Genomic DNA, 536,083 nt, shown 5'->3' with positions numbered 1-536,083 from the left:
CTGCACAAGCCCCTAGCACAGCCCGGCAGGACTCAGCCACGCAAAGCCCTGTCTCCAGACCTCTCAATCCTGCCCGTCGAGGTCACCCAGCTTTCCAGAAACAGCTCAGCCATTTCCTCTCCGTGTCTCCATCTCAGAGGCCCGGAGTGCTATGGACGATACTGGAACAAAGCGTCCCCTAAAACCCCGTCTGGGGGAGGAGCTGCAGGTGACCAGCGTGACCCAGAACTCCGTGGGCCTCTCCTGGACAGTCCCTGAGGGCCAGTTTGACTCCTTTGTGGTCCAGTACAAGGACAGGGACGGGCAGCCCCAGGTGGTGCCCGTGGAGGGCAGCCTCAGGGAGGTCAGCGTGCCGGGCCTGGACCCCGCCCACAGGTACAAGCTGCTGCTCTACGGGCTGCACGGCAGCAAGCGTGTGGGCCCCATCTCGGCCGTCGCCGTAACTGGTGAGTGTGCGGCAGCTGGAACACCTGTGCCTCCTTCCCGCCTGGCTCTCCTGGTCTGACTGAGCCATAGGATCTCTGAGCTTCCCATTTTATATCATTTCCATTGATCCAGAAAGTTTCCTTGTGCCCCTTTAGAGTCAGTTGCCCCAGCCCCAGCCTCCAGCAACCACTGTCTGCTTTCGATCATCCTGGAGACAGCATTTTGACTTTCCATGTAATGGAATCACAATACGCAGTCTCTTGTGTTTCATTTCTTCACTTAGCACAATGCTTTTGAAATTCACCCATGTGCAGCAAAAGCTGCTCTTTCGATTGCTGACTGCTTGCCCTCACTCCCTCTCCTCCCTCACTCCTCCTGAGAGTCTGGGTGCAGCGACACACCAGCCATCTGTCTCTACCTGTCTCTGTGAACCAGCCGGCAGGGAAGAAATGGAAACTGAGACCACGGCCCCGACCTCTCCAGCGCCTGAGCCCCACCTTGGGGAGTTGACAGTGGAGGAGGCCACGCCACATACCCTGCATCTCTCCTGGATGGTGACTGAGGGAGAATTTGACTCCTTCGAAATCCAGTACACAGATAGAGACGGGCAACTCCAAATGGTCCGTACAGGAGGCGACCGGAATGACATCACCCTCTCTGGCCTGGAATCCGACCACAGATACCTGGTGACACTGTATGGTTTCCGTGATGGGAAGCATGTGGGTCCTGTCCGTGTCGAGGCCCTGACAGGTGAGAACTCTGCCCACTGTGCCTCCTTTCAGATGGCTGGGAGAGTCCAGAAGACAGCAGAGTCCCATGGATACCCTGCCCACCTCAGTCCTCTCTTTCCATGTCTCTGTCCAGTCCCGGAGGAGGAGGAGCCTTCAGAACCTCCCACCGCAACCACCGAGCCCCCCATCAAACCTCACCTGGGGGAGCTGACCGTGACAGATGCCACCCCTGACTCCCTCAGCCTGTCCTGGACGGTTCCCGAGGGCCAGTTTGGCCACTTCCTGGTCCAGTACAGGAATGGGGACGGGCAGCCCAAGGCGGTGCGGGTGCCAGGGCACGAGGATGGGGTCACCGTCTCCGGCCTGGAGCCAGACCACAAGTACAAGATGAACCTGTACGGCTTCCACGGTGGCCAGCGCGTGGGTCCCGTGTCTGTCATCGGGGTGACGGGTGAGTGGATGGGAGCCCCAGGGTGGGAGCCATGGGAGGGTCACCCTCTTGCTCTTTGGTGATGACTGGTGGGGAATGGGACAGGGGTCTGGTCAGCACCACAGACCTGCTTGTGGCTGGGGCTGGGGCTCCTCTTGGGCCTTCCTGTGAGGTTGACCCCTGGCTCCTCCTGAGCAGAGAGGGGCCGTCAGAAATTTTGCTGTGCTGGTGGCTGTGCCAGGTCCCCCACAGCTGACCCTGGAACTTGTCATGTGTGTTAGCTGTCAGCTGAGCAGGACCACCCAGCCCCAAGAATGGGCCTCTCTGAACTGACCTCGGGTCCCCCAGTCATAGCCTTGGCTTCTCCCTCCTTTTCCCCAGGACCCAAGGACATCCCCCTCACTTTCTCTCCCTCCTTTTCAGCTGCAGAGGAAGAGACCCCCAGCCCCACAGAACCCAGCATGGAGGCCCCAGAGCCCCCTGAGGAGCCGCTCCTGGGGGAGCTGACAGTGACAGGATCCTCCCCTGACTCGCTGAGCCTCTCCTGGACCATCCCCCAGGGCCGCTTCGACTCCTTCACCGTGCAGTACAAGGACAGGGACGGGCGGCCCCAGGTGGTGCGTGTCAGGGGCGAGGAGAGCGAGGTCACTGTGGGGGGCCTGGAGCCCGGGCGCAAATACAAGATGCACCTGTACGGCCTCCACGAGGGGCAGCGCATGGGCCCAGTGTCTGCTGTGGGCGTCACGGGTGAGTGTGCACTGCAGAGCCCTCTGGGTTGGGTCTTAGGAAAGTGCAGCCTCCAGCATCTCCTCCACTAGGGACCCAGGACCCCAAGACCTCAAATCTATAATACACCCTATTCACTAAAGCCTCAGCACAGGTGTGATCTGGGGACAGAGAGAGCAAATCCAGGAGAAGTGTTGGAGCCATATGGGAAAGGCCCCCAGGGACTGAGGCCTCTTGGGAGATGATTCACTGGCTGGTTTGTGGCTCTCCGCTTTTTCTTGGAACTCTATAGATAACTCTTTTTGTGAGATTGGAACATATTTTTGAAATACTAATTAATTAAATTAATAAGTATTTGTTAAATAAAATTTCAAATGTATAAACAGAAAGAATAGTACAAAGACCCTGCCACCCTCCTTCAATCAGATATCAACTTCTGGCCAGTCTGGCTCATCTCTGCCCCACCCACTTCCTCCACTAGAATCACTAGAATGTTTTCTTTCTTTCTTTCTTTCTTTCTTTCTTTTATTTTTTTATTTTTTAGACAAAGTCTCACTCTGTTGCCCGGGCTGGAGTGTACTGGCACAGTCACAATTCACTGCACTGCAGCCTCAACCTCCTGGGCTTAAGGGATCCCCCCACTTCAGCCTCCCGAATAGTTGGGACTACAAGCGCGCTCCACCATGCCCGGCTAATTTTTTGTATTTTTTGTAAAGACAGGGTTTTAGCCATGTTGCCCAGGCCAGTCTCGAACTCCTGGGCTCAAGTGATCCTCCCACCTCAGCCAAAGTGATGGGATTCCAGGTATGAGCCACCACACTTGGCCTGAATGTTTTCTTTTTAACACCTTTATGGAGATATAATTCATGTGGCATAAAATACATTTGTTTTTAGTGTACAGCTTACTGATTTTAGTATCTTTACCTGCTTGTGCAGCCATCACCACAATCTAATTTTAGAACTTTTCCATCACCCCCAAAAGAAATCTTGGGTCCAGACCCATTCCTACCTCAGCCCTAGTTTATAACTAATCTACTTTTTTCTGTGTAGATTGCTTTTTCAGGACATTTTGTATAAATGGAATCAAACAATATGTATTCTTTTGTGTCTGACTTCTTTCACTGAGCCTAATGTTTTTGAGGTTCATCGATGTAGCATGTACTACATTTACTACATTGCTATTGATTGATTGATTGATTGATTTTTTTTTTGAGACAAATTCTCACTCTATTGCCCAGGCTACAGTGCAGTGGCATGATCGTAGCTCACTGCAGCCCCAAACTCCTGGGCTCAAGCCATCCTCCTATCTCAGCCCGCCAAGTAGCTGAGGCCACAGGTGCTCGCCACCACACTCAGCTAATTTTTAAAATTTTTTTGTAAAGATGGGGTCTCACAGTGTTACCCAGGCTGATATCAAACTCCTGGCTTCAAGGAATTCTCCTGCCTGGGCCTTACAAAGTGCTGGGATAGCAGGCATGAGCCACCTGCTCTCAGCCACTACATTGCTTTTTATTGCCAAATAGTATTGCATTGTGTGGTTATACTACTGCAATATTTTAAAACGAACCACAGACATCCTATCCTTTCATCACTAAATATTTAAAGGTATATCTCTTTTTTAAAAAATTATCTTTAAAAAATCCACAATATGGCCAGGTGAAGTGGTTCACGCTTGTAATCCCAGCACTTTGGGAGGCCAAGGCGGGTGGATCATTTGAGGTAAAGAGTTCGAGACCAGGCTGACCAACATGGTGAAACCCCATCTCTACTAAAAAAAATAATAATAATAATAAAAAATTTTGAAAAGTACAAAAAAGTGGAGCGTGGTGGCATGTGCCTGTAGTCCCAGCTACTTGGGTGGTGGGGGTGAGGCACAAGAAATTGCTTAAACCCAGGAGGTGGAGGTTGCAGTGAGCCAAGATCACACCACTGCACTCCAGCCTGGGTGACGCAGCGAGACTGTGTCAAAAGAAATAAATAAACAAATAAATAATAAAATTCCACAATACAATTAGCATACCTTGATAAGTGAACAATCATGCCTTGATATCAAGTATCCAGGTAGTGCTACAGTCTCCCGAGTGTCTCATAATCGTTGTTTTCCAATTTGTTGCTGAAATCAGGTCTATATAAGGAGGATACATTGCAATTGAGAAAACTGAAATTTTAAACAGAGTAATCAGGGAAGGCCCACAGAAGAAGGTGGCTTTTGAACAGAGACTTAAAGGAAGTGTGGGGATGAGCCATGATGATATCTGGGGAAAGAACATTTAGGTAGAGGGAACAGTCATTGCAAAAGTACTGAGGTAGGAGGCTGCCTGGCATGGTTGAGGGACCATAAGGGAGCCACAAAAGACTTTAATGATTATAATCAGAAATCAATCTTAAGTTAGGGCCAGACTGGGCCCACCTTCTGACCTGAATTCAAGACAGCTGGGGCCTCAACAGCTCCTTGCAGCAAGAGAAAAGATTGTTTCTATCTCTTCCCAGCCCCTGAAGAGGAGTCCCCTGATGCTGCCCTTGTGAAGCCGCGCCTAGGGGAGATGACAGTGACAGATGTCACCTCCGACTCCCTCAGCCTCTCCTGGACAGTCCCCGAGGGCCAATTTGACCATTTCTTGGTCCAGTACAAGAATGTGGATGGGCAGCCCAAGGCGGTGCGAGTGCCGGGATATGAGGACGGGGTCTCCATCTCGGGCCTGGAGCCAGACCACAAGTACAAGATGAACCTGTACGGCTTCCACGGTGGCCAGCGTGTGGGCCCCGTGTCTGCTGTTGGTTTAACTGGTGAGTGTGCATTAGGGCACTGGGCCCTGCCCTGAACTAGACTCAGTTTCCCCTTTATTGTCAGTATCTGGTGGCTTTATTTTACTTTCCCTGAAACCAAGCCTCCCAAGGTCCTGGGAATGGTGCTGCTGGTGCCTTCACTCCGAGCCTTTGGTGTTGCCCCAGGTTTTCTATCCTTTACACATGGGCTTTTTGGGTTCCCAAAGAGGTGGGGGACCAGGAAAATAACACAGACTGAGGCACACCTGGGGTTGACCATAGCCTCAGCCCATTTGAGCTGTGTGACCTCAAGAGAATCACACAACCTGTCTGGGCACGGTGGCTCACGCCTGTAATCCCAGCACTTTGGGAGGCCGAAGGGGGCAGATCACCTGAGGTCAGGAGTTCGAGACCAGCCTGGCCAACATGGTGAAACCCCCATCTCTACTAAAAATACAAAAATTAGCTGGGTGTGGTGGCACATGCCTGTAGTGCCAGCTACTCAGGAGGCTAAGGCAGGAGAATCGCTTGAACCCAGGAGGCAGAGGTTTCAGTGAGCCGAGATTGAGCCACTGCACTCCAGCCTGTGTGACAGAGTGAGACTCTGTCTCAAACAAACAAACAAACAAACAAAAAACAGACACACAACCTCTCTGTACCTCCTTTTCCTCTTCTGTAAAGAAGGAATAACCATACCTGTCGTGAAGGATGGGTGGGAGTGTGGCTTGGCTCTTGCACACAGTGAGAGATAACTGCAGTCTTTCCCTTCTGAGGAAAGTAGGTAGTTCCTGAAAATCCCTTAGGGCAAATTCTCATAATTATTACTGATTTCAGTGGGAAAAATTGTATGTGTTCTCTAAGCCCCCAAATTAATACCCATTTATTTTTAAAACAACACTGAATCCTTTTAACATGGATATTATTACTTTAATTGTAAATATTGGCCATGTGCACAACTTAATAAGCCATTTTCCCTTCATTACCCTGTAACTCGGCTCTTTGATGCTTCTGTAAGCTCTTTATAGCTGTTACCCGCTAGATGCTTAAGACTCAGTTCTCAAAAAGAACAGACAAATGAAATGTGATGAATTTGTAATACCACTATCAAGGCAGAATAAAACCCTATGAAGAGCAGAAAAGATTAAAGAAATCAGTGAAAACAAAGCAATTGATTTCACACGGGCCAAAAGAACTGGCATCACTGGAGGTGCTCTCTTTGCCGTAAGTTAGCAGAGCTACTGCAAGGTCCAGAGATAACTCAGCTGCAAAGATACCCTCATGTGGTCTCATCTCTCTACCCTCAGCTATAAAATCTAAGTTGGTTTCTAAAAATGCTCAGGATTAGGTGGAATTTCTAAGCCCAAGTGGATGAACCTCCTGATACAACTTGCCTGTTGTGTTTGGTTGGTGTTCTTTGTTTTCTTTTTTTTTTCTTCTTCTTCTTTATTTTGAGATGGAGTCTCACTCTGTCACCCAGGCTCTCAGGCTGGAGTGCCATGGTGCGATCTCAGCTCATTGCAACCTCTGCCTCCCAGGTCCAAGCAATTCTCCTGCCTCAGCCTTCCGAGTAGCTGGGATTACAGGCATGCACCAGCACATCTGGCTAATTTTTGTATTTTTAGTGGAGACAGGATTTCGCCATATTGGCTGGGCTGGTCTCAAGCTCCTGACCTCAGGTGATCTGCCCGCCTCAGCCTCCCAAAGTGCTGGGATTACAGGCCTGAGCCACCGCGCCCGGCCCTGGTTGCTGTTTTTTGTTTGTTTGTTTGTTTTTGTTTGTTTTTTTTCTTGAGAAGGAGTCTCGCTGTCTCCCAGGCTGGAGTGCAGTGGCGTGATCTCGGCTCACCGCAAGCTCCGCCTCCTAGGTTCATGCCATTCTCCTGCCTCAGCCTCTGAGTAGCTGGAACTACAGGCGCCCGCCACCACGCCCGGCTAATTTTTTGTATTTTTAGTAAAGACGGGGTTTCACAGTGTTAGCCAGGATGGTCTCGATCTCCTGACCTCATGATCTGCCCGCCTCGGCCTCCCAAAGTGCTGGGATTACAGGCCTGAGCCTGTAAGCGGCCCTGGTTGGTGTTCTTATAAAGCATCAATTCTGTCCTGCAAAAAAAATTTGCTTGGCACACTGAGCATCACGGGGATGCCACCTGAGCATCCGGGGATGCCACACTGAGCATCACGGGGATGCCGCCTGAGCATCATGACTTCACCACAGGTGTGGTGTTAACTGAGCATTCAAAGCAGAAAAATGATATCCTAAGCTTGGGGCACCAGCATCCAGACTGTGGGCCCTTGGTGTGTCTAAGAGAATCCCAAAGTCCCTTGGCTAAAAGGAGGCCCACCAGGCACGCCCACCCATTCTCTCTATTTTCCGATGCAGCCCCAGGAAAGGATGAAGAAATGGCCCCAGACTCGACAGAACCTCCCACCCCTGAACCCCCCATCAAGCCTCGCCTGGAGGAGCTGACCGTGACAGATGTGACCCCTGACTCCCTCAGCCTGTCCTGGAAGGTTCCCGAGGGCCAGTTTGACCACTTCCTGGTCCAGTACAAGAATGGTGATGGGCAGCCCAAGGCAACACGGGTGCCAGGACATGAGGACAGGGTCACCATCTCCGGCCTGGAGCCAGACCACAAGTACAAGATGAACCTGTATGGCTTCCACGGTGGCCAGCGCGTGGGTCCCGTGTCTGTCATCGGGGTGACGGGTGAGTGGATGATGGGAGCCCCAGGGTGGGAGCCGTGGGAGGGTCACCCTCTTGCTCTTTGGTGATGACTGGTGGGGAATGGGACAGGGGTCTGGTCAGCACCACAGACCTGCTTGTGGCTGGGGCTGAGGCTCCCGTTGTACCTTTTTGTGTGGTTGACCCCTGGCTCTTCCTGAGCAGAGAGGGGCCATCGGGAGTTTTGCTGTGCTGGTGGCTGTGCCAGGTCCCCCACAGCTGACCCTGGAACTTGTCATGTGTGTTAGCTGTCAGCTGAGCAGGACCACCCAGCCCCAAGAATGGGCCTCTCTGAACTGACCTCGGGTCCCCCAGTCATAGCCTTGGCTTCTCCCTCCTTTTCCCCACGACGTGAGCACATCCCCCAGGGACCCTGCCATCCTCTCTGTGTCCCTTTTTCTCAGCTGCAGAGGAAGAGACCCCCAGGCCCACAGAACCCAGCACTGAGGCCCCGGAGCCCCCTGAGGAGCCGCTCCTGGGGGAGCTGACAGTGACAGAATCCTCCCCTGACTCGCTGAGCCTCTCCTGGACCGTCCCCCAGGGCCACTTTGACTCCTTCACCGTGCAGTACAAGGACAGGAATGGGCAGCCCCAGGTGGTGCGTGTTGGGGGCGAGGAGAGCGAGGTCACCGTGGGGGGCCTGGAGCCTGGGCGCAAATACAAGATGCACCTGTACGGCCTCCACGAGGGGCAGCGCGTGGGCCCAGTGTCCACCGTGGGCCTGACTGGTGAGTAGTGCTTGGGGTCTCAGGGGATAACCACTTTTCCCTCATGGGTACCTGGTTTACTGCTGTGCCCTTTCACCAAGCCCTGTGGGTCCAGACTTGTCTCCTGTGTCCTGCCCTCCCTCTGTGCCCTGTGGCTGTGGCCTGTGCTAGCGGTTTGCTTGTTCACTTTGGCACGGCCTCCCTCTAATGGTCAACCACTGATAACCTCCAAGAGTGAAATATGTCAGGCGCACACCAAGCCTGACTTACGAGAATTTTCCTTCTTTCCATCTTAATCACAGCATTCTTTGTTATAACCACATACACAAATGCACACAAGAGAAACATCCAACGTCAAACCACGTTGGGATGACTAAATAATTTAGGCAGCATCTATAAAAAGAGCTATTATGCCAACACTGAAATGTTTTAACATAAGACCCTTACTTTATAATGTTACATTGAAAAAAGAGAGCCTAGGCTGGGCATAGTGGCTCACGCCTGTAATCCCAGCACTTTGGGAGGCCGAGGCAGGCTGATCACCTGAGGTCAGGAGTTCCAGACCAGCCTAGCCAACATGGTGAAACCCCATCTCTACTAAAACTACAAAAATTAGCCAAGCATGGTGGCACATGCCTGTAATCCCAGTTACTTGGGAGGTGGAGGCATGAGAATTGCTTGAACCCGAGAGGCAGAGGTTGCAGTGAGCCGAGATCATCACTGCACTCCAGCCTAGTGGATAGAGCCAAACTCAGTCTCAAAAAAGAAGAAAAAGGAGCCCAGATTTTTGTAAGGATGCTAATCACAACCATTTTAAAGTAACAGGCATGGCAAGAACACTGGAAAGAAACACATCCCACGGGTTGCATTATTTGTTAGATAGAATAGAATGTTCCAGCACATTTTATGTGGTGGGGATCATGAGGGTGGGGATCATGAGGTGAATTGAATTCCAAATGTTCAGTCAGGCTGCCTTTTCTAAGTCATCCTCAGCCAGATTGTTATGCCTGGTTTAGAGTATTTTTTGAGAATTCCTACTGATGGGGAACAATCAGCCCTGCTGAGAGGCGGTCTCTTGCAGGGCAGGTCGCCACCTCTGTGACACCAAGTGAGGTGCGAGCTCATCTCCCAAAGGCCATCCAGACAGAGGAAGCACTCTCACTTGGCATCCCCGATTCCTGGGGGAGAGCCCTCATTTCCATATGCGTGTTCAGAGGACCATCTGAGTTTTGGGAAACAGGGAGAATAGGGAAATTATTGGAAAATGAACATTAGAAAAATTCACACTCTGGGGGTAAGCTGTTCTGGTCCACGTTCAGTTTTGTGTTCCTATCACCACTGTGGGGAACCACAGAACTGACAGAGGACAGGCTGAGGGACCCACCTCTGCCCCTCCTGTTCCATCTGTATTGCTACCCCACCCCCACCCCACACTCGATTATTAATTGTTGTAGCCCAGAATTTCTTTCTTTTTTTTTTTTTTTTTTTTGAGACCAAGTCTCACTCTGTTGCCCAGGCTGGAGTGCAGTGGTGTGATCTCAGCTCACTGCAACCTCTGCCTCCCAGGTTCAAGTGATTGTCCTGCTTCAGCCTCCTGAGTAGCTGGGATTACAGGTGCATGCCACCATGCCTGGCTAATTTTTGTATTTTCAGTAGAGACCGGGTTTCACGATATTGGCCAAGCTAGGCTCGAATTCCCAACCTCAGGTGATCCACCCGCCTCGGCCTCCCAAAATGCTAGGATTACAGGCGTGAACCACTGCTCCCGGCCCAGAATTTCTTTTTTAGCCCACATTTTTCTAGTGAAAATAATATAGCAACATTATGTGGAAAGCTTGAAAAACAGAAAAAAAGAATCTCATAGTCCTACTTTCTCCCCCAGCTGCCGGCATTAATAACAATGTGTGTAGTGCACATTCCCTTCCTGTATTTTGCATGCAGAGCGTGTTTTAAAGTTGCAATCAGTGTTCATAAAATTCTTGGCTCTTCCTTTTTTGTACACAAGTACATTGTAATCATTCACCTTGCGGCTACACAACCAGCATTCATCATCGTTTCAATGGTTATTTGATGTGTTGCGGTGAAAGCACTATAACAAAATTAATCATCTTCTACGGGTCATTTGTGTTCCTGACACATTTGCTGTCATGAATAATCCCATCGTGAATTCTTCCATGCTATAACTTTTTCCTGCTTTAATAATTTTCTTAGGATAGATGCCCAGAACTGGGATTATTGGGTCAAAGGAAATGAGAATTACTTTGGCTCCTGACACCATGTCTCAGTTGCCTTCTGGAGGTTTCTAACAGTGCAGCTCTGCCAGCAGTACAGGCCGGGGGCTCAGGGATACCTCACCAGCTCTTATTCCAAGAGTCACTGAATGGCGAACACAAAGCTGCCCCAACCCTCAGCCTGCCCTGGAGGGGCGCATTGATGTATGGCCTCTGTTGACAGCACCAGCAAAGCAAGTCGCCCTTAAACCCTGTATCCCCCTATATTACCTTTCAGCCCCACGAGAGGATGTGGACAAGACCCCCAGCCCTACAGAACCAGGCACAGAGGCCCCAGAGCCCCCCGCGGAGCCACTCCTGGGGGAGCTGACAGTGACAGGATCCTCCCCTGACTCGCTGAGCCTCTCCTGGACCATCCCCCAGGGCCGCTTCGACTCCTTCACTGTGCAGTACAAGGACAGGGACGGGCGGCCCCAGGCGGTGCGTGTTGGGGGCCAGGAAAGCGAGGTCACCGTGGGGGGCCTGGAGCCTGGGCGCAAGTACAAGATGCACCTGTACGGCCTCCACGAGGGGCAGCGCCTGGGCCCGGTGTCTGCCGTGGGCATCACAGGTGAGTGAGTGTGGGTGGGGCAGGGTTGGAAGACAGCCCTAGAAAATGTGCCCTTCTCTACCATTTTCCTATACATATTTCTGTCTTGATGGGGCTCACAGTGAAAGGAATATAGCAACATTATGGAAAGACATGTCATGGAGAGACAGGCTGCAATCCAGCAAATGAAGCAAAGGCGGGTGAGCATGTGATAGGGAGGCCCAGGGCTCAGGTCAGGACCAGACAGGGACGCCTAAGTCACCCTGACCATGGGTACCCAGGGGACAGCCATGACCTGAGGCCAGGCAGGCCTTAGCTTGGTGACAGCTTTAGAGAGAAGGTGAAGCGTGTCAGATCATCACAGCTGGTGCAAAGGCCAGGAGGCTAGAAAGAGCATGGCACGTGAGAGGCACTCAGGATTGAGTGGGGTGTCCTTTGCAGTGAGTAGCTCATCCTGAAGTGTGGGAGCAGAGGAGGGGACCGCTCAACAGGCCTGGGGTCTCCCAGGGATGAGGATGTGGTTGCCCAGGTCTGTGCTGAGATGGCCCCAACAGCTGTGCCTGTGTGAAGCTCATCCATGGGGGCTAAAGATGGGGATGGGGTGGCAGGGAGCCTGGAGGCAGGGAGGCCAGTAGGCAGTTGGTGTTCCTGGTGAGAGGTGACAGTGGCTCAAACTAGGATCGGGGACTGGAGGTGGGGGAGGAACGTATCCAGGGGAACTCGGGGGAGAGGTACTCTGAGGCTGCGGGCAGCTGGTGAGGGGCCGGGTCCAGGAACACGCCCCAGGCTCTGGCCTCAGGAGGGGTGTGCTGAGCTTGTTGGGGAGCAAAGACAGAAGCCCAGTGAACAAAAGATGGCGAGGAGACCCCAGTGCAGGGAGGCTGAGGGTGCAGAGGCCGAGTGGGGCTGTGCTCAAAAGAGAGGCGGTGCTGGAGGGACAGGGAGAGGTGGCCTGGGTGTTGGGAGGTGGGGATGAGGTGGGGGCCGAGGGCAGGGAGCTCAGGGTGAGGGATAGGAAAGGCCGCAGGAGAGGAGAGGAAGAAGAGCTGTGCTGGAGGTGCTGTGGGCAGCATCGTCTTGCTCTTGGGCACTTTGAGTTTTGTGACACATCCTTTCTATGCTGAACTGAGAACCCAGGGGCCTCACTGTCCCCATACGTGTCTGTCCAGCTCCAGAGGATGAAGCTGAGACCACCCAAGCAGTGCCCACCACGACCCCTGAGTCCCCCATCAAGCCTCGCCTGGGGGAGCTGACCGTGACAGATGCCACCCCTGACTCCCTCAGCCTGTCCTGGACAGTTCCCGAGGGCCAGTTTGACCACTTCCTGGTCCAGTACAGGAATGGGGACGGGCAGCCCAAGGCGGTGCGGGTGCCAGGGCACGAGGATGGGATCACCGTCTCCGGCCTGGAGCCAGACCACAAGTACAAGATGAACCTGTATGGCTTCCATGGTGGCCAGCGCGTGGGCCCTGTGTCTGTCATTGGGGTGACGGGTGAGTGAACGATGGGAGCCCCAGAGTGGGTGCTGTGGGAGGGCCACCCTCTTGCTCTTTGGTGATGACTGGTGGGGAATGGGACAGGGGTCTGTCTGGTCAGCACCACAGACCTGCTTGTGGCTGGGGCTCCCCTTGGGCCTTCCTCTGAGGCTGACCCCTGGCTCCTCCTGAGCAGGGAGGGGCCATCGGGAGTTTTGCTGTGCTGGTGACTGTCCCAGGTCCCCCACAGCTGACCCTGGAACTTGTCATGTGTGTTAGCTGTCAGCTGAGCAGGACCACCCAGCCCCAAGAATGAGCTTTTCTGAAATGACCTCACATACCCAGTAGTGGCTGTGGTTTCTCCCTCCTTCCCTTGAAGACCTGAGCACATCCCCCAGGGACCTGGCATCCTCTCTATATCTCCTTTTCTCAGCTGCAGAGGAAGAGACCCCCAGCCCCACAGAACCCAGCACTGAGGCCCCAGAGCCCCCTGAGGAGCCGCTCCTGGGGGAGCTGACAGTGACAGGATCCTCCCCTGACTCGCTGAGCCTCTCCTGGACCATCCCCCAGGGCCGCTTCGACTCCTTCACCGTGCAGTACAAGGACAGGGACGGGCGGCCCCAGGTGGTGCGTGTCAGGGGCGAGGAGAGCGAGGTCACTGTGGGGGGCCTGGAGCCCAGGCGCAAATACAAGATGCACCTGTACGGCCTCCACGAGGGGCGGCGTGTGGGCCCGGTGTCCACCGTGGGTGTGACAGGTGAGTGTTTGTGAGTGAGGCAGGGTGGGGAAGATGGCCCTTGAAGATGTTGCTTTCTCTGCAACTTCATGAAAACAAAAATATTCTCACCAGCCGGGCTTCTTTTGCACGTTTCCATGCTTGGGGATCTTGCTAAGAGGCAGATTGGGATTCAACAGGTTTGGGCTAGGGCCAGAGATTCTGCATTTCCAACAAGAAATGATGCGGATGCTGCTGGCCCATGATCACGCCCCTTGAGTAGCAAAGTTCCTCATGACAAAGGAATTGGACGCTCTTTTGAAATCTGTTGAAGAGAATGTTTCTGCATCCCTGATTCCTGGTGGTGGTGTGCTTTCTCTGTGAAGTTGACTGGGGGCCATGAAGGAAGGCAGAAGGCAGTGAGGGGCAGCACGTCGACTGCATACTCTGGAAGCCCACTATTGGAATAGGAATAGGAACAGACCTTTCCCTCCAATGAGCCAATTTATTCATTCAGCAAGGAATTCCATGCCCTGATCCGGGCACTGTAATTGTACGGTATCCATGTCCTCTGGCCAACGACCTCCAGAAACTCACCTAAAATTGAATGGATGGAATTATGCTCCATGCAGTGCAGGAGGACTGTGGGGTGACTTAGGAAGAGGCTTTAGAAAGAGATTGTTAAGGAACTGGGCTTGTGTTTGGTGTTTTGGGAAAGCGTTTAAGGAAGCAAGGTTTTGCTCTGTATTAGACGCTGTCAGGAAGAAGGGATAACGCTATTACTGGGCGTCTCACTAAGTCGTATCTCTGGGGAGGTCAACTAGAGCAAGGCCAAAGCTGCCATTGGTAAAGAAGCAGCTATCACTCAGATTATCTGGATGGGTGATGTTTGGTTATTTTTGTGCTTTGGAAAATGTTAGAGTTCATCCTTACTGAGACATGATCACAGACTGGCCTTGTTCTTGTCTTGATCCATCCTACTGACAAATGGCCTAGTCTGATGTTGATGTTCCATGAAATTGTCTGTGTTCAACTGGACCACGCCAAGACCAGACTGTGCTAGGCCAGCCCCAAGCAACCGTGGCCTGGCAGAGGGAAAGGGCAGCTCATGGGTGTCAGGGCTGCTTTTTTCTTTCACAGGCGGAAGCTGGAAAGTGACACACACAAGTTCATGTTTTCATGGGGCTCACAGTTGTGGGCACAAGCAGAAAACTAGAAAGTAAGCAAAGAAGGATGAGCGTGTGGAGCCCAGGGGCCAAGCCAGGATTGGGAAGGGACAATGAAGTCACCCTGCCCACAAGTACCCAGGGGACAGCCAGGACCTGAGGCCAGGCAGGCCTTAGCTTGATGACAGCTTTAGAGAGGAAGTGAAGCATGTCAAATCATCACAGCTGGTGCAAAGGCCAGGAGGCTAGAAAGAGCATGGTGTGTGAGAGACACTGAAGATTGAGTGGGGTGTCCTTTGCAGTGAGTGGATCATCCTGAAGTGTGGGAGCAGAGGAGGGGACCGCTCAACAGGCCTGGGGTCTCCCAGGGATGAGGATGTGGTTGCCCAGGTCTGCGCTGAGATGGCCCCAGCAGCTGTGCCTGTGTGAAGCTCATCCGTGGGGGCTAAAGATGGGGACGGGGTGGCAGGGAGCCTGGAGGCAGGGAGGCCAGTAGGCAGTTGGTGTTCCTGGTGAGAGGTGACAGTGGCTCAAACTAGGATCGGGGACTGGAGGTGGGGGAGGAACGTATCCAGGGGAACTCGGGGGAGAGGTACTCTGAGGCTGCTGGCAGCTGGTGAGGGGCCGGGTCCAGGAACACGCCCCAAGCTCTGGCCTCGGGAGTAGTGTGCTGAGCTTGTTGGGGAGCAAAGACAGAAGCCCAGTGAACAAAAGATGGCGAGGAGACCCCAGTGCAGGGAGGCTGAGGGTGCAGAGGCCGAGTGGGGCTGTGCTCAAAAGAGAGGCGGTGCTGGAGGGACAGGGAGAGGTGGCCTGGGTGTTGGGAGGTGGGGATGAGGTGGGGGCCGAGGGCAGGGGGGTCAGGGTGAGGGATAGGAAAGGCTGCAGGAGAGGAGAGGAAGAAGAGTTGTGCTGGAGGCGCTGTGGGCAGCATCGTCCTGCTCTTGGGCACTTTGTGTTTTGTGACACATCCTTTCTATGCTGAACTGAGAACCCAGGGACCTCACTGTCCCCACACATGTCTGTCCAGCTTCAGATGATGAAGCCGAGACCACCCAAGCAGTGCCCACCACGACCCCTGAGCCCCCCATCAAGCCTCGCCTGGGAGAGCTGACCGTGACAGATGCCACCCCTGACTCCCTCAGCCTGACCTGGATGGTTCCCGAGGGCCAGTTTGACCACTTCCTAGTCCAGTACAGGAATGGGGACGGGCAGCCCAAGGCGGTGCGGGTGCCAGGGCACGAGGATGGGATCACCATCTCAGGCCTGGAGCCAGACCAAAAGTACAAGATGAACCTGTACGGCTTCCATGGTGGCCAGCGCATGGGCCCTGTGTCTGTCATCGGGGTGACGGGTGAGTTAATGATGGGAGCCCCAGAGTGGGGCCTGTGGGAGGGTCTCCCTTTCTCTGGTGATGGGTGAACTGGCCCAGGAAGCCCCTCTGCTCTTGGCTGAGCCATGGTACCTTTTTGCCTTTCCCCACTTCCCTGAGGACTGACAGGTCTTCCTGGGTGGAGAAGGGCCCTGTGAGCTCTGTTGGTGGCTGTCCCAAGTTCCTCAGCCTGACCTCAGAGCTTGTCATGTGTGTTGACTGTAAGCTGAGCAAGACCACCAAAGACCCAGCTCCAAAGATGGGCCTCTCTGAGCTGACCTCAGGACCCCCACTCATGGCCACAGCTTCGCTCTCCTTCCTCACAAGACCCAAGGACATCCCCCAGGGAAGCTGCCTCACCTTCTCTGTCCCCTCTTCTCAGCTGCAGAGGAAGAAACTCCCGCCCCCACAGAACCCAGCACGGAGGCCCCGGAGCCCCCTGAGGAGCCGCTCCTGGGGGAGCTGACAGTGACAGGATCCTCCCCTGACTCGCTGAGCCTCTCCTGGACCGTCCCCCAGGGCCGCTTTGACTCCTTCACCGTGCAGTACAAGGACAGGGACGGGCGGCCCCAGGTGGTGCGTGTCGGGGGCGAGGAGAGCGAGGTCACCGTGGGGGGCCTGGAGCAGGGGCGCAAATACAAGATGCACCTGTACGGCCTCCACGAGGGGCAGCGCGTGGGCCCGGTGTCCGCTGTGGGTGTGACAGGTGAGTGAGTGTGAGTGAGGCGAGGTGGGGAAGATGGCCCTGGAAGACACTGCTGTCTCTCCAGTCTTTGTGAAAACATACTCTCAAGAGTACTCCTTCCTTTGTGTATCCAAATACCTGGAGATTTTTGTTAAAAAGCAGATTTGGATTCAGCAGGTTTGGCCTAGGGCAAGAGACCATGCATTTCTTTCTTTTTCTTTCTTTCTTTCTTTTTTTTTTTTTTTTTGAGATAGAGTCTCGCTTTGTCACCCAGGCTGGAGTACAGTGGCTCAGTCTCGGCTCACTGCAACCTCCACCTCCTGGGTTCAAGTGATTCTCCTACCTCAGCCTCCTGAGTAGCTGGGACTACAGGCGTGCGCCACCACGCCCAGCTAATTTTTTTGTACTTTTAGTAGAGATGGGTTTCACCATGTTAGCCAGGATGGTCTCAATCTCCTGACCTCGTGATCTGCCCGCCTCGGCCTCCCAAAGTGCTGGGATCATAGGCGTGAGCCATGGCGCTCAGCTGACCATCCATTTCTAACAAGATTCTTATCTATCTTGATGCCACTGGTCCAAGGAACACACTTTTTTTGTTGTTTTTTATTGTAGTAAAGTACACATGATGTAATCCGCCATTCTAATCGCTTTCCAGTATGCAGTCCAGCATGAAGCCCACTCACATTGCTGTGGACTGTCACCCTCCACTTCCAGAACTCCTCTTCCCACACTGAAACTTCCTACCCACTAGACACGAGCTCCCATCCTCCCCTTGCCCCAGCCCCTGGCAACACCATTCTACTCTCTGTCTCTATGAATTTGACTCCAGGTACCTCATATAAGTGCAATCATACAATATTTGTCTTTTTTGAATGGTTCATTTCATTAAATACAGTGTCTTTAAGGTTAATCTATGTCGTAGCATCAGTCAGAATTTCCTTTTTATTTTATTTTCATTTTTATTTTTTGTGGCAATGGGGTCTCGGTATGTTGCCCAGGCTGGTCTCAAACTCCTGGCCTCAAGCGATTCTCCTACCTCGACCTCCCAAAGTGCTGGGATTATAGGCAAGAGCCACTGCACCTGGCCAGAACTTCCTTCCTTTTCAGGCTGAATAATGTTTCATTTTATACATGCAGACCACACTTTGCTCATCCTTTCATCCATTGATGGACACCTGGGTTGCTTCCATCTCTTAGCTATCATGAATAATGCTGCTATGAATATTTATATGCAAATCACAGAACACCTTTGTAGTAAAGCTCCTCCCAATAACAGATTTGGAAACTCTCTTAGAATTTGTTGAAGTGAATTTTTCTTGCATTCATGAATTCTCACAGAGGTTAGGCTCAGAGTTAGGGTTCCTATCCTAATGGGAAAAGTTCCTGTCCTAATGGGGCTAATGTCATGGGGGACAGGCTGTGGACCAGTAAGAAAGCAAAGGCGGGTGAGCATGTGACAAGAAGCCCAGAGCCAGGCAGGAATACCTAAACCACCCTACCTGTGGATACTCAGGGGACAGTCAGGATCTGAGGCCAGGCAGGCCTTAGCTTGATGACAGCTTTAGAGAGAAGGTGAAGTGTGTCAGATCATCACAGCTGGTGCAAAGGCCAGGAGGCTAGAAAGAGCATGGCGTGTGAGAAGTACTGAGGATTGAGTGGGGTGTCCTTTGCAGTGAATAAATAGTCCTGAAGTGTGGGAGCAGAGGAGACCTGGGGTCTCCCAGGGATGAGAAGGTGGTTGCCCAGGTCTGTGCTGGGATGGGCCCAGCAGCTGTGCCGGTGTGAAGCTCATCCCTGGGGCCTGAAGATGGGGATGGGGTGGCAGGGAGCCTGGAGGCAGGGAGGCCAGTAGGCAGTTGGTGGCCCTGGTGAGAGGTGACAGTGGCTTAAACTAGGATCGGGGACTGGAGGTGGAGGAAGGTATCCAGGGGAACTCGGGGGAGAGGTACTCTGAGGCTGCTGGCAGCTGGTGAGGGGCCGGGTCCAGGAACACACCCCAGGCTCTGGCCTCGGGAGGAGTGTGCTGAGCTTGTTGGGAGCAAAGACAGAAGCCCAGTGAACAAAAGATGGCGAGGAGACCCCAGTGCAGGGAGGCTAAGGGTGCAGAGGCCAAGTGGGGCTGTGCTCAAAAGAGAGGCGGTGCTGGAGGGACAGGGAGAGGTGGCCTGGGTGTTGGGAGGTGGGGATGAGGTCGGGGCCGAGGGCAGGGGGGTCAGGGTGAGGGATAGGAAAGGCTGCAGGAGAGGAGAGGAAGAAGAGCTGTGCTGGAGGCGCTGTGGGCAGCATCGTCCTCCTCTTGGGCACTTTGGGTTTTGTGACACATCCTTTCTATGCTGAACTGAGAACCCAGGGACCTCACTGTCCCCACACATGTCTGTCCAGCTCCAGAGGATGAAGCGGAGACCACCCAAGCAGTGCCTACCACGACCCCTGAGCCCCCCATCAAGCCTCACCTGGGGGAGCTGACCGTGACAGACGCCACCCCTGACTCCCTCAGCCTGTCCTGGACAGTTCCCGAGGGCCAGTTTGACCACTTCCTGGTCCAGTACAGGAATGGGGACGGGCAGCCCAAGGCGGTGCGGGTGCCAGGGCATGAGGATGGGGTCACCGTCTCCGGCCTGGAGCCAGACCACAAGTACAAGATGAACCTGTACGGCTTCCACGGTGGCCAGCGCGTGGGCCCTGTGTCTGTAATCGGGGTGACAGGTGAGTGGATGATGGGAGCCCCAGGGTGGGAGCTATGGGAGGGTCACCCTCTTGCTCTTTGGTGATGACTGGTGGGGAATGGGACAGGGGTCTGGTCAGCACCACAGAACTGCTTGTGGCTGGGGCTGGGACTCCCCTTGGGCCTTCCTATGTGGTTGACCCCTGGCTCTTCCTGAGCAGGGAGGGGCCATCGGGAGTTTTGCTGTGCTGGTGGCTGTGCCAGGTCCCCCACAGCTGACCCTGGAACTTGTCATGTGTGTTAGCTGTCAGCTGAGCAGGACCACCCAGCCCCAAGAATGGGCTTCTCTGAAATGACCTCGGGTCCCCCAGTCATAGCCTTGGCTTCTCCCTCCTTTTCCCCAGGACCCAAGGACATCCCCCTCACTTTCTCTCCCTCCTTCTCAGCTGCAGAGGAAGAGAACCCCAGCCCCACGGAACCCAGCACTGAGGCCCCGGAGCCCCCTGAGGAGCCGCTCCTGGGGGAGCTGACAGTGACAGGATCCTCCCCTGACTCGCTGAGCCTCTCCTGGACCGTCCCCCAGGGTCGCTTCGACTTCTTCACCGTGCAGTACAAGGACAGGAATGGGCAGCCCCAGGCGGTGCGTGTTGGGGGCGAGGAGAGCGAGGTCACCGTGAGGGGCCTGGAGCCGGGGCGCAAATACAAGATGCATCTGTACGGCCTCCACGAGGGGCAGCGCATGGGCCCAGTGTCCACCGTTGGCGTCACGGGTGAGTGAGGGGACAGGCCCTCATCTCCAGGTTTACCTCTGCAGCCCCCTTTTGTTTCTCCTTTGGATCTTGGCACCTCTTATGACTGGGCCTCTAGGTTTCTGTCTTTTCTCCCATGTTGCTAATGATCCTGCCTCATCCTTGGATTCATGGAGACTGTGTGGAGTCAGATGGGCAGGTAGTCCATGCCCTGTTTGTTGTAGCTTCCTTCCTCCCATCGTGATCTGGAAACTCCAGGTTGCTCGTGTGCTCATTTGTTAGTCTTCAGGCTCCCTTAAGGAGTATTTTAGTGGATCAGAAAGTGCTTCAGATCCAGCTGCCCAGATCTGCATGTGCCTTCGAATGTCGTGATTGTGCGACTTTGCAGGCGTTTCCTAACCTTGTGCTTTAGATCCCTGCAAAGTTGGGGTGATGATAATAATGGCACCTACTTCATATGTTGTGCGAGGGTTAAGTGCACCACTGTTTGTGAGCTGCTTACAGCAATGCAGGGCACAGATTCTAAAGCAAGCGTTTTAGAGGAGGCCGCTAAGAAATGCTCACTCCAGTCCTAGGAGAGCACTGCCTCCCTTGGGCAGGGTCCTGCCTCCTGACCCATGGGCCTGCTCTGCTCTTTTCAGCGCCCCTGCCCACACCACCGCCGGTGGAGCCCCGCCTGGGGGAGCTGGCCGTGGCAGCCGTGACCTCGGACTCAGTGGGCCTTTCATGGACGGTGGCCCAGGGCCCCTTTGACTCCTTCCTGGTGCAGTATAGGGACGCTCAGGGGCAGCCCCAGGCAGTGCCTGTGAGCGGAGACCTCCGAGCAGTCACCGTCTCGGGGCTGGACCCGGCCCGCAAGTACAAGTTCCTGCTCTTTGGACTCCAGAATGGGAAACGCCACGGCCCAGTCCCTGTGGAGGCCAGGACCGGTGAGTGAGGGCTGGAGGCCCCCCGCGGCCAGAGCCTTCGCCCCCTTGTGGCACCAGTTGGAATTTCGTTTCTGAGCCCCACACTCCAGTCCTCAGCACTCACTGATTTATTGGGTCCAGGAAAACCCAGGCTCTGAGCTCTCCTCTCCCACTCCCACTCATCCTTCTCCCTACTTTTCCTGCGCCCCAGGGGACACTTGCTTTCTTGTCTGGCTCCTCTTTTATCCCTACTCGTGGCCCAGTCACCCTCCCATTCCTGGGACCGGCTCACGGAGCCATAGCAGGCCAGGAAGCTCCGTGGCCCCTTTGCCTCCATCCCACTCTCCATGCACCTCACTGTCTTTTCCAGCCCCAGACACGAAACCGTCTCCCCACCTGGGGGAGCTGACTGTGACAGATGCGACCCCTGACTCCGTGGGCCTCTCGTGGACGGTCCCTGAGGGCGAATTCGACTCCTTCGTGCTCCAGTACAAGGATAAGGATGGTCAGCTCCAGGTGGTGCCAGTGGCAGCCAACCAGCGGGAGGTCACAGTCCAGGGCCTGGAGCCCAGTAGGAAATACAGGTTCCTGCTCTACGGTCTGTCAGGCAGGAAGCGACTGGGCCCCATCTCTGCTGAGAGCACCACAGGTGAGTCCCAGTCCAGCCTCCACCTTTTCCAGAGCTGCCTCTCATCCGAGCCCTCAGAGCTGGCCCTGCGGCCTTCCCGTGAGATTCCCTCTATCAGCCCTGACACAACCATCTTAACTCCGAAAGTGAGTCCCTCTGTGTGTCAGGCACAGTTCTGAAGAATATGCATTACTTCCTTCATTCGCTGACTGCCGAGGAAATAAAAGGGACACAGGTTTTGGGGCCAGCAGATCTGTGTTCCAGTTCCAGTCCCAGCCTTTGCCAGGGTGACCATGGACAAGCCGCTTCATCCCCGGAACCTCGGTGTCCTCACCTGCATAATGCTGGGAATGGCGCAGGACTCAGTAGTGGTTCCCATCCTCCTCCCTCCTCCCTCACTCGGAGGCGAGGGGTGGAAAAAAAGGGAGGGCTTGGCTACGGAAAGACGATGGAAAAACCTGGTGTCACTGTGCCTGTGACTCAGCTCCCTGAGGAAGGGGTGTGGTGGGTCACCGACCCTCACCCCACTCCCAGGACCATGAGTCACTATGCCCAGAGGAGGACAGAGCAGCCGGCCAGTCTGGGCCTGGGTCCCTGGGACTCCATAATTCTCTTCCCAAACCGTCACTGTGGGGACGGGGTACAGACCCCCACCCATCGGCCCCAGCCCCACCCGGGCAAGCCTCTGCTCTGCCCTCTGTTCTCCCAGCTCATCCCCTGTCTTCTCCCTGCCCCACCCTGGCTGTCCCGGCCCAGTGGGGTCAGTGTGGGGCTGGGGAAGCAGGAGGCACGGACGTTCAGGCTGATGGCCACAAGGGGACAAGGGGGAGGTCTCAGCCTGACAGTGATGGGAGCCGTGCATTGGCTGGCTGCCCAGACCAGCTCTCGATGTTTGGGGTGTCTCTGTGACAACCCAGAGACCTCCGGGGAGTCTCTCTCAGCTCTGGCCTCATTCCTGCTCAGGGGCTGGGGGTCAGGGTAAACAAAGGCCCTTCCTGCACCCCCAGCCACCCCTCCCTCGGGAGATGATCTTTAATGAATTTAGCGCACCCTCGATCACAGCAGGGAAGGGGCGGGGCAGGAAGCAGTTTGGGCAGCAGCCTCCAGAGGAGGAGGGGGCTGTTCTCTCTCATTCCTGTGGGGCATGGCCGGAGCAGGCCTGTGTGTCTCTTCAAGGAGCTGTCCCTGGGGCTACACTGGAGGGACCTTTTCCCAGAACCTCACACCTCCGGGAGGCTGCCAGGGCTTAGGCAAAGGCAGCATGTGACTAAGAGCTTTCCCTCCTCCCTCTGCACAGCGCCGCTGGAGAAGGAGCCACCTCCCCGCCTGGGGGAACTGACCGTGGCTGAGGAGACCTCCAGCTCTCTGCGCCTGTCCTGGACGGTGGCCCAGGGCCCCTTTGACTCCTTCGTGGTCCAGTACAGGGACACGGACGGGCAGCCCAGGGCAGTGCCTGTGGCCGCAGACCAGCGCACAGTCACCATAGAGGACCTGGAGCCTGGCAAGAAATACAAGTTTCTGCTCTACGGGCTCCTCGGGGGGAAGCGCCTGGGTCCGGTCTCCGCCCTGGGAATGACAGGTGAGGCTGCTGTGCTTGGCTATAGCAAGCCAGCTTGTGTGGGTTTCCTTGTGCATTTGGGCTGAAGGCAAAGATGACTGCAGGAGTGGGCAGGCCGGAGTGGGGCGCCCTGGCCTGTCCCCAGGAAGGAAGAGGAGTCTGCAGCCCTGTGGGCTTCAACATCCATCAAGGAGTCCAGAGCAGGAGCCAGGCCAGGCGGTAGGCAAAGGCCCTGGCAGGGGCTCCCTAATCTCCCAGCCCCGACTCTGCCCCATCACTGCCGCTGCTCCTCATTACTCGCTGGGGCAGCTGTCGCCTCCCCGAAGGGTGACCTTGTCCAGATAGCGGCAAACCTCCCTGCCATGGATGAGTCAGGAGCATTTTCTTAAGAGGAAAATCACTGGAAAACAAAATGAGTGGGACACAGAAACCAACAGAAGTGGCTGCATTTGTGGTACAGGCTCCTCTTCCAGAGCTCGCTGATGCCCACCTCAGACAGGCCTGACCACGGCACGGCTGGTGGGATTTGCCAGTCACCTTCACCAGCCAGTTCCACCCTCAGCTTCTCTCAGAAGGGAGCACCACACTCCTCAACCTCAGTGAATGTGTCCTGGCATGGGTGGGGCCACAGCCTGTGATATCTCGAGGTGGGCTCGGAGGACACTGGGGTGTGGAAGGGGGAAGCGAGCACCTGACTCAGACAGCGCGGGAGCTCGCAGGAGTCACGAGGCCACAGCGACTTCATTGTCTGACTGGGCCTGGACCCGTAAACTTCCCACCTCAGCCTTGGGTCAAGCCTGGAAGATAAAAATGGAGCGCCCCATGGCACCCCTCACTCAGATTCTCCCCTGGGCTTCTCCCACGCAGCCCCAGAAGAGGACACGCCAGCTCCAGAGTTAGCCCCAGAGGCCCCTGAGCCTCCTGAAGAGCCCCGCCTAGGAGTGCTGACCGTGACCGACACAACCCCAGACTCCCTGCGCCTCTCGTGGAGTGTGGCCCAGGGCCCCTTTGATTCCTTCGTGGTCCAGTATGAGGACACCAACGGGCAGCCCCAGGCCTTGCTCGTGGACGGCGACCAGAGCAAGATCCTCATCTCAGGCCTGGAGCCCAGCACCCCCTACAGGTTCCTCCTGTATGGCCTCCATGAAGGGAAGCGCCTGGGGCCCCTCTCAGCTGAGGGCACCACAGGTACCACCAGGTGTCTCCGGCCTCTAGTCTGGGACTCAGAAGAGGGAAACGGGGGCTCAGAAGTGGTGGTCACAGGGAAAGAGCGTGAGGCGGGTAGCAGGGAGAGAGGATGGATGGGCTGGATGCGAGTGGCCTTTAGCTCTGCCCCGCAGGACCCCCCTGTGGCTGCAAGTCCCTGGTTACAGACAGAGAAACAGGGGCAGGGAGGCGGGTGGAAGGGACGTGCTCTGGGTCACCAAGCTGGTGTGCTTCTGTCTCCAATCCCTTCCCTCTCACCCACTCCGTGCAGGGCCGGACCCTGCTGGTCAGACCTCAGCGGAGTCAAGGCCCCGCCTGTCCCAGCTGTCTGTGACTGATGTGACCACCAGTTCACTGAGGCTCAACTGGGAGGCCCCACCTGGGGCCTTCGACTCCTTCCTGCTCCGCTTTGGGGTTCCATCACCAAGCACCCTGGAGCCGCATCCGCGTCCATTGCTGCAGCGCGAGCTGATGGTGCCCGGCACGCGGCACTCGGCCGTGCTCCGGGACCTGCGTCCGGGGACTCTGTACAGCCTGACACTGTATGGGCTGCGAGGACCCCACAAGGCCGACAGCATCCAGGGCACCGCCCGCACCCTCAGCCCAGGTAAGGACCCACACACACTCTGCCCCAAAGTGGGGGTCTTTGTACTTCACAGGGGGGACCTAGTGCCTCAGCCAGCGGTGGGGGTGGGCGAGTTGATGGTGGGCCTGGAGGAATCTGCAGAGCGACTTCCATTCCTGGGGACTAGAGGAAAAGGGGTGGTGAGGCTGTGCTGGAGCAGAGGCGAGGGATGGGACTCGTAGGGAGGAGCCTCCCTGCCCCTGCCCGCATCATTGTTCTTTGCCTCCTCTGCAGTTCTGGAGAGCCCCCGTGACCTCCAATTCAGTGAAATCAGGGAGGCCTCAGCCAAGGTCAACTGGATGCCCCCACCGTCCCGGGCAGACAGCTTCAAAGTCTCCTACCAGCTGGCGGACGGAGGTGATGCCTTTGCCATGTGCTCATTGCCTCACATTTCCTCTCCCCCCTGCACTCTGCCCACCCTCCAGCTGCCCTGGGGTTCCCTGGGTCACCCTCGGTCCCCAATGTTTTCAGGGGAGCCGCAGAGCATACAGGTGGACGGCCGGGCCCGGACCCAGAAACTCCAGGGGCTGATCCCAGGCGCTCGCTATGAGGTGACCGTGGTCTCCGTCCGAGGCTTTGAGGAGAGTGAGCCTCTCACAGGCTTCCTCACCACGGGTGAGATGGACTGGGACCCAGGGCAAGAGGTGGGAGCCAAGAAAATGGCGTGGGTGGGAGTTGAGTGAGAACGGAGAGGGTGAAAGGGAGGTAGTGGAGGCTCCGATTGCGGACAGGCAGCCAGTGGAGTCTGGGGAGGCACAGAGTAGAGAGAACAGCGGGGACCCCTCTGAGCCCCTCCCATTTCCCCAGTTCCTGACGGCCCCACGCAGTTGCGTGCACTGAACTTGACCGAGGGATTCGCCGTGCTGCACTGGAAGCCCCCCCAGAATCCTGTGGACACCTATGACGTCCAGGTCACAGCCCCTGGGGGTGAGCAGGGCTGAGGCCTCTGGAGGGGATTTGTTCAGGGTGGGAATTGCAGGGGGGAGGCTGGACTCTGGCCAGAGATTGAGGGGGCAGGCGTTGATGCCCCTCTCCACACTCCCAGCCCCGCCTCTGCAGGCTGAGGCCCCAGGCAGCGCGGTGGACTACCCCCTGCACGACCTCGTCCTCCACACCAACTACACCGCCACTGTGCGCGGCCTGCGGGGCCCCAACCTCACTTCCCCAGCCAGCATCACCTTCACCACAGGTAGGGTCTGTGGGCTGTGTGGGATGGGGAGAGGAGGTAGAGGGAGCCAGGATGGGCCTCATCCCTATCTTCTCTTCCTGCTTTCCCTCCTAGGGCTAGAGGCCCCTCGGGACTTGGAGGCCAAGGAAGTGACCCCCCGCACGGCCCTGCTCACTTGGACTGAGCCCCAATTCCGGCCCACAGGCTACCTGCTCAGCTTCGACACCCCTGGTGGACAGACCCAGGTGCCCCGGCCCCACTGACCAACTCCCCTCCCTGGGTGATTCCAGGAGGTGCTGCCTCTGGCCCTCCCGGAGGGTCTCCACCTCCCTCTCCCCTGACCCCCTCTTGTCTGTCCCACAGGAGATCCTGCTCCCAGGAGGGATCACATCTCACCAGCTCCTCGGCCTCTTTCCCTCCACCCCCTACAATGCACGGCTCCAGGCCATGTGGGGCCAGAGCCTCCTGCCGCCCGTGTCCACCTCTTTCACCACGGGTACCTGGACGCACGGGCCCGGGGCCGGGGGCTGGGTGAGCAGCCAGGGCCTAAGGCTTGGAAAACGACTGGCCCCTGCTCTGCTCCCCTAGGTGGGCTGTGGATCCCCTTCCCCAGGGACTGCGGGGAGGAGATGCAGAACGGAGCCGGTGCCTCCAGGACCAGCACCATCTTCCTCAACGGCAACCGCGAGCGGCCCCTGAACGTGTTTTGCGACATGGAGACTGATGGGGGCGGCTGGCTGGTGGGTGGCATTGGGAAGCCCAGAGGTCTGTGCAGGGCAAGGGCTGTTGCCCCGGGAGCCAGAGGCTGATGGTGCCCCCACTTGCTTCCCAGGTGTTCCAGCGCCGCATGGATGGACAGACAGACTTCTGGAGGGACTGGGAGGACTATGCCCATGGTTTTGGGAACATCTCTGGAGAGTTCTGGCTGGGTCAGTGCCTCACAGGGACTGGGGAACTACGGATGGGGATGGGGGCCCTGTGGACACCAGGACCCTGATGAGGGCACGTCTGCCACCCCCAGGCAATGAGGCCCTGCACAGCCTGACGCAGGCAGGTGACTACTCCATGCGCGTGGACCTGCGGGCTGGGGACGAGGCTGTGTTCGCCCAGTACGACTCCTTCCGCGTAGACTCGGCTGCGGAGTACTACCGCCTCCACTTGGAGGGCTACCACGGCACCGCAGGTAAGCACAGGCTGCGAGGCTGGGAGGGTGAGGCTGGGAGGGGAGGCCCTCATGGCTCCTTCCTCCACCCTGCCCAGGGGACTCCATGAGCTACCACAGCGGCAGTGTCTTCTCTGCCCGTGATCGGGACCCCAACAACTTGCTCATCTCCTGCGCTGTCTCCTACCGAGGGGCCTGGTGGTACAGGAACTGCCACTACGCCAACCTCAACGGGCTCTACGGGAGCACCGTGGACCATCAGGTGAGGGGTGGGGAGGCGGCTCAGAGCTGGGGTGGCTGGGGCTCGGCCTGCCTAGGTTTCATTTCAGCCCACAGTGTAACAGGCAAGGGACTGGGCCGCTGGGTGAAATGGAACACTCATGCCAGCCTCACAGAGGGAGCTGGAGATGATTTATTGGCTGGAAAGGGCCAGCTCAGGATTAAGCCTCAATCCTCTGTGGCGGAGGGTCAGGAGGGGAGCTGTGCGGGGAGGTTGGTTGAGTGCTGGGAGCCACCTCCTTAAGGGGAACGGGAGGAGCAGATGGGACATCCGGCTTTGACTCTCTCTTGACAACCCCTTTCCCAGGGAGTGAGCTGGTACTACTGGAAGGGCTTCGAGTTCTCGGTGCCCTTCACGGAAATGAAGCTGAGACCAAGAAACTTTCGCTCCCCAGCGGGGGGAGGCTGAGCTGCTGCCCACCTCTCTCGCACCCCAGTATGACTGCCGAGCACTGAGGGGTCGCCCCGAGAGAAGAGCCAGGGTCCTTCACCACCCAGCCTCTGGAGGAAGCCTTCTCTGCCAGCGATCTCGCAGCACTGTGTTTACAGGGGGGAGGGGAGGGGTTCGTACGGGAGCAATAAAGGAGAAACTGAGGTACCCGGCCGGCATCGGTCCTGCCCCATCACTGGCTCTGGCCCGGGCTGTGGGCCCCCATCCCCCGGGGCTGCAGCCGCACTTGGAAAGGCTGCATCTTGAGGATGACACTGCAGTGGGGCAGGGGCTGCAGGGAGGGCAGGGCGTCCCCGGGGGGCAGCAGCGTGAAGGCCTGCAGCAGTCGGGTCAGCACCACGAAGAGCTCCAGGCGCGCCAGCGGCTCGCCCAGGCACACACGGGCCCCGCAGCCGAAGGCCAGAGCTCTGGAGTTCTTGCCTGGCTCCAGGAAGCGATCTGCAGGCGGGTGGACAGGTGGGTGGGGAGGCGTTCAGCGGCCGCGGGGACCAGCCTTCACCACATTTTCATGGCAGCCCCCAGCGCCCCACATACCAGGCCAGAACTCATGTGGCCTCTCCCAGACCGTCTCATCCAGGTGGGCGCCTTGGAGGTTTGGGATGATGACTGTGCCCTCAGGGATGTCGTAGCCGGAGATGCTGAAGGGGGCTGGAGTTAGAGGCTGGCCAGGACCTCCCTGGGCTCGGGCTTTCCTCACTCATCCCCAACCCTCGGGAGTCACCTGCTGGGCCGTGTGGTGCGGTGGGGCAAGGCTAAGGGCACAACGGGCCGCAGGCGCAGCACCTCGGCGATGGTGGCATTGAGCAAGGGCAGCCGTGCACGGTCCTTGTAGGGGACCCGGGAGCTGGAGGCACCAGGGCCCAGTTCGTGGTCTAGCTCCTCCTGCAGTCGCTGCTGAATCTGGGGAATGATCGGGTGGAGTCCTGCCCCAGCAGCCCACAGCTGCCCAGCCTCCAGCCACTCCCTCAGCGAGCCAGTGAGCCCGAGTGCCGGTGAGGCAAGCACAGCCCCAGCCGCACAGTGCTCAGAGCTGAGTGAGGGTGCCCACCGCCCTGGCCAGGTTGCTGGGAAGGAGCCTTTTGCTTGTCCCCAGGGCGCACCTCAGGGTGGTGAAGCAAAAAAACCACGGCCCAGGAGAGGGTGTTTGCCGTGGTCTCAGTGCCACCGATCAGGAGGTCCACTGCAGCCATGTGCACATGCCCTTCCAGGAGCTGTCCAGAGCCCTCTTCCACACTCGGCTGTGCCACCCCTTGGAGCATGTAGTCCATCATGTCCCTCCACTGGCCTGCCACCAGGCTCTCCTGCAGAGGGTGAAAGGAGCGGGCTGAGCGGCTGGCCTGGGGAGAGGAGTACAGAGTGGCAACAGGCCCATAACTGGGATATGCAAAAGAACCCGCCTCGTAGCAATGCCGAGGCCGGTAGCATCACTGGCTGTGGGCCGAGGGGAGGCCGTCCACGCACAGTCCCCACCTTGTGCTGCCTCAGCTGCTTCTCCACGATGTGGTCCCTCCTCTCTATGGCCTGCTTCAGCCTCCGGAGACCTGGATTGGGGAAGAACTGCGGCGGGAAGCATGAGAATGCAGCTGTGGGAAGAAGCCTCTCCCTCTACCCCAGACTTTCTCCCACAACCCAGGGGTGTCTAGGCTCCAGGTCCTCACCCTGAGAAAGGGAATCACATCCACAATTTGGATGGACCAGTGGCTCCAGGTTTTTAACACCTCCTGGATACATTTGTAATAGGCAGGCATTAAGTTGTCCTCCTGCCAGAAAAGGAGGGAGTGCTTTCAGTTCAGGACAAGGAGAGGCTCAGGGAGGGGCTGGGGGTGGGCCTGAGGGGCTGTGAGGCACCTTGATCTTGTCTCCGAAGGTGAGGTAACAGATGATGCTACAGGTGAGGAGAGAGAATTCCTCCTCAATGGCCACAGGGGTGCCGGCCTGGGCTCTCATGCGCTGTGGAGAAAGAGCGTGAGTTCAGCAGGCCGGTGTGCAGCGGGCAGGGCGGGGGCTACTGTGAGAGGCGAGGCTGACCCGAGGTGGCTTCAGGAGCCCAGCCTTACCTCGCAGAACTCTTGGGTCAGCTGCTCCACCACTGGCTCCATGGAGTCACGGATGCCCAGCAGCAGGGCTGAGCGGGTGAGCTTCTTGTGGGCTTTCCAGAGCAGGGAGTAGTCTCCCAAGGACAGGTCTGGGTAGTTCTTAGACACCAGCTTGTCTGCAGGAGGAGTTGGGGGCTAGAGGGTGGGAACTGATGAAGGCAGCCGAGGGCCTGACCTTCTTCTGCCTCCCCAACCCCTGCTTCCTCCCCACCAGATATGCCCCCAAGCAGCTTCCAGGGACCTGGATTGGGGATGCCCCAAAGGTGGCTCACACTTGAGGCTGAGGTGGGAGGATCACTTGAGACCAGGAATTTAAGACCAGCCTGGGCAACATAGCAAGACCCCATCTCTTAAAAAAAAATTTTTTTAAGAAAGAAAAAATGCCCCCGGCCCTTACAGGTAAGTGGCTCAGGTCTGCCAGCAAAGTCTGCCCACTTTTTGACCATGGCTTCCTCAATGGTCCTTTTGGAGTTCAGCACCACCACATCTGGGGGAGAGCCAAAGCAGCGTCAGCAGAGAGAGGACCCTGTCCGCCACCTCCGCCCCTCCTGTGGTGAGGGCCAGAGCGAGATTAGCCTCTCACCTTGAAGCCCAAGGTGGAGCCTGTAGATGGGCCCGAATTTCTGAGTCAGGCCGAGCAGATAGATGGGGAGGTCGGGCTGTAGCAGGTGCAAGAAGCCCGGGGCAAGAGGCGGGAGGTGGAGGCTCCGGAGCTTCCACCAGTTCCACAGCAGGCGGGCGCCAGCCAGCAGGGGCAGCAGCAGCAGCAGGCCCAGGAGCAGCATGGCGAGACGCCCGACAGGGCCCTGAGGTGCCACTTATAGCTCAAGAGCCCCGGCCATCCCTCTTGCTGTGTAGACTGTTTTGGGGCCTCCCTTGACCCCACCTTCAGGTCCCTTCCCACCGTCCCGCCCACAGAGTGGCCATTTCTGGAATGACACCAGTCTCATTGGCCTTGGGACGTCCATATTTCAAAAAAATTGATCACCCATCAAGAAGCAAGGAAGGGTAATGCAACCCTGACCTTTTTCCTGCAGCCAGAGTCAGCTTTCTGGCCCCACATCAACTGTGCAGGCAAGAGCGTCCGCCCCCACCTGGGCCCTCTCCCTCTGCCACCCCACCGTGGGCCAGTTTACTGGCATGATGTTTGTCTCAGAGAGAAAACAGCAGTCCTTGCCTAATATGCCTTCCTGAATCGCCTGAACAACAAAATGTGATTTGTGTGGGTTGTTTGTTAGTTTAAGCTACAGATAGAGTAATACAGTTTAAGCCTGGTTTGCCTGGGGCATTCCAGTATATACAGGTATCCCAGTGTGATTGTTATTAGTGCCTCCTTTCCCTCTCAAAAGTGCCCAGAAGACCAAGAAGGAGGTGGTTTCCCACTGCGGAATACTAGCATGTACCAGACACTGCTCTAAGTGCTTTGCGGGCACTCACTCAATTCTTCACAGCCATGCTCTATATGCAACAAAGGTATTGTTCATATGTTGTGGAGGGCAGGATTCCGGCCGGGAAATCTAGCTGTCGTATATGTACCTTTAGCCACCAGGAGCACCTTTCTTTGGGTGAAAGGAAAACAGCCCACCTTGAGCTGGTTTGAGATAAAAAGTAAGAATTGGGGAATTTCACAGAACTCAGGAAAAAGAAGCAGAGGAGGGGACCCCACTGGTCTTACAAAGCCAAGGATAGGGAACAGAAAAAGCCCTGGAGTTGGGCAGTTTCCTCGCTCTGTTCCTCTCTCCTCTTTCTTCTCTCTGCAGTCAAGTTTCTTGTGTTTCCAGGCACAGGCAGAACATGACTGCCCTCAGGACTAGAGTCCACAGGTTCTAGTCCAGCCAGGGAGAGTGTGGATTCCAAGCACAACTGGGCATGCCCCCCTCAAAGTCCAAAGTCCCCAGGAAGGAGCTGGATAGCCACAGCTGGATCAGGATCGGGGTCCAGCCCTATTTGGGGAACTAAAGCCATGAGGGGTGGGGGTCCCACTGGACTGACACTCAGAGACCACTTTTGTGGTAAGGAGGCAGTGTGGGGGTTTGGGAAGAGGCCATGCCAAAGAGGAGTGGCAGGGTTCAGTGAGAGGCCAGGGCCTCCTGGATGGTACGTGAGAGGTCAGAGGCGATCCAGGCCTGTGCCTTTCCCCCCATTTCTGGCTCTGTGCCAGACCCTTGGACCAGTGGGGGTCTCTCTCCCCTCAGAGCTTTTCCAGAATCTGCTACTGCAGAGCCAGAGTCAAGACCCTGGCTGTGCCACCCACTACATTGGCGAGTTCACTGCTGCTGAATCCATGATCAGGACTGAGAGGGAGAAAACAGGATTGGGATTTCTGGGGTTGGACAATGACAGCTACTGCCTTCTTCATGGGTGACCTCCCAGACCGGGCCATGTCTTGCTGCAACTGAATCCCTGGCTCCGGAAAATGGGCTTATGCCACCACCATGCTGACCAGCTACTGGGAGAAAGATCTGATGGGCAACCATAGGGCCACATATGCAAAAGCCTCAGGAAACCTCTGCCACAGTGGGAAAGGTCCAAACTTCTCAAAGTTACATGGGATAAGACAGCGCTCATCGGAAAGGAGCGCACCTGGAAGGCTGGCGTGCTTACTACTTGTCTCACCATCTCCATCTCTTCCACCACTTCCAAATCCAAACTCCAAATGTGGTCAATTACATGCTATGTCCCCAAAGGTACCCTGTCCTGCCCCCGGCCTCCGGGCCTTTGTATATCCTCCTTCTGCCCTAGATGCCCTCATCTACCCCTGCTCTTTGCCTGGCTCCTTCTCAGTCTTCAGAGCCCCACTTGGAGGCCACCTGCTCCAGGAAGCCTTCCCTGTCCCTGCCTGGCAATGTCCCTGACTTGGTTAGATGCCCCACAGGACCACACTGCTTCCTGACATCACATCTTTCACAGAGGGTGGCGACTGCCCATCCTCTTATCTGTCTCCCCAGCGATGAGCCCTGGAGTGAGTAGCTGTATCTCTGGCACCTGACACAGGGCATGGCATGAAGTGAAAGTTTCCCGAATTTCTGTCGAATGACTGGATGGCAGGCTGCTGAACTGTCATGACCTCTACGGAAACTGATCTCACCAAACTTCTTTGGACAGATTTCGGAGTCATCTCTGAAGACCCCAGGTGTGCCACTAAATGCAGGAAAGTTAGGCAGGCGGGGTGGGGAGGGTAGACCCCAGGAGAACAGCGGCTTCCTCAGAGGATTCACAAACACACCAAAGTCAGACTTTTGGCTTGTTTGAAACCAGTAACTGGAAGAAGACACTACCGGACCTGAGGATTGCACAATTCCGGGAAAGTCACCTCATGCTACTGATAACAGAACCAAGTGTCAGCAGGCTTTCAACAGCCCGGAACTCAGCTAAAATCCACAGACCTCAGAACCGCCAGCAGCACGAGGACAGAGTCGGGGAGGTGTGGCTGGACAACAGCTCATGAGGCAGAAGAGCTGTGTCAGAGGTGTCAGCTGAGCACAAGCCCAGTCTGAGGCCATGGTGACTGGCGACAGCCGAGCAGTGGAGGGCCTTGGAAGCTGAAGGGTGGTCTTGGCATGGACTCTGGTCCTTGGGGTGCAGGCTCTTGGGTCCCAGTTCTGCTCGGGATGGTCCTGTGAAGCACTAGACTCCTAGCGGGTCATCTGGGAGGGTCTGGCAGAGCTGGACAGCCCAAGGATCATCAGGGCTCAGAGAGTCTAAGGTTATGTCAACCTGGCCTGCCCAGAACTGGATCAGGCAGGGGCACTGCTCTCAGCCCTAGCAACACACACTGACACTTCGCTGCCAAAAGCCTTTAATATGCCCTGGTTCCAGGCTGTGTTCAGGAAAGCGGACCCAGTGGTGCTTCCAGCTTCATGGTTCCCAGGCTCAGGTTCCTCCCAGGGGAGGTGGGAGGGCAGCCCTCACACCTGGCACCCCTGAGTGCCATACTCCTGGAGGAAGTCGTTGAGCTGGGTGCAAGCTGCCCGCTGGCGGGTGCTCTGGCACAGGCGTTCAGAGGGCATCTCCTCGATCCAGCTATTCGAGTCCAGCAGGTACTGGGGGCTGCAGGGGACAAAGGGGCAGTCAGCAGGGCTCGGGAGGATGGCAGGTGGGAACGGAGAGCACAGGCATCTGGCTTCTGAGGGGCAAGGCCTAGTTGGTGAGGCATGGGGAGGGCAAGAGACTGAGGGGACCAGATGACTCACTGTCCCCCGAGGTCGTAGGTGGCCCCATCCAGACCCATGATCAAATATTCTTTCCCAGGTTCCAAGCGAAGGCGGCAGGAAGCTCGAACCAGGAAGTTGCGCATCTGATTAGCAGTGGCCTTGACATCCTTGGCTGCGGGGATGATGTGCGCAAAAGCGGTCAGAGGGGAAGAGAAGGTGCAGGGTGAGCCCAGGCTGGGGGCTCTGTGTAGATCCTCTCATTCCACCTTCGCCACCCCCATGGAGAGGTGCCACTGCCTCCCTATTTATGGCCAAGTCCAAGGCCTCTGACAGGCCAAGGGGATTTTCACACTTCCAGATGGTCAGGTCCTCGGCCACACCTCAGCCTCCCTGTCTCCCCCCAGCCCTGCCCGCCTCTCCGGTTTGCTTCATACTGAAGTGCAGGACTTGGGTGATCTTGGTCTCAAAGAGGCGGAAAGCAGCTCTGCTGTCTTCTCGGAGAACCTTAACCTGGAAGCCTAAGAGTGGGTGAGGAGAAGGGGGAAAGGTGAGTTTGAGGCTGAGAGGGTAGGAAGTTGGTGTCAGAGCAAACAGGCTATGTGCATGACCTGTAAGAGGAGCAGGCTACACCCAGAGAGACCAAAACAGCCAGTCCCCGAGGGAGGGTCAGGCCAGGGCCTCGGTGGGAAGACTGACCGTACTCCACACGGGGGTAGTAGCAGGCAAACTTCATCCTGTAGCCATCCTCGTCCTGCAGACCCCGCTCCAGAGCGCGACGCTGGCGAGGGCACTTCCCTGAAGTTGGGGGCCCCATCAGACAGTGCGGGGGGCCCCGGCCATCCCGCCTCCACTGCCCCGCCCCAGGCCCTCAGTCTCACCCTCAGCACACTGGCAGACTTCAGCAGAACACAAAGTGGCCAAGAGTCTGCTCTTACTTGGTGCCCCGTAAAACACAGAACATCTGCGCTCTGGAGAACAGAGAGGAGTTAGGGCCCCTCCATTCTGCCTCCTCAGTCCCAGGGAGCCCCAGGGCTCTCTGCCCCCCTCACTAGCCCGGTGTCCACCGTCCCATAGGAGGGCACCTATGCCAAAGCTCTCCTGAATTCCAGGGTGTCCCGCAGTGCTCACCGGGGTTGTAGTAGTCGTACAGGGTTGCGCTGGCCGGCTGCACCAGCCCCACCGGCACTTCCTGCACAGCCTCAAAGCCCACGCACTCCCGGGAGGTGGGGACCTGGCCAAGCGTGGGGAGGAGAGATGAGGGACCCACTCCCTGGGCCCTGCAGCCCCCTGTACTGGGTTTCCTTGGCCTGTTTTTGTTTGGTTCCTATTGGCCTTCTCTCCAGTGTCCTTCACATTCTGTTACCTTCCTACTCAGAGAACTCTCAAAGCTGCTCCGCAAGGTCTCTGGTGACTTCACTTCCCAGAGGGTGACCTTGCCCCAGTCTTCACTGCCCCAGGCCCTCGGCAGAGTCTTGCATCATGGACATGTTCTCTGTGAAACTGTCCCTAAGCTAAGCGTTAGCTTCTGGACCACCCTTGGTTCTGACCTGGTCATTTCTTACGTTCCCTCCTTCAGAACTTCCTTCCTCAGAGCTCCCCTGTGGGGGTCTCAACCACTCCCTGGCTTCCAGCAAACCAGTCCAGGCTGATGATTCCCAAACTGAACTTGCAGCTCCATCCTTGCATTAGGATTGTGGCAGGACCTGTAAGTTCTCCAAGGCACTCCGCCTGCCCCCAAACCCACTCGCCCTCCTCACAGCCTCATCTTTGTCATGGATACAACTGGGTCCTCCTTTATTTGCCACAACCTAACTGCAGGTTCTGTCATCCTGCCTGACCCCCCGGCTCAGGTCCCAGGCCTGACCCCTCCTCGTGCCCACGCGGGCCCAGTCCACACGGTGCCGTGCCGGTGTCCCTCCTGAGCCAGGCTGCTGCACCGTCAGCTCCCTATCCGGGAATCTTGCTGGCTCTGTGTTTTCCATTGTGTTCAACCCAGATGTGTCAGCCAGGCTTCCCCAGCTGATGGGGGCTGGCCCCTCTGCACACACTGGATAGGGGTCTCCCTGACCTACAAACAGCTGGCTAATGACAGCCACCACACCTTTCTCACATTTTCTCCCAGAGGTTACAGTAAATGTTCAAAAAAAGTTTTTGAAGGCCGGGCATGGTGGCTCTGGCCTGTAAATCCGGTACTTTGAAAGGCCTAGGCCAGAGGATCGCTTGAGGCCGGGAGTTCAAGACCAGCCTGGGCAACAGAGCGAGACCCTGTCTTTACTAAATAAACAAATAAAAATGTTTTGAGGACCATAAGAGGGCTGATAACTATTTTAGCCAAATAAGGTCATGAAAAGACAAATACAACTATCATCTATGGCCACCATCACTTTGTAAAAGAAAATATGCTTTAATATTTTAAAAAAGATAGGAAGTTCAACAAAAACAGAAAGGCAGCCCCTCAAGCTGAATAAAACCAGCTTTACGAAAGGCTCCCTCTCAAGCCCCGAGGGTCCCCGCTGACTGGCATCGGTCCCTGCCGCCTGCAGGTCTGCCCCTTACTCTGCTGTGTCTCACGGGCTCACATTCTTGTCCTTCTCTCTGATGACATCATAAGTTCTCAAGAGCAGCAGCCGCTGACACAGCTGTCTCCTGAGAAACCCCCTAACGCATACTCAGTAAACCCGGTGCCATCGAGTCCCTTCCTGCCTCATCTCTCCCCACTCACCGAGTCAAAATACAGCAGGACGTGGGGCCCCTCGGTCTCAAAGTGACTCACGTAACGGTCAGAGAGGGAGGTCAGCTGTGGAAAAGGGGAGTTGGTCACAGGCCCTGCACATGACAGGGCTCAGTACCTGGGGCAGAGGGGGTTGCCCTGGGTGGTTGACCACACCTTCTCCAGGTCAGCACGCAGGGCGTGGAATCCACTCAGGAGGGTGATGTCCGCGATGGCCATGCCAGACAGTCCCACCTTGCCATTCCGCCTGTGGAGACATGTGAGCTGTCGTCCAGGTTCTGCCTGTGCGGGCTCCAGAAGCCCAGCCCCAGCCTGGGTCCTGCCCTCCCTCCCCTGGCCCAGGGCAGCTCCCGGTGCCCACCAGATGCACACGGTGTAGTGCACCCTGGACTCCTGCTCCTCCACCACCTTGGGCGCCTCCCTCCTGCGGCGGTTCCTCCGACCCTCAAACAGCTGCAGGGGTGTCACAGGCTGCAGAGGGGCATCTGGGTCGTCCTTGGCTGGAAGCTCATCGTACTCATAGTCCTCATAGTCCTCGTTTGCTTCCCCTGCACAGGGAAGCATTGTGAGGAGGGCCGGGATGGCCACCCGGCTCCCTGCGCCAGCCCCTGCCGGGCCCCAAGGCCTCCCAACCCCCACACTCACTCGTGTACTCGACGTGGCCTTTGACTGTCACTTCTATCTGCAGGTCCTGGCAGGTCGTGTTCTTCATGTCCAGGACATTGTAGATACGAAGGACCTGGCTCAGCAAGGGGCAGGGAGAGGACACAGGACATGTGAGGCCACAGACCTCTCTGGTGCCATACCTAAGGGCGTCTCCCCAGGCTACAGGATTTGAGGCCTTCAGCCCCTTTTCATCCCCGTCACTGCACAGTCCACACACACGAGTGGCACCACATTCGCCACAGGCACCGGGTGAGACAGAGAGGTAAAGAAGCAGGGGCCTGCCCCCAGAGGCCAACACGCTAGACTGTGCTGGGAAGAGGCTGGACTGAAAAGCTCAGGAAAGGCTTCTGGCCAAGGCTTGAAGGAGGAGAAAGAGCTTGTCCTGTGGGCCAAGAAGCAGGGAAGGACAGGAAAGGCAAGGGGATCTGTGTGGACAAGGAGATCTGTCTGGCCGGAGAGGTGGGCAGAGGCCCAGCCATCTGAGCCATGGGCAGCGGGGAGTGACTCTTCCCCAAGTCTGATCTGGCTGGGGCTTTTGGAAGGTCAGTGTCACTGCCGTGTGGACAGTGGATCAGACAGGGGAGACAGGAGGTAGAGAGAAGGTCCAGACAGGGAGAAGCCCATCTTAGCACAGAATCTAGGATCCAGCACCAAGGGCCACAGGCAGCAGGGGAGCAGAGGAGGAGTCACTAGGGACATAAGCACAGGCTTCAGAGAGGGGCCACTAACACGGCCTCTAGAGTAGTGGGCGGGCTCCTGGCTGGGAGGGGCTCCCATCAGCCAGACGAGAGACACACAATGAAGAAGGGCTTTGGGACATGCCTCGTCTGAGGTGCTGTGGGAGTGGGACGAGTGGGGCCCATGGTTCAGGGAAGAGGCCTGGGCTGAGGAGTGGGATTTGGAGCCATCAGCACTGAGGCGGGTAAAGGAAACAACAGGTACCCAGAGATGGGGAGAGCAAGCAGGGGGAAAAACACCCAGGACGGAAGCACGGGACACCAACCCTGAGGTGTCTGCCTCCTTCCCCGGACCATGCGCCTCTGCCCACAGGCCTCTCACTCCACACCCTCTCCTCTGCCAGTGCCCGGCCCCGCCCCTTCCCTGGCCCTCACCTTAAGCGTTCCTTTGCTGTTTCCTCCCACCTTCACATTGATCTTGCTGCCCAAGGAAAACTTTCAGCAACAGAAAAGGGAAGGCGATGTTAGAAGGGCACAAGCAAACCTGTTTTTGTGGCTCCAATAACTTATCTCCTTCCTCAAAACAGCCCCACCTCCTCTCCCCACCTCACATTTCCACAAAGTTTATACCAGCACGTGAATTATCTCACTTCAGCCTTCTAACAACCCTGTAGGGTGAACTCTGCATATGTTACTGTACAAGTGAGAAAACTGAAGCTCAGAGCTCCAGGTCACACAGCCAGGCAGTCAGTCTTCCCCCAGAGACCCCAGGAAGAAGTGCCGCAGGGATTCCACGGGTGGCAGGGTGGGGACGGCTTCTGGCCTGGCCACAAGGCCCAGGTGTCCTGGCTACCCAGGCGAGGGAGTGGTTCACCAGGCAGTGGTTCACCTGCAGCTCCTCCTCCAGGCCGCGAATCTGGCGGTTGTTCAGCTGCAGCGCGTGGGACTTGAACCCATTGCGGCCTGTGGAGCTGAGAGTCACATTGAGTCCCCTCTCCTCAGTGGTGTGGGAGGCAATCCAGTAGGCAGACAGGGCATCCAGGGCAATCACCGTGTCCTAGGGAGGTTGAGCCAGGACTCAAGCCCTTGGTCTCAGGACTACCCACCCCCAGAGCCCGGGGGCGGCCCCTACTTGGGTACTGCGGAATCCCCCTTGGAAGCTGCCCTGGCGGGTGAGCCAGGCCGCAGCCTGGTCTGCCATCTCTGCTTTGCCCTCGTGAAGCAGGAGGTGCAGCAGGGCGTAGGCTGTGGTTTCAATCCACAGGGCTGGGGCCTGGGGCACGGGGTCGGATGGGTTGCGAGGAGCCGGGGTGGGCGACACGGCATTGCTCTGAGAACCAGTGACTGAGCCCCAGTACAGGTTATCTGGAAGTGAAGGGAGACCACGAGTAAACAGGAAGGCAGGGAGAAGAGCCTGGTCCCCTGGCCCTTAGCCACCCCCTGCTGGGCTCTCCTGATTCTCCCCCAACCCACCCCTGCTTATACCTTCATTCCTCCTCTGAGTCTTCATCCAGCCTCTCCCTCTGGGCACACTCAGGGATCCTAAGGTCCCCTGGGCCTCAGGCTCACTGCCAGGAGCCCCTCACCCCTCACCTCCAGTCTCCTGGGCCATTGCCATGAGGTTGTTGTGGGCAACACCCCGCAGGTCCGCAGGGGCCTTGGTCAGTGTCAGGGCATAGGCTGTGATGGCGGCTGCGTGGGCACCCAGGTGTCCAGCACTTGCTTTCTCCCCCAAAAATGAGTTTGCCTTTGAGATGGAGGCTTCCTGGAAGAAAACGGGAGGAGGGTCTGGGGCCTGGACCCCTGGGTTCCTGAGGAAAAAGGGGGAGAGCTGGGGGCCAGCAGAGGGCAGCAACGCCACTGAACTTACCACTCTCTGCTTCAGTGGTTCTGCACCCTCATCCTGGAAGACGGCCAGCCCATGATGAAGGGCGATGGTCACAAAGGCTGTGAGTGCCACAGTCTCATCATTGCCCACCAGACCCCCCTAGCGAGGGGAGAAAAGAAGATGTCAAACAGGAGGGGGAAGGGGCAAAGAGAGTCCTCCGACAGGCGCTACTCGGGCCAGCCCCAGCATGCCCGCACCTGCATGCTCCTGTGTATCACTGGAGAGAGGTCCTGGAACGAGCCGTCAGCCTGCTGCTGGGACAGAAGCCAGTTACATGTCTCCTGCAGTTTCTCAGGCGAGCCTCCTACCTGCTCCTGGGCCAAACTCAGGACCTTCAACACAAAGGCTGTGAGCCTGGAGGGGAGGAAAGGAGGGTTGGGGATAAGGACTTGCTTATCGTTATGCCCACACCCCCAGGTGCCCGGTTATTCACCCTCCCATTGTACCAGCTCTGTCCCGCCCCTGCCCCGGCCCTGACCCCCTCAGAACCCTGGAACCCCTCTCCCAAGCTCACCAGGTGCTGCTGCCCCGTGACAACCAAGCCGCATAGGAACCATCTGCCTTCCGAAACTGCTGGATCCGCAGGTAGCCTTGGAGAGGACAGACGGCCGCTCAGGTGACACTCACCCTTCTGCTGTTTGAGCCCAAGGCCATGCTCCCCATCCCCATCAGGGGCCCCCTTTCTTTCCCTCTGTAGCCTCCTGGGCTGTCCAACTTCCAGTAACTGTCCTTTCCTGGCCCCCTCCTGCTTGCCCTTGCACCCAGAACCTTTCTGGATCAGATCCACGGCGTAGTCCTTGGTCTCGGGAGGCAGTGTGCTCCACTGCTCTGTCTTGTCCAGGTAGCGGGAAGCAGCCAGTGTCGGAGCCAAGTAGATCATGGTTTGCTCCCCACAGCCTCGAGGAAGCCTCAAAAGGGAGGCCACGCCTCCTGGTGACAAGGCCCCCTCAGAGCCTAAAGTGTCCAGTGGATCTGAGGCTACATGGGAGGGAGAGGGTGGAGGTCTGAGGACTCTGCGTCAGAGGCTCACGGGGAGTGGGACCAAGCAGGGATCCACAGGTCCCACATGAATCTGAAGGTGGCCACTGGGAAGGGACTAAAGGGCACTCCCACCTGTAACCCTGACGTAGCTGTTAAAGTCCCCATCAGGGATCATATTGGGATCAGAGTTGCCAGGAATTTCCAAGGTCCGGCCTCGGTGGTCTGGGGAAATGGGGGAAGTTGGCAGCCTGTCCTGCTGTCCACATCCCCCACCACCTGTACCCACTTAGGAAACCAATGGCTGGAGGTAGAGGGTCACTCACCCAGGGGGTTCAGTTCATAGACCAGCTCCTCTGTATGGATGGCCCCTTCCTTCTGTCTCAGGGAAAACATGGTTGTGAGGTCACACATGACTACAGCCTGCCCTGCCAGTGCAGACTCCCCCGGGCCTTTGAGTTTCAATTCCAGGGACAGAGTTGGATCAGAATTGTAGATGTGAACAGACCAAGGCATTGGTTTGGGTGTTGGGCCCCTGGCCTGGCCAGCAGAGAGAGCGCTGAGGGTGGAGGACAAAGCTAGGGGCCCGGGGACTTATATTCAGGGGTGCTCCATTCACCTCAATCTGCAGCACCTTAGACACCGCATCTCCCACAGGGAACTCGAAGGACCCTCGAGCCACCACCTTCAGAGACACAGCGGCGGCTGCCGTGGGCACCACAGAGAAGGCAACAGGCCGGGCAGAGCCCGCAGGCACCAGCACCTGCTGGGCCAGCCCTCCGCCCCCAGCCAGGCACAGCCCCTCCACTGGGGACACGTGGACGCTCACCTGAGGGCAAGAAAACGAGGATGGCCAGAGTCCTGGCCCGGTTAGCCTCCCCACCCCTCATGGGCCCTGGCTCCCCCAACTCCTGTATGCTCAGGCTCCCACGGGGCCTCACAGTCAGGTTTTTATCCAGGTAGTTATAGAGGACAGGCCGCAGCTCCAGCTGCTCAAAGCGGCGGACAGACACGGGCAGGCGGAGGTGCAGGTGGAACTCGCGGAACACCCGGAGCTGGACTGGGGTGGCCACACATAGGCCTGAGGGAAGGGCAGCGTGGGCAGAAGGGCAGAGATCAGAGGGGCCATCAAAGCTTCAGGGCCACAGGAGGGAGGGGTGGGGGTGACCCAGCTCTGTCTCAGTCTGCCTCTGCCCTCTGGCCCACGCCAGCTGCACACTGGCACAGACCTCCCCAGATCACTGGACACTCTTCCTACACTAAGGCAAAGGGAACAGGGAGCTGGGGTACAGGGAAATGGAAGCGGGATCACCTGAGGCCCGGACAGGGTGACCTCACCTTTGGTTTTGGACAGGCTCAGGCCATGGATCTCCCACGTGGTCAGAGAGTCGGGGAGCCACAGTGTCAATCTGTGTAGGGAAAGGCAGAGAAGGCCCGTCATACCGCGGCTGGCCCCCAGACACAGCGCAGAGACAAGGCTGGGCCAAAAAACACTCTCACATTTGAAAGCGGTCCACTGTTTCCACTCTCCAGAGCCAGTTCTCCGGGAAGAAGCTGCGCACGGGAATGTCATCCTCATCAATCAGGTCCTCCTCCTGCAGGATCTCCAGGGCTGGGGGACCACGGTGGACGGGAGTGAGGAGGGGACCGTTCTGCCTTTCCAAGCGCCGCCACCTGTGCCCTAGCCCCACCCAGCCCCTCACCTCGTTGGAGGCCCGCCTGGCCCCTGTCCCTGTTCTTCTTGCGCAGACTCTCAGCAAATTGGCAGCAGGACAGGAAGGGCTCCCGGCAGTCCGGCTGCTGCACGCGGGCTGCCCGCTGTTCGCAGGAACGCATCATGGGCAGACGTGTCACCCCATCCTGGCAGCAGCGCTTGGCTGTTGGGGAAGCATACTGACCCACTGCAGGGCCAGGTGGGGGTGAGCATGAGAGGACAAAAAGGACATACACCTCAGCCCCCGCCCCGAACCCTTGAGACCAGCAACATAAGAGAGGCTGGTGGAGAGAGCTGCCCACCCTTCCTCTTGTAATCCCGGAATTCGGATCTCTGGCCCCAAATACCACACGTTGGTTCAGCAAGCAGCCGAGGGGCAGAGAGGCAGATCCCCAACCCGGATCCCAGGTGGAGAGCCCAAGGTGGAGAGCCCAGGTGGAGAGCCCAAGCTACTGCCTAGGCACCCGCAACTCACATTTCTCATTAATCGCCTTTTGGAAGTTCACGTTTCTCTTTTTCCGGGTTGTCTTCTCCTTGGGACAGCTTAGTCCTGGTAGAGAGAAAGCCTGCAGTCCAGCCGTCAGGCACTCGGCCTCCTCCCCTCCTCCCCTTCCCCTGCCCAGCCCTTCCCGCCCCGACTCTTCCTACCTGGACCCCTCAGGCCCTTCCTCCTTCCTTATCTTCCCACCACCCACTCCCCTTCCTTCTCTGTTCTCACTCTTTCTGGGTAAGGTCCATTGGTCTCCATCAGAAAAGGCCAGGCCCGCTGCCTGGAACACCTGAAGGGCACTGTCCCCACCCCCAGGACCACAGCCGAGGTCATAGCTGTTCATAACTTCAAAGACCTGCAAGAAAGACAGGAATGCCAGGAGCCAAGCGTGGCTGAGGGGCAGGACCGAGCACTCGGCACAGGTGAGAGGGCAGCGCATGGGGGGATAGGAAAGGATACAGAGCCAGGAGATGGAGACCACAGGGCCAAGTGGGGAAGAGACTGTGGGGAGCCTCAGTGGGATCCAGGGGCTGCGCCCAGGGCTCAGGGAAGCAGGGGGATGAGCCACGGAGGGGTGAGAGGGCTGTGGAGAGGGTCTGGACAAACCTTGCCCATGTTGAGGGGCTTGTGGGACTTGCTGCCTGCAGCATACAGAGCTGTGTCCAAGGCTCCCAGTGCCACCAGGGCTAGGGAGTCAGTTTCTAAGTGGAGCTTCACGGACTCCCCGTTCCGGTACTGCTTGGCACCGTCCACGCTGAGCTCCAGCTGGCAGGGGCGGGAGGCGGGGGCGGTCAGAGTGGGAGAGCTTCCTTCAGTCCCGGTATCCTCACTGCCCCCAAGCTAAATCCATGCCCTGTTGGCAATCACCCTGTCCTCAACCCCCTCAGCACAAGTGCCGTCTCTCCTGACCCCGGTCACCTTGCCCTCGCAGGCCCCAGCCTGGACATCCACTCGCAGGGAGTTGGCCACTGGGTGGTCTCCATGGTAGTAGAAGGCCACAAAGTAGAAGGCGGGTGCCAGGTGATGGTCCACAAACACCGAGACCGAGGTCAGGGTCCTCTTGGGCTCTCGATTCATGAACACGATCTGCCCTCGGGATAGGATCTGGGCCAAGAAGGGGAGGGACAAGAGTGGTTGCCTCTTCATGGGACAGCCTCAGCCTTGAACCTCCCAGCCCCACCCAGAGGGCTCTTCCCTGCACCCCAGCCCTCCTCGACTCCCCAGCTCATGCACACCATGTAGTAGTAATGAGAAAAGGTGGCCCCACTGCCCACGGCTCGCAAGTTCAGGTTCAGAGTGTCCCCAACACGAGGAGGTCGAGAATCCGGCCGCTCAATAGACAGAAACCCAGGGCTTCCTGAAGGTGGGGCTGCCACAGTGAGCCTGGCTATGGCTGGATGGGGAGAGCCTGCAGATACCTGGAGAGGGGGGCAGGTGCGAATAGGGTAGTAGCTCAGAGCCAGGTACCCCACCTTCCCCCCAAGTCAGGCCATGGATCCTTGGGACCCCAGCTCACCCTCCTCCCCTTCCCCCACCATCTCCCAGGGATCCGAGGAGTCCTACCGAGAGCTGCAGCTCTGAGATGGTCTGAGGGATAATTATTGGAATGCTGACTTGGCCACTCCCATCTGTGCTTTGTTGAATGTCCTGGACTTCAGGAACAGACCCAGGAGAAGACACCCTGGCAGAAACTTTGACAGGAATGCCAGAAGCTGGGGAGCCTGACATCTCACGGACCAAAGCCTAGGCAGGTAAACGAGGGCAGGCAAAAGAGAATGGTCAGACCCTGAGCCCTCCTAACTACCACACCCTCCCTACTCATCCTTCCCCTCTGGAAGAAACCTGCAGCAGGAAGGGGGCCCCAGGCACAAGGTGTCGCTTGGTCTTGCTAAGATCCAAGGAGAAGGGAGATGACACAAAATACCAGGATGTGAGCTCTGCCTCCTCCATCTCCCCACCTGCAAAACAAAGGACAGAGAGAGGTGGGGGACACAGCCCAAGAAGAGAGGGACAGGAGGACAAGTGGGGAGTGGCTTGAGTGGTTCCCTCCCACAAGACAGTGAGCTCCCAGGGCCCAGGCTGCTGTATTCCTGTCTGTGCATGCTGAGGCCCAGCACAGGACATTGAACAACACATGTCCACTGGAGGAGTGAACGAATGAGCAGAACGAGCAAATAAATACATAAACTGAGCCAGGGAAAAGGGCTGAGTCACAGAGACAGAGTTGGAGAGAGACCAGGTCTCCTGGGTGTTTCCTAGTTTTGAGTCTGAGATGAGGTGGGAGAAGTGGGGTGGTGTTGGTGCTAGAGGACAGAGGGTTAGCTCAGAGGTCAGAGGCAAGGGTCTGGGGTTACAATAAGGGAAAGTCACCCACCTGGAGACTCAATGATGGCTGCAGCAACGTAGAGGCGCAGCCCCTGGAGGTCAGTAATGCTCATATTCAGCTTCTCCAGGGCGTCCTGGAACTCTGCCTTTGAGAGGACAATGTGGCTCTGTCCATTCACCAGCTGGGGCATAGAAAGAAACAGGACACAGGGTGAGACTGAGTCTCCCACCTCACCTCCCTTGCCCCTTCCCCTCCCCAGCCCCTATTCTCCTTCCTACCTTGGTCTGACTCTCCAGCCCCCGAAAGAAAGTCTTCTTACCATCCTCATCCAGGAGCCCAAAGCGCACATATGCCACCCCCTGCACTGGCTTCCCGTAGATGTACCTGTCGTGGCAGAGAGAAGAGGGTGGGCCAAGGGCTGGGGGAATAATGGCCTGAGGGCAGGGAAGCAGGAGCCCATTCATACTGAGTAGGGAGCAGGACCCGGTGCTGGTGGGCAGAGGTGGGGAGGGAGGGATTACCTGGCCTGGATGTCTAACTGCATTTCATCAAGATGGCCTGGCACCGTCAGGATGTAGGGCTTTCCAGGGGTGATCTTCACCTCAAAGTTGGGAAGGACTGACCCAGGGTGAAGGGATAGGCAGGTCAGACTCCAGCTCAAAGACTCCCCTCCGCTCAGGGCTGTGGCACCCATATCTCCCTGCCTTGAGCTGTTCCCACTACCTCTCCTTCCACCCTTATTTCCTTCAGGAAAGCAGCTGCCTGTCCCTCCAGTTTCCAGCTCTCACCGTATTTCTTCACCTCAAACTGGGTGCTGCTGTTGGATTCCAGGCCATCTGAGAATCGGGCTGAGATCTTCCAGGTCCCTGGCCTGAGAATGGACAAGGAAGGGGCTCAGCCCATCTGTACAGTGCGGCACGGAGAGCCAGCGGCCTGCTTCCCTGGGAAGAGGACTGTGGGGGTTAACCGGAGGCTCAGGAGACTGAGGGTCAGGGCATCTCAGGATGTGCCTCTGTGTGGGAGGTGGAGAGCCTAATAGGAATTGGGGTGGTGTAGCTTGGGGGCAGCCCCCACATTGGGAGCGCTCACTCTGAGATGTCTGGGATCACAAAGTCATCCTGGAAGATGGACGAGGGTATGTACACCTCCTTCTTCCGCACGCGGAGGCCGTGAGAGTTCTGCAAGGGGAGAAGTGGTCACAGGCAGGAGGTCACGTCAGTGGCCAGGATCAGGAAGGCCAGAGGTCGGGGACTCACCTCCACCGTGACTGTGATGGTGTCAGTGCTCGGGCGCATCTTTTGATCCAGAGCAAAGACCCGGTACCGAACTGGGAGTGGAGGAGGAGAGAGGTGAGCAGGGGTCCATGTGCAAGGGGAGGGTGGGTCCAACTCCACAGAGGGAGCAGGGGACAAATGTTTCCTAAGCACCCCTTCCGTGTGGCACTTTCTCTCAGGTTATCTCACTTAGGGGGCAACAAACTCATCCTGAGAGGGCTTGGAGGGGGTTAAAGGTTGAGGCCCTGGAGCTGAGACTCACCCCGCTGGCCAGGGTTGTAAATGGGCTGGTCCGTCTGCAAAAAGAGGTGCCCCCGGCGAGAGGAGAAGAGCAGGTTGACACCCTGGATGTTTGTCGTTCTGGACAGAGAGTCCTTTAGCCATGGCGACTGGGCCACCAGCTGGACCTCAGGGCCTCTGAGGAGTTGATGGAGGCCACAGCTCTTGGCATCTTTCAAGGGCACCTGTCGGGAGAGGGAGAGGGAGCAAGAGAGAGCTGACCAAAAAGGACAGAGACCAAGGGAGAAACATGGAAGGAGAATGCCAAGGTCGGAAGACTGGAGGGGAGGAGGCCAGTGGGAAGATGAAGACACTTACAAGACAGATGGGAACAGGGTGGGAAGCCCCCACAAGCAGCAGGAGGGCATGGGATCTGGTTACCTGGAGACTGAGGAGTGCGAAGTCTCTTTCCGAGCTAAGGGTGAAGTCCACCTTTGGGGAGCAGGGGACGTTATTATGAGACGGGTTTCTCAGGAACACTGATCCTTTCACTACCTGTCCTCGGGGCACATCCTGGAGCTGCACCCCCACCGATAGGGGGACCCCCAGATGAACCACAGAAGGAGAGAACAAGAGCAACCTGGGGAGAACAGACAGGATCAGCAGTCAGACTTCGCTCTGACCCCTCCACCCCTGCTCTCCCTCACTCCTGAATCGGGTCCTGTTGCCAGCCCTGCCCCAATCCAAGCACCCAGCATCCCGCCTCCAGGACCTGGGCTTCTGCAGAGATAAGGTGAAGAAGCTGGATGCCCAGATCAGCCCCCAGAGCAGCCTCATGACTGGAGGATCCAAGAGGGGTTAGATCCGTCTGTCTGTCTGCTACCTTCTGGCCAAGCTAGGGCTCGGGGCAGAGTTGACTCTGGACCCTGCTCCTCCCCCAGCCCAGCTAAGCTGGGAAACCACGTGACAGCCAAGAAGTGCAACTGGCCTCAGGCCCAGCATTGTGGGGGCGCCCCGGATACCTGGGTCTCCATGGGAAACTCTGAATCTTGGCCCAGAAATAACCCTGTCCTTCCCTGTTAACCCCTCTCATTCCAGTGCCTGAGCACCTCCCCCGACCAGGTATATCTGTATCAGGGTATAGGTGCACACAAGCTCATGTATACCTGGGCGTACAAGGGCCCAACATGGCCCACAGCTACAGGAAATTTAAAGGCCCTCACAAAACAATGACAGGCTTCTAAGACACTTGTCTCTTACTTTCATTCCAGCACAAATTGAACTATACTAGGCTTTTGCTTTTTCAGGCCCTAACAGAAATTCCGTGGTTTAAGAGATTAGGTACACCCTCACCACTCCACAGGGAGAATGGCCTGAACGTCAGAGTGAACCCCTAACCCCTTTCCTCTCTGAATGAGGCAAAGCTCAGACTTCACCTCTACCCCTAAACAAGGCACCCAAACACACATCACAGTAAATAAAGGACATCCAGAAAATATCACAGGCAGAGGTACTTTATTTGGCAATTTTAACATGACGCATAGGGAAAAGAACCCTGCCCTCCTTCACCAGCCTCCCCAGAAATCCCACCTTCCTATTTCAAGACAGAGTAATAACAGCACCATTTTACACGAAAGGGAACAGCCACAGCCTTGGCACCATTTCTGGTTCCACTTTCCATGGAAGGGCAGAGAAGCATTGCTCAAACCCCACCACTGGGTCAGAAACCAGGCGAACAGCAGCAGTCACATCTGACCTTCTGCACACACAAGAGCCCAACACTCATCCTGGCTCCCAAGCCTTCCCAAGGTGACCGTGTCTCAGCCACCATCATGCAGCTCTTCTAGTCCCCTCCCGGCCCACTCTGAGGAGCTGAGCAATGATGAGCAGAATCTTCATGTCTCTGGCAGGCGGAGGAGGGTTCCCGAAGTGGTAGAGATGTTGTGCAGGAGAAAGACAAGGCTGCAGCCAGACACCTAGGCTCAAGCTGTGAGGAGAACTTAGAACTTGGGAAGGGGTGCTCCCGGGTTCCAGAGAAGAATGAGAGCCACTGGCCTTCACTAGGAAACTAAGAGTGAGCTGGAAGGAAATCCCACCTTGGGTCATTGCTCCATCATCTGCCAGAGGCCAGGGAAAGACTCACCAGTCCACGAGCTGGGCCCCAATGAGGTCGTGCACATGGTAGGTGAGGCCAAGCCACACCACGACAGGCGCCCACCGGCCCAGGAGCTCTGATAGGAGCAGCTCCCGGTACTTTGCCTTCCAGACCATGCCAAGGACAGCCTGGCGCCCTAGAGGAGAAGTGGCACAGGAGAGGGGAAAGGTGAATAAGGCCTAGAGGCCTGAGGAGCCACCAAAAGGTGAGGGCCTGCAGGCTTGAGCTGCAGATGGGATACCTTTAACAAACTACTTGTGCCTTTGGCTGAAGGCAAAGATGACTGCAGGAGTGGGCAGGCCGGAGTGGGGCTCCCTGGCCTGTCCCCAGGAAGGAAGAGGAGTCTGCAGCCCTGTGGGCTTCAACATCCATCAAGGAGTCCAGAGCAGGAGCCAGGCCAGGCGGTAGGCAAAGGCCCTGGCAGGGGCTCCCTAATCTCCCAGCCCCGACTCTGCCCCATCACTGCCGCTGCTCCTCATTACTCGCTGGGGCAGCTGTCGCCTCCCCGAAGGGTGACCTTGTCCAGATAGCGGCAAACCTCCCTGCCATGGATGAGTCAGGAGCATTTTCTTAAGAGGAAAATCACTGGAAAACAAAATGAGTGGGACACAGAAACCAGCAGAAGTGGCTGCATTTGTGGTACAGGCTCCTCTTCCAGAGCTCGCTGATGCCCACCTCAGACAGGCCTGACCACGGCACGGCTGGTGGGATTTGCCAGTCACCTTCACCAGCCAGTTCCACCCTCAGCTTCTCTCAGAAGGGAGCACCACACTCCTCAACCTCAGTGAATGTGTCCCGGCATGGGTGGGGCCACAGCCTGTGATATCTCGAGGTGGGCTCATAGGACACTGGGGTGTGGAAGGGGGAAGCGAGCACCTGACTCAGACAGCGCGGGAGCTCGCAGGAGTCACGAGGCCACAGCGACTTCATTGTCTGACTGGGCCTGGACCCGTAAACTTCCCACCTCAGCCTTGGGCCAAGCCTGGAAGATAAAAATGGAGCGCCCCATGGCACCCCTCACTCAGATTCTCCCCTGGGCTTCTCCCACGCAGCCCCAGAAGAGGACACGCCAGCCCCAGAGTTAGCCCCAGAGGCCCCTGAGCCTCCTGAAGAGCCCCGCCTAGGAGTGCTGACCGTGACCGACACAACCCCAGACTCCCTGCGCCTCTCGTGGAGTGTGGCCCAGGGCCCCTTTGATTCCTTCGTGGTCGAGTATGAGGACACCAACAGGCAGCCCCAGGCCTTGCTCGTGGACGGCGACCAGAGCAAGATCCTCATCTCAGGCCTGGAGCCCAGCATCCCCTACAGGTTCCTCCTGTATGGCCTCCATGAAGGGAAGCGCCTGGGGCCCCTCTCAGCTGAGGGCACCACAGGTGCCACCAGGCGTCTCCGGCCTCTAGTCTGGGACTCAGAAGAGGGAAACGGGGGCTCAGAAGTGGTGGTCACAGGGAAAGAGCATGAGGCGGGTAGCAGGGAGAGAGGATGGATGGGCTGGATGCGAGTGGCCTTTAGCTCTGCCCCGCAGGACCCCCCTGTGGCTGCAAGTCCCTGGTTACAGATAGAGAAACAGGGGCAGGGAGGCGGGTAGAAGGGACGTGCTCTGGGTCACCAAGCTGGTGTGCTTCTGTCTCCAATCCCTTCCCTCTCACCCACTCCGTGCAGGGCCGGACCCTGCTGGTCAGACCTCAGCGGAGTCAAGGCCCCGCCTGTCCCAGCTGTCTGTGACTGATGTGACCACCAGTTCACTGAGGCTCAACTGGAAGGCCCCACCTGGGGCCTTCGACTCCTTCCTGCTCTGCTTTGGGGTTCCATCACCAAGCACCCTGGAGCCGCATCCGCGTCCATTGCTGCAGCGCGAGCTGATGGTGCCCGGCACGCGGCACTCGGCCGTGCTCCGGGACCTGCGTCCGGGGACTCTGTACAGCCTGACACTGAATGGGCTGCGAGGACCCCACAAGGCCGACAGCATCCAGGGCACCGCCCGCACCCTCAGCCCAGGTAAGGACCCACACACACTCTGCCCCAAAGTGGGGGTCTTTGTACTTCACAGGGGGGACCTAGTGCCTCAGCCAGCGGTGGGGGTGGGCGAGTTGATGGTGGGCCTGGAGGAATCTGCAGAGCGACTTCCATTCCTGGGGACTAGAGGAAAAGGGGTGGTGAGGCTGTGCTGGAGCAGAGGCGAGGGATGGGACTCGTAGGGAGGAGCCTCCCTGCCCCTGTCCGCATCATTGTTCTTTGCCTCCTCTGCAGTTCTGGAGAGCCCCCGTGACCTCAATTCAGTGAAATCAGGGAGGCCTCAGCCAAGGTCAACTGGATGCCCCCACCGTCCCGGGCAGACAGCTTCAAAGTCTCCTACCAGCTGGCGGACGGAGGTGATGCCTTTGCCATGTGCTCATTGCCTCACATTTCCTCTCCCCCCTGCACTCTGCCCACCCTCCAGCTGCCCTGGGGTTCCCTGGGTCACCCTCAGTCCCCAATGTTTTCAGGGGAGCCGCAGAGCATACAGGTGGACGGCTGGGCCCGGACCCAGAAACTCCAGGGGCTGATCCCAGGCGCTCGCTATGAGGTGACCGTGGTCTCCGTCCGAGGCTTTGAGGAGAGTGAGCCTCTCACAGACTTCCTCACCACGGGTGAGATGGACTGGGACCCGGGGCAAGAGGTGGGAGCCAAGAAAATGGCGTGGGTGGGAGTTGAGTGAGAACGGAGAGGGTGAAAGGGAGGTAGTGGAGGCTCCGATTGCGGACAGGCAGCCAGTGGAGTCTGGGGAGGCACAGAGTAGAGAGAACAGCGGGGACCCCTCTGAGCCCCTCCCATTCCCCCAGTTCCTGACGGCCCCACGCAGTTGCGTGCACTGAACTTGACCGAGGGATTCGCCGTGCTGCACTGGAAGCCCCCCCAGAATCCTGTGGATACCTATGACGTCCAGGTCACAGCCCCTGGGGGTGAGCAGGGCTGAGGCCTCTGGAGGGGATTTGTTCAGGGTGGGAATTGCAGGGGGGAGGCTGGACTCTGGCCAGAGATTGAGGGGGCAGGCGTTGATGCCCCTCTCCACACTCCCAGCCCCGCCTCTGCAGGCTGAGGCCCCAGGCAGCGCGGTGGACTACCCCCTGCACGACCTCGTCCTCCACACCAACTACACCGCCACTGTGCGCGGCCTGCGGGGCCCCAACCTCACTTCCCCAGCTAGCATCACCTTCACCACAGGTAGGGTCTGTGGGCTGTGTGGGATGGGGAGAGGAGGTAGAGGGAGCCAGGATGGGCCTCATCCCTATCTTCTCTTCCTGCTTTCCCTCCTAGGGCTAGAGGCCCCTCGGGACTTGGAGGCCAAGGAAGTGACCCCCTGCACGGCCCTGCTCACTTGGACTGAGCCCCAATTCCGGCCCACAGGCTACCTGCTCAGCTTCGACACCCCTGGTGGACAGACCCAGGTGCCCCGGCCCCACTGACCAACTCCCCTCCCTGGGTGATTCCAGGAGGTGCTGCCTCTGGCCCTCCCGGAGGGTCTCCACCTCCCTCTCCCCTGACCCCCTCTTGTCTGTCCCACAGGAGATCCTGCTCCCAGGAGGGATCACATCTCACCAGCTCCTCGGCCTCTTTCCCTCCACCCCCTACAATGCACGGCTCCAGGCCATGTGGGGCCAGAGCCTCCTGCCGCCCGTGTCCACCTCTTTCACCACGGGTACCTGGACGCACGGGCCCGGGGCCGGGGGCTGGGTGAGCAGCCAGGGCCTAAGGCTTGGAAAACGACTGGCCCCTGCTCTCCTCCCCTAGGTGGGCTGCAGATCCCCTTTCCCAGGGACTGCAGGGAGAAGATGCAGAACGGAGCCGGTGCCTCCAGGACCAGCACCATCTTCCTCAACGGCAACCGCGAGCGGCCCCTGAACGTGTTTTGCGACATGGAGACTGATGGGGGCGGCTGGCTGGTGGGTGGCATTGGGAAGCCCAGAGGTCTGTGCAGGGCAGGGGCTGTTGCCCCAGGAGCCAGAGGCTGATGGTGCCCCCACTTGCTTCCCAGGTGTTCCAGCGCCGCATGGATGGACAGACAGACTTCTGGAGGGACTGGGAGGACTATACCCATGGTTTTGGGAACATCTCCGGAGAGTTCTGGCTGGGTCAGTGCCTCACAGGGACTGGGGAACTACGGATGGGGATGGGGGCCCTGTGGACACCAGGACCCTGATGAGGGCACGTTTGCCACCCCCAGGCAATGAGGCCCTGCACAGCCTGACGCAGGCAGGTGACTACTCCATGCGCGTGGACCTGCGGGCTGGGGACGAGGCTGTGTTCGCCCAGTATGACTCCTTCCGCGTAGACTCGGCTGCGGAGTACTACCGCCTCCACTTGGAGGGCTACCACGGCACCGCAGGTAAGCACAGGCTGCGAGGCTGGGAGGGTGAGGCTGGGAGGGGAGGCCCTCATGGCTCCTTCCTCCACCCTGCCCAGGGGACTCCATGAGCTACCACAGCGGCAGTGTCTTCTCTGCCCGTGATCGGGACCCCAACAACTTGCTCATCTCCTGCGCTGTCTCCTACCGAGGGGCCTGGTGGTACAGGAACTGCCACTACGCCAACCTCAACGGGCTCTACGGGAGCACCATGGACCATCAGGTGAGGGGTGGGGAGGCGGCTCAGAGCTGGGGTGGCTGGGGCTCGGCCTGCCTAGGTTTCATTTCAGCCCACAGTGTAACAGGCAAGGGACTGGGCCGCTGGGTGAAATGGAACACTCATGCCAGCCTCACAGAGGGAGCTGGAGATGATTTATTGGCTGGAAAGGGCCAGCTCAGGATTTAGCCTCAATCCTCTGTGGCGGAGGGTCAGGAGGGGAGCTGTGCGGGGAGGTTGGTTGAGTGCTGGGAGCCACCTCCTTAAGGGGAACGGGAGGAGCAGATGGGACATCCGGCTTTGACTCTCTCTTGACAACCCCTTTCCCAGGGAGTGAGCTGGTACTACTGGAAGGGCTTCGAGTTCTCGGTGCCCTTCACGGAAATGAAGCTGAGACCAAGAAACTTTCGCTCCCCAGCGGAGGGGAGGCTGAGCTGCTGCCCACCTCTCGCACCCCAGTATGACTGCCGAGCACTGAGGGGTCGCCCCGAGAGAAGAGCCAGGGTCCTTCACCACCCAGCCTCTGGAGGAAGCCTTCTCTGCCAGCGATCTCGCAGCACTGTGTTTACAGGGGGGAGGGGAGGGGTTCGTACGGGAGCAATAAAGGAGAAACTGAGGTACCCAGCTGGCATCGGTCCTGCCCCATCACTGGCTCTGGCCCGGGCTGTGGGCCCCCATCCCCCGGGGCTGCAGCCGCACTTGGAAAGGCTGCATCTTGAGGATGACACTGCAGTGGGGCAGGGGCTGCAGGGAGGGCAGGGCGTCCCCGGGGGGCAGCAGCGTGAAGGCCTGCAGCAGTCGGGTCAGCACCACGAAGAGCTCCAGGCGCGCCAGCGGCTCGCCCAGGCACACACGGGCCCTGCAGCCGAAGGCCAGAGCTCTGGAGTTCTTGCCTGGCTCCAGGAAGCGATCTGCGGGCGGGTGGACAGGTGGGTGGGGAGGCGTTCAGCGGCCGCGGGGACCAGCCTCCACCACATTTTCACGGCAGGCCCCCGGCCCCCCACATACCAGGCCAGAACTCATGTGGCCTCTCCCAGACCGTCTCATCCAGGTGGGCGCCCTGAAGTTTCGGGATGATGACTGTGCCCTCAGGGATGTCGTAGCCGGAGATGCTGAAGGGGGCTGGAGTTAGAGGCTGGCCAGGACCTCCCTGGGCTCGGGCTTTCCTCACTCATCCCCAACCCTCGGGAGTCACCTGCTGGGCCGTGTGGTGCGGTGGGGCAAGGCTAAGGGCACAACGGGCCGCAGGCGCAGCACCTCGGCGATGGTGGCATTGAGCAAGGGCAGCCGTGCACGGTCCTTGTAGGGGACCCGGGAGCTGGAGGCACCAGGGCCCAGTTCGTGGTCTAGCTCCTCCTGCAGTCGCTGCTGAATCTGGGGAATGATCGGGTGGAGTCCTGCCCCAGCAGCCCACAGCTGCCCAGCCTCCAGCCACTCCCTCAGCGAGCCAGTGAGCCCGAGTGCCGGTGAGGCAAGCACAGCCCCAGCCGCACAGTGCTCAGAGCTGAGTGAGGGTGCCCACCGCCCTGGCCGGGTTGCTGGGAAGGAGCCTTTTGCTTGTCCCCAGGGCGCACCTCAGGGTGGTGAAGCAAAAAAACCACGGCCCAGGAGAGGGTGTTTGCCGTGGTCTCAGTGCCACCGATCAGGAGGTCCACTGCAGCCATGTGCACGTGCCCTTCCAGGAGCTGTCCAGAGCCCTCTTCCACGCTCGGCTGCGCCACCCCTTGGAGCATGTAGTCCATCATGTCCCTCCACTGGCCTGCCACCAGGCTCTCCTGCAGAGGGTGAAAGGAGCGGGCTGAGCGGCTGGCCTGGGGAGAGGAGTACAGAGTGGCAACAGGCCCATAACTGGGATATGCAAAAGAACCCGCCTCGTAGCAATGCCGAGGCCGGTAGCATCACTGGCTGTGGGCCGAGGGGAGGCCGTCCACGCACAGTCCCCACCTTGTGCTGCCTCAGCTGCTTCTCCACGATGTGGTCCCTCCTCTCTATGGCCTGCTTCAGCCTCCGGAGACCTGGATTGGGGAAGAACTGCGGTGGGAAGCATGAGAATGCAGCTGTGGGAAGAAGCCTCTCCCTCTACCCCAGCCTTTCCCCCACAACCCAGGGGTGTCTAGGCTCCAGGTCCTCACCCTGAGAAAGGGAATCACATCCACAATTTGGATGGACCAGTGGCTCCAGGTTTTTAACACCTCCTGGATACATTTGTAATAGGCAGGCATTAAGTTGTCCTCCTGCCAGAAAAGGAGGGAGTGCTTTCAGTTCAGGACAAGGAGAGGCTCAGGGAGGGGCTGGGGGTGGGCCTGAGGGGCTGTGAGGCACCTTGATCTTGTCTCCGAAGGTGAGGTAACAGATGATGCTACAGGTGAGGAGAGAGAATTCCTCCTCAATGGCCACAGGGGTGCCGGCCTGGGCTCTCATGCGCTGTGGAGAAAGAGCGTGAGTTCAGCAGGCCGGTGTGCAGCGGGCAGGGCGGGGGCTACTGTGAGAGGCGAGGCTGACCCGAGGTGGCCTCAGGAGCCCAGCCTTACCTCGCAGAACTCCTGGGTCAGCTGCTCCACCACTGGCTCCATGGAGTCACGGATGCCCAGCAGCAGGGCTGAGCGGGTGAGCTTCTTGTGGGCTTTCCAGAGCAGGGAGTAGTCTCCCAAGGACAGGTCTGGGTAGTTCTTAGACACCAGCTTGTCTGCAGGAGGACCTGGGGGCTGGAGGGCGGGAACTGACCAAGGCAGCCGAGGGCCTGACCTTCTTCTGCCTCCTCAACCCCTGCTTCTTCTCCCAAAGAAATGCCGCCCAATAGCTTCCAGGGACCCGGATTGGGGAAGCCCCCGAAGGTGGTTCCCACTTGAGGCTGAGGTGGGAGGATCATTGAGACCAGGAATTCAAGACCAGCCTGGGCAACATAGCAAGACCCCATCTCTTAAAAAAATTTTTTTTTAAGAAAGAAAAAATGCCCCCGGCCCTTACAGGTAAGTGGCTCAGGTCTGCCAGCAAAGTCTGCCCACTTTTTGACCATGGCTTCCTCAATGGTCCTTTTGGAGTTCAGCACCACCACATCTGGGGGAGAGCCAAAGCAGCGTCAGCAGAGAGAGGACCCTGTCCGCCACCTCCGCCCCTCCTGTGGTGAGGGCCAGAGCGAGATTAGCCTCTCACCTTGAAGCCCAAGGTGGAGCCTGTAGATGGGCCCGAATTTCTGAGTCAAGACGAGCAGATAGATGGGGAGGTCGGGCTGCAGCAGGTGCAAGAAGCCCGGGGCAAGAGGCGGGAGGTGGAGGCTCCGGAGCTTCCACCAGTTCCACAGCAGGCGGGCGCCAGCCAGCAGGGGCAGCAGCAGCAGCAGGCCCAGGAGCAGCATGGCGAGACGCCCGACAGGGCCCTGAGGTGCCACTTATAGCTCAAGAGCCCCGGCCATCCCTCTTGCTGTGTAGACTGTTTTGGGGCCTCCCTTGACCCCACCTTCAGGTCCCTTCCCACCGTCCCGCCCATAGAGTGGCCATTTCTGGAATGACACCAGTCTCATTGGCCTTGGGACGTCCATATTTCAAAAAAATTGATCACCCATCAAGAAGCAAGGAAGGGTAATGCAACCCTGACCTTTTTCCTGCAGCCAGAGTCAGCTTTCTGGCCCCACATCAACTGGGCAGGCAAGAGCGTCCGCCCCCACCTGGGCCCTCTCCCTCTGCCACCCCACCGTGGGCCAGTTTACTGGCATGATGTTTGTCTCAGAGAGAAAACAGCAGTCCTTGCCTAATATGCCTTCCTGAATCGCCTGAACAACAAAATGTGATTTGTGTGGGTTGTTTGTTAGTTTAAGCTACAGATAGAGTAATACAGTTTAAGCCTGGTTTGCCTGGGGCATTCCAGTATATACAGGTATCCCAGTGTGATTGTTATTAGTGCCTCCTTTCCCTCTCAAAAGTGCCCAGAAGACCAAGAAGGAGGTGGTTTCCCACTGCGGAATACTAGCATGTACCAGACACTGCTCTAAGTGCTTTGCGGGCACTCACTCAATTCTTCACAGCCATGCTCTATATGCAACAAAGGTATTGTTCATATGTTGTGGAGGGCAGGATTCCGGCCTGGAAATCTAGCTGTCGAATATTTACCTTTAGCCACCAGGAGCACCTTTCTTTGGGTGAAAGGAAAACAGCCCACCTTGAGCTGGTTTGAGATAAAAAGTAAGAATTGGGGAATTTCACAGAACTCAGGAAAAAGAAGGAGAGGAGGGGACCCCACTGGTCTTACAAAGCCAAGGATAGGGAACAGAAAAAGCCCTGGAGTTGGGCAGTTTCCTCGCTCTGTTCCTCTCTCCTCTTTCTTCTCTCTGCAGTCAAGTTTCTTGTGTTTCCAGGCACAGGCAGAACATGACTGCCCTCAGGACTAGAGTCCACAGGTTCTAGTCCAGCCAGGGAGAGTGTGGATTCCAAGCACAACTGGGCATGCCCCCCTCAAAGTCCAAAGTCCCCAGGAAGGAGCTGGATAGCCACAGCTGGATCAGGATCAGGGTCCAGCCCTATTTGGGGAACTAAAGCCATAAGGGGTGGGGGTCCCACTGGACTGACACTCAGAGACCACTTTTGTGGTAAGGAGGCAGTTTAGGGGTTTGGGAAGAGGCCATGCCAAAGAGGAGTGGCAGGGTTCAGTGAGAGGCCAGGGCCTCCTGGATGGTACATGAGAGGTCAGAGGCGATCCAGGCCTGTGCCTTTCCCCCCATTTCTGGCTCTGTGCCAGACCCTTGGACCAGTGGGGGTCTCTCTCCCCTCAGAGCTTTTCCAGAATCTGCTACTGCAGAGCCAGAGTCAAGACCCTGGCTGTGCCACCCACTACATTGGCGAGTTCACTGCTGCTGAATCCATGATCAGGACTGAGAGGGAGAAAACAGGATTGGGATTTCTGGGGTTGGACAATGACAGCTACTGCCTTCTTCATGGGTGACCTCCCAGACCGGGCCATGTCTTGCTGCAACTGAATCCCTGGCTCCGGAAAATGGGCTTATGCCACCACCATGCTGACCAGCTACTGGGAGAAAGATCTGATGGGCAACCATAGGGCCACATATGCAAAAGCCTCAGGAAACCTCTGCCACAGTGGGAAAGTTCCAAACTTCTCAAAGTTACATAGGATAAGACAGCGCTCATTGGAAAGGAGCGCACCTGGAAGGCTGGCGTGCTTACTACTTGTCTCACCATCTCCATCTCTTCCACCACTTCCAAATCCAAACTCCAAATGTGGTCAATTACATGCTATGTCCCCAAAGGTACCCTGTCCTGCCCCCGGCCTCCGGGCCTTTGTATATCCTCCTTCTGCCCCAGATGCCCTCATCTACCCCTGCTCTTTGCCTGGCTCCTTCTCAGTCTTCAGAGCCCCACTTGGAGGCCACCTGCTCCAGGAAGCCTTCCCTGTCCCTGCCTGGCAATGTCCCTGACTTGGTTAGATGCCCCACAGGACCACACTGCTTCCTGACATCACATCTTTCACAGAGGGTGGGGACTGCCCGTCCTCTTATCTGTCTTCCCAGCGATGAGCCCTGGAGTGAGTAGCTGTATCTCTGGCACCTGACACAGGGCATGGCATGAAGTGAAAGTTTCCCGAATTTCTGTCGAATGACTGGATGGCAGGCTGCTGAACTGTCATGACCTCTACGGAAACTGATCTCACCAAACTTCTTTGGACAGATTTCGGAGTCATCTCTGAAGACCCCAGGTGTGCCACTAAATGCAGGAAAGTTAGGCAGGCGGGGTGGGGAGGGTAGACCCCAGGAGAACAGCGACTTCCTCAGAGGATTCACAAACACACCAAAGTCAGACTTTTGGCTTGTTTGAAACCAGTAACTGGAAGAAGACACTACCGGACCTGAGGATTGCACAATTCCGGGAAAGTCACCTCATTCCACTGATAACAGAACCAAGTGTCAGCAGGCTTTCAACAGCCCGGAACTCAGCTAAAATCCACAGACCTCAGAACCGCCAGCAGCTTGAGGACAGAGTCGGGGAGGTGTGGCTGGACAACAGCTCATGAGGCAGAAGAGCTGTGTCAGAGTTGTCAGCGGAGCACAAGCCCTGCCTGAGGCCATGGTGACTGGCAACAGCTGGGCAGTGGTGGGCCTTGGAAGCTGAAGGGTGGTCTTGGCATGGACTCTGGTCCTTGGGGTGCAGGCTCTTGGGTCCTGCTCGGGGTGGTCCTGTGAAGCACTAGACCCCTAGTGGGTCATCTGGGAGGGTCTGGCAGAGCTGGACAGCCCAAGGATCATCAGGGCTCAGAGAGTCTAAGGTTATGTCAACCTGGCCTGCCCAGAACTGGATCAGGCAGGGGCACTGCTCTCAGCCCTAGCAACACACACTGACACTTTGCTGCCAAAAGCCTTTAATATGCCCTGGTTCCAGGCTGTGTTCAGGAAAGCGGACCCAGTGGTGCTTCCAGCTTCATGGTTCCCAGGCTCAGGTTCCTCCCAGGGGAGGTGGAAGGGCAGCCCTCACACCTGGCACCCCTGAGTGCCATACTCCTGGAGGAAGTCGTTGAGCTGGGCGCAGGCTGCCCGCTGGCGGGTGCTCCGGCACAGGCGTTCAGAGGGCATCTCCTCGATCCAGCTATTCGAGTCCAGCAGGTACTGGGGGCTGCAGGGGACAAAGGGGCAGTCAGCAGGGCTCGGGAGGATGGCAGGTGGGAACGGAGAGCACAGGCATCTGGCTTCTGAGGGGCAAGGCCTAGTTGGTGAGGCATGGGGAGGGCAAGAGACTGAGGGGACCAGATGACTCACTGTCCCCCGAGGTCGTAGGTGGCCCCATCCAGACCCATGATCAAATATTCTTTCCCAGGTTCCAAGCGAAGGCGGCAGGAAGCTCGAACCAGGAAGTTGCGCATCTGATTAGCAGTGGCCTTGACATCCTTGGCTGTGGGGATGATGTGCGCAAAAGCGGTCAGAGGGGAAGAGAAGGTGCAGGGTGAGCCCAGGCTGGGGGCTCTGTATAGATCCTCTCATTCCACCTTCGCCACCCCCATGGAGAGGTGCCACTGCCTCCCTATTTATGGCCAAGTCCAAGGCCTCTGACAGGCCAAGGGGATTTTCACACTTCCAGATGGTCAGGTCCTCGGCCACACCTCAGCCTCCCTGTCTCCCCCCAGCCCTGCCCGCCTCTCCGGTTTGCTTCATACTGAAGTGCAGGACTTGGGTGATCTTGGTCTCAAAGAGGCGGAAAGCAGCTCTGCTGTCTTCTCGGAGAACCTTAACCTGGAAGCCTAAGAGTGGGTGAGGAGAAGGGGGAAAGGTGAGTTTGAGGCTGAGAGGGTAGGAAGTTGGTGTCAGAGCAAACAGGCTATGTGCATGACCTGTAAGAGGAGCAGGCTACACCCAGAGAGACCAAAACAGCCAGTCCCCGAGGGAGGGTCAGGCCAGGGCCTCGGTGGGAAGACTGACCGTACTCCACACGGGGGTAGTAGCAGGCAAACTTCATCCTGTAGCCATCCTCGTCCTGCAGACCCCGCTCCAGAGCGCGACGCTGGCGAGGGCACTTCCCTGAAGTTGGGGGCCCCATCAGACAGTGCGGGGGGCCCCGGCCATCCCGCCTCCACTGCCCCGCCCCAGGCCCTCAGTCTCACCCTCAGCACACTGGCAGACTTCAGCAGAACACAAAGTGGCCAAGAGTCTGCTCTTACTTGGTGCCCCGTAAAACACAGAACATCTGCGCTCTGGAGAACAGAGAGGAGTTAGGGCCCCTCCATTCTGCCTCCTCAGTCCCAGGGAGCCCCAGGGCTCTCTGCCCCCCTCACTAGCCCGGTGTCCACCGTCCCATAGGAGGGCACCTATGCCAAAGCTCTCCTGAATTCCAGGGTGTCCCGCAGTGCTCACCGGGGTTGTAGTAGTCGTACAGGGTTGCGCTGGCCGGCTGCACCAGCCCCACCGGCACTTCCTGCACAGCCTCAAAGCCCACGCACTCCCGGGAGGTGGGGACCTGGCCAAGCGTGGGGAGGAGAGATGAGGGACCCACTCCCTGGGCCCTGCAGCCCCCTGTACTGGGTTTCCTTGGCCTGTTTTTGTTTGGTTCCTATTGGCCTTCTCTCCAGTGTCCTTCACATTCTGTTACCTTCCTACTCAGAGAACTCTCAAAGCTGCTCCGCAAGGTCTCTGGTGACTTCACTTCCCAGAGGGTGACCTTGCCCCAGTCTTCACTGCCCCAGGCCCTCGGCAGAGTCTTGCATCATGGACATGTTCTCTGTGAAACTGTCCCTAAGCTAAGCGTTAGCTTCTGGACCACCCTTGGTTCTGACCTGGTCATTTCTTACGTTCCCTCCTTCAGAACTTCCTTCCTCAGAGCTCCCCTGTGGGGGTCTCAACCACTCCCTGGCTTCCAGCAAACCAGTCCAGGCTGATGATTCCCAAACTGAACTTGCAGCTCCATCCTTGCATTAGGATTGTGGCAGGACCTGTAAGTTCTCCAAGGCACTCCGCCTGCCCCCAAACCCACTCGCCCTCCTCACAGCCTCATCTTTGTCATGGATACAACTGGGTCCTCCTTTATTTGCCACAACCTAACTGCAGGTTCTGTCATCCTGCCTGACCCCCCGGCTCAGGTCCCAGGCCTGACCCCTCCTCGTGCCCACGCGGGCCCAGTCCACACGGTGCCGTGCCGGTGTCCCTCCTGAGCCAGGCTGCTGCACCGTCAGCTCCCTATCCGGGAATCTTGCTGGCTCTGTGTTTTCCATTGTGTTCAACCCAGATGTGTCAGCCAGGCTTCCCCAGCTGATGGGGGCTGGCCCCTCTGCACACACTGGATAGGGGTCTCCCTGACCTACAAACAGCTGGCTAATGACAGCCACCACACCTTTCTCACATTTTCTCCCAGAGGTTACAGTAAATGTTCAAAAAAAGTTTTTGAAGGCCGGGCATGGTGGCTCTGGCCTGTAAATCCGGTACTTTGAAAGGCCTAGGCCAGAGGATCGCTTGAGGCCGGGAGTTCAAGACCAGCCTGGGCAACAGAGCGAGACCCTGTCTTTACTAAATAAACAAATAAAAATGTTTTGAGGACCATAAGAGGGCTGATAACTATTTTAGCCAAATAAGGTCATGAAAAGACAAATACAACTATCATCTATGGCCACCATCACTTTGTAAAAGAAAATATGCTTTAATATTTTAAAAAAGATAGGAAGTTCAACAAAAACAGAAAGGCAGCCCCTCAAGCTGAATAAAACCAGCTTTACGAAAGGCTCCCTCTCAAGCCCCGAGGGTCCCCGCTGACTGGCATCGGTCCCTGCCGCCTGCAGGTCTGCCCCTTACTCTGCTGTGTCTCACGGGCTCACATTCTTGTCCTTCTCTCTGATGACATCATAAGTTCTCAAGAGCAGCAGCCGCTGACACAGCTGTCTCCTGAGAAACCCCCTAACGCATACTCAGTAAACCCGGTGCCATCGAGTCCCTTCCTGCCTCATCTCTCCCCACTCACCGAGTCAAAATACAGCAGGACGTGGGGCCCCTCGGTCTCAAAGTGACTCACGTAACGGTCAGAGAGGGAGGTCAGCTGTGGAAAAGGGGAGTTGGTCACAGGCCCTGCACATGACAGGGCTCAGTACCTGGGGCAGAGGGGGTTGCCCTGGGTGGTTGACCACACCTTCTCCAGGTCAGCACGCAGGGCGTGGAATCCACTCAGGAGGGTGATGTCCGCGATGGCCATGCCAGACAGTCCCACCTTGCCATTCCGCCTGTGGAGACATGTGAGCTGTCGTCCAGGTTCTGCCTGTGCGGGCTCCAGAAGCCCAGCCCCAGCCTGGGTCCTGCCCTCCCTCCCCTGGCCCAGGGCAGCTCCCGGTGCCCACCAGATGCACACGGTGTAGTGCACCCTGGACTCCTGCTCCTCCACCACCTTGGGCGCCTCCCTCCTGCGGCGGTTCCTCCGACCCTCAAACAGCTGCAGGGGTGTCACAGGCTGCAGAGGGGCATCTGGGTCGTCCTTGGCTGGAAGCTCATCGTACTCATAGTCCTCATAGTCCTCGTTTGCTTCCCCTGCACAGGGAAGCATTGTGAGGAGGGCCGGGATGGCCACCCGGCTCCCTGCGCCAGCCCCTGCCGGGCCCCAAGGCCTCCCAACCCCCACACTCACTCGTGTACTCGACGTGGCCTTTGACTGTCACTTCTATCTGCAGGTCCTGGCAGGTCGTGTTCTTCATGTCCAGGACATTGTAGATACGAAGGACCTGGCTCAGCAAGGGGCAGGGAGAGGACACAGGACATGTGAGGCCACAGACCTCTCTGGTGCCATACCTAAGGGCGTCTCCCCAGGCTACAGGATTTGAGGCCTTCAGCCCCTTTTCATCCCCGTCACTGCACAGTCCACACACACGAGTGGCACCACATTCGCCACAGGCACCGGGTGAGACAGAGAGGTAAAGAAGCAGGGGCCTGCCCCCAGAGGCCAACACGCTAGACTGTGCTGGGAAGAGGCTGGACTGAAAAGCTCAGGAAAGGCTTCTGGCCAAGGCTTGAAGGAGGAGAAAGAGCTTGTCCTGTGGGCCAAGAAGCAGGGAAGGACAGGAAAGGCAAGGGGATCTGTGTGGACAAGGAGATCTGTCTGGCCGGAGAGGTGGGCAGAGGCCCAGCCATCTGAGCCATGGGCAGCGGGGAGTGACTCTTCCCCAAGTCTGATCTGGCTGGGGCTTTTGGAAGGTCAGTGTCACTGCCGTGTGGACAGTGGATCAGACAGGGGAGACAGGAGGTAGAGAGAAGGTCCAGACAGGGAGAAGCCCATCTTAGCACAGAATCTAGGATCCAGCACCAAGGGCCACAGGCAGCAGGGGAGCAGAGGAGGAGTCACTAGGGACATAAGCACAGGCTTCAGAGAGGGGCCACTAACACGGCCTCTAGAGTAGTGGGCGGGCTCCTGGCTGGGAGGGGCTCCCATCAGCCAGACGAGAGACACACAATGAAGAAGGGCTTTGGGACATGCCTCGTCTGAGGTGCTGTGGGAGTGGGACGAGTGGGGCCCATGGTTCAGGGAAGAGGCCTGGGCTGAGGAGTGGGATTTGGAGCCATCAGCACTGAGGCGGGTAAAGGAAACAACAGGTACCCAGAGATGGGGAGAGCAAGCAGGGGGAAAAACACCCAGGACGGAAGCACGGGACACCAACCCTGAGGTGTCTGCCTCCTTCCCCGGACCATGCGCCTCTGCCCACAGGCCTCTCACTCCACACCCTCTCCTCTGCCAGTGCCCGGCCCCGCCCCTTCCCTGGCCCTCACCTTAAGCGTTCCTTTGCTGTTTCCTCCCACCTTCACATTGATCTTGCTGCCCAAGGAAAACTTTCAGCAACAGAAAAGGGAAGGCGATGTTAGAAGGGCACAAGCAAACCTGTTTTTGTGGCTCCAATAACTTATCTCCTTCCTCAAAACAGCCCCACCTCCTCTCCCCACCTCACATTTCCACAAAGTTTATACCAGCACGTGAATTATCTCACTTCAGCCTTCTAACAACCCTGTAGGGTGAACTCTGCATATGTTACTGTACAAGTGAGAAAACTGAAGCTCAGAGCTCCAGGTCACACAGCCAGGCAGTCAGTCTTCCCCCAGAGACCCCAGGAAGAAGTGCCGCAGGGATTCCACGGGTGGCAGGGTGGGGACGGCTTCTGGCCTGGCCACAAGGCCCAGGTGTCCTGGCTACCCAGGCGAGGGAGTGGTTCACCAGGCAGTGGTTCACCTGCAGCTCCTCCTCCAGGCCGCGAATCTGGCGGTTGTTCAGCTGCAGCGCATGGGACTTGAACCCATTGCGGCCTGTGGAGCTGAGAGTCACATTGAGTCCCCTCTCCTCAGTGGTGTGGGAGGCAATCCAGTAGGCAGACAGGGCATCCAGGGCAATCACCGTGTCCTAGGGAGGTTGAGCCAGGACTCAAGCCCTTGGTCTCAGGACTACCCACCCCCAGAGCCCGGGGGCGGCCCCTACTTGGGTACTGCGGAATCCCCCTTGGAAGCTGCCCTGGCGGGTGAGCCAGGCCGCAGCCTGGTCTGCCATCTCTGCTTTGCCCTCGTGAAGCAGGAGGTGCAGCAGGGCATAGGCTGTGGTTTCAATCCACAGGGCTGGGGCCTGGGGCACGGGGTCGGATGGGTTGCGAGGAGCCGGGGTGGGCGACACGGCATTGCTCTGAGAACCAGTGACTGAGCCCCAGTACAGGTTATCTGGAAGTGAAGGGAGACCACGAGTAAACAGGAAGGCAGGGAGAAGAGCCTGGTCCCCTGGCCCTTAGCCACCCCCTGCTGGGCTCTCCTGATTCTCCCCCAAACCACCCCTGCTTATACCTTCATTCCTCCTCTGACTCTTCATCCAGCCTCTCCCTCTGGGCACACTCAGGGATCCTAAGGTCCCCTGGGCCTCAGGCTCACTGCCAGGAGCCCCTCACCCCTCACCTCCAGTCTCCTGGGCCATTGCCATGAGGTTGTTGTGGGCAACACCCCGCAGGTCCGCAGGGGCCTTGGTCAGTGTCAGGGCATAGGCTGTGATGGCGGCTGCGTGGGCACCCAGGTGCCCAGCACTTGCTTTCTCCCCCAAAAATGAGTTTGCCTTTGAGATGGAGGCTTCCTGGAAGAAAACGGGAGGAGGGTCTGGGGCCTGGACCCCTGGGTTCCTGAGGAAAAAGGGGGAGAGCTGGGGGCCAGCAGAGGGCAGCAACGCCACTGAACTTACCACTCTCTGCTTCAGTGGTTCTGCACCCTCATCCTGGAAGACGGCCAGCCCATGATGAAGGGCGATGGTCACAAAGGCTGTGAGTGCCACAGTCTCATCATTGCCCACCAGACCCCCCTAGCGAGGGGAGAAAAGAAGATGTCAAACAGGAGGGGGAAGGGGCAAAGAGAGTCCTCCGACAGGCACTACTCGGGCCAGCCCCAACATGCCCGCACCTGCATGCTCCTGTGTAACACTGGAGAGAGGTCCTGGAACGAGCCGTCAGCCTGCTGCTGGGACAGAAGCCAGTTACATGTCTCCTGCAGTTTCTCAGGCGAGCCTTCTACCTGCTCCTGGGCCAAACTCAGGACCTTTAACACAAAGGCTGTGAGCCTGGAGGGGAGGAAAGGAGGGTTGGGGATAAGGACTTGCTTATCGTTATGCCCACGCCCCCAGGTGCCCGGTTATTCCCCCTCCCATTGTACCAGCTCTGTCCCGCCCCTGCCCCGGCCGTGACCCCCTCAGAACCCTGGAACTCCTCTCCCAAGCTCACCAGGTGCTGCTGCTCCGTGACAACCAAGCCGCATATGAACCATCTGCCTTCCGAAACTGCTGGATCCGCAGGTAGCCTTGGAGAGGACAGACGGCCGCTCAGGTGACACTCACCCTTCTGCTGTTTGAGCCCAAGGCCATGCTCCCCATCCCCATCAGGGGCCCCCTTTCTTTCCCTCTGTAGCCTCCTGGGCTGTCCAACTTCCAGTAACTGTCCTTTCCTGGCCCCCTCCTGCTTGCCCTTGCACCCAGAACCTTTCTGGATCAGATCCACGGCGTGGTCCTTGGTCTCGGGAGGCAGTGTGCTCCACTGCTCTGTCTTGTCCAGGTAGCGGGAAGCAGCCAGTGTCGGAGCCAAGTAGATCATGGTTTGCTCCCCACAGCCTCGAGGAAGCCTCAAGAGGGAGGCCACGCCTCCTGGTGACAAGGCCCCCTCAGAGCCTAAAGTGTCCAGTGGATCTGAGGCTACATGGGAGGGAGAGGGTGGAGGTCTGAGGACTCTGCGTCAGAGGCTCACGGGGAGTGGGACCAAGCAGGGATCCACAGGTCCCACATGAATCTGAAGGTGGCCACTGGGAAGGGACTAAAGGGCACTCCCACCTGTAACCCTGACGTAGCTGTTAAAGTCCCCATCAGGGATCATATTGGGATCAGAGTTGCCAGGAATTTCCAAGGTCCGGCCTCGGTGGTCTGGGGAAATGGGGGAAGTTGGCAGCCTGTCCTGCTGTCCACATCCCCCACCACCTGTACCCACTTAGGAAACCAATGGCTGGAGGTAGAGGGTCACTCACCCAGGGGGTTCAGTTCATAGACCAGCTCCTCTGTATGGATGGCCCCTTCCTTCTGTCTCAGGGAAAACATGGTTGTGAGGTCACACATGACTACAGCCTGCCCTGCCAGCGCAGACTCCCCCGGGCCTTTGAGTTTCAATTCCAGGGACAGAGTTGGATCAGAATTGTAGATGTGAACAGACCAAGGCATTGGTTTGGGTGTTGGGCCCCTGGCCTGGCCAGCAGAGAGAGCGCTGAGGGTGGAGGACAAAGCTAGGGGCCCGGGGACTTATATTCAGGGGTGCTCCATTCACCTCAATCTGCAGCACCTTAGACACCGCATCTCCCACAGGGAACTCGAAGGACCCTCGAGCCACCACCTTCAGAGACACAGCGGCGGCTGCCGTGGGCACCACAGAGAAGGCAACAGGCCGGGCAGAGCCCGCAGGCACCAGCACCTGCTGGGCCAGCCCTCCGCCCCCAGCCAGGCACAGCCCCTCCACTGGGGACACGTGGACGCTCACCTGAGGGCAAGAAAACGAGGATGGCCAGAGTCCTGGCCCGGTTAGCCTCCCCACCCCTCATGGGCCCTGGCTCCCCCAACTCCTGTATGCTCAGGCTCCCACGGGGCCTCACAGTCAGGTTTTTATCCAGGTAGTTATAGAGGACAGGCCGCAGCTCCAGCTGCTCAAAGCGGCGGACAGACACGGGCAGGCGGAGGTGCAGGTGGAACTCGCGGAACACCCGGAGCTGGACTGGGGTGGCCACACATAGGCCTGAGGGAAGGGCAGCGTGGGCAGAAGGGCAGAGATCAGAGGGGCCATCAAAGCTTCAGGGCCACAGGAGGGAGGGGTGGGGGTGACCCAGCTCTGTCTCAGTCTGCCTCTGCCCTCTGGCCCATGCCAGCTGCACACTGGCACAGACCTCCCCAGATCACTGGACACTCTTCCTACACTAAGGCAAAGGGAACAGGGAGCTGGGGTACAGGGAAATGGAAGCGGGATCACCTGAGGCCCGGACAGGGTGACCTCACCTTTGGTTTTGGACAGGCTCAGGCCATGGATCTCCCACGTGGTCAGAGAGTCGGGGAGCCACAGTGTCAATCTGTGTAGGGAAAGGCAGAGAAGGCCCGTCATACCGCGGCTGGCCCCCAGACACAGCGCAGAGACAAGGCTGGGCCAAAAAACACTCTCACATTTGAAAGCGGTCCACTGTTTCCACTCTCCAGAGCCAGTTCTCCGGGAAGAAGCTGCGCACGGGAATGTCATCCTCATCAATCAGGTCCTCCTCCTGCAGGATCTCCAGGGCTGGGGGACCACGGTGGACGGGAGTGAGGAGGGGACCGTTCTGCCTTTCCAAGCGCCGCCACCTGTGCCCTAGCCCCACCCAGCCCCTCACCTCGTTGGAGGCCCGCCTGGCCCCTGTCCCTGTTCTTCTTGCGCAGACTCTCAGCAAATTGGCAGCAGGACAGGAAGGGCTCCCGGCAGTCCGGCTGCTGCACGCGGGCTGCCCGCTGTTCGCAGGAACGCATCATGGGCAGACGTGTCACCCCATCCTGGCAGCAGCGCTTGGCTGTTGGGGAAGCATACTGACCCACTGCAGGGCCAGGTGGGGGTGAGCATGAGAGGACAAAAAGGACATACACCTCAGCCCCCGCCCCGAACCCTTGAGACCAGCAACATAAGAGAGGCTGGTGGAGAGAGCTGCCCACCCTTCCTCTTGTAATCCCGGAATTCGGATCTCTGGCCCCAAATACCACACGTTGGTTCAGCAAGCAGCCGAGGGGCAGAGAGGCAGATCCCCAACCCGGATCCCAGGTGGAGAGCCCAAGGTGGAGAGCCCAGGTGGAGAGCCCAAGCTACTGCCTAGGCACCCGCAACTCACATTTCTCATTAATCGCCTTTTGGAAGTTCACGTTTCTCTTTTTCCGGGTTGTCTTCTCCTTGGGACAGCTTAGTCCTGGTAGAGAGAAAGCCTGCAGTCCAGCCGTCAGGCACTCGGCCTCCTCCCCTCCTCCCCTTCCCCTGCCCAGCCCTTCCCGCCCCGACTCTTCCTACCTGGACCCCTCAGGCCCTTCCTCCTTCCTTATCTTCCCACCACCCACTCCCCTTCCTTCTCTGTTCTCACTCTTTCTGGATAAGGTCCATTGGTCTCCATCAGAAAAGGCCAGGCCCGCTGCCTGGAACACCTGAAGGGCACTGTCCCCACCCCCAGGACCACAGCCGAGGTCATAGCTGTTCATAACTTCAAAGACCTGCAAGAAAGACAGGAATGCCAGGAGCCAAGCGTGGCTGAGGGGCAGGACCGAGCACTCGGCACAGGTGAGAGGGCAGCGCATGGGGGGATAGGAAAGGATACAGAGCCAGGAGATGGAGACCACAGGGCCAAGTGGGGAAGAGACTGTGGGGAGCCTCAGTGGGATCCAGGGGCTGCGCCCAGGGCTCAGGGAAGCAGGGGGATGAGCCACGGAGGGGTGAGAGGGCTGTGGAGAGGGTCTGGACAAACCTTGCCCATGTTGAGGGGCTTGTGGGACTTGCTGCCTGCAGCATACAGAGCTGTGTCCAAGGCTCCCAGTGCCACCAGGGCTAGGGAGTCAGTTTCTAAGTGGAGCTTCACGGACTCCCCGTTCCGGTACTGCTTGGCACCGTCCACGCTGAGCTCCAGCTGGCAGGGGCGGGAGGCGGGGGCGGTCAGAGTGGGAGAGCTTCCTTCAGTCCCGGTATCCTCACTGCCCCCAAGCTAAATCCATGCCCTGTTGGCAATCACCCTGTCCTCAACCCCCTCAGCACAAGTGCCGTCTCTCCTGACCCCGGTCACCTTGCCCTCGCAGGCCCCAGCCTGGACATCCACTCGCAGGGAGTTGGCCACTGGGTGGTCTCCATGGTAGTAGAAGGCCACAAAGTAGAAGGCGGGTGCCAGGTGATGGTCCACAAACACCGAGACCGAGGTCAGGGTCCTCTTGGGCTCTCGATTCATGAACACGATCTGCCCTCGGGATAGGATCTGGGCCAAGAAGGGGAGGGACAAGAGTGGTTGCCTCTTCATGGGACAGCCTCAGCCTTGAACCTCCCAGCCCCACCCAGAGGGCTCTTCCCTGCACCCCAGCCCTCCTCGACTCCCCAGCTCATGCACACCATGTAGTAGTAATGAGAAAAGGTGGCCCCACTGCCCACGGCTCGCAAGTTCAGGTTCAGAGTGTCCCCAACACGAGGAGGTCGAGAATCTGGCCGCTCAATAGACAGAAACCCAGGGCCTCCTGAAGGTGGGGCTGCCACAGTGAGCCTGGCTATGGCTGGATGGGGAGAGCCTGCAGATACCTGGAGAGGGGGGCAGGTGCGAATAGGGTAGTAGCTCAGAGCCAGGTACCCCACCTTCCCCCCAAGTCAGGCCATGGATCCTTGGGACCCCAGCTCACCCTCCTCCCCTTCCCCCACCATCTCCCAGGGGTCCGAGGAGTCCTACCGAGAGCTGCAGCTCTGAGATGGTCTGAGGGATAATTATTGGAATGCTGACTTGGCCACTCCCATCTGTGCTTTGTTGAATGTCCTGGACTTCAGGAACAGACCCAGGAGAAGACACCCTGGCAGAAACTTTGACAGGAATGCCAGAAGCTGGGGAGCCTGACATCTCACGGACCAAAGCCTAGGCAGGTAAACGAGGGCAGGCAAAAGAGAGTGGTCAGACCCTGAGCCCTCCTAACTACCACACCCTCCCTACTCATCCTTCCCCTCTGGAAGAAACCTGTAGCAGGAAAGGGGCCCCAGGCACAAGGTGTCGCTTGGTCTTGCTAAGATCCAAGGAGAAGGGAGATGACACAAAATACCAGGATGTGAGCTCTGCCTCCTCCATCTCCCCACCTGCAAGACAAAGGACAGAGAGAGGTGGGGGACAGAGCCCAAGAAGAGAGGGACAGGAGGACAAGTGGGGAGTGGCTTGAGTGGTTCCCTCCCACAAGACAGTGAGCTCCCAGGGCGCAGGCCGCCGTATTCCTGTCTGTGTTGGGAAAAGGACTTGTGGGGTGCCTGTATAAACTGGCCATAAAAATATGGGACAATAAGTTGTGGAAAGCCCCAAGAGGCCTCTGAGGAGAAAAGCCTTCTAATTGCCATGCTCAGAGTGAGACCTGCTTTCTCTTATCTGTAAACACTGTATTCAAGGAGAAAGACCCTCCTTTGAAGCACTGGAATGTGGACAGACGTGCAGGCTCCTAGTTAAGCCCACTCCCACTAGCTACTCTCCGGTAAGTTAAAGATATGCTGTTTGAGCACAAAGGAGATTCATTTAAAGCGCTTCTGCTATAGATTATGCCTGTGACGCACTGCTACCCTTTCACTGTTTTGCCCTGAACATCTGCTTCTTAGATCTAAGTTATGGTACTCAATAAATAGTGTGGAGACCAGAGCTCTGAGCCTTTTGCAGCCTCCATTTTGCAATTGGCCCCCTGGCCTCCACTCTTTATGAACTCTCAACCTGTCTCTTCTCATTCCTTTGTCGCCACCAGAGTTCAGGTACCCTACGGGTGGTGTTGAGGCTGGTCTCCAACATTCTGGCGCCCAACATGGGGCCCAAAAGAATCCGGTGAGGAAACGCTCAAGCGTGTGAAACAGAGGACCAACGAACAATGGACTCCCAAGGACATAAAAGTTTTAACCTCTACAGGTAAGTGGGGCACCCAGAGAAAGCTAGGGACACAATGGGAAAAACTGAAAGTAAGTACACCACATATTTGAGCTTCCTACGGCAGCTCTTCAAGCATGGTGGGGTAAAAGTTGATACGGAAAGTCTTATGGATTTGTTTCATGCTATGGAACAATTTTGCCCTTGGTTCCCAAAACAGGAAACTTTGAAATTAAAACATTAAGAAGGAGTTGGAAAGGACCTTAAAAGAGCATATAGAGAAGGAAAGGAAATTCCTTTGCTTGTTTGGTCACTTTGGTCATTGGTGCGTGCAGCACTGGAGCCTTTTCAGATAGATAATGAGGCTGAGTCAGAGGAGGAGAGAGAGGAGTTTGATAATCAGAACTCTGAACCACCTCTACCAAGTACTAACAAAAAGGAGAGTCTGAAGGTGATTTATGCCAATCTCCCCAGTCTCCCTAAACCTACTCAAAAAATTGTTCAGCCCACGGTTCCTCTAGAGGAATGTCCAGAATGGCCACCTCCTCCTCAGCCGAGTGAGTGCAGGGGGAAGGAGCCCGAGACTCGGCTCACCGAGACTCGGCTCACTGTGCCCATTATTGCCTGACCCACAGTTCATTATGGAGATGGGGCAATTCAGGTTCACCCAGTGAAGGAGCAATTTCCCTTAAAATGGATGACCCGGCACCCCATCTGGGTCGAACAGTGGCTGCTCCCTAAGGAAAAGTTGGGGGTGCTTTATAAAATAAACTACTAAAAAAAGGATGTATTTCACCCACTTTCTCTCCTTGGAATTCCCCAGTATTTGTAATTAAGAAAAAGTCCGGTAGATGGCGTCAACGCTGTAATTCAACCGATGAGAACCTCACAACCTGGGCTCCCATCCCCCACTGTGCTCCCTAAAGAGTGACCGCTTGTTATTATAGATTTGAAAGACTGCTTTTTTACAATTCCTTTAGCAGAGGCAGATTTCAAAAAATTTGCCTTTACCATTCCTGCCGCTAATAACAAAAAACCTGCAGCCAAATATCATTGGAAAGTTTTGCCCCAGGGTATGTTAAACAGTCCCACAGTTTGTCAAACTTTTGTAGGCAGAACTATCCAGCCTGTTAGAGATCAATTTCCAGATTTGTGCAGCAAAACATAGAGACCAACTTATTCAATGTCATTAATCTTTGCAAAAGACAATTACAAATGCTGAATTACTTACGGCACCTGACAAAATTCAAACAACCACTCCTTTTCAGTATTTGAAAATACAAGTACAGGACAGAGCCATTAAGCCTCAAAAGGTTCAAATTAGAAGAGATTCTTTCAAAACCTTAAATAATTTTCAAAAATTGTTAGAAGATATTAATTGGATTTGGCCCACTTTAGCAATTCCTACTTATGCTATGTCTAATCTCTTCTCAATATTGAGGGGAAATACCAACTTACACAGTAACAGAGAACTAACACCCAAGGCCATGAAAGAGTTATGAGTAATTGAAAACAAAATTCAGCAAGCCCAGGTCAGTAGGATTGACTCAGACTTGCCTGTATAATTCATTGTGTTCCCTACTTCACACTAACCACACAATAATGGGGGTTATTGTTCAAAACGATGATTTAGTTAAATGGTCCTTTTTGCCACATAATACCATAAAAGCACTTACAGTATACTTAAATCAGATGGCAATTCTAATTGGACAGGCTCATATACGAATTATTAAACTTTGTGGCACTGAGCTCAATAAAAATTATAGTTCCAATAAATAAAAATCAGGTTAAACAGGCATTTATTAACTCAGTTACATGACAAATTAATTTAACAAAATTTGTTGGATGTATTAATAATCATTATCCTAAAAACTTTTCAGTTCTTAAAATTAACTACATAGGTTCTTCCAAAAATTACTCATGATGCCCCTTTGGAAGGGGCCATAGCTGTTTTTACTGGTGGGTCTGGTAAACATGAAAAAGCAACAGTCTGGTGGAGACCACATAATCCAATCACTTGATCTGAATTTACTAACATTCAGAGAGCTAAGGTTATTCTGTGTATTTATTTAAAAACTATTACAGCCCACTCTGTGTGGTCTTTTTCTTCAACTTCAACAATTACTAGACCAAGGTACACATCCTACTTTTATTACACACATTCGAACCCCCAGCTCTCTGCCTGGCCCATTGGCTTATGGCAATAATCAAGCAGACCTTCAGGTTATGACATCACTGCTTGACCAAGCCACCCAATCACATCGATTATTCCACCAAAATTGGAGAAACTTATCTAAGTTTCTCCAATTGTGTAAGTTGAAATAATTTCAACTTACAAAGTTATTCCAATTGTGTAAGTTGAAATAATTTCAACTTACACAGAGGCTGGCTAAACAAATTATCCCACAATGCCCAGATTACCAGCTCACAGGCACATCCCCTCCTTCAACAGGTGTTAACCCTAAAGAATTGGAGCCTAATCAGTTGTGGCAAACAGATGTTAAACACATCCCTAAATTTTAAAAACTAAAATATGTATATATATCCATTGTTACCAACACTCATCTAATTATTACACATTTAAAAAAATAAAAGTAAAAAAAAGACTAAGACAAAAATCAAAAAAATACAAAAAAAGTAAAAAAATTTAAAAAGTTATAAAAATGTACCTTTAGTAAAAAAAATTATAAAACAGAAAAAGTTAAGACATGTTAAAAATTGTCTGTAAAAGTCATAAAAAATGTTATAAAAAATTTTATACAAAGAAGGTTGTATAATTTTTGACTTAAAGGTCTAAAGTTTTAAAATGATAATTGTAAAAAATTCCGTATGTAAACGTATTTACTAAAGTTAAAAAGATATCATCCAGTTTTTCTATAAACTAAACATTAAAATAAAACACAAGTTTTTCTTAAAACACTAACCTGCTCTTTAAAAATTGTAAAAAGTCTCTTAACACAGACTCCACTCCTAAAATTTCCAGTACCAGCCTAAAGACTACGTCCTCATCAAAGGATAAAAAATTAAAAAATAAAAAAAAATTTCAACCAGCCTAAAAAAGACCCTACGGGAACTACAGCCTCAACAATGCAACTTCCACAAACAACACAGGCCCCAGACATTATACTAAAAAAACAAAAGTCTAAGCCAAATAATTTATTCATTTTTAATTCTCTCACTTTGCCTACTACCTATACCTGCTACACTGTATTAAGCTCATACCTTAAATCCGCCTTTCTTCTGCCCTATTACTTTAACAAACACCCCCTTCTCAGCTTCTAATAACATAACTGCTTAGCTAAAATAAATTAGCATACCCCCAGTGGGGTTCCTCATTAATAACATATAGTAAACTAAGATGCCAAGTAACACTACAGGTCACTCTTTTACTAAAAAAAAAGTTACTAATTATACTCATGTTTGTCTTCTGTTATTTACTAATCCTAGAATACAAAGCCAAAATAAAAACAGTGACCTCCTCGCCTAACAAACCTGTGGCTACAACAGCCCAAAATTATACCTATTGGGCAGGTGTCCCATTCCTGCCTTTAATTAGGCCTGTCACATGGTTAAAATCCCCGGTTGAAGTTTATGTTAATAATAGTGTTTGGATCCCTAAGCCTACAAATACTCATGGGCCCTCTCACCCAAAGGAAAAAAAAAAATGTTAATAAATGTGTCCATAGGTTATCAGTTCCCCCCTTTTTACATAAGGCCAACTATCAGTTGCCTAAAAGGCTACTGACAACATTGACTAGTTAAAATTCCAGGTCATAATCAAAGACCAGTATCCTATCATTTATTTTCTGGATGGAGCCCGGATCATTCACAGAGTTCAATTCAATTAAAACGGTTTAAGCCCCCAAAAAAGAGGTGCCAACAACCTCAACAATGGCCAAATAATTTAAAAATATTAATTTTAAAAAATTACATCTCTGATCACACTATGGTACTACAAAATAATTCCTATGAAATTGTCATTAATTGGTCCCCTAAGGGGACCTTTACAGTTAATTGTACCAATCAAAATAATAAATACAAGACAAAACTAAAACAGAAACTACACTATCAAAAAGATAACACTACTTACACTGAAAAACGTGCTCATTTTCCCATAATTTGGACCAATTTTAGGACGGCCGGCCCACATCCCAAAATAATTAATCCAATAATAGGCCCTAAACACTCCAAATTATGAAAGTTAATAATGGCCCAATCTCATATTTAAGTTTAGAAAAAAATATATTATCTTAAAAAAAAATGTTAAAAACTTCAATTTGTGTATCAGTTTTCTTCCAACCAAACAGTGCCCATTCAGAGTTGTGTCAACCCTCCTTTTATGTTAATGGTCAAAAATATTGACATTCGACCTAATTCTCAAACTATTACTTGTCAAAACTGTCACCTTTTCACCTGTATTAATTCCACATTCAGTGTAAAAATATCTGTGTTACTGATAAAAACTAAAAAAGGAGTTTGGATACCAGTTTCCCTCAACAGACCTTAGAAAGCCTCTCCTTCCATTCATATTGTCACAAAAATGTTTTTTAAAAAAGTGTTTACCAAAACAAAGAGATTTATTTTTACCCTTATAACAGTCTTATGGGCCTTACTGCAGTCACAGCTACTGCTGCGGCTGCTGGAATTGCTTTACACTCCTCTGTTCAAACTACAAAATATGTCAATAGTTAACAAAAAAATTCCTCAAAATTGTGGAATTCTCAGACCCAAATAGACCAACAATTGACAAATCAAACAAATGATCTTAGACAGACTGTTATTTAAATGGAAGATCGTACAATAAACTTAAAACATCAATTACAAGTACAATGTAATTGAAATACTTCCAATTTCTACATAACTCCCCATTCATATAATACTACTAAACATCATTTAAAAAAAGTTAGACATCATCTAAAAGAAAAAAATAAAAATTTAACATTAAATATAACCAAATTTTTAAGAAACAGGTTTTTAAAGCATCTCAGTCTCATTTAACTCTCCTGCCTGAGACTGACATTCTCGTTGGAGCCACTGATGGACTTTCAAACATAAATCCTCTTAAACGGATTAAGACCATTAAAGGATCAACTATTACAAATTTTACTTTAATGTGTATCTGTTTATGCTGTTTACTTTTAGTCTACAGATGCAAAAGACGCTTCTGAAAACAGACCAAACACCACAAATAAGCCATAATAGCAATAGCGGTTTAAAAAAAAAAAAGGGAGGGGGGCATGTTGGGAAAAGGACTTGTGGGGTGCCTGTACAAACTGGCCATAAAAATATGAGACAATAAGTTGTGGAAAGCCACAAGAGGCCTCTGAGGAGAAAAGCCTCCTAATTGCCATCACGTTCCCATGCTCAGAGTGAGACCCCCTCTCTTATCTGTAAACACTGCGTTCAAGGAGAAAGACCCTCCTTTGAAGCACTGGACAGACATGCAGGCTCCTTGCTAAGCCCACTTCCACTAGCTACTCTACGATAATTTAAAGACACGCTGTTTGAGCACAAAGGAGATTCATTTAAACCTCTATTGCTATAGATTATGCCTATGACCCACTGCCACCCTTTCACCATTTCTCCCTGAACATCTGCTTCTTAGATCTAAGTGACTGTACTCAATAAACAGTGTGGAGACCAGAGCTCTGAGCCTTTTGCAGCCTCCATTTTGCAATTGGCCCCCTGGCCCCCACTCTTTCTGAACTCTTAACCTGTCTCTTCTCATTCCTGTGTTGCCCACTGGACTTCAGGAACCTTACGGGTGGCGTTGAGGCTGGTCCCCAACATGTCTGTGCATGCTGAGGCCCAGCACAGGACATTGAACAACACATGTCCACTGGAGGAGTGAACGAATGAGCAGAACGAGCAAATAAATACATAAACTGAGCCAGGGAAAAGGGCTGAGTCACAGAGACAGAGTTGGAGAGAGACCAGGTCTCCTGGGTGTTTCCTAGTTTTGAGTCTGAGATGAGGTGGGAGAAGTGGGGTGGTGTTGGTGCTAGAGGACAGAGGGTTAGCTCAGAGGTCAGAGGCAAGGGTCTGGGGTTACAATAAGGGAAAGTCACCCACCTGGAGACTCAATGATGGCTGCAGCAACGTAGAGGCGCAGCCCCTGGAGGTCAGTAATGCTCATATTCAGCTTCTCCAGGGCGTCCTGGAACTCTGCCTTTGAGAGGACAATGTGGCTCTGTCCATTCACCAGCTGGGGCATAGAAAGAAACAGGACACAGGGTGAGACTGAGTCTCCCACCTCACCTCCCTTGCCCCTTCCCCTCCCCAGCCCCTATTCTCCTTCCTACCTTGGTCTGACTCTCCAGCCCCCGAAAGAAAGTCTTCTTACCATCCTCATCCAGGAGCCCAAAGCGCACATATGCCACCCCCTGCACTGGCTTCCCATAGATGTACCTGTCGTGGCAGAGAGAAGAGGGTGGGCCAAGGGCTGGGGGAATAATGGCCTGAGGGCAGGGAAGCAGGAGCCCATTCATACTGAGTAGGGAGCAGGACCCGGTGCTGGTGGGCAGAGGTGGGGAGGGAGGGATTACCTGGCCTGGATGTCTAACTGCATTTCATCAAGATGGCCTGGCACCGTCAGGATGTAGGGCTTTCCAGGGGTGATCTTCACCTCAAAGTTGGGAAGGACTGACCCAGGGTGAAGGGATAGGCAGGTCAGACTCCAGCTCAAAGACTCCCCTCCGCTCAGGGCTGTGGCACCCATATCTCCCTGCCTTGAGCTGCTCCCACTACCTCTCCTTCCACCCTTATTTCCTTCAGGAAAGCAGCTGCCTGTCCCTCCAGTTTCCAGCTCTCACCGTATTTCTTCACCTCAAACTGGGTGCTGCTGTTGGATTCCAGGCCATCTGAGAATCGGGCTGAGATCTTCCAGGTCCCTGGCCTGAGAATGGACAAGGAAGGGGCTCAGCCCATCTGTACAGTGCGGCACGGAGAGCCAGCGGCCTGCTTCCCTGGGAAGAGGACTGTGGGGGTTAACCGGAGGCTCAGGAGACTGAGGGTCAGGGCATCTCAGGATGTGCCTCTGTGTGGGAGGTGGAGAGCCTAATAGGAATTGGGGTGGTGTAGCTTGGGGGCAGCCCCCACATTGGGAGCGCTCACTCTGAGATGTCTGGGATCACAAAGTCATCCTGGAAGATGGACGAGGGTATGTACACCTCCTTCTTCCGCACGCGGAGGCCGTGAGAGTTCTGCAAGGGGAGAAGTGGTCACAGGCAGGAGGTCACGTCAGTGGCCAGGATCAGGAAGGCCAGAGGTCGGGGACTCACCTCCACCGTGACTGTGATGGTGTCAGTGCTCGGGCGCATCTTTTGATCCAGAGCAAAGACCCGGTACCGAACTGGGAGTGGAGGAGGAGAGAGGTGAGCAGGGGTCCATGTGCAAGGGGAGGGTGGGTCCAACTCCACAGAGGGAGCAGGGGACAAATGTTTCCTAAGCACCCCTTCCGTGTGGCACTTTCTCTCAGGTTATCTCACTTAGGGGGCAACAAACTCATCCTGAGAGGGCTTGGAGGGGGTTAAAGGTTGAGGCCCTGGAGCTGAGACTCACCTCGCTGGCCAGGGTTGTAAATGGGCTGGTCCGTCTGCAAAAAGAGGTGCCCCCGGCGAGAGGAGAAGAGCAGGTTGACACCCTGGATGTTTGTCGTTCTGGACAGAGAGTCCTTTAGCCATGGCGACTGGGCCACCAGCTGGACCTCAGGGCCTCTGAGGAGTTGATGGAGGCCACAGCTCTTGGCATCTTTCAAGGGCACCTGTCGGGAGAGGGAGAGGGAGCAAGAGAGAGCTGACCAAAAAGGACAGAGACCAAGGGAGAAACATGGAAGGAGAATGCCAGGGTGGGAAGACTGGAGGGGAGGAGGCCAGTGGGAAGATGAAGACACTTACAAGACAGATGGGAACAGGGTGGGAAGCCCCCACAAGCAGCAGGAGGGAATGGGGTCTGGTTACCTGGAGACTGAGGAGTGCGAAGTCTCTTTCCGAGCTAAGGGTGAAGTCCACCTTTGGGGAGCAGGGGACGTTATTATGAGACGGGTTTCTCAGGAACACTGATCCTTTCACTACCTGTCCTCGGGGCACATCCTGGAGCTGCACCCCCACCGATAGGGGGACCCCCAGATGAACCACAGAAGGAGAGAACAAGAGCAACCTGGGGAGAACAGACAGGATCAGCAGTCAGACTTCGCTCTGACCCCTCCACCCCTGCTCTCCCTCACTCCTGAATCGGGTCCTGTTGCCAGCCCTGCCCCAATCCAAGCACCCAGCATCCCGCCTCCAGGACCTGGGCTTCTGCAGAGATAAGGTGAAGAAGCTGGATGCCCAGATCAGCCCCCAGAGCAGCCTCATGACTGGAGGATCCAAGAGGGGTCAGATCCGTCTGTCTGTCTGCTACCTTCTGGCCAACCTAGGGCTCGGGGCAGAGTTGACTCTGGACCCTGCTCCTCCCCCAGCCCAGCTAAGCTGGGAAACCACGTGACAGCCAAGAAGTGCAACTGGCCTCAGGCCCAGCATTGTGGGGGCGCCCCGGATACCTGGGTCTCCAGGGGAATCTCTGAATCTTGGCCCAGAAATAACCCTGTCCTTCCCTGTTAACCCCTCTCATTCCAGTGCCTGAGCACCTCCCCCGACCAGGTATATCTGTATCAGGGTATAGGTGCACACAAGCTCATGTATACCTGGGCGTACAAGGGCCCAACATGGCCCACGACTACAGGATATTTAAAGACCCTCACAAAACAATGACAGGCTTCTAAGACACTTGTCTCTTACTTTCATTCCAACACAAATTGAACTATACTAGGTTTTGCTTTTCTGGCCCTAACAGAAATTCCATGGCTTAGGAGATTAGGTACACCCTCACCACTCCACAGGGAGAATGGCCTGAACGTCAGAGTGAACCCCTAACCCCTTTCCTCTCTGAATGAGGCAAAGCTCAGACTTCACCTCTACCCCTAAACAAGGCACCCAAACACACATCACAGTAAATAAAGGACATCCAGAAAATATCACAGGCAGAGGTACTTTATTTGGCAATTTTAACATGACGCATAGGGAAAAGAACCCTGCCCTCCTTCACCAGCCTCCCCAGAAATCCCACCTTCCTATTTCAAGACAGAGTAATAACAGCACCATTTTACACAAAAGGGAACAGCCACAGCCTTGGCACCATTTCTGGTTCCACTTTCCATGGAAGGGCAGAGAAGCATTGCTCAAACCCCACCACTGGGTCAGAAACCAGGCAAACAGCAGCAGTCACATCTGACCTTTTGCACACACGAGAGCCCAACACTCATCCTGGCTCCCAAGCCTTCCCAAGGTGACCCTGTCTCAGCCACCATCATGCAGCTCTTCTAGTCCCCTCCCGGCCCACTCTGAGGAGCTGAGCAATGATGAGCAGAATCTTCATGTCTCTGGCAGGCGGAGGAGGGTTCCCGAGGTGGTAGAGATGCTGTGCAGGAGAAAGACAAGGTTGGAGCCAGACACCTAGGCTCAAGTTGTTGAGGAGAACTTAGAACTTGGGAAGGGGTGCTCCCGGGTTCCCGAGAAGAATGAGAGCCACTGGCCTTCACTACGAAACTAAGCGTGAGCTGGGAGGAAATCCCACCTTGGGTCATTGCTCCATCATCTGCCAGAGGCCAGGGAAAGACTCACCAGTCCACGAGCTGGGCCCCAATGAGGTCGTGCACATGGTAGGTGAGGCCAAGCCGCACCACGACAGGCGCCCGCCGGCCCAGGAGCTCTGATAGGAGCAGCTCCCGGTACTTTGCCTTCCGGACCATGCCAAGGACAGCCTGGCGCCCTAGCGGAGAAGTGGCACAGGAGAGGAGAAAGGTGAATGAAGCCTAGAGGCCTGAGGAGCCACCAAAAGGTGAGGGGCTGCAGGCTTGAGCTGCAGATGGGATACCTTTAACAAAGTATTTGATGAATCTCCCAGCTCCAGGCACAGCTAGCCACCAGCTCCCAGCATCTCGGACGGTGAGGACTCCAGCGTTCACCAGATGCCTGAGGGCAGTGGGAAGCCAGCAGAGATGAGGCCTGGGCTCTGAGAACCATCTCTCCTTCTCATCCATTAATGCTTACACAAGTCTCCAGAAACATGGGCAACCACGCAAGAGAGACTGGATAACAAAACCCCAACCTGGGGTGGTTCTGTGCTCGCACCAACTGCCTCTGTTGGTGCAGTTGCTTGTTCCAGGCCCCCTACCTGGACTGCCCTCCCTCCACTCTTTCTTGTCCTGCTACTATTACTGGTTCATTTAAATAGCTTCTCTTCCCTGACCACGTGTCCTGACACACATTCAGTCTTAGGACCAAGGAGAGGAATCAGGGTCTTCTGCGCTCCTGCCACTGCCTAGGCAGACCGCGCCATGGCTCCCACCACATCTCTCTGAGAGTGTGTCTGCCCATGTGAGACAGTGCTACAGTTTTTCAAATGCTTTCACATATTCCATGGGTTACAAAGTAGGAGGCCTGAGCCAGATACAGCCTCTCAAAATTAGATTTTTATTTAGCTCCTGCCCAGTTGTTTTTTAGCTTTGGGGTTTTTTTGTTTTAATGTAAATGTTTAGGGGTATCCCAGCTCCTAACATTCTCTATCCTCTTAGTCCCAGTATGATTAACATCAAGCTTTTACGGTTCCTGCCAGGTCCCTGTGTGCTTTTGATAAGCCACCAAGAACTGAATTCTATTCCAGGACTCTTTCTAAGGCCCCAGGTAAGACAGGCCTCCTCTCTTGTGGGGAGGAATACAAACTTGGGTCATTTCATTAAAAAGAAGAGTCAGCTTTTTGGCAGCTTTTCTGGCAGGTTCACCAAAAACACAGAAGGACAGGCTGGATGGAACTGGAGGGAGGCAGGGAAGCACCAGATGCCTGACTTTGTTGGTTCCACAAGTCTCACGTGATTTCTGAGTCCCTGAAGCCAAAGGTCTGTGTCATTTGGTCCTGCTGGAAACTAAGGTCCCCACAGGCTGGAAGTACTGAAGCTAGAAATTTCTGCACTGCCCCAGCATACGGTCGGCCATCACAGGCTTTGAGGACCTACAAGCAGAGATGAGAGACATGGTCTGTCCCCACCCTCACTCTCCACCAACCTCCACCCCCGGGACAGCATTTCTCTTCCTGTCTTACCTCTTGCTCAGATCCTTCCACCTCTCATACCCTTCTTCTTCCTCCTCCTCTTCCTCCTCCTTCTCTTCCTCCTCCTCCCCCCCTCCTTCTCTTCCTCCTCCTCCCCCTCCTCCTCCTCCCCCTCCCCTCCCCCCTCTTTACCCTCTCACTCCTCCCGCTTTCCCTCCTGTCTCTCTCCCTCATATTACTATTTACCAGGGCCCTGTGCCCTCTCCATGGGATGTGGGGGCAGGGAAATTCTTTCTTTTGTTTTTATTTCTGTTTCCCAACTTCCCTGTCTCCTCCAACCTGTGCCCTGCCCCCGGCACCCCTGACACACACAGTCACATACTCTGGTCTTGTAGTCCTCAGTGAAGATAATTCCATGGGCATCCAAGTCGAAGCCCAGCTGGACGATTCTGATCTCCCCCTGCTCTTGAAGCTCCTTCTGTCTCCACAGAGAAGGGCGTGAAAAGAGGCGTATCAGGGTAAGATGCTCTGCTATACTCTGGGCACTCTCAGGCAGGGAGATTTTGTTTGCCAATATTGGGGCATTTTCTCTTAGTAAAGGAAAAACTGTGTGAGAAGATAATCAAGTAAATAACCAAGCAGCCTTTTCCAACTAGCTAACCACATTCTCATCCACCTGCCTTATATATGGTCTATCAAAGAGTCAATATAATTTTCTAAGACCAGGCACTAAGATAAAATAGTGATTAAGATGCAGGCTGTGGCTTCAAAACATTAACAGTCTAAATTCTGGGTAGGGTAAGGTGGGGAGGAGTATAGGATTCAATGTTTAAAACAAATAAAAATAAACCAGGACTTCTGTTTACGAGAATACTGCAAGAACTAATCCACCTGTTGAAAATTAACTAAAATGCTGGATAAAATGTTATTTTAAAATTGTTTAAGACCAGGTACAGTGGCTCATGCCTGTAATTCAGCATTTTGGGAGGCTGAGGTAGCAGGATCAATTGAGGACAGGAGTTCGAGACCAGTCTGGGCAACACAGTGAGACCCCCCCCCATCTCTACAAAAAATGTAAAAACTTAGCCAGGCGTGGGGGCAGAGACCTGTGGTCCCAGCTACTTGGGAGACTGAGGCAAGAGGATCACTTGACCCAGGAGTTTGAGGCTGCAGTAAGATATGATTGCAACTGGGCAATACAGTGAGACCCCGTCTCTTAAAAAAAATTGTTTAGACACTAAAGAGCTCACAAGATAACAGGAATTACCACTAATATAACATCTAAGTAGGCCGGGCGAGATGGCTCAAGCCTATAATCCCAGCACTTTGGGAGGCTGAGGTGGGTGGATCACCTGAGGTCAGGAGTTCAATATCAGCCTGACCAATATGGTAAAACCCCATCTCTACTAAAACTACAAAAATTAGCCGGGCGTGGTGACATGTGCCTGTTGTCCCAGCTACTCGGGAGGCTGAGGCAGGAGAACTGCTTGAACCCAGAAAGTTGCTGTGAGCCGAGATCATGCCACTGCACTCCAGCCTGGGTGACAGAGTGAGACTCTAACTCAAAAAATAAAAATAAAAATAACTGGGGCCGGGCACGGTGGCTCATGCCTGTAATCCCAGCACTTTGGGAGGCTAAGGGTGGATCACTTGAGGTCAGAAGTTCAAGTTCAAGACCAGCCTGGCCAACATGATGAAACCCAGTCTCCATTAAAAATACAAAAATAGGCTGGATGCGGTGGCTTATGCCTGTAATCCCAGCACTTTGGCAGGCTGAGACAGGCAGATCACGAGGTCTGGAGATCGAGACCATCCTGGCTAACACGGTGAAACTCCGTCTCTACTAAAAATACAAAAAAAAAACAATTAGCTAGGCGTAGTGGCGGGCACCTGTAGTCCCAGCTACTCGGGAGGCTGAGACGGGAGAATGGCGTGAACCCAGGAGGCAGAGCTTGCAGTGAGCCGAGATCATGCCACTGAACTCCAGCCTGGGCGACAGAGGGAGACTCCGTCTCAAAAAAAAAAAAATTAGCTGGGCGTGGTGTCAGGTGCCTGTAATGCCAGCTACTTGGGAGGCTGAGGCAGGAGAATCACTTGAACTCAGGAGGTGGAGGTTGCGGTGAGCCAAGATCATGCCACTGCACTCCAGCTTAGTGACAGGGTAAGACACTATCTCAAAAAAAAAAAAAAGTTATTGGAACATGGAGGGCGTTTATTAATCTAGGCAAATCTGCCCCGAACATTTTCAAAAGTAACTGGGCGCATAAGGAAACAAAACTCAAAGAGACAATAAAAACAAACCCCAAAAGACAAGTAATAGTGGAACTATCAAAAAGACAATTAAAAAAAAAAAACAACAGCATTTTGGGAGGCCGAGGCAGGCGGATCATTTGAGGTCAGGAGTTTGAGACCAGCCTGGCCAACAGGGTGAAACCCCATCCCTATTAAAAATACAAAATTAGGCCGGGTGCAGTGGCTCATGCCTGTAATCCCAGCACTTTGGGAGGCCGAGGGGGGCAAATCACGAGGTCAGGAGATCAAGACCATCATGGCCAACATGATGAAACCCCTGTCTCTACTAAAAATACCAAAATTAGCTGGGCATGGTGGTGCGTGCCTGTAGTCCCAGCTAATCGGGAGGGTGAGGCAGGAGAACTGCTTGAACCCAGGAAGCAGAGGTTGCAGTGAGTTGAGATCACACCACTGCACTCCAGCCTGGGCAACAGAGCGACATTCCACCTCAAAAAAAAAAAAAAAAAAAAAAGGAAAATCAAAGGAACAATGACCATAGCAGTCACCTCCCAGGGACATTCTGATCAGAGACATTTTGATCAGAGAGGGATATATGTGGAATACTGGTCATATTCTATAGTTTGACCTAGGGAGTGGCTGGATAGGTATCTGCTTTATAAACATCATTTAAATTATATATGTTTATATTTTCATTCCACAACTTTTAAAGTTTTTTAAAAACAAAAGCTAAAACCAATACATTAAAAACAACAAATACTCCTTAAGGAGTGGTTCCATCTGGCATGCTTCCTCATGGGAGACCTAGTCAGGGAGACTAGCTCACCTCAAGTGAGCGCTAGACTGCCTTCCTTTTCTTTCCTCTTTTCTTGAAAGATCACTATTAACCTTCTACCTGCTAAATCCAATGGACAGATTTCAGTTCTGGGTTTTGTTGTTGTTTTCATTTTTTTAGAGACAGGGTCTCCCTCTGTCACCCAGGCTGGAGTGCAGTCGTGCAATCATAGCTCACTGCAGCCTCAAGCAATCCTTCTGCCTCAACTTCCCAAACAGCTAGAACAATAGGTGCACGCCACCATGCCCAGCTAAGAATTTTTGTGTTTTATTTTATTTATTTAGTAGAGATGGGGTCTCAGTTATTTAGTAAAGATGGGGTCTCACTTTGTTGCCCAGGCTGGTCTCAAACTTTTGGTTTCAAGCTATACTCCTGCCTCAGTCTCCCAAAGTGGTGGGATTACAGGCATGAGCCACCACACTCAGCCTAGATGCCTAGATTTCAGTTTGTATTTTACTTTACCTCTTCCCTCTTCTTAGACCACTGTCTTGAATCACAGGTTCTAATACTGCCAACTACTTCACTTTCTCAAAAATCTCTTTACTTTCACAGTAGGCCTCTTCCTGGGTTACTTTTTTTTTTTTTTTTTTTGAGACAAAGTCTAGCTTTATCACCCAGCCTGGGGTGCAGTGGTGCTATCTCAGCTCACTGCAACCTCCGCCTCCCCAGCTCAAGCAATCCTGCCACCTCAGCCTCCCCAGTAGCTCTATAGGCATGTACCACCATGCCTGGCTAATTTTTGTATTTTTTTGTAGAGATGGGGTTTTGTCATGTTGCCCATGCTGGTATCAAACTCATGAGCTCAAGAGATCCACCCACCTCGGCCTCCCAAAGTGCTGGGATTACAGGTGTGAGCCACCCTGCCGGCCTCTGGGTTCCTCTTAACTCAGGCAAGTCCCTCTCTGCCTCTGTCACAGATTCCTCTTCTTCTGCTTTCCCTTTATGTCAGTGGATCTCAAATTTTAAGGCACACTTAAAAAGCACTTGAGGCAGTTCAAAAATGTAGAGTCCCAAATCCCGCCCCAAGAGAGCGTAATTCATTAACCTTGGATGAGTCCCAGGAACCTGTATTTTTTTTAACAAGCAGCCCATGTAATTTTGACACAGGCGTAATAACTCAGCTCATATATTAAGTAACACTGCCTTAAATGATGGTGTTTCCCAGCATTGTGGATTTGACCCTATTAACTTCCACTCTAAACCTGGAGTCCTTAACCACGGACCTCGGAGGATTAGTAAAATATTTCCCCCCTAACTGTACATACACTCTATGTATATGTGGCATACGTGCATTTTTCTGGAGAGAGATAGCCACAGCTTTTATCACCTTCTAAAGATTACAAAAAGGTTAGAAATCACTCCTCTACCCACTCTTCCTACTGGATCTCACCACGTCACAGAATTAACCACTTGCTATTCACACCTCCATGACTTGTAATTCTATTATCACTGGCCCAGAATTCTCTCCAACTCTCATATCCAACTGCCTAATACCTTTGTCTTTGGATGCTCCACCTGCACCATCAACTCAGCTTGTACAAAATTAAACACATTATCTGTAGTCCAACAACTACATGTGCTCCTAATACCACTAGCCACGCAGTCATCTGGAAAGTCTGAGTTGTCCTGGACTCCTCCCTCTTCCTCACTCTCCTCTCCCTCCCTACTGCACTGACCTAATTTAGGCCTTCACCACTTCTCAGATGCAGTATCTTCTTAGCTGACCTCCCTGTCTCATCCACTACCTTCAATACACCATTCCCTCTCTCTATGATATTCTCTACCAGCCCATCGCCTCAGTGTAAGATGGAAACAACACTGATGTACAAGGCCTGTCATGATCTGACGTCTGACTGCACTCCCAGTGCTGTATGTTCGAACCATGCCCCCTGACTCGGTTTCCCCAAAAGCCTCGTTCTTCTACCTCCATGATTTGAAATGCCCTGTACTACCTGCGGGCCTTTTAACAGGGTCTCTGTGGCACCCCAGTGCCTGGCACAGTGCCCTCGCCTGAAAGGCCTAATGCTTGCTGAACGGCTGGCGGAGTGACTGTGTGACAGGAAATTCCAGGAGTTAGGAAAGGGGCTTCCGGCGGTCGCACCGACGCCCCTCACCAGCTGCCGGTCGGCCACGGTCCTGTCAGGCACGAGGCTGTACACTTGGCTCCTCAGCACGATGGGCGGCAGCGCGTCCTCAAACAGGCCTCGCGGGAACAGCTGCATGAGTTCTGAGACAGCCGCGCGCGCCGACCCTGGGCAGAGAAATCGGCTCACAGACAGGGAACTGGGGCGGGGACGCGGTTCTAACAAAACTCTCGGCTACCGGAAGCGAGGCCCCTCCCAGCGGGGGGGGTCTTTAGCCCCGCCCCCGGAGTTGCCATGGTTACCTGGCTCACCCCGAAGAGGATCCGACTCCACAGGCCCTCGCTTCCGCCGCCTCTTAACTCCAAGGGTCTCCGGGATCAGATGATGCCTCTTCCGGCTCATATCCCAGGATTTTATGGTACCGGGGAAGGGGTAGGAATGGAGGGAAGAGAACCTGAAAATAGGGTCTTCCGGCGCAGAGCAGTGACGTACGGTCTCCCCGGGCGTCCCTCCTAGACCAGGTGATGACGAAAGGGGCGTCAACTTGTCATCCCTCAGGCCCGTCAGTGCTGGGAGGGGCGGTGGTGACGCAGATACCAGCACCACCTCCGCCGGGCCGGGCCCCACGCCGGCGGCGGATTGGCTCCCTCCGAGGGCACGCACGCCCGGGGACTCGTTGGCGGCGTGGAGGGGCGCCGGTGGCCACGTTGGTATCAACCTCCTTCGTGAAGCTCACACCTCCCCCGCCCCGGGAGGGGTTTGCCCGCCACTGTCGCTGAATGATTGCATCATCGAAAGCAGAAAACCACTTTTGCATCCATCGGCCTCTGGCGTGCCTGCCATGACATCATAGCTCTGCGGAGGTAGAAGTTGGGGAGCTTTGAGGTAACTGGATTCTTGATCTGAGCGCAGACGTCCTTCCTAACCTCACTGCATTTGGAGGACCTGGAGGCAGGGTGGGTGAAGGGCAAGGAAAGAGGCAGGACGAGAGCTTGGCCGCGGTGGCGTCTGAGGGGCCTGAATGTTTCAAGGCCAGAGCCTGGCGATCAGGTGGCTCGCTTAGTCCTAAACCAGTCATCCTTCTCCAGCCCTCCTCTGTAAAATGGAAACTCTGTCCCCTTGCTTGTCTTAGGACCTCATGGATCCCAGGGGGACCAAGAGAGAAGCTGAGAAGACAGAGGTAGCTGAGCCTCGGAACAAACTACCTCGTCCAGCACCTTCTCTGCCCACAGACCCTGCCCTCTACTCTGGGCCCTTTCCTTTCTACCGGCGCCCTTCGGAACTGGGCTGCTTCTCCCTGGATGCTCAACGCCAGTACCATGGAGATGCCCGAGCCCTGCGCTACTATAGCCCACCCCCCACTAACGGTCCAGGCCCCAACTTTGACCTCAGAGACGGATACCCGGATCGATACCAGCCCCGGGACGAGGAGGTCCAAGAAAGGCTGGACCACCTGCTGTGCTGGCTTCTGGAACACCGAGGCCGGTTGGAGGGGTGAGCAAAGTGTGGCAGGCAGTATATCTGGAGACCCGTACCTACCCTCTAAAATTAGGAGAGCCAAAGCCGGGGTGAGAATCAGTCCTTAGAAGAAACAAGACTATTCTTCGAGGGGAGCATCTCATTAATGCTTGTGTCAGACCTTCAGCCTGTAACTCCTGCCTCTCAGGGGTCCAGGCTGGCTGGCAGAGGCCATAGTGACGTGGCGGGGGCACCTCACAAAACTGCTGACGACACCGTATGAGCGGCAGGAGGGCTGGCAGCTGGCAGCCTCCCGGTTCCAGGGAACACTATACCTAAGTGAAGTGGAGACGCCAAACGCTCGGGCCCAGAGGCTTGCTCGGCCACCGCTCCTCCGGGAGCTTATGTACATGGGATACAAATTTGAGCAGTACATGTGTGCAGGTGAGCTGCCCCTGCTTCATAGCCCCCTTCCCCTTCCCAGAGATTGAGAGCCACCCACCCCTGCTGCTGCTTCTCTCCTTGTGCAGACAAACCTGGAAGCTCCCCAGACCCCTCTGGGGAGGTTAACACCAACGTGGCCTTCTGCTCTGTGCTACGCAGCCGCCTGGGAAGCCACCCTCTGCTCTTCTCAGGGGAGGTAGACTGCACAGACCCCCAGGCCCCATCCACACAGCCCCCAACCTGCTATGTGGAGCTCAAGACCTCCAAGGAGATGCACAGCCCTGGCCAATGGAGGAGTTTCTACAGGTTCAGGATCAGGGTGGGCAGGGCGAGAGCTTAGACTTGAAGGCTGGGAAAGGGACTTGGGGAGGAGGGTGAAGGCAGAATGGAGGGTGGACGAGGGGTCCCACTGATCCCTTGCTTTTCCTGACAGACACAAGCTCCTGAAATGGTGGGCTCAGTCATTCCTCCCAGGGGTCCCGAATGTTGTTGCTGGCTTCCGTAACCCAGAGGGTTTTGTCTCTTCCCTCGAGACCTTTCCTACCATGAAGATGTTTGAATATGTCAGGGTAAGGGAATGATGTTGCAGCTCCTACCTGTATCCCCAAACACCAAGACCACAGGTCTAGCATCCAGGGCAACAGCCTGCCTTCTCTCCTCCCACCACCCCTACTGCCCATCTTCTGCCTCCTCCTCTGCCTGCTCCAGAATGACCGTGACGGCTGGAATCCCTCTGTGTGCATGAACTTCTGTGCCGCCTTCCTTAGCTTTGCCCAGAGCACGGTTGTCCAGGATGACCCCAGGTGAGGCATTCAGCTCTGTCCCTCCCCTCTGGATCCCAGGATTCAGCCTCCGGCCCTCAACTGATGCCTCCATCTGCCCCCCAGGCTCGTTCACCTCTTCTCTTGGGAGCCTGGTGGCCCAGTCACCGTGTCTGTACACCGAGATGCACCTTATGCCTTCCTGCCCATATGGTATGTGGAAGCTATGACTCAGGACCTCCCATCACCCCCCAAGACTCCCTCCCCTAAATAGTAATGCTTTAGAGGGAGGCAGTCATATCTCTATGTGCAGATAATAAAAGCTTATTTTTAAGAGGTTCTCTTGCTGTCTTCTTAGCTGAGTCATCCCTGCCCAACAACTCAAGCACACAACAGTGGTTTGCTGTTTTATCATCACATTTTTACATGGGGCATTCACTGGGTGTAGAGGCTGGCCGCAAATACGATGTCCCGCCGTAGCAAGGTAGCCGCTGTCTCCATCTTGGCACCCAGCACAGGCTCTCCTACCAGGCGGGCTGCCCCCCGCAGTGAGCGACACATCTCAGCCAGGCGCTGAATGCAGCGCACCACCAGGCCTTCAGGGGTCCCTGAGAGCCCTGCCAACTCGGAGAAGGGCTGTGGGGAAAGTAGGGTGAGGACTGGATGTGCTCAGCCTGGGCAGGCTCTCCTCAGCCAGCCGTCTGCAAAATCCCAAACCTCAGGTACTCACCATGCCCCGGGCCCACTCATACACAACCTCGACCAGCCCAAAATTCAGCTCCCCCACAAATTCCTCCACCGTCTGGTTCAGGCCACAAGCCACCTGGACCTCACCAATCCGCCTGGCCACAGCCCGGACACGTTCTATACCCTGCAGGAAAGAAGGAGAGGTTAAGGCCTGCCTTCCTGCTCCAGGAAAGGGAAGGACCAGATCAAGAAGGCAGCCGTTTTCCATCCTTGGGGCACTTACAGGGCCCTGGGGGACTACCTGAAGGTGGAGGTCAGGAATGCCACAGCCCTGGCAGGGAGAAAGGGGTGGTGTCCCCTACCTGCTTGAGGGTGTTTGGGAGCTGATCCCCAGTATCCCCAGGGCTCTGGCAGACCAGGCCAGAGAGCAAGGCAGCAATCTCCTCAGGCCGCAGGGTGCTTAGTGCATTGTCAAACATGAGCTCAGTGAGGAGCAACTCATGGCTGCTCATGGCACAAGCCACCCGCCCTGCCAGCTTCACGGTGCCCGCCTCGTCCACGTAACCCAGGGTTCGGAGAACCTGCAAGAAAAAGGGCGGGCATTGGACACACTGCTGTCCCCCAGCCCTCCTGCCCCAACCACTGCCCCCCCCACCTCTACTCGCTGATGGTACTCAGGAAGCAGCAGCAGTGACTGATCCGACAGTAGGAAGCGCAGCCGCTCCATCTCCTTCTGTATCTGCATTCGCTCCCGCAGCTTCAGGTACTGCAGAGAGCCACCCGTCAGCCTTCTCCTTGCCCCTTAGTAGGGGTGCACTGAGGACAAGGGCTGAGATGGGGGCAGTCAGTCTACAGGGGACCACAGAGGAAAAGCCCCTACTCCCAGCTTGGGAGTTACCACCCAGGGTCCTACCTGGGCAGGAAAACGGGGGCTGTGTACACACTGAGCCCCCTGGATCAGCTCCTCCAGCTTCCGGGCCCGGAGCCCACCCTCTACAACTGACATATCTTTGAGCTGCAGGTCATTGACAGGGTCGAGGGTGGGGGGTCCGGCTGGGTGGGCCTGAGCCAGACGCAGCAGTTCCTGGACAGCAGTGGTCACGGCTGCAAGGGGAGGATCCTTCCTGAAGAGGGAGCAGATCTTAAGATCTGGGGTAAGATCTTCTCTCCCACAGAAGCCCCCCTCAGGCTGTGGGAGCCCTCTTACTACAACCCCCACTTCGCAGTCTCCCTTAGGCTGGGGGAGCCCCCTCACTACAACCCCACCACTTCATGGTCTCCCTCAGGCTGGGGGAAACTCCCAGACCACTGCCCCTCCCTGCCTCTACGTGCCCCTCTGGAGGAGAAGGGCCTCCCTAGCATCTCTGACTTGAATTTTGGCTGCTGCCTCTTGCTGAAGTCCTCCAAGATCTTCTCCCCATTCACCCGGAGCACCTTGGTGGTGATAGCAGCCATATCTCCTGGCTGGAGCTTGACCACGGTGTGGTCACAAGGCCCTGTGAAAAGGGGAGAGCACGGCAGACATTGCCATGGACCCAGGCATCCTGCTTATACTGCTGGCAGAAAACAGGCATCTGCCACACTCTCACCTTCAGGCAGGAACAGCTTGAATCCCACGAGGTCATCTGGATAGGGTACTTCTGAAGTGGCTGGCCCCCTGTCCTGTGGGTCCTGGGACAAGGGCTTATCACACAAGACCAGGGTTGTGAATACTCTGCTGGTGGAGTTCGAGGAGACCTGGGGGTGGTCAGAGAGACCAAGAGACGGGGGTGTGATGACTAGATATCAAAGGCAGAGACCAGATACCCACCCTTGGGCAGGAATCAGGAAGCAACCATGCAGAGCTCACCAGTAGAGAGGGGTGCCCAAGTCAAGCGATCAGAGCAGACTTCTTGGGGTGGTGGGAGGAAGGAGTGAGCATGATGTGGTGATGGGAAGGGAAAGGGTGAAAAGGAGGGCAAGAGGGGAAAATGAGGGCCCTATGATGACGCGACCTGCCCTGGCCAAGTGGGGAAAATGGAAAGAGGGCTTGCTCCCTCCCACCCTCTGGAGTCCAAATTCCCATCACCCTCACCTGTAGGATCACTCCCAGTGCATTGTGATGCTCCTGATTCTTCACAACCACCACCCTTCCTGCTGAGAGAGACTTCAGCCCGTTCACAGACTCCATGATGCGTCGCTGAAGAGCAAAGGACAGATGGGAGGAGGCATCACAGGGACAGACACTTGGACTAAGTTTAGTAGCACCTCGAGTAACACCACCTTCTCTTTCCTTCTCCTATCACCTCCTCAGCACTCACACTTGCTCACCTGGATCATGTGCTGGGTCTCTGTCAGTTCCTCCCCCCAGCCGTAATATTCAGGCAGGTCGACCAGTTGGCCAGTCATGTCAGGCTCCTCCAAAGCTCCCAGCCTCTTGGTCAGTTCAGCCAGGGCTTGTTCATGGGCCTTGGGTGGGAGCAGGGGGAAGCTGTGAAAGGGGAGTCTCCAGGCCCAATCTGTCACATCCCCCACCCTCAACACACTGGCCTCTGGATGCCTACCTATTCCCAGCCTGTCTTTGTCCAACCTCCTGCTCCACACACTGGTTACCCCAGGCTCCTTACTTTGCTGTCTTTGCGGGAGGGAAACTCAGAGAAGCTCCTCTTCATCATGTCCTCCACCCTGAGGGCATCCACTCGCAGCAAGTTGAGGATCATAGTGTACGTGAGGCGGAACTGGGACTGCAGCTGGGATGGCTTCCCCTGGAGTCAGGTCAGAGAAGTCAGTGAGATCAGGGTGGGACCTACTACACCACAGCCAGTCTTCTGGACTGGGCCTACTCCCGTCAGATCTGGTCCTAGCTCTGCAACCATGGGGCCTTGGACAAACCACTTGCTCTTCTGTAACATAAGGGAGCAAACTGAAATAAATGGACTCAAAGGCCCCATCTAGCTCCATATTCACATGGGAGAAAACTGGAAGAGATGGGCTCCAATCTCATCCTTGGATTCACTCACTCCTATCTCAGCTTCTCCCAGGCAAAACAAAAAAGTCAGAGGAAGTTGGGCGCTGTGGCCCACACCTATAATCCCAGTACTTTGGGAAGCTGAGGCAGGCAGACTGCTTGAGCCCAGAAGTTCAAGACCAACCTGTGCAACATGGCAAAACCTCATCTCTACAAAGAATAGAAAAAAAAAAAAATTAGCTAGGCCTGTGTGGTATGTGCCTGGAATCCCAGCTACTTGGGAGGCTGAGGTGGGAGGATCACTTGAGCCTGGAAGGCAGAGGTTGCAGTGACCCGAGATTGTGCCACTGCACTCCAGCCTAGGTAAGAGAACAAGACCCTGTGTCCAAAAAACAAAAAACAAAAAAAAAAAAAAGGAAGAAGAAAAAGAAGAGAGGAGAATCGAAGATAGAATCCAGTAAGGTCCTGGAGCTGGGGCCCTGCCGAGGATGCTGGCCCGCTCACCATCATCATGCGGTGCAGGTCTGCCATCTCAGGCACTCGGCCCTTGCAGAGCAGGATAACGGTGCCTGTGGGGTCCAGGCCCCTCCGCCCTGCCCGGCCTGCCATCTGCACATACTCCCCAGGGAGCAGGTCCCGGAAGGTGGAGCCATCGTGTTTGCGCATGGAGTCAAACACTACTGTACGAGCAGGCATGTTGACTCCCATGGCAAAGGTCTCTGTGGCAAACAAGACCTGGGACAGAGGAGAACAGAAAGGATCAGCAAAGGCTCTACATACACACGCCCCCAGCCCTGGCCAAGCCCACCTTACTTTGTAGGCACAAGGAACCATCCCAGTTGTTACTTATGGGATCTCATTGAACTCTCCAGGCAAATCTATAGGGTAGATATTATTGTTTTCCTCATTTTACTTATGTAGCTACTTATTTCTATTTCTTAACTTTTACCTTCATATCCCATTCCCATCCCTGACTGCAATCATTCCAATGTATCCAACAAATATCTTTTTATATAAATATGATCTTATAGAACATATCTTCTTTTGTGAGCTTGTAGTTTATAATTCATATAAAAAGTGGTTATATATCTGATTATTTTTTGCTTTTTTTTCTCCACCTAGTGTTTCAACATCTGTCCACGTTCCTGTGGTCACATCTAACCCACTGCTTCCAACTGCTGCAGAACACTCTATGAGTGCATCCCCCACACTAACCTTCCCTCTCTCCCAGTGAAGGGCACCCTGGTACTACCAACACTGTGCCACCACAAACAAACGAAGGGTGTGCATGTTCTCTCACAGACCAGGGTGAGAATTTCTTTGTGATATATACCCAGGAATGAAGTATAGGCTCAGAGTATGATATAGTTTTTGTTTGTTTCTTTGTTTGTTTTTGTTTTGAGATGGAGTCTCGCTCTGTTGCCCAGGCTGGAGTGCAGCGGCGCGATCTTGGCTCACTGCAATCTCTGCCTCCTGGGTTCAAGCAATTCTCCTGCCTCAGCCTCCCGAGTAGCTGGGACTACAGGCACCTGCCACCATGCCCAGCTAATTTTTGTATTTTTAGTAGAGACAGGGTTTCACCATGTTGGCCAGGATGGTCTCGATCTCTGTTGGCCAGGATGGTCTCGATCTCTTGACCTTGTGATCCACCCGCCTCAGCCTCCCAAAGTGCTGGGATTACAGGCGTGAGCCACCATGCCCGGCCAATATAGTTATTTTGTCTAAATAGTGCCAGCGTGCATTCCAAACTGGCTAGGCATCCTGTAAAGGATTCCCAGAACCCTACAACCTCCTACATCTCTGGCAACATGGCATTAACTAGTTTCCTAAATTTTACCAGTCTAATAGCTGTAAAGTCGTATCTTGTGAGTACTTCAGTTTGTATTTTCTGATTACTAATAACTTTTCGAATGCTTGCTAGCTTCCTGGGTTTCTTTTCTGAGACCTACATATTCATATCTTATGCATCCCCATTTTAAGATGGGAAACCTAAAGTTCAGGAAGGTTAAATAATTGGTCCAGGATGATACTGTGAATACATGGTGGACCTGGGATTCAAACCCAGGTAGTCTGAATCCAGAGCCCAGATTCTTAACCACAGCACTGGCCTGCCTAAACCTCTGCCCCTCTGCCCTCTGGGCAGCCCCTAAGTGGGCAACAAGAAACCTGAGGAGTCCCTTTCCACCACCACATGCACCTTGACCAGGCCACGGCTGAAGAGCATCTCCACGATCTCCTTGAGGATAGGCAGGATGCCACTATGGTGCACACCCAGGCCGCGATTCAGGAGCTCTGACATGTGCAGGACCTTTGGTGGGAGGAGGCCCATGGTCAGGGATGGAGTCTCAGAACACCCTATCCCCACCAGTCTGCCAAATGTGTGCATGCATGCACAACATACACACACAGTCGCACCTGGGGCAGCTGGCGGTCAGAGCCACGGAGGCGAGCAAGGCAGCGCTGCAGGAAGAGGTGGATCTCGCTCTTCTCTGAACTGGTGGTAAGGTCCAGGGAGGTGAGGCCTGAGGCCTGCTCATCACAGCGGCCCCGGGAGAAGGTGAACACCACCACGGGCAACTGGGCACGTGTGCGGAGGGAGGCCAGGAGGGACAGGTACACTCCGCGGTCCTGGAGGAGGAAGGGGAAGGGGAAGGAGCAGAGGTTGAGTTCCTGAACCAATGAGAGGTGAGCTAGTATTAACTGGGGCAGTGCTCAAAGCTCAAGTCAAAACCCGTGGGGGACAAGGGAAAAAAAAAGATAGGAGGAAAAACAGGTGCTGGCAGGTACAAAACCCTCCCAGTTCTCACCTGTGCAGGGCCCCCCTGATGTGTGGGCTGCTTGGCCCCAAAGGTCTGGGCGTGTTTGCTCATTCTCTCCTTCTTGGCCTCCACAGCTGCATAGTACCTGGGGCACAGGGAGGGGTAGCCACCATGTCCAGCTGGGGGCCCAGCCCTAACTCTTTCCCCTATCTCAAGGCTTACCCTTTTGTATGGAAGGCTCCCCGGGAGTCCAGCAACAAAAAGAGCTCCCCCTGGGTCTTGGAGCTGTTCCCTGTGAAAAGATAGTGCTCCAGGGGCACGGGGCGGGTTACAGTGCTAATCACATAGATCTGACGACGCTTCAGTCGCCTGAAGGAAGGAGAGGGAAGCAGGTCAGGGGTGGGAGCGTGGGAAGGAACCCACATCCCACCCCCTTCCCTACCCCTCCAACTTTACCCAGTCTTTTCTGAGACCCAGAATGGAAGGCTATCCCCCAACATCTCATCCCATTTCAACATGCAAAGTAATCTGGACCCAAAGGGGATCCCACAGCCACCAGGTGGGACATGTTCCCCAGCGTCACCCCTAAGGCCTGACCGCTCTCCTTGCTGTGGTAGACTTAGTCCCCCCACCCGAATCAAGGAGTACCGTAGCCCCCTTCACCCAGGCAATCCAGGACACACGTCTCACCCAATCCAGTCAGCAAACTCAAGGGCGTTGGGGACGGTGGCACTCAGAAGGATGATAGAAACGTGGTCAGGGAGCATGATAAGCACCTCCTCCCACACGACCCCACGCTGGGTACAGAGAGGGAAGGGAGGTCACAGGAGGGCAGGGGCCACCCTTCTGCCCATAAAGAGGCACCGGATTCCATATGGAGGTAAAGAAAGCAGTTAGGTGCCCTGAGTGTGTGGAATAAGGAAGCCGCTCAACTGGTCCCAAAGGAGAGGACTGCCGGGTTCTGGGGAGCCCATGGCCCTTACCTCGGCATCGTTGATATAGTGAACCTCATCAAAGATGACCCACTCCAGGTCCCGAATAACATCTGAGCCACTGTACAGCATGGAGCTGGGGAGAAAAGGCCAAGGATTGACTCCCCAATGGCTCGTCTCCACCCCCTCCTCAGACAGCACACTCTCCACAACGGCCACATCTTCCCAGCCAAAACTCCCCTGTATTGACTGTCCATCTCTCACCGAAGGATCTCTGTGGTCATGATGAGGCAGGAGGCCTCCGGGTGCAGCTGCACATCCCCGGTGAGCAGCCCCACATCCCCGAACGTGTTTCGGAAGTCCCGGAACTTCTGGTTGCTCAGGGCCTTGATGGGCGAAGTGTAGATGGTGCTGGGGGGAGAGCATGAAGTTAGCCAGTCCCTCCGCAGACTCATGGCCCGCACTTCCTCTCCCACATGGAGCCCTCGTGGAAGCATGTCCCAGAAGCTCAGGTGCTCCTCTTCTTCACCCAAACTGCCCTTACATTCTCCTTCATGATATAACCCCAGAAGAATTCTGTCCCCAACCCCTTCCTAAACTAACCCAGTTCATTCTTCTAAACTTTCTCCCCACCATGTCTTTTCATTTCTCTCTGAGCTCTTGTCTCAGTCTTAGCCCTGAACCTCTCACTTAAAGGATGAGCTAGAGAGGTGGGGGAAGAGATGAGATTTTCAAAGGATGCAGGAGAAAACGGGGCTGGCTGGTGAAGGGGGAGGTTGGCGAAGGAACTCATACCGTGTCATGTGTTTCTGGGCCAGGGCAATGGCATATTCAGCCACAACTGTTTTTCCTGCAGATGTGTGAGCTGAGACAAAGACAGAGTCATGCCGCTCCAAGTGCAGGATGGCCTGTTTCTGAAACACATCTGGCTCAAATGCCCACTATGGGAGAGAGAAAAAGACAGGAGCTAAAGAAAGGAGCAGGGCCTTGCTGCCTCCTGCTCATGGAGCACACAGGGTGGGGGGATGAAGGCTGGAGCCAGCCGAGGCTGGGACTGAGTACCAAGACTGGCCTGGGATGGATCTGACCTCTGGCAGATAGAGGAGACAAGGGGTCGGCTGGGAGTGTGACCCAGCAAGAGGTAGAGGAGCGTGTGAAGATGGGGCCAAAGTACCTGGAAGGCTGGCTGGGGAATGAGGCGATAGAAATCACCAACAGGGGAGGTGGCGTCCACAGGGATGGCCCACTGCTCCTGAGATGGAGGCTCTGGGGCCTCTGGGGTGGATACAACTGTGGACGCTTCCTAGAAGAGTCAGGGATAGGGGTGATAAAGATACAACCAGAGGGCTCTCAATTAGCACTCCTCCCAAAAGATGTCCCTTTCTTCCCCTCAGACCCATCCTAGCCAGCCCACATCCTGGTGGCAAGGCTCTTTCTTGCCTCCACTATGCAAAACCACCAACCTTCAACACTAGGTCCTCCAAGCTGCTTGCTCGGGCCAGGGGAGCACTGCAGGGAGAGGCTGAAACAGCGTCCCCTCTGGGACCTCCTGGCTGTCCCACTGCCTCATTCTCATCCTCGTCACCCCCACCCAAATCCAGAGGCTCCAACAGACAGCTAAGGCTTAGCAGTCCAGGAGCTGGAGTTGGACGATCTGAGGAGCAAGGCAACAAGGTCAACCTTGTCATGTCTATCTCTGTTCCTTAGGAGAAGGACATGACGTCTCCTACACCCCACTCAAAAACCAAAACTAACCTTTTGGTGCAAAGTCCATGCCTTTCTTGAAACCAGGTGGAATAGTAAGAAGATCTGTAGGATAGGGACATGGAATCAGGTCACTGCACACTGGTGAACAAATTGTGTACATTATATAAACCTAAAAGATACCGTTTACAGGACAGATGCTGTAGATAGGGATGTTTGCTATGACACTTTCCCAACAGATGACAGTAAAGGTTTGTGGAAATTTCCCAACAAATGACAGTAAAGGTTGTTATGGACAGAATATCTTTTTCTAATTTTCTGAAAAACATGGGAGGGCTAGCAGTAGCCCAGTGATAGCCCGGGCTCTTCCTCCTCAAGGCTCAGACTCAGAGCCCCACCTTACCTTTCTCAAAGTCTATCTCCTCCTCAGCCTCCTCCCGTGTGTTCAGATCTGTTATGGTGGGTTCATCCATCCCCCCTGGGAAGAGACAGGACAGACAGGGATTCATGGGATGAGGGTAATACGAGATAGGTGGGGAACCCTTCCCCGGAGATTAAGGACACCCTCTTCTACCATCCCATCTCCACAAGAGTCACCTGGCCAGAAGGGATACTGAGTTGGATTTCCCCATAAGGACTGGGAGGCTGGCCCTGGAGGCCGGCGAAGAGACAAGGAGGTTGTGGCCGAGAGATTTGTGTTCTCCAGCAAGACCTAAGGCAAGAGATCAGAGCCCCAATGAGGCTGAGCTTGTCTCTGACCACCTCCCCTTCTCCCCAACTCTGTTTCTCATGACCCCTGACCTCCTACCTCTTTGTAACCCAGTATCTGGCCTGTGGTTGGGTGTCTTTGGGCCTGTAGGTCGGATGGGACCGGGGCTCCCAGGACAGCCAAAAGAGACCAGGGATCCGTCTTCCTCTGCCATTTTCTGGAGAGAAAAATAATAACTTTTGGGTCTTCTTTCTTCTTCTGTCCCAGCTTCCTTCAGGAACCCATCACCCTAGTCTAAGCCCCTCCAGACTCCTCACCGGGCTGAGTGCTCCACACCATGCAGAGGCAGCCAGGCTGGGGATGACAGAAACAACTGTTCTGCTTCTTGCTGCAGATCTGGGGCACAAGGAGGGAGGCCATGGGGAAGCTGAAACAAGGGCAAGATGAGAGGCATTAGGTAAGGAAAGAGGGTAAAATGCAGACAAAAGAGGTGATGGGATTTGTGTTCAGATCAGAAATGGCAGATGTGTCAAACAGACTAGGACAATCAGGCTTGGCCAAAAACTACCTGCTACTGAATTACCTGGGGCAGATTTTGGATTTCAGAAACATGGAGGCTGGACCTAGGAATGTGCATTTTTAAAAAGCTCCCTGGCTGATCATGAAGCACACTGAAATTTGAGACTCCCTGATTTTAGAAAAAGGGGTCCCAGACCTAAGGATGAAGAGTTGGAGGCTCAAAGCCTATCATCTCAGTCACCAAGTGCCCTGGTGCTTGGATACAGAAGGGAGCTCCACGGAGAAATGCCACATTTGAAAGAGCAGCTCTCAAAGCAGAAATATCCCCAGCCCTTTCTGCTCTGTCCTCACACGTACTGCAGGTACACTGGGCTGGAATCTGTCCAGCACTCGTTCAGGCTGGGATGGACAGAAGTACAGGCACAGATGAACAAGGTTAAGCTAGATCCTACCGTGAGGAGGGTGAAAGAGGTTTGGACTCAATGCGGGTCAAAGGTTAGGGTCAAAAGTCACTCACGCTACTTTCTGGAGCTCCAGGCAAGTTCAGCAGCTCCCAGTGCCCCGTGCATCCGAGCTCCACGGCCCGAAGGGGTAAGTCCAGGGGATCTGGGGGAGGTAGCACTACGGGGAAAGGTCAAAAGTCAGGGGTCAAAGGTCATTCCATGTCGGCTACTCCGTTCCATTTCCCTCCCCTCCCCCTCACCGAGTCGCTCTGTCTCCATCATCCTGGAGCCACAGCAGCTGCCTGGCAGCCCGGAAGTGCGGCAAGTAGTCACTGCGAAGTAAGCCCCGCCCCGGAACGGGCGGAAGTAGAGGCAACTTCCGGCACAGGCCCGCCGAGAGCGTGAACTATCGCTGCGGAGTGGCAGACCTGGACCGGTGGAAGGCCGGGCGGAAGTGCGCGCCTGGGGCCGCCTTGGTTACCGCGTTTTCCGCCCCTCGTTACGTCATTGTTGTGAGCCCGCTATCAGCGGCCAGCGCGGGCGCGGCCGGAGACCGTGGGGCCCGGGTTGCCGCCCCCTCAGGTAAGGCCGTCTGTTCCTCACTCTTCGGCCCTTTTTCTCATAGCCATTTCTCTGTTGTTCCTCTTTGCGTTGCTCTGCGGGCGCTACGCTGGCTCCACCGCCTTCTCTGCCGTTCGAACCCCGCGGTTGGCCTTACCCTAGCGAGGGTAGGGGGGTCGGGTGCCATCGTCTTTCCGACGGAGTGGGTATTTGTCCCTCCCTGAACCACATGGTACCTCAGGGTGCTGGTGTCTGTGATCCCTGGAGACAGGAGGGAATGCTGGATGATCCCGACCAGCGGGAGCTTGGACAGCAGCCTGGTTTAAGCAAGGGGTAGGGAAAGCCAAAAGGCAAGAGTAGGCAGACCTGAAGGCGGTGGGGTTGGGTACAGTGTGGACGGCGTGTGAACCCCGGGTGGTAACAGTGGAGAAAGATGTCTTGTGCCCCTGCCCCTGAACCAGGAGCCACCATGTTGGTGATACCTCCCGGACTGAGCGAGGAAGAGGAGGCTCTGCAGAAGAAATTCAACAAACTCAAGAAAAAGGTGAGGGACTGTGTGTGGACATGGCCTAACCTTTCACAGACTCTGCACTCTGAGAAGATATGGGGTGAGTGTGAGCGAATGGGGAAGTTTTTCTGGCCCATACCTAGAGACATATCACCTCACAGTGTAGCTTCAAGAGGTGGGCTTTCCCAAGCCTTGGTGTGGACCTTCTGTCTTTTCTATGCAATCTGCCATGGATTGTCTTCCTTTCCCATGTCTTTTAGTACCGCCTGAGAGCTGATGATCCCCAAGTTTGTTTTTTCTGGTTCTATCCAGTGTTATACTGAAAAACTTCAGATACCCAGTGTTGAAGCTATCATCTTTCTATTCTTGATCTTCCAAATAAGATTGACTACACCAATTCTGCCACATGTTTGGACTCAAAATATCTCTGACTTCCCCGCTATTTGCATAGTCAAACCTTTGCCAAGTCTTCTTGTTTCTTCTTTTGAAGTAATTTTTCCTGTTCATTCTTTACTGTGCATTCCCCCGAGCAGGACTTTATTGACATTCATGTGGGCCATTGTAATGGTCTCTCAACAAATTTCTCAGTCTTTTTTTTTTGAACAGACTTCTTCACTCCTGTTCAAATGATCCACTGAAAACACAAAATTCTGCTCCCTCTGTTTCTCAAAAACCATAAATGGCTTCACATTGTCTATATAACAAAGCCTCAAAACCTTAGTTTGGCAGCTTTGTCTAGTAAAGTAGAACTACTCACTACTTCCAAAACATGCATTCCCAAAGCCTTCTTGTCTCTGTGTCTTTGCCACCCTGTTTTCTTTTTCTAAAATACCCTTCTCCTCTCTGTGTCGTGCAGAGATACAGGGGAGGGCCTAGTTTAATAGCCATTAAACATCAGAAAATCTTACTAGCTTTCAGCTATGATTAATCTGCACCTCTTATAATTGTATTGCTAACTCACTCAATTTATTTTATTTCTCAGACTGTAAGTTTCTTGAGGGTAGGAACAATGCATTAGCCTCCTGGATATCCCTGTTAACGAAGTCATGGCTGGGTCTCATTCAATATGCAGGAAATAGATGGATGAAGCCTCCAGGAAAGGCACATAAACTTATACTTACTTGGAGCTTATATCCTAGGATTCTAGTCCATGATTGAATTATTTGTCTTCAACTTCAAAAATGTAACACTCTGGAAAACCTCTGGGTTCCGTGGTTTGGTTAGATTAGGAATTTCCAGCATCATACACGATCTAGGGGACCAGAGGCAAGAGGCAGAGCACATCAGTGCACCACTCTGAGGGCATCAAGAAAGACGGTCCCTAGAGTGATGTGCCCAGGGGCCTTAGAGGAACTGGCTAGGGGCTGGCCCTCACTGACCTCTCTCTTCTCACCCTTGTTCCCAGAAAAAGGCATTGCTGGCTCTGAAGAAGCAAAGTAGCAGCAGCACAGCCAGCCAAGGTGGTGTCAAACGCTGTGAGTGACAGGGGAAATGGGGATGGACTGGAAGTGGGCAGCATGGAGCTGACCTTCGTCATGGCTTGGCCAACATAATGCCTCTTCCCCTTGTCTCTCCAGCACTATCAGAGCAGCCTGTCGTGGACACAGCCACAGCAACAGAGCAGGCAAAGCAGCTGGTGAAGTCAGGAGCCATCAGCGCCATCAAGGCTGAGACCAAGAACTCAGGCTTCAAGCGTTCTCGAACCCTTGAGGGGAAGTTAAAGGTGAGCACAAGCAGAAGGATTGTTTAAAGGGCATCCCTCCAAGTTGGAATGTAGATGGGTTTGGGAAAAATATGCATACTCAAGCACTGGCAAATTGCTGTACCATTCTGAGTTTCACCTCTCATGTATAAAATGAAAAAACTAGACGACTCCTGAGTTCTCCGTTTTACAAATTCTGTGGTTGTAATCCACCTTGGATTGGAGCTCCTGGAATATGTTGCTCTAAGGGATGGAAAGGGCTGAAAATGTTATCAGGTTCAAGAGAGGTTCAAATAAACTGAATACGTAATATATCAAGTCACTTATAAAAAATACTGGCTGGGCACAGTGGCTCATGCCTGTAATGCCAGCACTTTGGGAGGCTGAGGTGGGCAGATCACTTGAGATTAGGAGTTTGAGACCAACCTGGCCAACATGGTAAAACCCCGTCTCTACTAAAAATACAAAAATTAGCAAAGTGTGAGGCCGGGCACGGTGGCTCATGCCTGTAATCCCAGCACTTTGGGAGGCCGAGGTGGGCGGATCACGAGGTCAGGAGATCGAGACCATCCTGGCTAACAAGGTGAAACCCCATCTCTACTAAAAATACAAAAATTAGCTCGGCGTGGTGGCAGGCGCCTGTAGTCCCATCTACTTGGGAGGCTGAGGCAGGAGAATGGCGTGAACCCAGGAAGCGGAGCTTGCAGTGAGCCGAGATTGCACCACTGCACTCCAGCCTGGGTGACAGAGCCAGACTCCGTCTCAAAAAAAAAAAAAAATTAGCAGAGTATGGTGGTGCACGCTTATAGTCCCAGTTACTGAGGAGGCTGAGGCCAGAGAATCACTTGAACCCAGGAGGCAGAAGTTGCAGTGAGTGGAGATCACACCACTGCACTCCAGCCTGGGTGACAGAGCAAGATTCTGTCTCAAAAACAAAACAAAATAAAACAAAAAAGCCACAATGGCAGGTGCGGCAATGGCTCATTCCTGTAATTTCAGCACTTCAGGAGGCCAAGGTAGGAGGATTGCTTGAGCCCAGGAGCCCAGGAGTTTGAGACCAGCCCTGGCAACATAGTGAAACCCTATCTCTACAAAAAAAAAAAAAAAAAAAATACAGAAATTAGCCAAGCATGGTAGAGCACATCTCTAGTCCCAGCTACTAGGGAGGCTGAGGTAGGAGGATTGCTTGAGCATGGGAGGTCAAGGCTGCAGCAAGCTACGATTGCTCTATTGCACTCCAGCCTGGACACTCCAGAGCAAGACCATGTCTCAAAAAATAAAAAAAAAATAAGTAAAACCACGTAGTCAAATAAGAAATGTACGTAGAATTAAAAGGGAAGAAAAGATCAGAGGAAACCTAGAAGAGGGTGAAGGAAGAGAAACACCTCTGTTCCATGGTTGGGCAACCTCCTGCTCCACACTGAGGTAGGTCTCTCACCTCTCCAGGACCCTGAGAAGGGACCAGTCCCCACTTTCCAGCCGTTCCAGAGGAGCATATCTGCTGATGATGACCTGCAAGAGGTAAAGGCTCCTAATTTCTGTCCCTGAGGGGTTGGGGGTAGAGGAATATGAGAGACTAATATATTTTGGACCACATGTCAGCAATTGGGAATCATCTTAACTGTTCTTGGTCTCTTTTACAGTCGTCCAGACGTCCCCAGAGGAAATCTCTGTATGAGAGGTTAGAGAGTAGAGATAAGACTGGGCCCACTTGGTGGGGTTGATTGCCTGAGTCCTTGGGAGGTTTGGGCTGTAGGAGCTGGGCTATAGAAGGAATAATGAGTCTCCACAGGGTCTGAGGGGAGAAGGTAAAACCCCCCTTTGATCTTCAGTCTGCATCTCCCCAGCTTTGTGTCTTCTAGTGATCGACTTCGAGAACTAGGGCCAGATGGAGAAGAGACAGAGGGCCCAGGGGCTGGCGATGGTCCCCCTCGAAGCTTTGACTGGGGCTATGAAGAACGCAGTGGTGCCCACTCCTCAGCCTCCCCTCCCCGAAGCCGCAGCCGGGACCGCAGCCATGAGAGGAACCGGGACAGAGACCGAGATCGGGAGCGGGATCGAGACCGGGATCGAGACAGAGACAGAGAGCGGGACAGGGATAGGGATCGGGATCGGGATCGAGATCGAGACCGGGAACGGGACAGGGATCGGGAGCGGGATCGAGACCGAGACCGAGAGGGTCCTTTCCGCAGTGAGTGATTTTGGCTGGAGGTCAACGTGACCTTAACTGAGGTTTATGTGGGTCCTACTAAGTGAAATGTGACATGGGCTATGTCTTGTGACTATGATTTGTGCTCCCAAAGGGTCGGATTCATTCCCTGAACGGCGAGCCCCTAGGAAAGGGAATACTCTCTATGTATACGGAGAAGACATGACACCCACCCTTCTCCGTGGGGCCTTCTCTCCTTTTGGAAACATCATTGACCTCTCCATGGACCCACCCAGAAAGTAAGGATGACAACAGGGCATGATGAGAAGTCCTGGGAGAATCCTGGGGTGTGAGACCTGAGGGAGGAAGCTGCCCTCCCTGCAGCCGCCTATGATCACTGGGTTTGGTTGGGTCCAGAAGAGCCCCTTGGCTCTCCACTGACCATGCTTTCTCTTATCCCAGCTGTGCCTTCGTCACCTATGAAAAGATGGAGTCAGCAGATCAGGCCGTTGCTGAGGTTGGAACTTCCCAAATCTGTTCTTTCCATCGCTTCTGCTGTTCTCATGTGTTCTCCTCAAAATACTAGATGCCAGGAAGAAGTTGGGTCCTCTTGATAAAGAAAGCCTCTCCCTATTCACACAGAAAAACTTACATTCTCAGATTCCTTATTCGGTCTACTCCTAGGATAGCAACTCCTGAAATAACATCTTTGGTTTATCTGTAATGTTTTCCTCCCCATCCTCTGCCTCCCCTCTTCTGCTTCAGCTCAACGGGACCCAGGTGGAGTCTGTACAGCTCAAAGTCAACATAGCCCGAAAACAGCCCATGCTGGATGCCGCTACTGGCAAGTCTGTCTGGGGCTCCCTCGGTAAGAATGGGATTCTTCCTTTCCCATCCTCTCCCCCACAGGCCGTTCCTTTTGGTTCCCCCACACGTCCTTGGGTTTCCTAGAGATGATCGAGGTCAGAGTGTGTGCGGAGGCTATGGGAATGGGAAGGAAAATTTCAGATCCTCTGTCAGTTAGAGGTAAAGAAAGGAGAGAAAAGGATTGAAAACAGCTTCCAAAGCAGTGACTGGAACAGGGAAGAAAGTGGGAGCTGGAGTGAGATTGGTGAGGAAGATGAGTGTCTCATGGGGCTTGTTCATTTTGAGATGGAGGAGAGTGAGTTTCGTAAGTATTCGACATCAGGGATCTGGAACTCAGGTGTGAGTTAAGGAAGGAAAACATAGATTAAGTCATCCGCATCACAGGGTGGCTGCCAAACAATAGGATCATCAGGGAGACTCTGATTTCAGAGGAAAAAAACGACCCAGGACTCGGTTTGAGGAATACTCTGGGACTATGTTAGGAAACAGGACTGTTCACCTCACGCCCCACATGTCCCCAGCTCTCCTGACATGTTAGGCTAACGTTGAGCCTAACGTTAGCAAAGGAGACAGGAGGAGGGGTCAGAGGGCTGGGAGCAGCACCACAGGGGCCTGGGCCACTGAAGCAAAAGGACACACACTTTGAGAAAGAGGGAGTAGCCAGCAGTGTCAAGGTACAGAGATCACAGGAGGGGAGTGGGTGAGAGAGATTCTCTCTAGCTCAAGCGTGGTGGGGATGGAACCACTGGATGGGGTGAAGAGAGTAACATGTCTGGTGGAGGGAGGAAAGAGGAAGGGGAAGAAACAGCTAGAGGCTTGAGAGAGAATGGTGAGGGCCAAAGCTACACCCTGGATGAGTTCTGGTGGAGCTAGTAGCATTTCTTAGTGTGAATAACCCATTTTCCCTGAAAGTAGATTTTCCTGGGAAAGGAGTGAGCAGAAAGAAGGGCTCAGAGCAACAGTGGCCCTTCAGGCAAAAGAAAGGAACTAGAATTGACCAGCATGTCAAAAAAGGGCTACAGAGGTTTTCTAGTTTTTAGCTTCTGACATACTGACTGTAAGTAGTGGGTTAATATCATTCACATGTCTCAACAATGACATTTGGGATTTTTCTAAGAACAAAACTTTCATCAGAATGTCCACTTATACTTTCCTTGGCCATGAGTTGGCACAAAGGAGCTAAGGAAGACAGGCCATCCTGGCCACCAGAGGGCAGCGTGGAAACTGGGCTTCCAGGGGCCAGTGGCCAGGAGTGAGGTGGTCAGGAGTCGGCCTCAGGGTCTGATCTGTGATCTCCTTTAGACCTTAACTGTTCCTCTCCTCCCTCCCTAGCTGTCCAGAACAGCCCTAAGGGTTGCCACCGGGACAAGAGGACCCAGATTGTCTACAGTGATGACGTCTACAAGGAAAACCTTGTGGATGGCTTCTAGGGAACAGAGCTGGATTCCTTGTGCCTCATATGCCCCAATGCTGGTCTCAGTAAAACACTGAGGTGGAAGTTTACACATCTCCCTCAGCCTCTGGTTTTTCAGCACTTGGGATTGGGGTTAAGCCTTTAAAAACGGCTGTCAGGTTTGATCTCAGTGTAACAACATGGCCAGTGCCCGTTCCCCACTCCCTTGCCCCAAAAGGATCTGGAACACAGGTGTTGTCGCAGCTATTTTAATTCAATCCCACGCCCCTGTCCAGCAGGAAACCCCTTATAGAAAACCCAAATCCTCATCTTGGAGTTTCTGCTTCAGCCAGGGCAGCACTTGGAAGAGGTTGATGTGAAAGTCTCGGGCGTGAGCAGGTACCTGCTTTTGCCGCTTCTGGTTTTTGCAGACATCCACTACTCCCCAGCTGATTACACCAACCTGCAGAGGCAGTGGGGTGCCATGGATCATTCAGTAGAATTCCTAATCCTGGAAGCATGGCTGTTTCTGATTGTGTCTTAGCTGACCTAAAGGAATCAGACTAGGGACCCAGCTCAGCCTCGTTCTTGACACACACAGGCCAGACATGCGGTCCTAAGGTGAGGCAGGCTCTGCCCACCTCAAATTACTAGCCACATGCATTGAGCTTTCCTGCTTTGGGGCCCATGCTGACCACTTGGCATCTCCCCAGATAGGAAAGGGAGGACTCACTTGAATGAAACGACTTCTCTTGTGAACTATCAAGGGGCCGCCAGAATCACCTGCGAGGAGAGGAGAAGCTGTAGGGAAAAGGACTCTTGGGCCTTGGGCACTTGGCAGCACAACCAAAGAGCGTTCTCTCACCTCTGCAAGTATTGGGGTCAGCATAGGGACTCACTCCTCCAGTACAAAGGAACCGAGGGGTGACCACCTCCGAGATGTCCTTGACTTTGTCATAGCCTGGGGCATATTGAGCATCTCTCTCACAGCTGCCTTTCTGTAGGGGAGGTGGGAAGCATGGAGAAGGGTAATGAACAGAAGTGGCTTAGGAAGGATTGGGGCCTAGAGTGCCTCCTTAGGATGCCCATTTCTCACCTTATCCCCATTCTTGATGTAGACCTCCTTCCGAGTCAGCTTCTTCTCCTCCTCAGACACAAACAGAGCTTTGATATCCTGTGCAGGGAGCAGCTCTTCCTCTGGACAAATAGACTGCGTCACTTCAGCTGCTCCCACCACTGTCATCTTCCCATTGCCTTTGTCACTCAGTAGATGTCCCCTAAGCCCTTCTAGAGCTAGGTTCTGGGCCAGGCATCACCTCTTCCTAGTCCACCTCCCTCTCATGCCCCACTTGTCTCTTGGGATCTCTTCCTTATCTTCTCCCCAAGTATGTCTTACTCTGTTGCTGGCAAGTGGTAGTTGGAGGAAGCCTCAAAGCTCGAGTTGTTCCCTCGGTGCAGGGGAGACAAATGGGCCTGTAAAGGACAAGGAGAACAGCAAACCAGGCCTGCTCCTCACCCCAGTCCTCCAGCCTTTCCCAGCCTTTCCTCAGGGATCTAGATGCTCTCACCTGATAGTCTGGTGATAATTCAGCTTATTCTTGAGCTTGATCAGGGCAACGTCATAGTCATAAAATTCAGGAATTCCTGCTTCTTTTTTCCCATTAATGTTGTAGTTGGGGTGAAATAGGACTTCTTCTATCTCCAGGTCCTGCTTCTTCCCTCCTGAAGTAGGAGAGTAGGTACCACCTCTTTGTGGGCAGCTTCCTGCCTCTGGCCCCATGTCATTCCTAACTTCACGTCTTCCCCCATCCCTGACTGGTCTGGGGTGCAAGGAATGGGGCTGCATTGAGGATGGGTGGAGTGTAGGATCTGTAGAAAGTGGGAGGTGTTGCCTGGAGAGCGTAGGTGCAGCCCAGGACCTTCAGTTGCATCCTTACCCACGCTGACCTTGATCGAGTGTTCTTTGTCGTCCACAGTGAAACAGTGTGCTGCTGTCAGCACAAAGTACTCAGACACCACAGCCCCCATACAGCTCTCGTGTCCCTTTGAAGGGCGCTGGGAACAGAACCGTAGAGAGGGAAAGCTCAGCTTTTACAAACCACCATCTCTTAAGGCCATTTTGCCCTGCCCCTACTCCCATTTCACCTTGACTTCACCTCCCCCAAGTCCCCACTGCTGGGATTCTGTGCTTACAGTGACTGAGATCTTGGCCTGCCATGGTTGCTTGTGGTAGTCGGTACCCTTCCTGTGTTCCCAAACCATGCCACAGAGACTCAGAGACTGGCTTTCATCTGGCAGAGAAGGAGAATGTGCTGAAAACTCTGAACACTTCATTCCCAAATGGCAGCAGCCTTTTGGGTAGGAGTCTATGGGGAGCAGAGGCCCAAAAGGAGAAAGGGAAAGACCACGGGTATTTGTTTCCTCGTGTTAGGAGAAGACTGCTGTGGTGGAGTGAAAAGGGAAAGAACTTGGGATCAAGCTGTCAAAGAGGCCTGGCTGTTTTCAAGCCCAACCCTGTTGCTAGCTTGCTGCCCCTTGACCTCCTTTGGCCTCTGTTTCCACATGCGTCAAATGTAGGACTATAGAAAGATCTCTGAAGTGCTCAGAGCTCTGTGATTCTAAGGTTAAGTGAACAGTGCCAGGAAACAAGAATAGTGACACTGAGGTAGAGAAGGAGGAATGAAGGAGGCTTTCCAGGCAACTAGAGCTTCAGGGGTAGAGGAAGAATGAATTACTTCAGGGGAACCTGAGGAGAGTTGTGTTCTTTATTCCGTTGTATCTCCCTACCAATCATTTGGAAGAAAACATCTTCCAGGTTTTCCATATCCTTGACTTTGAACACATGTTGCTCATTGTCTTTCTTGGAAGCCAAAGCATTGATGTTCACTTGGTTCACCAAAGGCCCGACCCCAAACACATAGACATCTGAGGGAGAAAAAGGAAGGATGAGGGTCTAAGCCCTGAGGAAGTGGGGTGCTGAGTCCTAGGCAGGTTACTCACCCAGATAATCCTCCCTTGGGTTTTTGCGATCCTTGCCAATGTATAGCAAGTCCCGAATCTCATCAATGACAGTAATGGGGTCCCCGCCCATGTTGTGCAATCCTGCAGAAGAGACAGGACCATGAGGGTAGGAGATAAGGAAGATAAATTGGCTAAAGGCAATGATACACGTGGCAGGGTGAGCAAGTTGAGGAAGGGTTGGAGATAGTTGATCACAGGGCTTTAGGAAGAATTCCTTATGAAGAGTCACAGGAGAGATGAACAGCCAGCTATGAGTCACATTCAGGGCCCCAACCATGGGTATAGTGTTACAAATGGACTTAAGGGCCACATGCTGGTCTGGGAAGGTGGGGAGGCTGGGACAGGAGAGAGGTCCCTTCTGACCATCGGTCATGAGGATGATGACATGGCGGGTGCGGTTCCAGCCTTCAGGAGGGATGTCATCTGGCCAGCTCATCATGCTGTACACTGCCTGGAGGGCCTTCTTGGTGTTAGTCCCTGACTTCAGCTTGTGGTCTGTGGAGAGGGAAGAGACCATCACCTCACCTGGTCTTCCAAGCCATCTTTTAACCCCAGAGACCAATCTGCAACTGAAATCCCACATCTTTCAACTTTTTAAGTTAATCATCATTGCACGGACTTCCCTTTGACCACAGAGTGGCCCTTCCAGCCCCCAACAGGTTCCCACTAACCTCCATTGCCCAATGACCCTGCTGTTCAACCTTTGACTACAAAGTGGTCCTCCCTGTCTCCCTCAAGGTAGTCTCATGACCCCCTCCACACAACACTCTTGAACCTCCTGACCCCAAAGTGAACCTCCCACCATTCCCTAACCTCTGACCTTCATAATTGATTTCATTGAGCTGCTTCGTGACCCAGTCTGCATTACTGCTGTCTGGTTCAGACACTTTGACCCAAATTTTGGGGTATGTGGCATATGTCACTAGACCATATCTTGGCTTCACACCATAACTTGCCACCTGTGGGTGAGGAGAACAAGGCGCCATGGCATTGAAAATAGAATACTGTGATTGGGAGACCAGTGACTTTGCTGGGACAGGGAGGCTCTTAGTAAGAGGCTCAAGGGCTGAGGTTCATGGAGGAATTACCAGTCAAGAAACTGCTTCAATTAAAGGGAAGAAGGACAGAATAGGACCTGGAGATTTTCCTGGGGCCCTGGGGTTCAGAGGGGCTGGAATGATCAGGGAGGTAGTCCTGGAAGATCAGCGATATTCCATTTCCCCGAGTTTAGGGATAGGAGGATTCCACCTTCTCAATTAAGTTGACTAGACACTTTTTGGCTCCTGTGAAGTTGCCGGCCCCAATGCTGTCTGATCCATCTAGCACCAGGTAGATGTTCATGGAGCCTGAAGGGTCCAGGACGATCTTCCGCTTCTGTTGTTCCCCTGGGTGCCAGGAGAGTGGCTCAGGCTCCAGCATTAACAGTTCTGTCCCTTCTCCATTTTCCCCCAGTTCCCTGCCCTGCCTCCCCTCTCTGTCTTCAAACCTGGGCTGTGCCCATCCTCAGCATCGACTCCTTCTATGGTCTCTGTCAGGGAAGACAGGAAAGCTTCGGCCACCTCTTGAGGGGTGTCGTACATGAAGGAGTCTGGAAGAGTCAGAAATGAGGTCAAATGTCTGGGAGTGTCGGATACAGTGACCAAAGAGATGGGGGATCATGGGTTTCCAGGGTATAAAAGGCTCAGAAGTGAGACAGTTCTACAGGGAGGTTTAAACAAAGTGAGGAAAGAGCAGGGTTGAGGTGGGGAGAGAAGACAGTAGGATGGAAGACCAGGATCTGACCTGGGGGTACAGGTCAAAGGTCACCTTGGCAGGAAGGCTCCGTCCCGCTCCAAGAGCCACCTTCCTGACACGTTCGCCGCTGGGAGCCACGCAGGGTAAGCCCCCGGCTGCAGTGGTAGGTGACGCTGTCTTCAAGGCGGTACTGGCTGCCCACCTTCCTTGTGCCAATGGGGATGCCCGGGTTGGAGCAGTACCCCGCTGCAGAGGCATGAGACATGGAGGTAAGCGCTGAAGCCTGAGGCCCCGTGGGCAAGGCAGAGAGCAAGAGTTACAGTGTCCGGAGCTGAGTGCCCACTCCTCGGGCTGGGCGCCGTCAGGGAGACAGCAATGTGGGGGGAGGGGATGCTTCTCACCTCCGTTGTCACAGATCGCTGTCTGCCCACTCCACCGGCCATTCACTTGGCAGGTGCGATTGGCAGAGCCCCGGAGAGTGTAACCATCATAGCAGTGGAAAGAGATCTCATCACTCACATTGTAGTAGGGAGACCGGGGCCAGTATTCCCCGTTCTCGAAGTCGTGTGGTCTTGGACAGCGGATTGCTTTGAGAAGGGGGGACAAGTAGAAGTCATCAAGAGGGAAAGGCTGCCTTAGGTGTATCCCTCCTGGTCTCGGAGACCATGTCACTGAGAAACAGCGCATTCCCAGTCCCGCAGAAGCAGCATCTTACCTACCCCTCAACCCATATGGATTTCCGCTGCTTCTCCCTCCCCATTTCTGAGTGTTCTCTTGACTTCCAGGGCTGCCTGGAAGCCCAGGGTAAATGCTTAGTAAAGGTTAACTCCGCTTTTTCTTGCCTCCTTTCCGTCTGCCACCCTAAAACTGCTCCTACTCCCGGTCAGTCCATCTTGTCACCCTGCCTAGTCTCATCCTAGTCCTGACCTTGCTGCCGCCTGCCCTGTTTCTCCCTTAGGCCACTGCCCACACTCATTGCCCTCAAACCTCTGCACTCTGCCTTCTTGACAGTCTTTTGGTCTTGAGTCTGCAGGGTGCTCCAGGACCCCGTAGATCTGCAGGTACGTGTCTGCACAGGGTACGGGTAGAAGCCAGAAGGACACACGTACTCCAGTGCCTGGCCGTCTTGGAGAAGTCGGAAGGAGCCACCTTTGATCTCTATCCCCTCCAGAGAGCAGGATCCCTGGGACCGAGCCAAAGACAATGGAGTCGTGGTCACACCTAAAGAGAAAGGCTGATGAAGCCTGGCCCCAAAAGGCCAAGGAGGGATGCTGGAGACAGCAGGAAGGGAAGGTTACCCTCGCTTACCTCCAGACAAGAGGCCCAAGATGAAGGGCATTAGGCAGAGTTGGGGGCTGAGATTGCTCCCCATGGCGTTGGAAGGCAGGAGAGAAGCTGGGCCTGGGGCAGGATGGCGTGTCCTGGCTTGCTTTGCTTGTCTGCTTGGCTCAGTGTCCAAGCTGAAACTCCAGACCTAGACCTGGTCACATTCCCTTCCCCTGCTCCCCACCAGCCCCCAGCCTTTTATGCAATCTGTGTTCTGGCACCTGCGGCTCGCCCCGCCTGTCCTACCCACATCACTTTCCCGGAACATCCAAGCGGGAGGGCCCCGCTGAGCTGCCAGTCAAGGAAACAGAAACTGCAGAAGTCCCACCCTTTGCTGCCCAAGGTCCAGGACTCTCCCCTTCAGTACCTCCTCTCCGGCCTCAGCTCCTCCCCAGCAAGCCCAGACCACCCACTTAGGGACCAGAAATAAGTATCCAGCTCACTCCCCCGTTGATTGTGTGTTATGGTGCAGAGTCCAGCCACTGTTTGTCCAGTGGGGTCTCTGACCTGCCTTCCTGTAGCTCTTGGAGTCATTCTGGCCTCCCCCTCCCCCAAGGCCAGCCCTACCTGGCCTCCAGATAGAGGCACAGACAGATGTGGAAACCATTGATTTTTATTAATTTCATAACTGGGAAATTCCATGTGAAAGTGAAACAAGCATGAGTCAAGTCAACCAGGGGAGGAATTTGGGGACAGGCCAAGGAGCGGGAGGTGGGGCAGCGAGGCAGTCCTGCTGGTAGGAGCCCTGAGGATTTCCCAGCTTGTGTGCACTGCCTCTGGCATCCTAGAGACCCGGATTTACTCAGCTAGGAGAAAGGATGGGTCACAGGGTCTAAGGGTGGCCATTCAGCGGTAGAAGATGGAGGGGCGGCAGATTCTGGCAGGGCAGCAGAGGGCTCAGTGGCCGTGGCTAGAGGGGTAAAAAATTCAGGACATCCCCCAGGTGCTGCCTCAGCCAGGGCTGCATGCGGAAGAGATTGATGTGAAAGTCTCGTGGCGGCGGGACCTTGCTACGAGGGGCCCTTTTGCGGGAGTTTTTGTCAGCAGAGCCAAGGCAGGGGTTGTAAAGACCCCAGCTCACCAGACCCACCTGGAGAAAAGGAGAGAACTGGCTGGGAGGCTGCCACAGCCCCAGCTGTAAGCCCCAACCTCCCTAGATCCCTCAAAGGCCTCCCTCATCCCCCCAACAAGGCTGAGATCCTGTAACCCCTGGGTCCTGCAAGCTTCCACCTTCTCACCTGAAAAAACCTGAATCTCCGTTCAAGGAAAACTGCTCCCCCAGATTCTCCTGCCAGCAAAGGGTGACAGGAGACAGTGTCATCTAGGGCAGTGGACTGGTGTTCTGGCATGCATGCTGGCCACAGAGACACAGGTGGCCTTCCCCTTGCGAATCCAGGCATGGTTGAGGGACTCACCCTTGCAGGGACTCTCATCCTCCTGGGTCCCACTGCATAGGAACTGGTCCGTCACCACCTCCCTGACATCTGTCAAGCTGGGGAACATGGTTTTTTCTTGGGAGACAACCTCGGCACAGCTTGTCCACTGCAGTAGGGGTGGAACCAGAGAGGGGTGGAATAAGCAGACCTGGGTGGGTGCAGTGGCTCACGCCTGTAATCCCAGCACTTTGGGAGGTTGAGGCAGGCAGATCACTTGAGGTCAGAAGTTCAAGACCATCCTGGCCAACATGGTGAAATTCCGTCTCTACTAAAAATACAAAAATTAGCTGGGTGTGGTGGCAGGCACCTGTAATCTCAGCTACTCAGGAGGCTGAAGTAGGAGAATCGCTTGAACCCGGGAGGCAGAAGTTGCAGTGAGCTGAGGTCATGCCACTGCACTCCAGCCTGGGAGACAGAGCAAGACTCCATCTCAACAACAACAACAAAAGAATAAGCAGACCCAGGGACACCTAGCAGGTTTGTGAGGCTTGGGAGGAGGGGTGACCCACGTCAGAGAGAGAAAGCAGCCAGACCTGGAGAAGGAAGAGAGACATTCTGGGAGCTGTCACAGGGGGATCCCAGCATCCCCAACCTGAGACCCTCACCTCCACTCCCATCTTAAGGTTAATGTTCAGTTTGCTCCCATTCAAGGCGACAAAATGAGCAGGAACACTCTGTTTGTTCAGTAGTTCATTCTCTATAGTCAAGAGAAGGGGATGTTGGTGCTGGTCCTTTTACCCAGAATCCAGGTTCCTGGCTTGGGGACTGCAGCCTAGTCCTTGTTATCACCCCCAAACCCCGGCCCCAGCTCTCAAGCACCATAAGTCCCAGCACTCACCATGGTCCCTACAGGTGCTGCCTTGAGGTCTCCGCAGAGCCAGATTGGCCTCCATGGTGCAGGGAAGGCAGATGGGCCTGGGGAGAAGAGCAAGGATCACACCAGCCTGTCCCCAGTATGTCTTCCAGGGCTCTCCAGAGCACTCTCCCCTGCAGGGCACCCTCCCATCCCAGACTCCAGGCACCTGGCATGGGTGGACATCTTTACTTTCTGGGCCAGCTTCAGCAGAGCTATGTCATCACCATAGAACTCCAGGATTCCCTGGTTCTTTTTGGCAAAGACATCAAACCCTGGGGAGATCACCGCCTTCTCAATAAGGAATTCTTTGCCCCACTGGGATTTGGGGTCTCCTGGAAATAATATGCCAGATTAGGCTAGACCAGGGCTCCTGCAGGGGCCAGAGGCTGGGTGAGGTGGTGGGATCTGTGGCTTCAGGATCAGGAGGCTGGTGCATCCCCTGCCTTACCCACGTTGACCCTCCACAGGGAGTGGTCGTTGCCATCGCGGAAGCAGTGAGCTGCTGTCAGGACCCATTGGTCAGAGATGAGGGCCCCCCGGCAGGTCTCTTGGCTCTTGGGCTGCAGGGGAACAGGTGATCTTCAGGGATTGCAGTATCTCTGGCCCATGGCCGCTTTCACCTCTGGAATCTAAGCCCTGCCCCTCCTTCCTGGTACCTTAATAGTGACATGCCAGGGTGTCCTCTCCTGGTCAGAGGCGTTTGCTGACATGTTCCCCACCCCGCAGATGGTGTCTGTGAGCTTGGAGACATCTGTGGGTGTGAGGATCAGATGGGGAAGGAGGCAAGTGAGGGGCACTGTGTCAAGGTTCCCAACACGGGCCTCTGGCGGGCTCCTCACCGTCCTCCCCACACCAGGGAGGGCAAAGCTCACTCACCCAGCATATGTTCAAAGACCTGGTGCAGAGCCTTTGTGTCCTGCAGAATGAAGGCATGCCTCTCACCATCCTTCTTGGACCCTAGCTCATTCAGTTCTCTCCAGTCCACATCCAGCTTGCCCACCCCGATGGCATAGATGTCTGGTGGGGAAGAGGGAAATCACCAGACTCCTGTGGCTTTGGGGCTACCCCATGAGACAGGAGGCTGTCATCTGAAACTCACTGTGTCCAACCAAGACCCACATGAGCTGGACCCCTGCGTCCTCCCCACTGCTACCTGTCTGCCTTCATTTCCTGCCACTCCCTGCCTTTCACTCTCCTGCAGCACACAGCCTCTTTGAAGTTCCTCAAATCCATAGGCATGGTCACACCTCAGGCCCTTTGCCCCTGCTGTGCCTCTGCCTAGTTCACTCCTTCCTAGACTTCCACATGGCTCACGTTCGTACCTTCTTAAGTCTTGGCTCAAATGTCACCTTCTCAGTGAGGCCTTCCCTGGTCTTCCTGTCCAAAACTGCAATGCCCAAGACAAACTTTCATCCCCACTTTGGGAGGCAAGGTGGGAGGATCCCTTGAAGCCAGAAGTTTGAGACCAGCCTGGGCAACATGGCAACACCCCTTAGCTTGTGTCACCTACCACCTGCTGGGTTCTATGGTGTTCTTATCCTGTTTATTCCCTGTAATGGTGGAATTGTGTCCCCCAGAAAGATATGTTCAAGTCCTAACCCCCAGTATCTGTGACTTTATTTGGAAAAAGGGTCTTTGCAGATGTAATCAAGTTAAGATTAAGTCATACTAGATTAGGGTGAGCTCTAATCCAATGACTGAGGTCCTTATAAGAAGAGGTAAGCCAGAGCTAGGCGTGGTGGCTCACACCTGTAATCACCAGGAGGCGGTGGTTGTGGTGAGCCAAGATCGCACCATTGCACTCCAGCCTGGGCAACAAGAGCAAAACTCCATCTCAAAAAAAAAAAAGAAGAAGAGGTGAGCCGGGCACGGTGGCTCACACCTGTAATCCCAGCACTTTGGGAGGCTGAGGCGGGCAGATCACGAGGTCAGGAGTTCAAGACCAGCCTGACCAACATGGTGAAACCCTGTCTCTACTAAAAATACAAAAATTAGCCAGACATGCTGGCACACACCTGTAATCCCAGCTACTCAAGAGGCTGAGGCAGGAGAATCGCTTGAACCCGGGAGGCGGATGTTGCAGTGAGCCGAGATTGCACCACTGCACTCCAGCCTGGGCAACAGAGAAAGACTCCATCTCAAAAAAAAAAAAAAAAAAAAAGTGAATTGGCTGGGCATGGTGGTGACTCATGCCTGTAATCCCGGCAGTTTTTTTGAGGCTAAGGCAGGCAGATCACCTTGAGGCCAGGAGTTTAAGACCAGCCTAGCCAACATGGCGAGACCATGTCTCTACTAAAAATACAAAAATTAGCCAGGCATGGTGGCACATGCCTGTAATCCCAGCTTCTTGGGAGACTGAGGCACGAGAATCCCTTGAACCCAGGAGGCAGAGGTTACAGTGAGCCAGGATCCCACCACTGCACTGCAGCCTGGGCTCCTGGCTGACAGAGCGAGACTCTGTCTCAAACAAATGAACAAAAAAAGAAGAAAGGAACTTGGACACAAAGACACAGGTAGTGGGTCTCCTATCTATATAAGAGAACAGCATGTAATGACACAGAGGCGCACACAGAAAAGAAGGCGAGTTGAAGACAGAGGCAGAGAATGGGTTTATGCTGCCACAAGCCAAGGTTGGAGCCACCAGCAGCCAGAAAAGACAGGAAAGAATTCTTCCCAAGAGCCTTCCGAGGAAGCACGGCCCTGCCAACACCTTGATTTCAGACTTCTAACCTCCAGAACTGTAAGAAATTCTGTGTTCTAAGCCACCCAGGTTTGTGGTACTTTGGTAAGTACTTTTAAATGACCGAATGAATAGAAAGAACACAGAACATAACATGGAAACAAAACCTCAGATCTAGTCTTCCTCTGTAAAAGGTAGCATCTGGGAGAAGGGCCTAAAGCCACGTTTTCCCACTGGAGGTCCTGGACCCACGCAACAGGCCGCGCCTGTCCTCTGACTGTGGTGCCAGTCAGAACTGCCCTCAGACAGACCACAGAGTCTACTTCTCTCCCAGCCTTTGCACCCCTTGTGGCCCATTTTTGCTCTCAGAGAGCCCCTCATTGTGTGTAAAAAGCAAGGTGCTTAGGTGGACCAAGAGATCTTCAGCCAGGAGGCAATCTGGCAATGGCCCAGATAGAAACAGTTACAGTTGGAGCTAGACAATGATCATGCCTTGTGCATCTTCTTTGACTATTTTCGTTTGGTTTCCTGCTTATTTTCAATAAAATGTTTCTGTAGCATTTGACCTTGGCCCAGTGGTGCTAAGGAGGAAGGGAGTGGGCTTTAAATTTTGTCTTCCTTGGGCCAGAGTTTTAAAGAGGAATCAGCTTACCCCCAAGGGCCAGGTGATGGCGGAGGGGGCAGTGTGAATGGAAAGGAGAGGAGCTAAGGGGAAGATGAAATGTTGGGGCTCAAAACCAGCTGCCCTCCCTGTCTGAGCATCTCTCTCTGAAATTACTTTCTGATCAAAGGTCAGTGCAATTTGTGTTTAGTCTGAACCTGAGGAATTGTTCCTTTAGAGGCTGCAACTGCCAAAGCCTTAGTTAGCCAGCTGTGCTGCTGAAAGAGAAACCACCAGGGACATTCCCTAGAGAGAATCGAGGTCCCTTCTTCCTGGAAAGTTTCCTGAAACATGAGATGCTGCTGATGATGATGATAACGACGACGGTCGTGGTCATGGCTAACATATGCTGGGCATTTTTCTGTGCCGGGCAGGCAGTGTTTGTCTGAGCATCTTCCCCTGTCAGCTTGTGAGCTGGGTCCTAATACACTCCCCTTTTGCAGATGAAGAAACTGCCCATGGCCACAGCCCACTGAAGATGAAACCAAGGTTCTCTGTCTAAAGCTGTTGATTAAAAATAATAATTAAAAAATTAAAAATTGGCAGGGCACAGTGGCTCACACCTATCTGTAATCCCAGCACCTTGGGAAGCCAAGGCAGGCGGATCGCTTGAGGCCAGGGGTTTGACACCAGACTGCCAACGTGGTGAAACTCTGTCTCTACTAAAAATGCAACAATGAGCTGAGCATGGTGGCACACACCTGTAATCCCAGCTACTCTGGAGGCTGAGGCAGGAGAATCACTTGAAGCCAGGATGTGGAGGTTGCAGTGAGTTGAGATCGAGTCACTGCACTCCAGCCTGGGCAACACAGCAAGATTCTGTCTCAAAAAAAAAATAAAAATTAATTTTAAAAAATTTGTGAAGATGGGCTGAGCATAATGGCTCATACCTGTAATCCTAGCACTTTGGGAAGCTGAGTTGAGGGGATCACTTGAAACCAGGAGTTTGAGGCTGCAGTAAGCTATGATTGCACCACTGCACTTCATGGGTGGACATTATTACTTTCTGGACCAGCTTCTGGGCCAGCATGGGTGGACATCTTTCCAGGAATATACCCTGAGTAGTGACAGTGAGACACTGTCTAAAAAAAAAAAAAAAAAAAAAAAAGAAGATAAGGTTGAGACCAAGGGCAGTAGTTTGACTCCAGACTCTTCAACATGGGTTGCCTTTGTACAAAACAACGCGGAAATAAAACCATGTGGCTCTGGACCATAGCTAAGATGCTAAGAGCTAAGATGCTGGGATCCCTGGCTGAAGATCTCGTGACCTCTGCAGGAGCAGAACAAATGTGGTGGCAGTGGCGGAGGCTCACCCAGATAGTCATTCCTCTTCTGGTTGATGTTCAGGATCTCTCTGATATGGTCAACAGCTGTCTTGGGAGAGCCGCCCATATTGGACTTTCCTAGAACAAAGAGAATAAAGAATTCTTCTAGGTAATATCAGGATTTCCCCAGGCCCTGGAAGAGTAGGAAAGCATTTAGCCTGGGAACTCAACATTTACACTGCCTATAAGAACTTCAAAATATACTTTTAGGCTGGGCATGGTGGCTCACACCTGTAATCCTAGCACTTTGGGAGACCGAAGCAGGCGGATTGCCTGAGCTCAGGAGTTCGAGACCAGCCTGGGCAACATGGTGAAACCCTGTCTCTACTAAAACCACAAAAAGTTAGCCAGGTGTGGCCAGGCATGGTGGCTCATGCCTGTAATCCTAGCGCTTTGGGAGGCCAAGGCAGGTGGATCACCTGAGGTTGGGAGTTTGAGACCAGCTTGACCAACATGGAGAAACCACGCCTCTACTAAATATACAAAATCAGCCGGGTGTGGTGGCACATGCCTGTAATCCCAGCTACTCAGGAGGCAGGAGAATCGCTTGAACCTGGGAGGCGGAGGTTGCAGTGAGCCGAAATTGCGCCATTGCACTCCAGCCTGGGCAACAAGAGTGAAACTCCGTCTCAAAAAATAAAAATAAAAATTAGCCAGGCATGGTGACACACGCCTGTAGTCCCAGCTACTCTGGAGGCTGAGGCACGAGAATTGCTTCAGCCTGGGAGGCAGAGGTTGCAGTGAGCCGAGATCGCACCACTGTAGTCCAGCCTGGGCAATAGAGTGAGACCCTGTCTCAAAAAAAAAAATATATATATATATATATACATATATATATATATATATACACGTTTACTGAAATTTTCTACATTCCAGGCACCAGGCCAGGTGCTTCCTATACTTTAGCTCATTTAATTCTCATGAAACCCCAGGTACAGTGGGTATCCTCATTTTATAAACTAAGTCCTGGAGGAACTGTGTAATTTGGACAATAGCAAGAGGCAAAAGACAAGGCCAGATCCACTACAGACTGTTCCTTGCATCCATGCCCTTCGACATTCCTGCTCAAGAGCCACGTTTCCTCATCTATCTCCAAGTTACCTCCCAGATGGTAACAAGAGCTAACACAGAGCACTTTCACACAGGCAACTTAAATAGCTTTCCATAAAAATTGTGTAAGGAAAGGAGGACAGCTATCATGATCATCATTGCTGTCATTGTGGTTACGGTCATCATCATCAACACTAATTCTATTTATTTATTTATTTATTTATTTTATTTTGAGACAAGGTAGGGTCTCGATCTGTCACCCAGGCTGGAGTGCACTGGCATGATCTTGGCTCACTGCAACCTTTGCCTCCCAGGTTCAAGCGATTCTCCTGCCTCAGCCTCCCAAGTAGCTGGGATTACAGGCGCCTGCCACCACGCCCAGCTAATGGTTTTGTATTTTTAGTAGAGACGGGGTTTCACCATGTTGGCCAGTCTGATCTCAAACTCCTGACCTCAAGTGATCCACCCGCTTTGGCCTCTCAAAGTGCTGGGATTACAGGCGTAAGCCACCACACCCGGCCCTATTTTATAAATAAGAAACTGGGCCAGGTGTGGTGGCTCATGCCTGTAATCCCAGCACTTTGGGAGGTTGAGGCAGGAGGATTGCTTGAAGCCAGGAGTTTGAGATCAGCTGGGCAACATAGCAAGGCCCCATCTCTAAAAACAAAAACAAAACTGGGGCCCAAAGTGGCAGGCAGAGGGAGAATCAGAATTCAGGGCTTCTGATCCCATATTGGTGCCCCTTCCACTATTCCAGACACACTCGGAGACCATGATACCCACCATCTGTCAGAAGGATGATGGCGTGTCGGATTTCCTGCCAGGCCATCGTTTCCATGCCAAGGAGTCGCATTTGGTTGTTCATCATGAGATAGACACTGTTTAGGGCCGCATAGGTGTTAGTCCCAGTTCCATTTTCATGATCTGGAATATGCCAAAAGGAAGGACTCTCTTAGAAACTTCCCACCTACCACCTAGGGGTAGGGAATCACTCTATTCCCCCAATTATTGGAAATGCAATTTTTTTTTTCTTTTTTGAGAGAGTCTCGCTCTGCCACCCAGGCTAGAGTGTAGTGGCGTGATCTTGGCTCACTGCAACCTCCACCTCCCCAGTTCAAGCGATTCTCAGGCCTCAGTCTCCCAAGTAGCTGGGATTACAGGTGCCGGCCACCATGCCCAGCTAATTTTTTGTATTTTTTGTAGAGATGGGGCTTCACCATGTTGGCCAAGCTGGTTTCCTGACCTCAAGTGATCCGCCCATCTCAGCCTCCCAAAGTGCTGGGATTACAGGCATGAGCCACTGCACCCGGCCTGGAAATGCAATTTATCAATTGTTTTGATAAACTCAGACATTTGCCATTCAGACAGAGATTTGACATTATTGCTTGTTCAAACATTAAAAGCCTTTCCACCTTAGACATGTTCATTGCATAGGGCCGGGCAAGGTGGCTCATGCCTGTAATCCCAGCACTTTGGGAGGCTGAGGTGGGCGGATCACAAAGTCAGGATCACGAGACCAGCCTGACCAACATAGTGAAACCCCGTCTCTACTAAAAATACAAAAAATTAGCCAGGCATGGTGGCGGGTGCCCGAAATCTCAGCTACTCGGAAGGCTGAGGCAGGAGAATTGCCTGAACCCTGGAGGCAGAGGTTGCAGTGAGCCAAGATTGTGCCACTGCACTCAAGCCTGGGTGACAGTGCGAGACTCCGTCTCAAAAAAAAAAAAGAAAAGAAAAAGAAGTGTTCATTGCATAACCCCAATCCAAGACCACACTAAAGTCCCAAGGTTCAAAGATGAGGTTTCCAAAACCTTGAGTGGCTTCAGCCATTTGCTAAGTGCCAACCAGGCAGCTTTACATGGTGTATGAGTGGCTAATGACATGGGGAGATGGCAGTGTGCAGCCATGCAAACCAGACAGTGTGGTTTTGGCAACTGGAAGGAATTGAAGACCTGCACAGTGTCTTTGGACCTGCAGCACCTTAGAATGAGCTATGAGCTGGGGGCAGCTGGACTCCCCCACCATAACCCTGGACGTTGAAACTACCCCAGACTCATGGTACTCAGGTGCCACCAAGAGGCCTCACTCTTTTTCTAACTCATCCAGAATTTGTTTGCAGGCCCTGAGAGGGTCCATCTTCTCCTCTCCCATCACCATCATGTGATGACACCCGTACCTTTATAGTTGGCATTTTCCAGGCTGCTGATCACCTCAGTGATATCCCGGGAGTTGTCATTCAGGACAGACATGAGGACTTTGGGCTCTGAGGCAAAGGTGATAATGGCAACACTCACATTGATTTCAAAGCTGAAGATCTGTGTGGGGCAAGTGAGAGGCAGCGTAAAGGGCCCTGAAGCCAAAGGGGAGATGGTAAGAGAGCAAGCAAAGGGCCCTGGAGGAGGCAGAGAAACTGGAGTGAGACCAACAGAGGCAAGGACCAGGGGAGACACTAGGAAATGACTGTTAGGAAGAAGCTAGGGGCTGGGCACGGTGGCTCATGCCTGAATCCCAACACTTTAGGCAGGTGGATCACCTGAGGTCAGGAGTTCGAGACCAGCCTGACCAACATGGCAAAACCCATCTCTACTAAAAATACAAAAATTAGCCTGGCATGGTGGCAAGCACCTGTAATCCCAGCTACTCAGGAGGCTGAGGCAGGAGAATCACTTGAACCCAGGAGGCAACGTTGCAGTGAGCTGAGATCGCGCCACTGCACCCCAGCCTGGGTGACAGAGAGAGACTCTATCTCAAAAAAAAAAAGAAGCAGCAGCAGCTAAGGAAGAAACCTTTGTTGAACATCTTTCTCTTTGACAGACTCTCTTCACTCAACCCTATGAGGGAGGATGATGACCCCTATTTTATGGATAAGGAAATTAAGGCATGTTGCCTCGTCCCCCTTCCCCCATCACACCATGAGGAGGAGGTGGAAGTGGGATCTGAACGTGTCACATGACTCTCAATCACTGCTCCAACTGGTGTGTGTTGCCGCCTCACAGTGCAATGAGTTACTTAATTTTGAGTCCCAAATTAAGTTGGGAGGGAAAACCATCTATAATATTACATGAAGTATTGTGAAAAGCACAATTACAAAACAAAGTTCTGGCGAGGAACTTAAACCAGTGGCTTCCAAACTTCTATCACACATATTTTATTTTATTTTATTTTATTTATTTTTTTGAGACAGAGTTTTGCTCTAGTTGCCCAGGCTAGAGTGCAATGGCATGATCTCAAATCACTGCAACCTCCACCTCCCGGATCCAAGCGATTCTCCTGCCTCAGCCTCCCAAGTAGCTGGGTTACAGGCATGCGCCATCACACGTGGCTAATTTTGTATTTTTAGTATAGACAGGGTTTCATCATGTTGGTCAGGCTGGTCTCAAACTCCTGACCTCAAGTGATCCACCTGCCTCGGCCTCCCAAAGTGTTGGGATTACAGGCACTAGCCACCATGCCCAGTCTATCACACACATTTTAAAGCCTGCACAAAATGTTGAAGTTTTAAAAGGAAATTATTAAATGTTAAATTATTAATCTGATTTAAATTATTCCACAGGGGCACCAGTATTTTTCTGCTTCACTCCTATGGGTTATCTCGCTACCTTTCTGTGGAGACCACTGTTCTAGATGATGAATTCCTGGAAAGTAAGACCTCAGCCTTTCCATCTTTGCTGTCCCCCAGCCCCAGCACAGTGTCCCAACAGTGCTTGTGGAATAAAAATTATGATTGTATAAATTGAATTCATGATTCCTACATGGCATGAGTATAATCTGAGAAGACTTCTTGGAGGAGGTGGGCTGTGAGTGGGGCTCTGAGGAGGGGAAGGAGACAGAGGGAGATAGTGAGCACAGGAAGGCCTCTGCTGCAGGCAGACTCCTGATTCCTGACCCTGTCCACCATGAGGGAGGCGCTCTCCTTGAAGATGAGAAAGTCATTTTCCGACACACTCTGCGAACAGTCCAGGAGCAGGTAGAGGTTCAGATGACCAGAGCGCTGGATTTGGATTTTACGGCCCAGGCTTTCTGGAGAAATGTGGAAGGGGAGGATTCAGATCCCCACCTCCTTCCTGCGCTCTTGCCAAGCAGGTCCAGCTTCTCTGCCTCCCTCCCTTTCAGTGGCTGAGCCCACCAAAGCTCCTGGCCCCAGGAAGCTTGCATCCTCCCTTGCTCCGGCCCAGATCCAGCACCCTGCTCAACCAGAAACCCCACCTTAAACACTCACCCTTTGTCTTCTGGGTGGGATTGGTGGCCCCAAGCATGTGGGAGAAGGAAGTGCCCAGGGCAGGGGCCACATCCTCAGGGAAGTCATAAGAGTAGGGTTCTGTGGGGAGAGCCACACAGAGGTCAGCCGGGGCAGCGGCCGGGTGTGCCGGGGAATCTCGGGAGGGCAGGGCAGCTACTCACGGCGGCAGATGGGCTCTGTTCCACTCCAGACCCCGTTGCCCTGGCACTCCCGCTCCTCAGACCCCGTGAGCACAAGATTCGAGGAGCAGCGATAGCGGACCTTGTCCCCATGACCAAAGCGGGAGCCTGTCCGCACCGCGCCCAGTGAAATGCCTGGGTTGGGGCAGTGGCCAGCTGCGAGTGAACAAAGGAAGGCAGAGGTGAGTGGCCCCCTCCCATCAGGCTCTGCCTCCTCAGCGGCCTCAGTTGCCAGCAGAAGCTTCCCAGTTCCAACCCAGGGATGCACCTGTGTCTGTCCCAGAGCCCCCAGAGACGCAGGGAAGAAGTCAGCTGATGGTCCCTCCACTCCTTCAGAGAACATTTATATTTCATAAACCACAGTGAGGCATCCCTACACATCCATCAAAATGGCTAACACTGAAACAACAGGTAATTCCAAGTGTTGGAGAGGATGCAGAGCGACTGGCACTCTGTTACCTTGCTGGCATGTACGTGGGTGAAACTTTCTCAGCCTCTACTACAACTAAACATATGCCAGCCTGTGATGTGACAATTCCACATTTAGATCATTTACTCAAGAGAAGCAAGTGCATACATGTACCAAAATCACATGCAAGAATGTTCCTAGAGCTTTACTCCTAATGGCCCCAAACTGGAAATAATCCAAATGTCCATCAGGAGGGGAATGGATAAATTGTAATATATCCATATAATGGAATACTACACAGCAATAAAAAAGAACGAAGTACTGATACACACAACAGCATGGATAAATCTCACAGGCAGAATATAGAACAAGGGATGCCAGAAGCAACAGACCACATCCTGCATGATTCCATTTACAGGAAATGTAAGCACAAGGTACCTAGTCCATGGAGACAGAGGTCAGAAGAGCAGTTACCTTGTGGGAGGGGACAAGAGGGAACCTCATTCTGTCTTGGGTGGTGATTAGATGAGTGGATGCATTGTAACAAATCATTGAGCTGAATACTTAAGATTTGCACATTTTACAATAGGTAAATTATGCCTCAATTTCAAAATAAGTTAGAGTCACGTCTGAATAAATGGCCATTTGCCAAAACCCAAGGGCATGAGTGGGGAGCCATGGTCTGGGCCACTAGGTGAAGGTGGTCCTGCCATCTTGTGGACTCCGTGTCTTCTGTATGATGTGCTAAGAACCATGATCCAAGAAGCTCCCAAACCCACAGGCAAATGCAGCTCCAGGGAATCCTAGGAGCCCTACTTCTGCCAAGCAGAGCCCCTCACCATTCACAGGGGCAGCAATAACCATGATAAAAGTGCTTATGGCCAGGCATGGTGTTGCATGCCTGCATTCCCAGCTACTGAGGAGGCTGAGGTAGGAAGATCACTTGAGCTCAGGAGTTTGCAGCCAGCCTTGGCAACACAGCGAGATCCTGTCTCTTAAAGAAACAAAAACAAGGCCGGGTGCCGTGGCTCACGCCTGTAATCCCAGCACTTTGGGAGGCCAAGGTGGGCAGAATCCCCTGAGGTCAGGAGTTTGAGACCAGCCTGGCCAACATGGAGAAACCCTGTCTCTACTAAGAATACAAAATTACCGAGGCGTGGTGGCGCATGCCTGTAATCCCAGCTACTTGGGAGGCTGAGGCAGGAGAGTCACTTGAACCTGGAAGGCAGATGTTGCGGTGAGCTGAGATTGGGCCATTGCACTCCAGCCTGGGCAACAAGAGCTAGACTCCTTCTCAAAAAAAAAAAAAAAAAAAGTGTACATGGCATTTATCAGATTCCAGGGGCTGTTTTTTGTTTGTTTTTTGTTTGTTTGTTTGTTTTGAGACAGAGTCTCACTCTGTCACCCAGGCTGGAGTGCAGTGGCACGATCTCGGCTCACTGCAACCTCTGCCTCCCAAGTTCAAGTGATTCTCCTGCCTCAGCCTCCTGAGTAGCTGGGATTAACCACACCCAGCTAATTTTTGTATTTTTAGTATAGATGGGGTTTCACCATGTTGACCAGGCTGGTCTCAATCTCCTGACCTCAGGTGATCCATCCACCTCGGCCTCCCAAAGTGCAGGGATTAGAGGCGTGAGGCACTGAGCCTGGCTTTTTTTGTTTTTGTTTTTTTTTGAGACAGAGTCTTACTCTGTCACTCAGGCTGGAGCGCAATGATGCAATCTCGGCTCACTGCAATCTCTACCTCCTGGTTCAAATGATTCTCCTGCCTCAGCCTCCTGAATAGCTGGTATTACAGGCGTGGGCCACCGCACCCGGCTAATTTTTGTATTTCTAGTAGAGACGGGGTTTCACCATGTTGGCCAGGCTGGTCTCAAACTCCTGACCTTGTGATCCTCCCCCCTTGGCCTCCCAAAGTGCTGGGATTACAGGCGTGAGCCACCGCACTCCAGGGCTGTTGTATCTGCTTACTAATGTCAACTCATTTAATCCAGATGGCAATCTCATGAGGTCAGCACTCACTATCCTCGTTTTACAGATAGGAAAACTGAGGCCTAGAAAGGTTAAATAACCTTCCCAAAGTCTGTCAAAGTCAGAGCAGGGCTTGGAACCCAAACCTGGCTTCAAAGGCAAGGCATTAAAGCACAGTACTTGACTCTCTCCCAGCATATCTTCCCTACAACAATCTGTGGGGCCTGAATATGAAGTCTTGCTTTGAGGCACTTAGAAAAGCCAGGCAGAGTGTGTGGAGGCTTTATGCTACATCTGAAGCTTAGCACCAGCTGCCTGGGGCCTGGCCCTTGCAGACTTGTCATGTGTGACCTGTAGACCTCAATTTACCAAAATCCAGGAATAGTATTATGGCACACTGAACAACAGACCCCTATCCCCACAGAGGCTTCCTGGACGCACATTGGGCCCCAGGGTTCCCCGGGAGACCCCAGCCCCCCGTGTAGCCCATCAGCCAGAGAACTCACCCCCATTATCACACACAGCTGTTTCTCCATCCCACATGCCGTTGGGGCGACACTGACGCACAGGCGAGCCCCGCAATATGAAGCCATCCTCACACTCGAAGCTCACATTGCCACCCACGGGGTAGGACCCCAGCCGTGGGGTATAAATGCCATTCTCAAAGGAGACAGGGGCTGGACAGCGCACAGCTGGAGAGAGAGGAAGTGGGTGGGGAATATAGGGCTGGATGGATAACACCTGGGCTGGGGATTAAGCAGGTGATTTTATGCTGGAATGCGTGGGAATGGTCAACTAGCTGTCAAAACACTGAAATATTAGGTTGCAACATGTGAAATTGCTGTTTTTGGCAACTGATTGAATATTGCCAATTTCACAGAGTCTAAGTGAACTGATTGATAAATAGCCACTTCCCTCAGCCTCCTGAGGGCCGTGGCCTCCCCAGACATTCCCCTTGGGATCCTCAGATGTCTAGAGGACTCCAGGACCATTCAGCATCTATTCTGAATGGTCACTACTAGGCAGTCAGTTGTACATAAAAAGTCATCCCTGGCTTTAGTACCCCACAGTCTCCATCAAAACCTGTTCCCAATTCCTTACTACTGGCAATTGACATTTTCTGGATATTTTGAAAAGCCCTCTGCAAAAGCAACTTTGCCATCTAGTCAGGTTAAGTCCCACCCTGAGCAACTCCTAAACAAAAGTTCTGGGGTGGCCCCTGGTGTAGCACCCTGAGCAAAGCCCACAGGGAGCCTCACGTTTGCAGACTGCCTTAGACAGAGACCGGGTGGCTCTTGGGGTCTGCCACTGTCCGCTGCTCTTGCACAGCCGTGATGCTGGGGATGGGTACAGGCCCTGGGGGCAGGAGTAGGTGAGAAGGCTCCCAGGAGCCCAGCCATGGCTGAGGGTGAAGGTGCCACCGGAGATATTCACGTTCTGAGGGCAGGAGGGAGCCAAGTCTGCCAGACCTGGAGCCATGGGAACAAGGAGACAGCAATGGAGAAAGAAGGAAGACACAGATGAGAAAAGGAAAGCAAAAGAGACTGTTTCACACATGGAAATTCAAGCTGGGAGCACCAGCCTCACACACAGGACCCTGACGTTCCCCCTTCCCTGCCTCCTACCTGGGTACAGGAACAGCAGGCAAAAAAGAACCATCAGTGGGCCCATGGTGTCCTCCCTAGGGGCAGCGAGAGGTAGAGAGCTGCGGGAGGGAAAAGGTCATCTGACTTCCCGAAAACTAGAGCTGGCTCAGCAGCTGCTTCATTGCTGCCAGAGAAGAAAAACCAGGGAGTGGCAAGGGGGATGGTCTTCTGTTAGGGAAATAATAAGCAGGGATTGGGGACTGAACTGAAGGGTGAAACCTTTGCCCTGTCTCCCTGATGCTAATATATCTATAGAGTCAATAGATCTCCCCCACAGGCTTTGTGTACTGCCCCCACGCTCCACTCACCCATGCGTGCACGTGTGCACCATACACGCATGCTCACACACACGCAGGCAAACACATATTTGTGCTCATGTGTGCACACATGCACCTTGCTCTTGTGTGAATAGTCTAAAGCACACAAACCCACAAACCATCCAAGATATTGCAAAATATTTCATTTAAGTAAAGTTTTAGTGTTCTTTTGGGTTGTACCAAGTGGGTTTTACTTCCTGAGAGCCTAGAACAGTTCTGTCTTCTTGAACATAAACTTCCGAGGGGGGGGGTGAAACTAATTTTTTTAGAACTTCTTGATAAATAGGAAGATTGACAATACTTTTTTATTCCCTACAATCCTTCCCCAGAGATAATTTAGGTGGAAAAAACGAAATCAACACTTAGTTTTGGAGACGGGAAAAATGTTTACAACATTTTTACGGAAAGTCTAGCAGATGAAATTCCCAACTGGCAAAGTAAATACATTTGGGGTTGGTTACTCAAAGGAATAAAAGTTTTCGTGGGGGCTGGGATGTGCCTTTAAATAATAACCTACACTTGTATGAAATGCAGGAAGCAAAGAAACTTGAAGCTAGTGTATTAGTCTCCCTGACCCACAGAAGTCTTTTCAATACCTTTTTGAACAATGTAGGGTAAAAATAAATAAGACCAATAAAAAAATGAACATGAAACCTCTCTGAAGTGATCATTTAAGTTCGTAAAAACCCTTCTGATTTATAAGTGAGTCCTTAGAGAACTGATTGAACCCGGAAGGTGGAGGTTGCAGCGAGCCAAGATTGAGCCACTGCACTCCAGCCTGGGCAACAGAGCAAGACTACATCTCAAAAAGAAAAAAAATAAATAAATAAGACTGGGCACGGTGACTCACGCCTGTAATCCCAGCATTTTGGGAGGCTGAGGCGGGTGGATCATGAGGTCAGGAATTTGAGACCAGCCTGGCCAACATGGTGAAACCCCGTCTCTACTAAAAATACAAAAAATTAGCTGGGTGTGGTGGCAGGCGCCTGTAATCCCAGCTACTTGGGAGGCTGAGGCAGGGGAATCACTTGAACCCGGGAGGCAGAGGTTGCAGTGAGCCAAGATCGTGCCACTGCACTCCAGCCTGGGTGACAAGAGCAAGACTCTGTCTCAAAAAAAAAAAAAAAAAAAAAAGAGTACACAAAGTGGGACTCCCCTTGGACAGCGCTGAGTGCATGAAGATCAGGACACCCTGGTGTTAGGGATTCCAAAGTGGCTGCTGTAGCAGAGCTGCTAGTGCCTCCCCTGCCCCTCAAGTATCTTTTCTCCCTACTTCCACAGTAAGAGATGGTTAGGGGGACACACAGTCACCCAGCTAAAGACCATATTTCCTAGCTTCCCTTGCAGCTAGGTAGCCAGGTGACTTGGTTCTGGCTAATGGGATGTTAGTAGAATTTATGTATGTAATTTCCAAGTTATGTCCTAAAATAAAAAGGCAGTGTGCCTTTTCTTTTCATGGGCTGGAATATAAACCTAGTGGAGATCCGTCTTCCACCAGGAGGATGAGGGCAACATGCTGGGGATGACAGAGCAAACAGACAGAGGAGCCTGGGTGTCTGACACAGTGTTGATGTCATACCAGCCCTGCACAGCCACTTAGATTGTTACAAGAGAGAAATAAACTATCTTAAAGGTGGGGGGTATTTAAGGATGTTCACAAATACTGTGGCCTTGTCTTCTTTCAGTCACATGGTAGGATAGAATTTCCCCAGCCACTTGTTTTAGCCAATAAGATGTGAGTACAAGTGATATGTATCACTTCCTGATGGAAGCTCAATGTAGTCTTCACTCTGCTCTTCCCCTCTGCATGGTAACGTTTGAGATGGTGGCTGCTCCACCAGCCAAGATCCCTGGGTGATATCGAAAGCACAGTACCAGCCAGGCACAGTGGCTCACACCTGCAATCCCAGCACTTTGGGAGGCCGAGGCAGGGGGATCACCTGAGTTCAGGAGTTGGAGACCAGCCTGACCAACATGGTGAAACCCCATCTCTACTAAAAATATAAAAATTAGCTGGGTGTGGTGGCATACGCCTGTAATCCCAGATGCTCAGGAGGTTGAGGTAGGAGAATCGCTTGAACCCGGGAGGCAGAGATTGCAGTGAGCCGAGATCACACCACTGCACTTCAGCCTGGGCGACAGAGGGAGACTCTGTCTCAAAAAAGAAAAAAAAAAGCGCAATACTCGGCTGACTCTCAGTGGATAAGTAATATGACCAAAAAATAAACCTTTGTTATTTCAATTCATTGCATTTCTACTAATGCAGGAAAAAAAGTACCACCCAATATGTAGGAAATTTAAAAATGATTTATTCTTTCTCATATTGGCCAGACGGTTCTTCTGCTGATCCTCCACACAGCGGCAGTCAGCTAGGGACTGAGTTCAGTGAACAGCAGGACAGCTGGCCCTTCCTCCCCAGGGTCTTTTATCCCTAGCCCTCGTAGCATGGCAGTCTCAGGGCTACTTCTGAGGAATCCAAAACATAAGCTGCAAGGTCTCTCGAGGCCTAGCCCCAAAAGTCACATAACATCACTTCTGCCACATTCTATTGGTCAAGGCAAATCTCAAGGTCAGCCCAGATTTAAGGCTGAAGGCATAGAATTTACCTCTTGATAGGAGGAATGGCAAAGTCACACTGTGAAGAGGCAGGCATATCAGAATAGGAGAGATTGATGGCTATATTTCGTAAGCCCTCCTACAGCAACAAATATTTCTAGGTTGTTGGTTACCAGAACATAATGAAGCCTAACCTGACTGAACATTCAAATCACTAAACTTTGGGTGCCTTTTAAAGCCATCAAACTAATATGTAACAGCTGCCTTCAAAAGAAAGGGCCTTTTGGCCCGGCGCGGTGGCTCACGCCTGTAATCCCAAAACTTTGGGAGGCCAAGGTGGGCGGATAACGAGGTCAGGAGATCGAGACCATCCTGGCTAACACGGTGAAACCCCATCTCTACAAAAAATACAAAAAATTAGCCAGGCGTGGTGGCGGGCGCCTGTAGTCCCAGCTACTCAGGAGGCTGAGGCAGGAGAATGGCGTGAACCCGGGAGGCGGAGCTTGCAGTGAGCCGAGATCGCGCCACTGCACTCCAGCCTGGGCGACAGAGCAAGACTCCGTCTCAAAAAAAAAAAAAAGAAAAGAAAAAGAAAGGATATGAGTTTCTCCCAGTATTTGTTGAGTTAAATCAACTTGGCACAGTGTGGCAGTGGCAGAATTCATTCTCTCTTCCTGCTTAAGTAATAAAACTCCCAAGTTTTCTGGGCCCGTGGAGTACATTCTTAAGAAGTGTTTACTCCTCAATTTATAAAACTTCGTCCCTTCCCACCAGCTGGAATGTGGACAGAACGGTGGACTTTGGAACAGCCACCTAGATCACAAAATGGAAGTCACATGTGGATGATGATAAAGAAACAAAATTAAAGAGGCCCTGCTCTCCAATCCTGTAGAGCTAATAGGATTGACCTGGACCACTTATGCTCAGACCATTTAAGCCGCCGTTATTCTAGCTTGGTTATAACAAAGCCAAACGATGTCTAACTGATATACCTAGCGAGAAATCAATGTGAGAGCCAAAGGCAACACTCAGAGAAGTGTGTTTATTAGGATACACGTTAAACTTCTGTAATAAAGAGACCCTAAAATACAGTAACTTAAATAAGATAGAATTTTGCTGCACTTTCAAATAAGAGCCTCAGAGGCCGGGCGCGGTGGCTCACGCCTGTAATCCCAACACTCTGGGAGGCCGAGGTGGGTGGATCACGAGGTCAGGAGATCGAGACCATCCTGGCTAACACGGTGAAACCCCGTCTCTACTAAAAAATACAAAAAAATTAGGCGGGCGCAGTGGCAGGCGCCTGTAGTCCCAGCGACTTGGGAGGCTGAGCAAGGAGAATGGCAGGAACCCGGGAGGCGGAGTTTGCAGTGAGCAGAGATCGCACCACTGCACTCCAGCCTGGGAGACAGAGCGAGACTCCGTCTCAAAATAAATAAATAAATAAATAAGAGCCTCAGGGTAAGCAGACAAGGCTGAGATGGCGTGTATGGCCCTGGCTGGCAGAGCTGCTCATCAGCCTCCTTCAGGCCTCCAGGTTCCTTCCATCTGTGGTTCATGCCTTTGGAAATTGTCCTTGTCTGCATTGTTGAAACAGGGTCTCCATCAAGTCTGCCTCCCACCCCACTCTTCCACTCATATTCCATTGGCAAAAAGTCAGTTATAGTCCACTGTCAGCTCTCCAGGAGGCCCAGTCGAATGTGGAAGGACCATGACCTGACCTGTGGGGCTAAAGGCACCAGACCTTTATTCCCCTCGGCGCTCCCAATTAGCTTTTCAGTAGACCACACCAGATGAGGGCGACCTTGGCTTCTCTATTTCTTGTACCATTCAAAAGCCCAGGAAATGTAACCGTGTTTTCACTCCAGGTAGAGGGAAGGAGGTGAATAATATCTGAAAAAACAGACATGCCTCTCCTGCCAGCTTCTTCCATCTTGTCCAAATTTCTTCTTATCAATTCTAGGCTTCTAATATCTGCTTCCAAGGGTACAATTCCAAAGAGAAAAAACCAATACCCCAATTCTGTACTTCGTCCCCTAGTCAGAGTTGGATTTTTGCTTTTGGTTTTTTTGGTTTTTTGTTTTTGAGACAAAGTCTTGCTTTGTTGCCCAGGCTGGAGTGAAGCAGTATGATCTCGGCTCACTGCAACCTCCACCTCCTGGGTTCAAGGGACTCTCCTGCCTCAGACTCCCAAGTAGCTGGGATTACAGGCGTATGCTACCATGCCCAGCTAATTTTTGTATTTTTAGTAGAGACGGGGTTTCACCATGCTGGTCAGGCTGGTCTCAAACTCCTGACCTCAGGTGATCCGCCTGCCTCGGCCTCCCAAAGTGCTGGGATTACAGGTGTGAGCCACTGTGCCAGGCCCCCTAATCAGAGTTTAAAAATCAGAAATGACGCTCTGACGGCCTCTCAGGATGCCTTATTCTCCCCTGGAGAGCTCAGCACCTTGCAGCTGAAAATTTCTGAGGAAACGTGGCAGACAGCACAGGCCAACCCCACTCTAGTGGCCAGTCTACTCCTTATCCAGTCTGGCCACTTGGACATGGACTTCGCTGTCATCCTAGGATCTGCCACCCCTCAACCTTCTATGGCAACTGCAGGTCAACCCCCAAATTGGAAAACTAGGCTGGCTTGGCCTGGTTCACAGCCTTAATGTGTGACTTTAGCTGGGGATTCAACATTGCTCTGCAAGCCTCTTGGTGGTTGTAGTTGATCTGTCCTTGCCCCACCATATCCCTTGGGCCCTATCACTGGGGTGCTCCACTGACTTCCAGCTGCAGCATCTCTGTCTCTACCCAAGGATTGTTTTTGGTGTCCTGCACCATCTGTGCACAGAAAGCTGGAAATGACAGAGAATTAAGGCCTTCAACCAATGACTGATTGGTATAAATACTGGGCTTTCTCACCCTGGACCATGGGATAACTCTGCACCACTCCAGGGTTCCTGACTGGGATTGACCTCCACTCACCCACAACGGTAAATTTGCCTGATAACACACCCTTCATTAACTGCCTTCCTTCTCTATCACACTGCACTATCCATGTTTCTTGCGATCACCTCCAGAATGCACTGTCTGCACTGGAACCCTTGTCTCCAGGTCTGCTTCTGGGGGAGGAAGACTTCATATTAGCAGGACATAGTGCCAGACACTATTTTTAAGTCTTAAATGTAGGTGCTCACTTAATCCTCACAACGAGCTTATGACACAGGTTCTGTTGTTACTCCCACTTTACAGATGAGGGAACTGAGGCACACAAAGGTTAAGTGAGCTGCCCCAGGTTCATACAGGTACTAAGCAGCAGAGCCGGGATTCAAACCCAGGCAGCATGGCTCCTGGGTCCACACTCATAGCCACCAAGTGGTAGTGCCTCTTCCTCACATCTTCTCTTTAGTGACTGCTGGGAGCTCCTTGCGCATCCCTGAAGTCTACCCCAGCCCCTTGCATTTCCAAGCCCTCTCTCCCCTAGGCTCTTTCCTCTTGGCACCCCCTCTCCCATAACACCTTCTTCTCCATCCTTCTCAAATCCCTCATCTTCCAGACTTCTACAAGACCTGTCCACGCCATTTCCTGCCTTCTAGCTACTTGTGCACTCGTCTCAAGCTCCTCAGAGGAAAGATCCAGGAGTTTTTTTTTAAGCAATGAGCTATACAAGTAAGGTCAAAGCCAACGCCCTCCCCCGTCCTATTTCCACCCCAAGTAAATAGCATCTTTCAGGTCAGCAACAGAATTGGCTTTGGTTTCTCATCCATTTCTTTTTTAATAAAAATATTTACATTGGCTCAGACCCCACCCATTTCCACACAAAGGCCTCTGCTAGGTTCCTCGGTACACGCACCATCCCCCATCCTAGCAGGCACTGCCTATTAACTTTGAAGTGATTGCCCAACTATGATCTTGAGGAATCTCCACATACATCACCCTTAGAGCCTCAGAAAGGGTTATGCCCTGCCCCATGGGGCTCCTCCCCATGCCCAGGCTCTTCCAGGGCCCTGGGCCTCGGAGGCCACCCTGCAGGCCTAGACACTGGGTTAGACACTGAACCTCCTGTCCTTGTCCATCCATTGCACAAACAATTCCTGAGAATGGAACGAGGAACTAAGGGGTGGGGTAGGGCCTCCCAAGAAACAGAAGGCCTGTCCCTGACCTCCTGTAGGCGCCATATCTCTTTCAGACAAAAACTCAACCTCTAAAGACTCACAGGCCTGGGGTGTACCAGGGTGTCCATCTGCCCACACCGCAGCTCTTACCTCATCCCTCTGAGGTCTCCACTGTCCTTGGGCTGGTGGGGGGCGTGGTGCATGTTATCACCCACTTCTTGCTACCCATCGGGGAGGCTGCCCTGGGTAACCCAGGTGAGAGGGTGGTAAACACAACTCAGGTGCTCAGGGGTCAGCTGAGGATGATGGGCCAGGGGGAGGGGTGGCCTATGGCTGAACTGCCCTGGCTCCTGTCCTCACCACCCCAACCCCAGCTCTGGGCTTAGCATTGGTGGCAGTGGGGGCCTCACTAGCCTCCTCTGCCCTTTCATTGAAAATTCCTCTCTAAAGTTTTCCTGTATCCTGGGGAGTGGGGAGATATTCATCCCCTTCCCAGTTCTGGGTACCAGTCCCCTCTTGCCAAAAGGATAGCCCGGGGCTCACGTGGGAGAAGCCTCCTGCCCTCACTCCTCCAGTGCTGCCAGGGGGTGAAGAGGGAACTTGCCCGGTAGAAAGACACACATTCATGTCTTGCTTTCCTGCCCAACACAAATGAAAGGTTACACCCGAGAAGAGCTCCTCCTGCCCCGTCTCTGGCCCCAGCCCCAGTGTGGTATGAGAAATTCAGGCTTTGACTTAAGACAGCCTGGAACCTCAGGTTTGGCTTGGCAAATTCATTAGCTATTTCGTCGCCTTACTCACCCTGTTTTGTCACCTGTCATCCACAGAATCAACAGCAAAATACACTGCCCTTAAGGTTACCTTTGAGAATTAGGACCATCAAAAGGAGAAGATCGGCTACCCTACAGGTGTAAAAGGTACCAGGATATTTGCTTTAGCATTCACTGTTACCAAGAGGAAATGTTTGGAAACTCCCACGTCCATTAATAGGGGACAGACACAGCACATTGTGGTATGGGGACAACTGAATACTATGCAGTCTCTGCAAGCTTAAGGCTTATCTGTGTGTACAGAGCTGAATGTCTCCAGATATATATGTAATATAATATACACTTTTAAACTAGATAGACATTCAGAACTGTATGTATGGGATGCCACCATTTATGCAAAAGAAGGGGGGAAAGAGGATAGTAGCCACGTATGCTCTCTGTGTGTATATAATTTCTCTGGAAACGTTTACAAAAAACTGGATAGGAGAGTTGCCTCTGGGGAGAACTGGGGGCTGGAAAATGAGGTGGGAGGTAAAGAAGGCAACTTAATTTTCACCAAATCCCCTTTATTACTGCTTGTAGTTTTCATTGGGTACATATGATACCTACTCAAGGCCAGGCCCAGTGGCTCACGCCTGTAATCCCAGCACTTTGGGAGGCCAAGGCAGGTGGATCACCTGAGGTCAGGAGTTTGAGACCAGCCTGGCCAACGTGGTGAAACCCCGTCTCTACCAAAAATACAAAAATTAGCCGGGTGTGTTGGCAGGCACCTGTCATCCCAGCTACTCAGGAGGCTGAGGCAGGAGAATTGCTGGAACCTGGGAGGCAGAGGTTGCAGTGAGCTGAGATTGCGCCACTGCACTCCAACCTGGGCAACAAGAACAAAACTCCGTCTCCAGAAGAAAAAAAAGAAAAGAAAAGAAAAGAAACACGCTACTGGACTATTAACAAGAGACGCTGATATAATCTCTCTGCAGATTAAGTTTTATTTTGTAAAATTTCAAACATATTGTAAAGTAGAGAGAATAGTAAAATGAACTTTCATGTACGTATCCATCATCTAGCTTCAGTTCATAGATGGTCTGGGTTCATGTCTATATACCACCCGCCACCCATTCCTTCCAGGAATTTTTTTTTTTTTTTTTTTTTTTTTTTTTTGACAGAGTCTTGCTCTGTCACCCACGCTGGAGTGCAGTAGTGCAATCTCGGCCCACTACAACCTCTGCCTCCCGGGTTCAAGCCTCCCGAGTAGCTGGGATTACAGATGCCCGCCACCACGCCCAGCTAATTTTTTGGTATTTTTAGTAGAGATGGGGTTTCACCAACTTGGCCAGGCTGGTCTTGAACTCTTGACCTAGTGATCCACCCGCCTCGGCCTCCCAAAGTGCTGGAATTACAGGTGTGAGCCACCGCTCCCGGCCAGGATTTTTTTTTTTTTTCTTAAGTTAAAGACAGGGTCTCACTCTGTCACCCAGGCTGGAGTTTAGTGGTGCAATCACAGCTCACTGTAACCACAAACTCCTGAGCTCACATGATCCTCCCACCTCAGCCTTCCAAGAAGCTGGGACAACAAGCATGCATCACCACGCCCAGCTAATTTATTCAGTTATTTATTTTTGTAAAGACAGGGTCTCAGTATGTTGCCCAGACTGGCCTCAAACTCCTAGCTTCAAGTGATCCTCCTGCCTCAGTCTCCCAAAGTGTTAGGATTACAAGTGTGAGCCACTGTGCCTGGCCTCCAGGAATATTTTTTTTTTGAGATGGGGTCTCGCTTTGTTGCCCAGGCTGGAGTGCAGTGACCTGATCATAGCTCACGGCAGCCTCAAACTCCTGGGCTTTCACAATCCTCCCACCTCAGCCTCCCGAGTAGCTGAGATTACAGGCATGTGCCATCATGCCAGGCTAAGTTTTTTTTAATTGTTTACTTTAATTAGAGATGAGGTTTTGCTATGTTGTCCAGGCTGGTCTTGAACTAGCCTCAAGCAATCCTCCAACCTAGGCCTCCCAAAGTGCTGGGAATTCATTAAAAAATTTTTTACGGAAAAGCTCAAATTTTTCATTTAAAATATTTCTCTTTTTTTCTTTTTTCAGAACATTTCTCACTTCCATAAGAGCACATTTTCTTCCTCTTTTTTTCAGATGGAGTCTGTTTGTGTCACCCAGGCTGGAGTGCAATGGCGTAATCTCGGCTCACTGCAACCTCTGCCTCCCGGGTTCAAGCAATTCTCCTGCCTCAGCCTCCCAAGTAGCTGGGATTACAAACGGCTGACATCACGCCCGGCTAATTTTTGCATTTTTAGTAGAGACGGGGTTTCACCATGTTGGCCAGGCTGGTCTCCAACTCCTGGCCTCAGGTGATCCGCCTACCTCAGCCTCCCAAAATGCTGGGATTACAGGCATAAGCCACTGTGCCTGACCTTTTTTTCTTTTTTTAAAATTTCAACTTTTATTTTAGATACAGGGGGTACAGATGCAGGTTTGTTACATGGGTATATTGCACCTAGGTAGTCATAGAACCAATTAGGTAATTTTTTAACCCACACTCCCTCCCTCTCTCCCTTTCTAGTAGTCTTCAGTGTCTATTGTTCCTATATTTATGTCCGTATGTGCTCAATATTTAGCTCCCAGTTATAAGTGAGAACATTAGGCATTTTGTTTTCTGTTCCTATGCTAATTCATTTAGGATTTTGTCCTCTAGCTCCATCCATGTTGCTGCAAAGGACATGATTTAATTTTTTTTTTTTATGGCTGCAAAACTCTTTCACTTCTTGGCTTTTACCAAAATAAAATGTTTCTTTTGAACTATACATTTATAAAACATCTCATTGTTCTCTGTATCATAATTTTTTTCTTTTTTTTTTTTTTCTGAGACAGAGTCTCACTCTGTCACCCAAGCTGGAGTGCAGTGGTGCCATCTTGGCTCACCGCAACCTCTGCCTCCCGGGTTCAAGTGATTCTCCTGTCTCAGCCTCCCAAGTAGCTCGGATTACAGGTGCCCACCAGCACGCCGGCTAATTTTTGTATTTTTAGTAGAGACGAGGTTTCACCATGTTTGCCAGGCTGGTCTCAAACTCATGATCTCAGGTAATCCACCCGCCTCGGCCTCCCAAAGTGCTGGGATTACAGACATGAGTCACCACAGCCAGCCATTTTTTTTTTTTTTTTTTTTTTTTTGAGATGGGGTCTCGCCCTGTCACCCAGGCTGGAGTACAGTGGCACCATCTCAGCTCACTACAACCTCTGCTTCCCGGGTTCAAGCGATTCTCATGCCTCAGCCTCCCGAGTAGCTGGGATTACAGGCACCCGCCACGATGCCCGGCTAATTTTTGTATTTTTAGTAGAGACAGGGTTTCACCATGTTAGCCAGGGTGGTCTCGAACTCCTGATCTCAAGTGATCTGCCCACCTTGGCCTCCCAAAGTGCTGGGATTACAGGCGCGAGCCACCGCATCCAGCCTGTTTCCATTTTTAAAGTATGTGGAATAATAAAAGATCTGACTTCTACCACAAATAATTGTCATGCATAAATGGAAGAGGAATTGTAATGGATTGAACAACTTTGGAGTCATGTTAACCAAATGCAACATGTGACCCTTGCTTACCTGAGTCTAACAAACAAAAAAGGTATCTCTGATACAATCAGGGAAATGTGAACGTAAACAGCATTGCAGATATCATGGAATGTGGTTAATTTTTTTAGATGTGATCATGGCATTATGGTGATATTATGTTAAAATTCTTCTTTTGGCTGGGTGCAGTGGCTCATGCCTGTAATCCTAGCACTTTGGGAGGCCGAGGTGGGTGGATCACCTGAGGTCAGGAGTTCGAGACCAGCCTGGCCAACATGGTGAAACCCCGTCTCTACTAAAAATACAAAAATTAGCTGGGCGTGGTGGCGGGCACCTGTAATCCCTGCTACTCAGGAGGCTGAGGCACGAGAATCGCTTGAACCTGGGAGGTGGAGGTTGCAGTGAGCCGAGATCGTGCCACTGCACTCCAACCTGGGCAAAAGGAGCAAAACTCTGTCTCAAAAAAAAAAAAAAAAGGCAGAGAACTAATGCCCCAGAGTCAACCTGCAATTATTGCAGAGTGGGAAGCAGTAGACAGATGCTCCTGCCTCCTGTCCTTCAGGTGGAAAGCATCTGGAGACATTCAGTTCTCTCCTCAGGAGGGCCTGGGGGAATCGAACTCCACTGCACACAACAGTGACATTACTTTTTTTTTTTTTTGAGACGGAGTCTCGCTCTGTTGCCCAGGCTGGAGTGCAATGGTGCAATCTCTGCTCACTACAACCTCCGCCTCCCAGGTTCAAGCAATTCTCCTGCCTCAGCCTCCCAGATAGTTGGGATTACAGGCACATGCCACCACGCCAGGCTAATTTTTGCATTTTTAGTAGAGACAGGGTTTCGTCATGTTGGCCAGGCTGGTCTCGAACTCCTGACCTCAGGTGATCCACCCACCTCAGCCTCCCAAAGTGCTGGGATTACAGGCGTGAGCCACCATACCCGGCCAACATCATTCTCTTGAACTGGCCTTTCCTCCTTCAGGATCTCACACTCCCTATAGCCTCGCTTCTGCTTTCTGGAATCACCTAAATTAACTACCTATGGCCAAGTCCTGTCTCAAGCTCTGCTTTCAGGGTCACCAAAATTAAGATCATCCCTTTCCATCCTCCTCTCCCTATAAACTACTGCCCTTCTTCCACAAACTCCTTCCACGCCAGCAAACCCAGACTGTAACATTAACACAGAGTTATAATCCATCCATATACTGGTCTCTCCACATTCCTGGAGCACAAACTGCTAAAGGGTAGGAATGCTGTGACATGTTTGGTTCCCCCACTGTCCAGTGGGAGAGAGATATGTGAGCCAGTCAGCGCTACACCGAGTTGAGGCAGCCAGCCGTTGAGGCTCTCCATGAATTTTCCCGTTTTCCGCCTTCCAGGCACATGATAAAATGGAATTCCTCAGCCCTCTTGAAATTAGGCCACTGCAAGAGGCCTAACTGGCTTGCTTTGGCCAGTGAAATAAGAGCAGAAGTCACATGTGTTGTTACTGTCAGGCACAAGTATTTAACTGCCAATGTAACACAAGACACTCCAGCACCCTCTTTTGATGGAGCCTCCTTTGATCTGGATGCCTGAGTGACTATGATGATCAGAGACTCTAACACCACTCCTACTGACCCACCAGAGAGCAATAGTGAGAAATAAAACTGTTGTGTTAAGCTACTGAGATTCCAGGGTTGTTTGTTACTGCAGCATGATGTAGCCATCCTGACTGATACAAGCTGAGATAGGAGTCCATATAAAGTTCACAAGGAGAGAAACAGGGGAATATTAGGTCTCTCTAGAGGCTCAGAAAGGTTTCATCAAGGAACTTGAGATAGCCTTAAAAGATGAGTGTTTACCAGACAAGGAAGAGATGCAAGCATCCAGGGGAGCAATGAAACCCCAGAGCACATTAAAGGAACTGCAAGTTCAGGACCTTTCAGGGCTGGGGAGGGAAGGGAGGCCACAATGACACTAGACCAGGGAGGAAGCAGAGAATGCCCTATGGAAGAAACAGCATTTACAGCTTATAAGGCGATTTGCTATATGGAATTTTAGATAAGGAAGTGATATGATTTGATTTGCATTTCAGAAATATTATTCTGGAATCAGTATGTAGGGGCTAGAAGACCAGTTAAGAGACATTTAGAGTCCTGGCAAGACACCAGGGGCTAAAAGCAAGAAATGAGGAAGGGAAAGCCAGCACCAATGTTGAGGCATAGACCACGGGGCCTCTGAGCCCTCCTCTGACTCTCAGAACACCTGGGTGTCTTAGCACATTGCACCATGACTGCTTGTTCATTGCTTTTTTTTTTTTTTTTTTTTTGAGACGGAGTCTCGTTCTGTTGCTCAGGCTGGAGTGCAGTGGCGTGATCTTGGCTCACTGCAAGCTCCGCCTCCCGGGTTCACGCCATTCTCCTGCCTCAGCCTCCCGAGTAGCTGGGACTACAGGCGCCTGCCACCACGCCCGGCTAATTTTTTTGTATTTTTAGTAGAGATGGGGTTTCACCATGTTAGCCAGGATGGTCTCGATCTCCTGACCTCGTGATCCGCCCGTCTCAGCCTCCCATAGTGCTGGGATTACAGGCATGAGCCACCGCGCCCGGCCAATTGCTTGTTCATTAACTATAGTCTTCCTTTTTTTTTTTGAGACAGAGTCTCGTCTGTTGCCCAGGCTGGAGTGCAGTGGCACGATCTCGGCTCACTGCAACCTCTGCCTCCTAGGTTCAAGAGATTCTTCTGCCTCAGCCTCCCAAGTAGCTGGGACTACAGGCATACACCACTAAGCCCAGCTAATTTTTGTATTTTTAGTAGAGACGGGGTTTCACCATATCGGCCAGGCTGGTCTCGAACTACTGACCTCGTGATCCGCCCACCTCGGCCTCCCAAAGTGCTGGGATTACAGGAGTGAGCCACCACGCCCGGCCACTCAGGCAGGATTTCTATGTGACAGTCTTGAGGCAGAATTCCTTCTCTGGGAAACCTAAGTCTTTGCTCTTTAGGCCACATTATCAAGAGTAATCTCCTGGCTGGGCGTGGTAGCTCATGCCTGAAATCCCAGCACTTTGAGAGGCTGAGGCAGGCGGATCACAAGGTCATGAGATCAAGACCATCCTGGCCAACATAGTGAAACACGGTGAATACAAAACTTAACTGGGCGTGGTGGCATGTGCCTGTAATCTCAGCTACTCGGGAGGCTGAGGCAGGAGAATCACTTGAATCAGGGAGTCGGATCGGAGGTTGCAGTGAGCTGAGATCGCGCCTGGGTGACAGAGCGAGATTCCGTCTAAAAAAAAAAAAAAAAGGGCCAGGCACGGTGGCTCATGCCTGTAATCCCAGCACTTCGGGAGGCCAAGGCGGGCAGATCACAAGGTCATGAGTTCAAGACCAGCCTGGCCAACATAGTGAAATCCTGTCTCTACTAAAAATACAAAAATTAGCCGAGCGTGGTGCCTGTAGTCCCAGCTACACAGGAGCCTGAGGTGGGAAAATTGCTTACACCCAGGAGGCAGAGGTTGCAGTGAGCCGAGATCACGCCACTAACGCCACTACACTCCAGCCAGGGCGACAGAATGAGACTCCGTCTCAAAAAAAAAAAAAAAAGAGTAACCTCCTTTACTTAACGTCAACTGAGTATAGATGTCAATGTCTTTGCTTCATTTTGTTTTATTTTTTTGAGACGGAGTTTCGCTCTTGTTGCCCAGACTTGCCCAGACTGGAGTGCAATGGCGCGGTCTCAGCTCACTGTAACCTCTGCCTTCCGGGTTCAAATGATTCTTGTGCCTCAGCCTCCCAACTAGGTGGGATTACAGGTGCCCGCCACCACACCCGGCTAATTTTTGTATTTTTAGTAGAGACAGCGGTTCACCATGTTGGCCAGGCTGGTCGCGAACTCCTCACCTCAGGTGATCCGCCCACCTTGGCCTCCCAAAGTGCTGCAATTACTGGCATGAGCCACTGTGCCCAGCCAAGATGTCAGTGTTATCTACAAAATGCCTTCACCGAAGTATCCAGACTACAGTCAGGCATGGTGGCATGCTTGTAGTCCCAGATACCCAGGAGGCTGAGGCAGGAGGATCACTTGAGCCTAGGAGTTCAAGTTCAGCCTGGAGAACATAGTGAGAGTCTATCTCATTAAGATAAATAATAATACAAATGTGTATATATATATATAGTGCAAGGGCACCATAGCCTTGCCAAATTGACACATCTTTTTTTTTTTTTTTTTTTTTTTGTAGAAACAGGGTTTCACCATCTTATCCAGAGTGGTCTTGAAATCCTGGGCTCAAGTAATCCTCCCACCTTGCCTTTCTAAAGTGCTGGGATTACAGGCGTGAGCCACTGCGCTTGGCCTGACACATAAAATTAACCATCACAGAGTCATCAGTGTGGTAACCAATCTCTTTTTTTTTTTTTTCTTTTTTGAGATGGAGTCTCGCTCTGTTGCTCAGGCTGGAGTGTAGTGACACGATCTCGGCTCACTGCAGCCTCTGCCTCCCAGGTTCAAGCAATTCTCCTGCCTCACCCTCCTAAGTAGCTGGAATTACAGGCACACACCATCATGCCTGGTTAATTTTTTGTATTTTCAGTAGAGACAGGGTTTCACCATGTTGGCCAGACTGGTCTCAAACTCCTGACCTCAGGTGATCCACCTGCCTCAGCCTCCCAAAGTGCTGGGATTACAGGCGTGAGCCACTGCGCCCAGCCTGGTAACCAATCTCTAAAGAGTACATGGTACCACCCAGAGAGAACGAGATAAAGGCCAAGAAGGCCAAAGGCATCAACAGAGGAAAAGGTCAAGACAGGAAAGGAGTGAGGGTTTATAGAACAGACTGAAATTATAGAAGGAAGGGAGCCTGGATACAGGGGTGTCATGGAAACCAGGGAAAAGCAGTGGATCAAACAGTGTGGTCAAGTATGTCACAGACTGCAGAAAGCTCAAGTGAGATGAGCACTGAATAATATCCATTAAACTTGAAGCCTTTAGATCTTTTTTCCCAAGAAGCAACAGTCTCATGGCTGGTGTACAACTGCTTCAGAAAATAGTTTGGCATTAGCAGGGAAGCTGAACAGGTGCAGACCTCAACATCCAGCAACTCCACTCTTACGAATATGTGGGTGCTTGCTACTCAGACTGTGGTCCACAGACAGACAGCATCAGCATCAGCAGGAGCTTGTAGAGATGCAGAATCTGGCCAGGCACAGTGGCTCACGCCTGTAATCCCAGCACTTTGGGAGACCGCAGTGGGCGGATCACTTGAGCCCAGGAGTTCGAGACCAGCCTTGGCAACGTAGTGACCCGGTCTCAAATTGAAAAAAAAAAAGGGCCAGGCATGGTGGCTCATGCCTGTAATCTCAGCACTTTGGGAGGCTGAGGCAGGCAAATCACCTGATGTCAGGAGTGCGAGACCAGCTTGGCCAACATGGTGAAACCCCATCTCTACTAAATATACAAAAATTAGCCAGGCATGGTGGCGTGTGCCTGTAGTCCCAGCTACTTGGGAGGCTGAGGCAGGAGAATTGCTTGAACCCGGGAGGCAGAGGCTGCAGTGTGCCACTGCACTCCAGCCTGGGCAACAGAGCGAGACTCTGTCTCAAAAAAAAAAGAGAGAAAAAAAAAAAAAGAAAGAAACGCAGAATCTCAGGCCCCACCCAGACCTACTGACTCAGACTCCAAATTAAAATTCCAGATGACTCATGTGCATGCTGATTTCAAGAAGCATTTAATCTTCAAACCCTTTTGCTCACATTAAAAGAATTTTGCAAATTATGTACCCCTTGCATGTTTTTATGCTGCTATCTAAAACTTTCCCCAAATGTTTAGTTGCAAAAGAATGCCATTTCCAGTGTGTTGTAAACATGGATCTTTTTAAAAAAGTGTTATTTCACTTTTTAACAATTCCCTTCATGATTCATTTTTTTTTTTTAATGTATTTATTTGTTTATTTTTTGAGACAAGAGTCTCGCTCTGTCTCCCAGGCTGGAGTGCAGTGGCGCCATCTTGGCACACTGCAACCTCTGCCTCCCAGGTTCAAGCGATTCTCGTGCCTCCGCCTCTCGAGTAGCTGGGACTACAGGTGCCTGCCACCATGTCTGGCTAATTTTCGTATTTTTAGTAGAGACGGGTTTCACCTTGTTGCTCAGGCTGGTCTCGAACTCCTGACTTCAGGTGATCCACCCACTTTGGTCTCCCAAAGTTCTGGGATTACAGGCATGAGCCACCACACCCAGCCCAATTCATTTTATTTATTTATTTTTTATTTTATTTTTAAGATGGAATCTTGCTCTGTCGCCCAGGCTGGAGTGCAGTGGCACGATCTCGGCTCACTGCAACCTCTGCCTCCCGGGTTCAAGAGATTCTCCTGCCTCAGCCTCCCGAGTAGCTGGGATTACAGGCACGCGCCACCAAGCCTGGCTAATTTTTGTATTTTTAGTAGAGATGGGGTTTCATCATGTTGGCCAGGCTGGTCTTGAACTCCTGACCTCAAGTGATTCATCCGCCTCAGCCTCCCAAAGTGCTGGGATTACAGGCGTGGGCCACTGTGCTGGACTCATGATTCATTTTTAAAGTACATGATTGTTATCTTCTTTAACAGTCAGAAATTTCACATTGTTCTATTTCTTCTGAATTCTTATTTTCATAGTTCTATTTCTACCTCCAAGACATTATCCTAATGTAATACATTTTGTGCTTGAAAGCCTTCTAAGCCTGAGCAACATGGCAAAACCCTGTCTCTACAAAAAATAACAAAAATTAGCTGGGTGTGGTGGCGTGTGCCTGTAGTCCTAGCTACTCTGGAGGCTGAGGTGGGAGGATCACCTGTGCCTGGGGAGGTCAGGGCTGCAGTGAGTCATGATTGTGCATTCCAGCCTGGGCAACAGAGTGAGACCCTGTCAAAAAAAAAAAAAAATGAGCAAAGGACTTGAATAGATATTACTCCAGAGAAGACACACAAATGGCCAACAAGGACATGAAAAGATGATCAACATCATTAGTCCTTAAGTAAATGAAAATAAAACTATAATGAGTAAAACTTCATATCAACTAGAATGTCTATTTAAAAAAAAAAACAAGCCAGGCGCGGTGGCTCACGTCTGTAATCCCAGCACTTTGGGAGGCCGAGGTGGGTGGATCACGAGGTCAGGAGTTCGAGACCAGCCTGGCCAATATGGTGAAACCCCATCTCTACTATAAATACAAAAATTAGCCGGGCGTGGTGGCACGTGCCTGTAGTCCCAGCTACTCAGGAGGCTGAGGCAGGAGAACCGCTTGAACCCGGGAGGTGGAGGTTGCAGGGAGGCGGAGGTTGCAGGGAGGCGGAGGTTGCAGTGAGCCGAGATCGCGCCACTGTACTCTAGCTGGGGCAACAGATGAGACACTGTCTCAAAAAAAAAAAAAAAACAGAAAATAACAACTGTTGGCAAGGATATGGAGAAATTGAAGCTTGTGTACAGTCTCCTGGTGGGAACATAAAATGGAGCAGCTGCTGTGGAAAACAGTTTGGCAGTTCCTCAAAAGGTTTAACATATAGGGTGGGCACAGTGGCTCACACCTGTGATCCCAGGCTGAGAGGAATTTGGGAAGCTAAGGCTGGAGGATCGCTTGAGCCTAGGAGTTCGAGACCAGCCTGGGAAACACAGCAAGACTTCATCTCTACAAAAAAAAAAAAAAAGAGGTGGGGGGCAGATGCCATGGCTCATGCCTATAATCTCAACAATTTGGGAGGCCAAGGCAGGCGGATCCCTTAAGCTCAGGAGTTCCACACCAGCCTGAGCAACATGGTGAAACCCTGTTTCTACAAAAATAGAAAAATTAGCCAGGCATGGTGGTGCATACCTGTAGTCCTAGCTACTCGGGAGGCTAAGGTGGGAGGCTAAGCCTGGGAGATGGAGGTTGCAGTGAGCCAAGATCACACCACTGCATTCCAGTCTGGTCAACAGAGACCCTGTCTAAAAAAAAATAATAATAATAATAAATTAAAAATTTAACATATAATTGCCATATAATCCAGCAGTTCCACTCCTAGGTATATATCCAAAAGAACTGTAAATAGGTATACAAACAAATTCTAGTATAAGCATCCAATTAAAAGACAATGAATGAATTACAGCTACACAAGTCAACAAAACCAAAACGTTGAGTGAAAAGGCCAGCCCCAGAACATGTACAGTATGATTCATCTGTGTGATGGTCAAACAGACAAAACTAAACTGTCCGGGAAAACCTACAACTGCATAGATACTGAAACTATTACAATAAGCAAATGAAGTATACACGGTCATACCTCAGAGATATTTTGGGCTTGGTTCCAGATCCCCTCAATAAAGCCAGTCATATCAACAACTTTTTGGTTTCCCAGTGCACACAAGTTATGTTTACACTGTACTGTAGTCTATTCAGTGTGCAATAGCATACGTCTAAAAACAATGTATGTAACCTTAATTTTAAAATACTTTATTGCTAAAAAATGCTAACAGTCATCTGAGTCTTTAGTGAGTTGTAACATTTTTGCTGGTGGAGGATTTTATCTTGATATCGATAGCTGCTGACTGATTAGGGTGGTGGTTGCTGAAGGTTGGATGGCTGTGACAATTTCTTTTTTTTTTTTTTTTTTTTTTTTGAGATGAAGTCTCATGCTGTCACCCAGGCTGGAATGCAGTGGTGCAATCTCGGCTCATTACAACCTCCATCTCCCGGGTTCAAGCAATTCTCCTGCCTCAGCCTCCCGAGTGGCTGGGACTACAGGCACCCCCACCACACCCAGCTAATCTTTGTGTTTTTAGTAGAGATTGGGTTTCACCACATTGGCCCAGGCTGGCCTCGAACTCCTCTCAGGTGATCCACCCACCTCAGCCTCCCAAAATGCTGGGATTGCAGGAGTGAGTCACCGCGCCCAGCCAACAATTTCTTAAAATAAGACAATGAAATTTGCTGTATCCACTGACTCTAACTTTTATAAAAGATTTATCTGGGCCGAGCACGGTGGCTCATGCCTGTAGTCTCAACGCTTTGGGAGGCCAAGGCGGGAGTATCACTTGAACCCAAGAATTCAAGATCAATGACTGGACAACATGGGAAGACCCAGTCTTGCCACTTTAAATTAAAAAAAAAAAAAAAAAAATGGCCGGTTGCGGTGGCTCACACCTGTAATCCCAGCACTTTGGGAGGCCGAGGTGGGCGGATCATGAGGTCAGGAGTTCGAGACCAGCCTGGCCAACATGGTGAAACCCCATCTCTACTAAAAATACAAAACATTAGCTGGGCGTGGCGTGGAGGCAGACGTCTGTAATCCTAGCTACTCAGGAGGCTGAGGCAGGAGAATTGCTTGAACCTGGGAGGCAGAGGTTGCAATGAGCTGAGATTGCGCCATTGCATTCCAACCTGGGCAACAAGAGCAAAACTCCATCTCAAAAAAAAAAAAAAAAAAAAAAAAAATAGCCGGAAGTGGTAGCGCACGCCAGTAGTCCCAGCTACTCCGGAGGCTGAGGCAGGAGAATCACTTGAACCCGGGAGGTGGAGGTTGCATTGAGCCGAGATTGTGCCACTGCACCCCAGCCTGGCGACAAAGCAAGACTCTGTCTAAAAAATAAATAAATAAATTAGTCCAGGAAGGTCGAGGCTGCAGTGAGCCTTGTTTGCACCACTGTACTCCAGCCTGAGCAAAAGAAACCACCTTTTTTTTTTGACAAGGTCTTGCGCCGTCACCCAAGCTGGAGTGCAGCAGTGCGAACAAGGCTCACTGCAGCCTTCTCCTCCCTGGGCTGAATCAATCCTCCCACTTCAGCCTCTTGAATACCTGCGACCACAGGCCACACCACCTCCCACAGCTATTTTTTTTTTTTTTTTTTTTTTTGCTGAGACTGGGTTTTGCCTTGTTGCCCAGGCTGGTTTCAAGTGATCCTCTTCCCTTGGCTTCCCAAAAGTGCTGAGTTCACAGGCGTGAGCCACCACACCCAGCCTTGTACTCTCCTATACTTTTTAAATTTTGAACAAAACTTTACAATTTGAATTTAGAATTGTACTTACACTTTTTGAATTTTAAACAAAACTACATTTTGAATTTTGAACTTTGAATTTTGAGTTTGTAAACAAAATTTTACAAACTCTAATGCCTTCTTTTTTCTTTTTTTTTAAGACAGAGTTTCGCTCTTGTCACCCAGGCTGGAGTGCAGTGGCATGATCTCAACTCACTGCAACGTCTGCCTCCCAGGTTCAAGCGATTCTCCTGCGTCAGCGTCCTGAATAGCTGGGATTACAGGCATGCACCACCACGCCCAGCTAATTTTTTTTTGTATTTTCAGTAGAAATGAGGTTTCACCATGTTGGCCAGGCTGGTCTCAAACTTCTGACCTCAAATGATCCGGCCACCTCAGCCTCCTAAAATGCTGCAATTACAGGTGTGAGCCACTGCACCCGGCCCTACAAACTCTAATTCTTAACTTGACAGCTTTTTATATTTCTGCTCTCATGAATGACTCCGTGAAAAAAATAAAATTAAATGAACAATTTTTTTAAAAACTTGGGATATGGATTAGGTCATTTGCAGGGACACAGGGAGGCCTGGGGAGGACAACCTGATCCAGGCAGGTATCACAGGCCCGAAAGTCAGTTGCTCAAGCAGCAAGGATGACATAGGGTAGCAGAGCAGACTTGGTGAGGCTCAGAGGATAGAATGTTTGTTGAGAAGTGGAAGACTCTTTTTCTGTCTGGAATTCACAAGGTGCTGGGAGAATCTGCCTCCATTTCCCCAGATAGACCTGGATCTGGGCAGAGTCAGCAAGGGTGTGTGGAGGACTTGGACGATGGCAAAGGTGGTGGGCTGCAGGGAGTAAATTCCCTCCGAGGTAGGAGGGGGAGGGAAGAGTGTGTCTGGAGGCAGGTTGAGGCTGGGAGAGGGCTCCGAAGAGCTAGGGATAAAGAGCTCTGAAGAAGGAGGAGGAGCTAGCATTGAGGAGCAGTCAAGGGGGATGGATGGGAGTTCAGAAAAGGTGGTTTTGCAGATGGATGGGAATGGTGCAGGCACTTTGTTTTCACATGGCTTCTTTCCCCAAGCAGTGAGCCCCTTCCAACATTGCCAAAACATCCTGCCCTGAGGGCAGAGCAGGGTTCCTGCACTGAGGGCAGAGCTGAGTGCAGATCAAAGGAGAAAGAGAAAGAAGTTGGAGGTTTTGTTGTAATGCAAGACAATTTCATCAGCCTATGGATTTAAAAGTCCAGGCTGACTTACCTCTTCCTTTCCTATAGGTTGCTCAGGGAATATGGTTATTCTAGTGCGTGCTAAGCATCGTTGTAAAAAGTAAGCCCACCGCCTAAAATACTTTGAATGTCTTAGACAAATGTCCGACGTTTGCTACGGTTTTGGATTATCAAGGCCACTCCTTACCTCTATGAGTAGCCAAGGGTAGTGCTCTAAGCTGTGAGCTAGCTTCTCTCAGACATGCCCACAAACATAAACACCCCTTTTCAAAGTAAGTTGTTATGGACTCACAGGACTGGAAAATACTTCAGAGAGTAATCCCTCCATTTTATTAAAGAGAATACTGAAACCTGGGGAGCCTTGATGACTTCAAGATGGACTGGAACCCGGACCTTTTGTCTCCTAGTTATTCCTTGCATCCCTAGTCAAATTTTATTTCCTTTAAAAAATGGATTTACTTTTATTTATTATTTTATTATTTTCCAGACAGGTGTCTCGCTTTGTTGCCCAGGCCGGTCTCAAACTCCTGGCCTTAAGTGATCCTTCCACCTCAGCCTCCCAAAGTGCTGGGATTACAGGCATAAGCTACGGTGCCCAGCCCAGATTTTATTTCTAAAGCTCACTAAGAATCCTGTTTTTTTTTTTTTAAAGACAGGGTCTCATTCTGTTGCCCAGGCTGGAGTACAGTGGCACTATCATGGTTCACTGCAGCCTCAACTGCCTGGGCTTAAGCAATCCTCCCACCTCAGCCTCTTGTGTAGCTGAGATCCCAAGCACATACACACCATCATGTCCTGCTAATTTTCTTATTATTTGTAGAGATGGGGTGTTGCTATGTTGCCCAGACTGGTCTCAAACTGCTGGGCTCAAGGGATCCTCCTGCCTCGGCCTCCCAAAGTGCTGGGATTACAGGAATGAACCACTGAGCCTGACCCAAAAATCCTAAAAGTATCTCCTAAATTTATCTGTTCTTGACACCACACCAAGGCATTTGGTACTGCAAGCTAAGGACAGGAAAGCCCCTGGTTTTATACTGGCAGAAGTTGGGGAAGAAGGGACAAGGATCTAGATTGTAAACCCCCTGGATGGGATGCGTGGGAAATGGCTCCACATCATCTCTCCACCAGACTACATGGAAAAGACAGCTTGTGCACCTCTGCTTGTTTTTATGCAGAGTTGTAACTGGGTGGGCTGGACACTTGAAGAATTCATTGGCTGTCAACTCCACCTGCCACCAAGGACTACCTGTCTTGAGCCATGGGCTGAGATTAGGCCCCCTGTCCCATCCACATTCCCAGAAAGGAAAAGTAGCAAGAAAGGGACAGGAAACAAAATTTTACAAACTCTAATTCTTAACTTGACAGCTTTCTGTATTTCCACTCTCACTGGAAAGTGAACTATTCTTCTGAAAAGTTTGGCAATGTGGAAAAGAAAAGATGAGATAGAAAAACAGAATTTTTAAAGTTCTTTTGGGTCAGGCGCAGTGGCTCATGCCTGTTAATCCCAACACTTTGGGAGGCTGAGCAAGGTGGATCACCCGAGGTCAGGAGTTCGAGACCAGCCTGGCCAACATGGTGAAACCCCGTCTCTACTAAAAATGCGAAAATTAGCTAGGCATGGTGGTGGGCACCTGTAATCCCAGCTACTTGGGAGGCTGAGGCAGGAGAATCACTTGAACCTGGGAAGCGGAGGTTGCAGTGAGCCAAGATCGTGCTATTGCACTCCAGCCTGGGTGACAAGAGCAAAACTCCAGCTAAATAAATAAATAAATTAATTAATTAAAATAAAATAAAATTCTTTTGAAAATTTCATAGTCTGTCTCCAAAATTAGGAAAAGGAGAACAGAGATATTGCTTACTCAGCAACTACTGCATGCCAGGCTCATTTAAACCTCACATTAGCTCTGTGAGGGATCAGGGCCTTCAAGATAAAAATGCTTTCACATGAGCTAAGGATGGGCAGGGGAGACAAAGATAAGAACACTGTGGTTCGGAGAATTAAGTAACTTGCCCAATGGGCCTCATTTAGTACAGGAATAGGGCTTTTATTTTATTTTTTTATGATTTGCGAATCTGGCAGCCTTCTGAGCCAGAGTAGGCTCAGAAACTCCCAGGAATGTTGCTTTAAGCCTAGGTGCGTCTGACACAAAATCACGTGTTCTTCCTCAAATCTGCAAGGCCTAAATACAAAGAGGGCAGTTTAGAACAGACTCTTAGATTCAATAGAGGAAACTGGGCGCGGGCATACAAATCAGAGAATTTAAAAGAAAAAGGCAAAAAGTCAAGGTACCACCTAAACGCTGTCTACGCTGCCTCCACCCTCCTGCCAAACAGCATCCCTTGAGTTCAAGAATTCAGTTTCAGCTCAAGAACAAACTTTTTATGGGTGGATGCTGGCTGAGCCAAAGAGGAATTACTTCAACAATCATTTGTTGCATGACCTTTTTTGGTGTTTTGTTTTGAGAAGGAGTCTTGCTCTGTCGCCCAGGCTGGAGTGCAATGGCGCAATCTAGGCTCACTGCAACCTTCACCTCCCAGGTTCAAGCTATTCTCCTGCCTCAGCCTCCCCAGTAGCTGGGATTACAGGCACCTGCCAACACGTCCGGCTAATTTTTGTGTATTTAGTAGAGACAGGGTTTCACCATGTTGGCCAGGCTGGTCTCGAACTCCTGACCTCAGGTGATCCACCTGCCTCGGCCTCCCACAGTGCTGGCATTACAGGCGTGATCCACCACACCCGCCCTATTGCATGATTTTTATTTGCAAAACAAAACCCACAACATAATTCCTGCAACCAAGAAGTTTATAGTCTAATGGGGAAACCAGATATTGAACACATTATAAGAAACTTCATCAGAATTGAAATGTAAGGAAAACGCACTAGTCTCCTGAAGGACGTAAAAAAGAAATCCAATTGGCAAGAAACAGTGGCATCTTCACGCGGACTTGGATAGGTGGGGAAGTGGGAGTACGTACGAGGAAGTGGAAGGGAAGGGACCAGCCTTCAAGACGCTCCTAAGTGCTGTCGCTGAAGCTGTGGAGACTGTAACTTAGTCTGAGAGAGACAAGACAAAGAGAAGGCCCGGGCGCAGTGTTGAAGGAAAGTTTTGTTTAGAGCTGGACCTTGTCAGTCTGGAGGAGAGGTGAGGAATAGGGGGACGGAGCGGTGGAAGATTAGAGTAGAATCATACTAACATAATAAATCACATCATTAAAATTAGTCCTAGGGTTAATTATATACTAAAGGTGAAATGGGCAAGGTCATCGATAGCACAAGCGGAGGGCGACTGCCTTGGCAAGAAGTTGGGATCAATCCTGAGAATGGAGGGGAGGGCGGGTGTGATTTTAAAGGACTGACATGGAGTGGAGGAAAGTTGAGGGCACTGAAATCGTATTTCAGGCCTGAAGGGCTGAGGCGGTTACTAGCTTTACAAGAGTTGGAAAAGCCTGGAAATGTGTCTGGAGCAACTGTGAACACACTCAGCAGAGGAGGCAGGCGTGGGTAATAGGTACCAACATCTCTGTTAGCCACAGGGCGGATGGGGCCCTGAGAGGTGCCACGGCTGCACCCAGGGCAGCGCTCGGCACAGCTGGCGAGGCACCACCCCTGGAAGCAGGTGGCAGCGCCCGCAGCCGAGAGAACGGGTGCGCGCGCGCTGCGGGATGCGGCGCGGGCGGGGCGCGCGGGAACGCGGAGCGGGTAGCGCCATGGGCAGCCGGGATTGGGGGGCGGGCCCGAGTGAGCGGGCCTCCGCGCGGCACTTGGCACGCACGCGCAGACTGGCCGCGGGGCCTGGAGGCACAGAGGAGGGGGAGCGAGAAAGAGGGGGGTGTGGAACGTATTTCCGCTCTGGCGGACAAATAATCCCGGCCAAAGAGGAGGCAAGGCCGTCCGGCCCTTTAACCGCGTGGGGGTGCTGGTGAAGAAAGGGGGGGTCGGGAAGGGGGGATCCTGCTCCTTTAATTCCCTCCCCTCTTCCTCCTCCCCGAGTCCTAGCCGACGCCGCCGCCGCGCGCGCGGGGCCTGGAACACACGGCACGAGCCGCCCCCGCCCCTCCCCCCTTACGCCCACGCGGAGCCGGCCCCGCGCGCGCGCGCTCGCGCCCCGTGCACCCCCGCGCCTGCGCGCTGCCCAGGCCCTGCCCGTGTGTGGGGGGCGCTGCCGGCCCCGGGGGGGGTGGGGAAAATAAGGGATTAAAAAAAACAGCGCGCGGAACCGGGCCAGGTGAGAGGAGCGTGCACTCAGGGTCGTGGGGCTGGGGGGGCGTGCCACGGAGCTCTGAGCGTGGGGGCAGGGCGTGCACGGTGCGTGCAGGCGGCGGGGGGGAGGACGTGAAAAGCGCGTGCAAACGTGTAAGGGGGGGCGGAGGAATGAGGCAGCCGGTAAAGGGGGCGGGGTGAGAAGAGCCTGCAACCGGGGCCACCTTGGAGTCCAGAGTCCCAGGCCTCTGGCCCCCCTTTTTCTCCGTCCTTCCACCGTGGGCGCGCGGGCTCGCCCCATCCTAGCGGGCTGCTGGGCTGGGGGGTGTGGACGCCGCTGCCCCGCCCCCGAGAACCACGCCTCCCTCCTCAGAGGGACAGCACCTCCCCAGGGTTGGGGAAACTGAGGAAGAGATCTGAAGACCGGGAGATCGGATGCCGGGGGGCTGGGCAAGAATGGGGGCGAGGGTCCTGGAGCCTTGGCTTCGGAGAGCCAGAGACCTTTGTCTCTGACCGGTTTCCTTCCCAACCAGGGTTGCCCACCCCCGCCACAATGGCCTCTGGGGTGGAAGTCCTGCGCTTCCAGCTGCCCGGCCACGAGGCCGCTACGCTACGGAACATGAACCAGCTCCGGGCAGAGGAGCGGTTCTGCGACGTGACCATTGTGGCCGACAGCCTCAAGTTTCGAGGCCACAAGGTCATCTTGGCCGCCTGCTCACCGTTCCTGCGGGACCAGTTCCTGCTGAACCCCAGCTCGGAGCTGCAGGTCTCCCTGATGCACAGTGCACGCATCGTGGCCGACCTGCTCCTCTCCTGCTACACGGGCGCCCTGGAATTCGCTGTTAGGGACATCGTCAACTACCTTACAGCCGCCTCCTACCTGCAGATGGAGCACGTGGTGGAGAAATGCCGGAATGCCCTCAGCCAGTTCATTGAGCCCAAAATAGGCCTCAAAGAGGATGGGGTCAGTGAGACCAGCCTTGTGAGCAGCGTCAGCGCCACCAAGTCCCTCCTCCCTCCAGCCAGGACCCCAAAGCCAGCCCCGAAGCCCCCACCCCCACCTCCTCTACCCCCTCCACTCCTGCGGCCAGTGAAGCTGGAGTTCCCACTGGATGAGGACTTGGAGCTGAAAGCCGAGGATGAGGATGAGGATGAGGATGAGGACGTGTCTGACATCTGCATCGTCAAGGTGGAGTCGGCCCTGGAGGTGGCACACCGGCTCAAACCCCCTGGAGGCCTGGGAGGGGGTCTGGGCATTGGAGGCTCCGTGGGTGGCCACCTTGGGGAGCTGGCCCAGAGCAGCGTGCCCCCCAGCACTGTAGCCCCACCGCAGGGTGTGGTGAAGGCCTGCTATAGCCTGTCAGAAGATGCAGAAGGGGAGGGCCTGCTGTTGATTCCCGGAGGCCGGGCCAGCGTGGGGGCCACCTCGGGCCTGGTGGAAGCAGCAGCGGTGGCCATGGCTGCCCGGGGGGCGGGGGGCAGCCTGGGGGCGGGGGGCAGCCGGGGACCCCTGCCTGGGGGCTTCTCAGGTGGAAACCCCTTAAAGAACATCAAGTGCACCAAGTGCCCGGAAGTGTTCCAGGGCGTGGAGAAGCTGGTCTTCCACATGCGGGCACAGCACTTCATCTTCATGTGCCCTCGCTGTGGCAAGCAGTTCAACCACAGCAGCAACCTCAACCGCCACATGAACGTGCATCGTGGTGTCAAGTCACACTCGTGCGGCATCTGCGGCAAGTGCTTCACACAGAAGTCCACCCTTCACGACCACCTCAACCTGCACTCAGGAGCGCGGCCCTACCGCTGCTCCTACTGCGACGTGCGCTTCGCCCACAAGCCTGCCATTAGGCGGCACCTCAAGGAGCAACACGGCAAGACCACGGCCGAGAACGTGCTGGAGGCCAGTGTGGCCGAGATCAACGTCCTCATCCGCTAGCCGCGCAGGCGTGGAGGCCAGGAGGCTGGGGCCCCTGGGCTGGGTGGGAAAAGGGCTCTTTGGCCCAGGAGAATTGGGGGGTGGGGGGTCTGGGGCGGAAAGGTAAGAGTACGGGAGGCTGAGCAGATGCACACATCCTGAGAGAGGGAAGATGATTCCTTGGAGAGAAGACTGTTGCTCTTGAGAGTGCAAGAGGCTGGAGCTGGGGACAGGGTTCCTGGGAGTAGGCCAGGGGAATACGGGGTCCCAGAGAAAGATTTCCTTCTCTTAGAGGTGCATGTATATGTGGAGGGAGGGAAAAGGGTCCTATAGAACGAGGGAAGACAAAAATGTTTTATTCCTGGCTAAGGCTGCCCAGGGGAAGGTTCTGACATTTCTCGAGATAAGAAGGGTTGGGGGTGGGTGGGAACAGGGAGGGAATTTGGCAGGAGGACATGCTCCTGCTTAGAATAGACCTGGGGTGAGGGAGTGGTAAGGGGAAAAGATTATTGAGTCCCAGAAAAGGAAGTGGGAGACAGTTCTTGCATGCTGGGGAAATGAGACTTGCGAGTATGAGGCTTGCTGAAATTTGAGGGAGAACAAAGTAAGACGCCAGGTGAGAGAACGTGGGGTGCGCATCCTGGGTAGATATTGGGAAGTGGGGGTACAATAGCAAGAAACAATGGATAGTCATGGGGGTGGGGGGGATAGGGCACTTAGAAAAGAAAGAACACAAGAAGGGCTGTTGGGAGGGAGGGAGAGGAGTAGAGACATACAGTATTTTTTAAGAAAAAACATATTTTTTAGGATTTTTTCTGGAGTTTGGGGTTTTAGTTTTTCTGCTTTTGTTTTCCACAAAATAAAAAACAAAAAAAACCCTATTTTTTTCCTTTACACTGGCAACTGCGTGTACATGACTATCCTGCCCTAGACAGCCTCTCCCTGTGATGCTGCGTTCTTAATACCTAGAGGTCACAACTCATGCATGTCCCTTGCCTGAAGGAGCCCAGCCCTAAACATGGGAGAGGAGTGTGACAAGTGAGCTCCTCTGGTCAGGGACTCCCCCAAGTCCCCACCCCTAGCCCTCCACCAGTTCTGCAATCTCAACACTTAGCCAGGTACCTCACAGTACAAGTGATTGGCAGTCGTGGGGATGCACATGAACTCTATTTGAGGGACTTAGGATCAGTGCTAGGGATGAGCTACAGGTGGCCAACCTGCCCACGGAAATTGTAAGCAGGAGTCTGTTTGGTCATATTTTATCTGGGGTAAATGGTTCATGTCTTCAGGAAAGCTAAAAAAAAAAAAAAAAAAGCTAAGTTTGGATTAAGGTGCAGGGAAAACTACAATTCCCAGAAAGCTCTGGAATAGTTAACCAAAGAGAACTACAGTTCCCAGAAGGCCTTTAATTGGCCTCAGGTGCCCCACCTGCCTGTGTCAAATACTGCGTGTGAAATCATACAGATCTTTTCCAAACTCGACCAAAACGTAATACCTAAAGGGATGGTACCCTAAATACAGCTATCGAGATTGTCTATCTTGGTGTATATCATTTATACTTAAATTGTCCGCTGGGCTATGACCCACGGAGTATCTGACTGTGCTTATGAAGTGTTCGGCAAAAAAGGTTTACTTACTGCAGTGTCACCAGTCAGTAATGACGTTCGGGCCGCTGGGCTTACCTGGATCCCTAGTGCGTGTGGAGGTGTAACACGCCTGATATAAACAGAAAAGACATTTAGCCACAGGTTTTCAAAAGGGCACGCTGCTCCAGGGGACATGAAGCAGCATGCTAGAACCAGCCAAGAATAAAGGTGTCCTCCGCGTCCCTATCGCCCCCTTCTTGCTCGTTAGAAAGGCGAGGCCAAAACTGAAGCCGAGCCTTCTATCTGGTAACCCAAAAACTAGAAAGGCAGAAAAGCAACCAGAGGCGGGAAAAGCCCAAGCAGGCCAGAGGAAATACAGCCGCTGCCGAGAGCCGAAAGGTTCAGAAGCTCCGCTTGTTACCTAAAACCAGATGGGGACAGAGACGCCACACGTGGGCCCAGGCGTGTCTCGCCCTTGGTCCCTGCAGAGCTGAGGCCAGGAATGACAGGAATTCTCCCTTGCAGCTCCCAGCTTAGGACAGTCACAGCCATCTCCAAGGCCGCTCTCAGGGGAAAATGGCCAGGAAAGCATGTAGCGGCTCCTTTAAGGCTCCTCCTCGCACTCCCTCCCTCGCCCACGTGACCCGGGGCGGCCGCGCGCCGGCTCGGCCCCCCGCGCAAGCGGCGATGGCGGCGGCGGCGGGAGCTGCAGCGGCGGCGGCCGCCGAGGTGCGGAAGGGGAGGGGGAGAGGCGGGTGCATGCCCGCGCGCGCGCCCGGGGGAAGCGCGCGCCCGTGCAATGCTCCGGGGGTGCAACGGGGCCGGGGGGCCCGGGCGGGACTTGCAGCAATCCAGGGGGCCAGCACCGGGGGCGGATGAGGGGACCAGGGGGTGGGAGGTGGGGGGAGTGGGCACGGAGGCGCGCGTGCAGCCGCCGGCTGCCCCTGAGTGGGCGGCGGGCGCCGGGGCCCCAGGAGCACGCGTGAGGGGCACGAGGGGCCGTCCACCGGGCTGGGGGGCAGCGGGTGCTGGAGGGGTTGGTGCCCGGGGTCCCCGCGGCCTGGGGGACAAAGGGGGAGCGGCGCGTGCAGCCGGGAGGAGGGGGCGGGGCCGGGGCGCGGAGGCCCCGCCCCCTCCCCCTCCTCTTCTCTCGGCCCCAGAGATGCGGGGTCTACCGAGAGGGAGGGGATTGATGCGGGCCCGGGGGAGGGGTCGTGCGGCCCCTCCGGGCAGCCGAGGCCGCGGAAGGGGGGGGCCCCATAGAGGAAGAGGTAGGCCCCGGAGCCTACTCTCTCTTCCCAGGGCCCAGGCATCCTGGACCCCCCAACTCTCTACTGGGCTGACCAGCCCTCCTGTCCCTTGTCTCCCCTCCCAGGGGGAGGCCCCCGCTGAGATGGGGGCGCTGCTGCTGGAGAAGGAAACCAGAGGAGCCACCGAGAGAGGTGAGTGCAGCTAAAACGGGCCCCAGTTGGACAGTCACCTTGCCTAAACACAGGATCTCCTGAGCCCTTAGCTCTGAACTTTTTCTCTTCCTCTACAGTTCATGGCTCTTTGGGGGACACCCCTCGTAGTGAAGAGACCCTGCCCAAGGCCACCCCCGACTCCCTGGAGCCCGCTGGCCCCTCATCTCCAGCCTCTGTCACTGTCACTGTTGGCGATGAGGGGGCTGACACCCCTGTAGGGGCTACACCACTCATTGGGGATGAATCCGAGAATCTTGAGGGAGATGGGGACCTCCATGGGGGCCGGATCCTGCTGGGTGAGAGGCTGGGTAGCCTGGGGGGTGGGTGGGAAATTTCTGACTCTTGCCTTCTTTCTTATCTTGCCTTTTGCTTGCCTGTTTTCTAGGCCATGCCACAAAGTCATTCCCCTCTTCCCCCAGCAAGGGGGGTTCCTGTCCTAGCCGGGCCAAGATGTCAATGACAGGGGCGGGAAAATCACCTCCATCTGTCCAGAGTTTGGCTATGAGGCTACTGAGTATGCCGGGAGCCCAGGGAGCTGCAGCAGCAGGGCCTGAACCCCCTCCAGCCACCGCTAGCCCAGAGGGACAGCCCAAGGTCCACCGAGCCCGCAAAACCATGTCCAAACCAGGGAATGGACAGGTGAGTAGGATGGGAGAGATGGGATAATCAACTATAAACCTTTGGTGAGCTCTTTTACAGTTTCACTTAAGGCTTCTACTCTATTTACTCATTCACATATTTAAGCAAGGGGCTACTATGTGTCAAATATTAGGCTGTGCTTGATCTGTGAACCAACAGACAGGTTCCTCTCTTCCTGCAGTTTACCTTCTTGGGTGGTGAAAGTTTCATGTTAAAGAGTCAATTATATAGTTAATGTCTTAATTACTCTTATGATAATGACAAGGTAAGGGAATTTCAAACCACTCTTCCTTTCTACCTCAAAGCAAGCCCTTGGGGAACTCAGCTGTCACTGCTCTATTTGTAAAGTTTTTCCTGGGAATCCCAGTGGGAAAGGAGATGAGGGCCACAGAAATAATAGAGGAGGGAAGTGACAAGGGCCCCAGAAGCTTTATGACCAAGTTCTAGGGTTCTTGGGTCATACCTATTGTTGACCTAAAGGAAAAAACTGAGGCAAACTTAACATTAAGTAGAGTGTATTTGGGCAGGTTTTGAGGACAGCCTTCAGGAGCAAAGATTCAAGTTGCCCTGAAAATACACTCTGATTAGCAGCAGTTACAGGTAGGGGTTTTTTTGTTTGTTTTGTTTTGTTTTTGAAGACAGTTTCACTATGTTGCTCAGGCTGGTCTCAAACTGCTGGGCTTCAGCAATCTTCCTGCCTTGACCTCGCAAAGTGCTGGGATTACAGGTGCAAGCCACCACAACCAGCCCACAAGTAGGTTTTTAAAGGAAAAGAAGATTGGATGACATGAAGATATTGAAAAAAAACAGGCTGACTCTGGGCACACTGCTTAGGAGTTAGCCCTGCTCTGGAAGGAGCCACAAAAAGAAAAAAAAAGATAAATTTTTTTTAAAAGATTAAAAAAATAAAAAAAGAGGAGGCAGTTCCTAAATTGTTTACCAGTTTACATTAGAATAACAAGCTATCGATCTGCTATACATTGTTCTTTGTCTCGCAGATATTAGGCACATGAAGATAATGGGTGAAGCAGCACCCTAGTCAGGTATAAAATGCCTTTAAGCAGTTGCCTCCAGGCATGGGCCCTAACGTTCCACACTGACTTCTCTCTGAGCCTGATCAATTTTGCCTGCTTCACATAGCACAGATTGCTATGAGCTACCTTTCCTTTCTCACTATGATAAACGTTAATTTTTATAGTTGCAGTTCATTTTGTAAAAAATAGGGAAGAAAAGGAAAACTGAATTTATAAATTAGGTACAGTGAGAGATTAACAACAATAATGACATAATAGCATAATCCTAACAATAGGCCGGGCGTGGCTTGCCTATAATCTCAACACTTTCAGAGGCCAAGGCCGGCAATCACTTGAGGTCAGGAGTTCGAGACCAGCTTGGTAAACATGTCCAAACCCCGTCTCTAACTAAAATAATAATAATAATAATAATAAATTAGCCAGGTGTGGTGGCGTGCACCTGTAATCCCAGCTAGTCGAGAGGCTGAGGCAGGAGAATCACTTGCAGTGAGCCAAGATCGCGCCAGTGCAGTTCAGCCTGGGCAACAGAGCGAGACTCAAAAAAAATGAAATAGCACAATTCTAACAATATGCCACCATCACTGCTAATAAACTGGATAAGAGGGGACTAGTGTCACGTAAAATTTACCATCTAAAAAACAATTTTAGGCCGGGCGCAGTGGCTCACGCCTGTAATCCCAGCACTTTGGAGGCCGAGGCAGGAGGATCACCTGAGGTCAGGCGTTTGAGACCAAGCCTGGCCAACATAGTGAAACCCTGTCTCTACTAAAAATACAAAAATTAGGCCAGGCAGGGTGGCTCACGCATGTAGTCCCAGCACTTTGGGAGGCCAAGACAGGTGGATCACCTGAGGTCAGGAGTTCGAGACCAGCTGGACGAACATGGTGAAACCCCATCTCTATTAAAAATACAAAATTAGCCGGGCATGGTGGTACATACCTGTAACAGTCCACTACTTGGGAGGCTGAGGCAGGAGGCGGAGGTTGTAGTTAGCCAAGATCCTGCCATTGCACTCCAACCTGGACAACGAGCAAAACTCCGTCTCAAAAGAAAAAAAATACAAAAATTAGCCGGGCATAGTGGCATGTGCCTGTAGTTCCAGCTACTCAGGAGGCAGAGGTGAGAGAAACACTTGAACCTGGGAGGTGGAGGCTGCAGTGAGCTGAGATTGCGCCACTGCACTCCAGCTTGGGCGACAGAGTGAGACTCTGTCTAAAAATTTAAAAATAAAAAACATTTTTAAGTATATAATTTAATGGTATTAAATACTTCCGTCATATGCAATCATCAGTCACCATAACTCATCTTGTAAAACTGAAACTCTGTAACCATTAAAACATAACTCTCCATTCCCTCCACCCCCTAGCCCCTGGCAAGGACCACTGTCCTTTCTTTCTCTGTAAATTTGACTAAGTACCTTATGTAAGTGTAATCATACAGTATTTATCCTTTTGTGACTGGCTTATTTCACTTAGCATAATGTCCTCAAGGTTCATCTATGTTGTAGCATGTCAGAATTTCTTTCCTTTCACCTGGGCAGCATTCCAAGACCCCATCTCTAAAAGAAGTTTGAGAGAATGTTTCAAAGGCCAGGCCCAGTGATTCACGCCTGTAATCCCGTACTTTCTGGGGAGGATCACTTGACACCAGGAGTTCAAGACCAGCCTGGGCAACATGGCAAGACCTCTTCTCTACCAAAAAAAAAAAATTAAGACATTAGTTAGGCATTGTGACATGTGCCTGTAATCCCAGCTTCCCAGGAAGCTGAGGCAGGAGAATGGCTTGAGCCCAGTTCGAGGCTGAAGTGAGCCATAGTCATGCCACTGCACTCCAGTCTGGGTAACAGAATGAGACCTCATCTCTTAAAAAAAGTGTATCTTTCCTTTTTATCCCTGAATGTTATTCCATTGTATATAAGTGCCACATTTTGCTTATCCATTCATCTGTCAGTGGCACTTGAGTTGCTTCCGCACCTCAGCCGTTGTGAATAGTCCTGCTGTGTATATGGCCACATATAAAAGGCCTTTTAACTTTGTTAAGCTTTGTTTTCTTATCTGTAAAATGGAAAAGGGCCTGCTCTGCATGGTTGCAGAGATGAGTGAGTGTTAGTGTGCTTGACACTCTTCCTCTGAGGAAATAGCACCCGTGGTTGCCAGTTTGTGGCTACTGGAGCCTCACATGGCATTTGGAGGTGTGGCTCACTACCCCACCCCCGCCTGGGGCTCCAGGCTAACCCAGGCAAAACTGTAGGTGCTCTCTGACCCTCAGTGTGCTCCCTCTCGGCCCACAGCCCCCGGTCCCTGAGAAGCGGCCCCCTGAAGTACAGCATTTCCGCATGAGTGATGATGTCCACTCACTGGGAAAGGTGACCTCAGGTCAGTCCCATCCCCCACCCCCGGTGGCTTGATGTGGTCTGTTCTGAAGGTTTCGGTGACAGGCCCCACACCATTCTCTCTCTTCTTCCAGATATGGCCAAAAGGAGGAAGCTGAACTCAGGAGGTGGCCTGGTAAGCAGCAGAGACAGAGCCTCTACCCCTCGGGGGCTGCTCTGAGGGAGGCTCAGAGGTGGGGCTGCATCCCATCCTCAGTAGAAATGGGCAGGGTGTCAGTGGCCTCAATTTTTCTGATCTTTTTCTAGTCGGAGGAGTTAGGTTCTGCCCGGCGTTCAGGAGAAGTGACCCTGACGAAAGGGGACCCCGGGTCCCTGGAAGAGTGGGAGACGGTGGTGGGTGATGACTTCAGTCTCTACTATGATTCCTACTCTGTGGATGAGCGCGTGGACTCCGACAGCAAGGTGAGGCAGAGCTGGTCTGCCCGCCGCCCCCGGTGCTCCCCCAGGGCTGGGGCTCACTGTCCAGTCCTCCTTGTTCCCTGTTTTTCTCCTTTCTGTCCTTTTTATCTTCTGAATATCCACTAAGTCGTTGCTCCATGCTGTCTATAACTCCTTTTTTTTTTTTTTTTTGGGAGACAGAATCTCACTCTGTCGCCCAGGCTGGAGCGCAATATCACGATCTGGGCTCACTGCAACCTCTGTCTCCAGGGTTAAAGCGATTCTCCTGCCTCAGCTTCCCGAGTAGCTGGGATTACAGGCGCCTGCCACCACGCCCGGCTAATTTTTGTATTTTTAGTAGAGACGGGGTTTCCCGTGTTGGCCAGGCTGGTCTCTAACTCCTGACCTTAGTTGATCCACCCACCTCGGCCTCCCAAAGTGCTGGGATTACAGGCGTGAGCCACCGCGCCCAGCTGTAACTCATTTTCAATGTGTATTCTGCCCATTTCATCCACAAAGGTGGCCACCACCCTGCACACTGGATTTAGTATTCTTTTTTTTTTTAATCATCTAATGAAATGACCATTTAACAGACATGTACTGTTTAAAGAAAACAAAAAAAGAAATGACCAGAAAGCACTTTTTTAAAATATACATTATGCTGTTTATGTAAAACTCAAAAGCATTCCATTGTCATTTATTTGCTTATTCCGTTGCTCTTTGTCTGGTTTTATCTTATACGTTTGCCTACACAGTAGAATGTTTAGTCTCTCTTATTTTGCCTTTTATTTAACATTTTATCATGAAAACTTGCAAGCATAATCAAAAAAATAGAATAGGGAGCCCCCATGTACCCAACACACAGCTCCAGCCATTATCAGTACACAGTCCATCTTCACCCATTTGTCCGTCTCCCAGCACACACACCTACTAGGTTATTTTAAAGCAAATCCCAGACCTCATATCATTTTACCTAAACATATATCCATATAGATTTGTAAATATAAGGCCTCTTTTTGTCGTTCAACATCACTACACTACTGTTTTCACATCTTAAAAAACTTACCGATTTCTTAATACCATCAAATATCCTGTCAGTCTTCACATTTCCTCGGCTCTCATAAATGGTTTTTGTCAAGATCCAAATGAGGCCCACACCTTGATTTGATTAACATTTGTCTTAGGTCAGCCGGGCACGGTGGCTCACGCCTGTAATCCCAGCACTTTGGGAGGCCAAGGCGGGCAGATCATGTGAGGTCGGGAGTTCGAGACCAGCCTGATCAACATGGAGAAACCCCGTCTCTACTGAAAAAAATACAAAATTAGCTGGGCATAGTGGTGCATGCCTGTAATCCCAGCTACTCGGGAGGCTGAGGCAGGAGAATCGCTTGAACCTGGGAGGCGGAGGTTGCAGTGAGTCGAGATCGTACCATTGCACTCCAGCCTGGGCAACAAGAGCGAAACTCCATCTCAAAAAAAAAAAATTTTTTTTTGTCTTAGGTCTCTCTTAGTATTTAGGTTTCTCCATCTTCTTTTTGTTTGTTTGTTTGTTTGTTTTTGTTTTTTGAGATGGAGTCTCACACTGTTGCCCAGGCTGGAGTGCAGTGGCGTGATCTTGGCTCACTGCAAGCTCCGCCTCCTGAGTTCAAGCAATTCTCCTGCCTCAGTCTCCCAAGTAGCTGGGATTACAGGCACCCACCACCACACCCAGCTAATTTTTTGTATTTTTAGTAGAGGCAGGGTTTCACTATGTTGGCCAGGCTGGTCTCAAACTCCTGATCTCGTGATCTGCCCACCTCCCAAAGTGCTGGGATTACAGGCGTGAGCCACCACACCTGGCCTGATTTCCCCATCTTCTAAAAAAAATTTTTTGGCCCAGGCGTGGTGGCTCACGCCTGTAATCCCAGCACTTTGGGAGGCAGGTGGATCACCTGAGGTCAGGAGTTTGAGACCAGCCTGGCCAACATGGTGAAAACCCATCTCTAATAAAAATAAGAAAATTAGCTGGGTGTGGTGGCAGGTGCCTGTAATCCCAGCTACTCAGGAGGCTGAGGCAAGAGAATTGCTTGAACCCAGGAGGTGGAGGTTGCAGTGAGCTGAGACCACACCATTGCACTGCAGCCTGGGCAACGAGAGCAAAACTCAATAAATAAATAAATAAATAAATAAGATTTTTTTTTTCTTGCCATTTATTTGTCGAAGAAACCAGCTCAGTTGTCCTACAGAATTTTTCATATTTAGGAGTTGGCTGATTGGGTGGAGATTGACACATCCTCTCTGCCCATATTTCTTGTAAACTGATAGATCTAGAGGCAGAATCAGCTTCAGGTGCCAAGAAGACTTGACAATGGGTGCAAGTGCTGGCCACATCACATCAGGATGTATGGAACATCTAATCTGATCATTTTTCTTGTTAGTGATAAGATTGACCAGTGGGTTCAGGTGATGTCAGCCTGAACCTTTCATATAAAGTTTCTCATGAGCTTTGTGTCTAGTGTTTTTAGCAGCCATTGGTAGTCTTGCCTGTTTATGAACATCATAAAAGGGGTATCAAACTATGTTTATCTTCTGGTACTTGCTTTTTGTTTTTTAACTTAATATCACATTACCAAGATCTGTGCACATTGCTGTCTGTAACTTTTTCACTGCTGTGTAATATTCCATGCACCCTCTCTTTATGTGGCCCTTTGTCTCCTCTGCTACCCACACTCATCCCCAGCAGCCATCTGTGGGTAGTGGTGGGGGGCAATGGTGGTGGTGGTTTTCTTTATCCACCTCATTGTCTGAGTCCTGGGGGTTGGATATGTCCTGTTCTGCCTCTCTCCCAGTCTGAAGTTGAAGCTCTAACTGAACAACTAAGTGAAGAGGAGGAGGAAGAAGAGGAGGAAGAAGAAGAGGAGGAAGAGGAGGAGGAAGAGGAAGAAGAAGAGGAAGATGAGGAGTCAGGGAATCAGTCAGATAGGGTAAGAGACGGAGGCTGATATCTCCAGGGGAGTGGGAGACTGTGGGGCTGGAGGTCTGGTCCTGAAGGTGTTGGGGGGGCCCCTGGGGGTGAGGGTTCCTAACTCCTCCTCCTCCCCCTTCCCAGAGTGGTTCCAGTGGCCGGCGCAAGGCCAAGAAGAAATGGCGAAAAGACAGCCCATGGGTGAAGCCATCTCGGAAACGGCGCAAGCGGGAGCCTCCGCGGGCCAAGGAGCCACGAGGTGAGGAGGCTCTGCTGCTTTTGGGTGCCCTCCAGCCCCCGCCCAGCCCCCCAGAGTGTGTGCACGCACACACACGCTCTCGCATGTCCACCTGCATGTACCCACGCGTCCAGGCACCTGTGAGCTCGCACTCTCACTCTCTCTGTCTCTGTGTCAGGAGTGAATGGTGTGGGCTCCTCAGGCCCCAGTGAGTACATGGAGGTCCCTCTGGGGTCCCTGGAGCTGCCCAGCGAGGGGACCCTCTCCCCCAACCACGCTGGTAATTGCCAATTGCTGGGACAGGGAGCCACTAGGGGGCGACCTCAGGGCAGGAGGGAAAGGGAAGGAGGGGAATCACGCCAGAGCCGGGTTGTCCACAGCCAGGCTTTAGGGGTTCTGGGGCATGGGGGGGTGAGGTAGGGAGGGAGTGAGAGGACCCGCCAGGGGTCCCAGTGGGTGAGGTGCAGGGCCTCCCTCAGCTCCTCTTTTCCTCCATCCAAGGGGTGTCCAATGACACATCTTCGCTGGAGACAGAGCGAGGGTTTGAGGAGTTGCCCCTGTGCAGCTGCCGCATGGAGGCACCCAAGATTGACCGCATCAGCGAGAGGGCAGGGCACAAGTGCATGGCCACCGAGAGTGTGGATGGAGAGGTGGGGCCGTGGGCTGGTGGGAGAGGTGCCAAGGTGTCCAGTCCCGGGCCCCAGCCTCACCCTCTTTTCTTACCCATCCTCACTGCGCACAGCTGTCAGGCTGCAATGCCGCCATCCTCAAGCGAGAGACCATGAGGCCTTCTAGCCGCGTGGCCCTGATGGTGCTCTGTGAGACCCACCGCGCCCGCATGGTCAAACACCACTGCTGCCCGGGCTGCGGCTACTTCTGCACGGCGGTGAGTGACCAGTGGGGCAGACAGGTAGCATGCCCCGTGGCAGAGGGGGCCCCAGTAACCTGACCATGTCGTTTCCCTGCTCCCAGGGCACCTTCCTGGAGTGCCACCCTGACTTCCGTGTGGCCCACCGCTTCCACAAGGCCTGTGTGTCTCAGCTGAATGGGATGGTCTTCTGTCCCCACTGTGGGGAGGATGCTTCTGAAGCTCAAGAGGTGACCATCCCCCGGGGTGACGGGGTGACCCCACCGGCTGGCACTGCAGCTCCTGCACCCCCACCCCTGTCCCAGGATGCCCCTGGGAGAGCAGACACTTCTCAGCCCAGGTACTGGCTTCCCCCTTCTGTACTGTCTGTTCCCTGCCCCACCCCTATTGCTCCTGGACATGAGCTCCTTCTTCCACAGCGCCCGGATGCGAGGGCATGGGGAACCCCGGCGCCCGCCCTGCGATCCCCTGGCTGACACCATCGACAGCTCAGGGCCCTCCCTGACCCTGCCCAATGGGGGCTGCCTTTCAGCCGTGGGGCTGCCACTGGGGCCAGGCCGGGAGGCCCTGGAAAAGGCCCTGGTCATCCAGGAGTCAGAGAGGTGAGTGGGGAGTTGCTCAGGCACAGCAACTGGGGCTGAGGCCAGAGGAGCGGTGTCGAGGCTGATGCTGGAATCTGAGGAGCTCCCCTTCTCTCCCTGCTCCCGTGCTCCCTTGGCAGGCGGAAGAAGCTCCGTTTCCACCCTCGGCAGTTGTACCTGTCCGTGAAGCAGGGCGAGCTGCAGAAGGTGATCCTGATGCTGTGTGAGTGCCACCCATTCCTTCAGCAGACCTTGACCAAGCTCCATGTATATACCAGGCACTGGGCACAGGGCCAGGAGTACAATCATGAAGGATACAGTCCTTGCCCTGAAGGACTTAGCATGGTGGGGAAAAGACACTTGTAACCCGTGACGATGGGGATGGTGGTGACTCATAGGTGCTGGGTCCTGTTCTGAGTGCTTATATCTGTTAGCCTCTGCTTCCACAGAGAGGTTAGGGACCTTGCACAGTGCACAGTGGTACTGAGAAGCAAGGCAGGGTTTCAATTCAGGCAGACTTGATGCCTTTGACTCCTTATTCTGATAAATGCCGTGGTGGAGGCAAGCTCAGAGAATGCCAGGAAGGGCCCTGACCCAGCTTGGGACCCTGAGAAGCCTTCCTGAAAGAAGTGCCACCTGCCCCCTAGCTTGCTTACCACTTGTCCCTCCCTCTCCCGGTGTGGTGGGCTCTCCCCGCAGTGGACAACCTGGACCCCAACTTCCAGAGCGACCAGCAGAGCAAGCGCACGCCCCTGCATGCAGCTGCCCAGAAGGGCTCCGTGGAGATCTGCCATGTGCTGCTGCAGGTCAGCACGGGCCCGGCCCCATGCCTCATTCACCAGGCCCTTAGGCCCCTCCCCTGCCCCATGCCTCCCTGGTACCAGCCCTCCTGCCCCCTCACAGGCTGGAGCCAACATAAATGCAGTGGACAAACAGCAGCGGACGCCACTGATGGAGGCCGTGGTGAACAACCACCTGGAGGTGGCCCGTTACATGGTGCAGCGTGGTGGCTGTGTCTATAGCAAGGTGTGCGCATAGGCAGCAGGGCATGGCCCCCGGAGTCAGGGACCAGGTTTGGGGTGCCAGCCGGAGGCTCATTTGCCCATGTCTCCCTCAGGAGGAGGACGGCTCCACCTGCCTCCACCACGCAGCCAAAATCGGGAACTTGGAGATGGTCAGCCTGCTGCTGAGCACAGGACAGGTGGACGTCAATGCCCAGGTCAGCGGCCCACCCACCCCAGCCCCTCCGGGTCCCTGGTGCCTGGGTTCCTTGGCTTGGCCTCAGGCTTTGGGCCCCCTTTCCTACATCTAACCTCACACTGCTCGTGTCTGTCCCCATTGCTTTTCTCTTCCTCATTTGTATTCCTCTTCATTGTTTTCTTTCTCTTGTTTTCTTTCTCTTTATCAAGTTTCAGAATAATCAGTTCTTGTCTTAATCTCTGAAAGTGTCCAGTGAGACTTTTTATTAACTCTTGGGTTGTCATACATTGGATGTGTTTTAGTCATTTATTGGCATTCTTCTCAGTCTTTGAATTATTCCATCATTGTATAGGAGAAGCCCCTTCAAGAGGCCCCTGTGGCTGTGACATGACCCAGTGGCCCAGTGGCCTTTGAGAGCCTCCTGACCTTTCAGCACATTTCCTGCCCCCGACTCAGAATCCACCATTTCTCTAAGAAACTCTGCTTCCTTTATGGGAAACTTTTTTTTTTTTTTTTTGAGACGGAGTCTTGCTCTGTCGCCCAGGCTGGAGTGCAGTGGGGTGATCGCGGCTCACTGCAACCTCCGCCTTCCAGGTTCATGCCATTCTCCTGCCTCAGCCTCCCGAGTAGCTGGGATTACAGGTGCCCACCACCATGCCCGGCTAATTTTTGTATTTTTAGTAGAGACAGGGTTTCACCATATTGGCCAGACTGATCTTGAACTCCTGACCTCGTGAGCTACCACGCCCGGCCAGAAGCATTTTTTAGAGAATACAATCTATGTTCCTAGGAGTGTTTATTGTTATTGGGTGGTCGCTGCTTCTAGGACTTTTGAGTGGGAAGACTTAGGAAATTTTTGTTTGTTTGTTTTTTCTTTTAAGAGACAGGGTCTTGCTATGTCACCCAGGCTGAAGTACAGTAGCAGTTCACAGACAGTCATAGCTCACCGCAGCCTCGAAATCCTGGGCTCAGGCGACCCTCCCATCTCAGTCACATGAGTAGCTGGGACTACAGGCACGCACCTCCATGACCAGCTCCTGGCTGTATTTTTTGGAAAGAGAACAGTTACTCACTTTATTTTCTCTCCAGCATCAAGCAGTAGACACTACTAGTCCCATTTTTTAGATGAAGAAACTGCGACCCAGAGACGTTAAGTGACTTACCCAGGGTCCCACAGCTTGTGAATGGTGGAGCTGGGATTCACACACACAGCCAATCTTGACCATTTGCTGCTTTGGTGAGCAGGGCCAGCTGCCCCCACCCTCACTCCCTTCCCACCCACAGGACAGCGGGGGGTGGACGCCCATCATCTGGGCTGCAGAGCACAAGCACATCGAAGTGATCCGCATGCTACTGACGCGGGGCGCCGACGTCACCCTCACTGACAACGTGAGTGAGAGTTTGGTTGAGGTAGGGCAGCCCCAGGCCCCTGAGCAAGGTGGAGGCTGGATTTAAGGGCCCAGCTGCCTGCACCTCATCTGTTCCCCTCCTACGTCCACAGGAGGAGAACATCTGCCTGCACTGGGCCTCCTTCACGGGCAGCGCCGCCATCGCCGAAGTTCTTCTGAATGCGCGCTGCGATCTCCATGCTGTCAACTACCACGGGGACACCCCCCTGCACATCGCAGCTCGGGAGAGCTACCATGACTGCGTGCTGTGAGCCCCTGCCCCACCCTTGATGCCCCTGCCCCCACTTCTTGCAGCCTCAGACCCCACATTTTGGGCATCCTGTCCCCTCTTCAGGTTATTCCTGTCACGTGGAGCCAACCCTGAGCTGCGGAACAAGGAGGGGGACACAGCATGGGACCTGACTCCCGAGCGCTCCGACGTGTGGTTTGCGCTTCAACTCAACCGCAAGCTCCGACTCGGGGTGGGAAATCGGGCCATCCGCACAGAGAAGATCATCTGCCGGTGAGCCCTAGGCCCCTCTCTGCACCCAAGACCACCTCCTTCCCACCCATACCCTCCCCAGGCTCCATTGCATCCTCACAACATTCCCCAACCCCTCCCCATGCACCACTGAATCCCCAGAACCACCCACAGGCCCCCTCCCCAGTAGGGTTGCCAGATATAGCAAATAAAAATAGAAGACACCCAGTTAAACTGGAATTTCAAATGCACGGATGCATACTTTTTTAGTGCAAGAATGTCCTGTGTAATTTTTGGGACATAGTGTACTAAAAAGCTATTTCTTGTTTATCTAAAATTCTTGTTAACTGGCTGTCCTGCATCTTACCTGGCAACCTTACTCCCCTGCCCCCGGCCCCAGAAACCTCCCCAACTCTCTTCCTTGTACCTGGAGTAGCTCCTCACCCCCTGTTCCAGCCTCCCAGCCCCTTCTCCCCATCTTCTGCAGGGACGTGGCTCGGGGCTATGAGAACGTGCCCATTCCCTGTGTCAACGGTGTGGATGGGGAGCCCTGCCCCGAGGATTACAAGTACATCTCGGAGAACTGCGAGACGTCCACCATGAACATCGACCGCAACATCACCCACCTGCAGGTGAGTAGGGGGCCCAGGGCCTCCCCAAAAGGACACCGAGAGCTGCCAAGTACAGTTGGACAAGCTTCAAACCAACAAAGGCACCTGGCCAAGGAAGGGTTGGCTGAAAGGGAGGCCTGGTGTGGGGTCGCATCCACCCCAGGGGAGGGATCCTTTTCCTAGGTCACAGCAAGGTATCATATGAGCTCCCAGTAGCCCTGGGGACACCACCATACTGATTACCCGTCACCCTAGGACCATCACCACCCACTGTTGTAACACATGGACCCCAAAGAAAGGACAGTGGTTAGGGGGTCAGTGGGCACCAAGAGTAGAGGGGCCCAGACCGACCATGGGGTTGAGCTGACCCCTGCCTCCTCGCCCCAGCACTGCACGTGTGTGGACGACTGCTCCAGCTCCAACTGCCTGTGCGGCCAGCTCAGCATCCGGTGCTGGTATGACAAGGTGCGTGCCCCTTGCCTTGGCCACAGACACCCGGCCCCTCCTTCAGAGGAGCCAGCCTCCAATAGGCCAGCTCCCTGGGACCTTGTCCCTCACCTCCTACCCTGTGGGGGAAGTGACTGAGAGGACTGGGCAAGGCCTGGGAATCGTGGGACGTGGCTGGGACAGCGATGGGCATGTGCCCAGGTCTATGCAAACCAGGGATGATGCTCCTGCGTTTCCTGCTCTCAGATCTCAGAGCCTGTGTGACCTCCCCAACCCCATTTTCCCTGTCTCTGGGTTGGGTTCAGCAGTGGGTTTTTCTGTAGAGTCTTGGGGTTCCTGGGCAGGCAGCTGAGGTAGCCCCCACAGAGAAACCACTGTCTTCCCCTCTGCACCCTAGGATGGGCGATTGCTCCAGGAATTTAACAAGATTGAGCCCCCACTGATTTTCGAGTGTAACCAGGCATGCTCATGCTGGAGAAACTGCAAGAACCGGGTCGTACAGAGTGGCATCAAGTGAGGCCCTGCTCCACAGCCCACCCTCTCCCCACCTCACCCTTTCCTCCCTGCCCCTGGGCTTTTCCAGGGCCTCCACCCAACAGCACCCTCTCTCCTACCCCCAGGGTGCGGCTACAGCTCTACCGAACAGCCAAGATGGGCTGGGGGGTCCGCGCCCTGCAGACCATCCCACAGGGGACCTTCATTTGCGAGTAAGTCACCTTAACACCTGGTGGGAAGGGGATACATGGCCACTGCTGACTGCCAGGCCTCCCTGTCAGCCCTCTGCCCTGATGAGTCACATGTCTCCATTTGGCCACTGTCCAGCCAGCCTCCTCTGACCCCTATTCCTGCAGCTGAGCAGCCAGCCTCCTCTCACCCCCATCCCTGCAGCTGAGAATGGCACCTGCCTCCACTCTGCCCAGACCGCAGAGCTTGTCTTCCCTCCCCTCCACCTCCACCCTCTACCTTCCCCTCCACCCCCTCCTCGCCCTTCCTAGCTGGAGAAAGTGCCAGTTTGGGAGACAGACTTGGGTTTGAGCCCCTCTCTGCTTCTGTATGTCCTTGGCCAAGTTACTTAACCTCTTTGAGCCTTATTTTTCTTGTCTGTAGAGTGGAGGTGATAACAGCTACCTATCTGTCCACCTCCTCAGGGGCCTGTCCCTCTCCATCAGTTCTTTCTCTGCCCAGCATCTGTAATCTCCCCCTTTCTCTCAGCTCCCATCCCACAACTCTCAATCTTACCTTGGTCTCCTTTGGCCCTTATTTATTTTATTTTATTTTATTTATTTTTTGAGACAGAGTTTCACTCCTGTTGCCCAAGCTGGAGTGCAGTGGCACAATCTTGGCTCACTGCAGTCTCCACCTCCCAGGTTCAAGCGATTCTCCTGCCTCAGCCTCCCAAGTAGCTGGGATTACAGGCACACGCCACCACACCCGGCTAATTTTTTGTATTTTTAGTAGAAACGGAGTTTTACCATGTTAGCCAGGCTGGTCTCGAACTCCTGACCTCAGATGATCTGCCCACCTCAGCCTCCCAAAGTGCTGGGATTACAGGCGTGAGCCACTGCACCTGACCATTCTTTGGCCTTTAAAAAAGATAGTCCTCTAACCATACTTGCCTGTTCAAGAGACCATCCAGTTTCTTTCCATCATGTCGTCTCTCAACTTCTCTGGCAAGCAGCCCCTTCCTGCTGGGCCTCAGTTTCCCCACCATCCACTCACTGCCTGTCCCTGCCAAAATCGGCCTTTGCCCTTCCCACTCTGCTGAAGCTGTCTCTTGACAGTCACTTCCCACCCACGTCCTCTCCGTGTGTCTAAATCTCCCATGTCTGCTCACGCTCCTTAGATAGCTGGCTCCTCTTCTCCCTCTGGTGTCCAGATATGTATGGGTGCTCTTGCCCCGAATCATGCCTTGAGTTCCTTGCCACTCCTGTACCTCTGGCTCTTCCTGCAGTCCTGGCCCCTCTCCTGTTCCATATCACCCGTTCCTGCCGGGTAGCTCCTAGTACACAAACCTCTCTGTGTCTAAACCCGAAATTCCCCACCCAGGCCAACTGCCCCTACACACTAATCTGCTTAACCACAGAGCTTGTTGTCTGTCTCTGTGCTGACTGAAGGCTTCCTCTGTCAAGGCTGGATGCTGCCCTTTCACTTGCCTGTCACTGCTGCTCCAGGCCTGCCCTTCCCCACACCTGCCAGCCCTGCCCATTCCGGATCCCACGGGCTTGTGAGGAGAGATGGGGCCTGGAGCCGCCTCCTAATAGCCCACACTCACCTTCAGAACCATGGATTCCTGTCCCACAGGTATGTCGGGGAGCTGATCTCTGATGCTGAGGCTGATGTGAGAGAGGATGATTCTTACCTCTTCGACTTGGACAACAAGGTGAGCAGGAGACCCTCCTTACCCTGCTGCTCCACAGGGCTGGCTTTCAGGAGCCTCTGGGAAGTCAGCAAATGGAAACCTGGGGAGGCAGTGGGTGGGGAGGGCAATCAGGCAGGCAGGGTCGGGGGAGATGTGAAGAGTGCCATCCCACTGCCCCAGGATGGAGAAGTGTACTGCATTGATGCCCGTTACTATGGCAACATCAGCCGCTTCATCAACCACCTGTGTGACCCCAACATCATTCCCGTCCGGGTCTTCATGCTGCACCAAGACCTGCGATTTCCACGCATCGCCTTCTTCAGTTCCCGAGACATCCGGACTGGGGAGGAGCTAGGGTGAGACGCTAGGGGTCTCTAGGGGCTCTGCCAGGGGGTGGGAGACGCAGCAAACCTGGGACCTGAAGGTTGGCGTGTACCTGGTGTCCAGGCATGGAGTAGTGCAGAGCTTCTCAGATTTCAGTGTACATAAGTATTTCCTGGAGGACTTGGGGAAACAGTCCTGTGCCTCCCAGAGAGATTCTGAATCAGTAGGCTTGGGATGGGGCCCAGGATTCTGCATTTCTAACAAGTCCCTAGGCAATGCTGATGCTGCAAGTCCATAGAACATACAAGGGACTCAGATCCCATCTGGAGAAGATAGGTTGGGTGTCGGGTCCCTCTCAGGGAGCAGGATCCACAGGGTCTTCGGGGTGGGCTCTTGGTGGCTGGGTCCAGGTCCCACAAGCTCCTGTTTTCCTCTGACAGGTTTGACTATGGCGACCGCTTCTGGGACATCAAAAGCAAGTATTTCACCTGCCAGTGTGGCTCTGAGAAGTGCAAGCACTCAGCCGAAGCCATTGCCCTGGAGCAGAGCCGTCTGGCCCGCCTGGACCCACACCCTGAGCTGCTGCCTGAGCTCGGCTCCCTGCCCCCTGTCAACACATGAGAACGGACCACACCCTCCCTCCCCAGCATGGATGGCTACAGCTCAGCCACCTCCTCTGCCACCAGCTGCTCGCAGCCCATGCCTGGGGGTGCTGCCATCTTCTCTCCCCACCACCCTTTCACACATTCCTGACCAGAGATCCCAGCCAGGCCCTGGAGGTCTGACAGCCCCTCCCTCCCAGAGCTGGTTCCTCCCTGGGAGGGCAACTTCAGGGCTGGTCACTCCCCTGTTCCCCATCCTCAGTTGAAGTTTGATGAATTGAAGTCGGGCCTCTATGCCAACTGGTTCCTTTTGTTCTCAATAAATGTTGGGTTTGGTAATAAACTGCGATTTTTGTGTTGGGGTGGGGAGAAAGCATACTGGGCTAGAGGGAATGTGGGTCCAAGGGCCAGAATAGGATGGGAAGCAGGCTGGACAGGTGGGTGGCTGGTGTGACGGCCGCCCAGTGCGGGGCAGGGAGGTGGGGGGCCACTATGAAGATCCAGTTTCCCAGGCGCGGTGGCTGACACCTATAATCCCAGCACTTTGGGAGGCCGAGGCAGGCGAATCACCTGAGGTCAGGAGTTCAAGACCAGCCTGGCCAACATGGTGAAAACCCATCTCTACTCAAAATAGAAAAAATTTGCTGGGCGTGGTGGCAGGCACCTGTAATCCTGGCTACTCAAGAGGCTGAGGCAGGAGAACCTCTTGAACCCAGGAGGCGGAGGTTGCAGTGAGCCAAGACTGAGCCACTGCACTCCAGCCTGGGCAACAAGAGCGAAACTCCGTCTCAAAAAGAAATAGGTCCAATTTCCACACTTAATCTTTGGTGGGAGCGTGTTGGGAGTGTACAGCAGTTAAGGTAGTTCGCGAGATTATAAAGCGTTTTCTTATCAGAGCATGCCAGGTCGTTCACTGTGGTCCGTAGTGCCCCCAGGAAATAGCCCTGAGCCCTCGTTCCAGGCTCCAACTCCCCAGCCCGCTGGGCACAAAGTTGAAAAGAAGGAACTAGAGTGTGTCGGGGACCACAGGCGGGGGTGGGGCTGTGACGTGTGGGAGGGCGGGGCGGGCAGCAGGTGAGACGCCAGGTCTCCAGGGCTCCAATCACTCCGGAGACTGAGCTATGGGGGGAAAGCAGCGGGACGAGGATGACGAGGCCTACGGTGAGACTGGGGCGGGCGAGGCCCGGGACCCTGTGGCGGGAGGGGATGACAGGTGCTTTGGGAATGGTGTCTGGGGCTGGCTCCAGGGAGAGAAACTAAGGAGAGTGCTGTGTTCCCGAGGGGAGGGCCCGGGAACCGGGAGCTATGGAGGGAGGCAGTCAGGGTCCTGGGAGGAGGATGGGGCCTGGGGGCTGGGGCTGTTGCTGGGGAGCCCATGGGGAGTGAAGCTGGGTGCCTCTAAAGAGTTGGGGCTGAGGTCCTTGGGAGGAGGGGGGGATTTTAGGCCTGGACTCTGGGTCCCTAAGGGCAGGGCCCTAGGAAACAAAGCCGAGATGGAAGGTGGCAGGTTGGGGCCCTGAGCAGAATGGGGCTGGAGGCTGGGAGTGTCCTGTGCTGCAGAGCCTGCAGCGGGTGAGGCCAGGGTCCCTGTAAGGAGGAGGAGGTTCAGCCTGGAGTCTGGGTCTCTGAGGGGGAAAGCTGCTTGTAGCCTGCCGGCTCCCTTGAGGAGTGAGGGGACCTTGAATGGGCTGGCCTCTGCCTGCCAGGGTCTCTGGGAGAAGTGGCAGAGGGAGTGGGTTCTGCTGGGGGTCCCTGTGAGGAGTTGGGGCTGAGGGTCTTTGTGGAAAGGGGGCTGGGGTCCTGCCTAGGGGTCTCTGTGAGGAGCTAGGAGCAGGAGCTGGTCTTGGGGTACTTTGAGGAATAGGGACAGGGCCCCTGGGGTTCCTGTGAAGGGTGAGGCCTGAGGGGAGAAACAGCAGGGAGCCTGTTTCCAGAATCTGCGAGGAAAAGGGGCTGGGGTTCTGAGGAGAGAGGGAGCTGGGGACTGGCCTCCAGATCCCCATGAGCAGTGAAGGCTGGGGACTCACCTGCGGAGGCCCCCCTGGGCTTCTGGTCTGAAGGGGAAGGAACCCCTATGAGGGACCTTCTCGAGGAGAGGCTTGAGTCCCTTAGGGCCGTAGGGGAGCGGGCAGTGAGGACTCCCGAGTAGACTTCCTGGAGCGGCTTCAGGTCAATCATTGTCCATGAGCCATGGAGGGACAGAGTCCAGGGCACCTGGGGAAAGTGGACCCCACCCGCCCCTTCCCAGACTCCTGCCCAGCCCTCGGCCCTCCCTCCTCGTGCCCACAAGGAACCCTGACTGCCCGGCCCTCCTCCTCCCTGTGTGTGTACTCAGGGAGGACCAGGAACTCAACGTGCCTGCAATCTCTATGGCCGGGCTCAGGTGTCACTCTGACTGCTGGCCCAGAGCCCGGAGCACACTGTGGCCAGGGGACTGAGGTCCCACCAGAGTGAGGATGTACAGGGCCGCTTCCCTCCCCAGGACCTGCTGGGGTTAACACCTTTGTCTCCAGTTTCTTTCCACATAGCCTTGAGCCAGAGGGTAAGGTAGGGCCTGGGGCAGACGGGGGAAGAGGCTATGACCTCCCTGAGGGGCTGTGGGTCTGTGTGGTCCCTGGGGAGGGATTAGGGAGGAGACAGGGATGAGAATGAGGGAGTGAGAGCCATTGGGAGTCCCACATCCCAGCTAAAGGGAGACTCAGGACAACTGTGCCAGGGTAAGGCAGGAGACCAAGGCCATTTCCCAGACTAACTGCCTTGAGATGTGAGCCGGAAACTATAAAAGCCTTCCTTCCCCTCCCCATGGCAGCCTGGGTGGAGCTCCCAGGGAGCTGCTGAGCTGCTGACCAGGCCTGGATCCTACCTTTCCTGCTCCCCAGTTTTCCCCTCCTGCCAGTCCTTCTCTAGCCCATCTCCCTCCAAACACCTGAGGCCTGGGTAGGATCCTGGGGCTAGGAGGACTCAGCAGGACAAGATATGCAGAGAGAGACTCATCCTCCAACCTCTTCTCATGTCCCTCAGGGAAGCCAGTCAAATACGACCCCTCCTTTCGAGGCCCCATCAAGAACAGGTGAGCTCTGGGCACTGCTCCGGGGGCTGGCGAGGGTGGTGGGTGCAGTGTGGAATCCAGTATTTGCTTTGTATTTGCTAAAATATTAGTAAGAAACTTGTGAAAAAGAGAAACTCCTGCCCCAGATGGGTGGTGCCCTGGGGGGATTGTTGTGTCTGGAGCAGGCATCGAGGGCTTCCCAGTTCTGAGGGGATGTTCTGTTTCTTGACTTAAGTGCCAGCTTCACAAGCGGGAGAACTCACCCAGCTGAGCCCTTGCGAGTTGTGTGCTTTTCTGTCTTTTACTTCAGAAGAAAGTTTACCCACCCAGAAAAAGGTTTTCTTTCTTTTTGTGTTTTGGAGATGGGGGTTCACCGCAGGCTCAAACTCCTGTGCTCAAGTGATCCTCCTGCCCTAGCCTTCCAAGTAGCTGGGACTACAGGCATGCACCATCACACCAGGCTAATTTCTTTGAGATGGGAATCTCACTATGTTGCCCAGGCTGGTCTCAAACTCCTGGCCTCAAGGGATTCCCCTGCCTCAGCCTCCCAAGTAGCTAGTATTACAGTCGTGAGCCACTGTGCCTGGCTAGGTTTTCTAAATAAAATATTTAAAAAAAATTAGCCAGGCAGTGGTGGCACGCACCTGTAATCCCAGCTACTCGGGAGGCTAAGGCAGGAGAATTGCTTGAACCCAGGAGGCAGAGGCTTCAGTGAGCCAAGATTGCACCACTGCACTCCAGTCTGTATGACAGAGTGAGACCCTGTCCCAAAATAAAAAAAAAAAAAGCAATAAAAAAATAAAAATAAAGCCTACTGATGCCCACGCTGCAGCATCCCCCAACTCTCTAACCCTTGACCCCTCCAGACCATGAGCCCTACCTCCCCAAGTCTCCTTAGCTCAGCCTCCCGTTTCTCTCTCAGAAGCTGCACAGATGTCATCTGCTGCGTCCTCTTCCTGCTCTTCATTCTAGGTTACATCGTGGTGGGGATTGTGGGTGAGTTTCCAGCTGCTCAGAGCCGGGGCAGTGGGTGAGGGACAGTAACCCAGGGAGGGACCATACCCATAACTGCCCCACTAAGTCCCTGCCCTCCAATGACTCATCTGTGCCTCTGTCTGCAGCCTGGTTGTATGGAGACCCGCGGCAAGTCCTCTACCCCAGGAACTCTACCGGGGCCTACTGTGGCATGGGGGAGAACAAGTGAGTACAAAGGCAAGAAGAGGAGTGCAGGAGCGAGGCAAGGTGGGGTGGGCAGGAGACACCCCCCCAACTCAGCCTCTAGACCTGTCCGTGCTCTTCCACAGCCTTTCCCTGCTGTCCCCACCCCACCTCAGCCTCCCTGAATCTGACCACTCCAGGCCACGTTGAGAACCGTTGCTGGACAGTTCACTTCTTGAGTCCCCCCAGAAATGGGAGGCAGTGGAGAGTCATGTTAAGTGTATGAGTTTTACAGTTCAGAGATTGGTGTTTGGATCCCCAACTGGACCAAGTTTTGGTTGTGTGGCCTTGGACAACTTACTCAAGCTCTCTGAGCTTTGATTTCCTTATCTGAAATTCAAAGGGAATTCCAGAAGCAATGCCAACAGTCCTCACATGCAGATGTCCAATAAATAATAAAACCTCAAATATTTATATAGCATTTACTATGTTCCAGGCAGGCAGTAAACTTTACACACACAAGCGCATTGAAATCTCATGAGGTAGGCACTATTCTTTTATATGGAGTAGAACCAAGGCTGAGAACAAGTGACTTGCTCAAGATAATAAAGATGACACGAAGTTGTGGAGCTCCAAGTTCATGCTCTGAGCCGTTTGTCAGCTGCTGCAATGGTGACTTAATCTGAGAGATCTTCTAGGCGTCTCCCTACCTCCCCAGCTGAGCTAGGGCCAGGAGCTGGGAGGTGACTGGTATGGGCCACGCTGGGCTGGGCCCACTGTATTCTTGAGAAGCCACCCTAGTGGACCCTCCCCTCCCCCAACACCTGACCAGGCCTTGATGCACATGGTCCCTCCCCTCCCACAGAGATAAGCCGTATCTCCTGTACTTCAACATCTTCAGCTGCATCCTGTCCACCAACATCATCTCAGTGGCTGAGAACGGCCTACAGTGCCCCACGCCCCAGGTCAGAGCCTGGGACCTGCCTCTGCCCCAGATCTCACCCAGGGTCTCAGGTTCCAGCCCCTTAGCGTTCTCTCTGCACCCAGGTGTGTGTGTCCTCCTGCCCGGTTGACCCATGGACTGTGGGAAAAAACCAGTTCTTGCAGACTGTTGGGGAAGTCTTCTATACAAAAAACAGGAACTTTTGTCTGCCAGGGGTACCCTGGAATATGGTGAATATTGCCCCTAACCTCATCACTGTCACCCAGAAGGGCCAGGGTGGGCACGAGTGGGAGGGGGAGTTGGGTAGATGATCACCAGGTTGGCTCTCCTGGGGAGTGTGGGACAGGCTGAGCCCCATGGTGGTGGTGAGGGGACCTGCTTCTTCACCCTGCTCTGTGTCTGTGTGTCGGTGTGTCTGTCCTTTCACTCCTGCCACAGACGGTGATCACAAGCCTGCAACAGGAACTCTGCCCCAGTTTCCTCCTCCCCTCTGCTCCAGGTGAGAAGCACAGATTCCTTCCTCAGACATCATCTAGTCCAATGTTTTCATTGCTTGAATGAAGAAACCAGGCCCAGAGAGAGTGAAGTCACATAGCTTGTTGGTGGCAAAACTGGAATTAGCATCAGGTCTTCATTTTTCTCTTTGTTATGTGGCCTTGCAGTCAGACCATCAGTGTTTTGGGGACCTACTATGTGCCAGGTGCTGGGGACAGAGGCAGGGATAACAACTGCTCCCTGCTTCAGCTACATTCTAGGTGAAGAGATCAGAGTTGTTCACAAAGAGACTGTATGAAAATCTCATGAAAACATACATGGGTGAATCTACACACACATTTTTTTTTTTTTTTTTTTTTAGACAGAGTCTTCCTCTGTTGCCCAGGCTGGAGTGCAGTGGCGTGATCTCGGCTCACTGCAACCCCCGCCTCCTGGGTTCAAGCAATTCTCTGCTTCAGCCTCCCGAGTAGCTGGGATTACAGCATATGGTGCCCGCCACCACGCCCGGCTAATTTTTATTTTTATTTTATTTATTAAATTTATTTATTAAATTTGTATTTTTAGTAGAGATGGGGTTTCACTATCTTGGCCAAGCTGGTCTTGAACTCCTGACCTCGTGATCCACCCACCTCGGCCTCCCAAAGTGCTGGGATTACAGGCGTGAGCCACCATGCCCAGCCTGCACACATATTATTTTTATATATGCACAGGGAAAAAGCTAGAAGGATATTTGTTCAAATGTTATAAGTGAACGTGGCTAGGTGGTAGGATCACAGTTGAACTTTTTTTCTTTTACAGTATGCTCTTCCTTCCAATAGCAAACATCTTTTTTTTTTTTTTTTTAAGAGATGAAGTCTTGCTATGTTGCCCAGGCTGGTCTTGAACTCCTGGATTGAAGCAATCTTCCCACCTCAGCCTCTCAAAGTGCTGGAATTACAGACATGAGCCCCGACACCCAGTTGCAAATGTCATTTTTAATATAAAACAATTTTTAGGCCAGGCATGGTGGCTCATGCTTGTAATCCTAGCACTTTGGGAGGCTGAGGCAGGCAGATCACCTGAGATTAGGAGCTCGAGACCAGCCTGGCCAACATGGCAAAACCCTATCTCTACTAAAAATACAAAAATTAGCTGGGCGTGGTGGTATGCACCTATTATCCCAGCTACTCAGGAGGCTGAGGCAGGAGAATTGCTTGAACCCAGGTGGCAGAGGTTGCAGTGAGCCAAGATCGCGCCACTGTACTCTAGCCTTGGTGACAGAGCGAGACTCCGTCTCAAACAAAAATTTTAGGCCGGGAGCAGTGGCTCACACCTGTAATCCCAGCACTTTGGGAGGCCGAGGCGGGCGGATCACAGGTCAGGAGTTCAAGACTAGTCTGGCCAACATGGTGAAACCCCGTCTCTACTAAAAATACAAAAATTAGCCAGGTGTGGTGGTGGGCACCTGAAATCCCAGCTACTTGGGAGGCTGAGGTAGGAGAATCGCTTGAACCCAGAGGCGGAGTTTACGGTGAGCCGAGATGGTGCTACTGCACTCCAGCCTGGGCAACAGTGAGACTCCATCTCAAAAAAAAAAAAAAAAATTAGACAATTTTAACATAAGATGAGATATCCAGTTATCAATTTAAGTACAATAAGGAGTATCTCAAGTGAATACTTCAAAGTCAAATAGATCTGAATATAAATTCTAGCACTTTCCAGCCCTATGGTCTTGACCCAACTACGCAACCTCTCTGAACCTTGTTTCCTCATCTTTAGAATGTAAATGACAGTGAGGTGCAGTGGCTCACGCCTGTCGTCCCAACTGCTCAGGACGCTAAGGCAGGAGGATCACTTGAGTCCTGGAGTTTGAGGTTACAGAGAGCTATGATTGTGCCACTGCACTCCAGCCTGGGCAATAGAGTGAGAAACCCTGCCTCTAAAAAATAAATAAGCTAGGTGAGGTGACTCACACCTGTAATCCCAACATTTTGGGGGGCTGAGGTGGGAGGATTGCTTGAGCCCAGGAGTTTGAGGCCAGCCTGGGCAACATAGCAAAACCCCATCTGTACAAAAAATTTAAAAATTAGCCAAGTGTGGTGGTGCGCATCTATAGTCCCAGTTGCTTGGGAGGCTAAGTGGGGAGGATCGCTTGAGCCCAGGAGTTCAATGTTGCAGTAAGCTATGATCATGCAGCTGCACTCTAGCCTGGGTGACAGAGCAAGACCTTGACTCAAAAATAAGTAAATAAATAAATAAATAGATAGATAAATAAATGACAAAGCAAGGCTGCCTGGCAAAGTTGTTGCAAGGATGGCAGTAAGTGGCTCTGTAGGCACATAACAGTTGCCAAAGGAGGTAGAAATAAGGTCAGAAGGCTTCCTGGAGGAGGCGAGATGGAGCTGGATTTTAACAGGGAGTCATGGATGGGATTTCTGGTGGAAAGAGAGCCCTGAGAGAGAGGCACAATAAGAGCAAAGGTATAGAGTAGAAGAGAACATGGGCTGGATTTGGACAGCAAAGCCTGAAAGCCTGGCCAGGGAGTGTGGACGCTGTCTCTGGGGCAGAGCCTCTGGAGATGTCTGGGTCACAAAGGGACCCACAGCCCTGGAGTGATGAAGTCCAAGCTGTGCCACGGTCTCCCTGGCACTCCACTCGGGTGGAGGGCGGATGGAAGGGCGACAGGGTGTTCTAAGAGTTGAGGTCAGCAGAGAGGAGGGTCCAAACCAAGGCACGGCAAGGAGGGGAGGCAGGGGATGGACTGGGCTCCACAGGGCAGAAGCCCGTTTGTGAAATCAAAAGCAGCCCACTGAGGGACGCAAAGCCCATCACCCTTCCCTCCCCTAAGGGCACTGTGGACTGGGAGGGGGCCAGAGACCCTCCAGGCAGAGCTCCTGGCCCCCAACCCAGCAGCCCGGCTCTCCCTTCCAGCTCTGGGGCGCTGCTTTCCATGGACCAACGTTACTCCACCGGCGCTCCCAGGGATCACCAATGACACCACCATACAGCAAGGGATCAGGTAGGCACCTCCCTCCCCCACATCCTGGCCACACCCCTTCTACCCACAGCCCCATCTGACTCTGTCTCCCCAACAGCGGTCTTATTGACAGCCTCAATGCCCGAGACATCAGTGTTAAGATCTTTGAAGATTTTGCCCAGTCCTGGTATTGGATTCTTGTGTGAGTCACCAGATTCCCCTCCTCTCGTGTCCTTGCCTTCTTCCTCCCTGATCCTCTATCCCCTCGCCCAATGTCTGAAACACAGGCTTTGGACAGAGGAGGAGGAGCCAGAGCTCGGAATGGATTCCAACACCAACAGGATTTATAAGGGAAAGAGGCCTAATCTGGGGACATTGGGTGGTGTGTGGAAAGGCAGGGGGGGCCTCTGTAAGGGGAAAGATTTGAGGGGCTAGGACTGAACCTCACTGTCCTCACCCTGCCTACAGTGCCCTGGGGGTGGCTCTGGTCTTGAGCCTACTGTTTATCTTGCTTCTGCGCCTGGTGGCCGGGCCCCTGGTGCTGGTGCTGATCCTGGGAGTGCTGGGCGTGCTGGCATATGGCATCTACTACTGCTGGGAGGAGTACCGAGTGCTGCGGGACAAGGGCGCCTCCATCTCCCAGCTGGGTTTCACCACCAACCTCAGTGCCTACCAGAGCGTGCAGGAGACCTGGCTGGCTGCCCGTGAGTGTCCTGCCCACCCCCAAGCCACCAGCTGCCCAAGGACTGCCCTGGGCCATGCCTGGCCCCAGCTCTGGCCCTGACCTAGGTCTGTCTGCCCCGTCCTCTGCAGTGATCGTGTTGGTGGTGCTTGAAGCCATCCTGCTGCTGGTGCTCATCTTCCTGCGGCAGCGGATTCGTATTGCCATCGCCCTCCTGAAGGAGGCCAGCAAGTTAGGGCCTGCCTGGGAGGGAGATGGGGTTGAGGACAGCGTGGACCCAGGGGTGCTAGGGGACCTAGGGGGTGCTAGAGAGGTGGCAGGGAGCCTCAGAGGAGAAGGGAGGAATAGCACAGTGGTGAACACTGCTGTGGCTTTGCCTCTCTGAGCCTCTGCTTCCCCATCTGTAAAATGGGGGTAACAATAATTCCTGCCTTCTAGGGTTGTCTTGAGGATTAAATGAGTGCTTGGAATATGACATAGGCCTTCTAGAGGGGTTGGTGGGAGTGGTGGTGGCTGAGTGGAATGGCAGGAATCCAGGCCAGGAGGGGCAGCAGCTTGCTCCCGATCAGGAACTGCCACACACACCTGCCAAGGGATCACGCTTGGGGGTGATCTTCCCTTACTCCACCCGAAGCTGCCCCAGGTGGCTTCTCTGTGACTCTAGTTTCCTCTAAGGGTCCTGTGAGCCTGATTTATTCAGCTCTGTTTATCCAGTGAGCACCTACAGCATGCCTAGCCCTGCACCAGGCCCTGAGGACACAGATATGAAAGACAATGTCACTGCCCCTGTTGGTCCCACCCTGGGGGAGTGGAGCAGGCCCCAGCAAGGGCAGAGGGGTCAGCCCCCCCCCCCTTTTTTTTTTTTTTTTTTGAGACGGAGTCTCGCTCTGACGCCCAGGCTGGAGTGCAGTGGCACCATCTCGGCTCACTGCAAGCTCCGCCTCCCGGGTTCACGCCATTCTCCTGCCTCAGCCTCCTGAGTAGCTGGGACTGCAGGCGCCTGCCACCAAGCCCAGCTAATTTTTTGTATTTTTAGTAGAGACACGGTTTCACCGTGTTAGCCAGGATGGTCTCGATCTCCTGACCTTGTGATCCGCCCGCCTTGGCCTCCCAAAGTGCTGGGATTACAGGCGTGAGCCACCGTGCCTGGCCGGGGTCAGCCCCTTGAGAAGATGGACATCTGGGGCAGTGCCGGTGAACAGCTCTTGTCTCCCTGCAGGGCTGTGGGACAGATGATGTCTACCATGTTCTACCCACTGGTCACCTTTGTCCTCCTCCTCATCTGCATTGCCTACTGGGCCATGACTGCTCTGTATCCTCTGCCCACGCAGCCAGCCACTCTTGGAGTCCTGGGGGGTGGTGGAAAACAAAGCAATACTTGCCCTGTACAGTGCCTTGGTGTCACTGGAAGAGGTGCCCCTTTCTCTGGGCAGACACAGCAGCACTGTGCCTGAACAGAGTTGAAAGGGTGCACACGGGCTGAATTTCAGCCCTCTCTGTGCAGCAAACGATCTGCACAAGCACCTAGGAACAGGTCCCTAAGGAGTGAGTGGCCTGTGGAGACCTCGTGTGATCATGCTTTCCTTGACTCCCCTCTGGGTACCTGGCTACATCGGGGCAACCCCAGTATGTGCTCTGGGCATCCAACATCAGCTCCCCTGGCTGTGAGAAAGTGCCAATAAATACATCATGCAACCCCACGGTAAGAGGAAGCAGGGCACATGGAGGCGGGACTAATAGTGCTGAGGGGCTGTAGGGGCCACATTCCTCATTGTGCAGAGAAGACTGAGGCCACAGAGGGCAAGAAACTCGTGCAAGGTCACACACCCAACCCCCAGCAGAGCTAGAAGAAACCAGTTCCCAGAACACCTGGTACTCCTGTTGAGCCGTCCATTATGTGGGGAGGGAAACTGAGGCTGGGAGAGACAGCCCTGGATACCAGGACTTACTCCACCCCTCCCCAGGACATTCCTCTGACTTGAGGACCATCAACCACTTCACCCTCTGAGTCTCAGCCTACTCCTGTTTGTTTGCTTGTTTGTTTTGAGACAGGGTCTCGCTCTGTTGCCCAGGCTGGAGTGCAGCAGTGCAATCTCAGCTCACTGCAACCTCCATCCCCCAGGCTCAAGCAATCTTCCCACCTCAGCCTCCTGAGCAGCTGGGACTACTAGCGTACGACACCACGCCAGGCTAATTTTAAGCTTTTTGTAGAGGCAAGGTCTTGCTGTGTTACCTGGGCTGGTCTTGAACTCCTGGGGTTGCCCTGACGTAGTCAGGTACCCAAGCAATCCTCTGGCTTAACCTCCCAAAGTACTGGGATTATAGGAGTGAGCCGCCATACGCAGCTCCGCTCCTCTGTAAAATAGGGATAATTATAATACCCATCCCTGGGGTGGCTGAGAAGATGAAATGACTTTGGGCACATAAAGTGCTTAGTACAATGCCTGGCACCTGATAAGAGCTCAGTAACAGGTTGGATTGTATTGTATTGTTAAGTCTTCCTCCCTTGGAACACAGAGCCCTAGGTAGTAGCCAGGTGGGACTCCCTGCGGGGGACCTGGGAGAGAAGCTGCTTCCAAAACTCCCCTGTGAGGTTTCCCGGGAGTGGCGCTGGGCTGCTGGGAATTTACTCTTCTCAAACCTGTCATGTCTTCACCTCGTCTGAGCTGGGAACATGAGCTGTGCTGCACACATTAGCCCCACCCCTATTAAAAAGGGGAGGTTTGGTGGGCACAGTGGCTCATGCCTGTAATCCCAACACTTAGGAGGCTGAAGCGGGCGGATCACCTGAGGTCAGGAGTTTGAGACCAGCCTGGCCAACATGGCAAAACCCTGTCTCCACTAAAAGTACAAAAATTAGCCAGGCATGGTAGCAGGTGCCTGTAATCCCAGCTACTCAGGAGGCTGAGGCAGGAGAATTGCTTGAACTCGGGAGGCAGAGGTTGCAGTGAGCTGAGATTGTGCCATTGCACTGCAGCCTGGGCGGCGAGACTCCGTCTCAAAAAAAAAAAAAAAAAAAAAGGGAGGTTTATTTACATGTACAGAGGACCCACTATGTGCCAGGCACTGGGTATACAAAGCCCAAAATGATGTGGTTCTTTTTCTTTTTTAATGAAAAAAAAGGCTGTTACCCAGGCTGGAGTGCAGTGATGCGATCATGGCTCACTGCAGCCTTGATCTCCCAGGCTCAAGTGATCTTCTCACCTCAGTCTCCCAAGTAGCTGGGACTACAAACGAGTGCCACCATGCCCAGCTAATTTTTTTTTTAAGAGATGGGGTTTCACTATGTTGCCCAGGCTGGTCTCAAACAACTGGGCTCAAGCAATTTGCCTGCTTCAGCCTCCAAAAGTGTTGAGATTATAGGCGTGAGCAACTGCGCTGGGTATGACGTGAGTGTTGTTTTCAACTTGCTTGTGATCTAGCAGTAAAGACTGACAGAAGGCCGGGCGCAGTGGCTCACACCTGTAATCCCAGCACTTTGGGAGGCCGAGGCAGGTGGATCATGAGGTCCAGAGTTCGAGACCAACCTGGCCAATATGGTGTCAGAGTGAGACTCTATCTCAAAAAAAAAAAAAAAAGATTTTTTGATTAGCCAGGCATGGTGGCACACACCTGCAGTCCCAGCTACTTGGGAGGTTGAGGCAGGAGGATTGCTTGAATGCGGGAGGCAGAGGTTGCAGTGAGCTGAGATTGAGCCACTGCACTCCAGCCTGGGCAACAGAGCGAGACCCTGTGTCAAAAAAAAATTTTTTTTGGGTTATATTTGCTAGAAAGGGTTGTTTTTTAATTTGTGACTTTTTACTTTTTATTATGGGAATTTTTAAACATATGCAAAAGTAGAGATGATAGCACAGCGAGTTCCCTGTACCCAGATTCCACAACCCTCAACTTTCTGCTATTCTTATTTCATCTATATCCTCACCTATAATTTTTTTTTTTTTTTTAGATGGAGTTTTGCTCTTGTCTCCCAGGCTGGAGTGCAGTGGTGCGGCCCACTGCAACCTCTGCCTCCTGGGTTCAAGCAATTCTCCTGCCTCAGCCTCCTGAATAGCTGGGATTATAGGCATCTGCCACCACACCCGGTTAATTTTTTGTATTTTCAGTAAAGATGGGGTTTCACCATGTTGGCCAAGCTAGTCTTGAACTCCTGACTTCAGGTGATCCGCCCGCCTCGGCCTCCCAAAGTGCTGAGATTACAGGCTTGAGCCACCACACCCGCCTCGTAAATTTCTTTTTCTGGAGACTTTTAAGGCAAATTCTGGACATCATGCCATTTCACCTGTACATACATCGAGATGGATCTCAACAGATAGGAACTGTTTAAAAGCATAGCCACTATATCATTATCACATCTCACAAAATTAACAATAATTCCTTAATATCATCAAATACCCAGCCTGTTCTATTTGCTGGAAAGGGTTTTGGAAGACGTTGCAGAGGCTGCTCTGGAATGGGAATGCTGAGTGAGTGCCTTCCCCTCTGATTGAGACTGAGGGAGCTGATTATGCTTATGCTATAGGCAGACCAAACTGAGTTTGAGCCTGGAGATGGAACTCTCCGACAGAACTTGACTCCCGCAGTTCAGAGAAGCTGCTACTTCCCACCTGTCAACTCTGGGAGGGGCAGGAGCTACTGGGAATGGGACGCCAAGGCTCCATACTGAGGTCCCCAAAGCCTAAGCCTACTCTATCCCCGTCTACCCTCCCAGGCCCAGCTTGTGAACTCCTCGTGCCCAGGGCTGATGTGCGTCTTCCAGGGCTACTCATCCAAAGGCCTAGTCCAACGTTCTCTCTTCAACCTGCAAATCTATGGGGTCCTGGGGCTCTTCTGGACCCTTAACTGGGTACTGGCCCTGGGCCAGTGCGTCCTCGCTGGAGCCTTTGCCTCCTTCTACTGGGCCTTCCACAAGCCCCAGGACATCCCTACCTTCCCCTTAATCTCTGCCTTCATCCGCACACTCCGGTAAGGATGGGGCAGGGGCCTGGTCATTGTAAGCACGGGGGCCCCAGGGGTCCTGGAGCTGTCTCTGACTGCATAACACCCTCTGCAGTTACCACACTGGGTCATTGGCATTTGGAGCCCTCATCCTGACCCTTGTGCAGATAGCCCGGGTCATCTTGGAGTATATTGACCACAAGCTCAGAGGTGAGTCTGGAGTCGGAGTAGGAGTCAGGAGCTGGGGAAGGCCATTAGGGAGGGGCAGTGACCAAACATGAGCTTTCCTTGCTCCCAGGAGTGCAGAACCCTGTAGCCCGCTGCATCATGTGCTGTTTCAAGTGCTGCCTCTGGTGTCTGGAAAAATTTATCAAGTTCCTAAACCGCAATGCGTACATCATGGTGAGCTACACTGCAAGCAACCCTTTGTTCTGGTGCCCTTTGGTCTAGACACCCCCATCCTGGTCCAGGCAGCTCACCTTGGTAACTCTGACCTTTCCGCCTCCCTCAGATCGCCATCTACGGGAAGAATTTCTGTGTCTCAGCCAAAAATGCCTTCATGCTACTCATGCGAAACATTGTCAGGTTAGGCTGTTCCCCACCCTCTTGGTGGCTCCCTCCTCTGATCTCCCACCCAAGGCTGGCTTCGTGGGCGTGCTGTGCTCAGCCGGGCCCCAGACTTGGTTTAGTGCTCTGCTCTTGCTGTCTTGGAATGTGAACAATTTTCATTTTGCACTAGTCCCCACAAATTACGAAGCCAGTTTCACTCTCAGCATCGCCAGGCCTCTCACCCTCAACCTCCCCTAACTTCTGGCACAGGGTGGTCGTCCTGGATAAAGTCACAGACCTACTGCTGTTCTTTGGGAAGCTGCTGGTGGTCGGAGGCGTGGGTAAGGGACCAGAAGCTGTGGGGACAGAGAGTAGGGGTGCTGGGCAGCTGAAGAGGTGGCCTCAGAGGAGCAGCACTAACCCCCAGAATTATTCCACAGGGGTCCTGTCCTTCTTTTTTTTCTCCGGTCGCATCCCGGGGCTGGATAAAGACTTTAAGAGCCCCCACCTCAACTATTACTGGCTGCCCATCATGGTGAGTGACTCCCCTCCCTGCCGCTCCACCCCCAACTCCCCAGAGGAACCCAATAACCCCAACGGGTCATGTCTTCCAGACTTCCATCCTGGGGGCCTATGTCATCGCCAGCGGCTTCTTCAGCGTTTTCGGCATGTGTGTGGACACGCTCTTCCTCTGCTTCCGTGAGTGACACCCCCAGCCACCTGTCCCCAACCTTAAAGTACTGAGCCGTTCAAGCATTTTTTTTTTGGAGAGTTGGTGCTTCTAAAAACAATGCCTTTGTGAGCTAAACAAACCAGAGGGAGCTTCTTGTGACATCCTGAGGCCAGGAGTTTAGGGAAGAAGGGAGAGAGTGAGCCCCCAGGCCGGTAGGCTCTCCAAAGAAGGAGCATTCTGATGGAGAGGTCTCTGCTATCTTCCCTAGGAAATCTCGGGTAGAAGTTAGCCATTAGAGGCCGGGCGCGGTGGCTCACGCCTGTCATGCCAGCACTTTGGGGGGCCGAGGTGGGCAGATCACCCTGAGGTCAGGAGTTCGAGACCAGCCTGGCCAACATGGTGAAACCCCTCTCTACTAAAAATACAAAAAATTAGCTGGGCGTGGTGGCGGGCGCCTGTAATCCCAGCCACTTGGGAGGCTGAAGCAGGAGAATCGCTTGAACTCAGGAGGCGGAGGTTGCAGCGAGCCGAGATTGCGCCACTGCACTCCAGCCTGGGCGACAGCGAGACTCCGTCTCAAAACAAAGAAAAAAGATTAAAAAAAAAAAAAAAAAAAAGCCATTAGAGAGACTTCCCAGTAGGTGGCTGTAGCGGCAGGAGATTTTCTTACTCTACAGCATGCGTCCATTCAGGGTTTGCCAGGCTCCTCCTAAGCGACTGACATACATTTTTCCCGCTAATTCTTATCATCGCTCTATACAATATAATATTCCCGACCCCACTTCACATGAGGAAACTGAGATTAAATAACCTGCCCGCGGGTAAGGGTGGTGGTGCAGCTTGGATTCCAAATTCGGCAGGCAGCTTGCCTCCCAGTCCCGGATTTCCTGGCCCCAGGGTCCGCTCTAACCGGTCTCTGTTGCGGCTCAGTGGAAGACCTGGAGCGGAACAACGGCTCCCTGGACCGGCCCTACTACATGTCCAAGAGCCTTCTAAAGATTCTAGGCAAGAAGAACGAGGCGCCCCCGGACAACAAGAAGAGGAAGAAGTGAGAGCTCGGCCCTGATCCAGGACTTCACCCCACCCCCACCGTCCAGCCGTCCAACCTCACTTCGCCTTACAAGTCTCCATTTTGTAGTAAAAAAAAGGTTTTAGGCCAGGCGCGGTGGCTCACGCCTGTAATCCAACACTTTGGGAGGCCGAGGCGGGCGGATCACCTGAGTCAGGAGTTCGAGACCAGCCTGGCCAACATGGTGAAACCCCCGTCTCTATTAAAAATACAAAAATTAGCCGAGCGTGGTGGCATGCACCTGTCATCCCAGCTACTCGAGAGGCTGAGGCAGGAGAATCGCTTGAACCCGGGAGGCAGAGGTTGCAGTGAGCCGAGATCGCGCCACTGCACTCCAACCTGGGTGACAGACTCCGTCTCCAAAACAAAATAAACAAACAAAAAAGATTTTATTAAAGATATTTTGTTTTCTCAGTAAATCTGTGCCTCATTCTCTCCACGACGACAGGCGGCCTTTTTTTTTCCGCGCCCGGCTCTTTAAAATCGGCCCCGCCCCTGTGACGCGTCCTGGTGCCGCGGCCAATCAAAAAGCCCAATACGGATGGTGCCGGTCCCTTCTTCACCCCAGCCAGTCCGCTTCCCGTTCGGGTCACGCGCTCCGGGCCTCCAAGAGGGCCAATCGGAAGGGCAAGCTTCGAGACGCTGCGTGATCACGTGAGAGGAGATGAGCTGCTTGAAGACCAATTAGAGTCCTGGAAGCTCGGCGGGGCCTCCAGACCAGGGCGGGCTTAAGGGTGACATCTGCGCTTTAAAGAGTCCAGGTCAGCTGACTCCCGACTCTGTGGAGTCTAACTGCCAGGGTCGCGGCAACTGCGGGGAGAGATGACTGGGGAGCAACCCAGCACGGCGCTCCCGGGCAGACGCTGGGGGCCGCGGATTCTGGGCTTCTGGGGAGGCTGTAGGGTTCGGGTGTTTGCCGCGATCTTCCTGCTGCTGTCTCTGGCAGCCTCCTGGTCTAAGGCTGAGAACGACTTCGGTCTGGTGAGTCACCCGTTGCATAGCCCCATCCCCGACTCGCGCAGGTGATCGACACCTAGTGTCCCCCGGAACGCGGGCGGCTGAGCCGACTTTCCGCGACAGGACCCTTTTCTTTCTCCCAGACCCCGTTTCCTCCGACCGCTCCCAGCCCCTTTCCCTCTCCGGGTCCCGGTCTTCCTCCTCATTCGAGCCCCTTTCCCTCTCCGGGTCCCGGTCTTCCTCCTCATTCGAGCCCCTTCCTCTTTTGGGGTCCCCTTCCCTCCTTGAAGGCTCCTTCCCCTTTCGTAGACCCTCCCCTGCTCCGAGCCGCCAGCTTCGCTCCAAACTATCCTTCGTGTTCCTCTTTCTTGTTCTGGGACCCCATCCCCTACTCGGGATCCCCATTACATCCTCCCTCTCCCATCGGAACGTGAGTTCCTAAAACCCCCAAGACAAGTTTGTCTTTGTTGACCCTTCCTCCTTCCATGACAGGTGCAGCCGCTGGTGACCATGGAGCAACTGCTGTGGGTGAGCGGGAGACAGATCGGCTCAGTGGACACCTTCCGCATCCCGCTCATCACAGCCACTCCGCGGGGCACTCTTCTCGCCTTTGCTGAGGCGAGGAAAATGTCCTCATCCGATGAGGGGGCCAAGTTCATCGCCCTGCGGAGGTCCATGGACCAGGGTATAAAGATGCTTGGGTGAAAAAGCCGGTGCTAGGTTGGATGGGTGGGCAGCCCAATGAGCCCAAGGGCCCTGAGGATAGGGGAACTTAGAGGGTTGGTTGCCGAAGTCCCTGAGGGGTAGGGGGAACCTGAGAAGGGCAAGTGTCTAGGACAGTGATCTGGAAATTGGGATCACCAAGGAGTTGGACATTCACTTAGCAAACATTTATTGGGTACTATATACCTATACCAGGCACTATTTCAGGTTTCATGAATATAGCCACGAACAAAACAGACCAAAAATCTCTGCCCTCACAGGATTTAAATTGTACTGGAAGGAGACAGACAAGCATAATAAACAAGTAAACTTTTTTGTCTGTTGCAAGGTGATAAATGCAATGGAGAAAAGTAAAACAGGACAAGAGGTATACATAGTGCAAGTGTTGGATTGCACCCTGGGACCATGGGAAGGCCTGGGGTCCCTAGCAGGAGGTGGGAAATTAACGGGAAGTCGTAGAAAGGGTACCTGCACAGTGCTCACTCTGGGTTTCTTCCTCCAATTTTTTTCAGGCAGCACATGGTCTCCTACAGCATTCATTGTCAATGACGGGGATGTCCCCGATGGGCTGAACCTTGGGGCGGTAGTGAGCGATGTTGAGACAGGAGTGGTATTTCTTTTCTACTCCCTTTGTGCTCACAAGGCCGGCTGCCAGGTGGCCTCTACCATGTTGGTATGGAGCAAGGATGATGGTGTTTCCTGGAGCACACCCCGGAATCTCTCCCTGGATATTGGCACTGAAGTGTTTGCCCCTGGGCCGGGCTCTGGTATTCAGGTCTCTGTCCTAGGAGATAGGTGGAGGGGGCTGCCTTGTGGAGAGTCTGAGGGATACCCCCAAATGGACTCCTTTCCAAGGGGAAGATTCTCTGAAGTCAGATTTTCTGGCTTGGGTGGGATTCCTTGAAAGACAGGGCATCCTGGTAGGAACACATTATCAGGAGAAGAGGGAACTTTGCCATTGGCTTCCCATTTAGCATTGTCAACAGGACTGTGTTAGTTCATGAAATACCCTCATGCAAAGTAGAAAAAGGCACTTCCTCTTTGGACAGACACAACCCTGTGCCAGGGTGCACAGCTTGGCGAGTGAGCACAGGTTGGGTTTAAGCTCTAATGCACCCTGTGGCTGGGCCCCTGGTGCACATGTCCAGCTGTACACCCTGGGAGAGCTTAATTCAAACAGGGTGTGTGTTTATGAGATCTGACTGGAACCGTCAGTGAGCAAGGGCTGAACTGAAGGGGACCATACATGTGATTGCATTTGGCAAGTGGTGGGTTCTCTGTCCCTGCCTCTGAGCCCCTACAGTCTCCTTCTGTGACACCCAGTTCCCTTTCCCACAGAAACAGCGGGAGCCACGGAAGGGCCGCCTCATCGTGTGTGGCCATGGGACGCTGGAGCGGGACGGAGTCTTCTGTCTCCTCAGCGATGATCATGGTGCCTCCTGGCGCTACGGAAGTGGGGTCAGCGGCATCCCGTACGGTCAGCCCAAGCACGAAAATGATTTCAATCCTGATGAATGCCAGGTCAGGAGTCCATGAGATGTTCCCTACCCATTTGACCCTCCCTGCCCTCCAGAACATCATTTCACACATAGACCCAGGCTCTGACTGCTCAGCTCAGTGCCACACACCCTGGCTCCCCTCAGGGACAGGGCATTTTCCCTGTTCCCTCCCTGAGCTCCTGCCCTCTCCCCTCAGCCGTATGAGCTCCCAGATGGCTCAGTCGTCATCAATGCCCGAAACCAGAACAACTACCACTGCCACTGCCGAATTGTCCTCCGCAGCTATGATGCCTGTGATACACTAAGGCCCCGTGATGTGACCTTCGACCCTGAGCTCGTGGACCCTGTGGTAGCTGCAGGAGCTGTAGTCACCAGCTCTGGCATTGTCTTTTTCTCCAACCCAGCACATCCAGAGTTCCGTGAGTGCCTCATGGGTGGGGTCAGCAGGGAGAGCCCTGTGTCTAGACAAGGCCTGGGCAGAGACCCTCTCCCCCTGACTCTCCTGCTCTCCCCAGGAGTGAACCTGACCCTGCGATGGAGCTTCAGCAATGGTACCTCATGGCGGAAAGAGACAGTCCAGCTATGGCCAGGCCCCAGTGGCTATTCATCCCTGGCAACCCTGGAGGGCAGCATGGATGGAGAAGAGCAGGCCCCCCAGCTCTACGTCCTGTATGAGAAAGGCCGGAACCACTACACAGAGAGCATCTCCATGGCCAAAATCAGTGTCTATGGGACGCTCTGAGCTGTGCCACTGCCACAGGGGTATTAGGCCCAGGACTCTGCCTCCAGGAACACGGGTCTGTAGAGGGTCTGCTGGAGACGCCTGAAAGACAGTTCCATCTTCCTTTAGACTCCAGCCTTGGCAAAATCACCTTTCCTTTACCAGGGAAATCACTTCCTTTAGGACTGAAAGCCAGGCGTCCTCTCCCACAGAAAAGTCCTGCCCTCATCCGAGAATACTGTCTTCCCATATGGGTAAGTGTGGCCCCACCACCCTCTCTGCCCTCCCGGGACATTGATTGGTCCTGTCTTGGGCAGGGCTAGTGAGCTGTAGAATTGAATCAATGTGAACTCAGGGAACTGGGGAAGGCTGAGCCTCCTCTTTGGTGTTGGGTAAGATAACCGACAGGGCTGGTGAAAGTCCCCAGATGACAGGATATTTGGTTTCAGAGTAAGGACTAGGTGCACCACCACGACTGACTATTTATCAATCAAAATGTTTGTAACTTAAAATTTTTAATGAAGGATAATGAATATTTGTAGAGTCTCTATGGTTCTGTCAATACACATCTTCATGTCTGTTTTCCTCATGTATCCCTGTGAGCCTGGGTGAGTTCTGGGGAGAAACCTGATGTGCATATTGCCTGTGAAAATCTGACTTTGGCAAATCAAATCCTCTTTTCCTTTTGACATTCCCTCTTTTTTTGTTGTTGCTCTTTTTGAGACAGGGCTCACTCTGTCACCCAGGCTGGAGTGCAGTTGCACAATCATGGCTCACTAAAACCTCAATCTCCTGGGCTCAAGTGATTCTCACATCTCAGCCTCCAGAGTAGTTGGGACTACAGGTCGGTGACACCATGCCTGGTTAATTTTTTTTATTTTTATTTTCAGTAGAGACAAGGTTGCACTATGTTGCCCAGGCTGGTATGGAACTCCTGTGCTTAAGCAATCCTCATCCCTCAGCTTCCCAAAGTGCTGAGGTTACAGCTATGAGCCACCACACCCAGCCTACATTCCTTCTTATCACCGAGAAACAGGTTGATCTTCACAGGTGTAATGAGTATGAAGGGAGCGCCATAAGATTTTTTATTTATTTATTTTTTAATTTAATTTAATTTTTTTTTTTGAGATAGAGTCTTGCTCTGTCACCCAGGCTAGAGTGCAGTGGTGCGATCTCGGCTCACTGCAACCTCTGCCTCCCAGGTTCAAGCAATTCTCCTGCCTCAGCTTCCCGAGTAGCTGGGATTACAGGTGCCCGCCACCACGCCCGGCTAATTTTTGTATTTTTAGTAGAGACGGGGTTTCACCATGTTGGCCAGGCTGGTCTCAAACTCCTGGCCTCAGGTGATCCACCCGCCTCGGCCTCTCAAAGCATTGGGATTACAAGCATGAGCCATGGTGCCGGCGGGCTGATTTTTTAAATTTTTAGTAGAGACAAAGTCTCACTATATTGCCTAGGTTGGTCTCAAACTGCTGAGCTCAAGCAATCCGCCGGCCATATTCTCTCAAAGTGCTGGGATTACAGGCTTGAGCCACTGCACCCAGCCTATAAGATATTTTAAAATCCACACTTAGCCAAGCGTGGTGGCTCACACATATAGTCCAGCACTTTGGGAGGCCGAGGTGGGCGGATCACAAGGTCAGGAGTTCGAGACGAGCCTGGCCAATATGGTGAAATCCCGTCTCTACTAAAAATACAAAAACTAGCCAGGCGTGTTTGCTTGCACCTATAGTCCCAGCTACTCAGGTGGCTGAGGCAGGAGAATCGCTTGAACCAGGAGGCGGAGTTTGCAGTGAGCTGAGATCACACCACTGCACACCAGCCTCGGCAACAGAGTGAGACTCTGTCTGAAAAAAAATCCACGCTGTTTTATATTTCTAACAGGGGGTAGGATACTATCCTCCATGAAATAGGGTGCAAGTGTGTGAAATGCAGATGGGAATCCTGTCCCGGCTAGCCTGACAGGGAAGTGAGCACTTCCTATGGCAAATTATGTAAAAAATTTTCCCCAGGCCGATGCTTATGAAAAGAATCTGGGCAGCCTGCAGGTAAGTGGGAGAGCCCTTGCTTTCCTCCGTGTGGAAGGAAAATGCAGTGCCTAGATGAGATGTTAAGAAAGTTAAAAGAGGCCAGGCGCAGTGGCTCACGCCTGTAATCCCAGCACTTTGGGAGGCCGAGGCGGGTGGATCACGAGGTCAGGAGATCGAGACCATCCTGGCTAACATGGTGAAACCCCCATCTCTACTGAAAATACAAAAAATTAGCTGGGCATGGTAGCGGGTGCCTGTAGTCCCAGCTACTCTGGAGGCTGAGGCAGGAGAATGGCGTGAACCCAGCAGACGGAGCTTGCAGTGAGTCGAGATCACACCACTGCACTCCAGCCTGGGCGAAGGAGCGAGACTCCATCTCAAAAAAAAAAAAAAAAAAGAAAAAAGCCCGGGTGTGGTGGCTCACACCTGTAATCCCATCACTTTGGGAGGCCAAGGTGGGCGGATCACGAGGTCAGGAGTTTAAGACCAGCCTGGCCATCATGGTGAAACCCCGTCTCTACTAAAAATACAAAAACTAGCCAGGCATGGTGGCAGGTGCCTGTAATCCCAGCTACTCGGGAGGCTGAGGCAGGAGAATTGCTCGAACTTGAGAGACGGAGGTTGCAGTGAGCCGAGACCACACCACTGCACTCCAGCCTGGGTAACAGAGCAAGACTCTGTCTCAAAAAAAAAAAAAAAAAAGTTAAAGACTGTGGGCTGAGGGCCACATTCATTTGCAGTTAGAGGTTTGTTTTACTTTCAACTGCTTCTCTAAGAAATGTTGGGATAATTTATTCTATCTGATGGTAGCAGTAGAATAATCCCAGTATATGTCAAGGCATAGTATAATTTTATTTTATCCAGAATTTGTGATCAGTAATGTAATATTTAATTTTTTTATTTAGAGACATTGTAAAAAACACATAAAAGTAGAGAAAAAAGTTTAATGAACCCCATGTACCCAACGTCCAGTTCCAACAGTTATCAAGATGTTGCCACATTTGCTTCTGTTACTTTTTTCTTTTCCTTTCTTTTGCTGAAGTATTTTAAAGCAAATCCCAGACCTCATGACATTCTCCCCTGCATTATTAAGCATGCGTCTCATTGTTTTTTTTTTTTGGAGATGGAGTCTCACTCTGTTGCCCAGGCTGGAGTGCAGTGGCACGATCTCAGCTCACTGCAACCTCTGCCTCCTGGGTTCATGCCACTCTCCTGCCTCAGCCTCCCGAGTAGCTGGGACTACAGGCACCCACCACCACGCCCGGCTAATTTTTTTGTATTTTTTTTTTTTTTTTTTAGTAGAGATGGGGTTTCACCATGTTAGCCAGGATGGTCTCGATCTCCTGACCTCATGATCCGCCCACCTCGGCCTCCCAAAGTGCTGGGATTACAGGCGTGAGCCACTGCGCCCGGCTGCGTCTCATTCTTTAAAATGAATTTTTAACTGGGCGCACTGGCTCTTGCCTATAATCCCAGCACTTTGGGAGGCCGAGGTAGGTGGATCACCTGAGGTCAGGAGTTCAAGACCAGCCTGGCCAAAATGGCAAAACCCCATCGCTACTAAAATAAATAAATAAATGGCAAAACCCCGTCTCTACTAAAATAAATAAATAAATTAATTAATTAAAATAAAATAAAAATGCCACCAGGCATTAACAAGCCTTCTGGGTGATTCGTAATACATTTAAGTTTGAAAACCAGGGTCAGAACTTTTAAACAAGTGCAAGTGTCCAGCTAAAATAAATTATATGTACGTCAAAGTTGCAGAAATAAAGAACTTTTTTTTTTCCAGCTTTTTTTTGTTCTTTTAATACACAGGGAAGGGTCAGGCACAGTGGCTCACACCTGTAATCCCAGCACTTTGGGAGGCCGAGGTGGGCAGATCATGAGGTCAGGGGTTCTAGACCAGCCTGGCCAACATGATAAAACCCCATCTCTACTAAAAATACAAATATTAGCCGGATGTGGTGGCACACGCCTGTAGTCCCAACTACTAGGGAGCCTGAGGCAGGAGACTCACTTGAACCTGGGAGGCAGAGGTTGCAGTGAGCCGAGATTATGCCACTGCCCTCCAGCCTGGAAGACAGAGCGAGACTTCATCTAAAAATAAATAAATAAATACACAAGAAAGATTGGGAGAAGTGGCAGGAGACTGAAAGGGAAAAGAGCTTGTTTGTACCAATGGGACAAAGTGGGCCGACTCTGGGCACACTGCTTATGAGTTAGCTCTACTCTGCGAAGAAATTTTTTTTTTTTGAGACGGAGTCTCGCGCTCTGTTGCCCAGGCTGGAGTACAGTGGCGCAATCTTGGCTCACCGCAACCTCCACGTCGCTGGTTCAAGCAATTCCCCTGCCTCAGCCTCCTAAGTAGCTGGGATTACAGGTGCCTGCCACCATGCCCAGCTAATTTTTGGTATTTTTAGTAGAGACCGGGTTTCACCATGTTGGCCAGACTGGTCTCGAACTCCTGACCTCAGACAATACGCCCGCCTCAGCCTCCCAAAGTGCTGGGTTTACAAGCGTGAGCCACCACACCCGGCCAAGGAAATATTTAAAAAATAAAATAAGTTATTTAAAAATTGGGGCAAGTTGGCTGGGCACGGTGCCTCACGCCTGTAATCCTAGCACTTTGGAAGGCTGAGACAGGGGGATCACTTGAGGTCAGGAGTTCGAGCCCAGTCTGGCCAACATGGTGAAACACTGTCTCTACTAAAAATTAAAAAAATTAGCCAGACGTGGTGGCAGGCACCTACAATCCCAGCTACTCGGGAGGCTGAGGCAGGAGAATCGCTTGAATCTGGGAGGCGGAGGTTGCAGTGAGCTGAGATCATGCCATTGCACTCCAGCCTGGGCTATGGAGCGAGACTCTGCCACAAACAAACAAACAAAAAAAAAATCGGGGTAAGTGGTATCAATCTAAAAAATTGTAATTAAAAAGTTCAGAATCTAGGCTGGGCGCTGTGGCTCACACCTGTAATCCCAGCACTTTGGGAGGCAGAGGCAGGCGGATCACCTGAGGTCAGGAGTTCAAGACCATCCTGGTCAACATGGTGAAACCCCGTCTCTACTAAAAATACAAAAATTAGTTGGGCCTTGTGGGTCACACCTGTAGTCCCAGCTATTCAGGAGACTGATGAAGGAGAATCGCTTGAACCCGGGAGGCAGAGGTTACAGTGAGCCGACATGGTACCACTGCACTCCATCCAGTCTGGGAGACAGAGCGAGACTCTGTCTTAAACAAAAGCTGAGAATCTAGTGGTGTTGTCTTTGTTTTAGAGATGGAGTCTTGCTACGTTGCCCAGGTTAGATTCAGACTCCGAGGTTCAAGGGATCCTACTGCCTCAGCCTCCCAGAGTAACTGGGACTTCAGGCATGTACCACTGTACCAGGCTTAGAATCTAGTTTAAAGAGTTTATCCAAGTGCAAATGTTGAGGAAGTGGTCTACCTAGAGGTGCAGATTCCAAATAGAAGTCCATGTTCCAAAGTGTAGAAGTTTGGGATCATTATATAGACAAAGTTTATGGAAGCTTACCAAAATTTCAACATCGTTGTGTGTCCTGAATTGGTGGGTTCTTGGTCTCACTGACTTAAAGAATGAAGCTGCAGACCCTCGCGGTGAGTGTTAGGGTTCTTATAGGCAGGGCGTCCGGAGTTGTTTGTTCCTCCCAGTGGGTTCGTGGTCTCGCTGGCTTCAGGAGTGAAGCTGCAGACCTTCACAGTGTTACAGCTCACAAAGGCAGTGTGGACCCAAAGAGTGACCAGCAGCAAGATTTATTACAAACAGCGAAAGAAGAAAGCTTCCACAGGGAGGAAGGTGACTACAGCAGGTTGCCACTGCTAGCTCGGGCAGCCTGCTTTTATACCCTTATCTGGCCCCACCCACATCCTGCTGATTGGTCCATTTTACAGACAGCTGATTGGTCTGTTTTACAGAGAGCTGATTGGTCCGTTTTGACAGGGTGCTTGCTGATTGGTACGTTTACAATCCCTGAGCTAGACACAAAAGTTCTCCATGTCCCCACTAGATTAGCTAGATTAGCTAGATAGAGTATCCACACAGAAGTAGTTATCCACGTCCCCACTAGATTAGCTAGATACAGTGTCGATTGGTGCATTCACAAACCCTGAGCTAGACAGGGTGCTGATTGGTGTATTTACAAACCTTGAGCTAGATACAGAGTGCCGATTGGTGTACTTACAATCCCTTAGCTAGACATAAAGGTTCTCCAAGTCCCCACCAGCCTCAGGAGCCCAGCTGCCTTCACCCAGTGGATCCCACACTGGGGCCGCAGGTGGAGCTGCCTGCCGGTCCGCGCCATGCGCTTGCACTCCTCAGCCCTTGAGAGGTTGATGGGACTGGGGGCCCTGGAGCAGGGGGCGGCGCTCGTCGGGGAGGCTCTGGCAGCGCAGGAGCCCACGGCGGGGGCGGGGCTCAGGCATGGCGGGCCGCAGGTCCCCAGCACTACCCTGTGGGGAGGCAGCTAAGGCCTGGCGAGAAATTGAGCACAACAGCTGCTGGCCCAGGTGCTAAACCCCTCACTGCCCGGGGCTTGCGGGCCAGCCGGCCACTCCGAGTGTGGGCGGCCGAGCCCACGCCCACCCGGAACTCGCGCTGGCCCACAAGCGCCGCGTGCAGCTCGGGTTCCCGCCCGCGCCTCTCCCTCCACACCTCCCCGCAAGCCGAGGGAGCCGGCTCCGGCCTCGGCCAGCCCAGAGAAGGGCTCCCACGGTGCAGTGGCGGGCTGAAGGGCTCCTCAAGCGCGGCCAGAATGGGCGTAGAGGCCGAGGAGGCGCCGAGAGCGAGCAAGGGCTGCGAGGGCTGTCAGCATGCTGTCACCTCTCAGTTCTATGGTAAGGCTTATTGCACAGTTACAATGATCTGATTAGTCAAATTTTTTTTCTTTTTTGGGGGGTGGGGGAAGGTGTTTTTTACATTCCACACTGAAGATGCAATAGTCATGGGGTCTTGGGTGCCATCTGGTCTGAGTCAGGTACAGGACAATAAAGGAGGCAGTTAATCTACAACAAAGATCAGTGATTGGAAAGGAGGTCTCATTACAAAACAAGAGCAATGAGGAAGAGAGTCTGTAAGAAGCAGAATTGCAAACATGCTACATGACTCAGTCTCCAAGGCTTAACTTCCCCCTTGGCATAAACTTAGAGTCCTGAAGTTTTGTTTTCTTTTTACAGTGGAGTTTGCACATCATAGCCTGGTGTGTGCCTGCTGGATCAGCAGCCAAATTCTAGCATGAAACCCCTTCCCCAACATCCCCTTTCACCTTGCATGGCCCTCCTTCCCTTCACACATTCATCCCCACTCCCAGCCCCTTTGCTTAGGATCAACCCAGCTCAGGCTCTGTCTGTCTTCTCAGCTGTCCCTTAAATAAAGGAAAGAGACAGTAACAATGAACCCTGACCTGAACAGCAAACACCAGGGACCAGGGACCATGGATACTTTTTTGCTAATGTAATCCTTCCAACCAAAAGTCATGACAAGGAGGGAATAGGAAAAAGTCAGTTTTTTTTTGTTGTTTTTTTTTTTTTTGAGGCAGGGTCTTACTCTGTCACCCAGGCTGGAGTGCAGTAGCATCATCACAGCTCACTGCACCTTGACCTCCTGGGTTCAAGCAATCCTCCCACCTCAGCCTCCTGAGTAGCTGGGACTACAGGCACGTGCCACCAAGCCCAGCTAATATTTTTATTTTTGTAGAAACAGGGTCCCACTATGTTGCCCAGGCTGGTCTTAAACTCCTGGGCTCAAGTGATCCTTGACCACCCCACCTACTCAGCCTCCCAAAGTGCTAGAGTTACAGGCCTGCCCACCCATAGCCATCTAATAATTTTTGCCCAAGAAAGGATTCGGAAGGAAGATCAAAGCAACGACTTGGACATCTTTTGAACAACAACAACAACAAAAAACCACAACAGACTCAAATTACCACAGTAGAAGTATAGGTCTTCCTTTTCGTAATATTCTGGGATTTTTTTTTTTTTTTTTTTTTGAGACAGAGTCTTGCTCTGTTGCCCAGGCAGGCTGGAGTGCAGTGGCGTGATCTCGACTCACTGCAACCTCTGCGTCCCAGGTTCAAGTGATTCTCCTGCCTCAGCCTCCTAAGTATTTGGGATTATAGGTGCCCACCACCACACCTGGCTAATTTTTTGTATTTTTAGTAGAGATGGGTTTTCACCATGTTGACCAGGCTAGTCTCTACTAAAATACAAAAATTAGCTAGGCATGGTGGCATGCCCCTGTAGTCTCAGCTACTTGGGAGGCTGAGGCAGAAGAATCGCTTGAACCTGGGAGGCAGAGGTTGCAGCAAGCCGAGATCACACCACTGCACTCCAGCCTGGTGACACAGCGAGACTCTGTCTCAAAAAAAAAAAAAAAAAAGGCCAGGCGCGGTGGCTCATGTCTGTAATCCCAGCATTTTGGGAGGCCAAGGCGGGCAAATCACCTGAGGTCAGGAGTTCAAGACCAGCCTGACCAACATGGAGAAACCCAGTTTCTACTAAAAATACAAAATTAGGCTATGCACGGTGGCTCATGCCACCCAGCACTTTGGGAGGCCAAGGCGGGCGGATCACCTGAGGTCAGGAGTTCGAGACTGGCCTGGCCAACACGGTGAAACCCCCGTCTCTACTAAAAATACAAAAATTAGCCAGGCGTGGTGGTGCGTGCCTGTAATCCCAGCTACTCGGGAGGCTGAGGCAGGAGAATCGCTTGAACCCGAGAGGGGAAGGCTGAAGTGAGCCGAGATCACGCCACTGCACTCCAGCCTGGGCAACAGAGTGAAACTCTGTCTCAAAAAAAAAAATTCTGTTAAAAAATACAAAATTGGCTGGGCATGGTGGTGCATGCCTGTAATCCCAGCTACTTGGGAGGCTGAGGCAGGAGAATCGCTTGAACCCAGGAGATGGAGGTTGCAGTGAGCTGAGATCCCACCATTGCACTCCAACCTGGGCAACAAGAGCGAAACTCCATCTCAAAAAAAAAAAAGCTGGCCAGAGGCGGTGGCTCATGCCTGTAATCCCAGTCCCAGTACTTTGGAAGGCCAAGATGGGCAGATCACTTGAGCCCAGGAGTTTGAGACCAGCCTGGGCAACATGGCAAGACCTCATCTCTACAAAAAATTTAAAAATTAGCTGGGGCAGTGGCCCACACCTGTAGTTTCAGCTACATGGGAAACTGAGGTGAGAGGATCACTTGAGCCCAGGAGGTAGAGGCTGTAGTGAACCAAGACTGCACCACTGCCCTCAAACCTGGGTGACAGGGCAAGACCTTGTCTCAAAAACAAACAAGAAACCCACAGCACATTAGGTCAAATACTTTTGTAAAAAAATTTTTTTAGGCCAGGCACGGTGGCTCACGCCTGTAATCCCAGCACTTTGGGAGGCCAAGGTGGGTGGATCACAAGGTCAGGAGATCCAGACCATCCTGGCTAACACGGTGAAACCCTGTCTCTACTAAAAATACAAAATATTAGCCGGGCGTGGTGGCAGGAGCCTGTAGTCCCAGCTACTTGGGAAGCTGAGGCAGGAGAATGGAGTAAACCCAGAAGGCAGAGCTTGCAGTGAGCCGAGATGGTGCCACTGCACCACAGCCTGGGCAACAGAGCAAGACTGTCTGAAGAAAAAAAAAAATTAGAGTGAAAAAATAAAAAGGTTGATGAGTCTGTGTTTCACGAAAAACTCTCCAAACTCCCAAACTGTTTTAAACTTTTTCCTCCTCTACTCTCTCACTCTCTCCCCCTAGCCCCACTCACACACACATTTTTTTTTTTTTTTTTTTTTGAGACAGAGTCTCGCTCTGTCACCCAGGCTAGAGTGCAGTGGCATGATCTCAGCTCACTGCAACCTCTGACTCCCAGATTCAAGTAATTCTCCTGCCTCAGACTCTCAAGAGTAGCTGGGATTACAGGTGTTTACCACCACACCCGGCTAATTTTTGTATTTTTAGTAGAGATGGAGTTTCTCCATGTTGGCCAGGCTGTTCTCAAACTCCTGACCTCAGGTTATCCACCTGCCTCCGCCTCCCAAAGTGCTGGGATTACAGGCATGAGCCACTGTGCTCAACAACACACTTCTTTTAAAGACAGGGTCTCACTCTGTCACCCAGCCTGGAGTGCAGTGGTGCAATCATAGCTCACTTCAGCCTTGACCTCCCAGGCTCAAGCAATCCTCCCACCTCAGCCCCGCAAGTAGTTGGAACCACAGGCACGTGCCACCACACCTGCTAATTTTTGTATTTTTTGAAGACATGAGGTCTCGCCATGTTGCCCAGGCTGGTCTTGAACTCCTGGGCTCAAGCAATCCACCAACCTTGGCCTTCCAAAGTGCTGGGGCTACAGGTGTGAGCCATGGTACCTGGCCTGAATATTAAGTGCTATTAGGGAATTAAATTTACTTTTCTCAGGTATAATAGTATTGTGAATATGCAGATGAACATCCTTATTTTTTGGAGATGCATGCTCAAATACAAAGGGATAAAATGTCATAATCTATTTAATATACTTTGAAATGATCCTACCAAATATAAGTACATACAGATGCTAATATCATTGTTTTTGCCAATTTTCTTTTTTCTTCCTTTTAGATACAGGGTCTTGGTCTGTCGCACGGGCTGGAGAGCAGTGAGTGGAACAATCATGGCTCTCTGTAGCCTCGACCTTCTGGGCTCAAGTGATCCTTCCATCTCAGCCTCCCAAGTAGCTGGGACTACAGGTGCTTGGGAGTACACCTAATTTTTTAATTTTGTAGAGAAGTGGTCTCCACCCAGGCTGGCCTCAAACTCCTGCACTCCAGTAATCCTTCTGCCTTGGTCTCCCAAAGTGGTGGGATTACAGACATTAGCCACCACGCCTGACCAAAACTTTTAAAAGTTTTTTTTGTTTTATAATAGTTCCTCTGCCTCTTTTAGAGGCAGTCAACCCAGTGTGGAGCACAGGTATTCCCTGGGTGGCACTAGGAGATGGGACTTGCTCCCTGTTTCAAGGTGGTACCAGCTAATGCCGCAAGGCCCTTTGAAGAAGGCTCCCCCTTCCCAGTTTATTTTCTGCCATCAGTAAATAACTGGGGATTATCAGCTGACATCTTTATCTTCACTACATTCTTTAGAATTTAAGACAGGCAACAGCCAGCCTAGAATGTGACCTACTTCCACCTGAGGTTCACCTGACTGGAGGCAATTTAACATTTCAAGAGTCAGCAGGTACTTTAACTCTTAGGATAATTTGTTTCTTTATATAGTGTTTGGAAAATAACACAAGAATTTAAAAAAAAAACAAAAAAAAAACCAGGCTTGGTGGCTCAGGAGGCAGAGGCTGCAGTGAGCCAAGATGGCTCCAGTACACTCCAGCCTGGGCAACACAGTGAGACCCTGTCCCCCTACAAAAAAAAAAAATGGGAAAGTAGAATGCTAATGAAAAGAAAGTACTACAATAAACAAACTAACAGATGGGCCTGAGATGCTAAAAACCAGGTACCCCTGTACGCCATTGAGCAGCAGAGCTCATGATGGCTCTGTGGCTGTTCTGGCTGCAGGTAACAAATCCATGTAACAAACAAAGTAGGCTGGGTGCAGTGGCTCACGCCTGTAGTCCCAGCACTTTGGGAGGCCGAGGCAGGCGAATCACAAGGTCAGAAGTTCAAGACCAACCTGACCAACACGGTGAAACCTTGTCTCTACTAAAAATACAAAAATTAGCCAGACGTGGTGGCACGCACCTGTAATCCCAGCTACTCAGGAGGCTGAGTCAGGAGCATCGCTTGAACCTGGGAGGCGTAGTGAGCTGAGATCATGCCACTACACTCCAGCCTGGGCAACAGAGCAAGACTCCATCTCAAAAACAAAAACAAAAACAAAACCAAAGCAGCTCTGGAGTTGGAGCATCTCATTCCATCCTTCATGTTTCAAAACTTTCTTTTCATATCACCTCTGATTTCTCTGCTCCACCTTATGGATTATTTCTCCCTCCAACTCACTAACTCTTCATTTAGTTGGTCTGCTGTTTATCTTGTTTATTGTGTATCTTTTTTTTTTTTTTTTTTAAGAGATGGTATCTTGCAATATTGCCCAGGCTGGTCTCGAACTCCTGGGCTCAGGTGATCCTCCCACCTTGGCCTCCCAAAGTGCTGGGATTACAGGCATGAGTCACCACACCCAGCCCCCAAGCTATGTTTTTAAGATACTAAGAAACATTTCAGACGTGCAAAAATAAGAAACGAGAGGCCAGGCACATTACATATGTTTACATACTACCAGTATGTAAACATATGTTAATGTTACATACAACTAATATGTAAACATTACATACTACTAGTTGTTGGTTTTGTTTTTTTTTTGAGACAGAGTCTCGTGCTGTTGCCCAGGCTGGAGTGCAGGGATTCAATCTCAGCTGACTGCGACCTCCACCTCCTGGATTCAAGCAATTCTCATGCCTCAGCCATCAGAGTAGCTGGGATTACAGGTGTGCACCACCACACTTGGCTAATTTTTGTATTTTTAGTAGAGACAGGGTTTCGCCATGTTGGCCAGGTTGGTCTCAAACTCCTGATCTCAAGTGATCCACCTGCTTTGGCCTCCCAAAGTGCTGGAATTACAGGCGTGAGACACCGCACCCAGCCCCAAAAGTTTTTAAGGTTATTTCTGGGCTCTGGAATTTCCTCACAACCCAAATGATGCAAATTCCATCCATGAGTTCTGTTGGTGCAGGTTTGGGTATACGCCACAAAGCCTGCGGCTGTGACTCTGGCCAATGGGTAGAAATTTTACTCCTTGAACACTGACAAAAGAGCTCCAAGAAGCTCCTAGGTTTCTGTAGCATGGCCAAAGCAGAGTGGAAATGGGGTTTCACCATGTTGGCCAGGCTGGTCCCGAACCCCTGACCTCAGGTGTAGAAAATGAGGTCAGAAAGTTGACGGAGCTAGACTGGGAGGACCTTGTTGGGTGGCCCTTGTAAGATGGAGACTTTTACTCTGAGTGAAATGGCAGCTGTTACAGGATCTTCAGAAGAGGGGAGACATGACCTGACTCCTGATTTGGAAGGAACCTTCTGGCTGCTGTGTGGAGAGAGCCTGTAACAGGGCAACAGTGGAAGCCAGGAGACCAGGTAGGAGACAGTTGCAGTTGTCTAGGCGAGAGCCAATGGTGGCTCCCACCAGGAGGGAGTAGCAGTAAAGGTGTGAGACACAGATCCTGGTGTCATTTCTAAGGTAGAGACAGTATGATTTGCTGAACAAATTAGATGTAGCATGTGAGAACAGGAGAGGAGTCAGGCAGATTCCAAGGGTCTAGCCTAAGCAACTGGCAGGTAGAGGTGTCACCTGGAGGGCCAGCACACTGGCCAGTGGGTAAGGATTCCAAGGATTCCTGTCTCCTATTTCTGTGGGGAGACAGGCTGAGGCCAAGCCTTAGGAGGCTCACTGCCTACAGTAGCTGAAGTAGCAGGCTAGTATTAGAGTAACTGCAAGCTGGGGAGTTCAGCCTGGGGGGATGGGAAGGAGGACTGTTTATTACTGAAGTTGCTCCACTCCTGGTATGGAAATGGGGCCTAAAGAAATGAGGAAAATAGGCCGGCGGTGGCTCACACCTGTAATCCCAGCACTTTGGAAGGCTGAGGCGGGTGGATCACGAGGTCAGGAGATCGAGACCACCCTGGCTAACATGGTGAAACCCCGTCTCTACTAAATATACAAAAAATTAGCCGGGCATAGTGGTGGGCGCCTGTATTCCCAGCTAATCGGGAGGCTGAGGCAGGAGACTGGCGTGAACCCGGGAGGCGGAGCTTGCAGTGAGCCGAGATCGCGCCACTGCACTCCAGCCTGGGCAACAGAGCGAGACTCCGTCTCAAAAAAAAAAAAAGAAGAAGAAATGAGAAAAATAGCATTTTGGGGTTGAGGTCTTTCAGCATCACCACTGTGTGAGAAAAGAAGTTCACATGACCATCTTCACCATGGCTGTAGCTCAGTCTTATACCCCAAACCTGGGATTAGCACCCACCACACAGGGGAGGACTTGAACCATACAAAGGGCAGGGGAATGCAGAAGAGACCCTTGGAGACAGGAAATGAAACCAACAAAGCTGAGTATGGTGGCATATCTTGCCTGTTGCCCCAGCTACTGAGGAAGCTGAGGCGGGAGGATCACTTCAGCCCAGGAGTTCAAGTCAGGCCTGGGCAACAGAGCATGACTCTACCTCTTCATTTATTTATTTAGAGACAAGGCTCACTCTGTTGCCCAGATTGGAGTGCAGTGGCACAATCATGGCTCACTGCAGCCTCAACTTCCAGGGCTCAAGCAATTCTCCCACCTCAGCCTCCCAAGTAGCTGAACCACGGCATGCCATCACACCCGGCTAATTTTTAAATTTTTTTGTAGGAACTGGATTTCACCGTATTGCCCAGGCAGACTGGTCTCAAACTCCTGGGTTCAAGAGATCTGCCCACCATGGCCTCCCACAGTGCTGGGATTGCAGGTGTGAGCCACCGCACTATGCTTCTTTTTTGTTAGAGACGGGATAGGCCGGGCTTGGTGGCTCAAGCTTGTAATCTCAGCATTTGGGGAGGCCAAAGCAGGTAGATCATTTGATTTCAGGAGTTAGACACCAGTCAAGCAATATAGTGAAACCTTCACTGTATAAAAAATTTAAAAATTAGCTGGGCATGGCTGGGCGTGGTGGCTCACCTGTAATCCCAGCACTTTGGGAGGCCGAGGCAGGTAGATCATGAGGTCAGGAGATCGAGACCATCCTGGCTAACACGGCGAAACCCTGTCTCTACCTAAAATACAAAAAAATTAGCCAGGCGTGGTGGCCGGCGCCTGTAGTTCTCGCTACTCGGGAGGCTGACGCAGGAGAATGGTGTGAACCTGGGAGGCAGAGCTTGCAGTGAGCCAAGATCGCGCCACTGCACTCCAGCCTGGGTGACAGAGCAAGACTCCATCTCAAAAAAAAAAAAAAAAAAGCCAGGTACGGTGGCTCATCACGCCTGTAATCCCAGCACTTTGGGAGGCCAAGGCGGGTGGATCACGAGGTCAGGAGATCGAAACCATCCTGGCTAACACGGTGAAACCCCGTCTTTACTAAAAATACAAAAAATTAGCTGGGCGTGGTGGTGGGTGCCTGTAGTCCCAGCTACTCGGGAGGCTGAGGCAGGAGAATGGCGTGAACCCGGGAGGTGGAGCTTGCAGTGAGCCGAGATTGCACCACTGCACTCCAGCTTGGGCGACAAAGCAAGATTCTCTCTCAAAAAAAAAAAAAAAATTAGCTGGGCATCATGGAGCACCTGTAGTTCCAGCTACTTCAGAGGCTGAGGTGGGAGAATCACTTGAGCCCAGGAGGTCAAGGCTGTAGTGAGCTGTAATCTTGCCACTGTACTGGAGCCTGGGCAACAGTGACACCCTGTCTCAAAAAAAAGAGAGGGTAGGCCCGGTGCGGTGGCTCACACCTGTAATCCCAACACTTTGGGAGGTGGGTGAATCACTTGGAGTCAGGAGTTTGAGACCAGCCTGGCCAACATGGTGAAACCCTATCTCTACTACTGAAGACAAAAAAAAAAAAAAAAAGAGGGTGGGTAGGAACTCTCTTGTCTATTTACAAATGAGGAAATTGTTGTGGGAATCACTGAGGAACTTAGCCAAAGTTAACCTAGCAGTAAGTGTTCAGTCTGGCTCCTGAATCTTTTTGAAACAGTCTCACTCTGTCACCCAGGCTGGAGTGCAGTGGTGCCATCTTGGTTCACTGCAACCTCCACCTCTCAGGTTCAAGCAATTCTCATGCCTCACCCTCCCAAGTAGCTGGGATTACAGGCGAATGCCACCATGCCCGGTTAACTGTATGTATGTATGTATGTATGTATGTATGTATTTTGAGATGTAGTTTCATTCTTGTTGCCCAGGCTGGAGCGTAATGGCACGATCTCAGCTCACTGCAACCTCTGCCTGCCAGGTTCAAGTGATTCTCCTGCATCAGCCTCCCGAGTAGCTGGGATTACAGGCGCGTGCCACCACACCCGGCTAATTTATTTTTGTATTTTTAGTAGAGACAGGGTTTTGCCACGTTGGCCAGGCTGGTCTCGAACTCCTGACCTTAGGTGATCCACCCGCCTCGGCCTCCCAAAGTGCTGGGATTACAGGCGTGAGCCACCACGCCTGGCCCTAATTGTATTTTTTTTTTTTTTTTTTTGAGATGGAGTCTCACTCTGTCGCCCAGGCTGGAGTGCAGTGGTGCGATCTCGACTCACTGCAAGCTCCATCTCCCAGGTTCACGCCATTCTCCTGCCTCAGCCTCCGGCGTAGCTGGGACTACAGGCGCCCGCCACCACGCCCAGCCAATTTTTTGTATTTTCAGTAGAGACGGGGTTTCACCGTGTTAGACAGGATGGTCTTGATCTCCTGACCTCGTGATCTGCCCACCTCAGCCTCCCAAAGTGCTGGGATTACAGGTGTGAGCCTGGCCCTGTTTTATATTTTTTTAGTAGAGATGGGGTTTCACTCCCTAACCCCTGACCTCAGGTGATCTGTCCGCCTCAGCTGCGATTACAAGTGTGAGCCACCATGCCAGGCCCTGAAGTTTTTTATGTCCACAAATGTGTATGGAAGGGTGGACTCCAAATGAACTACAGGAAAATACATGAACAACAAAAAAAGTTGCAGGCCAGGTGTGGTGGCTCTGGCCTAGAATCACAGCACTTTCACTTTCAGAGGCTGAGGCTGGCGAATCACCTGAGTTCGGGAGACCAGCTTGACCAACACGGATAAACCCCATCTCTAATAAAAATACAAAATTAGCCGGGCGTGGTGGCACATAATCCCAGCTACTTGGGAGGCTAAGGCAGGAGAATCGCTTGAACCCAGGAGGCAGAGGTTGTGGTGAGCCAAGATAGTGCCACTGCACTCCAGCCTGGGGAACAAGAGCAAAACTGTCTCAAAAAATAAAAAAGGCCGGGCGCGATGGCTCACGCCTGTAATCCCTGCACTTTGGGAGGCCAAGGCGGGTGTATCACGAGGTCAGGAGATCCAAACCATCCTGGCTAACACAATGAAACCCGGTCTCTACTAAAAATACAAAAAAATTAGTTGGGCGCCTCTAGTCCCAGCTACTCCGGAGGCTGAGGCAAGAGAATGGCTTGAACCTGGGAGGCAGAGCTTGCAGTGAGCCGAGATCGCGCCACTGCACGCTGCCTGGGCGACACAGCGAGACTCCGTCTCACAAATAGATAAATGAAATAAGTAAATGTCAGGCGTGGTGGCTCACGCCTGTAATCCCAGCATTTTGGGAGGCCGAGGCGGGCGGATGGTGAGGCTAGGAGATGGAGACCATCTTGGCCAACGTGGTGAAACCCCGTCTCTAGTAAAAATACAAAAATTAGCTGGGCATGGTGGTGCACGCCTGTGGTCCCAGCTACTCGGGAGGCTGAGGCGGAGAAATCGCTTGAACCTGGGAGGTGGAGGTTGCAGTGAGCTATCGCGCCACTGCACTCCAGCCTGGCAACAGAGCAAGACTCTGTCCACCGCCCCAGGAAAAGCAAAAAGTTGCAGTACAACACATGAAGATTTATTCTTTTTGAAAAATGAAAAATGGGCCAGGCATGGTGGCTCATGTTTGTAATGCCAGCACTTTGGGAGTCCGAGGTGGGTGAATCACAAGGTCGGGAGTTCGAGACCAGCCTGGCCAACATGGTGAAACCCCCATCTCTACTAGAAATACAAAAAATTAGCTGGGCATGGTGACAGGCGCCTGTAGTCCCAGTGACTCGGGAGGCTGAGGCAGAATAATGGGGTGAACCTGGGAGGCGGAGATTGCAGCGAGTCGATCGCGCCACTGCACTCCAGCCTGGGTGACAGTGCGAGACTCCATCCCCCCAAAAAAGAAAAATGTTGTCTCCTGTGTCTGGTGAATCATTCCATTTTTACAAAATTCAAAAGATATGCAAAATTAAAATGATACATTGTTTAGGAATGCACTCAGTAAAACTATTAAGAAAAGCCAGAGGATGATATACCCAGTTAATTCTCCAAGTAGGAAGAAGAAAAAGAGAAACTGAATCAGACAGGTCTGTTTCAAAGTTATTGGTAATGTTCTGGCCGGGTACATCACTTAAGGTCAGGAGTTCAAAACCACCCTGGCCAATATGGTGAAACCCCCATCTCTACGAAAAATACAAAAATAAGGTATGCAGCTGTAGCCCTAGCTACTGGGAACGCCGAGGCACGAAAATCACTTGAACTCAGGGAGAGGCTGCAGTGAGCCCAAACTGCGCCACTATATTCCAGCCCAGGTGACGAAGTGTAACTATCTCAAAAAAAAAAAAAAAAAAAAAAAAAAAAAAAAGAGATGGCTAATTGGGTAGCCGTGGATACTTTACAATCATTTAAAAAAACTCAAATTCGGCCAGGCGCAGTGGCTCACGCCTGTAATCCCAACACTTTGAGAAGCTGAGGCAGGCAGATGGCTTGAGGTGGGTGGATCACCTGAGGTCAGGAGTTCGAGACCAGCCTGGCCAACATGGTGAAACCTTGTCTCTACTAAAAATACAAAAAATAGCTAGGGGAGTTGCCGGGCGCCTGTAAATCCCAGCTACTCAGGAGGCCGTGAGGCAGGAGAATCACTTGAACTCAAGATGCAGAGGTTGCAGTGAGGCAAGATTTTGCCATTGCACTCCAGCATGGGCAACAAGGGCGAAACTCCACCTCCTCCCCTGCCAAAAAAATACCACCTCAAATGATTGTCAAAAGTCTAGTGTATTATACATAATACTATGTCACCCAACCAAGAATCTCTAATATTAGGCTTAAGAGTTAAGCCTAACTCTTAGCATTAACTAACTCACAGGGCTTCACCTTTCACTTCTTTTTGAAGACGGAGCCTCACTGTCGCCAGGCTGGAGGTGCAGTGGCACAATCTCAGCTCACTGCAACCTCGGACTCCCTGGTTCAAAGCCATTCTCCTGCCTCAGCCTCCCAAGTAGTTGGGATTACAGGTATGCATCACCACGCCCAGCGAATTTTTGTCCTTTTTTTGTTTGTTTTAGTAGAGACAGGGTTTCACCATGTTGGCCAGGATAATCTCGATCTCCTGACCTTGTGATCCACCCACCTCGGCCTCCCAAAGTGGTGGGATTATAGGCATGAGCAACTTGCACCCAACCCCCTTAATCTTTTTGTACCATTGTTTTCACTGAGACCAAACCACATCTTCTTTACTTTAAAATGTTTTATTGGAATTATTTTGATAAAAGCAAATACTTGTATATAAGACAAATATAGGAAATAGAAGCTATCTACTTGAAATGCCCCCTAATTTTCAGGCATTTTCCCCCCAATAAGGTGACAGCTGCTCACACAGGGTAATACAGGAAAGTTCTAAGTTCTTAGGATATGCCCAACACCAGGCAGAAGATAGTCTTTGTGTCAGCAAATTCCTGAAAAATAATAAAAAGAACATTACAACTATATAAGATACACCAATAAAAAAGAACGATTTCATATCCTTTGCAGCAACATGGATGCAACCACAGGCCATGATCCTCAGTGAATCAATACAGAATAGAAAACCAGATACCATATGTTCTCACTTGTAAGTGGGAGCTAAATGTTGAGTATACATGGACATAAAGATGGCAACAGACACTGGGGAGAGGAAATGGAGCAAAGGTTTAATAACTATTGGGTACTATGCCCACTACCTGGGTGATGGGGATAATCCTACCCCAAACCTCAGCATCATACAACAAACCCAAGTAACAAAACTGCACATATACCCCTTAAATCTACAATAAAAGCTAAGGCTGGGCATGGCAGCTCACGCCTGTCAATTCCAACACTTTGGGAGGCCAAGGCAAGAGAAGTGTTGGGAGGCCAAGGCAGGACAATCACTTGAGCCCAGGAGTTTCAGACCAGCTTGAGCACCATAGTGGGACCCCATTATCTACAGCTTTTTTTTTTTTTGAGATGGAGTCTTGCTCTGTTGCCCAGGGTGAAGTGCAATGGCGCCATATCAGCTCACTGCAACCTCCACCTCCCAGGTTCAAGTGATTCTCCTGCCTCAGCCTCCCAAGTAGCTGGAATTACAGGCGCCCGCCACCCATGCCCAGGCTAATTTTTGTATTTTCAGTAAAGACAGGGTTTCACCGTGTTGGCCAGGCTGGTCTTCAACTCCTGACCTCAGGTGATCCACCCACCTTGGCCTCCCAAAGAGCTGAGATTACAGGCATGAGCCACCGCACCCATCCTCAAATTAAAAAAAAAAAAAAAGTAGCTGGGGATAGTGGTGCATGCCTGTAAGTCATTAGCTACTCCAAGGGTGAGGTGAGAGGTGAGCTTCCACCCAGGAAGTTGAGGCTGCAGTGAGCTGTGATTGCACCGCTGCACTCCAGCCTGGGTGACAGAGCAAGACTGTCTCAAAAAATAGAATAAAATTGTCAGACGCTATGGCTCACACCTGTAATCCCAGCACTTTGGGAGGCCAGGGCAGGCAAATCACCTGAGATCAGGAGTTCAAGACCAACATGGTGAAACTCCCATCTCTACTAAAAATACAAAATTAGCTGGGCATGGTGGCGCATGCCTGTAATCCCAAGTACTCGGGAGGCTGAGGTTACAATGAGCTGAGAATGTGCCACTGCACTCCAGCCTGGGCGACAAAGCGAAACTCCATCTCAAACAAAAAATAAATAAAAATACATGTTGCGGACTGGGCTCGGTGACTAACACCTGTAATCTCAGCACTTTGGGAGGTCGAGGTGGGCGGATCTCTTGGTCAGGAGTTCAAGACCAGCCCGGCCAACATGGTGAAACCCTCTACTAAAAATACAAAAATTAGCCAGGCCTGGTGGCACATGCATGTAATCCCAGCTACTTGGGAGGCTGAGGCAGAGGCTGCAGTAATCCAAGAGCATACCACTGCACTCCAGCCTGGTTGACAGAGCAGACAATCTCAAAAAACACACAAAACATGTTGGGGTGGGGCACAGTGGCTCACTGAGGCAGGAGTTGAAGACCAGCCTGTGCACAAAGTGAGACTCTGTAATACAGTTTAGATCTGTCTCCCCACCAAATCTCATATTGAATTGTAATGGATCACTGGGGTGGATTCCTCATGAATGGCTTAAGCACCATCCCCCTTGATGCTGTGCTCATGACAGTCAGTTCTCTAGAGATCAATTTATTAAAAATGTGTGGCACCTCCCCGCCTTTGCTGCTGCTCTGGCCATGCTACATCCCTGCTTACCTCTGTACCTTGAATTAAACCTCATCATGTAAGTAACTGGCCATAAAAACATGAATTACAGGAGATTCCCAGCAGGATGAAGGTGGATCAGGTGGGTTCAAAGATCCTCAGAGAAAACCTCAGAGACTCTTGTCCAAGCAGATCATCATTACCACTCCCACTGAGCCAAAACAAAGGCTGCTCACCATAGCAAGGAAGAACAGGCATGGCTCTCCACCTCTCCCAGCCTGAAGGTCAAGTTGCAGGAATCACTGTCTAAGCATGACAGCCATACAAAGCTTCTCTCCACAAGGGGGAAATTCCAAACCTTAGACCTTCACTCAGGTTAGTGCAGAATCTCTGTGAAGGTGCATTGTCCCTGGCTGGGCTTCCAGAGCTCGTTCTAACAAGGTGAAAACAAAACAATTTGAAAATAAACAGAATTATGGCCCTCCCATTGGCCCTTCTGGAGACCCAAGTATCCAGTTCCCTAAATGAGTCAGAACTTAGTTTTGACATCATGACCAGCATCGGAGACTCTAGTCTGTGAAATCATCATTCCCAATTAGGGAGATCTGGATCAAGGGAAGCTCTTCTGGAAAGAGATCTAGTACATTCAAAGAAAACACAACAGTCCCAGTATATATTGATCTAACAAATGAGTCCAGGAATGGACGTTAGAAAGGGAGGAGTAGAAAGTAATTTAAAACTGCAGAGAACAGCTCCACTGGGAGGCCCCAGTGTACTCCTATTTTACAGTAGAAATGAGGGGAGGAGTCAGGTTACCCAGCCTTTAACAAAAATACGGGGATTTATTAAAACGTAAAAATACAGGCCGAGAACGGTGGCTCACGCCTGTAATCCCAGCACTTTGGGAGGCCGAAGGGGGTGGATCACCTGAGGTCAGGAGTTTGAGACCAGCCTGACCAACATGACTGAGACTCATGTCCCCCTGCCCCCCAAAAAAGTAAAACTACAATAGTCACAAGGAAAATGATGTAAACTAAAAAGAGTGAGACTCTGTCCCCCCGGCCCCCAAAAAAGTAAAAATAGTCACAAGGAAAATTATGTAAACCAAAAAGTAGTCTCTAGAAAGTCACCAACACCAGGCACAGCAACTCACCCTGTAATTCCAGCACTTTGGGACACTGAGGTAGGAGGACTGCTTAAGCCCAGGAGTCGAGACCAGCCTGGACAACATGGCAAAAGCCCGCTTCTGTTAAAAAAAAAAAAAAACTAAAAATTAGCCAGGCGTGGTGGTAGCACGTGCCTGTAGTCCCAGGAGGCTGAGGTGGAAAGACCACTTGAGCCCTGACGGCGGATGTTGCAGGGAGATCCTGGCATTGCGCTCCAGCCTGGGCAACGGAGCAGACTCTGTCTCAAAAACAAAACAGCAAAAACAAACAAATGGAAGTCACCAGCTGTGGTACGTGGATTATAAGTCAAAAAAGAAAAAGTGGCCGGGAGCAGCGGCTCACGAGGTCAGGAGATGGAGACCATCCTGGCCAACATGGTGAAACTCCTTCTACTAAAAATAGAAAAATTAGCCCAGTGTGGTGGCGCGGGCCTGTAGTCCCAGCTAACCGGGAGGCTGAGGCAGGACAATCGATTGAACCCGGGAGGCAGAGGTTGCAGGGAGCCGAGATCGTACCACTGCCAACCCGGGCAACAAGATCAAGTCTCCATCTCAAAAAAAAAAAAAAAGGAAAAAATTGGCTAAGGTGGGAGAATCGGTTAAACCCGGGAGCTGAAGGCCGCACTGAACTGTGTTCTTACCACTGCACTCCAGCCAGGGTGACAAGGAGACTGTCTTGTTTAAAAAAAAAAAAAAAAAACGCCGGGCGCGGTGGCTCACGCCTGTAATCCCAGCACTTTGGGAGGCCGAGGCGGGCGGATCACGAGGTCAGATCGAGATCATCCTGGCTAACACAGTGAAACCCCGTCTCTATTAAAAAATACAAAAAATTAGCCAGGCTTGGTGGCACGCGCCTGTAATCCCAGCTAATCGGGAGGCTGAGGCAGGAGAATCGCTTGATCCCAGAAGGCGGAGGTTGCAGTGAGTCGAGATCGTGCCACCGCACTGCAGCCTGGGTGATAGACTGTCTCAAAAAAAAAAAGGCAGGGAGGCGCACAACGCATTCAAAAGGCTCTCGCACCTAATACTCACCTTTACTCAAGGGTAACACGGCGATGTACGTCTTACAACTCCTAACGGGGAAATGAAACACAGAACAAAAAGATTAGGGATCTTGGCCATGAACTCCTCGTTGAGCCCCGTCTAGAAATGCTGGACCGAGGGGCGGTCAGAGCGCTGCGGTGATGGCATCAGCGACACACTCAGAGTCACCGGGGGTCATCATCACTCCCCTCCTATCCCCGGGCGACCGCCACCCCCATTTTGCAATCACTCGCCCAACCCCACTCACAGTTGTGATGAGTCAGCAGAGGCTGTGGGGCCGCTAGCCGAGTTCCCCCTGCCACGAGCTAGGTCAGTTCCAAGCAGACACACCACAAACTCCAGTGTGCAACGGCAGTTCACCCAACTCGATGGGGATCGCGCTCTCCTCCCCCAGCCAGGCCGCGACGTGGCCGCCCGCCGGCTGCTGCGCAAAGGCAGCGCAAGCCGTTGGGATCCCCTGCTCCCCCTCACTCAACAGTCGGGCCATTACAGCTCTCACACCGTCAACCCACGAGACCACTTCGCAAAGGGGACTAAAATGGCGAGGCCGGGGCCATTTATAGCGGCGCCGGGTTGGGGGCCTGACGGGTATGGCTGTTTTCTTATCTGCCTGGCTAGACGCGCGGCATTTCCCCCATTGCTCGTCGACACAGAAATAAAACAAAGTGAAAGAAAGGCCAGGAAAGTATGTTTCACACTCTTCTGGGCAAATATTCGGAGATGCTTTCTGAATTTTGAAAAACAAAAAACAGGGATCTGTCTGGCCAGGCGGAAGAAAGTCCCCGGCGCCGGCCGGCCTGCGCCAGCCGGATGCTGTTCCTAAGTCCTTTCCCAGCAGCCCATGGTGGGTTAATGACCCTAGGAGTCTTACCGCGCGCGCGCGGGAGCGCGTAGCTGCGCCAGTTTAGGGTCCGGCAACTCTGACACTTCGCACTCCGTTCCCACAGCGAAATCTGAATTTGCCTCCCAGTTCGATGCCGCAGACTGTCAGGCACCCTAAGCTTCAATTAAACAAAACAAAACAAAAACCAAAAACACAAAAGGCAGGTCGGGCGTAATATGTCACGCCTGTAATCTTAACACTTTGGACAGGCCCAGGCAGAGGATCACTTGAGGCCCGGAGTTCGAGACCAGCCTGGGCAAATAGTGACACCCAACCCCGTCTCTATTTATTTAAAAATTAGGCCGGGCATGGTGGCTCACGCCTGTAATCCCAGCATTTTGAGAGGCCGAGGCAGGTGGATCACGAGGTCAGGAGATCGAGACCATCCTGGCTAACACGGTGAAACCCCATCTCTACTAAAAAAAAATTAGCAGGGTGTGGTGGCGGGCGCCTGTAGTCCCAGCTACTCAGGAGGCTGAGGCAGGAGAATGGCGTGAACCCTGGAGGCCGAGCTTGCAGTGAGCTGAGATTGCGCCACTGTACTCCAGCCTGGGCGACGGCGAGAGTCTGTCACCAAAAAAAAAAAAAAATTATTGAAACTCATAAGTCATTTCAAATCCCACCTTTCTGGACCCTTTCCTATCGCCCCCATTTATAAACGCGTATGATGTTTGGTGGTGTGTGTTGGTATCTTTTTCTTCATCTTTTTTTTTTTTTTTTTTTTTTTTTTGAGACGGAGTCTGGCTCTGTCGCCCAGGCTGGAGAGCAGTGGCGGGATCTTGGCTCACTGCAACCTCTGCTTCCTCGGTTCAAGCGATTTTCCTGCCTCAACCTCCCAAGTAGTGGGCATTACAGGTGCACACAACCATGCCTGGCTAATTTTTATATTTTTAGTAGAGTCAGGGTTTCACCATGTAAGCCAGGCTGGTCTCGAACTCCTGACCTCAGGTGATTTGCCTGCCTAGGCCACCACAAAGTGCCAGGATTATAGGTGTGAGCCACCAAGGCTGGCCTCTTTTTTTTTTTTTTTTTTTGAGATAGGCTCTTGCTCTGTTGCCCAGATTGGAGTGCAGTGGCATGATCTCGGCTTACTACAACCTCTGCCTTCCGGGTTCAAGTGATTCTCTTGCCTCAGCCTCCTGAGTAGCTGGGATTACAGGCATCTGCCACCACACCCAGTTAATTTTATATGTTTTTAGTAGAGACAGGGGTTTTCACCATGTTGGCCAGGCTGGTTTTGAACTCGTGAACCTCAAGTGATCCTCCCACCTCGGCCTCCCAAAGTGCTGGGATTACAGGCGTGAGCCACCGTGGCCAGCCCAGTTCAGTGGTTTTCTCCACATTGGCTGCACGTTACAAACACCTGGGCAGCTTTAAATGTATACACTGCCCTCTTTGAGATTCTGAATTGGCCTGAGAGAGGCCTGGCATCTGCATTTTTTTAGCATCCCTTAATGGTTTTACTGTTCCATTAGGGTGGAGAGCCATGGCTCAAAGCTAAAGTATTTGTTCCCTCTACTGCCTGGCAAGTATATAAAAAAAAGATTAGCTATGGGTGGTGGCATACACATGTAGTCCCAGCTACTCAGGAGGCTAAGGATCAATTGAGCTCAGGAGGTTGAGGTTGCCTTGAACCGTGATCATACCACTGCACTCTAGCCCGGGCAACAGAGTGAGACCCTGCCTTAAAAAAAAAAAAAAAAAAAAAAAAAAAAAAAAATACAGAAAGCCCTAATTCCTGCTGTTTTCGCAGTTAAGCTGCCTTTACTAAGTGCTATGGTCAGAGGCTTTAGTTCATCCCTTTTTTTTTTTTTGAGACGGAGTTTCGCTCTTGTTGCCCAGGCTGGAGTGCAATGGCAAGATCTTGGCTCACAGCAACCTCCGCCTCCCAGGTTCAAGCCATTCTCCTGCCTCAGCCTCCAGAGTAGCTGGGATTACAGGCATGTGCCACCACACCCAGCTAATCTTGTATTTTTAGTAGAGACGGGGTTTCTCCATGTTGGTCAGGCTGGTCTTGAACTCCGGACCTCAGGTAATCCGCCCGCCTCAGCCTCCCAAAGTGCTGGGATTACAGGTGTGAGCCACCGCGCCTGGCCTAGTTCATCTCTTTCATTAATAAAACAGGCCTTTAAGAATTGGCCCAAGGGCCGGGCATAGTGGCTCGCGCCTATAATCCCAGCACTTTGGGAGGCCAAGGCAGGCGGATCACCTGAGGTCAGGAGTTGGAGACCAGCCTGCCCAACATGGCGGAAACCTCGTCTGTACTAAAAATACAAAAAATTAGCTGAGCATGGTGGCCGGTGCCTGTAATCCCAGCTACTCGGGAGGCTGAGGAAGGAGAATCGTTTGAACCCGGGAGGTAGAGGTTGCAGTGAGCCGAGATTGCTCCACTGTACTCCAGCCTGGGCAACAAAAGTGAAACTGTCTCAAAAAAAAAAAAACTTGGCCCCAAAACCAAAGAAACTTACTATATTCCTTTTCTTTTATACACTTTCAAGGAGGATTTCCAGTATTATGTAATCCTTAAAACGTTTTAAGGATTTAAAACATTTTAAAACCCTAGAGGGTGGGATTTACACAAAGGTGCAACATAGGACTTTAACCGTTTTATTTACGTTTTTTTTGAGATGAAGTATTGCTCTGTCACCCAGGGTGGAGTAGAGTGGCACAATCTCAACTCACTGCAACCTCCGCCTCCAGGGTTCAAGTGATTCTCCTTCCTCAGCCTTCCATGTAGCTGGGATTATAGGCATACCCCACCGTGCCCACCTAGTAGAGACAGGGTCTCACCATGTTGACCAGGCTGGTCTGGAACTCCTGACCTTAGGTGATCCAACCTTCCCACCTCGGTCTCCCAAAGTGCTAGGATTACAGGCGTGAGCCACCTAATTCTATTGTTTTTTGTAGAGATGGGGTTTTGCTATGTTGGCCAGGCTGGTTTTGAACTCTGGACCTCAAGTGATCCGCTCGCCTCACCGTCCCTAAATTCTGGGATTATAGGCATAAGCCATCGCACCTGGCCCATTTTATTTGATTTTTAAATTGTTTTTGTAAATTGACAAACTTTAGTTGCATATATTGGTACAAAGTAGTTATTAACTATCAACACAATATGGAGTAATTAAATCAAGCTAATTAACGTATCACCTCAAATATTTTTGTGATAAGAACATTTGAAATTTTGAAATGTACAATACACTATTAACTATTTTCACCATGCCATGCAATATATACCCTCCACCCCCGGCCCAAAAAAAAAAAAAACACAAACAGGCGGGGCACAGTGGCTCATGCCTATAATCCCAGCACTTTGGGAGGACTAGACAAGGGGGTCGCTTGAGCTGAAGAGTTCGAGACCAACCTGGGCAACACAGCAAGACTTGGTCTCTACAAAATACAAAAAATTAGCTGAGCATGATGGCACATACCTGTAGACCCAGTACTCAGGAGGCTAAGGTGGGAGGATTGCCTGAACCCAGGAGAGTTTGAGACTACAGTGAGCTCTACTGTGCTCCAGCCTGGGTGACAGAGCAATATCCCATTTCAAAAAAAAAACGTATTCCTCCTGACTAAGGCTTTGTTTCCTTTGCACATCTCCCCAATTCCCCCATCCCACAGCCCTTGGTGACCACCACTTCTCTGCTTCTGAGTTCTACTGTTTAGATTCCACATATAAATGAATATGAGCCGAGGTCAGGAGATTGAGACCATCCTGGCTAACACAGTAAAACCCTGTCTCTACCAAAAATACAAAAAATTAGCCAGGCGTGGTGGCACGCGCCTGTAGTCCCAGTTACTCAGGAGGCTGAGGCAGGAGAATCGCTTGAACCCGGGAAGCGGAAGTTACAGTGAGCTGAGATTGCGCCACTGCACTCCAGCCTGGGCGACAAGAGTGAGAGTGAGACTCCGTCTCAAAAAAAAAAAAAAAAAAGTGAGCATTTTTTTGTGGACTCCGGTCACTAAGTAGAAGAGGGAGAGAAAACCACCATAATCCCCTCTCAGCACCACCCCTCCCCTCCCCGCCCCAGTGAATCCACCTCAACCACCCCTCCAATACCGTTTTGCAGCTGCCATCCGACTTTTCCCTGAAACAAGCCCCACTCTAATCAAGACGGGCACCTGCAATTTCTCTTAAGGCCCACAATTAAGCCCTAACAAAAATATGTGTAGCCCTAACTCCTACATGTATAACTCTCCAGAAGTACTGTTCTTTTCAGACTATAAAGATAGATGGAATTCACACACTATCCCTCCCCAAATATCCATTATCTTCACATATTAACAGACAAGAAAAAGTTTAACATTTTATTTTTCATATTTAAGTAAACAAATTATAAAAACATACAAAACATACATTCCCAGCCTTTGTAGTGTTTTCGCACAGCCAAAAAAAAAAAAACTCGTACAGAAGGTGGCAGTGTTGATTCATTTAAAGGGAACGAAACACCCTTACAATATCAACATTAAATGCAAAGAATTCTAATGAACATATTGGTTGTACTACAAAAATAATGAAGCCAGCTAATTACCATCAGGTTACAACTTAACTTTACAAAGAAGTGAAGCAGCAAAGAGCTGAAGCAGAAATGACATAGGAAAACAGCAGCAAAGTCCTTGAGTCCAAACAGTCCACCTCAAAGACAAACATACTAAGGAACGAAGGCCCCTAATCCACCTCCTCAATGGTGGGGCCTGACCCAGACCCTCCCTTGGGACCCTGAGCCCCGAAGCCGCCAGGCCCGGGACCACCCGCACCCTGGTACAGTCCGCTGATGATAGGGTTACACACCTGCTCCAGCTCCTTCCTCTTGTGCTCAAACTCGTCCTTCTCGGCCAGGGTGTTGGCGTCCAGCCACGAGATGACCTCTTGACACTTGTCCAGCACCTTCTTCTTGTCGGCCTCGCTGATCTTGCCCTTGAGCCCTTCATCCTCCACGGCGCTCTTCATGTTGAAGGCGTAGGACTCCAGGGCGTTCTTGGCTGACACCCTCTCGCGCTGCACCTCGTCCTCCGCTTTGTACTTCTCCGCCTCCTGCACCATGCGCTCGATCTCCTCCTTGCTCAGGCGGCCCTTGTCGTTGGTGATGGTGATCTTGTTGGCCTTGCCGGTGCTCTTGTCCGTGGCCGTGACGTTCAGGATGCCGTTGGCATCGATGTCGAAGGTCACCTCGATCTGAGGCACGCCCCTGGGGGCCGGAGGGATGCCGCTCAGCTCGAAGCGCCCCAACAGATTGTTGTCCTTCGTCATGGCCCTCTCGCCCTCGTACACCTGGATCAGCACCCCGGGTTGGTTGTCGGAGTAGGTGGTGAAGATCTGCGTCTGCTTGGTGGGGATGGTGGAGTTGCGCTTGATCAGGGCAGTCATCACGCCTCCGGCCGTCTCCAGCCCCAGCGACAGGGGAGCCACATCCAGCAGCAGCAGGTCCTGCACGTTCTCGGACTTGTCCCCCATCAGGATGGCCGCCTGCACCGCCGCCCCGTAGGCCACAGCCTCGTCGGGGTTGATGCTCTTGTTCAGGTCGCGCCCGTTGAAGAAGTCCTGCAGCAGCTTCTGCACCTTGGGGATGCGGGTGGAGCCCCCGACCAGGACCAGGTCGTGGATCTGGGCCTTGTCCAGCTTGGCGTCGCGCAGAGCCTTCTCCACGGGCTCCAGGGTGCTTCGGAACAGGTCCGAGCACAGCTCCTCGAACCTCGCCCTGGTGATGGACGTGTAGAAGTCGATGCCCTCAAACAGGGAGTCGATCTCCAGGCTGGCCTGGGTGCTGGACGACAGGGTCCTCTTGGCCCTCTCGCAGGCGGTGCGCAGCCGCCTCACGGCTCGCTTGTTCTGGCTGATGTCCTTCTTGTGTTTTCTCTTGAACTCCTCCACGAAGTGGTTCACCAGCCTGTTGTCAAAGTCCTCCCCACCCAGGTGGGTGTCCCCGGCCGTGGCCTTCACCTCGAAGATGCCGTCGTCGATCGTCAGGATGGACACGTCGAAGGTGCCCCCGCCCAGGTCAAAGATGAGCACGTTGCGCTCCCCCTTGCCCGTTCTGTCTAGGCCGTAGGCGATGGCGGCGGCCGTGGGCTCGTTGATGATCCGCAGCACGTTGAGCCCCGCGATCACACCCGCATCCTTGGTGGCCTGGCGCTGCGAGTCGTTGAAGTAGGCCGGCACGGTGATCACCGCGTTGGTCACCGGGTAGCCCAGGTACGCCTCGGCGATCTCCTTCATCTTGGTCAGCACCATGGACGAGATCTCCTCAGGGTAGAATGCCTTGGTCTCCCCCTTGTAGCTCACCTGCACCTTGGGCTTGTCTCCGTCGTTGATCACCTGGAAAGGCCAGTGCTTCATGTCCGACTGCACCACCGGGTCGCCGAACTTGCGGCCGATCAGCCGCTTCGCGTCAAACACGGTGTTCTGCGGGTTCAGCGCCACCTGGTTCTTGGCCGCATCCCCGATGAGCCGCTCGGTGTCCGTGAAGGCCACGTAGCTGGGGGTGGTGCGGTTGCCCTGGTCGTTGGCGATGATCTCCACCTTGCCGTGCTGGAACACCCCCACGCAGGAGTAGGTGGTGCCCAGGTCGATGCCGATCGCCGCGGCTTTGGCCATGCCGGTGCCCTGCTCTCTCGGCTCCGCTCTGAGATTGGGGGCTGGAAACAGCGGACGGGATCCGCGACAAGAGCTCGGTCCTTCGGGACGCCGGAAACTCAACGCGCCGGTGCCTGCAGCCGCACAGGTTCGCTCTGGAAAGCCTTGGGACCGCGGGGGTCACTCTCGGAAAAGGCAGCGCACTCTCGCAGCAGCTCTTCAGGCTGGCCGTTTTCCTGACCGCTCGCCCCTGGGCTTTTATAAGTCGTCGTGGAGACCCGCCTTTCCCCTTCTGAGCCAATCACCGAGCTCGATGAGGCTGCCAGGTCGGGAATATTCCAGGGGTTTCGCCTCCCGTCCTGCCCCCCAGCCTTCCTTGGACCAATCAGAGGGCAGGGTGCCGCCCCCTGCTCAGAACTCTCCAGAGTCTTCTGGGATTCACTGGAGGGGACAGGGGCCCTGAGAGAAAGGGGGAGTGGTGGTGGGAAGGGTGTTGGTCTCCATGGCGGTGCTAGCCGCCTGCCCTTCAGTAGGTAATTGACAGGAAGGGCCCGCTCTGGGCTTGTAATTTTAGCGCGGTGCGAGATTGTTCGGATGACTTTGGAGACAACCAGAACCCGAAAGTTACCTTGTTTCTCGAAGGAGGCGGTGCATCGATGTGCCTGGGAAACTCTGATTGGACTGTGTCTGTGAAGGACGGAGCAGCCTTGGGTCCTTTCTCCGAGGCACCTAATGGCCTAGTCTGCCTGAAGAAACGGCCCGGCTCTCCCGGATGTTTTTTCCATCTTAATGGGAAGGAGAAGTAAAGAGATAATGCAATATAGTTTTTGACATAATCTTTAACCTGCAAAGATGGGACAACTGGGAATAGGAGCCTTTAAATTTTCACAAGGAAAGCAGTTGTGTAAACAGGCAGTTCTTAGCAAGACAGGAGCACCCATCCAAGGAGGAAGGGAGGCGCTGGTCGGGTAGTGGGAGGGGTGGGTCCGCCGCACCCCTGTCCCCGCCCTCAGCCGCTCCCCTCAGCTGCCACCAGGAGTTAGAAAAAAATTATCCTTAGTATGTAGGCCGTCCTTAAGGCATTTTGGATTCCTCCATTTCCCTCCCCATTCCTAGCTTGGGGTCTGGGACACCTCCTTCCTACTTTCTCAATTCCTGGTTCACTCCTGGACAGTGTGTAGAACTAGGACCTCACAGTCCTGAGTAAGATTTTCTGTCTGTCCCTGAAACCCCTAGGCTGTCACCGTTTTTAGGTCAAATGTAACAAGATGGTGAGCCTGGGAGGGAGGTGCGGGGGGTGTTTAGCTCTCTTTAACATCACATACTACAGCTGTTTGGCAGGTGGCCCTCTTTAAGCAAACTGTGTGGAGTGATGCTGGAAAGCAGGAGGGGTTGGGACCCAGGTTCTAGTTACGAGCTCCTCTAATACTTCAGGTTATGTGTCTTAAGTTTGTTGTTTTCGTTTTGAAACAGTCTCGCTCTGTCGCCCAAGCTGGAGTGCAGTGGCGTGATCTCGGCTCACTGCAACCTCCGCCTCCGGGGTTTAAGCGATTCTCCTACCTCAGCCTCCTGAGTAGGTGGGATTACAGGCGTGCGCCACCATGCCTGGCTAATTTTTGTATTTTTAGTAGAGACAGGGTTTCACCATGTTGGTCAGGCTGGTCTCGAACTCCTGACCTCGTGATCCGCCTACCTCGGCCTCCCAAAGTGCTGGGATTACAGGCGTGAGCCACCATTCCCGGCCTGTTGTTTGTTTTTGTTTGTTTGTTTTAAGACTGAGTCTCACTCTGTCGCCCAGGCTGGAGTGCAGTGGCGAGATCTCTGCTCATTGCAACCTCTGCCCCTGGGGTTCAAACAATTCTGCTGCCTCAGCCTTCCCAATAGCTGGAATTACAGGATGTGCCACCACGACGGGCTAATTTTTGTATTTTTAATAGAAACAGGGTTTCGCCATGTTGGCCAGGCTGAATGTGTCTAAGTTTTTATCCTAGATTCCAACTTCCTGCGGATTCTCCTTCCTCCTGTTTTAAATACGGTTGCATTTAGTAATTTACTTTCCCTTTGTTTTTTTCCTTCATTCTTAGTGTGAATGCAAGACCCTTTGTTAGGCATCTGAAAGGAAAATGTGAGGGGGTTGAAGCAATAGTACTATGTTTACAACCTACCATAAAAAAAAAGAGAAAAGAAAAAAAAAAATACCCTCATTGCCATGGCGATATTCCTTGAGCACAAATGGAAGGAAGAAGTTACTGATGAAGGAATAATCCTGTTTTTAAACACTTTGCTCAATTGGCACTTTTCATATGCACACCTACCTGCACACACACACCTGTCCGCTATCAAAACACCTCTTCCTGGAATTCAAGGGTATTCATTTGTTTATAATTCACTCATCTAAACTCATGTTGCAAATAAATTGCTTTAACAATCTGTGTGTGTCTGTATGTGCAGGTAGGTGATAACTTTCACATTCAGCTTTAGCTCCCTAATGAATCACCTCTCTAAACTAGTCAAACCGGTCAAACTTCAGGAATTTTCCCAAACATTTCTCTATGAAATGTCTGGCTGAAGATTCTCCCAAACTATGTTCATCTTAGCTGCACAGTGTATCAACACTTCCAGAGACCCTTAACCTCACCCCTCCCTCTGGAAGCTTCCTCACCATCAACTGCTACTACTGGCAGGTCTGGATTCATTCCTTCCCTCCTTCCAAATCTACAATTTAAAAGGCCGGCAAGGTGGCTCACACCTGTAATCCCAGCACTTTGGGAGGCCGAAGCAGCAGATCACCTGAGGTCACAAATTCAAGACCAGCCTGACCAACATGGAGAAAGCCCGTCTCTACTAAAAATACCAAAAAAAAAAAAAAAAAAAAAATTACCTGGGCATGGTGGCGCATGCCTGTAATCCCAGCTACTTGGGAATCTGAGGCAGGAGAATCATTTGAACCCAGGAGGCGGAAGTTGCGGTGAGCCGAGATCACCAGCCTGGGCAACAAGAGTGAAACTCCTCAAAAATAAAATACTTCTCTGATTCTGCTGAGAAACATAAAAAGTGGGGGGTGGGTGGTGGGAGAGGGGGAGAAAAAAACCTCTCCATTGGCATGAAGCAAAGGGCATCACTGTCTCAACTGCCTAGCAAGTAGATGTGGTGTTGGGACCCCAAATCTTGGGTGCTCTCCGAATAGGAGAAAAATCCAATATAAATGCTGTTTTTCTTGAATCAGTCACACTAGTCAGCGTCTACAGTGCTATAGTTGACCTAGCTTTTAAGTGAAGCCTCTGTGGACTAGACTGGAAACCCACACATACATATTCCTTGTCCATTTCCTGACAAGGAGAGGGTCACTTGAATTTTCTTTCTTTCTTTCTTTTTTTTTTTTTTTTTTGAGATGGAGTCTTGCTCTGTTGCCCAGGCTGGAGTGCAATGGCATAATCTCGGCTCACTGCAACCTCCACCTCCAGGTTCAAGCGATTCTCCTGCCTCAGCCTCCTGAGTGGCTGGGATTACAGGTGCACACCACCACGCCTGGCTAATTTTTGTATTTTTAGTAGAGACGGGGTTTTGTCATGTTGGCCAGGCTGGTCTCGAACTCCTGACCTCAAGTGATCCGCCCGTCTGGGCCGCCCAAAGTGCTGGGATTACAGGCATGAGGCACCACGCCAGCCTTTTCTTTCCTTTTAGACTGGGTGCTTCCCAAGGCAGAAATCCAGTCACAAGTTTAATTGCTGTCTAAGGTTAATATATAAGAACCCCAGGAGATTTTTCAGAACTTTAATGTGATTAATTTCAGAATTAGGTTTTTATTGGATTCTGTGTTTGGAAGGATCAGAGCTCAGAGTCCCCAAAGTGAAAGCCAGGTCAGATGCTTTCAAAGGGACAAGAGAACTGAAAAGGGAGTGCCAAGAACATAATTGCTACAGCAGTGTGGGGTAAGAGAGCCTTCTTCAGGCTGACGCTGCAGGGTCTTTTCCTTCCTTCTCCCTCTCCTTTTTATAGTTCCTCAAACAGTAGTTTTCTTAATTTTGTTCATTTTAAACGATGGTATAGGCTGGGCGCGATGGCTCACACATGTAATCCCAGCACTTTGGGAGGCCGAGGTGGGCGGATCACCTGAGGTCAGGAGTTGAAGACCAGCCTGGCAAACATGGCAAAACCCCGTCTCTCCTAAAAACACAAAAATTAGCCGGACGTGGTGGTGCACACCTGTAATCCCAGCTACTCAGGAGCTGAGGCAGGAGAATCACTTGAACCCGGGAGGTGGAGGTTGCAGTGAGCTGAGACTGCACCACTGCACGCCAGTCTGGGTGACAGAGCAAGACTCTGTCTCAAAAAAATAATAAATTTAAAAAAAAGATGGTATAATTTTAAGTTCATCCAGATGAAAGCAAAAGAATTAATTGATATGAAATCTAGAGGCAGGCATTCTTAACTGAATGAATGACAAATGCTTCAATGACAAAGAGAACCCTGGCCATTTCTAGCAGCATGGAAAGAAAAAATCTGGGAAGGGAAAATCCTGGATTTGCATCTGCGCTCTACTTCTTTGGTGAGGCTGTTTTTCTTTTCAACAAAGAAGTACTTGTACGTTGACTAAATAACACAAGTTTCGACGTGTTCATCTCTAAAACATAATTAACAATACCTGGACTGGGTGTGGTGGCTCAGGTCGGTAATCCCAGTGCTTTAGGAAGCCAAGGCAGGCACTTGAACTCAGAAGTCCAAGATCAGCCTGGGCAACATAGTGGGACACCATCTCTACCAAAAACTTTACAAGTTAGCTGGGCGTGGTGGCAGGTGCCTGTAGTCCCAGCTACTTGGGAGACTGAGGCAGGAGGATCGCTTGAGCACAAGAGGTCAAGGCTGCAGTGAGCTACGATCACGCCACTGCACTCCAGCCTGGGAGACAGAGATCCTGTCTCGAATAAAAAAATTTTTTTTCCCTACATGATCAAAGAGAATATGATCTTCTCCCTCCTTTTATTGGGGATCCCATACTCTCAGATATGAATCGTAGTCATTCTTATTTAGGTGTTTAAAAGTTGGGGACCATTATTAGGACTACAGCTGCTTTCAGCTTAATGTAAAAACTGTCCTAAGATCTGCGGGCACAGGCCATTCAGTCAAATCTTTTCATTTTCAAAGACAGCACCAAGGATCAAAGAAGTTCCCTGGCTTGATCTGGTTACCCAGATGACAGGTTACAGAACCGGTGATTGGACCCACGGGTTCTGACACTCATTTTGTACTCCTTCCCACATTGGCTCATCAACCTAACTGGGTTTTGTTTGCTTTTAATTTTGTGGTTAGACCTAATTGTTTTATTCTCTAAAGAGGAAAACAAATGAACACAGTGTTGGCCTCTGCGAGCATTAAGGGCACCACGGGTATGTGATCAGCCAGGGACTCCCGTCCTGGCTGCTGCTCTGCTCTTCGGACTCACGACCATGGCCCCTACAAGCTCTTGCCTTCCCCACCTTCCAGCTCTCCCAGCCCTGCCTTTCCTTTCCGATAGAACAGATTGCTCAAGCAGAAAGAGGGGAAAGGAGGGGGGAGCCCCGTTACTATGGCAAGGCTGGCATATAGTTCACAGAATCTTCTGGACGTTAAAAATAGAGTCCTGACTAACCTTGATGTTTTAGGGCCGGTTGGCGAGAGGAGGGAGAGACTCGGGTGGCGCAGTTTGTTGGGGAGTGTCCCTAAGAATGACACAGCAGTTCTCGCCTTGAAGGTCAGAAAACTCTAGAAACTTCGGGCAGAGCCAGCGACGGGGGACAAAGCCTCAGCCAAGGGGATGAAAGGGGGGAGTGCGGGCGGGCGGGGAGAAAAGGCGGGGCCGCTGGGGCCTGAGGGCGGGGCTGGCTTCGGGACTGCCTGTCCGACTCCTGCGTTTTCCGATTTTTTTTTTCCAAAAAGGGATTAAAGGAGGAAAGAAAAAAGGACCTTTCGAGTTTCTCTCATACTAGGTAACTTACAAGACGAAAATGTTGGAGAGTTTTGTAACTTTCATACAACTAAATCAGATGCATTGGGTGGCCAGAGGCGAGAAGAGAAGGTCCCCACCGCCCGCGGCCAGCGCGCACCCGTCTGCGCGGGGACGCGCGACTGATGGGAGAGGAGGGGATCGAGTCGGTTGGCTTTTGCCTACGGCCCCCTCAGCGCCCCGTTCTAGTCCCTCGCCCCGTGAGGCATCAGGAGAGTAAGAAAATTAGACCCTCAGGAGTGATTCTCGGTTTCTGGTCTCCTCCGTAGTCCAAACCTGTGAACCTGCTCGAGCCCTCCTCCGGTGCCCTCCCTTCTAATTTTTTTTTTTTTTTTTTTTTACTTTTTTTTGAGACAGGGTCTCGCTCTGTCGCCCAGGCTGGAGTGCAGTGGCGCAATCACGGCTCACTACAGCCTCGATCTCCCAGGCTTAAGCGATCCTCCCGCTCCAGCCTCCCGGGTAGCTGGGACTCCAGGCCCGCGCCACCACGCCCTGCTCCTCTCGCCTCCAATTCTTGATCCGGCTGGACGTGGGCCAGCGGGGTGGGGCGGGTTTAACTCCGTGTCTGGAATGCTCCGCTGCCCTACCCCTCAAACATCCATTTAAATGGTGGTGCTAGGAAAGGACTAGGGCCCGGTGGGCTTACTCCCTCTGGCTGAACTACACCTGATAGATACCTCAGGGGCGTTTCCCAAGGGGACGGATTTAGATCAGTTAGCAGGAGGAATGGTGGCTGTCACGATTTTTTATATTCACGTAAGGATCGCTCCCTCAGAAATCGCCAATATTGGCTCCCCCCTGAAATAACCTCATTTCCTTTTTTAGCCTAAAGCCGTATTATTTCTGCCCACTTCTCTCACATCTATAAAATACTGTAGTTAATTTTTTGTTTTTGTATCTTTTCTGTCTTTTTGAGGATGACAAGAACTCTTAAAGACCAGGAATAACAATGTGTATATGTTATAAAATAAAATCCTGGGTTCAAAAGCCATATAAAATCAAATTTATTGTCATAGCCTGCTGCTTTCTGAGGCCTGGCATAGGAAGGTAGGAGGTGATTGGAATCGAGAAGATATTTATATTTGTTTTTCCGCACCTGCAGTTATTTTTCCTGTTGCACTTTTCCTCCCTCAAAGTTCCTCTGCTACTCAAAACATTAATCCGTTTATGGATGGCACTGCATTCTCTTTGCTAATTCCACAGCTCCCTCAACCTCTTTTCTTGAGGTTACAAAGTGAATATTTAAAGGTACAGTACTCTGTGCTAGAGTATGCAGGCAAGCAATATTTTTTTTTTTTTTTTTTGAGACGGAGTCTTGCTCTGTTGCCCAGGCTGGAATGCAGTGGCGCCATCTCGGCTCACTGCAACCTCCACCTCTCGGGTTCAAGTGAGTCTCCTGCCTCAGCCTCCCGAGTAGCTGGGATTACAGGTGCCCCCCACCACGCCTGGCTAATTTTTGTATTTTTAGTAGAGGTGGGGTTTCACCATCTTGGCCAGGCTTGTCTTGAACTCCTGACCTAGTGATCCACCCGCCTCGGCCTCCCAGAGTGCTGGGGTTACAGGCGTGAGCCACTGTGCCTGGCCGACAAGGAATAATTTTTACATATTTCTTGTTAAAACACCTACTAATAAGCTTGATAGAGCCATAGGAACTCTCTTATTGCCTCCATTCAATGTTATGTCTGATGACTTCTCTACTGTGTCAACAAAGGCGTTTGGTAGGTCCTTCCCAATCTCCACCCTTTTCCAATTACCCTTTTCCCCACTCCATGCCACCGTAGTGGTAGTTGCTCTTGGTTTAGAGTCACTATAGGGTCTGCAGATCAGAGTCACAAATGCTACTGCAGCTCTGAAGGGGAGAGGAGGTCCTATAGCAAAGGCATATTCCCATGAAGATTGATTTACATTGTGGCCAGAGTCCACAGTACTACAGTTTAACTACCATAAGAGATAAATGTTCCTCTATAGACTGGCCTGGAAACCTAAGCATTTCATATTTATTTTCTATTTTCAAACTTCCAAAGCAAGGTCTACCTGTATGTATCATTTCCCATAACACTGGATTTTCTTCATAACAAGTATTTAGTGAATGGTTTGATGGGCTTTGAGGTACACATAAGCTCATAAAGTGCTTTAATGTAATATTGATACAATTATTTTTTCTTTTTTTTTTTTAGAGACAGGGTCTCACTCTGTTGGGCAGGCTGGAGTGCGGTGGTGCAGTCATGGCTCACTGCAGCCTTGACCTTTACAATGTTATGCAACCGTCAACTCTGTCTGGTTCCAAAACATTTTCATCGCCCTTAGACACTATTTATTTATTTTTTCACTGAGACGGAGTTTCGCTCATTGTCCAGGCTGGAGTGCAATGGCACGATCTCGGCTCACTGCAACATCCACCTCCTGGGTTCAAGCGATTCTCCTGTCTCAGCCTCCCAAGTTGCTGGGATTATAGGTGCCCGCCATCACGCCCAGCTAATTTTTTTATTTTTTAGTAGAGACGGGGTTTCACCCTGTTGGCCAGGCTGGTCTTGAACTCCTGACCTCAGGTGATCCACCCACCTCAGCCTCCCAAAGTGCTGGGATTACAGGCATGAGCCACTGCGCCTGGCCGACACAATTTATTTTTATTTTTTGAGATGGAGTCTCGCTCTGTCACCTAGGCTGGAGTGCAGTGGCGCAATCTCGGCTCACTGAAACCTCTGCCTTCTGAGTTCAAGTGATTCACCTGCCTCAGCCTCCCGAATAGCTGGGATTACAGGCGCACACCATGGCGCCTGGCTAATTTTTGTACTTTTAGTGCAGGAGGTGGGCGGAGGGGGTGGGGGTCTCTCACCATGTTGGCCAGGCTGGTCTCGAACTCCTGACCTCAGGTGATCCGCCTGCCTCAGCCTCCCAAAGTGCTGGGATTACAGGCGTGAGCCAGCACGCCCGGCCAGATACAATTTATTTTTAAAAGGGCTCACTCCGGGAGCTTTAAGAATTGTAGTGGGCGTTTTCCAACAAGGAGGGAATTACTTCTAGGATGCTAGCCGCTGGGGCATGAAGCATCTCCAAGGGAAAGTGCATGGGAGTGAAGTCTGTATGTAGGTCTTCCTGGCTCGGGTGCTCACTGGGGTACTTAAATTGTAGGTGATAACTGCTAAGAATGTGGCATTTCTATTTCAGTATGCTTTCAGTCATAAGAGAGGCATTGAGCCAAACCCTTCCATTTTAAAAGATGACAACTAAAGCACATGTGCATAACTTAGCAAGCCAGTGAATATACCCCTATTTTTTCACTTTGAAATTTAGGACACTCCTTCCATTCCATGTTGAATCTAGATTAAATATCAAGTCCATGAGCATATCAGGTGTACCTACAGGAGGTAGGAGCACTGGCCTCCCATCTAACTGCATTCTTTTTGACCACTTTTGCAGAAACATCCCTGCCCGCCCCCCCACCTCTTTTGAGACCAATCTTACACAAACATCACTTTGAAGCTACCCTCCCAGGTGTTAAACTTTTTCTGTACCCTCAGGCTAAACCCAATCAGCATCAACAAACTTTACTTTTGTGTGTGTGTGTGTGTGTGTGTGTGTGTGTGTGTGAGACAGAGTCTTGCTGTCATGCCCAGGCTAGAGTGCAATGGCATGACCTGGGCTCACTGCTACCACCGCTTCCTGGGTTCACGCGATTCTCCTGCCTCAGCCTCCCTGGGACTACAGGCACGCACCACCACGCCCAGCTAATTTTTGTGTTTTTAGTAGAGACAGGGTTTCACCACATTGGCCAGGTTGGTCTGGAACTCCTGACCTCAAGTGATCCGCCCACCTCAGCCTCCCAAAGTGCTGGGATTACAGGCTTGAGCCACCACTCCTGGCCAGAATCAAGAAGCTTTACTGGAGAATACCATTTGTCTAACACAAATGGATCACATTACAACAGCCACACCTCTGCAATATCTGCCCTTACTGGAAGCAAAAATGCCATTCCATTTTAGACGCTATGAGAAAGACAACCTATGCAGACCCTACTGACCCCCAAATAAAGGAATAAAAGGCATCACTTGAATTTTAAAGTTTATTGACTTTGAAGTAACCAACTTAAAAAATGGCCTGAGTTCAGTGTATTACAAAGAAGAAATAGTCGTAAGATGGCAGTATAAATTCATCTCTGCATGTAGAGACCGGAAAAGAAGCAAGTTCAGTACTTCACCAAAAAAGTTACATTCAGTACTTCACCAAAAAATTTCAACATTGCAAACACAGGAAATTGAGAACTGACAAACAGAAATACTAGGAAATGCAAAGTCTTGAGGCTCCAAAACAAAAACAGCAATCTTGGGAAGGCTCCTAATCTACCTCCTCAATGGTGGGGCCTGACCCAGACCCTCCCTTGGGACCCTGAGCCCCGAAGCCGCCAGGCCCGGGACCACCCGCACCCTGGTACAGTCCGCTGATGATGGGGTTACACACCTGCTCCAGCTCCTTCCTCTTGTGCTCAAACTCGTCCTTCTCGGCCAGGGTGTTGGCGTCCAGCCACGAGATGACCTCTTGACACTTGTCCAGCACCTTCTTCTTGTCGGCCTCGCTGATCTTGCCCTTGAGCCCTTCATCCTCCACGGCGCTCTTCATGTTGAAGGCGTAGGACTCCAAGGCGTTCTTGGCTGACACCCTCTCGCGCTGCACCTCGTCCTCCGCTTTGTACTTCTCCGCCTCCTGCACCATGCGCTCGATCTCCTCCTTGCTCAGGCGGCCCTTGTCGTTGGTGATGGTGATCTTGTTGGCCTTGCCGGTGCTCTTGTCCGTGGCCGTGACGTTCAGGATGCCGTTGGCATCGATGTCGAAGGTCACCTCGATCTGAGGCACGCCCCTGGGGGCCGGAGGGATGCCGCTCAGCTCGAAGCGCCCCAACAGATTGTTGTCCTTCGTCATGGCCCTCTCGCCCTCGTACACCTGGATCAGCACCCCGGGTTGGTTGTCGGAGTAGGTGGTGAAGATCTGCGTCTGCTTGGTGGGGATGGTGGAGTTGCGCTTGATCAGGGCAGTCATCACGCCTCCGGCCGTCTCCAGCCCCAGCGACAGGGGAGCCACATCCAGCAGCAGCAGGTCCTGCACGTTCTCGGACTTGTCCCCCATCAGGATGGCCGCCTGCACCGCCGCCCCGTAGGCCACAGCCTCGTCGGGGTTGATGCTCTTGTTCAGGTCGCGCCCGTTGAAGAAGTCCTGCAGCAGCTTCTGCACCTTGGGGATGCGGGTGGAGCCCCCGACCAGGACCAGGTCGTGGATCTGGGCCTTGTCCAGCTTGGCGTCGCGCAGAGCCTTCTCCACGGGCTCCAGGGTGCTTCGGAACAGGTCCGAGCACAGCTCCTCGAACCTCGCCCTGGTGATGGACGTGTAGAAGTCGATGCCCTCAAACAGGGAGTCGATCTCCAGGCTGGCCTGGGTGCTGGACGACAGGGTCCTCTTGGCCCTCTCGCAGGCGGTGCGCAGCCGCCTCACGGCTCGCTTGTTCTGGCTGATGTCCTTCTTGTGTTTTCTCTTGAACTCCTCCACGAAGTGGTTCACCAGCCTGTTGTCAAAGTCCTCCCCACCCAGGTGGGTGTCCCCGGCCGTGGCCTTCACCTCGAAGATGCCGTCGTCGATCGTCAGGATGGACACGTCGAAGGTGCCCCCGCCCAGGTCAAAGATGAGCACGTTGCGCTCCCCCTTGCCCGTTCTGTCTAGGCCGTAGGCGATGGCGGCGGCCGTGGGCTCGTTGATGATCCGCAGCACGTTGAGCCCCGCGATCACACCCGCATCCTTGGTGGCCTGGCGCTGCGAGTCGTTGAAGTAGGCCGGCACGGTGATCACCGCGTTGGTCACCGGGTAGCCCAGGTACGCCTCGGCGATCTCCTTCATCTTGGTCAGCACCATGGACGAGATCTCCTCAGGGTAGAATGCCTTGGTCTCCCCCTTGTAGCTCACCTGCACCTTGGGCTTGTCTCCGTCGTTGATCACCTGGAAAGGCCAGTGCTTCATGTCCGACTGCACCACCGGGTCGCCGAACTTGCGGCCGATCAGCCGCTTCGCGTCAAACACGGTGTTCTGCGGGTTCAGCGCCACCTGGTTCTTGGCCGCATCCCCGATGAGCCGCTCGGTGTCCGTGAAGGCCACGTAGCTGGGGGTGGTGCGGTTGCCCTGGTCGTTGGCGATGATCTCCACCTTGCCGTGCTGGAACACCCCCACGCAGGAGTAGGTGGTGCCCAGGTCGATGCCGATCGCCGCGGCTTTGGCCATGCCGGTGCCCTGCTCTCTGTCGGCTCCGCTCTGAGATTCGGGGCTGGAAACGGAGGACTGGATCCGCGACAAGAGCTCGGTCCTTCGGGACGCCGGAAACTCGACGCGCCGGTGCCTGCAGCCGCACAGGTTCGCTCTGGAAAGCCTTGGGACAACGGGAGTTACTCTCGAAAAAGAAAGCAAACTCTAGCAGCAGCTCTTCAGGCTGGCCGTTTTCCGGAACCGCTTCTCCCTGGGCTTTTATAAGTCATCAGGGGGACCCGCCTTTTCCCGTCTGAGCCAATCACCGAGCTCGATGAGGCTGCCAGGTCGGGAATATTCCAGGGGTTTCGCCTCCCGTCCTGCCCCCCCAGCCTTCCTTGGACCAATCAGAGGGCAGGGTGCCGCCCCCTGCTCAGAACTCTCCAGAGTCTTCTGGGATTCACTGGAGGGGACAGGGACTCTGAGAGGAAGGGGGAGTGGTGGTGGGAAGGGTGTTGGGCTCCTTGGCGATGCTGACCGCCTGCGCTTCAGCGCCTAATTGACAGGAAGGGTCGGCGCTGGGCTTTTAATTGTGGGGGCTTGCTGGGCCTGCGCAGTTGTGGGCAGGGGGCTGGTGCGGGGAGCGGCTGACGCAGGTCCAGGGGAGGGTGGGGGCGTTTGTGTTGACACCGCCCGGCCACGTTACAATGGAGATACTGTCTCTGACCTCATGGGCCAGTTTGGAAAAAGATGACTGAGTTGGAAGCGGCTCAAGTTTGCAGGGAGGGACGGGGTGGGGGGTGGGGGGACCCCGGTTGTGCAGTTTGATATTGAGGGAGCCGCCACCTACTCGCCGGGGCTCCATAATCTGAACGTTTCCAAACTGAAGCGAAGGCGTCGGGAGACTAGGTGAGCCAATAGGGATCTGATTGATTGTGAACCTGCAAGGCTCAGTAGGTCCTTGTTTGGAAAAGTACTGGAAAGTTCCCTAGTTGGTTTAAGCCTGAGGTATGTGGGCGTTGGCTGATCCAGGTAGGAGGAGCACTTGGGGAAAGCTAAGATGGTTCCAGATTGATTGGTCGGAGCAGCCAGAATGGGGGAGGCGGGGGAAGGAAGCGGAGTAACTGGGAGGCGGGGAAAGGGAGTGCGGCCTGTCGGGAAATGGGGAGGCGGGGAAGGCGGGGTAAGGGGGAGGCGGGGTAGCGGGGAGGCGGGGTAAGGGGGAGGCAGGGTAACTGGGAAGCGGGGAAAAGGGAGTGCGGCCTAGGAATCTGCGGTGTGGAGAGAGATAGACACTAAACCCTTTATTTTATTTTTATTTATTTTTTAATTAATTAATTTTTTTTTTGAGACGGAGTCTCGCTCTGTCGCCCAGGCTGGAGTGCAGTGGCACGATCTTGGCTCACTGCAAGCTCCGCCTCCCGAGTTCAGGCCATTCTCCTGCCTCAGCCTCCCGAGTAGCTGGGACTGCAGGCGCCAGCCACCGCGCCCGGCTAATTGCTCCACCTCCCGGGTTCAAGCTATTCTCCTGCCTCAGCCTTCCACCTCAGTAGGTGGAACTACTGGCGCCCGCCACCACGCCCGGGTAATTTTTTCTATTTTTTAGTAGAGACGAGGTTTCACCGTGTTAGCCAGGATGGTAGCCAGGATGGTCTCGATCTCCTGACCTCGTGATCCGCCCGCCTCGGCCTCTCAAAGTGCTGGGATTACAGGTGTGAGCCACCGCGCCCCGCCCTTAAACCCTTTATTGATCAGTTATTGGCTCCAGAAAACAGGAGTTTTATTTAGGAGAAGGATACAGATACTGTCTGGAGCGCCATGTCTTTTGAGAAAACTGGAGGGCTTGTGGGTTTCTAGCAGTCATCTTCAGCCTGACTGAAATTTACTGCCGGTGAACCCCTAATAGAGAATAGTATCCCAGGAAGGCAGCGGAACTCAAGTATGGAGGCTGATGTCTCTTGAAGAGACCAGAATGTACACTACTCTTGGGTCATAAAGAGACGAATCCCACAATAAAATATATAGGAACAGGACAGTAGAATTAGGTCACTTGGGAAATTGAAAACAATATACAGCTACTTGCTTCCCAACTTCTTTGAGTAGCTGAGAATACTTTTGTCTACCCTGTCCAAAAAGCACTCTGCCATGACAGTAGCGTCTCCATGTATTTGTATAGGCTTGCTCATAGCAACATTATTCTGTAAATTCTGCAACCTGTGTCCATCGAGAGATGGATAAGCAAAATGTGGTACATAGGCTGGGTGCAGTGGTGACTCACGCCTGTCATCCCAGAACTTCGGGAGACCGAGGCAGGCGGATCACTTAAGGTTAGGAGTTTGAGACCATCCTGGCCAACATGGTGAAACTCTGTTTGTACTAAAAATACAAAAATTATCTGGGCGTGGCAGTGCACGCCTGTAGTCCCAGCTCCTCGGGAGGCTGAGGCAGGAGAATTGGCTTGAACCCAGGAGGTGGAGGTTGCAGTGAGCCCAGATCATGCCACTGCACTCCAGCCTGGGCAACAGAGTGAGACTCTGTCTCAAAACAAAAACAAAAACAAAGTGGTATATAAATGTAAATATTACTCAGCCTTAGGAAGGAAATTGTGACATGTTACAACATGGATGAAACCTGTGCACATAAGCTAAGTGACATAAGCAAAGTCACAAAAGGATAAATACTGCATAATTCCACTTATAGGAAGTTAAAAGAGTAGTCAAATTCATAGAGATAGAAAAAAGAGGTCGGGTGCCTTGGCTCAAGTCTATAATCCTAACACTTGGTGACTTGGAGGTAGGAGGAGGTTTCCTTGAGCCCAGGAGTGAGAAACTAGCTTGGGCAACATAGGGAGACCTTGTCTCTACAAAAAAATAAAAAATTAGCTGGGTGTGGTGGCATTCACCTGTGGTTCCAGCTACTTGGGAAGCTGAGACAAAAGGATCCCATGAGCCTGGGAGGTCAAGACTGCAGTGACCCATGATTACACCACTGCAGTGCAGTCTGTGTGACAAAATGAGACCCTGTCTCTAAAAAATGAGAAAAAAGAATGGTTGTTACCAGAGGATAAGGGGAGGGGAAAAACGGGAGTTGCTTAATGAGTATACAGTTTAGTTTTGCGAGATGAACAGAATTCTGGAAATTGGTTGAACACCACTGTGATTGAACTCAACTACCAAACTCTACACTTAAAAATGGTTAAGATGGTACAATTTGTGTGTATTTTACCACAATAGAAAATAAAAAATAGGCTGGGCGAGATGTTCACTCCTGTAATCCCAGTACTTGGGGAGGCTGAGGCTGAAGGATCGTTTGAGCCCTGAAGGAGTTTGAGACCAGCCTAAGCAACATAAGGAGACCCCATCTGTGCACAAAATTAAAACATTAGCCAGGCAGAGGGCTGGTCACGGTGGCTCACGTCTGTAATCCCAGCACTTTGGGAGGCTGAGGCGGGCGGATCACCTGAGGTCAGGAGTTTGAGACCAGCCTGGCCAACATAGTGAAACCGTGAAACCCCATCTCTACTAAAAATACAAAAATTAGCTGGGCGTGGTGGTGCCCCCATAGTCCCAGCCACTCGGGAGGCTGAGACAGGAGAATCACTTGAACTCAGGAGGTGGAGGTTTCAGTGAGCCTAGATCACACCATTGCAGTCCACCCTGCATGACAAAACAAGACTCTGTCTCAAAAAAAAAAAAAAAAAATTAGCCAGGCATGATGTCTCCAGTTATTCTGGAAGCTGAGGCAGGAAGATTGCTGCAGCCCAGGAGATCAAAGCTGCAGTGAGCTATGACTGCACCTCTGCACTCCAACCTGGGTGACAGAGGAAGAAAGACCCTGTCTCAAAAAAATAAATAACATTGAAAAGCAATCTGCCAAAACAGTATCTCATTCTTTCTTCATAGGCCTCAGAGAACCATGACTACTGCCAAGGGAATCGCCATAGGCATCGACCTGGGCACCACCTACTCCTGCGTGGGAGTGTTCCAGCACGGCAAGGTGGAGATCATCGCCAACGACCAGGGCAACCGCACCACCCCCAGCTACGTGGCCTTCACGGACACCGAGCGGCTCATCGGGGATGCGGCCAAGAACCAGGTAGCCATGAATCCCCAGAACACTGTTTTTGATGCTAAACGTCTGATCGGCAGGAAATTTAATGATCCTGTTGTACAATCAGATATGAAACTTTGGCCTTTTCAAGTGATTAATGAAGGAGGCAAGCCCAAAGTCCTTGTGTCCTACAAAGGGGAGAATAAAGCTTTCTACCCTGAGGAAATCTCTTCGATGGTACTGACTAAGATGAAGGAGACTGCTGAGGCTTTTTTGGGCCACCCTGTCACCAATGCAGTGATTACCGTGCCAGCCTATTTCAATGACTCTCAACGTCAGGCTACTAAGGATGCAGGTGTGATTGCTGGACTTAATGTGCTAAGAATCATCAATGAGCCCACAGCTGCTGCCATTGCCTATGGTTTAGATAAAGGAGGTCAAGGAGAACGACATGTCCTGATTTTTGATCTGGGTGGAGGCACATTTGATGTGTCAATTCTGACCATAGATGATGGGATTTTTGAGGTAAAGGCCACTGCTGGGGACACTCACCTGGGTGGGGAGGACTTTGACAACAGGCTTGTGAGCCACTTCGTGGAGGAGTTCAAGAGAAAGCACAAAAAGGACATCAGCCAGAACAAGCGAGCTGTGAGGCGGCTGCGCACCGCCTGCGAGAGGGCCAAGAGGACCCTGTCGTCCAGCACCCAGGCCAACCTAGAAATTGATTCACTTTATGAAGGCATTGACTTCTACACATCCATCACCAGAGCTCGATTTGAAGAGTTGTGTGCAGACCTGTTTAGGGGTACCCTGGAGCCTGTAGAAAAAGCGCTTCGGGATGCCAAGATGGATAAGGCTAAAATCCATGACATTGTTTTAGTAGGGGGCTCCACCCGCATCCCCAAGGTGCAGCGGCTGCTTCAGGACTACTTTAATGGACGTGATCTCAACAAAAGCATCAACCCTGATGAGGCCGTAGCATATGGGGCTGCGGTACAGGCAGCCATCCTGATGGGGGACAAGTCTGAGAAGGTACAGGACCTGCTGCTGCTGGATGTGGCTCCCCTGTCACTGGGGCTGGAGACGGCTGGGGGCGTGATGACTGCCCTGATCAAGCGCAACTCCACCATCCCCACCAAGCAGACACAGATTTTCACCACCTACTCTGACAACCAACCCGGGGTGCTGATCCAGGTATATGAGGGCGAGAGGGCCATGACAAAGGACAACAACCTGCTGGGGCGGTTTGACCTGACTGGAATCCCTCCAGCACCCAGGGGAGTTCCTCAGATCGAGGTGACGTTTGACATTGATGCCAATGGTATTCTCAATGTCACAGCCATGGACAAGAGCACTGGCAAGGCCAACAAGATCACCATCACCAATGACAAGGGCCGCCTGAGCAAGGAGGAGATTGAGCGCATGGTTCTGGATGCTGAGAAATATAAAGCTGAAGATGAGGTCCAGAGGGAGAAAATTGCTGCAAAGAATGCCTTAGAATCCTATGCTTTTAACATGAAGAGTGTTGTGAGTGATGAAGGTTTGAAGGGCAAGATTAGTGAGTCTGATAAAAAGAAAATACTGGATAAATGCAACGAGCTCCTTTCGTGGCTGGAGGCCAATCAACTGGCAGAGAAAGATGAGTTTGATCATAAGAGAAAGGAATTGGAGCAGATGTGTAACCCCATCATCACAAAACTCTACCAAGGAGGATGCACTGGGCCTGCCTGTGGAACAGGGTATGTGCCTGGAAGGCCTGCCACAGGCCCCACTATTGAAGAAGTAGATTAATTCTTTTTGGAACTGAAGCATCCTAGGATGCCTCTACATGTATTTCATTCCCTTCATCTTCAAACATCATTATTATTCTTGACCAGACCTGAACCTAAGTTACTATCCCTTGGGAATTCTGGAGGAGGAGTCTCATGCACCACCTATCACACTCCCTCACATCCTGACTCTGGATGTGACTCTGGAATGGACTCAGGAAAACTAGGTCCCTCTTTAAACCGTGTGATGTATTTGAATGTCTGTTATTTCCAGCCACCCTAACATTCTTCTGTGTGGATGCTTATTTGTCAATCAGTAAATTTGTTCGTAAAGAAAATTACTTCTGGTATTTAGGCTGTGAATGTACCTTGAAGGGGAGAGTTCATGGAGAGAGCATGTGTTCTCTGATTGTGAGCTCACTGTGAATGATTAAATTGGTAAGGGTAAAGTATTTGAATTTTCATGAACTCATTTTGTGTGTGTGTGTGTGTATGTGTGTTTTGAGACAGAGTCTCGCCCTGTCGCCCAGGCTGAAGTGCAGTGGCACAATCTCAGCTTACTGCAAGCTCTGTCTCCTGGGTTCACGCCATTCTCCCGCCTCAGCCTCCCGAGTAGCTGGGACTGCAGGCGCCCCCCACCATGCCCAGCTAATTTTTTGTATTGTTTTAGTAGAGACGGGGTTTCACTGTGTTAGCCAGGATGGTCTCGATCTCCTGACCTCGTGATCTGCCTGCCTCGGCCTCCCAAAGTGCTGGGATTATAGGTGTGAGCCACCGTGCCTGGCCCATGAACTCATTGTTTCAATCAGCCACATAATTTTTGATCCTCAGACACCTTTAGCACAGATGGAACAGATTGAAAACTGTAACTGTTTTTAATCAGTTACAGGCTGGTTTTGGAGTTTAGGACTCAACTGGGGGTGGAGGGACAAATCCTGCTTGATGTCCTGATGTCACTTATAGGTAAGGTCCAGGAGATTCAGCATCTGTGCATGCACAGAGTTCATTGTTTACATGGAGAAAATATTTATTTTTTATTTATTTATTTATTTTATTTTTTTTTTTTTTTGAGACAGAGTCTCGCTCTGTCGCCCAGGCTGGAGTGCAGCGGCACGATCTCAGCTCGCTGCAACCTCTGCCTCCCAGGTTCACACCATTCTCCTGCCTCACAGCCTCCCAAGTAGCTGGGACTACAGGCGCCTGCCACCATGCCCAGCTAATTTTTTGTATTTTCAGTAGAGACGGGGTTTCACTGTGTTAGCCAGGATGGTCTGGATCTCCTGACCTCGTGATCCACCTGCCTCGGCCTCCCAAAGTGCTGGGATTACAGGCGTAAGCCACCGCGCTCGGCCCTCTTTTTTTTTCTTTTTGGAGACAGTTTCGCTCTTGTCGCCCAAGCTGGAGTGCAATGGCACGATCTCGGCTCACTGCAACCTTCGCCTCTCAGATTCAAGCGATTCTCCTGCCTCAGCCTCCTGAGTAACTGGGATTACAGGCGCTCACCACCTCGCCTGGCTAATGTTTGTGTTTTTAGTGGAGACGGGGTTTCATCATGTTGACCAGGCTGGTCTGAACTCCTGACCTCAGGTGATCCACCCACCTCAGCCTGCCAAGTGCTGGAATTATAGGCATGAGCCACCGTGCCCAGCCCCAGAAAATATTTCTGTAACAAACTCTTGACAAATAAGTACTTCTATGCAAGATGACAAATATAAGTTTTATGCAGTCTCAGTCCATGAAAAAATATTTTTACCGGCTGGGCACAGTGGCTCACGCCTGTAATCCGAGCACTTTGGGAGGCCGAGGCGGGCGGATCATGAGGTCAAGAGATTGAGACCATCCTGCCCAACATGATGAAACCCTGTCTCTACTAAAAATACAAAAATTAGCTGAGGACGGTGATGTGTGCCTGTAGTCCCAGCTACTCAGGAGGGTGAGGCAGAGGAATCGCTTGAATCCGGGACGTGGAGGTTGCAGTGAGCTGAGATCGTGGCACCACACTCCAGCCTGGTGACAGAGCGAGACTCCATCTCAAAAGTTTTTTTTTCTTTTACCTGTGTCCTAATACATATTTATAAAAACCTGGGGGATATGAGTTAGAATAATATGTAACTGTGCATTTCTGTCTGTTTGTGTTTGAAACATTTGACGTGAAATGTTAGACTGGGTTATTTGTATCTGTGAGCCACAGTCTCTTTAGTTTTACTCAGTCCTTTACAGGACAGTCTTGGCAAAAGTGTGTAAGAAATGCGGAGATTGAGGTTGGCTCCTTTGGAGAAATGTATTTATTGGTAACCTTTGATAAAATCAAAATTTATGCTCCAGCTCCTCCTTATCTCTGGGACTCCTCAACATTTTTTGTTTTTTATAATTTTCTTTTTTCTAGAGAGAGTCTCACTCTGTCGTCCAGGCTGGAATGCAATGAGGAGATTGTAGCTGACTGTAACTCTTGGGTTCAAATGATCCTCCTGCCTCAGCCTCCCCAAATGCTGGGATTTACAGGCCTCAACTTTTTTTTTTTTTTTTTTGAGATGGAGTTTTGCTCGTTGCCCAGGCTGGAGTGCAATGGCACGATCTCCACTCACTGCAGCCTATGCCTCCCGGGTTTACAGGCGCGTGCCACCACACCTGGCTAATTTTTGGGTTTTTAGTAGAGACAGAATTTCGCCATGTTGGCCAGGCTGGTCTCGAACTCCTGACCTCAGGTGATCCACTTGCCTTGGCCTCCCAAAGTGCTGGGATTACAGGCGTGAGCCACTGTGCCCGGTCTTTTTTTTTGAGACGGAGTCTTGCTCTGTCGCCCAGGCTGCAGTGCAGTGGCGCGATCGCGGTTCACTGCAACCTCCGCCTCCCGGGTTCAAGCGATTCTCTTCCCTCAGCCTCCCGAGTAGCTGGTATTACAGGCGCCTGCGACCACGCCTAATTTTTTTGTATTTTTAGTGAAGATGGGGTTTCACCATGTTGGCTAGACTGGTCTCGAACTCCTGACCTCACACAATCCACCCACCTCGGCCTCCCAGAGTGGTGGGATTAAGGCGTGAACCACCGCCCTCGGCCTTTTTTTCTTTTTATCAGCTTAATTTAAGATTCAAAACATTTTTTAATTTTATTTTTTAAACTTTATGTTTTTACTTTAACAAATATGGAAAAGTGCACACTTCATAATCTTCACAAACTCCCCAGAATTCTCGATAGGAAGTGTGTGTAGGGCACGAACACATCACGCTGTAGATGGCAGGATTCTGGAAAAGTACAAAATCCTTTAAGCTCAGGCGCTGAGTCCCGCCATCCGCCTGGCAGCCCAGGCTAGGGTCCGCGCCTGCGCAATGGGAGCCGGCCGGCCGGGGAGGAAGTCGGAATGAAGGAAACCCCGCCCCTTTCCCGGCTTCCTCCTCCCCTCGACTCTACCCAGCTTGCGCTCCCCAGCCACAAGTCGGCCGCGCTTTCCCCTTCAGTGCTTGGAGCTTTCTGCGTCCCTTCCCGCTGCGCCTGCGCGGTCCCGCCTCGCCCCACGCGCGGGCTCGCGCTTCGGTTTCCCCAGACCTGCTCGCAGCACCCTGTTCTCTTCCCGGTTCGGCCCGCTGCCCGCGGCGCCAGCACTATGGTGGGTACGGTGACGTCAAAAGGGGGCGCCTTCGGGGACCTCGCAAGGTTGGGGCAGGGGGGTCTGGCCTTTGTCCCCCTAGGCTGGAGTTAGGTCCGGAGTTTTTATCTTCATCTTTAGTACTGTACTGTTCCTCAGGTTCATTGAGGAGACACTGAGAACAAATGGGATATTTTTTCCATGATGAGGAAAAAAAACCCCAACCCTGAGAGAGATTCAGTGGGGATAGCGGGAGACGGAAAAGTTAGACCTTAGAGCACTTCTCTGCCAGGCAAGCTTCGGCAGGGTGCGGGTGGGATATTTTCTACAGTTCATTGAAAGGAGTGGGCAGGTACCCGAGAAAGGTGGTCGATTGAGAGAGCACGGTGGGGAGGCCGACGTATGCAGGGCAGAGTCTCTCTGGGGCTTTAAGTGATGGGCTCAGTGCAGTGTGCAGAATAATTTGGGCTCCAGCCTTTCAGCTCTGTCAACCAATTATTCTTTCCTGTGAAATTTTGAGAACTGTCAGGGATGCAGTGGGGTTCACAATACCGGTATTTGGTAATACTGGCAAGGGACACTCCTCCCTACCGTGCTCCTTCCCCCATGATGGTTTTCCCCCTCTCTCCCAATAGCTCTTCTATTCTTTTTTCAAGTCCCTTGTGGGCAAGGATGTGGTCGTGGAACTAAAGAATGACCTGAGGTAGGTACCTGTTCCAACAAGTCTGTTGGGGGTGGGTGTGCCCAGGGCCCTGGAACCTCTTTAATTTGAGAAATATTTGAGGGCTAGGCGAGGTGGAAGATGTACAGAAGAAATAAATGGATAGGGTGCAGTGGTTCAAGCCTGTAATCCCAGCGCTTTGGGAGGCTGAGGAGGGAGGAAAGCTTGAGCCCAGGAGTTCGAGGCTGCAGTGAGCAGTGATTACTCCATTGCACTTTAGCCCAGGCAATAGAGCAAGACCCCATCTCTAAGAAAAATTTTAAAATTTAACAATAAATAAATGCCTTGTGCCTTAGATTTACAGATAAGCTTGGGGATTGTATCATGTATTGGAAAACAATACAAAGCAATATATAGTTTAAAGAGTAAATACAGGTCAGGCGCAGTGGCTCACGGGCTGGACGTGTGGCTCATGCCTGTAATCCCAGCACTTTGGGAGGCCAAGGTGGGCGAATCACGAGGTCAGGAGTTCAAGACCAGCCTGGTCAAGATGGTGAAACCCCGTCTGTACTAAATACAAAAATTAGCCGGGCATGGTGGCTGGTGCCTGTAATCCCAGCTACTCGGGAGGGTGAGGCAGGAGAATTGCTTGAACCTGGGCGGCAGAGGTTGCAGTGAGCTGAGATCACACTACTGCACTCCAGCTGCGTGACAGAGTGAGACTCTGTCTCAAAAAAAAAAAAAAAAAAAGTACTAGGCTGGCCATGGTGGCTCACACCTATAATCTCAGCACTTTGGGAGGCTGAGGCAGGAGGATCACTTGAGTCCAGGATGTCGAGACTAGCCTGGGCAACATAGTGATGAGACCCCTATTTCTATAAAAAATTAGCCAGGTGTAGTGTACATGCCTGTAGTCTCAGCTATTCAGGAGGCTGAGGTGGGAGGATCACTTGAACCCAGGCGACCGGTCGAGGCTGCAGTGAGCCATGATTGTATCACTTTACTCCAGCCTGGGTGACAGAGGAAGACTCTGTCTCAAAAAAGAACAGGCCAGGCCGGGCACCGTGGCTCACGCCTGTAATCCCAGCACTTTGGGAGGCTGAGGCAGGCGGATCACGAGGTCAGGAGATTGAGACCATCCTGTCTAACATGGTGAAACCCCGTCTCTGATAAAAATTAGCCAGGCGTGGTGGCAGGCTCCTGTAGTTCCAGCTACTTGGGAGTGTGAGGCAGGAGAATGGCGTGAACCCGGGAGGAGGAACTTGCAGTGAGCCAAGATGGCGCCACTGCACTCCAGCTTGGGCGACCAGAGCAGGACTCCGTCTCAAAAAAAAAAAAAAAAAAAGAAAGAAAAAAACAGAACAGGCCATAGGCCGGGCACGGTGGCTCATGCCTGCAATCCCAGCACTTTGGGAGGCTGAGGCGGGTGGATCATGAGGTCAAGAGCACGCGAACAGCCTGGCCAACATGGTGAAACCATGTAGTGTATCTAATACCTAGCATAGGCCAGTTGTATGATAGGTGCTTAAGGAAAGAAAAATAATATCTGAAGACCTATTGACTAAGCACTATTCTGAATACATTTATTGATTGATTTCTCAAACACTCCTAAGTAATATATACTATTGCTGTTTTACACATGAGGAAACTGAGGCTAGATCAGCTATACCACTTGTTCAAGTCTACAAAACTAGTAAGTGACACAGAACTGAAATATGATTCTGTCCAGCTTTTTTTCTTTCTTTTTTTTTTTTTTGAGATGGAGTTTCACTTTGTCACCTAGGCTGGACTGCAATGGCGTGATCTCGGCTCACTGCAGCCTCCGCCTCCTGGGTTCAAGCAATTCTCTGCCTCAGCCTCCCAAGTAGCTGTGATTACAGGTACCCACCACCATGCCTGGCTAAATTTTGTATTTTTAGTAGAGACGGGGTTTCACCATCTAGACCAGGCTGGTCTTGAACTCTCGACCTCGTGATCCACCTGCCTCAGCCTCCCAAAGTGTTGGGATTACAGACATGAGCCACTGTGCCTAGTCCTATTTTCTTTCTTAAAATAATATTTATTTATTTAAAAATTAGAGACAGTGCCTCACTTTGTTGCTCAGGCTGGTTTCAAACTCTTGAGTTCAAGCAATCCTCTTGCTTCAGCTTCCCAAAGTGCTGGGGTTACAGGCATGAGCCAGCATGCCTGGCCCTGTACTTATCTGTACAGTCCTTTAAATAATATGTACATTTAGGCCAGATGCGGTGGCTCACACCTGTAATCCCAGCACTTTGGGAAGTCAAGGTGGGTGGATGCCTGAGGTCAGGAGTTATGAGACCAGCTTGGCCAACGTGGTGAAACCCCATCTCTACTAAAAATACAAAAATCAGCCAGGTGTTGTGTTGTGCGCCTGTAATCCCAGCTGCTCGGGAGGCTGAGGCTGGAGAATCGCATGAACCTGGGAGGCGGACGTTGTAGTGAGCTGAGATCAGACCACTGCACTCCAGCCTGGGCGACAGACTGAGACTCCATCTCAAAAAAAAAAAAAAAAAGTACATTTAAAATATTGATACCTGTTACCTCATTATCCTTTAGAAAGATGGGATCAATTGTATTCTCTTCCCAAAAGTGTCTTCTACAGAGTGAGTGGGGGTCTCACTCTGTTGTCCAGGCTGTAGTGCAGTGGCACAGCCATAGCTCACTCAGCCTCCTGAATAGCTGGGGTTATATGCCACCATGCCCAGCTAATTTTTTAATTATTTGGAGAGGCAGAGTCTCACTATGTTGCCCAGGCTAGTCCGAAACTCTTGGGCTCAAGCAGTCCTGCCACCTTGGCCTCCCAAAGTGCTGGAATTACAGGCGTGTGCCATTGTGTCTGGCTGTCTTCCACATTTCTATGTGAGATAATTTCTTCATGGGTTACATGTTGACATGGCAGGGAATGGTGAGGAGAGGGACTTAAGGGCCTTTGCGTTTTATAACACAGGTTTCCGTTTGTAGCACTGGCAATGCAAGTGGTATTGATGTGTATAGATTGGGGCCACAGAGCAAGACAAGTATGGAAATCACTAGCAGTCTTAAGCAATTTGGTATGATGACTTGTTTTTGATTCTCCTCTTTTCTCCTTCCAGGGCCTTTTACATGAGAAGCCTAACTGTTGTGTTATAACCCTAGGCCCTAAAGTACCTTTATTTTTTTTTATTTTATTTTGTTTTTGAGACAAAGTCTTGCCCTGTCGCCCAGGCTGGAGTGCAATGGCGTGATCTCGGCTCACTGCACCTTCCGCCTCCCGGGTTCAAGCGATTCTCCTGCCTCAGCCTCCCTGGTAGCTGGGATTACAGGCATGCGCCACAACGCCTGGCTAATTTTTTGTATCTTTAGTAGAGACAGGGTTTCACCATGTTGGCCAGGCTGGTCTCCAACTCCTGACCTCGTGATCTGCCCGCCCCAGCCTCCCAAAGTACTGGGATTACAAGTGTGAGCCACTGCACCCGGCCCTAGTAACATTTCTTTTCTTTTTCTTTTTTCTTTTTTTTTTTTTGAGACGAGTCTCGCTCTGGTTGAGTCTACACCAGGCTGGAGTGCAGTGGTGCTGTAACCTCCGACTCCCTGGTTCAAGTGATTATCCTGCCTCAGCCTCCCGAGTAGCTGGGATTATATGCATGCACCACCACGCCCAGCTAATTTTTGTATTTTTAGTAGAGAAGGGGTTTCACCACGTTGGCCAGGATGGTCTCAATCTCCTGACCTTGTGATCTGCCCACCTTGGCCTCCCAAAGTACTTTGATTACAGGCGTGAGCCACCACGCCCAGCCTTCTTTTTTTTCTATTTATTTATTTATTTTTGTTTGAGATGGGGTCTCACTCTGTCACCCAGGTTGGAGTGCAGTGGCGTGATCTCGGGTCACTGTAACCTCTGCTGCCCGGATTCAAGTGATTCTCCTGCCTCAGTCTCCCAAGTAGCTGGGATTACAGGCAGCTGCCACCATACCTGGCTGATTTTTGTATTTTTAGTAGATATGGGGTTTCACCATCGTCAGGCTGGTCTTGAACTCCTGACCTCGTGATCCACCCACCTCGGCCTCCCAAAGTGCTGGGATTACAGATGTGAGCCACTGCACCCGGCCTTTTTATATTATTTTTAAAATTTTTCATAGAGACAGAGTCTCAGCCATGTTGCCCAGGCTGGTCTTGAACTCCTGGACTCAAGTGATCCTCCCACCTCAGCCTCCCAAAGTGCAGTGACTACATGTGTGAGCCAACACGTGTGTGGCTTTAAAGTGACTTTTCTGTTGGGATGAGAAAGAAGATCTTTCTCCTTTTTTTCCTTGAGACAGGGTCTCTGTTGCCCTGGCTGGAGTGCGGTGGCACGATCTCGGCTCACTGCAACTTCTGTCTCCTGGGTTCAAGTGATTCTTCCACCTCAGCCTCCCAAATAGCTGGGATTACAGGTGCACGCCACCACTCCCAGCTAATTTTTTGTATTTTTAGTAGAGATGGGGTTTCACCATGTTGGCCAGGCTGGCCTCAAACTCCTGACCTCAAGTGATCCTCCTGCCTCAGCCTCCCAAAGTGCTGGGATCACAGGTGTGAGCCACCACACCTGGCCAAAAGTTCTTTCTCTTATGTTTGTTGTCAGACCACTTTTGTGCTATGTATCTCCCCCTCCTTAAGGGACTTAGTAAAATGACACCACTTTGTACAATTCCTGAATGTTATTTCACTGCTGGAGATAGTGGGGTGCTGTCAAATGTTTTTCAGCAGCTAGCAATATGGTGAGAACATTACTGAGGCAGTGGGTTTCAGATACTGGGTGTTTGTTTTTGTTTTTGTTATTAGGCAGAGACTCACCCTCTGTCTCAAAAAAAATAATGATTACCCAGTACTAGTTCATTTAAATTAATTTCCTATAGCATATTTAGGTGGGTCTTTTTTTTTTTTTTTTTTGAGACAGATCCTTACTCTGTTGCCCAGGCTGGAATGCAGTGGCATGATCTTAGCTCACTGCAACCTCTTATCTCCTGTGTTCAAATGATTCTCGTGCCTCAGCCTCCTGTATACCTGGGACTACACGCATGCACCACACACAGCTAATTTTTGTATTTTTATATTTTATTTTTAAATTTTTTTTTTTCCTCCTGGATTCAAGTGATTCTCGTGCCTCACCTCCTGAGTAGCTGGGATTACAGGTGCACACCACAATGCCCGGTTAATTTTTGTTTTTTTTTTTTTTTTTTTTTGAGACGGAGTCTCGCTTTGTCACCCAGGCTGGTGTGTAGTGGTGCGATCTCTGCTCACTGCAAGCTCCGCCTCCCAGTTCACGCCATTCTCCTACCTCAGCCTCCCAAGTAGCTGGGACTACAGGCACCCACCACCATGCCCAGCTAATTTTTTTCTATTTTTAGTAGAGACGGGGTTTCACCGTGTTAGCTAGGATGGTCTCCATCTCCTGACCTCGTGATCCACTCGCCTCGGCCTCCCAAAGTGCTGAGATTACAGGCATGAGCCACCACGCCCGGCCAATTTTTGTATTTTTAGTAGAGATGGGGATTCGCCATGTTGGCCAGGCTGGTCTCGAAGTCCTGGCCTCAAGTGATCCGCCCACCTTGGCCTCCTAAAGTGCTGGGATTACAGGCATGAGCCACCGCACATGGCCCAGACGCTGGGTTTTAAAGACTTTCAGAATTTTACAAAAATTGGGGCAGAGAACTGCTAACTATATTTTTGGCAAGATAAAGACATTTTTAAAACTGCTATTTATTACGATTATTTTTATTTATTTATTTTTCTTGAGATGGAGTCTCACTCTGTCACCCGGGTTGGAGTGCAGTGGCTCAATCTCGCCTCACTACAACCTCCACCTCCCGGGTTCAAGTGATTCTCCTGCTTCAGCCTCCCGAGTAGCTGGGATTACAGACGTCTGCCATTATGCCCAGCTAATTTTTTGTATTTTTAGTAGAGATGGGGTTTCATGATGTTGGCCAGGCTGGTGTCAAACTCCTGACCTCGTGATTCGCCTGCCTTGTCCTCCCTAAGTGCTGGGATTATAGGCGTGAGCCACCGTGCCCGGCCACAATTATTTTATTTTATAACTTTAAAATAGAGATGAGGTCTTGCTATGTTGTCTGGGCTGTTCTCCAGCTGGCTTCAAGCGATCCTCCTGCCTCAGCCTCCCAAAATGCTTGGATTACAGGCGTGAACAACCGTGCCCAGCCAAAGGCTGTTTTTTTAAATTTTTACAGCATTCTCTCAAAGAGCACTGGTGTTTTGATAGCATTCCTCAAATAGCATTTCAAGGGGCTCGAGGATTGGGGAATGGAGAGGACATCACTCATGCCTGCATCATCAAGAGTAATGCTACCTACCTTTATCCACATATGGGGCTCTGGTTCCAAAGCAATAAATGTTTGAAAATAGCTAGCCTGGGTGACATTCACAGTGAGACCCTTTCTCTACAAAAAAAAAAAAAAAAAAAAAGGTCGGGCACAGTGGCTCACGCCTGTAATCCCAGCACTTTGGCAGGCTGAGGAGGGCAGATCATGAGGTCAGGGGATCGAGACCATCTTGGCTAACACGGTGAAACCCCGTCTCTACTAAAAATACAAAAAATTAGCCAGGAGTGGTGGCCGGCGTCTGTAGTCCCAGCTACTCGGGAGGCTGAGGCAGGAGAATGGCGTGAACCTGGGAGGCGGAGCTTTCAACGAGCGGAGATCGTGCCACTGCACTCCAGCCTGGGCGACAGAGCGAGACTCCGTCTCAAAGAAAAAAAAAATCAGCTGGGCATGGTGGCTCAAGCCTGTAATCACAGCTACTCAAGTGGCCGCAATGAGCCATGATCACGCCATTTCACTCCAGCCTGGGCCATAGAGTAAGACCTTGTCTCAAAAAAAAAAAAAAAATAGCTGATGGTTTTGGGAGTCACACAGACTTGGACTGAAGTTCCTGTTCTAAACTCAGAAAGTTTAAAACAACCTCTCTGAGCCCCTGGAAGGTAATAACTACTTCGAAAGATGGCTGTAAAGATTACAAATACTATATAGAATACAGGTCTAGCCTTTACCAGTTGTTTAATGGTAGCTGTTAAGAATAGGTTGGTTTGGCCGGGCACAGTGGTTCACACCTGTAATCCCAGCACTTTGGGGAGCTGAAGTGGGCAGATCACCTGAGATCAGGAGTTAAGGAACAGCCTGGCCAATATGGTGAAACCCCGCCTCTACTAAAAATAAAAAATTAGCCGGGCATGATAGTGTGCGCCTGAAGTCCTAGCTACTCAGGAGACTGAGGCAGGAGAATCGCTTGAACCTGGGAGGCAGAGGTTGCAGTGAGCCAAGATCACACCACTGCACTTCAGCCTGGGTGACAGTGAGACTCCATCTCAAAAAAAAGAAAAAAAGAATGGATTGGTTTAGGGAGAGGAGATGTGGGGTTGAAAATAAACTACTCTGTTAGTTGTCTTTCCTACTCCAGGGCTTAGGAATGCCCCCTTTTGGTTCTACCTTTTCTGACATCCTCAAGTCCTTGACTTCTCCCAGTCATGTTCTCATCCCAGCTCTGAAGTCACCTCTATGTTGACTTTGTTATAAACTAATTTGATTCTTCTCTCCCTCTGCCCTTGACAGCATCTGTGGAACCCTCCATTCTGTGGATCAGGTGAGATATAGCACAGGCCCAGAATTGGTTCCTGGAGAAGGAGAGGGGAGAGCTTAAGGGTTGGGTTCTTACATCATGTCTCTAGGGTTAATAATGGTGTTCGTCGGCCAGGCACGGTGGCTCACGCCTATAATCCCAGCACTTTGAGAGGCCGAGGCCTGAGGTCAGGAGTTCAAGACAAGCCTGACCAACATGGTGAAACCCCGTCTCTACTAAAAATACAAAAAATTAGCCGGGCGTGGTGGTGGGCGCCTCTAATCCCAGCTAGTCGAGAGGCTGAGGTAGGAAAATCATTTGAACCCAGGAGGCGGAGATTGCAGTGAGCCAAGATGGCACCATTGCACTCCAGCCTGGGCAACAAGAGCAAAACTCTGTCTCAAAAAAAAGTAAATAATAATAATGGTATTCATCTTCCTTTCCTAGTATCTCAACATCAAACTAACTGACATCAGTGTCACAGACCCTGAGAAATATCCTCACATGGTGAGTTGGGGTCTGTGGAGAAGAGGAAACACCTCTAAAGCAGGAGGCTCCTGGGTGGTTAGAGGACATTTTTAAGGGTGTTTTCATATTTGTCCATCTTTGTCTAGTTATCAGTGAAGAACTGCTTCATTCGGGGCTCAGTGGTCCGATACGTGCAGCTGCCCGCAGATGAGGTCGACACACAGTTGCTACAGGATGCAGCAAGGAAGGAAGCCCTGCAGCAGAAACAGTGATGGCTCCTCCTCTTCCCCTCCCTCTTTCATTGGTGACCCATAACCCCAAGTCCCAGCCCAGAACCCCTAACCCCCAATACTTGAAGGGGTTTTGTTTTTTTACTAATGATGGTTTTGTGGGTTGTTTTTTTTTAAGGGATGAGTGGATGAGAGGAATAATAGGGAACAGCTATCCTCTCTTGAGAAGGGGAGGATAAGTAGGCTGGGAAACTTCAAAGCCTTCCCAGTCCCCAGCACCTGCCTTTCTCACTACTTCCCTGGAGATGGTAGGAGAGTTTCCTAGGTCTTTCCAGGGCAGCATGTGATTCATTTGGGGATGGAAGGAATCTGTCCCGCATCGGGAATAAAATTTATGATGCAAATTTGTGTTTTGGTTCTGTTACTATGTGTTGGGCAGGGGGCTGGGACATGGAAAAGGACGTCGAATTCATCCAAGCCCCTGTTACTCTGCGTTAACCCAGCCAAGAATCCAACTCAGCTTCCCACTACGCTCCTTGGTATAAAGCATATAATACAGTTGCTCTACACCATGTTTCCCCAACATGTCCCTACCTGTATGTTTTCCCTCTGGCCTTTTGCTTATACCATACCTGCAACTGGAGTGCTTGCTGTCCTTCCATTAATGTAACAATGTCATAAGATGCATTTCATGCTACCAGACTTCGCCAATCCAACCAAATCAGTACATGTTTTCTGAATATGTATAGAAGATAAATACAAGTGATGTAATTTATATTTTAGAGAAAAGTTGTGACTGGGAATTACTAAACTTCATTCACTCATTCAGCAAATATGAGTTCATGATACAGATGAGACTTCTCAGCCTTAAGGGACCCTTAGAGACCATCTAGTGTGACCCTCCTTTTTTTTGTTTTTGAGACAGGAGTCTCGCTCTGTTGCCCAGGGTGGAGTGCACTGGCGTGGTCTGGCTCACTGCAACCTCCGCCTCCCGGTTCAAGCGATTCTCCTGCCTCAGCTCCTGAGTAGCTGGGATTACAGACGCCCACCACCATGCCCGGCTAATTTTTTTTTTTTTTTTGAGATGGAGTCTCACTTTTCACCCAGGCTGGACTGCAGTGGTGTGATCTTAGCTCTGCAATCTCCGTCTCCCAGGTTCAAGTGATTTTCTTGCCTCAGCTTCCCAAGTAGCTGGGATTACAGGTGTGTGCCACCACGCCTGGCTAATTTTTGTATTTTTACAAATACTCCAGCTCTGTCACCAGGCTGGAGTGCAGTGGCACGATCTCGGCTCACTGCACCCTCCACCTCCTGTTTTCAAGCAATTCCCTGCCTCAGGCTCCGGGGTAGCTGGGATTACAGGCGCCTGCCACCACACCTGGCTAATTTTTGTATTTTTAGTAGAGACGGGGTTTCACCATCTTGGCCTGGCTGGTCTTGAACTCCTGACCTGGTGATCCACCCGCCTCGGCTTCCCAGAGTGCTGGGATTACAGGCGTGAGACGGGCTTTCACCACCTTGGCCAGGCTAGTCTTGAACTTCTGACCTCAGGTGATCCGCCCACCTCGGCCTCCCAAAGTGCTGGGATTATAGGCGTGAGCCACTGCGCCCGGCCGTCACCCTTTTTTCATACATGAGGAGATGAGGCTCAAAGAGGAAGCTGGACGCCAGGGCCTCGGCAAATGGACCTCATCAGGCGGCTCCCTGCTGGGCACCTCCCCGCTCCCGGGTGGGGAACGCCCTCCACCGGCAGGGCCGGCCGACCCTCTTGGGCTAGTTCCCTAGCTGCCCGCTGGGCGCCGCCCTCGCCACCCGGCCGAGGACCCTTACAAGGTGCCCGTGGCGGCGCCTGACGGGAGCGTGGTGCCCAGGGGTGTCCTCTCGTCCTGCGTCCGCGCCCAGCGCCCCGCATCCCGCGCTGTTCCTCGTGAGAGCGGCGGGCGGCGGGCCGCGCGGCCCCCGGGGCAGTGTCGGACACAGCGGGCGCGCACTCGCAGGCGGGGCACGGCCGCCCCCGCCAGGACCCGCAGGCCCGGAAACGCTCCCTGTCACAAAGGGGGGAGCACGTGGGCGCCGGCTGCCGGGGCGGCGATCTTAGGGAACTAGGGTCACCTGGAGAGCCGCCCACCGTCTCTGCCCGCTCGACTCCTCCGCCCCGGCCGCTCGGCCGGTCCAGCCGCGGCCGGCGCCTGGCTGTGAGGTGGATTCCCGGCCCAGTCTGACCATCTCCCTCCAGTACGTACACGCGGCTCGAACCCGCGTCCAACCAGACGCCGACCCGCTCCTGAGAGCCTTCCACACTCCCCGAAGCCCCGCGATCATGGATAGTCCCTCTTCCCCAGGAACTCCCCACTGACACTGCCCCTCTGAGAGCCGGGTCCTCGGCTCCTGACAGCCTGCCTGGTCAGACCTTCAGTCCTGGGGGACTCGGTTGTCTGCGGCTAAGGAGCTCCCGTGAGAGTCCCCTCTCTACTCAAACATAGGACCCACCTCGATCCCTCAGTCTTCCCCTGTCTCTCTTTCTCCTTAGGTTTTTCCACTTCGTTCGGACCCTCTCATAACTATGTCCATCCTCTACGTCTCCCCTCACCCAGATGCCTTCCCCAGCCTCCGAGCCCTCATAGCCGCTCGCTATGGGGAGGCTGGGGAGGGTCCCGGATGGGGAGGAGCCCACCCCCGCATCTGTCTCCAGCCGCCCCCGACTAGCAGGACTCCCTTTCCCCCACCCCGCCTGCCGGCCCTGGAGCAGGGGCCTGGTGGGCTCTGGGTGTGGGGGGCCACGGCTGTGGCCCAGCTGCTGTGGCCAGCAGGCCTGGGGGGCCCAGGGGGCAGCCGGGCGGCTGTCCTTGTCCAACAGTGGGTCAGTTACGCCGACACGGAGTTAATACCAGCTGCCTGTGGAGCAACGCTGCCGGCCCTGGGACTCCGAAGCTCGGCCCAGGACCCCCAGGTGAGGGGGTTGTACAGAAGAGGGGGAGGGGAGAAATTCAGAGGAGGGAAGCGAGGACTGGAATGGACAATGAGACAAGAAGGTAGTACATCAGATGTGGAAAAGAGTGATCAAATCCCAGATTGCCAACTGGTATGGTAACCCTGGACACCTTTCATAAACCCGCTGTGTCTTGATCTTCCTATGTCTATGAACACGCAGACACGTTGATGTAATGCTTGCCTCACTGAGTTAATAGGATTAAAAAGATGTGCGCAGAGCACATAGTTTAGTGCCAGGCACTTTTAAAGTCTCTTAGTAAAAGTTTGATGAGTCTGAAATTGATGAGGATAGAAGTTATTTGAATTGTAGGAAAAGACTGGGTGAGGGAGAGATGATAGTTGCTGGGAGGAGACAAAAGAGAAATGAAATGAGGAAGGTAAGTGAGAGGAGAGATAACCCTGCCAGATTGTAACTATCAGCCCTTCCAAAGGAGACTTGTGCCTTGGTGTACTTTCAACTCTGCCTCCTTGCATGGTGTTGAGCACATGATGGAAAATTAGTATTTCTTGAATGGATGAATGAATGTGACAGACCCTGACTTGCTCCCTCATATTGTGATCACCCTATCTAAAATAGAGTCCTTGCATTCAGAACGTCTGTCCAAACAAACAAATAAAATAGAGTCCCTCTCTTCTGGAATTCCCTGTTCCCCTCTTTTATTTCTTTTCTTTTCTTTTTTTGAGACGGAATCTCCTGTTGCCCAGGCTGGAGTGCCTTGGTGTGATGGTGCGATCTCAGCTCACTGCTTAAGAGATTCTCCTGCCTCAGCCTTCTGAGTAGCTGGGATTACAGGCTCCCACCACCTTGCCCAGCTAATTTTTTGTATTTTTAGTAGAGATGGGGTTTTGTCATGTTGACCAGGCTGGTCTTGAACTCCTAACCTCAGATGGTCTGCTCGCCTCGGCCTCCCAAAGTGCTGAGATTACAGGCGTGAGCCACCACGCCTGGCCCCTGTTCCCCTCATTCTGCTTTATTTTTCTTCATAGGAGTTAAGAAAAATAGGGCACTGCATTTTATATTTGCTCATTTGTTTTTCCCCTACAAGAATGTTAACTCTACCAGGTCAGGGCTCTGTCCATCTGTTCGTGTTTTCCTCTCATTCCCTGGAGAAGTACTTAATACATATTTATTGATGTCCTGAACCTGGCAGTTATTGAGTTGCCTCATATAATCTTTACTTCTATGCTTAACATATTGCATCTAACACATAAGTATTGAGTAGGGATTTGTTGGATGAGTCAGAAGTATTTTTTTTTTTTTTTTGAGATGGAGTCTTGCTGTGTCGCCCAGGCTGGAGTGCAGTGGCGCCATCTCGGCTCACTGCAAGCTCCACCTCCTGGGTTCAGGCCATTCTCCTGCCTCAGCCTCCCGAGTAGCTGGGACTACAGGCGCCCGCCACCACGCCCGACTATTTTTTTTTGTATTTTTAGTAGAGACGAGGTTTCACCATGTTAGCCAGGATGGTCTCGATCTCCTGACCTCGTGATCCGCCCAGAATTATTTTTATTGTGACTATTTGAGTGAAGAAATGGGACACCGAGGTGGTGATTTGTGAGAGTGGGGTGGAGGGAGGCCACATGGATTGGGTTATGCTAGGAGATGGAGGTGGGCCTAACCTTGTCTCACACTTCTTCCCTTTCCTGCCAGGCTGTGCTGGGGGCCCTGGGCAGGGCCCTGAGCCCCTTGGAGGAGTGGCTTCGGCTGCACACCTACTTGGCCGGGGAGGCCCCCACTCTGGCTGACCTGGCGGCTGTCACAGCCTTGCTGCTGCCTTTCCGATATGTGAGTCACCAGGCCTGGGGAAGAACAAGACTGCTCTCCTCAGATCTCACTGTAGGGTGAGTGAGAATAGTCATTTATTTCCTGTTCCAGGTCCTAGACCCACCTGCCCGCCGGATCTGGAATAATGTGACTCGCTGGTTTGTCACATGTGTCCGGCAGCCAGAATTCCGAGCCGTGCTGGGAGAAGTGGTTCTATACTCAGGAGCCAGGCCTCTCTCTCATCAGCCAGGTGAGGAAGGGCGAGGAGTTGGAGGATAGGGGCTTCCCTGGGGCCTTCCATGCAACTCACTTTCTTTTTTTCCTAGAAATGGCAGAATCACTGGGGCAGGGTCCTGCGGGAGAGGAGGGAGATGGGAGAGGTCAGCATGGGCGAGACCTCGGGCTTCTGAAATAGCCCATCTGAAACCTAGTAGCGCCATCCAAGAGGGTCCCCAGCTGGCTGAGTCTGAATTTCTGTGCCTCTCTCTAGGCCCCGAGGCTCCTGCCCTCCCAAAGACAGCTGCTCAGCTCAAGAAAGAGGCAAAGAAACGGGAGAAGCTAGAGAAATTCCAACAGAAGCAGAAGATCCAACAGCAGCAGCCACATCCAGGGGAGGTGAGAGGTGAGGGTGGAGCTGGAAGGAAAGTTGATGTGTGCGGTGATGGGGTGGTTGATGCCTGGGCCTATGTCTTCTCCCTCCCAAGCAGAAGAAACCAAAACCAGAGAAGAGGGAGAAACGGGATCCTGGGGTCATTACCTATGACCTCCCAACCCCACCCGGGGAAAAGAAAGGTACTAGGAGTGGGAAGGGGCTCACCCCTCAGCAGCCCCTTCTAAGTTTTCACCCTATCTTGCTCTATTCTTGCTCTCGCCACTTTGGTGAGGATTTGCAGACCCCCTGCCCTGCCCCTAGGCCCCTCAAATGCCTGTCCTATGATGTGAGTGACGGAGATCCTGATCCCTCTCTGCCAGCACGTCTCCTTCCCAGTGCTCCCAGCCACGGCACTGAGCCCTCCCTTCCTCTCCCCCAGATATCAGTGGCCCCATGCCCGACTCCTACAGCCCTCGGTATGTGGAGGCTGCCTGGTACACTTGGTGGGAGCAGCAGGGCTTCTTCAAGCCAGAATATGGGGTGAGTGGGCACTGCTGCCCAGGCCCAGAGTGGGTGGGGTGGGGAAGGGCAGGACTGAAGGATGTGTTGCCTGGGAGGGGCTGGAAGGTGACCTGAGGCCTTAAACATGTGCCATCCTTCTCCACCATCAGCGTCCTAATGTGTCAGCAGCAAATCCCCGAGGTGTCTTCATGATGTGCATCCCACCCCCCAACGTGACAGGCTCCCTGCACCTGGGCCACGCGCTCACCAATGCCATCCAGGACTCCCTGACTCGATGGTGAGCTTCTATCTGCACCTTCCTCTGGTTCCCTCTGTCTAGTCTGGCTCTCTCCTCTTCCCTGACAGTCGCCCAAGCCTCTCTCCTTCTGGGTTGGTGCTCACCTCTGCCCCCAGTGGCGCTACACTTCTCTCTGTCATTCCCATGTGATCATTCAGCTTCCTCTCCTAGTCCAGTACTCCCATGCAACACTGCCACTTGCAGACTCTCTTCTCTCCTTTCTTTCTTCATTTAATTGTAATTTAATTAATTTAATTTTTTGTAAAGATGAGTTTTCTCTTTGTTGCTCAGTCTGGTCTCCAACTCCTGGCTCAAGTGATTCTCCTGCCTCAGACTCCCAGAGTGCTGGGATTATAGGTGTGAGGCACCACACCCAGTCTTTCCCTTTTTCTAATAACAATAAAATTATTTTGAATGTAATTAGGAACATATGAATATATATATATATATTTTTGGAGACAGAGTCTCATTCTGTTGCCCAGGCCGGAGTGCAATGATGCCATCTCGGCTCATGGCAACCTCCGCCTCCTGGGTTCAAGTGATTCTCCTGCCTCAGCCTCCCAAGTAGCTGGGATTACAGGAATGCACCACCACAACTGACCAAAATATATGAATATATTCTTATAAGAAATTTAAAGTTTCAAATCTCCTTGACCATCCCCCTCCACACCTACTTCCTCCTAAGATTTAGCCATTGTTATCACTTTGATGTGTATCTTTCCACATCTTTCCTATTTACTTGCATATACATGTACCCATAGAAATTTATAGTTTTCCTTTTGGGTGAGTCTTTTCTATTTTTTAACATAAAGGGTTCACCTTACACATGTTATGCTCTAGCTTTCTTCTTACACTTAACACTTTCTTTTGGAGATCTTTCCCTGTCCTTACACACATACCACACATACTGACTTCCTTCTTTTTAATTGTTCCATAATATCTCATAGTGAAGTCATTCTTTTTTTTTTTTTTTTGAGACAGAGTTTCACTCTTTTTGCTCAGGCTGGAGTGCAGTGGCACGATCTTGGCTCACTGCAACCTCCACCTCCTAGGTTCAAGCGATTCTCTTGCCTCAGCCTCCCAAGTAGCTGGCATTACAGGCACCCGCCACCGCACCCGGCTAATTTTTGTATTTTTAGTAGAGATGGGGTTTCACCATGTTGGCCAGGCTGGTCTCGAACTCCTGACCTCAGGTGATCTGCCTGCCTTGGCCTCCCAAAATGCTGGGATTACAGGCGTGAGCCACTGCTCCCAGCCTGGAGTTATTTTTTAATTAATGATTCATTCTGTTTTTTGTTTTTTTTTCTGTTGAAAACCTTACTCTAATGCACATCCCTGTACTTCAAGTTTGTCCAACCTGCAGCCTGTGGGCCACATGTGGCCCAGGACGGCTTTGAATGCGGCCTAACACAAATTTGTAAACTTTCTTTAAACATTTAAGAATTTTTTGCCTTTTTTTTTTTTTTAGCTCATCAGCTATCGTTAGTGTTAGTGTATTTTTTTAAATTTATTTTTATTTTATATATATATATATTTTTTTTTTTTGAGACGAGTCTTGCACTGTCGCCCAGGCTGGAGTGCAGTGGCACGATCTCGGCTCACTGCAAGCTCCGAGCTCCGCCTCCCACGTTAACACCATTCTCCTGCCTCAGCCTCCCGAGTAGCTGGGACTACAGGTGCCCACCACCGCACCCGGCTAATTTTTTTTTGTATTTTTAGTAGAGATGGGGTTTCACCGTGTTAGCCAGGATGGTCTCGATCTCCTGACCTCGTGATCCGCCCGCCTCAGCCTCCCAAAGTGCTGGGATTACAGGCGTGAGCCACTGCGCCTGGCCAGTGTTAGTGTATTTTATGTGTGGCCCAAGACAGTTCCTCCATGTGGCCCAGGGAAGCCAAAAGATTGGATACCCCTGCTCTACATGCTTGCTCAAGTATGTGTGGAAGGGTTTCGCTGCTGTAGCTATCAAGAAGTGAAACTGCTAGGTCGGCAGGGGCACACCTATATTAAGTACAAACGGAAGCTGCCAAGTTGCCCTGCAGAATGGCTTTGCTGATTGATACCTCCAGGAATTGCTGTGAGAGTGTTCATTTCCCTACCCTTGCCAAGCCTGAGCATTAGAGTTGCCTAATTAGTTCTGCCAATCTGATGGGCAAAAAAATGATACCTCTGTTACTTTACTTTGTACCTTTCTAATTGCTATTGAAGTTGCGCCTATTTTCATGTTTGCCAGTCAGGTTTACCCATATGTGAATTGTCTGTATCTATATTTTGCCCGTTTTTTCTATTGATTTTTCGTTGTTTTTCTTTTTAATGTTTTTTTTTTTGAGAATTCTTTACCTGTTCTGGGTATTGATTTTTTTGTTATATATTGTAAATGTTTTTGTTGTATTATTGTGTGGTAGTTTTCCTGTTAATTGTAAATGTTTCTCCTGTTTTCTGTTACTATTTGTTTTCACTGTTAATATTTTAATTAGTAATAAATACAAAGTAATATTCTAGATGACAAATCTTTTTAAAAAGTATTTTAAAATAACTTTACCATTTTTGGAAACCAGGGTTTATTATATTTAAAATTTGAGAATTTTTTCTGGTGTCTTATGTACTAGATTAATGTGGTAAAAAAATATTTACTGGGCCCAACTATGTGCCACCCCTGCTCTGAGCACTGGGGATAAAATGTTTGATTGTGCATTTTGCAAGTAACTGAGAGCTGGGAAGACAGTTATATGTTTTATTTTTTAAATTTTTATTATTTTTTTTGAGACAGAGTCTCTCTCTGTCACCCAGGCTGGAGTGCGGTGGCGCAATCTTGGCTCACTGCAAGCTCCGCCTCCCAGGTTCACAGCATTCTCCTGCCTCAGCTTCCTGAGTAGCTGGGACTACAGGCGCCCGCCACCACGCCCGGCTAATTTTTTGTATTTTTTTTAGTAGAGACGGGGTTTCACCCTTTCGGCCAGGATGGTCTCGATCTCCTGACCTCATGATCTGCTCACCTCCGCCTCCCAAAGTGCTGCGATTACAGGCGTGAGCGACCGTGCCCGGCCTGGTTTTTTGTTTTTGTTTTTTTTTTTGAGACAGAGTCTTGCTCTGTTTCCCAGGCTGGAGTGCAGTAGTGCGCGCTTACTGCAACCTCTGCTGCCTGGGTTCAAGCGATTCTCCTGCCTCAGCCTTCTGAGTAGCTGGGATTACAGGCCCGTGCCACCACACCTGGCTAATTTTTGTATTTTTAGTAGAGACGGGGTTTCACCATGTTGGTCAGGCTGGTTTCGAACTCCTGACCTTGTGATCCTCCCGCTTCGGTCTCCCAAAGTGCTAGGATGACAGGCATGAGCCACTTCGCCCAGCCAACAGTTCTGTTAAATACACATAACATACAATGGTCAAGTTGTTTGTGTTTGTGTTTTTGTTTTGTTTTTCAATTTTTCAGGTTTTTTTTTTTTTTTTTGGAAATGGAGTCTTGCCCTGTCACCCAGGCTGGAGTGCAGTGGCGCAATCTCTGCTCACTGCAAGCTCCTCCTCCCAGGTTCACGCCATTCTCCTGCCTCAGCCTCCTAAGTAGCTGGGACTATAGTCGCACACCACCACGCCTGGCTAATTTTTTTTGTATTTTTAGTAGAGACAGGGTTTCACCGTGTTAGCCAAGATGGTCTCGATCTCCTGACCTCGTGATTCGCGTGCCTCGGCGTCCCAAAGTGCTGGGATTATAGGCGTGAGCCACCACGCCCGGCCCTGTTTTTCAATTTTTTAATAAAACCGAGAGAGGGTCTCGCTATGTTGCCCAGGCTGGTCTCGAACTTCTGGACTCAAGCAATCCTCCTGCCTCAGTCTCCCAAAGTGCTGGGACTACAGGCATGAACCACCATACCTGGCCTCCAAGTTTGTTTACATGAGAACAGAATGAATACTTTTTTTTTTTTTAATTGAGACAGAGTCTCGCTCTATCGCCCAGGCTGGAGTGCAGTGATGCGATCTCGTCTCACTGCAACCTCAACCACTCGGGTTCAAGCGATTCTTGTGTCTCGGTCTCCTGAGTAGCTGGGACTACAGGCACGCACCACCATGCCCAGCTAATTCTTTTGCATTTTTAGTAGACAGAGATTTGCCATGTTGGCCAAGCTGGTCTCGAACTCCTAACCTGAAGTGATCCGCCTGCCTCAGCTTCCCAAAGTGTTGGGATTACAGGCGTGAGCCATCGCGCCTGGCCACATACTTCTTATAAAACTCTTAAGGTAGCCACATTTTTTTCCAGTGAAAGTGGTTTAAATAAAATGTGAGACACTGCCATTACTTTAATGGAATAGAGTTATATCAACTTTTAATTTTTATTTATTTGTTTATTTATTTATTTTTGAGACAGAGTCTCTCTCACTGTGTTGGTCAGATTGGAGTGCATCGGCATGATCACAGCACAATCATAGCTCGGTGCAGCCTCAACCTCAGCTGTCCAAGTAGCTGGGAACATGCATGCCACCATGCCTGGCTTTTTTTTTTTTTTTTTTTTTTTTGCAGAGACTAGGTCTCACTATGTTGCCCAGGCTAGTCTGCAACTCCTGGGCTCAAGCAGTCCTCCCACCTTGGCCTCCCAAAGTGTTGGGGTTATAGGCTTGAGCCACTGTGCCTGGCTTGAATTCTTTAATCTATCTAAAGTTTCCTTTTGTGACTATTGGTAAGGGGGAGATTTTTTCCAAATAATTAGCTAGTTGTTCCAAACAAATATTTTGAATAGTTTATCCTTATTTTACTGATAGGAAGTGCCACCTTTCACAAATACTAAATTTGCTTGTATCTGTTTCCAGGTACTATTTTGTTCCTGTTTAGTAACTTATTTTAACAATTAGAACTTTTGCTATCCTGTTTGGCAGGAGCCTCCTCTTTGTTTTTTTTTTTTTTTTTTTTTTTTTTTTGAGACAGAGTCTCACTCTATCATCCAGGCTGGAGTGCAGTGGCACAATCTCAGCTCACTGCAACTTCCCCCTCCCAGGTTCAAGCGATTCTCGTGCTTCAGCCTCCCAAGTAGCTGGGATTACAGGTATGCACCACCATCCTGGCTAATTTTTGTATTTTTGGTAGAGACAGGGTTTTGCCATGTTGGTCAGGCTGGTCTCGAACTCCTGTCCTCAAGTGATCCACTCGCCTTGGCCTCCCAGAGTCCTGGGATTACAGGTGTGAGCCACCAGGCATGCCTGTCTTTGTTCTTTTTCCATATTGCCTTGGCTCTTCCTGCAAATCTTTTCTCCTTGACTAGCTTTAGAATCACAAAGGTTCCAGCTCCACCCCTGCTTCTTTCTTTTTTTTGTTTGTTTGTTTTTTGGAGACGGAGTCTCACTCTGTCGCCCAGGCTGGAGTGCAATGGCATGATCCCAGCTTGCTACAACCTCTGCTTCCCGGGTTCAAGCAATTCTCCTGCCTCAGCCTTCCAAGTAGCTGGGATTACAGGCACATGCCACCACCCCCAGCTAATTTTGTATTTTTAATACAGACAGGGTTTTACCATGTTGGCCAGGCTTATCTTGAACTCTCCACCTCAGGTGATCCACCCACCTCAGCTTCCCAAAGTGCTGGGATTACAGGCGCGTGCCACCATGCCCAACTAATTTTGTATTTTTGGTAGAGACGGGGTTTTACCATGTTGGCCAGGCTGATCTCGAACTCCTCCACCTCAGGTGATCCGCCCACCTCAGCCTCCTAAAGTTCTGGGATTACAGGCATGAGCCACCGTGTCCGGCCTCCCTGCTTCTTTATTTAGTCCACTGACTCCTTGCCTGAAGCCTCTGCTTTCTTTGGTGCAAGGCCCCACTGGCCTGGCTCACCCTCTGGTCCTCCATGCCCCCCAACAGGCACCGCATGCGTGGGGAGACCACCCTGTGGAACCCTGGCTGTGACCATGCAGGTATTGCCACCCAGGTGGTGGTGGAGAAGAAGCTATGGCGTGAGCAGGGGCTGAGCCGGCACCAGCTGGGCCGCGAGGCTTTTCTACAGGAAGTCTGGAAGTGGAAGGAGGAGTGAGTATGCAGCATCCCTGTGGGCATCGCAGCCCTGCCTCCCTGTCCCCTATCCAGAAGACCTCTGTCACCTGTAACCCCTGGCCACAGGGTCAGACCCTTCCACAGAGGCAGAGTCAGTTGGCTCTAGGGCCCAGGTAAATTTCAGGGGGATGGGTGATCTCCACACTGCCCAATCAGCCACCTGATGTCTCCCTCCAGCCCAGGTACGAGTGCTGATCTCAGCCTGTCTGTCTGCTTCCAGGAAAGGTGACCGGATTTACCACCAGTTGAAGAAGCTCGGCAGCTCCTTGGACTGGGATCGAGCCTGTTTCACCATGGACCCTGTGCGTAGGAGGAGTGTCAAAGCTGGGGCAGGAGTAGGAGTCTCCCCAGGGTGGGACCCCCACAGGAGAGAGCACAGGTGCTGTGGCCCTCTCTCAGGAGCTGGCCCATGTAAAACACCATGGAGGGCTCAGCTGCAAACGCCACTTCCCACCCCTCGCCATGGCCCTTCATGTTCCCTGTCTTGGCTCTGGGAGCTCCAGATTCCTCCAGATGGCACATGATCAGGACCCCGTCTCCCATGGAGCCTGAACTCCCAGGGTCCTCTGCACCAGTACTTGTCCCCAGCTGAGTGTCTTCCTCGCCATCTGCAGCATCACAAGGCTTGTTGTTGCCTGCTCTTGTGTTCCCTTAGTCCTCTCTGCCCCTCAAAGAAAGAAGGAAAGTACTCCCCTCAGAGGGGTCTTTGTGCTGGCCAGTGGGACTCTGTATGGGCAAGGCCTCACTGGAGCCCTGGGTGTCTGCCTGGGCCTCCAGGCACAAGGCCCGTCTCTCTGACTTCTCCCTGCTCCACCCCAGAAACTCTCAGCAGCTGTGACAGAGGCCTTTGTCCGGCTTCACGAGGAAGGCGTCATCTATCGCAGTACCCGCCTTGTTAACTGGTCCTGCACCCTCAACTCCGCCATCTCTGACATTGAGGTGCGCCCCCCAACTTGTCCTGTCTCCATCTCCAATCTACCCTGGCCCTGGCCCTGGCCCTGGCCCCTGGGCCATGCCTCTAAATACCCATTTTACAGGTGGATAAGAAGGAGCTGACAGGTCGCACCCTGCTCTCCGTGCCTGGCTACAAGGAGAAGGTGGAGTTCGGGGTCCTCGTGTCCTTTGCCTATAAGGTCCAAGGCTCAGGTAGGAGCCAGGGGCACCAGGATCCTGGGCTGGGAGTGGCAGGAAGGGGCCAGGGCCAAGACCACAAGGCCTTCTGTCACCCCAGACAGCGACGAGGAGGTGGTGGTGGCAACAACTCGGATCGAGACAATGCTGGGAGATGTGGCTGTAGCTGTGCACCCCAAAGATACCAGATACCAGGTGGGGGACTGTCCACAGTTAGGGAAGGAGTCCTGGCCAAAAAGGGCTCCCATCCTTATGGGCTGGAGGGGTTGGACTTAGGCCCCTGGCTGAGGAGAGGAAACTGGGTTAGAAACTGGTCTTCAGCTTCTTTCCCAGCTCTGAGGGTAGGACTGTTTGGGGGAGTTCAAGTGTTGGGATAGTCAGGGCCCTGGAAAGGAAGGACTTGGGCCCAGCCCTTCGTGCATTTTTAAAAAGTTAAATAGCTGGGCATGGTGGCTTATGCCTGTAATCCTAGCGCTTTGGGAGGCTGAGACAGGCGAATCATAAGGTCACGAGTTCGAGACCAGCCTGGCCAACATAGTGAAACCCCGTTTCTACTAAAAATACAAAAAATTAGCCGGTTGTAGTGGCAGGTGCCTGTAATCTCAGCTACTCAGGAGGCTGAGGCAGGAGAATCGCTTGAACCTGGGATGCGGAGGTTGCAGTGAGCCGAGATCACTCTGCTGTACTCCAGCCTTGGTGACAGAGCGAGACTCCGTCTCAAAAAAAAAAAAAGTTAAATAGAGACAAGGTCTCGCTCTGTTAACCAGGCTGATCTTGAACTCCTGGCCTCAAGGAAGCCTCCTGCCCCAGCCTCCCAAAGTGTGGGGATTACAGATGTGAGCCATGGCACCAGGCCCCTTCATGCTTTTATTTTTATTTTTATTTTTTTGAGAGAGGGTCTCATTCTATCGCCCAGGCTAGAGTGCAGTGGTGCCATCTTGGCTCACTGCAACCTCCACCTCCCGGGTTCAAGCAGTACTCGTGCCTCAGCCTCTTGAGTAGCTGAGATTACAGGCACGCGTCACCACACCTGGCTAATTTTTTTTTGTATTTTTAGTAGAGACGAGGTTTCGCCATGTTGGCCAGGCTGGTCTCCAACTCCCGGCCTCAAGTGATCTGCCCGCCTCAGCCTCCCAAAGTTCTGGGATTACAGGTGGGAATCACGGCGTCTGGCCCCGCTTCATGCATTTTTGATATCTTTTCGCCCCCAGCACCTGAAGGGGAAGAATGTGATCCACCCGTTCCTGTCTCGGAGCCTTCCCATTGTCTTCGATGAATTTGTGGACATGGACTTTGGCACAGGTGGGCAAGGGGCTGGTCCTGTGGGAAGAGGAAAAGACTGGAGCTGCATCCTAGCTGTCCATCTTCTCTCAGAGAAAAAGAAAATAAGCTTCAGCCAAATAGAGCTTGGGGTGGTTCTCAAGGGACTGTATTAGACAGGTGGGGGCCAGGAGTGGTCTCGGAGCTACATCCTTCAGCAAAAGAGGTGAGTGTAGGAAGGAACTCCGTGGAGTCCCTCATGACCTGGGCATCCCGATGTACACCCAGGTGCTGTGAAGATCACCCCCGCACATGACCAAAACGACTATGAAGTTGGGCAGCGGCACGGGCTGGAGGCCATCAGCATCATGGACTCCCGGGGGGCCCTCATCAACGTGCCTCCGCCTTTCCTGGTGAGGCTGCCTGGGGCAAGAGTGCCTGGGTCAGGGAGATGGAGGGATGGCTGGGCATCGCCATGATGAGGCTCATTCCTACCCAGGGCCTGCCCAGGTTTGAGGCCAGGAAAGCGGTGCTGGTGGCGCTGAAGGAGCGGGGACTGTTCCGTGGCATTGAGGACAACCCCATGGTGGTGCCACTTTGCAAGTGAGGGTGGGGGCCTGGGATGGGAGGAAGATGGAGGACTCCTCAGGGTTTTACCGCCTGGCCTCACCTATGTGTACCCCCAGCCGGTCGAAGGACGTGGTAGAGCCTCTGCTGCGGCCGCAGTGGTACGTTCGCTGTGGGGAGATGGCCCAGGCTGCCAGCGCCGCTGTGACTCGGGGTGACCTCCGCATCCTGCCTGAGGCCCATCAGCGCACATGGCATGCCTGGATGGACAACATCCGGTGTGTAGGGCCCTCAGTATGGGAGGGGCTTGCCGAGGGCTGAGCAGGGCTCACTCGGGCCAGGCTCCACCAGGCCCTCCCTGATCTCTCCTCCCCGACATTTGTAGGGAGTGGTGCATTTCCAGGCAGCTGTGGTGGGGCCATCGCATCCCAGCCTACTTTGTCACTGTCAGTGACCCAGCGGTGCCCCCTGGGGAGGTGAGCAGAGGGCCAGAGCTAGCTGCTGGGACACCCTGCGGGAGCGGTGAATTTACTGGGTCCTTGGTGGGGGGAGGAGCAGGGTGAGCCAGAAGCAGACACACCCCCTTGGGTAATCACTGTACCTGTGGCAGGACCCTGATGGGCGGTACTGGGTGAGCGGACGCAATGAGGCGGAGGCCCAGGAGAAGGCAGCCAAGGAGTTCGGAGTGTCCCCTGACAAGATCAGTCTCCAGCAAGGCAAGGCGGGGCTTTGAGGGTTTGGAGGGAGTTGTGGGGGGCAGAGCTCCACTCCCTCTGACCTCTGACCTTTGGCCTCTCTCAGATGAGGATGTATTGGATACCTGGTTCTCCTCCGGCCTCTTCCCTTTATCCATTTTGGGCTGGCCCAACCAGGTGTGTTCCTGGGGCCAGGGCTTGGCGGGACAGGGGACTGGAGGGTGGATGTTGGCTCCCCTTCACACCCTGGTCTGCCCTCAGTCAGAAGACTTGAGTGTGTTCTACCCTGGGACACTGCTGGAGACCGGTCACGACATCCTCTTCTTCTGGGTAGCCCGGATGGTCATGCTGGGCCTGAAGCTCACGGGCAGGCTGCCCTTTAGAGAGGTACGGAGACAGCTGAGACCCTCCCATCACCCCCAGCCTCCTCTCCTGCCGTCCTGTGCTGCAGTGCAGGCCCTGTGTGGCTGGGGCATGGGGTTAGCTGTGGGCAGGCCTGACCCGGGGCTGGTGTGGGGTTGAAATCCAGCCTGGGCCCTGCTCAGTGATTCCTGTGCCCAGGGCTTCATCTTCCTAGAGAAAGGAGTGCTTCTGATTCACATAAAGGTGCTGAATGAGCTCTTGGGGACACGCAGTGGGACCTGAGGTTCACAGTGGGGTAGACCAGACACAGTCCTGGTCGGGGCACTGAGGCCGGGGAAGGAGAGGACTGAGTCTCACGGGCCTCCCCACCTGCTCTGCAGGTCTACCTCCATGCCATCGTGCGAGATGCTCACGGCCGGAAGATGAGCAAGTCTCTAGGCAATGTCATCGATCCCCTGGACGTCATCTATGGAATCTCCCTGCAGGTGGGCTGGGTGCTGGGCCAGCCAGGAAGGGCCGTGGGGCTGTGGTCACAGCCACCTGACGGCTCCCACTCCACCCTCAGGGCCTCCACGACCAGCTGCTGAACAGCAACCTGGATCCCAGCGAGGTGGAGAAGGCCAAAGAAGGGCAGGTATGGAGGGTTGGGCTGAGCTGAGCAGAAGCACAGCGTGGATGGGGCTGGCTGAGGACGCTCCTCCCTCTGCCTCTTCCCTGTAGAAAGCTGACTTCCCAGCGGGGATTCCTGAATGTGGCACTGATGCTCTCCGGTTTGGATTATGTGCCTACACGTCCCAGGGTATGGCCCCCAAAGCTTCCCTCCCAGCCACTCCTTCCTCCTTCTGTGAGGCCCATCCCTCTTCTCTACCCTGAGCCTCTGGTGGGCATGGGCTGGGAAGAGGATGATGAGGACTCACATCTCACCCCCGACCCAGGTCGTGACATCAACCTGGATGTGAACCGGATACTCGGTTACCGCCACTTCTGCAACAAGCTCTGGAATGCCACCAAGTTTGCCCTTCGTGGCCTTGGGAAGGGTTTTGTGCCCTCACCCACCTCCCAGGTAAGGGCCTGGTGGGCAGCAAAGCTAGCAGCACCCACACAAGCTGTACCCCTGTCCGGAGCAGCCTCCATGTAGCTGGGGGGACAGATAGACACAGAGACAGACAGTTAAAGGGAAAGCCCAGGGCATTGGGGGTTCGGGCCTGTCACTTCTTCCCAGATTCTAGCACATAGGTGGTTGCTTTGGACTCATCAGACTCTGGGTGAAGGTTTGCCCATGACTCCTGCCCCCATGGGGTTCTGGCACCCTCCCCTGGCCCGCCGGCTGATACACCCTCTCTCCCCAAGCCCGGAGGCCATGAGAGCCTGGTGGACCGCTGGATCCGCAGCCGCCTCACAGAGGCTGTGAGGCTCAGCAATCAAGGCTTCCAGGCCTATGACTTCCCGGCCGTCACCACTGCCCAGTACAGCTTCTGGCTCTATGAGCTCTGTGACGTCTACTTGGTGAGAAGGAGCAGAGCGGGGCAGGAGATGGTGGGGGCAGGTGGGCAGCAGAGCCCTGGGCTCAGTTTTGCCAGAGTTGGCCTTGAGACCTAAGCCAACCCATCCCCTTCCCAGTCCTCACAGGCACAGCGAGGGCTCAAGGCTAGATCTCCAGCCATGAGCCCTGTACCTCTCATCCCCTAGGAGTGCCTGAAACCTGTACTGAATGGGGTGGACCAGGTGGCAGCCGAGTGTGCCCGCCAGACCCTGTACACTTGCCTGGACATTGGCCTGCGGCTGCTCTCACCCTTCATGCCCTTCGTGACGGAGGAGCTGTTCCAGAGGCTGCCCCGGAGGATGCCGCAAGCTCCCCCTAGCCTCTGTGTTACCCCCTACCCGGAGCCCTCAGAGGTATGGCATAGCCTGGAGAGGGGAGTCTCACCTGCCCTCCAGGCCCCCTCACCCCCTCCTCCACCCCACAGTGCTCCTGGAAGGACCCTGAGGCAGAAGCCGCCCTTGAGCTGGCGCTAAGCATCACGCGAGCCGTGCGCTCCCTGCGGGCCGACTACAACCTCACCCGGATCCGGCCTGACTGTGAGCCTCAGGCGCCCATGTCCGCCCCATCCCACTGTCCCCTCAGCCCACTCTGGGACCCAGTGTCCGGCAGTGACTGCTTGGTTTCCTGTCTCCGTGGAGCTAGGCCTCACCTTTCTCCCTCCCTGGCAGGTTTCCTGGAAGTGGCGGATGAGGCCACGGGCGCCCTGGCATCGGCGGTATCGGGCTACGTGCAGGCACTGGCCAGCGCAGGTGTGGTGGCTGTTCTGGCCCTGGGGGCTCCCGCCCCCCAGGGTTGCGCTGTAGCTCTGGCCTCTGATCGCTGCTCCATCCACCTGCAGCTGCAGGGGCTGGTGGACCCTGCACGGGAGCTGGGCAAGCTGCAAGCAAAGCGAGTTGAGGCCCAGCGGCAGGCCCAGCGTCTGCGGGAACGCCGTGCCGCCTCGGGCTACCCTGTCAAGGTGCCGCTCGAAGTCCAGGAGGCAGATGAAGCCAAGGTGTGTGGCCTGGGTGGGCATTTCCCACACCATCCACTTCCTCCATCAAAACCCTGGTCTGGGCTGGTCCGAGTGCAGTGGTGTTGACAACTAATTGATCGTAACCAGTTACAGATTTCTTTGTTCCTTCTCCACTCCCGCTAGCCTTAAAAAACAAAACAGCCTGGCTCAGTGGCTCACACCTGTAATCCCAGAACTTTGGGAGGCCGAGGTGGGTGGATCACTTGAGCCCAGGGGTTTGAGACCAGCCAACATGGTGAAATCCCATCTCTACAACAAAAATATAAAAATTAGCCGGCCGTAGTGGCACACACTTGGGGTCCCAGCTACTCGGGGGGCTGAGGTGGGCAGATTGCTTGAACCTGGGAGGTCAAGGCTGCAGTGAGCCGAGATCATGCCACTGCACTTGAGCCTGGGCAACAGAGAGAGAGAGAAGACCCTGTCTGAAAAAAAAAAAAAAAAAATCCAAAACAAAAACCAATCCTGGTCTGGAAGCTGGACTCTGTACCCAACCCTGGGGAATCCACTGGGGAGCACGGAGCCCAGGCGCTTTGAGCAGGGACCATAGAAGGCCCTCCCCTTACACATGGGGAGCAGCTGGGGGCTGGGCACAACCCAGGGTCAGACAACAGGTGGGAGATGGAGGCTGACCTAGAACCAGGCATCCTATCTCCCAGCCAGACCCTTCGTACCCCACCCAGCTGCCCGAAATGTGGAAACCCGCATGCCTGGGGCTGGGCTTGGGGTCCACATGTAGTCGGGGAGCCCTGGGCCTACCACCACTTACTTTCAAGCCTATTGGGCTGACCCTGGAAGGCCAGTCTCGTTTGTCCCCTGCCTCCTGGGCTCCTCCAGAGAGGAGGAGTAGAGTAAACTGCACAGACACAGAGAAAACCAGTCATGGAGGCCAAGAGCTAGAGAGCCTTGAGTGGACGTGGTTAATCTCACTTGGTTCTCCCAAGAGCCCTGGGAGGGGGGCAATATCATCATCATCATCTGACAAATGAAGTAACCGGCTTGGGAGCCTGTGCTCTCCTGCTTAGGTGGGGACACTGAATGGGGAGCATGTAGGCTCTGAGATTCCTTTGTTCTTGGGGACTGACCACTCGGTGGAAAAAGGCAAGACCCAAGAGGTGGTGGTGGAAGTGGGGGTGCTGGTGGGAATGGGTGCGGAGCCAGGCCAGCCAGGTTCACTCCGCCTCTGAGCTACTGACCTCCCGTGGTCCTCACTCATCTTTCCAACTTTGTTGTCCTGGGTGTTTGGGGGGTCTCTTCGCTTGGACCTGGGTCCTCACCCACCCCGTTTCCACTCCAGCTCCAACAGACAGAAGCAGAGCTGAGGAAGGTGGACGAGGCCATCGCCCTATTCCAGAAGATGCTGTGATCCACCACCCAGCTTCACCCGTCACCCCCAGCGGCTCACCATGGGGATGGCAGCAATAAAATATTTTCCCACAAAATCCTCTTGTCATCTGTGGTGGGGGCAGAGAGGGGAGCAGAGGGGCTGGGTGCCTGAATCCTTGGGGGCTGCAGGGTGGGAGCGAGGCCCTGGTTCTGGAGGGCAGAGGGGTGCGTCTATCTGGGTCTGTCCCTGGCACTGTGCCAGGCCTGAGTCACGTTGCTCACTCCCTTCCTCCTCCCCAGCTCTCATTCACCTCCGCACTGCAGCCAAGGGAGGCCCGCCCTGGCGTGGGCTGCTGCCTGTGGCCTTGGGCAGGCATGAGCAAAGGGGCCAGGGGTTGCCTGTCCTCCCCCACCCTGTTGGGGCCTCCCTCCCCCTCTGCTGAGCCTCGGTTAATTATAACTCTGACCTAAGTGCCCTGTGACGTCAAGCCCGGGCCAGCCCTGCCCAGGAGATCCAGCAACCAGGTAGGGGAGGGCCTGAGAGGACTCAGGCTTCCTGTGCATGGGGAGTGTTTCTGCGGCAGGGCTGGGGACTCAGCCAGGGACTGGGGAGGGGGGCCTGGGGGGAGGAAACTTGGACCCCTCTCCTGGCAGGTGTGTATGTCCCTAATGGTCCGATGAGGCCCTCAGGTTGTCTGGGTGACAAGGAGAGGGTGGGGAAGCCAGGCTGGAGTAGACGCGACTTTTGAGGTAAAGCAGGTGCCCATGGAGACCCGCAGAGCCGGCCTGCCCTGGAATCGCAGCTGCTTCCTCCTCCCTTGACAGCCTTCTGTCTCCCAGGTCCATGTCTCAGCCATGCTCCCCACGGAAGTCCCCCAGTCCCACCCGGGCTCCTCAGCATTGCTTCTGCTGCAGCTGCTGCTGCCCCCCACATCTGCCTTCTTCCCCAACATCTGGAGCCTGCTGGCTGCCCCTGGCTCCATCACCCACCAAGACCTGACTGAGGAGGCAGCACTCAACGTCACCCTGCAGCTCTTCCTGGAGCAGCCACCCCCAGGTCGCCCCCCTCTTCGTCTTGAGGACTTCCTGGTGAGCATCCCGGGGTCCTGTCACACCCCTGCCAGAGTCCCCAATTCCATGGGGCCTCTACTCCTTGAGGGTTCTGGTCGCCAAGAGAAGAGACACCCATGGCCCCACCCCTGCAGCAACAATACCCAGTAGTCTTGGTCCTGAAATTAGGAGTCCCTCTCCTTAGAAAGGCCCGGGACTGTCCCTCCTTTGTGGGGCTCAGGACCCTCATACCCAGCCTTGAGTGTCAGTTGCTGAGATAAGGTGGGCAATAGTCAATCCAAGAGGCCTCCCTGGAGCCCTGTCCCCCGCTATTCTCCCCAGGGTCGAACACTCCTTGCTGATGACCTCTTTGCCGCCTACTTTGGACCTGGTTCTTCTCGGCGGTTCCGAGCAGCCTTAGGTGAGGTGTCTCGTGCCAATGCAGCCCAGGACTTCCTGCCGACTTCCAGGAATGACCCCGACCTGCACTTTGATGCTGAGCGACTGAGTCAGGGACGCACGCACCTGGTAGGGGCTCTGCGGGAGACCGTGGTGGCAGCCAGAGCCCTTGACCACACCCTGGCTCGCCAGCGCCTCGGGGCTGCACTTCATGCCCTGCAGGTGAGAACAGGGTTGGGTTGATGGTCAGAGGGGTCTTCACTTCCAGTGTGCCTGTCCGGGATGGAGCGCGTCCTGTGGTGCCTTCTTGATCATGCCTCCTCCACTCTGGAAGGGGTGGGCACTGGCACGCGGTGCCCCGAGGCTGTGTCCCAGTTCCCCACCTCCAAGCTGGCAGTGCTTCCTGTAGGAACAGCAAGGAGGGCGCTGTGGCTGGAGAGAAGTGAGGGTGAGAGAGGAAGGCCGTGAGGTCAGAAAGCTGAGGGAGCAGCACATGCTGCAGGACTCTGCAGGCTGAGAGAGGCCTTGGGTTAGACTCTGAGCTGGGAAGAGATGCTGGGACAGTTTCCACCTGGGCAAAGCTCTGCTCTGAGCAATGGAGAGAGGGCAGTGGAGGGGACTTGGGGTGTCTGGTGGGAGCAGTGGGGGTGGGAGGGGACTTTTGGGGGGGAACTCAAAGGAGTGGCATATTAGTGCTGGAGACAGTGAGAAAGGCCAGACTAGTGCCTCACTCCCCTTCTCCTGTCCTCCGGACCAGGATTTCTACAGTCATAGCAACTGGGTGGAGCTGGGCGAGCAGCAGCCACACCCTCACCTACTCTGGCCAAGGCAGGAGCTCCAGAACCTGGCACAAGGTATGGCTGTGACCCTGGTGGTGAGGCAGGAGTCCACAGGGCCACCTCAGTCCACCCAGCCACTGTGTCACATTCTGAAGTCCCAGAGGGTGTGATGTTACTTAATCTCCACAAGGACTGAGGTCCCCTAGTCCAAGCAATGCCTGGCTCGGTTAAGCAGCTTCCCCAAGGTCACACAGGGAAAAATAGCTAGGACCAGGTCTCCAGACCTCAGTCCCATCTTACGTGTGGCTTCCTCCCTGCACTGACTCACACGGGGCCTTCTCTCACAGCCCCCTCACCCTCTCACCTGGAAGCTGCCTCCTGTCCACAACTCACAGAGGGCATAATCCCCATAGGATTGGTCCCTATATGTACTGTTTGTTTGTTTTTTTCTTATTATTTATTTATGTATTTATTTTTTAGAGATGAGGTCTCACTGTGTGGCGCAGGCTGGTCTGCCCGCCTTAGCCTCCTAAAGTGCTGGGATTGCAGTCATGAGCCACCGCACCCAGCCTGTGCTGTGTTTTCTAGCACAGCCCCAGTTTCAAACATTGAGGCTCACTGCGGGCCCATGATCCCAGGTTTTAGTTCAGAAAGCCTTGCTAGGGAACTTCTGGGCATTCACCTCATCCCAGCTGGGAGGAAAAGCTGAAGAGGTTTGGGTGGGTGGGGATAAAGGCTGGGGGTGGCAGAATCTTGGGTTTTAGACCGGCCCTTTCTTCCCAGTGGCCGATCCTACCTGCTCCGATTGCAAGGAGTTGAGCTGCCCCGGGAATTGGCTGGGCTTCACACTCCTCACCTCTGGCTACTTTGGAACTCATCCCCCGAAACCTCCAGGTACCAGACAAGAAAGTTCCCCAGAAGTAAGGGGGGAAAGTCACTCCCTTACAGGATCTCTGTCCTGTAGGCCCGTATGCCTTTGCTATGGCATCTCCTCCTAGGAGGAGAGGATGCTGGGAACAGGGTAGGTGGAGGAAAGTCCCCTGAGGAGGCTGTGGTGGGGTTGAGGTAGGGGAACAACTTCTTCCTCCGCTGATAGGATTTCTCCCTTGTCATAGGCAGCTTTGGGGGACTGGCTGGAGGGATCAGGGGATCCACCATGTGCTGTGGTGATTGACCACCACGCCCTAAGATTTACTCCAGAATTCCCCTCCACAAAGCATCATCCTTTTTATCCTTTTTTTTTTTTCCTTGAGATGGAGTTTTGTTCTTTTTGCCAAGGCTGGAGTGCAGTGGCACGATCTCGGCTCACTGCAACCTCTGCCTCCCAGGTTCAAGTGATTCTGCTGCCTCAGCCTCCCGAGTAGCTGGGATTACAGGCATGTGCCACCACGCCCGGCTAATTTTGTATTTTTAGTAGAGACGGGGTTTCATCATGTTGGCCACACTGGTCTCAAACTCCTGACTTCAGGTGATCCACCCGCCCCAGCCTCCCAAAATGCTGGGATTACTGGTGTGAACCACCAGGCCCAGCCATCATTTATTTATTTATTTATTTTTTGAGACCGAGTCTCACTCTGCTGCCCAGGCTGGAGTGCAGTGGCGTGATCTCGGTTCACTGCAACCTCCGCCTCTTGGGATCAAGCTATTTTCCTTCCTCAGCCTCCTAAGTAACTGGGATTACAAGCACACGCCACCACACCTGGCTAATTTTTATAGTTTTAGTAGAGACAGAGTTTCACCATGTTGGCCAGGCTGGTCTCGAGCTCCTGATCTCAGATGATCTGCCCGCCTCGGCCTCCCAAAGCGCTGGGATTCCAGGTGTGAGCCACCGCGCCCACCCCCATCATCGTTTCTTGCTGAACCCTTGCTGAGGGGTGAGAGGGTCAGGCCAGGCCTGAAAGGGCCTCATTTTCTTAGGAGGCAGTGGGTTTTTGACCTCCACTCTCCAGATCCCTTTCCCCAACCCAGGGAAATGTAGCCATGGGGGCCATTTTGACCGGAGCAGCTCCCAGCCACCGAGGGGAGGCATCAACAAGGACAGCACATCCCCAGGCTTCTCCCCTCACCACATGCTGCACCTCCAGGCTGCAAAATTGGCCCTTCTAGCCTCCATCCAGGCCTTCGGCCTTCTGCGAAGCCGCCTGGGAGACAGGGATTTCTCCAGGTGCGTGGCCTCCTGGGGATGGACCCCTTCATGGGAAGGCGCTCCTGCGGGAAGGGAGAAACCAGGCGCTGGGGACAAACGTGCAGGCCCTTCACTGTGTCTCTGGCTTGCTCCCTAGGCTGCTGGACATCACCCCAGCCTCCAGCCTGAGCTTTGTCCTGGACACCACGGGCAGCATGGGTGAGGAGATCAACGCTGCCAAAATCCAGGCTCGTCACATTGTGGAGCAGCGGAGAGGCAGCCCCATGGAGCCTGTCCACTATGTCCTGGTGCCTTTTCATGACCCAGGTAAGTGTGGTCTGGCTAGGACAGTAGAGGGGAGGAAAATTCAAGGTAAGGGATAGACTGGGCGCGGTGGCTCACGCCTGTAAATCCCAGCACTTTGGGAGGCTGAGGCAGGTGGATCACCTGAGGTCGGGAGTTTGAGACCAGCCTGACTAACATGGAGAAACCCCATCTCTACTAAAAATACAAAATTAGCCAAGCTTGGTGGCGGGCACCTGTAATCCCAGCTACTCGGGAGGCTGAGGCGGGAGAATCACTTGAACCCAGGAGGCAGAGGTTGCAGTGAGCCGAGATCGCGCCTTTGCACTCCAGCCTGGGCAACAAGAGCAAAAAACTCTGTCACAAAAAAAGACAATAAAAAAAGGTAAGGGATAAAGGCCTGTGGTGAGGAAGTGGGCTCGTGGTGGCACTTCCTGCAGTCCTGAGTGAGCCTCTACTGTGTGCATACAGAAAATTAGCAGCAACCTGGATAGGGTGGCTCACACCTGTAATCCCAGCACTTTGGGAGGTGGAGGTGGGAGGATCGTTTGAGCCCAGGATTTTAAGACCAACCTGGGCAACACAGAGAGACTCAGGTCTCTACAAAAAAATTAATAAAAATTATGTGTGGGTGTGGTGGCGCATGCCTATAGTCCCAGCTACTTGGGAACCTGAGGCAGGAGGATCACTTGAGCCCAGGAGATTGAGGTTGCAGTGAGCCGTGATGGCACTACTGCACTCCAGGGCGGCCAGGGTGACGCAGTGAGACCCTGTCTCTAAAAAAAAAAAGATAACTAGCAGACTTGCCTCCCACTCTTTCTAAAATGGCAGCACTTTCCATGAGTTTAATGCATGATTCATGCTTTGGCACGTGGCCTCTGCTTCCTTAGGCTTTCATGCTAATAAGCCATTTTCTTTTTTTTTTTTTGAGACGGAGTCTGGCTCTGTCGCCCAGGCTGGAGTGCAGTGGCGCTATCTCGGCTCACTGCAAGCTCCGCCTCCCGGGTTCACGCCATTCTCCTGTCTCAACATCCTGAGTAGCTGGGACTACAGGCGCCCGCCACCACGCCCGGCTAATTTTTGTATTTTTAGTAGAGACGGAGTTTCACCGTGTTAACCAGGATGGTCTCCCTCTCCTGACCTCGTGATCCACCTGCCTCGGCCTCCCAAAGTGCTGGGATTACAGGCCTGAGCCACAGTGCCCGGCCGCCACTTTCAATTCTCTCCATTTTCTATAGACAGAGATTGGGATCAAGATGGGGTTGGTGGGGCCAGGCTTCTGGGAAGTATCTGAGATAGCTAGCTACATTATATTCCTTTTCCATTGATTAGAAGTTAGACTCTCTGGCTTGAGTCTGACTGTGTGTCTTTAGGCTGGTCATGTAAACTTTCTTTGCCTTGATTTCATCGTCTGTTAAATGGGTATCAGTTATCATATCAGGGTGGGGCAGGAACAAATCACAATGTTGGAATGTCATCAGTTAAGGCTATTTTCACTTCTTTTGTGGATCGTCAGTTGCTTCAGGCCATCTGGATGTATAAGTGCCAGTCACGGGGGATATGATGGGTTAGCTTGGGCTCAGAGGCCTGACACCTCCCTCATCCTGCCTAACTCTCAGAGTTGAAATGATGATCAAATAAAATGCCTACTGGACTGAGCGTCGCCTAAATTTCAGTCTTATTTGTCTGCATACATCCTACAGTGGCTGGCATTTAATAGACTTATTATGTTTGATGAAGATATAAATAGAGGTATAACTAAGAACTTAGCACTTATGTGTCAAAGCACTATCTTAAGATTTGCAAAATAAACTCATTTAGTCCTACCGATAAGCCTCTGAGGTAAGTGCTATTCTGTCTCTTTTCTTATGAGGAAACCCAGTGTTTTTTTTTTTCTTTTGAGAGAGAGTCTCACTCTGTCACCCAGGTTGGAGTGCAATGGTACAATCATGCCTCACTGCAGCCTTGATTCAAGCAATCCTCCTGCCACAGCCTCCTGAGTAGCTGGGACTACAGATGAGCACCACCATATCCGGCTAATTTTTGTGTTTTTTTGTAGAGATGGGGTCTCACTATGTTACCCAGGCTGACCTCGAGCTCCTGGGCTCAAGTGATCCTCCCACTTCAGCCTCTCAAAGTGCTGGGATTATAGGCGTGACCAGTTTTTTTTTTTTTTATATATGCACATGTACCCAATAAAGGCCTACAGGAAATGCCACCATTTTTTTCAGGGAGTGGAGGCCACCTTCCCACCAGGGACACCTAGGTCTGTCCTGCCCTGCCCTGCCCTGCACTGACAAGTATGACTTTTTTTTTTTTTTTTTTGAGACGGAGTCTGTCGCCAGACTGGAGTGCAGCGGCACGATCTCGGCTCACTGCAACCTCCGCCTCCTGGGTTCAAGTGATTCTCCTGCCGCAGCCTCTCCAGTAGCTGGGACTGCAGGCATGCACCACCACACCCAGCTAATTTTTGTATTTTTTAGTAGAGACGGGGTTTCACCATGTTGGCCAGGATGGTTTTGATTTCTTGACCTCATGATCCACCCGCCTTGGCCTCCCAAAGTGCTGGAATTACAGGTGTGAGCCACCACACCCGGCCAAGTATGAGTCTTATAATGGAGTATTGTTATTTCAATACTTGTCCACTCCAGAAGCACACCAGGCCCCTCAACTGGGGAGGTGGCTCTGGGTAAGAATGAGGGGAGCTCTTTCCTCACTTACCTTAACCTCCTTTCCCCTTCCCAGGGTTTGGCCCTGTCTTTACAACCAGTGACCCTGACAGCTTCTGGCAACAGCTTAATGAGATCCATGCCTTGGGGGGTGGAGACGAGCCTGAGATGTGCCTGTCAGCCCTGCAGGTCTGGCCCCTCCCTTCTTCCCCGTTTCCTGGCCCCACCACCAGGGGGAGCTAGATCCCTCCTGGGGCTCCCTGCCACCTTCAGCAGCTAGATCCACTAGCTTCACTCCAGGGTTCCCGGGCCATATTCCTTTCTGCTTCATCCTCCTTGGCTGTACCCATTCCCCTCCTGCTGCCATTGTTAACACTGGTCATTGCCTTCCCTGCCAGCTGGCCCTGCTGCACACACCTCCACTCTCAGATATCTTTGTCTTCACGGATGCCTCCCCCAAGGATGCCTTTCTCACCAACCAGGTGGAATCCCTGACTCAGGAGCGGCGCTGCCGGGTGAGCAGAGCTGGTGAGAGACCCAGTGTTAGCCTCCCAGGGATGTGAGAGACCCTGTGATGACAATCTCATAACGAGGGTTGCAACACACTATGGTGGCCCAACAAGCCTTGGTATATGGTGGGAGAAGCAGACGATGAATGGAACATTTCCTGATACCTTTAATGATACACGTAGGAGGCCCTACCCTTAATAATGCTGAATTTTTATTTGAACCTGCCTAATAAACAATGTGAAGAACTGGGGATCTAGTCGCCAAAAATCCACTGTGACAGTTACAGGGTGTGACCAACTACTAACTGAAGGCAGGGGGTTCTGTCATTGGGATTCCCCACCCCAGCAGCCAGAAGGCAGGCAGAGACCTTATCACAAACCATCAGCTCTGGAGAAAGCTTGAGCACAGGGACTCTCATTCATAATAGTGGATGGCACTTGGACACCCCAATCACTGAGCTCTCTTCTGGCCACAGGTAACATTCCTGGTGACTGAAGATACATCAAGGGTTCAGGGCCGAGCTCGGCGTGAGATCCTGTCCCCTCTGCGTTTTGAGCCGTACAAAGCAGTGGCCCTGGCCTCAGGAGGAGAGGTGATCTTCACCAAAGACCAGCACATTCGAGACGTGGCAGCCATTGTTGGGGAGAGCATGGCTGCCCTGGTGAGTAAGTGGGGGCCAGGGCCCTCACTTAGGAACTGAAGGGTGGTCAGGCTGCACCTCTCTTCTTATAGGAGAAAGGGGAATCCCTCTCACTGCTGTGTTGTTCTTCCAGTCACGGGGCAGGAAAGGAGGTTTCTCTTCCTCTGAGATCCATGGCTAGCCACTTCTTTTTTTTTGAGATGGAGTCTCATGGTCACCCAGGTTGGAGTGCAATGGCACAATCTCGGCTCACTGCAACCTCCGCCTCCCGGGTTCAAGGGATTCTCCTGCCTCAGCCTCCCAAGTCGCTGTAGTTACAGGTGCCCACCACCAGGCCCGGCTAATTTTTGTATTTTTTTAGTAGAGCCGGGGTTCCACCGTTTTTTTGGCCAGGCTGGTCTCAAACTCCTGACCTCAAGTGATCCTCCTACCTTGGCCTCCCACAGTGCTGGGATTACAGGCGCGAGCCACCACGCCTGGCCTGCATTGTCCTTTTATATCAGTAAACCCCTCCCCACTTGGCTTCCAGTATTCTGCCTTCAGGGTTACCACAGGAAGTCCTACCATCTTTTTGGGGAGGTGGCTTGTATTTTGCAGAGACAGAGTCTCGCTATATTGACTAGGCTGTTCTTGAACCCCTGGCCTCAAGTGATCCTCCTGCCTTGGTCTCCCAGGTGCTGGGATTACAGACATGAGCCACCACGCCTGGCCTATCATCTTTTAATAGGGCACAAGATGTGATTGTCTCATCCTGAATTCCTTGCCTCCAACTTTGTCTCTGACCATAATAACTTCATCCCTGGCCCCGTGTCCCTCTCTCACTGGTATCCCTTTCTGCCTGTTTGACGTGGTTTCTTTCTTTTCTCTTTCTTTCTTTTCTTTTTTTTTTTTTTTTTTTTGAGACAGAGTCTTGCACTGTCGCCCAGGCTGGAGTGCAATGGTGCAATCTTGGCTCACTGCAACCTCCGCCTACTGGGTTCAAGCGATTCTCCTGCTCCAGCCTCCCAAGTAGCTGGGATTACAGAAGCCCACCACCACGCCTGGCTAATTTTTTGTATTTTTTTTTTTTTAGTAGAGATGTAGTTTCACTATGTTGGCCAGGCTGGTCTCGAACTCTTGACCTTGTGATCCACCCGCCTCAGCCTCCCAAAGTGCTGGGATTATAGGCGTGACCAACCGCGCCCAGCCCAATGAGTGGTTTCTTTCTATCTCCCCTTTCTTCTTTGTTCCTCATCCCATACCTCATCTTCTCCCCCATTTTCTGGTCCTGCCAATCCCTCAAGGTGACTCTTCCCCTGGACCCTCCTGTTGTGGTGCCTAGGAAGCCACTTGTGTTCACTGTGGATGGGCTGCTCCAGAAGATCACAGTCCGGATCCACGGAGACATCAGCAGCTTCTGGATCAAGAACCCTGCAGGTACCTCTGCAGGCAGAGGGAAGAATGGGGACTGGGGAATAGACAATTGAGGAGATGTACTCAAGGAGAGCAAGTGCTTCATGTGACAATCTCTTCCCTGACCCCAGGGGTCTCCCAGGGCCAGGAGGAAGGCATGGGTCCTCTAGGTCACACTCGCCGCTTTGGGCAGTTCTGGATGGTGACCATGGATGACCCTCCACAGACAGGAACCTGGGAGATCCAGGTCACAGCTGAGGACACCCCTGGGGTGAGAGTGCAAGGTAAGGAGGGAGGTGTTCCTGGGAAGGGGAAGGAGAGACTGCAGGCCTCAGAGAACACGATCAGTCACATTCCTTTCAGGAAGGGCTCTGACTGCCTTTGCCCTTTCCCAGCCCAGACCTCCCTGGACTTCCTCTTCCACTTTGGGATCCCCGTGGAGGATGGACCCCACCCTGGCCTCTACCCCCTGACTCAGCCAGTTGCAGGTACATTTATTCCCTGAGCCCCCACCCACCTAACCCCCAGTTTTTAATATATATATATATATAATGTATATATGTATACATACATCTATGCATATGTATAACTTTTATAGAGTTATAATTTACATAATGTGCACTAAAGTGTACAGTTTGATGGATTTCATATAATACACCCAGTTCAGGATATAGAACATTTCCAGCACCCCAGAACTCCCTCCTGATGCTCCCCATCAATACCCCTCGAAAGTAACCTATTTTCCCATCCATACTCCCCAGAGGGAACCCCTATTTTGAAGGCCGTTAATTCTTTTCTCCCTGTGTCTCCGAATCTCACAATGTTCTCCCCTCCTCGCCCCTGTCCCAGGTCTTCAGACCCAGCTGCTGGTAGAAGTGACAGGGTTGGGTTCCAGAGCCAATCCTGGGGATCCTCAGCCGCATTTCTCCCACGTCATCCTTCGAGGGGTCCCAGAGGGTGCCGAACTAGGCCAGGTGCCCTTGGAGTCCGTGGGACCTCCGGAGCGAGGTCTCCTCGCAGCCTCGCTGCCGCCCACGCTGCTTTCCACCCCTAGACCCTTCTCCCTGGAGCTGATTGGCCAGGACGCAGCGGGGCGGCGCCTGCACAGGGCTGCCCCTCAGCCTAGCACCGTAGTCCCTGTCCTTCTGGAGGTGAGACGCTAGGGGAAAGTGCGGCTGGGGCTGGAGAGAGTTGGAGCGGCCCCTTCCCTGACAAACCCTTCTCTGCAGCTTAGTGGCCCCTCGGGTTTCTTGGCCCCGGGCAGCAAAGTCCCGCTCAGTCTCCGCATCGCCAGCTTCTCGGGCCCTCAGGATCTTGACCTTAGGACTTCCGTCAACCCCAGCTTCTCCCTCACCTCCAACCTCTCCAGGTGAGGCCCCTGAACCCTCCAGCTCCTCTGGCATCTTGCCCGGCCTATGCTTATCCCAAGCCCTGCCCCTGGCTCCCTCCGATTGGCCCTCAGAATCCTCCTCTCCCCTCCCGTGCCCGTGCAGGCGTCCTCTTGACTCTAGGCTCTGGGCAGCCTGGGGCTTTAGCGACGCCTATATCCTCTCTCCAGGGCTCACCTGGAACTGAATGAGTCGGCCTGGGGCCGCCTGTGGCTGGAGGTCCCAGATTCAGCGGCCCCGGATTCCGTGGTGATGGTGACTGTGACTGCAGCGGGACGAGAAGCCAACCCAGTACCCCCGACTTATGCTTTCCTCCGGCTCCTGGTATTGGCCCCAGCCCCGCAGGTGAGGAACCGCTACTTTCCATCACAGGGTGGGCAAGGTAGGGGAGGGTGGTGTAGGTTTAATTTGAGTACAGCTCTAGCACACCCTGTCATTCTCTTCCTCTTCCCCGCAGGACCAGCACGCCACCCCTACCGGCTCATCTGACCCGATCCTCACCACGGCCACCCCTGCCTTTTCGCCCTTCACATTGGTGACTCAAGGCAGGGCTGGGGCAGGGCTGGTGGGCAGTCCCTGGTGGGGCACGGTTGGAGGGGTGCTGCTTCTGCTAGGCCTGGCCTCCTGGTGACACAACAGGCTCTAGACGGATGGGTCTCTAGGACTATTTTCAACTTGCCCCATTGGTAAGAAGACCTGGGACACATTTGTCAGATAGGTCTTAGGACCTTACCTCTCCTAGCTGGGATGAAGTTTTTCTCTTTGTTTTTGTGTGTTTGTTTGTTTTTTGAGACGGAGTTTTGCTCGTTGCCCAGGCTGGAGTGCAGTGGTGCGATCTTGGCTCACTGCAACCTCTGCCTCCCAGGTTCAAGCGATTCTCCCACCTCAGCCTCCCAAATAGCTGGGATCACAGGTGCCCGCCACCACACCCGGCTAATTTTTTGTATTTTTATTAGAGACAGGGTTTCACTATGTTGGCCAGGCTGGTCTTGAACTCCTGACCTCAGGTGATCCACCTGCCTCTGCCTCCCAAAGTGCTGGGATTACAGGCGTGAGCCACCGTGCCCGGCCAATGACGGTTTTCTTTCTCCAGCACATCCCTTTCCTTTCTTAAAAACTTCGAGACTGGGGCTGGGTGCAGTGACTCATGCCTGTAATCCCAGCACTCTGGGAGGCTGAGGCAGGAGGATCACTTGAGCCCAGGAGGTTGAGGCTGCAGTGAGTTGTGGTCGCACCACTGCACTACAGCCTGAGTGACAGTGAGACCCTATCTCAGAAACAAAACAAAACAAAACACCCTGCAAGACTGGGATAGAGGGCAATGGATATTCCCACAGTGCACTTTTCCTAACCCTATGAGAAACAAACCAAAGACATTTTTGGAGAAAGTTGCTTTCTGGAGCAGCTTCGGTTTTATTTTTGTATTTAAGGCTGAAGGACAGTTTCAATAAACATGTCTTCTTCCCAGAGGGATTTCAAAGAAAGATTATTTTTGCATGTCATATAGGGGAGAATGAGGACATGAGACACCAAGAAGATGAAGTTTTCAGGAGCAGAGGAGTAACTTTACACCAAGATGTCTGAACTTCATTGACTCACTACCTGGAGCCATTTTTTAGCTGTTAAGAAACAAAAAAAGGAGCCTGGGGCTTCTGACTCTTTCACCAGGCTTAGGGGAGTGAGAGGAGGGTTTAGACACAGGTAGGGCCTCTTGGCCCCTTGGTACAGCCCTGCTGAGCCATCTCCTCCTTTGGCTGGGTGACTCCTTTCTGCTGCCTTGACAACTCCTGGAGGAGAGGAGAAACAGATGGGGCCTCTGGGCTCCTCCCAGCCCTGTAGGGTGGGGCTCCTGCCCTCTTTCTTGAAGTTTACCTGTCGCTGCCAAAAGTTCTGCTCCCTTCGTCTTTTCTTTGAATCCTGGGTGGTGCAGGAACTAGCCTTGTTCAGTGGACTTGGGGAGAACTGGAGGGGAAATTCGCTGTGTTTTCTGTTAAGCCAGCACTGACCCCAACAACTCCCCTCTCTAGTCCAACTTCCCAAAAGTCTAAACTGAAAACAATAAACTCACCTTCTCATGAATCAGGTTCTGCAAACAGATGTTCACCTTTTGAATCTGGGCTAACCGGGGGCCACCAGGCTCTGAGTGTAAATCTGTTAGAAAATTCTAGAGGAGGAGTTGGAGGCTGACAACACGGTGAAAACCTGAGGTCCATCTGCCACTCTATTCCTGTCACCACAGGCCATCCCTCTCATCTGGATCCCCTCATCCCAGTACCCTCCCAGGCAGGTGGGAAAATCCAGTACTCTCCACCTCCATCTCTTTAGCACATCAGTTCCTCCATCTCTCTCAAATAGCACAATACCCCCTTTCACTACTCTTCATGGAGCCTCCCTCCCATCCCTGCCCCATTGGAATAATCCAGGCCACACCCTCATCTCCATGGAGTGATCCAAATCCCTCTGAATGGAATGCAGACCAGCTTCCTCCAGCCCCAACAATGAACACCAACTTAACACTTGGTGGCATCCTGTCATTACGGTGATGCCTCCAACTCATGATCCCTGACCATTAACTCTCCCCTCTCCAGAGTGGTCTCAGGCTGTGTCTACACATTCCCTGCTCCTCCCTCCCTGGCCCTCCCCCCATTCACACAGAGGGGCAGCCCCCATACCTCACCAAGGGCCCCTAGATGCAGCTGCTTTCGCTGTGCCTCCCTCAGATGGTCTTCAAACCAGGCCTGGCCATGCTGTAGCAGCTCCAGCCCCTGCCACAGGGCATCCTGTTCTCTCTCCAGAGCCTGCATCCTCCGCAGCTGGGAAAGGCAATCACAGAGGCTGACTCTTGTGCCACAGTAGGGCTCTGGGTTATGGCTCTTTCTCTCCACCCCTAGTGGGGTTCACTGTGTGGTCACTGAGTGTGAACCCAGACTGGCCACTGAGGACCTGAAGGGCAAGGGGAGGCAGGTGGGAACACTGTGGGCCCTCAAGCTGAATGGAAATATAAAGGGCAGATCGATGGAGAGAGTTCCCCTGGGACCTCTTGTTGGGCTGATACTCACCCAAAGGAAGAAGCTCTGGGCCCCTGGGTCTTGGCGACTTGTCCCCAGCGGCAGCAGCAGGACTGTGTAGGGAGCCTGCACCAAGGGCACCCCGCCAGAGCCCTGGCTCCCCATGGCTCTGAGTTGGGAAGGGTGGAGCCACTCCCACTGGTGCAGCCCGGGCTGGTCCCTCCCCTCCACCCCTGCCTTGCACCCATCCTGCCTCTGTCAGCCTCTCAGGCCCTTTCCTGCTGTGTCTGTCTGAGGCTGGGGTGCTCCTACTTGAGAAGAGAGACCATCTCCCTTGGACCCCTCTGTCTTCCCTCTAATCTGTTTTGTAGGGCCTCTCTGAAGGGGTTCGTTCTCATGAAGTATCCTTGGGTAGAATCCGAGAGTCTTCCTACAGCAACAACACTGTTATTTTTACTGAGGCAGGGCAGGTTCCCCTGTGGACTCCTGCTCTGTGTTTCGGATCTTTCCTAGTCTCTTGTTTTGAGACTAAAGAAACAATATCTTTCTTCAAAATAAACTTTATTCCTAATATGAAACAAAATTTCTAGAGAAACTAAAAACTCTGGGTCTGAAGGAGATAAGGAAACAAAGAGGGCATGGCAGCCCACTGGGGTCTCAGGAGGCTGGGGAGGACACTGGAAGGACTCTCAGAGGATGTTGGTGGCAGCAGGCAGCACTTCCTGGCTCATGAAAACGTTCAAGTCCAGGTTAGGATCTTCCAAATCCAGTTTCATAAACTTATCCACTAATGTCTGGCAACTGAAGAAGAGAGAAAATCGCAAGATTTATGGCAGAATGGACAACCAAATCCCTGGGCGGAGGGGAGAGGCTGTGGCACAGAAAACCTGGGATCTTGAAGATTTAGGGATTTCAGAAAGAAATGGTGGGTTTCTGAAGGGCAAAGTGCTGGAGGAAGGCTGAGTCCCTGAAAAGGGGAGAAGAGCTGCAGGAGAAGATGCAGAGAGGGTAAAGACACTGGGGCCACACACTCACTTTTCCATTTGGTTCTTCTTTAGCAAATCCTTGACAGGCTTGATGGGTTTTCCACTGCGGATCAAGTCTGAGACCTAGGAACAACAAGCAAGAAGGTGGGAGGAGTAAGGAGAGTTGGGGAAGAGAAGGGGAAATAAGGGTCAGAAATCCTGTGGACCTAGACCCAGGCCCAATAGAACTAGGAATGGAAGGGAGCTCTGATGTGGAGGTGGTTGCACATTTGGATCTCATCACCTCCTTGCCACGAGCCACAAGCTCGTCAGGAAGCCCGGCCTGGGCAGCTGTGTGGGAGGCATGGCTGGCCTTCGCAACACCTTCGCAAACCTGATAGAAGAAGACAAGATCGTTGCCATCCTCACAGGTCTCCATGGTCTTAAAAGAGAATAAAAGACAGTATATCATCAATCACCTCCTTCCTGTCCTGAAACCCTTGGCCAATCCTGTGGGGAGGGAGAAAAGGGAAGGGATGTGGTCTCTGTGCTGAGGGAGCCCTTGTTCAGATAGAGGAGCCAATCCCCACCTCTGGGAAATGCCCAGCCTGGGGGCCCCCGAGGAGCTAGATTGGTCTCCTCACCAAATACTGTACCAGGGGCCCTTGTGGCAGCAGCTGTAGCTGAACAAGGCTCAGAAAGTTGGTGGCCACAAAGATGTGGGGGCATGTGGGTCCACGTGCCAGCCAGTATCGGAGCACAGCGGCCAGAAGCGCGAGCCCATCCACCTGCAAAGAGGGCAGAGGTTAGCATTCGGAGCCATGGGGACCCCATCTGCCCCTCTGCACTTGCACTGCCTTTCCCTGTCTCATGTTCTGTTTCTTTTCTGCCCACATAGCCCTATTCATTCCAGAGGCCCAGCCTCACTGTCATGCTCCTTCATCCTCCTCCATTTTCCCCTCTGTAGTTTCTCCCCTCATCAGTTTCTCCCCTCACCGTGTTGGTTCCCTTTCCAAATTCATCAATGAGGACCAGCGACTGTGCAGTGGCATTGTTCACTGCTTTTGCCACCTGCTGGGTGTAAGGTGGACAAAGGAAAGTTAGTATTGGAAGCCCGTAATGCACTGACCACAGTTGGCCTGTGAATAAAGCTGTATACACGCCCTCCCTACTGCACTGCAAGTTCTTGAATGGTAAGGTGCACTCTTTGTTCATCCTCTTTGCCAACAGTGACTCACATGAAGCAAGGGTTCAAGAAATGTTTGTGGTATTGATTCTTCCTATCTCTGACCTTAGTGCTCCCCACTTTTAGTATAAAGGGCATGCAGCAGAGGGCATGCTTTCCTGTTAGGAGCATTTTCAGGGGTTCCTTTCCCATTATCCCCTTCCTCAATCCCACCTCCCTTTGTTCCCTTTGACCTGGTTGAGGTCGATCATGAAGGTGGAGAGGCCAAGGGAGATGGATTCACAGCTATGAATTCGTGTGAAGATGGCGTCTACTGCCCCAATTTCAGCCTCCTCTGCTGGCACAAAGCTGCCTACCAGGGCCATGAATGTGATCAAGCCTACCTGAACAGGGAAGGAGACAGGGCCTGGGGCCTGGTGCCATGAGCTGAGGTGAAAGTGAGGCTCAAGGCATGAATGGCAGATCAAAGAGAGATGGACAGGGTGAAACAGGAGAAATAGGTAACAGACACACTGACTGTCTCTCCTCCCCCAATCCTGATCATAGCCCCGTTGGCTAATTTAGAATCAGTAAGGAGGCACAGGACGTGGGCAGAGACATACTTGGGAGTGGTGTGTACCTACTCAGAGGCAGGTGAAGGAATTTGGGCCACAGAAAGTTCCATTAGAGCTTGGCTCTCCAGTGGAGAATGAGAACATGTGAGGTGGAAGCACAGGGATGTGGGTGATGGTCCTTTCATGAAGAGCGGGGTCAGAAAACGGGAGAAGAGCTGCACGAGCCTGGGTTGGCTGGCAAGTAGGGGTGGAGTAGATGCAGGAGATGCCAGCGGTCCAGGCTGCAGGGCTTCTCCTCACCTGTTTGAGGTATATGCTCTTCCCTGATGAGTTGGGTCCAGTGATGACTTTGACCCTCCCTTTGTCCCCACCACATTCTGTGGAGTTGGGCACAAAGGTTCGGGCACAGAGTTCCATCAGAGGATGTCTGCAGTGGGCGGAGAGGCACCTCGCATGGCTTGTGGATCAAGATGGATGAACCCCCAGAAGATGTAGCCTTTGGGCCCCTCATGTCTATTCCTCCACCCACCTCTATTCTTACCTGCCATTCTGGATTCGTACCCCAAGGACTCGGGGGGAGTAACGTGGCCTTGAGTAGCCATAGTCCCGGGCAGCACTGGCAAGAGCCAACAGGACGTCCAGGCGGGAGGCAAGGTCCAATACTCGGGTTAAGACAGCTGCTCGTGCCAGCACCTGGCACTGTAGCTGGTACATCAGTAGCGTCTCCTGGTCTGGGAATGGGTGAGGGAGGGAGCTGGAGGTCAGTTCCAGGGGAAAGTGAAGGAGAGGCAGAGGCCCCTAGGGGGATCTGGAAACAGGTTGCAGATACAATCTGAGACCTCAAGACATTCAGAGGAAAAGATAGAGTCAGAGTGAGCGAGACAGAGAGCAGGAAGAGAAGGGGCCTGTTGGAAGCATCCCCAAGTTGTCCACTCCCCTCCTTCCCCTGGCTGCTGCTTTTTTTTAAACATCTTACAATGCATATCACCTCTGGCTTTTCCTTACCCCGGATCTCACAGTGCAGGTCCCCCAGCAATGCATCCAGCTCCTTGGTTCGGGCACTACGATAGTGCAGCTTCTCCTCTGAGAGAAACTGGGTACAGGGGTTCAAAGCTGTGGACTTTGCATCTCTTGGTCCTCCTCTCCTTCCCCATCTTTCTAACCCCACCTCCAGCCCCTAACTCTGACTTCTCTTTCCTTTGTCTCAGTGCTGGTAAAGCTCAGAGTAAAACTACAGAGGAGAGATCCCATATTGGGCAGTGCTGCTGTAGAGGAACGCCCTTCCTCAGCTGCTGACTCATTTTCCTCATCACTCACCTTACAGAGGTTGAGGGTCTTACCATGAAGTCCAGTCCATTAATCTCAAAGTCACTGGCCTCTACCATGGAAGGCAGGCGGGGAATAGAAAGAAGGAAGCCGATCTGGGGAGAGTAAAGAGGAGATACTCTACTCTCCTGCTTGGAGACTTACTGGACACCTCCCCACCCTAGAGGAAGCATTTTTTTTGTTTTGTTTTTTTGAGACAGAGTCTTGCTCTGTTGCCCGGGCTGTAGTGCAGTGGTGCGATCTCGGCTCACTGCAACCTCCACCTCCCAGGCTCACGCCATTCTCCTGCCTCAGCCTCCCGAGTAGCTGGGACTACAGGCGCCCGCCACGACGCCTGGCTAACTTTTTGTATTTTTAGTAGAGACGGGGTTTCACCATGTTAGCCAGGATGGTCTCGATCTCCTGACCTCGTGATCCACCCGCCTTGGCCTCCCAAAGTGCAGGGATTACAGGCGTGAGCCACCGCACCCGGCCAGAAAGAGGGAGCTTAAGAGATCCCTGTATCCCCACAAAAAAGTGTTCATGTTCTTCAGGCTGCCCCACAAGTTTTCTTCTCTACCAGTATGTCTTTCATAAGCCTAATATCTCCCCCAAAAGACATCTGAAGGCTACACCCACTCTCCTGCCCTCACCAGAGGGATGTAGATGACACTGCATGAAGGAATACGGGAGTCCAGATTCTCCAGTTCCTTGCGGGCAACCTCAGTAAGGAAATTGGGAAGTCCCATCAGTCTTCGCTTTTCTACGAGGGTGGAAGACATGTGGTTATCAAAAGTGAGGCTCCTGTCCTGGTTGCTATGAAGATCCCCAGCCGTGGTGACCACCTGCCAAGGATGGTGCTCCATCACTGCGCAGGGCTCACAGGCCCATCCGCACCCAACACTCACTCTCATCAATTTCAGGATCTATGTTGGGGAGGACTGTGAAGCGATTTTCAGCAAGGCTGCCCTCAAAGTCCACCTGAGGAGATTAAGTACTGTTTCTTAGGACCTGGCACCCTCTCTCTGTCCTGTTCCTCAGCTCTCCTTGGGCCCCAATTCTCCCTGCAGTCCTCCTTTAACTCTCACCCTCCAGATACTTCCCTGAAGTTCTGCCGCCTCCTCCCATCATCCCATTCTTTATCCAATTGACCTCAGTATCGTCCACGTTTCCCCATCTCGCACGCTGCATTCTCTCTCCCTGACCTCCCTGGGTGCACTCCCTTTTTCCTTCCACTCACTACTTTCCCAATGAGGCTGGCGATATGGTGCAGGTCATCAGAGAACTCTTGGGCAATGTCCCGAAAGAGCTGGATGGACTGCGGCAGGGAGCGGCAGGCATCCCTCAGGCCCAGGGCACTGTACACAGTCTGTGAGAGAAACACAAAAAGGAGGACAGGCCACATCCAGCTCGGGTTGAGGTGGTGATAGGGACAGACTCAGAAGAACAAAGACCAGTAGGGAAGATCACAGTAACAAAGAGGGAAGATCTCAAAGGCAAAAAGAAACAGTGAGAGGCACTGTACCAAACACTGAAGCTACAAAGACAATTAAGATATGGTCCCGGCCAGGCACAGTGGCTCATGCCTATAATCCTAGCACTTTGGGAGGCTGAGGTGGTGGATCACCTGAGGTCAGGAGTTCGAGATCGGCCTCACCAACATGGTGAAACCCTGTCTCTACTCAAAATACAAAAATTAACTGGGTGTGGTGGCATGCACATGTAATTCCAGCTACTTGGGAGGCTGAGGCAGGAGAATCTCTTGAACCTGGGAGGTGGAGGTTATAGCCAGATCACGCCATTGCACTCCAGCCTGGCCGACAGAGTGAGACTCTGTCTCAAAACAAACAAACAAACAAAAAAAGATACGGTCCCTGTCCCAGATGTGCTCACAGTCTAGGAAGGAAGACAGAAATACATTCAGAAGATTTAAAAGTGAGGTGGTAGGTGCTTTGATAGAGGGTTGTGCAAACTCTAAAACAAAGGAGTTTGTACAGAGTCGGGAGAAAGAGAAATATAGCTATAAAAGGCCATGAGTCTGTAATGATACAAGAAGAACAATGACAAAAAAACCTCATTGGCTATCAGGGCCGGGCGCGGTGGCTCACACCTGTAATCCCAGCACTTTGGGAGGCTGAGGCAGGTGGATCACGAGGTCAGGAGATTAAGACCATCCTGGTTAAGACGGTGAAACCCTGTCTCTACTAAAAGTACAAAAAATTAGCCAGGTGTGATGGCGGGCGCCTGTAGTCCCAGGCACTCAGGAGGCTGAGGCAGGAGAATGGCACGAACCCAGGAGGCAGAGTTTGCAGTGAGCCGAGATTGTGCCACTGCACTCCAGCCTGGGCAACAGTGCAAGACTCTGTCTCAAACAAACAAACAAAAAACAAAAAAACCTCATGGCTATCTTGGAGAATGTTAGGGAACTAATTTACCATATTGATAGCTAGTAAATAAAGGTGGGAGGTGCTCATTTCTGCAGCACATATACTAAAATTTCGAAGGTTACAGAGATTAGCACGGACACTGGGCAAGGATGACACACAAATTCAAGAAGCGTTCCATATTGGGAAAAAAAAAAAGGGCTGGGCACGGTGGCTCACACCTGTAATCCCAGCACTTTGGGAGGCTGAGGCGGGTGGATCACGAGGTCAAGAGATCAAGACCATCCTGGCCATCATGGCGAAACCCCATCTCTACTAAAAATACAAAAATTAGCCGGGCGTGGTGGCACACGCCTATAGTCCCAGCTACTCGGGAGGCTGAGGCAGGAGAGTCACTTGAAACCCAACCAGGGAGGCGGAGGTTGCAGTGAGCCGAGATCGTGCCACTGCACTGCAGCCTGGTGACAGAGCAAGACTCTGTCTCAAAAAAACAAAAAAAGAGTGGGGGAAAAATCAAGCAATTTTCTGTATTTCTATATGATTTCTATCACTTGGCAACCAAATAGTAGAGAAAAGGAAGTTTCTCTTTACAGAAATTTCTGGCTAATAAATGAAGAAAGAATGAGAGATTTAAATACTACTACTTTGTAATTGCTAAAGAATTAATAGATGGCTGGGCATAGTGGCTCACGCCTGTAATCCCAGCACTTTGGGAGGCCGAGGCGGGTGGATCACCTGAGGTCAAGAGATCAAGACCATCCTGGCCAACATGGGGAAATCCCGTCTCTACTAAAAATACAAAAATTAGCTGGGCGTGGTGGTGTGCGCCTGTAAGTCCCAGTTACTCAGGAGGCTGAGGCAGGAGAATCACTTGAACTCAGGAGGCGGAGGTTGCAGTAAGCCAAGATCGTGCCACTGCACTTCAGCCTGGCGACAGAGGGAGACTCATCTCAAACTAACTAAACAAATAAATAAATAATAGATTTAGGTATTAAACATCAGAACATTTGCTAACATCAGAAAAAGAGAGACAATCAGACATATCAGACATTATGTTCCTCTACTTCCAAAACAGTATTGAAAAAAAAAACTCTGAACCTAATCATGCTTCTAGAACTAAATATTAATTTACAGAAACTATAGAAGAGAGAGAAATGTGCCAAAAACATCTAGGAAATGCAAACAGCAAAATCCAGGCTAACGGAAAACACTGTAAGACAAATAATAATCTAGTTTCTTCAACAAATTGCAAGGAGAAGAAAAAGAGAAAAAGAACAAGAGAGAAAAGATGGAGAAGGAACCTGTAGATTAAAAAGGATTAGGGCCATCATCTGGCTGGGCATGGTGGCTCACACCAATAGTCTCAGCACTTTGGGAGGCCCAAGCAGGAGGATCACTTGAGCTCGGGAGTTTGAGACCACCTTGGGCAACATAGTGAGATCCTGTCTCTAAAAAAAATAAAAAATTGGTCAGGCGCAATGGCTCATGCCTGTAATCCCAGCACTTTGGGAGGCCGAGGCAGCCAGATCATCTGAAATCGGGAGTTCGAGACCAGCCCGACCAACAGGGAGAAATCCTGTCTCTACTAAAAATACAAAATTAGCTGGGCGTGGTGGCACACGCCTGTAATCCCAGCTACCTGGGAGGCTGAGGCAGGAGAATCACTTGAACCCAGGAGGCAGAGGTTGCAGTGAGCCGAGATCACACCATTGCACTCTAGCCTGGGCAACAAGAGCGAAATCCTGTCTCAAAAATAAATAAATAAATAAATAAATGCAAGCAAAAAATAAAAACTTAGTTCGGTGTGATGGCCATCACCTGTGGTCCCTGCTACTCAGGAGGCTGAGCGGGGAGGATCGCTCAAGCCCAACAGTTTGAGGCTGCAGTGAGCTACAATTGTGCCATTGCACTCAAGCCTGGGTGACAGAGTGAGACCCTGTCTCAAAAAAGAAAAATTTCAGATATTTCATGATATCAAATAATACAATTTTTAAAGTAAGATAACAATACTGTTATTCTTTTTAAAAAATAGTTTTCTTTTGGAAATTACCCTGAAATATTGGCCGGGTGCGGTGGCTCACGCCTGTAATCCCAGCACTCTGGGAGGCCGAGGCGGGTGGATCATGAGGTCAGGAGATTGAGACCATCCTGGCCAACATGGTAAAACCCTGTCTCTACTAAAAATATAAAAAAAATAACTTGGGCATGGTGGCATGTGCCTGTTATCCCAGCTACATGGGAGGCTGAGGCAGGAGAATCACTTGAACCCGGGAGGCGGAGGTTGCAGTGAGCCGAGATCAGGCCACTGCACTCCAGCCTGGTGACAGTGAGACTCCGTCTCAAAAAAAAAAAAAGAAAAAAGAAATTACACTGAAATATTTATGGATGAAATGATATAATGGCTGGGATTTGCTTCAAAATAATCCAAGAAAGCCAGGTGCAGCATCTCAGGCCTATAGTCCCAGTTACGCTGGAGGCTAAGGTGGGAGGATTGCTTGAGCCCAGAAGTTAGAGGCTGCAATGAAATATGATTGCACCATTCCATTCTAGTCTGGGTGACAGAGCAGGACCTTATTTAAAAAAAAAACAACAACAACAACAACAAAACCCACAAAATAATCCAAGAGGAGAAAGTGGGAGAAGATACAGATGAAATATACTGGGCTGGGCACAGTGGCTCCCACCTATAATCCTAGCTCTTTGGGAGGCCGAGATGGGCGGATCACTTGAGGCCAGGAATTTGAGACCAGCCTGGCCAACATGGTGAAATCCCATCTCTACTAAAAATACAAAAATCACTCCAGTGTGGTGGTGGGCACCTGTAATCCCAGCTTCTTGGGAGGCTGAGGTAGGAGAATCACTTGAACTTGGGAGGCAGAGGTTGCAGTGAGCCAAGATCACACCACTGCAATCCAGCCTGGGTGACAGCGAGACTCTGTCTAAAAAAAAAAAAGAAATAAAAAAAACATTGGCATAAGTCAAAGTGTTGAAACTGCATGGTGGGTACATGGGGGTTAATTATATTATTCTAAATATTTTTTACATTTTCCTGAATACAAAGTTAAAAAACAAAAAAGGGAGGGAGGCCGGGCGCGGTGGTTCACACCTGTAATCCCAGAACCTTGGGAGGCTGAGGTGGGTGGATCACCTGAAGTCAGGAGTTCAAGACCAGCCTGGCCAACATGGTAAAATCCTGTCTCTACTAAAAATACAAAAATTTGCCAGGCATGGTGGCGGGTGCCTGTAATCCCAACTTCTGGGGAGGCTGAGGCAGGAGAATTGCTTGAACCCCGGAGGCGGAGGTTGCAGTGAGCCAAGATCGCCCCACGGCACTTCAGCCTGGGCAACACAGCGAGACTGTCTCAAAAAAAAAAAAAAGAGGGTAGAATAAAATTGCACAGAGTGTCTAGGGCACAGACAGTCTGGAACACAGGCTGAGGGTCTTTACCTGGACTTCTGGGATTCAAGAAGGAAGGCCTTACCTTGTAGAGAACCTGCCAGTCGCTGACCTTGGTGTGGGACAACTTCATGCGTTTCAGAATCAGCTACAGTCAGACAAGGTTACAGCCGCTGTTTTCCCTTCCCTCCCTCTAATGCCCCTCAAGAAGCCCACTGCCCAGTATCAGCCCTCAACCTCCTTCCCCACCTCCCTGCCCTCCACCCTGGGCTCACAGGCACGTTCTTGATGTGACCCAGGAGCCGATGCAGCATCTGAGCCATGTCCAGATTCTGGGGCAGCAGAAAAAACTGAATGACATCCAGACGAGAATTGAGTTCCCCCAGGTCATGAGTCGGACGTGTGAACCATAGCCTGGAAGTGAGCGTTAGGGTGGGGGTACTAGAAGTTACATCTATCATCTTGATCTCAGTTTGCCAAAAAGTGTGTTTGCAGTCCCTGGGGATTGTGGCAATATGTATCCACGATGTGCTATGGGAATGTAGTGGCAAGTGCAGTGTCCTACCCATTCAGGTGTGTTTATGTGTATCTACTGAAAATTGCTAGATGTGAGCATAATTGTGTCTACATATCACAGTTTCAATGGATAAGACCGTGTGTCATTCCATGTATATAAGTAACGGAGCTTGTCAATATTTTAGAAGGAGAGCAGTGTGTTGAGGTATTTGTGTGCCAACACTGCAGCTCACTCTGAGGCTGAGTAAGAGACGGTGAGTCAGTATGTGTTTGTATGTCTGTATTTAGCTGTGAAAGTGTCTCTGGGTAACAGCAACAGACATTCGTCTTTTCATATTCTTCCTGTGAAAACATAACTGTCCCATTAGGGATGATAAGCCTTTAATTCAAAATAATGGTCAACCCTGCAGAGAAAAAAAGGATTGGGGAGGGACATTAAGACATTCAACAATAGTGTCTTATTCTTTGGGTTTTTTTTTGTTTGTTTTTGTTTTTGAGACAGAGTCTAGCTCTGTCGCCAGGCTGGAGTGCAGTGATGCGATCTTGGCTCACTGCAACCTCCACCTCCCAGGTTCAAGTGATTCTCCTGCCTCAGCCTCCCGAGTAGCTGGGACTGCAGGTATGCGCCACCTTGCCCAGCTAATTTTTGTATTTTTAGTAGAGTCAGGGTTTCACCATGTTGGCCAGAATGATCTCAATCTCTTGACCTCGTGATCCGCCCACCTCGGCCTCCGAAAGTGCTGGGATTACAGGCGTGAGCCACCATACCTGGCCAATAGTGTCTTATTCTTTTTTTTTAATACAGAGTCTTGCTTTGTCACCCAGGCTAGAGTGCAGTAGCACAGTCTTGGCTCACTGCAACCTCCACCTCCCAGGTTCTGGAATTACAGGCACCCGCCACCGTGCCCGGCTAATTTTTGTATTTTTAGTAGAGACAGGGTTTCACCACCTTGGCCAGGCTGGTCTCGAACTCCTGACCTTGTGATCCACCCGCCTCAGCCTCCCAAAGTGCTGGGATTACAGGCATGAGCCACCGCGCCCGGCATGTCTTATTCTTAAATTGGCTGATGGATATATAGATATTTGTAATATTATTATTATTTTTGAGATGGAGTCTTGCTCTGTGGCCCAGGCTAGGGTGCAGTGGCGCGATCTCGGGTCACTGCAACCTCTGCCTCACAGGCTTAAGTGATTCTCCTGCCTCAGCCTCCCCAGTAGCTGGAACTACAGGTGTGTGCCACCATGCCCAGCTAAATTTTGTATTTTTAGTAGAGATGGGGTTTCACTGTGTTGGCCAAGCTGGTCTCGAAATCCTGACCTCAGGTGATCTGCCTGCCTCAGCCTCCCAAAGTGCTGGGATTACAGGCATGAGCCACCGCGCCTGGCCATTTGTATTATTATTAATAGTTTTTATAGAGACAAGGTCTTGCTATGTTGCCCAGGCTGTTCTCAAGCTCCTGGCCTCAAGCAGTCCTCCTGCCATGGCCTCCCAAAGTGCTGGGATTATAAGCATGAGCCACTGCACCTGGCCCGATAGTATTATTATTTACATCTTTTTTTTTTTTTGAGACAGAGTCTTGCTCTGTTGTCCAGGCTGGAGTGCAGTGGTGGGATCTCAGCTCACTGCAACCTCCGCCTCCCAGGTTCAAGCGATTCTCATGTCTCAGCCTCTCGAGCAGCTGGGATTACAGGGGTGCGCCACCACACCTGGCTGATTTTTGTATTTTTAGTAGAGATGAGGTTTCACCATGTTGGCCAGCCTGGTCTCAAACTCCGGACCTTTGGTGATCCACCTGCCTCGGCCTCCCAAAGTGCTGGGATTACAGGCATGAGCCACCACGCCCAGCTAATTATTTACATCTTTTTGTGTGTTGGAAGTATTTCCTAATAAATTAAAATAAATTCAGGCCAGGTGCAGTGGCTCACGCCTGTAATCCCAGCACTTTGGGAGGCCGAGGAGGGCAGATCACAAGGTCAGGAGATTGAGACCATCCTGGCTAACACGGGGAAACCCCGTCTCTACTAAAAATCCAAAAAAATTAGCCGGGCATGGTGGCGGGCGCCTGTAGTCCCAGCTACTTGGGAAGCTGAGGCAGAAGAATGGTGTGAACTCGGGAGGTGGAGCTTGCAGTGAGCCGAGATCAGGCCACTGCACTCCAGCCTGGGCGACAGAGCGAGACTCTGTCTCAAAAAATAAATAAATAAATAAATAAAATAAAATAAAATAAAATAAATTCATATACAGAAATAAATGCCTCATCTGTGTTTGTCTAAATCTGGGTATCCCTGTATCCTTATTGGCCATGAGAGTGTGAGATTCTGCAGGGACTTGTGAGCCCACAAATTCTTTTCTACATAGAGCAAGTAACTAAGGATGCCATTTATGTAAGAGCCAACATGTGCACACACTAGGTCCTGAAGATTTGTATCTTACATTGCAGTCTGTGGCCAGTTACTTTGGGTTAGAACACCCCAGATTAGAATGAAGGGGAGCATCCAGATGGCTTCAAGGGTGGGTTTCAGGTACCTCTGCTCCTTGGTCACTGAGGGCTCCCACCAGAACAGTGTAGGCCAGTCTGTAAATAGCCATCCCCACTTTAGAAAGGACATGCGCCACACTAAACACTTTGGTATCTCTGACTCATGTCCTGCTAGTACTGGGAAAGACTTTAGTTAAACCAAACTCCGTAATTTAACAACTGAGAAAATGAAACCGTTAAAAGATAAGCAACTTGCCCAAAGTCATACTGCCAATAAGAACAGCTAAGTCTCAAAATCATGTCTCCAGACTCCTAGGACAGTGCTCTTTAGAGCATACTGTGACATTCAGTCATATTCTTGGTGGCCTGTCCAGCTTTTAGTTCTTGAACTGCTGGCCTCAAGCAATCCTCCTGCCTCAGCCTCCCAAAGTTCTGGGATTACAGGCGTGAGCCACCACATCTGGCCCTATATTATTATTTACATCTTTTTGTACGTTAGAGGTATTTCCTAATAAATTAAATTCATATACAGAAATATTAATAAATGTCACCTCTCCTTAGTTCATTAGATTATATGATGATTCTTCAAGTTATATGATCTCATGCCCTGTCTGATTCCATTTGGGGAATATGCACTTCTTCCCCACCTTAAATCCAGATCTCTTCTCCACTGAGAATTTTCTCCCTCCCATCTGTGGCTGAGATTAAAGATCTGCACCTGAAGCACTGGAGAATGTGTGGGTAATTAAATTATCCTACCGATTCCTGGAGATGCTGATTACCTGATTACCCTGCTGATTACCTGGAGATGACCTCAGAGATTATCCTAAATTAACCCCTCCAAGATACACATTGCAGCGGGAGGTGAGATAGGGGAAGGATTGTGCACCTGAGGCTAGCAAAGGCTTCCACTCTGTTTAGAGATGATGTTACCAGTGTGTTTGCATTTGCGTTGTGTTCACACATTGAGTGCTACTATGTACAAGACCATGTGTCAGACACTGAGGTAACAGGTATGGCCACTAGATAGAGTTCATAGCTATGGAGGCAAGCAGATTCACTGACTGCTAATTCTAACCTGATGTGACAGTGCAACTAGAAAAACATAAACAAGCACTATGTGAGTACAAGGAAGGTGCACATCAACTCCTTACAGGTGCCTGTGGAAGCCATAAGGGTAACAGTTGGATTGCACCTTGAAGAGGATGTACTTTTTTTTTTTTTTTAAGACAGAATCTCACTCTGTTGCCCAAGCTGGAGTGCAGTGGGGCAATCTGGGCTCACTTCAACCTCTACCTCCCAGGTTCAAGCGATTCTCCTGCCTCAGCCTCCTGAGTAGCTGGTACTAGAGGCATGTGCCATGACGCTGGGCTAATTTTTGTATTTTCGGTAGAGATGAAGTTTCACCAAGTTGGCCACGCTGGTCTTGAACTCCTGACCTCAAATCAACCACCTGCCTCAGCCTCCCAAAATGCTGAGACTACAGGCATGAGCCACCGCGCCTGGCCTGGATGTAAGATTTTGATAGGTACAGAACAAGGAAAAGACTTTCCAGGCCGGGCGCAGTGGCTTATGCCTGTAATACCAGCACTTTGGGAGGCCGAGGTGGGCGGATCACGAGGTCAGCAGTTCAAGACCAGCGTGGCCAACATGGTGAAATCCCATCTCTACTAAAAATACAAAAATTAGCCAGGCATGGTGGTGGGCCCCTGTAATCCCAGCTTCTCCAGAGGCTGAGGCATGAGAATCGCTTGAACCTGGGAGGCGGAGGTTGCAGTGAGCCAAGACCGCACCACTGCACTCCAGCCTGGGTGACAGGGGGAGACTCTGTCTCAAAAAAAAAAAAAAAGACTTTCCAGAAGGAGCAGCATAAACACAGGCATGACATGTTTCCATAATGGCAAGTGGCCCTAAATGACTAGAATATAAGGTAGCTCCAGTAGGAAAGGACTTAGAAGGGGCTTGGGAAGGTGAGTCTGGAAATTAAAACTAGGGTAAATGTGACGGACCCTGAACATCATTATACTGCTTAAGATGCTAATCTTCATCCTGAAGGTAATGGGAAAACCTCCTGAGGTTTATGTTATTTTCTTTCTACTTAGGCTATTTAAAAAGTGGAGTGATGGCCAGGCACAGTGACTCATGCCTGCAATCCCAGCACTTTGAGAGGCCGAGGTGGGCGGATCACCAGGAGTTCGAGCCCAGCCTGACCAAATGGTGAAACCCCGTCTCTACTGAAAATACAAAAATTAGCCAGGCGTGGTGGTGGGCGCCTGTAATCCCAGCTACTCGGGAGGCTGAGGCAGAAGAATTGCTTGAACCTGGGAAGTGGAGGTTGCAGTGAGCAGAGATCGCGCCATTGTACTCCAGCCTAGGGAACAAGAGCAAAACTCAGTCACAAAAAAAAAAAAAAAAAAAAAAGGAGTGACATGCTTAGATCTCTGTTTTGGAATGACAGGTTTTTTGTTTCTAGCTCACTTGAACTGGCAGAATGATAGGTACTTTAGAATGAAGGGTGGCTTAGAAAAAGAAGAGATCAGAGGCAGACAGACCAATTTGAAGGCAAAGGCAATGCTCCAGGCTAGAAATGATGATGACCATGGTGATGACCAGAATTAGAGCAGTGGAAAGAGACAGGGATAGCTGGGGGAGACATTACAGGATAGAATCGATAAGACTTAGTGAATAATTAAATATGGGAGATGAGGGAGAAGCATCAATCCAAGGTTCATGGCTTGAGAAGGTGTACTGCCAGCAATGCCATTAAGCAGCAAAGGGAATGCAGGAAGAGGAACAGATCTGGTGGGCATCAGTTTGGATGCTCTGAGTTTGAGCTGCCTGTGAAAACTGCAGGTGGTGATATGCAATTAACATTCACATACGGAGTTCAAAACTAGAGACACAAATTTGACAGTCATCACAGAAATGTGAAGTGTGTTTTCTATAACTAAAGATAACCATGCTAACATAGCCATGTGTTACATTAGCATTTTTTTTTGTTTTTGTTTTTGTTTTTGTTTTTTTGAGACAGAGTCTCACTCTCTTGCCCAGGCTGAAGTGCAGTGGCACAATCTTGGCTCACTGCAACCTCCACCTCCTGGATTCAAGTGATTCTCCTGCCTTAGTCTCCCGAGTAGCTGGAATTACAGGCACCCACCAACATGCTTGGCTAATTTTTGCATTTTAGTAGAGATGGGACTTTACCATGTTGGCCAGGCTGGTCTCAAACTCCTGATCTCAAGTGATTCACCCACCTTGGCCTCCCAAAGTGCTGGGATTATAGGCATGAGCCATTGTGCCCGGCCTTACATTTTGTGTTTTTTCCTGCTGCTTGTATGTGTGCAAGTCTGTGTATCATCAATGGGTATATGTGTACCTGTCCTGACAACAAAAAATGAGATGAATATCAGCTACTACACAAAGCTGTTATAAGGATGAAATGCATTTAGCCAGTGCTCAGTAAAGGGCAGTTGCTTTACTACTAATAGGTGGGGTGAGAATCTGTATACTGCCATTAGTAGGCTTTAGTACGTAGTGTGCATATGGAATTCATGCATTAGTGTGTAGTATGTGTGGGACCCACTCACCTGAGCAGCTTCTCTCCCCACTTACAGCGGCATCTGTTGAGGATTCCTGTGAGGGATAAGGCAGGGAGTGAACTTGTTACAAGGCAGGGACAGGGAATGGAATGTGTTTATGTGTCTAAGCTGAGGCATCCAGGTCAGAGGTGCTGGTTGTTGAGGAAGCTGGCCTGGGAGGGCACAAAGGCAGCCAAAGCTGGTACCTGGCCACAGATATGAGCTGGGATTACCGTACATGGAGATGGGGGAAGGGATGGACACTCACAGGGACATTTAGCCAGAAAAATACACAAAGCAGACCTAGTTAAAACTCAAGAACCGGCCGGGCGCGGTGGCTCATGCCTGTAATCCCAGCACTTTGGGAGGCCGAGGCAGACGGATCACGAGGTCAGGAGATCGAGACCATCCTGGCTAACACGGTGAAACCCCGTCTCTACTAAAAATACAAAAAATTAGCTGGGTGTGGTGGCGGGCACCTGTAGTCCCAGCTACTCGGGAGGCTGAAGCAGAACGGCATGAACCCGGGAGGCAGAGCTTGCAGTGAGCGGAGATCGCACCACTGCACACCAGCCTGGGTGACAGAGCGAGACTCCGTCTCAAAACAAAACAAATAAACAAACAAACAAAACACAAAAACTCAAGAGCCCTCCCGCCCCTCCAAAAATATAAAAACTCAAGAGCTGGCCGGGCAGGGTGGCTCATGCCTATAATCCCAGCACTTTGGGAGGCCAAGGCATGAGGATCACATGAGCTCAGGAGTTTGAGACCAGCCTGGGCAACATGGCGAAACACCATCTCTACTTAAAAATACAAAAAAATTAGCTGGGCATGGTGGTGCAGGCCTGTAGTTCCAGCTGTTCAGGAGGCTGAGATAGGATGAGGCAGGAGAATCACTTGAACCCAAGAGGCGGCGGTTGCAGTGAGCCTAAATTGTACCACTGCACTCCAGCCTGGGTGACACAGCAAGATTCCATCTTAAAAAAAAACAAAACAAACAAACAAAATAAACCTCAAGAGCCCAACACACATATGTAAAAAACTGGACGGCTGGGCGCGGTGGCTCATGCCTGTAATCCTAGCACTTTGGGAGGCTGAGGCGGGTGGATACCCTGAGGTCAGGAGTTCAAGACCAGCCTGGCCAACATGGTGAAACCCCGTCTCTACTAAAAATACAAAAATTAGCTGGGCGTGGTGGCAGGTGCCTGTAATCCCAGCTGCTCAGGAGGCTGAGGCAGGAGAATCGCGTGAACCCAGGAGGCAGAGGTTGCACTGAGCCGAGATCGCACCATTGCACCCCAGCCTGGGGGACAAGAGCGAGACTTCGTCTCACAAACACACACACACACAAAACTGGACACAACTGGCTGGGCGCGGTGGCTCACGCCTGTAATCCCAGCACTTTGGGAGGCCGAGGCGGACGGATCACGAGGTCAGGAGATCAAGATCATCCTGGCTAACACAGTGAAACCCGGTCTCTACTAAAAATACAAAAATTAGCCGGGCGTCGTGGCGGGTACCTGTAGTCCCAGCTACTCAGGAGGCTGAGGCAGCAGAATGGCGTTAACCCAGGAGGCGGAGCTTGCAGTGAGCTGCTATCGCACCACTGCACTCCAGCCTGGGTGACAGAGTGAGACTCTGTCTCAAAAAAAAAAAAACTGGACACAACTTACTGAGCTATGAAACTATATGGATATTTGCGGAGATGTCCCTAATATACCCTAAAGCCAGAGACAACTGATAAAGACTCTATACAAATCAAATAGGCATTTATGCAGTTACAAAACTCTCCTCTATATACAAGGCCTCCCAAAGTCCCTAACAGGTACCCAACTAGTAGACACATTCATACAAACCCAGGGAAGGAACACAGAATTGGTAAAGTAATGGCTGATATACAACAACACTTTACAGCCACAAAGTATGGGAAGATGCTCAAGCTTGGGGGGACGGGGGGTACAAAGAGGTAAGAAATTTGGATTGGCATGAAAGAGATATCTGACAATGGGAGTGAAGTGGGAAGGGAGGCTGGGACGCATCTTTGGAGCCAACTGCTTTTCTGGTAGGTCTTTGTAATGTGAGATGAGGGATGGGGCACACCTACCAAAGAGGCTGAGCCCCTCCTTCAGTCCACTGGCCACTTTGTACACTGAGGGGTGAGACTCACTCTTAAAAATCTGTAGAACACTGTCAAGGAGAAATGGAGGAGTTTGGGGTAACTTGGACTTTTGAAGGGAATAAGAATTGAGGACTGATAAATGGAATGGGGATGGGGATATCCTCCTGAGATCACGCCTTTTTTTTTTTTTTTTTTGAGATGGAGTCTCGCTCTGTCGCCCAGGCTGGAGTGCAGTGGTGCAATTTCAGCTCACTGCAACCTCTGCCTCCTGGGTTCAAGCAATCCTCCTGCCTCAGCCTCCTGAGTGGCTGGGATTACAGGCGCACAACACACCCAGCTAATTTTTGTATTTTTAGTAGAGACGGGGTTTTACCATATTGGTCAGGTCTCGAACTCCTGACCTCAGGCGATCCACCCGCCTTGGCCTCCCAAAGTGCAGGGATTACAGGCATGAGCCACCGTGCCCAGCCGAGATCACATCTTGATGTAAGGTTTGTCCCTTACTTTTCTTTGCCTCAGTTTCTCCCTATAGAAAAGCAAGCTAATATCTTTATGCTTTTCTTCCTCTCTTTCCCTCAAAGCCCCCCTTCCCTTTCCTTCAAGGAGAGAGATCTTAATAGCCCCAGGATTAGGGAAACTAGAGCCTCATTAGGATTATTGGAGCATTAAACTTAATCCTTCTCCCTCCCCAGAAACAGCAGCATGCCTCCACCTCTTTACCTGTAAGTGTCTTGATCTATGTTCACCAGATGAGTCCTGAGGTCAGAAAACAAGCAGGAAGGGGTCTGAGTTCATTCCACAACTCCACTTCCTTTGTCCCCTTCTCTGAATATTGTCCCAGTCTTCTTCCCAAAGTCTCATTAGCCCTTAAATTCTCCCGGGTGTCCTAGAGCACTTGACCCACTGGGTCACAGCCACATCCACACCCCACCCCCACTTTACTTTTCAGGCCTCCCATTCCCACATTACTTTGGTTGGGGTTGGGGTGAATCACCTACAACATAAATTTCTTAAAGCCCAGGATGGGGACGCTGACATTATAGTCTTCCAGTTCAACCCCGATTCTTCTTCGACCCAGGAACTTCAGCAGCCCTCCAAGTGCTCGAACCTGGAGGGGATCAGCAGTGGAATTGGGGTAAATCTTAAATCTCCTGGGGGCTGCAGAGCACCAGGGAAAGTTATTATTTTCCAGGGCTAGGCCAGTACCTCCCAGAATTCAGCCCTAGCACTGAGGTTCTTGTGCCTTTCTCCAACCTGCCGCCTCCCAGCCCTCATCCCCCAGGACCAATCTCACTGTGAGGAGGCAGTCAAAGGGAATAATGGAAGAGAGGAAGAGGATTTTCTCAGTGGCAGTCATGGAGTCTGGGATGAAGGAGTAGTTTCCAGAAAGGAGGCGTTGTTTGCTTATCTCCAGACCTATTTGAGGGAGGCAAGCAAAGGGAAAGGTCTTACAGCTCAACTTTTTCACCCCATTTTAAGAATGAGACAATAGAAGCAAGAGAGATGATTTGACTTGCCCAAGCTCACACAGGCAGTTAATGGAAAGCTAGAGCAAGAACCAAATTTTCAGACTCTTAGTCTAATTCTCTTTTTATTCTACATATAATATAAAGATACTTGGCTGAAAGCACAGCCTGAGAAAGATAAATGGCTGAGGAAAGTAGACATCTGTCTGGAATTGAGGATTTTGGTCAAAATGATGGTATTAATAGAACTAGTAACACTAATATCTTAATATCTAATTAGGATAGTATACTCCTGTTCTTATTGTAAACCTAGGAAGGTTATGGAAGTGCCTTATGGATCATAATAAGGGTCACTGAGGCAGTGCCTTTTGGTTTTGTGACAAAAGGCTTTAACTTAATGGGGAGAAATCCAACAATAAAACCTGTCCAAAAACGTCACCACTCCTCAGGGGAGGCCCTCATCCCTAGACATGACTCAAGCAGAGGCTTCCCAATAACCTGCAGGTTATTAAAGGGTAGGGAGCAGGAGAGATCTTGGGGGGATGGGTCATAGGGCATGAGGAGCACAAAGGTTTAGGATGACATAAGGCAGAGGGGAGATCTGTGATGATGAAGGTAGAGTTAGGGGGAAAGAATGGGACACCGGAACAGGGAGTTGGGCAAAGCAAAAGGAAGGAGATACCAAAATCCACACTTGGCAAAAATATGATTTCAGGTCTTTTAGGCTCTCTGTGCTCCTGGGAGGCTGTGGGGGAGGCAAAGAAAAGGCTATCATTCTGTACATCTCAATCCTTCTACCTCTGTCTGACACTCCCTCTCACCCAATTCTAGCCCCCTGGAATATTCCATATATTAGTCCTTCCCCATTTCCCCTCCATCCTTTACCAAGTCCTTACCAAGCTTTCCCAGAAATCGAGTCATATTCTCATCCTGTTTGGCACTCGTAACAACAGACTGGGGATTGATCTCATCCAGAACTTGGAAGGAGAACAGAGATCAAATGAGTTAAAGGATCTTTGTCTTTGACTAAGAGAAAACCCATAGCCCTCCTCTTCCTACCCCTCTCCTTCTCAAAAACATTTCCTCCCTAGGAGTAGGGAGTGCTCTGCACATTGGGAACACAGACAGAAGTTAGGAATGAGATTTAGAAAAGTAATGAGTGGTGGGATGGTGAGAGGGAAGTGGGATGTTCTGGATATTGTCACTAGGCTGTAAACCCCTGGAGAACAGACATGACTGATTTGCCCAGGGCTGAATCTGAAGCACCTGAAACATTGTAAATACGTCATATACATTTGTGACCAGGCACAGTGGCTCATGCCTGTAATCCCTGCCCTTTGGGAGGCCAAAGCAGGCAGATCACTGGAGGCCAGGAGCTCAAGACAAGCCTGGACAACGTGGTGAAACCCCATCTCTACTAAAAATATAAAAATTAGCCAGGTGTGGTGGCAGATGCCTATAATCCCAGCTACTCCGGAGGCTGAGGGAGGAGAAATGCTTGAATCCGGGAGGCGGAGGTTGCAGTGAGCCAAGATGGCACCACCACACTTCCAGCCTGAGTGACAGAGCAAGACACTGTCTCAAAAAAGAACCACCAAACAAACCAAAAAACAACCTCACAAATATTTGTTAAATAATGAAAATAATTCATAAAAACAAGAGGGAGCCTCTGTGAAGCAACTGTAAAATACATTGAGTCAGTGCTATAGTTTGAATGTGATTTATCCCCGCCAAATCTCGTGTTGAAATTTAATCCCCAGTGCGATAGTGTTGTGAGGTAGGGCCTAGCAGGAGGTGTGTGGGTGATGGGAGTGGATCGCTCATGAACAGATTAATGCCCTTCCTGGAGTGTGTTGGTGGGTACGTGTGAGTGGTTCTCACTCTATTAGTTCCTGAGAGAGCTGGTTGTCAAAAAGAGCCTGGCATCTCCCTCCCCCTTGCTTCTTCTCTGCCATGTGACCTCTACACACCCTGCCTTCCCTTCTTCCATGAGTTGAAGCAGCCTGAGGCCCTCACCAGTGAAGATGCCCAATTTTGAGCTTTCCAACCATCCAGAACCATAAGCCAAATAAGAACTTTTTTATTTTTTATTTTTGCAAATTACTCAGACTCAGGTATTTCCTCATAGCAACACAAAATATGCTAGACAGTGAGGTGAGTTAATAAGTAAAACATGGCTGGGCGTGGTGGCTCACGCCTGTAGTCCCAGCACTTTAGGAGGCCAAGGTGGGCGGATCACAAGGTCAGGAGTTTGAGACCACCCTGGCCAACATGGTGAAACCCCGTCTGTACTAAAAACACACAAAAAAATTAGCTGGGTGTGGTGGCACACGCCTGTAGTCCCAGCTACTCGGGAGGTTGAGTCAGGAGAATTGCTTGAACCCAGGAGGTGGAGGTTGCAGTGAGCCAAGATTGCGCCACTGCACTTGAGCCTGGCCAACAGAGCAAGACTCTGTCTCGAAAAAAAAAAATGTGTGTGTGTGTGTGTGTGTGTGTGTGTGTGTGTGTGTAACACATCTGCAATCCCAGAGAGCAGAGGAATTTATGGTTCCGTCCCCACCTCTCTGGAGAAGCTTGAGGCTCTCGTGGTCTGGGGCATCTGGCATGAAGTGGATAGTGGAGTCACTAGTATCATAGTAGGCAATGCCCAAGTATCCTGAATTCCACAGCACACACAGATGGATCTGTCCAGCAAGGAAGAAAGGAAACCACTATTGGAATCACTCGAGTGTAGGGTTTGCCATGCCTTATGTTATTTAATCATTTTATCAAATCTCTGAGATAGGTATCATCACCCCCATTTAGTGAATGAGAAACAGCCACTCAGGAGGTAAGAGACTTGCCCAGCTCTTCCCAACCCTGTTGTTTTTTTTCTTTCTTTCTTTGAGACAGAGTCTTGCTCTGTCGCCCAAGCTGAAGTACAGTGGAGCAATCTCAGCTCATTGCAACCTCCGCCTCCCGAGTTAGAGTGATTCTCCTGCCTCAGCCTTCCCAGTAGCTGGGATAACAGGCACGTGCCACCATGCTCGGCTAACTTTTACATTTTTAGTAGAGACGGGGTTTTGCCATGTTGTCCAGGCTGGTCTCGAACTCTTGAGCTCAGGTGATCCGCCCGCCTCAGTCTCCCAAAGTGCTAAGATTACAGGTGTGAGCCACCGCGCCCGGCACCCAACCCTCTTTTATTCTAACTTCCCATCAACTCTCCATTCAAGTTTCTACTCCCCTCAGAGACCTCGGCCAGCTCCTCCTCCTCCTCGACTTCCTCCTCCTCGGCCTCCCTGGGGCCAGGCACTGGGGCCGGGCTGGGGAAGCCAGAGGAGGCCGCCCCAGGTCCCAGTCCCTGCGGTGTTCTCCTTGGGTTCGCTCCTAAGGAGGCCATGAGCTTGGAGGCTCTGCGGATGCAAAAAGTGAGGGCGGTTCGGAAGCAACGATTCACTGAGGAGGCTGGGGTAAGGTGGCGCGCAGAATGCAAAGCACTAAGTACTTCTGCTACAGGGCTGCGGGGCAGGGCTGCGGGGCAGGGCTGAGGGGCGTGGAGAGCTGTGGACACCGGGGGTGAATTCTCGGGTATTTAACTAAAGTACAGATTGTGGGAAACTCCACGCGCCCCACCCTCATTCCTGTCACGCGGAGGTTGCCCTTTGGAAGGAAGGGGTCTGAGGGCCCTGTGGGGCGAGTCGTGCACGTCTTATGTCTCTGCCTCTGCCAACCACGCGCCAGGACCCCAGCCTCACGCGCTTATTTTCCTCCTCCCCCAACTGCCGCCATCGCAGCGTTTTCCCGCCTTTTCAGTAACCTGAGTCGCGACACGCGGGAGAACGCCCCGCTGACCGACCGCCACGAGCCTGCAGGAGGAGCACGCCGGCGCGGGAGCGAGGTGCGCGCGCACGCGCCCCGCCCTCCTAGCCGCTATTGATTGAAGAGGCCCGGATCCAGCCTAGAGATCCGACAGGGCGAGGAGGAGAAGCGGACTGCCGTAGCTGAAGAGTCTGGACGCTGATTGGCCTATTCGCCTTCGGGGCGGGTCCAGAACGTTCAAACTTCCCGCCCTCTGCCGTTGCTTAGCAGCCGGGCCTCTAGCCCTCACAGTTTCTGGGCTTTGATTGGCGCAGTGGGAAGCCCGCGAGAAGGTCGGACGAGGGGCCGTAGTCCCAGTCCCTGGAAGGGGTTTGGGACCGTTGCGGGGGTTTTGAGGAGGAGGCCAACCTTAAAGAGCCAGAGGCGCTTTTTTTTTTTTTCCTGCAACAACTCTGAGTTAATATTTATACAGATCTTAGTGCCTGGCAAACAAAGTAAGACCTAAATGAGCGGTGTTTCAAATAAATAAGCGGAAACAAGCAGGACTTTTGTCTCAGCCCTACCGTGCCTGTTTCCTGGGTACAGGGTATGACCACCCCCATAATGGCACGACAGGGCCTAATTTATTATTTAAACCCCTCAAGCAGAGGTGGAAGCATTCGAATTGCATCAAATTCTGGCAGAGAGAAGTAGATCTGATCAGAACACTCACACCCCTACTGGGACATGCCCATACCCCTTCGCACATCTACACACCCCTGAAGACAGAGAGGTATCATTCATGCATTCGGCAACTATTTATTTAGTGCCTATTCTGGGCCAGGGGTTGGACTCAAAGCGGTGAACATAATGAAGTCCCTGCTCCATAAAGCTTATGCTTATTTGTGCGTGCGTGTGTGTGTGTGTGTGTGTGTGTGTGTGTGTGTGTGTTGCGGGGTGGGTGGGGGTTATGAGAGAGAAAGGAAAAAAATATATATATATACATATATATATATATATAATCCCTTTAAATGCACCATCTTCCCCAGCTTTGTTCCTAGTACCCTGAGATGGGGAGATTCCTCCCCAGCCCCCCAACCCAAGAAGTTAGGAAAGATGGTGGGGGTGAGATGACCTAGCTGTGCTAACCAGTAATTGGAAAATCCCCTCCAGCAAGAACGGTGGGGGAACAGAATTAAGGGCTGGGTTAATGGTTACCCCTGGTAAATTTGTTGAGCAATGGAGCTATAGAAACTTGGAGGAGGTTGGTGACAGCTCTGGGGAGTGTCAGGGAGGGACCCACCTTCCAATCTGGGGTGTGAAGAGATTAGGGACTGGTTTACCAAGCCCAGGAAGGGGAGGGAGTGGAAAAAGAAGCCCAGCGAGGGAAAGAGGAGCTAATGAGATAGGAGAAATGCAAGGACAGGGAGGTGAGATGGAGGGAAACCTCTGATGCAGGATTTGGGGGTACAGCCCTGGCTCTGCTGGATGGTTCCAGGAGAGGGCAGCGTTGCCTGTCACCTAGTAAATTAAGGCACGATACCCTGTGGGTAGTCATGCCAGCCAGCCAAAGTCAATATTGATATCAAGTCAGCTGTAGCTATAAAGCTGTAGGAGAGAAAAGAGAGGCAGGGGAGAGGCTGCCAAACCTGTTTGATCTTCAAGCTGGCGCCATTTACCTAAGGCTTCTCTTGGACACAGACCAGTTGGAACAGGAGAGGACCTGGAGAAGTAGAGTTGTTTTGATCCCCTCCCCTCAGTGGGAAGGGGTCCTGTGTGCAGATTTTGAGGGTCACCATGAGGGAATTCACACACACACACAGGCATGGAATCATACCCTTACAGGATGTTACAGTTCAAGGGAACGAACACCAAAGATAGCCTTTCTGTCGGGAGGAGAGAAAAAGGCCCTCCCACAGGCAGGAGAAAACCCACAGAAGAGGAAGCACAAGAGGAAACCACCAACTGCTGGTTTCCAGCAGCACATCACGTCACTCCACCCCACTCCTCCCCCAAGTCTCTCCCTTTCTTTAAGTTTCAAGCCCTGTTTTACTTCTGTGTTCTTGCACTCTACCATGGTTTTCTGGAACTGTAGGTCTTTTGTTGGACAGAGGGTGATGAGGAGGATAGAGAAGGGATGGTTGGAAAGGAGAGAAATTCAGGATATGGAGGCTGGAATTCTGGGTTTATTTTTTCAGCAGGTCATAAAGGTTTAATAGAAATCAAGGTTACTGGGGAGAGAGCTGCTCCTCCTATGTCCTCCCTGCTTATTTATTTAGGTGTCCCCAAGGACTCTACTCCCACTATTCTGTCTGATCTTTCTTTATCCCCATGACAGGACCAGCTAACAACACCCCTACCCCACCCCCTATACACATACTTCAGGATCAGGGCAGCTCTATCCCAGGGCCATGATAATCCCACCCTTCTGCCCCATCTCCAAGGCAACCTGTCAGTAAGAAGAGGACAAAGGGCACAGGAAGAGGCCCCAATAGGAAGCATAAGTGGAAGCACAAAGCTGACCAAGCTACAGGAACAGACCTCTCCCTGCAACAAAGCCCCTTGCCTCGGCTTTATGTTTTCTTCACAAAAGACTTAGTCATCTCCCTTCCCATCCCTAACTCTACTTTTCTTTTTCTTTTCTTCTTCAATTTTTTTTTTTTTTTTTTGAGACGGAGTTTCGCTCTTATTGCCCAGGCTGGAGTGCAATGGCACCATCTCAGCTCACTGCAACCTTCACCTCCTAGGTTCAAGCAATTCTCCTGCCTCAGCCTCCCGAGTAGCTGGGATTACAGGCGCCCACCACTACGCCTGGCAAATTTTTGTATTTTTAGTAGAGACGGGGTTTCACGATGTTGGCCAGTCTGGTCTCGAACTCCCTGACCTCAGGTGATCCACCCTCCTTGGCCTTCTAAAGTGTTGGGATTACAGGCGTGAGCCACCTCGCCCGGCCCCTAACTCTACTTTCTATGCCCAATCCCAAGTCTAGGCCACAAGGACTGCAAGTCCTAGTGCTGGGCTGGGCCTGGAGACATTAGACTGTGGGGGGCACAGGACCTACTGAGACACCAGTCTGGGCAGCTCTGGGAGTGCTGGCGTCACCCCTTCCCTAATCCCAGGCTGCATGGCTAACGGTTCCTATCTGCAGTCCCAACCTTCCACTTCCGAGTTCTTCTCTCAGACCACAGTCCCAGCAACCCAGAATTTGGATTGGAGTCTGGAAGAAATGCAGAAGGATTAAACGACCACCTTTCCATTCGAAGGTCCCATCCCTGAATCTTCACGGGTGTGCCCAAGCTGTTAGTGTCAAGTTTTTTGTATGAGGGTCAGTCAGGTTGTACTCAGATTAATGAAGCAGAGAAACTGAGGCAGAAAAGAGTCCTGTGTTCAGGAGAGGTAGGAGAAACAAGGAGGTTTTCAGGACTCCTCCTTAACACCCCCATCCCCATCCTGTGGGAGATCCGAGGATTCCCCTTCCGGGCCCACTCCCTACATCGTCGAGTCCCGCCCCGCTCCAGTCCCCTCCCCAGGTTCAGGGCGGGGCCGGTCGGTGAGTCAGCGGCTCTCTGATCCAGCCCGGGAGGGGACCGAGCTGGAGGAGCTGGGTGTGGGGTGCGTTGGGCTGGTGGCGAGGCCGAGTTTGGGAGCAAGTAGGGTCTGACTGAGTTTGTGTTGTGCTGAAGGGACAGCCCTGGGTCTAGGGGAGAGAATCCCTGAGTGTGAGACCCGCCTTCCCCAGTCCCAGCCCCTCCCAGTTCCCCCAGCGACGGCCACTTCCTGGTCCCCGACGCAACCATGGCTGAAGAACAACCGCAGGTCGAATTGTTCGTGAAGGTAAGAACACTTCTCTCCTCAGCCACCCAAATTCCTGGAAGCTAACTCTCACCTTTCCCCCGGTCCAGCCTTAACTCCCCAATCCCTTCCCTCCTTGACTCCCACCCCCAATCCCACGTGCACTCTTCGGTTGAGGAGTGGTTTTGAGAGGGGAAGACATTAACTTGTTAGCAAGTAATGAGAATTCTAGGATCAACCCTGAAAAGTTTGTAAAAGTGCAAGTTTCTAGCAGCCTAAAGGAAGGGAAGTAGAGAAAAAGGAGAATTCCCAAAAGTGAGACTGGGGTGGGGTTAGGGGGCGAGCTGGTGAAGGGACAGTGGGGGCCCAGCAGGGTTTAGAAGGGACAGAGGGGAGCCTCAGTTAGGACATGTGTCCCTACAAGATCTGAGGGTGAGTAGTGCAGTAGGGGAGGGGTGTGTGTGTGTGTGTGTGTGTGTGTGGCTGGAGACACTTCAGGGAAGAGGGTGTGTTGAGGGAGGCCTGAGAGTGAGAGCAAGTAAATTGGGAAGCTTTGGAGGGGTGGAACAAAACAGGAGACTGGGATCGGAGTTTGAAAAGCAGAGCTGGAGAGGTGATCGGGTGGCATTGAATATCCCCAGGACTGGGGAAAGGGAGAGAAGGGGAGATGGCAAGAAGACGTGAGTTTAACATAACGATGGGTGGGAGAGAGATCAGACGGAGGAGAAGAGCTCGGTTAGGGCATTTTGGGATTTGGGGGTTGGAGAAGTAGAAGACTTGCCCCAACTCTCTCCTCTCTCTGCGGGTGTGGGTGAGGAGAGATGGTCCTATGGCATTTGGGTAGCAAAACTGCAGGCAGCAGGCTTCTCGGTGTCACCCAGCTCCCCTCTGATTCCAGCGGCCGCTCCCCTCCCTACCGCTGCTGCATTCTTTTCCCAGTCTTGGGACCTCCTGTTTGTGCCCCTCCCTCCCTTCCGTAACAGCGTCCTCTTCTCCCCGCTCCGTTTGTGTCTCTCTGTTGGCACGCACGGCTCCCCACCCTCCACTTTCCTGCCGCCTTTCTTTCCCCTTCCCCCCTTTTGTTTCTCTCATCTTTGTGTGTCTGTGCCTGTGTCTCCCTCTCCCTTCTGCTTGGGTTTCTCGGGCAGCCATTCCCTCTCCCTGGGCCCAGGGAAGTCGGAGCGTGCTTGGGTCCGCCCCCTTAGGTGTGGTCCCCACCTCACTCTCACATTCGCCTCCGGGGCTATTTTTACTCCTGGGTGAGGCTGTGCCGCAGAGATTCCGGCCCTGTGTCCTGTGAGAGGATGCTTATTACAGTCAGAGGACTTGTGCTGGGAGACCCTGGCAGCGGGTTAGGGGTAGCCTTAGCTGCCCAGGCCTCATCCTCACTGTCCCTTCCCCCACATCCTTGACGGGAAGGAAGCCGGAGACAGAGAGATGAATCACCCTCAGCTTAGGGGGAGGTGTCCCTTGGGCCAGTGAGGTCACCACTTGCTAATTAGAGGGCAGCCCCTCTCTGTAGGGCCCTCCACATCTCTAGCACGAGGCACCCGGCCCCTTGACGAGACTCCCCACCCAAAGACAGCTTGGATTGGAGGTGTAGAGAACCAAAACTCTGGCTCCCAAACCCCACCCCACCTCTCCTCTCTTCAGACTCTACTCCCTTCAGGAACCCAGAAATCCACGCTTCTAGCCTACAACTCTGGCCTCACTGAAGTTCCACACCCTTCCCTCTCTAGGATTCAGATCCTCCCAAGTTCTCCAGGACCTCCTCCCTCTACCTACCTCTCACCTGTCTTCAGTGTCTGGGGAACCAGAAGCCTGCCTTTGCAAAACAATTTCCCATTGATCCGCCTTAGGTTTGACCCAGGCCCAAGGGCGAAGAGCCCATAGTGAGGGGACCATGTATGTGTCATGACTAGGCAGAAAACAGCTGGTCTGGGAGTGGGAATGCAGGGACTGGCCTAGGGATGGGTGAGGTGCACCAGGCATAACCTTGGGTTGGGGTTACTTTTCAGGCGGGCAGTGATGGGGCCAAAATTGGGAACTGCCCATTCTCCCAGAGACTGTTCATGGTACTGTGGCTCAAGGGAGTCACCTTCAATGTTACCACCGTTGACACCAAAAGGTAGGCCTGCTTCCGTTCCTTGAAACACCCCTTGTGTACACATGTGTGCAAACACACACTCACCCACCCGAGTCCTTCTGTCGTGAACATTTTTGCCCTCCCCCTGGAGCCCCTTTCTTATCCCATGTCCTCCATTCCCCCTTTCTGGTTCTCCCTGACCCCCATTTCCAGTCCTGATGCCTGATCCTTTCTCCAGGCGGACCGAGACAGTGCAGAAGCTGTGCCCAGGGGGGCAGCTCCCATTCCTGCTGTATGGCACTGAAGTGCACACAGACACCAACAAGATTGAGGAATTTCTGGAGGCAGTACTGTGCCCTCCCAGGTATAGGGGCACTCAGAAAGTGGAGAGGTGGAGCAGGGAGATTCTGGGAAACAGACAGTTTGCAGAAATGGAAAACAGAGATGGTGGTGGGGCTGGGGCAGGGGAGCTAGCTGAGGTTCCTCCCAGGAAGACATCTTACCTCATTTTTCCCATTGGCTTTCAGGTACCCCAAGCTGGCAGCTCTGAACCCTGAGTCCAACACAGCTGGGCTGGACATATTTGCCAAATTTTCTGCCTACATCAAGAATTCAAACCCAGCACTCAATGATAGTGAGTCTTGTGGGTCAGAGGCCTGGGTCCTGGGAGGAATAGAGAGGACCCAGTGGGTAGGAGACATTAGGGGCACTTGGACGTTCAGATACAGGGAAATGAAGCAGATGTTGGTAAATTTCCCCCAGCTTCCCATTTTTGCTTTACCTCTATATTTCCCTGCATTTTCACTGGCCAAGACTTTGAAGCCTTTCTCATTTGTTCCCTAGCCTCTTCTGCCCCACTGAGGACATTAGTTGGCTGCTGGCCTGTTTTCTGGCAGAATAGGGTCACGCTTAAGAACAGTCATCACTCTAGATCTAGACTACCTGAGTACAAATCCAACTAGCCGTATAATTTTGAGCAATCATTTCACCTCTCTCTAAGTCCATTTCCAGATCCACAAAATTAGGATGACAATACCTATTTCATGGGTTGATATAAACTTTTTTTTTTTTTTGAGATGGAGTCTCGTTCTGTCGCCCAGGCTGGAGTGCAGTGGCGCAATCAGCTCACTGCAACCTCTGCCTGCTGGGTTCAAGCAATTCTCCTGCCTCAACCTCCCGAGTAGCTGGGATTACAGACGTGCATCACCACGCCCAGCTAATTTTTGTATTTTTAGTAGAGACAGGGTTTCACCATGTTGGCCAGGCTGGTCTTGAACGCCCAACCTCAGGTGATCCACCTGCCTCGGCCTCCCAAAGTGCTGGGATTACAGGAGTGAGCCACTGCACCCGGCGATATAAATGAGTTTGCAAAATGTAAAGTGTTCACTTTGGGAGGCCGAGGCTAGCGGACCACCTGAGGTTAGGAGTTGGAGACCAGCCTGGCTAACATGACTGGTCTGTACTAAAAAAAATACGAAAATTAGCCAGGTGTGGTGGCAGGCACCTGTAATCCCAGCTACTCAGGAGGCTGAGGCAGGAGAATCATTTGAATTTAGGAGGCAGAGGTTTCAGTGAGCCAGGATCATGCCACTGCACTCCAGCCTGGGCAATGGAGCAAGACTCCGTCTAACATAAAATAAAATGTAAAGTGCTTAGAATAACACATAGAAAAGTAACTACATGAGTGTTAGCTGTTATTATTTTGGACTCTCCATTAGTATCCACCCCCAACGGGCCTTTTCGGACTATGTCAATCTTTTCCTGAAGTTCTAATCAATTCCCTCTCTTGCACAGATCTGGAGAAGGGACTCCTGAAAGCCCTGAAGGTTTTAGACAATTACTTAACATCCCCCCTCCCAGAAGAAGTGGATGAAACCAGTGCTGAAGATGAAGGTGTCTCTCAGAGGAAGTTTCTGGATGGCAACGAGCTCACCCTGGCTGACTGCAACCTGTTGCCAAAGTTACACATAGTACAGGTGTGTGGTTATTGCGGGAGGAGAGGATGACCACTGGGATGGCCCTTTAAGGAGCTCCCACATGGGCTTCCCCTGGCAACCACTCTAAAGACGGTTTCTTTCTTAGGGTGGTTTTCATAAATTGCTACCAATGGCAGACCCCACCCCAGTCCTTTGCGGCAGTCATTGCTGGCAAGACCACTGCTTGAGATAATTATATTCCATGATATAAGTCGTGGGTGCAAACAGACTAGCAAAGAGGAATACGTCCCAGTATTACTTTTGAAGAATGCTCTTCCTGTCTCAGTATCACTGCCAAATTCCCAGATTAGACAGAGCAGGCTTTTCCTAAAGTCAAAGCTTTAACTTTCTTTATAGCTTCAGTCTTCACTTCCTCTTGTGGAAGATCAAAACTGCTGGTTCCCATGTTTTTGTCATAGTCTCAAAGCTATGGTTTAGTTTGTGCAACATGGGCCCGACATCAGTCTGCCACACAACTATGTAGTGAACATCTGTGTACTAAGCATTGAAAGATACACAAGTGTATGGTTACTGGGCCTTGCTCTCAAAGGGTTGAAATCTGAGACAATAAAATATTCACATGTAAGTTAAGAATATATGATGAAAAGTCAGATGGGCCGGGCACGGTGGCTTACACATATAATCCCAACACTTTGGGAGGCCAAGGCTGGTGGACCACCTGAGGTTAGGAGTTCGAGACCAGCCTGGCCAACATGGTGAAAACCCATCTCTACTAAAATTACAAAAATTAGCCACACATGGTGGCGGGCACCTGTAATCACAGCTATTTGGGAGGCTGAGGCAGGAGAATCACTTGAACCTGGAGGCGGAGGTTGCAGTGAGCCAAGATCACGCCATTGCACTCCAGCCTGGGTGACAGAGCAAGACTCCGTCTCAAAAAAAAAAGTCTGATGAAAAATATAGAGACAAAAGTTACTTGTGTCAGTGCCTGAAGTGGTATAGAGGGAAAAAAGTCACTGTGGAAATTCAAGAGGAGAATTTTATGATAAGTAAATTATATCTCAAGTTTTAAAAACTCAAGAAAAATGGCTGGTTATTAAAAGCAAGGATTTCAGTAAGTGAAAAGGAAGGCTAACGATAGTACAAGACAGTGAGGAGTTGAGCTGGTTTTATCATGTCGGCCTCGGGAGAAGGGAAAGCCAAGGTGGCTTCCCTGGGGCTAACATGTTGGTCCCTCTCCTCTCCCCATCCTCAGGTGGTGTGTAAGAAGTACCGGGGATTCACCATCCCCGAGGCCTTCCGGGGAGTGCATCGGTACTTGCGCAATGCCTACGCCCGGGAAGAATTCGCTTCCACCTGTCCAGATGATGAGGAGATCGAGCTCGCCTATGAGCAAGTGGCCAAGGCCCTCAAATAAGCCCCTCCTGGGACTCCCTCAACCCCCTCCATTTTCTCCACAAAGGCCCTGGTGGTTTCCACATTGCTACCCAATGGACACACTCCAAAATGGCCAGTGGGCAGGGAATCCTGGTGCACTTGTTCCGGGATGGTGTGGTGGAAGAGGGGATGAGGGAAAGAAATGGGGTGGGGGCCTGGGTCAGATTTTTATCGTGGGGTGGGATGGGTAGGACAACATATTTCAGTAATAAAATACAGAATAAAAATCAAGTGTTTTTACGCAATGGGGGTTTGAAGTGTGGGTGACATGGAATGAGGGGTGGGTCAGTGATCTTGAGCTCAGGGCAGAAGCCAGGAATTAAGAAGGGAAATGTTTGTGGTGGGGCTGCTATATTTCGTGCCGGTCCGCCGTTGCGCTGTTCTGAGGTCTACGAAGCATTTGCAGCCCCGCCGCCAGGGCCGGCCAGATCTGGGTGGGCCTGGGCAGCACTCGCTGGGCGGTGCCGATTTCTGGCAAGGGGGGCGCAGTCTGGCTGGAATGGGCGCGGCTTAGCAGGGCGGAATGGGCGTGGCCCGAAGAAGCCCCGCCCCGTCCCGCTTAGACAATGCCCCGGAGCCGCCAGACCGTCGCGCCCCCGCCCCATCGTAGTATATGAGCTCGCCTACCCAAGGACCCCCCTAAAAGCCAGAGCTCCCAGTCCCCGAGGCTTGAAGACGGGGACTCCCTTCTCCACCAACTCTGTCCTCGGGGGGTGGGGCCCCAGCCGAGATCACAGCGCGACAGGAGTGGGGGTGGCCGCTGGAGGTGAGTCTTGGGCGGGGGGCCCTGAACCGTATGGGGGCCGGAGTTTGGGGGTGCCGGGCCCATGCCTGCACCGGACAGAGAGTATGGGGAGCTGGTATTTGGGCGCGGAGCTAGGCGGGGTGGACTTTGGGACATAGACGGGGAACAGGGTCCTGGAGCCGGGAGTAGCTCCAGCGCCCCGGAACCACGCCCCCTGTTTCCCCGCCCCTCGCATTTCGTTTTAGACCTCTCCCAGTCCTTCGGGACTCGGTCTGGTTTATACTAGGTCGTGCTAGGGGCAGCGTGACCAGCCAGGGCGGAGAGAGGATGCTTAACTCCTTAGGCTTGAACTCCTCCCTTCCTACCCACCTCTCTCCCTTCTCGTTCGGGTATTCAGGGCTTCCATCCCCCAGCCCCTGCCTCTCCAGCTTTCTCCTTGTGTCCCATAACCCCTGCGGGTCCCGGGCCGTACTTCAAGTCCCTGCGGTAGCGAGCAGCTGAGGGTTAAGGGGGCGGGGCTGCTGCATTTTTGGGGAGTGAGCGCATCCTAGTGGCTGCCAAGAGGGGCGCCCGACAGGGACCTCACGAAGCCCCCAAGCAGGGGCAACAGGTGTTTTCGAGATTAGAGACCCTAGCCTTGTTCCTCAGGCTCCTCTTAAAGAATCTGACCCCTGAGGGTGCTGGGTAGAGTGGGGTCGACAGGAGCGTAATGTCTGGAGCGGGTGGGGCGGAGTGGGAGGGACGCCTAGAGATGGCAGGAGGAAGACCTGGGCGCTCTTAACCACCCCCAATGCCCTTGTCTGCATGTCTTTTTCTCTGTCTCCTCCTTTTCTGTTTCTTCTCCTAGACAGGTGAAGAAACAAGAAAACTAAGAAATCCGAGCGGTTGGAGGGGGCGTCTGTGTGGATGGGATGGGGACGCCGGGGGAGGGGCTGGGCCGCTGCTCCCATGCCCTGATCCGGGGAGTCCCAGAGAGCCTGGCGTCGGGGGAAGGTGCGGGGGCTGGCCTTCCGGCTCTGGATCTGGCCAAAGCTCAAAGGGAGCACGGGGTGCTGGGAGGTAAACTGAGGCAACGACTGGGGCTACAGCTGCTAGAACTGCCACCTGAGGAGTCGTTGCCGCTGGGACCGCTGCTTGGCGACACGGCCGTGATCCAAGGGGACACGGCCCTAATCACGCGGCCCTGGAGCCCCGCTCGTAGGCCAGAGGTGAGCGCCGTGGTGCGGGTGTGGTATGGGGAAGGGCAGGAGGAGCTGGATGTCGGGGCTTTGGGGAAGAATTGGGGATGGGGGTGTCACAGCTCCGTGCCCTCTTCTCCTATCCTAAGGTCGATGGAGTCCGCAAAGCCCTGCAAGACCTGGGGCTCCGAATTGTGGAAATAGGAGACGAGAACGCGACGCTGGATGGCACTGACGTTCTCTTCACCGGTGAGGCTGGGGGGAGGTACCCGTAGGTCTTGGCACAGGGAAGTAGAGTTTGGGAGACTCGGCCCTCTGGAGCCTTGTTTCCAACTCACTCCCGCCCTCAAACCTCCGCGGCCTCCCGGACTCAGGCCGGGAGTTTTTCGTAGGCCTCTCCAAATGGACCAATCACCGAGGAGCTGAGATCGTGGCGGACACGTTCCGGGTGCGGAGCGGGACCAGCCTAGGGAGGGAGCGGGGTGCAGGTGGGGGTCGGAAGGGCCTGGGAGCCCGCTGAGGAAATGAGAAGCAGAGAGCAGCCTATGTTTGAAGATATCCCATCACCCCTCCCGACCCCCTGAATACCTCCCCTCGCTCTCCCTAGGACTTCGCCGTCTCCACTGTGCCAGTCTCGGGTCCCTCCCACCTGCGCGGTCTCTGCGGCATGGGGGGACCTCGCACTGTTGTGGCAGGCAGCAGCGACGCTGCCCAAAAGGCTGTCCGGGTGAGGAGGGGGCGGGGCCAACGAAAGTGGGCGCGGTTCTGGGCCCGGGAAGCCAGGAGCTGGGAGGCTTGGGAAATTAGCCCCAACCCCTGCCCTCACTGGGCTGTCCATCTTATATGAAAGAACACAGGAGTAAATAAGAAGTTACAACAGCAGGACTGGGAACAGGGGTGATTAATTTGCTCTTCCGGAGTTTCAGGAAACCCCAAAGGTGGCACCTAAACTGTGACTCTAAGGATGGGTAGGACAGATAAGAGGAGGGGCTGGGGAAGGTAGGGGGTTGAAAATAACTGCATGTGATTCCAAGGTGGAAATTAGCAAAGGTAACTAAAGTACTTAGTGTCTGACATACGGTAAGCTCTATGTGCTTGCTGTCATAATTTTCCACAAATGTCAGTCTGTCCCCAGCCCTTAGTGGTGGTTGAGCAGGCGGACTCGGCTATGGAGAGGTTCTGAGACTCGAACACTTCCTCTTTCCTCTAGGCAATGGCAGTGCTGACAGATCACCCATATGCCTCCCTGACCCTCCCAGATGACGCAGCTGCTGACTGTCTCTTTCTTCGTCCTGGGTTGCCTGGTGTGCCCCCTTTCCTCCTGCACCGTGGAGGTGGGGATCTGCCCAACAGCCAGGAGGTGAGAGAGGGCAGGAACTCCAACACCAAGCACCATCAGAGAAAAGAGTTTCAGGCTTTCCTAGTGGGAGGAAGGAAGCGTACCTTCTCTAGAAGCCTGGGTGGGGCCACTCTGAGCTGGCTGGAGGAGTGGCCTGGCTCAACCTGAGGTCTCACTCTCCTCTCCCCACTCCATGTCCTCCCTATGCAGGCACTGCAGAAGCTCTCTGATGTCACCTTGGTACCTGTGTCCTGCTCAGAACTGGAGAAGGCTGGCGCCGGGCTCAGCTCCCTCTGCTTGGTGCTCAGCACACGCCCCCACAGCTGAGGGCCTGGCCTTGGGGTACTGCTGGCCAGCGGTAGGATAGTATAGGGAGTAGAAGGGGAAGGAGGGTTAGATAGAGAATGCTGAGTAGGCAGTAGTTGGGAGAGAGCCTCAATATGGGGGGAGGGGAGAGTGTAGGGAAAAGGATAGGGTCCACTGGGTGAGTCCTGCCTCTCAGAACCAATAAAATCGAATTGACCTTTTAGACTGGGCTGTGACTGGTGTCTTACTGGGGCAAAGGGATAGGGCAGGGCTGAAACCTAAGGTTGGGGTCAGTGCAGGGAAGAAGGCCTCTTATTCAAAAATCTTATTAGGTACTTACCAACTCATTGCCCAACCATGTCATAGGTACTTGAGCACAAGATGGACAAAACAGAATTTCTATCATGGGAAGTGTGTCCAGGGCAGAGAAAAGAGTCTATGGGTGGATTGCTCACTGAATTTATCTAAATGTTAGATGATTCAGAGACTGGTAGATTACCAGTCCACCCCTATTTGATAAAGAAAAAGAAATGACACTTGCAGGGACATTCATTTTCATTCATTCATTTACTGAGGCTTAGCAATGATATCAAAAGGGTCAGTCTCCTGACGTTGGGGAGCTCACAGTACATGCAAATTTCTTACAAATTGAAATACAGGTTGTCACGGAACAATTTACAGAAGGCTGTATCTATGAGGGAAATAAAGGGGGTGTGCCCTAGGGCATCAAAGTATATGCAAGGGGTGGGCAAGGAGGGTCACCTTCCCAGAAAAGGCCACACTTGAACTGAGGATAAATAAGAATTAGCCAGGCAGATAGTGTGGAGGAGGGAAAGGGGTAATACAGGAAGAAGGAATTGCACTGGGCAATGACATTTTGGGGCTAGGGAGAATTCTCTAAGGCTGGCATTTTCTAAGATGTGCATGTGGAATGACAGAGGTAGGCCTGGAGAGTGAACAAAGTGCTATAGTACCTTGTATCCAAAGCCAAGGCACGTGGGCACAGAGCTGAAGCTAAGGAGAGTACTTCGGTTCTGTAACAAGGGCTGTCAGGAGCAGTTATCTCTTGACTAGGATCTCTCTGACTTCAGGGAGGAAAGCAAGGGTAGGAGGATGAGGTGGGGCTATGGGTAATCCAGGAAGGAAGTAAGCAGAGTACATTCACGTGGCAGCGCTGGGCATGGAATATAGTGTGGGTTTGACAGTGATGTTAAGATAGAAAGACTGGACTTCATGGCTCATTATGTGGGAGTAAGAGAGAAAGGAGGTCTGCGTGACTCCCAGTTTCTGGGTTGGGCAACTGGGTTGTTAAAGAGAATACAGAGGAGAATTAAGTGAGCAGCTTCAGAGATGACAATGAGTTGGGTTTGACATTCGTAGTGCAAAATGCCTGAGGTCAGTCAGGCAGAATGTCTAAGGGGAAGTTTGTTAATCCCAAATCTGAGATCTGAGCCAGAGAGAGTTCTGGGTGTCATTTCCAGAGGTGGGGGCTGAGGACTGACTGTGGATGAGAGTGTCCCAGAAGAAGAGAAAGGGACAAACCTAGAATGGTGGGAAATACTGTAGGGATATGGAGCAAGGAAGAGGAGTCCAAAAAGAAAACACCAGCAACAAACAGCTTAAAGAATGGAGTAATCAGGCCAGGCGTGGTGGCTCACGCCTGTAATCCTAGCACTTTGGGAGGCCGAGGTGGGTGGATCACGAGGTTAGCAGATCAAGACCATCCTGGCTAACACGGTGAAACCCCATCTCTACTAAAAATACAAAAAATTAGCTAGGCGTGTTGATGGGCACCTGTAGTCCCAGCCTCTCAGGAGGCTGAGGCAGGAGAATGGCATGAACCTGGGAGGCAGAGCTTGCAGTGAGCCAAGATCGTGCCACTGCACTCCAGCCTGGGCGACAGGGCGAGATTCCATCTCAAAAAAAAAAAAAAAAGAATGGAGTAATCAGAGCCCAAACCAGATGAATGCTAAAAATGTCTACTGGGTGTGGCTATTAGGACGTCACTGGCAACCTTATGAAGAGCAGATGAGCAATTTCAACAGATGAGCAGTGGGGACAAAGTGAAGAAGAAAATGGAAGAGGCAGGTATATGCCCCTGGTTCCAAAGCTTGACCGTGAAGGGAAGGGAAGAGATAAGGCAACTGTCTGGGAGTTATTGATGTCTTAAGATAGGAGCTAGGAGGCCGGGCGCGGTGGCTCACGCCTGTAATCCCAGCACTTTGGGAGGCCGAGGCGGGCGTATCATGAGGTCAGGAGATTGAGATCATCCTGGCTAACATGGTGAAACCCCGTCTCTATTAAAAATACAAAAAATCAGCTGGGCGTGGTGGCGGGCGCCTGTAGTCCCAGCTACTCAGGAGCCTAACGCAGGAGAATGGTGTGAACCCGGGAGGCGGAGCTTGCAGTGAGGGAGATGGCGCCACTGCACTCCAGCCTGGGCAACAGAGCGAGACTCTGTCTCAAAAAAAAAAAAAAGATAGGAGCTAGGGCTTGATTGGGTATAGAGAGGACACTGGTGGTGAGGGAGACAGGGAGGTTATAGGAGAGATGGGAGTAAGTTTAGAAGTAAGATCAGTGGCAGAGACAGCCTAGAACCCAGGTCTCCCAACTCCCAGTCTAGCACTTATTTCTATACCATGGTGCCTTCCTCTTCCAGGTGAGGGACCAAGGAGGGGAGAGGGATTATGGGGAGCTGGGATCCTCTAGCTTGGGAGGTTTGGAGTAAGGGCTTCCCTTCAAACTACAACTGCATAGATGGTGGAGGCATCAGCAGGGTCCACTGTAGACAGCCGGCGGGGCCTGCTGAGGGCTATATGGTCCAGATCCGCATAGAGCAGGCTCTGGAGGAGGAAGGGGAGGAAGACAAGATGGTCTCCACAGTCTTCCTTGGGGTTCAGGCCTTTTTTTTGGTCCATTTTCCGCAGAGATTCTGGCCATCCCCTTCCCATCCCCATGCCCTTACCGGTTCCTGGTCCAGGTCCCCTGGAATCTTGGGCTCTTCCTCCTTTACTGGCCTCTGGGGCTCGGTTCTCACAAGTGGAGCTATGTAGGGGGGACAGAGCTGAAGGATGGAGAGAAGGTGACCAACGTGTCTGCTCCCAGCAAGGGCTCAGACTCAGGAATTGAGGGGTGGGGAGTGGGTGTGTAGGAGAAAGAAAATGGGGTGGAATTAGTCTCACCAAATCTAGGGAGTGGTCGAATCGGTTGCGGGGGCAGGCACCTGTAAGGGACATATGAGTCTTTGAGAGCCACCAGTCTTGTCTCACTGGTTCTCCTGGGACTCGCCGCGCCAAGGACAGTCCAGCAACTTGAAGGCTCAGACGGGAAACAACTTAGACTCTACCCCCACCGACAGTCCAGCCCAGGCTCTAACTCTGCTGCACTTCCAGCTCATCTCCTCTGGCGGGGCTCTACTCACCAGCCAGCGGCCTCACTCCCACCTTTGACCTCTCCCATTCTTCGCCAAGCCAGGACCAGAGCTCTAGGTCTAGCTCTTTCTTTTGCGAAGGTTCTGGTCCTGCCCCTTCCACCTCTGGTCACTCCCCACTTAACGAGGAGTGGGGAGTGACACCACTCCTGCTCACCTGTGCAGCCACCAGACCAGGCCCAAAGCTCCCAGTCCCAGCACCAGCCCAGCGCCCAGCAGCGGGATCAGGAGCTGGGGATACACGGACCCTGGGGGAAAGGCGTGGAGGGGAGGGATGCTGAGGTCAGGGGTTTGACGAGAGAGAGCCAGCTCTCCAGCTCAAGAACCCCCAGCCAAGGCCCTCTTCCCTCCTCCGGGTATGTGTCGGAGTTAAGTACCCTTGTGCGCACAGGCCTGGACCTACCATGGGTAGGCCCGGGGGCCTTGCAATAGGTCCTGTCCCCCAGCACGTGAAGCACTGTACGGCTCTCGTCCTCGTGGCGGCCCTTGCAGAAAAAGGTGCCCGAGTCCCCCGCGCTCAAGAGGAGCTCCAGCCGCCGGATACCAGAGTCCAGGGAGCGTAGGCGGCCGACGAAAGGCTGGAGGGGAGGCACGGTGGGGGTCCCGCTCGAAGAGGCCCACAGGATCGGTCGGCGTCCTTTGGACAGGCCCTTGCAGGCCGGGAAGCTGGGCGCCCAGACCCAGCGGATGGGATGAGAGACTCCTACGCAGGAGAGATTCACCCGGTCCCCAGGGCGGCCGTCCAGAGAAGCTAGGAGAGGCCGGAGGCTGTGGTTAGGGCAGGTCCACAGGGCAAGACGACCCTCCATCCCGTCTCCTCTTTCTCTTCTCTTCTGCACTCCAGCCATCCTGGATCTTCCCACACACAACCCATCCTACTAGGCGGCCCCTTTCTTGCTTCAGCCCCTCTGCGTCTATCACAACTCTCCCAGGGATCGCTTACCCCCAGGGTTCCCTTGGGCCCTCGAGAGCAGCAGCGGTAGCAGCTGCAGAAACACAGCCATGGTTGGGATGTGGTGAGGAGAAGCTGCGAGCGAATCAGCGGCTTGGGGCTGGTGGCGGGGGTGGGGGGGACCGGAGGGAAGTTGGGGGTGGGGAGAATGGAGAGGCTGGGGGGCTCCGATAAGAGAGGGGGCGGGGCCACCATATGCCCAGATCCCTTTGGGAATCCTCGCAGGCAAACTCGGAGTCTTCAAATGGTTCCCACTTAAAATGTGTGCTCGGGCCATTTACACAAATGCTTTGGCCTGCTTAACTTTTCAGGCACGCCTGTAATCCCAGCTACTTACGAGGCTAAGGAGGGAGGATCGCTTGAGCTCCGGAGGTCGAGGTTGCAGTGAACTGTGATCAGGCCATTGCACTCCAGCCTGGGCGACAGAGCCAGCCAGACCCTGTCTCAAAAACAACAACAAAAACCCCTATTTTGTAGGGGATTGTGATAACGAGATAAAGTAATACATGTAAACTGCTTAGAATACATAGGATCACTATGTAAGTGCTTGCCATTATTATTACTATTTCTATTCTTTTTTTTTTTTTTTTTTTTTTTGAGACAGAGTCTTGCTCTGTGGCCAGGCTGGAGTGCAATCTCGACTCACTGCAACCTCCGTCTCCTGGATTCAAGTGAGTCTCCTGTCTCAGCCTCCCAAGTAGCTGGGACTACAGGCGCACACCACCACACCTGACTAATTTTTGTATTTTTAGTAGAGATGGGGTTTCACCATGTTGGCCAGGATGGTCTCGATCTCTTGACCTTGTGATCCACCCACCTCGGCCTCCCAAAGTGCTGAGATTACAGGCGTGAGCCACCACACCTGGCCTACTATTTCTATTCTTATTTTAGCTTCTACCTCACCTCTCTGTGCCCATGCTGTTCCTCCTGCCTTGGTACCCTGCCCAAGTTGGCAGGTTTTGATTGGGGAGGTGCTTTGGAGCAGGTGCACACAGCCACACCTAGGACAATTGCTGCTGCTGGACTGGAACAACAAGGCCACACCAAGCGCAAGTGGAGCATGGGTGATGTCCTGAGAACCTTCATGGGAGCCTGAGGCAGCCCCTACTTAGCAGACCTGTGGTGGCTCTCCTGGATGAGTAGCCCCAGCCCCTGCCTCTGCTGCTATGGCATCACAGAAGCCATCAGTGAGTCACTGATGGCAGAGCAGGCATTGGAAAGACCGAATGGGGGCTGAATGGAGATTAATTTGACCCATTCCACCCCCAATTTCCACCAGCATGCCCCTATCAATGCCCAGGAGGGACCCAGGGACCCAAATTCAGCAATTAATTTGGGCCACATCCTTTTGTCCATTTTCCAGGAACTAGCAGAAGCTACCACCATGGACACTGTAAATCACAGAGGCCTTTGATGATGCTCCCTCAGAGGGCTGAGCAGCAGGACTCTTAGCTGGAGGCCAGGAAGGGCATCTTGGCCTGAAACCAAGAACCACAATGGCATTGGCCACTAGTGTCACCTGCCCTCCCCCATCCCTCTCTCCCATCCCTACTCCCCACTCAGTCCTGCTCAGTGCCTTCCCACCCCTTGTCTTTTCTCTGGTCAGCTGTGTAGTAAGTGGGAAGGGAGGGGCTACCAGAGGCAGGGAAGGGAGGAGCCTTTGGGTTTATAAGTTCCAAAAAGGCCACTCAACTCCCAGAGCTGGATCCTTGAAAATCTACCCTATCAGCTGCTGTGGTTGCCACCATTCTCAGGACCCTCGCCATGAAAGCCCTTCTGCTGCTCACCCTGTCTGCTCTGCTCTGCTGGGTCTCAGGTGAGCACCTGGGGGCCCCAAAGACCTGGTTTGCCTGGTCAGGACCTTTACACCCTGCTCTACCCACTTCCCTGCCCTACCCACCACTCGGGATCCCAACACCCCCAGCCCCAACTGGCTCAGCTCTCCTGTGCCACCAAGACCAGGCTTCCCTATGACAGCCTGCTTGCTCTATTTCTCAAAAAGCCAGGTCTCCATCCATCCTCCCCACCTCCAAGAAAGACCCATTTCTCTCACCTGCCAGGGCTCTGGGTCCCCTGTTCCCCACTCCAAGGTGTCTCCTTCTTGGAAACTCTGGTATCCAGTTCCCCAACCAGCCCCACTTCAATATGCAACTCTCCAGAGTCTAGCTTACCTGCCTTCTCCTCTATCTGCTGTGCTTAGGTGTCCTCTCAAAGACCTAGGCATCCAGCCCCAGGCTCCTTTCGTAACCTACCTTCCCCATCTACTCCATCAGGGACTCACATGTTCAGTCTCTCAGCCATGGCCTTTCCTAGATACCCCCTCCCATACCGGGGATACAAGCTTTCTAGATGGTTGCAGTGACATCTAAGAGCCTCCATGGAAATAGAGCGTTTTCTTGAGCCTTCTGAAGAGGGGACACCTGGGCCACTTACCTCCAGGGTGAGGTGGATTTCACTGAGGTACCCTTACCGGGCTCCTCCACCCTTGGACCCTGCATCACCAAATCTTGCCTGCCCAAACCTTGAATTAACTGAAGCAGGAAACTTGGGGTGCCGCCTTCTGTATCCACCCTCTCCATTTTGATAAGGTGCTAAGATGGAATCTGGTGATCTGTCTCTCAGGTATCATTCCTTTCTGCTGAAGAGCTACTGGGGTGAGAGGATTCTATTCAGGTCTGGTTCCTCTTCCCACACTCTTGCCAGCTCCAGGAGGTGAAGAGTAAATTGTAAATTGCTAAAGCTGGCCACAGATGGCTTTCTCGCCAGCCTCAATTTCCAAGGCATTCTGACAGTGTTGTAACCCTCATGATTTTCATTTTTATTATTTCTCCTTCTCTCAAGTTTCCATCTCCTCCTTCACCACCCACATTCTTTCCCCATGGTATCTTCCTCACATTCCATCTATCTGCAGCCCCATGTTTTTCTTCATAGCTCTGTCCCTCTTGACTCACCTCCAAACGGGGTGGAGTGACGGAAGACATGTAGGACGTGGGCCTTTCACAAAGCAACAACTCTACCCTTACCTGCCGCCCACTTTCCATTTTCCCTGCATCACTCACCTGCTCTGTGCTTGCTAGACCCAACAGCCAAACAGGTTGGAGCACCTACGTGATGGGCTCTTCTCCACCCTCCACCCCCACCCCCAGCTCAGCTTATCCCCAGGTAAGTCAGAGACCCCATCACCTCAGCCTGACTCGTGTCTTCCCAGCTGACATTCGCTGTCACTCCTGCTACAAGGTCCCTGTGCTGGGCTGTGTGGACCGGCAGTCCTGCCGCCTGGAGCCAGGACAGCAATGCCTGACAACACATGCATACCTTGGTAACATCCCCTTCCTCAGTGGGGTAAGCAGGGAGGTGGGAGACTCTATGGCCAGGACTGAGGCCCAAATGGGTCTAAGACTGAGATGGAGAAGCAGAGGATTATAGCAATGATAATATTTGGCCAAAGATGGTTGTGTGCCAGGCAACATCCTATGTCTTTGCATGCCTTTTTTTCAATTAATGTTCATGACAACCCCGTGATATGGGTGCTATTATTATATTGAGAAAACGGCCTAAAAAAGAGACAGTAACACAGCCGGGCATGGTGGCTCATGCCTGTAATCCCTGCACTTTGGGAGGCCAAGGTGGTTGGATCACTTGAGGTCAGGAGTTCAAGACCAGCCTGGCCAACATGGTGAAACCCTATTTCTACTAAAAATACAAAAATTAGCCAGGCTTGGTGGTGGCGCCTGTAATCCCAGCTACTCGGGAGGCTGAGGCAGGAGAATCACTTGAACCTGGGAGGCAGAGGTTGCAGTGAGCTGAGATGGCACCACTGCACTCCAGCCTGGGCGAGAGTGAGACTCTGTCTTGAAAAAAAAAAAAAAACAAACAGAGACAGTAACAGGTCCAAGGCCTTATGGCCAGCAAGTGATAGAATCAGGACTGGGGGAGTGGTGGGTAAGGATGTGCAGAAGGAATATCAGACTGAGAAAAGAGAAGGGGAGGGCCAGGGACAGAGTTGGGAAGGAAGGAAGCCAAGGTGGGTGGATGGGGTGGGGAGGTGGACACAGGCATGCCAGGTGCCCATCCTGGCTGATTCCCTGCCCATTCCCACCCCTAGGTAAGATGTGGGTTTTCTCCAATCTGCGCTGTGGCACACCAGAAGAGCCCTGTCAGGAGGCCTTCAACCAAACCAACCGCAAGCTGGGCCTGACATATAACACCACCTGCTGCAACAAGGACAACTGCAACAGCGCAGGCCCCCGGCCCACTCCAGCCCTGGGCCTTCTTTTCCTTACCTCCTTGGCTGGCCTTGGCCTCTGGCTGCTGCACTGAGACTCATTCCATTGGCTGCCCCTCATCCCACCTGCCTTGGCCTGAGCCTCTCTCCCCGTGTCTCTGTATCCCCTGGCTTTACAGAATTGTCTCTGCCTAGCTCCTATTTCTTTAATTAAACACGGTTCCGAGTGGCCTCCTCATCCATCCTTCCCGCCTCACACCCTTCACTCTGCTTTTTCTGGGTCCCTTCCCACTTCCTTCCAGGGCCTCCATTGGCTCCCAGAAGGGCTCCCCACTTTGCTTCCTACACTCTACTGTCCCCTACTTGAGGAGGGATTGGGATCTGGGCCTGAAATGGGGCTTCTGTCTTGTCCCCAGTGAAGGCTCCCACAAGGACCTGATGACCTCACTGTACAGAGCTGACTCCCCAAACCCAGGCTCCCATACATACCCCATCCGCCATACTCACCTCTTTCCGTTTTGAGTAATAAATGTCTGAGTCTGATAAAATGTACATTTATTATAAGAAGACCTAAGGGTCAGGTCATCTCCCAGGAAATAATACTCTCAATCTCCCTCCCTTACACAGGAATCCTTCAGGGAGGTTCCCTGGGAGGCTGGGCTGGGGCAAATGGAGAAACAGGTTTTTCAGGTCTTCATCCTCCCTTCCAGTGTCTCCAGGTGGCACACAACAACTCATATCCTAAATTTAGGCCACATCCCTGATGTATTGCCAAGAAGAAGGTGCCACCTGGCTTGAGGGCTCTCCAGAAAGGATAGGAGAGGCACATGGGGATGGGGCCTGAGACCCTGTTTCTTCAGTTTCTCTCAGGTTAGAGTTAAAGGCCTCAACTAGCCTAGTTAGTAAGTAGGGCACCAAGCAGTTTTTACCTATTACAGTTTTTACATTTCTTTTCTCAATTAAAAATAGTCCTATTGGGAGCCAAGTTGCAAATGGGAGAAAGGGGAGCAAACCCAGACTCAGGCTCACAAAACCCTGGCAACCCCACTCAGTGAATCTCATTGCTAAGGAAGATTCAACCCAGCAACAGGATCCAGGAGCCACAGAAGGCAGATAAGCCATGTCCTTTGGGGTTTAGTTGGTTAAGGAGTGCACCACTGTAATTAAGCCCGCTGTTGCTTGGTAACCCCCAAACTGGATGCCCCATATTACCCTTTTAGTCCTCCCATCAACCAAAGATAGATGCAATTTTCCAGTCAGCTGTAGAGTGGTTCATAGATTTTAATGACTCACAGAAGGATGCTTGTCTTCTCACATCAGATGTTCAGATGTCCCTTGTTCCCTTGCGCCCTTGTTCCCTTCTCTACTCCTACTCCCACTACCCGCTCCACAGTCCTGGCAAGAGACAGGTCAGGGCAGTAGCTGCTGCAGCCAAAATGCATGCAGGGGCCACATGGCTTGCCACGGCGCTGTTGCACAGGTCTCGCAGGTAGCAGTCCCTGTGGGCTGGATAAGTCACGTCTCCCACCGACTCTGTCTCCACTTGATTGCAATGATGGGCTGCGACGCAGGCTGGATGTTGGTGAATCACAGTCACTGGGGCTGAGAGAGAGAATGAAACTGGGGTGTTGGACTCCTGGCTTCAGGACTTGCCTTCTGGGGCAGAGCAGATGTGATTTCAAGGAGCCCAAAGGGATTTTCAGCCCCCTCAAAAAACACCTCCCTGAAACCAAGTGATCAAAGTTAATGCATTGACCTTGTAAACTCCTGATGTGATGCAGCAAGAAGGACGCAACATCACTTCTGCAGTATTCTTGCTTAAAATGCATGACCTCAATCTCATCATGGCAAATATCAGATAAATATAAATCGAGGGACATTCTATAAAATAGTTTTTAGTATTTCAAGTATGCGTAAATTTTTTTTTTTTTTTTTTTTTTTTTTGAGACGGAGTTTCACTCTTGTTGCCCAGCTGGAGTGCAATGGTGTGATCTCGGCTCACCGCAACCTCCACCTCTTGGGTTCAAGCAATTCTCCTGCCTCAGGTTCCCGAGTAGCTGGGATTACAGGCATGCACCACCACACCCGGCTAATTTTGTATTTTTAGTAGAGACGGGATTTCTCCATGTTGATCAGGCTTGTCTCGAACTCCTGACCTCAGGTTATCCACCCGCCTCAGCCTCCCAAAGTGCTGGGATTACAGGCATGAGCCACTGCATCCGGCACGTAATTTTTTTTTAATCTAAAAATGATTTTATTTAATTTTAGAGAAAAGATCTTGCTCTCTCACTCAGGCTGGAGTGTGGTGGTGCAATCATAGCTCACTATAGCCTCGAACTCCTGGGCTCAAGTAATCCTCCTGCCTCAGCCTCTCAGGAAGCTGAGATTACAGGTGTGTGCCACCATGCCTGGCTAATTTTTTAAAAATATTTTTTGTAGAGATGGGGGTCTCACTTTGCTGCCCAGGCTGGTGTCAAACTCCTGACCTCAGGTGACTCTTCTGCCTTGGCCTCCCAAAGTGCTGGGATTACAAGTGTGTGCCACCAAGCCTAGCCTAAAAATTATTATTATTATTATTTTTGAGACAGGGTCTCATTTTGTTCCCCAGGCTGGACTGTAGTGGCATGATCATGGCTCATTGTAGCTTCAACATCCCAGGCTCAAGCGATCCTCCCTCTTCAGCCCCCTGAGTAGCTAGGACTACAAGCATGTGCCACCACGCCCAACTAATTTTTTAATCTTTTTTTTTTTTTTTTTTTTTTTTTTGTAGAGACAGGGTCTCCCTATGTTGCCCAGGCTGGTCTCAACTCCTGGGCTCAAGTGGTCCTCCCACCTTGGCCTCCTAAAGTGCTGGGATTACAGGTGTGAGTCACTGCACCAGCCCTAAAAGTATTTTTTAAACTCCAGGTATAAAATAATTTATCAGGGCTCTTCAAATGTGTCAGGGTCATGAAAGACAAAGAAAAACAGAACTGGCACAGATCAGAGGAGACTAAGAAGACATGAGAGCTAAATGCAATGTAGGATCTTGCTAAATCAAATAAAGTCTGTAGATTAGTTAGTAGTATTGTATCAATGTTATTTTGTGATTTTGATAATTGTGCTATGGTTATGTAAGATGTTAGCATTAGGAGAAGTTGAGTATTTCTGCAACTTTTCTGTCAATCCAAAATTATGTTAAAATAAAATATTAAAAACATGTACACACACACACACACACACACACACACACACACACCCCTCCCTGGTCCTTAACTAATGCCGAAAATTTGAAGTTTGGTTTTAACTTTGGCCTTTCAGGGCCAGAGCTCTTCATTTGTGAGCTAATGGGCCTATGAGATTCTTTTAGGAGAATAAGGAGGTGGGGAAGTGGGGGCACAAGGACTGTGGGCCTCTTAGGGGCTCCGTGCCAGGAGCCAGAAGGGGTACAGACTGCTTTCCTCTAACAGCCGCACCATCTGCCCAGAGCCAGACTGAGCCTGGAGGGTTCTGGAAGCCAGAAGGATTGATGTGGGGCTGGAGGCAGGGAAAGGCTGCTGGAAAAGGGAGAAACTGAGGACTCACGGTTTCCAGGTAGCTTGATCTGTTCCAGGCCTGGCTGGGGTCTGCCCTCGCCACAGGTGGTCACGGCCTCTTTGCAAGAACTGCTGGGGCTTCCACCACAGTTGTAGCACCGCATTCGGTTTCCTGGCAGGAGAAAAGAGGCACTGGACCTGGGCCCTCGGTGGAGCCGGCTGGCAGAAAGCCTGTGTGAGAAGCTAGCTGGCCGCCTCCTTACCCAAGGCAGCCCCTAGCAGGGAGCTGAGCAAGATCCCAACAAACTGGGGTTTCATCGCAGTCTGCCCGTGTCAGGACCGCCTCTACCTCCTGCCCACCCCCCTCCCCAGCCCGGCTCTGCCCGCCTTATATCCTCCTTGCCTTGAGCTTTATAGGGCTATAAAAAAGGAGGAAAGAGTCTCCCCCAGCAGGCACCAAGGGCCCCAGTGGGGACAGGGAGGGGCCCCACAGCATGCGCTCAGCATCGTCTGGAGTCCTCAAACTCCTTTATCCTCAGCAGCAGTCTGTGGACCAAGAAGAACCCCTGGGGATCCCTGATACCCTTTCACAGGGTCCTTGAGGGTCTTCCTTTTGCAACTATCTGTGTAAGGTCAGATTTTCTTCATATACTGGACTTCAATGAAAACAACATATCCCAACAGACTGAATGCAGAAGCAGATAGGAAAACCTAGCCATCTCCCACGAAGCCCGACACTAGATTCACAAAAATGTAAAGCAATGCTCAGCTTCTCACTGTGCTGTGGAGAAACAATAGTTATTTTTCACAAAACTATATTTTGTTAGCATGTAATACTTTATTATTTTTATTGTTTAAATAAATCAATAAATACCTACTTTAAATGATGTTTTAATTTTTAATGTAGTAAATACTGATATAACCTCATAAAGAAAAGCTCTTCAGAGTCTTAAGTAACTTTAAAAAGTGTAAAGAGGTCCTGAGATCAATGTTTTTGAAAAGAGCTGCTCTCCTGGGCACCTGTGTCTCCCCTATCTTCACTCCCTGTTCCTAGTCTTACTCCTCCTGGTGCGTGCTGGCTCTGATTCCCCAGATGGGCCTTCCTCCTTCCCAATCTCTTCAACCCCAGCCTTCCAGGCTGTATCACCACCCCCTACCCCAAATCCCATCCATGCCTTCCTTTCTAGTGATTTCTCCCCAGTGCAAGCACATCCGGCAGGCCCTCCAACCCCACCTGTGGTTATTTCCTTCCTCCAAGGTAGTGAAGCTGGCAGGGATAATTACAGGGTAGGAATGTTGACGCTTGGGGGGATCAAAAGGATCTGAAGCTGAGTGGGGTCCGCCCTTACACAGCTGGGCTTTGTGTGTGCGTGTGGATGGGTGGGTGGGGGTATTGTTGATTCTACACTCAAACAGATCCACGCCAGGGCTGTTTAGGAGGGTGACTTTGAGAGACATGAAAGCACTGAGGGGGAAAGACAGAGAAAACAAAGACAGAGAGAAGCTGAGACAGCCAGGGAGCAGCTTGAGACATGGGGAGGGAGGGAGAGGAGTAGGAGGGAAGGCGACAGACACAACTCAGGAGCAGGAGAGGAAGCTAAGTTACAGAGACAACACGCTGAGAGAGCAGAGGAGACCCTCCAGGCAAGGGCAGACTCCTTGCAGGGGCAGGCTGGGGGCCCCCGCTGCCTACTGGGTCAGGCTGGTGAATCTGGTCATGGTTCCGCCCCCCAGATTCACTCTCTAGGTGTGTTTGTTTACTGGTTCCTCCCTGTCTTGCTCAAATGCTCCAACTCTACAAATCCCGGGATCTCGGGGTGCAGATCACCTCTCCCAGATTCCTGAGCCTGTGTCTGGCCATGGGCACCTCCAGCATCTTCCTCTGCGTCCTGTTCCTCTGTGGGGCACTGGGTAAGGGTGGGCTGGGGAACCTTCAGTGGTCAGGGGGCTGGGGGCGGGGACAAGGGCATATGGAGGAATCTGAGGGCTGGGGAGGAGAGGGGTGTGGGTGCTGGAAGAGGCCAAGAAGAGAGCTGGGGGAGTGGGGGACTTCAGGGAGACCAGCCACTGGGAAGCCCAGCCTGATGAGGTGGGAAAGGGTTTCCTTTCAAGGCATTTGAGAATAACCGTCTCCTCCTTGCTGCATCTTTGACCTGCCCCTGTCTCCCCTATCCCTTATTTCACGTCTTGCTTCTGTGCTGGGCCCTTTGGTCAATGTCAATTTCTATTTTCCTATCTGTCTCTGGTGCCATTTACTTAACTTTTTCACTGACTCCCTCCACTTCCCTGCTGCTGGGTCTGGCTTTTTGTCTCTCTCTTTCTATGTTGGTCTCTGACTCTCGTGCCTTCTGTTCATGTCTGCGCATCTCTCAATCCCTGTACCCTTCTTGCCTCCGTCTCTGTTTCTTTTCCTGCATTGTCTCCCTCTTTTTTTTTTTGAGACAGAGTCTCGTTCTGTCACCCAGGCTGGAGTGCAGTGGCATGATCTCGGCTCACTGCAACCTCAGCCACCCAGATTCAAGAGATTCTCCTGCCTCAGCCTCCCAAGTAGCTGGGATTAGAGGCACATGCCACCACGCCCGGCTGATTTTTTGTATTTTTAGTAGAGACAGGGTTTCACCGTGTTAGCCAGGATGGTCTCCATCTTCTGACCTCATGATCAGCCCGCCTCGGCCTTCCAAAGTGCTGGGATTACAGGCGTGAGCCACTGCGCCCGGCTATTTTTTCTACTTCTGTCGGCTTTCCTCCCTTGTTCAACAGCTTTCCTCTCTCTGCTTCGTGTGTCACCTCTCTCTGTGATCCCTCTCCGGATCTGGCCTCTGCCTGCCTCACAGGGAGGGTTTGCCTCTCCTGCTCTCTTAATCTCTGCTGCCTCAACAGGTCTCACCGTGTCCCCTGCCCGGGGAAGGCTCCGCTGCTATACCTGCGGCTTTGTCAAACCATGCTACCCTGTTCCCACCGAGTGTCGGGATGATGAAGCTTGTGGCATCAGTATTGGCACCTCAGGTAGGACTCTGGTCCAATGGCCCTTCTCCAGGTGGCTCCCTACCTCCATCCATCCGGCCTTTCCTGTGGCCCCCGCCTCAGCATGCCTCCTTCATCCCACAGACCAGAGTGAGATCATTGAGCGAAAAAGCTGCCTCCCAAGGGCCCAGTGCCCTCTGCCAGGCTATGCCACCTACTGGCTGCACTCCTACACTCTACGGCACCACTGCTGTGAGCAGGACCTGTGCAACACAGCCGCTTCCCCGCAGCAGCTCACCAGCTTCCTCGCCTCCCTGCCCCTCCTCGTGGCCAGCTTTGCTGGGAGAGGACACCTCCTCCACTAGCTTCCGTGGATCTGCAGCACCCAACCCAGGAATCCCCCTGCCATCACCACGGCCCTGGAAACACCTGCACAGACACTTTGAGACATGCCCGAGAACCTAATTTTGTAGAGACCCCGGATCTCTCAGCAGACCCCTCACCGACCCCTCACAAGGCCTGGGGAGGCACCTGCCCAGAGTCCAGCCTCATAAAGAACAGCTATTCTGTGTTTTTTGTATTTTCTAGATGCCCATTGCTGATGTCCCGTGTCAGCCCAGGTCACTGGCAAGGCAGGCATTTTGATGACACTGTGGATCTCAGGCAAGGGGATCAAAGGAGCATCAGGTATGGTAAGGAGGAGAGTCTTGCTAGGAAAGACTAATGTGGTAGGTCGGGAACTCAGGATGGAGGGCTTGGGGGACTATGAAGAGTACCTTTAATAAAAGGTCTATCTAGGAGTCCAGTAGTACTGCAGATACTGCAGTGTGTGTGTGTGTGTGTGTGTGTGTGTGTGTGTGTGTGTGTGTGTGTGTGTGTGTGTGTGTGTGTGTGTGTGTGTGTGCGCTCTAAGAGCAAACTATAGCTGCTTGGTGGGTTGGGCTGGAGCTGAAACCTGGACCACAGCACTCCCCTCATTCTCCATCTGTGTCATTTGCATCCTTTTTCTTGTCAATGGCTTAGTTTAAGCCCCTGCAGCCTGAAGGCTTTAGGTGAGATTTCTGAGAAAGCTTTTCTCCAGTAAGGCCCAAGCTTCAGCAGAGACACTAAAGGGCACCCAGTGGAGCTGCTTGTGAGGGTGTGGCTGGAGCTCAGCTCATTTCTGCCTGAGACTAGGGAATGGCCAAGTTGGGAGCATCAATACCCTCCCTCACTTCACCAGCCCAGACTCGCCCATGGTTCACAGACATCCCAGCATGGCCCCGGCCCAATAAATAACACACCCCCACTGGGCCTGCCAGTCTGAGTAGACACTCCCTCTGCCCCTGGGAAATAGGGCGTGACCCCAAGGCAGCAGGAAGGAAGTGCCAGAGTGGGGATAGCTGCTCACATGCTCTGAATGCCCCGGTAGAACGCCACAGGGAAGAGTGTGTGCCTAGGATAAGGAAGGATAAGGAGGGGGCCCTGGGTGGGAGCTGAGCACAGGCATCTCTGTCTTGACTCAGTCCCCTCCCCTTGCATGTGAGGAAGTCTGGGGTTGAGTAAATATGCCTGTTGCCTCTCTTCTTTGGGAGGATGAGACATGGGGTAGTGGGGGTCTGGCTTAATTTAGAGATGGGTTGAGGCTTTCCATTTTCTCTGTCCCTCCATCCTCCCACTTTGTGTTTCTATTTTTCTCTCTCTGTCCATCTCTTTCCACTTTCTCTGACTTGAGTCTCTTCCTCTCTCTTTCCCAGTTTTCCCCATTTGTCCTTCAGCTCCACTGCAATGGATTCCCCACCATTGCTCAAGTCTCCAGATCCCTGCCTCCTCCCTGCACACACCCATCCTCCTTGCCCCCACCAGCAACCTCAGGCTCCCCTCAACCCCACAGTACTACGGGCTCAGGGCCATCCCTCCACTGCTGCTACAAGACAGGAGACCAAACCTTTTTGTAGGTTACATCACAGAATAATGCTCCTCCTTTCCTTCAGTCCCCCACCCCTCCCCATACACAGCTTGGTGGCTGCTGGAGGCCAGTTGGATGGTGAAGTTGAACTCTCAGTCCCGCCCCCCTTGCTAAGGTTGTTGAGGAATCTTCCAGATGCTAGATGGCCAGCGAGACAGCAGGTCACACTTCCCAGCAGATGTCACCAAAATCACCTGGTCTTGTGGGCAGGTGGGCTGTGGGGTTTTCCAGAGAGACAGATTAAGGATACCTCTACTTTTCACGTCCTCAGGAACGAGGGCCCATCCCCAACCCAACCCGTGTTTCCTCTCCATCCCCAGTCCCCTCCAGGATTTAAGCCTCTGTTCCCTAGCTGTTCCTCACCCAAGACGGGCCAAATGGATGTTCTCATAGACCTGGATTTCGGGTTTGAACTGAGGAATCGAGGCATCTGGGGAGAAGGAGCCATCAGGGATACAGAAGAGAAGTCAGCAGACAACTTAGAGCTGTGTTCCTCGCCCCCTCCCCTAGAGGAGGTGGGGTACAGAGGCAGGGTGCGAGCCTAGCCCTTTGCCTCCCACCCACGTGCCCTCTTCTTCCCCCGGGGAGGGAAGGACTCACCTCTGCCTGGAGCCCCACAGACCCTCTGCCTCCAGAGCACGATGCTGAGGGCCAGGATGACAACTCCCTGGCCCATTGTGAGCAGCAGCATCAGAATCCAAGGCATGTCCCAGCCCGTGGAAGGGGCACAGAGGGCAGGAGAAGCATCGATGGAGGCTGTAGTAAGGGCCAGACCAGAGAGATGGGAGGGAGGCAGTGAGGGGGCCTGTCCCTGTGCCCCAAAGAGAGGCTTCCCCTCCACAGTCTGGTGGGCTCTTCCAACAGAAGACTTTGTAAGCTTCCCTGCCCACAATATCCTCCACCCTACTCTGCCCCTTTCCAGGCCTCTCACCCTGACCCATAAATAGAGAATGGCGGCCAGGCACAGTGGCTCATGCCTGTAATCCCAGCACGTTAGGAGGCCAAGGCGAGCAGACCACTTGAGGTCAGGAGTTCAAGACGAGCCTGGTCAACATGATGAAAACTTATCTCTACTAAAAATATAAAAATTGAGGCCAGGCGCAGTGGTTCACACCTGTAATCCCAGCACTTTGGGAGGCCGAGGTGGATCACCTGAGGTCAGGAGGTCGAGACCAGCCTGACCAACATGGTAAAACCCCATCTCTACTAAAAACACAAAAAAGAGGCCGGGCGCTGTGGCTCACACCTGTAATCCCAGCACTTTGGGAGGCCGAGGTGGGTGGATCACCTGAGGTCAGGAGGTCGAGACCAGCGTGACCAACATGGTGAAACCTCATCTCTACTAAAAACACAAAAAAGAGGCTGGGTGCTGTGGCTCACACCTGTAATCCCAGCACTTTGGGAGGCCAAGGCGGGCGGATCATGAGGTCAGGAGATTGAGACCATCCTGGCCAACATGGTGAAACCCCGGCTCTACTAAAAATACAAAAATTAGCTGGACGTGGTGGCATATGCCTGTAATCCTAGCTACTCAAGAGGCTGAGGCAGAAGAATCACTTGAACCAGGGAGTTAGAGGTTGCAGTGAGCCGGGATCGCGCCACTGCACTCCAGCCTGGCGACAGAGAGAGACTCCGTCTCCAAAAAAAAAACCAAAGAAACAAAACACACACACACAAAAGTTAGCCGGGTGTGGTGGCAGGCACCTGTAGTCTAGCTACTCAGGAGGCTGAGATGGGAGAATAGCTTGAACCCAGGAGGCAGAGGTTGCAGTGAGCCAAGATCGTGGCACTGCATTCCAGCCTGGGCAACAGAACAAGACTCCATCTCAAAAAAAAAAAAAGGCCAGGCTCATACCTGTAATCCTAACACTTTGGGAGACCAAGGCAGGCAGATCATGAGGTCAAGAGATCAAGGCCATCCTGGCCAACATGGCGAAACCCCGTCTCTACTAAAAATACAATTTTTTTTTTTTTGAGATAGAGTTTCGCTCTTGTTGCCCAGGCTGGAGTGCAATGGCGTGATCTTGGCTCACCGCATCCTCCACCTCCCAGGTTCAAATGATTCTCCTGCCTCAGCCTCCCGAGTAGCTGGGGTTACAGGCATGTGCCACCATACCCGGCTAATTTTGTATTTTTAGTAGAGACAGAATTTCTCCATGTTGGTCAGGCTGGTCTCGAACTCCCAACCTCAAGTGATCTGCCTGCTTCGGCCTCCCAAAGTGCTGGGATTACAGGATTGAGCTACCAAGCCTGGCCTAATAATAAATAAAAAATAAAATAAAATAAAATAAAATAAAATAAAATAAAATAAAATGAATAAAATAAAATAAAATAAACAATGCCCCGTGCTCACACATGGGCAACCAACTACAGAGTAGACCACCAGCCATAACCACACTTTCCCCTCACACCCTTTATAGTAATTCACCCTTTCTTTCAAGAAAAAATAGCCAGGTGTGGTGGCTCATGCCTGTAACCCCAGCACTTTGGGAGACCAAGATAGGAGGATCATTTGAGGCCAGTAGTTTGAGACCAGACTGGGCAACATAGCGAGACCCTGTCTCTACAAAAAATTTAAAGGTGCGGTGGCTCATGCCTATAATCCCAGCACTTTGGGAGACTGAGGCGGGCAGATCACTAGAGGTCAGGAGGTTGAGACCAGCCTGGCCAAAATGGTGAAATCTCCTCTCTACTAAAAGTACAAAAAATTATCCGGGCATGGTGGCGGGCACCTGTAATTCCAGCTACTTGGGAGGCTGAGGTGAAAGAACATCCCTTTCCGTCTCCTCCCTCAGTTTACCTGCCAGGCTAAAGCTGACCCCTTTGTTGTGAGTCATGAGGCAGCGGATAATTCTTGGTCTTCGGCTCCTGGGCTCAGAAAGCCCCTCCCCAGGACACACCAAGAGCAGGGCAGCCTCATTGCCCCAGAAGGACTGAACGCGGCCCCTCACGGGACCCTTCCCTTCCTGCCAGGTCACAGAGTCCATGCGTCTGCTGGGGACCACAGAGCACAGGAGGACATTGCAGGGGGATCCATCTGCAGCCCTTGCAGATAACTGGGATCCTGTGGGGGAGAGAGGGACCCCTCAGTTCTTCACCTGGACTTCCTGGCCCACAGTAGCCCCAGGTCTGCATGCCCCCGCTCACCTTTGAGCACCAAGACGTCATACACCCTCCAGTTCTGGTAATTGTGGTGCTGACCTAGCACAGCGCACCAGTACCGCCCGGCATCTTCCTCCTTGGATCCCTCCAGCCACAAAGAATAGTTCCCCAGCAGTCTGAGCCTGGATTCCCTTCCTGGTTTTCCAGGGTCTGGGGCTGGCCTGCCCACTTGGACTTGGGCTACCAGGGTGGTGAAGGAGCCTGCTGCAGGGCTGTGGAACCATGACAGGTGTTCGTCCCCATGTAGAGTAGGTGGTGAGGGACATGGCAGCTCCACTGCCTCCCCCAAGGCCACGTAGATGGCCTGCTGCATGTTGTCTGTGGGAAGAGGGTTGTATGAGGCCAGAGACCTCCATCAGATCAACAACCCTCCATTTGATCTTCAACCCTGGCTTCCTCCCCTTCTGGGGTCCCCCAGCACAGGCCTGGCTGGTGACCACATTTCTCAAGTGACAGCTACAAAAATAAGACAGGTGGAGAGAAGAGGGTAAGGGTTTTCCTCCTGTCTCCCCTAGCCAGTGAGGGGGTCTGAGGGCGAGAGGGAAAAGGCTGAAAGTTGGCAAATGCCCACATCTCTTCTACTCATTTCTACTTTTCTGGAAGCATTTACTCATTCTTCTTATTTTTTAAAGGAAACTGCATAACCTGGACCCTCGTTGCCTCTGGGTCTTCCCTAGTGTCAGAGGCAGGAGGAGGTTGGTTGGGGTAATTCTATCTTCTTGAGTCAGATGCTTTCGCCAGGCTCCTAGGAGAAAGAGCAGCAGTCCCTCCCCAACCTTGCAAATAGCTAAGGAATCCCTTACCTCTTGCCCCTTACCTGCAGCCTGGGGAGTTCCACATAGGAACAGGAGGAGGAATAAGACTGCCATGGGGATAGCCTGCCAAGTTTTCTTGCTCTAAGACCTGGTGTCCCCAGGGAGGAAGCAGAGTCCAGATAAAAGCCCTCACTCGCTGGTCTGGGGTGACAAGGGCCTCTGGAGGGGATGGGAATGCTGGGGCGATAAAGCCCAGCAGCATGTCTACTAGGGAAAAAGTGACCACCACTTTTCTATCCTGGAGAGAAAAGGACCCAGCCCAGGCCACTCTGAAGATGACCTTTTTGCTCTTCTGATTCCACATCAGCTAAGGGGCTCAAATAAAGACTTTCCATGCAAAAAACCATGCAGAGAAGTGGTCCTGCCTGTCTAGCTTTTGTCAGTCTGGAAGTACATTCTGAGGTCTCTTTCACTCCTAAGAAAGGTCAGCCATGAGTTGGGTGGATCACTTGAGGTCAGGAGTTCGAGATCAGCGTGGCCAACATGGCGAAACCCTGTCTCTACAAAAAATACAAAAATTAGCCTGGCGTGGTGACATGTGCCTGTAATCCCAGCTACTTAGGAGGCTGAGAGGCACCAGAATCGCTTGAACCCGGGAGGCGGAGGTTGCAGTGAGCCGAGATCGTGCTACTGCACTCCAGCCTGGGAGACAGAGCGAGACTTCATCTCAAAAAAAAAAAAAAAAAAAAGAAAAGAAATGTCAGCTATGAGTGAAGAAACTGAGTTTGAGTTTTTATGTTGGTCCTCCACAGAACCCAGCACAAGACTGTGTATCCAGTCAGTGTCCCGTAAATGATTTGGAATGACTTTCCCTGTGGTTGTCTGGCATACCCGGGACCTCTCCTGAAACCCTGATGAGTGTATTAAATTATTACTCAAGGACAAGGCTAACGGGCTGATTCATCCTTCTGAATGGCAAAAACTCCTAAGGCAGATCTTCATGCAGTTATTATAGTTTTAATGTGTAATTTATTTATTTTTAAAATTATTTTGATGTAATATTCCATACATACCAAAAACTATATGAAGTACAACTATATAATGGATAAATGCTGGTATATTAACACAGTAGAACACTGGACAGCAATGAGAATTGCAACAAGGTTGAATCTCACAACATAATGAGAGTAAAAGAAGCCTGGCCAGGCATGGTGGCTCATGTCTACAATCCTAACACTTTTGGAGGCCAAGGTGGGAGGGTCGATTGAAGCCAGAATTTTGAGGTTGGGCAACAGAGCAAGACCCCAACTCTGAAAATAAAGGCCAGATGCCGTGGCTTACGCCTGTAATCCCAGCACTTTGGGAGGCTGAGGCAGGCGGATCACAAGGTCAAGAGACTGAGACTATCCTGGCTGACATGGTGAAACCCTGTCTCTACTAAAAATACAAAAATTAGCTGGGTGTGGTGGTGGATGCCTGTAGTCCCAGCTACTCAAGAGGCTGAGGCAGGAGAATTGCTTGAACTCAGGAGGCGGAGGCTGCGGTGAGCAGAGATCGTGCCACTATACTCCAGCCTGGCGACAGAGCGAGACTCCGTCTCAAAAATAATAATAATAAATAAATAAATAAATAAATAAATAGAATATTCCAGGCCGGACTCGGTGGCTCATGCCTGTAATCCTATCACTTTGGGAGGCTGAGACAGGTGGATCACCTGAGGTAGGGAGTTCAAGACCAGCCTGACCAACATGGAGAAACCCCATCTCTACTAAAAATAAAAAAATTAGCAGGGCATGGTGGTACATGCCTGTAATCCCAGCTACTTGGGAGACTGAGGCAGGAGAATCACTTGAACCCCAGAGGCGGAGCTTGTGGTGAGCCGAGATCGGGCCATTGCACTCCAGCCTGGGCAATAAGAGCAAAACTTGGTCTCAAAAAAAAAAAAAAAAAAAGGAAAAAGAAATAGAATATTCCAGGCCAGGCACAGTGGCTCATGCCTGTATCCCAGCACTCTATGAGGCCAAAGCAAGAGGATCACTTGAGCCCAGGAGTTCGAGACCAGCCTGGGCAACATGGTGAGACCTCGTAAAATTAGCCGAGTGTGGTGGTGTGGGCCTGTAGTCCCATCTACTCAGGAGGTTGAGGCGGAAGGATGGTTGAGCCCAGCAGGTGGAAGATCAGGGCAGTGAGCCGTGATTGTGCCACTTGCTCCAGCCTGGGTGAAAAAGCTAGACCCTGTCTCAAAAAAAAAAAAAAAAAGAAAGAAAGAGAAAAAAAGAATATTCCGTTTCAGTCAGAGATCCTCTATGTTGTGTAACCACAATTCTAAATTTTCTCTTTCTTCTCCACTTGCTTTGTCATTAAATTTTATGTGTTTTTGAATCTAATATACTGGTATCACGTATACATTCTTCTGTGGCTTTCTATTTTCACTCAGCATCATGGTTTTAAGATTCAGTTCATGCATAAGAGTAATGATTCACTTATTTTCTTTTTACAAATATTCCACATATCTTACCGTGCTGAATTTTCATATCCAGGACCATGGTGTAGCTTTCCATTTATTGAAAAGCTTTTCGTTTACCTCTTTCTTTTTTTATTTTTTCAATTATTATTGTTATTATCTTGAGGCAGGGTCTGGCTCTGTCACCCAGGCTGGAGTGCATGGAGCGATCTCGAACTCCCGGGCTCAAGTGACCCTCCCACCTTGGCCTCCCGAGTAGCTGGGACTACAGGTGCGCACCACCACATCCTGCTAGGTCTTTTTTTTTTTTTTTTGTCCTCCTTGGTATTTTGTGTAGAGATGGGGTCTCACTATGTTGCCTGGGCTGGCTTGGAACTCCTGGGCGCAAGCAATCCTCTCTCAGCCACCCAAAGTGTTGGAATTACAGGCATGAGCCATGGCCTGGAACTCCTGGACGCAAGCAATCATCCCTCGGCCACCCAAAGTGTTGAAATTACAGGCGTGAGCCACCGCACTGGGCCAGTTTACATTTATTTATTTATTTATTTATTTATTTATTTATTTAGAGACAGAGTCTTGCTCTGTCGCCAAGGCTGAAGTGCAGTGGGAAGATCTCGGTTCACTGCAACCTCTGCCTCCCGGGTTCAAGCGATTCTCGTGCCTCGGCCTCCCGAGTAGCTGGGATTACAGGCGCGTGCCACCCATGCCAGGCTAATTTTTGTATTTTTAGTAGAGACGGGGTTTCACCATGTTGGCCAGGCTGGTCTCGAACTCCTGGCCTCAAGTGATCCGCCCGCTTCGGCCTCCCAAAGTGCTAGGACTACAGGCGTGAGCCACTGCGCCGGGCCGGGCCAGTTTGCCTTTTCAATAACTTTTTATAGTTTTCTTCATAAAATCTTGGATTTCTTGTACTAGATATATTCCTAGACACCTTATCTTTTCTGTTACTCTTACCAAGTACTCCTAATCTCACCCCTCGTTTCCGCTGTCGCTCTACAGTCTGCTAATAATGAGACAGAAAAAAATTATTGAACTATGCCCGGTAATTTTCTGATTCTCCGCGTTCCTAAACCTTCCACTAGTTTCGGACCACTGCTGTGCCCGTAGCTCCAACTGAGCGAAACTCTTCTCAGGAAGCACTGAAAATGTCGCAACTCGCCCGGAGGCGGAGCCGGTACGGGCTGACGTCAAGGGCACACAACACCTCAGAGGCAGGGAGGGCGGGGCCGGCAGGGGGACCCGCTGCTGGAAGAGCAGCGGCCCGAGCCAGGGCCATGGCGAAGCTGCTGAGCTGCGTCCTAGGCCCCCGGCTCTACAAAATCTACCGGGAGAGGGACTCTGAAAGGGCCCCGGCCAGCGTCCCTGAGACGCCAACGGCAGTCACTGCCCCCCATTCCAGCTCCTGGGTGAGTCGAGTTCCTCCCCACCGAAGAACGTGGTACAGTCCAAACCCTTTACGGCCTTTTGCTCCCCAGAAGTGCCCATAATGGGAAATAAGGGGAGCCTGCTTGTCAAGCCACTTATCCGCGAAGTCTGCGCTCTGTGTGCTTCCTGAGTTAAAGTCACGCCTACGGACTGGCCGCCTCCTTTCTTTTTCGCTCTTTACCGCTTTCTCATTCCGACTGCCACTCCTTGCTCTTTCCTCGCCGCGTCCCCCCACCCTGTCTGTCGTGGTTCGTGCCGGTCCTAGTTGAGTCTTGGAGTCCGGGGAAGAGACACTGCGTGGACTGGGAAGCCGTTGGATTTTGCCGTCAGACTCCCAATTTCCTCTTCCTGAGTGCCTCTTCGTGCCTCCCCCGGCTCCGTTTTTATCTTCGCTTTACCCTCGCCTTGAATTTCAGAATGACTTTTACAGATCCTGTATCCGTCGGTCCTCCCCTCAACCCCCGCCCAACCTAGCCTGGAGACCCGAGTCATTGTATTCTGAAGAGCTGGCGGGTGGTGGTAGGCTGTTCTAAATATTCTCTTCCTTTTTATCAGTTGTCTCATTGTGTTACTGTCTCCTACAAACTGCCCGCTCCTACCCACATTCTCTTCTTAGTCAACTACTCTTATTTCTGATGCTTTTCTTTCCCTCTTAGATTGTCTTGGTGTCTTTTCTTTCTTCTCAAACTAACGCTTCTCCCCACATGCACGCGCCTGCAATCCATTTGAAACTAGGCTGTGGAAAAGGAGCAAAAATCGTCCAATGCTGCTTTCACTTTTGCTTCCAAATCCACCTCCCTGGGTTTGTTCCCATGGTCAGGGGTGGGAAATTAGGTTCAGGGTGAGGGTGAGGAAGAGGGGTTTCTGTGGGGGCCAGGGGTGTCTCAAAAGAGATAGTCAACGAGACTAGAACCAGAGGACACACAGCAGGGCTTCTGAAAGGGAAGGGAAAGGACCTGCCAGTGGGCAGGGTCCTTAAGGAGGCCATCTGTTTTGGCAGGATACATACTATCAGCCCCGTGCCCTGGAGAAACATGCTGACAGTATCCTGGCACTGGTATGTCTACCCTGGCATCTGGGACTCTGCATCTTTCAGACCTACCTGTCCTCTTGAACTTAGCCCTCCCTAACTTGGGAGCAACAGTGCCCTGGGGTTGGGGGATGCCCTGGGCTCTGCAGCAGACCTCTCCAACACAGACACACAGACACACTCTAAATGTGCATACTTGGCACTTCCCTTTGGTATGTAGCACTGCTTTCTCTGGGGGCAGCCTGAGCTATAAGGAAAACATGTTTACTCTTGGGACCATCTGCAGGTGCTAAGTCCTGCAGTTCCCCAGTGACCTGTCCTCCCTGGCAACTAACCTCTTTGGCTGCAGGGACAGCTGTTCTTTCTGGCACAGTCCCTGTGGTGACGTTTGCGCATCTCTTGGGGACCAGGCCAGGGGCTGTCCTGAGCAGGGCCAATTGAAAAGGCTTGATTAACTTGAGTAGTCAGAGAGACTGCCTTTAAATGTGATGGAATTATGTCTGGAGATGGAAGACATAATTCTTCCATAATTCCAGAGGAAGAAAATAGAGCCTGTACCAAGTTTTCCCAGCCTCCATTACATTGACACACTACTTTTCAACAAATATTGAGCACCTACTGTATTCATGGTGTCATACACCAAATATGATATGATATCCCTCAGGTTGTCCATCTTGCTCAGAGTGTATAGTGTATGCCTGGAATGGCAGGCGTGTGTGTGTGTGTGTGTGTGTGTGTGTGTGTGTGTGTGTGTGTGTGTATTGATTGCCTGTCCGTGTGTGTGTGTGTGTGTGTGTGTGTGTGTGTGTGTGTGTGTGTGTGTGTGTGTGTGTGTGTGTGTGTGTATTGATTGCCTGTCCCTGTCTCTCTGCTGCAGGCTTCAGTATTCTGGTCCATCTCTTATTACTCCTCTCCCTTCGCCTTCTTCTACTTGTACAGGAAAGGTCAGTGTGATTTCAAAGGTGGTGGGGTAGCAAATGGGCAGGTTGTTGGCAGATGAGCCAGCTCCCTAAAGAGGAGAGGGGACCTGTGAGGATGGCTTGGCTTCCCTCTTCCATCAGGCATCTTCTTCCTCTTAGGGTATGGCTGTTCCAAACAGGGAGTGTGGGGTGGAGGTTGGGGCTGAACTGGAAAGAGGAGCTGAGGGACATTGTGGAGAGGGTCTCACATTGTCCCTCTCCCTTCCCAGGTTACTTGAGTTTGTCCAAAGTGGTGCCGTTTTCTCACTATGCTGGGACATTGCTGCTACTTCTGGCAGGTGTGGCCTGCCTTCGAGGTAGGTGGAGAGGAAACCTGGTTTGAATCTTATCTGTCACTGTCACTGGTTAAATATTAAGTACCTTGTACAAATACATTTTAGTGATGGACCCCGAGAGGGAATCATTGAGAATGGTTTAAGGCATGATCTTTTCCTTAAAAGACTTGGGTTATAAATATGAAAAAATAACAAAAAGATTTGCTTTTTTTTTTTTTAAGAGATAGGGTCTCACCATGTTGTCCAGGCTGGTCTCAAACTCCTGAACTCAAAGTGATCCTCCCACCTCAGCCTTCCGAAGTACTGGGATTATAGATGTGAGCCACTATGCCTGGCTGCTATTATCTAGAAAAGATGCATATACCCTACAACAATTCTATATGTGTATACATACTAGGGAAACTCCTGCACATGTATAAACATATAGATGTACAAGAATACAGCATACAACATTGTTTGTAATAATCCTAAGCTGGAAACAACTCCAGTGGCTACCAATAGTAGGATGGATAAAATATGTTCTGTGTGGCCGGGCGTGGTGGCTTATGCCTGTAATCCCAGCACTTTGGGAGGCAGAGGCCGGTGGATCACGAGGTCAGGAGTTTGAGACCAGCCTGACCAATGTGGTAAAACCCCGTCTCTACCAAAAATACAAAAATTAGCTGGGCATGGTGGCACGTGCCTGTAATCCCAGCTACTCGGGAGGCTGAGGCAGGAGAATAGCTTGAACCTGGGAGGCAAAGGTTGCAGTGAGACGAGATTGTACTACTGCACTCCATCCTGGGCAACAGAGCAAGACTCCGTCTCAAAAAAAAAAAAAAAAAAAAAAGTTCTGTGCAATAGCCATGCAACAGAACACTATATAGCAATGAAAATGAACAAACTGTAGCTACGCTCAACAATGCAGATGAAGCCAGGTGCAGTGGCTTATGCCTGCAATCCTAGCAGTTTGGTAGGCTGAGGCAGGCAGATCACCAGAGGTCAGGAGTTCAAGACCAGCCTGTCCAACATGGTTGAAACCCCGTCTCTACTAAACATACAAAAAAAATTAGCCAGGTATGGTGGTGAGTACCTGTAATCCCAGCTATTCGGGAGGCTGAGGCAGTAGAATTGCTTGAACCCAAGAGGCAGAGGTTGCAGTGAGCCAAGATTGCGCTACTGTACTGCATCCTGGGCAACAGAGCAAGGCTCCATCTCCGAAAAAAATAAAATACAAAAAATTAACTGGGCATGGTGGCACATGCGTGTAGTCTTAACTGCTTGGGAGGCTAAGGCATGAAAACTGCTTGAACCTGGGAGGCAGAGGTTGCAGTGAGCCAAGATAGCACCACTGCACTCCAGCCTGGGTGACAGAGCGAGACTCTGTCTCCAGATAAACAAAAGCAATGCAGATGAATTTCTCAAATGTTATGTTAAATAGAAGAAGCTAACCACAAAATAATGTATGCAGTATGTTTTCATTTATATAAAATTCAAAAGGGATGCGCATGTTTGAGGTAGAACACCAAAGACAACAAGGGCATGGTTTTCTTAAAAGTTAGGAGAGTGATTACCTGGGGTGGGGGAGTACAGAATGGGGGAGATCCCTGCTGAGAGGTGGCTGTGTTCTCTTTGTTGACCTAGGTGATAGTCACATGAATGTTTGCTTTGTATTTTTTAAACTGAATATATGTTTTATGTACATATGTTATATCTCGCAATTTAAAAAAATAAAGAGGCAGAACAGATCACCTACTCCTAGTGGGTACATAAGATGACAACCAGGTGATGGGCGATGCTTCAACATGGGGGTGGTGGGGTCAGGGCTGGATGGCCACAGTTGGGTCCAGGACCTTCTGCCTGAGGTGTTCTGCCCCCTGATCTCTGCAAGGCTGGGCTCTCTCCTCAGAGAGGCCTTCCCTGACCACCCTGTCTGAAAGTAGCTCCCACTGCTCAGTTTTGTCTTAATTTTTTACTTTATTTATTTTTAATTTAGAAAAAATACAGAAAAAATTAGCTGTGCATGGTGGCGGGCGCTTGTAATCTCAGCTATTTGGGAGGCTGTGGCAGGAGAATCACTTGAACTCGGGAGGCGGAGGTTGCAGTGAGCCGAGATCACATCATTGCATTCCCGCCTGGGCAACAAGAGCGAAACTCCGTCTCAAAAAAAAAGAAAAAATACAGAAAAGTCCAGAGAACAAAATATAAAAGGCTTTTTAAATTTTTTGATATGTAGTTTTGTGATTTTTTTTAATATATAGTTTTGTGATATTTGCTTTAAATGCTTTCTGTCAACAAAATACTAAAGCACTGCAGTTAGGGTTGGAGTTCCATTGGAATCCTTTCAGTCCCATCTTCCTCTTTCCTCAGAAGTAATAATTGTCATTTGGTGTGGGTTTTTTTTTTCTGGCACATACTTTTATGAAACATATACCTCAGTTCCTCAAGTCTAAGCTGCCATCAATTGTAAAATGAATTCTAATTTCAGAGTTTTCAAGGGTTAAAAAATATACGTCTTAGAATCTATGAAATATGGTACCTGTAAGCAGTATGTATTATTTTGCACATTTTACATTTTTGGCATAAATGTTATACAAATCATTCTGCAGCACACGTCATTCTCTCATCGTATCGTTTTGAGATACGATTGATGACACATAAAGTTCTGGTTCATTCTTGTTGTATTTTCTTTGTAGCACTTATCCCTCTCTGAAATGTTCTTGTTTATTGTCTTCTCCTGGCTGTACCTCACCCCAACCAGAATGCCAGCTATCTGAGAGCCAGGAGCTGTGTATCTCATTTCCTGCTGAGTCTCCTGTGTGTAGTACGGTGCCTGCCTGACACACGACACCTGCCAAGTCAGTGAGGAGAGAAGTTAGGGTTTGAGGTGGCTCAGCAGTGAAAGGAGAGTGGACGCAATCACTGACTGTGTAAGTGAAAAGAGAGAGGAGAGAGTCAGCACTGAGAGTTGCTTCTGCTTCAGAAAGGAAAGCAGAAAGGAGGCAGGAGAGGAACTGTTCAGGTATTGGAAGGAGTCAAGGATAGGCCCAGGAAGCAGAGGCAGGAAGAATCTTGAGGGACAGGGAGAATGCTGAGTGGTACAGTTGAAGAAAATGAGGATGGAAGAGTCAGGAATTTAGTGAGGAAGTAATTACGGGCAGGAGTCGGAGACTCTGAAGCCAGACGGCAAGGGGCTAGAATATACAGAAAAGAGGCAGAAAGCAAGCATTGGAGAAGAGTGGCATTGGAGAAGAGTGGCAGTGAAAAATAGAGAAATTTGATATTCGCAAGGGAGAATAGTATTATATGACAGTGTTTAATAGTGTCATATAATAGGTTATATGACAGTGTTTAAAGACTGAGGAAAATGAACGTTCTGGAAGATGGTAGGTTAAGGATCGTCTATAAAGACACAAACTGCAGAAGCTAGGGAGAAGAAGCATCCTGTAGCCAGTTGCTGAATTTGGAGGAACGGGGTTGGCTCACATCTATTTCTCCACATCCTATGCCCTCAGTTCCTTTTTCTTTCACTTCTTCCTCCAGGGCCTTCTCCTAGCCCATCTCCAATTCTTTTCCTAAAACCTAGGCATTCTGCTTCCCAGTTTTCCTAGCACCGTTTCCTGTCCTTTTTCTACCAGGCATTGGCCGCTGGACCAACCCCCAGTACCGGCAGTTCATCACCATCTTGGAAGCAACACATCGGAACCAGTCTTCAGAAAACAAGGTGAGAGGCTCTAGGAAAAGTGCCACACAGGCGCCTGATAGCAGCTTCCTCAGTTGTCCCTCAGAGCACCAGACACGCTTCTGCAGGAGGAGGAGGTGTGTTTTAGGGTGGTAAACACCCACCACACTGGGTGTTTGCTTGCACATTGCTGTATCCCTTCTCACCTCCATTAGTGAACTGTCCACCTGAGGAATTTTTCCTCCCTGCCACTTCTAATGGAATATTCTGCTAGAACAATCTTCCCCCTCCCTCACCTGCAAGAACTGGCTAAACTAGAAACATTCCGCAATGTTTCTTTTTTCTTTTTCTTTTTCTTTTTTTTTTTGAGATGGAGTTTTGCTCTTGTTGCCCAGGCTGGAGTGCAATGGCACGATCTCGGCTCACTGCAACCTCTGCCTCCCGGGTTCAAGTGATTCTCCTGTCTCAGCTTCCTGAGTAGCTAGGATTACAGGCGCACACCACCCACGCCAGCTAATTTTTGTATTTTTTGTAGAGACGGGGTTTCACCATGTTGGCCAGGCTGGTCTCCAACTCATGACCTCAGGCGATCTGCCTGCCCCGACCTCCCGAAGTGCTGGGATTACAGGCGTGAGCCACCACTCCGGGCCTCTTTTTTTTTTTTTTCTTTGAGATGGAGTCTCACTCTCACTCAGGCTGGAGTACAGTGGTACAATCTCAGTTTACTACAACCTCCAACTCCCGGGTTCAAACAATGCTTATGCCTCAGCCTCCTGAGTAGCTGGAATTACAGGTGCACACCACCATGCCCAGTTAATTTTTTTTTTTTTTTTTTTTGAGACGGAGTCTCGCTCTGTCGCCCAGGCTGGAGTGCAGTGGCGCCATCTCAGCTTACTGCAAGCTCTGCCTCCCGGGTTCATGCCATTCTCCTCCTTCAGCCTCCTGAGTAGCTGGGAGTACAGCCGCCCGCCACCACGCCTGGCTAATTTTTTGTGTTTTTAGTAGAGACGGGGTTTCACCATGTTAGTCAGGATGGTCTCGATCTCCTGACCTTGTGATCCGCCCGCCTTGGCCTCCCAAAGTGCTGGGATTACAGGCATGAGCCACCGCACCTGGGCAATTTTTGTATTTTTAGTAGAGACAGGGTTTCATCATGTTGGCCAGGCTGGTCTTGAACTCCTGACTGCAGATGATCTGCCCGCCTTGGCCTTCCAAAGTGCTGGGATTATAGGTGTGAGCCACTGTGCCTGGCCCACAGTGTTTCTTTTTTTTTCTTTTGAGATGGAGTTTCGCTCTTGTTGCCCAGGCTGGAGTGCAATGGCATGATTCCAGCTCACTGCAACCTCCGCCTCCTGGGTTCAAGCGATTCTCCTGCCTCAGCCTCCCAAGTAGGTGGGATTACAGGAATGTGCCACCACGCCCAGCTAATTTTGTATTTTTAGTAGAGATGGGGTTTCGCTGTGTTGGTCAGGCTGGTCTCAAACTCCTGACCTCAGGTGATCCACCTGCCTTGGCCTCCCAAACTGCTGGGATTACAGGTGTGAGCCACTGCACCCAGCCCACAATGATTCTTAGAAGGTAGTTTTCTCTGTATCACAGCAGCTCAGTTCTATGAATGTTTAATTTTGTTGTATGCATTGAATACCATGCTATCCTTGTTTGTGGATGGGACAAGGTGGACGGGTATGTCCACTCCTATGCCTGGGAGTACAGCATGGTGCCAGGAGGGAGAAAAGCTAGGGCTCAGTGTCTTGGGAATTATGCCAGGTCAGCTGGTGCTGGACTGTGATTATCTTTGAGGATGGGCTTTGGGGCCCCATAGAGCTCTTTTCTGTTATGGGAGGTTTCTAGGATCAAACAGCTATGACCACCATCATCGCACTCCTGGCTACTCCACACTATTTATGGAGCTGCGTAATGATGCCCTGTACTATGCTACTGGCTGAAGCATTTGGCACACACCCTTTCTGATCCTCACAACAGCTGAGTGAGGTGGCATTATTACCTTTATTTGTAAATGTGAGAAGACAGAGGCAAAAAGAGGTTAAGTGACCCATTCGGAGTCATAGAGCAAGAAAGTGGCTAAGTCCAGATTTCAGAGCAGGTCTGAGCAAAGCCTGCCTGAAATTTGCTTTTATTCATCTTGTTTTGTTTTGCCATTTACCTTTTTGTATAATTTTTCTATTGCTCTCTGTTAGTCAAATTATTTTTGAAATGTCAAAAAATTTCTGTGCAGAAAACAAAAACGCTCAAAATAGAGTGCCGGGAGCTCAGGGGGTAGGGGACGAATACAGTCAAGTATTAAGACACAGCTAGGCCGGGCGCGGTGGCTCACGCCTGTAATCCCAGCACTTTGGAAGGCCAAGGCGGGTGGATCACGAGGTCAGGAGATCAAGACCATCCTGGCTAACATGGTGAAACCCCGTCTCTGCTAAAGATACAAAAATTAGCCGGGCGTGGTGGTGGCAGGTGCCTGTAGTCCCAGCTAGTTGGAGGCTGAGGCAGGAGAATGGCATGAACCTGGGAGGCGGAGCTTGCAGTGATCCGAGATTGTGCCACTGCACTCCAGCCTGGGCGACAGAGCGAGACTCCATCTCAAAAAAAAAAAAAAAGACACAGCTCCCACTGCCCTCAAAAAACATGTGGAGCTGGTGAGGTGGTTCATGCCTATAATCCCAGCACTTCTGGAAGCTGAGGCAGGAGGATCGCTTCAGCCCAGGAGTTGGAGACCAGCCTGGGCAACATAGTAAGACCTTGTCTCTAAAGAAAATTTTAAAAATTAGCTGGGCATGGTAGCACATGTCTGTAGTCCCAGCTACTCCAGAGGCTAAGGTAGGAGGATCACTTGGGCCTGGGAGTTTGAGGCTGCAGTGAGCTATGATCGTATCAACTGCACTCCAGCCTGGGCAACAGCATGAGACCCTGCCCCAAAAAAAAAAAAGGCATGTGGACTGGCTCAGTGGGGTGGCCTGAGGCTCGGATGGGCTGTAGGGCAACACTGATCCATGGCTGCAGGAGTTGAGGAAGGGATGTAGTTGTGAGGATGGAAGTCAGAGCTTCCTTCAAGGGGTGGCCCCACATGCAAAGGAGCCCACTGTGGGCATGACTTCCCTCCTGTCTGTCTCACTCAACCTTGGGTCTGTCAGTGTGATCTGCTGGGAGATTTCTAAGCTTCTAAGACAGCACCCTATAAGGGACCCAGGTGGGGAACAGACTGTGACCAGCCAGCGGCCCCTACTACCCCGTCACTCAAAAGCACTAGCACCTTCAGCCACTCCTCCTGGGGGTGGGTCAGGCTTAGTTTTTTAGAAAAGCAGAGTGTTAAGTTCTTAGCTTGGAAGAGGGCAGACAGGTCAGTCCTGATACCTGATGGGGCATACCATCTCCCCTGATTTTCTGGTCCTGTTAGAATTTTCCATCTGAGAATTGGGAGGGTATTGACCTCTGCTTCTACTTGGTTTCCCCATGATGTGTGGGGCTCAGACCCCTCGATAACGAAGGTGTTGTTGAGGGTGAGTAGGAGAGCCTCCCCTGAGTTCTCAGTACCCCTTTTCCTCTCGTGCCCACTGCAGAGGCAGCTTGCCAACTACAACTTTGACTTCCGGAGCTGGCCAGTTGACTTCCACTGGGAAGAACCCAGCAGCCGGTGAGGCCCCAGTTCTTTTGCTCTATCCCTCCCCTTAGAACCATTCCAGAAAATCTCTGCCCTGCCCTGTCTCCCGACCTCCATGCCCTCTCAGGTCACAGTGCCTGCCTTCCAATGCCATTATGTTGTTCCTAGACCCCACTGTTCTCCAGACCTCAGACATCCAGCTTGCTGCTCCTGACCCCATCCTTCCCTGCATCTTTCCCTTCCTCAGGAAGGAGTCTCGAGGGGGCCCTTCACGCCAGGGTGTGGCCCTGCTTCGCCCAGAGCCCCTGCATCGGGGGACAGCAGACACCCTCCTCAACCGGGTTAAGAAGCTGCCTTGTCAGATCACCAGGTGGGAAACAGCAGCGAGGAGAGGCCCACTAGGGTGGAGGGGCCATTTCAGGAGTACTCTGGGAGTGGCTGCTCCATTGTAAAATAGCTGTCACTCATTGGGCCTAGTGTCGTATGGTTTGTGTAGATCATTTATGGCAAAGTCATTTTTATCTATATTTATGTTTGAAGAAAAGAGGCTCAGAGAGGTCTGGAGTCTCAAATGTAGTAAGTGAAGAACTGGGATAAGAACAAAAGCTCCTTCAGTGAGGCTGAGAAGGAGCAGTGGGGGTGGGGTGGGGGTGGGGAGGACATACACTTGTAGCTAGGGCAGGCTCTGGTGGCATCTGTGTACCCATCGTGGCCCCTCTGCCCCGTTGTTATTTCACCTTGGCTCCGGGCCCCTGTGCGCCTCAGTGTCTGCACCTGTGATGAACTTGCCCTGCAAGGTTGCCGAGGAGATTAAGTAAGGTAACATGTTCTGAAGGGCTCCTGCCTTGCCTGGGTGCTTGAGAGCACATGGTAAATCCCAAATAAAGCTCAGTCGTGGGTACTGATGATGTCAGAAGGAACGGAAATAACCACCTATATCTTACAGTGGAACAGACACTGGGAATTTTCTTTTGCAGGGAGTTAGGAGGCAGCTTCTAGAATACCAAGGGACAGGGTGGACTTAGTGGTTGGTTGTTGACAGTGTGCTAATTAGTCAGGGAGGCAAGCCATATTTGAGGTTTTGAATTATAACCATCATTTTTTAAAGTATTATTTATTTGGGGACCTTTAATATGTTGTACTTATATTTTAACAGAATCATAATCTGATGATAACTTTGCATTTACTTATTATGTATAGAAAGTTACATCATAAAACTCTCAGAATTCTGTACATACAGGATATGTGTGCACTGAGCCACAATATAAAATGTTTATCTTACAAAGGTTGCAGTAAGAAAAGTTTGAAAAACACCAGCCTGGTACATATTTCATTAAGGCTTGAAAGAGGAAAGTAAAGCTGTGAAGGTCAGGGGTAAAGCAGGCCTTACAGTCTGTGAGTGCTAGGGCTGGGATGGTCCCCAGCACAGTCCCCAGGCCTCACCAGGGTTGGGGTTTGTTAACCTGTGTTCCCCACAGCTACCTGGTGGCGCACACTCTAGGGCGCCGGATGCTGTATCCAGGCTCTGTGTACCTGCTGCAGAAGGCCCTCATGCCTGTGCTGCTGCAGGGCCAGGCCCGACTGGTGGAAGAGGTGAGGCTTCCCTGCCTGCACATCCCCTATAGCCCTCCCCTCTCACCCCCACCCACCCCATCCCACCCCTGTGATGTGGCCTCCTGACCCTTGCAACCTGGCCGTTGCGTCTCCCCTACTCAGTGTAACGGGCGCCGGGCAAAGCTGCTGGCCTGTGATGGCAATGAGATTGACACCATGTTTGTAGACCGGCGGGGGACAGCTGAGCCCCAGGGACAGAAGCTGGTAAGAGGGAGCAGGGAGCTCAGAGGTGGGGTGAGTGTGAGGAAGGCAGTAGAGGTCTGGGGACCCCAATGCTATAGCACCTCCCAGAAGGAACCACTACTGGGGATAATCCCATGTCCTGGCTCCACGCTAAAGACCTTGTGATGTAGTGAAACCCTGTGATAGAGAAACAGATGAAGTAGGAGAGACGTTCAAGGACCCCAGAAACTAATATTAATAGTTACCACTTTGACAGCACTTCACACTTATATATATTTAATTCTCATGTATATATGAAGCATATATATTTAATTCTCAAAACAATCCCGTGAGATAGGTACTGCTTATATTAGCCCATTTTACAGGAGATGAAACTGAGGCACAGAAAATCTTTCCTGGACCTCACAGTAAGTGGTAGAGCTGGTATTTAGACCCAGGCAGCCTGGCCTCAAAGTCTCCTGCCTCCAAGAAGCAGCCGTGGAAAGAGCACTAAGCCAGGAGTCTAGGGAGCTGGGTTCTAGTCCTGTCTCTGCCCATCTGCTATGAGAGTTCATGCAAATCCCACCATTCGTGGGTTTCAGCTTGGGGCACCATGGCATTACAGTTTATCTGACCATAAGACTGGAGCTCAGAGAGGGATAGGGAGAGCAATCAGCATACCACACAATAGCAATGGTCACAGAAGATAACAGACCCGAAAACTAGAAAGGAAAAACATCTCCATAGTCCCCTTCCTGAGAGAGATCCAGCTGGTAATCTTCCAAGGAAAAGTGGACATGGCTGGGTGGTCGAGCAGGTCAGCCTCTGAGGAGTATTTGTAATCCCTTTGCTTCTCCTCTTATGGACCGTGTGGAATGAGAAGCTTCCATTCCCCTTGAAGAAAACAGAAACCTGCCCTTTCCTCTTCCCTGCCAAGCTCTTCATGGGCTGCCCTCCCTGCCCAAAGGGAGTTTTTCAGTCCCAGCTTGGCCCCCCCCAGCCCTTCCTTCCTGCCTCCTTCCTAGGTGATCTGCTGTGAGGGGAATGCTGGGTTTTATGAGGTGGGCTGCGTCTCCACGCCCCTGGAAGGTAGGACGGTGACTCAGCCTCCTTATCTCTGCCCTTTGAAGGGAATGTCCCTGCCTCCCACACTGACCTGACCTCCCCTGGCCTCTACTTTCTCTGGGTGAGGTTTTGAGTCTCTCAGGTTTAGGGAAAAGTCCACTCACCATTTGCTTTGATAACCTTACATCCCTCCCCTGGCCTGTGTCCCTAGCTATTATGCTTTTCATTCTGTTCCATCCCCCCACCACACACCCCACACAATCACATGCCACTCCCTGTGCCACCTCAGAACCTCTGGTGTCATCTCCTATTCTGGGAAGGCTTGGAGTTATTTGCCTCTAAGCTGGGGGGTACTTCTGCTCTTCCTTCCCCCAGGGATGGAGAAAAGGGTGTGGGCCACAAGGTCTCAGTCCCTCCTCCCCCTGTGTTACAGCTGGATATTCAGTCCTGGGCTGGAATCATCCAGGCTTTGCTGGAAGCACGGTGAGACCATCTCAGGAATCCCTTCCTTTTCCTGAATTATGTCTGTTTCCCTCTGGTCAGCCATTGGAGGGAGGAGAGGGGCTGTGGATTTCTTGAAGGGCCTCCCGCTCACCTGAGGGCTGGGGGCTAGGAGGTTGTGAAGGCAGCATTGGGAGCCATGCCCCCATCCCCACAGTGGGAGGCTGCCGGGAGAGGAGGAGGTAGATCTCATTGTACACATCCGTCTTCTGGAGAGAACAACCTCTCCTACCGTCCCTTCTACACCTTCTCTGCCTGTCATAGGTGGCTGCAGGAGGGGTCCACGTTGGGAGGGACAGGTGAGCTGGCCTTTGGTGCTGACACACTCCTGACTTTGCCCTTCCTCCTGCAGGGGGTGCCATTCCCGCAGAATGAGGCCAATGCCATGGATGTGGTGGTCCAGTTTGCCATCCACCGCCTGGGCTTCCAGCCCCAGGACATCATCATCTATGCCTGGTCCATCGGCGGCTTCACTGGTACCAGCCTCCCTCCCATCCCCCACTGTAGACACATTCATGACCACCCAGCCCCACCCGGGAGAGGTGGGGAAATGGGGTGGGGTGGAGGCTCAAGGAAGAAGAGAGAGGAAGTAGAATCTCTGAGTGGGCCTGGAGGAAGCTATCCTATTTGCATACACTTCACCTTTCCTTCCCCTCTTGTGCCCAGTCATTAAAAGGAAAAGCAGACCCAGGTCCTGGGTGGGGAGATCAGGGAAAGTGAATGTTTCCTGCCCGTTATCATCAGTGCACTATCTCCAGTGTCCTATCCCCATCCTCTCCAGATAGTTCCCTAACCAAGTGAAGTAGGTTAAGGAAAAAACAAGGGATGACATAGGGGGAATGGGGTTGGCCTATAGGGTCAGTGGGATGAGAGCATGGGTGGTGGGGAGAAAGGAGCCTTTCTCAGTTCTTACTCTTCTTCCCTGCCCTGGTACCAGCCACGTGGGCAGCCATGTCCTACCCAGATGTTAGTGCTGTGATCCTGGATGCCTCCTTTGATGATCTGGTGCCCTTGGCCTTGAAGGTCATGCCAGACAGCTGGAGTGAGTGCAGCTCCCAGGCCTGCCCTTCCTGGGAAGGGGTGGGTTGGAACTGGGAACTGTTCTGAGATGGCTCCCTTTTCCTTGGGTGGGGAGTAAGTCGCCCCATTGTTGGAAGCAGGAGGACTCCTTTGTCTGGGGGCCTCAGTTTTCTTTCTCCGTGAACAGTGAGGACCTTTATGTTGGGCAAGGGCTTTGTCTCTGCCATCCCTTCACCTTCATCCCACTCTAGGGGGCCTGGTGACCAGGACCGTGAGGCAGCATCTCAATCTAAACAATGCGGAGCAGCTGTGCAGGTGAGGGCCGGCCAGCATCCGGCATTGAACACCTGCCCCCCATGCAGCTCTGCTGGGCGCTCAAACGCTGAAAGTAGTACTAAAGTGCGAGGTGGTAAAAGGCCACTGGCTCACATCCCGAGTGATCCTGCCACCACCTCAACTGGCCTAACCCCTCCCAAGTCCCCTGGGACTCTGGACCACCTCAGGATCTGGCAACCAAAGGGTTAAGGCCTGGCACAGCAGGGGTCTCCCAGCAGGGCCAGACTGAACCATGCCCATTCTTAAATATTCCTTCTCACCCCTGAGTGAAGGGCTAGGTTACGGGCTGTGCTGTAGCAAGGGGTAAGAATGCTACCAGTGCAGGGATGGGGGTGGGCCAGTTGTCACCCGTCTCCCTCTGAGCTCTCCCTTCCCACTGCTCTGTTCTCTGAAGATACCAGGGTCCTGTACTGCTGATCCGGAGAACCAAGGATGAGATCATCACCACCACGTGAGTGCGTTGGAACCTCGGCCCTCAGGAATCCCAGAGATGGCCAGGAACTTGCCCCTCCCACCTCTGCCCACCAGAAACCCGGGTATCTAGACCCTTCCTCCTAACCTCCAGCCCCTCCAGGGTACATTCTTCTCACCCCCAGGGTTCCTGAGGACATCATGTCCAACCGAGGCAATGACCTCCTGCTGAAGCTCCTGCAGCATCGGTGAGAGTCAGGGTGTGTGTGCGCTGGGGGCAGTGTACACACACAGATACCGACACCAGCACAGGGAAGAAGGGAGGAAGGTTCAGGGATGGTGAATGAAAAAAAATCAGCCCTGACCTGTCCTGACACTTCCTCCGTAGGTATCCCCGGGTGATGGCAGAGGAGGGTCTTCGAGTGGTGAGGCAGTGGTTGGAGGCCTCCTCACAGCTGGAGGAAGGTGAGAAGGGATCCAGTGAGGCTTGAGGCGGGGGCCCAGCAAGGTCAGGTTGCTGACGGGCTGTCATCTCTTCTCCCTGACCAGCCTCAATTTATAGCCGATGGGAGGTGGAAGAGGACTGGTGTCTGTCTGTCCTCCGCTCCTACCAGGCAGAACACGGGCCCGACTTCCCCTGGAGCGTGGGTAAGGAGCTCCTGGGGCAGGAGAGGGGGTGGGAAGGGCCTAGGAAGGGGATGAATACCCAGATGTGTGGCCTATTTTGAGCGCCTCCTCTCTGCAGGGGAGGACATGAGTGCAGATGGACGGCGGCAGCTGGCTTTGTTTTTGGTGAGCTAAGGAGTGGGAAGTGGGAAGGGTTCTTGAATGGCCAGGGCTCACATAGGGGGACTGGGGATACCCTATAAGCCTTGGAAGTGGCAGCTTTTCTAGAGTAGGTGGTGGGTGTGGAAGCGGAGGGTGGGGAGGGAGTCCAGTGGCTGCCCCTCCCAACAGTGCTCTGTACCCCACCTGTCCCACCTTTCCTCAGGCTCGGAAGCATCTGCACAACTTTGAGGCCACTCACTGCACCCCACTCCCAGCCCAGAACTTCCAGATGCCCTGGCACCTCTAGGGACCAACTGGGACTCATTATGGAAGAATGGGGTGAGAGGAGACATGAGGAAAGACCCTCTTATTTGTGATTCTCTGTGTTCATGTTGCTGTTTATAGTTTGTGGAAAGTGGGGGACCATCCCCCTTCTCACCACTGTTCCTCTTGCACGTTTCCCCTCATTCATGTGGCTGTACTTAACCTTCTCCAACATACATCCTGCATTACATGAATGAATTATTCCTAATAATTAATAAAAAGGTATTTTTTCTACTATCTGGCTAATTGTATAACTTCTCAAGTGTCCAGGGAGCCAGGCGCAGGTAGTGGGGAGAGCAGAGGCCCCAAAGAGCTGGTCTTTCGGAAACCCTAACTCTAGACAATCTAGCTAATCTAACCCTTCCCATCTCTGTGTCCCCCTAGGCCTTCAGCCCCTAACCTGAGCTATCCTCAGGCAGCGTGTCCCCAAACCTCCCCCTTCCCTGGTGTGCCTACTGTTATCACAACTGTGCAGCCTCCCTGGCTCCTCCCGCCTCCTTCATTTCTTCCTGCATACAGCCACCCCAGAAGCCCATGGTTGCCCCCTCCTGCTTATGGCTCATGAGCTTTCTAGGATCCGATTTCATCTACCCAGTGCTTCTACTGGTTTCCGGGTTCAACCTGCATGATGTTACTAGCAGTACCCCCAATTTTCATTGCTCACCTCTTGGTATCTTCGTGAAGAAGAGTGAGGAAGGGCCTGCTCCCCATGTCTTATGCAGCAAACCCTGCACACCCACCTTGCCATGTCATCAAGTCTCTGTCCTCACAGCCTTTTTGCAGTTCAACAAACACAGGCCCTGCCAGGGACTGAGGGCCAGGTGCCAAGGACTCATGTCTTCTCAGACCCATACTTTGCCTTTTGGACGGCTCTGTTAGGAGAATATGCTTAGGTTGTACCTGAGGAAATTGGTTCCCTATAACTTCCATCTATCTCTAATCTTTGGACCTTGTGGAACACAGTGAATGAGTCCCTCTTCCACCCATTGGTTTGTTGCCTGGCCTTTTTTTTTTTTTTGGAGATGGAGTCTTACTCTGTTGCCCAGGCTGGAGTGCAGTAGCACAATCTCAGCTCGCTGCAACCTCCACCTCTCAGGTTCAAGCGATCCTCCTGCCTCAGCCCCTCTAGTAGCTGGGATTACAGGTATGTGCCACCATGCCCAGCTAATTTTTGTATTTTTAGTAAAGATGAGGTTTCGCCACGTTGGCCAAGTTGGTCTCGAACTCCTGACCTCAGGTGATCCAACCGCCTTGGCTTCCCAAAGTGTTGGGGATTAAAGGTGTGAAACACCGTGCCTGGCCGATGGCCACTTTCTTCATTTGGAAACTTCTTTTTTCCAGATGAAAGACCCCAAGGTTTATCACCCTGAGTCTATTTTTGTTTTGTTTTGTTTTGTTGGGGGTGGTTTTTTGTTTGTTTTTTGAGATGGATTCTCACTCTGTCACCTAGGCTGGAGTGCAGTGGCACGATCTCGGCTCATTGCAACCTCTGCCTCCCAAGTTCAAGTGATTCTCCTGTCTCAGCCTCCCAAGTAGCTGGGATTACAGGGATTAGCTGCCACCACACACAGCTAATTTTTCGTATTTTAGTAGAGACAGGTTTCACCGTGTTGCCCAGGCTGGTCTCAAACTCCTGAGCTCCGGCAATCCACCCGCCTCAGCTGAGTCCATTCTTTTGAGCAAGATACTTAACGTGGGCGACAATGTTCTGATGTCCTAGATACAGTCTCTGGCTAAATTTCTGTGTCTTCTCCAAACCCAGTGCATGAAGCTCTTCTTGAAACCCCAGGGCAGAGGCTGTGTGTGCCCCCATTAGCGCTGCAACTCCTTAAGGGAAGGTATACTGAGTCTCCACTGGAAGTGGAGATCTGAGACTTAATCAGGTGATGTGATGCCTCAAATTTGGAGTTAGAAGAGGCAGGTGACCACAGCTCCATAATGCGCCACCATTAGCAAACAGGTGGACAGCTGATACTGGTGCCCTCTCCTCTATCCCATTCCAGGGGGCAAATAATGGGAAGTGTGGAACATGAAGCTCTGGAGCCAGCTGCACAGTTCTGAATCCCATCCTCCCAGATCCAACAGAAGAGTTAATCCCCTGAAAACCAAATTTTTGTTCAGCTAAGGGAAGCTCCTTAAATGCAAAGAGGAGCTGGGCATGGTGACTCACATCTGTAATCCCAGCACTTTGGGAGGCTGGGGCAGGAGGATCACTTGAGCCTAAAAGTTCAAGACTGGACAGGGCAACATAGGGAGACTCCATCGCTACAAAAAATTTAAAAATTACCCAGGCATGGTGGCATGCACCCGTGTTCCCAGCTACTCTGGAGGCTGAGGTAAGAGGATCGCTTGGTTGAGGATCACAGTAGGTCGAGGCTGCAGTGAGCTGTGATCATGCCACTGGACTCCAGCTTGGGTGACAGAGTGAGACTGTCTCAAAAAGAAAAAGCAAATAGGGGTGCCCAGTCTCACCTCCCATACCCTGGGGACAAAGGACACCCCTCCCTGGACATGGCCATTAGGGACTCTGCTGAACTGCCCCTACTGCCACTTTCCCCTATCTTACTGCATGTAATTGTAGAGAACAGTGGATGACCTGAGCGGCCCTTAGATACCTGAAATTGGGTAGGGAAAGGTAGGCTCAACATGTGAATTCTGAACCCCCCACCCAGGGGCCTCAGCCTACTTCAGATTATTCCCTATGCAATAAGGTTCAGAGCAGCTGTGTTTGTTTTCAGAACTAATCCCCACCCAGGGGTGGGACCAGGCCCCTGTCCACTCCTCACCCTATATAGCAAAGTTCCAGCAGTTCCAGGGGATGATCAGCAGAGATGCAGACCTCCCCAGTTGCTGGGGCGCTGGACCCTGCTATACTGGACACAAGGTGAGGCCTGAAAGTCCAGGCACCCTGAGGAGCTGGGCAAACTAGCAGAAAAGATAGCGCTGGGAGAAAGGAAAGTTAGACCATGGACGGGAAACCTGGGAAGAAGTGGTTCCCAGCTGGGCCAAAAAGCCTCATCCTACGCCGTCTCATCGACCTAGGCTCCACCCTGAGTGCCTCCAGTGTGAGGTGCTGGACTGGCTCTGTGCTGCCTGCTTGGGTTGAGGGTTTGCTCCTAGGAGAGGCATGTGTTTCTCGTACAGCTGTCACAAGCGAGTGAGGGCTCCGGAGGTGGAGGGCCCAAGAGGGTGGGGAGCTCAGGCGTCAGTGATAGCCAGATTTCCATCCATCCATCCGTCCGTCCGTCCATCCATCCATCCATCCATCCATCCATCCATCCATCCATCCAGTCAACAAGCCATTCCGGATTCTTCAGGAATCCAGTCATTCATTTATATTTGGGTTAAAGACCCTCTCTCTGGTTCCTCTCTAGAACGCAGTCTCGAGCCGCGCCCCCAACAAACCATGGCCCTCTCCCGGCCGGGTCATCTACAGCCCCGCCCCTCGTTTGCCTCGCTCCATTCCCCTAACCTTGGCGTTCTGTCCTCAGGCCCCGCCTTCTTTGTTTCGTCACTCGGTTGCTTACCCTCAGGTATCCCTTAACTCTAGGTAGGAGCACTCAGGAGGGATACCGTCATCTGCTGCTGTCGCCATGGCGATTATTTCAACGCCCTGCCTCTTCACCCCAGGAAAACCTTCGCGGAACCCGTCACCATGGAAACGAACTCTCTGGACTCTTAGCGCGCCCTGGGCTGGCCCTGCTGCGTGCACAGGAGAGGAGCAAAAGGCAACAAAGAAGGGATTAATTACTCGGAGGCCGCCCCCCCTCCGAAGAAGGCCCCACCCTGCCCCGGCGTCACCCTTCCCCGAAATAATTCGAGGAAATATTCCGCGAATGCTGGGGGAGTGTCTTGCCCCCCGGTTCCCTCAACGCCCACGGTCGCTTGAATTCCAGAGCAAGTCCTCCCGGACCTCTCAGGGCGATCCCCTCCCGAAGCCCAGCCTCAGCCTCGCAAAGCCTCTAGTCGTTGGCCTTTTCGCTGCGATTATATTCGAGAGGGAGCTTCAGAGGGCGCCATGAGGTTCCCCTGTGCTTCCCCTTTGCCCTTTGCCCTCTTTGCTTCAAGAGGAGCCCTGGGTCTCTTATTCTTTTTTTTTTTTTTGAGACGGAGTCTTACTCTGTCGCCAAGCTGGAGTGCAATGGCGACATCTCGGCTCACTGCAACCTCCGTCTCCCGGGTTCAAGTGATTCTCCTGCCTCAGCCTCCTGACTAGCTGGGACTACAGGCACGCACCACCACTCCTGGCTAATTTTTGTATGTTTAGTAGAGACGGGGTTTCACCATATTGTCCAGGATGGTCTCGATCTCTTGACCTTGTGATCCGCCCACCTCGGCCTCCCAAAGTGCTGGGATTACAGGCGTGAGTCACAGCGCCCGGCCTTCTGATTCTTTTTGTCTATCACTCTGTGCACTCATTCATTCAGGACATTTATGTAGGTGCCCCGCGTTCCTCCGCAGTTCTCCACTACTCTGGCTTTTCTCTAATACAATTTATTTTGTGTTATTATTTCTTTAAGACAGAGTCTCACTCTGTCACCCAGGCTGGAGTGCAGTGGTGCGATCTCGGCTCACTGCAACCTCTGCCTCCCAGGTTCAAGAGATTCTCCTGCCTCAGCCTCCCGAGTAGCTAGGACTACAGGCGCGCGCCACCACACCTGGCTAATGTTTTTGTAATTTTGGTAGAGACGGGGTTTCACGATGTTGCTCAGGTTGGTTGTGAACTCCTGACCTCGAATGATCCCCCAACCTTGGCCTCCCAAAGTGCTGGGATTACAGGCGTGAGCCACTGGGCCCGGCCAATTTATTTTATTTTTAAAGTATTATATTGTTGTTATTTGAGACAGCAGTGGCCTCGACCTCCTGGGTTCAAGTGATCCTCCCACCTCAGCCTCCCGAGTAGCTGGGACTACAGGCACACGCCACCACGCCCCGCTAATTTTTTTCAACTTTTTTTTGTAGGGATGGGGTCTCGCTATATTGCCCAGGCTGGTCTCGAACTCTTGGGCTCAAGAGATCCTCCCTCCTTGGCCTCCCAAAGTAACGGGGTTACAGTCGTTAGCCACTGCACCCGGCCTAATACAGTTTTTCGTTTTTGTTTCTGTTTTTGGTTTTTTTGAGATGGAGTCTTGCTCTTGTCGCCCAAGCTGGAGTGCAATGGCACGATCTCGGCTCACTGCAACCTCCGCTTCCTGTGTTCAAGAAATTCTGCCTCAGCCTCCCAAGTGACTGGGATTACAGGCGCACGCCGCCACGCCCGGCTAATTTTTGGTATTTGTAGTAGAAACGGGGTTTCACCATGTTAGCCAGGCTGGGCGCGAACTCCTGACCTCAGGTAGTCCACCCGCCTTGGCCTCCCAAAGTGCTGGGATTACAGGCGTGAGCCACCGCAGTCGGCCCTAATATAGTTTTTAAATTCATTCATTCCAAGGCTCTTGGGAGGCGCTCAGTGGCGTGCTGTTTCCTCTCGAATTTCTTTCTTCCCGCAGTCTTTCTGGGCGGGCGTCTCCCGTCTGTTTCTTCCCATCTTCCCCTTTATCATCCTGAGACTGGATAATTATTGAATAGTCTGGGAGGTAGCAGGGAACCCGAGTTCGGAGCCTCGACCGGAACCTCCAGACGGGAAATTGGAGCAGGTGGTGTCGTTCCTGGACGCTGAGGACCCCCTCCGCCCCTAACCCACAGCCCAACGATCCTAAAAGTAAAAACCCTGAGTCTCTGAGTCAAGACTGAGCTGGTAGGGTGGGGACCGAGTAGGCGAGGCTGGGGAGCCCAGCGGGTCCCCAGCGGAGAAAATGGGTGAGACGCCTGGGGCCGCGGTCTCCAGAATTCGCCTGGGAGGGAGAGTGGCGCTACGGCGCCGCATTCCTGGGGAGCCGCATTCCTGGGGAGCCGCCTCGGGCTCCGGATGTCCGCTGGGGCCAGACGCTTGGGTCCCGACGCGGTTCGCACTTCCCAGGTTTCTTCCCCAGGGAACAGAGCTTGAGCGGGGGGCCACCCCTGCGTCCTACCGGAGTTCTGAAGCGCGGTCAGGCGCGGAGAGCGGACGCCCAGCGCCAGATTCTGTGGGCGCCGGAGATCAGGCCCACTGAGCCGGAGATCAGGCCCACTGAGCCGCAGCTGCGCACAGGCGGGGCAGGAAAAAGGATGAGGTGGGGGAAGGCGCTGGGTTCCTGGAACCCCAAGGGGACACTGAGCTGAGTACGTATCGCTTGGGATCCAGGTGTCCTTGTTTTGGGATGTATGACAGGTGTCCCCAGGGTATGAGAAGTGGGACTGGGCACCCCCTATTTGCTTTTTTTTTTTTTTTTTTTTGAGACAGACCACATGTTTCCTATCTTGGAAAATGGTACCACTTCCTTGTGCAAGCCTACCCCTGTTCCCTCACCCCTCGTTCAGTCCAACAGCAAATCTGTCCAGTCTTCTAACTGTATCTCAGGTTCATTAACCCGGCTTCCTCGTCCCTTCCCGTCTTCTGCCGGACCAGTCCGCCATCTTGTGACCGGACTCGGGAATAGCGTCCTACTTCCCGGCGGCCTCCACTCTTGACCCAAATGCAATGTGCAGCCATGGCAATCTTTTATAAACAGAAATCCGATCAAGTTACTCCTCTGCCGAAATCCCTCTGGTCAGTGGTTTAACTGTTGAGGTGCTTCTGGCAGCACTCTGCCCTCCCCACATCATTGCTGGTTGACTTGTCTCCCTTACTAGACTGTGCCCTTGAGAGTGGAGACTGTGCAGGGTTGTATCCCCAACACCTGATGCAGTGATTCAATAAACATCTGTCCAATTAATAGGAAAGAAAGTTCCTTTTCTCATTCCCCTATTGCTGGTCCCCTGCCCTCAAGCAGGATGTTATGCCCCAGAGTGGCTGTGGGTGAGAACATTCTGCCCCTCTGGCTGGTCTGGCACTGATTTCCACCCTGAGCTGGTGCTGACTCTTTCCTTCCTCTTGGCCAACCTCTCTTCCACCAATATAAGCCCAAGCTGGAGGCCAGCAGGCAGTCATGCGTTTTATGGCAGGCCCTGCAGGGAGCCAGAGTCTGGGTCCCCTGTGCTTCCACAGCAGCCCCCAAGCCCTCTACACGGTCCTCTTAATAGTGCTGGTCATGATGAGCTTGGTGTTTGGTAAGTGGCTCCAAGGGTTCAGAAGGGTCTCCTGGCCTGGATGGAGAAACCCACAGACACCAAGTGTCTGGGTACATCTGTCCAGGATGCTCAGGTAAACCCATGCAAGAGGAGAGATGGGATGGATGGGTTTGATAGGGAATGCCTGCTCATGGACTGATGTGCAATCTGAAGTTTTTTAAAGTGTATTATTATTATTTTTTTGAGATGGAGTCTTGCTCTGTCTCCCAGGCCGGAGTGCAGTGGCGAGATCTTGGCTCACTGCAACCTCCACCTCCCGGGTTCAAGCGATTCTCATGCCTCAGCCTCCCGAATAACTGGGATTACAGGCATGAGCCACCACGCCCAGCTAATTTTTGTAGTTTTAGTAGAGACGGGGTTTCACCATGTTGGCCAGGCTGGTCTCGAACTCCTGACCTCAGGTATCTGCCCGCCTTGGCCTCCCAAAGTGCTGGGATTACAGGCGTGAGCCACCGCACCCAGCCTCTGAAGGAGATTTCTAGTGACCACCCCAGGGCTGTCTCACTTCACAGCAGTGACCTGAATAGAGATACTGAAGGAATCCTCTCCGGATCTGAGGGCAACATAGAATAGGGAGGGTTAGGGAGTGTGCTGGATGAGAAAACCAGAATCCACAGGATAGAACAAGACTGAGTCCAGCCTGCTGGGCTCCCCACTTGGCTGTAAAGCACCAGCCACAGAGACATAGGATTCAAAGTGTTGGTTTCGCACTTACCTCTGCCTCACACCAAGTGCTCTGCTGGGTCTGGGGACTTGTTAACATGTGGTCTGGCCTTAGGACCAGAAGAAAAGGGGGATGTATGTGTATGCAGTTGGGGAAGGAAGCAGAGAATTGGGGCTTTGATGGTTTTCTGAGACAGGAAGGGAGTGAGCAGTGGGGTTGAGTGGCCTGGAATCAGGAAGTGGTGGGGTGTGAGGTAGAATGGGGTGTGAGTGGGGTCAGCACTTCTCTGTGTTCTAGGTAAGTTTGTTCCTGTCAATTGGGAACCCCCTCAACCACTTCCATTCCCCAAATACCTGCGCTGCTACCGATGCCTCTTGGAGACCAAGGAGTTAGGGTGCCTTCTGGGATCTGACATCTGCCTCACCCCGGCTGGCAGCAGCTGCATCACTCTCCACATAAAGAACAGTAAGTGGCCTTCTCCTGTCATGGGCCCAGCACTCTCCCAAACTGAAACTCTCTCAGCCTCCTAAGCCGCACCTCAAGTCTTGTTCCCATAATCCCATAAGACATTGCTCCAATCCTGTCTTTTTTTTTTTTTTTTTTTTTTGCTGCTCTGTTACCCAGGCTGGAGTGCAGTGGTGCAATCTTGGCTCACTGCAACCTTCACCTCCCCAGTTCAAGCAATTCTTGTGCCTCAGTCTCCCAAGCAGCTGGGATTAAAGGTGTACGCCACCACGCCCAGCTAATTTTTTGTATTTTTAGTAGAGATGGGGATTCACCATGTTGGCCAGGCTGGTCTGGAACTCCTGACCTCAGGTGATCCACCCACCTCAGCTTCCAGAGTGCTGGGATTACAGGCGTGAGCCACCGTGCCCAGCCTCTCTTCCCTTTTCTTCAGAGCCACACTCTGTCTCCACTTCCACTAACCTTCTCTCCTCAACCTGTAGCTGAATAGCTTCTACCTTATCAAGGTGCGCAGCTTTGACAGGGACCCTCCAGATCTCCAGGTGCCCTTGCCTGTCCTCAAGCTGTCTGCTCCCCCATCTGTCTGCAGTTACTGCTGGTGTTGCTCTTCTCCTGCATCCTCCACTGCTTCTTCAGTCTCCTTCATGGAGTGTTTTCTCTCTGACCCTTAGTGGTTCGTGTTCACCAAGGTTTGGTCCTTAGCTGTCTTCCCACTTCATATACTCAGAGGATTTTATCTGCTTTGCTGGCTTCAACCAGCAGCCACATACCACTTCCTTCTGAATCTGAATGTTATGTCAAACCGCTCTCCTCATATCCCGTTGACCACTGGACATCTCCCTCGCTCAAAATTGACTCCTTCCTGATGCCTGCTCTTCCACCGACCCCCCACCTTTCTTAAGTTAGCAAAAACGTCACACATAATATGTGCTAGGCACTGTTGTAAACACTTGCAATCCGCTGAGGCAGGTATTATTACTATCTGCATTTTACAGATGACGAAGCAGGTGCAGAAAGGTCATAACCTTGCCTGAGTCTCACAGATGCTGAGCCAGAATTTGAGATGGCTCCAGAGATGGTGCTCTCAACAACCACTGCATACAGCTGCCTGTGTTCAAATCCTCTTACTACCCTTTTAACATAGCCGATGCACAGATATGGGTCAAATATCAGAGTGTACAATACCATCAAACCAAAGTTTCCCGCCACTACCCTAACCCGCCTGGCTGCCCTGCACATGTGACCACTTTTTTTACTTTCCGGATGATCCCTCCTGCAATCTTTTATGCACATTCCACCCTGCACAAATATGCTGTTTACTATTTTTTCACCTCTTCCCCCACCAAGATAGTAGCACCCCACTGTAAACATTATTCCACATTTAACAGTCAGGGGAACTGAATGTTCCGATATCAGTTTGTAAACAGCTTCCTTGTTTTATTGACCTGCTGTGTACTACTCCATAGCATGGGCATATCACAGCTGATTTCCCCATCCCACTATTGATGGGCATTTTGGTCATTTCTCTCAAGCAGGGCAGCAGCAAACATCCCTGAACATGACTTCTTGGGATGCAGGCACAAAGATTTTTCTCTATTACATATAACAGCAGCAGACATCATCTTACTCTCTTACTTTTGGTCTGAAAAATAAATGACAATACACCTCCTTCCTGCCACCCAATCTCCAAAACATTTCCCAGCTTTTTCTCACATGGTCCTATGGTGCTAGTTCTCCTCACTTGGCTCAGTAACTCCCAACTCCCCTCCAACCATCACATTTCATATGGGTCTTTTCCTCCAGCCTTGCATGGGAACTTCAGTGGAGTTCCTTGGCTGGTGAACACTGGGCATGTCCACCCACGCCTAACTACAGGAATCTTTTCTTTTTCTTTTTTTTTTTTTTTTTTGACTTATGAGTGCGGGGATGAGAGGATTTGGGGCTCTTCCTGGGGACTTCCATATCACTGGTGCCCACTGTCCCTCCCCAGGCAGCGGTTCTGACATCATGGTGAGTGACTGCCGAAGTAAGGAGCAGATGAGTGATTGTTCAAATACCCGAACTTCTCCGGTGTCTGGCTTCTGGATATTCTCTCAATGCTGCTTCCTGGATTTCTGCAATGACCCTCAAAACAGAGGGCTCTATACTCCTTAGTGTGACTGCAACAACCTTTGGTGTAAAATTCCACCAGTTTCCAGCCACCTTCCTGACTTCTATCTGGGCTTGGCCAGGACTTCTAGTCCCTCATACCAGCCCTCCTTGCCTCCCTCCAGCCACTGGACCCCAGCCTTGGCTCTTCCTCTTGGTTGACGCCCTTCAGCACACTTACTCCTACTCCGCACCCCCAGCCCCACTGCCCACCAGGTTTCCTCTCTTGTCCCTAGTCCCTGGATGTTTCTCCCAAATAAATTTGTGTGCAAACTGTTTGGTATGTCTTTCTTCTGGTGGAGGTGAAGGCTGAGGGAGGTGCACCTGCCTAACTGCCCTACCATGGGGCAAGTAAGGGACCCCCAGCTCTGCTGAGCTGTGCTCTTGTCCTGCCTTGGTATGTGATTTGCTCTAGACACAAAAAGAGGAAGAGGAAATGAAAGCCCTCCTATGGTGAACGCCAGAAAGTTAGTGGGCATCCTCGGCAGTGCTGTCAGACCAGAGCTGTGTGGGGGCTGGGGGGGTTTAGAGGACTATGTTGGTGGGAGGGGGCTGCGAAAGGACCAGGCCCAGGTAGAAGGAGGTGGGTGAGAAGGCCACTCTTATTGAGACAGTCTCACTGTCACCTAGGCTGGAGTGCAGTGGTGTGATCTTGTCTCATTGCAACCTCTGCCTCCCGGGTTCAAGTGATTCTTCTGCCTCAGCCTCCCGAGTAGCTGGGATTACAAGCACATGCCATCACGCCTGGCTAATTTTTATATTTTATTAGTAGAGACGGGGTTTCACCATGTTGGCCAGGCTGGTCTCGAACTCCTGACTTCAAGTGATCTGCCTGCATTGCCCTCCCAAAGGGCTGGGATCACAGGCGTGAGTCACCCCCTGAGCCGAGAAGGCCACTCTCAAAGAGATGTTAGACCTATTGGAGTCCTGGTCTCTTCAATTCTGGGCCAAGTTCTTCAGCCTCTGAGGGTGTCTTCCAGGTTGACCTGCTATAAACCTGGGCCTTTCTGTCTTATACTGACGTCAGAGGTCATGGAGAAGGGTGGACCTAGCAAGGTGGTGGTTGGGGGGCACATTAAGGGTTTGTACCTCTCTTTGTACTCCAACTGCCTCCTGACTTAATTATCATTGGTTTGGTGTTTTCCGTCAGAGTACAGGCCACACAGATTTAACACGTGTGCAAAACACCGTATAGGTAAAAGTAGATGCGTACGATGCCATTTCCATCAAGCACAGACAGAACTCATCTAAGCTACTACCAGTCAGGACAGCGGCTACCCCAGAGCTGGGAAGAGCACCTGGGAGAGGGGAACAGAGGCAGGCTTGGCTGCGGGTAAAGGTCTTCACGCTGAGTTGGTGGCTGGTTACACAGATGTGTGGTTTAAAAAATCCATCTTGTGATACGTGCAAGCTTCTGAATGTTTTGCCAAAAAGTTTTGAAAATAAGTAAATCAGCCAGGTGAGCATGGTGCTGTGCATCTGTGGTCCCAGCTACTTGAAGGCTGAGGCAGAAGAATCTCTTGAGCCCAGGAGTTCAAGGCCAGCTTGGGCAACATAGCAAGAACCTTAGTAAAAAAAAGCTGAACATTGTGTATGCATTTGACTCTAGGGCAAATATATTTTTTTGAGGGGGAAAAGGCCTTAACTTCCACTTATGTATGCACATTTACATACGTTTTCTCAATCATCTGAGGCACTATCCCTACTTGACAGGTGACTAAAGTGAGGCTGAAGAGACTGATGTACCCAAGTGGTAGAAGAGCTGGGATTGGGCCTCCCAGCCACAAAGCTGCACTGCTTTTCAGAAAAAGGTTTCATGACCCAAGCACTGGGCTGCAAGCCTTGAAAGGGCAGACACCTGGCTATACTCATCTGGGAGGCCTGCTGCTCAATACCAAGCCTGACTCAGAGCAGCGTTACGTCCAGCGTGTTTACCCAGTGTATGGAAAAGGCTGTTGTATCCATGATTGCTTTCTATACGTTTGCACTATTTCAAAATTAAAATATTAGCATGAACATCCAACCACTGCAGCCCAACATCAGTGATCTCAGCACTTTGCCCCTCAAATTGGGCCCCTCGAGAGGGCATGCTGGATGCCAGAATCCTTGAAAAGAACTAAGGAATGGCAAGAGACCAGGGCCCCAGCAGCAGGTAACTCTGGGATGTGGCTCTGAGATCCTGAGTCTTTCTGGTTTAAAGAGAAAGTTTTTTTTTTTTGGAGACAGTCTCGGTCTGTCGCCCAGGCTGGAGTACAGTGGCACGATCTCGGCTCACTGCAACCTCTGCCTCCCAGGTTCAAGCGATTCTCCTGCCTCAGCCTCCTGAGTAGCTTACAGACACGTGCCACCATGCCCAGCTAATTTTTGTATTTTTTTAATAGAGATGGGCTTTCACCATGTTGGTCAGGCTGGTGTTGAACTCCTGACCTCATGATCCGCCTGCTTTCGCCTCCCATAGTGCTGGCATTACAGGCAAGCCACCGCGCCCAGCCTTTTTTTTTTTTTTTTTTTTTTTTAAGACAGAGTTTCGCTCTTGTTGCCCTGTCTGGAGCGCAATGGCATGATCTCAGCTCACCGCAACCTACACCTCCCCGGTTCAAGCAATTCTCCTGCCTCAGCCTCCCAAGTAGCTGGGATTACAAGCATGCGCCACCATGCCCGGCTAATTTTTCATATTTAGTAGAGACAAGATTTCACCATGTTGGTCAGGCTGGTCTCGAACCCGACCTCAGGTGATCCACCCACCTCGGCCTCCCAAAGTTCAGAGATTACAGGCATGAGCCACCGCACCTGGCCGAAAGTTTCTTTTCTTAGGTGAAAAGACCTGACATCATCAGGGTCTAACTTTCTAGGTTTTGTAGGGTATGTTTAAAGCTGGGGAGAATCACAGTCCCCATGCTTTGATCTCCAGCTAAGCAGAGGGTGGGGAGGGATGTGTGCCCTTTACAGGAGGCTGAGAGGAAGCCACAAACGCCAAGTGCAATGGAGAGGGCTCTGCAATCCTATTTGGATCCCACACCTCACTAACCCTCTCTTTTTTGAGACAGTTTCAATCTTGTTGCCCAGGCTAGAGTGCAATGGTGCGATCTCGGCTCATTGCCACCTCCATCTTCCAGGTTCAAGTGATTCTCCTGCCTCAGCCTCCCGTGTAGCTGTGATTACAGGTATGCACTACCAAGCCCGGCTAATTTTGGATTTTTAGTAGCGATGGGGTTTCTCCATATTGGTCAGCCTGGTCTCAAACTCCCAACCTCAGGTGATCCGCCTGCCTCAGCCTCCCAAAGTGCTGGGATTACAGGCGTGAGCCACTGCGCCAGGCATTAACCCTCTTTAATCTGTGTTTACCTGCCCACACCTGAGCCTGACCCCACAAACAATGTGACACAGTTTTAGCCCAGTCCCAGTTTATTGTGGAGGAAAACGGGGGACATGGAGCTGAGCAGAACAGACCCTTCCCTCTCCTCTCACAGGCCCCTAGGGAGATGGGTGTCAGGACTCAGTGAGGTGAAATGGGGCTGAGGAAGCCAGAGACTGACAAGAGAGGACAGGAGGCAGAACAAGACCAGGACAGGCGGGGGTTGGTGGAGACAGTGAGGCAGGGACACAAAATTGCCAAGTCAGGACATCTGCACAGAATTCTATTCCTCATCCTTTTTTTTTTGGAGACGGAGTCTCACTGTGTGTCACCCAGGCTGGAGTGCAGTGGCACAATCTCTGCTCACTGCAACATCTGCCTCCCGGGTTCAAGTGATTCTCCTGTCTCAGCCTCCTGAGTAGCTGGGATTACAGAGGTGTGCCACTACACCCAGCTAATTTTTCTATTTTTAATAGAGAGGGGGTTTTACCATGTTGGCCAGGCTAGTCTCAAACTCCTGACCTCAAGTGATCCGCCCACCTCGGCCTCCCAAAGTGCTGGGATTACCGGCGTGAGCCACCATGCCCGGCCTCCTTGTCCTTCTTGCTGCTAGTTCAGTCTGGTACTGGGTCTTAGAGACAGGGACAAGACAGGGGAAACAGAGATAGATCTCAATAGGCAGGTGACTGGATTGAGAGGGATGGGGGATACTGGAACACTCAGATGATGGGGAAGGAATGGAGGAACCACTGTGCCTTTCCCAGGTCAGCCTGTCTGGGCAGAATCCACACTAGAGATTCTTTTCTAGGGGTAAGAACAGCACCAGGGGTAAGAACAGCACCAGAGCTCAACCAGGCACGGTGGCTCACACCTGTAATCCCGGCACTTTGGGAGGCCGAGGAGGGCAGATTACGAGGTCAGGAGTTCGAGACCAGGCTGACCAACATGGTGAAACCCCATCTCTACTAAAAATACAAAAAATTAGCCAGGCGTGGTGGTGCACACCTGTAGTCCCAGCTACTTGTGAGGCTGAGGCAGGAGAATCACTGGAACCCGGGAGGTGGAGGTTGTAGTGAGCAGAGATCATGCCACGGCACTCCACCCTGGGTGACAGAGCGAGACTCCGTCTCAAACAAACAAAAAAACAGCACCAGAGTTCGAGAGAGAAAATTACACCAAAGTCATATAGATGCTAGTGGTACAACAGAGGGAGGCCTAAGAAATCACAGTGACCAAAGAATGTGGGTGTTTTCAGAGAGGGCAGTGCAGGATGCTGAGAGTGTTACAGAAAGGTACTTGCACAGTAGAATTCAGGAAGGGTGAGGTGTCAGAGTCCAGTCTGGGGAAGAACCAAAAGTCCTGAACTATTGAGGAACAAGTACATGCGGCGCAGCTCAGAAAAAGACAAGCCCAGGTTCAGGGACAGTGTGACCATGGGGTCCAGGCCATCAGGCTCCTTCCCAGCATGGAAATTGGGGAGGGGCAGTGAGAGGTTCAGGGCCTGGTAGAACCACTGAATCTGGGAGTCAGACAGAGGCAGGGCCAGCGGCCTGTCATGGGGCTCCAGCAGGGAGCTCTGGAGCTGGGGGCTTGACCAGGAGTTGCAATAATCGTACTGGCAGCACTGGGCCTGATACCAGTACTCTGCAAAGTAGGTGTTGCGTTTTTCTTGGCAGCGGTAGGAATTGTACTGTCCACAGCCTCGAACGATGAAGCGAACCTTGACATCTGAGGGAGAGGGGAAAGCTGATAACCCCTTCCAATAGCTTCCCATAGTCCATGAACCCCTGCTACTGACTTTTCCCATCCCTCACCCAGACCTTACTTCTAACCCAGACTCCTTCAAGAGGCTAGAAAAGTGAGCTCTGCTGGCCCCCTAGAACCTTAGACCCCTCCTTCCGAGATTCTTCTGTTTTTTTTTTTGAGACAGGGTCTAGCTCTGTCACCCAAGCTGGAGTGTGGTGGCACAATCTTGGCTCACTGCAACCTCTGCCTCCTGGGTTTAAGAGATCTCCCACCTCAGCCTCCTGAGTAGCTGGGATTACAGGTGCACACCACCGTGCCTGGCTATTTTTTTGTAGAGACAGGGTCTCACTATGTTGCCTAGGCTGGTCTTGAACTCTACAGCTTAAGTGATCCACCTGCCTCAGCCTCCCAAAGTGCTAGGGTTACAGGCATGAGCCATTGCACTCAGCCCCTCCTCTCTTCTTGTACCCCATGCCCGGAGCAGCCCTGATCTGTGAGAGGAGAGAAGACCAAGCCATTGGCTGCCCCACCAGCAGCCCCTTCCTGGGACCTTATTTACCATAATAGATGGTGATCACCATGCACGGGGATGAGCTGCTGATGGTACACTTCTCTGAGCCTGAAATGCATCCTACAGAAGGGTCTTCTAAGAGGCAGAAGTGGCACGTCCGGATGTCGGGAACAGGAACTGGGGAGGCAGAAGGAGGGATGGAGGCACTGGGTCACTCTCAAATACCCTGGGCCAGTAGGAAGCCCGATTATCCATGGCCACGCTCCACCCCCTTCCTGGACTCAGTTACCCCTTCCTCCCTCCCTGCCCCTGGGCCCCACTTACCCTTTCCTACTGTGAAGCCCACCATGACCAGCACACCTACAAGCATATGGGCCTTCATTTTGGAATTCTGGGGAGATGGGCAGTTCCTGAGGGATGCCCTGAAACCCCACCTTCCTATGACCATGCTCCTTAATCCTAAGCTGCAGGGTGGTTTTGACAAGGTCTGAGCAGGAGCTGCTGTAAATGCAGAGCTATATTCCTGCTTGGGGCTGGGGCAGGATCCTGGCTGGGAAGGAAGTTATTAACTTGGCAGGAGGGACAGCATGTCCTCACCCACAACGTCTGGTTCCTGAGTGTGGGAGCAATGGCCCAGATGGGGTAATACCTGGGCACTACCGGGTTCTTTATCCAGTGTCTACCTTTGTCTTGCATACCCTCCAAAGACCTATTCCCTCCCTCGGAAAGTCCATGGGTTAGTGTCTATGTCTGCCACCATGTGCTGTCCTCCTCATACAACAGGGCCAATTACTGTGCTGGGACAACCTGGCCAGGAAATCAAGCATCCCCATCCTTCTGAGATGAGCAGTCTCAGCTCCACCAGCAGCAGGCACACACACCACTGAGCAGCAATTCCGGACCTTGTCCCACCTCGTTCCACCCTTTAGTTATACTGACTTTAGGCTACTTTTCCTTTAAAACGAAAACTAGAAGATGGAACTGCTGATTAAGCCCCTTACAGTATAAACAGACAGTCATAGGTATCCAAACAAATACTTCTCATCTTTGAAACATGCTTTGTCTTTTCCTTTTGACCTTGCACTTCGTCACACGCAGTCCTAGGAATTCTGTTCTGCTCTATACTAAAAACATCACCCAATCCACTGAGCACAAATCTGTCCTGGTTTTCAATCTGGGGAGGGTGGGCTGGGCCATGAGGGCCCCTGGAGTCCCACACACCATCACCTTCCCTTCCCCAACCGCAAGCACCAGCAGACTAGCTCATGGCCTTTTCTTCCACTTTATTTCATATTCCCACCACAATAATGACTCCTTTAATTTAAACTAAAAACCATACAGGGTTCCTGAAAGGGTGGCAAAAAAGAAAGGAAGAGTCAAAGACTGCAGGACAGGTTGGGGAGGGAATCAGCGAATCGTCTTGACTGGGCTCTTGAAGTTGCTGGCGGCTTGGAGCTGCAGCTGGTAGGCCATCGGATGGATCTTGAAACCGTAGAGCCTAGGCCAGGGCAGAGGTCAGAAAAGCAGCAGCATGAGCCCCATCCAGGCCCTGCCAGTCACCTGCACTCCCACCTCCCCACCTGAGCTCCTCCATGGACTTGCTCAGAGCTTAAGCCTAGTGGTTCCCAACTTCTCAGCTCAAGAACATTCTATGGTAAGGTAACTAAAGCATACATAGCTAATCAAATAACTTTCCCACAGTCACTCAGCAGGGAGATGCCCTGATTCTGGGAGAAGCAGGCCTCAAGAAAGGGCCATGCCCTGTCCTCCCCTCTCTCTGGGGGATCTTGGGCCTTTCCTTTGACCCTTAATGACTCTCCCTGCTCCCTACCTGGGCACAAACTGGTTGGCAGGTCTCTTGGGCCGGTACTCGGGATGCACCATGAAGAGCATGTGAGGGAAACCAGTGCCGAAGTAGGCGCCATCCGTGTGATGGTGTCTTGATGACTTGGGTGTGTACACATCCATGCACTTGGGGCAGTAGAGCTTCACCATGGCTTCACCTGGGATGTCTGAAAGGCCTGGGAGACAGCCAGACTCAGCAGGCCAGGTATCCCCCTATTCCTACCTAACCTCCCCTCAGGACTCAGGCTCCAATGTGTTGAGCCCCAATTCCTTCCCATAAGACTGCCACATGGTGCCTTCCTTTCCCTTCTTCAACACTCACCAATGGGAAGCATTGGCTGGTTCTCACAGTACACACGAGGACAGTAACCAAAGTCTCCTTGCTGGTACTTTTCCAACTGAGGTGAATAAAATGGAAGGGGTTGGCAGGTAGGTGTAAAAAGAAGAGGCAACTCCCTTCGCAGCCCAACCCACATCACTCTGTCCCCCACTCCTCCCACCTCTCTCCAGAGGCCCCTTCCCTGGCCTAGATGGGCTCTCAAACTTCTGTGTTGCCTTTCTTCCAATTACACAGGCTACAAACCATCAGAGCCATTTGTTGTTTGTTCCTTGAGGAAGAGGCAGTCTTTCACAACTCTCTGATTCAAGGTCTGTCTCCCTCCCTGAAAACGATCCCTTCAGGATGACCCCCAATCGGAATTCAATTCCCAGGCCCAAGTTCTGGGGTTCTTCCCCTCTTCTCAGCTAGCTTCCTTAAACGGGGCTTAAACATGACTTCTTGCTGCAGGAACCTGTGTCTCTTACTGCTCAGAAGGAGGCAAGTAGGAGCAGAGAGGCCTCACCATCTGGGCGATGCCACGGTTGGTAAGGATGTAGCGGGCGTGGATCAATCCATAAAGCATCTCGGCTGCCTGCTCAATCAGGTCACTCTGGTTGGGGTTGTCTTCCAGTTCTTCATCTGAAACACAGCCCAGCCAAATGCAACCACTTGTTTTTCAGCTTTCCTAGGTGCCCTGCCCATATCCAGGGGCTGCGGGCTATTCAGTTTGCCTAGCACCTACTTTTGGGCCTTATCCCATCCAACATCTGGGCATGTGACCCAGAAACCTGGGCTTCTGACCCTTGCACCAATCGAAGACAGCTCTGCCTTCTCTTCACACCTCTTCAGCCTCTGCTCCCCGCTCTCCCTCCCAACTCCCTCCTCAATACGTAACTGCAACATGTCAATGCAGAAGATGAAACTCTAAACTAGAAGGTGCAAAGCAGGAGAAATACACAACAAATCAGACCCATGAGGAAACGCATTTTGGAATAGGTCTGAATTGTAGATTTAGAAAGCATGAGAACAAGTGATATACGTCACAAAACTAGACAAGCGTCAGGTGGAGGATCAAAATAAAGCATGAATTTGGGGTTAAAGAAATCAGAGAACCAAAGGAAATTTCAAAATTCAAGCAAGCGAACAGAGATTTGAAGAGAAAAATAGTGCACGCACACACACAAAACAACCCTGAGGATGCCTCACCAGGCTCCAGGTCCAAGATCATGTCTAGAGCTTGTCGATAGTGAGGGACCTGCTCATTGAGTCCAGTAAGATTAAATTTGTCCTGGATGTAGTCTTCATCCACCTGTCAGGACATGGAAGCCAAGAGGGAACCCATATCAAAATCCCCATCTTTGACCTGGGCAAAATGCTCTAAGTGATGCCTTATCATCAACACAACTGCATCTGTTCTGCTTGTTTCTCACTCCCAACTCACCAGAAGTACTTGTGTCTCTCCCTAGTTCACCTATACTCCCTCCCATAAAAGCTTTGGTTTTTCTTTTGTAAGGATAAGCAGGTACAGCAATCTTTTTCTTAGACATTCTTTTCAAGATCTTTGTCCCTACTCCTGTACCCCGTCTCTAGGAACCAGTTTTGTCCTCTCAGCTGGCTAAGGAAGGTGGAAGCTGAACAGCATGGTTTCTGAACAAAACATTTCAATGTGTAGCATTTCAATTTTCCTAAAGGCCACCTGAAACAAGTACTAGCAGTGCCACTTTAGTAACAAAAGATATAGGCTGGGCGCAATGGCTCACGCCTGTAATCCCAGCACTTTGGGAGGCCAAGGCAAGCAGATCACCTGAGGTCTGGAGTTCGAGACCAGCCTGGCCAACACGATGAAACCCTGTCTCTACTAAAAATACAAAAATTAGCTGGATGTGGTGGCAGGCACTTGTAATCCCAGCTACTTGGGAGGCTGGAGCAGGAGAATCGCTTGAACCTGGGAGGCAGAGGTTGCAGTGAGCCGAGATCGCACCACTACACTCCAGCCTGGGTGACAGAGTGAGACCCAGTCTCAAAAAAAGAAAAAGAATAAGAAAAAGACACAAATTGCCTAGCCCAACGTTATATTGCTGGAGGATGGCAGAGTCGGGACTTGGGCCCCAGTTTTGCCACTTTGGCACAGGTTCGTCGGGCTTTATAGAGGGGACTCTTTGCTGATGGGAAGTTTTCAAGTAGCATGTAAGAGAACAGTGTAGAAGTGGAATATGCGAAGGAACGTCTGGTGGGAAGATATGTAAAGCTGCTAAGTAGGGAGGTTGAAGACAACTCACTTCACAGAAGAATTCATTGCCACGGAGCCCACAAAACCAGGAAATCCAGGACACCTCCTCTGAGCTGCTCATCTTCACGTCAGCTGGAAAAAGAACAGTGTCAGTAAAGCTCAAGTTCTCCTTCCCTGCCTCTGGTATCCTCCCTCCTCCCACATTCGGCCCTCCAACCACGGGAGAATTCGGAACCACCCTTTCTTAAAGCATCCCAAACTCTGAAGCACTCCTCTCCAGCTCCTCTAATTTACATCTCAGCCCCTTTTCTTTGAAGTTAAACATTCTTTGGGGTCCCACCACTTGAAAGAAGCCAACAGATACTTTGACCCACCAGCCCGACCCACATCCCTGGAGCTTCCGAAGGCCAGGGCCCCTCTCTCCTCTGTGTCAACTCCGGCAGGGACCTCAACTCAGGCTCCCTACCAATGCAAGTCTCTGCATGACCCCGGCGCCTTTCCCAAGGGTTTCCAAGTTTATCATTCTCAAGCAAGAACCGGGCTCCTCCTTTTCTCACAGGTTGGGGGCGACTGTCAGGTCCCTTTCACCGGAATCCACACATCCCCCCTCCGCTCCTCAGGCCACCTCTCCCTCCTACGTGCCGGACCTGGTCGCTTCCTCCCCCGCCCCCACATCAAAGTCCGGAGACCCCATGTGCCGCTCCCAGCGACAAGGGACTCGGAGCAGCGACGACTTCAGACTCACCGGCTGGACGGGGACCAGGACTGGGGTGGGGTAGGGAAGTTGCTACTTCCAGGGAACGGCGGCGACCGCTACAGCGCAGGCCGCGGACCCGACCGCGGCAGGCGAGGTGGGGCGGGGGGAGTGGAAATTAGGGAGGGTGGGGAAGAGGGCAACACGCAAGCGCCAAGGGTCAGGTGCCGCGGTGGATGCCGGGACACGGAGTCCCCGGTACAGAAAGAAACTGGCTAAATGAGAGAAAGCGAACTACCAATCCCAGGATGACCCGCGCACGACCCGGCTGTCACGAAGCCCCAGAGGAGGACGCTTGCGGGCGGCGCACAACGATAAGCCACCGGAAGCGGAAGCCAGGTATGGCGTTTGGGGCCCGGGAGTCTGGGCAATACAGTTGTGTGCTTACTGACTGGGTGAAGAGGCTGACTTAGGGCGGGGAAAGGAGGGAGCCAGGCTGGACCCCTTCCCGCAGCTCTCCTCACAGTTCCCCTCTAGTCCCGGCGCGGCGCTGCTGCCCAGGGGACTGGCCTATCCTCGGCCAATCCGCTGGGTCCTTATTGCCTGTTGGGCTCCTAGTGCGAATCAGTCTCGCCAGAGACCCTTGACGGGCCTCCTGTTTCACTCCGGGCTCCGGCCTCATGAGGCGAGAGGTGCGGCTTGGCTCCGTGCGTAGGGACTTGGGTTGGGTGGGGTGGGTTGGGCTGGGCTGAGCTGAGCACCAGAACGGCCCAGTGCGCTAACCTGAGGTGGTGCCAGCCATTCTGCTCGTCCCCTTGCACTTCTCCATTTCCCCTTAGGCTCTAAGTGTGACCTTCGAACCCTGGTCAGAATAATGGTGAGGGGCAAGCGTGACGTTATTTCATTACACGGCTTCTCGGCATTCCACAGGTTTCCCTCCGCCTCCTGAGGGCCTTTCCTGACCCAGAGAGTGGATTCCTAGCTCCAGAAAATGGGCTTGGAGCGGGGGCCACGTTGAGGAAGGCGAAGGGCATTGTGGGGGCGTTATGTAAAAGTAGGACCCCAACCGACAGATCTTGGTGCTCGCGCCACCTGGGCGCGCGGAGCTTTGCTCGTTTACTATTGGAAAAGTTCCAGCGCGGGAAACTGAACCCGTAGCTTTGCGCACGCCTGAGCCCTCAAGTAATGTGGGTTGTGGTTTTTGTTGTTGTTGTCGCCACGCATGCGTCTTCGTGCCGTGTGGCTATTTGATTGTGTCAACTCTTCTGATTAGAATAGCGCCATTTTGCGGTACGGAAGTTATACAGCAACACGTATGGGAGCCTCTCCCCGAGATCTTCTAGGGAGTGACCCATCTATTTTTGTTTGGGAAGAGGAAACTCCGAAATGGGATCGCGGAAGACTTAAAGGGCCAGGCTGATTTTTTTTTTTTCCTACTGGTATGTCTGTTTTACGGGGTGGGAAAGTAGTTTCAGAAAGAGGCTGGTATTTATTGTTTGGTGAGGATGGGGGTGGGGGCCGGACGCAGGACCTCTGAACAACAGTCTCATGGAGTTTTATTAATCTTTACTAAGGAGCAAAGTCGGTATTGTAGGGTTCCATGTTTTTACGCAAAACCTCTCTCCCTTAGGCCCTGCAGAGTCCTAAGTTGTGGGGTCACTTTAGCGGCAGGAAAGTGTTTTTGACTACTTTTTCTCATCCCAGCAGGTCTCTGAGGCCGTGGTTGCTACAGGGTCACCAGGAGCTTGGCTTGCTTGTCTCATCCTTCCCTTGCCTGGTATCATTTTCTCAGTTCTCCCAAAAGCCATGTCCCGGCCATTGCTCATCACCTTCACCCCAGCCACTGACCCCAGCGACCTCTGGAAGGATGGGCAGCAGCAGCCACAGCCCGAGGAGCCAGAGTCCACCCTGGATGGGGCTGCAGCCCGAGCTTTCTATGAGGCCCTGATTGGGAATGAGAGCAGCGCTCCTGACTCCCAGAGATCTCAGACTGAACCTGCCAGAGAAAGAAAGAGAAAGAAAAGAAGAATAATGAGGGCACCTGCAGCAGAAGCAGTGGCAGAAGGAGCATCAGGAAGACATGGACAAGGGAGATCCCTTGAGGCTGAGGATAAGATGACTCACCGGATACTGAGGGCAGCCCAGGAGGGGGACCTCGCAGAACTTAGGAGACTGCTGGAACCGCAGGAGGCAGGAGGAGCTGGGGGGAATATCAACGCCCGGGATGCCTTCTGGTGGACCCCACTGATGTGCGCTGCTCGAGCGGGCCAGGGGGCAGCTGTGAGCTATCTCCTGGGCCGTGGGGCTGCCTGGGTGGGGGTCTGTGAGCTGAGTGGCAGGGATGCGGCTCAGCTCGCTGAAGAAGCTGGCTTCCCTGAGGTAGCCCGCATGGTCAGGGAGAGCCATGGAGAGACGAGGAGCCCAGAGAACCGGTGAGGGGAAACTTCAGCTCAGACCCATGTCTCATTGTGTTCTGCCTCTCCCAGCCACACCACACCAGAGGCGCCAGCACAGTACTGAAGAGTTCTTTCCTTATCCTTATGTGTAGGTTGACGAGATAGTATAGTCAAGTGGTAATGAACATGAGCTCCCTGGATTTAAAGCCTGATTCCACTTACTTGGGCAAACAACCTAATGTCTACATTTTCCAGTTTTCTTATCTTAGAAATGGGGGTAGTAAGGATTGTTGTTAGGATTCATGGGTTAATATATGTAAAATGCTAGAATAGTGCATGCCACATAGTATGCAATACATGAATGTTAGCTATAGTCATTATCACTAATGTCCCTCCCCTTGCCCCAGAGTTTGCTAGGTCTGGTTACCATTTTTTTCTTTCAACTATTCTGCTCTGGATCCCACAATGGTTTAAAGAAATTTGTTTTTAAGACCAGTCAAGTGCAGTAGTGAGAAGGAGGGGAAAAGTAGAGTAAGGAGTTTGATCTGTAACTGAGTGAACAATTAATTCAGATAACTCACCACCACCTTTGGACCAGCCTGGATCCCTCATTGTTAATTAAGTAGGAAGGAAGGCAATTTGTCCTTTTTTTTTTTTTTTTTTTGAGACAAAGTCTCACTCGTCTCACTCTGTCGCCCAGGCTGGTGTGCAGTGGTGTGATTTCAGGTCACTGCAACCTCCACTTCCTGGGCTTAAGCATATTTTTTGTAGAAAGCAGGCTTTGCCAGGACATGGTGGCATGTGATTGTAATCCCGGCTACTTGGGAGGCTGAGGCAGGAGAATCGCCAAGGTGGAGGTTGCAGTGAGCCAAGATCATGCCACTGCACTCCAGCCTGGGCAGCAGAGCAAGACTCCATCTCAAAAAAAAAAAAAAAAAAAAAGCAGGCGTTGCCGTGTTGCCCAGGCTGGTCTCAAACTCCTGAGCTCAAAGCCATCTGCCCGCCTCTGCCTCCCAAAGTGTTGGGATTACAGGCATGAGCCACTATGCCCAGCTGGCAATTTGTTCCTTAGCAGAAAAGCTGAAAAGATCCTGTCCTACCCTGCCAGCCCCCTCTGAGGCCTCAACTCTTCCCCTTTTCCTTCCCCTGCCCTTAATGCTTTTTCTTCTTTCACTGCAGGTCTCCCACTCCCTCCCTCCAGTACTGTGAGAACTGTGACACCCACTTCCAAGATTCCAACCACCGCACATCCACTGCTCACCTGCTGTCACTGTCCCAGGGTCCTCAGCCTCCCAGCCTTTCACTTGGGGTGCCCATCTCCAGCCCCGGCTTCAAACTGCTGCTGAGGGGGGGCTGGGAGCCAGGAATGGGGCTGGGACCCCGGGGTGAGGGCCGTGCCAATCCCATCCCCACTGTCCTCAAGAGGGACCAGGAAGGACTAGGCTACAGATCAGCATCCCAGCCCCGAGTGACACATTTCCCAGCTTGGGATACCCGAGCTGTGGCTGGGAGGGAGAGACCCCCTCGGGTGGCCACACTGAGCCGGAGGGAGGAGAGAAGGAGGGAGGAGAAAGACAGGGCTTGGGAGCGGGATCTAAGGACTTACATGAACCTCGAGTTCTGACTTTGGTAAAGTCTGACCCTGCTGGTCTGCTGCTGAAGTCTGAACTTGGGCCTCTGACCTGGGCCCTTTGACTTCCCCTTTCTGGGATCTGCCCAGGTGCAGATCCTCAAGTTTTTGGTCAGTGGGCTCTGTCTTCGTGAGAGATGGGCTGAGAGTGAGAAATAAATCAACCTTTTGTGGTTTATTCACTTTTCTGGAAGCTATTCTGAGGAAGCCAAACAGAAGCCTGGGAGCCACATGGAAGTCCCACCTGAGTCAGAAGGGGCAGCCTCTCCAGGTGGCATGATAAGGTCACCTCCCTGCCAATCTGGGTTCACTTTCAGGTCCCAGCCCCTCCTGGGAGTCCCCCACCTATTCTTTCAACCCCCTTGGACCAGGAATTGCCCAGTTCCATGCAAGTCTCACTTCCCCCAGGAGGAGTTCCCTGACTACAGCCAATTCACTGATTTCACAAACATAAGTCCATATACTATGTGCCAAGAATACAGGTAAAGACATTCCCAACCCTCAAAGAGTTCACAGCTGGAGAGGGAAACAGCCATGTTATCAATTTTTTTCTTTCTTTTTTTTGAGACGCAGTTTCGCTCTCGTTGCCCAGGCTGGAGTGCAATGGCATGGTCTCGGCTCACCGCAAACTCTGCCCCCTGAGTTCAAGGGATTCTCCTGCCTCAGCCTCCCAAGTGGCTGGGATTACAGGCATGCGCCACCACGCCCGGCTAATTTTGTATTTTTAGTAGAGACGGGGTTTCTCCATGTTGGCCAAGCTGGTCTTGAACTCCCGACCTCAGGTGATCCGCCAGCCTCGGCCTCCCAAAGTGCTGGGGTTGCAGGCATGAGCCACCACTCCTGGCCCATGTTATCAAATATTATAATACAGGGTGATAAGGGAAGTCAAAGAAGGCCTCTGGAGTTGAGAATGGGTAGGGTTTTGCTGGAAGAGGCCAGTGTGATAGGAAGGCCCACGGTTATCAAGCTTGTACACTTAGTTGAACTGGGACCAGAACTCTAGCCTCCAAATCTAAACCTTAAGTCAAACTTCTTTGTTCCACCTATTTGTCTACACTTTTTTTCCCGCACTTCCCCACTCTCCCACCACCCACCCCCTTGTCTTGCTCATGCCAGGTGGTAGGCACGAGATGAAATCTAGGAATTAAAATTTGCAGAGAGGGGCAGGGGAGGGCTGTTCGAGTCGCAAGACTCCTCTCATTTTTTCCTTTCTGGGGAAGCCTTTCATGAGGTCTTGGATGCGAAATGGAGGAGTGGTGGGGGATGTGAAGAACCCAGGGGCAGGGGGCTGTAGGGGGCGACCGAGTTTAGGGGAGCATGAGAAACCCGGGAAAATGGGGAGCTGGGTTTACATTAAGGTTCTGGTCCTTGCTAATCTCGGTTTGGCGCCCCGCGGTCCGGCGCGCACGGACAGCGCGGGGGATACGGGGGCGGTCGATTCGCAGGGTCCGCCCCATGAGCTGTGGCACCGCCCCCGCGGGTCCTTCCCGTCCTGGTGCAGCTGCTTCCGGAGTCCGCGGCTCCCGGCGGCTCCCCGAGGCCGCGGCCCCGACGCTGGGCCCGGGAGCGGTCCCCGCGCACAGCGCCTGGACGCGTGGGTCCTGAAGTAGGCCCGCGCTTTGCTTCGCAACTGGGGATCTCCGAGGACATCTTAGTTCTGACCTTGCGGAGGCCGCGTCTCTGCTGCGTGTTCGCGGGCCAGTCGGGCCACTGTAGAAATCATAGCCCGCTAAATCAAGGGACGAACGCTGCTGGCTGGAGTTTGCTGGACACTTTCATTCCACCTCCTAACAAAGAGAATTCCTATTCCTCGAGGTCCCTTGGGGCAGCAGTTAAAGACTACACGATCCAGGAGTACCTAGGACCTGGGGCCACCTTCCTGCCTGCTTTATTGGATGGAGCACTGCCTCCCCAGTTTCTGGGACACCTTGGGGTGTGGCCTTGGTGAGTGAAACTTGGGGTGCTGCCTGCTGGGAAGGAAATCCGGAAACACAGAGAGGACTCTGGTGGTGACCCAGGCCTTGTCAGATCTGAGATTCTTGGAATCTCAGATTGTGAGGGGTGTGGATGGTGAATGAATTTGGGTATGCCCCACTTTACCCCAGAACTGAAGAGGAAGCAAACCACTCGTCACACTTGAGGCTGCATGACCATTCAGAGAAGGGAGAAGCCACTTCTGAATTCAGAGTAGGACTGCATCACCAGGCAAATACCTGTTCTGAGCCAGAAAGACTCTGGCTTCTGATGAGATCCTGAGAGTCTGAGTAGTGCCAGAAAGCAGCCTCAGAATTTGGGGGCCCATTACACACCCCAGCCATGTTCCTGCGACGGCTTGGTGGCTGGCTACCTCGCCCTTGGGGCCGCCAGAAACCAATGAGGCCTGACCCGCCTGACCCAGAACCCAGACGGGTGGACAGCTCCTCGGAGAATTCAGGAAGTGACTGGGATAGTGCCCCAGAAACCATGGAAGATGTGGGGCATCCCAAGACTAAGGACTCGGGGGCATTAAGGGTTTCTAGGGCTGCTTCCGAACCAAGCAAGGAGCCCCAAGTTGAGCAGCTAGGGAGCAAAAGAATGGATTCCCTCAAGTGGGACCAGCCTATCTCTAGCACTCAAGAGTCTGGGAGACTGGAGGCTGGAGGGGCCAGTCCCAAACTCGGATGGGATCATGTGGATTCAGGTGGCACCAGGAGACCAGGGGTGTCCCCTGAAGGGGGACTGAGCATCCCTGGGCCAGGAGTCCCATTGGAAAAACCTGGTAGGCGTGAGAAGCTGTTGGGCTGGCTGCGGGGGGAACCAGGAGCTCCCTCCCGGTACTTGGGGGGCCCAGAGGAGTGTCTGCAGATCTCCACCAACCTGACCCTGCATCTGCTGGAGCTGCTGGCCTCTGCCCTGCTGGCCCTGTGCTCACGACCACTGCGGGCAGCCTTGGACACACTGGGCCTGCGTGGACCGCTGGGCCTCTGGCTACATGGCCTACTGTCCTTCCTGGCTGCCCTGCATGGGCTCCATGCTGTTCTGAGCCTACTTACTGCCCACCCTTTGCACTTCGCCTGCCTCTTTGGTCTCCTGCAGGCCTTGGTGCTGGCTGTCAGCCTCCGGGAGCGCAGTGGGGATGAGGAGGCCACTGACTGGGAGAGTGAGGGGTTGGAGAGGGAGGGTGAGGAGCAGAGGGGAGACCCCGGAAAGGGGCTGTGACCATGGGGTGGGGTGGGGTGGGGGCAAAGGGTGAAGGCTTTAGGAGAAAAGTGTGAGGCATGACCCAAATTGTAAGCATAGGGACCTCAGGGATGGGGAAGAAACCCCAGAGTATGAGGGTGCAGGGCCCCCCTTCATATACAGGAGAGAACAGAGCTATTTAGGGTGTTTGTGTTTATGGACAGTGAGGGCACTTCCCTTGGATTCACCAGCTGTTATTTTTGCTTTTACTTTTCTCCCACCTTCAGTTTTTTGTTTTTTTTTTCCACCTCCACTTTAAAAAAAAAAAAAAAAATGTGTGATGGTGGAGAATAAAGACCAAAGGGTCCTGTCTACCTTTCAAAACTCTCCTGGGGTAGAGGAGACCAGGGCAGGATAGACAGACCTCTGCAGTAAGAGAGTGGTTGGGAAACCCAGAGTGTTCCTTGGATCTCAGGATCTGAGCCATCGAGGGAAGAGTGGGGCTGCTAGGCAAGTGGATTAGGGGGTCTGGATAGGGCCCCACAGGTGACGGGGAGCCTGCAGGGCGGATCTGGTGATCATGGGAGCCAGAGGGAGTGGGGACAGTACAGGCAGTATTGGCAGGAGGGCCAGTGCAGAAGGGCTGGTAGCTCAGGCAGTGTGGGGGAAGCACTGAAGCCTGTAGTCCCCACTTGGGGGCTAGGGGTTTGCTCACTCAGCAATAAATAACTGTGTCACATCGAATCCTAAATATACCACTATAAAGTGAGAGTTCCTGCCACTCTGTTCTTCCTGACACCGTCCAGCTGGGGGTTTAGGTGGTAGAGGATCCAGGGGGAGTGTTGAAATGGGAGGAGTGGGAATGACGTCTGGAGACAAACCCCAGAATGAGATGAGGATTGAAAAATCATCTTTATTATCTTGAGTGGGAGCTGGAGCTGGAATTCTCCAGCTTCTCCCTCCAACAACTCAGCTCCCATTGTACCCGTCTGGGGACTTAGATGAAGTTACAGGTCAGTTACTGGACAGCTCACAGGCCTCTGTGATGGGAGGAGGGAAAAAGAAGAGGACAGAAGGGAAGTCCAGGGAGAAAAGCAAAGTTGATAGTAATGGGGTGGGGGAGAACATGTTCTTTCATTCCCTGTGTCAAAGGGGAGTCTCTAAGGCTCTTTTCCCTCCACTTATGACCCTCTGCCCCCTTTATCCAGTGCAAACTCAGAAACCTCTCTTTTGAGTAGCCCAGAACCCATCCTGCCTCCCTCAGGTGACATCACAGCTCTTAGCCACATCCCTCTGGTGACATCACACAAGCCTCTTTCACCCTATAACATCAGAAGACTTGGTGAGTCCTAATCCTGTTTTGTGAGACTTTAACCCCTTACCTTGATTCCTAGGAGTCAGTAAGAAGGCTTTGGAGTCCAGGCAGGAAGTCAGGGACTTGAATTCCTCCACACACTTTTCGGGAGGATGTGGTGAGCGATCTGGAAGGGCAAGGTGGGGCGAGGCCAGTCAAAACCCCTGGAAGCACCTAGCTCTTCCCGGGAGGGTGTCATAGGACCCAGAGTGAGGAGTTCTCCTGCCCTCCCTTGTTTGCCTCCAACCCTTCCTGCCTTCTATCCCTACTCACTGTAGAAGAGAAAGCGCTGGTAACCCTGGCCTGTCTCATTCAGCATGATTCCACCTGGGCATGAGCTGGAAAAGAGCTCAGTCTTCATGTCAGGGCGGCCTGTCAAAGTAGGTGGAAGAAGTATGAGAACAGAGATGCAGAACCAAGCTCAAGGTACTTGGGGAGGGTGAGGGCTGGGAAGAACCAACCTTCAGTTCTGAGATCTGTGCTCCCTTCAGTCAGGTGGTAGATCCATTTCCGGGGCACACAGAGCCCATCTTTCCTGAAGAGGTGGTGGCGGCAAGGAGGAAAGAATGAGCATCACCCCAACCACAGTGTCCCAGCTTCTTTTTTTTTTTTGAGACAGAGTCTCGCTCTGTCGCCCAGGCTGGAGTGCAGTGGCGCGATCTTGGCTCACTGCAAGCTCCGCCTCCCAGGTTCATGCCATTCTCCTGCCTCAGCCTCCTGAGTAGCTGGGACTACAGGCGCCCACCACCACGCCCAGCTAATTTTTTGTATTTTTAGTAAAGACAGGTTTTCACTGTGTTAGCCAGGATGGTCTCGATCTCCTGACCTCGTGATCCGCCCGCCTCAGCCTCCCAAAGTGCTGGGATTACAGGTGTGAGCCACCACGTCTGGCCTGTCCCGGCTTCTATTTACTCCATTGTATTGAAGCCCAGCTCTCCTTGGGTTTCAAGCTACCAAGCATTGGTTAGGCACATCTTTCTCCAGAGGGCAATTAATACAGCCATTGAATTCCGTGGGCCAAGCATAGTAGATATACCAGCTAAGAGGCCAGCTCTTGGTGGGTGGATTCTCACACTTTGGGCAGAGACTGAACCCAGTGATGCTTCTGCCTCCTTACCACTCACATGCGGATGGTAGCACGAAGGTGGAGCTGCGTCGGGGCAGAGCCAGCAGCCATATTGAAGATAATGTTGTCCACAGGGTCAAAAGTTGCCAACTCCTCCTTGGTGGGAGCTGCCCCTGCGATAAAGTACCACTGGCCCAAGTGGACCTCTGGGAACTGGAGAGACAACGAAGGGAGCAAAAGAGGGTGGGTTCCAGCACAGGATGGGTTCAACCTCTTCGTCAGTCAAGACAGCAAGACTTAGGGGTAGAGGTGTTGGCTGCCTTCCTCTTTCCAACTGGGGATTGGATCCATGACAAAGAGTCATTAAATGACTTTTCCTCTTTGCCCCTCCCCAATCAACCTGGGTAACCACCCCACCCCCTAATTCTGCCATGCCTCTGCATTGATGGCCACAGTACTGATATTTTTCTTCTTGCTTTCATCATCACAACACTCACACCCCCTTCCTCCCTTCCTTTTCCAAGATGGTCTCCAGTCACCCTAGGCCATCCACCCAAGTCCCTCAGAGCCTCCACCATAGGCTTCCCCCAATCTCAGTCCATACCTCCTTCCCATCCACGCCCAGAGTTGTCAGTTGACTGTGCTCAGGGCACTGGTAGATGGAGTTAAGGATAATACCATAGAAGTAGAGCAGAGCTGCCCAAATTTGGTGGAACATCTTCAGGCAGGAGGGAGCTGGTGCTCTGTGTGCCTTAACTGCTCTCTCCCCTACTGGCTGCTCAGTCCACTCTGCTTTCAGCTCCCTTGCATTCGACCCTTGACCCTTTCACCTGCTAATGAGTAACTTCAACCTTGTTTTCCAACCCAAACCTGGATTACTTAGTGTTTGGGACTTCCTCCCCCTCTTCCGGATGCAACCACTCCATAGTACACCCTGGCATGTCCAGGGTTTCTCAGGAGTTATGAGGAGAGCTGAGCCATCCAGGGAGAAGCCTGTGGTCTTTGAACCCGTATCTGAGCTGGTTATTTGTTGCACTGTGCAGCACTGAAGGGAAGTAGCTTGACTGGGCCTCTCATTCATTCACTTAGCAAACTGTTTTGAGTCCCAAGTCCCAGTTGTTTCCCAAGAACTAGCTAATCCCTGGGGACATAAAAAAACGAATAAGACATAGCCCCTGGCCTTGAAGAAGTCGTTATAGGGAAAACTAGCTGTGTAGACAAACCATTGCAATACAACTTGGTAAATGCTTTAGAGCAGGTATGATGCAGGTGCTGGGGCACAGTGGATTGCTCTCTTTAGTTTACAATTAGAAAAATACGTATACCCTGGCAATGTTCACTGACAGATTCACTCAACATTTATTACTACAAAGAGGCTATGTAATCTGGCTGTTAGAGAGGATAGATGTTGGTGTCAGGCAGAATGTGTCCAAACCCTAACTACAGGCAGGGCAGGTAGCTCATGCCTGTAATCTCAGCACTTTGAGAGGCCAAGGTGGGCGGATGACTTGAGCCCAGGAGTTCAAAACCAGCCTGGGCTGGTTTTGCTACATGGCAAAACTCTGTCTCTATAAAAAATACAAAAATTAGCTGATGTGATGGCACACGCCTGTAATCCCAGCTACTAGGGAGGCTGAGGAGGGAGGATTGCTTGAGCCTGGGATGTCGAGGCTGCAATGAGCCCTGATTGTGCCACTGCACTCCAGCTTGGGGGACAGAGTGAGACTCTGTCTCCAAACAAACAAAACACCACTAACCCCTAACTACTATGTCTGTTTTTCATCTCTAAAATTGGCAAATCATCAATCTCATAGGATTAAATGAAATAATGCACATAAAGCCCTTAGCAAAGGCTTGCACATGGTAAGTCCAAAGTATATGTTTGCTATAATTAATAGTAATGTTTGCAAAGCACTTAGTTTCTGGTGGGTAATAAGTTCTCAAATCATAGACAGTAAGAATTGCCAAATAGGCTGTCATTGGATAGCACCAAGCGACTGGAGCAGCTAATGCTGTGAGAGGTGGGGCTTCCTCGATAGATTATTTATTTACTTATTTTTAAGACAGGGTCTCACTCTGTCGCCCAGGCATGACTTTGACTTCCCCGGCTCAGATGATTCCCGAGTAGGAGCTACAGGCACACGCCATCACGCCTAGCTAATTTTTTGTAGACACGGAGTTTCACCATGTTGCCCAGGCTGGTATTAAACTCCTGAGCTCAAGCAATCGGCCCACCTCGGCCTCCTAAAGTGTTGGGATTACGGGCATGAGCCACCACACCTAGCTTGATAAATTTATATCCCATGGACTGCCACAAAAAATTTGCCGAGGGGTGAGGCTTGCGATTTAGTTAAAAAAATTTGGGTGACCGGTATATTAGAGTTTATTATGCTGTTCTATTTTGGTGTAATGTTTGATTTTTTTTTTTTTTTTTTGAGATGGAGTCTCGTTCTGTTGCCCAAGCTGGAGTGCAGTGGCACAATCTTGGCTCACTGCAATCTCCACCTCCCGGGTTCAAAGCAATTCTCTGCCTCAGCCTCCCAAGTAGCTGGGATTACAGGCGCCTGCCACCACGCCAGGCTAATTTTTGTATTTTTAGTAGAGATGGGGTTTCACCATTTTGGCCAGGCTGGTCTTCAACTCCTGACCTCGTGATCCACCCGCCTCAGCCTCCCTAATGTGAGTCACTGCGCCCGGCCGAAATTTTTTGTAATAAAAAGCTAAAATGTGGTTAGGCACAGTAGCTCACACCTGTAATCCCAGCACTTTGGAAGGCCAAGGTGGCGGACCAGGCTGGGCAACATAGCAAGACCCCATCTCTATAAAAATAAAATTAGCCAGGTGTGGTGGTGCGCATCTGTGGTCCCTACTACTTGGGAGGCTGAGGTGGGAAGATTGGTTGGGCTCGGGAGGCAGAGGCTACAGTGAGTTGTGATTGCGCCACTGCACTCCAGCCTGGGCGACAAAGCGAGACCCTCTCTCAAAAAAATAAATAAAAAAGCTAAAATGTTAACAGCTTTTTATTGGGGCAGTAAAGTACAAGTGCTCGATCTGGAGTCCTGTAGGCCTGGATTTGTCAATTCTGACACTTATGTTCGTCTAAGTGTACTCACCTAAAAAATGTTAAAGGTTTATTGTTAAAAGGCTTTTTAAAATAATACACAAAACCCGTAGTATATGGGCTGGCACAAGTGCTCATTAAACAGCTGCTTATTAGAACTCTTAACTAAAACATAACCAGGACCTGGGTATAAACTACGAATCCCAGAAAGGTTGGGCACCCCAGCAGCGATGTGTCTTTCTGGAGGACTCGCAGTTTCGCGGGGCCGAGGCCCTTGTCCCAGGGCAGGTTAAGAGAAGAGGGCACGGAGAGGCGGTAATGCCTCCACCCCCGGCCTTCGGAAGCACGCTGGCCGGCCTTTAAATTTCCCACGGTCAGGGTCTTGTCTTTCTGTCCACTCGGACTACATTTGCTCCCAATTCTCAAACTCGGAGGCGCCTCTTTTCTTGACAAAAGTTCTGCAACTTAGTAGCACGTTTAGTTTTCCTAAAACGTGTCATGTCCCTTTGGCCACACACCGACGAATGTGACGCCCACAGCCCTTAAAACGCCCACCCGGCGGAACCGAAATCTAGCCCAACCAAGCAACCGAGAACAAAATTACAAGTGCCGCCTCCAAACGCCTACTGAAAGAGTAACTTCCGGAGGCACAGAAGAAAGGGCGCAGCGAGGGCGTTAGGGTGGAGAAGAGTTTTAGCTGGCTAGGACAGTGCCGCCTGAAATTCTCAGCCTGCCAAGATTTAAACATAGATTAATGTGGCATAATCCCCCATCTCCAAAGTCCAAGGTCCATACGACCGTCCATAGCCCCTCTCGAGGCAGTGGTAGAGTCCCAGATTTATCTGGGAGTGTGCAGGATAAACAATCCCAGAAAAACAATCACCAGATTGTTTTTCAGGCATTTATGGTAGCCACCTCAATCTTCTAGCGCTCAAGCGCGCGCACAGACGTGAACGCCGCCAGAGGGGGGAGGGGGTGGGGCGATGCTTAAGTGTCTACGCATCCGTAGTGCGACGCACGCAGGCGTAGTACGGTCCCCTGGGCGACGGCGGTGGCGGCTCCTCGGGGTGCTCGGCTCCCTCCCACCTAGGCCGGCCCCGGCCCGACTTGCCCTCAGAAACTCACTGTTTGGGGCTGCGGACTTTCTCGTCGTGCCCCACAAAAGTAAAGCTTGGGGACCTGGGGGGAGCCGGAAGTATCGCCTCGAGATCCCCAAATACTATCGGGGAAACGGAAGTGGCCGTCGGTGGCAGGTTTGGGGGAGACCGGAAGTGACGGTCCGTGGGGAAGTCGGGGGCGGAGCCGCGGGGTGGTGGGTGGGTGGGTGGGTGGGTGTGTGTGTGTTTGTGTTTGGTTGTGGGTTAGTTGTGCCGTTCTGCTGGAACACCGTGGGAAGGCAGTAGACGCGGGCAGTCAGCTAGCAGGTCCGTCGCCCCGTGAGTGCCGTTTTGGGTCTATAGTGAGTTAGGAGGGTTCGATGGGCGTGGCGCGCGTGCGCGAAACCACTTTCTCCGCAGAGTGGGGCGACCACCGCTTTCGCGTTGTCCCAGGATTTTCCGACCTCTGGGGCGCTTGTCCTGCCGTGACCGGTGATGACACTAGTCTCTGGTCTCGTGCTTCCTTCCTAATCTGACTGGCTCCCTGCTTACTGTGATTGGCGTCGTGGAGCCCCTCCCACCTCTCGTCCTCCAGCTCCCTATGCCGTCGATCTCCTGCCCTTTGTGTTTCTCTCCCTGTGCCCCGGAATCAGAAGGGGGATGGGGACAGGTGTGAATGTGTGTGAGTGTGCAGGATAAACTTTTTAGGTATTGGGGCAGGGATTAATGCTAGGGAGTTTTCCGGGTACACTCTGGTCGGGGCAACAGCGGGCCTGCCTTCCTTCGTTCTTCTTTAGAGACCTGTCGGCCATGGAGCCTAGTGATAGTACCAGTACCGCTGTGGAGGAGCCTGACAGCTTGGAGGTGTTGGTGAAGACCCTGGACTCTCAAACTCGGACCTTTATTGTGGGGGCCCAGGTGAGATACTTCAGTGGTTCTGGAAGACACCTTTAGCTTTTCCTTGTTTAGGCCCCTTAGCCTGAGAGATGAGTCTGATTTTCTGGTCACCAGATTTTCTTTTCTTTTTTTTTTCTATTTTTGAGATGGAGTCTCGCTCTGTCTTCCAGGCTGGAGTGCAGTGGCGCGATCTCGACTCACTGAAACCTCCACCTCTTGGGTTCAAGCGATTCTCCTATCTCAGCCTCCTGAGTAGCTGGGATTACAGGCGTGTGCCACTATACTCAGCTGATTTTTGTATTTTTAGTAGAGACAGGGTTTCACCATGTTGGTCAGGCTGATCTCGAACTACCTCAGGTGATCTGCCCTCCTCGGCCTCCTAAAGTGCTGGGATTAGCATGAGCCACCGCACCTGGTCTCAGATTTTCTTTTTATTGATCTCTTTGTTCATATTCCAGTAGAATGTTTTCTGATGTTTTGTGAGTGAGGCTGATTTTGTTCTGTCCTTCACATGGATAGAACTTAATGCAGAGGGAAATACAGAGGAAGGAAGAATCTGTGTGTCATCATCATGGGTGGACCCCAACCCAAAGGGACAGGCATGGCTCTGGCCTTTGGGAAGGGAAACAGCACAGGGACCCTAAGCAAGTGTGTCTTACTGATAGAAATTGGTCAGTTCTATGCTGTGTTTTTAAAGGGTAGAAATCAGAACCCATAATGGAGATAGGTCCTTGATAAGACTGTTGAGTAAAATTACTAATTTTTGTGGCATAGCTTGAGTCTCTTGAGCTTAAAGCCTTGGACACAGCTGTGTCTTTACTCCTGTAATACTTGGAGACAAATTGCACGTGGGGCGGTCCATGGTTTTCTACAATGTGATATTACCTGGATATAAGAAAGCCATATATAGACTTGTGATTAGATGTATATAAATACTGTGGTACTTCCCAAGAGTCAGTTTGTAGTTAGGAAAAATATTTCTCTTTTTGCTTTTTTTTTTTGAGATGGAGTTTTGCTCTTGTTGCCCAGGATGGAGGGCTGGGGCGCAATCTTGGCTCACTGCAACCTCTGCTTCCTGGGTTCAAGTGATTTTCCTGCCTCAGCCTCCTGAGTATCTGGGATTACAGACGCCTACCACCATGCCTGGCTAATTTTTGTATTTTTAGTAGAGACAGGGTTTTACCATGTTGGCCAGGCTGGTCTTAAACTCCTGACCTCAGGTGATCCACCTGCCTCGGCCTCCCAAAGTGCTGGGATTACAGGTGTGAGCCACTGTGCTGGGACCTTTTTTGCTACTTTCTTATCTTCTTAGTCTTTCTTTATTAACCTGATACCAGACCTCATCTTCTTTGCCATTTTTTAATCTTGGAAATCACAGGAGAGTCTGGTAAATAAACTGGTATCATCTTGTGTTTGGAAAGGGGTCACTGATGTCTCTAGACACATGCTCCGTTGGGTGCCAGGCAGATAATATAATGTCCATGTGTTTTTTTTTTGTTTTTCATCCGTGTTATTTTTCCTGGATCTGTAATTGAGCTTCATTAAGTTTATTTGTTTAATTTTTTGAGATGGAGTCCCTCTCTGTCGCCCAGGCTAGAGTGTAGTGATGCGATCTCGGCTCACTGCAACCTCCACCTCCCGAATTCAAGTGATTCTCTTGTCTCGGCTTCCCTAGTAGCTGGGATTACAGGCACCCACCACCACGCCTGGCTAATTTTTTTGTATTTTTAGTTAAAAAAGGGGTTTCACCATGTTGACCAGGCTGGTCTCGAACTCCTGACCTAATGTGATCTGCCTGCCTTGGCCTCCCAAAGTGCTGGGATTACAGGTGTGAGCCACCGCGCCCAGCTAAGTTTATTGTCTGTATTTTGACAGCTGTTACTTTAGTTTAAGGGCTTATACAGTAATTATCTCACAGTCAAGACAAATGGGTAGAGATTGTGTAGTGGTTTTTACTCCTCACCTCCACAACTCGGTTGTCTGTCTTTATTCTTCCTCTTTCCTCCATTCTTTCCATTCCTGTGCATGCTTTTTCTTCCTTTCAGATGAATGTAAAAGAGTTTAAGGAGCACATTGCTGCCTCTGTCAGCATCCCATCTGAAAAACAACGGCTCATTTACCAGGGACGGGTTCTGCAAGATGATAAGAAGCTTCAGGAATACAGTAAGGGGACTGGGGAGGCAGTTCAGAGGTTGGGGCTGCTGTCTGGAGGGGTGCACTGAGGCCATGGGTTTACCTGTTCATACTATGTTTTGGTGTGTGTCTATTTTTCTGCAGATGTTGGGGGAAAGGTTATCCACCTGGTGGAACGGGCTCCTCCTCAGACTCAGCTCCCTTCTGGGGCATCTTCTGGGACGGGGTCTGCCTCAGCCACTCATGGTGGGGGACCCCCGCCTGGTACTCGGGGGCCTGGGGCCTCTGTTCATGACCGGAATGCCAACAGCTATGTCATGGTTGGAACCTTCAATCTTCCTGTAAGCTTATGTTCCACAGGGGAGGGCTTTTGTGGGTAGCTTTGGTTGTGGTAGTACCAGGGAATTAATAAGATAGATGCTTCCATCTTTAGATTGGGTTTAGGGGGTCCTGTGGTGTGCTATTGGTCTCAGTCTTTAAGGAGAAAAGAGGGTGGGGCTCCAGGGAACGAATTGGAGGTGTGGAGGCCTTAGTGTTGGCTTCTCCCAGAACAACTTCCCTTACCCTTTCCCCAGAGTGACGGCTCTGCTGTGGATGTTCACATCAACATGGAACAGGCCCCGATTCAGGTATTGAGGGGCCTCCGAGGGTCAGGGAAGGGGATCTGGGAGAAGGAGGCTGGGAGGTGGGGTGGACCTGGCTGAGAGATGGCTGGGACCTGATTTAGTAGGTGGTAGAACTCATGGCTTCATCTGTAACCTACCCTGATAAACCTTCTCTCATTGTAGAGTGAGCCCCGGGTACGGCTGGTGATGGCTCAGCATATGATCAGGGATATACAGACCTTACTATCCCGGATGGAGGTAAGTGGGCAAGGCTGGCTAGGGTCTCTCCCCACCCTCCCTCTCCCTTTTCTTTCAGCCTGGGAGTTAGGGCTTCACTGGCCACATCCACAGGGTTTGGCCTTCATAATCTAGTCTTCGTATCTTTGTGAGGCTCTCTCATTTCTGCCAATCCTCTTGGTGCCTGGTATCTGGAGAGTTTGTTTCAGACTTGTCTCATGGCATCTCTTTTCAATTAAAGGATTCCGCACTCTTATCTTGTGGAGGCTGGGAAACCAACTTGTGGAGGAAAGGAAACCACAATCTCTACTCTTTGTTAGAAATTTATTTACAAATATTACAGATGCTGTGGCTGGGCGTGGTGGCTCCTGCCTGTAATCCCAGCACTTTGGGTCGCCATGGCAGGGGGATAACGTGTGGTCAGGAGTTCCAATCCAGCCTGGCCAACATGGTGAAACCCTGTCTCTACTAAAAGTACAAAAATTAGTTGGGTGTGGTGGCACGCGCCTGTAGTCCTGGCTACTTGGAAGGCTGAGGCAAGAGAATCTCTTGAACCTGGGAGGCGGAGGTTGCAGTGAGCTGAGATCACGCCACTGCACTCCAGCCTGGGCAACAGAGCGAGACTCTTGTCTCAAAAAAAAAAAAAAAAAAAAAATTACAGTTGCTTATTATGCATCTAATTTGTGTCAGTCTTATGCTAGTTGCTAGCGAGTCAGAGATAAAATTGCAGAGCCATGCCTTCAGGGAGTCTAGTTAGGATACTTTCTCTGTTCAGTCTCCTGTAGAGCAGTGCTCTGCAGCAGTCTTATCCTGCCTTTGATATCCTGACTCTCCCCTACCTTCAGTGTCGAGGAGGGCCCCAACCGCAGCACAGTCAGCCGCCCCCGCAGCCACCAGCTGTGACCCCGGAGCCAGTAGCCTTGAGCTCTCAAACATCAGAACCAGTTGAAAGTGAAACACCTCCCCGGGAGCCCATGGAGGCAGAAGAAGTGGAGGAGCGTGCCCCAGCCCAGAACCCGGAGCTCACTCCTGGCCCAGCCCCAGCGGGCCCAACACCTGCCGCGGAAACAAACGCACCCAAGTGAGAGATGGAGGGAATCTTTAGGGGGTGGGGAATCCTGAGTGAAGTATGGTGAGAAGGAAATGAACCATGGCAAGGGAGGGAAAGGATTACTTGGAGGTCTTAATTGAAGGGTTAGCATTGAGGGGCGAGGAGGGGCTCTCTCGGTATAGGTAAATGACGCTAGGACAGTCAACTGAGAAGAACTGCTGCTCTCCCTATGGCAAGGAAATCCAAATGGTATCTCCTGAGCCTGATCAGAATTCTCTTCTGAGTTCACAAAGGCCTGCTCTCTTTGTTAGAATTAGTCTCTCACCATTGTAGGTGCAGAATTGTGGTGGGGAGGGTGGGAGCAGTTCATTTTCTTCTCCCCATCCTCTCATGGGTGGGAGTAAAGAATAGAAGCTTTGGCTGGGCATAGTGGCTCATGCCTGTAATCTCAGCACTTTGGGAGGCCGAGGCGGGCAGATCACCTGAGGTCAGGAGTTCGAGACCAGCCTGGGCAACATGGTGAAACCCCGTCTCTACTAAAAAATACAGGCCGGGCACAGTGGCTCACGCCTGTAATCCCAGCACTTTGGGAAGCCAAGGCGGGTGGATCATGAGGTCAGGAGATCGAGACCATCCTGGCTAACACGATGAAACCCCGTCTCTACTAAAAATTCAAAAAATTAGCCGGGCATGGTGGCAGGTGCCTGTAGTCCCAGCTACTCGGGAGGCTAAGGCAGGAGAATGGCATGAACCTGGGAGGCGGAGCTTGCAGTGAGCCAAGATCACTCCACTGCACTCCAGCCGGGGTGACAGAGCGAGACTCCGTCTCAAAAAAAAAAAAAAAAAAAAAAAAAAATTAGCTGCGTGTGGTGGCAGGCAACTTAATCTCAGCTACTTGGGAGGCAGAGGCAGGAGAATCATTTGAACCCGGGAGGCGGAGGTTGAAGAGAATAGATAGAAGCTTTGCTGGTCCAGAGAAGGATTGGGCCAGGGCTCTGGGAGACCAGAGAGAAAGAGGGCACATGTGGTCCCTGTTGACTGTGAGGGTGGGAATCTGAGGAAAGCTTTGGCTCATTGCCCCTTGGGTTTTTCTACAGCCATCCTTCCCCTGCGGAGTATGTCGAGGTGCTCCAGGAGCTACAGCGGCTGGAGAGTCGCCTCCAGCCCTTCTTGCAGCGCTACTATGAGGTTCTGGGTGTTGCTGCTACCACGGACTACAATAACAATGTGAGCCCTTTGATGGCCCTGCCCTTTCTCCTCAGCCCCAGTACTCCCAAAACAGAACAGGCTGAAATACAGATAACTCTTTCCCTCCCTCGAAAAACATTGCAACAGGGCCAGGTGCAGTGGCTCACATCTGTAATCCCAGCACTTTGGGAGGCCAAGGTGGGCGGATCATCTGAGGTCGGGAGTTTGAGTCCAGCCTGGCCGACATGGCCCAATCCCATCTCTACTGAGAATATAAAAATTAGCTGGACGTAGTGGTGCACACCTGTAATCCCAGCTACTCAGGAGGCTGAGACAGGAGAATCGCTTGAACTCGGGAGGAGGAGGTTGCAGTGAGCCGAGATTGCACTACTGCACTGTAGCCTGAGTGACAGAGCAAGACTGTCTCAAAAACAAAACAAAACAAAAAAACACACATTGCAACAAAACAATTTCCCTCTAAACCTGTAAGTGATTTTTTCCTCCCTTACAGAGAAGGTGATAATCTTTGCTGTAAGCACTGTCCTTGTATCCCTTGTGCCCCTGAATGAATTTAGAAAATTTAAAGGAGATCAGTACATGATGACTTACTGATTCATTGTAGTGTTTTAATAGGATGTTCGTTATGTGAATAAGATATAATTTATTTGCAAAGATTTGGTCTGCATACAGACTTTCAAGGATATAACTGAAAGTTTTGGAGGACGTGGTATTCTCAGTAGGCATTATTGCTTTTATTAGTGAGGTGGACTCCAGCTTGATATTTTCTGCCTTTTTGTGTTTGGCTGGCGTGTGCAGCACGAGGGCCGGGAGGAGGATCAGCGGTTGATCAACTTGGTAGGGGAGAGCCTGCGACTGCTGGGCAACACCTTTGTGGCACTGTCTGACCTGCGCTGCAATCTGGCCTGCGCGCCCCCACGACACCTGCATGTGGTGCGGCCTATGTCTCACTACACCACCCCCATGGTGCTCCAGCAGGCGGCCATTCCCATACAGGTGGGTTAGGGGGAGTCTGGCCTGAGGGAGAGTGAGGGGTGTTGATAGAGTGACCCAGGGTAGCTCCTGGGCCTGAAGGAGGTTAGGAAAGGAGGAGACTTTGGAAACATGGTGATGGAGGCTGGAGATACTTTAGAGGTTTATCATGAGGTTTTCTTGGTTAGGCTCTTGTATTTTTCTCACTTCTGCCTGTCCATGTGTCTTTTTCAGATCAATGTGGGAACCACTGTGACCATGACAGGAAATGGGACTCGGCCCCCCCCAACTCCCAATGCAGAGGCACCTCCCCCTGGTCCTGGGCAGGCCTCATCCGTGGCTCCGTCTTCTACCAATGTCGAGTCCTCAGCTGAGGGGGCTCCCCCGCCAGGTCCAGCTCCCCCGCCAGCTACCAGCCACCCGAGGGTCATCCGGATTTCCCACCAGAGTGTGGAACCCGTGGTTATGATGCACATGAACATTCAAGGTGAGTTAGGATCAGTTGCTGGCGAGAAGAGCAGGATCAGCATGGTGAGGGAGGTTCATGCTGAGGTGTGAGGGAACAGGGTGGGGAAGGGAGAGGCCCATGCTGGTGGTGGTAGCCTGGGGACCAGAGCAGAAGCTTTAGTAGACAGATGTGGGGGGTGTGGGGTTTGCTTTGTCTTTGGAGGTGTGTTTGTGTGGTGAAGGGAGCACCTCTCCCTGTTTAGATGGAGGGAAAGGCAGGCTTTCTGATGGGGGGATTATGGGCCCGAAGTATGCCTGATCTCAGAAGGATATAGTTAGGCCTTGGCCCTACCTACCTCAGGGCCACTGTCTCTGTCTCCCTGCCCAGATTCTGGCACACAGCCTGGTGGTGTTCCGAGTGCTCCCACTGGCCCCCTGGGACCCCCTGGTCATGGCCAAACCCTGGGTAAGAGTGAGGGCATCAGGGCAGGCTGAGCTCTGGGTAGAGAAGGGGAAGGGCTGAGTGGGTGGGTTGAAGGGGTCCAGGTTCAAGGTTACATCAGACCCGCCCCCCAGGCTCCACCCTCATCCAGCTGCCCTCCCTGCCCCCTGAGTTCATGCACGCCGTCGCCCACCAGATCACTCATCAGGCCATGGTGGCAGCTGTTGCCTCCGCGGCCGCAGGTAATGACCTGGAAGGGGAGGCTTGGGAGGTGGGGCACAGTCCATGGTGGCAGCTGGCTGGCAAGGGCCTGGCCCTCAGCCCTCTTCGGTCTCTCTCTTTTGCCACCCACAGGACAGCAGGTGCCAGGCTTCCCAACAGCTCCAACCCGGGTGGTGATTGCCCGGCCCACTCCTCCACAGGCTCGGCCTTCCCATCCTGGAGGGCCCCCAGTCTCTGGGACACTGGTGAGCAAGGGTCGGGGAGTTCTAGTGCGTAACAGTCTAGGGAGAGACTCCTATGGTGGTGCATGGAAGGGCAGGTCTGAAGTTCTCCCTTGCTCTTTATCCAGCAGGGCGCCGGTCTGGGTACCAATGCCTCGTTGGCCCAGATGGTGAGCGGCCTTGTGGGGCAGCTTCTTATGCAGCCAGTCCTTGTGGGTGAGTTTTCATTCTTCCCCACTCAGACTTTAAACTCCTCTCCTCGTCTGCTTACTGGCACTTTCCAGTTCTTTCCGTATTTTCTTGGTTCCTGCTTTCCTGGAATGGGGCTGCTGTAGTGTCTTGTTTTCAGGTTTCAGCTTTTTTTTTTTTTTTTGAGATGGAGTCTCACTCTGTTGCTAGGCTGGAGTGCAGTGGCACAATCTTGGCTCACTGCAACCTCTGCCTCCTGGGTTCAAGTGATTCTCCTGCCTCAGCCTCCCGAGTAGCTGGGACTATAGGTGCACGCCACCACGCCCGGCTAATTTTTTATGTTTTTAGTAGAAATGGGGGTTTCACCATGTTGGCCTTGACCTTGTGATCCACCCGCCTCGGCCTCCCAAAGTGCTGGGATTACAGGCATGAGCCATCGTGCCCAGCCAGCTTTTTTCTTTTTTTTAAGTTACAGAGTCTTGCTCTGTCACCCAGACTGGAGTGCAGTGGTGCAATCCAGTGAGTTATAGCTCACTGTAACCTTGAACTCCTGGGCTCAAACAGTTCTCCCACCTCAGCCTCCTGAGTAGCTGGCAGTACTAGCTCCTGGCTAGTAATTGTCTTTTTTTTTTCTGGTAGAGATGGGGTCTTGCTATGTGGCCTAGACTCCTGGGCTCAAGCAGTTCTTATGCCTTGGCCTCCCAAAGTTGCTAGGATTACAGCCGAGAGCCACCATGCTCAGCCCAGCTTTCTTTTTTTGGTTTCTTACAGCTCAGGGGACCCCAGGTATGGCTCCACCGCCAGCCCCTGCCACTGCTTCCGCCAGTGCTGGCACCACCAACACAGCTACCACAGCTGGGCCTGCTCCTGGGGGGCCTGCCCAGCCTCCACCCGCCCCTCAACCCTCCACGGCTGATCTTCAGTTCTCTCAGCTTCTGGGGAACCTGCTTGGGCCTGCAGGGCCAGGGGCTGGAGGGCCTGGTGTGGCTTCTCCCACCATCACTGTGGCGATGCCTGGTGTCCCTGCCTTTCTCCAGGGTGTCACTGACTTCTTGCAGGTGAGTGCCATCCACCTCGCCTTCCTGTCCCCCTTGCCATCCACCTCGCCTTCCTGTCCCCCTTGCCATCCACCTCACCTTCCTGTCCCCCTTGCCATCCACCACACCTTCCTGTCCCCCTTGTCATCCACCCCCTTGCCATCCACCTCACCTTCCTGTCCCCCTTGCCATCCACCTCACCTTCCTGTCCCCCTTGCCATCCACCTCACCTTCCTGTCCCCCTGGCCATTCACCTCACCTTCCTGTCCCCCGGCCCAGCCAGGCAGTGGCACCTTCTTGCCATTATGTAACCACTGGGTAAGAGGCCCTAGTGACATGTTAGGGGAAGGGGCCCTGGGAATTCATTGACTCTGAACTTTTCATTTTAAAGATGAAGAAAATGAGGTTTAGAAAAAGACAATATAGTAATTAGTGTCACTGCTTTCTGACAACCTGTTCAGAGGAAGAGGTAGGTAGTTGTGCTGCCTGACTCTGTTGAATACTTACTATGCTTCTGCTTTAAGCAGTGAAGATCAGAATGTAACTCCCCATCTTCCCAGACCCGTTGGTTTGTGCCCTCTTGATGCCGTATTATTTCCATGTGTCTGCATTCTCACCTCACTTTCTGTTCTTTGTTCCTTCTCTATTTGCCAGGCAACACAGACAGCCCCTCCACCACCCCCACCTCCTCCACCCCCACCACCTGCCCCAGAGCAGCAGACCATGCCCCCACCAGGCTCCCCTTCTGGTGGTGCAGGGAGTCCTGGAGGCCTGGGTCTTGAGAGCCTGTCACCGGAGTTTTTTACCTCAGTGGTGCAGGGTGTGCTCAGCTCCCTGCTGGGCTCCTTGGGGGCTCGGGCTGGCAGCAGTGAAAGTATTGCTGCCTTCATACAACGCCTCAGTGGATCCAGCAACATCTTTGAGCCTGGAGCCGATGGGGCCCTTGGTGAGCAAAAGGGATGCTTTGGCTTGCTCCAGGAAGGGGCAGCCAGAGGAAGGTAGATGGCCTTGGTTTAGGGGTGTTGCCAAGGTGGGATGAGGTTGATGATCTGGTTGTGGGTGGGCAGGCCAGGTGGTAAAGGCCATTGCTAACATCTGCCCTTGTCCCCCAGGATTCTTTGGGGCCCTGCTCTCTCTTTTGTGCCAGAACTTCTCTATGGTGGATGTAGTGATGCTTCTTCATGGGCATTTCCAGCCACTACAACGGCTCCAGCCCCAACTGCGATCTTTCTTCCACCAGCACTACTTGGGTGGTCAGGAGCCCACACCCAGTAACATCCGGGTAAATGAAGGCCAGGGGCCCCAGAACTCTCCTCCTTTGCACATTTTATTCCTTATTTCTGACTGCTTCTCTGCGAGGTAAAGCTCCAATTGCCCCCACACAAGCCCTGGACTTGTTGGGGTCGAGGTGGAAGTCTTGGGAGCACTGAGGCTTTGAACTAAACCTGTTCTGTTTCCTCCACAGATGGCAACCCACACATTGATCACAGGGCTAGAAGAGTATGTGCGGGAGAGTTTTGTGAGTAACCCTTCTCTATTCCTTTCCTCTCCTGGGTCTGGTCAAGGCAGCTGCCTCCACTGCTCCCAGTCTTATGATTCCTGATTTTGGGATCTTTGTGTTATCTTGTCTCTCAGTCCTTGGTGCAGGTTCAGCCAGGTGTGGACATCATCCGGACAAACCTGGAATTTCTCCAAGAGCAGTTTAATAGCATTGCTGCTCATGTGCTGCATTGCACAGGTCAGGGGCTGGCCAGGCGGGGGCAGGTGGGGACTGTTGCATGTGCAGGGCTGCCACGTGCCAGCATTCCCTCCTTGTATTTTGCCCACAGATAGTGGATTTGGGGCCCGGTTGCTGGAGTTGTGTAACCAAGGCCTGTTTGAATGCCTGGCCCTGAACCTGCACTGCTTGGGGGGACAGCAGATGGAGCTTGCTGCTGTTATCAATGGCCGAATTGTAAGCACCACCTAGCCCCAGGTCCTTAGCCTTTTGTTTCCTGAGGTTTCCATTCTCTGCAGTTTTCATTTTTCTTTTTTAAACTGACATTCTGTAACCTGGATCTAATACATTTCTAAAGGTGGTTGAGAGTTTTGTGTTCTAAATCTGCTTTCTGCCCTTCAGCGTCGTATGTCTCGTGGGGTGAATCCCTCCTTGGTGAGCTGGCTGACCACTATGATGGGACTGAGGCTTCAGGTGGTACTGGAGCACATGCCTGTAGGCCCCGATGCCATTCTCAGATACGTTCGCAGGGTTGGTGATCCCCCCCAGGTAAGGGACCTATTGGGCGATGGGGTCAGGGTACTTGAGAGAACTGGAGAGATCTGAGAGGAAGTATGGTGTTCTTTAATTTCACAGCCACTTCCTGAGGAGCCAATGGAAGTTCAGGGAGCAGAAAGAGCTTCCCCTGAGCCTCAGGTACTCTGGAGAGGGGGAGGTTGAGGGGCCAGATAATGTGGAGTGGAGGGTTGGGGGAGAAAGGTTTGGAGGTTAAAAATTCTGAAGCCTGGCTCTTCCCACCATCTGACACCCAGCGGGAGAATGCTTCCCCAGCCCCTGGAACAACAGCAGAAGAGGCCATGTCCCGAGGTCCACCTCCTGCTCCTGAGGGGGGCTCCCGGGATGAACAGGATGGAGCTTCAGCTGAGACAGAACCTTGGGCAGCTGCAGTCCCCCCAGTAAGTGTCAGGAAGTAATCCAGTGGGTCATGGCAGCTGAAAGTCAAGGACATTACTATTTTCTCATCTTTTCCTCCCCAGGAATGGGTCCCTATTATCCAGCAGGACATTCAGAGCCAGCGGAAGGTGAAACCACAGCCCCCTCTGAGTGATGCCTACCTCAGTGGTATGCCTGCCAAGAGACGCAAGGTTGGTTTTCCTCTTCCCTAAGCGCCTCTCTCTATCCAGGTTTCCCCATTGTGCCTGGAATCAAATTACGTAGAGATGGTGGGAGCTCTTGTTATTCAGTCTCCCCTCCCCTCATTTAATGAGGAAACTTTTCTGGGATTCAGACTTGCTCTTGGTTGTTGCATAACCATACAGGACTTGACCTTAGTCTGTTTGCTAGCAGTCCTGTATTAGTTGCTCAGCTGCCTAATCCCCATGTGCTTAGATCCCATTTTCCTTTAGGGTGGGTTTCCTCTTGTGGATTACCTAGCTCTGAATCCCAGATGGCTTGACACCTTCTGCCTCTCGTTTTGAAGAGCACGTTCAAGCACATTCACTTTGGTTTTGGCTAGTGCCAAAGAGAATTAGGAAGGCATTTCTGCTGTAAAAACCACATCCTGGACTCTATTTCCCCTCTCTCCACTAGCATGGAGACTCAGTGGAGTGGTTGACTCATGGAAAGGGTGAGCCGGATGGTGGCACTGGATCTGACGTTGATCCTCTTTTCCCTCCCAACCCCCTGTCCCCCAGACGATGCAGGGTGAGGGCCCCCAGCTGCTTCTCTCAGAGGCTGTGAGCCGGGCAGCTAAGGCAGCCGGAGCTCGGCCCCTGACGAGCCCCGAGAGCCTGAGCCGGGACCTGGAGGCACCAGAGGTTCAGGAGAGCTACAGGCAGCAGGTGCCCCCACCTTGAAGCAGAATAGGGATGGTCTAGTGGGAGGGGTTGGGCTAGGGTCCCTCTTCCCTGGATCCCTTCAGCGATGAACTGGTCAGCCTGGTGCTACCATTTGTTTTCCCGTTTGGCATCTGGGAAGGCTTGACAGTGCCACCCCGGGCTATTTGACAGTGTGCTTGGTGGGGGAAATGTTAGCTTCTGAGGGATGGCCTTGTGTGCTTGCTGGGATCATAGGGACTTGGCCAGCGTTTCCCCAACCTGCTTGTTTTTTCTCTTTAGCTCCGGTCTGATATACAAAAACGGCTGCAGGAAGACCCCAACTACAGTCCCCAGCGCTTCCCCAATGCCCAGCGGGCCTTTGCTGATGATCCTTAGCTCTTTGCTCTACGGCCCTTCCTCATCAGAGGACCGTTTCCCCCCTCTTCCTTCACAGTATTTAAGAAATAAAAGTCGGATTTTTCTGGCTGCTTTCTCTCTACATTGTCTCCATTAAGTAGTGTGTCCCGTAATATTGAGTGAACTTGTTTTTTAAATTAATACTTCCTTGGAGTACTAGAAAGCTTGCAGTATCTCCCCGTGAGCATATGGACACTGTTCTGTTCACCCAGCACGCTAAATTGTACAAGCCAGTTTTGATGTTTGTATTTTTTTTTCTGAGACAGAGTATTGCTCTGTCTCCCAGGCTGGAGTGCAGTGGCCCGATCTTGATCTTGGCTCACTACAACCTCCGCCTCCCGGGTTCAAGCGATTCTCATGCCTCAGCCTCCTGAGTAGCTGAGACCACAGGCGTCCGCCACCACTCCCGGCTAATTTTTGTATTTTTAGTAGAGACAGGGTTTCACCTATTGGCCAGGCTGGTCCTGAATTCCTGACCTTGTGATCCACCCGCCTTGGCCTCCCAAAGTGCTGGGATTACAGGCGTGAGCCACTGCGCCCGGCCTGATGTTTGTATTTTTTGTGCAAAAGCACTTTATAAATAACAAACCCATATTTTGAGTTGGGAGCATATTCCAGGTGCACGCTAGGATAGAGCTCTCAAATTACCCATCAGAAAGTTTCTGAGCAGCTACAGACCTAAGTATAGTCTTAGCATAACTAGCATGCAGCGTTACCATGTGAAATCTCACTTAGTTTGACAATGCTGGAATTGGTCTATCCAATTCAAAGAGCCCCTTAAATGTGCTCCAACATTGAGGCCTTAACAGAGATTTCCCCTTAGTTCATCATAAAGGACCGAAGTCCCATGGCTGCAAGTTCTTTGCTAGTCCCTTTGAGACGCAGGTGAAGTCCCTTCTAACCCCCCCATCCCCTGCCTTGGCTAGTTTAGTGCTCGATCAACTAAGCGTGGCGTAAGCTTAGCAAATTCCAGCTAGACCTCTTGGAACATGAGCTCACAGACATGTAACAGGCCTGCTGGAGAGTCCATGTGAAGAAGACACTGGTTGATAATCCAGTAATGTTACAGATGTCCCATCAAGGCCCCAGATATGCAAAGGAAGCCATATTGGGACCAACCCAGGTGTCAGCTGCAGACTGATAACCAGTTGACCTCGCCCACTGGCACAAAAAAGATTTATCCAGCTGAGCTCAGCTCAAATTCCCGACACAAAAATTTAAAGATCGAATACAATGGTCATGTTTTTAGTTTCAACAGCTCACTGGAGTAATGAATATTTCCCTGACTGAAACTACAGATCACTCAGCACCATGCTTTAAGACAATGCAAACAACCCATCCCCCAAATCACTGTAGAAGTTTTTTTTTAAATCCTTTTATTACTCTTTTTTAACAAACAGCCCCAGGGACAGGGGACCAGGGGAAGGGGGAGGAGGGGAAGTGAGGCCCCAGCCCCACAGCCCCTCCCCACCCACCCTTTTCCCCCTTATATATTTATAATCTATATACAAGCCCCGGGGGTAGGGGGCAAGAGGAACTCCCTCAGCGGGGTGGGGGCAACCCAGGCTCCTTGTCCCCTCGGGACCCAGGCTCCTCTGCCCGTCGGGAGGGCCCTTCTCGAGGTGGTGGCCCTGTCCGCTCCCAAGGCTTAGGTATCCAGCGCAGGGCATCTGGTGGGGAGGCCTAGGGAACAGGCATGTGTTAAAGAGTGAGTCACAGTGGGAGGTCAGGGATGGGATGGAAGGACAGGAATCAGGTGGCAACTCGAATTTAGAGTTGGGGCCACAGGGGTTTCTCCTTCACCTGCTGGTAAAGGTCAACACGCTGGGTGCGGAAGACTCCACTGTAGGTGGAAGGCGTGGCCTTGAGGCGGGAATTGAGGCCAGAGAAGGACCTAAGGGAAGAAGGGCGTCTAAGGCAAGCCTAGGATCCAGACCCTGGTTCCAAAGTAAGGAAGCACTTGGAAAGTCCACATCCCTATTCCGTTTCACCTTCCAGTTGGGGGAGTCCGTGATGACCCAGGTCCCCCAAGGTTGCTGCTCAGTTTTTGATAATCCTGGAACGGCTTTAGTTCCACTGGATGCAGCTGAGGAAAAAAAATCACGAGCTGCCTACCTTGAAATACAGAATCCCTACTCCTAAGTCTTGGCGCTCCCTAGCCCCTCAGTTCCTGTACCTTACCTCTGCTCGCCCCAAGCTAGCGGGGAAGGGCCTGGCAGGTGAAGGCAGCACCCGAGTGGCAGGAGCAGGTGGGGGTCGCACAGCCAGGCTGGCGGCCTGCAGAGCAGGGCCCACAGGTAACAGAGAAAGGGGAGGTGGGGCAGGAGGTGGTGCTGGCGGCAGGGAGCCAAAGTTCACCACAGGCAGCTGTGAGTCTACCATGGGTAGAAGCATCTGTAACAAGAAATTTGGGTGTGCATGTTGGGGGCAGGGAGGAATGTCAGAAAACCAGGGAAAATCAAAGCCAGCAACTGGACAGAGAAATCAAATGAAGGGGAAGTGTGAAGATACAATATACCTGCTGGGCAGGAGCCCCTGAAGGGAGAAAGCCACTTTGGCCACCAGGCTGCAGAGGGGTAGAATAAAAATCCGAAGGGGATGGCAGATCCTGGCGTACCTGTCGGGAAACGGGGAGAAATATATCAACCCCCACAAAATCATTCTCCCCACCCTATCCCCCAATATCTAACACCTGCCCCCCTCTTACCTGAAGCAACGATGTGTCGGGCAAAGGACTGGGGCAGAAAGCCGGAGAGTAGAGGAAGGAAGGTGGAGGATAGAGAACTCCTCCAGCCGGCAACTTCCCCAGCTCTGTAGCTTGCAGTGTGGAGAAATCCAGAAACTGGCCCTTGAGAGCTACCCCAGAGAGCAGTGCTGAGGGAGGGGCTGGGCCGGGGGGTAGGTATAGGGGCTGTGATCTGAAAATAAATTGTGGGGAGAAAAGCTGTTAGGAAGCCAGAGTCCTAGCGATGCCTTAAGTCCACTAGCTTCTGGTACCCTAGAACTGTGTCTTCCCCTTCCCTCTCCCCAAAACACATCTCCAAGTACTTCTGTGATCCACAGGCATCGAGTCTTACCTGTAAGGGTGCAGTGAGGGTGTCCCAGGACGGAAGCCTCCACTGTTTGGATGTAACTGAGAGTCCATGGCTCCCCCAGAGATCTGCAGGAGAGGAGCAGGGTTGAAACAGCTTTAGTATCTGTGGTCAAGAAAAAAGATCACCATCCCACCCATAGAAGCAAAAAGTAGGGAGGAAAAATGATGTGACAAAGTGGTATTTCACAACTCTACAACATAGAAAGGCTTGATTATAAATACATACCAGGCAGAAAAAAAATTATTTACTGAAGGGGTCATGCAATGGGAAGCAGGGCCTACCTGAGAACTGGAAGGCCCAGCACTGCCATAGAAAACCTCAGGATACAGGCGCTGGCCTGAGGAGCTGGGCTCCGGGCCACAGTGCCCAGAACCCAGGTTCTTGGATTGTGGCTCAGCAGAGGCAGCAGCACCGGGAAGCAGCTCCCAGTCTCGTGATACAGGAATGGCCTGGGAAAGAGAGGCCTTGTGGAGAGGGAAGTCTGGCATCCTGGACACCCTGGTCACTCCCAGCAATCTTCCCCGGAAATCTTGGGCCTTTCCAGCAAACTCTTACTCCCACTTACCTCAGTGACTGATGCTGTTAGCTCCTTCTCTGCTTTCAAGCTGTCTCCTACCACTAGGCATAAGTCTGAGTCCTGTGATCACAAGAAGGCAGGAGACATTGTCCCATGACAGACATGTGTCCTCTATGTCCCACCCTTTAGTCCTTCCCTTCTCTCCACCCAACTCAGGATACCCAGATCCAGCCCACACAGACCTTGTCACTAGTGCCAAACTGGACTGGGGGACCAGGTCGACGGGATGGCCGAATGGGGCCAGGCTCTGTGCCTCGGTCTGTACGCTGTGATCGTTCTGTGCCAATGGGGCCAGGGGGCAGAGGCTGCTCCCGGGGCAGCTCCTGGATTGGGCACACAGTAAAGTGCATTGGGGGAGGGAAAGGGAAATCCAAATTGGAATGCCCAGAACATACACGCAGAGAGAAAAAGCAGAAAAAAGTAGGGCCAAAGTCAGATTCCTGGAAACACTCCCCTTATCCTTTTTTGGTCTTTTACCTTTCTGTCCCCATCGTGGGGGGCAGGTGGCGGTCTCCTAGGAGGTTCAGAGCCAGGTGGACCCTCACAAGGAACAGCATTCAGGGGTGAGGGGCCTCCAGGCCTCTTGGGGGGTCCCTCTGCTGCCCCCTTGAGTCCTCCATCAGGGGAACTTCGCTGGCTGCAGGGACCTGATGACACCTGAGAATCCCCACTCAGGTCCACCCCACTGTCAGACTGACTCATCTGAGAGGAGTGGAGAAGGAGCTAGTTAAGTCAGGGTAGAAAGCACCCCAATACCTGACTGATGCACACATACAAACTGCAGAAAGGGACAGCCAAGTGAGAGAACAGCTCCAGACTCAACCCAGAGCAGGTGGGGGAGTATGGCCAGTGCTCAAAAAAGTCCCAGCTCAGACACACCCCCCAACCCTCACTCACTTCTGTGCCAGCCACATCCTCAAAAGGACTCAGGGGCTCCATCCAAGGCTCCACGGAGCTGGGCCGGTAACTCTTTCGGCTAGTGGCTGGAGAAGGGAGCACCAACCAGAAGAGAAGTGAGAGGAGATGATAGTTCAGAAGCCCCTCTCATTCTTAACCCTTCTACCATAGTCCTTTCACTCAGCTTTACTCACCAGTATGTAAACGGTTCCAGATGTGAGGGGTCAGGGCCTCTGTGCCTGTATCTCTGGACTCTGCCTGAGGGCCTGGGCCCTCAGGCTTAGAGCCCAAGAATCCAGAGCTATGAGGAGGTGGCAAAGATTCCTACAGATGAGAAGGGCCAGACGCAAAACATGAATTGGATGGGAATTGGGAATTATAGGAAACCAAGACAGAGTGGGGTGACACAGAGTGGGGTGTGGGGACATCGAGGGAGACACATGGGAGACTAATACTGAGAATTCTGGAGTAAAAACACAGTGAGAGAAACAGGAAAGAAAACAGAGAAAACATAACCCACAAGAATTTTCACAAATAAGAGTGCAGCGAAGCACAATCTCAAACCCATCCCTTACCTCCTGTAGCAGCTCTGGTTTTCTGGGAGGCCGCTCCCGACGTTTAGCGGGAAAGGGACTAACCCCGGCAGAATCCCGAGGAGTCCCACCCACCCCTCTCACCACTGGCCCCGGCTCCTCAAAGTGGGGGTCTGGGAAAGAGGAAAAGGGTCAGCATTTGCCGGGCTCTGCCACTGACCCTAACTTTTCCTCCCTACTCCACCTCCCAATTCTTCTACTCTTGCTCCCTGCAGAAACCCACTCAGCAGCAGGGCCCCTAGGCCAAGTTCTCCACCCGCTCCCTCCAGCACTTGACCTTCTCTGGGGATAGAGATATTCCCACCCATAACCCCTCCAGCTTACCAGAACCGAGGCCGCTGTTGACCCTCTGGGGCTCATATCGGGTTGGGGGCCTAGGAGAGGGGCCCTGAGGGGCTTGGGGAGGCCCAGGCTTGTGCCTTGGGTGCCCCCCTGATGCAGTTACACTCCCTTGACGGCTACTAAGCTGGGCCAGAGCCTGTTGGATGCCAGCAGGGTTGCTATGGATAACTTGGTCCAGGCGGAAGACAGCAGAACTGCTGGGAGGTGGGGGAGGCAGGGGAAGCCCCGGCGCACGCTCCTCTGGAGGACGACTGGAGAAAATAGAGCATTAGCTCCAGTATCCACTAAATCGTTACTTTTTCCCACAAGTTATGTTTCTCAACTTCTGCTTACAACCTATCCTCTTCCCTATTAAAGTCCAGGTGTTTTTGAGTCCTTCTAAGGGTTCCTATGTGTACAGATGCACAGAGTGGAAAGCAAAGAACCAGCAATAAATACACAGGTGGGTGTTCTTGACTCTATCACCCTACCAACTGCTTTCCAGTTGCCTTAGCCAGACGTGGAAATCCTACTGACATTCTAGAGCCCATGGCCCCTCAGGCCACAATCTCCACTCCACCCAAACTTATCTTTCCCTCAGGCTTTTTCCCCCTCCTCCAATTTTTAAACCACAATAAATTTAAGTTTGTCCCTACCCACCTTCGGTTCTTGGGAGAGGGCCAGCTCCTCTTGTCGCCTCGTCCTGGCCCCATCCTTCCTCCAGGACCCCCACTGCCTCCTCCACTGCTGCTGCCACTGCTGCCAGCCTTGCCCCCTGGGCCAGGGCGCCGATTCTGCCGTTCCATGCCTGGCCGCTGACTTGAGAAGCTCCGTTTACTCAAATCCTTGGCTCTCTGGCTCAGATCTCCGCGGGACATGGCTGAAATACCTGGTACGGCTCCACCTCCACCTCCCCCAGGAGTTCCCACAGCCTTGGGTGTCAGCAGTGCTGGTGGGGGTGCCTCTTTGTCCCCTCGGCGCTCACTGGCGAAGTCACTGCTCTCTGATGCAGTCTCCCATTCCTCATTGGCTTGGTCTGAGTTCTGGTTTGACAGATCAGGAGATTTGGCAGCTGCCCGGCGAGGTGCTGAGGCCACTGTGACTGTTGTGAGGGCCTCCTCGGGTCCAGGAGTGGAGGCTGGAAGGGTTAGGGAGGGCTTGCCCTCAGATCCCCTTGCGGCATTCTCTCGTTCCTGTTTCAGCCTCCGGAAACGAGGCGGTTTATCCTGCTGCTGAGCCCTCCCATGTCGCCTCCTTCGGGGTCGCTCCCCATCTTCCATGCCCACATTGCTACCTCCACTGCTGCCTCCGCGCGCCACGGGGGACAGAGGCCCTGGGATCAACTTCTCTTTCAAAGGCTCCTTACTTGGTGGCAAAGGGCCTGTGGGAGGTTTCTTGGGAGCCAGAGACTTGGCTGGAGGGCTCCAGCCTGGGCAAACTTGAGGAGGGGGCCTCCCTCCTCCTCGGCCCCGGCGAGATGGCACCCCTCTGGGAGTGAAGACTCGCCCACCCCGGGCAGTGAAGCGGGCTGGGGCTGGTGAAGGTGGGGCTCCTGGTGGTGGGGGAGCGAGAGGGACCTGAGTGAGTGTTCCCTCCTTGGGCGGGGGAGCCTCTTTGTCTGAGGGAGCCAGATCACTCTCATGGGTCTCGCTGCCTGTTTCTGAGCCCCGCTGCCGGCGCCGCTTGGGGATTTCCTCATACTCTGAACCCTCGCTCCGTGTCTCGCTGGCAGTGCGGCCTCGGGGAGCAGGAGGGTGGTTTGGTCCCCCTGTCCCACCTCCACGCCCATCATCTCCTCGAAACTCTCGGTAACTGCGGAATTCCCGGCTTCGGGCTCCCCGCCCTCGTCCCCCATAGGTCCCCCGAAAACCCCTCCCTCTGGCAAAATACTCGCCTCGGCCCCGACCCCGGCAAGAGGTAGGACCCACTCTTTCATAGGAATAGTCCCTCCGAAGCCTTGGGGCAGGGGAAAGATTCCCATTGGGTGGGGTCTCCTTGGGGGCCCCTAGCTTCCCCTTGGTTATCTTGAGTGGGTCTGGCTTTGGGGCTTTGGGGGTTTCATCCCCCTGTTCGAGGGGCTTGGGAGGCAGCTCTTCGACTTTTGTAGGTGGTGGAGGTTTCTTTATAGGCCCAGCCCGGCGGGGTGGGGCCCCTGGCTCCTCTGGAGGGATTCCACGACGACTGCTGCCTGGACGAGGGCCCCAGCGGGTCTCCGTGCGACTCTCTCTGCGTGGTGGTGGGGGGCCCTGGCCTCCACTTCCGACTCCACGGGCAGGCTTTCGGCCTGCTTCTGGCCCTGTCAGCTGTGCAGTCTCCTCCTTAGGGGGCTCCTTCTTGGGTGGTGGAGTTTGTATCTTGGCCACTTCATCACTGCCTGGGGGCCAGGGGAGTGGATGGGGCCCTGGTTCCTCCAGAGGAAAGCGAGAGATTGGGGGCCCAGGGGCTCCATTCTCAGGAAAGCCTGGATAACTGGCAAGATAGGGTGGTGGGGGAGGTACTGGAGGAGTCTCGCTCCTGAAGAGACAGACAGAAAGAATGGAAATAAGCATCTCGGGAAAACCAGAACTAGGTGGGAAAAGAACACTTTATTATGATCTAGACTCTCTTTTACTATTTTTCTGTTTGTTTTGGCAGAGATGGCATCCAGTTGCCCAGGCTGGTCTCGAACTGCTGGGCTCAAGCAATCTTCTTGCCTCAGCCTCCCAAAATGCTGGGATTACCGGCATGAGCCACTGCATCCAGCCTCTCCTTTCCTGTTCATCCCTATCCCTACCACTCACCCAAAGTCCCTTTCTCCCAGGCCTAGATCCTTTCACTATGAACTCACCCATTTCTCATGAACAAGACTCACCTCATCCCCTTGTCATCCTCATCCGCAGCCTGGCGCAGTGGTGAGGTAAGTGGGCGGGGGTCAGCGGGTGTGGCGGTGAAGACATCTCCTACCCAGGCCAACTTTGGATCCACTGGTGGAGTGCCCCGTTCCCGTAACATAGCAGGTGCATGACGGTCAAATGGCTCTGAGCTTGAGCCCCCACTGTCTGAACGCTCTCGGGGAACTAGGCCTGAAGAAACCAAAGAAAAAGAAAAATAATGCTATTCATGTCAAAAGCCCTCCAGCCCAAAAAGCATCTCCCCACCCCGTCAAGTCAGCTCTTCCATCTCTTATTCCCAGTAGGTCCGGGCCTTGCCTGCTCTTACATAACAAGGTTATCCACTCAGATTCCTTACAAGAGAATCAACCCACCCCAAATAATCCTGGCAAATGAAGGACCACTACTTCTTTCTTTCATTCATTCATTCATTCATTTTTGAGATGCAGTTTTGCTATTCATTCATTTTTGAGATGGAGTTTCGCTCATTGCCTAAGCTGGAGTGTGATGGCACAATCTCGGCTCACTGCAGCCTCCACCTCCTGGGTTCAAGCAATTCTCCTACTTCAGTCTCCCGAGTAGCTGGGACTACAGGCGAGCGCCACCACACCGGCTAATTTTTTATATTTTTAGTAGAAACGGGGTTTCACCACGTTAGCCACGGTGGTCTTGAACTCCTGAACTCAGGTGATCTGCCCGCCTCGGCCTCCCTAAGTGCTGGGATTACAGGCGTGAGCCACAATGCCTGGCCAACCACTGCTTATTTCTTAACTAAGCCCATTTTTGCAACAGAGCTATCTCAGCAGTGCTAAGCATATGCCCTTCCCTCATCACTATGATGGGCAAAACCTATCATATCAGGGTCACAGTAAGACCCTAATATCCAATTCCTAAGACTGAGGGGGCTTTCCTGTTTCTCACTCCTCCCATGCCCCCTTACCAGAGGGATGCACGCCAGGAGGGTAGAAGTCTAGAGGGGGACGACCCTGGAGGAGCCGGGGGTCCACATAAGGAGGAATCATCATCCATCGGGGATCAAAGTTCATTGGGGGCATGGGTGGGGGCCGGCCCAGAGCACCTGGGTACAGGGCCTTGGGGGGTGGGGGTGGAGCCTGTGGAGCTGGCACAGCCCCCAGGGTCACAGGCTGTGGTGGTGATGGGGGCACTGGGGTAGGAGGGGCAGAGCCCTGTTGATGCTGCTGCCACTGGTGCTGCTGCTGCTGCTTCAGGAGCTGCTCCTAGAAAAGGGGGAAAGACAAGCTGAGAGAGGCTCAAAGCACACATGGACAAAGGAATCAGCAAAGAAAAAACTTGGACTAGGGGAAATTGGGGTGACAATGGAGACAACTGGACAAAGAAGCAAAGGGACCCAGAAGGTAACTTATGAAGAGAATTAGGTACTGAAGCCAGGAAGAAAAGCAGCCCTTAGAGGGTAAACAACTTGATTTTACCTGCTGCTGCCGCTGGAAACGAGGAGGCAACGACTTCTGATATTTAGGGTAGCCCAAGCCCTGACTAGGGGGCTGGCGGGTGGGACCAATCCCATCACCCTTGGGTTCCACCTTTGGAGCTGGGGGTGTGGTGGGAGGAGGAACCTCTTCTGGTGGTTCAGGACCCTCTTTTGAGGGCAGTTGTGGTTCCACTGCATTGAAAAAAACACAAGAGTGATCTAGTCCAACAACAGACACTCCATGAACACCCCAGGAATATCAGGTCTCATCTCTAGCTCCCTTAAGACTAAGATATTCTATTCAACATCTATTCTATTGAAGCCCCTCCCATTTAAGACCCATTAAAGCACTTCATGGCCTCTCATGAGCCTATGGTGGTGGCATTAACTTTCTATGAAACCATTAGAGTAACAGTACTTTCTTCAGTCTTGGCCTACAGGAAACAGTTTTCATTTTTATTTATGTATTTCTTGTGAGACATGATTTTTTTTTGAGACAGAGTCTTGCTCTGTCACCCAGGCTGGAGTGCAATGGCATGGTCTTGGCTCACAGCAATCTCTAACTCCCGGGTTCAAGCTACTCTACCACCTCAGCCTCCCAAGCAGCTGGGACTACAAGTGCACGCCACCACACTTGGCTAATTTTTGTATTTTTAGTAGAGACGGGTTTCACTATGTTGGCCAGGCTGATCTTGAACTCCTGACCTCGTGATCTGCCCGCCTCGGTCTCCCAAAGTGCTGGGATCACAGGTGTGAGCCACCGCGCCTGGCCGACAGGGTCTTGCTTTGTTGCCCAGGCTGGTCTCAAACTCCCTAGGCTCAAGCGATCCTCCACCCCAAGCCTCCCTAAGTGTTGGGATTACAGGCGTGAGCTACAGTACTCTGCCAAGAAATGGTATTAGACTACAACCTAAGATTTCAGAAACAAAACCTTCCCTCCTTCAGATATACAAATGATAGAACACTATCACTGATAGTCCAATAAACCAAGACAACTGCCTTCTACTTCATTTATCCCCAGCCTTACCACCCTGCACCTTTAAGCACCTTGAAGCAGTGATCTGACATCTGGTAGTACCTATCCCCATCTCCATACCTGGGCTGGCTTCGAAGCTGCCACTGCTGGTGCTACTGGTACTGCCACCACCACTCACCAGAGTGGGAGCCGCAGCCACACCTGCAGTGGGAGTAGATTGGGCAGGAGGGGCCTGTGCTGGCTCTTCAGGTTCTTTCTCTGGTGTTGGGGCTGATGCTGGAGGTGGAGCTGGAGGTGCAGGGAGTTCTTTAGGGACTGCAGGTGGTGGAGCTGGGGTAGAAGGGGCAGCAGGCTCTGCTTTGAGCCGCTTGTCAGGTGCCCCAAACTTTTCATCGAGTCGCTTGAGCTTCTCAGCACAGGCTGCCCGGCGCTCTTCTTGCATGCGCCGCTCCTCCTCTTCTCGCCGTCGCCGGGCCCGCTCCACTGCCAGGGAAATCTCAGATGACGACTGCTTTCGTCGCTGCCGCCATGCCTCATCCTCATCTTCAGGTGCTGGGGGCTTACAGGGAGGACCCCCACGATCCTGTCAATTGGCAAGACCCAGCAGAGCCAGGGAAATCAGTTACTATGCTTTCTACCATCTCTTTCACAGACAAATCAACTGTCGCTACTTGCAGGATGCAAGGACCCAGGCTTTGGGGTTGATCTCTCTGAGTGGTGACAAACTCATTATCCTGGTGTTGTTTGAGACCACGTCTTGCTATGTTGCCCAGGCTGGTCTTGAACTTCTGGGCTCAAGTGATCCTTCTACTTCAGCCTGCTGAGTAGCTTGGACTACAGATGCATACTACTAGATCCAGCTATCTAGCCACCCTAGTCTTTTTATTTTTCTATTCCCTCTCTCCTTCAGAAACCCAAACACCCAGGGTTCCTTATTCTTCTTTCCTCATTAGCATCCCAGTTTCTCACTTCTTACCCAGACTCCCCTATTACCAAAGATATTTAAAAGCTTCCCAGGATGTTCTGCAGCCTGGCACTTCACACAGCCCATTTTTAGCACCCCTTTCCTCTATATCGCAAACCGCTTCAATTACTCAGCTGACACCAATTTCCCACAGCTGACCCTCTCAATCCCTTATTGTAGACACTCACTGGGTAGTCCCCAGGGGGGCCCCAGTTCCCGGCGGGGCCCCGGTGAGGTGGGGGTAGCGGAGGCTTTGGGGCAGGAGGTCCCGGCTCTGTCTCTGGAGGCCGAGAGGTTTCTGCCCAGGCCGTCTTAGGAGCAGGCGGTTCGCTGGTGGGGGAGTTGCCCTTTTTGCCATCTGCTTCAGGGGGCCGTTCCTCACCAGAAGCTGATTGGGAATCCTTGCTGTGAGCAGATCAACAGTGAAATTAAAATCAGCTGCAATATTACCAAAATACAAACCAAGACCCCTCCTCCTCTCCCCTGGTGGCCCTAACTCACTGGCCCTCCGCTCCCTCCTCATCAGAGTCTCGCCCATCTTCCTCATCGCTGAACTTGAGCTTTTCAGTGTAGTCAACCTCTTCATGGGCCCCTGAGGGGAAATATGAGTATTAGTAACCCAAGCATTCTGCCCTCCAATCTTGGGAGGTAGTCTGGAACTATGTAACAAGATGGACTACCAATGCCAACATCCTTCCCTCCAAAGTCTAGATCCACCAATGAAGTCTTGTCATTCTTACTCCTCTCACCACTTTGCAAGGACTTGGTATTCCCCATCCATCCTCCCCTACCCTTCTTTTTTTTTTTTTTTTTTTTCCTTTTAAGAGATACTCTCACTCTGTTGCCCAGGCTGGAGTTCAGTGGCACGATCATAGCTCACTGTGACCTCCAACTCCTGGGCTCAACTGATCCTCCCACCACAACCTCCAGAGTAGCTGGGACCACAGATGCACAGTCCACACCCAACTAAAAAATTTTTTTTTTTGTAAAGGTGGAGGTCTTGCTGTGTTGCCCAGGCTGGTCTTGAACTCCTGGCTTCAAGCGATCCTCTCACCTAACACTCCCAAAGCACTGGGATTACAGATGTGAGCCCCCGGACCTGGTCTTCCTACACTTCAATGTCTGCCTTTCACCCACATAACCCTGTATTTTTTTTTTCATTAGGTTTTGCCTTTCAAGATCCAAATTCTTGACCCTTAATATCCACTTACCTGCCCAACCATCATCATTCTCCTGATCCAACTGATCAAACTCTTTGAGATTATCCTCTTTGAGAATAGAGGGACGACCCACAGGCTCTACTAAGCGCATTGGTGGCCCTGAGCCTCGGGGGCCCGCCACACGGGGAAAACGGCTGTATACAGAAAAGAAAATGAAAGATGGCATGTTGTATAACCACATGCGAGACTGATCCTAGACTGAGCCTCCTGGCTAGAAAACCATCTCCTCCCCCAATAAGCTTCCCCTGCCCCCAGCCACAAACCCAGACCTGGATTGCTCACCTGGGCCCATCAGGAGTGGGGTATCGGTAAGGCCCCTGGGGTCCATAGGGCGGAGGGAACGGGAGATATGGGGGATACATCTGTAAAAGGGTCCAACAGTAGCTGCTCAGAGGGACAGTCATACACCCTTCTAGCTCCTTAAGCCTGTTATCAATCATCTTCCCACCCTCCCTTCTATCTCATAGGCCAAAGAGTAAGTCCTGATTCCTAGCTCTCCAGCTTCCAGTGTAATCGTTCCAAGACAAAACACCAAGACTCACGAAGGGCGGCATCATTCCGCGGTAGGGAGGGAAATGGGGTGGGCCTGAAGGCTGCAGCCCACCCCGGGGATCATGACCATGATGAAGTTTGGAGTCCGGGCCCTCCAGCTCATCAGGGCCACGCCCACCTCCGTCCCTCCAAGTTGTAGAATCTGTATTTTGGAAAAGGTAGAGAGAGGTATCAATGATTGGAGGGCAAGTGAACACAGATGAAAGTGATGGGGAGGAAAGTGAATAAGCCAGCATCTAGCTCTGAGATGCAAGAAGTAATGTCTTGGCCAAAAGGCGGCCACTCACTTTGGGGGCGGAGGCTTGGTCCGGGCCCAGACGACTGTTCGGCAGACTCCCTTTCCTTGGCAGCCTTGTCCTGGTCGCCAGCCGCCTGCAGGGTCGGAAATTCCTCTCGAGAGAATCGCGACAGTAGGCTTGATGCCCTTCCACCTATTAGGATGGGGATGCAGAACAGGAGACAGAAGTACATTTCCTAAGGACATGCCATAAAAGTGGAAGGCTCTGGCTGCGCGCGGTGGCTCACGCCTGTAATCCCAACACTCTGGGAGGCTAAGGCGGGTGGATCACCAGGACAAGAGATGAGACCATCCTGGCCAACACGTGAAACTCCATCTCTACTAAAAATACAAAAAAAATTAGCTGGGTGCGTTGGCGCGTGCCTGTAGTCCCACCAGCTACTCTGGAGGCTGAGGCAGGAAAATCGCTTGAACCCAGGAGGTGGAGGCTGCAGTGAGCCGAGATTGCGCCACTGCAGTCCAGCCTGGGTGACAGGATGAGACTCCGTCTCAAAAAAAAAAAAAAAAAAAAAAAAAAAAAAAAAAAAAAAAAAAAGTGGAAGGCTCTGACAGGTACCAGACCATCAGGTTTCCCGCCTTCAAACTCACCTCCCTACAGAATAACTGCTTATTCCCCAAAAAGGTCAGTTCTGGCACCACTACACTCCATCATATAAGACTGAGACTTAAACTTGCTCGTGTGCCTCCATAAAACTGAATATAGGTGGTCCTTGATTTAGCCAAAGAGGACCAAGGTCACTTGGCTGAAAATACAGTGCAGGGTTCATGCATCCCATGGTGCCCAGACACAGCTTCTCAATTAAGTGCTGCACTCACCATCTCCATGTGCTCCATGGGTGACGCTGGCTTGTGCCCAGGACTTTACCCCGCTTGGAACCAAAGGAGTGTTCTGGGGAAGTGTTCAGAGAGATGATAAATGATGTGGGTGGGGCAGCTATGAACCATTCTTCCTCCCCACCCCTCCAGTTCTCCAGGTACCTCGGGGGCTGCTGGGGGTCGTTTCGGCTGGTTGGAGGCAGGCGTCTGTGAAGCCGGCAGTGGCTGCGATTCCGGCGGCTGAGCGGTTGAGGCATCGGAACTGAGGGGATAGAATGGGAAGGTTATTCAGGCCTGAGATGCCTCCCTGACTTCTCCAACTGGTGGAGACTCAGGACTGAAATCACGCCCATTGCTGCCATTTACAAATGTAAGGACAAAATAATTTTGTCATCCTTTGTAGGCTATTGTCTGTTTCTTCATGCTTTCTCTCCAAGACAAAAAGCTAAAGTTTAATACTATTCCTTAGTCATTTAACAAGGAACCTGCAATAAGAAAGAAAGGGACCTCTTCGTCTGGCTCATACGTGGCTGGGCTAAACCAAGCCCCAACGCTCCCTGAAGTTCAAGTTAAAATACCCATCACTCTAGGTCCCCCAAGCCTCTGTCTACCTCTTGGGGTCGGACTGCTCCTGTTTGCTTGCCCATCCTGTTCCGTCTTTCGGCACTAGTGAGACATTGGGGTCATTGCCTTTGTTCTCGGCTTTCAGGCTTGGAAGGTTGGCTGGAGGTGGCATACGCCGGGCAATGGCAACTTTCCCGAGACTCTGCAGGCCATGGCGAGGGGCAACTGGAGAAAAAGACGGAGAGAGGGTCGAAAATGCCTCATATGGGAGATCTGATGGCCTCCTATCCTGGGCCACATTTATACATGTTGAATATTTTATTACCTACTTTCTCCAAACTTCTCTTAGAAGAGATTCCTTCCCCTGCCCGTAATAATCTCTGAAATCGTGCTGACTGTGGTGGCTCACACCTGTAATCCCAGCACTTTGGGAGGCCGAGGCAGGCGGATCACCTGAGGTCGGGAGTTCAAGACCAGCTTGACCAAAATGGAGAAACCCTGTCTCTACTAAAAATACAAAATTAGCCGGGTGTGGTGGCGCATGCCTGTAATCCCAGCTACTCGGGAGGCTGAGGAAGGATAATCGCTTAAACCCAGGAGGTGGAGGTTGTGGTAAGTCAAGATCACACCATTGCACTCCAGCCTGGGCAACAGGAGTGAAACTTGGTCTCAAAAAAAAAAAAAAAAAAAAAAAAGTCTATGAAATCCCTATCAAGAAGGCTGAGATATGTAACATTCAATACTTTTATGCGAGATTGGTTAATCATGAGCCTGCCAGAAGCAAGCTGGCCTCAAAGTTTCCCAAATCCACATTTCTTTGCCTCCAATTCTTACTTGTCCAAAGACAGGGAACCACAGACACGCCTTTGTAGGAGGGTAACTGGTGTTCACTCAGAGCCCACACCCCCTTTAAAGGACCCAGTGTAAAGTTGGGAAATCTCCTCTAGTCTTTTGGTATTTCTACTACAGCCACTTCCCTTTAAAGAGCTCTAAAACATATGCCCCATGCATGCCTAGCTTTCAACCATCAGAAGCATCTTTGCAGGACCCTCACCAGCGGGTTTCTGGATCTCTAAGGACTTGCCCTTATACGTATCAAACAGGTTGAGCGAGGAATACTTCTTTCCATCCTTTCCCTTGGCAGTCGGCCCCGAGCGATCGGACATTGCGCTGGAAGCTCATTGAGTATGTTGGGTCCTGCAGGCACCTCCCCCAAAACGTGCCGGAGCCTGTGGGCCAGACAGCAAGTGTCTCAGTCTCTGTCCCCTGTACAGACCACAACAGAAGCTTAAAAACTCCATTGCATTATCATTAGGGACTCAGATATGAGGCCCTCTGGTGTCTTTTCCTCCAGTCTATGTAAACTGCCCACTCTTCTTAAGCAACCATGATCTACTTAGCTCCCTCATAGCTCAAATGCCATGTTCCCTCCTTTCCCCCAGACACCTTTGTCAAGGAAATCTAAGTAAAAATCCAGCATCCTTCTAGTATAAACACTCTGCCCTTTGTGCCTGTCTACAAAGGGTAGTAGCCTTTGCATTCCCTACAAGTAATAATCTCTTCTCTCTCCACCAAAATCGTTTAAGAGACTTACAACAGGACAAATTCAAGCAAGAGAAAACTAAAAAAGAAGCATACAATTCCATCAGAGAAGAAGAAACAACGCTTTAGATTCTCTATTTATTGGACACCAGCTCCCTAATCATGCCCCCAGGGCCCTGTACCCCAGGCTCCCAGCCCAGCAGCCTCCTGTCCATCTGGGAAGGTTTGCAGGAAGGTATGCTGGGAGTTTAAAGATTTTATGAGCTTGCTCAGCCGGAATGGGGGTTGGTACCAGAGAAATCCTCATAGAACAACTGGGGCTCTACATACTCCCAGGCTATAGGAACCCCAAGTATCTGAAATATCCCATCTTTTCCTAAACTTGCTCCTGTATTGGCTCTTGGAAAAAATCGCCTCCAGATGAAATACTGTTTTACCATATGAAGAACTGAGAAAAAGCATTATGGAGCCACCTTAGCACCCTGTAACCACGGGCCAGAAAACAGAGGGCCAAGGCCAGAGCCATCTTCGTTTTCCTATCCTCATTAAAAATGTCCATCACCAGTATTTCTTTACTCGATACCTCCAGCTCCCTAACCAAGCCGGACGACAGGTCTCTCAGTCCATTCCAGAGTGACCAAGCATTCGTTTAAGGACGGGAACAGTGTAAAGAGATGAGAAACAGTGGGGAAGAAAGCAGGTAAATCCAGACAGGCCCAGAATAAAAGCTAAAATTGGGGAGAAAGAACTTTATGACAAGATAGAGATGAGATGGATGTTGCTTCGTAGGTGTTTAAGGAGGCCAATCTGTGAAGATAAATATATGAAGGGAAAAGGAATAAAAGAGTCATGTAGCGAACAGACCAAAACTAACAGAAAAGAATGAATACGAAAGCAGGTGGAAAATATATGGAAACAGGAATGGCAAGAAAAAGGATGTAGACAACGAAGCAAGCGGGCAGAGGCCCAAGAAGAAAAACGGGGTTGGGGGAGAAAGGAGACGAGGAATAGGAAAAATGAAAAAGCAGACATAGGGCGACTGAACAACATAGAAAGCAAAGATGCTGGATAAAAGCAGGATTCTAGAGTGGGAGTGGCTCGACAAGAAGAGGGGCGTCCAGAGGGGGGAACACAGCGCTGGATGACAGGAGGGGGTCCAATATGGAGGAAAAGCGCCCTTCCGAGAGAAACGTCGGGCGCGGCCCACCCCAGGGCGGCAGCCAGGGAGGGGGCCCACAAATGGGGGTGAGAAGCCAGGAGCGCAGCGGAGGGTAGGGAGTTACGGGCCCAGGCGCAGGGGTCACCCCCTGAAGCCAAGACGGTGGCTGGTTAGGGGCAGACTATGGATCCTGAATGAACTGCCGGAGGTGCGGGTCCCGGAGTAGAGGTACCGGAGGGGGAGGGGCAGGCAGGCCCGGCAGCAGGAGGACAAAATGGCGGCGGCTAATGGCAGCTTCTCCTCCCCCCGACCCGCCACCGCCGCCACCGCCTCCGCCGCCTCCGCCGCCGCCGCCACCACCTCTCCCGCGCCGGAAAAGGGCGTCAGCGCACGGTTCACCCAGACTCACCTGGCCGGGTGCGCGGGGATCCGGGACCCGGGCCTAGGGGCTCCCCGGAACGGGATGGCAGTGGGGCGGGGGAGGATGGCGGCGGATGGCGCCGGGTTCGGCTCCTCCCGTCTCCCTCGCTCACTCCACGGCCGAGCTCCGACTAACGGCCCATCCGGGCAACCGCCGCCCCCGGGAGCACCCCCCCCACCTCCCACCTCCCTCCGCGCCTAGACACGCCCCTTGATTTGCATAAAGGGCGGGGCACTTCCTACCCTAACCCTCTACTTCCAGGGCTGTCTTTAGTTAAAAAAAAAAAAAAAGGGACGGGCGCGCGGAGCATGCGGAGGTTATTTGCATAAAGAGGAGGGACTTAAGGGCACTAGGACCCCGATTGGCTAAGGAGGCGGGCCCCCAGCGTCGGCCGTTGAGACGTGTTGAGGGGGCGGGAATGCGGTGCAGGTCGGCTGGGCGGTTGGGACGCAGAATTTACACGACGAATGTGGGAGAAAGAGGCGGAGCGTGCGTCGGACGTTCGTAGAAATATGGGAGCGGAGAGATGTAGGGACGCAAAAAGTGGAAGGCAACGACACGCGGCCCGTGGCGCCTTCAGCTAGGGAGAAGGAGAGAGAGGACGGGGGCTGGCGGGCGGGATTAGCTGCCGGAAGGGTGAGTTTCCGCAGACCTGGTAAGAGTTCCAGCTCTCGCGTCCCTTTGCCGTGAGCTTGAGGTGGTTGGAGCGGGGAAATGCACCAGAGGGGCGGGGCCTTCCAGTTATTAAATCACGTCATGCAAATGAGGTGGATAAACAGACCAATGCAAAGGTCCCGGGAAGCGTTTAGCCCGCACCACGCAGCGTAGGCATTCTTCGGGAAGTTCTACTTATTTGCGTAATGTATGCAAATAATTTGAACAAAGATAGGCTAGGAATGACTTGTTCATCAAAATATGCGCAACCATCGACTAAGACGGACATTTAATTTTATAACCTATAATTTTCGTGAATAAATTTTTATATTTGATATTATTGGGAATTTGTAATTTCTTAACAATGGGTTTCATTTTGTGAAATGCAGTACTGTTTCCCTACTTTGTCTCTTACTACCCGATTCTAGAGCTCTCTGCTCCCATCAGACCTATACCCATTCAACAGATCATTCAATGACTATGATTTGAAGGCGCTGGAGATAATGCACAGGATATTATAGAAGTAGAGAAATAAGGCCTGGCGCGGTGGCTCACGCCTGTAATCCCAGCACTTTGGGAGGCCGAGGCAGGTGGATCACGAGATCAGGAGTTCAAGACCAGCCTGGCCAACATGATGAAACCCCATTTCTACTAAAAATACAAAAATTTGCCCCACGTGGTGGCGGGCGCCTGTAATCCCAGCTACTCGGGAAGCTGAGGCAGAGAATTGCTTGAACCAGGGAGGCGGAGGTTGCACTCCAGCCTGGGCGACAGAGCAAGACTCCGTCTCAAAAAAAAAAGAAAAAGAAGGATGGGGCGCGTTGGCTCACGCCTGTAATCCCAGCACTTTGGGAGGCTCAGGCGGGCGGATCACCTGAGGTCGGGAGTTCGAGACCAGCCTGACCAACATGGAGAAACCCCGTCTCTACTAAAAATACAATTACCCGGGCGTGGTGGCGCATGCCTGTAATCCCAGCTACTCGAGAGACTGAGTCGGGAGAATCGCTTGAACCTGGGAGGCGGAGGTTGTGGTGAGCCAAGATCGTGCCATTGCACTCCAGCCTGGGCAACGAGGGAAACTCTATCTCAAAAAAAAAAAAAAAAAAAAAGGAAGAAAGAAGTAGAGAAATAAAATATGACTATGCCTGGGGTGATTGAGAAATGTTTCTAGAAAAACTCTTATTAAGAGATATCAGGCCGGGCGTGGTGGCTCATGCCTGTAGTCCCGGCACTTTGGGAGGCTGAGGCGGGCAGATCACAAGGTCAAGAAATGGAGACCATCCTGGCCAACATGGCAAAACCCCGTCTCTACTAAAAATACAAAAATTAGCTGGACTGGTGGCGCGTGCCTGTAGTCTCAGCTACTTGGGAGGCTGAGGCAGGAGAATCGCTTGAACCTGGGAGACGGAGGTTGCAGTGAGCCGATATCACGCCACTGCACTCCAGCCTAGCGACAGAGTGAGACTACGTCTCAGAAAAAAAAGAAAAAGAAAAAAAAAAAAAAGAAAGGGCCGGGAGCGGGAGCAGTGTCTCACACCGGTAATCCCAGCACTTTGAGAGGCCAAGGTGGGTGGGTCACTTGAGGTCAGGAGTTGGAGACCAGCCTGGCCAACATGAGACTCCATCTCAGGAAAAAAAAAAAAAAAGATATGAAGAACGATCGGAGTAATATCTGTCAAAAAAATATAAATAAATAGATATGAAGAACGAGTTAGAACTTACCCAAGTTTCAGAAGAAGGTGTGCATCTCAGGTGCAGAGAACAGATTAGTGGAGGCGTGAGTTTGGGGGCCTGTGCCTAGGCTGATGTGGCTAAATAAAGGAGACGGCTTGTTCATTATGAAAAGTGAAGGCAGAAAAGTTTGCAGAAATCAGGTGAGAATTTTAGTCAGAGGCTCAGTAAGATTTAAGATGACTTCTGTTTTCAAACTTCCAAAATGATTCTCTTCTCCCTTCTCCCCGGCCAGCTACCACACATACCATTTTGTTACCCTTTGCAGCAAAATTCTTGTAAGGGATGTCCATAGTCATTGTCTCCAATGAGTTTCTCCTTCCGGTCTCTCTCTCTCTTTTTTTTTTTTTTTTTTTTTTTTTTTGAGACAGAGTCTCACTCTTGTCACCCAGGCTGGAGTGCCATGGCGTGTTCTCGGCTCACTGCCACCTCCACCTCCCGGGTTCAAGCGATTCTCCTGCCTCAGTCTCCCGAGTAGCTGGGATTACAGGCACCCGCCACCATGCCCAGCTAATTTTTTGTATTTTAGTAGAGATGGGGTTTCACCACGTTGGCCAGGCTGGTCTCCAACTCCTGCCCTCAGGTAATCTGTCCACTTTGGCCTCCTGAAGTGCTGGGATTACAGCCGTGAGCCACCACACCCAGCTGTAAATTCTTTGCTTTATTCATTAGCACCAGTTCTTTCATTCATCTACCCATTCAAGTGTTTTTTTGTTTGTTTGTTTGGTTTTTTTTTTTTGAGACGGAGTTTCGCTTTTTAATTGCCCAGGCTGGAGTACAGTGATGCGATCTCAGATCACCACAACCTCCACCTCCTGGGTTTAAGAGATTCTCCTGCCTCAGCTTCCCAAGTAGCTGAGATTACAGGCATGCGCCACCACACCAGGCTAATTTTGTATTTTTAGTAGAGACGGGGTTTCTTCATGTTGTCAGGCTGGTCTCGAACTCCTGACCTCAGGTGATCCGCCCACCCCATCCTCCCAAAGTGCTGGGATTACAGGCATAAGCCATTGGCCCCGGCTCATTCAGGTTTTAAACATTATTGAGGGCTTGTGATATGTCAGGCACAATAGCATAGGTCACTTTCTCCCCATTTTTAGAAAAAAGCCTCACAGAGGCTGAGTGATTTGTCAAAGTGACAAAGCTTATAGTGGTGGAGAATGTTGGTTCATGGTATTCCTTGCTCTTCATGAAATCTGTCATGGGCCTGGGTACCTTGTTTGGACATGTGTTTTTGTCCCGCCTGCATTCTTTGAGGTTAAGGCTGTCTTATACAGCTGGAATCCCCCTTGGTGTGTGAAACCATCTGCTGTAGTGGACACACTATAGCGTTGTTGATGGATTGTTCATATGGCCAAATCCTTGCCACCCTTCCCTCAAGACCTGTCTCTCCTTTCCAAACCCAGGAAAAAAATCACCCAAATAAAAACTAAGCTGACTTGATCTGGAGGAGGAGGGTAATTTATTTAATTTGTTGACTCTGGCTACAATTTTGTCTTCTGTTTCCATATCTGGGTCATTAGAAGCCCCTTCAATCCCATCATCCCTTTTCCCTTCAAATCAGGGCAACTCAGAGATAGCTTTCTTGGCTGGGGGGCCTGTTGGCTTTTCCTTTTCTCTTGCTTTTTCCTCATACATCAGGATCCTGGTTGAGATGGGAAGAGGCACAGGGATCAGGGAACACTCCTCTCAAGGGAATAAATCATAGGGTGCTAGGAAAGGCTGGAAGGGGATGGGGATGTGAGGGTGGAAGGGGGAGGAGGAAGGGCAGGGGTTGGAGTTTCTGGAGACCAGGACTATGGCTAGGGATGGGGTCGGGACCTTGGAAGGGTCCCTCTAAGGGTGGAAGAACGGATGATGAGCAAAAAGGTGCAGAAAAGTTGAGCCTGCGGACAAGGGTAGGGATGGGGGAGGAGAAAACAGGTAAGTACAGGGGAGGTTGGAACTTGACACTCACATTTTTAGAATGGCAGATCTCTTGCCCAGCATCATCCTGAGAAAGTCAGGGTAGCTGAACGTCTCCCCGGAGCCACTGGACACCTCTCCAATTAATTTCTTTAGCTCTAGGTGAGTCTTGGGGACCCCAAGTTTCTCCAGCATTCGCTTCAGGGACATGATATCTAGGGGCAGAGGATGGGGATGGGGAGAGGTGGGGAGACCCTCTCTGTCCTCTCCCACTTCCACATCCCCATTCTCCTTCCTCCCACTCTGGTAGGTGGGCCCCCTCCCAAATCATGAGGAATGGAGCATGTAGGAGAGACCTCTGTCTTCTTAGGCCTGCACAACACCCTGCCCCCGTAAATCACCCGTTTCTCACCAATATCGCCATTTCCATTAAGGTCAAACTCCATGTATTTCTCTGGGTGAGGGGAAAGAGCAGAAGGGATAAGCGCTGACTGGAGGGTTTTCAGCAGGGGACTGAGGAAGGGGTTGCCAACCAACTGCTAGGTGGAGGAGACAACGTGGAAGGAGGAGGAGGGGCAGGCAGAGGAAGTGGGGTTGGGGAGTTGAGGGGCCCCCGCTAGGGTGTAAGGAGCTAGAGGGGATGCTGAGAGAGGCAGGCCTGGGAAAGGGACGGCAGTGTGGCAGGAGGGCAATAAAGGCAGGTTCCCCTCTTGCTACCACAAAAGTAAACTTTGTATCTCTGCTGTTCCTGCCTTGTTCTTATGGAAATCCTAACCCTCCTACCCCCAGCCCCGTCTCCACCCCCTACAGTTTCCCCCTCACCTTTGAAGCCTTCCAGTTTGGAGGGCAGATCCTCATCACTGCTATATTTGGGATCGTCTAGGAATTGCTATGGAGGGGAAAATAAGAGCCAGGGTAGGCCCTCCCCATCCACGCCCCATCCCCCAGGCTCTGCCCCCTTAGTTCTTCCTTCTACCTTGTTGATTTCATCCAGCCTGTCTTCCTGCTGGGCCTTCAGCAGTCCGAAAGCTTTTCCTCCTGTGGGGGGAAAAAGATTAATCAGCCCTCATCCCTCCCTTCCTCTCCTTACCCTGACACCAGCCCGGGGACATCACAGTTGGCCTGCCTAGGCCAGCTGACTGCCCTCCTAGCCCACAGCCCAGGTCTGTCCATCTTATTCCTCCAATCTAACGCCACTGCCTATCCCACCCTCCCTACCCTGTAAATCCCTGGTTTGGCTCATAGCTCAGCAGATGCTGGTAGAGGTGGGGAGACAGACCAAGCTGGAGGCCTTTGTCTGCAGGCTCTCCTCTCCCACCAGTCTTCTCAGAAGGCTTCCTCCTAAACTTCCCCTTTCCCCTCATTCCTTCCTCCTCTGCCTCCCAGACCTCACTTCCCCATCAGGTTCTGCTGACATTAGCACCCCAGGAAGGAGGAGGAGCCTGGCGTGAAATGCAGATTAGAAGATAATGTTCTCCCAAATTCCTCTTAAATGAGAGCCCAGTGTGCGCATGAAACAAATATTTTGATAAGCCACTGGAGGTGTGCAGGAAGGGCAGGAAGACACCAGGGATATTTATTCTCAGGAACTGGTATTTTTTAACAGGTCCAAGTTTCAGGTAATGATAAGACCTTGCATTTTGTCAGGTTTCATGAGTCTGGGCAGGCAGGTGTGGAGAGGAAGACAAGGAAGAGCTGGCTGAATTTTTCTGCTCTGTAGATCGGAGAAGAATCTGAAGTCTGCTGGCAGCTCCAGGAGGGTGACAAGATGGGCACAGGGTTTAGAAAGGGAGAGAAACCTCACTTCCAGCCTGGCAGCTCCAAGGAGGCCCTTAAAAATATGGAAATGTCTAACAAAACATTTTAATTTGTTTGCTTTAGGATGTGCAATGTAACCCTCTCATCTTATCTCCTTTGAAATCTTTAGTAAAATCTGTAGAGATCAGGAATTTAAGAGTTTAAGTAGATTCTTTGGAGGAACTGAAAGTGGTACTTAAAGAAACAGCGTTTGTGGACAGAAGAGCCAGGGAGTGAGGCTGACATAAGGTTTGCACACTGCGCGTGCATGCACACATGCAGGCATGTTTGTGTGATGGGGGTGCTGGTCACTGTGAGTTCAACAGAGTGGATGATAGCCTCTGACACATGCCTCCCTAGGCATAACCTTTATCCCCTCTGTCACTCTGTTTGGCCAGTCGCTTCTTGGAGAGGTGAGGACACCACATTTCCCTCCTTGAGATTTCCTGGTCCAAACTCCCTGCCCAGGGCTCCATCTACCCTGCCCCGGCATTGATGAAGACACCTTTCCTTCTCCCTTCCCCCCAACATATTTCCTTTTCTGTAGCTGGGAGTTTTCACTTCTCACTGCCCTCTCCCTGACCCAAGCCAGGTAGAGGAGATGCTGGAGTAGACTCTGGCTTCTTCTTCTTCTTTTTTTTTTTTTTTTTTTTTGAGTCGGAGTCTTGCTCTGTTGCCCAGGCAGGAGTGCAATGGTGCAATCTCGGCTCACTGCAACCTCTGCCTCCTGGGTTCAAGCGATTCTCCTGCCTCAGCCTCCTGAGTAGCTGGGACTACAGGCACCCACCACCACGCCCAGCTAATTTTTGTATTTTTAGTACAGATGCGGTTTCGCCATGTTGGCCAGGATGGTCTCTATCTCTTGACCTTGTGATCCACCCACCTCAGCCTCCCAAAGTGCTGGGATTACAGGCATGAGCCACTGCACCCGGCCGGACTCTGGCTTCTTGATTTCCCTTTATTGCAGCTGCATTCTCCTGTTGCAGAGAGAGCTGCAACCCTGTACTCCCAATGTTCTCAGTGCCTGCTGGGAGGAACTCACTTCTTTATTCATACATTCACTCAACAGATATTTACTGAATGCTTACTATATGCCAGACATGTCTCTAGGCCCAGAGAACCCAACAAACGAAAACTCTTGTCTTCATGGTTGATCTAATTGGGGAAGGCAGACAATGCAAATAAATAAGTATATTAAAGGTGCTAGGTGGCCAGGCGCAGTGGCTCATGCCTGTAATCACAGCACTTTGGGAGGCTGGGGCAGGCGGATCACAAGGTCAGGAGTTGGAGACCAGCCTGACCAGCATGGTGAAACCCCATCTCTACTAAAAATACAAAAATTAGCAGGGCCTGGTGGTGCGTGCCTGTAATCCCAGCTACTCAGGAGGTTGACGCAGGGGAATCACTTAAACCCTGGAGGCAGAGGTTGCAGTGAGCTGAGATCACGCCATTGCACTCCAGCCTGGGCAACATGAGACTCCATCACAAAAAAAAAAAAAAAAAAAAAAAAAGGCGCTAGGTGCCTATGGAGGAAAACAAAGCAGGGAAGAGGGGACATAAGAGTATTGCCAATGGTCCCCAGTTTTTTTGTTTGTTTGTTTGTTTTGAAACGGAGTCTAACTCTGTCGCCCAGGCTAGAGTGCAATGGCGTGATCTCAGCTCACTGTAACCTCCGCCTCCTAGGTTCAAGCAATTCTCCTGCCTCAGCCTTCCGAGTAGCTGGGATTACAGCCACCTGCCATCATGCCTAGCTAATTTTTGTATTTTTGTAGAGGCGGGGGTTTCACCATGTTGACCAGGCTGGTCTTGAACTCCTGACCTCAGCTGATCTACCCACCTCAGACTCCCAAAGTGCTAGGATTACAGGCGTGAGCCACTGCACCCAGCTTTTTTTTTTTTTGAGACAGAATCTTGCTCCGTTGCCCAGGCTGGAGTGCAGTGGCACAATCTCAGCTCACTGCAACCTCTGCCTCCCGGGTTCAAGCGATTCTCCTGCCTCAGCCTACCGAATAGCTGGGATTACAGGCGATCACCACTACACCCGGCTAATTTTTGTATTTTTAGTAGAGATGGGGTTTCACCAAGTTGGCCAGGCTGGTCTTGAACTCCTAACCTTGTGATCCTCCCACCTTGGCCTCCCAAAGTGCTAGGATTACAGGTGTGAGCCCAACTTGTCCCCAGTTTTAAATATGGTGGTCTGGCCAGGCATGGTGGCTTACACCTGTGGTCCTAGCCACTTGGGAGGCTGAAGTGAGAGGATCGCTTGAGCCCAGGAGATCAAGGCTGCAGTGAGCCATGATCATGCCATTACACTCTAGTCTGGACAACAGAGTGAGACCCTGTCTCAAAAAATACAATAAAATAATAAAATAAATAGAGTGGTTAGAGAAGCCTTCTCTGAAAAAGTGATATTTGAGCAAAGATTTCTTTTCTTTTTTTTGAGATGGAGTCTCACTCTGTCACCCAGGCTAGAGTGCAGTGGTGCAATCTCCACTCACTGCAACCTCCACCTCCCGGGTTCAAGTGATTCTCCTGCCTCAGCCTCCAGAGTAGCTGGGATTACAGGCACCTGCCACCATGCCCGGCTGGCTAATTTTTTGTATTTTTAGTGAGATGGGGTTTTACTATGTTGGCCAGGCTGGTCTTGAACTCCTGACCTCGTGATCTGCCCACCTCGCCCTCCCAAAGTGCTGGGATTACAGGCGTGAGCCACCGCGCCTGGCCATTTGAGCAAAGATTTTAAGCAAGCAAAGGAACAAGCCTCTGTCTTCCTAGGCCTGCACACTTCCCCAAATCACCTTTTTCTCACTGATATCTCTGTTTCCATTCTGGTCAAACTTTATGTATTTCTTTGGGTAAAGAGAGAGAACAGACAGGGTAAGCACTGGCTAGAGGGTCTTTGGCAGAGGATCGAGGAAGGCATTGCCGACCAAGTGCTAGGTTGAGGAGAGGATGTGGAAGGAGGAGATGGGGCAGGCAGAGTAGGCTTGGGGAGTTGAGGGACCATGTAAGGTGGATATACGGATAGAAAGAAAAATACTTCTTTTTTTTTGAGACAGAGTCTCCATCTGTCGCTAGACTGGAGTGCAGTGACGTGATCTTGGCTCACTTCAACCTCCACCTCCTGTGTTCAAGCGACTCTCCTGCCTCAGCCTCCCAAGTAGCTGGGACTACAGGTGTGCACCACCATGTTCAACTAATTTTTGTATTTTTAGTGGAGACGGGGTTTCACCATGTTGGCCAAGATGGTCTTGATCTCTTGACCTTGTGATCCACCCACCTCGGCCTCCCAAAGTACTGAGATTATAGATGTGAGCCACTGCGCCTGGCCAGAAAAGTATTTCTTGATCCTAAAGTGGAGTCGGCGCCACTGTTGCTGCTAGTGTTGAATCCAGAACCATAGTTGGATATGGGATCAGAGGATGAGCAAGAGATGCTGACTGGGTCTAGAGATGGCAAGGAGGAGGAGGAAGAGGAAGAGGAGGAATTAGTAAATTCCTAACAAAAGTGAGAGAGCAATGCGTGCAGCTGAAGAAATGAGTAAAGTCTCGGAGCAGCTGGAGCTCTGTGATGAGCATGTGTCTTCCAGATCACAGACAGGAGAGGATTGCACAAAGCTCTTTGACCTCTCTAATGCAAGGGACCATTGCATGGCCCACAAATCCTTTAACAGTTTGAAATGAATGTGCAGACTCCTTCACCCCAGCTGTCATCACCTGGGCATTTCTCTATGGTTTTAAATATACCGTTTGTTTCTAATTTGTGTAACTATAAGTCCACATGAACCGCATGGATTTTTGGCTTAGGCAAATAGCTTCTCTGTAATTGGCAGCAATTCCATCTTAATAAGGGACCTGTGATTTGCAAAACGAAAAAATATACTGTTTTTTTCTTTTTCCTTTTTTTTATTCAAGGGCTGGTGAATCCTGGAACCTCAGGGTTACATCGAGGTATATTTATCATCATCATTACAGTCCAGGACTAAAAGGAAGTTATTCCAGGCTCTTTGCAAAGAATCTCAGTTTTTTTTTGTTTGTTTGTTTTATTTTGTTTTGAGATGGAGTCTTGCTCTGTTGGCCAGGCTGGAGTGCAGTGGTGCAGTCTCTGCTCACTGCAACCGCCACCTCCCAGGTTCAGGCGATTCTCCTGCCTCAGCCTCCCGAGTAGCTGGGACTAAAGGCACCTGCCACCATGCCTGGCTAATTTTTTGTATTTTTAGTAGAGACGGGGTTTCACCATGTTAGCCAGGATGGTCTCGATCTCCTGACCTCGTGATCTGCCCGCCTCGGCCTCCCAAAGTGCTGGGATTACAGGCGTGAACCACCGCGCCCGGCCAAGAACACCACTTCTTACACCAGTCATGTGGGGACTTCTCCCACACCAACCAATTCTTCAATTCTTGGTAGATATTAATTGGGAGTCCTGCAATTTAATTCAGTTCTGACACTCTACCCATAATTACCAGTTATCTAATCCCCAAGTTGAAGGGCTCAGTTCTACAAGGCTGCCCCCACCCCAGATACCAATCACAAACAAGTCCAGGCCTCCTAACTGTTTTTATGACTCCCTCCTCTGGCTCAGTAATTCGCTGGAATAGTACACAGAACTCAGGTAAACACTTTACTTATGTTAGCTAGTTTATTATGAAGGATAAAACTTAGGAACAGTCAGATGGAAGAGTTGCACCAGACAAAGTATCGGGGAAGGGGGATTTGGAGCTTTCTTGTCCTCTCTGGGCTCCTCCCCGCACCTCCATGTGTTCATCAACCTGGCAGCTCTCCAACCCTCATCTTTTTTGGGTTTTTATGGAGGCTTCATTATGCAGGCATACTTCATTCAATAGCCATTATTTGGAGGTCAGGGGGTTGGAGCTAAAAGTTCTAACTCTCTAATCACACAGTTGCCTACCTTGGCAACAAACCCCAAACTTAGGGGCTTTCTAAAAGTCAACTTACTAATATAAACTCAGTTGTGGTTGAAAAGAGCTTGTTATGAATGACAAAAGCTCCCTTCACTTTATCATTTAGGAAATTACAAGGGCTTTAGGAGGTCTGGCCAGGAGCCAGGATGGAGACCAACACACACACACACACACACACACACACGCACGCACACACGCACACACACATTAATATTTTGAGACAGGGAGATAGGGTCTCGTTCTGTTATCCAGGCTGGAGTGCAGTGGCACAAACATGGCTACTGCAGCTTTGACCTCCCAGGCTCAAGCGATCCTCCCTTGTCAGCCTCCTGAGTAACTGGGACTACAGGCATGTGCCACCACACCTGGCTAATTTTTAAAATTTTTTTTAGAGACAGGGTCTCCTTGTGTTGCCCAGGCTGGTCTTGACTGCCTGGGCTCAAGTAATCCTCCCACCTTGGTCTCCCAAAGTGCTGGGATTACAGGCCTGAGCCACCATGCCTGTTTGAGACAGGTTCTTGTTCTGTCATCCAGGTTGGAGTGCAGTGACACCATCATAGCTCACTGCAGCCTCAACTTCTTGGGCTCAAGCAATCCTCCCACCTCAGCCTCCCAAGCAGCTGGGACCCGCACCACCATGCCGGGCTCATTTTAAAATTTTTTGTAGAGACGAAGTCTCGCCAGGTTGCCCAGGCTGGTCTTGAACTCCTGGGCTCAAGTGATCCTCTGGTCTCAGCCTTCTAGAGTGCTGGGATTACATGTGTTAACCACCACACCCAACCCATATATTTATTTATTTATTTATTTTTTCCCCGAGATGGAGTCTTGCTCTGTTGCCCAGGTTGGAGTGCAGTGGCGTGATCTCCGCTCACTGCAAGCTCCACCTCCCAGGTTCATGCCATTCTCCTGCCTCAGCCTCCTGAGTAGCTGGGACTACAGGCGCCCGCCACCACGCCCGGCTAATTTTTTGTATTTTTAGTAGAGACGGGGTTTCACCATGTTAGCCAGGATGGTCTCGATCTCCTGACCTTGTGATTTGACCGCCTTGGCCTCCCAAAGTGTTGGGATTACAGGTGTGAGCCACCGCGCCTGGCCTTTTTTTTTTTTGGGATGGAGTCTCGCTCTGTCGCCCAGGCTGGAGTGCAGTGGCGATCTCGGCTCACTGCAAGCTCCGCCTCCTGGTTTCACGCCATTCTCCTGCCTCAGCCTCCCGAGTAGCTGGGACTACAGGTGCCTGCCCCCACACCCGGCTAATTTTTTTTTTGTATTTTTAGTAGAGACGAGGTTTCACCATGTTAGCCAGGATGGTCTCGATCTCCTGACCTCGTGATCTGCCCGCCTCGGCCTCCCAAAGTGCTGGGATTACAGGTGTGAGCCACCATGCCTGGCCCCAAAAATATATATTTTTATTATAACAATATCACAATGGGAGAAGAGCATTTCAGGTGGAGGGAACAGCAAGTTCAAAGGCCCTGATGTGAGAGCAGTGTGGATATCTGGAGTGTTCATGGAGTAGCGGGGAGGCCTGTGCTGCTGAAGCCAGGTGAGGAGGAGATCAGCTTGGGTAGGGCCTTGTAAAGACTCTGGCTTTTATTCTGAGTGAGACTGCCTCCCAGACTGGTCTTTCCATTGAGAATGGCTTGACAGACTACTAGGGTGAGACAGTGCTTAGATGCTCAGAAAAACTGCCTGAGATAGAGAAAATGACAGCTGCTCTGACTGTGGGACAAAAATGAAGACTAGGCCGGGTGCGGTGGCTCACGCCTGTAATCCCAGCACTTTGGGAGGCCGAGGCGGGTGGATCACCTGAGGTCAGGAGTTTGAGATCAGCCCGACCAACATGGAGAAACCCCGTTTCTACTAAATGTACAAAATTAGCCAGGCATGGTGGCGCATGCCTGTAATCCCAGCTACCTGGGAGGCTGAGGCAGGAGAATCGCTTGAACCTGGGAGGTGGAGATTGCAGTGAGCCGAGATCACGCCATTGAACTCCAGCCTGGGCAATAAGCGAAACTCCATCCCAAAAAGAAAAAAAAAAAGAGTCAATACTGAAGGGTATATAGGAAGACAAGTGGGTGGAGAACGAAACTCAGGGCCTAAACAGAGATGAGGGGAAAAGAATAGACATGCAAGAAGTTGCTGGGGCTCAGAAAGTGATACCCCAAAGACTGGTGCTTTGAAATGCTGAGAGGCCTTAGAAGCTGCCTTAGAATCGTCCTACCACACTTTCTGGAATTTCCTTATCTGACTGAAAAAACTTCTTTGCAAAAGAAATGCAATTGTCTTAAGACCTCCTGCCTAGAGATCTTATCAAATAACCAGATCAACCACCAGAGAGAAGATACTGGGAATCATCATCATACCCAGACAGACTTTTCTTCTCTTTCTTTTCTTCCTTTTGAGGCAGGGTCTTGTTCTGTTGCCCAGCCTGGAGTGCAGTGGCGTGGTCATGGCTCACTGCAGCCTCAACCTCCAGGCTCAAGTGATCCTCCCACCATAGCCTCCTGAGTAGCTGGGACGACAGGCATGTGCCACCATGCCTTAGGTTTTTTTTTTTTTTTGAGATGGAGTCTCTCTTTGTCACCCAGGCTGGAGTGCAGTGACATGATCTCGGCTCACTGCAACCTCCTCCTCCTGGGTTCAAGCAATTCTCCTGCCTCAGCCTCCAGAGTAGCTGGGGTTACAGGCGCCCACCACCACACCCAGCTAATTTTTGTATTTTTTAGGAGAGACCGAGTTTCATCATGTTGGCTCTGGCTGATCTCAAACTCCTGACCTCAGGTGATCCACCTGCCTTGCCCTCCTAAAGTGCTGGGATTACAGACATGAGCCACTGCACCCAGCCATGGTGACTAATTCTTTATCTTTTTTTTTTTTTTTTTTTTTTTTGAGACAGAGTCTCACACTGTCGCCCGGGCTGGTGTGCAGTAGCGTGATCTCGGCTCACTGCAACCTCCACCTTCTGGATTCAAGTGATACCCCTGTCTCAGCCTCCCGAGTAGCTAGGATTGCAGGCACCCACCACCACGTCCAGCAATTTTTTTTTTGAGACGGAGTCTCGGTCTGTTGCCCAGGCTGGAGTGCAGTGGCATGATCTCGGCTTACTGCAAGCTCCACCTCCTGGGTTCATGCCATTATTTTTTTGTATTTTTAGTAGAGACGGGGTTTCACTATGTTGCCCAGGCTGGTCTCAACCTCTTGACCTCGTGATCTGCCCACCTCGGCCTCCGAAAGTGCTGGGATTACAGGCATGAGCCACAGCGCCGGCCTTTTTTTTTTTTTTTTAGATGGAGTCTCGCTTTGTCACCCAGGCTGGAGTGCAGTGGCGTGATCTTGGCTCACTGCAACCTCTGCCTCATGGGTTCAAGAGATTCTCCCGCCTCAGCCTCCTGAGTAGCTGGGACTACAGACGTGCGCCACCAAGCCCAGCTAATTTTTTTGTATTTTTAGTAGAGACAGGGTTTTGCCATGTTGGCCAGGATGATCTTGGTTTCTTGACCTCGTGATCCGCCCTCCTCCGCCTCCCAAAGTGTTGGGATTACAGGCGTAAGTCACCGTGCCTGGCTTTTTTAAAATTTTAATATAGAGACAAAGGATCATAATACAGAGACATTCTGACCCTAATGTTAGCACAACGGGGATGCAGATGGTCAGGATCTGGAGACTTTCAGGAATAGAGCAGTGAGCCAAAGTGCAGCCTGGTTTATGCTTAATTATAACTATATTTCTGCCCAGATCCCAGCATGCAATTCTTGTCAATCTTGGGACAGTTTCAATTTACTCTATTGAAATTTTGTATTAATATTTTGATAACTGGTATTCGATTTCAATGCAATTGGTTTTTTTTGTTGTTGTTTTTTTTTTTTTTTTTGAGACGGAGTCTCGCTGTCACCCAGACTGGAGTGCAATGGCGTGATCTCGGCTCACTGCAACCTCCGCCTCCTGGTTCCAGCAATTCTCCTGCCTCAGCCTCCCAGGTAGTTAATTAAGATTACAGGCACCGATCACCATGCCTAGCTAATTTTTTGTGTTTTTAGTAGAGACAGGGTTTCGCCATGTTGGCCAGGCTGCTCTCGAACTCCTGACCTTGGGTGATCCACCTGCCTCGGCCTCCCAAAGTGCTGGGATTACAGGCGTGAGCCACTGCGCCTGGCTGATTTGTTTTTATATGTATATTTTTTTAATTTTATGCTTTACTAGAATGCCAAAGGGATCTGTGGCACAAAATAACTAAGAAACACTGCCGTAACCTCTCTCTCCCCTCATCCCTTTGAGCCTGGGGGTGGAAATATCCCCTGCAGTTCTCTTACATAACACTCCCACCTTTGTGTGTGTGTGTTTTTTGTTTGTTTTGTTCTGTTTTTGAGATGGGTCTCGCTCTGTCGCCCAGGCTGGAGTGCAGTGAAGTGACGTCGGCTCAGTGCAACCTCCACCTCCCAGGTTCAAGTGATTCTCCTGCCTCAGCCTCCCTAGTAGCTGGGACTACAGATGCGTGCCACCACGCCTGACTAATTTTTTGTATTTTCGGTAGAGATGGGACTTCACCGTGTTAGCCAGGATAGTGTTGACTTCCTGACCTCGTGATCCGCCCACCTCGGCCTCCCAAAGTGCTGGGATTACAGGCATGAGTCACCGCACCTGTTGTCTTTAATAATTTTTTTGCCTGCTTAATATACAGTTTCTGAGAGATGTGAGTCTTCCTCTAATATTGTAGGTTACTTTTCTGTCGCTGCTGCACAAATTTTTTTTTTTTTTTTTGAGACAGAGTCTCACTCTGTCACCCAGACTGGAGTGCAGTGGCATGATTTCAGCCCACTGCAACCTCTGCCTCCCGGGTTCAAGCGATTCTACTCCTGAGTAGCTGGGATTACAGGTGCACGCTACCATGCCTGGCTAATTTTTGTATTTTTAGTAGAGAAGGGGTTTCACCATGTTGGTCAGGCTGGTCTCGAACTCCTGACCTCGTGATCCGCCCTCCTCGACCTCCCAAAGTGTTGGGATTACAAGCGGTAGCCACTGTGCCTGGCCTAAACTTTTTTTTTTTTAAGCATCCTTGTGCAGAGACTCCAAGGGCAAACAAGAGTAGTGCCAACCAGCCTGGCAGAGCTGAGGCAGGCCTCAACTCTGGCCCCTAGAGGGAAGAGGTGACTAGTCACTAGCCTTCCTTCATTGTCTCACCCAGAGAGAAATGGGGAAGGAAGAGAAATGGAGTAAAAGAATAAGGTATGTAGATGGGGAGGGATGGGAAGGGAAAACATGGAGAATGATGGGGAGGCAGAAAGCGATGCGAAGAGAGATGGAGGAAGAGAGAGAGAGAGAAAGACAGGGAGGCAGACCAGACATGGCAGCTCACGCCTGTAATCCCAGCACTTTGGGAGGCTGAGGCAGGTGGATCACTTGAGGCCAGGAGTTCAAGACCAGCCTGGCCAACATGGCAAAACCCCATCTCTACTAAAAATACAAAAATTAGCCAGGTGTGGTGGCATGTGCCTGTAATCCCAGCTACTCTGGAGGCTGGGGCAGGAGAATCACTTGAACCTGGGAGGTGGAGGTTACAGTGAGCTGAGAGCACAAAAAAAAAAAAAAAAAAGACAATGTTTCACTTGGAAGGTGCTCACTGAGTATTTGTTGAATGAGTGAATAAGCAGAAGTGTGTATGCGTGTGACAGAGAGGCAGAGGGGTAGGGGTGTGTAGAGATGTGGCGTGTGAGTGGACTTGGGGGAAGAAACAAGTAATATGAATAACGTGGTGAGACAGAAAGAGTTGTGGACAGAGATGTGGGAAATATGAGAGATAAGGAGAGAGATACTGAAAAGAGCGATTAAGAGAGATGAAGATAGGGTGTCTGGCCCATGGAAGGCCCTCGTGAAGAGCGATGCTGAATAGATGAATGAACCTCAATGCCCAGCAATGGTGGGATGAAGGGGATGCTGTGCAGAAACCACACTACCCATCAGAGAAGCAACTCTGCTTGTTTCTCCTTGAGTTGATGAGGGATTTAGCGACCAGTGGAATGAAGAGCAGGGGAAAGACACCTGCGATCTTTCAGAAGCAAAATGGACAGGGCCTGGAGATCTTTTGGATGGGGGAACTGAGGGAGAAGGCAGAGTAGGATGAATCCCAGGTGTTTGCCTTAAGTGACTGGGGCTTTGTGTTTCCATTCACTGGGACAGGGATGACAGGAGGCTGACCTGGTCTGAGTGGACACTGATGACTTTGAAATGCCTGTGGAATATTCAGGGTAAGCCGCCTGGAGAGCAATTAGATAGTGTGGACTTAGGTCTCAAGAAAGACGCCTGACGGGGAGATATAGATTGGGGACTTGACAGAGAATAAGCAGTAGTGACAACTGTGGCTATGACAGGATTGCCTAGGATAGCCATGGTAGATGCGCAAAATTTATTGAATGAAAGTGGGAAGCCAGGTACATGCCTATAATCCCAGCTACATGAAAGGCTGAGGTCAGAGGAACAGCTGAAGCCCAGAGTCAGGACTTTGAGACTAGCCTGGGCAACATAGTGAGATCTCATCTCAAAAAAATATATAATAAAACATATATAATAACACTTTTTAAAAAGAAAGTGGGGCCAGGGGCACTAGCTCATGCCTGTAATCCCAGCACTTTGGGAGGCCGAGGCAGGCGGATCACTTGAGGTCAGGAGTTCGAGACCAGCCTGACCGACATGGTGAAACCCCATCTCTACTAAAAATACAAAATTAGCTGGGTGTGGTGGCACATGCCTGCAATCCCAGCTACTTGGGAGGCTAAGGCAGAAGAATTGCTTGAACACAGGAGGCAGAGGTTGCAGTGAGCTGAGATCGCACCATTGCACTCCAGCCTGGGCAACAAGAGCAAAATTCTGTCTCAAAAAAAAAAAAAAAAAAAAAGTGGGAGAAACAACCCAAAAATCTTCCAACAGGACAGTGGTGTAAAAAGCACACGTTTAGGGTACAGGAGTCTGGGGGACTCAGGTTGGATGGCTTTTATGTCCTTGGGAAAGAGGAGGTGAGATTTCAAAGTGAAACAGCTTCCATGGTGACGGGATTTGAGATGTAGGTCATGGAGTCAAGGTGATGATTGGAGTGGACAAGGTGAAATAACTGTGAAGTTGCACACTTAGGTATTGAAAAGGCATTTGTGAGATGGGTAGAAGAAGTTTCATAGCAGATTGAGTCATAATAAGAAAAACAGAAAATAGAAACAACCCAATTGTACATCATCAGGTGACTAGATCAACAAGCTGTGCTACATCATATAAAGGATTACCACTCCGCAAAAAAAAGGAATGAAACACTGGTACATACAACAGCGTGGGCAAATCTCACAGACATTAAGCAGAATGAAAGGAGCCAGATACAAGAGTATGTACTATATGACTCCATTAATATGATGTTCAAGAACAGACTAATCTATAGAGGCCGAGCGCAGTGGCTCATGCCTGTAATCCCAACACTTAGAGAGGTCAAGGCAGGAGGATCACTTGAGCCCAGGAGTTAGAATCCAGTCTGGGCAACATAGAAGGACCTTGTCTCTACAAAAAAAATTTTTTTTTTTTTTTGAGATGGAGTCTTGCTCTGTCACCCAGGCTGGAGTGCAATGACGCGATCTCGGCTCACTGCAACCTCTGCCTCCCTGGTTCAAGCAATTCTGCCTCAGCCTCCGGAGTAGCTGGGACTACAGGCACGTGCCACCACGCCCGGCTAATTTTTTTTTTTTGTATTTTTAGTAGAGACGGGGGTTTCACTGTGTTAGCCAGGATGGTCTTGAGCTCCTGACCTTGTGATCCCCCTGCCTCGGCCTCCCAAAGTGCTAGGATTATAGGCCTGAACCACTGCACCCAGCCTACAAAAAAACTGTTAAAAAATTAGCTGGGTGTGGTGGCATATGCCTGTAGTCGTAGCTACTCAGGAGACTGAGGTGGGAGGATGGTTTGAGCCCAGGAGGTCAAGGCAGCAGTGAGCTATAATTGCACTACTGCACTCCAGCCTGGGTAACAGAGCAAGACTCTGTCCCAAGAAAAAAGTCTACAGAGGTAAAAATCAATGGTTGCATCTAGGAGGGGAAAGGGATTTACTAAAAAGGGGCATGGAGGAATTTTCCAGGATAATGAGAATTATCTATATCTCGATTACAGTGTGGTTGCATGGGTGTACATATTGGCCAAAGGTCATCAAACTGTACATTAAGATCTATGCATTTTACTGTATGAAATTATATCTCAATGTTTAAAAATGTCATTGATGGCTGGGCGCGGTGGCTCACGCCTGTAATCCCAGCACTTTGGGAGGCCGAGGCAGGCAGATCACGAGGTCAGGAGATTGAGACCATCCTGGCTAACATGGTGAAACCCTGTCTCTACTAAAAAATACAAAAAAATTAGCTGGGTGTGGTGGCTGGTGCCCGTAGTCCCAGCTACTAGGGAGACTGAGGCAGGAGAATGGCGTGAACCTGGGAGATGGAGCTTTCAGGGAGCCGAGATCACGCCACTGCACTCCAGCCTGGGCGACAGAGCAAGACTCCGTCTCAAAAAAAAAAAAAAAAGTCATTCATGTGGACATTAAGTCCATTAAGAAGTTGGCAGAGGTTGAAATAGAGAGGAGGTGGGCTGGGCATGGTGGCTCACGCTTGTAATCTCAGCACTTTGGGAGGCCAAGGTGGGTGGATCACAAGGTCTGGAGTTTGAGACCAGCCTGGCTAACATGGTGAAACCCTGTCTCTACTAAAAATACAAAAATTAGCCTGGCATGGTGGCAGGCGCCTGTAATCCCAGCTACTCTGGAGGCTGGGGTAGGAGAATCACTTGAACCTGGGAGGCAGAGGTTGCGGTGAACCAAGATCACGCCGTTGCACTCCAGCAACAACAGCAAAACTCCGTTTCAAAAAAATAAATAAATATATAAAAAATAAATAGAGAAGAGGCTGCAGAGTCAGGGATGGGCTCTTGATGAATGTGAGGGCGAGTGGACAACGACACCAAGGAGAGATTGAAGGTCGTGAGGTCAGATGCTGTGCGCCTCAGAGGAGAAGCTGTTCTCAGAAGCTGAAAGTATCATCACCTGGGAGCCATTCATTAGTTGAAAAATATTGATAAGACTTGGCCAGAGAAGTCGCCCAATCTCACCCCTGCCAGCACGTAGAGGAGGAGCCCTGGTGGGGGTGGGGGTTGGAGTGGGGGAAGGATGAGATCACCTGTGCTGGATTGTGGACTTTTGTGTTTTCACCTGTTTTCATGGTCTGAGTTGGGAGTTTATTGGCCTCAACTACATCCAGCCAGCCCACAGCTTGTTGTTAAAGAAGTCAGACCAGAGACTGGGCGCAGTGGCTTATGCCTGTAATCCTAGCACTTTGGGAGGCTGAAGCAGGTGGATCACTTGAGGTCAGGAGTTCGAAACCAGCCTGGCCAGCATGGCAAAACCCTGTCTCTACTAAAAATACAAAAAAGTTAGCCAGGCGTGGTGACAGGCGCCTGTAGTCCCAGCTACTCAGGAGGCTGAGGCAGGAGAATCACTTGAACCTGGGAGGCAGAGGTTGCAGTGAGTGGAAATCACACCACTGCACTCCAACCTGGGCGACAGAGTGAGACTCTCAAAAAAAAAACAAAACACACACACAGAGACCAGTGCACGTCCACTTCAACACTGTTTTATTTGTTGCCTTTCCACTTGAGTGCCTGGAATAATTTCTTTAGAAAAGTTCCATCCTTGGCCGGGTGCAGTGGCTCACGCCTGTAATCCCAGCACTTTGGGAGGCTGACATGGGTGGATCATGAGGTCAGGAGTTCAAGACCAGCCTGGCCAAGATGGTGAAACCCCATCTCTACTAAAAATACAAAAATTAGCTGGGCATAGTAGTGGGTCCTGTAATCTCGGCTACTCAGGGGGCTGAGGCAGGAGAATCTCTTGAACCCGGGAGGCGGAGGTCGCAGTGAGCCGAGATCGCACCACTGCACTCTAGCCTGGGCAACAGAACAAGACTCCGTCTCAAAAAAAGAAAAAGAAAAAAAAGTTCCATCCTTGTGCCCACTGTGCTGATTACCTCAGCAGTTCCCGTCTTGCAGGTTAGCCTTCCCTAGAGGTTCTCAGAGTTATTAAAAGGGGTCCCTTGAATGCACACACATACCAGGATTTGTTCTAGATAGACTGAAAAAAAAAACCCCACATACTGTCCTTGGAATCCAGAACATTTTTAGCTATAAAAAATGTTTAGAAGTCTTAGATATAGAAAAGAGCTGGGAGAGCAGGATGCCCTTGAATCCAGGTGTAGCAATGGCACTGCCACCCTTGCACAGGACTAGGGAAGCACTGGAGAAAAACCACACATTGAACACCTAGGGCAATGGGGTCTGGAAGTTTACAGGTGGTACCCCCAGTTTACAGTAGTGGCACCAGGACTCCAACCTAGGCTGATTTGTCTTCTAAGCCACATTGCCCTGGGACGTGGAGTAGAACCATGTGATTGAGTGTACACTGTGGAAGAGTGGAGTTTGGTTTTTTTTTTGAGACGGAGTTTTGCTCATTTCTCAGGCTGGAGTGCAGTGGCACAATGTTGGCTCACTGCAACCTCCGCCTCCTGGATTCAAGTGATTCTCATGCCTCAGCCACCCGAGTAGCTGGGATTACAGGCACGCACCACCACGTATGGCTAAGTTTTGTATTTTTAGTAGAGATGGGGATTCACCATGTTGGACAGACTGGTCTCGAACTCCTGACCTCAGGTGATCTGTCCACCTCAGCCACCCAAAGTGCTGGGATTACAGGCGTGGGCCACTGCTCCCGGCCGGAAGAGTGGAGTTTTATCCCCAGCCAGTTACTTATTCCACGTCCCCACTGGTGGTGACCTCTTCTCCCTCCCCAAACCGTGGGCTTCTTACAGCTGAGATAGTAGAGACAATTTTTCCTATATTGATCCTTTGGGGTGTGAATGGGGTGTGGATAGAAGGAGGCAAGCAAGGTAGGGGATCGGGCAGAAGCTGGAATCAAGGCCCAGCTGAGAAATGCCACCATTGGTAGCTCGGGCCTCCCATGCTGTCTGACCACCAGGGGGCAGCCCTTGCCTTGCCATGACGCCTCCGTCCCACATCCTCTAGTTAGATATCCCTGGGGTGGCAGCCACTTCACTGCTGGAGAACGGCTGAGTTGGTCCTTCCCAGGTTGTGTGGCATGTGTGGTTGTTCCGGTAGCTTAGGGAGGTCAAATAATTTGTTCAAGATTAGACTGCGCACAGTGGCTCACACCTGTAATCCCAGCACTTTGGGAGGCCGAAGTGGGAGGATTGCTTTAGGCCAGGAGTTTTAGATCAGCCTGGGCAACACAGTGAGACTCTGTCTGTACAAAAAATAAAAATAAGTGAGCCAAATGTGATGATGTGTGTCTGTAGTCCCAGATACTCTGGAGGCTGACGTGGGAGGGTCACTTGAGCTCAGGAGTTCAAAGTTCAAGGCTACAGGGAGCTATGATCATATGATCACACCACCACTGCCCTCCAGACTGGTTGACAGAGTGAGACCCTGTCTCAAAAACAAGAAAAAAAAAGGTTGTATAACACAATTGTGGGGATTGCGGGGGAGCTGGCATTTGAACCTAGACTCATTCCAAACCAGCATTCTTAACCATGAGATGACTGCTTCTCCAAAAGAAAGCTCTGAATTACTTCAGTGATGGGTGGGAACTGGACAGTCTACAAAAGTACTGTGACACAGAGCTAGAAACAGACACAAAGGAAAAAACATGTATTAGGTCAGGTGTGGTGGCTCACACCTGTAATCCCAGCACTTTGGGAGGCCAAGGTGGGTGGATCACTTAAGGCCAGGTGTTTGAGACCAGCCTGGCCAACATGGCAAAACTCCATCGGTACTAAAAACACAAAAATTAGCCGAGTGTGGTGGCACACGCCTGTGAACCCAGATACTCGGGAGGCTGAGGCACGTGAATCGCTTGAGCCTGGGAAGCAGAGGTTGCAATGAGCCAAGATTGTGCCACTGCACTCCAGCCTGGGTGACTGAACTAGACTCTGTCTCACAACAACGGCAACAACAACAACATATATTAATATAAAATGAGCCAGGCCGGGCGCAGTGGCTCACGCCTGTAATCCCAGCACTTTGGGAGGCCAAGGCGGGCGGATCACGAGGTCAGGAGTTCGAGACCCGCCTGGCCAACATGGTGAAACTCAGTCTCTACTAAAAATACAAAAATTAGCTGGGTGTGGTGGCGCAGGTCTGTACTCCCAGCTATTCGGGAGGCGGAGGCAGGAGAATTGCTTGAACCCGGGAGGTAGAGGTTGCAGTGAGCCGAGATTGCGCCATTGCACTTCAGCCTGGGCAACAAGAACAAGACTCCATCTCAAAATAAATAAATAAAATAAATAAAAGGAGCCAGACCAGGAGTTTGAGACCTGGACAACATAGCAAGATGCTGTCTTTCAAAAATAAATAAAAGTAAAAAGTCAGGTGTGATGGCACATACCACTATTCCAAGCTACTTGGGAGGCTGAGGCAGGAGGATTACTTGAGTCCAGGAGATCGAGGCTGCAGTGAGCAATGATCACACCACTGTATTCCTGCTTGAGTGATAGAGTGGGACCCTTGTCTCTAAAAAATATAATAGTAAAAGGAGCCAGAAGGGGGCATGTGATAAGGGGTGGACACATGGCATATCACATGTCATCCTTCACTTCTGTGTGCTGTATTATCTCCTGTAGCTGTGTGATACACATACAAGAGTGTCTGGCATACTCTTGTACCAATCCCTGTAGAGGTATTACCTTGTTTTATTGTGTTCCACAGATGTGCATTTTTTTATATATTGAAGTTTGTGGCAACCCTGTGTTGAGCAAGTCTGTAGGTGCCACTTTTCCAATAGCCTGTGCTCACTTTGTGTCTCAGTGGCACATTTTGGTAATTCTTGCAATATTTCAAACTTTTTCATGATTATTTTATCTGTTATGATCTGTGATTAGTGATTTTTTTCTTTTTTTTTTTTTTTGAGACAGGGTCTCACTCTGTCATTCAGGCTGGAGTGCAGTGGCAAGATCATAGCTCACTGCAGCCTCGAACTCCTGGGCTCAAGTGATCCTCCCGCTTCAGCCTCCCAAGTAGCTAAGACTACTGGAACACACCAGCACACCTGGCTAATTTTATTTATTTATTTATTTAGGCAGAGTTTTGTTCTTGTTGCCCAGGCTGGAGTACAATGGCACGATCTCAGCTCCCCACTACCTCCACCTCCCAGTGATTCTCCTGCCTCAGCCTCCCGAGTAGCTGGGATTACAGGCGTGCGCCACCACGTCCGACTAATTTTGTATTTTTAGTAGAGACGGGGTTTCTCCATGTTGGTCAGGTTGGTCTCGAACTACCGACCTCAGGTGATCTGCCCTCCTCGGCCTCCCAAAGTGCTGGGATGACAGGAGTGAGCCACTGTGCCTGGACTTTTTTTTCTTTTTTGTAGAGCTGAGGTTGGCCAAGTGCAGTGGCTCATGCTTGTAATCCCAGTACTTTGAGAGGTTGAGTGGGCAAATCACTTGAGCCCAGGAGTTTGAGACCAGCCTGGACAACATGGTGAGACCCTGTCTCTACAAAAAATACAAAAATTATCTAGGCATGGTGGTGTGTGGCAGCTACTCAGGAGGCTGAGGTGGGAAGATGGTTTGAGCCCAGGAGGTTGAGGCTGCAGTGAGTCGTGATTGTGCCACTGCACTGTAGCCTAGGCAACAGAGTGAGACCTTGTCTCAAAAAGAGAGAGAGAGGGTCTTGCTCTGTTGCCCAGGCTGGAGTGCCATGGAGCCATGGCTTTCACAAGCAAAATCGTAGCATAATCGTAGCAAAATCGTAGCAAAATTGTACATATCACAAGCAAAATCGTAGATACTCAAGTGATCCTCCCACCTCAGCCTTCTGAGTAGCAGAGACATAGGCACATACCACTGCACTCGGCAAGAATTAGCTAAATTTACTCTGCCACGCTCTATAAATGGAACAATAAAGCCTAGATGGCTGGATGTAGTGGCTCATGCCTATAATCCCAGCACTTTGGGAGGCTGAGGTGGGCGGATCACCTGAAGTCAGGAGTTCAAGACCAGCCTGGCCAAGATGGTCAAACCCTGTCTCTACTAAAAATACAAAAATTAGCTGGGTGTGGTGGCAGTCACCTGTAATCCCAGATACTAGGGAGGCTGAGGCAGGAGAATCACTTGAACCCAGAGGGCGGAGGTTGCAGTGAGCTAAAATTGCACCACTGCACTCCAGCCTGGGTGACAGAGCAAGACTCCATCTCAAAAAAAAAATAAAACTAAAATAAAAATAAAAAATAAAAGCCTGGATGATAGTTCATCTGTTTACAATGTGGTTTACTGATTTTAAATTTTTTCCTTTTTTTTTTTTTTTTTTGTTTGTTTTTGAGACACGGTGTCAGTCTGTTGCCCAGGCTGTAGTACAGCAGCATGATCTCAGCTCATTGCAACCTCTGCCTTCCAGGGTCAAGTGATCCTCCTACCTCAGCCTCCTGAGTAGTTGGGACCACAGACATGAACCACTATGCTCAGCTAATTTTTGTATTTTTTGTAGAGACAGGGTTTCATCATGTTGTCCAGGCTGGTCTCCAACTCTTTTTTTTTTTTTTTTTTTTTTTTTGAGACGAAGTCTTGCTCTGTCGCCCAGGCTGGAGTGCAGTGGCACAATCTCGGCTAACTGCAACCTCTGCCTCCAAGGTTCAAGTGATTCTCCTGCCTCAGCCTCCTGAGTAGATGGGACTACAGGCAGGTGCCACCACACCCAGCTAATTTTTTGTATTTTTGGTAGAGATGGAGTTTCACTGTGTTAGCCAGGATGGTCTCGATCTCCTGAACTCGTGATCCACCTGCCTCAGCCTCCCAAAGTGCTGGGATTACAGGCATGAGCCACCATGCCTGGCCTGGCCTCCAACTCTTTAACTCAAGTGATCTGCCCTCCTGGGCTTCCCAAAGTACTGGGATTACAGGTGTGACCCACCATACCTAGCCACAATTTTTTTTTTCTTTTAAAATCCGTTTACTACTATTCCCAATTTAAATTGTGTTTTATTTAGAGACAAAGTCTCACGCCATTGCTCAGGCTGAAATGCAGTGGCAAAATCATGGCTCACTGCATCCTTGAAACTCCTGGGTTCAAGGAATCCTCCTTCCTCAACTTCCTGAGTAGCTGGTACTATAGGTGTGTGCCACCATGTCCAGCTAAGTTTAAATTTTTTTGTAGAGACAGGGTTTTGCCATGTTGCCCAGGCTGGTCTCAAACCCCTGGCCTCAAACCCCTGGCCTCAAGCCATCCTCTCACCTTGGCCTCCCAAAGTGCTGGGATTACAAGTGTGAGCCACTATACCCAGCTGGTTTACTGAATATTTTAAGCCTACTGTTGAGGTCTACTCCTCCGAAAAACAAGATTTCTTTAAAATGATTACTACTGCTCATTGACAATGTACATAGTTATCCAAGAGCTCTGATGGAGATGTCCAAAGAGACGAATGTTGTTTTCTTTTTTTTTTTTTTTGAGATGGAGTTTCGCTCTTGTTGCCCAGGCTGGAGTGCAATGGTGTGATCTCAGCTCACTGCAACTTCCACCTCCTGGGTTCAAGTGATTCTCCTGCCTCAGCCTCCTGAGTAGCTGGGATTACAGGTGTGCCCCACCACACCCGGCTAATTTTGTATTTTTAGTAGAGACGGGGTTTCTCTATGTTGATCAGACTGGTCTCGAACTCCTGACCTCAGGTGATCCTCCCGCCTCAGCCTCCCAAAGTGCTGGAATTACAGGCATGAGCCACCACGCCCAGCTGAATGTTGTTTTCATGCCTGCTGACATAACATCCATCCTGTAGTCCATGCTTTAAGGAGTAATTTAGACTTTCAAGTCTCATTATTTAAGAAATACATTTTGCCAGGCATGGTGGCTCATGCACTTTGGGAGGCCTAAGTGGGTGGATTGTTTGAGCCCAGGAGTTGGATACCGGCCTGGGCAACACAAGGAGACCCCATCTCTACAAAAAATACAAAAATTAGCCTGGTGTGATGGTGTGCGCCTGTAGTCCCAGCTACTCAGGAGACTGAAGTGGGAGGATCAATTGAGCCCTGGAGGTCGAAGCTGCAGTGAGCCGTGATGGCACCACTGAACTCCAGCCTGGGTGAGACAGAGCCAGACCCTGTCTCAAAAAACCAAAACAGGAATCCCAGCACTTTGGGAGGGCGAGGCTGGCGGATCACTTGAGATCAGGAGTTGGAGACCAGCCTGGCCAACATGGTAAAACTCTGTCTCTACAAAAAATACAAAATTTAGTTGGGCTTGGTGATGTGCACCTGTAATCCCAGCTACTTGGGAGGCTGAGGCAGGAGAATTGCTTGAACTCAGGAGGTGGAGGTTGCAGTGAGCCGAGATTGTGCCACTGCATTCCAGCCTGGGCGACAGAGTGAGACTCCATCTCAAAAAACAAACAAACAAAAAAAAACCCAACCAAACACACACACACACACACACACACACACACACACACACCCCCAGGGTGATTGCTATACAAATTAAATATAGCTTCACTAATCAGCTTGCTTCTCCTAATCCCTCATAGAAATCTTGGAGCAGCCCTGGGGTGCAGTGAGGCCAGATTCCAGGAAGGGAATGGGTGGGATGGGTCTGGGTACTGGTGAGCAGTGGGGAGAGTAAGTAGGTTAGCTTCTGGGCCAAGGAGGGCTCCTGGAGGCTTGTTCTGGGTAAAAGCTGGTCTCCTTGAACCTCGGAAGGTGGGGGAACCCACATCCTGGTCTCACCCGCCCAACCGCCCACTCACCCTTGGGTTAGCAGCCATCTAAGCCCCACCCTCCCCCTCACACGCTTAGCTAGCCTGCCACAAGCTAGCCCCTTGGCCTCCTAGAGACCCAGACATCTCCACCAGCAGCATCCATCCTCTCTCCTCAGGGAGGCATGCATTTGATGCTCGAGGTCCCTGGCAGTTGTGATCCTTGGCAAGTGATGTGTGAGTCCCGTGTGTCATAGGAAGCTCCCCATCCCCATCTGGTGACCAAAGGCCTGGCTACAAGTAGTGAGTCCTCCCTCCTCCACCCAGACCTCACTGCTCAGATCCCCTTCGCCAACTGGGACATCTTCCGACATGGCCTGGATGCTGTTGCTCATCTTGATCATGGTCCATCCAGGTGACAGGGCGTGCGCTCAGGACCCCAAGGAGTGTGGGTGGGAGGAGGGAGATCCAGGAGGCTGGACTAGATGCTATAGGGAACAGGCTTGGTGGGGGCTGAAACACCCGGCTCTGAGGGAGGAGTGGGACTGCTCCAAAGGTGACACTCAGTGGACTCCCCCAATTCACAGTCTCTCTGTGTCACCCACTGTGAGGCTTTTTAGTTCGAGAGATCCAAGTAAATATATGATAAATTTCTTGGTGGAACTGACTTTTTTTTTTTTTTTTTTTTTGAGACTGAGTCTCACTCTGTTGCCGGGCTGGAGTGCAGTGGTGCGATTTTGGCTCACTGCAACCTCCACCTCCCATGTTCAGGAGATTCTCCTGCCTCAGCCTCCCGAGTAGCTGGGACTACACGCACGCACCACCACACCTGGCTCATTTTTTTTTTTTTTTTTTGAGACGGAGTCTTGCTCTGTCACTCTGTCACCTAGGCTGGAGTGCAGTGGCATGATCTTGGCTCACTGCAACCTCTGCCTCCTAGATTCAAGCAATTCTCCTGCCTCAGCCTCCCGGGTAGCTGGGCTTACAGGTGCACACCACCACACCCAGCTAATTTTTGTATTTTTAGTAGAGACAGGGTTTTATCATGTTGGCCAGGCTGGTCTCAAACTCCTGACCTCAGGTGATCTGCCTGCCTCGGCCTCCTAAAGTACGGGGATTACAGGCCTGAGCCACTGCGCCCAGACATTTTTGTATTTTTAGTAGAGATGGGGTTTTTCTATGTTGGCCAGGCTGGTCTCAAACTCCTGATCTCAAGTGATCTGCCTGCCTTGGTCTCCCAGATTATTGGAATTACAGGCATGAGCCACTGTGCCCGCCTGGTGGTGAAACTTTTTTTTTTTTGAGACAGTTTCATTCTGTTGTCCAGGCTACAGTGCAGTGGCAGTATCTCAGCTCACTGCAGCCTCCACCTCCTGGGTACAAGTGATTCTCCTGTCTCAGCCTCCCAAGTAGCTGGGATTACAGGTGTGTGCCATTACTGCCGGCTAACTTGTGTATTTTTAGTAGAGATGAGGTTTCACCATGTTGGCCAGGCTGGTCTCAAACCCCTGACCTCAGGTGATCCACTCGCCTTGGCCTCCCAAAGTGTTGGGATTACAGGCGTGAGCCACTGCGCCCGGCCGAAACTGTTTTTAATGAACTGAGAGACCTTAACTATCAGGCATGTTATTAACTAAATGCAGGAGTTCTCAAAATGTGGATTTCTGGGAACCTAGAACAAATTCTTAGGCCCCACTCCAGACCTACTGAGTCAAAAACTCGGGGGGTAGGTCCAGGAATCTGTTTTAGCAGATGCTCCAGGTAATTTCCACACACGCTCAAGTTTCAGAACCGCTGAAATAGAATACTCGTACATTTCCCTAAGTAGATAATTTAATCAGGGATTTTAATATTTGGTTTAATTCATCAACATGGACGGGTTAAATAGGAATCTCAACCAATTAAGGCCACGTCTTCACCTAGAGATTTAATTAGTTACTTTCTTTAACGAAAAACAAAGAGTGGCTGGGTGCACTTTGGGAGGCCGAGGCGGGTGGGTCACTTGAGATCAGGAGTTTGAGACCAGATGGTAAAACCCTGTCTCGACTGAAAATACAAAAATTAGCCAGTCGTGGTGGTGGGTGCCTGTAGTCCCAGCTACTTGGGAGGCTGAGGCACCAGGTTCGCTTGAACCCAGGGGACGGAGTTTGCAGTGAGCCAAGATTGCACCACTGCACTCCAGCCTGGGCAACAGAGCAAGACTCCCTCTCAAAAAAAGAAAAAAGAAAAAGAGGAAGGATGGCTTACTGTACAATGCCATTTGTACTAAAATAATACCTGGATAATATAATGAGTGATATTAGTTAACTAGGCAGCTGCATTCATTAATGAGCTTAATTTCACCATGATGGTTTCCATTTCAGCTAGACAAGTTACTACTGAACTGGCTGGAGAATGATGGCAGAGGGTGAGAGTGAGAGTTGGTATAGGAAGAATTTGAAAAATGATTTTTATTTTTTATTTTTTGAGATGGAGTCTTGCTTTGTCGCCCAGGCTGGAGTGCAATGGCGCAATCTCGGCTCACTGCAACCTCTGCCTCCAGGGTTCAAGCGATTCTCCTGCCTCAGCCTCCCGAGTAGCTGGGATTACAGGTGCCCACCACCATGCCCGGCTAATTTTTGTATTTTTTTAGTAGAGACAGGGTTTCACCATGTTGGCCAGGATGGTCTCAATCTCCTGACCTGGTGATCTGCCCATCTCGGCCTCCCAAAGTGCTGGGATTACAGGCGTGAGCCACCGCACCTGGCCGAAAAATGATTTAATAAGCAATGTTAAAAAATCAGATTGGTTAAGAGGAAAGGGTTTAATGAGGCACCCAAAGTATCTATTCCCATGCACCCTATGCCCGGAGACAGCTGGGATGTTCTACTCCAAGCTCTGTTGTCTTTTCTCTTTGGAATAACTGGGGAGGTGTTTCTCTGGGTCTTCCTTCTGCCCGCAGGATCCTGTGCTCTCTGGGTGTCCCAGCCCCCTGAGATTCGTACCCTGGAAGGATCCTCTGCCTTCCTGCCCTGCTCCTTCAATGCCAGCCAAGGGAGACTGGCCATTGGCTCCGTCACGTGGTTCCGAGATGAGGTGGTTCCAGGGAAGGAGGTGAGGAATGGAACCCCAGAGTTCAGGGGCCGCCTGGCCCCACTTGCTTCTTCCCGTTTCCTCCGTGACCACCAGGCTGAGCTGCACATCTGGGACGTGCGAGGCCATGACGCCAGCATCTACGTGTGCAGAGTGGAGGTGCTGGGCCTGGGTGTCGGGACAGGGAATGGGACTCGGCTGGTGGTGGAGAAAGGTGAGATGCTGGGAGGTGGTGTCTCCTCCTGGCTGGAGGCCCCAAGAGGCAATGTCCTTGGGAGTCAGGGATGCTCCTCTGAGGCCCCTACCCTCCCTGAGCCTGTGTGCACTTCTTCCCCAACCCTCTTCTCCATTGCCCCATGCAGAACATCCTCAGCTAGGGGCTGGTACAGTCCTCCTCCTTCGGGCTGGATTCTATGCTGTCAGCTTTCTCTCTGTGGCCGTGGGCAGCACCGTCTATTACCAGGGCAAATGTGAGTAATGGAGCCAGGGGCAATAGTGGATGGGATGGGAGGGGCAGTAAGAGAGTGGGAGGAGGGAGGACAGAGACCAGGAAGAGGAGAGCCTTGGGACTGCGACACTGAGCGGCTCCTGTCCTCTCTCTGACCAGGCCACTGTCACAGGGGAACACACTGCCACTCCTCAGATGGGCCCTGAGGAGTGATTCCAGACCCCAGAGGTCCCTAGTCCTCTTCAAAAGACCCCAATAAATCTGCCCCACCACTAACTCCTCCTTATGAGTCTCAAGTGTTTTCTTCTCCATTCTCCAGATGCCGAATCTACTCTCTCCGGATTCCCCCAACTCTGAACTCTCCCTTCCACCAGGTCTGACCTGGAAAGGTCCAAGAAGACAGCTTCCGGCTGTGGTCCCAGGGCCCCTCCCACCACCATGTGGGAGCTCAGCACACCTGCTTCCCCCAGTCCCAGGAGTCTGAGCCTGATTGTCCTGAGAAATGGGAAGGATCAGATATGACTCCTCCTTGGCAGCTGCCCTTTCCTGCCAGGCCCACACATACCCTCTTCTGGCTGTTAGGGGAGCTTGGGTCCGTGAACACTGTCATTCATGCAATAAATTACTATTTGACCCCAGAGTGGGTGGAAGGGTGAGCCACGTGTTTTTTTTTTTTAATTTTAATTTTTAAAAATTAAAAAAAAATCCCTATTCAAAGGTCAAAAAGCCACATAAGTTTTGATGATGATCATTTTGAATGGAGGCTCGAGATGGACTGAGAGGACTGAGACACAGAAGTGGGGGGACCATGGTTTTTACTGCCTGGACCACAGGGGGACCCTGTCCACCCGCCTGGGTTGAGGAAGGTGTCTGGGGTGCTCAGGTGGGTTTGTTCTCAGCAATGCAGGCATAGTCAGCTCTGGGATCCTCCTTGGTGCCTCTCTTGTCTCTGTGCCTGCGGTCAGGTCCCTCACTGCTGGGCACTGGCAGCCTCTGCAGAGATGCATAGTGGAGTTCCTGCTCTGAGGAGCCCTGGGCCTGGGACCAGGACAGAAGGTGCTGATGGGAGGCAATGCCTTCAGATCTTTCTCTGTGAGTTCTGCTTCCACCTCCAGCCTTTCTTACTTCTCTTTCTCTCTCTCTCTCTCCCCACCTCTCTCTCTCTCTTTGGAGACAGAGTCCCACTATGTTGTCCAGGATGGTCTTCAACCCCTGAGCTCAAGCTGTCTTCCTGCCTCAGCCTTGCAATAGCTGGAATGACAGGCGTGAGCCACTGTGCCTGATTCTGGAGCCTCTGTCTCTCTCTCTCTCTTTCATTGCTCTTCTCTTTGTGTCTCCCTCACTCTCATTTTCTCCCTGTCTCTCACTCCTATCCTCTCTCTCACTTTTTCTCTTGGTTTCTGTTTCATTTTCTCTTTCTCTCTTGCCTCGATTTTCTCTGCCTCTCTCATGCTCCTACTTTCTCTCTCCTTGTCTCCCGTCCCCAACCCTCCTCTCAGCGCTCAGCCATGCTTCTCCCCACTCACCCACTCAGGATCTCTCTTGCCCTCCCCCTTCCCTGTCCCCGGACTCACCCAGCTCCTCTCCAGTCTCTTTACTGGAAGAAAAGAAGAAGCTCAGCACAGCCCACCCTTTGTGCTTCTCCCGGGCCCTCCCGGGCTCCCCACCCCAGCAGGCGTGGATTCCCTTGTTGGCCTCCCAGTGGCTCCAGGGCCAGGCAGTGTTCTGGGAAAGCAGTGGGAAAGCGTGTGGGTGGGGGGCACAGGGGGCACTGCTGCGGGGGGAGGGAGGGAGTGCAGCGCTCACCTCTTCGATGCAGCCAACACAGGCAGGCGGACAGAGGGACCACTGCCAGAAGCAGGAGCCCGCCCAGCCCCAGGCCCCCGTAGATGTATATATCTACAGGGAAGAGGGCTCAAGGTTAGAAAGCCCATTCCCTCTCCAGTGTACCCCAGCCTCCTGGTTGGTTGCAGCTTTCTCAGATTCCCTCTCCAACAGTTTTAGAGGCAGAGAAATATACCCTCAGAGCTTCTCCATCCCAGACCTTAATACCTCACCTCCTACCAGGTTTCTGGGCCTCCCGTGAGGTCCCTTTCCCTCCTGCACCAGCTGTCCCCAGAGGCCTGTCCACCTAGTCATGAGCTGCATACATCACTGTTCCCCATCACTTCCTAAGCTCCCAGGACCCTCCCTATGCAGATGCAAGAGGCACTTTACTTACTCATTTTACCATCATTGCTCGGTGACATTAGGTCAGGAATCAGGGACTGGCCTGGAGGTCAGGAACTCTAGTCCTTGCTCTTTTAGGTGAAATGATCAGGGGCTAGTGACTTGCCTCAAGTTCCTCATCTGTGAAGTGAAGGGCCCTCTGTTATAATCGTTCCCAGGCTGGGGAGCCTCACTTATGTGCCAACCCTGAGCTGGGCACTTTCCATTCCTCACTGCTAATCCCCAGAACATAGGGTATCATGGTGCCCGTTGCCCAAGTAAAGACCCGAGATTCAAGCCTGGACTTTACTAGGTCACCCATCCCAGAAAGGTGGAGCTGGGGTTTAAGGCCAGCTTTGCCCAGCTCCAGAGCCCAGCCCTTTCCTCTGCCCTGGGCTGACCAGGTGGTTTGGAGGGGACTTTCTAGCCCTGGATGGTTCTAGGTGCTGGTAAGGGGATGATGGAGGGGAAGGAGCCTGGGCCTGGGTGGGTGTGGGCACTGGGGGGAAGTAGGGAGGGTGATATCAGCACACCCAGCAGGTGGGCTGCTCCCTGAGCCGCAGAGCAGAGCGGGAGTGTGGGGGCCCCCTTGGCTGGTGTGGAGAGCTGCTTCCCACAGGCAGATGCTGCTAGGGCTGAAGTGGGGCATGCAGGAGTATCTGGGGCCCCATAACTTCCCCTCAGGCACTTCCTCCCCTCCAACCACTGGTTCCTGTTTGAGGGTGAAGAGGGGGCTGCTCTCTTCACCCCAGAGCCAGATATACTGACTAGGGTCTGGAAACTGGGACCCTTCTGGGTTTAAGAGGAATTCTGGGGGGTGGGGAGCAGAAGCCCAGGTGGAGGTCATAAGGGCCGTGGGCACAGAAATGAATTGTCTTTAATTTCTTTGGGGAGCAGAGACTCAGAGGATTCCTCGACGGCCCAGGGAAACTCAAACCCATACTCTCCCTCCCCTCATCTTAGCTTCACCCCGCTCTGGGGTGTGACCATCCTTCCACCAACGTCCCTGCCCATTCCCAGCTTACCCAGAGCTTGTGGCCTGCAGGATGGACAGACTCCAAACTGGCCAGCGCTGTCTGGCTGAAGAGAAGTGTTGCCACCTCAGACATTCCTGCCCCTCCTCAGTCTGGCTTTAACTTCTCCCCCAGCCTGGGTTCCTCCCCAGCATTGTTAGGAGAGGAAGTTTGGCTCGAGGGTTAGGGTTACAACATCTTTCTTTTCAAACTTCTGGGCCTGTAGCTAGGGCTGTAATCTGCCTCACCTCCAGTCATTTCACTGATCCTGCCACTAGTCAGCGAACACCCACCTCCTTCAGGCGTCTTCCTTGGTTAACTCTTCTCTGTTACCTCTTACACTGCATCTGTTGAGACCTCTTAATCTTGGCGTACGTCTGTGGACACACGTACCCCACTCCAGTTCAGACTGGGAGTTCTGGCATATTTGGTGTTCTGGTGACCCACTTGGTGTTCTGCAGCTCTATGCAGCAGGCTGCTTGGCTGTCTGATTAACAAACACGAGAGTTAAAGGCAGCCATACTAGATCTACATGAGCCCTGTGGATAGATCAAGGACAGAAAGTTGGTGACAAGTTGGTGACAGGAAAGGAGGTGTGGGCAATACAGGTGGACTTCCTGTAGGAGGCAGCATTCTGGCATTGAACACAGAACTAAGTAAAGGCAGCGGCCTGAGGCTCTCTGGAGAGACCTGGGTGAAGGCTTCTTAGTGGCACTGTGATGGAGAAGGAGATGGGTGCTGGAGGATTGCACATCCACTCCTTGAGGAGGACGAAGACTGGGGAGCGCCTGTAAGGCAAGGGGTGAGGAGGAGATTTGGTGCCTGGGTGAGTCCATATTAATTTGCATTTCCCCTTCCAAATTCAAGAACCTTCTACTTCCTCCCCCACCCTTCTCCCCATCCTCCATGTTCCCTATGCTGAATAATATTCAGGGTTTTTTGTTTGTTTGTTTTGTTTTTTTTACATTTTATTATTAAAAAGTACAAACATAGGGTGAAATGAGAATAATTGTACAGTGAACATATTCTTAACACCTAGATGCTACTATTAACATTTTTTGTTTTGTTTTGTTTTTGAGATGGGGTCTCACTCTGTCACTGAGCCTGAAGTGCAGTGGTGAAATCATAGCTCACTGCAGCCTTGAATTCCTGGGCTCAGAGATCCTCCCAACTTAGCCTTCTGAGTAGCTAGGACTACAGACACCAGCTACCACATGAGGCTTTGTAGAAATGGGGTCTTACTATGTTGCCCAGGCTGGTCTTGAACTCCTGGTCTCAAGCAATCTTTCCACCTTAGCCTCCCAAAGTGCTGGAATTATATGAGTGGGCCACTGCACCTGGCTCTATTAACATTTTTTATTTGCTTTATCACATATTTATCAATCCATCTCACTTTTAAATATCTTTCAAAATTACAAATATCAGTACATTTTACATCTAAACCCTTCAGAAGCTTAACATTGACTGGAGTTCAGTATTTATTTCTCCATTTCTTTTCTGGCCTGAGGAAGGCAAATTTTACATACAAATCTCAAGTCAGTACTCTTTTTTTTTTGAGACAGAGTCTTGCTCTGTCACCCAGGCTGGAGTCCGGTGGTGTGATCTTGGCTCACTGCAACCTCTGCCTTCTGGGTACAAGCGATTCTCCTGCCTCAGCCTCCCAAGTAGCTGGGACTACAGGTTTGTGCCACCACGCCCAGCTAATTTTTGTATTTTTAATGGAGAAGGGGTTTCACCATGTTGGCCAGGCTGGTCTCAAACTCTTGACCTCAAGTGATCCACCTGCCTTGGTCTCCTAAAGTGCTGGGATTATAGGCGTGAGCCACCTCGCCTGGCCTAGTACTGTTTTGTTTGTTTGTTTTTGTTTTTAAGACAGAGTCTTGTTCTTGTCACCCAGGCTGGAGTGCAATGGCATGATTTTGGCTCACTGCAACTTCTGCCTCCTGGGTTCAAGTGATTCTCCTGCCTCAGCCTCCCAAGTAGCTGGAATTAAAGGCGCCTGCCACCACGCCCCGCTAATTTTTATATTTTTAGTAGAGACGGGGTTTCACCATGTTGGCCAGGCTGGTCTCGAACTCCTGACCTCAGGTGATCCACCTTCTTTGGCCTCCCAAAGTGCTGGGATTACAGGCATGAGCCATTGCGCCCAGCCTCAGTATTCAGTTTTTAAACTGTCTTGTCATCAAGGCTCTGGAGTCAGATGCTTGGTTTCAAATCCTGGTTCTGCCACTGACTCTGTGAGCTCCATAAGTTTCTTAACCTCTCTGTGCCTCAGTTTCCTCTTAGGGTTTTTGTCAGGATTATAATTATTGGCTGGGCATGATGGCTCATGCTTGTAATCCCAGCACTTTAGGAGGCCAACACGGGCAGATCACGTGAGTCGAGGAGTTTGAGCGCAGCCTGGGCAATGTGGCAAAAATCCATCTCTACAAAAAATACAAAAATTAGCTAGGCATAGTGGCATGTGCCTATAGTCCCAGCTATTCAGGAGGCTGAGGTGGGTGAATCCATAGAGCCTGGGAGGTCAAGGCTGCAGTGAGCCATGATCCTGCCATTGCATTCCAGTCTGGGTGACATAGCAAGACCCTGTCTCAAAAAAAAAATTATTAAAGTGTATAAATCAGTGGCATACACATGCTAAGTGCATTTTGTGGGTCAGCTATATCATTATTAGTATTACGGAAACACATAGAGATGTTACCAAGAAGGGGAGATGATTGGAGCCACTTCCAGCTTCCTCGGACCTGGTCTTTCTTCCCTTGACTCTTTTTTTGTTTTTTGTGTTTTTTTTTGAGACAGAGTCTCAGCCTGTCGCCCAGGCTGGAGTGCAATGGCGCAATCTTGGCTCACTGCAACCTCTGCCTCCCAGGTTTAAGTGATTCTCCTGCCTCAGCCTCCTGTGTAGCTGGAATTACAGGCACGTGCCACCACGCCCGGCTAACTTTTGGTATCTTTAGTAGAGACAGGGTTTCACCATGTTGGCCAGGCTGGTCTCGAACTCCTGACCTCAAGTAATCCACCTGCCTCAGCCTCCCAAAGTGCTGGGATTACAGGTATAAGCCACCACCCCGGCTCCTCCCTTGACTCTTAACCACTCATGCTGCCTGCATCTACCATTCATGTGGTCCTTGCTGCTTTGTTTTGGTTATTCCTGCATTTGTTTGTCCTTTTATTCATTTATGTATAAACATTTAGTAAGCACCTACTAATGGATAGGGCTCATTGTAGACTTCGAAGCTCTCTGAGGATGGGAGTACGCCTCGTCCATCTGTCTTTACTTTTTGTAGCAAGGGAGGTAAAGCTCCATTTCCATCCCTCCTCAGTGAGTCAGTAGTCAGTGGTGAGGCTAAGGCTTACCTCTCCCCTTCTCACTCAGCACAGGGGGCTGGAGATGAGCAAGGGAATGGGAGGAGGTCAGCCCAGTATGGGAATCAGTTCTTCTCAGGGAACCCAGACATCCATCCCTCAAGATCCAGTCCTTGTCCTAGTCCAGCCCTTGACCTCAGAGACGGGATCAGCTCTTCCTCCAGCACCTACCTTGAGGGTATAGAAGAATGCAAACCACACTGGAAACCCGGAGATCTGTGTTCTCATTTCAGCTCTGCTGACTGGCTTCCTGCAAGCTACCTTCCCTCCCTGGGCCTCAGTTTCCCTCTCTGCTGAGTCAGAAGATGTCTAAAGACCCCTTTGGTTCCACCCTGAGAGCCTGTCTCCCTACGCCAACTTCTTCCCCAGTTCAGAGAACCCAGGCATCCAGCTGCCCCACCCCAGCTCTGGGTAAACAGGAAGCTGGGTGAGGGGAGCAGGGGTGTGCGGAAAGTCCCAGCCAGGTGTGCAGGTCTACAGGGAGGGGGTGGCCCCGTCCCTGAGGTATGAAAGCCCCCTGCTCTGGCTCTGGTTCAGTCTCAATGGGGGCACTGGGGCTGGAGGGCAGGGGCGGGAGGCTCCAGGGGAGGGGTTCCCTCCTGCTAGCTGTGGCAGGAGCCACTTCTCTGGTGACCTTGTTGCTGGCGGTGCCTATCACTGTCCTGGCTGTGCTGGCTTTAGTGCCCCAGGATCAGGGAGGACTGGTGAGTGGCTGCAACAGGCCCTGGTGGAGAGCTGTGTCTTGCGGGTGCTTAGCTCCCTCTGGTTGTGCCTGTGGTCTTTGCCCCCTCTGGCTCAGCTGGCTCGGCTGTCCCTGGTGGGGATGTCTCGTCTCTTTGCTGACTCTCTTTCCATGTTCCTGTGATGTTGTGCTTGTGTCCTGACATAAGCCCCTTGTGTCTCCTCTCCTCTTCCCGAGGCACATCTGTTTCTCTGCCCAAGTACCTATGCCTTGCTTGTTCTCCCTTCTAGGGAGGTGTGTGTTGGGGATGGTGCTGGTGGGAGAAACCCCAGGCCTGCAGCTTGGGTCCATTTTCAGAGGGGTAGGGGTGACATGAGCTGAATCTGAACTCTGGGCACTGTGACCCCACCCAACCAGGTAATGGAGACGGCTGACCCCGGGGCACAGGCCCAGCAAGAACTGGGTAAGAGCAGACTGTCTCTCCTTCCCCGCTTCAGCCCCTCAGGGGCTCCCAGCTCCCGGCTGCGTCCCCAGATACCTCTTCCTCTAGGAATCCAGGCTCTCCATCCCTGCGCCCTGTCCTCTCAAGGGTAGCCTGCATGGGTGGCTGCCCTGGCCCCAATCGTGGACTCTTTGCCCCTTCCAGGGTTTCAGAAGCTGCCGGAGGAGGAGCCAGAAACAGATCTCAGTCCCGGGCTCCCAGCTGCCCACCTCATAGGTAAGGACCTCCAAGACCTGAATAAGAGTGTAAATAATCCGAAGGTTCCAGTTCTGCTCGCCCAGAGTCCTTCGGCTCCATGATTCCAGTGCTCGGTTTCCCACCCGCTTCACGACCTTTTGCCGCTCGTGCCCACCCTTCCGCTCGTCCTCGAAGTGTAGTTTCTTCTTCCCTCCGGTGCAAGCAAAAGCCGGCCTGGAGGTCCCCACCACAGCGTTCTGCACCCCACATCCATGTTCTCTCGGCCCCCAACTCGCACTCATCCCAGAAACAGCACCATCCCCCCTCCCCCGGCCCGGCTTGGCTTCCGCAGGGGCTAAAAGCCGCCACTCCCCCAGAAGTCCCAAGCCTTTAGGATCGCATTCCCAAGAGCGCGTGGGCCCGTGTCTCCGCAGGCGCTCCGCTGAAGGGGCAGGGGCTAGGCTGGGAGGCGACGAAGGAACAGGCGTTTCTGACGAGCGGGACGCAGTTCTCGGACGCCGAGGGGCTGGCGCTCCCGCAGGACGGCCTCTATTACCTCTACTGTCTCGTCGGCTACCGGGGCCGGGCGCCCCCTGGCGGCGGGGACCCCCAGGGCCGCTCGGTCACGCTGCGCAGCTCTCTGTACCGGGCGGGGGGCGCCTACGGGCCGGGCACTCCTGAGCTGCTGCTCGAGGGCGCCGAGACCGTGACTCCCGTGCTGGACCCGGCCAGGAGGCAAGGGTACGGGCCTCTCTGGTACACGAGCGTGGGGTTCGGCGGCCTGGTGCAGCTCCGGAGGGGCGAGAGGGTGTACGTCAACATCAGTCACCCCGATATGGTGGACTTCGCGAGAGGGAAGACCTTCTTTGGGGCCGTGATGGTGGGGTGAGGGAATATGAGTGCGTGGTGCGAGTGCGTGAATATTGGGGGCCCGGACGCCCAGGACCCCATGGCAGTGGGAAAAATGTAGGAGACTGTTTGGAAATTGATTTTGAGCCTGATGAAAATAAAGAATGGAAAGCTTCAGTGCTGCCGATAAAGATGCTGAGTTGCGACACACGTCTTAATTCAGGGTGGGTGCACGGGTGTGGGTTAAATATTCTCAGTACTCTTCTGGTTGCTTGAAACAATTCATCACAACACAATGTATGGCCTTTGCTCCTAGGGATGATGGTCTGCCTGTCCCACCCCCTCCTTGCCTCTGAGTGGCCAGGCCCCACCATTAGTCCAGTTGGAGGGTGGGAGGAAGGGGGACTCCTCAAACTCCGAAGCTTCTCCAGGCATCCTGATTTTCAGGGCCACATGGTCCCAACCAGACTCTGCACCACACTCTTTTCTCTCGGGTCCCCCCCAGCAGTGAGAGGGGTCATTACAGAGCACAGCAAGCACCACTCAGAAAGGCCCAGCAGCAGAGTAAGCCCCTATCATGACAGAGGAATGAAGCCTGGAGGGGCCCCGCACTTCTCCCCCTAGAGCTGCCTGAAGGCCTGTCTGTCTCCTACCCCACAGTCAACTCTTCTCCTCCAAGGAGCTTAATTCAAGGCTCACGGGGTCTGAAGGGGAGGAGGCTGAAGGAGAAAGAAGGGGAGAATATTAGAGAGAGATGGGGATGGCAGGAAGGAGCCTGTGGTGCCTGAAAACACCAGGAAGTTCTGGGGAGGAGGAAAAACCGATGCCCCACTTAGGGTGTCCCATTTACGGTGAGGCGGAAAATCCTCACCTTTTTTTCACACTTTAGGTCCCCCCTTCCCAAAAGTGAGTAAGTGTGGGTGCTTCTGGGATGAGTAACAGTGTCCCCCATTACTTCATGACTGACTTTCAGCCACAGGCTGGAGGAGGCAGAGGGTGACCCAAGGCCCTATCTAGGTCACCCCAATGGGTCACCCTATCCCCTCAGCCTACCACACGGTTTTCTCCTGCCTGGCACCCCAGGGCTGGAGGTAAAGCCTAATTTCCGAGCTCAGTGGGGACTCCCAGTCTTGGGGGGCTCAATTTCTGTCTCCATATTTGTTTTTGGAATTATTATTTTTTGAGACAGGGTCTCGTTCTGTCACCCAGACGGGGGTACAGTGGCATGATCATAGCTTACTGTAACCTCAGACTCCTGGGCTTGAGTGATCCTCCTGCCTCAGCCTCCTGAGGAGCTAGGATTACAGGCATGCAGCACTACACCTGATTAATTTTTAATTTTTTTGTAGAAACAAGGTCTTGCTATGTTGCACAGGCTGATCTTGAACTAGTGGGCTCAAGTGATCCTCCCACCTCAGCCTCCCAAAGTGCTGGGATAACAGGCATGAGCCACTGCGCCCCACCCTTATTTGTCTCTGACTCTTTCCAGAAGAGCCTTCATCCAGGGAGGAGGTGCTTTTCTCTTTCCAGATCAACCACCTCTCACCTCTCCCCTCCTTCACCACAAAGACCAGTGGGACCAAGCCGGCATGTGAGTCCTTCACCCACATCTTATTCCTATGTTTCATTCTTTTTTAAAAAACAGAGACAGAATCTCACTATGTTGCCCAGGTTGCTCTCGAACTCCTGGGTTCAAGTGATCCTCTCATCTTGGCCTCGCAAAGTGGTGGGATTACAGGTGCATGCCACCACATCCAGCGGTTTGGTTCCTTGTTCTTTATTGTCCTCAGTCTCTTCGACTTCACCCACTGAGAGAATGGAAGGGGATAGAACAGCTGGAAACTGGTTGAAGGAAGTAAGCCAGAATTCACTAAGTGCCCACTGTGCCAAGGGCTGAGTGAGGTCCTCTGATGGAGGTCAGGCCTTCTCTCACATGCCCTATGTGTGGTGGACATTCCTATCTCCATTGGATAGATAGGTTAAGTGGCTGGTTCAGGTTGCAGAGTTAGGACAGGGTGATTTGAAGCCTAGACACCCGAATCTCTGGAAGTCCCTTGGCTGTGTGATTCAGGTACCTGAGAATGTGGCTCCTCCCCAGCTCTCTCCAGACGGCTGGCCAGCTGCAACAGCCGGAAATCTCACCTGAGCTGCAGGATTTTCCCAGCAAGGATTGGAATTCCCAGAGTTGGAAATTCCCATGCCCTGAGGGAGAGGTAATTAGGTTCAGGCTCTTGTTTCCTGGGGGATGGGGAATATTCTGTTGGGCTTTGTTTATGTAGGGTCTCCAGGGCCCTAGGAGTCTAAGGATGGGACTGGGTCCGAGGGATCTTAAAGCCTGTGGAGAGAGGACTTAGGGAGCTTCTTCCCACCCACAAGAAGAGGCAGATGCAGAATTAATTCCAAGAAGGAGACCGTGTTTCTTTTCTAAGCAAACTTTATTTCTCGCCACTGAATAGTAGGGCGATTACAGACACAACTCCCCTGGGGAGCAGAGGCTCAGCAATGAGTGACAGTTGGTCACCAAATCAGCATTGTTTAGACAACTTAATCCGATAAATATTTTAAAAAACATAATCAAAAGAAGGCACAGAGGCCAGGGGGCTACGTGGGAACAGCCTATTGTTCAGCTCCGTTTTCACAGAAAACATGTCTGAGCCAAGGCAGCTCCTACATTGGGTCCCCCAGGATACCCCGACCTCTCAAATAAATACATTCATCGGTAAATAAATAAATAATAAATAAATAATAAATAATCACAAGTGCAAACATAAATAGAGGGAGCTGGCTCCATGGGGAGGGCTGGGCTCCGTGTCTCAAGGAAGTCTGGAAACATCTGGAGAGAGGAAGGCCCAAGGTCCACCTGTGTCAATTTCTAGGTGAGGTCTTCTCAAGTCCTGCAGCATTCTGGCCAGAACCAAAGGCTCCCTGATCTCCAGATTCCAGATGTCAGGGATCAAAGCTGTAGGCCCCAGTGAGTTCTGGAGGCCCCAGTTTGAATTCTTAGTGGTTGCCAGCACTTCACTGTGCAGGCCACACGTTCCTGAATCCCAGGTTTCGAAGTGGTGGTGGTGTTGCTTAAAGTTCTAAGCTTGGGTTCCGACCCTAAGCCCCTAATTCTCTTTTTGAGCCAGAAGAGGTTGAGGGTGTCTGAAGGAGGGGATAATAAAGGGATTGGGGCAGGGGAGGCGTTTGGGAAGGATGGATGTTTGTCGTCCTCACAGGGCAATGATCCCAAAGTAGACCTGCCCAGACTCGGCAAAGTCGAGATAGTTGGGCAGATTGATCTCAGCGCTGAGTCGATCACCCTTCTCCAGCTGGAAGACCCCTCCCAGATAGATGGGCTCATACCAGGGCTTGGCCTCAGCCCCCTCTGTGGTCTCCCTCTGGCAGGGGCTCTTGATGGCAGAGAGGAGGTTGACCTTGGTCTGGTAGGAGACGGCGATGCGGCTGATGGTGTGGGTGAGGAGCACATGGGTGGAGGGGCAGCCTTGGCCCTTGAAGAGGACCTGGGAGTAGATGAGGTACAGGCCCTCTGATGGCACCACCAGCTGGTTATCTCTCAGCTCCACGCCATTGGCCAGGAGGGCATTGGCCCGGCGGTTCAGCCACTGGAGCTGCCCCTCAGCTTGAGGGTTTGCTGGAGGGAGGGAGAGAGGGAGAGGGGAGTCAGTGTGGCCATGTCGGTTCACTCTCCACATCCTGGCCCTTGAGCTCTGCCCACCCCACATCCGGTTCCTGTCCCCTCTGTGTGTCATCCCACATCCCACCTGGCCATGACGTTCTGAGTATCCCCCTAAGGCCTGTGCTGTTCCTCCACCCTTCCCTTGAGCTCAGCGAGTCCTTCTCACATTGTCTCCAAGTTCTGCCTACCCTCAGCTGGGCTTCAACCCCCAAATCCTAGCCCTCCAATTTCCAAGACACATCCTCAGAGCTCTTACCTACAACATGGGCTACAGGCTTGTCACTCGGGGTTCGAGAAGATGATCCTGAAGAGGAGAGAGAAAAGAAAAAGCTGAGACCCTTAAACTTCCTAGAAAATACCCCCTACTTTCACCTCCATCCATCCTCCCCCAAGACCAAAACTTTAAATTTCCCCCACTGCTTCCATACCGGTACTAACCCTACCCCCAAACCCAAACCCAGAATTAGGAAAGAGGTTTGGAGACACTTACTGACTGCCTGGGCCAGAGGGCTGATTAGAGAGAGGTCCTTGGGGAACTGTTGGGGAGAAGGAGAATGGTTAACATCGAGGGAGTCACCCTTAAAGGAGGAACAGCTGGCTGCCTGTCTGGCCTGCGCTCTTAGCCCTGAGGTGTCTGGTTTTCTCTCTCCATTCATCTGCGTATTCACCCTCCAGGCATTCAACAACTCTTTCACTGAGTGTCTTCTGTGTGCCAGACACCCTATCTTCATCTCTCCTTGTCTCCCCCATCTTTCTCCTTAGCTGTCATATTTTCCGCTCTCTTTCTGTCTCACCATGTTTATTCATATCACTTGTTTCTTCCCCCATCTCTCTGCTCACACACCACATCTGTCTCCATATCTTATTTATATATCTGCTTGTTCATTCATTCATTCATTCATTCACTCCAAACACACTTAGTGAGCACCTTCTATGTGCCAGACATCCTGTCTCTCCATCTCTCTCTCTCTCTTCCCCATCTCTTGCCACATCTCTTTCTGCATCCCCATCTTTCTCCACATTTCCACGTTTTTTTCTCTCCATCCCTCCCTATCAGCGCACATCTTTCACCCATCCCATCTCTCTCCCTCTCTTGTGTCTCCATTTCCCCTTGGGTGGGAGAATGGATGAAGGCTGGCAAGGCACTCACCTCTTCCCTCTGGGGGCCGATCACTCCAAAGTGCAGCAGGCAGAAGAGCGTGGTGGCGCCTGCCACGATCAGGAAGGAGACGAGGCTGAGGAACAAGCACCGCCTGGAGCCATGGGGCCCCCCTGTCTTCTTGGGGAGCGCCTCCTCGGCCAGCTCCACGTCCCGGATCATGCTTTCAGTGCTCATGGTGTCCTTTCCAGGGGAGAGAGGGTGGAGCCCTGGGTCAGTATGTGAGAGGAAGAGAACCTGCCTGGCAGCTTGTCAGGGGATGTGGCGTCTGAGGGTTGTTTTCAAGGGGGGGTCTGTAGTTGCTTCTCTCCCTCTTAGCTGGTCCTCTGCTGTCCTTGCTGAGGGAGCGTCTGCTGGCTGGGTGTGCAAACAACTGCCTTTATATGTCCCTGGGGCGAGAGGAGGGCGGGGAAAGAATCATTCAACCAGCGGAAAACTTCCTTGGTGGAGAAACCCATGAGCTCATCTGGAGGAAGCGGTAGTGGGCCCTGCACCTTCTGTCTCGGTTTCTTCTCCATCACGGGGGTGGGGATTTGGAAAGTTGGGGACACATAAGCATCAAGGATACCCCTCACACTCCCCACCCTCCCTGCTCCGATTCCGAGGGGGGTCTTCTGGGCCAGTGACTGATTTATATGTAGGACCCTGGAGGCTGAATCCCGTCCCCATGCCCCTCAAAACCTATTGCCTCTGTTTCTTTTGGGGACCAGGTCTGTGGTCTGTTTCCTTCTAACTTCCAGACAGGATGCAGGAAAAAGGTAGAACTAGAACTGGGAGGGGCTTCAGAAAGCTGAGTCCTTGAGGGAGAGAAAACGGGGTTGGAGGGAAAAGCTGTGTTGAGTCCTGAGGCCTGTGTTTTGGTCCCTGGGGGGAGAAGGAGTTGGGGGCTTGGTGGCAGGCTCAAGGCCTCAGGGAAGGCTGGGTGGGGGTAGCAGGGACAAGCCTGGGACAGCCCCGGGGAGTGAAATCACCCCTGGGAATTCACAGACCCCACTGGGGCAGGCCTTCTTCTTTCATTCTGACCCGGAGACTCACAATGCTGGTTTCAGTCTTGGCTTCCAAGGAACTCTGGGGTCCCTGATTTTTTTCATGAAGCTCTCACTTCTCAGGGCCCCAGTGTGTGGCCATATCTTCTGAAACGTCCCGTGTATTCCATACCTGGAGGTCCTGGAGGCTCTTTCACTCCCTGGGGCCCTCTACATGGCCTTGTCTTCGTTGGGGGGTCCCCATACTCAACCTCCATAGCCCTGGACATTCTCCTACCCTTTGCTGTGGTCACATCTCCCCAGAGGTCTCCTGTAACCCATTCCTCAGAGCCACTACATGTGGCCATATCTCCCAGGAGCTCCCTGACCCCCGCCCCTCCAGACCCTGACTTTTCCTTTGTCTTCTCAGCTTCTCCTTTGCTTCCCCTGCAGCAGTCTGGCGGCCTCACCTCGTGAGTCCATCACATATCCCTGAAGCTCTCTGAGCCCTTTATCCTTTTGTTCTCCCCACAGCTCTTGCTCCCTTTGAGCCCTCTGTCCCTCCCTCCATTCCTTAGATAGACTGGGAAGTTCTCACTCCCAGACACACACACACAAGCAGACAGCATTTCAGAGAAAAGAGGTTTATTGGGCTTCATCGAGGGTGCAGATGCCTCCGTGTGGGGCTCTGGTCGGCAGCTGGCTTTCAGAGCCTTTCCCTGCCTTCTGGGGCCCTGTGATCCCTCATGCCTACTTCTTTCTCTCTTGTTCAGCCTTGTGCCCATGCCCTCTCACTCTTCATCTCTTGGGCCTGTCTCTGTTTCTCCTTGGATGTTCTTCTATTATTCCCCTCTCTCCATCCTCCATAAATAAATAATTTATTTTTTTTGCCTTCATAAATAGTCCCCTCCCTGCCTCTAGTCATCCCCCAAGCTCCTCCATGTGCCTGCTCTTCCTCCGTGCGTGGATCTAGGCTCCACCTAGCTGGTGGGACAGACCGAGAGCTTTGGGCTGGGAATTCCTAGGCAGGCTTGAAATCCTCAGCCAGACAGACATCAGGGATGGTTCAGGGAGGTGTGGTCCCCTGGGATGCCTAGAATTCCTTCTTTGAAAGCTCCGGTGACTTGATCAGGGAAGACTTGAGCTGTTGGAATGGCCAAAGGAGAGGTGGTGGTGACCCCTGAAATGGTCCGAATGGAGGCAGAATGGGGAGAAGGTCTCGAAATCAATTATTTTTTCTTTCTGGATTTTTCCAAGTTCTACAGAGCGAAGGCTCCAAAGAAGACAGTACTAGGGCTGAGGACTAGGTGGGGGATGCCATCTGTGTGGGTGGATAGCTGGTCTCCCTGGGTGAGCTGGAATGCAGCCCCATGGTACATCGAGTGCAGCCAGGGTTCCTGCAGCCCTGGATACACCATCTTCTGGGAGCTGAGGAGAGGCACGTGGAAGGGGTACTGGGAGGAGAAGAGCTGGACCTCATGGGCCAGGTAGAGTGGGGAGGAGGTGGCCTTGGAAGAGTAGGCTTTCCCAGAGAAGACCACCTGGGAGTAGACGAAGTAGATGCCACTGGCGGGGACCAGGAGAGAATTGTTGCTCAAGGAGAAACCATCCTGGAGGAAGGCACGGTCCGTGTTCGCTCTCCAGAGCAGTGAGTTCTGCTTGCTGGGGTCTCCTAGGAAGAGCCATAGGGGATGGGGGTGGGAGATCAGGGGTCTGGATCAGAGGTCTCAATACCCGAGGAAGTGGGCACTGAACAACTGAGTTCCTGGGGGATGGCAGGGGGAGGCATAGGAGTGGGCTGCCTCTGTTTTTTTTTTTAGCGTGGGGGAAGTTGGGGGAGAGGGGTGGATGCTTGGGTTCCTGAGGCAGGGGTGAGAGGAGAGCTGGTGGGGACATGTCTGGAAGGTCAGGTGGATGTTTACCAATGAGGTGAGCAGCAGGTTTGAGGGTGCTGTGGGCAAGATGCATCTTGGGGTGCTGACGGGCAGTCTGGGCAGCTGAAGGTGTGAGGCCAACACCAGGGAGCCCCTAGGGGAGAACAGAGGTGAGGGGGGCTCTAGGGCTCAAGGTTTGGCTTAGCCACCCCAGCAGCCCCCATTCTCCTGCTGCCTCACCTGGGCCCCAGGCAGCAGAACCAGCAGCAGCCCCAGAAGGAGGAGGTGTAGGGTGGTGCCACGCACCCTTGGGAGGAAGAGACGTTCAGGTGGTGTCATGGGGAGAACCTGCAGAGAAAGAGAGAGAGAGAGAGAGAGAGTGAGCGGGGCGGGGCACGCTGCCGAAGACAGACCTCCTGCCCTGGGAGATAGCACCCCCCTACCTCCAAGAGAGAGATCGACAGAGAAGGGGACAAGATGCAGTCAGAGGAACCCCAAGGTGAGCAGAGGGAGACAGAGAGAGACGGGAAGGGAACAGAGAGGAATCATGGCAGAAACAGAGAATGTGTGACAGAGACAATAAGACTGACAGATGGAAAGTCAGAGACAGAGAAGGAAACCAAAACCAAACCCACCAAGGCCCAGGCCCAGGCAGGCCGGGGATCCAGGCAGCAGGTGCAGGAGGGACCGAGGCCCAGGCAGAGGGCAGGACACTGTGGGGCGGTAGTCCAAAGCACGAAGCACGGGCAGCCCAAGGAGATGGGGCAGGAGAGCCTCACCTGCTGTGCGGAGCCCCTGGGCCCGGACGCTCAGGTCCCTTTATAGAGGAAGCGGCAGTGGCAGCGTGGCAGGCGGCGGGCGGGTTCTAGGTCGGGGCTGGGGCCCGGGGAAGCCCCCAGGGCTTAGAAGATGCTGCTGTTTCAGTCAAAGGCAGGAAAGGCTGAGGCCTAGGAGAGAACCACAGGCGGGGGGTTCAGACGACTGAGTTCTGGGAAAGGGAGTCGGGTCAGGGGAATCGTGGGCTGGGAGGGCCAGGGAGTGGGGTCAGGCCTAGAGTTCCAAAGAAGGGACAGTCAATTCAGAGAGGAGGAGGTTGAGCAGCTGGGGTGTGGGCTGGAGGCCTGGTTCCCTGAAGAGCAATCATATATAACATCTCTGCACCCTTGGCTGAGTACAGGCTTCTCTCTTTGCCCATTTCCTTCTCTTGTACCCCTGTCCTTGTCCCAAACAACTCAAATCATACTTGTCCCAGTATACGGACTTTCCAGCTCATCTGGCAGGCTTCACATCAAGAAGGTCCATTATATATCCCCTTCATCGGGGACATTCTGGTGTTTGCGTCTTGCCCAGGTGAAAATATTAATGGATCCCCCTTCCACTCTTGAAAGTGTCCTAGTTTGGAAGATAAATTTTTTGGTCCCCTTACTCAGAGATGATGCTGGACACTCAAGTATGATGAGGTCTCATCTCACTCCTGAAGGATGCCCTCCATCTCTTCCTGACCTCGGGTGGCTTCCACAGAACAGATTTATATAACCCCAAATAAACACACATTCCAGGATCAATGTGGCAGACACCTTCCAAAGTTCTCTACAAAGGAAGTTTCAGAATTCCACATGGGTGAGGCTTAAGGGTGGTGACTTAGGGTGGGGTGGGGACAGCTAAGGGACTTGTTCTGAAGCTGCATTTGCAGAGCCAATACATTATTTTAAAATTGTTCCAGGCCCGATGCAGTGGCTCACACCTGTAATCCCAGCACTTTGGGAGTCTGAGGTGGGCGGATTACTTGAGGTCAGGAGTTTGAGAACAGCTGGCCAACATGGTGAAACCCCATCTCTAAAATAAACACAAAAATCAGCCAGGCGTGGTGGTGCGCATCTGTAGTCCCAGCTACTCGGGAGGCTGAGGCTGGAGAATCATTTGAACCTGGGAGGCAGAGGCTGCAGTGAGTCAAGATCGCACCATTGTACTCCAGCCGGGGGACAGAGCAAGACTCTGTCTCAAAAAAAAAAAAAAAAAAAAAAAAAAATTGTTCCAAAATTTTTTTCCTTTTTATTGATATGTAACTTAGGTATGAGGTGGACACCTCTTAAGTGTACAGCTGATGAATTTTTCCATCTGTATGTAGCCACCACCCAGCTCCACGTATTTTCAGGTCCCCAGCAGGTTCCCTCATGCCCCCTCCCTGCTGATACTCTCCAAAGATAACCAACCACTCTCTCACTTTTATCACCATAGATTATTTCCTCCTGGTTTGGGGCATCATATAAATGAAATCACACAGAATGTACTCATTTCTGTTTGGCTTCTTTCAGTCAGCATTATGTTTGTCAGATTCATACACATGGTTTTATGTATCAGTAATGTTTTTTAAAAAAATTGTGATGTAATATTCTATTGTATCAATATACTCTAATATATTCTGTTGATAGGCATTTGGTTTGTTTCTAGTTTTTGTCTAACATGAAAAATGTTGATACGAACATTCTCATACATGAGCCCATTTTCACTTAGCTTGCAAGTTACAAGGTTTAAAAAAAGCAAAGTTTCTAAAGATGACTTTATTCACTTTTCCTAAGTTTGAGATAATACCAGCTTGTCACCTCAAATATTATTACTGCTACTGATGTGATTTTACTTGGAGAGTGTTAGAGGGGTTGGAGCTGGGGCTGGTGGTGACCCGGGGTAAAGCCCACTGTTGCATGGGGCAGACCACTTCTCTCCCCAGGCACAAGGTCCCTGAGGGGTCTTAGTGTAACATGGAGGGACATGTAAGTAACATTCCAGGTGTGTATGAGCTATTTCTCCTGTTCTCCTTCTCTACTTGAGGCCCTGCACCTTTGCCTTTTATGCTTTACTAGTCTTAGCTATTATTTCTGTAGGGGCAGAAAGGGGTGAACCCTTCCTGACCCATCATAAGGGTTATGGCCAATACTCCTATAACAAAAGGCAGATTAACAAGAGAAAAGCCTAATACATTTATTTAATCAAAGTTTTAGATGACATGGGAGCCTTCAGAAATGAAGACCCAAGGACCCAGGGGAAAACTATTTTTATGCTTAGATTTGATGAAGAATGAACAGCTGTGCAGAAATGTAATTGAACAAAAGGAGTATAATCTAATGGTCATAGACTGGGACTGGGGGGATCCCAGCAAGGCCTGGCCATATTCTTCTTGGTCTCTCTGTACAGCATTCCTTCCTCCCAGGTATAGGGCAGAACCTCTTCTGGAATGAGGGTCTTATAACCTACTATCAGATGAGGTAGGTCAGAAAATTTCTTTCCTTTTTTTTTTTTTTGAGACAGGTTCTCACTCTGTCGCCCAGGCTGGAGTGCAGTGGCACGATATTGGCTCACTGCAACCTCTGCCTCCCGGGTTCAAGCTATTCTCCTGCCTCAGCCTCCCGAGTAGCTTGGATTACAGGCACACGCCACCAAGCCTGCCTAATTTTTTTTGTATTTTTAGTAGAGACGGGGTCTCACCATATTGGCCAGGTTGGTCTTGAACTCCTGACCACAGGTGATCCACCTGCCTTGGCCTCCCAAAGTGCTGGGATTATGGGCATGAGCCACTGCGCCCAACCTTCTTCTCATTCTTTTAACCTTATTATCTCTTGTGTCAGTGTTGGTTTCCCTTTTAGCCCCTGCTCCTTTCTTTTTCTCTGTGTTGCCCTTTCTCTCAGGGTCCTTTTTGCTTCCTGTTGTCTCTTTCTGCTTCTCTAACGGTATGAGCTGATGGACTGAGACCCCAGCTGAGCTATATTAAAATATAAAACGTATTACAAGGCCAGGAGCAGTGGCACATGCCTGTCATCCCAGGCTGAGGCGAGCAGATCACAAGGTCAGGAGATAGAGACAATCCTGGCTAATACGGTGAAACTCCATCACTGCTAAAAATACAAAAAATTAGCCAAGCGTGGTGGCATGCGCCTGTAGTCCTAGCTACTAGGGAAGTGGAGGCAGGAGAACTGCTTGAACCTGGGAGGCAGAGGTTGCAGTGAGCTGAGATCGCGCCACTGCCCTCCAGCCTGGGCAAAAAAGTGAGACTCCATTTCAAACAAACAAAAAACAAAACAAAACAAACAAACAAAAAAAGGTATTGCAATTAACAGTGAGACACAGAGACAAATTTAAATTAAAGAGGAAGAATGGGACATTGAAAGACAAAAAAGGGAAGGCAAGGAGGAGTGATGGGGAGACATGAGAGACACAGCGGAAGGAAGGGCAAGACTGGGCTGAGGCTCAGTGTCACGTGCATGTGAGATATGCTGAAGGATGCTCCTTGAGATGGGCCAATCTTGGTTTCAATCTCAGTTTCGGAGGTTGTATGAAATTTGGTTTCTTTCTTGGGCAGGCCAGCAGTTGGTTTGGGACTTTCCCTGGGTGGGAGAGCTGATGACTGGAGTCTTATGCCCCAAACTCAGGGAAATACAGTCTTTATAGTGGTCTTTGTGGAGAAACTAGTGAAATCTCTGAAGCCTCCAAATGAGACTGAAATGACATTAGCTTCAAACTTGAACTTAGCCTCAAAACCTAAATTGGGATTTAATACCAACATCAACCCTAACCCAAATTTAACCTCAACCCAAATCACAACTCAAACTCAACCCCAACTGTAACCCTAACCTCAAATCTAAACACATCCCAATTAATAACCCCCTAAATAAAACTTCTCGTTTAGCCCAACCCAACCCTGTTTCTAGGGCTAATCTTGAAACCAGTTTACCACCACTCCTAACACTGAACTTAAATCTGACTCTAAAATGTAAGTCCAATCTGAGCCACAAGCCTAAAGTTGAACTTTATCCTGCTTTATGAATTATTCATCCATTCCTCCATTTAGTGAGTATCTGCGTGCCTACCATATGCTGGGCATTGTTCTAAGGCAGGAGGGACATAGAGGCAAAGGGATCAGAGAAGGTACCAGCACCTGCGGAGCTTGTATTCCAGTGAGGCCAGACAGAAAAGAAAGAAACTGAAGAAGAAATCGGTACTATGAGAAAATAAGACAGGCTGATGTCGTAAGAGTGGCAGGGAGCTACTTTTAAATACAGTAGTCAGCAAAATCCTCTTTGAGTGTTTGGGTGGCACTGGAGCTGAGACCCAAATGACAAAAAATAGTGACCAGGTAAAAGTTTGGGAGCAAAGCATTTCAGGTAAAGGGAGCAGCTACCGCAAAGGCTGGAAGGCAGAACCAAGCTGGGGGTGTTGAAGACAAACAGGCCAGTGTGGCTGGAGCAGAGAGAGAGGCTGGGAGAGGGGTGGGAGATGAGGTCAGAGAGGAGGGCAGCGGCCAGGTCATGCAGGGCCATGCAAGGAGGGTAAAGCCTCTAGATTTCATCCAGCCACAGGAAGCCTTTAAAGGTCGTCTGTGTGTGTGTGTGTGCGTGTGCGTGTGCGTGTGTGTGTGTGTGTGTGTGTGTGTGTGTTGCAGGGGAAGGGGAGAGAGAGAGAGAGAAGAGAGAGGTGAGCAGAGGTGATTGGATTTTTTTTCTTTTGACATGGTGTCTTGCTCTGTGGCCTAGGCTGGAGTGCAGTGGCACCATCATTGCCCACTGCAACCTCAAAATCATGGGCTCAAGTCATCCTTCCACCTCAGCTTCCCAAGTATCTAGGACTACAGGTGTGTGCCACTGTACCTGGCTAATTTTAAAAAATATTTTAAAATTTTTGTAGAGACAGGGTCTATGCTGCTCAGGCTGGTCTCGAACCCCTGGTTTCAAGTGATCTGCCCATCTTGGCCTTCCAAAGTTTTGGGATTACAGGTGTGAGCCACCATGCTGGGCCAGCCTCCCAGTTTTGGGATTACAGGCATCAGTCACCACACTGGCCCTGGATTTTTTTTCTTTCTTTTTTTTCGAGACGGAGTCTCATTCTGTTGCCCAGGCTGGAGTGCAATGGCGTAATCTCAGCTCACTGTAACCTCCGCTGCCCGGGTTCAAACGATTCTCCTGTCTCAGCCTCCTGAGTAGCTGGGATTATAGGTGCATGCCACCATGCCTGGCTAATTTTTGTACTTTTAGTAGAGAAAGTACACCATCTTGGCCAGGCTGGTCTCGAACTACTGACCTCAGGTGATCCACTTGCCTCGGCCTCCCAAAGTGCTGGGATTACAGGCGTGAGACACCGCACCCAGCCTTTTTTTTTTTTTTTTTTTCTTTTAAGACAGAATCTCGCTCTGTCGCCCAGGCTGGAGTGCAGTGGCACAATCTCGGCTCACTGCAACCTCTACCTCCCAGGTTCAAGCGATCCACTTATGTCAGTTTCCCAAGTAGCTGGGATTACAGGTGCATGTCACCATGCCTGGCTAATTTTTGTACTTTATTAGTAGAGAAAGTACACCATGTTGGCCAGGCTGGTCTTGAACTCCTGACCTCAAGTGATCCGCCTGCCTCAGCCTCCCAAAGTGCTGGAATTATAGACATGTGCCACTGCACCCAGCCTGGTTTTTTTTTTTTCTAAGAGATGGAGTCTCACTTTTTTGCCCAGGTTGGAGTGCAGTGGCACCATCATAGCTCACTGCAGCCTTGAACTCTTGGCCTCAGGCAATCCTTGCGCCTTAGCCTTGCAAAGTGTTGGGATTACAGGCATAAGACACTGAGTCTTGCCTGGACTTTTTTTTCTTTGAGATGGAGTCTCACTCTGTTGCCCAGGTTGGACTGCTACGGCATGATCTTGGCTCACTGCAACTTCCACCTCCCAGGTTCAAGTGATTCTCCTGCCTCGGCCCCCCGAGTAGCTGGGATTACAGGCGTGCGCCACCATGCCTGGCTAATTTTGGTATTTTTAGTAGAGATGAGGTTTCATCATGTTGGGCCGGCTGGTCTCGAACTCCTGACCTCGTGATCCATCCACCTCGGCCTCCCAAAGTGCTGGGATTATAGGCATAGCCAACGCGCCCGGCCTGGACTTGTTTTTAAAAGATCACGGTGGCTCCTGTTTAGGCTGGCTGGTAGGAAACAGGTGGCAGTGGCATTAATGGTGTAGAGAAAATAGTGGCAGCCATGGAGATGGAGAGAAGTAGACAAATTTGGGATATATTATACATTCCAGGGGTAGAAACAACAGGACTAGATGATGGATTGATGGGTGGGAGATGTAGAGACTGGGAGAGAAGCAGGATTCTGATGGATGGAAAAACTAAAAAATTCTATTTTGGGTGTGGTAAGTCTAAGTCTATTAGACATGCAAGTAGAGATGTCACTTGGCAGATACACATCTGGATTTCAGGGGCAAGGTCCAAGCTAGAGAAAGAAACCTGGGCATGGTCAGCATGAAGATGGTGTTTAAAGCCATGGAACTTATCTTGTGCATCCCTATAAGACCCCTTTGAGGCACTGGTTTCCCCTCACAATGGATGCAGTGCATCTTCCATTCTGAATTCCAGAAGCAACAACCTCCTGCTCCTAGAAGCTAAACTCTCCAGACTTAGTCTTCTGAATTCCCACTGGGATTTAACCTCCCTGGATTCAATTCCCTACCCCACAAGGACCCTTCTACCAATCCATTTCACAATATTTGGTGGAACTCTTCACATTTTCAAATCCTGTCTTCTATGTTTGAAAGCATTTTCCTCTGGGCGTTTTGAAACCTGGCTTTCCCCTAATGATGCTACTCCTCTCTGTGGTGAAGGTTGCTCTTTCTTCGACCTCCATCACTAGGGGAATGAAGGCAGAAGAGAGGGGTCATTATTTTTTCTCCCCCAGACCATTGATAAACTCCTCCTCATCTTCCAAAGCACGTGCCTTTTGCATCTGCCATGCTCTTCCTGTCTTCACAGCACAATCTTATCCATCAAAATCTTTATTATGCTCTTAACAACTTGTACAACTAGCTCAGTCTTTCTCCACATCTTATCCCTACCACCATCCTTGTTTGTTTTTTGAGACAAGGTCTTGCCCTGTCACCCAGGCTGGAGTGCAGTGGCATGATCTTGGCTCACTGCAGCCTCGACCTCCTGGGCTCAAGTGATCCTCCCACTTCAGCCTCCTGAGTAGCTAGGACTACAGGCGCATGCCACCATGCCCGGCTAATTTTTGTATTTTTGTATTTTTTTTTTTTTTGCAGAGATAGGGTTTTGCTATGTTGCCTAGGCTGGTCTTGAACTCCTGGGCTCAAGCGATCCATCCCCCTTGGCCTCCCAAAGTGCTGGGATTACAGGCATGACCCACCGCACCCGGCCTCCTACCACCATCTTTAGTGACTTTAAAAGCCACAAAGATCGGCTGGGCGCGGTGGCTCACACTTGCAATCCCAGCACTTTGGGAGGCTGAGGTGGGCGGATCACGAGGTCAGGAGATCGAGACCATCCTGGCTAACAAGGTGAAACCCCGTCTCTACTAAAAATACAAAAACAAAATTAGCTGGGCATGGTGGCGGGCGCCTGTAGTCCCAGCTACTCGGGAGGCTGAGGTGAGAGAATGGCGTTAACCTGGGAGGCGGATCTTGCAGTGAGCCCAGATCGCGCCACTGCACTCCAGCCTGGGTGACAGAGCGAGACTCCGTCTCAGAGGAAAAAAATAAAAATAAAAAAAGAAGCCACACAGATCAGATGAGTCTTACAGTCTGGCCTCTCAATTCTCCAAGTTTCTCAAGTCTACTGGTTTTACAGCCTCTTCCCTCCTCCATTTTAGCCACCCAGAAGTAAGGTTGTACCTTAAACCCCAGCATCACTTGGAAGAATTATGCCTTCAAGATCTTGATCTCTGAATTACCCTTCTCATCACAACCACTCACTTTTCACATCTCCCACTCTCTGCCTCCCCTTGAATCAGTTCTTTATTCTTACCAAGACTTCCGGCTGCTTCTGCTTTCCTGGTTTTGCTTGTTGATTTAACATGTACTGCATGGTCAATAATTTCAACTCCACTTTGTCTGCATTTTAGAATCTCTTACCGCCGGGCACCGTAGCTCACACCTGTAATCCCAGCACTTTGGGAGGCCAAAGCGGGCGGATCACCTGAGGTCAGGAGTTTGAGACCAGCCTGGCCAATGTGGTGAAGTCCCATCTCTACTAAAAATACAAAAATTAGCTGGGCCTGGTGGTGGACAACTGTAATCCCAGCTACTCTGGAGGCTGATGGAGGAGAATCGCTTGAACCCGGGAGGCGGAGGTTGCAGTGAACCAAGATCGAGCCATTGCACTCCAGCCTGGGCAACAAGAGTGAAATTCTGTCTCAAAAATTGACTTGGGTAAACTAAGTGGTCTCATTCTTGGGGCTTTGTCTTAGGCTGTCAAGCACTGCAGTAGACAGCTGAGTCACCATAAGAGGCCTATAACTAATCCTGGCCAGCTTATCTCAGAGAGTCATCAGTGTTCCTGGACACAACTTTTACTCATTCTTTGTTGACTCCCCATTATACTCCTGTGCGTGATGTTCTAAATCTCCGTGCCTCTGATGTCCTTCACTCTCATCTATTAATATTTCATTGAGCTTAAGGCCATCCAGTGTGGATCTCACTTCCCTCTTTTTCCTTAATTTTGTTATATTTAATCTTTCCTTACATACTGACTCACAGTACTTTTTCTTGTTTCCAAGGCTGATCCTTTTATCTGTACTCTATCCCACTTCCTCTATCTTTACTACATTCTCTCCCCACTTCTTGCTTATGTTTTCACTATCTCTCTTTTTTGTTTGTTTTTGGGATAGTCTTGCTCTGTTGCCCAAGCTGGAGTGCAGTGGTGCCATCTTGGCTCACTGCAACCTCTACCTCCCAGGTTCAAGTGATTCTCCTGCCTCAGCCTCCCGAGTAGCTGGGGTTACAGGTGTGCACCACCATGCCCAGCTAATTTTTGTATTTTTAGTAGAGACAGCATTTCACCATGTTGGCTAGGTTGGTTTTGAACTCCTGATATCTATGGTCTGCCCACCTCAGCCTCCCAAAGCGCTGGGATTACAAGGGTGAGCCACTGCACCTGGGCTTTTTTTTCTTTTTGAGACTGAGTCTTGCTCTGTCACCCAGGCTGGAGTGCAGTGGTGTGATCTCGGCTCACTGCAACCTCTGCCTCCTGGGTTCAAGCGATTCTCCCACCTCAGCGAATAGCTGGGACCACAAGCATGTGCCACTACGCCTGGCTAATTTTTGTATCTTTTGTAGAGATGCGGTTTTGCCATGTTGGCCATCCTAGTCTTGAACCCCTGGCCTCAAGTGGTCCGCCCACCTTGGCCTCCCACAGTGCTGGGATTACAGGTGTGAGCCACTGCGCCTGGCCTATCTTTGTCTCTTTAAGCATCTTCATTTTACATTCAATTTTATTTCTTGAAAATAAACAACAAAAAAGATCCTTCCTTGAAATCTTTCTCCCTCAAATGTCCAGTCCATCTCTCACCTTCCCTTTTCGTGTCATGTCTCAAAAGACTAGCCCCCTTAACGAACCACTTTTTCAGGAACTGGTAAAATTTCCCTCAACTGTAAAATCTGTGGGTAGACTAAGAGATGATTCTCAGTTACTCTGTGTTCACCGTTCTGACTTCATGTCCACCACCTCCTTTTCCTCACCTCCCACTCATTCCTCAACCTATGTAGAGTGATTTCTGCCCCTCTAGTAAATGGAAACGGTTTTCTCAAAATTTGTAATCGTCTAGTTCCTGAACCCAACAATCTTTTCAACCCTCATTTACTAGACCTCTTTGAAGCCTCAAACATGGCTGCCCTGTCTCTGCTTGGTATCCCCCGCCCCCTACTTCTCTGACTGCTCCCCAACCTCTCCTTTATTGGTTCTCTTCCTTTGATCATGCTCAGGGCTCTTCTGGTCACTCCACCCCCTCCCTGGAAGATCCTGTCCACTCAAAGGCTCAACCTCTACTGGGAAGGGAATGATGCCCAAATCTGTTCCACCAGACCCAACTTCTCTTGAGCTCCAGACCGGCTTTCTGGAAATCTCCACCTGAGAGTCATGCTGGTACCTCAAACCTTCGTTGAGCATTTTATTACCCTAAGCAGTCACACCTATACATTATAACTATAATGTATACTATAATGTATAATGTATACTATAATGTATAATGTATAGTTATTATTTGTATATTGTCTCATTAGACTGCAAGTTCTATGAAGGCAGTGACTTTCTTATTTATACCTATTGTCAAGCAGTGCCCTGCTCCTAACAGGTGCTTAATAATTTTTTTTTTTTTTTTGATACAGAGTCTTGCTCTGTCACCCAGACTGGAGAGCAGAGGCGTGATCTCAGCTCACTGCAACCTCTGCCTCCCGGGTTCAAGTGATTCTTGTGCCTCAGACACCTGAGTAGCTGGGATTACAGGTGCCCACCACCACGCCCAGCTAATTTTTATATTTTTAGTAGAGACGGGGTTTCACCATGTTGACCAGGCTGGTCTCGAACTCCTGGCCTCAAGTGATCCTCCCAAAGTGCTCCCACCTTGGCCTCCCAAAGTGCTGTGATTACAGGAGTGAGGTGCCTGGTCACCACCACCCACCTTTCAGACAGACGTTGAGAGGATTTGTGGTATTAGGAAAAGGGCTGGTTAACACACAGTAGGTATTAATTCACAAGATGATGGCCGTTTTCTTACTCCTTGTCTGTACTCCTGCAGCACTCACCTGTTCTCCCTCTTTTTCCTCGTCACCTGGACCACTGCCCACAGAATGAAGTCCGATCTCTGACCTTGACTTTCTGTGGTTCTTTCTTCATCACATGTTCCCTCACACCTGTGCTGCTTCTGCCTCAGGACGCTCCTTTCCCGGAACATACTGCATTTTCTGACTTGTCAGGCTCGCTCAAGACGTGTTATTCGCCTATGGAACCTTTCCATCCACCTCCACCTAGTGAACCCATTCATTAGAGCAAGTTCAAATGCTGTCTCCTCAGAGGCTCCCTGGATGCTTTCAAATGGACTTAATCTCCCCTCTTTCTGTAAACATCTTAAAGTTTACTCATCATGCCTTGAATCAGTTAATTAGGTATGGGTCTACCTCCCCACTAGATTGTAAGCTTGAAGCAGAGTTTAAATTTATCTTTGGGCTACATAATGCTCAGCTGACCTACACTGAACAGAGTCCCTCCCAGATCCTTTTCCTAACTTAACCCAAACCTGCCCCAACCTGAGTCCTCAAACTGACCCTCTTCAATCTCATTATTCTTTTCCAGGCCTGTTCCTCCAATTGAATCCCAATGCATCCTCCACTGAGACTCAACTCCTGGTGCCAGCTCTAGAGAACAGAGATACACTTCCACCTACCCACTGTTTCATGGCAGGCACTGAGTCACCCCTTGGGAATCCCTGGCCCCCGTCCCTGCCCCCACCATGCTGGACAGGATGCCTGCTGCCTGCCCCAAGGGGTCAGAGGAAGCCAGGGCCTCTAGGGCTCAGTATTTTTATCAGCCTAGGAAACAAGAGACACAGAAGCGGAAACCATGTGGTCAGAGAAAGTGAACAGCTCTTATCTCAGGGGAACCCCCACCAGGGCTGGGGGCCAGACACCAAGGAGGGACATTGAAAAGACTGTGGTCCGGTGGGCCCAGGCTTCAGGGCTTATTTTGTTTTGGTTTTATGTAACTCTTGCAGAAGGGGAAATGATGTGCTTAAAAACCAGTGAGAAATCTCCTGGGTGGAGGAGCAAATTTGGTCACCAGAGTTTTCTGTAATTTACTTCTCAACCCCCAGCTTAGGGATCCTAACCCCAACTCCCCCCAAGGCCAAACCTGGACTCTTTGCATGCCACTTCCGAAAAGCTCCAGCCTGTGAGAGGAACCGGACGCCAGGGTCACACACAGCTTGAAGTCTCTTCTCTGAATCACAGCAGCTTCCTCTCACAGGATCTTTCTCACCAGCCCTTCCCCCTCCTGCACCCTGAACATCTGCCTGGTCCTTCAGAGGCCTTGGGTCTCTTCCGAACTTCAGGCTGTCTTCTTCAAGGATCTCATGCCCACCCATGTTCCCATGTTCCCAGAGGCTTGCCCTCCCTGTCCTCTATTGCCTTCCACTTCCACTCCCGGGATTCTCCTGTAGAGAACTGGGCTCAAAACCTGAAAGATAAGTTTCTGATTGATAAGATGCTCTGGTGTAACTATGCAGACAGTGCACTCACCAGCACATGTCTGTACTCTCCTTGCAGCCCTGTCCTTTCTTTTTGCCGAGTTCCCAGTTGTGTCCCGGGTGATGGTAGTGGGGTCTACCTATCTTAGTTTCCAGGGAGGCCCCCTCTCTCTTCCGTGGGAATCCCAGACTCTCCCTCCACCTCTCAGGACTTCAACTACTGGTTCTTGGAAAAGGAAATGTTTATAAGGAAGGCCATGCCTGGGCTGCCCAGAGATGAACTCAGGCTTAGGATGGGGCAGAAGCTGAATGGCGGAGATGAGGATTGGGGCCCTGGAGGAAGAGAGATACAACTGACAAGCTAGAGGGCAGAGACGAATGGAGCCAGCAGCCTGGCTGCCTTTGGGTGTGGAGCTCCAGTTGCCCAAGAACAGACAACCCATGTTACATAATTTTGCTCTTTCCACCTCCTTCCCCTGCTCCTAATTTTAGCAACTGAAATTCCACTCCCCCACAGGGATCTTCCTCCAGCCATTCTGCTTGTATTCCCCATCCTCCCCCAGCCTCCTCATGGCCCCCCAGCCCCGGCTGCCCCCAACTCGCTCATTCAGTGACTCAGCAAAGGGAAAGCCCTGTGTTGGGGGAAGGGGGTGTTAAGTGGGGAGGAGGATGTGGTTCAGCTTGGGGAGCCAGGGAGGGGAGGGAAACTGGTTTTGTTCCCCTTTTTGCCTCTGTTCGCATCTATTTCTCCAGCCGCAGATTGCAGGGTGGACAAAACCCCAGTGTAGGGAGTGGAGTAAGACTGGATGGCAAACTGGGCCTTCTTAGGGCTGAACTGAGGGGGCATGCAGAGGCTTCTTGCCTCCAGCTCAGAGCCCGCGTTAGCGTGTGCATGTGTGTTGCAGGTGTGTAGGAGCTGTGGGTTTCAGCAGGCGGGGCGGGAAAGGAGATGTCATGGGTGATGAAAACCACAGCAATGGAAAAAGACAGAGGAGACACTGGGAGTGAGATGTGGAACCAGGTCTTATTAGGAAACGGCAGAGTCAAGGAGCAGTGGTGGCGGCCCGCACCCCCCACCCCCACTTGTTACAACTTTCGCTCCCACCCATATCCTCTGCTGAGCAGCACCTGGCTCTTCCTTGTGGTCCCCATCCTTTCCCTTACCCTTCCTTCTTGCCTCATCCTGAGGCTGCAGCCCCGAAGTTTCTTGCTTCTTCCCTAGGGTCACTTGAGGGCCTCTGCATGGCGATTCAGGGCCTGAGAAAGGGCTGTCACTGCTCCCATCACACGGCCCAGCTCCCAGGTCTCAATCTGGCTTCGGAATCGCTGCAGGAAGCGGTCAGGGTGCCAGCGGACCTGCTGGACCCTCAAGTACCTCCTCAGAGCCCCCTGTTCCTCCAAAGGGGGGCCCCTGGCCACCAGGGCTGCAGCCATGGCCTCTGGGTCCCCTCCCCCAGGGCAGGGCCAGGGCACATCACCAAATCGCCAGAGGCTGCCCCTCCCCGCCCCTCTGGGGTGCTCTGCCCTGGGCCCGGCCCTGGCTGGCTTGGGTTCTCGGTCCCCTAGAGCCTCCTGCGCCCTCCTGGCTCGGCTCTCATGCAGTTCTTCCTCCTTGGCCCGGGCTCGCTCTCTGAAGAGCCGCTGCTCCTCCTCCTGCTGTCGCCAGCTCCGGCTGGAGCCCTCCGCCCGTGGGGGTCGACAGGATCCCTCTGCTTCTCGCTGCTGCTGCTGGCACTTCTGGGCATGTTCCCGGGCCAGGCGATCTGACCAGGCTGAGAAGGACTCAGGTTCCTGGGTTTCATGGGAGGCATCACCTGTTTGGGAGGGTGGGATGGGGGTAGTTGGAGAGAGGCTGTGAGAAGGTGATGGGCCCCAAGAAGCAGGGAAGCACGGAGGAGGGGCAGAGGAGCCTAGTGTGACGCATTCATGCAGATGGAAAGTGGCCAGCGGGGAAGGGCAGCTGTGGATAGCAGTGGACTTCTCACCTTCAAACCTCCCCATGACTTCCTGCCACTCGTCCTCCAGCTCACCCTGGAGCTTCTGTCTCCATTCCCGCTCCTTGGAGGCATCATCTTCTTCCTCCTCTTCAGCAGAATCCCAGGGGGGTCCCCAGCCCAAAATTTGGCCAGGGGTCTCCCCATCCTTATTCTTTATTCCCATGGCGGAGGGACAGCGGCTTAGCAGCGGGAGGAAGAAATCAGTGTAGGCTGTTGGTGGGAGAGCAGGGAGCAGAAGTTAGCTGGGACTCCCACTCCTCGGCAGAGCTGCCATCTTGAATCCTGCTGGTCACTCACTCCCTTGGTCTTAAAGCAATGGAAGGGTGGCTCACATGGATGCCTCCTGGGTATTAGGAAATAACCATCACTGATAAATACAGACTGATAGTTTACCACATGCATGATAAGTGTGGTAGTTTAAAATATTCTTGGCCGGGCGCGGTGGCTCGTGCCTGTAATCCCAGCACTTTGGGAGGCCGAGGCGGGCGGATCATGAGGTCAGGAGATCAAGACCATCCTGGCTAACACGGTGAAATCCCATCTCTACTAAAAAATACAAAAAATTAGCCAGGTGTGGTGGCAGGCGCCTGTAGTCCCAGCTACTCAGCAGGCTGAGGCAGGAGAATGACGTGAACCCGGGAGGTGGAGCTTGTAGTAAGCTGAGATCGCGCCACTGCATTCCAGCCTAGGCGACAGAGCAAGACTCCGTCTCAAAAAAAAAAAAAAAAAAAAAAAAATTCTTACTTGTGTCTCCACAAACTATTTCAGCGTCCTAGAAGTTCTACCATGCCAAGTGACGTTTTCTGACCTGCCTCCAGCCACCAAGGCAGTGCCCAAATTCTTTGACTATGTATTCCACTTTTCACTTAAAAATATTGTCACTATATAAATCCCTTATTTTCTCACCTGAAACCATGTATCAGACTGGGAAAATATCTGAACGCTCTACTCTGGGCCATTAATAAATACACGAATATGTAATACTTATCTTTTATTATCACTTATCAATAAACTGAGTAAAATAAATGTTTTCAGGGGAATTTCTCTCAGCCAGCCTTTCCAGGGGATGATGGGAGAGGGGTGGGGAGGTGAACCGGCAACAACTATGGCCGGCAGCAGAGCAAGCTCTTTCCAAATGACTGCTGACCTAGGGCAGGGGAAAGGGAGTGGAGTGTGACAGAGGGTCTCACCCATGGGCTGAGAGAAAACAGGAGAGGAACCGACGTTCCTGAACTCCCCTTTTCTTCAGTCCCAACCTTGCTGCATCTGGCCCAAGGTTAGCCGAGTGCCATGCTACTTCCTTCACTGCCAACCCAGGCACCCTGGCCAGGGCCACCTGCTGTGGCCGCCAACCACCTCTTTCACTTGGGGGATAGAAGAAGGGGAGGGAGGCAGCCTTCCTTCCTGTGGACCTACTTTCTTTCCCCGGGGTAAGAGGAAATGGGCTAGCAGTCCTTAAATCTTTATTTGGCAGTGCTGGGAAGGACTGTTTACCTGCAGAAAGCTGGAATAGGGGAAGGCAAGGCCAGGAAGGCAGAAGACAGAATGGCCCAGGTGTGGCTGGTGAAGGCCACCATCCCTACCCAAATCACATCGGGGTGCGGGGGCACTTCTCCCTAGTGCTGCTGTGACCTGTCACAGACCCTCTCAACTTGTCCCACCCAGGGAGTACCTGGTCCTGTCTTTCATTCGCATGTTCCCCACCTGAGCTCGCTGCAGGGGTAAGCGTGGTGGGTGCTGAGGCTTGCATGGGAGGTTTACATTCATAGGTTTTAAGGAGTAGGGCCTCCAACTATAAAAACATAATATTAAACAGCCACTACAACTGAGGCATGTGTTTGAAAAAAGCTGGCTACAAAACTGTAGAGAGGATCAGATGTGGCCAGGCACGATGGCTCACGCCTGTAATCCCAGCACTTTGGGAGGCTGGGGGGGGGGGGGGTGGATCACAAGGTCAGGAGTTCAAGACCAGCCTGGCCAAGATGGTGAAAACCCATCTTTACTAAAACAAACAAACAAACAAAAATATATATATAATTATATTTTATATTATATATAAAATTAGCCAGGTGTGGTGGCTGGCGCCTGTAATCCCAGCTACTTGGGAGGTTGAGGCAGAGAACTGCTTGAACCTGGGAGGCGGAGGTTGCAGTGAGCCGAGATCGTGCCACTGCATTCCAGCCTGGGTGACAGGGCGAGACTCTGTCTCAAAAAAAAAAAAAAAAAAAAAAAAAAAAAAAAAGAAACAGAGAGGATCAGATAATAACTGTCTAAAACATGAGACCAAATCCTACGGTTGGAAAAAAAGAGGCCGGGCGTGGTGGCTCATGGCCTGTAATCCCAGCACTTTGGGAGGCTGAGGTGGGTGGATCACCTGAGGTCAGGAGTTCGAGACCAGCCTGGCCAACATGGTGAAACCCTGTCTCTACTAAAAATACAAAAATTAGCCAGGCGTGGTAGCATGTGCCTGTAATCCCAGCTACTTGGGAGGCTGGGTCAGGAGAATCACTTGAACCTGGAAGGTGGAGGTTGCAGTGAGCTGAGATCGTGCCATTGCACTCCAGCCTGGGCAACAGAGGGAGACTCCAACTCAAAAAAAAAAAAAAAAGAAAAAAAGTAGACTGGCAAAAAATATGTAAAAATTCTAGTCTATGGGAGGTGGGGCTGTAGGTGGCTTTTCCCCCAATTTTATTTGACATTTTAATGTGAAAGGGATATAATTAAGTTGAAATTTCCTTTTTAAAGAAGGAAGAACAAATTTGATAACTATTAACAGTGTACTGTGATCCCTTCCAGTCCCAGCTTGGTGTACCTAAAAGCATATATATGACACATTTATTTGGAGATATGTAACCATACTACAAACATTGCTTGGCAACTTGCTTCTTTCATTTAACATCTCATTTATATTTTTTCCACAGGAATATATACAGTCTACCTCATACTTTTTGACGACTTTATAATTAGTGTTCCACTGTGTGTACAAAACAAATCTCCTTACCCCAATATCGATAGACTTTGTTTCCAAAAATGTTCAGCCTCATGAGTATCTTACAGTCTTTCTGTGGGGGTAGATTTTCATAAGTGGAATTTCTGAGTCAAAGAACATGCGCAATTTTGCCAAACTGCTCTCAATAAGTTTGTGCCAATATACAAGTGTGCCTATGTCTTCCTTTACCAAAATTGAATATCATCAACCCTTTTAATTTTGCCAGTTGGATAGATTAAAAAATTATTTTATTAACGATGTTTTTTTCTTTTTCATGTCTTTTGGCTATTTGTATTTTTTTGTGAATGAATTGCTTATATTCTTTATCCACTTTTTCTGTGGAAATTATATATATTGATATGAGGGTTCCATATACTGTATGTGTTATACATATTGCAAACATTTTCTTCTATCTTTAAAAAAAATTTTTTTTCTTTTTGAGACAAGGTCTCGCCCTATTGCCCAGGCTGCAGTGCGGTGGCATGATCTTGCTCACTGCAAACTCTGCCCCACCTGGGCTCAAGTGATCCTCCCACCTCAGCCTCCTGAGTAACTGGGACTACAGGACTACAGCCACATACCACCACGCCTGGCTAATTTTGTATTTTTCGTAGAGACCAGGTCTCACTGTGTTGTCCAGGCTGGTCTTGAACTCCTGGCCCAAGTGATCTGCCTACCTTGGCATCCCAAAGTCTGAGATTACAGGTGTGAGCTACCGCACCCGGCCTAAAATTTTCATGTAGTTAAATCTATATCAATATATTATTTTCTGACTTTTTATTTCATTTCACTCTTAGGAAGGCTCTATTTTAAGATTATAAAATATTCTCTGCATTTTCTTCTACTACTTTAGACATATACCTATTTTTATTTTTAGAAATTAAAAAACTCGGCCAGGCGCGGTGGCTCATGCCTGTAATCCCAGCACTTTGGGAGCCCAAGGTGGGTGGATCATGAGGTCAGGAGTTCAAGACCAGTCTGGCCAAGATGGTGAAACCCCGTCTCCACTAATACAAAAATTAGCCTGACGTGGTGGCGGATGCCTGTAATCCCAGCTACTTGGGAGGCTGAGGCAGAGAACTGCTTGAACCCGGGAGGCAGAGGTTGCAATGAGCCAAGACTGCGCCACTGGACTCCAGCCTGGGTGACAGAGTGAGACTCTGTCTCAACAACAACAAAAAAGAAATTAAAAAACTCTCAAAAGTACAAAGTATAATACAATACACAACCCCATTCCTACCACAGGGTTTGTTAATATACTGTCATGCTTGTAGTATAATTTATTTTAAGGAAATAAAATCATCACAGATAAAGGTAGTTTACCGTGATACTGCCTTCCAAGTTTCATTCTTCCCCAGGCCATCTGTCCCATGAATTTGGTGTGTACCTTCCTGTCATATTCAGGTGTTTAATCTGCTGGAATTTACTTTTTGATTAGGTGTGAGGTAGGACCCTTGTTTTTCCCTAGATGAGCCAAATGTTCCAATATCATTTATAAAATAGTTCACCTGGTTGGGCGCAGTGGCTCACGCCTGTAATCCCAGCACTTTGGGAAGCTGAGGTGGGTGGATCACCTCAGGTCAGGACAGGAGTTTAAGACCAGCCTGGCCAACGTGGTGAAACCCCCACCTCTACAAAAATACAAAAATTAGCTGGGCATGATGGCAGGTGCCCAGCTACTCGGGAGGCTGAGGCAGGAGAATCGCTTGAACCCGGGAGGCAGAGGTTGTAGCAAGCTGAGATTGCGCCATTGCACTCCAGCCTGGGTGACACAGCGAGACTCTGTCTCGGAAAAAAAAAAAAAAAAAAGTTCACCTTTCTCCAGTATTAGAAATGCCCCCTTTAGGCCTGGCGCGGTGGCTCACGCCTGTAATCCCAGCACTCTGGGAGGCCGAGGCGGGCGTATCACGAGGTCAGGAGTTCGAGACCAGCCTGGCCAACATAGTGAAACCCCGTCTCTACTAAAAATACAAAAAATTAGCCGGGCGTGGTGGCAGGCACCTGTAATCCCAGCTACTTGGGAGGCTGAGGCAGGAGAATGGCTTGAACCCGGGAGGTGGAGCTTGCAATGAACCGAGATCACACTACTGCATTCCAGCTTGAGCAACAGAATGAGACTCCATCCCCCCCTTTGCCAAAAAAAAAAAAAAAAAAAAGAAATGCCCCCTTTATAGCCATTTACCAGATCAACCGTTCCCAATGCTCTTTAATATGCTGGAGTTTCATACTAAGAAAAATAAACACAAAAACATTTTGGCCAGGCGCTGTGGCTCACGCCTGTAATCCCAACACTTTGGGAGGCTGAGGCAGGCAGATCACAAGGTCAAGAGCTCGAGACCATCCTGGCTAACATGGTGAAACCCCGTGTCTACTAAAAATACAAAAAATTAGCCAGGCGTGGTGGCACACGCCTATAGTCCCAGCTACTTGGGAGGCTGAGGCAGGAGAATCTCTTGAACCTGGGAGGTGGAGGTTGCAGTGAGCCGAGATTGTGCCACTGCACTCCAGCCTGGGCAACAGAGTGAGACTCCTTTTCAAACAAAACAAAACAAAACAGAAAACAAAAACAAAACCAAAAAACATTCTGTGGGATGGGCACGGTGGCTCATGTCTATAATTCCAACATTTTGGGAGGCTGAGGTGGGCGGATCACTTGAGGTCAGGAGTTTGAGACCAGCCTGGCCAACATGTTGAAACCCCATCTCTACTAAAAACATAAAAATTAGGTCAGGCATGGTGGCTCATGCCTGTAATCCCAGCACTTTGGGAGGCCGAGGCGGGTGGATCACCTGAGGTCAGGAGTTTGAGACCAGCCTGGCCAACATGGTGAAACCCCATCTCTATTAAAAATACAAAAGTTAGCCGGGCGTGGTGGCAGGCTCCTGTAGTCCCAGCTACTCAGGAGGCTGAGGAAGGAGAATCACTTGAATCCGGGAGGCAGAGGTTGCAGTGAGTCAAGATACTGCCACTGCACTCCAGCCTGGGGAGCAGAGGGGAGACTCCATCTCAAAAATAAATAAACAAATAAAAATTTAAAAATTAATAAATAAAAATAAAAAAATTAGCTGGGCATGGTGGTGTATACCTGTAATTTCAGCTACTTGGGAGGCTGAGGCAGGAGAATCGCTTGAACCCAGGAAGCAGAGGTTGTAGTGAGCCGAGATCGTGCCACTGCACTCCAGCCTGGGCGACAAAGCAAGGCTCCGTCTCAAAAGGAAAAGAAAAAGGAAGCTGGAAGCTGAATGAGATGGGCCTTTCAACCAAGGAGTCAGAAGGCCATCTGGTGGCAGGGCTGGCAGGGGACCAGGAGTAAATAAGGCCAGAGAAGACACCAGGGTTTGGGAGTGAAGTCATTGAGCTTGGGTCCCCCTTTGGAAGACAATGACCTGAGAGCTGTGAGATTTCAGACAAGTTCCCGAACCTTTTGGGCCCTGCTTTCCTCATCTGTAAATGGGATAATATCAGTCTCACCAGCTTCTTAAAATTCAATACAATAGAGTTGGGTATGGTGGCTCACGCCTCTAGTCCCGGCACTTTGGGAAGCCGAGGTGGGCAGACTGTTTGAACTCAGGAGATGGAGAACAGCCTGGATAACATAGCAAACAGTCTCTACCAAAAATACAATTAGCTGGGCATGGTGGTGTGTGCTTGTAGTCCCAGCTACTAGCGAGGCTGAGGTGGGAGGACTGCTTGAGCCCACGAGGTAGAGGCTGCAGTCAGCCATGATTGCACCACTGCACTCCAGCCTGGGAGACGGAATGAGACCCTGTCTTAAAACAAACAAGCAAACAAACAATAAAGGAAATCCCTACCACACTATCAGGGGCATTTTGGCTGAGTGCGGTGGCTCACGCCTGTAATCCCAGCACTTTGGGAGGCTAAGGCTGGCAGGTCACCTGAGGTCGGGAGTTTGAGACCAGCCTGACCAACACAGAGAAACCCTGTCTCTACCAAAAATACAAAATTAGCCGGGCGTGATGGCGCATGCCTGTAATCCCCGCTACTTGGGAGGCTGAGGCAGGAGAATCTCTTGAACCCAGGAGGCAGAGGTTGAGGTGGGCCTAAATCGCGCCATTGCACTCTAGCCTGGGCAACAACAGGGAAACTCCATCTCAAAAAAACAAAACAAAACTCCCATTTTTGCAAGGCAAATTGGGCTCACAGAGGTAAGCTGCATGTCCCTGTTGATGGCAGAGCTGGGGTCTGGATGCAGGTCTGCCTCGGGGTAATCTGCTCTTTTGCCTTCCAGGGTCCTGCCTCTTACAATATGAGCTGTCAAGTTAGATGCCTGCACTCGGTAAACCTACTCTGTTTTAAGTAAAAACAACAAGAAACAAATCTGAATATGCTAGCCTATCTCAGGTATGTTAAAGGAAATTTTTAAATAGGGGGGGTTTTTGACCATTTGGGGGAGGTTTTGGGGGAGGGGCCTTCTGTCTATACTTGAGCTGGGGGATGTTAGGGTTGTTCATCTGGATCTAGAGGTTTTCCTCTAATGTTCTTACTCCAGAAGGAAATCTCTAGATGGGGAAAGAACGTTTCAGCTTTTATTCTAGTAAGCAGGGCTCTACCTATAAAGAGCTGCTTCCACCACCCTTTTTTTTTTTTGAGATGGAGTCTTGCTCTGTTGCCCAGGCTGGAATGCAGTAGTGCAATCTCGGCTCACCACAATCTGTCTCCTGGGTTCAAGTGATTCTCCTGCCTCAGCCTCCCAAGTAGCTGAGACTACAGGTGCGTGCCACCATGCCTGGCTAATTTTTGTATTTTTAGTACAGATGGAGTTTCACTATGTTGGCCAGGCTGGTCTCGAACTACTGACCTCGTGATCTGCCTGCCTCAGCCTCCCAAAGTGCTGGGATTACAGGCATGACCCACCGCACCTGGCCTCCACCACTATTATAATATCACCAGGTTCCCCATTTGAATCCTTCAGTGCCAAAGGTTTTGCAGAATTCAAATGTTTTTGGGACTTGATAGGGCTGACCTAAAAGTACACTCACTCTATATTAGGTAGCCCAGCAGGGCCTAGGCAGCCCCAAGAACCAAACACATGAGTGTTTCTGCAGGGTAATGTATGAATATTGACATCAGTAGGATAAAAATAAATAATAGTCTTACTTTAGTTCAGATTAGGTTTCTGTCACCAAATGAATTTTGGTGGCAGCCTGATGAAAAATGTTTGGTTCTCAGAGGGTTTTTGAGTTTAGAATTGTGGGTAAGGGAGTATGGACCTGTTGATAACAAAAACAGGAACAAGGCCATGTGTGGTGGCTCACACCTGTAATCCCAGCACTTTGAGAGGCTGAGGTTGGTGGATCACCTGAGGTCAGGCGTTCGAGACCAGCCTGTCCAACATGGCGAAAACCCATCTCTTCTAAAAATATAAAAATTAGCTGGGCATGGTGGCATGCACCTGTAATCCCAGGTACTTGGGAGGCTGAGGCATGAGAATCACTTGAACCTGGGAGGTGGAGGTTGCAGTGAGCCAGGATTGCACCATTGCATTCCAGCCTGGGCAAGAAGAGTGAAACTTCATAAAAAACAAAAACAAAAACAAAAAAAAAAAAAGAGAAACAGGAACAACAATCGCCAGCATATACCAAGTGCTTATCATGTGTGCCAGGTACTCTAATTATGTACTATGTCAGTTGATTCTCAAAACATATATGGCACAACATGGGTACTCTGAACATGGGCACAATCAACGTACAATGCTATAATGTATAACACAGGACAATGTAGCTGTTAAAAGCATGGACACTCTATCTAGTCCACCTGGGTTATAATCTCTGCTCTACCAGTGAATAACTGTAACTCTGGCAAATGACTTCTCTATGCCCTGTTTCCTCAGCTGGGAAATGGGGGATAATATCAGTACTCACCTCCTAAGATTGTTGTGAGGATTAAATGTGTTACTTTATGAGAAATGTATGGCACATAGCAAAGATTGTTATTATGTTAATTTTTACACATGGGCAAACTAAGCCTCAAGTAACCTGTCCAAGAATACGTAGCTATGAAGTGTGGAGCTGGGATTTGGAGCTGGGGTTTGAATCCAGGCAATCTAACTCCAGAGCCTACCTTCTATGCTACTTTTTGGCTACAAGCAAACAATCTGTCAAGAAACAAAGTAGCTACTAATCTAAACAGATGTGAAATTTGAAGACCAGTTGCTCTTTGGGGAATGTTGGGTTCTTCAGACAATGGTAGCTGAGTAATGTAAAGGCACAAATGACAGCCACATGCCAACTTGGTTAACTCCTTCCCTAGGTCCTGATGACCAAATAACTAGCTTATTTCTCAACTATTGGTTGGCTTTCATTTCAGGTCTGGTCAGCTGCTTATGACCTTGTTCCCCACTGAGCAGACTCACCATCTGGGCCCTGGCGGGCAGCAGCATGCAGTGCCGTGTCCCCATGGCGGTCCTGGTGGGCAGGGTCAGCCCCAAGCCGAAGCAGCAGGCACAGGGCAGGGGCATCGTGGCGGGCACAGGCCCGGTGCAGTGGTGGGGGCTGCCCAGCATCTACATCGAGGCCTGGGTGTCGCTGGAGGAGGGCCTGGGCCCGGACCAGCCGTCCTGCAGACAAGTAACGACGAAAGCGACGTTCTCGGCGTTGGCGGCGGGAAGTGGAGGCCATGGAACTCTTGGGCTGGGGAAGGAAAAAAGGCAGCAGTCAGGACTTCAGCCTTGGCTGGTCCTTCTCCCTCCATCTCTGACATTCCCTGTTGTTTCTCCCTTTGGTTCTGTTTTTTTTTTTTAAATATCTTCAGCAAGAGATGAGGCCTATCCTAACCCTGATCCTTTATCAGATGATAGATTTGAAAAAAAATTTTTTTTGAGAGGGGTGATAGGATCAGAGGTTTAATTTTTTTAATGTAAAATTCGAGAAAAGGGTAAATAATTGGTTTAAGGCTCAGGAGCCCAGGTAAATTTTTAATTTTTAACAAAGAACTTTAAAAAAACCCAACAGGGCCGGATGGGGAAAATTTTTATCAGCAGAAATCTGAGTTTTAAAAAGTCACAGATAATCTCCAATAATGATCTAGAAATTGAATATCATGTACCCGGCAGACAGATGTGGAGGCTTCTTCCTCTGGAACCTGGGGGGAGGGGTTACTCATCAGACCTGCCCCCGCCCCCCCAAGTACCCCCAGAGCTGTAGGCCCAAGGCCTGTGTTTAAGAAGCTCGGAGACTGGAGGCGGGAAGGGCGGAGACACTCCAGGCTGGAGGAAATGGCGCAAGCAGAGACGCAGGTGGAGGGCGGAAGTGAACTGTAAGGGGCGTTACCGGATGTCGTTCCGCCCCGACAGGGTGGTTGTTGGCCAGATCTCCCGGGGGAAACTAGGGAACTTAAGTTAAAGGGGCCGTCTGAAACCACAAGACTGGACTAGAGGCGAGGAAAAGGAGGCAAGGGGAGGGGAGGGAGAAAAGAGAGTTATTTGGAGGTTTTTTCCCGCCTCCTCTAACTTGGCAGAGAGAGGAGATGGTTCAGTGATGGACGAAAAGATGAGAAGACAGAGAAAACAGGGGAGATAAAGACAGCATAAAAATCACATTAAACATGGAAAACAAAAACAGAAACCACAGTGGGCCAACAACAGGGACAGATCAAAAAAGAGAAAAAATACAGACAAAAGACGGAAGAAGACTATCGTAGGATGGGGCAAGTGAGATGCAAAAATTTGGACTTGAGAAATATGTAGAAAAAGATGGAGATGTTAACAACGGGAGGCGGGGAGGGGGCGGGGTGGTGGAGAGAGAGAAAAGCAGAGAGTTTAGAATTAAGCCCAGAATGCTCTTTTCCCAACACAGGTTGCATGATGACATCCTTACCTTTTCACCGCATTCACAATCCTTTATGCTTCCTCTGATACCACCAATCAAGTTCTCCTTCTCCCACCTCAGTACTCCCCACTCTCCTCCCCTGCCTCATCCCTAGACCTTTCCGACTGGGATGGCTAACCTGTTGTAAGCCCGCAGCTTTGGGCCTGGACTCTGCTGCTCCCAGGCGGCCCCTTTGGGTACTGCCTGAGCAAGATGTGCTGGAGAGGAGGACCAGTCATCAATAGGAGGATGAGATTGGGAGAGACACTCGGTGCAGGAGGCTGAGTGAGAAGGGGAGCACTAAGACCCAGGGGTAGTGGAGGACTGCAGCAACGAGCTGGAGGAGGAGAAGTAAGCGGTGGGGGGTGGGAACCATCTGGTACTTTGACAGCATTCAAAACAGCATCGGCCATAACAACAGAAATGGCCAGTCAGTCCCAGGGTATCCAGCAGCTTCTGCAAGCTGAGAAGCGGGCAGCTGAGAAGGTGGCAGATGCCAGAAAGAGTGAGTCTCCTCTTTCCTCCCCTAGGAGTCTGGAAAGAAAATTAGGGGTGGGAGACAAAAAACATTTTGGGAAAACCCAAGGCTGGCGGGAAGACAGCTAGGGTCTGGAGGCTGGTTAGGAGGGAAGAAATGGATGGATATTAGAATCTGGCACCTGGTTGGCTGAGAGAAGGTTGTATAACTTTCTGGAAGGGACTGACCCCTGCTATTACATTGTGTGTGTGTGGGTCCACCCGCACCCACTGTCCTTTCTTCTGCCTCCAGGGAAGGCCCGGCGACTGAAGCAGGCAAAGGAGGAGGCACAGATGGAGGTGGAGCAATACCGCAGAGAGCGAGAGAAGGAATTCCAGAGCAAGCAGCAGGCGGTGAGTTGAGGCAGAGTTGGGATGAGACCCCGGTGCAAGTTGGTGGGTGCATCTAGTGAGGTGTATAAGGGTGACTCAACAAGAAAATATGGTGGCAGAGGGCTGAGGCTGAGGGGACCCTGGCAGGGACCACAACATTGGTGAAACTTTGTGATGATATGTAAGAGTCTGGGAGTTTTGAAGGCCACACAGAGCTTGTGGGCAGAATGCCACAGTCTGTGTAAAGTATAACATCTATGTGGAGTATGATTAACATTTGTGGTGGAGGGTAGAGTTTTATGGTCATGGATGGTGAAGTGGTGGGGATAATATGGTCTGTTTTAGGATGAAGTTGCATGTTTGGTCTAAGGGGAAAGGGGACTGTGTTGATATCTTTGGTGTTGGGATATTTCTTTGGGATGGGGGTGGTTTCTGAGAGGGCCTTTCTTCTAGGCTTTGTTTCAGGATCTTTCCCCTCATATGCCTGGACCCTTGTCTGTTTCTGCTTTTCCCTTTCTCTCTTCCACCCCTCTCCCTACCCCCCAGGCCATGGGCTCCCAGGGGAACCTGTCCGCTGAGGTGGAGCAGGCTACAAGGCGCCAGGTGCAGGGCATGCAGAGCTCCCAGCAGAGAAACCGAGAGCGTGTCCTGACCCAGCTTCTTGGCATGGTCTGCGACGTCAGGCCCCAGGTCCACCCCAACTACCGGATTTCTGCCTAGGGCCACTGTAGGGCCTGACTCCTTCTGCCAGTTTCCTCCCTCAAAGAAATCCTTCAATCAAAATTACCTCCCACCATAATCCCTGTCTTCTTTCCATCCCCTAGAAATCCTGGGAGGCAGGATCCAATAATTTTCCTGTGACATTTGTAAATATTCTGCTCACATCTGAATCTCCTTGTTGTTCTTTAACCCTCACTGAGGCTTTGTAAACTTCCAAGTCATTCTCACCTAAACCCTCTGTGAAATTTGTAATATGGGGAAGTAGGAATGTGGAAAACATCCTGACTTCAGCGTCTGGCAGATGTGGGTCCCTCTCTTGACTCTGTCACTTGCTGGCTGTGAAACCAGGACAAGCTACTTAACTTGGTAGCCTCGATGTCCTCCTCTGTGAAACTGGGATGATAATAATGCCTACCTTGTGCTTCAATGATTAGGAATCATTCTGTAAAGTCTAGCACAGTTCCTTGCATGTTGTAGCAGTGATTCAGTAAGTAGCAACCCTGTGATACTATTACCACCACCTGCTCACTGGCCAAAACCTACACAGCTGTTTCCTCACTTCCATCACTGGCTCTCTAATTCCACTTGTTCATTCTGTGACCCTAGTTATTTTCTGAATAATTGGTTCTTCTCTTTTCCCAGAGACCTTCTGATCTCCAAAAAGAGGAGATGACTACATTTAGCTCTTCTCTTATAATTCCAGGTAGATAACTGCATTTTGTAGCCTCTGTTTTTCTTTTGCTGATCTTTGTCTTTATTAGATTTTCCTCCTTTCCTATTTCCCCAAAGACTTATCAGATGCTCATTGCTTTCTAAGATCTAAAATGATACTGTGTTCCCTCATATGCATGCCCGTCCTTTCTATATCCTTGACACCTTATTTTCCCATTGTAACAATAAAAAAAGTATCAATAAAATAATTATCGGCAAATAAATTGGTGAGTTGAAGCAGCCTCCTTTTGCCTCATCATTTCTCATTTTCTGTCACTTTTTTTTTTTTTTGAGATGGAGTTTTGCTCTTGTTGCCCAGGCTGGAATACAATGGCGTGATCTCAGCTCACTGCAACCTCTGCCTCTCGGGTTCAAGCGATTCTCCTGCCTCAGCCTCCCAAGTAGCTGGAATTATGGGTGTGTGCCACCATGCCTGGCTATTTTTTGTATTTTTAGTAGAGATGGGGTTTCACCATGTTGGTCAGGCTGGTCTCAAACTCCTGACCTCAAGTGATCCACCTGCCTCGGCCTCCCAAAGTGCTGGGATTAGAGGTGTGAGCCACCGCGCCTGGCCTTCAGTCACTTTCTTGTTTTTTGTTTACATATTCCCTAAACAGCCCAAATGGCTATCCTTTGAAACTTGTTGGAGAAACAAGAACAAGTAGTACTTTATTATTTCTCTGAAGTGAGAAACATGGTTCCTCATTTGGGAATCTGAGGACTATAGATGGCAACTGTAGACAAAAGCTGGAGTGTAGGAGCAAGTGCTCTTTGCCCCTTTACCTTGCATTTTCTTCATAGCACTTACTGCTACTGGTTTTTTGAGACAAGGTCCTGCTGTGTTGCCCAGGCTGGAGTTCCAGCTCACTGCAACCTTGACCCCCTGGACTCAAATGATCCTCCCACTTCAGCCTCCTGAGTAGCTGGGATTACGGGTGAGTGCCACTATGCCTTGCTAATTTTAAAATTTTTTGTAGAGATGAGGTCTCACTGTTGCCCAGGCTGGTCTGAAACTCCTGGGCTCAAGCAATCCTTTGGGCTCGGCTTCCTCAAGGGTTGGGTTACAGGCCTGAGCCACTGCACCCTGACCACTTACTGATACTTGACATTATATTTGTGTTTATGTGTTTTCTTCCCTGTAATGTAAACACTGTGAGAACAGGGCTGTTCACTGCTGTGTCCCCAGATCCTAGGACAGCATGTGGCACAAGGGAGGCAGTTGATAAATACTTTTGAATAAATTAAATGATACTTGGGAAAATACCTTCTATGACACCATTCTTGAATTAGTTACTTCATTTATCACTGAAGACAAGCTTACTTCACCAAGAATTTGAACCAATAAGGTAACCTGTAGTGTATTTACTGACCAGATTCTTTGAGCAGGGAAGCAGAATACAATAGAGAATGAGAGATGTTTGCATCCTGGTTGTAACCTCACCAGCCGTACTGCTTGATATGTTGCTTTGCTTCGCTTCTGCCAATAAGATGAGAATAATGGTACCTACTCCTTAGTATTAAATGATTAAGTATGTTAACAGGGAGAGGGCCAAACGTTTGTTTTATTACACAGCAGGACATCAGGTCTTACTTTCGTAGCTCCCCATCTCAAAGACAGGGATAGCAAATGTTTCATTCAGGAAAAAAATCCAGGTTGAACAATAGGGCTGTTGGGGCGGGGCCAAGAACATTCTGCTCGAATTAACAGTATTAATGGGCCAGGCGCGGTGGCTCACGCCTGTAATCCCAGCACTCTGGGAGGCCGAGGCGGGTGGATCACCTGAGGTCATACATGGGTGAAGCCCCGTCTCTACTAAAAAAACAAAAATTTGCTGGGCGTGGTGGCGGACGCCTGTAATCCTCCTAGCTACTTGGGAGGCTGAGGCAGCAGAATCGCTTGAACCCGGGAAGCAGCGGTTGCACTCCCGCCTGGGCGACAGAGCAAGACTCTGTCTCAAAACAAAAACAAAAACAGTATTAATGGAATGTAGTATAACCCTCAAGCCCTATTAACACTTGGGGCCGAATCCAGACCGAGTATTCCCGCTCGGATTCAGAACACCTTCCTGACTCACCGGCCCTAGGGCATCAGCTACCTCGGACAGCATCCTTTTGGGAAAATACCGCCCACCAGCCCCACGACTGGGAAACAGTCTGGAAACACCCCTGAGCACTCCAGTTCCCTGAGACTTCCTTCCTCCCTCCCCTCAGCTAGGGCCCGCCGTTTCCTAGTGCGTGCCCAGCCGTCCTCAGGTCACCTTCACTGCCGGGCCAAGGACCCCGTGGGAACTCACAGCCCTCGCCACACTCGTTCCTCGCGCATCCATGGAGGGGTGCCTAGAGAGAAGACCTGCGTGGCAAAAACCTAAACGAAGAGATGAGGGGCATGGAGAGGAGTAGGACAAGAGAATAAAGATAACAGTGGGGGGAGACGTTAGTTTCCTTTATACCTTTTGTTACTGGCGGTAGCAGGGGAGTTAGAAACGGTTTTAAAACAAATTTCAGACAGGCATTTTCCAAAGGCAAGCCTGGAGCGCACGGATCTGTACAACCGTTGAAGGCCCTGTTTCCGGTCCCTTGCGCCTGCGCTCTTGCCGCCAAGAAGGCGGGAGGCTGGAGTAGAGGGAAGCCTGCAACCGGAAGTGAAGGCAGATTTCCCTCCTTCGTCGCTGTTGCTGCCGCCATACGCGCGCTCCCTGTTTAGGTAAGCTTTGGCCTTCGCTACAATCCGTTTCCATCTGCGCTTCTCCGCACCCATCCCGTCACATGGGTTCCTGATACCCTTTTCACAGGCGATGGTCTGGTCGCTGGGGCCTAGTTGGTTCGCTATTTCCATAGCTTGCATCCCTTTCGAGAGCAAAGAGCTCCTGGGGGGAGGAAGGGAAGCTAAGGGGGGGCCCAATCCAAGATGGTGTCCTCGGCGCCATTGTGTTCGTTTTGCTCCCTTCTTCCAATGGGTTCTTCTCATATTGGAGGCCTCAGCATCAATGAGAGGCGGCGCTCGGCTTCCTTTGGTCTTGGTATTTGCGGAGGGCGGGGCTCTTCTCACCTTCCTTGTCCTTTCTTGAGCTCTTTCTCGGCCCTCGGTGGGACTGGGAGGAGGAGCTGGTTTCTGGGCCCAGTTGGATTTTTCTCACCTTGACTTGCCCAACTTAATTTGGAGTGCCTTCCAAGTGTTTACGATTGGTGTCATTGTATGTTTCTCCGAAAGGAGTCTCACCTTCGTAGCGCAACAGTGATGTGAGACCACTTGGTAAAGATCCTGTTAAAGCCTGGGCGGGGATTGCCTTTCTCTGTCAACTATTAGTTTTCTTATTGTAGGGTGGAGACGTGAATTTTTTTTTTTTTTTTTTGTGGCCGAGCCATTTGTCTTGCACCACTCCTCCCCCCCCATGCTAATTACACAAGGCTTTCTTAAACAACGGAAGGGAGGATACTGAGAAGTGGGAGGCTGAGAGCTATGGGAGGTGGACGGCGGCCATATGATGTTTTCTTTTCGAAAGGTGAGCGCTTTGCGCAGTGATGACCCTCATCTATCACCCTTGACTGATGGCTGCTGAGTTAGGCATCCATAACGGTGGGATTATAATAGGGAAGGCGCAGTCTGTCTTTGAGGACTTTTCAGGACTCTGCTTGTCATCTCCATTTTCCACTTTACTAAGTTATTAGTCATATTTTACCTTTTATTATCTATTCTATTTCGTCACTGTTACTTTCAGATCAAGAATTTATAAGTTGGTCTTCCCCTTCCAACTTTTCTGGTTTCCGCTACTGTGATTGCTAATCTTGTTGGGAACCTCTGTCCTAACCTCTTTCCCTGTTACTGCTTTTTCTGTTCTGTTATATTTGCTTTTCGTTTTTATGTTTTGTATCTGTTTTTCTTTCCAGGTAAAAGTTTCCTAGTTTAGGGAAAGTGGGAACTGAGGATGGAAAAGAGGTGGTGAAGGCTGTGCTCGTGATTAAGTCTTGCTTTTTTTTTTTCCCCCTCCAGCTCTTCTGTTAGAAATAGTATCTTTGTTTTCCTTTGCTGTTCCTCAATCCCCTACTCTTCACCCCTTGTTTTCACCTATTTTGCGAGAACCCATCCAGATCCCCCTTCCCTTCTTCCCCTGCCGGCCCAGTTATGGCAGAGAACGATGTGGACAATGAGCTCTTGGACTATGAAGATGATGAGGTGGAGACAGCAGCTGGGGGAGATGGGGCTGAGGCCCCTGCCAAGAAGGATGTCAAGGGCTCCTATGTCTCCATCCACAGCTCTGGCTTTCGTGACTTCCTGCTCAAGCCAGAGTTGCTCCGGGCCATTGTCGACTGTGGCTTTGAGCATCCGTCAGAAGGTAAATTTTCTCTTGGGCATGTAGTGCTCATTGGGCTCTTTAAGGGTACAAGTTTGTCGTTGCTCAGGTGGTGGTAAGGGTTTATACTTAAGGCTAGATCAGGGCCAGGTGCAGTGGTTCACGCCTGTAATCCCATTGCTTTGGGAGGCCAAGGCAGGAGGGTGATCACTTGAGCTCAAGAGTGCAGGAGAAGCCTGGGCAACATAGGGAGACTCCAGTCTCTACAAAACGTTCAGAAATTAAGCAGGTGAAGGTTGAGACTTCAGTGAGCCATGATTGCACCACTGTACACCAGCCAGGGCGACAGTGAGGAAGAAAAAATCAGGAGATAAGTATCAAAAACGATTTTGGATAGAGGAGGCTTATTCAGGCTTATTCTTTCGTGGTAGCACCAAAGTGCTAATGATCCAAAAGTAACTTCCAGGTCTGCCATTCATTCTTGTGACTGGCTTTTCTTGTCTGCTTATTTTAAATTTTGTCACTTGACTTCTAATTTTAAATTTCCAGAAAGGTCCTGGTTGGACCTGTAGTCTCCCTCTGTTGGGCCAGGCCAACTGTGATCTCTGGAAACCTCTGTGACTGGTTTAGAGATGACTGGCTTCTGGGTCAGGTACCAAGTCCTTCATTTTGTCCAGGGTTGTAGTTATGTGACCCGAAGTATAGCAACCTAAGTAGGAGAAATGGTCTGTGGCAGGTATTCAAATGTCATGAATTGTTACAGATTAAGAAAAATAAGGACAGAGCCAGGCATTGAAGGTGAGCAGTTGGTAGATGCAAGGGGTTTGTTACTAGGACTGGGAAGGCCTAGATCTGGAGGAGGCCAAAGCTAGGAGGAATTAGGAAAGTCTGATTTTGAGGTGAATGTAATTGAGCAGAGAGAGGTAAAAAGGGTCTGGAAGTTGGCAAGAACCAGGTAAATACTAGACTTTGAGAATTGAGTGGTAAGAAATGGGCTTGGCATGATGAAAAAGGTTGTAGAGTTATCTGGAGACTGAAGTCTAATTTATCTTCCTCCCCCCCCCCGACTTTTAGTCCAGCATGAGTGCATCCCTCAGGCCATTCTGGGAATGGATGTCCTGTGCCAGGCCAAGTCGGGCATGGGAAAGACAGCAGTGTTTGTGTTGGCCACACTGCAACAGCTGGAGCCAGTTACTGGGCAGGTATATTCGGGGAGAGTGCTGGGGAGGGGATTTTGGTTAGGACTGTAAGGGAAGGGTGTTTTTGTCCTAGCTACATGATGCTTGCAGAGCCATGAGCACAGACCTCTGTTACCCTTGACAACCTGAGAGCTGTGGGGAATGTTCTGTCGCAAGCATGGGGTTCATGATTTAGATCACAGAATCGAAGTCATTTATTATCGGCCCGGGTGTGTTTTTGTGACAATCACTTCCCTAGAGGGGATAATGAAGGGCTACACTTACCGTACGTCTCCGTCTACTTCCTGCCTAAGGTGTCTGTGCTGGTGATGTGTCACACTCGGGAGTTGGCTTTTCAGATCAGCAAGGAATATGAGCGCTTCTCTAAATACATGCCCAATGTCAAGGTAAGCCAAGGTAAAGAGACCTGAGAGTGAGGGTGTGGCAAGTTGGAGGGATAAGAAACTTGTAGGCTAATAGTCTCTTTAATTTTGGAGAAGCTTTAGTTTGCTGTGGTTTAACAGAGTGTTGAGATCCTATGTAACAGGAGGATTCGTAATTGGGCTATGGATGATGCTTAACACAAGACCACCCTTTTCTTACTACTTTATACTGACTTTGAATCATATCAGTTTGATAATTTTGGGGTGTGTGGCAGAGAAAGCTGGAAACTTTAAAACAGCTCCAGTGGTGTGTGAATATTGAGGATTCTGGCCAAGTGCGCAATGGCTTACACCTGTAATCTCAGCAGTTTGGGAGGCCAAGGCGTGTGGGTCATTTGATTTCAGGAGTTCAAGACCAATGTGGCCAACATGATGAAACCCACTCTCTACTAAAAATGCAAAAATTAGCCGTGCTTGTTGGCACACACCTGTAGTCCCACCTACTTGGGAGGCTGAGGCAGGAGAATCACTTGAACCCAGGAAGCAGAGGTTGTAGTGAGCTGAGATTGTGCCACTGCACTCCAGCCTGGGTGACAGAGCGAGACTCCCATCTCAAAAAAAAAAAAAAATCTGATTAAAGTTAAGCATTTTTGGCAAGAATCCCTCATAGGTGATGCTGTATCTCCTGTTATGCCACAAATCTGGTTGACTTATGTTAGTTATTTTATTTTTATGTTTATTTATTTGTTTTGAGATGGAGTCTTGCTGTGTCCCTCAGGCTGTGAGTATAGTGGCGCAATCTCAGCTCACTGCAACCTGCGCCTCCCAGGTTCAAGCGATTCTCCCACCTCAACCCTCCGAGTAGCTGGGACTACAGTATGCCATCAGGCCCGGCTAATTTTTGTTTTTTTAGTAGTGACAGGGTTTCACCACGTTGGCCAGGCTGGTCTCAAACTCCTGACCTCAAGTGATCCACCCACCTCGGCCTCCCAAAGTGCTGGGATTACAGGTGTGAGCCACTGCACCTGGCCTCATTAATGATTTTAGATTTACCGTAGGATTAGCGTCGTGACAGTCTGATTCCACAGTTGTTCTTTTACCCCTTGAAACCAGAAAGTAGTTTCTGGTGTTATTTGATACTGTACCAAGGCTCAGATCCCCAAACAACTATTCGCCTAATGGTTTTAACATGAAGTGATAATATTTAGCCCGAAGCAGTAATTTCATGGGGTTTGTGGGAAGGAGTTTGAGATTCTGGATTTATTTAGGAAAACTTAATGTTCCATGTGTTTTTTTGTGGTACTTTACACTAATCTGGTGATTTATTGCTGTCCTTTATTTATTTGTTTTTTATATTTTGAGTTGGAGTCTCGCTCTGTCATCCAGGCTGGAGTACAGTGGCTCAATCTCGCCTCACTGCAATCTCCACCTCCTGGGTTCAAGTGATTCTCCTGCCTCAGTCTCCCGGCTAATTTTTGTATTTTTTGTATTTTAGTAAATTTTGTAAATTTTGTATTTATTTTTATTTTTTTTTTTGAGATGGGGTATCACTCTTGTTGCCCAGGCTGGAGTACAATGGTGAGATCTTGGCTCACCACAACCTCTGCCTCCCAGGTTCTCGTGCCTCAGCCTCCCGAGTAGCTGGAATTATAGGTGTGCACCACCACACCTGGCTCCTTTATTTTTTAAATGAAGCCTGGCCTCATAAGTGAAGGAAGATGGTTAGATTAAGTCAGTAGAACTGAATTATTGTTCTGACTGCTCCGACTAGCCATGTAACTTTAGGCAATCACTCTCAGTGTTTGGTGGGGGGACATAAAATTTTTAAATTAGGTGACCTCTAAAGTTCGTTTTAGTTTGGAAACATGCTAAAAATTGGTTTAGCTCAAGCAATCCCCTGGGGGGATTGGACTCTTTCCTTCCTCTTTTTTGAGACTCTTTGCTCCTGGCTCGGCAGGTTGCTGTTTTTTTTGGTGGTCTGTCTATCAAGAAGGATGAAGAGGTGCTGAAGAAGAACTGCCCGCATATCGTCGTGGGGACTCCAGGCCGTATCCTAGCCCTGGCTCGAAATAAGAGCCTCAACCTCAAACACATTAAACACTTTATTTTGGATGAATGTGATAAGATGCTTGAACAGCTCGGTGAGTGGCAGTGCTGGGGCTTGTAATGCTGGGGAGTTGTTCTTTGGAGCCAAATGATGTTTATTTGAAACAGGAGCACCTCAGTGCAAGGATGACTCTTATCTATCACCCATGACTGATGGCTCTGGGTTCCTTGGTTGGTCTTTATTATGCTTTTAAGCACAGTAAAGGGTGTCGTCTATCATCTTTCTATGATTTTTGTTTTTAACCTTTGAGAATAGGGGACTTTGATAATTTTAGGCATAAGTCATCACCACCACCACCGTTTTCATTATAGATTCCTATACTGGGAGTCATAGGGGAGATTCTAAACTGAAAGAGAAGACAGTACCCTTCTGGCATCTCCAGCACAGCATTTACAGTCAGAATTTATAGCTGAATAAGTGTCTAGACTAAGGTCTGGGATTAATGTAGAGAGTGTTTGTAGCAGTTTGTGTGGTGTGGTATTCTAGTGTGCCAGATGGGGTTAATGGAAGATTTTTCTGTAAGAATTGAATCTTGGTGAATGAGAGGGGTTGGACATAGGCCCCATAAGTCATTACAAATGGTCTTTGACAATTCAATATGGTGAGCTATAAAGGTGGGCTCCAGGTAGGGATGTCATATTTGCCTGACTTGATAGAAAAGTGATCCAGAGAGTCATAAATGGACTCTGATATCTGGAATATAATATGTGCTTGATATTTGTAGTCTGCTGAAGGCTGTCTGGGGCTTGGGCAGGAAAGGGTTGGGAGAAGGGCCTGTAAAGCATGTTTTGAAGGCCTTGAGAGCCTCTGCACTGGGCTTTATCCCCATTTCATAGTTGGGAACTTTGGGGTTTTACCTTATTTCTTGCTTGGTTAAAACAAACAGCTGGAATCTGATCCCAATTCTTGATTCCAAGTCCATTGCTCTTTCCATTGTGTTATTACTATTTCCAGCAATCTTCACCTCACTGGGAAGTCTACCTCTAATCTTTGTTTATCATACCTGCTTATTTTCTCCTACAATTTTTTTCCTTGTTCTTGTAGACATGCGTCGGGATGTCCAGGAAATTTTTCGCATGACCCCCCACGAGAAGCAGGTCATGATGTTCAGTGCTACCTTGAGCAAAGAGATCCGTCCAGTCTGCCGCAAGTTCATGCAAGATGTAAATACCCTTCTACCTTCTCTCCCTCCACTCCCCGCCCGCTGCCTCCTCCCCTTCCTCGCCCTCTTCCTCAGACTCCCTTGTCATTCAAGTGCCAAGAAGGCGGCTTGTGCCCAACTGGGAGTAATGACTCCTTGAAGAGACATACAGAAGCAGAGACAGCTAGTGTTAGGGTCTGCGCGGGTGCCAGGGAAACTCCGGAAGACTTGGTCGGGTTAATGTGAGAGCGGGTAGTGTTCGACTTTTTCAAAAATCACAACATTTTTGAACCTCTTCTCCCTTCGGGGGAGGGCAGGATTTTTCTGCCCTACCACCCACGCATCCATCGTCTCTTACATGCCCCCTACAGCCACGCACCCTCAAGGTGGCATCGAGCATACAGCTGGAGCCTTCTGCTCACCAAAACTCCTACTTCCCGGTGGCAGGAGAGCAAGAGAGGGACAGACAGATGGCAGGGCATGTCCAAAAGAAGAGCATCAGCACAAATGAATCCTCCCCTTCCCCACCTCCAGGGGTGGGGGCCTTTGGCACCTCAATCCCCGATACCCTACTCCTTCCCACCCACATCTCCTTGCACCCATCTGGAACCTCGGTTGATGTGAGCCGGCAACAGAGAAGCACCGTGGCGCGGCGAGGGAATGCAGACGGCACCCAGCGGTGGATGGCGGCAGCGGAGGCCGCGGGGAAACCTGACCAGGAAGCTGAGGACCAAACCAGCCTCTTTTTCCGTTCCCGGTTTTTTTCCTGAACCCAACGCGTGCCGTGCCCCGTTTCCCCCAATATGTGTTGGGGAGGGGTGTCCTGAATGGGGTGGTAGATTTTTTTTCTTAAAAAAAATTTTTTGTTTTTTTTAATACTCAGAGGAGAGGGACATAGGAAAGGTAAAGTGGATGTAATCGGGTGGGTGTTAGGGTTTGGGGCTAGGTGGGGCCAATTGCATAAGCAGTGGAGTGTGTTCTTCCCCTCCCTGCAGTGTTCCTTCCCGTGGGATGATCACTCTTTGGCTGTATTTGGGGCTAGAATGAGATTTGAAGGAGGCCATGGAACTTCTGTTTAGAAAGCTTGCCTTGGCTGGGCCTGGTGGCTCACCTCTAATCCCAGCGTTTTGGGAGGCCAAGGTGGGAGGATTGCTTGAGCCCAGGAATTTGAGACTAGCCGGGACAGTGTAGTGAGACACTCTACCAGAAAAACCGGGCGTGGTGGCGCATGCCTGTAGTCCCAGCTACTTGGGAGGCTGAGGCAGGAGGGTTTGCTTGAGCCTGGGACGTGGAGGCGGCAGTAAGCTGTGATTGTGCCACTGTACTCCAGCCTGGGTGATAGAGTGAGACCCTGTATCAAAACAAAAAACCTGCCTTCTGGGATTGGGCTTCTGGTTTTTTTCCCATGACACACACATCCTTTCCTATTTTGTCCTCTGGGTCTTCATATTAACTGTCTTCCCCCAGGATAGTATAAAAAGTGTTAGGAAAGTTGGGCTTTGGAGTTGTGGTAATTTCTGTCTTTGTTACTTTCCTCCCCTTCAGGGGGTTTTTTAATTTTAAAGTTGAATGCAGTGAGGTATAATGGTGTGTGCCTGTAGTCCCAGCTATTCAGGAGACTGAAGCAGGAGGATCACTTGAGCCCAGGAATTTGAGGCTATAGTGTGCTATGATTGTGCCAGTGAATAGCCACTGCACTCCAGCCTGGGCAACATGGTGAGATCCTGTCCCTTAAAAGCGTATCTGCTGCTCTGAATTTGGTTTTTTAACACCACTTACTGATACCTTCCCTGTAAACCTGTAGATGGTTTAATTCTTAGTCAAGAGACCAGTCTCATCTAAAACTACCCTGTTGTGGTCTGACGGCAAGTTACTCATCTTGAGTAATTTTCGTTTCTCCTTAAGTGGCATTTTGACTGTCCATTGCAGCATTCTGATCTTAAAAGACATCCACTTTCCTAATGCACATGAGATTCTCTTAGTTGAAGTAGGAGAATCAAATGGAGCAGTCATCCTCCCCCCACCCCATGTTCTTACAAGCAACTCTGATGGAGTTATTCTGACCTTGAGTCACTGCCTCCCATCATTTCCCAGATGTTTGGTTCTTGCTCTCCCTTTGAGAATCATCTCCCATTTTCTTTCCTCTCCCACCTCCATTTGAGGTAATGGCATCTGTGCCATTGGGTGGTTTCACTGCTCCTTGACTTCATTTGCAGTTTCTTTGCCGTGGTAGTTTTTAGTTGGGCAGTCTCAAAACTCATCTGATAGGAAGGAAATTAGATGCAACGTGAGAGAGACCACAGTAAAATGTGGGTATTTTTGGGAGAGGGGTGGGGTTTTCAATCTTCTCTTTCCTCCCCATCCCCCCATGGGGTGTATTGGAGATCAACTTCCTCCACCCCCCCAGGTTTAACCCCCCCACTCTGCCCTCCTCCCGTTCCCCACCCCCTTCCTCCCCCCCAGCCAATGGAGATCTTCGTGGATGATGAGACGAAGTTGACGCTGCATGGGTTGCAGCAGTACTACGTGAAACTGAAGGACAACGAGAAGAACCGGAAACTCTTTGACCTTCTGGATGTCCTTGAGTTCAACCAGGTCAGTTACACGTCCAGTAGGAGGATGAGCATTGGAGCACTCCAGCTGTAGCAGAAACCTGGATATTAAGTACACTTTTATTGAGGAAATCACATGTGTGATGTGGGAGAGAATGATGAGGGTATAAATATCTTAGGGGCTGAGCGTGAGTAAGGTAGGAGCTGCTTTTCTATTCTATGGCTGGCACGGATATGTCCTCAATAACCTCAAGGAAAATAAACTTCAACAAAAATTAAGATCCTTGGGCAGGCACGGTGGCTTATGTGTGTAATCCCAGCACTTGGGGAGGCTGAGGCAGGTGGATCACTTGAGCCCAGGAGTTTGAGACCAGTCTGGGCAACATGGTGAAACTTCATCACTACCAAAGAAGAAAAAAATTAGCCAGGTGTGGTGGTGTATGCCTGTAGTCCCAGATACTCTGGTGGCTGAGGTGAGAGGATAGCTTGAGCCCAGGAGATTGAGGGTGCAGTGAACTATGCACTACTGTGCTCCAGCTTGGGCAGTAGAGTGAGACCTTGTCTCCAAAAGTCCTTGAAAGATTTTAGGAAGTTGTTAAAAGTCTTGAAACGATTTTTGGGGGCATGTTAGGGTTCTTAATTGTTTAATTCCTCTAATAACTGCTTATTCAAGAGAAGCATTTCTGACTGGGTGCAGGGCAGTGGCTCATGCCCATAATCGCAGTACTTTGGGAGGCTGAGGCAGGAGCATCGCTTGAGCCCAGGACTTCAAGACCAGCCTGGGTAACATAGGGAGATGCCCGTCTCTACAAATAGTAAAAATAAAAAAAGTAGCTGGGCGGGTGGTGTGCACCTGTGGTCCCAGCTACTTGGAATGCTGAGGTGGAAGGATCTCTTGAGCCCAGGAGGTGGAGGCTGCAGTGACTTGCGATTGCACCACTGCACTCCAGTCTGGGGGACAGAGTGAGACCCCATCTCAAAAGTGTTTAATTAATATACTTGTGAGTGGTCTATTTGCATTTAAAACTACTTTCTAGAATTAGGGTAGCTCCCTTAGGTTTAATGTTTTGGTGAGCAGGAATATCAGTTAACCCCTCCAGATCTTAATTCTAGTTTTTTATCACTTTTTCATGAGGTGATCTCATCCTCGTCTCCTACCATGTCTGGCAATTTTGATTTCTGAACTCTGTGCTACCTCAGAGGCCAGCTTCCTTAGGGAAAAATCAGTGCTGAAATAAAGTTATATTTCCTCTTCTGCTCTAAATATATAATGGGGGAATAAGAGAGATGAAGAGGAATTCCTGAGAACATAATTACTAGAAACTCCCCTCTGCCACATAATGTCTCTCACACACCATGGACCCCTATTCCCCCAATTTGCGACCCCCACCCCCACCCCACAACAGGTGGTGATCTTTGTGAAGTCTGTGCAGCGGTGCATTGCCTTGGCCCAGCTACTAGTGGAGCAGAACTTCCCAGCCATTGCTATCCACCGTGGGATGCCCCAGGAGGAGAGGTGAGCTGAAGATGGGAAAGATATTTTGTGTCCTTGGGAGAAAAAGACAGTTGAGAGAAGGGAATCTCAACATGTTTTAAATTTCCTTTCTCACAAAGGCTTTCTCGGTATCAGCAGTTTAAAGATTTTCAACGACGAATTCTTGTGGCTACCAACCTATTTGGCCGGGGCATGGACATCGAGCGGGTGAACATTGCTTTTAATTATGACATGCCTGAGGATTCGGACACCTACCTGCATCGGGTAAACCCCACAGGCTGAAGAGATCCCACTCTCCCATTCCCTTCTTTTCTATTTGTACATCTTCATCCCTGCCTCTGGGTCTCTTTCCTCTTTGGTCTTCCAGTGCTACCCTCTGTCTCCCTCCAGGTGGCCAGAGCAGGCCGGTTTGGCACCAAGGGCTTGGCTATCACATTTGTATCCGATGAGAATGATGCCAAGATCCTCAATGATGTGCAGGATCGCTTTGAGGTCAATATTAGTGAGCTGCCTGATGAGATAGACATCTCCTCCTACAGTGAGTACTGATCTCATGAAACTCTTTAGGTCCTCCCTGTTCCTTAGTGTGTTTGTGCTAAATCCCGTCACATAGGTCTTGGGCACCTGATGCATAATGGACACTTGACTGGTTCATGCCCCCTGGTCTTTGATGCTGTGTTGGGATGTTTTCCTGACCTTTATGTGGGGTTTCTGTCTTCTCTCATCATATTACATGCCTTCCCTCACCCCCACGTCCGTCCTCAGAACCAAGGCAGTACACCAGCGTCTGCATGTGTGCCGTGTGTTCCTGCCTCGCTTTCCCCTTTTCATGCCTTATTCTGACCATGCTACGTTTTCTTCTCAGTTGAACAGACACGGTAGAAGACTCGCCCATTCTGGAATGTGACCGTCTGTCCTTCAGGAGAGGACACCAGGGTGGGGGTGAAGGAGACACTACTGCCCCCACCCCTGACAGCCCCCACCCCATGGCTTCCATCTTTTGCATCACCACCACTCCTGAACCCCCATTTCTGATTTGTCAGAATTTTTTTTAACAAAACTAAAAATGAAACACATGTGTCTGTGGTATCTCTAAGTGCTTCGTCCCTTTATTGTATTTGGGGTGAGGTTATTTTAGGGCATGGTCCAGGGTAAATTCCTATAAGGCCTGGGTGCCCTGCCTGCTGTGAGATCAAAGGGGAATGGGACTAAGACTGCAGAGCCCTGGCTCCCCCACTACCTGCCAATTGCCAATTGCCTGTGCTTTGTGGAGGTCTATTCCACTTTCTCTGGCCTGGGAGACGCTGGGGTGTTTATGATCCCAAGGCTCCTGGTGGGTTGTGCATGTATTTCTCCAGTGCCAGAGGGTGCTGTGGGCACTGGGGGAAACTTAGGCGCCTCCTCCCAGGCTCTCTCGGTGCCTCCTCATCTGTTCCTTCAGCTTCTGAATCTTCAGCACCAGGGCTTGGGCCTCCCAGGCTCCCTCCTGCCCTTCCAGGAGGGCCTGGTACAGCTCCAGCTGCTGCTCCAGCAACTCTTCAGCTTGGGCCAGCTCAGCTGTGCAGTGGGTCCCAGGGCCCTGGTCAGGGAATTAGGGGAGGGAGCATCAGCCAGGGCAGGGGGCTGAGGCCCTGGGAAGCTTTGTTGCAGGCTGTGGCTCGAAGTGAGAAATTCCACCTTCCCTATTCGTTTTTTGACCCGGTCTTTTAAGGACACCTGTGCTGAGAAGGCCAGGTAGCTCCCTGTCTTGGGCATAGGCCTCTGGGTGGTGGCGGGGGAGCAGATAGAGTTCCCTGGCCCAGGGGCTGTAACTGGCTGCCTTGAACAAGGATATGGGGTCACTGGAAAGAGGAACAGCCGCTCCTCCCCGCTAAGAAATAATTAACTGTTAGGTGAGGGGGAATAGATCCTGTTCAAGGACTTTGTGGACTGTGCTGTTGTGGGTGGGGGTGGGGTGGGGGAAGGGAGCCCTGAGGTCTGGGCAGGGGGAGGTGGGGAGAGGAGCTGGTAGCTGAACTAAGAAAAGAGCTGCAGGGGTAGGCGTGGTGTGGGGTGGTGCAGGGTGGGATTGAGGGTTTTTTTTCCCCACACCCCAGTATAAATTCTCACACCCGCTGTACCTACCTGTGGTGCCACTTACCCTGGGAGGGGATATCATCTTCCCATTTCCTCTGGAGCTGGTCTGCTCTTCCATGCTTGCCTTGGGGTTTTGGGAGCAGCACCTATGGGAGCCCTGGGGTGCCAAGGACCAGGAGGGCAGAAGGAGGCGAAGGAAATGGCACCGAGAGAGCCAGGGCAGAGGGAGGACCATGGCAGGTGACCTGGCAGGGAGCTGTGTGAGCTGTCCAACAGCCACCAGGAACTGGTTCCCTCCAGGCCTTGGCCTAACTTCAGTGCCTGGCCCTGCCCAGGCCCCAGCCCCCAGCCCTGCCCAGGCCCCAGCCCCCAGCCCTGCCCTTGCCCCTGCCCCGCTCTGCCCCACGTCTCTCCCAGCCTGGCCCCAGACAGAGTCCAGGAACAACTCCTGTTCCTGATGTGAAAAATGTTCCTGCCAGTTTAGGCAGAACTTGCTTTAGAGCACTGGTGCCCAGCCTACCACAGGTCTGTGATTTTTTTTTTTTTTTAATCTAGTGTTTATTAGGTATGAATTTTACAAACATATATTAGCGGTAGCTGTGGAGCTGGAGAGTATTGCACCTTCTCCAAGCTGCATGGCGAGAACCACTAATAGTGTGGTAGAACTTACAGCCCTTTCCAAGACCGTGGTTCTCTTGGCCTGCAGATAGCCTATGCATCTCCCTGTGCTTGTGGACCACTGGGTGTCAGGTTTCCTTCTGATAGTGTTATGGAATGGATCAACTAGGATAACCTCAAAAACTTTGTATGTGGAATCTTTAACCAGCCCAGTGAGAATTCAGGACTCAGAGCCCCACAGTGGCATCCAGCTTGCTCTTCTGTAACAGACTGAAGGCTTTGAGCAAACTAGCTGGTTAACACCGTGATAGACAGGCTTGCCGTTAAGTTGCCTCCTTAGGAACTGGATTTTCGGCCACCACGGCGCTTATATATAACATAACCTTGCTTGGCTGTAACCCAGTAGCGTGCTTTATTGGGCTGGGTGGGGCGGGGATCCCTGTGGAGAGCAGAGAGCTGGTGGTACTGCCAGCAGTGGGCCCTCAGAAGAAAGCTCATGACATCAGACTGCTTCTTCCGTAGCTTCTGGATGTACTTGTATGCACCATCTTGGTTTACCCAGTGGCTGCTGCCAGACAGAAAGGAAAGGCTACCACAGGTCTTCTGTCTTTTTTTTTTTTTTGAGACGGAGTCTCGCTCTGTCGCCCAGGCTGGAGTGCAGTGGCGCAATCTGGGCTCACTGCAAGCTCCGCCTCCCGGGTTGACCCCATTCTCCTGCCTCAGCCTCCCGAGTAGCTGGGACTACAGGTGCCCGCCTCCACGCCCGGCTAATTTTTTGTATTTTTAGTAGAGACGGGGTTTCACCGTGTTAGCCAGGATGGTCTCGATCTCCTGACCTCGTGATCCGCCCGTCTCGGCCTCCCAAAGTTCTGGGATTACAGGCGTAGAGCCACTGTGCCCGGCATGGCTTTTTCTTAACATTGTCTTTTCTCACTTCACTCTGCAAGGTAGGAATTACCTCACTGGTTTGCACCTGAGGAAACTGGCTCAGATGGTTTCATTCAGCACTCACTGGGGAAGTGTCTGTTGGGGGCAGCTCTAGGCTGGATGTGCTCGAAAGTCCACAGCTGGTTGTTGGTAGGGCCTGGAGGGTTCATGTCCAGGTCCACCTGACTTGAAAGCTCATCCTGACCTTGCTTAAGTGCTGATTCCCCTTTGTAGATATACCTTTTATTGTGCTTCCCTTGATTGGAGGCTTGTGGCAACCCTGTGTCAAGCACATCAAACAGGTCTATTGGTGCTATTTTTCCAACAGCAGACAGACATCATGTCTCCGTGTCATGCTGTGGAATTCTCAAAATGTTTCAAGCCTTTTCATTATTATACCTGTTACAGTGACCTGTAATCAGTTACTGAAGTTAACTATTGTGATTGTTTTGGGACACCATGAGCGATGCTCATATAAGACAGCAAACTTAATGGAAAAATGTGTGTGTTGTGACTGCTTCACCAACTTGCCATTCTCCCGACTCTGCTTTCCAGGCCTCCCTATTCCCTGAGGCACAACAATATTGAAAGGAATAATCCATGTGGCAAATGGCAAACGTCACTGTCTTATTTTAAGAAGTTGTCAAAGCAGCCTTCAGCAGCCATGCCCCTGATCCATGGAGGCAAAACCCTCCCCCAGCAAAAAGATCAGGATTAGCTGAAGCCTCAGATGATTGTTAGCATTTGTTTAGCAATTAAGTATTTTAAAATTAAAGTATATGGCCAGATACAGTGGCTCACGCCTGTAATCCCAGCACTTTGGGAGGCCGAGGCGGGTGGATCACTTGAGGTCAGGAGTTCAAGATTAGCCTGGCCAACATGGTGAAACCTCATCTCTACTAAAAACACAAAAATTAGCTGGGCATGGTGATGGGCACCTGTAGTCCCAGCTACTTGGGAGGCTGAGCAGGAGAATGGCTTGAACTCAGGAGGCAGAGGTTGCAGTGAGCCAAAATCATGGCACTGCACTCCAGTCTGGGTGACAGAGCGAGACTCCGAGACTCTGTTAAGTATATACAGTTTTTTGTACACAATGCTACTGTACACTTAACAGACTACAATATAGTACAAACATAACTTTTATGCACAATAGGAAACTAAAAAGTTTGTGTGACTCACTTTGTTGCCATGGTCTGGAGACAAATCTTCAGTATCTCCGAGGTATGCCTGTGATTTCCCTTTCCCTCTTCTTGCTGGCCCAGAATGACCTTGTTTCTTGCCCCTGTCTAACCCTGCATACTGTAGGGGTTTGCCTACTCTGGTAGGTCTGGGCACTTTGTATCCCTTGTAACCTTGGCTCCTGGGATATGACACTGGTACAACTGGCCTCAAGTTCTGTTGGACTAGTGAGCCTCCACCCACACCTCCTGAACTAGAACCAAAGGTCTGTGCAGACACCATGCATGTGTGAGTCTGCGTAGAGATGTCAGCTTCCTGCAGGGTGTTCTGAAGGGATGTCCTGTTGTGACTAGACTGTGACATAGCCACAGGCCCAGAGGCAGGGGTGGCTCAGAAAGGAGTGGCTGGTCCCAATTTTGATCATCTAGGAACAGGAAGGTCCTTAGAAAACCATGCCCCAGAAGGCAGGATTGCTGGAGAGTGGACAGCTGCTAGCCAGCTTGTATCTGGATATCACTCTGCATTGGGAGGGAAGATGGCCTCTGCCATGGTGTAGGAGTCCAGGAACCAGGCAGGGAGGCCTTCCCAGCAGTCAATGCTTCTCACACTTGCGGGCCAAAGCACCTTTAGATGAGGCCAAAGACTTTACATTCCTCATTAGCTGACTTTTTCCCACTTAAGTGGAAAAAGAACCCAGAACCTTTGTAAAAGTTTTAGGGGAGAAGAGCTTTCCCTCTTGTATCTTGGTGATAAGGTTATGCATGACTTATACTTTAATTGCAATGTGTACACAGCTAAAGTCTTAATTATTAGAATATAAGAGCCCCAAACTACTGTTGTTATAGGTAAGTGAAACTATGTAGTATATGGTTAAACAATCCACAACCAATTAACATTGAAAATTGGCCAGGCGCGGTGGCTCACGCCTGTAATCCCAGCACTTTGGGAGGCCGAGGCAGGGGGATTACTTAAGGTCGGGAGTTCAAAACTAGCCTAGCGAACATGATGAAACCCCGTCTCTACTAAAAATACAAAAAATTAGCTAAGCGTGGTGGTAGCCGCCTGTAAGAGGCAGGAGAATTGCTTGAACCTGGGAGGCGGAGGTTGCAGTGAGCTGAGATCATGCCACTGCACTCCAGCCTGGGCGACAGAGCAAGACTCTGTCTCAAAAAAAAAAAAAAAGGAAAAAAGAAAAGAAAAAAATTAACTACATTTTTGGGGGGTGGACACAGCGATGCTCTGTCACCCAGGCTGGAGTGCAATGGCACAATCTCTGCTCGCTGCAACCTCCACTTGCCGGGTTCAAGCAATTCTTATGCCTCAGCCTCCCAAGAAGCTGGGATTACAGGCATGTGCCACTATGCTGAGCTAATTTTTGTATTTTTAGTACAGACAGGGTTTCACCATGTTGGCCAGGCTGGTCTTGAACTCCTGGCCTCAAGTGATCCGACTGCCTCAGCCTCCCAGAGTGCTGGGATTACAGGCGTGAACCACTGTGCCTGGCCCTCTATCTGTTAATTTAAAAGATTAGCAGCCATTTAGAAAAAACAACAAATGAGACTTTTGCAAGACAATCTAAATGATACACTAATAACAATCCGTTGGGAAAATGACATTTCAACCATGTGAGTTTCTGCTTTAGGTTATGAACTCCAAAATGGACTAAATGGACTAACCCCCAATAATTTATAGTAGCTAGTTTTTTTTTTTTTTCTTTTACAGTAGGTAGTTCTAAACCATAAATAAAATAGAATCTGAATTTTGTCTTTGTTCATCTGTGGGAACTTAATTAAGAAAGCACTGGCCTTTGGGTCAGTTCAAATATAGTGGATGAGGCCAGGCGCAGTGGCTCACACCTGTAATCTCAGCACTTTGGGAGGCCAGGGGACGGATCACGAGGTCAAGAGATCGAGACCATCCTGGCCAACATGGTGAAACCCCGTATCTACTAAAAATACAAAAATTAGCCGGGCATGGTGGTGCACGC

General features: G+C 51.8%; 50 protein-coding genes, 1 long non-coding RNA gene, 7 other non-coding genes and 2 pseudogenes across 181 annotated transcripts in view; 29 read left to right on the top strand and 31 right to left on the bottom strand.

Moving 5' to 3' along the window:
* Window positions 1-28,293, top strand: part of LOC100443502 (tenascin-X) — a 67,802-nt gene extending 39,509 nt beyond the window's left edge. Inside the window, exons 16-45 of the mRNA XM_054558718.2 lie at window positions 138-446; window positions 862-1,176; window positions 1,291-1,608; window positions 2,011-2,334; window positions 4,804-5,100; window positions 7,460-7,786; window positions 8,206-8,529; window positions 11,017-11,349; window positions 12,498-12,821; window positions 13,237-13,560; window positions 15,715-16,038; window positions 16,439-16,762; window positions 19,124-19,447; window positions 19,853-20,176; window positions 20,797-21,084; window positions 21,434-21,712; window positions 22,989-23,270; window positions 24,117-24,437; window positions 24,727-25,062; window positions 25,315-25,437; window positions 25,552-25,695; window positions 25,888-26,007; window positions 26,126-26,269; window positions 26,363-26,493; window positions 26,612-26,744; window positions 26,837-26,988; window positions 27,081-27,177; window positions 27,270-27,431; window positions 27,509-27,672; window positions 27,997-28,293. Coding sequence (XP_054414693.2) covers window positions 138-446; window positions 862-1,176; window positions 1,291-1,608; window positions 2,011-2,334; window positions 4,804-5,100; window positions 7,460-7,786; window positions 8,206-8,529; window positions 11,017-11,349; window positions 12,498-12,821; window positions 13,237-13,560; window positions 15,715-16,038; window positions 16,439-16,762; window positions 19,124-19,447; window positions 19,853-20,176; window positions 20,797-21,084; window positions 21,434-21,712; window positions 22,989-23,270; window positions 24,117-24,437; window positions 24,727-25,062; window positions 25,315-25,437; window positions 25,552-25,695; window positions 25,888-26,007; window positions 26,126-26,269; window positions 26,363-26,493; window positions 26,612-26,744; window positions 26,837-26,988; window positions 27,081-27,177; window positions 27,270-27,431; window positions 27,509-27,672; window positions 27,997-28,098 — 7,469 coding nt within the window. The 3' untranslated portion in view covers window positions 28,099-28,293. The remainder of the gene's footprint in view (window positions 1-137; window positions 447-861; window positions 1,177-1,290; window positions 1,609-2,010; window positions 2,335-4,803; window positions 5,101-7,459; window positions 7,787-8,205; window positions 8,530-11,016; window positions 11,350-12,497; window positions 12,822-13,236; window positions 13,561-15,714; window positions 16,039-16,438; window positions 16,763-19,123; window positions 19,448-19,852; window positions 20,177-20,796; window positions 21,085-21,433; window positions 21,713-22,988; window positions 23,271-24,116; window positions 24,438-24,726; window positions 25,063-25,314; window positions 25,438-25,551; window positions 25,696-25,887; window positions 26,008-26,125; window positions 26,270-26,362; window positions 26,494-26,611; window positions 26,745-26,836; window positions 26,989-27,080; window positions 27,178-27,269; window positions 27,432-27,508; window positions 27,673-27,996) is intronic.
* On the bottom strand, window positions 27,805-31,359 carry LOC112133772 (steroid 21-hydroxylase). Its single transcript, XM_054558719.2, has 10 exons — window positions 30,820-31,359; window positions 30,634-30,723; window positions 30,198-30,352; window positions 29,989-30,090; window positions 29,799-29,900; window positions 29,611-29,697; window positions 29,241-29,441; window positions 28,862-29,040; window positions 28,675-28,778; window positions 27,805-28,578 (listed from the first exon to the last, which is right to left on the bottom strand). Exons 1-10 carry the CDS (start codon window positions 31,019-31,021, stop codon window positions 28,313-28,315), a joined length of 1,488 nt encoding a protein of 495 aa, XP_054414694.1. The 5' UTR covers window positions 31,022-31,359; the 3' UTR covers window positions 27,805-28,312.
* Window positions 31,360-34,018: 2,659 nt separating this feature from the next.
* Window positions 34,019-48,296, bottom strand: C4B (complement C4B (Chido/Rodgers blood group)). Its single transcript, XM_054558717.2, has 41 exons — window positions 48,126-48,296; window positions 47,795-47,993; window positions 47,397-47,598; window positions 47,117-47,187; window positions 46,950-47,038; window positions 46,649-46,731; window positions 46,382-46,478; window positions 46,139-46,244; window positions 45,909-46,041; window positions 45,377-45,492; window positions 45,098-45,277; window positions 44,770-44,952; window positions 44,453-44,638; window positions 44,141-44,299; window positions 43,763-43,889; window positions 43,520-43,594; window positions 43,034-43,231; window positions 42,831-42,942; window positions 42,669-42,739; window positions 42,272-42,411; window positions 41,950-42,159; window positions 41,657-41,708; window positions 41,466-41,555; window positions 41,121-41,330; window positions 40,867-40,942; window positions 40,550-40,706; window positions 40,335-40,451; window positions 40,058-40,229; window positions 39,597-39,829; window positions 39,354-39,521; window positions 38,900-38,959; window positions 37,767-37,860; window positions 37,483-37,669; window positions 37,278-37,368; window positions 37,113-37,187; window positions 35,519-35,621; window positions 35,269-35,358; window positions 35,087-35,185; window positions 34,825-34,908; window positions 34,430-34,562; window positions 34,019-34,286 (listed from the first exon to the last, which is right to left on the bottom strand). The coding sequence occupies exons 1-41, from the start codon at window positions 48,188-48,190 to the stop codon at window positions 34,145-34,147; spliced, it is 5,235 nt and encodes a 1,744-aa protein (XP_054414692.2). The 5' UTR covers window positions 48,191-48,296; the 3' UTR covers window positions 34,019-34,144.
* Window positions 48,297-51,102: 2,806 nt separating this feature from the next.
* LOC100434533 (tenascin-X) lies at window positions 51,103-54,745 on the top strand (the record flags this gene model as incomplete). Its single annotated transcript, XM_063725285.1, is given in 13 exon segments — window positions 51,103-51,506; window positions 51,759-51,776; window positions 51,779-51,880; window positions 51,995-52,138; window positions 52,331-52,450; window positions 52,569-52,712; window positions 52,806-52,936; window positions 53,055-53,187; window positions 53,280-53,431; window positions 53,524-53,620; window positions 53,713-53,874; window positions 53,952-54,115; window positions 54,440-54,745. Coding segments are annotated over 13 exon segments (1,809 nt in total), but the record flags the coding sequence as incomplete, so codon positions are not given.
* LOC100461354 (steroid 21-hydroxylase) lies at window positions 54,712-57,464 on the bottom strand. Its single transcript, XM_002816673.4, has 10 exons — window positions 57,263-57,464; window positions 57,077-57,166; window positions 56,641-56,795; window positions 56,432-56,533; window positions 56,242-56,343; window positions 56,054-56,140; window positions 55,684-55,884; window positions 55,305-55,483; window positions 55,118-55,221; window positions 54,712-55,020 (listed from the first exon to the last, which is right to left on the bottom strand). Exons 1-10 carry the CDS (start codon window positions 57,462-57,464, stop codon window positions 54,755-54,757), a joined length of 1,488 nt encoding a protein of 495 aa, XP_002816719.3. The 3' UTR covers window positions 54,712-54,754.
* Window positions 57,465-60,455: 2,991 nt separating this feature from the next.
* LOC112131287 (complement C4-B) lies at window positions 60,456-81,588 on the bottom strand. The gene is made up of 41 exons (XM_054558716.2): window positions 80,979-81,588; window positions 80,648-80,846; window positions 80,250-80,451; window positions 79,970-80,040; window positions 79,803-79,891; window positions 79,502-79,584; window positions 79,235-79,331; window positions 78,992-79,097; window positions 78,762-78,894; window positions 71,814-71,929; window positions 71,535-71,714; window positions 71,207-71,389; window positions 70,890-71,075; window positions 70,578-70,736; window positions 70,200-70,326; window positions 69,957-70,031; window positions 69,471-69,668; window positions 69,268-69,379; window positions 69,106-69,176; window positions 68,709-68,848; window positions 68,387-68,596; window positions 68,094-68,145; window positions 67,903-67,992; window positions 67,558-67,767; window positions 67,304-67,379; window positions 66,987-67,143; window positions 66,772-66,888; window positions 66,495-66,666; window positions 66,034-66,266; window positions 65,791-65,958; window positions 65,337-65,396; window positions 64,204-64,297; window positions 63,920-64,106; window positions 63,715-63,805; window positions 63,550-63,624; window positions 61,956-62,058; window positions 61,706-61,795; window positions 61,524-61,622; window positions 61,262-61,345; window positions 60,867-60,999; window positions 60,456-60,723 (listed from the first exon to the last, which is right to left on the bottom strand). The coding sequence occupies exons 1-41, from the start codon at window positions 81,041-81,043 to the stop codon at window positions 60,582-60,584; spliced, it is 5,235 nt and encodes a 1,744-aa protein (XP_054414691.2). The 5' UTR covers window positions 81,044-81,588; the 3' UTR covers window positions 60,456-60,581.
* A 114-nt stretch (window positions 81,589-81,702) lies between these two features.
* STK19 (serine/threonine kinase 19) lies at window positions 81,703-89,760 on the bottom strand. Of its 5 annotated transcripts, XM_002816680.6 has the most exons (8): window positions 89,541-89,760; window positions 89,246-89,455; window positions 88,974-89,110; window positions 84,157-84,252; window positions 83,596-83,735; window positions 82,602-82,699; window positions 82,349-82,496; window positions 81,703-82,145 (listed from the first exon to the last, which is right to left on the bottom strand). In XM_002816680.6, the coding sequence occupies exons 1-8, from the start codon at window positions 89,758-89,760 to the stop codon at window positions 82,100-82,102; spliced, it is 1,095 nt and encodes a 364-aa protein (XP_002816726.4). In that variant the 3' UTR covers window positions 81,703-82,099. The 5 variants fall into 5 exon arrangements, with proteins under 5 accessions (XP_002816726.4, XP_009239980.3, XP_063581511.1 ...); XM_009241705.4 differs by lacking the exon at window positions 89,541-89,760 and having other exon boundaries at window positions 88,812-89,110; window positions 89,246-89,458; XM_063725441.1 differs by lacking the exon at window positions 89,541-89,760 and having other exon boundaries at window positions 88,812-89,110; window positions 89,255-89,399.
* Window positions 89,509-91,945, top strand: DXO (decapping exoribonuclease). Of its 4 annotated transcripts, none has more exons than XM_002816678.6 (7): window positions 89,509-89,828; window positions 90,076-90,437; window positions 90,610-90,845; window positions 90,932-91,151; window positions 91,279-91,414; window positions 91,554-91,648; window positions 91,733-91,945. In XM_002816678.6, the coding sequence occupies exons 2-7, from the start codon at window positions 90,082-90,084 to the stop codon at window positions 91,878-91,880; spliced, it is 1,191 nt and encodes a 396-aa protein (XP_002816724.1). In that variant the 5' UTR covers window positions 89,509-89,828; window positions 90,076-90,081; the 3' UTR covers window positions 91,881-91,945. The 4 variants fall into 4 exon arrangements, with proteins under 4 accessions (XP_002816724.1, XP_009239982.1, XP_063581510.1 ...); XM_009241706.4 differs by having other exon boundaries at window positions 89,762-89,899; XM_009241707.3 differs by lacking the exon at window positions 91,554-91,648 and having other exon boundaries at window positions 89,636-89,828; window positions 91,688-91,945.
* A 56-nt stretch (window positions 91,946-92,001) lies between these two features.
* Window positions 92,002-102,760, bottom strand: SKIC2 (SKI2 subunit of superkiller complex). Of its 3 annotated transcripts, XM_024248243.3 has the most exons (28): window positions 102,567-102,760; window positions 102,381-102,484; window positions 101,662-101,771; window positions 101,444-101,561; window positions 101,233-101,347; window positions 101,039-101,113; window positions 100,687-100,740; window positions 100,395-100,585; window positions 100,106-100,234; window positions 99,727-99,872; window positions 99,196-99,342; window positions 98,983-99,067; window positions 98,690-98,796; window positions 98,222-98,368; window positions 98,048-98,144; window positions 97,656-97,868; window positions 97,438-97,548; window positions 95,745-95,975; window positions 94,900-95,037; window positions 94,604-94,741; window positions 94,368-94,472; window positions 93,883-94,030; window positions 93,663-93,789; window positions 93,207-93,417; window positions 92,949-93,059; window positions 92,656-92,874; window positions 92,337-92,477; window positions 92,002-92,242 (listed from the first exon to the last, which is right to left on the bottom strand). In XM_024248243.3, exons 1-28 carry the CDS (start codon window positions 102,586-102,588, stop codon window positions 92,042-92,044), a joined length of 3,741 nt encoding a protein of 1,246 aa, XP_024104011.2. In that variant the 5' UTR covers window positions 102,589-102,760; the 3' UTR covers window positions 92,002-92,041. The 3 variants fall into 3 exon arrangements, with proteins under 3 accessions (XP_024104011.2, XP_024104012.2, XP_054414690.2); XM_024248244.3 differs by lacking the exon at window positions 95,745-95,975 and having other exon boundaries at window positions 102,567-102,649; XM_054558715.2 differs by lacking the exons at window positions 92,002-92,242; window positions 92,337-92,477; window positions 92,656-92,874 and having other exon boundaries at window positions 92,949-93,122; window positions 102,567-102,649.
* On the top strand, window positions 102,695-109,596 carry NELFE (negative elongation factor complex member E). Of its 3 annotated transcripts, none has more exons than XM_002816675.6 (11): window positions 102,695-102,888; window positions 103,329-103,411; window positions 104,781-104,850; window positions 104,953-105,098; window positions 106,524-106,598; window positions 106,721-106,758; window positions 106,925-107,268; window positions 107,381-107,525; window positions 107,689-107,743; window positions 107,992-108,094; window positions 109,426-109,596. In XM_002816675.6, the coding sequence occupies exons 2-11, from the start codon at window positions 103,337-103,339 to the stop codon at window positions 109,521-109,523; spliced, it is 1,149 nt and encodes a 382-aa protein (XP_002816721.1). In that variant the 5' UTR covers window positions 102,695-102,888; window positions 103,329-103,336; the 3' UTR covers window positions 109,524-109,596. The 3 variants fall into 3 exon arrangements, with proteins under 3 accessions (XP_002816721.1, XP_009239979.1, XP_009239978.1); XM_009241704.4 differs by having other exon boundaries at window positions 102,709-102,888; window positions 106,940-107,268; XM_009241703.3 differs by lacking the exon at window positions 102,695-102,888 and adding an exon at window positions 102,902-103,069.
* Window positions 109,597-109,739: 143 nt separating this feature from the next.
* Window positions 109,740-115,898, bottom strand: CFB (complement factor B). The gene is made up of 18 exons (XM_009241702.4): window positions 115,550-115,898; window positions 115,229-115,462; window positions 114,643-114,828; window positions 114,314-114,487; window positions 113,994-114,095; window positions 113,756-113,892; window positions 113,328-113,466; window positions 112,871-113,002; window positions 112,487-112,588; window positions 112,274-112,411; window positions 111,680-111,777; window positions 111,424-111,541; window positions 111,055-111,208; window positions 110,883-110,959; window positions 110,583-110,683; window positions 110,352-110,484; window positions 110,220-110,269; window positions 109,740-109,949 (listed from the first exon to the last, which is right to left on the bottom strand). The coding sequence occupies exons 1-18, from the start codon at window positions 115,611-115,613 to the stop codon at window positions 109,794-109,796; spliced, it is 2,295 nt and encodes a 764-aa protein (XP_009239977.1). The 5' UTR covers window positions 115,614-115,898; the 3' UTR covers window positions 109,740-109,793.
* A 232-nt stretch (window positions 115,899-116,130) lies between these two features.
* On the bottom strand, window positions 116,131-163,290 carry C2 (complement C2). Of its 10 annotated transcripts, none has more exons than XM_063724665.1 (20): window positions 162,629-163,290; window positions 162,259-162,337; window positions 132,000-132,079; window positions 131,634-131,843; window positions 130,881-131,066; window positions 127,977-128,150; window positions 127,795-127,893; window positions 127,462-127,595; window positions 125,752-125,890; window positions 124,359-124,499; window positions 122,514-122,603; window positions 118,736-118,876; window positions 118,516-118,610; window positions 118,308-118,419; window positions 118,026-118,191; window positions 117,842-117,918; window positions 117,609-117,700; window positions 116,983-117,109; window positions 116,806-116,855; window positions 116,131-116,373 (listed from the first exon to the last, which is right to left on the bottom strand). In XM_063724665.1, exons 3-20 carry the CDS (start codon window positions 132,043-132,045, stop codon window positions 116,131-116,133), a joined length of 2,322 nt encoding a protein of 773 aa, XP_063580735.1. In that variant the 5' UTR covers window positions 132,046-132,079; window positions 162,259-162,337; window positions 162,629-163,290.
* Window positions 158,406-162,232, top strand: ZBTB12 (zinc finger and BTB domain containing 12). The gene is made up of 2 exons (XM_024248245.3): window positions 158,406-158,734; window positions 159,243-162,232. The coding sequence occupies exon 2, from the start codon at window positions 159,263-159,265 to the stop codon at window positions 160,640-160,642; it is 1,380 nt and encodes a 459-aa protein (XP_024104013.1). The 5' UTR covers window positions 158,406-158,734; window positions 159,243-159,262; the 3' UTR covers window positions 160,643-162,232.
* Window positions 162,849-180,499, top strand: EHMT2 (euchromatic histone lysine methyltransferase 2). Of its 8 annotated transcripts, none has more exons than XM_009241698.4 (28): window positions 162,849-162,936; window positions 163,583-163,649; window positions 163,748-163,966; window positions 164,056-164,309; window positions 167,634-167,718; window positions 167,810-167,850; window positions 167,982-168,137; window positions 170,942-171,076; window positions 171,202-171,316; window positions 171,474-171,575; window positions 171,797-171,945; window positions 172,038-172,181; window positions 172,268-172,503; window positions 172,583-172,765; window positions 172,885-172,967; window positions 173,444-173,550; window positions 173,648-173,770; window positions 173,862-173,963; window positions 175,229-175,354; window positions 175,446-175,600; window positions 175,688-175,855; window positions 176,301-176,445; window positions 176,812-176,889; window positions 177,269-177,384; window positions 177,492-177,578; window positions 179,173-179,251; window positions 179,411-179,586; window positions 179,995-180,499. In XM_009241698.4, exons 1-28 carry the CDS (start codon window positions 162,895-162,897, stop codon window positions 180,173-180,175), a joined length of 3,654 nt encoding a protein of 1,217 aa, XP_009239973.4. In that variant the 5' UTR covers window positions 162,849-162,894; the 3' UTR covers window positions 180,176-180,499. The 8 variants fall into 8 exon arrangements, with proteins under 8 accessions (XP_009239973.4, XP_009239974.4, XP_009239976.4 ...); XM_009241699.4 differs by having other exon boundaries at window positions 162,850-162,936; window positions 175,229-175,333; XM_009241701.4 differs by lacking the exon at window positions 171,474-171,575 and having other exon boundaries at window positions 162,850-162,936; window positions 175,229-175,333.
* Window positions 180,500-181,257: 758 nt separating this feature from the next.
* Window positions 181,258-197,080, top strand: SLC44A4 (solute carrier family 44 member 4). 2 transcript variants are annotated; one of them, XM_054556721.2, is made up of 21 exons: window positions 181,258-181,317; window positions 183,178-183,226; window positions 184,128-184,201; window positions 184,327-184,405; window positions 185,229-185,328; window positions 185,411-185,536; window positions 185,745-185,805; window positions 188,712-188,799; window positions 188,876-188,959; window positions 189,226-189,461; window positions 189,571-189,670; window positions 190,659-190,751; window positions 191,039-191,141; window positions 194,148-194,401; window positions 194,490-194,584; window positions 194,673-194,776; window positions 194,886-194,959; window positions 195,194-195,264; window positions 195,364-195,458; window positions 195,538-195,622; window positions 196,527-197,080. In XM_054556721.2, the coding sequence occupies exons 1-21, from the start codon at window positions 181,278-181,280 to the stop codon at window positions 196,646-196,648; spliced, it is 2,133 nt and encodes a 710-aa protein (XP_054412696.2). In that variant the 5' UTR covers window positions 181,258-181,277; the 3' UTR covers window positions 196,649-197,080.
* Window positions 197,081-197,429: 349 nt separating this feature from the next.
* Window positions 197,430-201,254, top strand: NEU1 (neuraminidase 1). 2 transcript variants are annotated; one of them, NM_001132271.1, is given in 6 exon segments: window positions 197,430-197,646; window positions 198,115-198,307; window positions 198,858-199,120; window positions 199,684-199,866; window positions 200,041-200,263; window positions 200,360-201,127. In NM_001132271.1, coding segments are annotated over 6 exon segments (1,248 nt in total). In that variant the 5' UTR covers window positions 197,430-197,487; the 3' UTR covers window positions 200,587-201,127.
* Window positions 201,255-221,899: 20,645 nt separating this feature from the next.
* On the bottom strand, window positions 221,900-221,982 carry LOC129060244 (small nucleolar RNA ZL8). The gene has a single exon (XR_008526788.1). It is a non-coding gene; the product is annotated as a small nucleolar RNA ZL8 (small nucleolar RNA).
* Window positions 221,983-222,077: 95 nt separating this feature from the next.
* On the bottom strand, window positions 222,078-228,937 carry LOC103890866 (uncharacterized). Its single transcript, XM_054557086.2, is given in 5 exon segments — window positions 222,078-222,204; window positions 224,228-224,348; window positions 224,351-224,392; window positions 224,395-224,874; window positions 228,910-228,937. Coding segments are annotated over 5 exon segments (798 nt in total).
* LOC112134044 (small nucleolar RNA SNORD52) lies at window positions 222,298-222,364 on the bottom strand. The gene has a single exon (XR_002915628.1). It is a non-coding gene; the product is annotated as a small nucleolar RNA SNORD52 (small nucleolar RNA).
* LOC112134049 (small nucleolar RNA SNORD48) lies at window positions 224,103-224,165 on the bottom strand. Its single transcript, XR_002915633.1, has one exon. It is a non-coding gene; the product is annotated as a small nucleolar RNA SNORD48 (small nucleolar RNA).
* Window positions 228,938-229,155: 218 nt separating the features above from the next.
* HSPA1B (heat shock protein family A (Hsp70) member 1B) lies at window positions 229,156-237,244 on the bottom strand. 2 transcript variants are annotated; one of them, XM_063725199.1, is made up of 3 exons: window positions 237,064-237,244; window positions 232,063-232,219; window positions 229,156-231,893 (listed from the first exon to the last, which is right to left on the bottom strand). In XM_063725199.1, exon 3 carries the CDS (start codon window positions 231,453-231,455, stop codon window positions 229,530-229,532), a length of 1,926 nt encoding a protein of 641 aa, XP_063581269.1. In that variant the 5' UTR covers window positions 231,456-231,893; window positions 232,063-232,219; window positions 237,064-237,244; the 3' UTR covers window positions 229,156-229,529. The 2 variants fall into 2 exon arrangements, with proteins under 2 accessions (XP_063581269.1, XP_024104850.1); XM_024249082.2 differs by having other exon boundaries at window positions 229,156-232,219.
* Window positions 237,245-241,466: 4,222 nt separating this feature from the next.
* Window positions 241,467-243,896, bottom strand: HSPA1A (heat shock protein family A (Hsp70) member 1A). The gene is given in 1 exon segment (NM_001132421.2): window positions 241,467-243,896. A coding segment is annotated over 1 exon segment (1,926 nt). The 5' UTR covers window positions 243,679-243,896; the 3' UTR covers window positions 241,467-241,752.
* A 473-nt stretch (window positions 243,897-244,369) lies between these two features.
* Window positions 244,370-249,910, top strand: HSPA1L (heat shock protein family A (Hsp70) member 1 like). 3 transcript variants are annotated; one of them, XM_054558709.1, is made up of 3 exons: window positions 244,370-244,548; window positions 245,246-245,351; window positions 247,542-249,910. In XM_054558709.1, exon 3 carries the CDS (start codon window positions 247,555-247,557, stop codon window positions 249,478-249,480), a length of 1,926 nt encoding a protein of 641 aa, XP_054414684.1. In that variant the 5' UTR covers window positions 244,370-244,548; window positions 245,246-245,351; window positions 247,542-247,554; the 3' UTR covers window positions 249,481-249,910. The 3 variants fall into 3 exon arrangements, with proteins under 3 accessions (XP_054414684.1, XP_002816711.1, XP_063581268.1); XM_002816665.3 differs by lacking the exon at window positions 245,246-245,351; XM_063725198.1 differs by lacking the exons at window positions 244,370-244,548; window positions 245,246-245,351 and adding an exon at window positions 244,865-245,224.
* A 2,668-nt stretch (window positions 249,911-252,578) lies between these two features.
* Window positions 252,579-262,412, top strand: LSM2 (LSM2 homolog, U6 small nuclear RNA and mRNA degradation associated). The gene is made up of 5 exons (XM_002816667.5): window positions 252,579-253,062; window positions 253,677-253,744; window positions 261,304-261,334; window positions 261,758-261,817; window positions 261,925-262,412. Exons 1-5 carry the CDS (start codon window positions 252,817-252,819, stop codon window positions 262,048-262,050), a joined length of 531 nt encoding a protein of 176 aa, XP_002816713.2. The 5' UTR covers window positions 252,579-252,816; the 3' UTR covers window positions 262,051-262,412.
* LOC129060206 (uncharacterized) lies at window positions 253,030-264,033 on the bottom strand. Of its 2 annotated transcripts, XR_008526737.2 has the most exons (6): window positions 263,839-264,033; window positions 262,641-262,743; window positions 261,181-261,365; window positions 260,050-260,136; window positions 253,398-253,546; window positions 253,030-253,216 (listed from the first exon to the last, which is right to left on the bottom strand). It is a non-coding gene; the product is annotated as an uncharacterized LOC129060206 (long non-coding RNA). The 2 variants fall into 2 exon arrangements; XR_008526736.2 differs by lacking the exon at window positions 260,050-260,136.
* Window positions 263,850-282,192, top strand: VARS1 (valyl-tRNA synthetase 1). 3 transcript variants are annotated; one of them, XM_024249081.3, is made up of 30 exons: window positions 263,850-264,243; window positions 264,539-264,958; window positions 266,648-266,782; window positions 266,873-267,011; window positions 267,252-267,376; window positions 267,469-267,553; window positions 267,793-267,893; window positions 268,025-268,152; window positions 273,991-274,155; window positions 274,400-274,481; window positions 274,999-275,118; window positions 275,217-275,325; window positions 275,411-275,505; window positions 276,522-276,612; window positions 276,859-276,983; window positions 277,070-277,173; window positions 277,257-277,415; window positions 277,523-277,613; window positions 277,748-277,853; window positions 277,939-278,009; window positions 278,094-278,219; window positions 278,576-278,680; window positions 278,761-278,829; window positions 278,916-278,994; window positions 279,131-279,258; window positions 279,546-279,701; window positions 279,885-280,091; window positions 280,163-280,274; window positions 280,407-280,732; window positions 282,048-282,192. In XM_024249081.3, the coding sequence occupies exons 2-30, from the start codon at window positions 264,572-264,574 to the stop codon at window positions 282,114-282,116; spliced, it is 3,795 nt and encodes a 1,264-aa protein (XP_024104849.1). In that variant the 5' UTR covers window positions 263,850-264,243; window positions 264,539-264,571; the 3' UTR covers window positions 282,117-282,192. The 3 variants fall into 3 exon arrangements, with proteins under 3 accessions (XP_024104849.1, XP_024104848.1, XP_063581266.1); XM_024249080.3 differs by lacking the exon at window positions 263,850-264,243 and having other exon boundaries at window positions 264,572-264,958; window positions 267,466-267,553; XM_063725196.1 differs by lacking the exons at window positions 263,850-264,243; window positions 282,048-282,192 and having other exon boundaries at window positions 264,572-264,958; window positions 280,407-281,209.
* A 71-nt stretch (window positions 282,193-282,263) lies between these two features.
* On the top strand, window positions 282,264-295,424 carry VWA7 (von Willebrand factor A domain containing 7). Of its 3 annotated transcripts, none has more exons than XR_008526734.1 (17): window positions 282,264-283,165; window positions 283,469-283,747; window positions 284,283-284,379; window positions 285,088-285,198; window positions 286,273-286,468; window positions 286,587-286,756; window positions 289,478-289,590; window positions 289,800-289,916; window positions 290,387-290,572; window positions 291,835-291,967; window positions 292,075-292,227; window positions 292,339-292,431; window positions 292,793-293,094; window positions 293,173-293,312; window positions 293,502-293,676; window positions 293,789-294,017; window positions 294,839-295,424. XR_008526734.1 is itself a non-coding variant. In XM_024248314.3 (17 exons), exons 2-17 carry the CDS (start codon window positions 282,932-282,934, stop codon window positions 293,960-293,962), a joined length of 2,673 nt encoding a protein of 890 aa, XP_024104082.1. In that variant the 5' UTR covers window positions 282,264-282,601; window positions 282,917-282,931; the 3' UTR covers window positions 293,963-295,424. The 3 variants fall into 3 exon arrangements, 2 of the variants coding, with proteins under 2 accessions (XP_024104082.1, XP_054414681.1); XM_024248314.3 differs by having other exon boundaries at window positions 282,264-282,601; window positions 282,917-283,165; window positions 293,789-295,424; XM_054558706.2 differs by having other exon boundaries at window positions 293,789-295,424.
* Window positions 294,912-296,509, bottom strand: SAPCD1 (suppressor APC domain containing 1). The gene is made up of 5 exons (XM_002816660.5): window positions 296,391-296,509; window positions 296,004-296,144; window positions 295,400-295,495; window positions 295,204-295,293; window positions 294,912-295,118 (listed from the first exon to the last, which is right to left on the bottom strand). The coding sequence occupies exons 1-5, from the start codon at window positions 296,502-296,504 to the stop codon at window positions 295,023-295,025; spliced, it is 537 nt and encodes a 178-aa protein (XP_002816706.1). The 5' UTR covers window positions 296,505-296,509; the 3' UTR covers window positions 294,912-295,022.
* Window positions 296,510-296,883: 374 nt separating this feature from the next.
* MSH5 (mutS homolog 5) lies at window positions 296,884-320,337 on the bottom strand. Of its 2 annotated transcripts, none has more exons than XM_024248315.3 (25): window positions 320,086-320,337; window positions 319,522-319,681; window positions 318,850-318,973; window positions 317,186-317,266; window positions 316,972-317,034; window positions 316,118-316,239; window positions 315,822-315,931; window positions 315,544-315,579; window positions 314,809-314,891; window positions 312,714-312,759; window positions 306,406-306,544; window positions 306,216-306,278; window positions 301,590-301,718; window positions 301,258-301,330; window positions 301,003-301,112; window positions 300,385-300,465; window positions 300,050-300,137; window positions 299,586-299,775; window positions 299,345-299,471; window positions 298,724-298,873; window positions 298,301-298,378; window positions 297,949-298,092; window positions 297,609-297,746; window positions 297,375-297,448; window positions 296,884-297,140 (listed from the first exon to the last, which is right to left on the bottom strand). In XM_024248315.3, exons 2-25 carry the CDS (start codon window positions 319,666-319,668, stop codon window positions 297,029-297,031), a joined length of 2,508 nt encoding a protein of 835 aa, XP_024104083.1. In that variant the 5' UTR covers window positions 319,669-319,681; window positions 320,086-320,337; the 3' UTR covers window positions 296,884-297,028. The 2 variants fall into 2 exon arrangements, with proteins under 2 accessions (XP_024104083.1, XP_024104085.1); XM_024248317.3 differs by having other exon boundaries at window positions 298,301-298,375; window positions 320,086-320,336.
* Window positions 302,816-302,920, top strand: LOC112134012 (U6 spliceosomal RNA). Its single transcript, XR_002915604.1, has one exon. It is a non-coding gene; the product is annotated as a U6 spliceosomal RNA (small nuclear RNA).
* Window positions 320,338-322,740: 2,403 nt separating the features above from the next.
* On the top strand, window positions 322,741-329,545 carry CLIC1 (chloride intracellular channel 1). Its single transcript, XM_002816745.6, has 6 exons — window positions 322,741-323,900; window positions 325,877-325,986; window positions 326,183-326,308; window positions 326,472-326,578; window positions 327,739-327,920; window positions 329,137-329,545. Exons 1-6 carry the CDS (start codon window positions 323,862-323,864, stop codon window positions 329,296-329,298), a joined length of 726 nt encoding a protein of 241 aa, XP_002816791.4. The 5' UTR covers window positions 322,741-323,861; the 3' UTR covers window positions 329,299-329,545.
* Window positions 329,546-329,640: 95 nt separating this feature from the next.
* Window positions 329,641-333,109, top strand: DDAH2 (DDAH family member 2, ADMA-independent). 2 transcript variants are annotated; one of them, XM_024248310.3, is made up of 7 exons: window positions 329,641-330,084; window positions 330,915-331,271; window positions 331,391-331,490; window positions 331,616-331,689; window positions 331,849-331,968; window positions 332,452-332,601; window positions 332,791-333,109. In XM_024248310.3, exons 2-7 carry the CDS (start codon window positions 330,975-330,977, stop codon window positions 332,905-332,907), a joined length of 858 nt encoding a protein of 285 aa, XP_024104078.1. In that variant the 5' UTR covers window positions 329,641-330,084; window positions 330,915-330,974; the 3' UTR covers window positions 332,908-333,109. The 2 variants fall into 2 exon arrangements, with proteins under 2 accessions (XP_024104078.1, XP_002816705.1); XM_002816659.6 differs by having other exon boundaries at window positions 330,911-331,271.
* Window positions 333,110-333,438: 329 nt separating this feature from the next.
* Window positions 333,439-337,320, bottom strand: MPIG6B (megakaryocyte and platelet inhibitory receptor G6b). Of its 4 annotated transcripts, none has more exons than XM_024248305.3 (6): window positions 337,260-337,320; window positions 336,720-337,067; window positions 336,474-336,564; window positions 336,069-336,109; window positions 335,852-335,950; window positions 333,439-335,729 (listed from the first exon to the last, which is right to left on the bottom strand). In XM_024248305.3, the coding sequence occupies exons 1-6, from the start codon at window positions 337,318-337,320 to the stop codon at window positions 335,656-335,658; spliced, it is 714 nt and encodes a 237-aa protein (XP_024104073.1). In that variant the 3' UTR covers window positions 333,439-335,655. The 4 variants fall into 4 exon arrangements, with proteins under 4 accessions (XP_024104073.1, XP_024104072.1, XP_024104074.1 ...); XM_024248304.3 differs by having other exon boundaries at window positions 335,852-335,931; XM_024248306.3 differs by lacking the exon at window positions 336,474-336,564.
* Window positions 337,321-338,142: 822 nt separating this feature from the next.
* On the top strand, window positions 338,143-342,036 carry LY6G6C (lymphocyte antigen 6 family member G6C). Its single transcript, XM_024248303.3, has 3 exons — window positions 338,143-339,084; window positions 340,477-340,587; window positions 341,374-342,036. Exons 1-3 carry the CDS (start codon window positions 339,033-339,035, stop codon window positions 341,586-341,588), a joined length of 378 nt encoding a protein of 125 aa, XP_024104071.1. The 5' UTR covers window positions 338,143-339,032; the 3' UTR covers window positions 341,589-342,036.
* Window positions 342,037-342,694: 658 nt separating this feature from the next.
* Window positions 342,695-357,729, bottom strand: LOC100454673 (lymphocyte antigen 6 family member G6F). 3 transcript variants are annotated; one of them, XM_054558700.2, is made up of 6 exons: window positions 357,256-357,729; window positions 353,068-353,400; window positions 352,721-352,984; window positions 350,521-350,676; window positions 345,058-345,180; window positions 342,695-343,095 (listed from the first exon to the last, which is right to left on the bottom strand). In XM_054558700.2, exons 2-6 carry the CDS (start codon window positions 353,393-353,395, stop codon window positions 342,872-342,874), a joined length of 1,095 nt encoding a protein of 364 aa, XP_054414675.1. In that variant the 5' UTR covers window positions 353,396-353,400; window positions 357,256-357,729; the 3' UTR covers window positions 342,695-342,871. The 3 variants fall into 3 exon arrangements, with proteins under 3 accessions (XP_054414675.1, XP_024104069.1, XP_009239971.1); XM_024248301.3 differs by lacking the exon at window positions 357,256-357,729 and adding an exon at window positions 353,900-353,951; XM_009241696.4 differs by lacking the exons at window positions 350,521-350,676; window positions 352,721-352,984; window positions 353,068-353,400; window positions 357,256-357,729 and adding an exon at window positions 345,272-345,326.
* LOC103890871 (lymphocyte antigen 6G6e) lies at window positions 346,615-348,337 on the top strand. Its single transcript, XM_054558704.1, has 3 exons — window positions 346,615-346,919; window positions 347,889-348,014; window positions 348,117-348,337. Exons 1-3 carry the CDS (start codon window positions 346,793-346,795, stop codon window positions 348,335-348,337), a joined length of 474 nt encoding a protein of 157 aa, XP_054414679.1. The 5' UTR covers window positions 346,615-346,792.
* ABHD16A (abhydrolase domain containing 16A, phospholipase) lies at window positions 357,412-384,188 on the top strand. 10 transcript variants are annotated; one of them, XR_010140195.1, is made up of 25 exons: window positions 357,533-357,707; window positions 358,727-358,783; window positions 359,634-359,700; window positions 359,946-360,032; window positions 363,629-363,714; window positions 367,245-367,318; window positions 367,533-367,655; window positions 368,764-368,878; window positions 369,002-369,103; window positions 370,087-370,150; window positions 370,560-370,609; window positions 370,980-371,103; window positions 371,565-371,669; window positions 371,899-371,962; window positions 372,378-372,434; window positions 372,580-372,642; window positions 372,783-372,859; window positions 372,944-373,042; window positions 373,140-373,186; window positions 373,386-373,501; window positions 377,037-378,757; window positions 378,976-379,187; window positions 379,459-379,687; window positions 381,597-381,764; window positions 383,755-384,188. XR_010140195.1 is itself a non-coding variant. In NM_001133015.1 (21 exon segments), coding segments are annotated over 20 exon segments (1,677 nt in total). In that variant the 5' UTR covers window positions 357,546-357,575; the 3' UTR covers window positions 373,470-373,518; window positions 377,037-377,996.
* Window positions 380,121-384,188, top strand: LY6G5C (lymphocyte antigen 6 family member G5C). The gene is made up of 3 exons (XM_002816741.4): window positions 380,121-380,614; window positions 381,597-381,764; window positions 383,755-384,188. Exons 1-3 carry the CDS (start codon window positions 380,494-380,496, stop codon window positions 383,916-383,918), a joined length of 453 nt encoding a protein of 150 aa, XP_002816787.1. The 5' UTR covers window positions 380,121-380,493; the 3' UTR covers window positions 383,919-384,188.
* LY6G5B (lymphocyte antigen 6 family member G5B) lies at window positions 384,183-390,646 on the bottom strand. Its single transcript, XM_054558702.2, has 3 exons — window positions 389,849-390,646; window positions 389,573-389,701; window positions 384,183-388,995 (listed from the first exon to the last, which is right to left on the bottom strand). The coding sequence occupies exons 1-3, from the start codon at window positions 389,970-389,972 to the stop codon at window positions 388,595-388,597; spliced, it is 654 nt and encodes a 217-aa protein (XP_054414677.1). The 5' UTR covers window positions 389,973-390,646; the 3' UTR covers window positions 384,183-388,594.
* A 144-nt stretch (window positions 390,647-390,790) lies between these two features.
* CSNK2B (casein kinase 2 beta) lies at window positions 390,791-395,705 on the bottom strand. 2 transcript variants are annotated; one of them, XM_054558701.2, is made up of 7 exons: window positions 395,396-395,705; window positions 393,968-394,050; window positions 392,895-392,997; window positions 392,212-392,327; window positions 391,692-391,767; window positions 391,356-391,545; window positions 390,791-391,022 (listed from the first exon to the last, which is right to left on the bottom strand). In XM_054558701.2, the coding sequence occupies exons 1-7, from the start codon at window positions 395,439-395,441 to the stop codon at window positions 390,932-390,934; spliced, it is 705 nt and encodes a 234-aa protein (XP_054414676.1). In that variant the 5' UTR covers window positions 395,442-395,705; the 3' UTR covers window positions 390,791-390,931. The 2 variants fall into 2 exon arrangements, with proteins under 2 accessions (XP_054414676.1, XP_002816782.1); XM_002816736.5 differs by lacking the exon at window positions 395,396-395,705 and adding an exon at window positions 394,664-394,821.
* GPANK1 (G-patch domain and ankyrin repeats 1) lies at window positions 394,864-398,816 on the top strand. 6 transcript variants are annotated; one of them, XM_063725193.1, is made up of 3 exons: window positions 394,864-395,011; window positions 396,317-397,044; window positions 398,188-398,816. In XM_063725193.1, the coding sequence occupies exons 2-3, from the start codon at window positions 396,419-396,421 to the stop codon at window positions 398,630-398,632; spliced, it is 1,071 nt and encodes a 356-aa protein (XP_063581263.1). In that variant the 5' UTR covers window positions 394,864-395,011; window positions 396,317-396,418; the 3' UTR covers window positions 398,633-398,816. The 6 variants fall into 6 exon arrangements, with proteins under 6 accessions (XP_063581263.1, XP_063581265.1, XP_009239966.1 ...); XM_063725195.1 differs by having other exon boundaries at window positions 394,992-395,011; window positions 396,320-397,044; XM_009241691.4 differs by having other exon boundaries at window positions 395,003-395,304; window positions 396,320-397,044.
* A 130-nt stretch (window positions 398,817-398,946) lies between these two features.
* Window positions 398,947-402,568, top strand: C5H6orf47 (chromosome 5 C6orf47 homolog). The gene has a single exon (XM_009241688.4). The coding sequence runs from the start codon at window positions 400,955-400,957 to the stop codon at window positions 401,834-401,836; it is 882 nt and encodes a 293-aa protein (XP_009239963.3). The 5' UTR covers window positions 398,947-400,954; the 3' UTR covers window positions 401,837-402,568.
* A 117-nt stretch (window positions 402,569-402,685) lies between these two features.
* Window positions 402,686-408,579, bottom strand: APOM (apolipoprotein M). Of its 3 annotated transcripts, none has more exons than XM_024247905.3 (6): window positions 408,404-408,579; window positions 404,276-404,430; window positions 403,613-403,686; window positions 403,425-403,523; window positions 403,180-403,278; window positions 402,686-402,837 (listed from the first exon to the last, which is right to left on the bottom strand). In XM_024247905.3, exons 2-6 carry the CDS (start codon window positions 404,326-404,328, stop codon window positions 402,812-402,814), a joined length of 351 nt encoding a protein of 116 aa, XP_024103673.1. In that variant the 5' UTR covers window positions 404,329-404,430; window positions 408,404-408,579; the 3' UTR covers window positions 402,686-402,811. The 3 variants fall into 3 exon arrangements, with proteins under 3 accessions (XP_024103673.1, XP_054412826.1, NP_001126170.1); XM_054556851.2 differs by lacking the exon at window positions 408,404-408,579 and adding an exon at window positions 404,822-407,204 and having other exon boundaries at window positions 404,269-404,430; NM_001132698.1 differs by lacking the exon at window positions 408,404-408,579 and adding an exon at window positions 404,822-404,975 and having other exon boundaries at window positions 402,691-402,837.
* On the top strand, window positions 408,326-422,067 carry BAG6 (BAG cochaperone 6). Of its 50 annotated transcripts, none has more exons than XM_054558668.2 (26): window positions 408,326-408,531; window positions 409,173-409,293; window positions 411,318-411,435; window positions 411,550-411,746; window positions 411,981-412,034; window positions 412,194-412,268; window positions 413,093-413,328; window positions 414,396-414,525; window positions 415,303-415,500; window positions 415,711-415,963; window positions 416,312-416,389; window positions 416,500-416,607; window positions 416,720-416,832; window positions 416,940-417,024; window positions 417,769-418,055; window positions 418,689-418,980; window positions 419,147-419,316; window positions 419,500-419,553; window positions 419,670-419,772; window positions 419,864-419,988; window positions 420,154-420,300; window positions 420,388-420,447; window positions 420,564-420,707; window positions 420,789-420,896; window positions 421,446-421,592; window positions 421,869-422,067. In XM_054558668.2, the coding sequence occupies exons 2-26, from the start codon at window positions 409,186-409,188 to the stop codon at window positions 421,962-421,964; spliced, it is 3,486 nt and encodes a 1,161-aa protein (XP_054414643.1). In that variant the 5' UTR covers window positions 408,326-408,531; window positions 409,173-409,185; the 3' UTR covers window positions 421,965-422,067. The 50 variants fall into 50 exon arrangements, with proteins under 50 accessions (XP_054414643.1, XP_024103967.1, XP_054414642.1 ...); XM_024248199.3 differs by having other exon boundaries at window positions 416,937-417,024; XM_054558667.2 differs by having other exon boundaries at window positions 408,326-408,555.
* On the bottom strand, window positions 420,825-440,498 carry PRRC2A (proline rich coiled-coil 2A). Of its 2 annotated transcripts, none has more exons than XM_024248196.3 (31): window positions 440,289-440,498; window positions 438,233-438,444; window positions 437,226-437,403; window positions 436,777-436,876; window positions 436,615-436,687; window positions 435,788-435,931; window positions 435,491-435,642; window positions 435,231-435,310; window positions 434,940-435,082; window positions 434,230-434,320; window positions 433,917-434,133; window positions 432,885-433,347; window positions 431,790-431,980; window positions 431,279-431,576; window positions 430,320-430,530; window positions 428,129-429,982; window positions 427,472-427,740; window positions 427,130-427,260; window positions 426,749-426,878; window positions 426,555-426,640; window positions 426,135-426,359; window positions 425,840-425,980; window positions 425,646-425,717; window positions 425,362-425,529; window positions 425,063-425,145; window positions 424,693-424,903; window positions 424,504-424,602; window positions 424,167-424,379; window positions 423,977-424,071; window positions 423,789-423,879; window positions 420,825-423,668 (listed from the first exon to the last, which is right to left on the bottom strand). In XM_024248196.3, exons 2-31 carry the CDS (start codon window positions 438,342-438,344, stop codon window positions 423,528-423,530), a joined length of 6,462 nt encoding a protein of 2,153 aa, XP_024103964.2. In that variant the 5' UTR covers window positions 438,345-438,444; window positions 440,289-440,498; the 3' UTR covers window positions 420,825-423,527. The 2 variants fall into 2 exon arrangements, with proteins under 2 accessions (XP_024103964.2, XP_024103963.2); XM_024248195.3 differs by having other exon boundaries at window positions 438,233-438,407; window positions 440,289-440,493.
* Window positions 437,924-438,055, bottom strand: LOC112134055 (small nucleolar RNA SNORA38). Its single transcript, XR_002915639.1, has one exon. It is a non-coding gene; the product is annotated as a small nucleolar RNA SNORA38 (small nucleolar RNA).
* A 48-nt stretch (window positions 440,499-440,546) lies between the features above and the next one.
* Window positions 440,547-472,237, top strand: NCR3 (natural cytotoxicity triggering receptor 3). The gene is made up of 5 exons (XM_002816722.5): window positions 440,547-440,936; window positions 468,241-468,476; window positions 471,003-471,347; window positions 471,496-471,603; window positions 471,901-472,237. Exons 2-5 carry the CDS (start codon window positions 468,434-468,436, stop codon window positions 471,936-471,938), a joined length of 534 nt encoding a protein of 177 aa, XP_002816768.1. The 5' UTR covers window positions 440,547-440,936; window positions 468,241-468,433; the 3' UTR covers window positions 471,939-472,237.
* Window positions 444,131-446,006, bottom strand: AIF1 (allograft inflammatory factor 1). Of its 3 annotated transcripts, none has more exons than XM_009241656.3 (6): window positions 445,870-446,006; window positions 445,567-445,628; window positions 445,413-445,479; window positions 445,003-445,044; window positions 444,643-444,805; window positions 444,131-444,330 (listed from the first exon to the last, which is right to left on the bottom strand). In XM_009241656.3, exons 1-6 carry the CDS (start codon window positions 445,952-445,954, stop codon window positions 444,246-444,248), a joined length of 504 nt encoding a protein of 167 aa, XP_009239931.2. In that variant the 5' UTR covers window positions 445,955-446,006; the 3' UTR covers window positions 444,131-444,245. The 3 variants fall into 3 exon arrangements, with proteins under 3 accessions (XP_009239931.2, XP_002816779.1, XP_054414678.1); XM_002816733.4 differs by having other exon boundaries at window positions 445,809-445,962; XM_054558703.1 differs by lacking the exon at window positions 445,003-445,044.
* On the top strand, window positions 448,300-471,020 carry LOC129060204 (cytochrome b-c1 complex subunit 6, mitochondrial-like; annotated as a pseudogene).
* Window positions 472,238-472,379: 142 nt separating the features above from the next.
* On the bottom strand, window positions 472,380-478,765 carry LST1 (leukocyte specific transcript 1). Of its 2 annotated transcripts, none has more exons than XM_009241658.4 (5): window positions 474,815-478,765; window positions 473,803-473,930; window positions 473,388-473,480; window positions 473,156-473,178; window positions 472,380-472,619 (listed from the first exon to the last, which is right to left on the bottom strand). In XM_009241658.4, the coding sequence occupies exons 2-5, from the start codon at window positions 473,828-473,830 to the stop codon at window positions 472,461-472,463; spliced, it is 303 nt and encodes a 100-aa protein (XP_009239933.1). In that variant the 5' UTR covers window positions 473,831-473,930; window positions 474,815-478,765; the 3' UTR covers window positions 472,380-472,460. The 2 variants fall into 2 exon arrangements, with proteins under 2 accessions (XP_009239933.1, XP_054414680.1); XM_054558705.2 differs by having other exon boundaries at window positions 475,096-478,765.
* LTB (lymphotoxin beta) lies at window positions 478,675-480,569 on the top strand. Of its 2 annotated transcripts, XM_002816721.6 has the most exons (4): window positions 478,675-478,872; window positions 479,268-479,313; window positions 479,497-479,568; window positions 479,964-480,569. In XM_002816721.6, exons 1-4 carry the CDS (start codon window positions 478,675-478,677, stop codon window positions 480,416-480,418), a joined length of 771 nt encoding a protein of 256 aa, XP_002816767.4. In that variant the 3' UTR covers window positions 480,419-480,569. The 2 variants fall into 2 exon arrangements, with proteins under 2 accessions (XP_002816767.4, XP_009239930.1); XM_009241655.4 differs by lacking the exon at window positions 479,268-479,313 and having other exon boundaries at window positions 478,711-478,872; window positions 479,964-480,096.
* Window positions 480,570-482,794: 2,225 nt separating this feature from the next.
* TNF (tumor necrosis factor) lies at window positions 482,795-485,595 on the bottom strand. Its single transcript, XM_002816720.4, has 4 exons — window positions 485,211-485,595; window positions 484,551-484,596; window positions 484,317-484,364; window positions 482,795-484,015 (listed from the first exon to the last, which is right to left on the bottom strand). The coding sequence occupies exons 1-4, from the start codon at window positions 485,394-485,396 to the stop codon at window positions 483,594-483,596; spliced, it is 702 nt and encodes a 233-aa protein (XP_002816766.1). The 5' UTR covers window positions 485,397-485,595; the 3' UTR covers window positions 482,795-483,593.
* Window positions 485,596-486,818: 1,223 nt separating this feature from the next.
* Window positions 486,819-501,599, bottom strand: LTA (lymphotoxin alpha). Its single transcript, XM_054558662.2, has 6 exons — window positions 500,140-501,599; window positions 499,621-499,842; window positions 488,838-489,005; window positions 488,299-488,406; window positions 488,107-488,212; window positions 486,819-487,856 (listed from the first exon to the last, which is right to left on the bottom strand). Exons 4-6 carry the CDS (start codon window positions 488,395-488,397, stop codon window positions 487,444-487,446), a joined length of 618 nt encoding a protein of 205 aa, XP_054414637.1. The 5' UTR covers window positions 488,398-488,406; window positions 488,838-489,005; window positions 499,621-499,842; window positions 500,140-501,599; the 3' UTR covers window positions 486,819-487,443.
* Window positions 501,600-502,061: 462 nt separating this feature from the next.
* On the bottom strand, window positions 502,062-513,998 carry NFKBIL1 (NFKB inhibitor like 1). Of its 4 annotated transcripts, none has more exons than XM_009241634.4 (4): window positions 513,878-513,998; window positions 512,416-512,692; window positions 503,042-503,263; window positions 502,062-502,870 (listed from the first exon to the last, which is right to left on the bottom strand). In XM_009241634.4, exons 2-4 carry the CDS (start codon window positions 512,678-512,680, stop codon window positions 502,281-502,283), a joined length of 1,077 nt encoding a protein of 358 aa, XP_009239909.1. In that variant the 5' UTR covers window positions 512,681-512,692; window positions 513,878-513,998; the 3' UTR covers window positions 502,062-502,280. The 4 variants fall into 4 exon arrangements, with proteins under 4 accessions (XP_009239909.1, XP_009239908.1, NP_001125382.1 ...); XM_009241633.2 differs by lacking the exon at window positions 513,878-513,998 and adding an exon at window positions 513,108-513,288; NM_001131910.2 differs by lacking the exon at window positions 513,878-513,998 and adding an exon at window positions 513,108-513,238 and having other exon boundaries at window positions 503,087-503,263.
* A 101-nt stretch (window positions 513,999-514,099) lies between these two features.
* Window positions 514,100-516,385, top strand: ATP6V1G2 (ATPase H+ transporting V1 subunit G2). Of its 2 annotated transcripts, none has more exons than XM_009241654.4 (3): window positions 514,100-514,219; window positions 514,638-514,738; window positions 515,264-516,385. In XM_009241654.4, the coding sequence occupies exons 2-3, from the start codon at window positions 514,679-514,681 to the stop codon at window positions 515,435-515,437; spliced, it is 234 nt and encodes a 77-aa protein (XP_009239929.3). In that variant the 5' UTR covers window positions 514,100-514,219; window positions 514,638-514,678; the 3' UTR covers window positions 515,438-516,385. The 2 variants fall into 2 exon arrangements, with proteins under 2 accessions (XP_009239929.3, XP_002816761.3); XM_002816715.6 differs by having other exon boundaries at window positions 514,100-514,373.
* Window positions 516,386-518,713: 2,328 nt separating this feature from the next.
* On the top strand, window positions 518,714-530,392 carry DDX39B (DExD-box helicase 39B). 5 transcript variants are annotated; one of them, XM_009241643.4, is made up of 11 exons: window positions 518,714-518,852; window positions 520,270-520,482; window positions 521,515-521,642; window positions 521,933-522,025; window positions 523,959-524,142; window positions 525,153-525,271; window positions 527,713-527,844; window positions 529,208-529,317; window positions 529,416-529,560; window positions 529,687-529,834; window positions 530,162-530,392. In XM_009241643.4, exons 2-11 carry the CDS (start codon window positions 520,272-520,274, stop codon window positions 530,176-530,178), a joined length of 1,287 nt encoding a protein of 428 aa, XP_009239918.1. In that variant the 5' UTR covers window positions 518,714-518,852; window positions 520,270-520,271; the 3' UTR covers window positions 530,179-530,392.
* Window positions 519,626-519,703, top strand: LOC112134038 (small nucleolar RNA SNORD83). The gene has a single exon (XR_002915621.1). It is a non-coding gene; the product is annotated as a small nucleolar RNA SNORD83 (small nucleolar RNA).
* LOC112134039 (small nucleolar RNA SNORD83) lies at window positions 524,191-524,266 on the top strand. The gene has a single exon (XR_002915622.1). It is a non-coding gene; the product is annotated as a small nucleolar RNA SNORD83 (small nucleolar RNA).
* On the bottom strand, window positions 530,379-531,650 carry MCCD1 (mitochondrial coiled-coil domain 1). Its single transcript, XM_002816718.5, has 2 exons — window positions 531,437-531,650; window positions 530,379-530,875 (listed from the first exon to the last, which is right to left on the bottom strand). Exons 1-2 carry the CDS (start codon window positions 531,605-531,607, stop codon window positions 530,687-530,689), a joined length of 360 nt encoding a protein of 119 aa, XP_002816764.4. The 5' UTR covers window positions 531,608-531,650; the 3' UTR covers window positions 530,379-530,686.
* Window positions 531,651-531,959: 309 nt separating this feature from the next.
* Window positions 531,960-533,087, bottom strand: LOC100439461 (large ribosomal subunit protein eL15-like; annotated as a pseudogene).
* Window positions 533,088-536,083: the final 2,996 nt, after the last annotated feature.

The sequence above is a fragment of the Pongo abelii genome, chromosome 5, assembly GCF_028885655.2.
Source record: "Pongo abelii isolate AG06213 chromosome 5, NHGRI_mPonAbe1-v2.0_pri, whole genome shotgun sequence".
Classification (NCBI taxonomy): Eukaryota; Metazoa; Chordata; class Mammalia; order Primates; family Hominidae; genus Pongo; species Pongo abelii.
The sequence above is the reverse complement of the archived record's forward strand: the minus strand, read 5'-3'. Positions and strand labels throughout refer to the sequence as shown.

Bases quoted from the DNA above. Each gene is read 5' to 3' on its own strand.
- HSPA1B (XM_024249082.2), bottom strand. From the start codon at position 231,455: ATGGCCAAAGCCGCGGCGATCGGCATCGACCTGGGCACCACCTACTCC.
- DDAH2 (XM_024248310.3), top strand. From the start codon at position 330,975: ATGGGGACGCCGGGGGAGGGGCTGGGCCGCTGCTCCCATGCCCTGATC. The intron at 331,690-331,848 runs GTGCGGAGCGGG...CGCTCTCCCTAG, and splicing joins TCGTGGCGGACACGTTCCGG to GACTTCGCCGTCTCCACTGT. The intron at 332,602-332,790 runs GTGAGAGAGGGC...CTCCCTATGCAG, and splicing joins ATCTGCCCAACAGCCAGGAG to GCACTGCAGAAGCTCTCTGA.
- C4B (XM_054558717.2), bottom strand. From the start codon at position 48,190: ATGAGGCTGCTCTGGGGGCTGATCTGGGCATCCAGCTTCTTCACCTTA. The intron at 47,039-47,116 runs GTGAGTCCCCGA...CTCCCCTTGCAG, and splicing joins CCATCACAGTCACGGTGGAG to AACTCTCACGGCCTCCGCGT. The intron at 41,556-41,656 runs GTGAGTGACCCT...CCATTTCCCCAG, and splicing joins CTATGAACTGAACCCCCTGG to ACCACCGAGGCCGGACCTTG.
- MCCD1 (XM_002816718.5), bottom strand. From the start codon at position 531,607: ATGGTCCTCCCTCTGCCCTGGCTCTCTCGGTGCCATTTCCTTCGCCTC. The intron at 530,876-531,436 runs GTAAGTGGCACC...TTCCCTGACCAG, and splicing joins AGATGATATCCCCTCCCAGG to GGCCCTGGGACCCACTGCAC.
- SAPCD1 (XM_002816660.5), bottom strand. From the start codon at position 296,504: ATGGGGAGCCAGGGCTCTGGCGGGGTGCCCTTGGTGCAGGCTCCCTAC. The intron at 296,145-296,390 runs GTGAGTATCAGC...TGCCTTTCCCAG, and splicing joins CCCAGAGCTTCTTCCTTTGG to CTGCGGAGGATGCAGGCTCT. The intron at 295,294-295,399 runs GTGAGTTTATTG...TTTCCCCTCCAG, and splicing joins AGAACCTGATTCATGAGAAG to TTCTCCCCAAGTCCACTGAA.
- SLC44A4 (XM_054556721.2), top strand. From the start codon at position 181,278: ATGGGGGGAAAGCAGCGGGACGAGGATGACGAGGCCTACG. The intron at 185,329-185,410 runs GTCAGAGCCTGG...CTCTGCACCCAG, and splicing joins TACAGTGCCCCACGCCCCAG to GTGTGTGTGTCCTCCTGCCC. The intron at 185,806-188,711 runs GTGAGAAGCACA...TCTCCCTTCCAG, and splicing joins CCTCCTCCCCTCTGCTCCAG to CTCTGGGGCGCTGCTTTCCA.
- LY6G5B (XM_054558702.2), bottom strand. From the start codon at position 389,972: ATGGTCATAGGAAGGTGGGGTTTCAGGGCATCCCTCAGGAACTGCCCA. The intron at 389,702-389,848 runs GTAAGTGGGGCC...CTGCCTCCCCAG, and splicing joins GGGCTTCACAGTAGGAAAGG to TTCCTGTTCCCGACATCCGG. The intron at 388,996-389,572 runs GTAAATAAGGTC...CCTCTCCCTCAG, and splicing joins GGTGATCACCATCTATTATG to ATGTCAAGGTTCGCTTCATC.
- LSM2 (XM_002816667.5), top strand. From the start codon at position 252,817: ATGAAGGAAACCCCGCCCCTTTCCCGGCTTCCTCCTCCCCTCGACTCT. The intron at 253,063-253,676 runs GTGGGTACGGTG...CTCTCCCAATAG, and splicing joins CCCGCGGCGCCAGCACTATG to CTCTTCTATTCTTTTTTCAA. The intron at 253,745-261,303 runs GTAGGTACCTGT...TGCCCTTGACAG, and splicing joins GAACTAAAGAATGACCTGAG to CATCTGTGGAACCCTCCATT.
- SKIC2 (XM_024248243.3), bottom strand. From the start codon at position 102,588: ATGATGGAGACAGAGCGACTCG. The intron at 100,586-100,686 runs GTTAGTTTTGGT...CTTGCTCCTCAG, and splicing joins CATGGACTTTGCACCAAAAG to ATCGTCCAACTCCAGCTCCT. The intron at 95,038-95,744 runs GTGAGCGGGCCA...ACCTGACTCCAG, and splicing joins ACCTGCACCGCATGATGATG to GGGAAGCCATCCCAGCTGCA.
- C5H6orf47 (XM_009241688.4), top strand. From the start codon at position 400,955: ATGTTCCTGCGACGGCTTGGTGGCTGGCTACCTCGCCCTTGGGGCCGC.
- BAG6 (XM_024248197.2), top strand. From the start codon at position 409,052: ATGTGTGTGAGTGTGCAGGATAAACTTTTTAG. The intron at 413,329-414,395 runs GTGAGAGATGGA...GTTTTTCTACAG, and splicing joins GCGGAAACAAACGCACCCAA to CCATCCTTCCCCTGCGGAGT. The intron at 415,964-416,311 runs GTGAGTTAGGAT...CTCCCTGCCCAG, and splicing joins GATGCACATGAACATTCAAG to ATTCTGGCACACAGCCTGGT.
- LOC112133772 (XM_054558719.2), bottom strand. From the start codon at position 31,021: ATGCTGCTCCTGGGCCTGCTGCTGCTGCTGCCCCTGCTGGCTGGCGCC. The intron at 28,779-28,861 runs GTGACTCCCGAG...AGCCCCCTTCAG, and splicing joins CGCACCACACGGCCCAGCAG to CATCTCCGGCTACGACATCC. The intron at 28,579-28,674 runs GTATGTGGGGCG...ACCCGCCTGCAG, and splicing joins GCCACATGAGTTCTGGCCTG to ATCGCTTCCTGGAGCCAGGC.
- MPIG6B (XM_054558708.2), bottom strand. From the start codon at position 337,164: ATGGCTGGAGTGCAGAAGAGAAGAGAAAGAGGAGACGGGATGGAGGGT. The intron at 336,565-336,719 runs GTAGGTCCAGGC...CCTTTCCCCCAG, and splicing joins GGCCCCCGGGCCTACCCATG to GGTCCGTGTATCCCCAGCTC. The intron at 335,951-336,068 runs GTGAGACTAATT...TCCATCCTTCAG, and splicing joins TCGACCACTCCCTAGATTTG to CTCTGTCCCCCCTACATAGC.
- NELFE (XM_002816675.6), top strand. From the start codon at position 103,337: ATGTTGGTGATACCTCCCGGACTGAGCGAGGAAGAGGAGGCTCTGCAG. The intron at 106,599-106,720 runs GTAAAGGCTCCT...TCTCTTTTACAG, and splicing joins CTGATGATGACCTGCAAGAG to TCGTCCAGACGTCCCCAGAG. The intron at 108,095-109,425 runs GTAAGAATGGGA...CTCCCTCCCTAG, and splicing joins GTCTGTCTGGGGCTCCCTCG to CTGTCCAGAACAGCCCTAAG.
- VARS1 (XM_063725196.1), top strand. From the start codon at position 264,572: ATGTCCATCCTCTACGTCTCCCCTCACCCAGATGCCTTCCCCAGCCTC. The intron at 274,482-274,998 runs GTGCGTAGGAGG...GCTCCACCCCAG, and splicing joins CCTGTTTCACCATGGACCCT to AAACTCTCAGCAGCTGTGAC. The intron at 275,506-276,521 runs GTGGGGGACTGT...TTTCGCCCCCAG, and splicing joins CCAAAGATACCAGATACCAG to CACCTGAAGGGGAAGAATGT.
- DXO (XM_002816678.6), top strand. From the start codon at position 90,082: ATGGATCCCAGGGGGACCAAGAGAGAAGCTGAGAAGACAGAGGTAGCT. The intron at 91,415-91,553 runs GTAAGGGAATGA...TGCCTGCTCCAG, and splicing joins AGATGTTTGAATATGTCAGG to AATGACCGTGACGGCTGGAA. The intron at 91,649-91,732 runs GTGAGGCATTCA...TCTGCCCCCCAG, and splicing joins GTTGTCCAGGATGACCCCAG to GCTCGTTCACCTCTTCTCTT.
- CSNK2B (XM_054558701.2), bottom strand. From the start codon at position 395,441: ATGGAGAAGTGCAAGGGGACGAGCAGAATGGCTGGCACCACCTCAG. The intron at 394,051-395,395 runs GTTAGCGCACTG...TTCTTTTTCCAG, and splicing joins AATGGCTGGCACCACCTCAG to CTGACGTGAAGATGAGCAGC. The intron at 392,998-393,967 runs GTGAGTTGTCTT...ATGTCCTGACAG, and splicing joins GCAATGAATTCTTCTGTGAA to GTGGATGAAGACTACATCCA.
- EHMT2 (XM_054558711.2), top strand. From the start codon at position 163,007: ATGCTCCGGGGGTGCAACGGGGCCGGGGGGCCCGGGCGGGACTTGCAG. The intron at 171,576-171,796 runs GTAATTGCCAAT...CCTCCATCCAAG, and splicing joins CCTCTCCCCCAACCACGCTG to GGGTGTCCAATGACACATCT. The intron at 179,587-179,994 runs GTGAGACGCTAG...TTCCTCTGACAG, and splicing joins CGGACTGGGGAGGAGCTAGG to GTTTGACTATGGCGACCGCT.
- PRRC2A (XM_024248196.3), bottom strand. From the start codon at position 438,344: ATGTCCGATCGCTCGGGGCCGACTGCCAAGGGAAAGGATGGAAAGAAG. The intron at 430,531-431,278 runs GTAAGGGGGCAT...TGGTTTCTTCAG, and splicing joins TCCTGGCGTGCATCCCTCTG to GCCTAGTTCCCCGAGAGCGT. The intron at 424,603-424,692 runs GTAAGAGGGGGG...GTTTCCCGACAG, and splicing joins CCGACACATCGTTGCTTCAG to GTACGCCAGGATCTGCCATC.
- CFB (XM_009241702.4), bottom strand. From the start codon at position 115,613: ATGGGGAGCAATCTCAGCCCCCAACTCTGCCTAATGCCCTTCATCTTG. The intron at 114,829-115,228 runs GTTTGAGGGCAA...CCCTTCTCAAAG, and splicing joins CAAGAAGGCAGAGTGCAGAG to CAATCCGCTGTCCAAGACCA. The intron at 110,485-110,582 runs GTGAGAAATGGG...CCTCCCCTACAG, and splicing joins ACATCAAGAATGGGGATAAG to AAAGGCAGCTGTGAGAGAGA.
- LOC100461354 (XM_002816673.4), bottom strand. From the start codon at position 57,464: ATGCTGCTCCTGGGCCTGCTGCTGCTGCTGCCCCTGCTGGCTGGCGCC. The intron at 56,796-57,076 runs GTAAGGGCCGGG...GTCCTCCTGCAG, and splicing joins CAGACCTGAGCCACTTACCT to ACAAGCTGGTGTCTAAGAAC. The intron at 56,534-56,640 runs GTAAGGCTGGGC...CTTTCTCCACAG, and splicing joins TGACCCAGGAGTTCTGCGAG to CGCATGAGAGCCCAGGCCGG.
- LY6G5C (XM_002816741.4), top strand. From the start codon at position 380,494: ATGCGTTTTATGGCAGGCCCTGCAGGGAGCCAGAGTCTGGGTCCCCTG. The intron at 380,615-381,596 runs GTAAGTGGCTCC...TCTGTGTTCTAG, and splicing joins CATGATGAGCTTGGTGTTTG to GTAAGTTTGTTCCTGTCAAT. The intron at 381,765-383,754 runs GTAAGTGGCCTT...GTCCCTCCCCAG, and splicing joins CACTCTCCACATAAAGAACA to GCAGCGGTTCTGACATCATG.
- LOC103890871 (XM_054558704.1), top strand. From the start codon at position 346,793: ATGCTCCAACTCTACAAATCCCGGGATCTCGGGGTGCAGATCACCTCT. The intron at 346,920-347,888 runs GTAAGGGTGGGC...CTGCCTCAACAG, and splicing joins GTTCCTCTGTGGGGCACTGG to GTCTCACCGTGTCCCCTGCC. The intron at 348,015-348,116 runs GTAGGACTCTGG...TTCATCCCACAG, and splicing joins CATCAGTATTGGCACCTCAG to ACCAGAGTGAGATCATTGAG.
- C2 (XM_063724665.1), bottom strand. From the start codon at position 132,045: ATGGGCCCACTGATGGTTCTTTTTTGCCTGCTGTTCCTGTACCCAG. The intron at 122,604-124,358 runs GTGGGTATCATG...TCTTTGTTCTAG, and splicing joins CATCATCCTTCTGACAGATG to GAAAGTCCAATATGGGCGGC. The intron at 117,110-117,608 runs GTGAGGGTCTCA...CCCCTACTGCAG, and splicing joins ACCTTAAGATGGGAGTGGAG to TGGACAAGCTGTGCCGAGGT.
- ZBTB12 (XM_024248245.3), top strand. From the start codon at position 159,263: ATGGCCTCTGGGGTGGAAGTCCTGCGCTTCCAGCTGCCCGGCCACGAG.
- LTA (XM_054558662.2), bottom strand. From the start codon at position 488,397: ATGACACCACCTGAACGTCTCTTCCTCCCAAGGGTGCGTGGCACCACC. The intron at 488,213-488,298 runs GTGAGGCAGCAG...GTTCTCCCCTAG, and splicing joins TTCTGCTGCCTGGGGCCCAG to GGGCTCCCTGGTGTTGGCCT. The intron at 487,857-488,106 runs GTAAACATCCAC...GGCTCTTCCTAG, and splicing joins ACCTGCTGCTCACCTCATTG to GAGACCCCAGCAAGCAGAAC.
- DDX39B (XM_009241640.4), top strand. From the start codon at position 519,057: ATGGTGTCCTCGGCGCCATTGTGTTCGTTTTGCTCCCTTCTTCCAATG. The intron at 521,643-521,932 runs GTATATTCGGGG...TTCCTGCCTAAG, and splicing joins TGGAGCCAGTTACTGGGCAG to GTGTCTGTGCTGGTGATGTG. The intron at 525,272-527,712 runs GTAAATACCCTT...CCTCCCCCCCAG, and splicing joins GCCGCAAGTTCATGCAAGAT to CCAATGGAGATCTTCGTGGA.
- HSPA1L (XM_002816665.3), top strand. From the start codon at position 247,555: ATGACTACTGCCAAGGGAATCGCCATAGGCATCGACCTGGGCACCACC.
- STK19 (XM_002816680.6), bottom strand. From the start codon at position 89,760: ATGCAAAAGTGGTTTTCTGCTTTCGATGATGCAATCATTCAGCGACAG. The intron at 84,253-88,973 runs GTGAGGGGCGTC...CTGTGGAGACAG, and splicing joins CCGTGGCCGACCGGCAGCTG to AAGGAGCTTCAAGAGCAGGG. The intron at 82,497-82,601 runs GTATCCCATCTG...CTTCTCCGCTAG, and splicing joins CATCAAATACTTTGTTAAAG to GGCGCCAGGCTGTCCTTGGC.
- ABHD16A (XM_009241638.4), top strand. From the start codon at position 357,447: ATGTCGCAACTCGCCCGGAGGCGGAGCCGGTACGGGCTGACGTCAAGG. The intron at 368,879-369,001 runs GTGAGGCTTCCC...TCCCCTACTCAG, and splicing joins AGGCCCGACTGGTGGAAGAG to TGTAACGGGCGCCGGGCAAA. The intron at 371,963-372,377 runs GTGAGGGCCGGC...TGTTCTCTGAAG, and splicing joins AATGCGGAGCAGCTGTGCAG to ATACCAGGGTCCTGTACTGC.
- GPANK1 (XM_024248215.3), top strand. From the start codon at position 395,293: ATGAGGCGAGAGGTGCGGCTTGGCTCC. The intron at 395,320-396,319 runs GTGCGTAGGGAC...TCATCCCAGCAG, and splicing joins GAGAGGTGCGGCTTGGCTCC to GTCTCTGAGGCCGTGGTTGC. The intron at 397,045-398,187 runs GTGAGGGGAAAC...CTTTCACTGCAG, and splicing joins ACGAGGAGCCCAGAGAACCG to GTCTCCCACTCCCTCCCTCC.
- NCR3 (XM_002816722.5), top strand. From the start codon at position 468,434: ATGGCCTGGATGCTGTTGCTCATCTTGATCATGGTCCATCCAG. The intron at 468,477-471,002 runs GTGACAGGGCGT...TTCTGCCCGCAG, and splicing joins CTTGATCATGGTCCATCCAG to GATCCTGTGCTCTCTGGGTG. The intron at 471,604-471,900 runs GTGAGTAATGGA...TCCATTCTCCAG, and splicing joins CGTCTATTACCAGGGCAAAT to ATGCCGAATCTACTCTCTCC.
- LOC100454673 (XM_024248301.3), bottom strand. From the start codon at position 353,951: ATGGCAGTCTTATTCCTCCTCCTGTTCCTATGTGGAACTCCCCAGGCT. The intron at 353,401-353,899 runs GTAAGGGGCAAG...CTCTTCCCACAG, and splicing joins TGGAACTCCCCAGGCTGCAG to ACAACATGCAGCAGGCCATC. The intron at 345,181-350,520 runs GTGAGTCCTTCC...TTCTCCTGCCAG, and splicing joins CTGTGGGGCTCCAGGCAGAG to GAAACCGAATGCGGTGCTAC.
- LST1 (XM_009241658.4), bottom strand. From the start codon at position 473,830: ATGTCACCGAGCAATGATGGTAAAATGA. The intron at 473,481-473,802 runs GTAAGTAAAGTG...TCTTCCCTGTAG, and splicing joins GAGCAATGATGGTAAAATGA to ATATATACATCTACGGGGGC. The intron at 472,620-473,155 runs GTGAGTCCGGGG...TCCTGGTCCCAG, and splicing joins AGAGACTGGAGAGGAGCTGG to GCCCAGGGCTCCTCAGAGCA.
- VWA7 (XM_024248314.3), top strand. From the start codon at position 282,932: ATGCTCCCCACGGAAGTCCCCCAGTCCCACCCGGGCTCCTCAGCATTG. The intron at 285,199-286,272 runs GTACCAGACAAG...TCCCCAACCCAG, and splicing joins TCATCCCCCGAAACCTCCAG to GGAAATGTAGCCATGGGGGC. The intron at 289,917-290,386 runs GTGAGCAGAGCT...TTCTGGCCACAG, and splicing joins CTCAGGAGCGGCGCTGCCGG to GTAACATTCCTGGTGACTGA.
- CLIC1 (XM_002816745.6), top strand. From the start codon at position 323,862: ATGGCTGAAGAACAACCGCAGGTCGAATTGTTCGTGAAG. The intron at 326,309-326,471 runs GTATAGGGGCAC...ATTGGCTTTCAG, and splicing joins GCAGTACTGTGCCCTCCCAG to GTACCCCAAGCTGGCAGCTC. The intron at 327,921-329,136 runs GTGTGTGGTTAT...CCCCATCCTCAG, and splicing joins CAAAGTTACACATAGTACAG to GTGGTGTGTAAGAAGTACCG.
- AIF1 (XM_009241656.3), bottom strand. From the start codon at position 445,954: ATGAGGGGAAAGGGGAAGTTTAGGAGGAAGCCTTCTGAGAAGACTGGT. The intron at 445,480-445,566 runs GTAGAAGGAAGA...TCCCCTCCATAG, and splicing joins GGCTGGATGAAATCAACAAG to CAATTCCTAGACGATCCCAA. The intron at 444,331-444,642 runs GTGAGTGTCAAG...CATCTCAACCAG, and splicing joins AGATCTGCCATTCTAAAAAT to GATCCTGATGTATGAGGAAA.
- MSH5 (XM_024248315.3), bottom strand. From the start codon at position 319,668: ATGGCCTCCTTAGGAGCGAACCCAAGGAGAACACCGCAGGGACTGGGA. The intron at 314,892-315,543 runs GTAAAGAGGTGG...TCTCCTTGACAG, and splicing joins ATAGATCAAGACACTTACAG to TGTTCTACAGATTTTTAAGA. The intron at 301,113-301,257 runs GTGAGTGTTGGG...CCACCCTCGTAG, and splicing joins AGATCCTGAAATTGATGAGA to AAAAGCGAAGACTGATGGGA.
- TNF (XM_002816720.4), bottom strand. From the start codon at position 485,396: ATGAGCACTGAAAGCATGATCCGGGACGTGGAGCTGGCCGAGGAGGCG. The intron at 484,597-485,210 runs GTGAGTGCCTTG...TCTCCCCAACAG, and splicing joins TCGGCCCCCAGAGGGAAGAG to TTCCCCAAGGACCTCTCTCT. The intron at 484,365-484,550 runs GTAAGTGTCTCC...TCTCCTCTTCAG, and splicing joins CCCTCTGGCCCAGGCAGTCA to GATCATCTTCTCGAACCCCG.
- ATP6V1G2 (XM_002816715.6), top strand. From the start codon at position 514,292: ATGGCCAGTCAGTCCCAGGGTATCCAGCAGCTTCTGCAAGCTGAGAAG. The intron at 514,374-514,637 runs GTGAGTCTCCTC...TTCTGCCTCCAG, and splicing joins GGTGGCAGATGCCAGAAAGA to GGAAGGCCCGGCGACTGAAG. The intron at 514,739-515,263 runs GTGAGTTGAGGC...CCTACCCCCCAG, and splicing joins TCCAGAGCAAGCAGCAGGCG to GCCATGGGCTCCCAGGGGAA.
- LTB (XM_002816721.6), top strand. From the start codon at position 478,675: ATGAAAGCCCCCTGCTCTGGCTCTGGTTCAGTCTCAATGGGGGCACTG. The intron at 478,873-479,267 runs GTGAGTGGCTGC...CCACCCAACCAG, and splicing joins CCCAGGATCAGGGAGGACTG to GTAATGGAGACGGCTGACCC. The intron at 479,569-479,963 runs GTAAGGACCTCC...GTGTCTCCGCAG, and splicing joins CCCAGCTGCCCACCTCATAG to GCGCTCCGCTGAAGGGGCAG.
- APOM (NM_001132698.1), bottom strand. From the start codon at position 404,935: ATGTTCCACCAAATTTGGGCAGCTCTGCTCTACTTCTATGGTATTATC. The intron at 403,279-403,424 runs GTGAGTAGGGAT...TTGCCCTTCCAG, and splicing joins CCAGCGCTTTCTCTTCTACA to ATCGCTCACCACATCCTCCC. The intron at 402,838-403,179 runs GTAAGGGGTTAA...CTCCCATCACAG, and splicing joins ACTGACTCCTAGGAATCAAG to AGGCCTGTGAGCTGTCCAGT.
- LY6G6C (XM_024248303.3), top strand. From the start codon at position 339,033: ATGAAAGCCCTTCTGCTGCTCACCCTGTCTGCTCTGCTCTGCTGGGTC. The intron at 339,085-340,476 runs GTGAGCACCTGG...GTGTCTTCCCAG, and splicing joins TCTGCTCTGCTGGGTCTCAG to CTGACATTCGCTGTCACTCC. The intron at 340,588-341,373 runs GTAACATCCCCT...TCCCACCCCTAG, and splicing joins GACAACACATGCATACCTTG to GTAAGATGTGGGTTTTCTCC.
- LOC112131287 (XM_054558716.2), bottom strand. From the start codon at position 81,043: ATGAGGCTGCTCTGGGGGCTGATCTGGGCATCCAGCTTCTTCACCTTA. The intron at 67,380-67,557 runs GTTCTGGGTGCA...GTCCTCTCCAAG, and splicing joins CGTGGATCTGATCCAGAAAG to GCTACCTGCGGATCCAGCAG. The intron at 61,346-61,523 runs GTCAGTCTTCCC...ACCCACTCTTAG, and splicing joins CTACCCCCGTGTGGAGTACG to GCTTCCAGGTTAAGGTTCTC.
- NFKBIL1 (XM_063724624.1), bottom strand. From the start codon at position 513,164: ATGAGTAACCCCTCCCCCCAGGTTCCAGAGGAAGAAGCCTCCACATCT. The intron at 512,693-513,107 runs GTACATGATATT...TTCCTTCCCCAG, and splicing joins CCTCCACATCTGTCTGCCGG to CCCAAGAGTTCCATGGCCTC. The intron at 503,264-512,415 runs GTGAGTCTGCTC...TCCCACCAACAG, and splicing joins TGCCCGCCAGGGCCCAGATG to CCTACACTGATTTCTTCCTC.